A 576,716-nucleotide genomic window follows, 5' to 3' on the forward strand; every position below is an offset into this window, starting at 1 on the left:
AAAGGCTCGAAGGGGGCCGACTTCAGAGCGCGCAGAACCAAATTGAGATCCCAAGGAGACAAAGGGGGAACATACGGGGAACCGAATGCGCCACCCCCGAAGAAAGGTCACCACCGGACCCTTAAGAGCAAGGGACCTCTGACGGCCCGCGCCGAAACCTGACCTTACAGGGAACTAAGCGACAGTCCCTGCACAAGCCCAGACTGAAGAAAAGACAGTACCATCAAGATGGAAAACCGAAGGGGAGGGAACCCCGAACCCTCAAAAAAGGATAGGAAGGCCATCCAGGTACGATAGTAAATCCGGGAGGAAGAAGACTTCCCCGGACTGATCATGGTCCTAACCACTGAATCCGAGAACCCCATCTTTATCAGGATGGCGGTTTCAACAGTCACGCCGGTAAACGAAGAGACCGCAAATTCCGGTGGAAGACGGGCCCCGAGACAGTAGGTCCTGTCCGTCGGGAAGAGGTCATGGGGCGTCCGCCAGCAACCGAGCCACGTCTGAAAAAACCACGCGCGGCGAGGCCACTCTGGGGTGATGAGAACGGTCGGAGTTCCTTCCGCCTCGAACTGGCGTAGACCCTTTGGTAGGAGAGGAAAACAGAGGAGGCTGAAGTCCTGCCACGGAGACACCTGCGCATCCATCCGTACGCCTCCGGATCTCGGGCGCGAGCAAGGACCACTGGGATCTTGTTGTTGAACCCGGACGCCATTAAGTCCACATCCGGACGGTCCCATCTGTGGCAGATTTCCTCGAACCCTTCTGGATGCAGAGACCACCCGCTTGGATCCACCGTGTTGTGGCTTAGAAAGTCCGCTGTCCAGTTGTCCACTCCTGGAATGCAAACTGCTGACAACACCGGAACGTGCGTCTCCGCCCACGTCAGAATTCTCTTCACCTCCTGCATCACCATCCGGCTGCGGGTCCCGCCCTGATGGTCGATATAGGCCACGGCCGCGGCATTGCCCGTTTGAACCCGCACTGGGAGGCCCGCAAGGAGAGAGGTCCAATAGGAGAGAGAGAGCGGAAAAAATCGCCCTCAGTTCCAGAAAGTTGATTGGAAGGCGAGACTCTGCCGCCGACCAAATTCCTTGAACCGTGCGAGACTGGAAAACGCCCCCCCAACCCAGGATGCTGGCATCGGTGGCGGCGATCGTCCAGGAGAATGCGAGAAAGGAACTCCCCGACCTCAGGTTCTTTGGGAACAGCCACCAAGGGAGAGCTGCCCGAACCCGCTGAAAGGTAAAGGATCTCCTGTTGCGCCAGGCGAGTGTGAAACTGGGCATATGGAAGGCCTCGAAAGAGGCTACCATAAGACCCAGGACCTGCAAGTATTCCCGAATGGAGAGGCATGGGGAGCGCAGCAGATGCGACACTGCCCCCTGGACCTGGGAGGACTTGAAGGCTGGTAGAATACTTAGGCAGCCGAGGTGTCCAAAATCACCCTCCGGAAGGAGAGCCTCTGGGACGGGAAGAGGCAGGAGTTTGGGAAAGTTACCAGCCAGCCGAACCGTTCCAGGGTCTGAACAGTGATCCGGACGCTGTCCGTGGTCTGCGGTAGAGAGGGGGGCCTCTATCCGGATATCGTCCCGATAGGGCAGCAAAGGAATGCCCCTGGTACGAAGAAGCGCCATGAGCGGTCCAGGACCGTGGCAAGGACCCGCGGGGTGGTCGCCAACCCGAAGGAAGGGCGACAAACTGACAGTGTCGACCCATAATGGCGAAGCGCAGGAATCGATGGTGGGATTCCGCAATCGGGACATGTGATAGGCCTAGGAGCAGCAGGGCGGGCTGACTGGGCCCTCTAGTGCCGGGAAGGCTGGTGCAAAGGAAGGGCTCTTTGCGGGCGACCTGAGACCCCCGGCGGAGGAAGCAGGCGACGGCCTACCAGATGAGAAATGGCAAAAGGCATGCAGAGATGAACTCGTCCAGCTGATCCCCATAAGGTCTGGAAACCCCAAAGGGGAGATTAGCAAGGGAACGCTTGGTGGAGGCGTCAGCATCCCACACCTTCAATCAAATCTCTTCGCGCTGAGTGACAGAGATGGCCAACCTGCGGGCAAAGAGGGAAACAATGTCCCTAGAAGCTTCGCAAAGAATCTTAGAAGCCTGAGACATCTGGAGAACCAACTCCAGTGTGTTAGTAGCCGCATCTCGTACCGCCAGTTCCTGGTGGTGGTGTTGTAACCACACCGAGAGAGCACTGGCTACCCCTGCTGAGTGAAAGGTAGGTCACAGGGACGCGCTGCCAGCGAAAAAAGGACCTGGAAGAGAGTCTATGCGTCTGTCTACAGCATCCTGGAAAGAGGAACTGACTAAGACAGGAAGGGCCACATAATTGGCTAATCCGGCCACCGGAGGATCCACCTTAGGGGGAGGAGACACCTCTCCTCGCCGTCAGCAGGGAAAGGAAAGTATATTCATGCGCTGGGTGGTCGAGAACCTTATTAAGACCACCCCAGGCCCTGGACATGACCGCGGAAAAATCCCTCATGGACCGGGAACATGGTAGTCTCCGACTGCCTGGACGGAAAAAGGGGGAACTCCTGACCAGTGGAAGGAGGAGAATCCCCTTGGAGAATAAAGGTGTCTCGGACAGTCACCACTAAGTCAGCCACCCTGGTGGAGAGCTTAGGCGAGGGGTCCCGCTCCATGACCTAATCAGAGCCGGAAATTCTCCTTCAGACTTGCGCTCCCTAAGGGAGGGGAGAGTCGCCTCTAGACGAGGGGGGGGGGGGGGGGGAGAGCCAGAGCCATCCGAGGAGGGATGCTGCTGCTCACGCTCCCTGTTAGTAGTCGGGCGTCTTCTGTGGAAAACCACTTAGAGAGGTGGTTGGCGTCACAGGATTTGAAAATGCCCTATAGTCCAAAAAGGACCTGGCTCGTCCGAGCCGGATAATTCTCCTTCGGATTACTCTCCCTAGGGAGGGGGAAGAGCAGTCCGCAAGCGCCACCGGCGAGGTGAGGGGGGTGGAGAGACGGAAACATCCGAGGTGGGATGCTGCCGCTCACGCTGCCTCTTCGTAGTCAGTCACCCACTGTGGGGACCACTGAGAGAGATGGAGTCGTTAGCGCCACAGGATTAAAGGACATGGTTGCCTTGGCGACTAAGACCAATTTAGCGGCCGCGCTGGACATGGCAGATGCCCAAGCGGGGACCGCAGGCCCCCAGGGACGTGGAGGAGGGGTGGAGGAGGGGGGTAAGGCAGGGATGCAGGTAATACTTATCTGCTCCTGCAGAACTTCTCCTGCAAAACTTCTCCCTCGACTCCAGGACCAGCAGGGATGCACCTCATCAGGCTTCTGACTCCTTGTCCAGGAGTGCAGTGTTCTGGTGGAGGGTGGCAGCAGGAGACCCAGTAGCTGGTGGGATACCGGAGCTGCAGGTCGAGCCCGGATCCACTTGTCTTCTTTGGGGGGCAATGGAGGCAGCCAGGCAGCGTCCAAGGACGGCAGCGGGCATTCCACGGGGGACCAGGAAGGCGCCATGCCGACCTGTGTCCCCATCTAGAATAATATAAACAATTTTTGAAGGCTGAAAGGGGCTTTGAACTCAGAAAGCCTGGACATGGGGCAGCAGCAGCAGTACCACTGAGCTACCAGCTTGCCTGGCACAAAACGGAGTAGAGTGATGAGGAGCTGCACGGCCATGAGCAAACAGAGTCTCCGGTGTAAGGAGAGTCAGAGCGGCATGCCGAGGCTCCGCCTCCCCGAACGCGTCATTATGGCGTGAAAAAAGCGCGCGAAAAATAAGCGCGCGCGCGAAAATATGCGCGCGCGCGAAAATATGCGCGAAAATAAGCGCACGCGCGAAAATATGCGCGAAAATAAGCGCACGCGCGAAAATATGCGCGAAAATAAGCGCACGCGCGCGGAAATAAGCGCGCGCGTGATTTAAACAAACACCACGTGGAGGAGCGGCCTGCCGGCGGGCGCTGAGGGAGCGCAGCAGCCAAGGCCCGACGAGAGAAGCGCTGAAGCCCACAGTTAAGGGGGAAGAGATGCCAGTACTCCAGTGCCAAAATGAAGAAAGTGCCCCATCAGGATCCTTCTTCAAGTTCACCCAGGTAGCCACAGACAAATAGACACAGAGGGAGGGGGAGGGATTGGGCAACACTTATCTGCTCAGCATGCTCCCTCGATGTCCAGACCAGCAGGGATGCGCCTCTTCAGACTTCTGACTCCAATCCAGGAGAACAGTGCTCTGGAGGAGGGTAGGCAGCAGGCGTCCCAGCAGCTGGTGGGATGCCGGAGCTAACAGGTCGAGCCCGGATCCACTTATCTTCTTGGGGGGAAATGGAGGCAGCCAGGCAACGTCCCAAAGACGGCGGCGGGCACTCCACGGGGGACCAGGAAGGCGCCATGCCGACCTGTGTCCCCATCTAGAATAAAAATAACAAAAAGGAGTAGAATCAGAGAGTGTCAACCTCCTTCACCAGACACTAAGCAAAGACTGAGTTCCTCCTGGTGGAGTCTGGGGGTATAGCCCGAGGAGGAGGAGCTCTTTCATTTGCATAGTGTCCCTCCTACTAATACCTCTAAGCTATACCCATGGTCTGTGTCCCCCAATGGAAAAAAGCACGAGAAAAACCAGGTGCCCATGCTCTGAAAAGGGGAGGGTGCCTGGTTCATAGGAAAAGGTCAGAAATTGATGGAAACACCACCAAAATGGTTCGGGAACAGCATGGAGAGTATGTCTGGATGCATCTTGGACTCCCAGGTCGCTGCTGGGAACGATGTTGTCTGAGTAGTACGCCACTTTTACAGACTGACAATGATACGCACAAAACCGAAGATAAAATCAATTTTAGAGGAAAAATTGTTAGGAAACATTCTTTCCAGTGATTGACATCTGTGTCTCATCCTCTTCATCAACCTCTTGAGACAGTAATTGCTGTTGAGTTATTGGCAACTGTGTCTCATCATCATCCACCTCATTAAACAGTAATTGCAGTTCCCCATTGTCATCTGTGGGAATCAGTGTTCAAGATCTGTCCCTCTTCAAGCGTGCTTGGCAAGAGGGCCAAATCAAGGAATGGCAAGGAAAAGAGGTCCTCGGAATATCCGAGTGTGGGATCACTTGTTTGCCCAGACTCTCCATAGTGGGAGGAAGGAGTATCAAGACTGGACTAGGTGGAAGACAGGGTGGTGCTTAACCGACTGGAAGCATTATCTGCTGCAATCCCACCCTGCACCTGGACCTTCACAAGCATCACCTGGTCTGACTTCAAGAGTGGTGCCCTGCGCCGCCCTGCAAACTGGGACATAAGTTTCAACGATCCCAGGGCCACGGCCACTTCCCTGTCCCTTACTGCTTTCCTTCTTCATTTTAAATGTGATATATGCTTGAAAGTATGTCACGCCGAGTACCGCCATGTGCCGAGCATCGAGTGGCTCGAGCCGAACTAGTGTTCGGCCGAGCATGCTCGATCAACACTAGTGTCCTTTGTTTCAGCTAACATAACACCAAAATGCATGCTCAAAATTAGAAACAAAAAATGCAAAAGTTGTGTAAAACGTCACCAAAATAAACTGGTGTGTAAATCCAGCCTAAGAGCTCATTCACACGACCTTGTGTGCCCCATGCCCGTGCTGTGGACCGCATATTGAGGTCCGCAATGCATGGGCATGGGCCTTGTGAATCCCGTATTGCGGCATGGACCCACTGACTTGAATGGGTCAACGATCTGCAATATACGGCAAAAGATAGGATATGATGCAGAGGCACGGACCTGAAAGCCACGCTTTGTAGTGCTTCCGTAGGCTTCCGATCCATGACTCCATTCCTCACCGCGCAGTATCTTGCAGATTGCAGACCCATTCAAGTCAATGGGTCCCCATCTGTAATACAGGATTCCCACCTATTAAACAGCCCCAAGTGTAATTTCTAATCCAGACAAACCTGTTAAACATTTAGCGATTAAATAGTTTTGCAACCCATTATATAGTCTATGCCTGTTTACAGTAGCTTACTTCATATAGCATTCTTCCTGATATAATCAGTCTAAAAAATATTAGATTTAAAAAATGATCCATTAAGAAAAGGAATCTGGATGACAGGAGCTGTTGCTGCGGAAGATCTGCATCTACAGTCAGTCTCACTGTAACCTGTTTAACCCTTTTACAAAGGGTACAAAGTGACGGCGCTGACATTCGGTTGAGTAACATTATCATGATGCATCAAGTGCGTGAGTGTGCCTAATACCGGAGACTTACCATTTCTCTGTAGAGCAGGAGAGCATTATATTCTTAGTGTGTGACACCTTGACCTCACTTCAAGTGTTATTATGCATAAACTGAAACACAATGAAAAAAGAAGCACTTATTCTAAGAGGCACCTGCCCAATGAATGGCTATTAACCAGTGATAATGGCTACTTGTACCATAGTGAATAAAGACCTCCGTTAAGTCCTTTACTTAATGTGAATGCACATGGCAAAGACCTTACCTGTTATATCACGTGCAGGCGGGTGAGAGACAAGTGTAAAAAGAACTAAAAATACACCGAACACCGTGCATCTACAGTAAAACCTCTTGGAGATGATCAACCAAAAATTGCACTGAAAAGAGGTCTTATCAAAGAAGATGGCCAATATACGTAATATATGGTAGAGCTCAAAATCTGGTCTGCATAAGGAGCTGGTCTTCTTATGGAGATGGTCTAGTGGAGAAGAGTTCGGGCATATGGATTTCATAGTGGGGTCCTCCACTCAGGATTCTCATTTATCAGCCAGAATACAGAGTAAGGCCTCTTGCACACGACCGTATGGCTTTTTCAGTATTTAGCGGTCCGCAAAAAAACTGATCCGCAAAAAATACGGATGACGTCTGTGTGCATTCCGTTTTTTTGCGGAACGGAACAGCTGGCCCTGATAGAAGAGTACTATCCTTGTCTGTTAGGCGGACAATTATAGGACATGTTCTATCCCTGAACGGAACGGAAATACGAAAACGGAAGGCATACGGAGTACCTTCCGTTTTTTTGTGGATCCATTGAAATGAATGGTTCCGTATACGGAACGCAAAAAACTGAACCAAACGGGGGAAAAAACGTTTGTGTGCAAGAGGCCTAAGAGTCAGCTAATCCATACATTGCATGGGCGGCCATTCACTTGAATTCTGCGATGTAATAGTAAATTTCCGTGCAGCGGTACCTTCTACAGCTGATGTGGACAGAGGCATTTTGCGATCAGCTGATTTCTAGGACCACTTTATTTTTGGTTTGATGATAAGCCTCCCTCATGAAGATGGGTTGAAACATTGAATTTGATAGATACTCTTCTCTTTCAACCTATTTTCCTACTAGTGAACTCAAAGGGCATCTGTCAGCAGTTTTGTACCTATGACACTGGTTGACCTGTTAGATGTGCACTTGGCAGCTGAAGACCTCTGTGTTGGTCCCGTGTTCATATGTGCCCCACGTTTTAATATATGCAAATGAGCCTCTAGGAGCAAAGGGGGCGTTGCCGTTACACCTAGAGGCTCTGCTCTCTCTGCAACTGCCGCGCCCTCTGCACTTTGACAGGGCCAGGCAGTATAAATGTGATAACGCCTTGCTGGCCCTGTCAATCAAAGTGCAGAGGGCGCAGCAGTTGCAGAGAGAGCAGAGCCTATAGTTGTAATGGTAACACCCCTTTTGCGCCTAGAGTTTCATTTGTATATAGCAAAACTTCATTTTTCTCAGTATCGAGGGCACATATGACCATGGGACCAACACAGATGTCTTCAGCTGCCAAGTGCACATGTAACAGGTCAGCCAGTGTCATAGGTACAAATCTGCTGACAGATGCCCTTTAAAGGGGTAGTCCCATGAAAAATATTCAACATTTTTGCAAACCAGCACCTAATTCTGAATAATTTTGTAATTGCATGTAATAAAAAAAATTGTATAGCTACTGCGTTATTCACTAAATCTGCCTGTATAGCGCCACCTGCTGTTTACGATCTTTCTTAATTCTTTGTCCAGCTCACTGAGGTTGACAAACATGCTCAGTTCCCTCCTTCAACTGCCATCAGTTGCAGCAGAAAGGACATGCTCCCTGAAAAAGTCCCTGCCCCCCCGAGTTTCCAGCTTGAAATAAGTCTAGCAGAGCAACTGGAACAATGAATGAGAAGATCTCTTGGATCCATGTTAGGTACAGGGCTGGTACTAAATTTGTTAGAATCATACTGTCATCTACGGTATGATGTCTGATTTTTATTTTTTACATTATTCATTCAAGTTCTATATGACGCCTATACAGTCGCTGGTATCTCAGTTTTACTGTTCAAAAGGGAAACAGGCAAGAAAGCAAGATCCTGAACAACCAAAGCAGATTTTATTACGGTAACGCACAATTCTGCAAAAGATGCAAAGAAATATAACCAGAAGATTTATGCCTGTTTTTAAAATATACAGTTTAATCCGCGCAGACACAATGCGTCCTCTTCTAAGTCAGCTCTGCGGAGTATTATCCTCAGCCGGGATAAAGGAAAACCATCTCCTGTGACCACAGCTTTACTGTGTATTTTATAAGACAAGAATGTAATAAGCAATATATCATAAGTGACAGTGATTTCAGAGACAATGTGGAAGAAGATCCACCAAGGTGGCTTTCAGAGATATATTTCCATTTTCCCAGTTCTTTTTTTTTTATACTTTTCATAAACCCAGCTGCTTCTTGCTTGCCCTGTAATAATACTCATAATGCTCCTTTTCCTTGTATAACTCTATGCAAACAGAAAGTAGAGAGAAGCTTATTTAGATTCATCCCCTAGAGATGCTGATTTTCCAAGCGTGCTTATTTACTTGTGTTAGTAATATTCAGATCACAATGCGCAATAGAAAAGAACATGCGGTAATTATATAGAAATCTTGTGTCGCTAGAAAATTCCTCGAACGCAAGTGCCCCCCCCACCCGCCCCAAAAATTTTCCTCATTTAAATTGAAAGGATGAGACTGAAAATAATATTGTGTCAGATATGTTTATTGTCTGAATGCCAATCTTCACGTGTCCTTTTACTCCATGTAGATGCAGTTTGTGTTATCGCATACTACTACTATGTTGCACATTGTGACATTTAGGGAGCAATGTTGAAATATTTTGCTACACACAAGGCATAGGAAATATGTTTCATCAGATTATGTTATTTTTTTTATAAATATTTTTGATTATGACAAAATTGTGTACTGTAGAATTTTATGAACACTTAGACAGGGTAAGACAAGGCTACCAGAGCATCAGACCATACTTAGGTGGTCCACCAGAACAAAAGACCATCATTTGAGGGTCTACCATAGCATCATACCATATTCTGATGGTCCACCAGAACACCAGATCATACTTCTGTGGTCCACAGAGCATCAGACCATACTCTAATGGCTACTTCACCACCAGACCATACTCCAGTGCTCCACTAGAGCACTCAACCCAATACTCTGATGGTCTACCAGAGCCTGAGACCATACGCCAGTGACTTCCGGACCACCAGACTAAACTCTGGTGCTCCACCAGAGCACCAAACCATACGCTGGTTACCACAAGAGCATCAGACCATACTCTAATGGCTACTTGACCAGACTACTGAACCCTATACTCTGGTGGTCCACCAGAGCACGAGACCATACTCTGGTGGCCACCAGACAAAACTCCAGTGCTCCACCAGAGCACCAGACCATACACTGGTTACCACAAGAGCATCAGACAATACTGTCATCAATCAAAGCACAAGACATAGTCCACTGAGCTTATGCTTTAATACAATAATGGGCCCAAGAGGTCCACCAGAAGACAATTCCATTTGAAGTTTCACTGCATCAAACAGCTTTGTTAGTAGGCAAATAAATTAAAGAATGTGTGCGTGTGTATGTGTGTGGGGTTATATTATAAACAATAGTAATTACCTGTAGATCCTGCAATTAATAGTCCATGTTACTTGGACCTCAGCACCCAGGAAATATGTGAACAGGAGTTACGTGTGTTTGTCACATGACCATGTAATGCAATGAAAAGGGGAGTCGCCGCTTCTCTCTATGGATGGATGATGGGCTCAATGAACTCCAGTCTAACGCTGGATTTAAATAGCTGTGATATGTTAACAGTACAGGACGTGCCATGTCCAGTGAATACTGGTGATGAGCGGCAGGGGCAATATTCGAATTCGCAATATTTCACAAATATTTTGTAGAATATTCGTTATATTCTACATTCTTTTTTTTTAACAGTACAGATTGAAAAAATAAAGACAAATATTCAAAAAAACTAATATATTTGATATAGTGCTATATATTAGTTTTTTTAGAATATTCGTCATTTTTTCCATCTAAAGTCATGATTCCTCCCTGCTTAAGTTGCTTGTGGGGCCAATGACTCATTGGTCCATAAACAAGAATCAGGAAGGAATCATGTGTTCAGATGGGAAACAATGACGAATATTCGCTATAACGAATATATAGCACTATATTCGAAATATTAGCGAATTCTCAAAAGTGTGATATTAGAGATAAAAATTTGCTATTCGAATATTCGCACTCAACACTAGTGAATACTGCTATAGCTTTGTGTGAGGGGTCCTCAAAGCATGAAAATGTGATTCCCTCCTCACAAAATAAGATTCCATCTTGGAACAGTAGGGCACTTTGTCTTCCCCTTTCCGTTCTTTGGATGGAAGTAGGATACCTGAAACCTTGGCGTGGTTCTCATCCTCTTTGATTCCTAATGAAAGAGTTAGAGGTTCTTATAGGTTCACACCACTTTTGGGAAGGGGGATGGAGCAGTACCATTAGACCCATGAAACAGCAACCTGAAGAAAACTTCAAAGAGATGGGAAATAGCTTATCCATATTTTAGAGGAGCCGCACGAGGCATTTCCCGACAGCTGCTATGACTTAGAAACAGGAAGAAACCTTTTTTTTAAGAAGTCAAACGAAGAAGTTTACATCTTATCGGCCTCTGATTGGCGCTTCTGGGGGTACATCTAGCAGGTATGCTTATACACTATTTAAAGGCTATGTACACCTTTGGAGGCAATTTTTGTTTTGTCTGCATTTTACTCATGTTTGGTTAAAAATCATATTTTCTAACTTTATGACTGGCTAATAAACCTAATCTCTAAACTACTGAGAGGTCATAAACACTGTTTTAAAGGGAACCTGTCATCTCTACTATGCTACCCTCACTGAGCGTTTCTAAATTGTGTTACCCTAAACATATAAATTACACTTTTAATTTCATTTGCAGATGAATTCAATAAGTATTATGCATTTTTGTACTTCCCGCCTTTTATGCAAATGAACATAAAAGAGTCATATCTTACTTGTGTGACCAGTGAAGAGTCATATTTTCAAGCTATGATTCATTACAGGTTATTTTGCACATGTATCAAATAGTTTTTTTTTACACAATGAAAGCACACAGAGCTATGGGGACTGTGTATTGCGGAGGTGCTAGCGGCCATCTAGCATCCATGTCCTCAGCTCTATACCTAAAATCCAGGTGACAGGTTCCCTTTAAGCCACATTCTTATCAGTAAGATAAGGATTGTGGTATAATGAGTGTTTATAATGTCAGAGAGCAGAGATAAGGAGCCGTCAGCTCCCCAAATGACGGAAAAGACAGAAAATCCCCAGGCTGCTACTACAGCATCTCAGCTCTGTACACAAAAAAGACTCCATATTTTTATTAAAGACCAATTGAAAAAAAAAAATTTTGAGCTCAAAATAAGTATAATGCAATAATAAAAAAAATTGCCCCCAAAGGTGTGCATAGCCTTTAACCTCTTGGGGGCATATGACGTACCAGTACGTCAGGATGTCCTGGTACTTAAGGACACACGACGTACCGCTGCGGGCGGTGATCTGAACAAGGTGCCTGCTCAAATCATTGAGCAGGCACCCTGAGACAAGGCGCTGGGGGGTCCCGTGACCCCCCCGTATCAGCGATCGCTGCAAACCGCAGGTCAATTCAGACCTGCGGTTTGCGGCGTTAACGGGCGGTCGGCTGTGCCATTGGGTCCCCGTGCGGCTGTAATGGGGACCCGATGGCATGGAAGGCAGCGCGATGCCTTCCTTAGGCATCGGCCCAGCCTTCTGGTGAAGAGCCTGTGAGATCCAGCCCCCTGGATCTCACAGACAGGAAGCTGTATGAGTAATACACACAGTATTACTCATACAGCCAATGCATTCCAATACAGAAGTATTGGAATGCATTGTAAAGGGGATTAGGCCTCCAAAAGTTGAAGTCCCAAAGGTGGAAAAAAAAAACAAGTAAAAAAAAACAGTTGAAAAAATAAAGTTTTACCCCCAGAAAATTTTAAGTTTCAAGTAAAAAAACAAAAACGTCATTTCCCCCAAATAAAGTAAAAAAAAAAATTGGTAAGAAATAGGGGGAAAAAAAGTTGACATATTAGGTATCGCCGTGTCCGTATTGACCGGCTCTATAAACATATCACATGACCTAACCCCTCAGATGAACACCGTAAAAAATAAAAAATAAAAGCTGTGCTAAATAAACCATTTTTTTGTCACCTTACATCACTAAAAGTACAACAGCAAGTGATAAAAAAGGCGTATGCCCACCAAAATAGTACCAATCTAACCATCACCTCATCCCACAAAAATTGAGCCTCTACCTATGACAATCGCCCAAAAATTTTTAAAACTATGGCTCAGAATATGGAGTTTTAAAAAAGCTGTTATTGTTTAAACTTAAGTAAATAAAAAAAAGTATACATATTAGGTATCGCCGCGTCTGTAATAACCTGCTCTATAAAAATATCACATGACCTAACCCCTCAGGTGAACACCGTAAAAAAAAAAAACGTTAAAAAAGCCATTTTTTGTCACCTTACATCACAAAAAGTGTAATAGCAAGCGATCAAAAAGTCATAAGCACCCCAAAATAGTGCCAATCAAACTGTCATCTCATGCCGCAAAAATCATACCCTACCCAAGATAATCGCCCAAACACTGAAAAAACTTTGGCTCTCAGACACTAATACATGATTTTTTTGTTTTAAAAATGAAATCATTGTGTAAAACGTACATAAATAAAAAAAAGTATACATATTAGGTATCGCTGCGTCCGTGACAACCTGCTCTATAAAAATACCACATGATCTAACCTATCAGATGAATGTTGTAAATAGCAAAAAATAAAAACGGTGCCAAAACAGCTATTTCTTGTTAACTTGCCTCACAAAAAGTGTAATATAGAGCAACCAAAAATCATATGTACCCTAAACTAGTACCAACAAAATTGCCACCCTATCCCGTAGTTTCTAAAATGGGGTCACTTTTTTAGAGTTTCTACTCTAGGGGTGCATCAGGGGGGCTTCAAATGGGACATGGTGTCAAAAAACCAGTCCAGCAAAATCTGCCTTCCAAAAACCATATGGCATTCCTTTCCTTCTGCGCCCTGCCGTGTGCCCGTACAGCGGTTTACGACCACATATGGGGTGTTTCTGTAAACTACAGAATCAGAGCCATAAATATTTAGCTTTGTTTGGCTGTTAACCCTTGCTTTGTAACTGGAAAAAAATTATTAAAATGGAAAATCTGCTAAAAAAATGAAATTTTGACATTGTATCTCTATTTTCCATTAATTCTTGTGGAACACCTAAAGGGTTAACAAAGTTTGTCAGTTTTGAATACCTTGTGGGGTGCAGTTTCTAGAATGGGGTCATTTTTGGTTGGTTTCTATTATGTAAGCCTCACAAAGTGACTTCAGACCTGAACTGGTCCTTAAAAGATTTGCTTCTAAACTTCTAAGCCTTGTAACATCCCCAAAAAATAAAATGTAATTCCCAAAATGATCCAAACATGAAGTAGACATATGGGGAATGTAAAGTAATAACTATTTTTGGAGGTATTACTATGTATTATAGAAGTAGAGAAATTGAAACTTAAAAATTTGCAAATTTTTCCAAATTGTTCGTAAATTTGGTATTTTTTTATAAATAAAAATGTATTTATTTTTACTCCATTTTACCAGTGTCATGAAGTACAATATGTAAGTCAAAGCGTTTTAAAGTTATCACCACATAAAGTGACACTGGTGAGATTTGCGAACAATGAACCCGGTCCCTAAGGGGTTAAAGGAACACTCCTTATAACTGTGTTATGCATAGTGCCCAGTACTAGCCCAGTACTAGGCATAACATAGTCAGTCTTGTCCTAAATGTTCTTTTAAGACTTGTATGATATAGGGTGTAATATCCAAATCTAAAAGTCTTTAAAAAAAAAGGATGGATCATGAAAAAAAGTAATAAATAAATAAATATTGAAGACTTCTAGAAAGTTTGCTACCCTGGAAGTAACTTCTCTGTATTCTGATGTTAAAGCCGATCTGTAAATGTAATATGCTGCCTCGAGTAAGAGCAATATATTACCGCATACTTCTAGTAGCCGAAATAGGAGGGAAAAAAAACTTTGTTGTGCTGTTGGCTCTGAAAGAATAGTTTGGAACCATAGTTATAAGTCTGGAGTCTTCATAACCTACCCCTCAGGGTAATGATTAATAGGCTGTTGTGAATTTGTGCATATACGGCAACCTGTCAATCAGCGCGGAGAGGACCAGGGGATCAAATTCTTCATGAACACAGCAGACTCAGCCCTGTGTATTATTTCAGCAATTCTAGAAATGACAAAATAATTTTTTGTGCCGTTTTGGTTACTAGCAGTACGGTCCCGTTACAGCATATTAAGCTGACTGATATGCTTTACATACATTTTTCTAAAATAAACTACTTCAGTGGTGGTCTAGCGTCAGGCTAATATAATCTGACTGCACTTTTACATAGAGAATTCAACGTGATGATGTTAAAGGCATAATAACTTTAGGTAAAAGACGACACGCATTTTCTAACACGTCTGCAGTTTTGACCCAATTCCTCTTATCTCTTGCCAAAAATGATTGTAATCGCGAGCAGACGCAATAAATAATATGACAACGTTCCCCAGGTATTAGATGGTTTAATCACAGTGTTCCTATAGGTGGTTCTTGTCTTGTCGAGAGCACATTTGAATACCAATGAACACAACAACCTAAATGCCAACCTCCGGCATCTCATAGTAAAGCAATATCCGAAAGTAAATAGGGTCAAACATCAACAACTACAACTGAAGTTCAACAAGAAATATTGGAAAAACTCTAGGAATGATGCGGGAAGATTGATTAGCACTGGTAAGACTGGTGCCAAAGAAGATGAGAGATGGCGGTGAGGAGATTGCAGGTTGTTCTCACCTATATGTTTAACCCCTTCCCGACGCAATCCGTCTATATACGTGATAGCTGCACATACCCCGTGCAGCTACCACGTGTATAGACGTCAGGCAGTTCTTTAATCCAAGCGCTGCAAAGCGCTTGGATTAAAGCTTCTTCCCCTTCCCTGGTGCTGTCAGGGACAGCATACAGTCTAGTAATGCCAGCAAGGGACCAATCAGAGTGGTCCCTTGCCGGCAATCGATCAGATTGGTTAGTCCTTGCAGACTAACCAATCGGATCACGGCAAAATGCTGGTTTCAGGCTCTGATCTGCGCTCTGCAGATCAGAGCTTGAAATCAGGTAATGTGCAATAAAACCCACCGATCTGTGCCCCCGATCTTTGCCCCCTTCCTGTGCGCCTCCAACCCCCCCACCCCTCCTGTGAGCCCTGCCTCCGATGCGATCCCCGCCCCCCATCCATATATCCTACCCCTGATGCGGTCCCCCCATCCATATATCCAACCCCCCCACCCCTCCTGTGAGCCCTGCCTCTGCTGTAACCCCTTAGATGCCGCGGTAGCGGCATCCATGGGGTTAATAGAGGAAGAAGGCTCCTGCTCTCAACCATCGGGGCTGCCGCGCTGTGATGGCAGCGCCCGATGGTTGCCATGGCAATCGGACGCTTTGTAAAAGCGCCCGGTGTTGCCATCTACATGACATTTGATAGTATTGTACTTTGCAATGCAAAAGCATTGCAAAGTATAGTACAGCCATGAGCCCCACTGGATCTTCAAGATCCAAGTGGGACTTGATAAAAAAAAAAGTGAAAATAATAAAAGTAAAAATAAATAAATAAATAAAAATGTAATTTTAAAAAATAAATGGCCTTTTCCTATAAAAAAGAAAAAAAACTACACATATTAGGTATCACCGCGTCTGTAACGACAGTCTTTATAAATATATCACATAATCGACCCCGTACGATAAACACCATAAAAAATAACAAATTAAAACTGTGTCACAAAATGGTACCAATAAAACTGTCACCTCATCCCGCAAAAAATGAGACCCTACATAAGAAAATCGCTAAGAAAAAACAAAAAACTATAGCTCTCAGAACACGGAGACACTAAAACATCATTTTTTTTTATTTTAAATGTGCCATTATTGTGTTAAAGTGAAATAAAAAAATAATAATGTGTACATATTAGGTATTGGCGCGTCCGTAACAACATGCTTGATAAAAATATCACATGATCTAACCCCTCAGATGAACACCGTAAAAAAAATTAAAATACAGGGCCAAAAAGCTATTTTTTCACCTTACACCACAAAAAGTGCAACACCGAGCGATCAAAAAGGCGTATGTCCCACAAAATAGTACCAATTAAACCGTCACCTCATCCCGCAAAAAATTAGACCCTACATAACAAAAAAGCTCAAAAAATAAAAAAACTATAGCTCTCAGAACACGGAGACACTAAAACATAATTTTTTCATTTAAAATATGCCATTATTGCCTTAAAGTGAAATAAAAATAAAAAGTGTACATATTAGGTATTGGCGCGTCCGTAACAACATGCTTGATAAAAATATGACATGACCTAACCCCTCAGATGAACACCGTAAAAGATAAAAAATAAAAACAGTGCCAAAAAGCAATTTTTTTCACCTTACATCACAAAAAGTGCAACACCAAGCGATCAGAAAGGCATATGCCCCCAAAAATAGTACCAATAAATCTGGCACCTTATCCCCCAGTTTCCAAAATAGGGTCACTTATTTGGAGTTTCTACTGCAGGGGTGCATCAGGGGGGCTTTAAATGGGACATGGCACCTAAAAACCAGTCCAGCAAAATCTGCCTTCCAAAAACCATATGGCGCTCCTTTTCTTCTGCGCCCAGCCGTGCGCCCTTACATCAGTTTACGACTAGATGTGGGGTGTTTCTGTAAACCTCAGAATCAGGGTAATAAATAATGAGTTTTGTTTGGCTGTTAACCCTCAATGTGTTAAAGAAAAAATGTAATAAAATTGAAAATCTGCCAAAAATGTGAAATTTTGCAATTTATTCTCCATTTTCCTTTAATTTTTGTGGAACACCTAAAGGGTTAACGAAGTTTGTAAAATCAGTTTAAAGTAACTTGAGTGGTGTAGTTTCTACAATGGGGTTGTTTATGGGGGTATCCACTATGTAAGCCCCCACCAAGTGACTTCAGATCTGAACTGGTCCTTAAAAAGTGGGTTTTAGAAAATTTAGAAATTTTTTTAAGAATTGCTTCTAAACTTCTAAGCCTTCTAACGTCCTAAAAAAATAAAATGACATTTCCAAAATTATGCCAACATAAAGTAGACATATGGGGAATGTTAAGTAATAAATGTTTTATGAGGAATCACTTTCTGTTTTAAAAGCAGAGAAATAGAAATTTTGAAAATTGCAAATTTTTCAAACTTTTTGGTAAATTTGGGATTTTTTTCATAAATAAAGGTGAAATATATTGACTCAAATTTATGACTATCATGAAGTAGAATGTGTCCTGAGAAAACAATCTCAGAATGGCTTGGATAAATAAAAGTGTTCCAAAGTTATTACCACATAAAGTGACGCATGTCAGATTTATAAAATTTGACCTGGACACTGGGACATCAATGACCCTTGGTCATGAAAGGGTTAATGTAGATGTTAAACGTACATGAAAACAATGAACACACATGTACAGTATGCAATCTCAGGCATAAGCCTTTTTTTCAATGTATACATTTAACAGATGTGCATTTTTTTATGGAAAAATGTATCAATTTTTAAAGAAAACTTTGCTTTCTTATTTTTCTTTTTAAAGAAGGTTCTAATATTTTTTTTAAACTTCCCCTGGTATTTAATGTATAAACCAGATATGTCTAATGGATAGAAACTTAGAGGGGTCAATTATGAATAGATATATGCCAATTTTTGGTGTATATCTGTCGCAGATTAGGCCACAAAGGGGATTTGTGGCCAAATCTGCGACGTCTTCCCCATCCACGCCACGTACGCCAGTTCTAACATAAAGGGGGGGGGGGGCATCTCGTTTATCATTTTCTAGGCCTGTTTTAGGCATAGACAATTATCTAAATCTATGCTAGCAAGGCAGTCGGAGTAAATTTAGGCCGGCGGTGGATGTGCCCAAGTTATGTAAAAGCCATACTGCAAACGGCGAAATGGGAAAAAAAAGTCAAATTGGACGATTTTCCACTTTTTGGTTGGTTCACCTCCCACAATTTTTTTTATAAAAAGTGATTGAAAAGTCATACACACCCCAAAATGGTATCAATAATAAGCACAGATCACCCTTCAAGAAATTAGCCCTCACACAGCTCCACTTCATAGGGGTCAGAAGATGGTGATGAAAAAAAAAAATGTTTTTTTTTAGTATTAAAACGTGAGAAAAACTTTAAAAAAGGTGGTATTTCCGTAATCATACTGACCTAAAGAATGAAAGTAACAGATCAGTTCTCTACCTGTAACTGTCACAGCTTCTAACAGCAGATATGGCTGGTGGCAGTTGAAGGATGGAATTTAGTATGTGCGACCACCTCAGTAGATGGGCATGCACATTATTATACAGATTAAATATACACCATAATGATGTAAAGAGAATATCTCACAACTGGAGCATTTTTGAAATGGAAAGCAAATTAATATAATTCAGCATGAAAAACTGGTTAATTTGTAAAGTAACATTTAACAACCAAGTCATGTTTTCATTTTTTAATCCTCTGATTCCAAGACCCATTCATTTTATTTTATTTTTTTCCATTAATGTAGCTGTATGATGGCTTGTTGCATTGTGGGATAAGTAGCCTTTTAAATGAAATCATTTAGGGGTACCTATAATTTATTGATTATCTTTTATTACATATTTTCTGGGAAATGAATGCAAACTCCCCGCCCCCCCCCCAAAAAAAAGAAAGAAAAACAGCAATTCACCCATTGTACTGTTTATCACATGATCAAAATAATGTTAACTTTATTCTAAGGGTCAGTGCAAATACAGCGATGCCTAATTAGTAGTGATGAGCGGCAGGGATCATATTCGAATTCGCGATATTTTGCGAATATTTTGTAGAATATTCGTAGAATATTTGCAAATTCGAATATTCGTTATATTCTACGTTTTTTTACTCTAAAAATCGGCACGGTAATGATCTCGCAATATTCAAATTTTCGTAAAGTGAATTTTCGTAATGCGAATTTTATCACAAATTTTTCAATTGCCGAGTGAAAACATGATTCCTCCCTGATTCTTGCTTGTGGGCCAATGAGTCATAGCACTATATCGAATATATTTATTTTTTCAAATATTCGTAATATTCTAAAGCAAGAATATATAGCAATATAGCGAATATTCGAAAAAAACTAATGTAGAGCAATTTAGCTAATATAGTGCTGGTGGCGGTGGGGTTATGGTATGGGCAGGCATATGTTATCGACAGCGAACACAGGTGCATTTTATTGATGGCATGACAAGATACCGTGACAAGATCCTGAGGCCCATTGTGGTGCCATTCATCCACGACCATCACCTCATGTTGCAGCATGATAATGCACGGCCCCTTATTGCAAGGATCTGTACACAATTCCTGGAAGCTGAAAACATCCCAGTTATTGCATGGCCAGCATACTCACCGGACATGTCACCCATTGAGCATGTTTGTGATGCTCTGGATCGGCGTACACGACACCCATCGAGCGTGTTCCAGTTCCTGCCAATATTCTGCAACTTCGCACAGCTATTGAAGAGGAGTGGACCAGCATTCCACAGGCCACAATTAACAACCTGATCAACTCTATGTGACGGAGATGTGTTGCACTGCGTGAGGCAAATGGTGGCCGCATCAGATACTGACTGTTTTTTTTACTTCCCCCCAGTAAGGCAAAACTGTGCACATTTCAGACTGGACTTTTATTGTGGGCAGTCTAAGGCACACCTGCGCAATATTCATGCTGTCTAATCAGCACCTTGATATGCCACACCTGTGAGGTGGGATGGATTATCTCGGCAAAGGAGACGTGCTCACTAACACAGATTTAGACAGATTTGTGAACAATATTTGAGAGTAATGAGTCTTTTGTGTATGTAGAAAATGTTTCAGATCTTTGAGTTCAGCTCATGCAAAATGGGAGCAAAACCGTTTATATTTTTGTTCAGTGTAGATAGATAGATAATTGATTACTGGATAAATTGGTATGAATAGAAACATAGAAAAGTAAATTAATAGATAAAGTGATAGATAAATGCTTACATAGATATGAATAGGTTACATAGATATACACAGAGAGATATTAGTAGATACATGGAAAGATAAATTGATAGATAGATAGGCACATAGATATTAATAGATATATAGGAAGATAAATTAAGAGATATTATAATAGATAGATAGAAAGATACATTAATAGATAAAGTGATAAATACCAACATAGATATGAAAAGGTTACATCAATAGATAGAGACATACGAATATATATTAGTAGATACACAGATAGATAGATAGATAGATAGATAGATAGATAGATATTGGAATATTTTATAATCTTCCAAAAACATTGAATACACCTTTGCTAACACCCACCGTATGCACAGATATACATAAAGCTAATATTGATATCAGTGATCTCCCCCGGCTGTTACACTGCGGAATGATAAAAAGTATCACTATATACAAATAACTTATTGTAGATGAAGGTGGTGAGGAGGTGACATGGAGTTTTATGATATCACCACACATAACACAGGTAATTACATCTCTCTTTACTAAGGAAGAGCAATTAAATAACCGGTTAAAAGATGACAGCAAAAGTACATCATAAAATCCCAGCGAAGAAGGAGGCACATAGAAGAAGACAATATGCTTGGGTATAAATACAACACAGAAAGCTCAGACTTTTTTTTGTGGCACTGAACAGGCAGGAGAAGCCGAGTCTTTCTTTTACGCCAGAGAGGGAAAAAAAAAAAAGAAACGAGATTTCAGATTTGCAGATCTGATAATGAGGCAGTTAATGGCATAAATGATACCTCAAGATTCTCACTAAACCATTCAGGTCCTACAATTTAATCTGTAATAAATACCCTTGCATCATTGCGAGATGGCTGCTCATAATGGCAAATGAAATATGCTGGTATGATAGGTACTATAAATCTGGATTTTCCTATGGTTCCCTCAGGCTAGAACAATATGTAACCATAGTGCGCACTGTCAAGATGAGGAGATCTCTGAGCCATCATAAAATCTAAATGGGGACTAATTAAGAAGGCCTTCCCTTACAGAGTTACTATTTCTATTGACATTTCTCATGCATGAGCCCCTCCATAACACCATAAGTCACTAAGATAAGAACTCCCTAGATTATATGGGGAAAGACTTTAATGGAGAAGTTGAACTCAAAGGCAATGCATAAATTTTCCTTTTGATACTACAGGAAGTCTTTGTTCAGTACTTTCTTTACAAACTTTCATTCTGGACATTAAGTGGCTTTATATTTCTCAAAATACTTTGTATTATTTTCATTTGGTCTTTTATTGAAGTAGAGAAATTGCATATGTTAAGGAGCAGAGCATTGCTTCCCTCCTCTTTGAAGTAAATTTAGGCTCCTTAGTTAGATGCTTTTTTTTTTTTTATCTGCAAGTCCAACCTTGTAGTCGCATTAAAGGGTTCTTCTAGAAGGAAGACATTTGGGGTCAAAGTGAGTTTAAAAAATGAATAAAAGAACCAACACTGGACTCACCTGCCACTTCTGTTCTGCTGCTGCCCAGGTCTCTGCTTCTCTCTACTTCCTGGTACAGTCTCAACACACAGGAAATGCCGCTCAGCCAATCAAACTAGTGGAGACCTGGGAAGCAGCGGAAGGAGAGGCAGGCGATCAGTGAGGTGAGTTTCAGTTCTCAGGGAGATGAGATGTGCTGTTTTGTACACACAATACAACCCTTTCAGAATGCAGTCCCCAAGCTATATGTTGATTGCACTATCATTCCCAGCATTCCTGGAGTCAGGCATGCAGTCAGGTTTTTGTTTTGCACTGGCCTATACAGTAAATATGTAGTAGGTTATGGTAGTCATGTAAGGAGGGCCGCCAGAACAGAAGCCACTGTTACAGTAGCTCTTTGGACCTACTTAAAGGTGGAAGGAGGTCCTAGTTGGGAGACCCCCTATATGCTTTCTAATTCCCTTTATGAAAACAAGCCCTTCAAGTAATAACATTTTGGCTGCCACAAGGTAGGGCTAATTTAAACCTCTTCAAAACCCTGCGAATTAAAATTTTTGCATTTTCAATTTTTTACTCCCTGCCTTCCCGGAGCCATGACTTTTTTATTTTTCCACTCACATACCTGGAGGTAGGCTTGTTTTTTGCAAGTTGAACATTCAATTGGCAACATTGAATATTGGATATGATGTAGTGATAAACTGGAAAAAAATTCCAGATGGGGTAGAATTAGAAAAAAAAAAAACTGCTGTGTGAGGACTCATTTTTTGCAAGGCCATCTGTGGTTTTAATTGACATTTGGGAGTGCGTATGACTTTTTGAGGACTCTTTATTCAACTTTTTTGGGGAGGTGAAGTGACAAAAAACAATGAATACTCCATTTTGATTTCTATTTCAGTGTTTACCAATGGTGATGAGCGGCATAGGCAATATTCGTTTTTGCGATATTTCATGAATTTGTCGCATAATATTCGCAATAAATTCGCAAATTCTAGAATTCATGATCTCCAGTCATTATTTTTGCAATTGCGCAAATCAGCACTAATGAGGCACATATTTTTTTGCGCAATACATACAACTTCACATTTTATCAGGTCTGACTACATATTACGGATTGGTGCACTAAGTATTATTGTGACATCACAGCACTATGTCTGTAGCATGTATGTATGGACAAGAGAAACAGTAATTCCTATCACACTGCCTAACACCCTGCACTGGAACCTATCAGCTACACTATACCACTATCTAATCTCCCACTAACTATTTGTATTATATATATGAGCTAACTAATGTAATTGGATAAGAAATAGGATCCAGATGAAAGCACAGAGCACAGCAATGTCACTGCTCTCTCTCTCCCAGAACCAGGGCCGTCTTTGCCGCAGGGCAAAAGGGGCAGCTGCCCCGGGCCCAGTTGCTCCTGGGGGCCCATGGGAGCTCTGTTTCCTGACTCCCATTCACTAGTGACTAGGTTGGGGCGTTGCTAGGTTAAAACATTCGGGGCCTGGGCCCCGGATGTTTTGTCCCAGGCCCCGAATGTCCTGCCTGCCTGCTAGATACAACTGTATTGCCGTACACAGAACGGCAATACAATTGAATCTAATACACTGGGAAGAGGCGAAGGACCTGTGGTGACATCACAGGTCATGTGATCAGCAAAACAGGCTGTGATAGGATGACCTGGATGATGTCACCATCATGTGACCAGTGCAGGATTGGACCAGAGTGAAGAGGAGGAGCCTAATGCAGGACTGGAGAGGTAAGTGAAGGGAGAGGGAGAGCAATACTGGGAGTTGTAGTTATTTAACTGGGATGTATGTTAGGGCTGAAGGGAGGGATGTTATTGACATGGGACTGTATGTTGAAAGTGGATGGGGGGGGGGAATAATGTTGATGTACATGGGTTTAGGCTACGTTCACACTTGCGTTTGGGGATCCGCTTGTGAGATCTGTTTCAAGGCTCTCACAAGCAGCCCCAAATGCATCAGTTTAACCCCAATGCATTCTGAATTGATGCGGATCCATTCAGAATGCATTAGTTCGGCTCCATACAGCCCCCCGTTTCGTTTTGGAGACGGACCCCAAAATGCTGCAAGCAGCGTTTTTGTGTCCGCATGGCCTTGCAGAGCCAAACGGATCCGTCCTGACTTACAATGTAAGTAAATGGGGACGGATCCCTTTGCATTGACACAAAATGGTGCAATTGTAAACGGATCCGTCCCCCCCATTGACTTTCAATGTAAGTTAGGACGGATCCGTATTGGGACTTAGAAATTCAAATCTAATACAAACGAATCGGTCCTGAACGGATGCATTCGTTTGTATTATCGGTGCTGATCCGTCCTGTACAAGTACAGGACAGATCCACACGAACGCAAGTGTGAAAGTAGCCTTAGGGGGTGATGTTTACATGGGATTGTGCGTTGGAGGCGGCTGGGGAGGAGGTGATGTTATTTACATGGGACTGTATGGTGGAGGGAGGATTATAACTGCAGGGGGCACTGCAGATCCAGGGGACATTATAGGCATCTTATTACTACTGGGGGCTCTATAGGAGGGTCTTATAGATCCGCCTTATTTCTAATAAGCGCACTATGGGGGCCTTATTACTACTGAGGGGAACAATAGGGGGCCTTATTTCTACTGGGTACTCTGTGATGGTATTATTAATATGGGAGGGCTCTTCTAATAATGGGGGGCATTGTTGAGGAGCATTATCACGGTTGGGGCAGTGTTACTAATGAGGGCATTCTAGAAGGGAATTACTATTGGTGGGACTATGAGGAGCACTATTACTATGGGGGGCAGTAATGTTTCTTCAGGATAGTATTTGGGGGTATGGGGGGGGGAATCGGGGTGTAACTAAAGGCTCATGGGCTCCGGTGCAAGAGTTCATCTTGGGCCCCCCTTCCCTCAGTGCTTTGTGTGTCTTCTTATGCGGCACAAGTGTCTTTGGGCCCCTTCATGCTCCTGGGCCCGGTAGCGACTGCTACCTCTGCACCCTCTATAGCTACACCCCTGGGGGGAGGGGGGGCACAGCAAGCAGCAGGATAACACTGTGAGGACTCCAGTTGGGGGATAATGATAGAATGTGAGGAGGCTAAGATGTCTGTGTGTCACACTCTGCAGAGACAAGGCAGCTGAGAGAAGTTGTCCAGACCGAATGGAGAAGATCTACAGAGAAGATGATGACAGAGAGGAGACGTCACCTGGAGGCCCTGGATGTGACAGGTAAGTGCGGGGGGGGGGCATTATCCAGGGGGCCCAAGTAAATTCTTGCCCAGGGTCCAATCAATATTAAAGACGGCCCTGCCCAGAACTGCAAAAAATTTGCCGAAAATGGCTGCTGGGGAGGTTCTTATATAGTAAGGGGTAGGCAACGTTCCTATTGGTTACTAGGGATGTTGCTAAGCTCTGACAAAGATATTACAGCCTTCTCATTGGCCCACAAGCAAGGTTACTGATGAAAAAAAATTCCTGAATATTCTTAATTACGAATATATAGCACTATATTCTACATCTTCGCGAATTCTCGAAAAAAAAATTGTGATTAGAATATTCGCGACCAACACTATTTACCATACTGAATAAATACATTTATATCTTACTACTGTGGGCATTTTGAGATTTGGTAGAAGCAATTATTTTTTTTATCTTTTATTTTTATTATGGGAAAAGGGGGTGCTAATTTTTTTTTATATTTGCAAAAACATTTTTAAAGTTCCTCAGAGGATTTGAAGATGAAATCATTAGACTGCAGTGTCCATTGGAACTGTTGCTGTGACAGCCTTAGATCCTTTCTAAGGCTTGAAGCTACCACAAGGAGCAAACATGTCCCTTGATCTGCTCGCTGCAGCAACAGGGCAAAAATTATCTGCGGGGATCCAACTCACCCCGGCCACAGCCTTTTCACTCCCCTACCCTCTGGTAGGCATCTTAGAGCCCTACATGCCCGCACCACTAGGCTGAAGAACAGCTTTTACCTCAAAGCAATCAGTCTCCTAAATGCTCGGAGATTATTGTCCCTTCCTAGAATAGAAACTACCACAGACTGAAAGTGACTGCTGCATTCATGACCCCATGATGACCTCTTGTCTGCAGTGGTGTCTGAATCAGTGTATATATACTCATAAGCAATTCCTACTTTGCTCTTGCTATATATATGCTGTGAACTGTGAATAGTAATGCCTTCTAGTGCAATGTTTTTTTTTCTTTTCTAGTGTAATGCTTTAGTTTAAATGTCAGTTCTTGTTCCCCTGTCCATGGCATCTAGGATTGCTCCAAACAACATTTCATTGTATTGTACATTGTATTACATTGTATTGTACAGTGACAATAAAGGCATCTTATTTTATCTTATCAGTGTGGGAGAGCTGTTTAGGTGCTGCGAGTACAGCGCTCTCATGGAAAAGCTTCTCAGATGGCATGGTCACAATTGATAGCATCTGAGGGGTTAAATGCCGATGATTGGCCCTATCCCTAATCACAGACTTTAGCTTTAGGTGTCCGCTGTTTAAAACAAAAGAAACCTGGCGGCTATGGTGCCCATTCAGCTCTTGAGCGGGTGCCATGTTTAAAGACCTAACATGTACGCGCAGGTTGGGATGGGATTAAACCCTAAGGCCTCTTTCTGACGGGCGTTGCGGGAAAAGGTGCGGGTGCGTTGCGGGAACATGCATGATTTTTCCGCGCGAGTGTAAAACATTGTAATGCGTTTTGCATGCACATGAGAAAAATCGGCACAGAAGTTCGGGTTTGGGATCGGTGTTCTGTAGATTGTATTATTTTCCCTTATAACATGGTTATAAGGGAAAATAATAGCATTCTGAATACAGAATGCATAGTACAATAGTGCTGGAGGGTTTAAAAAAAAGTAAATAATAATTGAACTCCCCTTAATCCACTTGATCGCGCAGCGGGCATCTCTTCTGTTTTCTTTCTTTGCTGTGTGCAGGAACAGGACCTGAAGTGACGTCACTCCGGGCATCACATGGTCCATCACATGATCCATCACCATGGTAAAAGATCATGTGATGGATCATGTGATGACCAGAGTGACGTCACCACAGGTCCTGTTCCTGCACACAGCAAAGAAAGAAGACAGAAGAGATGCCCGCTGCGCGATCAAGTGGATTAAGGTGAGTTAAAAATTTTTTTATTTTTTTTTAACCCCTCCAGCACTATTTTACTATGCATTCTGTATTCAGAATGATATTATTTTCCCTTATAACCATGTTATAAGGGAAAATAATAATGATCGGGTCTCCATCCCGATCGTCTCCTAGCAACCGTGCGTGAAAATTGCACTGCATCCGCACTTGCTTGCGGATGTTTGCGATTTTCACGCAACCCCATTCATTTCTATGGGGCCTGCGTTACGTGAAAAACGCAGAATATAGAACATGCTGCGATTTTCATGCAACGCACAAGTGATGCGTGAAAATCACCGCTCATGTGAACAGCCCCATAGAAATGAACGGGTCGGGATTCAGTGCGGGTGCAATGCGTTCAACTCACGCATCGCATCCGCGCGGAATACTCGCCCGTGTGAAAGGGGCCTAAAGGTGGTCCAGATTGACTGAACAGTCAGGGGGCTGAACAATTGTTCCTAATTATTATTAGTGTAATGTGGAAAATGATGACTATTACACAAAAAGGTTCCTTACTTTAAGTTTCTTTAGTTCCTTACTTCAAGTTCACATCCGATGTGAGATTTCCAGTTTGAGCTCAGAATCTGATTACCCACTTGCACAGGAAGGATCTGTGGCACACGATGATCACCATCACGGGAAGCTTTATCCATAAATTACGTTTCAGTCTTCTCACAGACATAAGACGCATGTTGGAGGAAAATCAAATAACATTTAAACATAAAAATAAAGATGTATGATTGCTACTTGGACTTTTGGTAAGATCAAATGTAGTTTCTGCTCTTGTCAATTTAAAAAGCATGTGTCAGCAGGATCAACCCTAATAAACCAGACATACTGCCTAGTAGATTTATTTCTGCAGAGGAAACCACCCCTCTCTTGCTCAAATTCATGGCTCATTCTTGAGAAATTTGTCTATCATTCTATTTGCTAATGAGGTCTTCAGTGCACAGAGGGATGGGCCTAGCCCCTCAGAGCACCACTGTGCACCTCTGTCTTTCCCCCTCAGCCACTTCCTTTGGGTGACAGGGCCACACATCCACACTGTCTCCCTGCGTGGCCCTGCAATCCCACACATGTGCCAGTCAATCTTCAATTGGCGCATGGGCAATTAGGATCTCAGCAACTGCGAAAACCAACTGAAATGTACTGCGATGTACTCAGATTTAGGATTCATTGGGAATACAGGAACAGGCAGCAAGACAGTGAGGATGCCTGGCCCTGTCACTCAAGAGGAGGGGGGGACGGCAGAGATGCGGATTTGAACAAGAGAAGGGTGTTTCACTCAGCAGGTTCAACCCTAACAGAGTTGATCCTGCTGACATATGTTCCCTATCTGGAGACCATGTATTAAATGGATTTTCAGAACAGAGAGAGAAAAAGCTTACTCGGTCCACTCCATGCGTTGACCTGGCATTACAGTACTTCCATGACCAGCATACCAAAAAGCAAATGTATGGAAAAAGAATTATATATATATATAATATACATATATATTAGTATTTTAGGTCTTCCAACCCCAAAGAACTAGAAAATAACAAGGGAGAAGAATCCTCATATAACATTGTATCCGTTCACCTTGTGCTATTTCCTCTGCATTCTCCCTTGCAGGGTTTATGTGTCAGTGTGTGCTAATATGAGCATATTTATGCTTCTGTTCATTTTACTACAAATCCAGTTAATGAGAACTATTTTAAATGTGATCTATTATACAGTGTATTTAGCACTACATGGCTGCTCCAGCAGCTGCTTACCTTAATCATGCTGAATTCATCAAATAAACTGCTCCTTAAACTCTGAGCAAAACACCATTATTTCTGCACATTGTCTGTGCCACCCACACTGCCTGGCGTCCCTGTTTCCACTCCTTGGGGGTAATTTCATACTCAGCCTTATAGCATCATTAACATGACGAACTGTAAAAGAAAATAAATATGTTGATTAATAATAAATTATAATGATTCTTCACAGGGTTTGTCTTGAGGGATTACATATTTTATATATGGCTCACAGGGGGTATAGAAAAGAAGCGCTCCTCACCTAACAGGTCCTCCACTGCTATCATTTTCACACTTAATGTTTCTCTGTTTCCAAGTACTGGATCAAACCAAAAGGTATTACCTGAAGATGCCCTTAACCAATCACTGACCATCACATACATCTCCTGCCATTTCCTGTCTGCAGAGCCATAACCAAGATGCAGAGCACAGTGGAAAGTGGCAAACATTACAATGGCATTGACAGGGGATCAATGAGGGTGAGTAATACTTCTTTTTTTTTTATCACTCTGAGACATAAATAAAAAATGTAATATCAATGTACAAACCCTTTAAAGGGGTTGTCCCATGATTAATGTAAAAAATGAAAATCAGACATCATATAGTACATGACAATCTAACAAAGCTGGAACCAGCCCTGTACCTCACATGGGTCCAGAGATCTCCCTGTTCATTGCTCCAATTGCTCTGCTAGATTTTCTTCAGGCTGGCAGCTTGGTTGGCTAGGCATTTCTCAGGGGCTGTGTCCTTTTTTTAGGGGTGTGTCCTTTTTCGGGGGATGTGTCCTCTCTGCTGCAGCTCTATCCGTGTAACTGTCACAGCTTCTAAAAGAAAATGTGACTGGTGAAAGTTGAAGGATGGAACTGAGCATATTTGTCCTGCTCCTTCAGCTCAGTAGCAGGACGTGCACATTACTATACAAACTGAACACCGGGGGGCACCATTATAATAAAGAAAAAATAATATTTCACAACTGGAAACGAGCAGTTTATAATGTGAGGGGAAAATGAATCCAGCCAGCAGAGGAAGCAATATGGACAATCACAATACATTAGTAAGTGCCTTGTATTAACTCTGTCTACATTATAAATGCCATTTACTGAAGTGAGACAACCCCTTTAAAGAGAACTAAAACTCTCCTTATTAGGGGGAAAGTGTCATATTCCTCACTTTCCGCATCCTGTAGTCGCCTGTTTCCTGCCTGCAGGCTCTTGGAATGGTTAAAAAACCTCCTCACCCAAAAATCAGTCATGGGAAACAGTAGATAACTAATGTTGAGCGCGAATATTTGAAAAGTAAATTTTTATCTCGAATATCGCAACTTCGAGAATTCGCAAATATTTATAATATAGTGCTATATATTCGATTTTTAGAATATTCGTAATTTTTTTCCATCTGAAATCATGATTCCTCCCTGCTTAAGTTGCTTGTGGGCCAACGACTCATTGGCCCACTAGCAAGAAGCAGGGAGGAATCATGTGTTCAGATGGAAAAAATGACGAATATTCTGAAAACGAATATATAGCACTATATTCTATCATGCTATATATTCGTTTTTGACCCACGCCTGTATTGATCGCGTAATATTCGCACATTACGCGATCATTACCTTGCCGATTTTCAAATTAAAAAAAAGAATTTAGAATATAACGAATATTCAAATTTGCGAATATTTGACGAATATTCTACAAAATATTTGCGAAATATCACGAATTCGAATATTGCGTCTGCCGCTCATCACTATAGATAACATATTAGGCTTGTAGTGTCCTACACTCAAAGAAATGTTCCCAGTTAGCAGCATCAGATACTGATGACCGATACTGAGGATAGGTCATCATCAGTATAAAAGTCTCTGAATACCCCTCTAACTGTGTTAAAGTGGTAGCGCCAAGTATGAAAGTTATTCCCTGTCTACTGGATTGGGAATAACTAAACTAACGGATCAGATGGGGTCTGAATGCTGGGACCTCCACCAATCCTGAGAACAGGAGCCCCATGTTCCCAATTTGATGAAGCGGCAGACCAAGCTTGCGCCCTGCCGCTCCATTAATTCTCTATGGGACTGCCGGAGTTACAGCCAAATACAGCACGCGGTTATTTCCGGCAGTTCCATAGAGAATTAAATAACCGCTAATCAGGTAGTTATCCCAAATCCTGTGGATAGGTGATAACTTTTATACTTGGCACCACCCCATTAAAAACTTTCCTAGTCAATCACTTTTACATATTCCTAGAAATCACAATGAAAGCTTCCTAGCTTGTTAACAGGAGAGTTCCTGATTTCTACTCACTTTTCTAGTCCATATGATCAAATAAATCAATCGACAGTGCTGTTTTGGGGGTTCTTGCCCCTCATCAGCACAGAGCAGGCTTATTGCACTATGTATTCTTTTTATACTTCAAATAAACCACAGAGATAAGAACTGTAGTTGAATAGCTGACAATCCGACTCATTCACTTACAATTTTTTATTATGTTTTATCATTTTTATCATTTTTTAAGATTTCCAAATATAATCAAACTGATATAAAATATCACAAAAACATTTAAAAGAGTACAAATAATAATTAATATCAACTTTACCCAAAATAAAGAAATGTTTAGTGTAGAACTTGGATAACCCAGCAGAAGCAATGACAGAGATAAATATACATAAATACTTTCACTGTCGAGGGATGATGCCATGTAAAATGTGTACTTCTAAATTACACACTGCCTTCTGTTCAAGCAGAGCTCTCCACAGTCCTTGAGACTGAACTTTCTATGGAAATCCTCTGGGCTTATAAATAAGGAGTGACTGCAGTTAAAGCAATAGTCTCTAAATAATGCAAACATTCTAAATAGCGGTACTTGAAGTGTTCAGCTCGGAATCTTTAGCACTTTGCTTCTTAGCTGTGACAAGTCTGGAGAGCACAAACTGAGCACTTTTTGTATTAACATTTCTGATATTTTATACTGCAGGTTTTCAGAGTCCAAGGGGCAGATTTACTAAGCTAAAGGCACCATTATTAAGCCTCAATTTGCACCACAAAAGTGTCTGCGACCCATGAGGAGCCGGAGTGGAGGGTGGGGGTGGTAGTAGCTCTGACTATAAGATACGTCACAATGATTTCCCGCAGGCCGTTGCTCCTTAGGGCCAGTGCAGTCAGAGGGCGCACCCTTCTTTGCCTCAGGGCATTCCCTGTAGTTGGGGCTGCTGCCTGATGGTAGTTTAGGGTGACCTTGAAGTTGGTAGTTGCACGAGTGCTTGGCAGGAGGTTTGGTAGTACAGGGGCCAGTGTATGGCATGGAGTCAAGAAACTAGGCCAGAGGTAGAAGAATAAATGTCTCTTTTTATTTGAGTGCAAAATGGGGTTGTAGTACACATTAAAAATTATTTCTACAGATAGCGAGGTAAAGGAGGGTGGCAAAGTGGCACAGACAATGGCACTCTTGGTATGCTACCTTGCTAAAGTCTCTCTCACTAGAATCTCTGGCTAGCAACTGTAATCTGTCAATTGTGGCTGTAGTGTCCACTGCGAGATACAGATCTTTAAAGGCATGTCTGGCCAGGACGGGTATCTTTACTGTAATCCCTCACAAGCAGCAAAGTCTAGTTAGCTGTAGTTGAAGATTACCTTGCTGACTCCTATGCTTGACCATGCAGATTCTAAGTCTTTCTTTCTTGTCACAAAAGCAGTACGTTTCACAGAGATCGGCCGGTTTCTGGATCCTGAGGCCTAAGGAGAAATCAGGAAGTCAGGAAGTAGGATCAGCTCACTCCTCAACTCTTGAAAGGGGTCAAACAGGGTGATTAATTTTATCCCTGCCAACCTTACCAGGCTATGCTGGATATACCTTACATTAAAGGGGTTATCCACGAATTTATATTGATAAATAGGTCATCAATATTAGATCGGTGGGGTTCTGACATCTGGAACCTCTGCCGACCAGCTGTTAAAATAGGCTGGCCTGGTACAAGAGGTTGCAGCCTCTTTCTAGGCCATCTGATGTCACTGTACCGTCCCATTGAAGTGAATGGGGCTGAGCTGCTATAGTAGGCACAACATTGCAAAACTTTTGCAGATACTTCTTGTACTGGGGTAATGCACGTGGCCTGCATCAGATTTATCATGCGCTTTAGACACTTTTTGTATGTCACTTGACAGGGAGTGTGGCTTAAAAGGGGGGCCTTGGTTTAATATGTACAATTTAGCAAAGATCAATTCACCATGTAGGAAAGGACCTTCTGCAAAATGCCTATTTTATCAATTAATAAAATCAAAAGAAAATACTAAATTGAATGGGTCTATACACATACATGTATGAGTGGATTCCCCAGGTTCCCATTTTTTTTATATAAAAATAATGCCATAAAAATATATATTTTTTTATTATAAAGTCTAAATAAAGCCTACACATGCTGGCCTGCCTGCAGTGTGTGAACATGTACCGAGGGGAGGACTCTGCAAAGCACAGCTTCACAAGTAAAGCATACAGGTCACCAATGTTCACGTCTTTAGGCTTTTGTCAGGTGAACGGTTATATTGACTGACAATTATAAATAGATTATACTTAATGCAGCTTTTTCATGGGTTAAATCAGATCTTCAAGGTTTGTAGTACCAGAGGATAATATCAATGACAATGGACGATGGTTTAACATTTGTCTTACATGTAATACAGCAGCATCTTCAGTTATTTTATCTATTCTCTTATTGTCACCAAGGTAAGATCAGCAGCAAATAGTTATTTTCTTGTGAGAAAATGGGGATCAATCAAATGTGATGGTTACACATCGAGCAAGTAAATAAAAATGTCTATGAACACCTTCGGAGCAATCTTTTATTACTGTATTTTACAAAGTTTGGGCTAAAAATATTTTTTCAATTGGTCTTAAACCTTAAATTAAAAATGTTTAACATTTTTTGTTCTACAGGGTTAAAGGGGTTGTCGCACTTCAGCAAGTGTTATTTAATATGTAGAGAAAGTTAATGCAAGGCACTTACTAATGTATTGTGATTGTTCATATTGCTTCCTTTGCTGGCTGGATTTATTTTTCCATCACATTATACACTGCTGGTTTCCATGGTTACGACCAACCCGCAGTTCATCGGCAGTGGTCGTGCTTGCACACTATAGAAAAAAGCACCAGTCTATGTGAGCTCCGACGGTCCTGACCACCAGAGAGGCTGGCACTTTTTCCTATGGTGTACAAGCACGGCCACCGCTGCTGGATTTCAGGGTGGTCGTAACCATGGAAATGAGCAGTGTATAATGTGATGGAAAAATGAATCCAGCCAGTAAAAGGAAGCCATTTGGACAATCACAATACATTAGTAAGTGCCTTGTATTAACTATCTCTACATGTTAAATGCCATTTGCTGAAGAGAGACAACCCCTTTAAGTTCTCACTCCAACACTCCCCGGAGCCATACAGTGAATGGAGGGCACAAGCTTCCTTCCCTCGGGGCACACCCTGGTAATGGGTCTTGTAACTGGTGGTAGTTGGGGTGCCTTTAATGGTGGATAGTTGGCAGGATAAAAGGCAGAAGGGCGGATGCCGGGCTGGCCCATTTAATTGCAATAAATAAAGTCTTTCTTTACTGAGTAGATAATGGGAGTAGTAACTCATCCAGCAGCAATGTACAGTTCTGAGGTATATTACAACATGATATTATCCCAATAACTGTGTATAAGCAGAAATGATGGTAGTAGTAGTAGTAGTATTACTCCCTGCCTTTCTCTAAGTACATTTTGCAGATTTCTCCAAATAACCAAAGGCATGCAACCCCGTTCTCATTAACTCTTTCTGCAATTCTCAGGCTGAGGGGTGCGGATCTAAGATCCGGATGGCCAGTCCATTTCAAATTGTGGTGAGCACCGAAGCAATATGTCCATTCCACAACAGTAAAGTATTTTGCCATAAACGAGCAATACCTTACTGTCTTTATCCTGTGCACAGAATTTAGGATTCTTGTCCTTCTATGGTTGCCTGTTTGTTTTCCCTGGTGTACTCTAGCAGCTTTTCAGTCTCAGGAATGGTGTTTTCCCAGACAAAGGTTCACTTCGTACCTAATCAGTAGGAGCTCCCAACATGCACGTCTTGTCTCTAGCTCTTAGGACTAGACCAGGGCTGGCCAACCTGCAGCTCTCCAGCTGTTGTAAAACTACAACTCCCACCATGCCCTGCTGTAGGCTGATAGCTGTAGGCAGGCTGGGCATGCTGGGAGTTGTCATTATGCAACAGCTAGAGAGCCGCAGGTTTGCCATCCCTGGACTAGACACTTCAACAGGTAGCGGGACCAGCCCATCTCCTCGCAACTAACTACAAGACTGCCAGACCACTCTATGCTGCCCATAATCAACCTTTTGGGATGCATAATGCATAAAGACATGACTGTTTTTTTTTTTTCTTGCATTAAATCGCAACACTTAACTAGGTAACATGAAATTAACCCTTGCAGTGATCCACTGGGGCACTGCACAAGTATTTTCCGAAAACAGAGATAGCTGACTGGTCCTCTGTAATGAACAAAACAGTTTGGTGACTTGACTCTCGCTTTGTGTACACAGGTACATGTAAATGCAGATGTCCATAGTGCATGGATGAATTCGCACATTTCTGGACTTTCCCTTCCTCTGACATTTCAAATCAAGTTGTCTGATAACTTAATAATAAATTCAAGGGACACTTCTCAATGCCTGTCAGTATGGAATCACGGAGGAATTATTATGAGAAAGCTATACTAATAAAATAAGTCTTACAAAAGCTTTAATTAAATGCCTCGATAGAGAAGAGTGGTACAGGCCCATAGCATTGTTGTTCAGCTCCGTTACATGGCTTGCTAATTAATTAATCAGTCTGTCAGTCATTAGTTTGGAGGAGATGAAGTGAGATTTATGATATGACTTCTGCACATGATTGGTTTCTTTAATGTTTTTGGTGTTTGTCTTGCACCTTCTTCTCATTTCCTTCATTGAGTTTTTTTTTTCATTAAGTTCTCTACATTTGAAGTGCTCGTTAATCTTCGTCTTTCTCTTATTTCATCTACACTGTGTATAGTGTGTACGGGTAGTGCACTTACCGCTCTGTTACCGTAGGAACAGGGGATCTGAGTAAATAAGATTATGAAAAAGAAATCGCTTCTAATTAAATGAGGATATAGTCTATAAATGAAGAGATTCACACACGGGCCGCAGTGCTCAGGTGTAATGTGCGCTTATCCCTCAAAGAGCGGCTGGGGAGCAAACCAATCATCCTGACAAAAGGGTCTTGTCCATTGGATAAGGCGTCATCACTTTTGTGTCCAAATTATTGGTCTATCTAATAACAATAATCTTTATTTGTATGGCGCCAACATATTCCACAGTCAGCGGGTTCATGTACATTACATAGCAACAAACAAGTCAACAATTGAAACAAGAGGAATGAGGGCCCTGCTCTCAAGAGCTTACAATAAGAGATCAGCGAATTTCCCAAAAATTCGATTTGGCCGGTTCGCCAAATTTTCCGAAAAAATTCGCTTCGATCCGAATTTATCCGTGGCACGTTACAAAATGGCTATTTCATGGCTGCAGAGAGCCTTTATAGTGGTGTAGAATACTGTGCCTTGCAGTAAAACGCATAGGGAGTCTGCTGTGGTAGTGAAATAATACTGTGAGTCAGTATGAGATGCAGATGACAGGCGTCGCTCTTAGAATCACTGCACGCTTCCCTTGTTTGGGCAGTTACGGGGCCAAAACTGACTAAATAACTCAAGTGTGAACTCAGCCTTACAGGTTAGGCTGAGTTCACATGGGCGAGGTGCAGGTGGTGAACGCATTGCACCAGCACTGAATCCGGACCCATTCACTTCTATGGGGCTGTGCACATGAGCAGTGATTTTCACGCATCACTTGTGCGTTGCGTGAAAATCACAGCATGCTCTGTATTGTGCGTTTTTCACGCAACGCAGGCTCCATAGAAGTGAATGGGGCTGAGTGAAAATCGCAAGCATCCGCAAGCAAGTGCGGATGCAGTGCGATTTTTACGCATGGTTGCTAAGTTGAAAGTCTATTCACTGTATTATTTTCCCTTATAACATGGTTATAAGGAAAAATAATAGCATTCTTTAATACAGAATGCTTAGTAGAAGGTCAATTGAGGGTTAAAAATAAATAAAAATGAACTCAACTCCTCCAATTGATCGCGTAGCTGCCGGTCTCCTGTTCTTTCTTCAGGACCTGTCAAAGGACCTGTGGTGACATCACTATGCTCATCACATGATCCATCACCATAGATTGATCCATCACCAGCTGATTCCACATAGATGTCTACAGAACCTGTTCTATTAAACGCTTATACAAGTAGAGCCCCGCCCCAGACAGAGTGGAGTGGGTTTCAGCAGTAAGTTTGATTATTTTGCCATTCCTCTGATCCTTTAGAACAATAACCCCCAAAAAATTGATCCTGTCTGTGGAGCATCCACCTTCACTTGGTCAGCATTAGGTCAGTAATCCATCAGTATTAGTAAAGCAAAAAAAAAAACAGGAGTGGATACAAAGCAGAGATGACACATAAATGGAATATTTGCATGTCTTCTATGTTTTGTACACACGCCTGCTTTTGGCTACCAAATCATAAGCCAATTCTGATGCAAAATAGGGACCATGTCATGCAGGCCTTACAGCTGTTAAATAGACAGGATCCATTGTGCGTTTCATTTTTCCTTCCTTCTGACAGATCAGAAGAAGGGTCAAATAAATGTTGTCAGCCAGCCCGAAAGGCGAAATAGTGGCCCAGTCATGAAGTTAGGGAGGGTGGGAACAGCATTAGAAGTCCATGGAGTGGCCCTATGACATAGTGGTGAGGTGGAAGCAGCATAAGAAGACCACAGAGTGGCCCAAGGACAGAGTTTGGAGGTGGCAGCAGCATCAGGAGGAGGCCAAATAGCGGCACAATGACAGTGTGGAGGTGGCAGCAGCATTAGGAGGAGGCCACAGGGTAGAACATTGACAGTGTGGAGGTGGCAGCAGCATCAGGAGGCCACAGAGTGGCACAATGACAAAGTGTGGAGGTGGCAGCAGCATCAGGAGGAGGCCACGGGTTGGGACAATGACAGAGTGTCGAGGTGGTGGCAGCAGCACCAGGAGAAGGACACAGAGTGGCACAATGACAGTGTGGAGGTGGCAGCAGCAGCATCAGGAGGCCACAGAGAGGCAAGGTGACATAGTGTTGAGGTAGCAGCAGCATCAGGAGACCACAGAGTGGTAAGGAAACATAGTGTGGAGGTGGCAGCAGCATCAGGAGACCACATAGTAGCAAGGTGACATAGTGTGGAGGTGGCAGCAGCATCGGGAGACCACAGAGTGGCAAGGTGACATAGTGTAGAGGTGGCAGCAGCATAGGGAGTCCAGAGAGTGGCAAGGTGACAGACTGTGGTGGTGGCAGCAGCATCTGGAGACCACAGAGTGGCAAGGTGACATACAGGGAGTGCAGAATTATTAGGCAAGTTGTATTTTTGAGGATTAATTTTATTATTGAACAACAACCATGTTCTCAATGAACCCAAAAAAACTCATTAATATCAAAGCTGAATATTTTTGGAAGTAGTTTTTAGTTTGTTTTTAGTTTTAGCTATTTTAGGGGGATATCTGTGTGTGCAGGTGACTATTACTGTGCATAATTATTAGGCAACTTAACAAAAAACTAATATATAGCCATTTCAATTATTTATTTTTACCAGTGAAACCAATATAACATCTCAACATTCACAAATATACATTTCTGACATTCAAAAACAAAACAAAAACAAATCAGTGACCAATATAGCCACCTTTCTTTGCAAGGACACTCAAAAGCCTGCCATCCATGGATTCTGTCAGTGTTTTGATCTGTTCACCATCAACATTGCGTGCAGCAGCAACCACAGCCTCCCAGACACTGTTCAGAGAGGTGTACTGTTTTCCCTCCTTGTAAATCTCACATTTGATGATGGACCACAGGTTCTCAATGGGGTTCAGATCAGGTGAACAAGGAGGCAATGTCATTAGATTTTCTTCTTTTATACCCTTTCTTGCCAGCCACGCTGTGGAGTACTTGGACGCGTGTGATGGAGCATTGTCCTGCATGAAAATAATGTTTTTCTTGAAGGATGCAGACTTCTTCCTGTACCACTGCTTGAAGAAGGTGTCTTCCAGAAACTGGCAGTAGGACTGGGAGTTGAGCTTGACTCCATCCTCAACCCGAAAAGGCCCCACAAGCTCATCTTTGATGATACCAGCCCAAACCAGTACTCCACCTCCACCTTGCTGGCTGCTGAGTCGGACTGGAGCTCTCTGCCCCTTACCAATCCAGCCACGGGCCCATTCATCTGGCCCATCAAGACTCACTCTCATTTCATCAGTCCATAAAACCTTAGAAAAATCAGTCTTGAGATATTTCTTGGCCCAGTCTTGACGTTTCAGCTTGTGTGTCTTGTTCAGTAGTGGTCGTCTTTCAGCCTTTCTTACCTTGGCCATGTCTCTGAGTATTGCACACCTTGTGCTTTTGGGCACTCCAGTGATGTTGCAGCTCTGAAATATGGCCAAACTGGTGGCAAGTGGCATCTTGGCAGCTGCACGCTTGACTTTTCTCAGTTCATGGGCAGTTATTTTGCGCCTTGGTTTTTCCACACGCTTCTTGCGACCCTGTTGACTATTTTGAATGAAACGCTTGATTGTTCGATGATAACGCTTCAGAAGCTTTGCAATTTTAAGAGTGCTGCATCCCTCTGCAAGATATCTCACTATTTTTGACTTTTCTGAGCCTGTCAAGTCCTTCTTTTGACCCATTTTGCCAAAGGAAAGGAAGTTGCCTAATAATTATGCACACCTGATATAGGGTGTTGATGTCATTAGACCACACCCCTTCTCATTACAGAGATGCACATCACCTAATATGCTTAATTGGTAGTAGGCTTTCGAGCCTATACAGCTTGGAGTAAGACAACATGCATAAAGAGGATGATGTGGTCAAAATACTCATTTGCCTAATAATTCTGCACTCCCTGTAGTGTGAAGGTGTCAGCAGCATCAGAAGACCACAGAGTGGCAAGGTGACATAGTGTGGAGGTGGTAGCAGCATTATCAGGCCAGAGAGTGGCAAGGTGACATAGTGTGGAAGTGGCAGCAGCATAAGGAGACCACAGAGTGGCAAGGTGACATAGTGTGGAGGTGGCAGCAGCATCAGGAGACCACAGAGTGACCCAGTGACAGAGTGGGGAGGGGGCAATACCAGTACCAACTAAAGATGGTGGGTGAAAGAAGTAGCTGAGACAGGCAGCCAGAAGAAACCGGTCTCTTTTGTCAAAGTGTTGGTGTGGCACCATGGATGATCAATTCTGATACATCAGGCATTGGTGGGTGGAAATCCTGGCTGATCCATGCCTGATTCATCTTGACAAAGGCCAGTCTCTTCACATTTTGGGTGAACAGGTGAGTTCTTCTTGGGGTAAGTATGGCCCCCGCTGCACTAAACACCCGCTCTAAAGCCACACTACTGGCCCGGCAGGACAGCTTTTCCAGGTCAAACTCTGCCAGTTGCGGCCACAAATCCAGTTTGACTGCCTAGTAGTCCAGCGGATCTTTAATGTGGGGTGGCAGGGTGCTTTCCAAGTATGCCACCAACTGCTGGATTACGTCCTTCTCCAGGTCTAGCTGCTGTTGGTAAGTAGTTTATTCACTAGGTGGATGAAGAAAGCTGCTTATCAGCGACTCTAGACTCAAGTTGCTGCTGATGGAGCTGGAACTGCTCTCCAACCCCCACCCCCCCCACCCTGCCACAGCAGCCATGGAAGAGGAACGTGAGCACAGAAGGCCCTCCCGGTTAGACCTGCAAGAGGATGGAAGATGGAGCAGATAGGCAGCGGCCAACTGACTACATAGGGTGTCTCTATAGTAGTTCAGTTTGTCCTCCCTCTCAGCGGGTGTAAAACAGGACCCCATTATGGACCGGTAGCGAGGGTCCAACAAGATGGAGAGCCAGAAGTCATCCCTCTGCCAAAAAGTGACAATTTGGCTGTCACTTCGCGAGCAAGTGAGCATGCACCGGGCCATTTGTGCAAGTGACTCGGAGGGACTCCCTGCCTCCATCTCCACTGCATACTGCTCCTCTGGCTGCTCCTGCTCCTCCTCTCCTTTCACCTGTGTAGAAAAACCACCCATTTCGCTACACATTGCTTGTGCTCCAATGTCCTCCTCCTCCTCCAGTTTAGCCCCCACAGGGCTCATGTGGCCATGAGATCTAGGCGCCACGTCTCCAGTCCCCTGTCCAGCCAGATTTACCAGCATCTGTTCCAGGACATGAAGCAGTGGAATTAAGTTGTTCATCCCGTAGTACTGGCGACTGACAAATAACGTGGCCTCCTCAAATGGCCTGAGCAAACGGCAGGTGTCACGCATGAGCTGCCACTAGCTGACATCAAAGTTACACAGGGGAGTACTCCTGTCTGTTTGGATCATCAAGAAATCGTTTATGGCCTTTCTCTGTTCATACAGCCGGTCCAACATATGGAGGGTGGAATTCCAACGGGTGGAAACGTTGCATATCAGCCTATGTTGAGGATGCCGTTCTGCCGCTGCAGCTCATGGAGGGTGTGCTTTGCAGTGGCTGAACTGCATGTAAAGTTTCCTGACAATTTTTAGGATGTCTTGCAGATGGGTGGAATACTTCAGGAACCGCTTGACAACCAGATTGAACACGTGTGCCATGCAGGGCGCATAGCTCAGCCCTCCTTGACGCAGCGCCAACACCATGTTCTTCCCTTCGTCGGTCACCATGGTTCCGATTTTGAGTTGTCTCTGAGAAAGCTAGGATTCGATTTCTTGATGAAGGACACAGAGCAGTTCCTCCCCTGTGTGACTCTGTTTGCCCAGGCAAACGAGATGCAGAACAGCTTGACACCGCAGTGCCCTGCACATGTGGTATGCTGGAGAAGTACTGTGAATTGTCCCTGCAGTGGAGGCTGAGGAGGCAGAGGCGGACATTGTCTCAGGACCAATGGCGGGACAACGTGGAGGCAGAAGCAGCATCACTTAGCAGAGTTGCTGGTGTGGCTGTGCAGGAACCACATTCACCCAGTGGGCCGTAAAGGACATGTATTGTCCCTGACCATAGTTACAGCTCCACAGATCGGCGCTGCCGTTCACTTTTGCAGACACCGACAAGCTCAAGGACTGGCCCACCTTCTGTTCTACATGTGTGTGCAGGGCTTGTACTGCCTTTTTGGCAAAGAAATGATGGATTGGGACTCTCCACCTCGGCTCGGCACAAGCCATCAGTTCTCTGAAAGGTGCAGAGTACAACACTTGGAAAGGGAGAGACTGGAGCACCAGCAACTTGGCCAGGAGCACATTTAGCTTTTGTGCCATTGGATGAGTGCACGCATATTGTTCTCTCTTGGCAATTGCTTTAGTGATCAATTGCTGACGGAATGACTGACGAGGAGGAGGAGTAGGAGGAGGAGCAGGAGCATCAGGACCAGCAGATGATGAGAAGGACAGACAGCTCCCTTCGGTTGAGGTGATAGAGCCTTGACTACCTGAAATAGGGTGCGTGGCACTGGGTAATGCAGCAGTTGCTGCGGCAGGTTGGACCACCACATCGGAGCCATGGTTCTCCCAGGCCACTTTATGGTGACGCTGCATATGTTGACGCAGGGCTGTGGTGTCAAAATTGGCACCCTGGCCACGCTTCACCTTCTGCCCACAGATCCTACAAATGGCCATGTTCACCTCCTCTGGCGGCTTAACAAAAAACTGCCACACCGCCGAGTAGCTGATTTTACCCCTAAAACTCCGCACTGACTGACTGCTACCCCCTGCACCACTACTTTTCGGGCAGGAAGGCTCCTGTGAAGCAGGTAGTCTACCCCGGGCATGTTTTGCTCCTGACCTCCCACTGCTGCCACCATGCTGACTCCCGGCTACGCTATTGACTTGCTCGCTCCGCTGCTGCCTCATGGGCAAGCTGCCATCCTCTTCTCAATGATGATGAATCCCCTAATTCACCCGGCTCCCAAGGGCGATCAGCTGCATCATCATCATCGAGTAGTGTCTGCCAGTTACTGGTGTCCTCCTTAACCTGAGCCTGACCACTCGCAACACCAGCTTTCACGCCACTCTCCACATCAGTACTTTCCCGCCTACCAGAGGAAGTGGCGGATATCTGCTGGCCAGTATCTGCTCACTGTCCTCTAGTAGCTTGTCCTTGCTGTATAGTGGAGCTGAGCCCACAGCATATAATACTTGTCTGACTGAGGGAACAGAAAAGGACAGAGGCAGGTTGAGGACAGGTGAGGGCACAGGACCTGCTCCCGGGCCATGCCAACTAAGGGTTGTGTCTCACAAACCCACCCACTATTGGCTGGTAGTGTCTGATGTCACTTGGGATGAAGTGGATGATGAGTCAACCATTCAAGAACCATTGGGTTGCTGGTCAAGACACGACCACTAGATGACATCGGGAGCTCAGGCCTCTCGCTGCGACTCCTGCTGCCACGCCCCTTACTCTGTTGCAACCTGTGCCTGCGCAAGAAACATTAAGGACTCTGCCAGTCCCCTGTGCAGGGCCTGGCACTTCTCTGTCTGACATACTGTTAGATCAAATAAATGAAAAGGAAATTAAAACACCAAAAAAAAGTCTGTAATTTTCTCACTTCACCACACAACGGCTAAAAATCCTTTTTTTTTCCACTAATACACGCTAAAAAAAGGCTTTAGAACATATAACTGCACTGCAGAATTGGAAATAATGTATATTTTTTTCCACTAATACATGCCAAAAAGGACTGTAATTTTCTCACTTCACCACACAATGGCAAATACTTTATTTTGTGCCACTAGTACACAAAAAAAAGTGCTTTAGAACATATAACTGCACTGCAGAATTGGAAATAATGTATATTTTTTGCCACTAATACATGCCAAAAAGGGCTTTAGAACATATAACTGCACCCCTGAATGCAAATAGGCCCTTACTTGTTTCCACTTATACACGCCAAAAAGGGCTTTAAAACATGTAACTGCACCGCTGAACGAAAAATAGGCACTTACTTTTTTCCACTTATACACACCACAAAAGGCTTTAGAACATATAAATGCACCGCTGAACGGCAAATATATATTTTTTGCCACTACTACACGCCAGAAAAGGCTTTAGAACATATAACAGCACCGCTGAATAGCAAATAAATATTTTTTTGCCACTAAGACACGCCTAAAAGGGCTGTAATTTTCTCCCTTCACCACACAACTGCAACAACTACACCGCTGAACAGCAAATAAATATTTTTTGCCACTAAGACACGCCTAAAAGGCCTGTAATTTTCTCCCTTCACCACACAACGGCAAATACTTTTTTGTGTGCCACTAATACATGCCAAAAATGGCTTTAGAACATGTAACTGCCCCGCTGAACAGCAAATAATATATATTTTTTTGCTACTAATACACGCCAAAAAAGGCTTTAGAACATATAACTGCACTGCTGAACTGCAAATATTTATTTTTTTGCCACTAATACACGCCAAAATGGGCTTTAGAACATATAACTGCATTGCAGAACGGAAAATAATATATCTTTTTTGCCACTAATACATGCCAAAAAGGGCTTTAGAACATATAATTGCACCGCTGAATGGCAAATAGTACCTTACCTTTTTCCACTTATATACGCCAAAAAGGGCTTTAGAACATATTACTGTATCGCTGAACAGCAAATATATTTTGTTTTGCCACTAATACACACCGAAAAGGGCTGTAATTTTCTCACTACAGCACAAAACGGCAAATACTTTTTTTGTGCCACTAATACACGCCAAAAACGGCTTTAGAGCATATAACTGCACCGCTGAACGGTAGATAATTATTTTTTGGCCACTAATACATGCCTAATAGGGCTGTAATTTTCTCACTTCAACACACAATGGTAAATACTTTTTTTTGTGCCACAAATACACGCCAAAAAGGTCTTTAGAATATATAACTGCACCGCAGAATGGAAAATATTTTTTTTTGCCACTAAAACAAGCTAAAATGGGCTTTAGAACATATAACTGCATCGCAGAACAGCAAATAATATTTATTTTTTTGCCACTAATGCATGCCAAAAAGGGCAATAGAACATTTAACTGCACTGCTGAACGGAAAATAGGACCTTACTTTTTTCCACTTATACACACCAAAAAGGGCTTTAGAACATATAACTGCACCGCTGAACAGCAAATAAATATTTTTTGCTACTAAGAGACGCCTAAAAGGGCTGTAATTTTCTCCCTTCACCACGCAACGGCAAATACTTTTTTGCGTGCCACTAATACATGCCAAAAAAGGCTTTAGAACATATAACTGCACCGCAGAACAGCAAATAATATATATTTTTGTTGCCACTAATACGCACCAAAAAGGACTTTAGAAAATATAATGGCAAATAGGCTCTTAATTTTTTCCACTTATACATGCCACAAAAGGCTTTAAAACATGTAACTGCACCGCTGAACAGCAAATAATATATATTTTTTGCCACTAATACATGCCAAAAAGGGCTTTAGAACATATAACTGCACCGCTGAACGGCAAATAAATATTTTTTTGCCACTAATACACACCAAAAAGGGCTGTAATTTTCTCACTTCACCACACAACGGCAAATACTTTTTTTGTGCCACTGATACACGCCAAAAAGGGCTTTAGAACATATAACTGCACCGCTGAACTGCAAATATAATTTTTTTGCCACTATTACACGCCAAAATGGGCTTCAGAACATATAACTGCATCGCAGAATGGCAAATAATATATATTTTTGTTGCCACTAATACACGCCAAAAAGGGCTTTAGAACATTTAACTGCACCGCTGAACAGCAAATAAGACCTTACCTTTTTCCACTTATACATGCCAAAAAGGGCTTTAGAACAGATAACTGCATCGCTAAACAGCAAATACAGTATATATATATATATATATATATATATATATACAATTTAATAATATAGATTTTTATATATTTATATATATATATATATATATATTATATATATTAATAATGTTTATTTTTTTGCCACTAATACACGCCAAAAAGGCTGTAATTTTCTCACTTCACCACACAACGGCAAATACTCTTTTTTGTGCCACTAATACACGCCAAAAAGGGTTTTAAAACATATAACTGCACCGCTGAACAGCAAATATATATATTTTTTGCCACTGATACACACCAAAAAGGGCTGTAATTTTCTAACTTCACCACACAACGACAAATCCTTTTTTTTGTGCCACTAATACACGACAAAGAAGGCTTTGGAACATATAACTGCACCACTGAATGGCAAATAGGCCCTTACTTTTTTCCACTTTTACATGCCACAAAAGGCTTTAGAACATATAACTGCACTGCAGTACAGCAAATAATATATATTTTTTTTGCTACTAGTACACGCCAAAAAGGGCTGTAATTTTTTTAATTATCACTTTGCCACACAATTGCTAATAAGCACTTTTTTCCTACTAATACAAGCCAAAAAATGCTTCAGGACATATAACTGCACCGCACAAGGGCAAAAAAGACGTAGAAATATTTCCCTGTTATAAACCCTGGTAATTGCTGTATCAAACAGCACTTTCACTCCAATAACAAGAACAGTTTGCTGGTATTACAGAGCTGTATAATGGCAAGGTGTAATAGGATTGTTCCTATTACTCAGGCTGTAAACTCCCCTACTCAACCCCGTTCTGCTTAAATACTGTGGAATGATTCCCCCTATCCTTTCCCTGAACTTCTATACAGCAAAATAAAAGTTTTAAAGTCTTTCCTAGCACTGTCCCTAGCACCTGCTGACGTCTCTCCCTGCACTTAGTACACTGGAAAATGGCTTAATCCAAGATGGCTGAGGCTATTTATAGGGCTGTGACATCACAGGGCTGGCTGGCTGCTGATTGGCTGCATGCATAGCATTGTTCTCAGAGTTCCTTACTCCATGTCCTAACACATGCACCAACTATTTTAGGAAAAAATGCAATTCGTTACCACGAAGCGTCAGGAAATTCCGATTCGGTGCGAATCAGATTATTCCTGAAATTCGGTTCGAATTCCACTTCGTCAACTTTGATTCACTCATCTCTCCTTACAATCTGTAACTTTTTTATCTCTTAAATCGAATGTGTTGTGAGAAATTGACCTATTGTTTAAATCATGTTTTTAGGTTAAATATACCTAAAATCCTGGTGTTTTTGCCCTGGCCCACAAAGCCTCATAACATGTCTATGTTTTATGTTCTGTATAGATCACTTCTCAGCAGTCATCTCATTATTATTACAGGCAGGATTACAATGACAGGTAACACCTGCCACTAGCTGCAGCAGATAGGACACACCCCGTGAGAAAGGACACTAGAGATGAGCAAATCTAATCCCACAAAGTGGAATTTGATCCGAATTTCAAGTTTAATTCGATTCGCCTCGAAGCAGAATTTAATTGTGCTTCGTGTTAGCGAATCGATTTAACCTGAAATAGTGTAAAAAAACGAAAAAATTCGTACTTACCTCCTCCATTTGCTTGCGATGGGCCGCCACCATATCTCGGCCCAAGTCCCGTGCGTGGTGACATATGATGTCACAACAACGGCCGGCGTGATAACGTCATCTCGAGATTTCAAGCCAGATCTTCGAGCAAGATGGTGGCCGCCCCGTCGCGATCAAATAAAGGCAGTAAGTTCTATTTAATTTATTTTTTATGTTAATTTAACACTGTTTTTACAGTCAGATGCCGTGATCATATATGAAGGTGGCATCTGAGGGGTACAATGAAGGGGGGCGCTATCGCAGCTCCCTGTCATTGCACCCGCTACTTACAAAAAAATGAAGTAATTCGTCACAAAGCGATTTTTTGGTTAAAATTCGGCTAAGTAGCCGAATCCAACTTTATGAAAATTTGCTCATCTCTAAAGAACACCCCTAAGCTGTCATCTTCAAAGAAATCTAGCAGAACCATTGGAGCAATGAATGGGGAGATCTCTGGCTCTATGTGAGGTACAGGGCTGGTTCTAAAAGAGGTTGTCATGTACTACATGATGTCTGATTTTCATTTTTTACATTAATCGTGGGATAACCCCTTTAAAGGGGTTGTTTGGTTTCAAAGCTGAACTCGGACAACCTCTTTAGGTCGAATGCACACGGCCGTGTTCCGCGGCCGAGAGCGGCCCGTGGTATGCCGGGCTGGATTCCTGTTCAGAGCAGGAGCGCACAGCGTCATTGGTTGATATGACGCCGTGCGCTTCATGTCACCGCTACACTACAGTAATACACTATACGAGTGTATTACTGTACAGCGGCGGCGGCATGAAGCGCACGGCGTCATATCAACCAATGACGCCGTGCGCTCCTGCTCTGAACAGGAATCCAGTCCGGCATACCACGGACCGCTCTCGGCCGCGGAACACGGCCGTGTGCATTCGGCCTTAGGGTGAGTGATCTTTTTCTTTCTGAAAGGGTCCAATCACTTCGGGTGGCGCCAGAGCGGCTAGCTCATCTCATTTTCTGACCTAACTTTCTTTTGTTCAAGTATCCAATGAAAGCAGCAACTTTTGCAGCAATTCGGACAATATGGCTGCCTCCACAATCATGCAAAGAATATAGAATAAAACAGAATGACAATCAAAAAGTAAAAAGAAAAGGATAGAGAAAATAGTTTCCTTTGATTAGTAAAATAAAATATTAGATGATATGATCCTTTTAAATCCCACTTAAACCCTTTCAGCTAAACTATAGACGTCCGGACGTCGCTCTACAGTCCGAGTTGTTTAGTACATATTCTTCGCCGTTACTTTTTGCTGCGTGGCTTATAATAATGCTTTCATAAAATAACCTGCCGTCTTCTAGATATATCCCAGCTCTGCGTTCACCGGCTCCGCGCACAGCACTTTGCTTTTTGATTTACGCAAACAACTGTAAATGTTTTATATATTTGTGTGGTAGTGAATGATATTAGACCATCAATCCACCGGGACTGCAAATCAGAAAAAAAAAAAGCTATTACATTTCAGGAGCTGTTAAATCCGATGTGCCCCCTGGCTGATTTAGTCAAGTATATTTGCTGTTGGTAAAACCGTTGATACCGCGAATACGACAGAGGCCCGGAGAGTGTTGGAGTGTAAATAGCACTACATGTCCCACACTTAATGCACAAGCCTGGATTACATTCACCTCTGATTAAAGCCCATTGCCTTAGAAAAAAAATAAAAATATGGAATAAGTTAGGTCCCTGCCTTCTGTCACTGCCTCTAGCTTTGGCCCCACAGCAACCTGCCGACAGGCCACGGTTCTGCTAGTTGTAAATTTTAATTGGTCGTCTGGGGAAAGCGCAAACCACTGACTAGAGATTAATCAGTAAATTAACCTAGACATAATACACATTTCCCCATGGGCTCCCAATAGCTCCAGGCTGGGGAGGAAGCGCTCCGGAGAGTGAAGAACTTGTGTTAGGATGTTGTTATTGTTTCTCGTCCTAGATCGGAACATCTTTTCCATGCCCTGATATTCCCTTTTGTGTCACCTTCCATGTGACCTTCATTTGTATGGCGGTTGCAGACTGGCTTCTTCGTACACACCTATCAACCAAATAGAGATGTTAATAAAAGAGTCAATAAGGGTCATTTATTATCCAGAAATACGCCTCTTAGGCGTATTTCTCGCGCAGATTGCTGCACAAAAGTTATTTGTGCAGAAATCTGCAACTTTTTTTCCACTCACACCAGGTCTAAAAAATGTATAATTATTTTCTACGCCTGTTTTATGGTCTACATGTAAGCCTCTTCATAACTTCGGCGGATCCACCACCAGATATAGGGGTTATTAAGACCGGCATCTAAAACGTCAGTCTTAATAAATGACCCCCTATATTTATAATATTGTATATATATATATTTACAGATTGGACACAAGACCTGTCACTGACAGCAGAGGGGAAGGGCAGAAATGCCCAGGGCACTGACCATGAAAGATCCGCCTCCCGGGCACTTGTGTTCGCAGCGCCAATGGTATGAAGACTTTAATTTCTCTTTAATGCAGCCTGCACGACCATCACGCAATATATGTTTGCCTCGTGCTCCTTGTCACCTGTTTTATCGGACACCCTTAAAAGAATCAATTCTTTCTATCACAATGGAAATGTGGCTTCACTTAAAAAATAAAATAAAAAAAAAACCTGCCATTTTTACATGTGGCTCTAAAGAGGTTTTCTAGGCTCCTGATATTAATGATATTCCGATAAATGTCCGATCGGCGAGGGTCCAACACCCCGCACCCTCACTGATCAGCTGCTCCCTGCAGCCTCTGATGCTGGCATGGGGAATGGAACAGGAAACACAGCTCCATTCAAAGTGTCGTGGTCGTGCCAGGTACTGCAGCTGAGCTACCAATCCCTTCGATGGCAACTAAAAATTGTAACGCTTACATCAGCCTAAGGCCTCATGCACACGACCATTGGGTGTTTTGCGGTGGGCAAATTGGACAAGAATAGGACAGGTTATATTTTTTTTGTGGACCACGGAACGGAGCAACAGATGCGGACAGCCCACGGAGGGCATCTTTTGCGGCCCCATTGAAGTGAATGGGCTCGGATGCTGACCAAAACAACGGCCGTGTGGCCTAAAACTAAGTCTTAATAGATAGATAATAGGTATGAGATAGATAGCACCACACTCACAACAGGTCCATCAATGGGCATGAAGGTGCAGAAAGTGGCAAGGTGATCTCTGAGATCATCTCACCACTTGTCCTGCGGCAGTGCTGCGGACCCATCCTGCTGATCTGTGCACCTCTAAGTGCGTGCACCTTCACACTGATGACGCTGCGCGCACAGAAGGAGAAGCCCTCCCGCCCACCCATATTCCAAGTGCAGAGCGCAGAGGCGGGATTTCATTGTGTGTGATGACCAGGCAGGTTCAGGAAGAGTGAGCCACAGAAGAGAAGCACGAGGATCAAATAACGCAAGCTCAGCAGTGTGCCCAGCTAGACCAGTCTGCTCCCAAACCCATAGGAAATTACTACTAAAAAATAAATAAAAAAAGCTACATTTTTACTGTCCTCCCTTCTGGAAATTACAACTCCCAGCATGTCCTGTCAGTTGCAGACCTTCAGGACCTGCTTGCTTGGAGTTGTAGTTTCCCTTACTGCAAAACGCTGTACTCTTTAGGGCCCGTATCCTGTCAATGATGCTGTCAAAAACCTCCACGTATATATCGCAACAGAAACTGATGCGATTTCTGCCACTGTTGATCACTTCAGTTGCCACAAATCCACTTGCAGCGTGGGTCTAATGAATAGAGCCAAGCCACATATATACACACACAACTGCATATACATTATATGTACACATACAGATCTAGCAAGTGCCATCTGTAAAGATAGCGTCCTACTCCATTTGTATAGCGGTCCACACGTGTTAGGCTAGTTCTGGAGCGCACTTCTCTAATAATCAGTGAATTAGAACTGTTCACTAGGCAAATCATACAAACATACATCCACACAAATAAACATACACCTATAGGTGCATACATACACCCATACACATGCATACTGCATACCTATAAGCATTAAAATCCCTCCCTTGGTAAGTTATATAGTCAGTTGATCGTATCATACAGGTCAGTATTACATTAAAAATTACTCAACCGGTTAAGCACAAGAGGTCCTTCACTGCAGGTTATTGATTTTGCTACCACATGGACACTTAAGCCGTATCGGGCACAGAAGTCCATGCTATTCTTTCTTAACCTGCTCCGTTCCTGTTAAAATTTACTACATTTGCTCTCACTAAAGATTTTCAATGAGCGGTGACCAGCAGGTAATTAGTGACTAACACGTATACTTGTGGTAAAATTGACTTTTACTCCCTGCAGACCTACTTATGTTCCCAGTCTACACATACCTGTGTTAGCCAACTGGACGTCTATTGTGTCCGCTATGATAATGTCTTCTATTTACAATAATGACTAAGGAATGTAAGACCGCAGTGTATATGGATTAGCGTATAGAAGCCGGGTTTAAGTGGCAGGAAATCCATGGGCTTTTCAGGTCCAATTGTTTAACACATGGAACCTGTGGTTAATTAGTGCAGGCAGTTCAGAGGGAGCGTTGAAGGTTATTTCCACGGCTGATATGGGCTAAAGCCTCTGGAAATAAAGATAAATTCATAATGCAAAAAAAATAAAAAATCATTCAGGTCTCACAGGCCAGATTGAACTGCATTTAAATTTTTTTTTACTATATATATATATATATATATATATATATATGATATATATTTCCCACACCATAAGATGCACATAATAATAAATAAAAAAATTTCATCAGATATCAGACCCCCAATTTTCATCAAACCCCCAAATCATACCCCCAATCCTCATCAGACCTCTGATCAAATCCCCAAACCAGACCACCATTCTTCATCAGACCTCAGATCAGACATAAAAAAACAAAAAAAACGTACCTCTCCTGTTCCAGCACGCACTTCCAGCACTCACCGTTCCCTGGTCTTCTGCTGATGCCATGCTGTTCTGTGACCTGACACCACAGCATCAGGTCCTAGTGCGCGCTTATGCACAGTTCAGGTTAGAGCACAGCACGTAGTGCCAGTAGATGCCTTGATTTAGTCTTTACAAGATACACAGCAATGTTGTGTGCATGAGGCCTAACTATGACCATTGTGCAAAAAGTTTAAGCAAAAGCAAAAATATATGTTGGTAGCTACAGATTTCCTCCTGCTTACTAATCCCTATTGTGATGGAATTGATGGGATACAGGTAAGGCCTCATGCACACGACAGTATTTTTTCACGGTCCGCAAAACGGGGTTCCGTGATCCGTGATCCGTTTTTTCTTCCGTGTGTCTTCCTTGATTTTTGGAGGATCACCAGACCAGAAAAGTGAAAAAAAAATCAAAGTCAAGTTTGCCTTGAAAATGATAGGAAAAAAACGGACACGGATCACGGACGCGGATGACAATCTTGTGTGCCTCCGTGTTTTTTCACTGGCCCATTGACTTGAATGGGTCCACGAACCGTTGTCCGTCAAAAAAATAGGACAGGTCATATTTTTTTGACGGACAGGAAACACGGATCTCGGACACCCATTGAAAGTCAATAAGTCCGCAGAAAATCACGGAAAACGGAACAACGGACACACACACAACGGTCGTGTGCATGAGGCCTAAGGCTGAGTTAGCACTTCAGTTATTTGGTCAGTTATTTCCATCAGTTATTGTGAGCCAAAACCAGGTGCGGGTCAAATGCACGGAACAGGTGCAGATCTTTCCATTATACCTTATCTCTGTATAGACTTCACTACTGGTTTTGGCTCACAATAACAGATGGAAATAACAAATCAAGTAACAGAAATGTGAACTCAGCCTAACCTGTCCATCTACTATCAGACTTGGCACTAGCTATTTAGTTCAGCAAGAGCTTTAAAACCTGTCCGCAACAATGATATCACTACAAGGATCCTTTGTACAGTGGAATAGATGCTCTGATAAGGATGAATTCCCACTCAGGAACCGAACTAGTTGACCCTGAGCAGTTCCAGTGGGTGGTGTGAAATCCTAACTTCCATTTACTGGGTAACTGTGGTTGAGCTGACAGGCTGAGTAGTCATAGTAGCTTCTGCTATGCTAAACTCAGGCTTCAGTCTGGTAGCTGGACTATACGACTGTTCTAGTACCTTTTGAGTAGGATGCCTTTGGCTTTTGACTCCCACGTGATACTCTGTCTGTATCTGTAATGAGACATGGTGCTCTATGAGCTGCTTCCCTTGGGAGATTCCTGCTGCAAGAGGGGGGGCATTCCCCTCACTGCACCATGCCTGTTCCTTTTGGACTCTAAAACTGAACTTTCTAGCTCCACTATGGACTTCAGACTCGACTAGACTAAATTGACTATAACTGACTATAGCTTCCTGCCCCCTACCTTGGTAGGAAGCAGGACTAGACCACTTCTGCCCAAAAGGGGGGAGAATGGAATAGTAAGTTCCATACTATCTAAAGGTACTCTCTGCCATATATATTGCCACCTGCTGGTGAATCTGGCAGATTACATGAACCCGTTTTATAGCAATACTATTAAGTCACAGTGTCCTGGAATAAATATACAGATGACATACTTGGTTAACCATTAGAGATAGTAGCAAGGTGTAGAAATGGTAGTGCCTGTTTTTGGGCCACTAAACATATTGGCAGGAGAACAGTCACTAAACAGTCTGAAATCCAACACAGCAGCAAAGAAGGTGAAAACAAAGAGTAGTCGGATAAACAAGCTGTGTTCAAAAACACAAGCATGCAGTATGCAGATAGTATTCTAGGACACACATGAACCAGGTCTCAAAATACAATAACTGGCATTGAGTAGTCTTCAGCAGGAATTAATTAGTGTAACAGATCTCACTGATTGGCTCTCAAGCCAAGATCTCCCCTGCCTCTCTGCTGCGCGATGTAACGAACCAGCAGGTGTGTACACACTGTGCCACTGACTGGCAATACTCTGGAGGGGCATAACTAAGCAACACCAGGTCTTCACTAGCGCCTCTGGTGGTGAGGATAGACTTGAGCCACAGTAGTTGCCAGGGGCAACTCCAGAGCATAAACCGAGTCAGTGGCAGCTGGTCCAGCAGACCAGAAGATACCAACAAAGGTACCAGCAGAGACAGACAGCGATACTGATACAGATGCAGGTACAGGTACTACAGACAGGCAAGGCAAAACAAAGGCAGAAGCAGTTACCTGCACCACAAGTGAGAGAAGCAAAGCGGCCCCAGGCAGAGCTGCACACGGATGGCGATTCCCCCTCCGGGGAAGCCAAGAACCCCCTTCCAGAGGAAGACAAAAACAAGAACAGAAGCAGACAAAAACAGAATAGCAGAAGCAATAAGGACTGCCAGACCGACAATAACAGGACATGGAACAGACACAGATAAGCTCTGCTAGGCTCAGACGCAGATAAGCTCTGCTAGGCTCTACAGAAATACAGACATGACAACGGACGCAGTTAAGCACTGCTAGGCTAGCAAGGAACAGAATAGGAACAAATAACATAAAAAAGGGCAGATACAGACAGAAAAGGACATGGCAAAAACAAGATACAGAATACAACAATGTAAACCTAGGCGGAACCATATAAATGGACAGATGAAAAGACCCCTTGGGTCAGCAGCGAGGAGCTACACCAAGAATAGAACAGGATAAACTGACAGACAGAATAACTAAACCTGAACTGACCCCAGGAACCACGGCTCACAGGTCTATATAGCTGGGTAACAAGGCACCTGGGAAAACACACCCAGGAAAAGCAGACAGGGGAATTAACCCCATCAGCACCGGAGCTTAGACAGCCAAGACACACAGAAACAAAACGGGGTGTTGCCCATGGAAACCAGGAACACTGAACAGACACAGTCAAAGGGGTACACACACGTACACGGGCAGGTTCACACCAGATACCGCAGCCAGCACGCAGCCAAAAGCAAGCAGCCTGCACGGAATCACCAGCAGCTAGTACGCAAAAGGTGTGCAGCCAGCCTGCATGGCAGCACACGGCACGGTGAACCGCACCGTGATACGCGACAGGTGAGCTTGTCAGGCTGTGCTCTCTCTTTTCTCTTTGCCTGCCTTCTGGAGCAGAGATTGTTACACCTATTTATAATCCTTGCTGTAGAAAAGATAAGTACAAAACCTCAGATCGCTATAGAAATGTTCCTTTTTTTAACATCAGGTGATCATCTACGTGGGTCCATACAGTCGTCTCTCTGCAGCCCCAATATATAAAAAAATAATTGAAATCTTGGCAGACGTCCTAATGAAAATGAAGCATTGTAGCAATAAATCATAAATATTTGTATATTCTCAAAAGTAAAATCATTCAGCTGTACACAGGCAGCCATCTCTCTTTCATTAGCCGTACAATCAACATGCAGGCATTTTAAAATGCAAATATGTTGGCTCATTTGTAGATATTAATAAATGAATTAAATGCAGTTGTGCCATAGAATATCCCCCATGGATATCCAAGAACAGGGAAGTGTCTACTTACAATACAACTGCTAAAATGATTTGCTTCTGCAGCGGTACAATGTAACAAGATATTACATAAACATTAGAAAATTCTGCATTAACAATTTCACTCCCAGGGAGTCTAATCTGCAAGGAACTGGTCATTTTCTAATTAATCATTAGAAGGTAAACAAAGAACGGGTACATTTTCACAATATTAAGGATATATTGTATACTTAAGTAGACCGGATTCCTATCCCATATATTTTACCACTTAGTAAATATATTTATTCACTAAGCCTGCGTAAACTTATTCATTCTCAAATCTGTTGAATTCATGTTACGTTACAATCGGATACCGGAAATGCTTCACATTTACCCAGAAAATACTGACACAGATGTGACTACAGCCTAGGGATGGGGCAGCACAGTGACATTACCACCTGGGTTATATTATTTAAAGATTAAAATCATTTAGGCTTTATTCAGACAATTGCACAGAGTCATAGAACAGCACTTACTGGCCACACTGTACGTCGGTACGCCTCCACTTTCATACAAAGACATAAGACATATGAAGCTTATTTTTCTGTTGGATACATGTGAAATTTTACCAGGAAAAAAATGGTGCCATATCAGATACCATATTATGGAGATATTCTCCCAATGCTTCAAGAGGTGAATATTTATGTAATATGGTGTCATACAATTAGGAAAAATATGGTATTACACAGAATTTTTGACTCTGTAGAATGGAGCAGTACGGACTTTGCACGTGGCTGGGTAGGCTCCATGCGTAGTAACAAAAATATTTAAATTAGTAATAATTAGCTTTAAAAAAAAAAAAGTTAACTCTTTAGCTTGTAGTTTGGTGGCATCAAATAAGAGCAATAAATATTACTGAATTATACCAGTCTAAAACTTAAAGGCTATGTACACCTTCAGAGGCAATTTTCTATGATTGCATTTTACTCATTTTGGGCTAGAAATCATTTTTTCAATTGGTATTTATTAAAAATATTGAGCTGTTCTGTCACTAACAGTTAACAGTTTTTTCTTTTAGCTTTGTGACTGGTACTTTCACTTTCCCTTTGTGCCAGTCATCTAATAGCCCTTATCTCTAATTAAATACTGAGAGGTCAAAAACAATTATTTAAGCCACATTCTTATCAGTAACATAAGAACTTAGCTGTAATGAGTGTTTATAATGTCAGAGAGCAGAGATAAGGAGCCGTCAGATTAGCCGATTGATGAAAGAGAGAGAAAATTCAGATCCCTCTATTAGGGCATCTCAGCCCTGTACAGAGAAAAGGGCTCCATATTTGCAATAAAGACCAATTTTAAAAATATTTTTTTAGCTCAAAATGAGTACAATGCAATAATAAAAAATTGCCCCCAAAGGTGTACATAGCCTTTAACATGGATACCAATTAAAATCATAAAAATACACAGAAAAAAACTGGTCCAATTCAACATATATATAAAAAAAAATACAAAAATAGTGATGTACTGGGGCAAAGTATGCATATAAGGCAAGCAACCTCACATTACCCCTGATCCCCTGTAAACCCTGGTAGGTGAAACAGAGCACCTGTCCTCAGAAGGCCCACCCTGTCAAAGTTATCCCTAATATGCCCATAACACAACCCCAAACTAAAGTCCCAACACATTTCCCTGAAAAAATAGTTCGTCCACAAAACTGTGAAGAAAATACACAAGGCAAAAAATATAGGGGATCATTTATTAAAACAAGCGTTTTAGACGCCGGTCTTAATAAACCCCTGTGCTGGCGGTGGATCCGATGGCGTTATGAAGAGGCACTGGCCTCTGCATAACTTTGGCGGATCCACCGCCACTTCTAAATGTAAGACAGCTTCTGAGCTGTCTTACATTTAACCTTTTTTCTACACCTGAAACAGGTGTAGAAAATGTTAAATTAGACGGGCCTGCCGGCCCCTCCCTTTCCCCGCTCACTCCACAATCTGCTCACGTTGCGCTGCAATCTGCGCCTCAAATATGCCTAATATAGGAGTATTTTAGTTTCATAAATGACACCCATAATGTTTTTAGAACAAAAAATCTTTCTATCTATCTGATATATATTGAGTTTTAGCTTTCATTTTTCTCAGATTTTTAGATACACAAAATGTAACTTTTGTTATACTTGAAAGAAAAAAAGTAAACAAAATAAAATAACAAAATAAAATAGTGTCTTTTTATTTCTATAATAAAATCGGATGCCTGTCATGTTCACATTCTCTTTATTCCAACACATATTTAATACAGATAATATTTTTTTATGGCTCAGGACATGAGTTGTTGATGGCTAAATCAACCAAGCATGGTTAAAGGGGCCCCAACTGCCAGCTGGTGCCAGTCCATTAAATTATACCCTCTGACCTCAAATTATGAGAGACGCCATGTAAATGGAACTATGTCACAGTGATGTAAACTTCCATTATGTTTATGTGCTTCATTTATGAAATCAACACTGAGCGAGGATGCCAAGAAATATTCCTTTTGACATGACATGTATCTAAAATTTCTGCCGTTTGGAGACCGAAACATCTTGAGTCCATTCTGAAACGGTTACATGATAAATTGCGGAATTGCTCGTACCTTTCAGGACCCCTGGTGAACATGTAGGCACAGTGGCACTAACCATGTGATCAATTTGACGTAATAATATGTCAAAGTTTGCCAAATGCAATATAATTAGTAGAGATGAGTGAATTTCATCCTATGAAATTCGTTCACGCTTCGTTTGGTGGTAAAAGCAGAATTGCATTATAAATTTTGTTACCACGGACCATAACACAATTCTATGATGGAATGCATAGCAGAATGCCTTTGGAGTCATTCCGTTATTCTTTCCGTCATAATATAAGTCTACTTGCATAACGGATCTGTCCCGTTTCCGTTATGTAGGACTCCTCTGCATAACGGAAATGGGACGGATCCGTTTTGCAGCCCATAGACTTTTATTATGACGGAATGAATAACGGAATACCTCTAAAGGTCCGTGGTAATGGAATCCATAACGCAATTCTGCTTTTACCACCAAACGAAGCGTGAACGAATTTCAAAATATGAAATTCGCTCATCGCTAATAATATCAACATGTGAGCAGGGGTAATGGAGTTTTTCCTTGGTTACATAGTTACATAGTTAATAAGTCCATCAAGTTAAACCAAGGAATAGGTGGGGACGCGAATTCCAGAAGAAAGTGAGACTCAGATTTTTTGGGTTAAATGTTCCATTTCCCTTTTCCAATGGAGAACTCGTATCGCAGGGTCAATCTCTGTCTATTAAAGTCAATGGACATATGGAAAACAGACAAGTGTACCCATTTCTTTCTTTATACATTTTTTGCCTCAAATTTTTAATAAAAAATCTGAAGAAGAGAAAATTATCCACTGCAGCATTTTTAGTCTGCAACTAAATAAGTGGGAGTCAGTGTTGTACCTTTCCAGTGGAGTGGACTATTGCGATCTCGCCATTTATTGAGTGGTGTTTTTGTGTTTTTTTTGTTCGCACATTTTTTACATTTCTCTTTGAATTAACAAACAATTTTTTTTTTAGAAAGCCAGAACTGTAGTTTGTGATGCATTTTTTTTTTTTTTTTAAGTAGGAGCCCTTCCTTTCTATTTCCCATTCTATTTGAATTTATTTCTGGTCTCACACACGGTATTTTTGGAAAAAATAGGGAATGTTTGGATGATCAGCCACAGTCTATGAGCACTTTAACTTCAAGCACCATTGGTAAAATTTTGCTTTAGACAATCCTCAATGATTAGACCCTCCTGGATGGGTGGTCCTTTAAAAAAAGGAAAACTCTGGTCTGTATGAGTTGGTCTATCTTCATTTACTCCACATATCTACTTCAACTCAGAGCTGCCGTAGATTTCTGTTTTAGTGCACAGACTACCTGAGGATGGACCTAATTTATGATGAGTCCTGATCCTCATCATAAATTAGGCGCATCCTCCGGCAGTATAGTAAATATCAAGTCTCGTCGCAGAAATTGCCAGTCTTGATAAAACTCCCTTGTGGTCTTTCTCTTCCTCCCAAGCAGATCATGTAGAGTACTGACACAGCCCCAATGGGAAAATCCTTGCTGTGCAATAAAAAAAAATCCAAAATAGTTTAGAAAATACATTTAACTCTGAATGCCTCGATTGAATGGGAGCTGAGCTGCAGTAGACCAGCATGACCACTACACAGTTTCTGGCAGCTGATGGGTGGGGATGTCAGATGTCTGACCCCCCACCAATGAGATATTGATGACCTATCCGGATGACCGCTTTAATAGGAGATGTATCACCTATGTAGCATGAATGAGAGAAAAATCGAAGGTCATGTTCAAAATCACCGCAGATGCACAGCTCTTATTTTGTGTCACAAGTCTATGGAAATTTCTGGATGAAGGGCCCATATGCAAGTGGCCCAAAACGCGTCACATTGTGCTACAGTTTCTTCGTTTGTACACATGGATTTTAATTGAATATGTGAAAGAATAAAGCATTGTTTTTTTAAAAAAAGGAGCTGGACGTTTTTTTGGCATTTATGGAAATTTATAGTACAATAAATGTGAATGGTGTTTCCAAAACTCCATGCAAATTTTTTTTATTTTTTTGCAGAAATCAGAGAATGCTTTAAAATGATTTTAAATATGTTGCGTGCTTATTCTTCTACGGAACTGTTGCAGATTTTCACTCTGGATTTTACCCCTTGCAATGTGAAGTGAAGCCCGCTGCAAGTCCTAAGCAAAATCAGCAAGAAAATCCCCACTGAATACACTGCAGCAAAATCTGTAGTAGAAGATACCCACCATGTCTGGTGACAATAAAACCTAAGGGTATATTTACACGCAGATTTGTTGTAGAAATTTTTGTATAATGACTATAGAATAGATGCATAAAAGGCAATTTTCTCGCACCAAGCGAAATCCCTCCACTCGGCTTCCTAGAAAAGGACCTGGAGAATTAACTCTTCAGTTTAGGAATTAATAAACGAGCAGGTTAACAGAGCCCGTGGAACACAATTTAATCAGGCTGCTCCACGGAGCCGCTTCCCTCAGGCATCATATGGGATTACTCCCTTGCCGAATGAATTTAAAAATGTAAATGGCAGCGCAGTGTTACAGGCATGAATCACTAATATAGATGTGATGTCCAGAGATGACACCTGCTTCAGACCCTCTTTAAGATGGGCCAAAATGAAACAAAAAACATAAAAAATAAAATGAGAAATAAACCAAAATAAACTGAAATCTACAATGTTATGATGTAACCACAGCTGTGCACTTTACACCAAAGTGAAATGATAAAGTATTTTGCTTTGCCATATTAATGAGTCTCCTCCTTGGCAGAATGAGTGACATAATTAGTGATGAATCTATTCATTCATACTTATTAACTGGCTCCATTTATACTATTCAGTGTTAACTTCTGATTAAGCAGCAATTAATTACCCATACTAATTCAATACTTAACAACACTAATATAATTTCATGCAAAATGAAAAGTAATGTCTGCATAACTTATTCAGTAGATTGCTCTTGGAAACTTGGCTAATCTTAGAAGTCCATCTGGAAAGGATAGCTAGATAGATAGATAGATAGATAGATATAAGATAGATACATTTTATTTATTTATTTTATGCACTTTTATAGCACTACTATATTTCTCAGAGCTTTACATACATTATTATCAATCTGTCCACAGTGGGTCTCACAATCTAAGTTCCCTATCAGTATGTCTTTGGAGCATGGGAGGAAACTGGAGAACCTGAGGGAAACCCTATGATAGATAGAGGGTGCGAAAAGGGTGGCTAGACGAAGGTCTCATTGTGTAGGGCTGAAACGTTGCATAGGTGAATAAAGCAGGTCCACCACCCTTTTCACACCAATTTGGAGGGCTGCCTCTTTTTCTCGTCATGTGAATATCTGTTGAATTGAGGATGGATTGAGCCCACTAATCTCGAAGGGACAAGTACTGCTGTTTCTTTTGCTTTAGATAGATAGATAGACAGATAGAAAGTAAAAATCTAGTAGCACTAAATCCAAACTTAAACAAAAACAAAAAAGGTTCACGCCTGAGGAGACTAGACTATTGCCCAGTATACAATATATGAAAAAGGCAGCACTCCAAAATCAGTAAAAACTAAAAAATACTTTTATTCACCCATATGGATAGACAACGTTTAGGCTCATCCCTAGAGCCTTACTCAAGCTAGCTAGATAGATTTATAGGTAGCTGTATGAAATGTAAATATGTAGATAGATATATAGATAAACATGATTAGATTGATAGATAGGAGATTAGTAGGTAGCCATAACATGTACATAGATAGATGTAGCAAGATTAATACTATTCATTAAATATTTCTTTTTAGGCTTGTACATTTTTTAATCAATGTTCATATATTTACAGCTACACAATACAAAAAGCTGAATACTTTTAAACAGCCATTGGGTTAGATCAAGTTAAAACTTTATTTTAGTACAAATTTACACTAATGATTAAAATTGTATAAAATATGAAAAGCAGATATTTATTTCCATCTCTAATACCACCAAAACGGGAAAAAAATATTTCCATAACAAGTAAAATAATACGGAGAAGGGTTCAAAAATGATTTGATAACACAATAGTTATAGCCAAACTTACCTGTAGTAAAAAAGTGCAATGGTGTCTGGTCATTAAGAGCGGTACAAATATAAAAGGGGGTGCAATTGTGGTGGTGCCCCCTTCACAGTAATAATGCCCATTGTGCCCCCTGTATAGTAATAATGCCCATTGTGCCCCTTCACAGTAATAATGCCCATTTTGCCCCGTCATACTAGTAATAATGCCCATTTTTCCCCCTTAATAGTAGTAATACCCAGTGTGCTAGTAATGCCCTCTGGGACCCCTCCATAGTAAAAATCCCCATTGTGCCCCCTTCACAGTAATAATGCCCACTGTGCCCCCTTCATTGTAGTAATGCCCTCTGTCTCTGTGCCCCCTCCATAGTAGAAATGCCCATTGATCCCCCTTCACATTAGTAATGTCCTCTATGCCTCCTCCATAGTAGTAATGCCCTCTGAGCCCCCAGCCCCAGCTGTTTGAAGAGAGGGCAGCGGCTTTCTCTGTTTTGTTCGCCTGCTCACCTACTTTTCCATTATCCTCCCACCTTCTCAACACCCCATCCTGCCACCCCCAGTACCGTGTCCACTGTGCTCCCCAATACTTTCCTGCAGAAACAGTCCCCTTGAAAATACTGATACCACACAGATACACCCCTTTATATTGTGCGCTAGTACAAAAAAATACCCCTTACTTACATATAAAACCCTAAATTAGATCCCCCCATCTCAGACCAAACCCATGTAAGACCCCAACCCTTACCTCCATGTAAGACCCCAACCCAATATCAGACCTCAGATAAGACCCCCATATAAGACCCTCATTATACCTCTAGACCCCCATATCAGACCTTCAGACCCCCCATTAGACCTCTAGACTCCCACTAGACCTCTAGACCCCATATTTGACCCCTATTAGACCTTCAGAACCCCCAGTCAGACCTCCAGACCCCCCATTAGACCACTCCAGACCCCCATCAGAACTCCAGCCCCTCCAGTCAGACCCCCAGACCCCCCCAGTCAGACCTCCAGACCCCCCCCAGTTAGACCTCCAGACCCCTGTCAGACCTCCAGACCCCCCATTAGACCTCTTCAGACCCCCATTAGACCTCTCCAAACCAGCCATTCAGACCTCCTGACCCCCCAGTCAGACCTCCAGACCCCCATTAGACCTTTTTATCAGAATTCAGATCAGACTTTAAAATAAAAAAGTAACTTACCTCTCCTGCTGCTACTCTCCCTGTCCTGGCTATCTTCTCTTCTCAGGACCAGTGCTGCAGCATCAGGTCAGAGTGCGCTCTGTACATCCTGACGCTGCAGGCAGCCAGGACACAGCAGCCCGGGCCCTGAGAAGAGCAAGCAAGAGGAGGGGTAAGTACAGCGCTCACAGCGCTTCTCTCCCCCTCCTCCTGCAGACTAGTTAGCACTTCCATAATGGAACCGCTCACTAATATTCCCTTTCTAAGATGCACTGCATCCTTTAAAGGGAAAAGCAATGAGCGCTTCCATCTGTATTGATGGAAGCGCTTATTGCTTCTAACACCCCCCTCAGAGCCGGCACCCGGGGTGGACTGCCACCCCCTGGGCACGCCACTGGGTATTGTAACCTGAGATGACCCAAATGGTTTCTCTGACCCATATGAGGAGAACTGTACTTTAAATTCTATGAGATGGTAAGACTGAGATTTGGGAGCAGTTACAGATGTTTCCATAGATGCATAGGAGTTAGGGCTGTATTACACCAAAAGATTATCTGACAGATTTTCTGACCAATCATTGGTCAGATAGCCGTTTACACACACAAATCTTTTGTTATACACTATAGGTCTGATTGGACAGAATTTGGTCATATAATCTGTTGGTGCAATACAGACCTTAGCTTCTGGTCAGGCTATGGCAACTAAATAAAATCTTGATTGAACTAACCTTCTGTTTCATGTGCACAGCTCCTATGCAGAATGAGGTGTCTCCAAGGTAACAGACTACAAACAAATTCTCTGCAGTCTGATTCTTCAGCCATCATCCCTTCCACCTGTTCCCTACTGCTTGCTTAGCTAATAAATGTGTATTAGAAAGTTTTAGAGGACACACAAAGGCGGGTATGACCTCACTGCACATAGTCTGTTACCATGATGAGGCACCGATTTGCAGAGGAGCTGTAGACACAAAGCATTTTTAATGAAGACTATTCTTAATTTTTCACTTTAGAAGCACAAGGACACTAAAAATGGTAGCAATGGTCAACATAGCTTTTTAGAAAGGATGGTGGTTAAGATTTGTATTGTTACATACATTAACAGTAGCTTTATATAATAAAATAAACCCTGGATTCCACTAATTATAATGTTAACCATGTATAGAACATTCTTTACAGAAGCATTGTCTTTTAAATGCAGTTTTGATTGATCATAAAGTGACCTCCTACGTTCTACTTCAAGATTTAAAGATCAGATCACATAAGAAAAGTGCAAGCAGCGATCTCTCCGCCACCTACAGGTCTCTGTCACTTAACTAGATGACAGTGGACATATATGTACTTTGCAAAAAGATTTCAGGTCGTGGGTCAAGTAACCCAGTCAATTAATAAGGTGTCCTTTAATCCAAGCAATCCCAGAGCCCCTCCTTGATTAGTTCAAGAGTTCCTTAAGGTTTCCAGTCACAACAATCCGATCTACATCAGACAGTAACTACCCCATAATTGGCAGGAGAGGATCACGGGATGTCAGTGTTATTTTGTGTCATAGGTTGAGTTTTCAGTAGCACGGGTAGATGCTGTTGGGACCTGGAGAATATCTCCTTTAATGTTAAACAGTTTATCTCCAATTACCAACCATTTAGCAAAATGTGAGCTTCGTGGACCTTGCTACTTTAAATAACCTACACCAAAATCTAAGGAGGCATATGCAAATGTGCAGCAATTAACACTGATGTGCCCATTGGAGTATTTACCAAAGTAAAGACATTATCTGTGATTTTCGAGTAATGATCCATCTTTTGCGCTAACTAGAGAAAAATGAATCTGCTGCCGGCTGATTTATGAGACCTCCAAAACGAGTGCTAAACATACCAATAGGATGCAAGTGCGGGGAGATTGTGCCTAGTTCTGTAATTTACACCTGCTAGAATATTCACCCCAAAATCAACATATTCAGGAAGTAACCAAATTCACTCCTCCCCTTTCTCCTGGGGTTTTGCCATTCATTGCTTTTCCAAATACTGAGCCTGGTATAACCTTTATCTTCTTACTAGGTAAGACCTCATGGACATGACACGTTATGGCACTTAGGGTTAGTCTCTGAGCTGTAGCTAAGCTTTCCTTAATCTGGGGTAAAGGTTCAGTTTGCTGCCCTAGGCCTATATCGAAATACCCCAGCCAAGGCAAAGTGGATTGTTGGCCCCCTATCTGGGTCCATCCCGGCACCGGATAGACATGGCCCCATCTATGACCTAGGTCAGACAGGCCCATTAGAGTATAAGAGTATCTTTCTTTTATTAGGAGTTGATTCACACTTTGTTAACTTTGATTCGCTCAACACTAATTATCAATATCATATTGATTACTATAATATGATATTTATAAGATATTTCTCATTTATAACCAGTAAAACCATCAATGCCTCTGAAGATATTACACACTGAGACAGACACATACCATGGCTACTGGTTTAAGCATACAGTACGTCGGAAGTTTGAAGCAGTGAGAATAGTTTGGCCCCTTTCACACAAGCAAGTTTTCCACGCGGGTGCAATGCGTGACGTGAACGCATAGCACCCGCACTGAATCCTGACCCATTCATTTCAATGGGTCTGTGTACATGACATCAGCATCAGTTCTGCGTTTCATGAAAAACGCAGCATGTTCTATATTCTGCGATTTTCACGCAGCCCTGGCCGCATAGAAGTGAATGTGTCTGCGATTGCGTTCAGTTGTTCAGTTTTTTCAGCGCGGGTGCAATGCATTTTGATGCGTTTTTCACGCGTGTGATAAAAAACTGAAGGTTTTCAAACATCTCTTAGCAACCATCAGTGAAAAACGCATCGCACCCGCACATGCTTGTGGACGCAATGTGTTTTTCACTGATTGGTTGCTAAGAGATGTTGTTTGTAAACCTCCAGTTTTTTATAACGCGCGTGAAAAACGCATCAAAACGCATTGCACCCGCACTGAAAAAACTAAACAACTGAACGCAATCGCAGATAAAACTGGCTGAATTTGCTTGCAAAATGGTGCGAGTTTCACTGAATGCACCCTCAACGCATCCGGACCTAATGCGTCACGCTCGTGTGAAAGAGGCCTTGCTGCAATGCTATCTCCAGGGCTGTCCTAGACACAGGAAGGTATGTACAGCTGTGTACGTCCCCGAATAAAATCCTGTTAAACATATGTGAAAAGGACACTCTTTTAGCAAAAGTCTGCCCCATACAAACTCCTGTATTTTCTATAATAATAGAGCAGGCTCACGGCCGCAATGACAGGGAATGGCGACCATTTAACACATCATTTAACCCATCAGATGTCACGTTCAAAAACTATTGCAGTATGCGTGAGGTTGGGCACAGTGATGCAGCTGCCCTCCATCAGAGCCCTTACAGTAAAATTGAATAGCTCTGATCGGTGACCATAACAGCCTGGATGCTTCTGAAGCTTTTCAGGCCTGTCATGGTAAGCTACTTGCTAAGCTGTGCACCAGGCACAGCTCAGCAGGGAGCATGTTAGAATCCTATTCACCCTCATTGATCTCTATTAGGCTACATGTGCACGGCCGTTGTTTTGGTCCGCATCCGAGCCGCAGTTTTTGCGGCTTGGATGCAGACCCATTCACTTCAATGGGGCCACAAAAGCACAGCACGTTTCCGTTCCATTTTGCCGTTCCATTTTCTGTTTGGTTTCCGTTTGTCATCCTTTGGGATGGGCATAACATTTTCAATAGATGGTTCCGCAAAAATGGAAAGGATAAGGAAGGCATAAGGATGCATTCCTTATGCATTTTTTTTTTTTTTTTGCGTAACCATTGTCTTGAATAGAGCCACGGAACGTGATTTGCAGGCAATAAAAGGACATGTTCTATCTTTGAATGGAACGGAAATACAGAAACGGAAGGCATACCGAGTACCTTCCGTTTTTTTGCAGATCCATTGAAATGAATAGTCCCATATACGGTCCGTACACAGAACACAAAAAAAAGTAATGGAAACTGATTTTTTTTTTTTTCGTGTGCAGAAGGCCTTAAGGTGAATAGGACAAGGGATCAAAAGATCCCAGGTTTTTGCCCCCTAAGGAGGCTAATAGTTATTAAGTAAAAAAAAAAAAACACAAATCTTAAAAGTTTAAATCACCCCTCTTTCCCAATTTTCAATATTAAATTTATATAAACAATAAAAAAAATAAACATCTCAGGTATCACCTTGTCTGAAAATGTCTGAACTATTAAAATATTTGTAAACATGTTTGGTTGTGAACCAAGTAAAGGAAAAAAAATGAAAAACACAACATTCGCCATTTCTAGTCACCTTGTCCTCCCAAAAAATGTAATAACAGTGATCAAAAAGTTGTACATACCACAAAAATGGTACCGATAAAAACTACAGTTCATCCTGCAAAACACAAGCCCTCATTCAGCTCTGTATATCAAAATTTTAAAAAGTTATGGCTCTCTGAAAATGGCAATGCAAAAAATTGTGTTTTTTTTAAGTAGAGCTGAGCTGCTCCATTCAAACAGGTCCCCATTCTCATGATCAGCAAGGGCCCCAATGGTCAGATCCCCGACAATAAGACACTTATCCTGTACCCTTTGGGTATCTTCGGGATCAGTGGTGCACGGGAAAGCTATGGAGCAGGGACCCGGCAGCGGGAATTAAGTATGTATGCTCACCACCACAGGTCCAGCCACGCTGGGGGTGGGGTCTGAAAAAAAACACAAATGTGGACAACCCCTTTTTAGCACTGCCCTAGCCGTTTTACTGGTAGCCCCATGGAGAGCCCCAGTACGTCACCGGAACTCCTAAAAATGCCTTTGCCCTGCACGATTTAGTGCAGGGCAAAGGAGAGCATCGGAGCAGCCGATGCTCAAGTCAGGGGGGCTGCCTGGGTGAAAATGGGGATATGTCCGGGTTTAGCTCTGCACCCGGACAACCCCTTTAAGAGCAGGTCCAAGCTAGTTACTTGAGATTTTTGTAGAATGTTTGTAAATCTGTAGTCTGTAAACATAGGGAAAAATTTAATACCCAGCTTTTTTTTGCAACCCTTGAAAAAGTGTAATTTTTGAGATTTTTTTTTAACTTCAATGCCAAGAAAAACAAATGAAAACATATAATTTTATTTTATATGGAAGCAGTTTTTGTTGCATTTTTTCTGTTTTTATGGCATTCTATCAAATATTCTCCTACCCCAATGTTTAGGAAGAGTTTTCCGTCTACCAGTGCTCATGCCTAATACAGTTTCCTTCACATCTGGTCACCAAAGAGTCACTCCGTCATCTTGCAGTCTGCTAATGAGATCCCTCATTTAATTAATACCATAAGAATTTTAATTCTGACTGAATCAATTTAATGTGATGTGATTTTGTCAGCTCTATTCCCCAAGTAAAAAGTGAGCCTGATGCTTATTACATACATCATTTCATGGGCTCTGCATTCCCTGCTGACTTAAACAAATTCTAATTAAGACTAATTAAAGCATCATTTATGAAAGCGCTTGTGATAGCTATGCAAACATTCTGGGTGGGTGTGCTATGCATAGTAATTACCCTAGTTAATATTAAGGCTAGGTCCTTAGCAATTAGATCTTCCAAAAGGAGGGTTATTCTGAATTTAGCCTTTTTCAGTGCTAATAATTAATACAAAAAGGATGTTTTAAATACATGTAGTGGTCTAATTAATAAAAATGCATTTGAAAAATTAGATATGTTGCTTGAACATTTAAATAAAATTAACAATTTGAAAATTGAAAATGTGCCTTTTCACCCAAGCTTCTAAACATTACAATTGGGCAGCATTTATTCATTTGAGCAATAAAATGTAACAATATGAGATGTAATTACAAGGTAATATTAACTCTGTTGCTGGGATTCTGTTGAAAGATTCACAAATAAAGCTCAAAATAACATAGATAATTCCAAAAAAAATATACAAATGACAAATTCTCTGTGTAATTTGAATCAAAATCTGATGTTTTCCTGCATTGGCTTCCAATTAAATCTAAAGCAATGTGTGATCTGGATATCTGGATACTTGTGTTTTTTTTCCCCATTTAGTTGAACATGTGGATTTCTAAAGTCTGATTCACACATTTTTGTGGTTGTTTTTAACTAGTCTGAAACAACCAAGCGTACTTAAATGGGTTGTCCTCAGGTTTAGAGGAAATATGTCACCAATTTATTTTTTTCTGCCACTTAAAACCAGATATAGACACATCTTTTTTCTAATCTGCTTTTATTTTCTGATTTTAGATTTCTTTATTCTATTTCCTGAACATGATTATGGGGGCAGCCATTTTGCTGTTCTTAACAGCATTTAGAAAACATAAAAAAAATAGCTTTATGGGGCAGCCCCATGGGCCATAGACACAATGGTCAGGAGGGGACCTCAGCGACGTCTATAGGAGAGTTTTCTAGGCATGTTCTGTGACCTGTGCAGCGGTCATTGTACAAGGAAAGAATAGATAAGATTTGACAATCAGCTATTGTGAATGGTGGATCCTGTGTTATCTATACACAAAGGTGATATAATTACAGGCAGGATTAGAATGACAGATAAGCAGGTAACTGCAGTAAAGTGATCTGTACAGAGCAAGAAGTGGCGCCTATTATTAGGCTTAATGGCCAGAGTAGAAACGGTAGGATTTTCTATTTTTGTTTTATTAAATATAGATATTGACATAAAAAATAAAAAATAAGGCCATAAAAAAATGTTTTAATATATGTTAAACATGATTTAAACATTTCCTGATGACACATTTCCTTTGAAGGGATCTCCTATACACAGGTGGCGATCTCATTGCCGACTGCTAAAAACCTCTGTGATCACTGGAATGATTATCCTGTCCTCCCCACTCCCTTCTCCCATGTGAATGGAGTGGCAGTCGAGCATGCACACTGCTGATCCATTCAATCTCTATGGGACTGCTGGAGATAGGCCATGGGTAAGGTACCGAAAGTAGCACAGAAAGTCTAGTAGTTCAATATTAAGGAGCTTTACGAGGCCCATATACTGCTGGATAGTGCCTCCATGTGGCTTTGTATTCTCTTCTAGAATACCTTTAGGAAGAAATACTAATGTGCTAATGTGGAAATCAGAGACACGAGATGATACAGTATGGGCCCATAGGTTTACATGGGTGTCATATCATAAATCCAAATGCTGCTATATATGTATCTGAAAATGTTACCTAAAAATAGATGACACCTGTAAGAAAACAGTGCCTCATGTAGCTACATATCCTAAAAATAAAATTGAGATGAAGCAGAAATGAAAAAAATCTTTGGTCCTTAGATACCAAAACTGTCTGTCTCTTTAAGGGGGGTTATTTAGGGTTTAACAAGGTGGAAGTGAAGTGTTGAATGTTAGTTAATGGAACTTTAAGAACCCATCTCATTGTAGAGAAAATGTGTAATGTGCTGCACTTCGCAATACAAAGAGACACTCCATGAAAGAGTATACTGCCGTACTGCCAGATTTGAAACAAGCTTAAAGTGTAACTGTCATTCTTTTTTAATTTTTGTAATGTGTAGGGGCAGTGATGCTGACCATTTTTGTAATATGTAGTGATGATCGAGCATGCTCGGTCGAACACCTGTTCGGCTCGAGCATCTCGATTCTCGGCACATGGCGGTACTCGGCCGAGTACCACATGTGCTCGAGCGCCATGCTCGAGTCTCCTCCCCGCATGTTTCTTGGCTGCTCCTTTTTCCATAGACAGTGTCAGCTGCGGACAGTAAATTTTCTGCGCCACATCTCCTGTTTAAAGTGTGCGCATCCCTAAAATATCAGTGACATCCAGTGCACTTTTTCCATAGATGGTGTCCGCTGCGGACAGTTAAATTATCTGCGCCACATCTCCTGTTTAAAGTGTGCCCATCCCTAAAATATCAGTGACATCCACTGTACCTTTTTCCGTAGACACTGCGAACAGTGACAATACCTGTGGTACCTGTCCTGTATAATGTTATCTAAACACAAATACCTTTGTAAATGTTTTTGCGCATACACTTCCAAATCCTAAGCTACTGTAAATGTAACATACTTTCAAGCATATATCACATTTAAAATGAAGAAGGCGAGCAGTAAGGGACGGGGAAGTGGCCTTGATGCTGATGGTGCACACAGAGGCCGTGGCCCTGGGCACGGAGAAACTGTGCCTGCTGTCAGACCACTAGAAAAACAATCATCCACGATACCTAGCTTCATGTCCCAGTTTGCAGGGCGGCGCAGGACACCACACTTGAAGTCAGACCAGTGCGACCAGGTGGTCGGTTGGATTGCAGCAGATAATGCTTCCAGTCGCTTAAGCACCACCCTGTCTTCCACCAAGTCCAGTCTCAGTAGCCAGGAGTCTGGTCAACACAATCCTCACCCTGATCCTCCTTCCTCCCACCATGTACAGTCTGGCCAAACAAGTGATCCCACACTCGGATATTCTGAGGACCTCTTTTCATCACCATTACTTGATTTGGCCCTCTCACCAAGCAAACTTGAAGAGGTACATGAGATCTTGTGCCCTGATTCCCAACCTCTTGAGCATCCACAGTCACAAGAACACGAGGGTGGGGAATGGCAATTAGTGTTTAATGAGGTGGATGATGATGAGACACAGTTGCCAATGAGTCAACCGCAATTACTGCCTCAAGATGTTGATGAAGAGGATGAGACACAGTTGTCAATCACTGAGGTTGTGGTTAGGTCAAAAAATCAGGAGGATGATCAAAGTGAGGAAGTGGAAGAGGAGGTGGTGGACGATGAGGTCACTGACCCAACCTGGAAAGGTGGAAAGCCGAGCGAGGACAGCAGTACAGAGGGTGAGAGATCAGCTGCACCGCAACAGACTGGAAGAGGCAGTGGGGTGGCAAAAGGAAGAAGGTGGGCCACACCAAATAGCAACTGTTCCATGGAGCACCCCCTTGGGGAAATCTCCCTTGCCAAGCACCATAATAAGTGGGATGAACGCCTGGCTCCACAATCAGTGTCTGCGGGTCACACCACTGCCTCCTCTTCCCCTATGTTACGTGCTGGCCAATCCCCTGTCTAAGGCGCAGGCCCGGATGCCTCCCGCTCTGCACCTGGACCTTCGCAAGCACCATCAGCGACGACATCCACTTCTGTGTCCCAGCGCAGCGTCTAAATGTCCTTACTCCAGTCCTTTGAACGCAAGCGAAAATACCCAGCCACCCACCCACAGGCTATAGCACTAAATACGCAGCTTTCCAAATTACTGGCCTTGGAAATGTTGCCATTTAGGCTTGTGGACACTGAGGCCTTCCTCAGCCTGATGTCAGTGGCCGCCCCGCGTTGCGCAGTCCCCAAACACCAATATTTTTGAAGGTGTGCCGTGCCCGCCTTACACCAACATGTGTCCCGTGACATCACACGTGCCCTGACCAAAACAGTTACTGGGAAAGGTCCACTTAACCAAAGACACATGGACAAGTGCATTCGGCCAGGGACGCTACATTTCCCTGACGGCACACTGAATGTTGTGGAGGCCGGGAGCGAGTCGTACCCTGGGATTGCACAGGTGCTACCGACGCCAAGGATTGCGGGCCCTACGTCGATCAGGGTTTCGGCCAGCACCTGCGTTAGTGGCTCCAAACCCCACTTCTCCTCCTCCTCCACTTTCACCTCCGATTTATCCGCGTGCAGCACCAGTCAGTCATCAGTCAGTAGCTGGAAGCAGTGTAGCACTGCAGTGGGGAAGCGGTAACAGGCCGTGCTGAAGCTTATATGCTTAGGGGACAAACAGCACACTGCCGCAGAGCTATGGCAGGGAATAAGAGACCAGACTGAGCTGTGGCCTTTGCCACTCAACCTACAACCAGGCATGTTTGTGTCTAATAATGACTGTTACTTGGTGGCGGCTTTAAAGCTCGGCAAGCTCAGACACATCCCATGCCTAGCCCACGTGTTTAACCTTGTGGTTCAGCGGTTTCTCAAAACCTAACCCAATTTGCCTGAGCTGCTGGTGAAGATGTGCCTCTGTGTGCAAATTTCCGAAAGTCATTGACAGCTTCAGCCGGTCTGTCAATGCTGCAGCAGCGTTTGAAATTGCCAGCTCACCGGCTGTTGTATGACGTGAGCACGCGCTGGAACTCCACGTTTCACATGTTGGCCAGGCTTTGTGAGCAGCAGAGGGCAGTAGTGAATTCCAGCTGCAACAAGATCGTCGCATTTCCAGTCAGCTTCCGCTATTCACAAGCGAAGAGTGGGCATGGATGTCTGACCTCTGTGAGGTTTTAAGAAACTTTGAGGAATCAACACAGATGGTGAGCTGTGATAACGCTATTATCAGTGTAACCATCCCACTTCTGTGTCTACTCAAACGCTTGATGCTCACAATTAAGGACGACGCTTTGCATGTGGAAGAGGTGGAAATGAGGGAAGACATTACACAGGGTGATAGCCAGACCACCCTCAGTTCATCTTCTCAGCGCAAATCAGATGATGATTATGAGGAGGAACAGGAGACGGTTGCCTCCGCTACAGAGGGTAGTACCCATGGAAGTTTACTTCCATGTGTTCAGCGTGGGTGGGCAGAAGAGGAGGAAAAGGATGAGGAGATTGAAAGTGATCCTCCTTAAGACGACAGCGAAGTCTTGCCTGTTGGTACTCTGGCACACATGGCTGACTTCATGTCAGCGACCTCAATGATCCCTTAGTGCCTTACAACTACTGGGTGTCCAAGCTGGACACGTGGCACGAACTGGCGCGCTACGCCTTGGAGGTGCTGGCCTGCACTGCCGCCAGCGTTTTGTCTGAGCGGGTATTTAGTGCTGCTGATGACAGATAAGCGTATCCGCTTGTCAACTGAAAATGCTGACAGGTTGACTCTTATAAAAATCAACAAGGCCTGGATTGACCATGACTTCTCGACTCCACAAGAGGAAAGCTAATGAACATAAAGGCACTTTAAATGTGTTGTTTCTAATGTACTGAATACACTGTATTTCCATGCACCCCTTCCACCACAAACAAGGGTATATGGTTGAATCTTCCTTTTCTCATCCTCCTTCTCCTCTTCCATCATATCAACATGCTTATTCGTCGCATATAATGCCATCGCATATACTGTATGCCCTTCGCATATAATGTTTTACAGGGTCAGCTCAGCTGCAGGCCCTTGCATATAATTTTTTAGAGGGTCAGCTCACCAGCAGGCCCTCGCATGTAATGTTTTACAGGGTCAGCTCACCAGCAGGGCCTCGCATATAATTTTTTTAGATGGTCAGCTCACCAGCAGGCCCTCGCATATAAGGTTTTACATGGTCAGCTCACCTGCAGGCCCTCGTATATAATTTTTCAGAGGGTCAGCTCACCAGCAGGCTCTCGCATATAATTTTTTAGAGGGTCAGCTCACCTGCAGGCCCTCGCATACATTTTTTTAGAGGGTCAGCTCACCAGCAGGCCCTCGCATATAATGTTTTACAGGGTCAGCTCACCAGCAGGCCTTCACCTACAATCTTTTAGAGGGTCAGCTTACCAGCATTCCTGCACCTAAAATCTTTTACAGGGTCGGCTCACCAGCAGGCCCGCATCTAAAATCTTTTACAGGGTCAGTTCACCAGCTGGCCCACACCAAAAATCCTTTACAGGGTCATCTCACCAGCAGGCCCGCACCTCAAATCTTTTACAGGGTCAGCTCACCTGAAGGCCCTCGCATATAATGTTTTAGAGGGTCAACTCACCTGCAGGCCCTCACCTACAACCTTTTAGAGGGTCAGCTCACCAGCAGGCCCACACCTAAAATCTTTCACAGGATTATTATTATTTATTATTAAAGCGCCATTCATTCCATAGCGCTGTACATATGAGAAGAGGTATACATACATAATACAGACAATTGCACTAATCATAAACAAGACGAGTTACAAACTGGTACAGAAGGAGAGAGGGCCCTGCCCGTGAGGGCTTATAATCTACATGATATGGGAGAAGGACACAGTAGGTGTGGGTGAAGTTGGCCATGGCAGTATAGAGGCAGCAGGGTCACTGGTTGTAGGCTTGTCTGAAGAGGTGGGTTTTCAAGTTTTTTTGAAGGATTCCACTGTAGGTGAGAGTTTAATATGTTGGGATAGCGAGTTCCAGAGTATGGGGGAGGCACGGGAGAAATCTTAGAGTCTATTGTGGGAAGAGGCCATAAGAGGAGAGGAGAAAAGGAGGTCTTGTAAGGATCGGAGAGTGTGTGTGGGGATGTATCGGGAATGTAGCTCAGAGATGTAGGGAGGGGACAGGTTATGGACGCCCTTATATGTATTTGTTAGTACTTTGAACTGAATTCGCTGGGAAATGGGGAGCCAGTAAAGGGATTGGCAGAGGGGAGAGGCAGAGGAGTAATAAGTTGAGGGGTGGATTAGTCAGGCAGCAGAGTTGAGGATAGATTGGAGGGGTGTGAGAGTGCTAGATGGATGGCCACATAGGAGTGTTACAGTAGTCTAGGCGGGAGATGATGAGGGCATGTACAAGCATTTTCGCAGATTCAGGCCTCATGCACACGACCGTTGTTGTGTTCCGTTCCGCAAAATGGGGTTCCGTTGTTCCGTGATCCATTTCTGTTTCCGTGTGTCTTCCTTTACTTTTGGAGGACCACCAGACATTAAGGAATAAAAAAAAAAAAGTCTAAGACAGGTTTACCATGCAAATGATAGGAATAAAACGGACACGGATGACAATCTTGTGTGCCTCCGTGTTTTTTAGCGGTCCTATTGACTTGAATGGGTCCGTGAACCGTAAAATTTTTCAACTGACCCATCGAAAATCAATGGGTCCGCAGCAAATCACAAAAAACGGTGCAACGGACACGGAATAAAACAACAGTCATGTGCATGAGGCCATAAAGTTAAGGAAAGCGCGGATGCGGGAGATGTTTTTGAGTTGGAGGCGGCAGGTGGTGGAAAGGGCATGGATGTGCAGTCGGAAGGAAGGGGTGGAATCCAAGGTCAGTCCAAGGCAGCGGACTTGGATGACCGGCGGGAGTGTGCAGCCATTGATCGTAATAGATAGGTCTGTAAGGATCAGCTCACCGGCAGGCCCGCACTTAAATTCTTTTATAGGGTTAGCTCACCAGCAGGCCCTCGCATATAATTTTTTATAGGGTCAGCTCACCAGCAGGCCCTCGCATATAATTGTTTACAGGGTCAGCTCACCAGCAGGCCCTCGTATATAATTTTTTACAGGGGGAGCTCACCAGCAGGCCTTCACCTACAATCTTTTACAGGGTCAGCTCACCAGCAGGCCCGCATCTAAAATCTTTTACAGTGTCAGTTCACCAGCATGCTCGCACCAAAAATCTTTTACAGGATCGGCTCACCAGCAGGCCCGCACCTCAAATCTTTTACAGGGTCAGCTCACCTGAAGGCTTTTGCATATAATGTTTTAGAGGGTCAGCTCACCAGCAGGCCCTCGTATATAATTTTTTACAGGGTGAGCTCACCAGCAGGCTTTCACCTACAATCTTTTACAGGGTCAGATCACCTGCAGGCCCTCACCTAATTATACCTAATAGGTAATTTGCGCGCATGCTGCCTTGCTTGGATGTGGTAGACGTAGCTGTTTCTCAGCCTCCCTCTCCGGAATAGAACTCTGATTCCCCGTTACCCGTAGTCACCATGGTTTGCGCTGACAATAGCCCTGAAAGTTGATAGGCCAGACATCCGAATGGATCGTTGCCGTCACAGGGACGTGCGATCGCCCCCAGGTTATCTAGAGTCACTAAAGCGGCAGAAGGCCCTCACCCATAATGTTTTAGATAGTCAGATCAGCAGGCCCTTGCTCTAAATGTTTTTGAGGGTCACCAGCAGGCCATCAATCATAATTTTTCAAGGCTGTGTATGATGCCCTGCTTGTAACTAAGGGTGTATTGTAGTGCCGGTTCCTGGCAATTTTTTGGGGTCCCACTACATTAACAATTGTACCACAATGTGAATGAGGCCCTCCTTTATGTGATATACAGGTTGTATCGGAGTGCCTCTTCCTTGTATTTTTTTGCAGCACTTGCACTTTATATACAAGTAAATATACAGAAAGAATGTTTCCTAACAATTTTTCCTCTAAAATCAATTTTATCTTTGGTTTTGTGCTAATTATTGTCAGTCTGTGAAAGTGGCGTACTTCTCGGACAACATCGTTCCCAGCAGCGACCTGGGAGTCCATGATGCATCCAGACATCCTCCCCATGCTGTTCCCGAACCATTTTGGTGGTGTTTCCATCAATTTCTATCCTTTTCCTATGAACCAGGCACCCTCCCCTCTTCAGAGCAGGGGGTGCCTAGTTCAATGCTCGAGTTCTCCCATTGACTTCCATTATACTTGAGTGCTCTGTAGAGCACCCGAGCATCCCAATGTGTTCGGCCCGAGCACCCAAGCACTATGGTGCTCGATCAACACTAGTGATATACTTTTATTACTGAAGTCATACATTTATATTAGAAAAATAGTTCTAAAGTGGCTCATTTTGAGCCTTAGCAACGCTCCTGTCAGGCAGCCAGGGAGACAGACGCAGTCTCATCTGAAGCATGTCACCACGGGAAGACGTGTTTCTCATTCGTTTAGGCGTTTTTCGGCCCTCCGGCGGGACATCCCTCACCCCTCCCTGGCCACGAGGGGTGAGGTGTCACACCTGACGGCGGAGCTAGTAAAGGTTTGCGCTTTGCGCACACGCGTCACTCTGTGAGATACACTCCGGCCGGATCTTGATACTGCTGGGAGACGGGAAGACGTCATTCACAGCTCTAACGCTGGTCAGGGGTCCCAGGATGCCGGAAACCCTAGCATCAGCTATTGCCAGGGAAATTCTGTTGTCATGTCTCCTGACTTAGACATGTGGTGGGAGGTTGCCTCCCCTGCACACTCACCTGTGCTTCCCTGGTCTGAGGGTGGAGATTGAGTGTGACCTCAGCAGTGTCAGGTGATCAGTAAAGGAATATTTAAACCTGGTGTTTTCCCTCACTCACTGCTGATTATTCAGTTGCTTCCCTGGTTCTGTATATTAAGCTATCTGGTGAGTGGTTTCTCTGGTTGTGGACTCTGGCTCTGGTTTTGGTTGTCTTTTTGTTCTTGTGCCCTGGCTTACGTTAACTGACAATTCTTGTGTTTCTCTATTTTTGCCACTGCGTAGTGTCACAGTATTTACTTTGGGGTTTTTGCCCAACCGCTACTGGTGTGCTCAGCAACTTTGCATGCACTTAAGCCACTCGTTCACCGCAAAGCACACCCTCTTTGAGCTGCAGTGGCAGAACGGCATTCCCCAACATAGTCTGATATGCGACATTTCCACCAGTTGGAATTCCACCCTCCATATGTTGGACCGACTATACAAACAGTAAAGAAACTATTCACTAGTAGCAGCAGCAGCATCTAGACCTCGAGCAGGACCTGAACCAGCAGGTGGTGGCATACTTGGACAGCACCCTGCCACTCCACATTGAAGATCCGCTGGACTACTCGGCAGCCAAACTGGATTTGTGGCTGCAACTGGCAAAGTTTGCCCTGGAAAAGCTGTCCTGCCCGGCTAGTAGTGTGGCATCAGAGAGGGTGTTTAGTGCGGCGGGGGCTATACTTACCGCAAGAAGAAGTCACCTTTGTCAAGATGAATCAGGTGTGGATCAGCCAGGATTTCCACCCACCAATGCCTGATGCATCAGACTAGATCATCCATGGTGCCACACCAACACTTTGACAAAAGAGACATGTTTCTTCTGGCTACCTGTCTCAGCTACTATTCTGATGCTGCCACACATCTGATACCAAGTGCTCCTTCTTTCACTCACCATCTTCAGCTGGTACTGGTATTTCCCACTCCCCACTCTGTCACCGGGACACTCTGTGGTCTCCTGATGTTGCTGCCACGTTCACACTATGTCACCTTGCCACTCTATGGCCTTGTGATGCTTCTGCCACCTCCACACTATGTCACCTTGCCACTCTATGGTCTCCTGATGCTTCTGCCACCTACACACTATGTCACCCTGCCACTCAGTGGTTTCCTGTTGCTTTTGCCACCTCCACACTATGTCACCCTGCCACTCTGTGGTCTCCTGATGTTGATGCTACCTTAACACTATGTCACCTTGCCACTCTGTGGTCTCTTGATGCTGCTGCCACCTCCACACTGTCATTGTGCCACCCTGTGGCCTCCTCCTGATGCTGCTGCCACCACCTCCACACTGTCATTGTGCCACTCTGTGGCCTCCTCCTGATGCTGCTACTGCCGCCACCTCCACACTCTGTTATTGTGCCACCCTGTGGCCTCCTCCTGATGCTGCTGCCACCACCTCCACACTGTCATTGTGCCACTCTGTGGCCTCCTCCTGATGCTGCTACTGCCGCCACCTCCACACTCTGTTATTGTGCCACTCTGTGGCCTCCTGATGCTGCTGCTGCCACCTCCACACTGTCATTGTGCCACTCTGTGGCCTCCTGATGCTGCCACCACCACCACACTGTCATTGTGTCACTCTGTGGCCTCCTCCTGATGCTGCTGCTGCCACCACATCCACACTGTGTCATTGCGCCACTCTGTGGCCTCCTCCTGATGCCTTTTCCACATCCAGACTCTGTCATTGGGCCACTCTGTGGTCTCCTCATGCTGCTTCCACATCACCACTATGTCATAGGGCCACTCTGTGGACTTCTCATGCTGTTCCCACCCTCCCCAGTTAATCACTGGGCCACTATTTTGCCGTTCAGCTTGGCTGACATGATCATTTATTTGACCTTTCTTCTGATCTGTCAGAAGGAAGGAAAAATGAGATGCACAACAGATCCTGTCTATGTAACAGCTGTAAGGCCTGCATGACATGGTCCATATTTTGCATCAGAATTGGCTTATGATTTGGTACTCAAAAGCAGGAGTGGGTACAAAACACAGAAGACATGCAAATATTCCATTTACGTGTCATCTCTGTTTTGGATCAACTCCTGTTTTTTTTTTTTGCTTCAGAAATACTGATGGATTACTGACCAAATGCTGACCGAGTGAAGGCAGATGTTCAACAGATAGGATCCGTTTTTTGGTGGTTATTGTTCTGACGGATCAGAGTAATGGCAAAATAATCAGTGACGTCAACACAAACTTACTGCTGACACCCTCTCCACTCTGTCAGGGGCTCTACTTGTATAAGCGTTTAATAGAACAGGTTCTGTAGACATCTATGTGGAATCAGCTGTCGATGGTGTAAAAGCACTTCGCTTCTTCTTGATGCTATCATTGACCTGTAAGGCTGAGTTCACACTTGAGTTATTTGGTCAGTTTTGGCCCAGTAACTGCCCAAATAAGTGAAGTGTGCAGTGATTCTACGCACATCCCTGTAATCTGCATGTCATACTGACTCACAGTATTGTTTTACTACCACAGCAGACTTACTATGCGTGTTACTGCAAGGCAGTGTTCTACACCACTATAAAGGCTCTCTACAGCCAGGAAATAGCCGTTTTTTACCGCAAATCGCCACGAATAAATTCGGCCGAATAAAATTTTTGGGACATTCGTTTATCTCCAGCCATTATCACTGTCCCTACACATTACAAAAAAAAAAAAAAGACAGTTACACTTCAAAGAGTGTCTTCATGCATTAACAGATTTGGTGCACTCTTTCCACTAATAAAAAACTGTGACAAAATCTACAAAAACTGCAGCTAAAAGCCATATAAATAGGATGCATGTGTGTGCAAGATTTACAAATACAGTTTAATTATGGAGCCACACGATCATCTTTGCCACAGTAACCATTGCACGACCAAAGATCGCTGCATTGCAGTTGAACTGAATGGAGCTGTAATGTGTCTCACAAGTTGCCACAACCTCAGAACCACAAAAAATCCATCAGTGTTGGATTTGTTTGCTATTCTGGGGTTGCATTTGCAGGAACTTGTGAGGCCTGCTGCAACCCCATTCAGTTCAGCTGCTATACAGTGATGGGTGTAAGCCTAACACCCAGACTGGAGGCATTTTGTTGTGATTCCCATTGACTTTAACAAGGAAAAAACACTATATTAAGAAAAAGTACATAAAGGCATTTTCTTAGTGGAGATGGGAAATGTTAGTTGTTTCTTTAAATTAAAACAAACATTTTGTTAAAAAACCAACAAACAAAAAAAGATTCAATACCAGACAAAGGTAATTTTGGTCCATTTTGTTTACGAATTTAATCTCTTGACATTCATAACTTTCTAATTCTTCAGTCTACCTTTGCTGTATTTTTTTCAGGAAATATAAAAGTCCTTTAGGTGACATTTTGATGCACATATCAATTTATATATTATTTACACTATGAAAAAAGAACGAGGGGCATTTATAAATGTATTTGCAACTTAGGCACATCTTTCTCCTGTACACAGGGGATCAAGACTGGTGTATGTGAACCCCAGTCTGGATAAATGCCCCCCGAAATGTTTAAAACAGTTTGCTGTATTTTAATTTTCCTTAGTTTTATTTTTGAATATAGGATTTTTTTTATTATAAATTTCTATAGCATAGGTCGCTTGCCATACAATAATATTACCCTAAATACACTGGGGGGACGTGTGCGAGGATTTGTTATAAAGGTCATGGCAATCTCCAGGCAGCATGTTATAAAGCAGGAGGAGCAGATTAATACAATATATACACTGAACAAAAAAACGCAACACTTTCGGTTTTGCTCCCATTTTGCAATAGCTGAAAAAAAGATCTGAAACATTTTCTACATACACAAAACACCCATTACACTCAAAAATTGTTCACAAATCTGTCTAAATCTGTGTTAGGGTAAATTCACACTAGCATTTTTCTTTTCCGGCATAGAGTTCTGTCCTAGGTGCTCTATACCGGAAAAGAACTGATCAGTTTAATCCCCATGCATTCTAAATGGAGAGCATTCCGTTCAGGATGTCTTCAGTTCAGTCTTTTTGACTGATCAGGCAAAAGATAAAACCACAGCATGCTACGGTTTTATCTCCGGCCCAAAAAAACTGAAGACTTGCCTGAATGCCAGATCCGGCATTTTTTTCCATAGGAATGTATAAGTGCCGGATCCGATATTCAAAATACCAGAATGCCGGATTCGTCCTTCCAGTCTGCGCATACACAGACCGAAAAAGAGGTGAAAAAAATAAATGCCGGATCCGTTTTTCCAGGTGACACCGGAAAGACGGATCCGGCATTTCAATGCATTTTTCTGACTGATCAGGCATTTTTAAGACTGATCAGGATCCTGATCAGTCTTACAAATGCCATCAGTTGGCATACGGAACTGCTTGCCGGATCACTGTGCCGCAAGTGTGAAAGTAGCCTTAGTGAGCACTTCTCCTTTGCCGAGATAATCCTTCCCACCTCTTAGGTGTGGCATATCAAGGTGCTGATTAGACACTGCCCACAATAAAAGTCCACTCTAAAATGTGCATAGTTTTGCCTTACTGGGGGAAGGGGGAGGCGGTCAGAAAACCAGTCAGTATCTGACGTGGCCACCATTTGCCTCACACAGTGCAACACATCTCTGTTGCATACAATTGATCAGGTTGTTGATTGTGGCTTGTGGAATGTTGGTCCACTCCTCTTCAATAGCTGTGCGAAGTTGCAGAATATTGGCAGGAACTGGAACACGCTATCGTATAAGCCAATCCAGAGCCTCCCAAATATTCTCAATGGGTGACATTTACGGTCAGTATGCTGGCCATGCAAGAACTGGGATCTTTTCAGCTTCCAGGAATTGTGTACAGATCCTTGCAACATGAGTCCGTGCATTATCATGCTGCAGCATGAGGTGATGGTTGTGGATGAATGGCACAACAATGGGCCTCACGATCTCATCACGGCATCTCTGTGCATTCAAAATGTCATCAATAAAATGCACCCGTGTTCGTTGTCCATAACATACACCTGCCCATACCATAACCCCACTGCCACCATGGGGAACTCGATCCACAACATTTACACCAGCAAACCACTCACCAACATGATGCCACACACGCTGTCTGCCATCTGCCCTGAACAGTGAAAATCGGGACTCATCTGTAAACAGAACACCTCTCCAACGTGCCAGACGCCATCGAATGTGAGCATTTTCCACTCAAGTTGGTTACAATGACGAACTGCAGTCAGGTCTAGACCCCGATGAGGACGAAGAGCATGCAGATGAGCTTCCCTGAGACGGTTTCTGACAGTTTTTGCAGAAATTCTTTGGTTATGCAAACTGATTGTTGCTGCAGCTGTCTGGGTGGCTGGTCTCAGACGATCATGGAGGTGAACATGCTGGATGTGGAGGCCCTAGGCTGGTGTGGTTACACGTGGTCTGCGATTGTGAGGCCGGTTGGATGTACTGCCGAATTCTCGCCTTTGGAGATGGCTTATGGTAGAGAAATAAACATTCATTGCATGGGCAAAAGCTCTGGTAGACATTCCTGCATTTAGCATGCCAATTGCACGCTCCCTCAAATGTTGCAACATCTGCGGCATTGTGCTGTGTGATCAAACTGCACATTTCAGAGTGGCCTTTTATTGTGGGCAGTCTAAGGAACACCTGTGCAATATTCATGCTGTCTAATCAGCACCTTGATATGCCACACCTGTGAGGTGTAATGGAGTATCTCTGCAAAAGAGAAGTGCTCACTAACACAGATTTAGACAGATTTGTGAACAATATTTGAGAGTAAAGGGTCTTTTGTGTATGTAGAAAATATTTCAGATCTTTGAGTTCAGCTTAATGCAAAATGGGAGCAAAACCGAAAGTGTTGCGTTTATATTTTTGTTCAGTGTAGTTTAATGGGATCAGATACAGTATAATATGTAATTCATTTAAATTCCTGTTTATTCTGGGCTTTGAAGTCCAGGAGGCAGTCCTATCAGTGACTGACCGCTATCTCTGTATACACAGACATAGAGGGAAGGCTGTCAATCACTGATAGGACCTCCTCCTGGTCTTCAAAGCCCAGAATGAGCAGGAATTTAAATGAGTGAAATACAAGTTTTACTGAATATTTTCCCATAAACTATATATCACTCTGCTCAGCTCCTCCTGCTCTATAACATGCCACTTTCAACTCGGACACCATGTTCAATGTGACAGGCTCCTTTTAAGTCTGTGTTGGCATACTTTGCACATTGTTTGTTCAATTTGGTGCAACCATAAACCAAACCCTTTTGTCAAGAAATGCTATACTAATTTTTTACGCCACCCAATCCTTCTCCTAGAGGTACTGGTATCAGCAGCCAGACCTCTGCCTCCTCTGCACCCTCCTCTGTTGCCTGCACTGCCATTCGGTGCCAGCCGTCGGTCACCGAGGCATTTGGACACACCACGGCATTCACTCAGTGGGCTCCTCTACCAACATCTGCTGCCCTTCAAAATTGTGGACTGCAATCAATTCTGGCAGATGTTGGAGCAGGCCCAACCCAGATGGCGTGTCCGCAGCTGCCATTTCTTTGTCAGGACCGGCATCCCTGCCCTTCACCAGCACATTGTGCAGAATGTATCCATTGTTGCTGGATCATGCTGTCAGCGACAGGGTGCATCTGACAATGGATGCCTGGACCAGCAGACATGGACAGGGACGCTATATCAGCTTCACAGCCCATTGGGTGTCCCTCCAAGGACCCTGGGAGGGATCATCAGATGTGGCAGCATCTCAGTTTGGGGTGCTGCCACGGGGTTTCCATAAGAGAACTACTGCTCTCCCTCAAGCCACTGTCTCCACCGCTGCTGAGCCCCCCAGCACTCCACAGCCAGGCTGTGCTCCAGCTTGTGAGCTTAGGGAAATGGAGACACACTGGACCTGATGTTCTGGCCGCCCTCCAGGCTCAGGTCCACAAGTGGCTGACACCTTGAAAGCTCCAGGCAGGTATGGTTGTCTGTGACAACTGCAGCAACCTCTTTGCCACCCTCCATGCTGGCAGTCTAACACACATGCCCTGCATGGCACATGTCCTCAACATTGTGGTACAGAAGTTCCTACGCACATACCTAAGGTTGAGCGACATCGTGCAAAGTATATGGAGGATTTTCAGCCACTTCTGACGCTACCCAACCGCCACCTCATCCCTGTGCAAACTGCAGCAGGACAACAGCCTGCCACCTCACAGGCTGATTGTGGACAGTGTGACGCGGTGGAACTCCACCCTCCACATGCTGGAGAGGTTGTCAGAGCAGCGACGGACAGTAAAGGAGTACCTGCTGGACCAAGGCACTTCCTGGCCATCACACCCACTCCCCTACATCACCAATGCGAAGTGGGGGCCGATACACCAGGTCTGTCACGTGTTGGCCTCATTCGAGCAGGTAATCAAGATAGTCAGCAGGGAGCATGTGGGCCTCAATTACATGCTCCCCATAGTGTTCCTGCTGGACAGGACTCTAGAACGCCTGCTCGATGCTGGGGAGAGTGCCTTGGTGGAGCAAGAAGAGACAACACTGCTCCACCATAACCAGGAGGAGGAGGAAGAATTTTTTGAGGTCCAGGAGTCTGGGCCTGGTCAGGAGGTAGAGCCGGTACTAGGGACACCGTTAGTCCGGGAGTGGGGCAACTCCCAGAGCGAGCAGCAGCAGCAGGAGGACCAAGACGTCCTGGTCCCAGGCAGCCAAAAAGAGTCACAGTGGGCTGTCCTCTTCCTCATGGCTGCCCACATGCTGAGCTGCCTGTGGAGGGCCCCAGGATCAGGAAAATTAAAGAGAGGAATGCTGCTGTCTGTACTGATGATTCTGGCCAAGCTATGTGTAAGACTTATACTACCCCATTAGCATTTATAAGTTGCTGCTGTCTGTCCTGATGATTCTGGCCAAGCTATGTTTAGGCCTTATACTACAACATTACCATTTACCTGCTGATGTCTATCCTTATTATTTTGTCCGAGCTATGTGTAGGCCTTATACTACACCGTTAACATTTACCTGCTGCTGTCTGTTCTGATAAGTTTGGCCGAGCTATGTGTAGGCCTTATACTAACCTGTTAGCATTTATATGCTGCTGCTGTCTGTCCTGACGATTTTGGCCAAGCTATGTGTAGGCCTTATACTACCCCGTTAGCATTTATATGCTGCTGATGCCTGTTCTGATGATTTTGTTCGAGCTATGTGTAGGCCTTATACTACACTATTACCATTTACCTGCTGCTGCTACTACTGTCTGTCCTGACCTGATGAGTTTGACCCTGGACTAAAGGGGCCTTACTGCAACCTTATCGTTCATAATTACACGAAAACAAAACAATCTTAAAAAACAAGCACACGTTAGAACTGATTTCTTTTTTTTATTTACAAGCATGCCTATATGGCAACTTTTTTAGTTGGTCACGAAGTTCCAACATCTTCTGCATCCGTTTTAGGTGCAGCGCCTCCATCTTCCGCATCTGCTTGCACATTAGTTTTGTTCATGCCGGCTTCGTGCTCCTGCTGCATCTGCCTATTTTTTTTTTTTATTAATCAGCACTGTTAGGATAAAAAAAAAATGAAAATTACTTGCAATTTAGATTAAGAGGCATGGATACAGAACTATATTACTATGTGCACATATTTACCCTCCTGGCGGGGGTTGGTGACAACCTCCTTCTCTTCATCGTCATCAGGAGCTGGGGGGGAATCTGGCTGCTGGGAGGGTCCAGCCTCTTCCACCTCCACCTCTTCGTCCACATCAGGTGGGGGTGGGCTCTCATGCTGCTGCTGCTGCTGGGCGGGTCCATCCTGCTCTCCCTCCTCTCCCTCCTCCTCCTCGGCGGATAACACCACCAACCCAAGATCCTCTGTTGAAGGCCTGCAGTGGACGGAGGGAACGGGAACCCCTGTAATCACACAATGTTCAGAATTTAGACAAACAACTCAGAACTCATAACAAATGCAAATTACGTGGGGAATGTATCTAATGTAATGATGGATGGGTCCTTTTACTGGAATACAGAATGATGACTGCAGTTTATGTATATATATATATATATATACACACACACACAAACATAGATTTATATTTATGTGTGTGCGAAATGCACGAAAGCAGCCTGTTACATCATACTGTACATCTGTACCTCGCTGTGTGTATAAATATATATATATATTTATATATATATATAGGAAAAGAAGAAGTAGGACTGCACTCCAGAATAGTGATAAAAAACTGTGGTTTATTCACCCATATTATGGCAAGTCTTGCGACGTTTCGGCTCACAAGAGCCTTTCTCTTTTTATCACTATTCTGGAGTGCAGTCCTACTTCGTATTGCCCAATAGTAATATACCTATCTTGGACCCTGCACCCACGTTCTGGCGGGTGCTCCCACTGGACTTTTCTTTCTTTCTCTCTCTCTCTCTCTCTCTCTCTATATATATATATATATATATATACACAGTACAGACCAAAGGTTTGGACACACCTTCTCATTCTCAGAGTTTTCTTTATTTTCATGACTATGAAAATTGTAGATTCACACTGAAGGCATCAAAACTATGAATTAACACATGTGGAATTATATACATAACAAAAAAGTGTGAAACAACTGAAAATATGTCATATTCTAGGTTCTTCAAAGTAGCCACCTTTTGCTTTGATTACTGCTTTGCACACTCTTGGCATTCTCTTGATGAGATTCAAGAGGTAGTCACCTGAAATGGTCTTCAAACAGTCTTGAAGGAGTTCCCAGAGAAGCTTAGCACTTGTTGATCCTTTTGCCTTCACTCTGCGGTCCAGCTCACCCCAAACCATCTCGATTGGGTTCAGGTCCGGTGACTGTGGAGGCCAGGTCATCTGGCGCAGCACCCTATCACTCTCCTTCATGGTCAAATAGCCCTTATACAGCCTGGAGGTGTGTTTGGGGTCATTGTCCTGTTGAAAAATAAATGATGGTCCAACTAAACGCAAACCGGATGGAATAGCATGCCGCTGCAATATGCTCTGGTAGCCATGCTGGTTCAGTATGCCTTCAATTTTGAATAAATCCCCAACAGTGTCACCAGCAAAGCACACCCACACCATCACACCTCGTCCTTCATGCCTCACGGTGGGAACCAGGCATGTAGAGTCTATCCGTTCACCTTTTCTGCGTCTCAACAAGACACGGTGGTTGGAACCAAAGATCTTAAATTTGGACTCATCAGACCAAAGCACAGATTTCTACTGGTCTAATGTCCATTCCTTGTGTTCTTTAGCCCAAACAAGTCTCTTCTGCTTGTTGCCTGTCCTTAGCAGTGGTTTCCTAGTAGATATTCTACCATGAAGGCCTGATTCACAGAGTCTCCTCTTAACAGTTGTTCTAGAGATGTGTCTGCTGCTAGAACTCTGTGTGGCATTGACCTGGTCTCTAATCTGAGCTGCTGTTAACCTGCGATTATCTCTGAGGCTGGTGACTCGGATGAACTTATCCTCCGCAGCAGAGGTGACTCTTGGTCTTCCTTTCCTGGGGCGGTCCGCATGTGAGCCAGTTTCTTTGTAGCGCTTGATGGTTTTTGTGACTGCACTTGGGGACACTTTCAAAGTTTTCCTAATTTTTCGGACTTACTGACCTTCATTTCTTAAAGTAATGATGGCCACTCGTTTTTCTTTACTTAGCTGCTTTTTTCTTGCCATAATACTAATTCTAACAGTCTATTTAGTAGGACTATCAGCTGTGTATCCACCTGACTTCTCCACAACACAATTGATAGTCCCAACCCCATTTATAAGGCAAGAAATCCCACTTATTAAACCTGACAGGGCACACCTGTGAAGTGAAAACCATTTCAGGTGACTACCTCTTGAAGCTCATCAAGAGAATGCCAAGAGTGTGCAAAGCAGTAATCAAAGCAAAAGTTGGCTACTTAGAAGAACCTAGAATATGACATATGACATATTTTCAGTTGTTTCACACTTGTTTGTTATGTATATAATTCCACATGTGTTAATTCATAGTTTTGATGCCTTCAGTGTGAATCTACAATTCTCATAGTCATGAAAATAAAGAAAACTCTTTGAATTAGAAGGTGTGTCCAAACTTTTGGTCTGTACTGTATATATACTCATGGCGAGGTAAAGATGTATGATGTAACCTGCTGATTTGATACGTGTCACACCAGGTACTAGGTAATCATTTGTAAATAACTTATTTGCATAACTGTATATATACATTACAGAGTGTTGGCGAGAGATACAAAAGTAACGTAAGCATTGTACCTGGCCATATTCTGTCACAGATCTCTCTGATCCGCTCCGAGTTGCTCCTCTTCAAATCGGACCATTTCTTTAGTAAGGCCAGGCATCTTAGTGTGCCTGCCATTAAACTTCTGCCATAGTGTGAAACGGATCCCCCTCACGATCCTCTGCTTGTCAGACTGGACCCGGGTCCTGTCATAGCCCCGCTCCAACATGCGCTGCAGGATAAAGATGCAAGCATATAATCCCAATGTCCTCAACAAAATAGCAAAAAGTATTTAATTCTTTGAAGGGGAAATATTAGATTTAATGTTATAATGTTACCGTTATAAGATCGGAATGTATTGTGATTGTATGTATGTGGGGTCTGAGCAATCGTATATTGGCCAGCTGAGCAGAGATGTACCTGTCTAGTGAAGTGACGGTACAGTATGGGGTGTACAGCTGGTTTGCCTCCCCGTGGTGCACCCTGGGTAACTCTAAATGAACCAGCAAATACTGACGGTCAGACAAAGAAAGCTTCTCCTGAGTCCTGACCAATGTGCATGTTAGAGATATACCTCTGCTGTCCATACATACATGCTACAGACATAGTGCTGTAGTGTCACAACAATACTTAGTGCACCAATCAGTAATAGCTATTGAGACCTGATAAAATCTGAAGTTGTATGTATTGCGGGGAAAAAAAAAATGGCATCATTAGCGATGATTTTCACAATCGCGAATATTTTAAAACACACTATCTGCATATAAAGCGATTGTTCTGACATGCATGTGAATGTCAAATTACTTACAGTGATTAGGAGTTCTTCCTCACTGTCGCGAAAATTGCTGCCAAGCATCACATGAAACTTTGGGTAGTTTAAAAACAGTTGTTAAACTAGACCTCGCCCATTTTGCGCATGCGCAGTATGCGAATATTACATTGCCGATTTTCTCAATGAAGAAAATAATGAATGGAGATTGCAAATTCGCGAATATATGATGAATTTTCACCAAAATATTCATGAAATATCTCAAATTCGAATATAGCCCCTTCAGCTCATCACTACTCACAACCCGTCGACAGATGTGGCACATTTTTTGGAAGAAAACTGTCATATTTTTCCTTACGGAGGAACTTAGATTGCATAGGACTCTGTAATATGGACCCATACAAGGTTATGTGTGATACCTTACAGGCTCCATGTATGTGCCACTGGCATGTGCATTGGCACATTGTTTCTAGATTTATGTATGGTCCAATACTATATCACATGCCTTACTTCATTGCTAGGTCAGTGTGCCATTGTCTAAAATACTTTGTGCTCCTATGAAATCTGTCCAGATATACATTCTTCTGTATCTATTTTAGATATCAGAGAAGAGGTGTACTGTACGTTTATATGGCTGTCCCAAATCCTGAGAAATTATGGTCCAGTACCTTTTTGTTGGCTTCCCAAAAGTAGGTGACAGAAAAAAAAATTACCAAGAAAACATGCCCTTGGGTTTTGTGCTGTATATACCAGCTATTTTCTCCTTACTTAAAGGAATATGAACAAAATTACTAGGACGCACCTCTTACTCATTGAATTCAGGTGTTTCATTCAGTCCCATTGACACAGATGTATAAAATCTATCCCCAGTCTTCCATTACAAAGATTTGTGAAAGAATGGGTCCTTCTAAATAGATCACTGAATCCCTGAGTGGTCCTGTATTAGAATGTCACTGCAAGTCAGTTCCTGAAATGTCTTCCTTCCTAAATATTCCACCATCAGCTGTGAGCGGTATTATTGCAAAGTGGAAATGTGTGGACACCATGTAAAGTTACAGAGCGTGGCCACCGAGTGTGGAGGAGCACAGTGCATAAAAGTCACCATCACTCTGCCGACTCCATAACTGCAGAGTCCAAACCTCCTCTGGCATTAACATCAACCCAAAATCTGTGCTGTGCCAGGAGCTTCATGGCATGAGTCTCCATGGCCGAGCAGCTGCATGCAAGCCTTGTAGTGTATCACCAAACACAAAGCCAAGTGTTGGAAGGATTTGTGTAAAGCACGCCCCCACGGACTTCGGAGCAGTGGAAATGTGTTCGGTGGAGTGAAGAAACATGCCTCTCTAGCAGTCCGAAGGAGGAGCTTGGGTTTGGTGAATGCCAGAAGAACATTAACTGTCTGATTGCATTTTGCTAGCTGAAAAGTTTGGTGGACGAGGGATAATGTTATGGGATTGATTTTCAGGGGTTGGCCTCCTCAGACCCTTAGTTCCAGTGAAAGTAAATCTTAATGCTTCTGCATACCAAGAGATTTTGGACCATTGTATGCTTCCCCTAACTGGCACCTTTTGGATGGAGAATGCAAACCAGGCTCTCTTGTCCAACATCATTGTCTGACCTCACAAATGCCCTCCTGGATGAATGGGCAAAAAATCCCACAGACACCCTCTTGTAAATCTTGTTAAAAAAAAGCCTTGCCAGAAGAGTATAAGCTGTTTTAAATGCAGAGAAGGGATCAACTCCATATTAATACCTATGGATTCAGAATGGGGTGTCATAAAAGCTCCTATAGGTGGAATGTGTAGGTGTCCCAATACTTTCTTCCATATAGTGTATAATTGTAATACTGAACTTGTACTTGTCATATTCATAACCATAAAAAATAGTACAGTCGTGGCCAAAAGTTTTGAGAATTACATAAATATTGAAAATTGGAAAAGTTGCTGCTTGAAGTTTTTATAATAGCAATTTGCATATACACCAGAATGTTATGAAGAGTGATCAAATGAATTGCATAGTCCTTCTTTGCAATGAAAATTTACTTAATCCCCAAAAAAACTTTCCACTGCATTTCATTGCTGTCATTAAAGGACCTGCTGAGATCATTTCAGTAATCGTCTTGTTAACTCAGGTAAGAATGTTGACGAGCACAAGGCTGGAGATCATTATGTCAGGCTGATTGGGTTAAAATGGCAGACTTGACCTGTTAAAAGGAGGGTGATGCTTGAAATCATTGTTCTTCCATTGTTAACCATGGTGACCTGCAAAGAAACGCGTGCAGCCTTAATTGCGTTGCATAAAAATGGCTTCACAGGCAAGGATATTGTGGCTACTAAGATTGCACCTCAATCAACAATTTATAGGATCATCAAGAACTTAAAGGAAAGAGGTTCAATTATTGTTAAGAAGGCTTCAGGGCGTCCAAGAAAGTCCAGCAAGCGCCAGGATCGTCTCCTAAAGAGGATTCAGCTGCGGGGTTGGAGTGCCACCAGTGCAGAGCTTGTTCAGGAATGGCAGCAGGCAGGTGTGAGCGCATCTGCACGCACAGTGAGGCGAAGACTTTTGGAAGATGGCCTGGTGTCAAGAAGGGCAGCAAAGAAGCCACTTCTCTCCCCAAGAAACATCAGGGACAGATTGATCTTCTGCAGAAAATATGATGAATGGACTGCTGAGGAATAGGGCAAAGTCATATTCTCTGATGAAGCCTCTTTCCAATTGTTTTGGGCATCAGGAAAAAGGCTTGTCCGGAGAAGAAAAGGTGAGCGCTACCATCAGTCATGTGTCATGCCAACAGTAAAGCATGCTGAGACCATTCATGTGTGGGGTTGCTTCTCATCAAAGGGAGTGGGCTCACTCACAATTTTTGCCCAAAAACACAACCATGAATAAAGAATGGTACCAAAACACCCTCCAGCAACTTCTTCCAACAATCCAACAACAGTTTGGTGAAGAACAATGCATTTTCCAGCACGATGGAGCACCGTGCCATAAGGCAAAAGTGATAACTAAGTGGCTCGGGGACCAAAACGTTGACATTTTGGGTCCATTGCCTGGAAACTCCCCAGATCTTAATCCCATTGAGAACTTGTGGTCAATCCTCAAGAGTAGGGATGAGCGAACTCGAACTGTAATAGTTCGGGTTCGTACCAAATTTTGGGGTGTCCGTGACACGGACCCGAACCCGGACATTTTCGTAAAAGTCCGGGTTCGGGTTCGGTGTTCGTCGCTTTCTTGGCGCTTTTGTGACGCTTTCTTGGCGCTTTTTGAAAGGCTGCAAAGCAGCCAATCAACAAGCGTCATACTACTTGCCCCAAGAGGCCATCACAGCCATGCCTACTATTGGCATGGCTGTGATTGGCCAGAGCACCATGTGACCCAGCCTCTATTTAAGCTGGAGTCACATAGCGCCGCCCGTCACTCTGCTCTGATTAGCGTAGGGAGAGGTTGCGGCTGCGACAGTAGGGCGAGATTAGGCAGATTAACTCCTCCAAAGGACTTGATTATTGATCGATCTGCAGCTGTGAGTCATTGAGCTGCTGATACTCAATTGCTCACTGTTTTTAGGCTGCCCAGACCGTTTGTCAGTCACATTTTTCTGGGGTGATCGGCGGCCATTTTGTGTCTTGTGGTGCGCCAGCACAAGCTGCGACCAAGTGCATTTAACCCTCAATGGTGTGGTTGTTTTTTGGCTAAAGCCTACATCAGGGTGAAGCTGTCACACCAAGTGCATTTAACCAGCAATAGTCTGTTTATTTTTTGGCCATATACTACATCAGGGGCAAGCTGCGCCTGTCACCAAGTGCATTTAACCCTCAATGGTGTGGTTGTTTTTTGGCTAAAGCCTACATCAGGGTGAAGCTGTCACACCAAGTGCATTTAACCAGCAATAGTCTGTTTATTTTTTGGCCATATACTACATCAGGGGCAAGCTGCGCCCGTCACCAAGTGCATTTAACCCTCAGTAGTGTGGTTGGTCAAGCTATCACACCAAGTGCATTTAACCAGCAATAGTCTGTTCATTTTTTGGCCATATACTAAATCAGGGGCAAGCTGCGCCCGTCACCAAGTGCATTTAACCAGCAATGGTCTGTTCATTTTTTGGCCATATACTACATCAGGGGCAAGCAGCGCCCGTCACCAAGTGCATTTAACCCTCAGTAGTGTGGTTGGTCAAGCTGTGACACCAAGTGCATTTAACCAGCAATAGTCTGTTCATTTTTTGGCCATATACTACATCAGGGGCAAGCTGCGCCCGTCACCAAGTGCATTTAACCAGCAATAGTGTGGTTATTTTTTGGCCATATCCCAGTCTAATTCTGTCACTAAATCCATACCGGTCACCCAGCGCCTAAATACTAGGCCTCAAATTTATATCCCGCTAAATCTCTCATTACCGCTGTCCTGTTGTGGCTGGGAAAGTTATTTAGTGTCCGTCAAAGCACATTTTTTGTTCTGGGTTGAAATACAATTCCCAATTTAGCAATTTCATAATTTAGTGGTTCCTGCTATATCAGAGCTATTTTAAATCTATCCCTAAAAGGGTATATAATATTCAAGGTGCACATAGGGTCATTCAGAATAACTTCACACACACGCTACTGTGCATTTCCAAGTCTAATTCTGTCACTAAATCCATACCGGTCACCCAGCGCCTAAATACTAGGCCTCAAATTTATATCCCGCTGAATTTGAATACAATACATTGGGCCAAATAATATTTTTGTCGTCGTGGTGAACCATAACAATGAGGAAAACATCTAGTAAGGGACGCGGACGTGGACATGGTCGTGGTGGTGTTAGTGGACCCTCTGGTGCTGGGAGAGGACGTGGCCGTTCTGCCACATCCACACGTCCTAGTGTACCAACTACCTCAGGTCCCAGTAGCCGCCAGAATTTACAGCGATATATGGTGGGGCCCAATGCCGTTCTAAGGATGGTAAGGCCTGAGCAGGTACAGGCATTAGTCAATTGGGTGGCCGACAGTGGATCCAGCACGTTCACATTATCTCCCACCCAGTCTTCTGCAGAAAGCGCACAGATGGCGCCTGAAAACCAACCCCATCAGTCTGTCACATCACCCCCATGCATACCAGGGAAACTGTCTCAGCCTCAAGTTATGCAGCAGTCTCTTATGCTGTTTGAAGACGCCGCTGGCAGGGTTTCCCAAGGGCATCCACCTAGCCCTTCCCCAGCAGTGGAAGACATAGACTGCACTGACGCACAACCACTTATGTTTCCTGATGATGAGGACATGGGAATACCACCTCAGCATGTCTCTGATGATGATGAAACACAGGTGCCAACTGCTGCGTCTTTCTGCAGTGTGCAGACTGAACAGGAGGTCAGGGATCAAGACTGGGTGGAAGACGATGCAGGGGACGATGAGGTCCTAGACCCCACATGGAATGAAGGTCGTGCCACTGACTTTCACAGTTCGGAGGAAGAGGCAGTGGTGAGACCGAGCCAACAGCGTAGCAAAAGAGGGAGCAGTGGGCAAAAGCAGAACACCCGCCGCCAAGAGACTCCGCCTGCTACTGACCGCCGCCATCTGGGACCGAGCACCCCAAAGGCAGCTTCAAGGAGTTCCCTGGCATGGCACTTCTTCAAACAATGTGCTGACGACAAGACCCGAGTGGTTTGCACGCTGTGCCATCAGAGCCTGAAGCGAGGCATTAACGTTCTGAACCTGAGCACAACCTGCATGACCAGGCACCTGCATGCAAAGCATGAACTGCAGTGGAGTAAACACCTTAAAACCAAGGAAGTCACTCAGGCTCCCCCTGCTACCTCTTCTGCTGCTGCCGCCTCGGCCTCTGCCTCTGGAGGAACGTTGGCACCTGCCGCCCAGCAAACAGGGGATGTACCACCAACACCACCACCACCTCCGTCACCAAGCGTCTCAACCATGTCACACGGCAGCGTTCAGCTCTCCATCTCACAAACATTTGAGAGAAAGCGTAAATTCCCACCTAGCCAACCTCAATCCCTGGCCCTGAATGCCAGCATTTCTAAACTACTGGCCTATGAAATGCTGTCATTTAGGCTGGTGGACACAGACAGCTTCAAACAGCTCATGTCGCTTGCTGTCCCACAGTATGTTGTTCCCAGCCGCCACTACTTCTCCAAGAGAGCCGTGCCTTCCCTGCACAACCAAGTATCCGATAAAATCAAGTGTGCACTGCGCAACGCCATCTGTAGCAAGGTCCACCTAACCACAGATACGTGGACCAGTAAGCACGGCCAGGGACGCTATATCTCCCTAACTGCACACTGGGTAAATGTAGTGGCAGCTGGGCCCCAGGTGGAGAGCTGTTTAGCGCACGTCCTTCCGCCGCCAAGGATCGCAGGGCAACATTCTTTGCCTCCTGTTGCCACCTCCTCCTTCTCGGCTTCCTCCTCCTCTTCTTCCACCTGCTCGTCCAGTCAGCCACACACCTTCACCACCAACTTCAGCACAGCCCGGGGTAAACGTCAGCAGGCCATTCTGAAACTCATATGTTTGGGGGACAGGCCCCACACCGCACAGGAGTTGTGGCGGGGTATAGAACAACAGACCGACGAGTGGTTGCTGCCGGTGAGCCTCAAGCCCGGCCTGGTGGTGTGTGATAATGGGCGAAATCTCGTTGCAGCTCTGGGACTAGCCAATTTGACGCACATCCCTTGCTTGGCGCATGTGCTGAATTTGGTGGTGCAGAAGTTCATTCACAACTACCCCGACATGTCAGAGCTGCTGCATAAAGTGCGGGCCATCTGTTCGCGCTTCCGGCGTTCACATCCTGCTGCTGCTCGCCTGTCTGCGCTACAGCGTAACTTCGGCCTTCCCGCTCACCGCCTCATATGCGACGTGCCCACCAGGTGGAACTCCACCTTGCACATGCTGGACAGACTGTGCGAGCAGCAGCAGGGCATAGTGGAGTTTCAGCTGCAGCACGCACGGGTCAGTCGCACTACAGAACAGCACCACTTCACCACCAATGACTGGGCCTCCATGCGAGACCTGTGTGCCCTGTTGCGCTGTTTCGAGTACTCCACCAACATGGCCAGTGGCGATGACGCCGTTATCAGCGTTACAATACCACTTCTATGTCTCCTTGAGAAAACACTTAGGGCGATGATGGAAGAGGAGGTGGCCCAGGAGGAGGAGGAGGAGGAGGAGGAAGAGGGGTCATTTTTAGCACTTTCAGGCCAGTCTCTTCGAAGTGACTCAGAGGGAGGTTTTTGGCAACAGCAGAGGCCAGGTACAAATGTGGCCAGCCAGGGCCCACTACTGGAGGACGAGGAGGACGAGGATGAGGAGGAGGTGGAGGAGGATGAGGATGAAGCATGGTCACAGCGGGGTGGCACCCAACGCAGCTCGGGTCCATCACTGGTGCGTTGCTGGGGGGAAAGGCAGGACAATGACGATACGCCTCCCACAGAGGACAGCTTGTCCTCACCCCTGGGCAGCCTGGCACACATGAGCGACTACATGCTGCAGTGCCTGCGCAACGACAGCAGAGTTGCCCACATTTTAACCTGTGCGGACTACTGGGTTGCCACCCTGCTGGATCCACGCTACAAAGACAATGTGCCCACCTTACTTCCTGCACTGGAGCGTGATAGGAAGATGCGCGAGTACAAGCGCACGTTGGTAGACGCGCTACTGAGAGCATTCCCAAATGTCACAGGGGAACAAGTGGAAGGCCGAGGCAGAGGAGGAGCAAGAGGTCGCCAAGGCAGCTGTGTCACGGCCAGCTCCTCTGAGGGCAGGGTTAGCATGGCAGAGATGTGGAAAACTTTTGTCAACACGCCACAGCTAACTGCACCACCACCTGATACGCAACATGTTAGCAGGAGGCAACATTTCACTAACATGGTGGAACAGTACGTGTGCACACCCCTCCACGTACTGACTGATGGTTCGGCCCCATTCAACTTCTGGGTCTCTAAATTGTCCACGTGGCCAGAGCTAGCCTTTTATGCCTTGGAGGTGCAGCGTTTTGTCTGAACGTGTATTCAGCACGGCAGGGGGCGTCATTACAGACAATGGACTGTTGCAGTGGTGGCTGACGTGAAGCCTGATTTTCTGCTATGACATGCAGACTGATTCTCTGCTGACATGAAGCCAGATCCTCTGTTACGGGACCTCTCTCCTCTGCCTGTGTGCTGGGCCTAAATATATGCCAATGGACTGTTGCAGTGGTGGCTGACGTGAAGCCTCATTCTCTGCTATGACATGCAGACTAATTCTCTGCTGACGTGAAGCCAGATTGTCTGTTATGGGACCTCTCTCCTCTGCCTGGGTGCTGGGCCTAAATATATGCCAATGGACAGTTGCAGTGGTGGCTGACGTGTAGCCTCATTCTCTGCTATGACATGCAGACTGATTCTCTGCTGACATGAAGCCAGAGTCTCTGTTACGGGACCTCTCTCCTCTGCCTGTGTGCTGGGCCTAAATATATGCCAATGGACTGTTGCAGTGGTGGCTGACGTGAAGCCTCATTCTCTGCTATGACATGCAGACTAATTCTCTGCTGACATGAAGCCAGATTGTCTGTTACGGGACCTTTCTCCTCTGCCTGGGTGCTGGGCCTAAATATATGCCAATGGACTGTTGCAGTGGTGGCTGACGTGAAGCCTCATTCTCTGCTATGACATGCAGACTGATTCTCTGCTGACATGAAGCCAGAGTCTCTGTTACGGGACCTCTCTCCTCTGCCTGTGTGCTGGGCCTAAATATATGCCAATGGACTGTTGCAGTGGTGGCTGACGTGAAGCCTCATTCTCTGCTATGACATGCAGACTAATTCTCTGCTGACATGAAGCCAGATTGTCTGTTACGGGACCTTTCTCCTCTGCCTGGGTGCTGGGCCTAAATATATGCCAATGGACTGTTGCAGTGGTGGCTGACGTGAAGCCTCATTCTCTGCTATGACATGCAGACTGATTCTCTGCTGACATGAAGCCAGAGTCTCTGTTACGGGACCTCTCTCCTCTGCCTGGGTGCTGGGCCTAAATTTATGAAAATGGACTGTTGCAGTGGTGGGTGACATGAAGCCTGATTCTCTGCTATGACATGAAGACTGATTCTCTGCTGACATGAAGCCAGATTGTCTGTTACGGGACCTCTCTCCTCTGCCTGGGTGCTGGGCCTAAATTTATGAAAATGGACTCTTACAGTGCTGGGTGACGTGAAGCCTGATTTTCTGCTATGACATGCAGACTGATTCTCTGCTGACATGAAGCCAGATCCTCTGTTACGGGACCTCTCTCCTCTGCCTGTGTGCTGGGCCTAAATATATGCCAATGGACTGTTGCAGTGGTGGCTGACGTGAAGCCTGATTTTCTGCTATGACATGCAGACTAATTCTCTGCTGACATGAAGCCAGATTGTCTGTTACGGGACCTCTCTCCTCTGCCTGGGTGCTGGGCCTAAATATATGCCAATGGACTGTTGCAGTGGTGGCTGACGTGAAGCCTCATTCTCTGCTATGACATGCAGACTAATTCTCTGCTGACATGAAGCCAGATTGTCTGTTACGGGACCTCTCTCCTCTGCCTGGGTGCTGGGCCTAAATATATGCCAATGGACTGTTGCAGTGGTGGCTGACGTGAAGCCTCATTCTCTGCTATGACATGCAGACTGATTCTCTGCTGACATGAAGCCAGATTGTCTGTTACGGGACCTCTCTCCTCTGCCTGGGTGCCGGGGCCTAAATATCTGAGAAGGTACTGTTCCAGGGGTGGGTGACGGGAAGCCAGATTCTCTGCTATGGGACACATATATCCACATTTGTTTGCAGGGGATTTACCTATATGTTGCTGCCTTTTGCAGCCCTCTAGACCTTTCCTGGGCTGTTTTACAGCCGTTTTAGTGCCGAAAAGTTCGGGTCCCCATTGACTTCAATGGGGTTCGGGACGAAGTTCGGATCGGGTTCGGATCCCGAACCCGAACATTTCCGGGAAGTTCGGCCGAACTTCTCGAACCCGAACATCCAGGTGTTCGCTCAACTCTACTCAAGAGGCGGGTGGACAAACAAAAACCCACTAATTCTGACAAACTCCAAGAAGTGATTATGAAAGAATGGGTTGCTATCAGTCAGGAATTGGCCCAGAAAAAGAAGGGCCAACACTGCAAATACTGACTCTTTGCATAAATGTCATGTAATTGTCGATAAAAGCCTTTGAAACGTATGAAGTGCATGTAATTATATTTCACTACATCACGGAAACAACTGAAACAAACATCTAAAAGCAGTTTAGCAGCAAACTTTGTGAAAACTAATATTTGTGTCATTCTTAAAACTTTTTGCCACGACTATATGTATTTCATGTTTGAATCTGTCCTCCCAAAATTAAGTATAAAACAGAGTTGCATTTCAACTAATAGTTATTATTGCATATCCAAAAATAATGAAAGCAATTAGATATCAGAAAAAAATCTAAAGCAGCTGAGTGATGTGGAAATGAAGAGTACTAGTTAAATTACTTCAAATTATATAGCTTGCCCAGTAGGTCCGAATTTGAAGAGTGAAATGGACCATGGACCCCGCTGAGTTTAATAACCTGAAAATTCTTCAAACAATCACGCTCTCAATAAAGTAGTCAATGTAAGTAAAAGTTACATTCTTCCAGAAATAATATAGCAGTAGTTCATGTGATATCTTAGCAGTGGAGCCCTGACTGGGCAACAAGAGCCAAATCACAGGTCACAATACATTTATCCACAGAAAACCTAGCCCAGCGACTGGAGTAAATTACAGCTGTAACCCAGTATAATTATCACCTGTGATAACATACAGTATAAAGTCTTAGATGTGCTGCTACGTCGTTGTCAATAGCTTGTATATATCACTAGACTGCAGTGGATTTCACAGCAATCCATATAATATCTAGCAAAGCAAACAAGCATTGTTGTTCTCAAACTGTAACATAGTATACACTGTATATAATCATTTTACTATAATAATTATTATTAGAAATTGTGAAAAATTGTCCCACAAAACATAAATAGCAATGAATAACAATTAAACAAACTTGCAGGATAACAGGCTGAACCGGATGGACAGATGTCTTTTTTCAGCCTTATAAACTTCAGTCATGGCCGTAAATGTTGGCACCCCTGAAAGTTTTCAAGAAAATGAAGTATTTCTCACAGAAAAGTATTGCAGTAACACATGTTTTGCTATACACATGTTTATTACCTTTGCGTGTATTGGAACAAAACCAAAAAAGGTAGGAAAAAAAGCAAGTTGTACATAATGTCACACCAAACTCCAAAAATGGTCTGGACAAAATTATTGGCACCCTTAACTTAATATTTGGTTGCACACCCTTTGGAAAAAATAACTAAAATCAGTCACTTCCTATGACCATTAATAAGCTTCTGACACCTCTCACCCGGAATTTTCGACCACTTTTCCTTAGCAAACTGCTCCAGGTCTCTCTTATTGGAAGTGTGCCTTTTCCCAACAGCAATTTTAAGATCTCTCCACAGGTGTTCAATGGGATTTACAGGGTGGGCCATTTATATGGATACACCTTAATAAAATGGGAATGGTTGGTGATATTAACTTCCTGTTTGTGGCACATTAGTATATGTGAGGGGGGAAACTTTTCAAGATGGGTGGTGACCATGGCGGCCATTTTGAAGTTGGCCATTTTGAATCCAACTTTAGTTTTTCAATAGGAAGAGGGTCATGTGACACATCAAACTTATTGGGAATTTCATAAGAAAAACAATGGTGTGCTTGGTTTTAACATAACTTTAGTCTTTCAAGAGTTACTTACAAGTTTCTGACCACTTATAAAATGTGTTCAATGTGCTGCCCATTGTGTTGGATTGTCAATGCAACCCTCTTCTACCACTCTTCACACTGATAGCAACACCGCAGGAGAAATGCTAGCACAGGCTTCCAGTATCCGTAGTTTCAGGTGCAATCCAATCCAACACCATGGGCAGCACATTGAACACATTTTCAATATAAATGGCCCACCCTGTAGATCTGGACTCATTGCTGGCCACTTCAGAACCGACGCTTTGTTGCCATCCATTTCTGTTTTTTTTTTACGTAAGTTTGGGGTCATTGTCCTGCTGGAAGACCCAAGATCTCGGACGCAAACCCAGCTTTCTGACACTGGCCTCTACAGTGCGACCCAAAATCCATTGGTAATTCTCAGATTTCATGATGCCTTACACACATTCAAGACACCCAGTGCCAGAGGCAGCAAAACAACCCCAAAACATCAATGAACCTCCACCATATTTCACTGTAGGTACTGTGTTCTTTTCTTTGTAGGCCTCATTCAGTTTTTGGTAAACAGTAGAATGATGTGCTTTACCAAAAAGCTCTATCTTGGGCTCATATGTCCACAAAACTTTTTCCCAGAAGGATTTTGGCTTACTCAAGTTTATTTTTGCAAAATGTAGTGTTGCTTTTTTAGGTCTCTGTGTCAGCAGTGGGGTCCTCCAGGGTCTCCTGCCGTAGTGCTTAATTTCATTTAAATGTCGACGAATAGTTCGCGCTGACACTGATGCACCCTGAGCTTGCAGGACAGCTTGAATATCTTTGGGCTGCTTATCCACCATCCGGACTATCCTGCGTTGACACCTTTCATCAATTTTTCTCATCCGTCCAAGCCCAGGGAGATTAGCTACAGTGCCATGGGTTGCAAACTTCTTAATAATGTTGCGCACTGTGGACAAAGGCAAATCTAGATCTCTGGAGATGGACTTGTAACCTGTTACTTGCCCCGGGTGAGTTTAAAGGAGCATCACATGCTTGAAACAATCTTATTTATCCACAATTTTTAAAGGGTGGCAATAATTTTTGTTTTGTTCTAATACACACAAAGGGAATAAACATGTGTATAGCAAAACATGTGTTACTGCAATACTTTTCTGTGAGAAATACTTCATTTTCTTGAAAAATTTCAGGGGCGCCAACATTTACGGCCATGACTGTATGTTACTATACATTGTATGTTACTAATTATTATATTATTATTATTTGCATTTAAAAGCATAACTACAATTCTAAAAGCAAAATATATATTTAACATTGATAATTATGAAATATAATAAAATAAATTATATAGATTTTTTTTGTATTTTAAAAATACATTAGAAACATTAATATAATTATAGAATTTATGATAGTGTTCGTAGTAGTCGTAGTAGTAGTAGTAATAGTAGAAGAAGTAGTACATCTGCATAAGTCTAATTTTTATAAGTCTCCTTGGGACTGGATTCACATATTTGTGGTTTAGTTTTTTATGCCATTTCTAAGCCAAAACCAGACCTGGATAAAAAAATCTGCATCAACTACTGCATGTGTGAATCCAGCCTTATACATAATAATATAACTGCTAAAAATCTATGCATTAATAATGCTGATATGATACTTGTCATAATAACAAATGCAATATTTATAAAAGCAAAATATACAATAAAGCAAACCATCACATTTATAGATGAGCGAATCGAATCCCACGAAGTAGAATTCGATCTGAATTTCAGGATCAATTCGATTCGCCTCGAAGCCAAATTTCCTCATGCTTCGTGTTAGCAAATCGATTTAACCTGAAATCGTGTAAAAAGCAAAAACAGTCATACTTGCCTTCTCCATTTGCTCACGGCGGGCCGCTAGCTGCCATCATGATTGAAGATCTCGGCTGAAATCCCATGCATGATGATGTAATCTTGCGCCATGCAAGATTTTTCTCCAGATCTTCAAGCAAGATGGCGGTGGCCCGCCCTTCGTGAGTAAATGGAGGCGGTACTTTCTTGTTTTTTTTTTACATTTAAAGCTCAGATGCTCCACTCTTTCACGGTGAACGAGCTCAGATCAGGCCGTGTCGGGGTTCAGATCTGAATCTGGACAACACCTTTAACATATTCCATACAAAATTAGAGATTTGTTTCAGTTTAGTTTTTTTTTCTCACTGAGTCGACGTCAGCTTTGCTTTTTGTACTGAACTTTATATACTATAAATTCATCCTGCCTGTATTTTGTACACTGAAAGGATTAATGTTTCTTTGTAGGTTTATGTTTTCTATTTTTTTTAAGTGAAAGATCTCATTGATATGATAACCATGACAATAGTTTGTTGATTATCTCTTTGCCTTTATAGGAATCAACAGAGCAAAAAAAAAAAAAAAAATTATTAGAGTTTTACTTTGATTTTAGACCTGCTAACTTTTCAACACTGAATTTAAAGAAAATGAGAACGGTATTACATAACCTGAAAATCTGGACTGGATGGGGCTTTGTTCTCAAACTTTAAATATAACATTGTTAAATATATTCTTTTTTAATAGTTTCAACAGTAAGAACATTTTATTTTGCCAAAATCATATTTTGGAAATTAACATAAACATAATGCAAATACACCACCAACGACCAATATCTACCTGACATATAACCTTATTGAACATGAATAAATACTTCTAATTTTAAACATAATATCTAGTTTAGAAGAGGCAGTTTCCATATCTGATCTCTAGAGCCCATTTCTGTGTGCAACTAAGCAATATTGTGATTTACAAGCACGTTGAAATGGAGATGGTACTTAAGAATGTCATTTTAAAGGAAGACAATATCATGTAAAGAAAGTCTGATACACAATATACACAACAAGAATAGATAAAAATTGGTCTATTTTGTTTTCCTGAAATGTAAATCCTCTGCCGGATTTGTCTGGAACCAAGTCTTGGTCAACATGTCTTGATCTAAAGCCTCAAGAAAATAACAGATTCCTGGAATTTCGGCTGGAAAGTTTGTTGGAAGATCTTCTCTTGATCGAGGTATAAACTTAAATCCTTTAAAAATCTTTAAGCAAGCTATACGTTGTAGGGCTGATTTATCTTTCTTGGTATAGCGCAAGATTCGAACTTATTGGCAAGTGTAACATTATTTCCAAAAAGGCAGTAATGTGGCATTCTTATACCTACAACACCAGCAAAAATTTTATTAAAGTGCAGACCTATGCACATCTTTATGGGTTCACCATGAGGAGACATTACTTTATCTGAGAGTTCCATCATTTTTAAAGCCATCAGAGCAACTTGAAAGGCATGTGTGTCACTATCCATATGCAGTCCCCCAGCCACACAATAAGCATCACCAATAGTTTCCACCTTATAGACGTCTAGTTCTCCGCACTGGAAATCAAAAAGTGTGTAAAGTTAATTCAGCATGGTGATAACTTGCATTGGTAAACAATGAGAACATATTGATGTGAAGCAGACAATATCAAAGAACAGCATGGTCACATTATTAAACTTCTTGGCTTTCACAGTTTGTCCCTGCCACAACTGCTGAGCCACCTCACCAGTAAAGATTGAAAACAGAAGGTTAAGTTTTCTTTTTCTCCTCTTCTAAAGCTTGGTGGGCACATTCTAGGGTAGCCTTCAGTTTTCCTAACCTCTTTTTCAGTCCATCTTGAGCTCGGTCCTGTTCTCCTATTAGTACTACATCTCTCAGAGCATTGTGGATTGGAATATCTGACAGGTAGAGACCTCGTCCCATGAAATATTCTAATCTATCTACACAGGGGGTGCCCAGGAACAGAATAGAGCTTAATTCAAAAACCTAGATCATCTGGCCCTTCAGATTCATTGCCTGTAACAGAGCATTTCAGTTCCATGTCCCCACTGCCAATAGATTCAGTTTGTAAACAGCAGCTGATGGCATCTGGGACAATTATGATGGTTACATTATTAACCCGTGTGATTGCTGCTCTGGACGCATCCTCTTTTTTTTTTTTTTTTTTTTATTCATTTTTTATATATATATATTACAAAAAAATCCAGAGAATCAAACAATAATACATATTTTTTATCAAACCGACACCCTTCCCACCCACCACTCATAACCCATAAGGAGAGAAAGAGGGGAGAGAGAAAAAAAAAAACACTTATATACCAGTATACCATTGATTTCATATTTGTTCAAGACCATCTTTCCTTCCCTTATTATTCCAGCTTATTCTTTCAATTTTTAGCATAATATTCACAGATTATTTCCATTCACACACCAAAGGTTGATCTTAATTAATCCATTTTTTTTTAATAATCAATCTTGCCTGAAACAAAAAGCTTGCAAAGTGCCTGTTTTACCACTTTTTGGGGCTTTAGATGAATTGTACCTCCCAATATACAGACTACAGGATCTTCATATATCTGTATTCCTGAAACTCTATCAATAATATATGCTATTTCAAACCAATATTTAAATAACTTGGGACATCTCCAGATTAGATGTATAAGACCTGCACATTCTTTCGCACATCTTGGACATTCATCTGTTGTTCTTAAACCCATTTTTTTTTTTTATATAAAAGTTGTACAATGTAGCCTATGAATCAGAAAAAACTGAGAGACCCCGTGTGAGGCCCTTATTGAAACCAAGGGTCAATTTCTCAAAATATCTTCCCATTTCTCATCTGAGAGGCCATCAATATCTTTCTTTCATTTTTCTTTTGCTGGTATTTTCATCTCTATTTGTATTAATTTCATTAACAACCTATATCTCCTTGAAATATTTCTCTGCATCTACTGATGAGTTAATTGCATCTCTTGTTTCCAAATATTTTAAATAATCTTTTCTTAAAATCCCAAATTCATTAATCAAAGTCTGAAAATCCTTCTATTTATCCCCCTCAAAAATGTGACAAAGCAAACTAACACCTCTACTCTCCCAACTAACATATTGCTTAATTTTCTGAAACTCACACAGATTCTTAATATTCCATATTGGAGTGCTTTATAAATATCCTTTTATACCCATATTTTTTTTTTTTTATTTCTCTCCAATAGAGTTGAGCGAACACCTGGATGTTCGGGTTCGAGAAGTTCGGCCGAACATCCCGGAAATGTTCGGGTTCGGGATCCGAACCCGATCCGAACTTCGTCCCGAACCCGAACCCCATTGAAGTCAATGGGGACCCGAACTTTTCGGCACTAAAAAGGCTGTAAAACAGCCCAGGAAAGAGCTAGAGGGCTGCAAAAGGCAGCAACATGTAGGTAAATCCCCTGCAAACAAATGTGGATAGGGAAATGAATTAAATTAAAAATTAAATAAATAAAAATTAACCAAAATCAATTGGAGAGAGGTTCCATAGCAGAGAATCTGGCTTCCCGTCACCCACCACTGGAACAGTCCATTCTCAGATATTTAGGCCCCGGCACCCAGGCAGAGGAGAGAGGTCCCGTAACAGAGAATCTGTCTTCATGTCAGCAGAGAATTAGTCTGCATGTCATAGCAGAGAATGAGGCTTCACGTCAGCCACCACTGCAACAGTCCATTGGCATATATTTAGGCCCAGCACCCAGGCAGAGGAGGGAGGTCCCGTAACAGAGAATCTGTCTTCATGTCAGCAGAGAATTAGTCTGCATGTCATAGCAGAGAATGAGGCTTCACGTCAGCCACCACTGCAACAGTCCATTGGCATATATTTAGGCCCAGCACACACACAGGCAGAGGAGAGAGGTCCCGTAACAGAGAATCTGGCTTCATGTCAGCAGAGAATCAGTCTGCATGTCATAGCAGAGAATGAGGCTTCACGTCAGCCACCACTGCAACAGTCCATTGGCATATATTTAGGCCCAGCACACACACAGGCAGAGGAGAGAGGTCCCGTAACAGAGGATCTGGCTTCATGTCAGCAGAGAATCAGTCTGCATGTCATAGCAGAGAATCAGGCTTCACGTCAGCCACCACTGCAACAGTCCATTGTCATAAATTTAGGCCCAGCACCCAGGCAGAGGAGAGAGGTCCCGTAACAGACAATCTGGCTTCATGTCAGCAGAGAATTAGTCTGCATGTCATAGCAGAGAATGAGGCTTCACGTCAGCCACCACTGCAACAGTCCATTGGCATATATTTAGGCCTAGCACACAGGCAGAGGAGAGAGGTCCCGTAACAGACAATCTGGCTTCATGTCAGCAGAGAATCAGTCTGCATGTCATAGCAGAGAATGAGGCTTCACGTCACCCACCACTGCAACAGTCCATTGGCATATATTTAGGCCTAGCACACAGGCAGAGCAGAGAGGTCCCGTAACAGACAATCTGGCTTCATGACAGCAGAGAATCAGTCTGCATGTCATAGCAGAGAATGAGGCTTCACGTCACCCACCACTGCAACAGTCCATTGGCATATATTTAGGCCTAGCACACAGGCAGAGCAGAGAGGTCCCGTAACAGACAATCTGGCTTCATGACAGCAGAGAATCAGTCTGCATGTCATAGCAGAGAATGAGGCTTCACGTCACCCACCACTGCAACAGTCCATTGGCATATATTTAGGCCTAGCACACAGGCAGAGCAGAGAGGTCCCGTAACAGACGATCTGGCTTCATGTCAGCAGAGAATCAGTCTGCATGTCATAGCAGAGAATGAGGCTTCACGTCAGCCACCACTGCAACAGTCCATTGGCATATATTTAGGCCCAGCACCCAGGCAGAGGAGGGAGGTCCCGTAACAGAGAATCTGTCTTCATGTCAGCAGAGAATTAGTCTGCATGTCATAGCAGAGAATGAGGCTTCACGTCAGCCACCACTGCAACAGTCCATTGGCATATATTTAGGCCCAGCACACACACAGGCAGAGGAGAGAGGTCCCGTAACAGAGAATCTGTCTTCATGTCAGCAGAGAATTAGTCTGCATGTCATAGCAGAGAATCAGGCTTCACGTCACCCACCACTGCAACAGTCCATTGGCATATATTTAGGCCCAGCACCCAGGCAGAGGAGGGAGGTCCCGTAACAGAGAATCTGTCTTCATGTCAGCAGAGAATTAGTCTGCATGTCATAGCAGAGAATGAGGCTTCACGTCAGCCACCACTGCAACAGTCCATTGGCATATATTTAGGCCCAGCACACACACAGGCAGAGGAGAGAGGTCCCGTAACAGAGAATCTGTCTTCATGTCAGCAGAGAATTAGTCTGCATGTCATAGCAGAGAATGAGGCTTCACGTCAGCCACCACTGCAACAGTCCATTGGCATATATTTAGGCCCAGCACACACACAGGCAGAGGAGAGAGGTCCCGTAACAGACAATCTGGCTTCATGTCAGCAGAGAATTAGTCTGCATGTCATAGCAGAGAATGAGGCTTCACGTCACCCACCACTGCAACAGTCCATTGGCATATATTTAGGCCCAGCACCCAGGCAGAGGAGGGAGGTCCCGTAACAGAGAATCTGTCTTCATGTCAGCAGAGAATTAGTCTGCATGTCATAGCAGAGAATGAGGCTTCACGTCACCCACCACTGCAACAGTCCATTGGCATATATTTAGGCCCAGCACCCAGGCAGAGGAGGGAGGTCCCGTAACAGAGAATCTGTCTTCATGTCAGCAGAGAATTAGTCTGCATGTCATAGCAGAGAATGAGGCTTCACGTCACCCACCACTGCAACAGTCCATTGGCATATATTTAGGCCTAGCACACAGGCAGAGCAGAGAGGTCCCGTAACAGACAATCTGGCTTCATGACAGCAGAGAATCAGTCTGCATGTCATAGCAGAGAATGAGGCTTCACGTCACCCACCACTGCAACAGTCCATTGGCATATATTTAGGCCTAGCACACAGGCAGAGCAGAGAGGTCCCGTAACAGACGATCTGGCTTCATGTCAGCAGAGAATCAGTCTGCATGTCATAGCAGAGAATGAGGCTTCACGTCAGCCACCACTGCAACAGTCCATTGGCATATATTTAGGCCCAGCACCCAGGCAGAGGAGGGAGGTCCCGTAACAGAGAATCTGTCTTCATGTCAGCAGAGAATTAGTCTGCATGTCATAGCAGAGAATGAGGCTTCACGTCAGCCACCACTGCAACAGTCCATTGGCATATATTTAGGCCCAGCACACACACAGGCAGAGGAGAGAGGTCCCGTAACAGAGAATCTGTCTTCATGTCAGCAGAGAATTAGTCTGCATGTCATAGCAGAGAATCAGGCTTCACGTCACCCACCACTGCAACAGTCCATTGGCATATATTTAGGCCCAGCACCCAGGCAGAGGAGGGAGGTCCCGTAACAGAGAATCTGTCTTCATGTCAGCAGAGAATTAGTCTGCATGTCATAGCAGAGAATGAGGCTTCACGTCAGCCACCACTGCAACAGTCCATTGGCATATATTTAGGCCCAGCACACACACAGGCAGAGGAGAGAGGTCCCGTAACAGACAATCTGTCTACATGTCAGCAGAGAATTAGTCTGCATGTCATAGCAGAGAATGAGGCTTCACGTCAGCCACCACTGCAACAGTCCATTGGCATATATTTAGGCCCAGCACACACACAGGCAGAGGAGAGAGGTCCCGTAACAGAGGATCTGGCTTCATGTCAGCAGAGAATCAGTCTGCATGTCATAGCAGAGAATCAGGCTTCACGTCAGCCACCACTGCAACAGTCCATTGGCATATATTTAGGCCTAGCACACAGGCAGAGGAGAGGTTCATTCAACTTTGGGTAGCATCGCAATATAATGGTAAAATGAAAATAAAAATAGGATTGAATGAGGAAGTGCCCTGGAGTCCAATAATATATGGTTATGGGGAGGTAGTTAATGTCTAATCTGGACAAGGGACGGACAGGTCCTGTGGGATCCATGCCTGGTTCATTTTTATGAACGTCAGCTTGTCCACATTGGCTGTAGACAGGCGGCTGCGTTTGTCTGTAATGACGCCCCCTGCCGTGCTGAATACACGTTCAGACAAAACGCTGGCTGCCGGGCAGGCCAGCACCTCCAAGGCATAAAAGGCTAGCTCTGGCCACGTGGACAATTTAGAGACCCAGAAGTTGAATGGGGCCGAACCATCAGTCAGTACGTGGAGGGGTGTGCACACGTACTGTTCCACCATGTTAGTGAAATGTTGCCTCCTGCTAACACGTTGCGTATCAGGTGGTGGTGCAGTTAGCTGTGGCGTGTTGACAAAAGTTTTCCACATCTCTGCCATGCTAACCCTGCCCTCAGAGGAGCTGGCCGTGACACAGCTGCCTTGGCGACCTCTTGCTCCTCCTCTGCCTTGGCCTTGGGCTTCCACTTGTTCCCCTGTGACATTTGGGAATGCTCTCAGTAGCGCGTCTACCAACGTGCGCTTGTACTCGCGCATCTTCCTATCACGCTCCAGTGCAGGAAGTAAGGTGGGCACATTGTCTTTGTAGCGTGGATCCAGCAGGGTGGCAACCCAGTAGTCCGCACAGGTTAAAATGTGGGCAACTCTGCTGTCGTTGCGCAGGCACTGCAGCATGTAGTCGCTCATGTGTGCCAGGCTGCCCAGGGATAAGGACAAGCTGTCCTCTGTGGGAGGCGTATCGTCATCGTCCTGCCTTTCCCCCCAGCCACGCACCAGTGATGGACCCGAGCTGCGTTGGGTGCCACCCCGCTGTGACCATGCTTCATCCTCATCCTCCTCCACCTCCTCCTCATCCTCGTCCTCCTCGTCCTCCAGTAGTGGGCCCTGGCTGGCCACATTTGTACCTGGCCTCTGCTGTTGCCAAAAACCTCCCTCTGAGTCACTTCGAAGAGACTGGCCTGAAAGTGCTAAAAATGACCCCTCTTCCTCCTCCTCCTCCTCCTCCTCCTGGGCCACCTCCTCTTCCATCATCGCCCTAAGTGTTTTCTCAAGGAGACATAGAAGTGGTATTGTAACGCTGATAACGGTGTCATCGCCACTGGCCATGTTGGTGGAGTACTCGAAACAGCGCAACAGGGCACACAGGTCTCGCATGGAGGCCCAGTCATTGGTGGTGAAGTGGTGCTGTTCTGTAGTGCGACTGACCCGTGCGTGCTGCAGCTGAAACTCCACTATGGCCTGCTGCTGCTCGCACAGTCTGTCCAGCATGTGCAAGGTGGAGTTCCACCTGGTGGGCACGTCGCATATGAGGCGGTGAGCGGGAAGGCCGAAGTTACGCTGTAGCGCAGACAGGCGAGCAGCAGCAGGATGTGAACGCCGGAAGCGCGAACAGACGGCCCGCACTTTATGCAGCAGCTCTGACATGTCGGGGTAGTTGTGAATGAACTTCTGCACCACCAAATTCAGCACATGCGCCAAGCAAGGGATGTGCGTCAAATTGGCTAGTCCCAGAGCTGCAACGAGATTTCGCCCATTATCACACACCACCAGGCCGGGCTTGAGGCTCACCGGCAGCAACCACTCGTCGGTCTGTTGTTCTATACCCCGCCACAACTCCTGTGCGGTGTGGGGCCTGTCCCCCAAACATATGAGTTTCAGAATGGCCTGCTGACGTTTACCCCGGGCTGTGCTGAAGTTGGTGGTGAAGGTGTGTGGCTGACTGGATGAGCAGGTGGAAGAAGAGGAGGAGGAAGCCGAGAAGGAGGAGGTGGCAACAGGAGGCAAAGAATGTTGCCCTGCGATCCTTGGCGGCGGAAGGACGTGCGCCAAACAGCTCTCCGCCTGGGGCCCAGCTGCCACTACATTTACCCAGTGTGCAGTTAGGGAGATATAGCGTCCCTGGCCGTGCTTACTGGTCCACGTATCTGTGGTTAGGTGGACCTTGCCACAGATGGCGTTGCGCAGTGCACACTTGATTTTATCGGATACTTGGTTGTGCAGGGAAGGCACGGCTCTCTTGGAGAAGTAGTGCCGGCTGGGAACAACATACTGTGGGACAGCAAGCGACATGAGCTGTTTGAAGCTGTCTGTGTCCACCAGCCTAAATGACAGCATTTCATAGGCCAGTAGTTTAGAAATGCTGGCATTCAGGGCCAGGGATCGAGGGTGGCTAGGTGGGAATTTACGCTTTCTATCAAATGTTTGTGAGATGGAGAGCTGAACGCTGGCGTGTGACATGGTTGAGACGCTTGGTGACGGAGGTGGTGGTGGTGGTGTTGGTGGTACATCCCCTGTTTGCTGGGCGGCAGGTGCCAACGTTCCTCCAGAGGCGGAGGAAGAGGCCGAGGCGGCAGCAGCAGAATAGGCCGAGGCGGCAGCAGCAGAAGAGGTAGCAGGGGGAGCCTGAGTGACTTCCTTGGTTTTAAGGTGTTTACTCCACTGCAGTTCATGCTTTGCATGCAGGTGCCTGGTCATGCAGGTTGTGCTCAGGTTCAGAACGTTAATGCCTCGCTTCAGGCTCTGATGGCACAGCGTGCAAACCACTCGGGTCTTGTCGTCAGCACATTGTTTGAAGAAGTGCCATGCCAGGGAACTCCTTGAAGCTGCCTTTGGGGTGCTCGGTCCCAGATGGCGGCGGTCAGTAGCAGGCGGAGTCTCTTGGCGGCGGGTGTTCTGCTTTTGCCCACTGCTCCCTCTTTTGCTACGCTGTTGGCTCGGTCTCACCACTGCCTCTTCCTCCGAACTGTGAAAGTCAGTGGCACGACCTTCATTCCATGTGGGGTCTAGGACCTCATCGTCCCCTGCATCGTCTTCCACCCAGTCTTGATCCCTGACCTCCTGTTCAGTCTGCACACTGCAGAAAGACGCAGCAGTTGGCACCTGTGTTTTGTCATCATCAGAGACATGCTGAGGTGGTATTCCCATGTCCTCATCATCAGGAAACATAAGTGGTTGTGCGTCAGTGCATTCTATGTCTTTCACCGCTGGGGAAGGGCTAGGTGGATGCCCTTGGGAAACCCTGCCAGCGGAGTCTTCAAACAGCATAAGAGACTGCTGCATAACTTGAGGCTGAGACAGTTTCCCTGGTATGCATGGGGGTGATGTGACAGACTGATGGGGTTGGTTTTCAGGCGCCATCTGTGCGCTTTCTGCAGAAGACTGGGTGGGAGATAATGTGAACGTGCTGGATCCACTGTCGGCCACCCAATTGACTAATGCCTGTACCTGCTCAGGCCTTACCATCCTTAGAACGGCATTGGGCCCCACCATATATCGCTGTAAATTCTGGCGGCTACTGGGACCTGAGGTAGTTGGTACACTAGGACGTGTGGATGTGGCAGAACGGCCACGTCCTCTCCCAGCACCAGAGGGTCCACTAACACCACCACGACCATGTCCACGTCCGCGTCCCTTACTAGATGTTTTTCTCATTGTTATGGTTCACCACAACAACAAATATATTATTTGGCCCAATGTATTGTATTCAAATTCAGCGGGATATAAATTTGAGGCCTAGTATTTAGGCGCTGGGTGACCGGTATGGATTTAGTGACAGAATTAGACTTGGAAATGCACAGAAGCGTGTGTGTGAAGTTATTCTGAATGACCCTATGTGCACCTTCAATATGATCTACCCTTTTAGGGATAGATTTCAAATAGCTCTGATATAGCAGAAACGACTAAATTATGAAATTGCTAAATTGGGAATTGTATTTCAACCCAGAACAAAAAATGTGCTTTGACGGACACTAAATAACTTTCCCAGCCACAACAGGACAGCGGTAACGAGAGATTTAGCGGGATATAAATTTGAGGCCTAGTATTTAGGCGCTGGGTGACAGGTATGGGTTTAGTGACAGAATTAGATTTGGAAATGCACAGTAGCGGGTGTGTGAAGTTATTCTGAATGACCCTATGTGCACCTTGAATATTATATACCCTTTTAGGGATAGATTTCAAATAGCTCTGATATAGCAGAAACCACTAAATTATGAAATTGCTAAATTGGGAATTGTATTTCAACCCAGAACAAGAAATGTGCTTGAACGGACACTAAATAACTCGCCCAGCTACAGCACTAGGGACAGATTTAGCTGGATATAAATTTGAGGCCTAGTATTTAGGCGCTGGGTGACCGGTATGGATTTAGTGACAGAATTAGACTTGGAAATGCACAGAAGCGTGTGTGTGAAGTTATTCTGAATGACCCTATGTGCACCTTGAATATTATATACCCTTTTAGGGATAGATTTCAAATAGCTCTGATATAGCAGAAACCACTAAATTATGAAATTGCTAAATTGGGAATTGTATTTCAACCCAGAACAAGAAATCTGCTTGAACGGACACTAAATAACTCGCCCAGCTACAGCACTAAGGACAGATTTAGCGGGATATAAATTTGAGACCTAGTATTTAGGCGCTGGGTGACAGGTATGGGTTTAGTGCCAGAATTAGACTTGGAAATACACAGTAGCGGGTGTGTGTGAAGTTATTCTGAATGACCCAATGTGCACCTTGAATATTATATACCCTTTTAGGGATAGATTTCAAATAGCTCTGATATAGCAGAAACCACTAAATTATGAAATTGCTAAATTGGGAATTGTATTTCAACCCAGAACAAGAAATGTGCTTGAACGGACACTAAATAACTCGCCCAGCTACAGCACTAAGGACAGATTTAGCGGGATATAAATTTGAGGCCTAGTATTTAGGCGCTGGGTGACAGGTATGGGTTTAGTGCCAGAATTAGACTTGGAAATACACAGTAGCGGGTGTGTGTGAAGTTATTCTGAATGACCCAATGTGCACCTTGAATATTATATACCCTTTTAGGGATAGATTTCAAATAGCTCTGATATAGCAGAAACCACTAAATTATGAAATTGCTAAATTGGGAATTGTATTTCAACCCAGAACAAGAAATGTGCTTGAACGGACACTAAATAACTCGCCCAGCTACAGCACTAGGGACAGATTTAGCTGGATATAAATTTGAGGCCTAGTATTTAGGCGCTGGGTGACCGGTATGGATTTAGTGACAGAATTAGACTTGGAAATGCACAGAAGCGTGTGTGTGAAGTTATTCTGAATGACCCTATGTGCACCTTGAATATTATATACCCTTTTAGGGATAGATTTCAAATAGCTCTGATATAGCAGAAACCACTAAATTATGAAATTGCTAAATTGGGAATTGTATTTCAACCCAGAACAAGAAATGTGCTTGAACGGACACTAAATAACTCGCCCAGCTACAGCACTAAGGACAGATTTAGCGGGATATAAATTTGAGGCCTAGTATTTAGGCGCTGGGTGACCGGTATGGATTTAGTGACAGAATTAGACTTGGAAATGCACAGAAGCGTGTGTGTGAAGTTATTCTGAATGACCCTATGTGCACCTTGAATATTATATACCCTTTTAGGGATAGATTTCAAATAGCTCTGATATAGCAGAAACCACTAAATTATGAAATTGCTAAATTGGGAATTGTATTTCAACCCAGAACAAGAAATGTGCTTGAACGGACACTAAATAACTCGCCCAGCTACAGCACTAAGGACAGATTTAGCGGGATATAAATTTGAGGCCTAGTATTTAGGCGCTGGGTGACAGGTATGGGTTTAGTGCCAGAATTAGACTTGGAAATACACAGTAGCGGGTGTGTGTGAAGTTATTCTGAATGACCCAATGTGCACCTTGAATATTATATACCCTTTTAGGGATAGATTTCAAATAGCTCTGATATAGCAGAAACCACTAAATTATGAAATTGCTAAATTGGGAATTGTATTTCAACCCAGAACAAGAAATGTGCTTGAACGGACACTAAATAACTCGCCCAGCTACAGCACTAAGGACAGATTTAGCGGGATATAAATTTGAGACCTAGTATTTAGGCGCTGGGTGACAGGTATGGGTTTAGTGCCAGAATTAGACTTGGAAATACACAGTAGCGGGTGTGTGTGAAGTTATTCTGAATGACCCAATGTGCACCTTGAATATTATATACCCTTTTAGGGATAGATTTCAAATAGCTCTGATATAGCAGAAACCACTAAATTATGAAATTGCTAAATTGGGAATTGTTTTTCAACCCAGAACAAGAAATGTGCTTGAACGGACACTAAATAACTCGCCCAGCTACAGCACTAAGGACAGATTTAGCGGGATATAAATTTGAGGCCTAGTATTTAGGCGCTGGGTGACAGGTATGGGTTTAGTGCCAGAATTAGACTTGGAAATACACAGTAGCGGGTGTGTGTGAAGTTATTCTGAATGACCCAATGTGCACCTTGAATATTATATACCCTTTTAGGGATAGATTTCAAATAGCTCTGATATAGCAGAAACCACTAAATTATGAAATTGCTAAATTGGGAATTGTATTTCAACCCAGAACAAGAAATGTGCTTGAACGGACACTAAATAACTCGCCCAGCTACAGCACTAAGGACAGATTTAGCGGGATATAAATTTGAGGCCTAGTATTTAGGCGCTGGGTGACAGGTATGGGTTTAGTGCCAGAATTAGACTTGGAAATACACAGTAGCGGGTGTGTGTGAAGTTATTCTGAATGACCCAATGTGCACCTTGAATATTATATACCCTTTTAGGGATAGATTTCAAATAGCTCTGATATAGCAGAAACCACTAAATTATGAAATTGCTAAATTGGGAATTGTATTTCAACCCAGAACAAGAAATGTGCTTGAACGGACACTAAATAACTCGCCCAGCTACAGCACTAAGGACAGATTTAGCGGGATATAAATTTGAGGCCTAGTATTTAGGCGCTGGGTGACAGGTATGGGTTTAGTGCCAGAATTAGACTTGGAAATACACAGTAGCGGGTGTGTGTGAAGTTATTCTGAATGACCCAATGTGCACCTTGAATATTATATACCCTTTTAGGGATAGATTTCAAATAGCTCTGATATAGCAGAAACCACTAAATTATGAAATTGCTAAATTGGGAATTGTATTTCAACCCAGAACAAGAAATGTGCTTGAACGGACACTAAATAACTCGCCCAGCTACAGCACTAGGGACAGATTTAGCTGGATATAAATTTGAGGCCTAGTATTTAGGCGCTGCGTGACAGGTATGGGTTTAGTGACAGAATTAGACTTGGAAATACACAGTAGCGGGTGTGTGTGAAGTTATTCTGAATGACCCAATGTGCACCTTGAATATTATATACCCTTTTAGGGATAGATTTCAAATAGCTCTGATATAGCAGAAACCACTAAATTATGAAATTGCTAAATTGGGAATTGTATTTCAACCCAGAACAAGAAATGTGCTTGAACGGACACTAAATAACTCGCCCAGCTACAGCACTAGGGACAGATTTAGCTGGATATAAATTTGAGGCCTAGTATTTAGGCGCTGGGTGACCGGTATGGATTTAGTGACAGAATTAGACTGGGATATGGCCAAAAAATAAACAGACTATTGCTGGTTAAATGCACTTGGTGTGACAGCTTCACCCTGATGTAGGCTTTAGCCAAAAAACAACCACACCATTGAGGGTTAAATGCACTTGGTGACAGGCGCAGCTTGCCCCTGATTTAGTATATGGCCAAAAAATGAACAGACTATTGCTGGTTAAATGCACTTGGTGTGACAGCTTCACCCTGATGTAGGCTTTAGCCAAAAAACAACCACACCATTGAGGGTTAAATGCACTTGGTGACAGGCGCAGCTTGCCCCTGATTTTGTATATGGCCAAAAAATGAACAGACTATTGCTGGTTAAATGCACTTGGTGTGACAGCTTCACCCTGATGTAGGCTTTAGCCAAAAAACAACCACACCATTGAGGGTTAAATGCACTTGGTCGCAGCTTGTGCTGGCGCACCACAAGACACAAAATGGCCGCCGATCACCCCAGAAAAATGTGACTGACAAACGGTCTGTGCAGCCTAAAAACAGTGAGCAATTGAGGATCAGCAGCTCAATGATCCACAGCTGCAGATCGATCAGTTAATCAAGTCCTTTGGAGGAGTTAATCTGCCTAATCTCGCCCTACTGTCGCAGCCGCAACCTCTCCCTACGCTAATCAGAGCAGAGTGACGGGCGGCGCTATGTGACTCCAGCTTAAATAGAGGCTGGGTCACATGGTGCTCTGGCCAATCACAGCCATGCCAATAGTAGGCATGGCTGTGATGGCCTCTTGGGGCAAGTAGTATGATGCTTGTTGATTGGCTGCTTTGCAGCCTTTCAAAAAGCGCCAAGAAAGCGTCACAAAAGCGCGAAGAAAGCGACGAACACCGAACCCGAACCCGGACTTTTACGAAAATGTCCGGGTTCGGGTCCGTGTCACGGACACCCCAAAATTCGGTACGAACCCGAACTATACAGTTCGAGTTCGCTCATCCCTACTCTCCAATTATAATCCATTAAATTCAGTATTTGGTTATCAGTGATTTTATTACTGTCACGAGATCCAGGAAACCAGACCACATGCATACGCAGGTAAAATAAAGTCGTTTATTTAAAGTAACATAAATAAACATTTATTAGGGACAGCGAGGTTTTGAAAAAGCCAGTCAAGTACAATGCAGGTAGTCGTCCAAGCTGGAATCAGGTCCAAAGCAGGCAGTCGTCCAAGCCGGGGTCAGATCCAAAGCGGGTAGTCATCCAAGCCAGGGTCAGATCCAAAGCGGGTAGTCGTCCAAGCCGGGGTCAGATCCAAAGCGGGTAGTCGTCCAAGTCAGGGTCAGATCCAAAGCGGGGACGTCTAACGATGCAGGGTCGAGAGCCAGAGGAAACGTCTGCAAGGCCGGATCATGCACAGTAACACACAAGGAGCTCAGACTGCCAGAGATGCACCTTGGAGAACAAACGCAAAGGCAATGAACCTGAAGCCTGAGCAGACTGATTTAGTCAGGTGTTGCCACATCATCACTGTGCGACGCCCAGGCAGCAGGCAAGTGATGATGCACTCAGAGGTTATAAGAGACTGCAGTCTGCACATGTCCAAAATGGTGCCACCATGAGGACAAGGTAAGACCTTGACAATTACCCAAAATACCTGACTCTAAAACCTGTAACAAACTAACCTGATAACTCTTAAAGCCCATATTCATTATCATTCCTCTCCATAAAAAAACTTACTTCACCAGCTTTTATGTGTTCAAACTGTGCTACCAAAAAATATAAATACCAATTTGGGAGAGAAAGACCCCCTTCTCTAGTAGGAAGTTGAAGCATTTCTTTTTTATCCTAGATATTCCTCCATTTCAAATAAAATCCCCCATTAATCCATCTAATGTCTTAATTTATTTGGAATCCAAATTGGGGCATTTTGCATATAGAATTTTAGGGAGAAAAAACATCTTTATCAAGTTTATTCGTCCCATCATTGACAATGGTAACCTTTTCCATATGTGAATTTTTTTTCTTAATTTCTTTAACAATGGAACTATATTTAATTCTACATAATCCCCCACATTCCTGGAGATATTTATCCCCAAATATTTAAAGCTCCTTCCTTTATCTATTATTTTTACCTTTAAATTCTTATTCAGGACATCATTGACGTGCAGACGCTGGCCGGTGTGATGACGTAATCTCGCGCCGCACGAGATTTTTCTCCAGATCTTCAAGCAAGATGGCGGCGGCCCACCCGTCGCGAGCAAATGGAGGCGGAAAGTTAGATTTTTTATTTTTATTTTTTTTATGTTAATTTAACACTGTTTTTACACTTAGATTCCACGATCATGTCCGAAAGTGGCATCTGAGAGGTACAATGACGGGGGGTGGCGCTATTGCAGCTCTCTTTCATTGCACTCGCTAATTACAAAAAAATGCGTAATTCGTCACAAAGCTAATTTTGGGGTAAAATTCGGCGATTCAGCCGAATCAAACTTTTCAAAAATTCGCTCATCTCTAATCACATTCTCAAAACATTTACCACATTTATGTTACTATGATTATTATGATTACTATTATTATTAGCATTTGCAGTTATAACCTGTTGGTACTGGAGGTTTTTTTCATCATCCCTTTCATTATTGATATATTGATTGAAATTATCATTTTTTTTATGATATGATATATAAGGCTTTTTACATACCTAAGGCTAGATTTACAGTACTGTCTAATATTTAGTCAGTGTAAACTTAGAACAGACAGTCTGAATTTACATAACATTTATCACAGTGGTGCACAGTGTATGATAGATTTGGTGCATTGTTCTAGACATGTTTTAGATTTTGTCTAACTTTACACCACTTACTAATTGGCTTTCTTTCAATTTTGGTGTACATTGCTACATTTAAAGTCATTCCTCTTTCTGCTCAGCCACCTCCCTTTTCCTCTAAGCCATGCCCCTTGTCTACCAAGGAGCAAAAAGCATCTAAAATGCATAAGAAATGTGGTGCAACACATGTACACTAGAGATGAGTGTATCAGTTCAGAATTCATGGGGGGGGGGGGGGGGGGGACTGAATATCCCCGTGTTACACTTCTCTAATTGAGATATGCAAGTCAGTTATCCTTCCAAAAGGCAAATAAACAGTCTACATAGAAAAGTGCCCTGAATGGCCTTTGTTGTGGTCTTCTAGCTGCTCTTTTTCATTATGGAGACCACCTAGTAGGCAGGAGATGCACTGTAGTCCACCAAACGCTGCTCAGATTTTCTCGGAAACACAATATGCAAATTAGCATATCTTACTTCTGCTGGCATAAGAGAAGCTTAGTGTTCTTTTCTTTTTGGAAGGAAAGCGAATTGGCATGCATTTCTCTCCCCGCCCCCTCTCTCTGGTCTACTAAGACATTTTATCAGTTTTTTTGAGAAAAAAATCCTATCCTATGAGACCTTAGTGTTATATGCTCATTTTAAGGGCAATTGGAGCATATTTGATTTGGATAGAATCGATTTGTACCCAAATCAAATTTCCCTTGCCACTGGCCCTTGTAGTTGCAGTATTATAATGCTGTCACATAAAAACTTTCCTGCCAACCCTTTCATTGTTGACACCAAGACAGTAAGCGGTACTATAGTTTCCTCTACTTCATACATAACACTAAATAAATGCCTCTGTCTTGTCATCGCTATTCAGCCAGTAATTTTTTTATTTTACACTTGCCCTCTCTATAAGGTCATACAAGTTCTTTGGAAGACATTTAAAGGGATTGTCCGATGAAAAATATTATACAGTTTCCAAACCAACAAAACTCTGAGCTCTGAGACAGTTTCTTAAAATATCAAATGGGTGTGGGCAAGTATTGAGCATTGGGCGGACTGTACTATGATACAATGAGTTTGGGTCAGGGGAGCAGTCAGCCCAGGCCGATCACGCTTGTGCGCATAAGCCCTTTATGATATCATCCTAATTCCATTTTGATAATATTTTATTCAAAATGTCTACCGTTGTTTTGTGTAAATTAGTTAAGAGGATAGAAAGTGGGATATGTTATTTTCCCCCCCAAAAAAAATCTTCTGCTTTTCAATCCCAGTTTTTAGTTCCTTCATTTCATTTTATTAATATTTAAATTAAATCTATATGTTCTTAAAGATGTTAGCAAATTTGCTTATTTGGTGAGCATTGGATAAATTAACATTTTCGTTCTTTTTTTTTTATATAGCACATGGTGAAATTAAACACTCAAGAGATCTTTAACGTAATTGTTAAAATTTCCATTCTTTAGAAACGCTGCTCAATTAGCGATTCTAATTTTGAACAACCCACCTGTGGTCAGAGAGACAGAACCAGGGACCTGACCTAACACTAATGAGCATCACAGATAGGAGATGGCAACCCATGACTTATTGAATCCACATATTTAAAGAGGCCGTGTTACATTTCCAGAGAAAATTGGAACTTGACAAGTGCTACATTATGAAATGTTCTAAATGATAAGATTATCACAGAATTGCAATACAGCAGTGACTATTGACTTCAACCTCTCATGACTGCCGGGCTCCTGCTCTAACGGCCTGGATTGGCAGAAGCATCTATCCAGGCAGTTTAAGGCATCTTAGACGCCATGGTCAATAGCGACTGCAGCATATAAGTGGTTTAGAGGGAGTGAGCTCCCTCTCTCAGGCATCTGTGCTACAGTATATGGCTATCAGTTTGTGCCATAGTGTACTACTGACAATATAATACAGTGTATTACAGTGTATTATAAAAGTGATCAAAGGATTGCATTTCCAGGTCCCCTTGTTGGACTAGCAAGTGTTAAAAAAGGCCATTAATATCAGATCGATTCGGTTCCAACCCCCGGCACCCTCGCTGATCAGCTGGTTCAAGTGTATAGGAATAAGCTATTCTATAGCTATGTCGACGGCGATCAGGTAGACAATGTTGGGTATCGGACCCCACTGATCTGATATTGATGACCTATCCTGAGTATAGGTCATAGATATTAAAATCCCGGAAAGCCCCTTTAAATAAATACATGGGGAAGGGGTTAAAGGAGAAGATCCTTTTGTGTTAGATGACCTCCACAATAGTAAATGACCACAGGTTACCCAATTGCTGTAATCTACTGGGGAATGTGGTAGCAAGTGTTTAATTCTTCCACGGTGCCCCCACAGGAAGAATGAAGCATTACATGTTGCCAATTGAAGTCTGTGAAATGCAACAATGTGCTGGATCCTCCAGAGTGAGAATGCTCTATTTATCCACTCCCTCATCTGGGTATTTCACATCTTGGAATCCCCTTTAAGCAACCTGATGATAGTGTATTATATGGAATATCTAGTGAAAATGTATTATACAACTTAAATCCCAATTTCCTCCAAGGGTTCTACTAGTACTGGATAAAAGCCCCTGTTTGGCGGTATCTGCATATAAATCTTAACTGTTAGGTGAGGTGTATCGTACCAAGAAAGTTTAATAATATAATAACATTCCTTTAATCTGGCATCCTATATAACAGAAAATCCGATAATCTGACACTTGTCTCCTGAAGCAGAATAGCAATAAGTCCTCGTTTATATTTCCGTTCTTCACTGACATGTGCTGTCCACATTTTCTGCAGACAGCAGACATACCCATTGATTTAAATATGTCTGTTCACATTTCCGTATTTTTCTACTGACCGTGGGTCAGTAAATAAATCACAGGGACATGCACTACTTCGATCAGTGATGCGAACAAAGCACGCCCATTGAAGTCTAGGGGTCCGTGAAAATCACTGACACACCTCCGTGTTGTGTCGCGTCTGTTTTTCACTGAAGACTAATAGGAGATTCTTTGGAAATTAATTTTCAGCTGAGCAACGTCAGTGAATAACGGATGATGACACACGGATGGTAAAAACGGACACACACCACGGATCCTTCACGTATGAAACACGTATGCTTTTTTCACGGACGTGACACTGACACGGAAATGTGAACGAGGCCTAAAAGTTGAAATATCACGCGTCCAGCAAGAGATGATTGAGCATAAAATAACCGATTAATAACATTTCATTGCAGCTTATTTTATAGATGAGCAAATCAAATTTGTTACAAATTTCCCCAAAAAAATTTAGGGAATGGCTGCGACACCAATAATGCTGTCTTGGTGTTGAAGAGTTTGAAAGAAGTTGCAAATCTTAGGAGACCTCAAAGCATCATACATGAATTTTCAGGGCAATCGGGGCACTCAAATTTGAACCAAATTGAATCCGACACCCAATTTAAACTCTAAATGAGTTTTGAGAAATTCGCGGACCATATACGGAATGCAAAAAACGTTCGTGTGAACAAGCCCTCACAGAAACGGAGTAACTTCCGATATTTTTTGCTGACCCATTGAAATTTATGGTTCCGCATACGGTCGGCAAAAAAAAGGAACAAACACGGAAAGAAAATAAGTTTGTGTGCATGAGCCCTTAGTGAGGTCGATTGGAGTTCTTGTTGGGCGGCAAGCATTGTAAAACATACTGGCATCCCAATAGAGCCCATTAAAGTCAAAGGGGTCAGTAAAGGATTTACTTTGCATACATTTGAAATAGCCATCATGCCTCCGTGGGGAACAGTAGCAGCTCCTGGCTTCTGTTGAGTCATCCAGCCTTGCATATGAGTTTTACCTACTTTTCTTTGAACATCTGTTAATCCAGAATGCCTCAATTATGAGGTCGGTTGATACTAGATTAAAGGAATTTAACCGTCATAAAAGTAGCAACAGAATGTACCGAGAACAAACTTCTATTTCTAGGCACACGGCTCAATACTGGAAGTGACAGGACACATTAGAAATGACATGCTGACTATATATGTGCTGTTGATTACACGCTGCAGATCTTTTATCACCGGCACTCAGTTAATGTTCCAGTGGTGTGCACATAATTTGCTGGGACGGAGGCCATTAAGGCTAGAAAAAGAGCATATGTAAAGCAGGCATATTTATGATTAGTGATGCACAGATAACAATGTCCTGTAATCCACGGCAATCAATCAACAATCAATCCAAAAGGCAAGTGAAATTGGCAAGTGACTCCAGCTCAGAGCGGATTACAGCTGATGCCTCTATCATCCGCCATTCTCTCCCTGCGCACTAGTTTTTGTATTGTAAGTTAAAGGGACATATCAAAAGTTTAGATTGTGGGGGGTCTGAGAACTGAGCTTGAGAAAGAGGGGGAGAGAATCACGCACTTTGCGCGTTCTCCATCTCGATCCTGTCTCATGCAGCGAGGAGAGAGAGCGTGTTAAGTTCTCCGATCCCCTATCAAGCTAAACATTTTATATGTCCCTATAACAAGAAAGTGACGTTATAATAACTTACTATATGTATTGCAGTATTTAAAGGGGTCATGTCACAAAACATGTTCTACATTTTTCAAACCATCACCTGGATCTGAATACTTTTTCAATTGCACTTAATTTAAAATTTTGTGTAGCTGGTGAGCTATTTAATAAAATGTATCTGTATAGCGCCACCTGCTGTTTTTATTTTTTCCTCACTAGGCTGGTCGAATGTGCTCAGTTTTAATTTTCAACTGCCAGCAGCCATATGTTCTGTTGGAAGCTGTGGCAGTTACAGGGAGAGAGCTGCAGCAGAAAAGGACACTTCCCCAGAGCTGCAGCAGAAAGGGCACTCCCCCAGAGCTGCAGCAGAAAGGACACTCCCCCAGAGCTGCAGCAGAAAGGACACTCCCCCGGAGCTGCAGCAGAAAGGACACTCCCCCAGAGCTGCAGCAAAAAGGACACTCCCCCAGAGCTGCAGCAAAAAGGACACTCCCCCCAGAGCTGCAGCAGAAAGGACACTCCCCCAGAGCTGCAGCAGAAAGGACACTCCCCCAGAGCTGCAGCAGAAAGGACACTCCCCCAGAGCTGCAGCAAAAAGGACACTCCCCCAGAGCTGCAGCAAAAAGGACACTCCCCCAGAGCTGCAGCAGAAAGGACACTGCCCCAGAGATGCCAGGCTGAAGATAATCTAGCAGAGCAATTGGAGCAGTGAATGAGGAGATCTATGAGCCCATGTGTGGTAAAGGGCTGATTCTAGTTAGAACGGTATTGGCATGCCATATATGATGTCTAATTTTAATTTTTTACTTCAAGCATGGCATGACCCCTTTAACATATACAAGTAAATCTGACCACTCAGAGAGTCTTCCAGCAGAGAACTGAAATCAGGGCCGGTTCTAGGTGAAATGGGGCCCTGGGGCGAAAAACAATAAGGCCTCCCCCCCACACCGCCACACTGTCCTGTCCGTCCCAGTCCCACACAGAAAAGAATTATAGAATAGTAGATGCGTAGGGTGGCCACTGGCGTCACCCCAGAAAGCCACCCCTCACCAACCACGCCCCCCAAACTGATAAACCACGCCCACTTCCATGAAGCCACGCCCTCATTTAGTGAAGCAGGGACTGCTGGGGTTAATAAATACTGTGAAAGGGGTTCTGCTGAAAGGAGTTAATAACTACTGTGAAGGGCCTTCACAGTAGTTATTCCCCCCTTTCAGCAGTCCCCCAGTCACAGTATTTATTAACCCCTTTCAGTCCCGTCTTCAGTGCAGTTATTTATTCCCCCCTTTGCTCCCACAGTAGTTATAATTAACCCCTTCAGTAGCCATTCACAGGCTGTCTTTCCCCCCTTTCAACTTGAAGTTTCACAGCAGACTTCCCCCCTTTCAGTTTCAGCAATCCATTTCCATTCCCTCCACGGCCCGGCCACAGCAACAGCACAGCCTTCGCCAGTAAGATACTACTACCTGTGCAGCTGCGGTCGCATTCGGCTGGCAGTGGCAGCGCTCCTCAGAAGCTGTTTTCCAGTACGCTGAGCGCTCTGCGCTTTTGACAGTGATCCGGATCATGTGACATAGACTGTGAGTGATTTAAAGTGCCCCTCACCACGGAGTCGCCAATAACCGCAAAAAAGGAGGACTTCTGGGCGTCCGTCCTGGTCTTGAGCCGGACGGAGGACCAGGAGTCTAAAAACCGGACGTCTGGCTGGCCACCCTTAGTTGCGGGCCGGTGCTGGGGCCGCCTGGGGGCCCCTAAGGAGTCAGGGGCCCGGGGGCAATTGTCCCCCTTGCCTCTATGGAAGCGCCGGCCCTGACTGAAATATAATGTGGGAATTTACAAGCAAAGAAAGCACAAGCCTGAGAAGAAATTAAGAAAACAAGATTATAGTATACTGTATACTGCAGCTACATCTCCTTCCTCCCCTCTACTACTATTACTCACTGTTTTACACTAGATGGATGTTTTGGTGGCTAAGTAGGATTTTTAACATTTAGTGTACATAGACGATGCAAGCAGGGAAGCAAAGAAGATGCCATTTCCTTTGGTTTTATGTTTGTTTGTTTTATTAGTTTTTTTCTGCAATTTGGTTAATGATTCAAATGGGAGATTAACATTTGCCAGACCCCTTTATTGATGCTCATCAGGAATAAGGGAGGAGGAAGGTTCAGATCAGTCCAATACTATTTTTTCTTTTTACAAGAAACTAGCCTGTGCCCACACGCATTAGATTTTTTAAGAAACAGGGGAGAGATTTTTGCTCAAGGGTGTCTAATACATCAGAATATTTATAAATAACGTTGTGAATACAACACTTGGCACAAATTGTATCAATGTTTCTATTATAGTGCCTGCTGCATTTGGTACTAGTATTGAGCAAACTTGTGCTTTCAAGTTTGGCGTACAAGGTTCGGGTTCAAGTTCTCTAAGAATACCATTATGGATTCCATTACCACGGATCATAACTTAAGGTCCGTGGTAGCGGAATCCATAACGGAATTCTTAGATAACCCGAAACTTGTATGCCAAACTTGAAAGCAGAAGTTCGATCATACCTATTTGGCACCACTTATATCACACTAGGCACGGTTCCTTTCCTAACACCACCTCAGGTCTATCCTGTACATACACCAGCATATGGTACCATGATCCATCAAATGGTACTGATCCATACTAAATTTGGTGCAGTCAGGTGTAGGCCCAGCCCTTTAAAAAAATAATAATAATGTTTGCACTAGATTAAAAACAGTGCCTTCTGGTGACATCTATTCCATAACATAATATAATATATAATATCCATATAGCATTTTATATGTGTCTGTTTCATTCATGTATCTAGGTGCAAAAAAGATACAATTGACAAATTCTTCTCTGCTACATCCAAATCAAGGATTATGCAGTCATGAAGACATCAGAGATAAGCAGTGACAACTTTAAACAGCTTTAATCGGATACGGAACTGTTCTGTTTTCATGCTGTATAATGCGTGAAATATATGTACAAGTGTAAGAAGCTAATACCAGACTTGTTAGCCCTCCACTTTATTCAAGACTTACATTCTTATTTGTATCATTTAGATTGAAAGAGACAAACCATGCCAGACGTGGGAAATGGCTATAGGATTAGGCAAATCACATGGGAAAAGCCTCATAGTTGTGGGGGGAGGAACCGCTCTGTGAATAGGATCAGGATTTAGTGTCAGAACAGCACTGTGTGCACCGGATACTATGTTATATTACCCAGAGGCAAAAGCTGTCAGCGGGCCCCCATCTACCATGTGGGATTTATAATTCTGGCAGGGGTATAACTAGAAACTGCAGGGCTCCATAGCAAATCTTTTACTTTTTTACCTCCTTCCCTTGTGGACAGGAGGAGTGGTTAAGAATTTACTTTACTGTATACCACCTGGGCCCTGTATGCCCCCTTAATGCCCCACACAGTATTTATTTCCCCTTAGTGCCCCCCATGGTAGAGTGCTCCCTTAGTACCCCTTCACAGTAGCCATGCCCTCTTAGTGTACCACTTAGTAGTCATACCCAGATTGGGTCACTGTCACTAGTGGAGTACCTCAGGGGTCAGTATTGGGCCCTATTCTCTTCAATATATTTATTAATGATCTTGTAGAAGGCTTGCATAGTAAAATATCAATTTTTGCAGATGACACTAAACTGTGTAAAGTAATTAACACTGATGAGGACAGTATACTACTACAGAGGGATCTGGATAGATTGGAGGCTTGGCCAGATAAGTGGCTGATGAGGTTTAACACTGACAAATGTAAAGTTATGCACATGGGAAGGAATAATGCAAGTCACCCGTACTTATTAAATGGTAAAACACTCGGTAACACAGACATGGAAAAAGATCTAGGAATTTTAATAAACAGCAAACTAAGCTGCAAAAAACAGTGTCAGGCAGCTGCTGCCAAGGCAAATAAGATAATGGGTTGCATCAAAAGGGGCATAGATGCCCGTGATGAGAACATAGTCCTACCACTTTATAAATCATTAGTCAGACCACACATGGAGTACTGTGTACAGTTCTGGGCTCCAGTGAACAAAGCAGACATAGCAGAGCTGGAGAGGGTCCAGAGGAGGGCAACTAAAGTAATAACTGGAAAGGGGCAACTACAGTACCCTGAAAGATTATCAAAATTAGGGTTATTCACTTTAGAAAAAAGACGACTGAGAGGAGATCTAATTAATATGTATAAATATATCAGGGGTCAGTACAGAGATCTATCCCGTCATCTATTTATTCCCAGGACGGTGACTGTGACGAGGGGACATCCTCTGCGTCTGGAGGAAAGAAGGTTTGTACACAAACATAGAAGAGGATTCTTTACGGTAAGAGCAGTGAGACTATGGAACTCTCTGCCTGAGGAGGTGGTGATGGTGAGTACAATAAAGGAATTCAAGAGGGGCCTGGATGTATTTCTGGAGCGTAATAATATTACAGGCTATAGCTACTAGAGAGGGATCGTTGATCCAGGGATTTATTCTGATTGCCTGATTGGAGTCGGGAAGGAATTTTTATTCCCCTAAAGTGAGGAAAATTGGCTTCTACCTCACAGGGTTTTTTTGCCTTCCTCTGGATCAACTTGCAGGATGACAGGTCGAACTGGATGGACAAATGTCTTTTTTCGGCCTTATGTACTATGTTACTATGTTACTATGTTACTATGTTACCCTCTTAGTGCCCCCATACCAGTAGTTTTGTTCCCTTACTTCCACCCATTACAGTAATTCTGGCTCCCTAGTAATGGCTTACAGTAGTGCCCCCCTTATAATATTGTTGGCGTCACTTGCAGTAATTTTGCCTCTATAGTGCCCCCTACAGTGGTGCTGCCCAGTATTGTTAATAAAATAAAAAAGTAATTGTCACCCTCCATCAACGGAGCACATCCCACTCTCCCCAGCAGCAGGGAACGTGTCACCTAGCCCAATTCCCTCAATGAACGGAGCACATCCCACCAGGGGCGTTGATAGGGTCTCAAAAGATCCGGGGCCCAAGCACCAATGTATATGGCCCAATTCTCTCATTTGAACAACCGCATCCCCCCCCCCCCCCCCCCCCCAGCAAACACTAGCACTGAAGACATTTTGCTGTACTTGCTATACCTCTCACATCCAGGGCCTCCCAGGTGACATCTCCTCTTATGTAGATCTTCTCTGTAATCATCTTCTCTATTCCGTCCGGACAACTTCTCTCAGCCGCCTCGTCTCTGCAGCGTGTGACACACAGACATCTTAGCTTCCTTATTTTTCTTTACCCCCTAATACTATCCTGAAGAAAAATGAGTGCCATACAGATAATCTTCCCCATAGTAATAGTGCTCCTCATAGTCCCACCAATAGTAATTCCCTTCTAGAATGCTTTCATTAGTAATACTGCCCCCTACTGGACCCAACAGTGATAATGCTCCACAAGAGTGCCCTCATTAGTAATACTGCCCCCTACAGTACCCCCAACTGTGATAACGTTCCCCAAGAGTGCCCCCATTAGTAATACTGCCCCCTACAGTGCCCCCAACCATGATAATGCTCCCCAAGACTGCCTCCATTAGTAGTAAAGCCCTCCAGTATTAATAATGCCCTTAAGAGCCCTCAGTAGAAATAAGGCCACCTATTGTCCCCCCAGTGGTAATAAAGCTCTCTGCAGACCTTCAGTAGTAATAAGGCCCCATAGTGCTCATAGTAGAAATAATGCGGATATATAAGTCCCTCCTATAGAGCCACAAGTAGTAATAAGAACGCCTAATGTCCCCTGGATTTAAAATGCTCCCACATTGCCCCCAGTATTTATATCGCCCCCCTCCCTACTGTTATAATGTTCACCCTGAAGCACCTCAAGTATTTATAATGCCGTCTGCAGTGCCCCCTGTAGTTATATACCTCCGTTTAGTGTCCTCAGAAATTATAATTATTATTATTATTATTATTTATTATTTAAGCGCCATTCATTCCATAGCGCTGTACATATGATAAGGGGTGCACATACATAATACAGACAATTGCACTAATCATAAACAAAATGAGTTACAAACTGGTACAGAAGGAGAGAGGGCCCTGCCCGTGTGGGCTTACAATCTACATGGTATGGGAGAAGGACACAGTAGGTGCGGGTTAAGTTGGTCATGGCGGTATAGAGGCAGCAGGGTCACTGGTTGTAGGCTTGTCTGAAGAGGTGGGTTTTCAGGTTTCTTTTGAAGGATTCCACTGTAGGTGAGAGTCTGATATGTTGGGGTAGCGAGTTCCAGAGTATGGGGGATGCACGGGAGAAATCCTGGAGTCGATTGTGGGAAGAGGCAATAAGAGGAGAGGAGAGAAGGAGGTCTTGTGAGGATCGGAGAGTGCGTGTGGGGGTGTATCGGGAAATTAGCTCAGAGATGTAGGGAGGGGACAGGTTATGGACGGCCTTGTATGTATTTGTAAGTACTTTGAAGTGAATTCGTTGGGCAATGGGGAGCCAGTGAAGGGATTGGCAAAGGGGAGAGGCAGAGGAATAATAGGGTGAGAGGTGGATTAGTCGGGCAGCAGAGTTGAGGATAGATTGGAGGGGTGCGAGAGTGCTAGATGGAAGGCCACAGAGGAGAATGTTGCAGTAGTCTAGGCGGGAGATAATGAGGGCATGTACAAGTATTTTCGCAGATTCAAAGTTAAGGAAAGCGCGGATGCGGGAGATGTTTTTGAGTTGGAGACGGCAGGTGGTGGAAAGGGCTTGGATGTGCGGTCGGAAGGAAAGGGCAGAATCCAAGATCACTCCAAGGCAGCGGGCTTTGTTGACTGGGGATAATGTGCAGCCATTGATCGTGATAGATAGGTCTGTAGGGGGGGTTGAACAAGATGGGGGAAAGATTATGAATTCTGTCTTATCCATGTTAAGTTTAAGAAAGCGAGAGGCGAAGAAGGATGATATAGAAGATAGACATTGTGGGATTCTAGATAGTAAGGTGGTGATGTCTGGACCAGAGAGGTAGATTTGTGTGTCATCAGCGTAGGAGTGATACTGAAAGCCATAGGACTCTATGAGCTGTCCCAGGCCAAAAGTGTAGATAGAGAAGAGCAGGGGTCCTAGGACAGAGCCTTGCGGGACACCAACAGAGAGGGAATGAGACGAGGAGGTGGTGCAGGAGTGGGAGACGCTGAATATCCGGTCTGTGAGGTATGATGTGATCCAGGAGAGGGCCAGGTCAGTGATGCCAAGAGATGAGAGAGTTTGCAACAGAAGGGAGTGGTCAACAGTGTCGAAGGCAGAGGACAGGTCAAGGAGAAGGAGGACAGAGTATTGTTTCTTGGTTTTGGCTGTGAGTAGGTCATTGGTGACTTTGGTAAGGGCAGTCTCGGTCGAGTGGTGGGTTCGGAAGCCAGATTGTAGGCGGTCAAAGAGGGAGCAGGAGGAGAGGTGGGAGGACAGTTCTGAATGGACATGTTGTTCAAGTAGCTTTGAGGCATACGGAAGAAGTGATATGGGGCGATAACTGGACAAGGAAGATGGGTCAAGTGAAGGTTTTTTGAGGATGGGTGTAATGGTAGCATGTTTAAAAGCAGAGGGGAAGACACCAGAGTTTAGTGATAGTGATAATTCCTTAGCACCTCCGCCATATAGTCCCATGTAAATAACACTATTTCCCTCCTTCCGCCATAGAGTCCCATATAAATACCATCACACCATCTCTCCAGCCCCCTCCAATATACAGCCCCATGTAAATAACATCCCTCTCTATCTACAGCCTCCTCCAAAATACAGTCCCATGTAAATAACATCACACCATCTCTCCTGCCCCTTCCAATATACAGTCCTATGTAAATAACATCACTCCCTCCCCAGCCACCTTCAACATACAGTCTCATGTAAATAACAGTCCAATATAAATAATATCACTCCCTCCCCCAGACACCTTTAACATACAGTCCCATGTAAATAACATTACCACTTAACATTCAATCCCATGTAAATAATATCACTCAAGTATTTATAATGCCGTCTGCAGTGCCCCCTGTAGTTATATACCTCCGTTTAGTGTCCAATATAAATAATATCACTCCCTCCCACAGCTGCCTTCAACATACAGTCCCATATAAATAACATTACCCTTCAACATACAGTCCCATGTAAATAACATCACCCTACCCCAGCCACTTTCAAATTTCAGTTCCATGTAATTAACATCACTCCACCTCCCTGTCCCATGTAAATAACTTCCCTCCCTTCAGCCCTAACATACAGTCCCAGTTAAATAACTACAACTCCCAACATTGTTCTGCCTCTCACACTGAGTAAGCTTCACTTACCTCTCCTCATGTAGCAGACCTCACCTCAGCCTCTTCCCAGGACTTCTCTTCACTTCTGATCCGTCCTCTCCTGCACTGGTCACATGACAGTGACATCATCCCAGGTCCTTTTCAGCTACTGCAGTTAGAACTGATCACATGACCTGTGATGGCATCACAGGTATTTCAGCTCTTGCAGTGCATTAGATTCAATTGTATTGCTGTCCTGAAGATGGCAATACAGTTATATCTAATAGGCAGGCAGTACATTCGGGGCCTGTGACAAAACATCAGGGGCCCAGGCCCCGAATATTTTTACCTAGTAACGCCCCAGCATCCCACTCTCCCCAGCAGCAGGGAAAGTGTCACCTAGCCCCATTCCCTCAATGAACGGAGCACATCCCACTCTCCCCAGCAGCAGGGAGTGTCACCTAGCCCCATTCCCTCAATGAACCGAGCACATCCCACTTTCCCCAGCAGCAGACTGGGGAGCAGTGATGTAATCACTCCTGTTGGGGTGAGTAGAAGAGCGTACAGGCCAGGGAATGATCCTTGGCCGATGTGCTGTCCTGTTCAGCCCAGAATGATGATGTCACTGTATCAGCCCTGCTGGGCAGAGCACAGACCAGGGAATTATGCTCAGGCCCTCATGGATGACAGGCATAGCAGTCGGACTCAGGCCCTGAGGAGGCATCAGGACCTCTCTACTACATAGGAAGACACCAGTACTATAGAAAGGTGATGGTAGTTTGGGGTTATAGATTTTGCACTGGGGCCCAGAATATTCAAGTGATGCCTCTGACCCCTAGCATCTGTGAATTATATGGATACCAATTAATTTTAATGGGAACTTTGTCTTCCTGAAAGAGGTTATCTGAGAATTAAAAAAAAGATAATTACTGAAAATACTTAAATATTACTTTATAATAAATATATTCCCAAATAGCTTTCATTAGTTATAATGACTTGTTTTGTCTGAGGAGCAATCACCAGGGAAAATAAAATGGCCGCCATCCTATTAGTACACACAAAACCTGTCCTAATAACACAGGAGGACAAGTTACTTCACAACACTGAGCTAAAGAGCTGCCTCATCCTCCTCTCTGTTTACTCGTCAGGGATTATGGTCCTGAATACAGATGATAAGATCTTCAGCTGAATCTCTGTAGGAATGGGGTTTGTGCGGTGACATGAAGTACAGAGAGGAGGTGGGGATGTGACTAATGAGCAGCAGATCTTGTATGCAGTCTCCATTATCACAGCCCCACATTACCACAGTATGTCCGTCCTCTCAGCACTTCATGTCTCGTCATGAACTCAGTTCCTACAGAGATTCAGCTGAAGATCTTATCATCTGTATTCAGGATTATAATCTCTGACAATTAGAGCAGAGAGGAGGATGAGGCGGCTCTTTACCTCAGTGTTGCGAAGTAACTCGTCCTGCTGTGTGATTAGGACAGGTTTTGTGTGAACTAATAGGGCGGTGGCTATTTTATTTCTCCTAGTTATTGCTCCCTAGACAAAACGAGCCATTATAACTAATGAAAGGTATTTGGAAATACATTTATAATAAAGTAATATTGAAGTATTTTCATTTTTTTAATTCCCGGGTAAACCCTTGAAAGGGAATCTCTTAGATTAGAAATTGTCTGCTTTTTTTTCCACAGACTACATCACTTTTGTCAAAGGGATGTGCTGGTGTTAGAGCTCATTGGATAGAAATGCGCTGCAATACCAGACACAACCAGGGGCGTAGCTATAGGGGGTGCAGGGGCATAGCAGTCGCTACCGGCCCAGGAGCCTGAGGGGGCCCAAAGACCCTTGTGCCACATAAGAAGACACTGGTATTATGGAAAGTGCATGCTGGTCAAGTTACACCTCTGGCTGCAGGGAAGGGGTTAGGTATAGAATTTGGCATGAGGGGGGTTCCGTTTCAATTTTTGCCTCCCTGGTCACAAAGCACCGAGGGAAGGGGGGCCCAAGGTGAAATCTTGCACCAGGGCCCATGAGCCTTTAGCTACGCCCCTGGACACAACCCATGAATAAAATGAAGTGCTGTTTATGGGGAAAAGCAGACCCCTTTTTCAAGTCTAGCATTTGTGTGTCCATCACTGGCTTTTCAGGTGCCTGTCAGTCTCTTCCTGGTCTCTTTTGACACAGAAATATGACTGCTCCACCAATCACTGGCTGCAGTGGGCCACTGCTGTGGCTAGTGACCAGCTGATCAATCACATGTCTGTGTTGTCAGGTACAGAGACCAGTGGGGGAATTGCTTTGTGAAGTGAGCATTGCTTCTTTTCATTTTTAAAAATTAAAAAAATAAAAATAAATTGAGTGCCCTTTACTTTTGCAATTCTAAAAATATGCCTGAAGATTTGTGTTCCACAGGATTATAAACAGCGCCACACCTGTCCACAGGTTAAGGGTGGTATTGCAGCTCAGTTCCATTTACTTCAGTGAAGCTGAACTATAATGCCAGACACACCCCATGGACAGGTAAGACACTGTCTGTTTTGTGCCATTTTAGATACTAGGAGTACAGACCTGCATCTGTAATAAGTTGCCCTTACATGGGGCAGCATATTTAGCTGGCAGATCCACCTTAAAGGGGTTGTCCACAAAAATATTGTACAGTCTTCAAACCAGCACCAGGATCGGAATACTTTAGTAATTGCATGTAATTAAAAATTTTGTATGGCCACTGAGTTAATCAATGAAATCTATCTGTATAGTGCCAACTGCTGTTTACTAATTTTCTAATTTCTCAGTCCACCTCACTGAGATGGACGCACATGCTCAGTTCCATCCCAATGGTAACAGACAGGACACGCCTCCTGAGAAAGGACATGCCCCCTGAGCAAATGGAGCAATGAATGGGGAGATCTCTGGATCCATGTGAGGTACAGGGCTGGTTCTAGCTTTGTTAGAAAGAGATTGGCATTTACTGTATGATGTCTGATTTTCTTGTGTATACATTAATCTTGAGATAAGTACATTGCCATCTAGCAATCCCCTACCAGTTGTTTTGAGGCTGGCATAAGGAACATATGATATCACTTAAACTATAACCGTTAGGAACTGGGAATTCCATTAATTAATTTGGAAAAGTATAAAATAAAAACAAGCAAATCTAGAACCTGTGGATATTACCGAAAATGTTTTTTGTTTTTTTTTCCTTTCTCAATAAAATGATTTATGCTAATACTCTGTGATTAATTTCATCAGCGCTCTCCCTATATTGGCTTGTGGAGGTTGTAGGATATGATTTTCTCGTATTGTCAGAATGACAGGCAGCTGGTGCAATAATAAATCTCCTATTCCCATATCTGCCGAAAGCTCAGGGAGGGACGACTACAAACGCAATATCTACCCACTCACCACTTAACGTGTACCATTTCTTAGCGAACATGCAGATGGCATGGCAGCCCCAGATTTCATTTGAGTTAATCTAATCCTTCCACTGCTCCCACTAGAAAGGAGGGCATTAGCAGCCATATGTCAACCACATTTGTCAGATTATTCATTACAATTAATTGCTGTTCTCACTTAAGGCCTTTAAGGCGGTGAATTGCTCTGAATTCTATTGCAAACACAAAATTATGAGTAAAAGACTTTAGCCCTGTCATTCAAATTTCATGCTGACCTTTATAGGCTTTTGGCTTTTTTTTCATGGGTGCTGGGCTGAAAGCTTTCTAATTGGTGCTCAATTTTTCTCTCACTACAGGTAAGCTGTCTGACTCGGCAGCAGATCTGACCGGGGAGAGAAGGGGAAAAAAACTCGACAATCCCAGCAGACAATATTTAACTGCCAACTAACAATACGTTTTGGGACTAATGAAATGCGTCGGGTGTCATAATGACCCTATATACTAATTAAACCTCTTACTACTAAAGCTGTCTAAGATGTACTGGTCTTGAAGCAAAAAAAAAATTTGAAATTCAAGACTAAATTCTTCTCCAATTTTCTTTTTTCTTTTTTTTTCAAATTCTTCCAACTTCAATCCATGAGTTATTATAAATTATCATTACAAATTAAAGGAATTAGCATCCTGCTGCCCTTAGAAATTAAACAAATTACCCAGATTTTTCTGTTAACACTCTCCCAGTTTCATTAAAAATTAACAATTCAGACATCTCGCTCTGCTAAACGGTGTAATAAATCCAGTTGACTGTCGTGGATCTCGATCTCCGCCAAATCTCGCGGACAGATATTAAGTGTGGCGTTTGATGAGTGTGTCGTTAGAGGTTCCGTCATTGTCAGGAAGAGCCTATAATTGAGATTAGAAATCCACACTGGGCTGCCTTGATTAATACTTTGTTTGCTATTTCAGGCCGGTAATTTTGACAGATGTTGAATAGAATTTGACATAAAGGTTTTATTAAAAATCTCTCAAAAAAAGAGCTTGACAGGGGCCGACTCGTTATTAATGTTGTCTTTCTGTTTATGTTGTTAACGGAGTGTCAGGGTGAATTTCAAGAATATATTGACTGTAGTCAAGATAGTGCTGAAGAGAAGAGGAATAAGTGTCCTTGACATGAGGAGATGGTCTGCTTAATAGAAAAACAAAAAAAGAGGTTTATGCACCAATTATGACTATGTCTAGTAATCGTACGTATCCCATTGTAATCAGCTTCTATGTAGTCTCCATCTGTAGTCTTCTTATCCATCTACACCAGTGGTTCTTAATGCAACATTTTGTGGGGGCCTCAAATATGGAGTTGAATGTCATCACTTGAGCCATATCAAGTCATACAAACACATATATGGTTGTAACGGACAATGGTTGTGGAATAACTGTGCCAACTAATCAATTTGGCTTAGAGATAGACCTAGGGGCGTTATCCTGGCGGTCCCCGAGTATTTAACCCTTGTACAATGATCTGGATTTCACTGCAGGGGAGCCAAAGGACGCTGCCTTTTGGAATAATCAGGGTATAGTTGGCAGCTGACCCGAGGGGGTCAGAGACAGCTGTGCGAAGCACCGAAGGAATAGGCAATGCTCATATTCAGGAAACAGGCCAAGGTCAGGGCATGCAGAGTTTGTGCATATCTGTAAAACAATCAAAGGTCAGGACAGGCAGCAGAGGGTCAATACAATAAATAAGGAGAATTTAGGGCAGGCAGTGGTGAATCAGAATTGGTGAACGGGACTTTACTGGTAAAGTAGCAAGCAGGAACCTAAAGCCTAGGCACCCTCCCTTAAGGAAAGGTACCTTACACACCCCAATGTGACCAGCCATTGGCTGGCACAGATTGAGGTAATTGAGTACTGGCCAAGAAATTCACGTCCTTTTGGGATCAGGTACTGGTCTTGCAGCCTGGCAACACAACACTGGACTTCAGCAGCCGTCACTACTACTGAAAGACAGAGGAAGGTGAGGTGAGTGGGAAGGCATCTGGCAATGGCTATATAGATATATAATGAATATACATATGTCACAACTTGGAGATGGGAACAATGCCACAATGCCCTCACAATCCAACTGAGATAAGCTGCCACCAGGGGTGTCTCGCAGTGGCTTATTTCCCTCGCCCTACTAGGAGCACAAGCACACTTGGCCAAACCGAGCATGCATGCATTTGTGGGTGGTTAGGATTAATAGTTGTTAGCTGGAGAAGCATTCAGGAAACAGCTATTGAAGATGTATGACCAGCCCAAGTGTGCAGGAGAACTCAGCGGCCTAGTGGGGAGGGGGGCTTTGGGAAGAGGGTGATTGCCACAGTTTTCCAAACTGCACTGAGGATCTGTTTATTGTTAACCGATGCTATTCACTGTGTGCCATTCATTGGCAGTGGTGCCACAGAGTGAATCGTATTCACTGCAGGCCCGACACGGCACAGGCTAGTAGGAAATTAACGTGCATGTGTGCAATGTTGAGTTATTAGGGATCATGCGGACAATGATGACTTATCACAGTGCACACATCTGGCTTTCTCATAGACTGAGTTGCTGCCTCTTCTAGGGTGAAAAACCCGTGCAACCCACCCCTCCAGTGATGAGCAAGAAGAGCAGCCATCAGGTGCATTCTCACAGCTATGCTCAGTGAGCAGTAAGCGTAGAGTGCATGCAGATAGACATCATTTTTTTTAGTTAAGGCGTGCAACCAGTGGCACTGTCCAGAGGGTGAATTATAGAGGGAAGTGGGGGGCTACAGCCTGTGTCCTAGCCCTAGACATTGGAATTTTACATGCACTTTGAAGTATCAATGGGTCTGGCAGGGGGCCACATAGGCCTAAACAGGGACTGGGAGTGGGACTAGCTTAATAATGGATGATTATTACTCTGGGGGGGCTAAGTGGAGTCTGCATAGTATTTAGTAAATTTCCCATAAGCATGCTTTGCAAACTCTACTTTGCAGGCCCCCAACAGTAATAATCTTTTTTTATTAAGCCATCCTCATTTAGGCTCCATGCCCCCAGCCAGCCACACTGAGAGTCCCACTGGGAATTATAGTTGTACTTCTCTCAGTGAGGCTGGTCGGGGGCATGGAACCTAAATGGGGATTAGGAATGGAACCCCTTCACAACCCCTTAAGTACTAGTATATCAGTAGAGTGCAAGAAGTGCATGCAGAGGTATCATCAGCTGATACCGCTCCATATGCTCCTGGGTAATGTGGGGTGCGGGTCTATAAAAAGGGATGTGTCCACAGGTTAGGGGAGCACAATATTTGGCTTGCCCTGGGCACTGGCAAAGCATGCTATGCCACTGGGAACTCTCATACCTGATCATTATGCTGGAGAAGGTAGGTGCATCATATTAATTGTCTGCCCCCTCAGGGGTGTGCATGGGGCATGTGACTGCCAGTCTGGCATATACCGTAAATTATATGTTGCTAACAATCAGATCCACCTATTATATTCCAGTCTTGATACCTAATATCCTCTACCAGTTATCTTAGACAGGCTGATGCCAGGCTAATAACAAGCACTGATCAACAATATTCAATTTGGATGGCATGTGTGGGCCTTTCACAAAGTCCAATACAAAATGAATAGGTGACAAATGATCATTATTATGATCGTTCACCCCCCCCCATCCTTAAGTTTGCATATTCAAGGCAACAAATGTCCAAACAACACTTTTAGGTGTGATCAAGTGTGTTCATTTGCAGGGTGATTGGAGGTACCTTTAAACAGGCTAATTATCGGAAGCATGTTTTTGTTCAAACACTTGTACACGGTAATTGGCCCAATCCTTTATCAATGTAAAGAACGTAAGACATCCGTAATAATGGCCCATACATTTATCATATTCCAATATGACTACTAAAATATACTACCCATGAAGAGACTGTCGCCTATCTATTCTGTCTCACATCTGTTCTCATTTTCAGTCTACAATATGTCATTTCCTAAACTGTGTGTCATTTAGGCCCCATGCACACTGCCGTGTTTCACAGCCGTGTGCGGGCCGTGGAACCGCGGCCTGGATCCCTCCTGAGAGCAGGAGCGCACGGCGTCACTGGTTGCTATGACGCCGTGCGCTCCCTGCTGCCGCCGCAATACAGTAATACACTGGTATGATCTGTTTGCTCACATGATCGCTCTGTCAGTCTAGTCCTGCCTCTACTAGGTGCTTTTGCCTCCACTGACTGGTCCCCAATTACTGGAGCTTCAACTCCATTGGTGGCGTCATTCAGGTCCTGCAATCTTAATTTTCTTCCACACACCTGTGTGGGCACTATATAGGGGAGAGGTTTTTACATGTTTCCATATCCCCGGAAGAAGCCAGGTTTCTGAGCGAAACGGCGTTGGGTCAGGAGTCGGCCGAGAGATCTTTGCACCACTCAGGGTATGTTTAACCACTTTAACCCCGCTAGCTGAAACCCCCTTAATGACCAGGCCACTTTTTGCACTTCTGCACTACACTACTTTCACCGTTTATTGCTCGGTCATGCAACTTACCACCCAAATGAATTTTACCTCCTTTTCTTCTCACTATCAGAGCTTTCATTTGGTGGTATTTTATTGCTGCTGACATTTTTACTTTTTTTGTTATTAATCGAAATTTTACGATTTTTTTGCAAAAAAATGAAATTTTTCACTTTCAGCTGTAAAATTTTGCAAAAAAAACCCGACATCCATATATAAATTTTTTGCTAAATTTATTGTTCTACATGTCTTTGATTAAAAAAAAATGTTTGGGCAAAAAAAAAAAATGGTTTGGGTAAAAGTTATAGCGTTTACAAACTATGGTACAAAAATGTGAATTTCCGCTTTTTGAAGCAGCTCTGACTTTCTGAGCATACAGGTAATGAGATTTTTTTTTCCGTTCAGCCTCTGGGCTGAAAGAAAAAAATGAACGGCACAGATTTCTTCATTCGCATCGATCAATGTGGATGAAAAAATCTCTGCCAAAAAAAAAAAAAGGAGGGGAAAGGCGTCTGCCAGGACATAGGAGCTCCGCCCAATATCCATACCCACTTAGCTCGTATGCCCTGGCAAACCAGATTTCTCCATTCACATCAATCGATGTGGATGAATAAATCATTGCCGGGATTTTTATTTTTTTATATATATACAAAGTGTTTGCCAAAGCATAGGAACGCCGCCTCCTCCTCAGCTCGTATGCCTTGGCAAACGTATCTTTTACTGCAGAGTAGAAATCTCGTCTTGCAGCGCCGCATACACCGACTTGCGTGTAATCTGACAGCAGCGCAATGCTTCTGTCAGAATGCACATCGGTGCTGCAGCTAGTCGATCGGTTGGTCCACCTGGAAGGTAAAAAAGAAAAAACCAGGCCGCAACGCAATAATTTTATTAACTTTGGAACAGAACATATAAACTTTAACTTTTTGAACTAAACATTAACCTTTTTGCTTACTGGTGTTTTTTTTTTTTTACCTTTATAGAACAAACCTCTCCTTCCCCATGGGTCAATGTGCAAAGCGCAAATCGCCCAAAGATGTGGCGAAGTGCGTTATGCACTTTGTCCCAGGTGAAAGGAGACGTTTGCAGCAGCTGTGTGAGTGAATGGGCCCTAATAGCCCTGTGTGCCTGTCCTGGTGAGATGTGATCCCTATGCTAGGTGTACCTGTGTGTGGTACTTCCGGAAACACTCCCCTAAGCATAGAGCAGGGTGGTCAGGACAGTCATGACAGAAATAGCGGGTGTCACGCCTTATTCCACTCCTGCTACAGACACAACATCTTTTTCGGGGTGACGGGTGGGTTGAGGTACCGGCAACGACATTGGGGAAATGTCGCTCGTGTAGACGGCTAACTACACTGGGCGATGGGGCCACGGAACCTCCTGGGTACAGGAGGCTCTCGATGATCTCTTCCTGAAATTTGAGGAAGGATCGTGTTCTCCCAGCCTTACTGTAGAGAACAAAACTATTATACAGAGCCAATTGAATCAAATATACAGACACCTTCTTATACCAGCGTCTGGTTCTGCGGGAAACTAAATACGGAGACAACATCTGGTCATTGAAGTCCACCCCTCCCATGTGAAGGTTATAGTCGTGGACTGAGAGGGGCTTTTCAATGACACGGGTTGCTCGCTCAATTTGTATTGTCGTGTCTGCGTGAATGGAGGAGAGCATGTAAACGTCACGCTTGTCTCTCCATTTCACCGCGAGCAGTTCTTCGTTACACAAGGCAGCCCTCTGCCCCCTTGCAAGACGGGTGCTAACGAGCCGTTGGGGGAAGCCCGCGCGAATAGTTCGCACGGTGCCACAGGCGCCAATCCATTCTAGAAACAAATGCCTAAAGAGGGCCACACTTGTGTAGAAATTGTCCACATAAAGATGGTACCCCTTGCCGAATAAGGGTGACACCAAGTCCCAGACTGTCTTCCCACTGCTCCCCAGGTAGTCAGGGCAACCGACCGGCTCCAGGGTCTGATCTTTTCCCTCATAGACACGAAATTTGTGGGTATAGCCTGTGGCCCTTTCACAGAGCTTATACAATTTGACCCCATACCGGGCGCGCTTGCTTGGGATGTATTGTTTGAAGCCAAGGCGCCCGGTAAAATGTATTAGGGACTCGTCTACGCAGATATTTTGCTCTGGGGTATACAAATCTGCAAATTTCTGGTTGAAAATTTCTATGAGGGGCCGAATTTTGTGGAGCCGGTCAAAAGCTGGGTGGCCTCTGGGACGGGAGGTGGTGTTGTCGCTAAAGTGCAGGAAACGCAGGATGGTCTCAAATCGTGTCCTGGACATAGCAGCAGAGAACATGGGCATGTGATGAATCGGGTTCGTGGATCAATATGACCGCAATTCATGCTTTTTAGTTAGACCCATGTTGAGGAGAAGGCCCAAAAAAAAAAAAATTTCGGAAACTTGGACTGGTTTCCACCGGAAAGGCTGGGCATAAAAGCTTCCCGGGTTGGCGGTTATAAATTGTGTGGCATACCGATTTGTTTCTGCCACAACTAAGTCTAAGAGCTCCGCAGTCAAGAACAGCTCAAAAAATCCCAGGGCCGAACCGATCTGAGATGTCTCAACCCGAACTCCAGACTGGGCGGTGAAAGGGGGAACTACAGGTGCGGCTGAAGTTGGGGACTGCCAATCATGGTTGGCCAGCACCTCAGGGATTCTAGGGGCTCTACGGGCACGTCTTTGCGGTGGCTGCGACGAGGTAACTACTGCACGTGCCACCGTACCAGCTTCAACTGCCCTTCTGGTGCTCGCTACTTCACCATGTTCTACGGCAGTGCTGGTACTAGGTCCAGGAAGGGCTGCGCTGCTGGTGTATGCCTCACCACGTAATCCGACAGCACCAGCCCCACTCTGCTGCTCTTGAAGCGGATCCTGCGCAACCTGCGGTCTAGCGACACGGGGCCGGGTACGCCTGGTGGTATCAGGGACCTCAGCCTCCTCGTCCGAACTTTGGGTCAGAGAGCCACTGCTTTCTACAGGTTCATATTCTGACCCGCTAGATTCATCAGATGAGGGTTCCCATTCCTCATCCGACTGGGTCAGAAGCCTGTAGGCCTCTTCAGAAGAATACCCCCTGTTTGACATTTGGGCAACTAAATTTAGGGGTATTCCCTGAGACTACCCGAGAAAAAAAGCAAGCCTGTCTTACAAATGGGAGGCTAGCGAAGTACCGGAGGCCGCTGCGGTTGATAAAAAATATCAAAACGGATTTTTTTATCGCTGCAGCGCGTGTAAAGTGAATGTGCAGTGATCAAAAAAAATTATTTTTTGGCACTGCGGTGGGGCGGGCGTGGGTGAACGCACGTGTGGGCGACCGATCAGGCCTGATCGGGCAAACACTGCGTTTTGGGTGGAGGGCGAACTAAAGTGACACTAATACTATTATAGATCTGACCGTGATCAGTTTTGATCACTTCCAGATACTACAAAAGTACAAATGCTGATTAGCGATACGCTAATCGGCGAATAAGGGACTGCGGTGCGGTGGGCTGGGCGCTAACTGATCCCTAAACTACCTAACCAAGGGGCCTAAACTATACCTAAAACCTAACGGTCAATACCAGTGAAAAACAAAAGTGACAGTTTGCACTGATCACTTTTTTCCTTTCACTAGTGATTGACAGGGGCGAACAAAGGGGTGATCAAAGGGTTAATTGGGGTTCAGGGGGGTGATCTGGGGCTAGTATGTGGTGTTTGGTGTACTCACTGTGTAGCCTGCTCCTCTGCTGGATCCAACCGTCGAAAAGGACCAGCAGAGGAGCACAGCAGCCATATAACAGATCATATTTACTAATATGATCTGCTATGTGGCTTCTGATTGGATTTTTTTTTTTTTAAATCAGCAACCTGCCAGCCGCGATCATTGGCTGGCAGGTTGCTGACGAAATACTCCTTTAACTTTTGCCGGCCCGTGATGCGCATGCGCGGGCCGGCTGTGACCGAAATCTCGCGTCTCGCGAGATGACGCACGGATGCGTCCAGGAGGAATGAATCAACCACCTTCCGGACGCATCCGTGCGTTAGGCGGTCCGGAGGTGGTTAATCTTGTCCTTGTACTTTAACCTCAATCTCTACAATTGCCTCCTTTGCACTTTGTTTGGGGCGTTGCTGTCATGAGGTTTTGAGGTACGTTTTTTTAGCTAGCATTCTTTTTTCCTGTTGTTATTTTCGTGCACTGATCTCCCGGCCTCTCCTTGGGTCCTGCTCCTCATCTGTGTGTCCTGCCTTGTGCTGCCTTCTTTTATCATGCATGTATGTATTGTTTATATATATATATTTATAATAAAGTCTTTTGGATTTTCATATATATGAAAGTCAGTTTCATCTTTTGGTGAAGTTTCAGCACATGATGTAGACAGGAGCACCTCATGGTTAACCTACAAACCTAGTTAACCATTAGGCTAGCTGCTGTTCATCCAACACATTATTTCATTACCTGTGTTTAATTAGTACTTTGAGTGCATAAGGGTTTACTGTTCTAAATGAGCTGTGGATGCAGTTGTCTTAGGGACACAAAGGGGTTTTCCATTCACTCATTGAGATGCCCAGGGTGGACTGGCCATAAACCCTACAGGGAACCTTCCTGATGGGCCGATGCCCAGGAGGCCACCTGAGCCCTCCTCACAATCACCAGCCATGGTAAGTAATGATCTGATGCTCCCCTCTTGACTCCTGAATTTAACTGTATTGCCATCCTGAGGCAACTGGAGTAGGAAGACAGAAAATGGCAGCTGGAGCTAGCCACAACAGTTTTGGGGAGGTTTTTGTTGTGCTGTTGGGGCAGTATTTTGTATTTGGTTGAGGTGGTATAACGTGCTGCAGTATGATACTTGTGTTGACCCTTCCTTCTGTCAGTTTGGGCCCCACTACAAAATAGGGCCACATTCAGTTTTTTTTCCCTGGCAAATTTAAGTTCCCAGTCTGCCCCTGGAGGTGCCTATAAAGACTTCCTGGGATAGGAGGCCATAAAACTTATGATAATTTTACAGAACAATTAGGCTACCTTCACATCTGCATTATTGTCTGAGTGCACACATTGGTTATTGTCCAGCTGAAACCCGGCACTCATGCCAAGAAGACATCCAGATCCCCATCAGATGCCATTATAGTCAATGGGGTCCAGCGGTGAACATCAGTATCTGGCTGTGCCGCATATGGTGAAATCCGGCAGGCTGTTCCTCTGATGGAACAGTCTGCCCCTATTGAATTTGTCTCGAAAACGTACTCGTCCTTAGTAGTAGTACCATTAGACTCAATTTATTATTCCCAAAAATCTAAACTTTATTCATACTTGTGCATTCAAATTTTTTTTTAACTATAGTGTCATAACAGAACTTTGAGATCTTGGGTCAATTTGGCATTCAAGAGGTTAAAACACGTAGGCAGAAATTTACAATGTCCAGTAAAGCGGCATGGATGGTGGTGGAGCAGTGATCAAACACATCCTCATTACACTTCTGTATTGTTGTTGGTAAAGGTCACCATTGCTGTACATAATCACAAAAATCAAATCGGCAAACTTTATATATCATAGAAGTAGTAAATGGCTTGGAGGTTTATTTTCCAGTGCCTGAACACTTCTGCGAACCCATTTATTAATCCCGGCCTATGCTTTGGAATAAAGCAGGCCGCATTTACACAGACTAACAAAAGATTCAACAAAATCAATTTAGTGTGTGTTGTTTATTAGGTCTGTGGCAACAAGCGGCATTGTAGACCCGTCGACCTCTCAGCATGTCTGTAATTCACTCCTGAGCCGGATTGTTGTGTTTTCACGCTTTTTCCGATGCCTTAATGTCTCATTCACTTATCTTAATAAAAACAAACTGTACATTTCATGAGAAATAATTGCATCTGAGGAAATTCTCGCGCAAAGTGTTACGCATTCTATTTACGGCAATTTATAACTCAAATGGGTCAGTTAGGAGAAAAATGCATTCCGCTTATGATGTCGAGCAGGGAAATCAAAATTCACAGAGTGCCTTGTAGTCCAAAGAAATAATGTGCTGCATCATGAGGTCTATTTTATGAAATATTTAGATTCCCGGTCGGGCTCCGACTTGGTTGTCAAGTTGTATAACACTGTAAAAACGGGCAACAAACAGGAAAAAAATATTAAATGGTTTCTTGTAAATTATGAGATTGATGCCTAGGGTTACAGAATGAATAGACAGTCTGGGATATGTGGTAATTAGAGATGAGCGAATTTTTTAAAAAATTGATTCGGCTAATTCACCAAATTTAAAAAAAAAATTTGGTTCGATCCGAATTTATTCGCGGCGAATCGCGTTAAAAAACTGCTATTTCCTAGCGGCAGAGAGTCTTTACAGTGGTGTAGAACACTGTGCCTTGCAGTAACACGCATAGGAAGTCTGCTTTAGTAGTGAAATAATACTGTGAGTCCGTATGACAGGCGTCGCTCTTAGAATCACTGCACACTTCACTTATTTGGGCAGTCACGGGGCCAAAACTGACCAAAAAACTATGAACTCAGCCTTACAAGTCGATGTTAGCGTCGAAAAGAAGCTCACTTCTTTTACACCGTCGTCAGCTGATTCCACATAGATGTCTACAGAACCTGCTCTATTAAAAGCTTATAGAAGTAGAGCCCCCGACAGAGTGGAAAGGGTCTTTTTATTGGAAGCCTTGAGTGCACACACAAACAGAGTACAACGTTTTGGCTATGCAGTAGCCTTTGTCAAGTAAACAAATGGTAAAAACTAGCAAACATAAATACATATATGTGACCACTCCTATAGCATGTTGGAGCCAATCACTAAAAGGCACAGCCCAATCAGCACATGTGTGTAATTCAAAACAGCCTCTTCATCAATCAGGCCATCTGTGACACGTTATACTAGCAATGTGTACCTGATCCATGTTATGTGTCATCCGACATAGCCAACCATGATCACGCTCATCAAGACGGCGTCCGACAGCTTGCAATGCGCATGTCGATGACGTCACCGCGCCGCCGTCCCAACCTGACACCGTCGGTCACGTGCGTCATGCGTCATCCGATCACCTGATGATCACATGACGGGCGCAAGATCCTTTACACCTAATGCAACTCCTGCAGTGTGGGAAATACTATTAGCGGACATCCCCTCTGGCCCTAGATGTATCAATGGGGACAACACCATGTCTCACACACCGATACCAATACCAAGGCCAGAGCGATTTATCCAATCAATATCAGATCGATATTGCGTAAAGCAGGATGCATATTGCACATTGCAATGAATCATTAGTAGACTTTAAATAGGAGCATGATTGCATAGGGGTCGGATAAAACAGCATATCAGATACACATCATAACAGTGATATTCTGTGCATAAATATAAAAAATACAATAGATAAACAAAGTGGGAAAAGTGACCAAAAAAATTTGATAATGTACCATACAATACCATATAAAAACAATTTTTATACTGAGGACATGAAGTAGTGGAATGAAGTTGTTCATCCCGTAGTCCTGGCGACTGACAAATAACGTGGCCTCCTCAAAGGAGGAGGATCTGCCACTGGCTGACATTGAAGTAACATAGAGGAGTACTCCGGTCCGCTTGGATCATCAAGAAATCGTTTATGGCCTTTCTCTGTTCGTATAGTCGGTCCAACATATGGAGGGTGGAATTCCAATGGATGGAAACGTCGCATATCAGCCTATGTTGGGGGATGCCGTTCTGACGCTGCAGCTCAAGGAGAGTGTGCTTTGCAGTGTACAAGTGGCTGAAGTGCATGCAAAGTTTCCTGGCCATTTTTAGGATGTCTTGCAGATGGGTGGAAGACTTTAGGAACTGCTTGGCAACCAGATTGAACACGTTTGCCATGCAAGGCGCATGGCTCAGCCCTCCTTGACGCAGCACTGACACCATGTTCTTCCCATTGTCGGTCACCATGGTTTTGATTTTGAGTTGTCGCGGAGGTAGCCAGGATTCGATTTCTTGATGAAGGACACGGAGCAGTTCCTCCCCTGTGTGACTCCATTTGCCCAGGCAAACAGGGTGCAGAACAGCGTGACACCACCGTGCCCTGCACATGTGGTTTGCTGGAGGGGCACTGTGAATTGTCCCTGCAGTGGAGACTGAGGACACGATGGAGGATGAGAAGGCAGAGGCGAAAATTTTCGCAGGACCAATGGCGTGACAACGTGGAGGCGGAAGTGGCGTCACCTGGCCAAGTTTCTGGTGTGGCTGTGCAGGAACCACATTCACCCAGTGGGCCGTAAAGGACATGTATTGTACCTGACCATAGTTACAGCTTCACACGGCGGCGCTGCCGTGCACTTTGGCAGACACCGACAGGCTCAAGGACTGGCCCACCTTCTGTTCTACATATAGTATGTGTGCAGGGCTGGTACTGCCTTTTTGGCAAAGAAATTATGGCTTGGGACTCTCCACCTCGGCTCGACAGAAGCCATCAGTTCTCCAAAAGGTGAAGATTCCACCACTTCGAAAGGGAGGGACTGCAGCACCAGCAACTTGGACACGAGCACATTCAGCTTCTGCGCTGTTGGATTAGTGCATGCATATGGTTGTCTCTTGGCAATCGCTTCGGTGATCGATTGCTGACGGAATGACTGATGAGGAGGAGCAGGAGCATCAGGACCAGCAGATGTTGGGAAGGACAGACAGCTCCCTTCGACTGAGGTGGTGGAGCCTTGACTGCCTGAAACCGGGTGCGTGCCACTGGGTGATGCAGCAGTTGCTGCAGCAGGCTGGACCACCACATCGGAGCCATGGTTTTCCCAGGCCACTTTATGGTGACGCTGCATATGTTGACGCAGGGCCTTGGTGCCAACATCGGCACCCTGGCCACGTTTCACCTTCTGCCCACATATTCTATATATGGCCATGGTTACCTCCTCCAGTGGCTTAACAAAAAACTGCCACATCGCCGAGAAAGTGATTTTACCACTGACACTACGCACTGACTGACTGCTACCGCTGCTGCTTCCGTGAACCCGTGCACCACTACTTTCCAGGCAGGTAGGCTCCTGCGAAGCGGATGGTCGACCCAGGGCACGTTTGGCTACCGACCTCCCACTGCTGCCAGCATGCTGACTCCCGGCTACGCTAGCGAATTGCTGGTTCCGCTGCTGCCTCACGGGCAAGCTGCCATCCTCTTCTCCCGATGATGATGAAGCCCCTAATTTACTCGCCTCCCAAGTGCGATTAGCTACATCATCATCACCGAGTACTGTCTGCACGTCACTGATGTCCTCCTCAACGGTCTCTGGGTCAGGAGCCTCACCGCTGGCAACCACAGCTCCCACGCCACTCTCCTCATCACTACTTGCCCTCATAGCAGAGGGAGCGGCAGATGTCTCCTTCACATCTTGGCTTGCCCGTAGCTGCTGTCTGTCCTCTAGTAGCTTGTCCACACTGTATAGTGGGGCTGAGCCCACAGCATATAATACTTCTCTGGCTGAGGGAACAGAAAAGGACAGAGGCAGGTTGAGGACAGATAAGGGCAAAGGGCCTGCTCCCGGGCCGTGCCAACTAAGGGTTGTGTCTGACGAACCCACCAACTCTTGGCTGGGGGTGTCTAATGTCACTTGGGATGAAGTGGATGACTGAGTCAACCATTCAAGAACAGCTGGGTTGCTGGTCAAGAAACGACCGCTAGATGACAGCGGGAGCTCAAGCCTCTCGCTGCGACTCCTGCTGCCACGCCCCCTTAATCTGCTGCGACCTGTGCCTGTGCCAGAAACATTTAGGCCTCTGCCACTCCCCTGTACAGGGCCTGGCACTTCTGTCTGACATACTGTTAGATCAGATAAATAAAAAAGAAATTAAAACACCCCAAAAAAGTCTGTGATTTTCTCACTTCACCACACAACGGCTAATAAGCCCTTTTTCTTTTTCCACTAATACACGCAAAAAAGGGCTGTAATTTTATCACTTCACTATACAATGGCAAATACTTTTTTGTGTCACTAATACACGCAAAAAGGGGCTTTAAAACATATAACTGCACCGCTGAATGGCTAATATATATTTCTTTTTTCCACTTATACACTCCACTCAAGGCTCTAGAACATATAACTGCACTGCTGAACAGCAAATATATTTTTCTTTTTTCAACTTATACACTCCACAAATGGGCTTTAGAACACATAACTGCACCGCTGAATGGCAAATAGGCCCTTATTTCTTTCCACTTATAGATGACACAAAACACTTTAGAACATAACTGCACAGCTGAACAGCAAATAGGCCTTTATTTTTTTTCCACAATACATGTTTTTAAATATATAACTGCACTGCTAAACGACAAATATTTTTTTCTTTTTTCCACTTATACACGCCACAAAAGGCTTTAGAACATATAACTGCACCGCTGAAAGGCAAATATATATTTCTTTTGCCACTAATACACAACAAAAAGGGCTTTAGAACATATAATTGCACTTCTGAATGTGCAGCTTCAGTATCGGACGCAGCCTCTTCCTTTACTCAGAGCAGAGGCTCACCCACCAGTCAAAAATGACTGGTGTAAAGATATATTAAGGAGAATCTCACACCAGGAAATTTACTGTTTAACTAGACACAGCGTCTTGTAGGGCTAGCTCAGCCGAATGCAATGATATCTTTGAATAGTGATCCGTTGTCTCATTGTAGAGAAAAATTACTTTTAAATTCACCAAGGGTGGACCCAAGCCAATCTGTGCAACCTTGCTCCTTCTGCTTCCTCATTCAGCCCCTCTATAGCCCCTGTGACCACTCCAGCCCCTCTATAGCCCCTCCATGCATAGGGGTACTACTATTATAAATGGTTTGAAATGCAATGTAATGTGATGCTATGCAACTTGTTCACCAGCAGATGGGGTACGGTTGGCAGTGTTTGACTGGTCCGACTTCCTGCCATGGGAGGGGCAGAAGTAATTAGAGGGAGTCATAGAGAGGAAAGTGAGGAGTGAGTGAGCATGGAATCCATCTTCCGCTCCTCCAGGCCATGTAGACCGCAAAAGCATCTCATCTAGGAGGACAAACTTGCCCCAGAGAGACTGAAGGGTCCGAGGCTAGATTTGTAAACTATGGCGTATTATTGCCAGCAGAGTGATCAAGCTATCAAGACTCTGCTACAAGGTGGTGGGAAACACATTAAGACACCATCACCACAGTTCAGGACAGGCATAGCTAGAAGCATGTATTATACAGTGGACACCTACAGCCACAGCTAGCAAACTTCTGAATGCCATCTTTTGCCACATTGCCAGCCACCATACCTCATTTGAGGGGAAAAATTCCATTTTGTGCAAACTGCTGCTCGATGTGCTGCTATTAATTTTTTTGCACTCAGTAAAGAAAGAGGTTCTTTGTTCTATAATCTCTGACTGGTTCTTTAACATCACTTATTCACTGCACCGAAACCCAGGGGGCGACAGCCTGAGGTAGAATACCATGACACTACACTTTATCAGGGACCACTACCACCTTAATCCACTGCACCGGCTCCTCGGAGTCTCGCTTAACCTCCCTCTCCTTCTCGTGTCACTCACGATGCTAGGGAGGCTCATCTCCCGTCCCCGCCTGCCATTGGCTGCTTTCCCCTCAACACCGGATGTTTTCATCCGCGCACGGGCAGAAGCAGCAGTGGCGGTGCTGGGACCAGGAGCGACACAGGGAGCAGGAAGCCAGGTAAGTATATTCATTGTGAGGGGCCATTTTATACTCTTGGATAACCCATTTAAGTATTGGTTGAGTTTCCAATGACACTGGTGGGGACCATCAAACTGACAATTCACTGGTATCAAGCGCCAATAGAAGTGGCACCAGTAATGGCCAAATTGGAGAGGTTAAAAGAAAAGTTTAAAAAGTGCTGAAGTCACAAATGATGTCGCTAGAAATGCATGTAGCCAGTTGCAGTTAAAGGGTGCATTTACATGATCGTAAGTGCTTTGCAGTCCGCAAATTTCAGATCCGGTACCGGCCGTGTACGTTCCGCATTCTGCAGACCGCACATGGCTGGCACTATATAGAAAATGCTCTATATTATTGGGGGGCCGCGAAACAGAACAACGGATGCAGACAGCACACGGTGTGCTGTCTGCTTTTTTTGCGACCTCATTAAAATCAACGTGTCCGCACCTGTTCCTCAAGATGCGGACCCAGAATTAGTCGTGTGAATGCACCCTTATGAGGACATGACAGATATTCTTTAAAGGGGTTGTCCAATTCCAAAGACTGGATTGGAGGATAAATGATTGGTGAATCGGGTGTTTCCCATTCTAAATGAGCATTGGTCACGCATGCGCACCCCTGTTCCTTTCAATTCTAGAGGGTGCAGAGTATAAGTCCCATAGTGATGAGTAGAGATACAGCATGCATGCCACCACCTCTCCATTCAAATGGGGGGGGGGGGGCACTACGTTCCCTTTCTTGTGCTTGGCATGAGCCCCAGAATACAGACTTCATGATCAGACACTTATTATGTGGTTAGGGAATAAGTCTTTACTAGGGGAAAACAATTAAAATGCTCATCATTTGCAAGGATCCATTTTACACTAGTGTTTATTGCTGTTATTGCTATTACTGTTATTATTGATACTTATAATCTGGATGCATGCAGCTGACCATATTCCTAAATTATCCATTAAACATTAATGTTGATGGCTGGCATATTTTTGACATTCAGCTAACTTGATACTTGTGAAAACCTGGCCATCCAAACTTCATACAGCACATAACACATCTCCACTCTTACGCCGTATGTTCTCAAATCTCCTCTGTAGTTTGCCTTCCAGCCTCATCTGTTAGCTCAGAACAAGCCCCTCTAGGCGCTCTACTTGACCTTCACAAGTTGCTTCCCCTGCTCCAGTCTTGAGTTACTTGCTGTATTGGCTTTTCCTACATTGCTTTCAACAACCGCACACTGAGAATTATATTTTAACAAAGATGTCCAGACAGATACATTGCACTACATGGGTGATGGTGTTTCTGTGCAAAAATATGGAAGATGTCTCAATGCTTTCATACATTGCCTTATTCTATGACAGCGCTGGGTATTTTCCACAATGTTCATCACTTCCAGAGCATTGAGGAATGACAGGTGCAAGAGTTGAATTCTTTTCTGCTTTTCTGCAGAGGGAAACTTGAAAAAATTATCTAGAGTGAAACTCCAGGCATCCAATAATCTAGATCGCCTGGTAATACAGCATTTATCAGGATCCCATTGATGCAAGAAACAGAAGGAAGGAACCAATTATATGAACTACTGTATTATGGCTGGGTAACATACCAAGCCATTCCTAATCATCAACACTAACTCACTTGACTATTGCATGACCTCAATGTACTGAACATAGCACTGCACTCTTAGATGTGGCTGTACCAGGTACTCTCAGCAGCTTAGTCCCTTTCCAGTTAACTGAACTGAGGTGCAGTACCAGGCGCAGCCACTGCCAAATGCCACTGAGTGTCACAGTGCGGTTCATTGTGAAGGTTTTGACTGTGTAGGCTGGCTGCATGCTCTCTTGCGTACTGGCTGCAGGCCGAAGGCTGTGTATGCTGGTTGCTTGGGGCTGCGTGCTGGCTGTGGTGTCTTGTGTTAACTGTGCCTGTGAATGTGTGTACTCCCCTTGTCTGCATTGCTGTGCAGTTCTTGCCACTGTTGGCGTGCAGGCTGGCTGCAGGCTCCCTTCCGTACTGGCTGCAGGCTGACACCTGTGTATGCTGGTTGCTTGGGACTGTGTGCTGGCTGCAATGTTGTGTGTGAACTGTGGCCTGTGTTTGTGGCTTCCGTGTCTGCATCTCTGTGGTTTCTGTCACCGGTGCCGTGTAAGCTGGCTGCATGCACTTTGTGTACTGGCTGTGGGTGTTCCATGCCTGCTGGTTCTGCGATGCGTGCTGGCTGTGGCCTTGTGTGTGAACATGACCTGAGTATGCATGTCTGTTTGTATCACAGTGCAGTTCTGTTACTCGTTGTGTAGGCTGGCTGCCTGCAACCTCGTACTGGCTACAGTTATCCTGTGTATGCTGGCTGTCTTTTGGGCGTGCTGGCTGCAGCATTCTGTCTGGTGTGAACTGACACTTGTGATTGTATGTTCTGTGGTTCTGGTTACTTCTGGTTCTGATGGGGTTTACTTCCCCTGGTCCGTTCCTGGGTGTGGCTCATCAGGTGCCCACGTTATGCAGCTATATCTATCTGTGAGCTATGGAGCTTGAGGTCAGTCTATATTCTGCCTTACTGGGTGTAGCCCCTTGATGCTCATCCAGGGTTTTTTCCATCTGCCCTTGTTTGTGGTGCCGCCTGGTATGTTGCGATGTTATGTCCTTGTCTGATCTTCTGTAACTGTTCTGTGCCTTGATCTACTCTGTCCATGTTTAGCCTAGCAGTGCTAAAATGCTTCTGATCCTGTCCTATGTCCAGCCTGGAAGTGCCTACTGCTTCTGATCTAGTCTGTTCCTTGTCTGTCCTGCAGTGCCTTACTGCCTCTGTTCCTGTGTCTGTCCTGCCTTCGTAAGAGGGCTCCTGGGTTCTCCGGAGGAAGGATCTCTAGTCTGTGTGCAGCTCTGCCTGAGACCACCATGCTTCCATTCCGCTTGGGGTCCATGCATCTGCTTCTGTGTTGGTTCCTGTTCATCTTGTTTTCTGTTCCATGTCCTGTATTTGCTTGGGTTCCAGATCCGTTGTCTGTTCCGCTTATGCTTGCACCAGCGTGGTTCAATGAAGGTAGGGGCCAAGTGTACCAGGGGTTTTGCCCTCTGGGTTTTGCCTCTGGTCTGCTGGTGCACTTGATTCTGTGGTAGTGCTACCACTATTGCTTTAACTGCTGTACTGTCATATTCCTTTATTACATGTGTAATAAAGTATTCTGTTGGTCTCTGGTCTGAATTTGGCCTGTGTCCTGTTTCCAAAACGTCCCGGAGGTCTGCCTTGGGCCTCTGGCACGTGACACTGAGCATAGCCAAAAATGAAGTGTCACGTTCCTTATAACCTGATTGGCAGGGGTGCTTGGAACTCAACCCCCACTGATCCGATTTTGATAGCTTACCTTACTCTAGGTTCACATCTGTATTCCAAAATCCAGCAGGCTGTTCTGACAGAATTCTCATTGACTATAATGGGATCCAGAAGTTTTCGGTCATCAATGCTGACTTTCGTCTGGACAAAATGTCATGCATGCGTGACTTTTTGACCTACCAAAAGCAAGCATTTCTGCCAGACAGTGTCTGGATCCCCTTCGGTTCCAATTATAGTCAAAGAGGATGCACTCTGACAAGCTCTACCTCTGCCAGAACAGCCTGAATGCAGATGTGAATGTAGCCTTAGGCTTGGCCAACACTAATATAGTTCTGGAAAATCCCTAAAGTTCCCAAAATATTAGACATAATTTACCAACCTTTTCTTAGGACTGGTGGCTGTCATGAGATGTGTCAGACTTAGAGGGAACTGAATTCCCCCAGACCCAGGTTATCTGTCATAGTGGTTAGGAAGGATGATCGTTGCTCTGCTTCTATGATGCTCCATTATGTTTGTGGAATCATCCTTTAGATACATATTGTTATTTTTTTTAAATAAAAATCATCCATGGTTCAGCCTCTGACAGACCTTGTTTACTTCATTAGGTAAATTGCCATGGCTATCACAGAATGCCACAGAATGTTATTGCTCCAGCACTGGGAGAGGGCACAGAAAGTGTGAAGTAATATATAAAGAATCAGACTAAAAAAAGGGTTAAGAACCACAGAAAAACATAGGTCTGCATAGGAGCTGTATACATAAATGGCATGATATATTTAATCAAAATTATTTGTAAAGTTATTTCATTTTTTTTAGAGGTTTGTATACTTGCCAAAATGTATTACATTCCTCGTTTCTCCAAAATGGCTACGCAAAGTATCAGGTCCAGAGAACTCATAAAATAAATAAATGGGTTTTCTGTCCATTAAGGCATACAGACGTTATTTGTGTCTTTGCATTTTTTTTTACTGATTACTGAACAGCCTCCACTGTATGTTTTGCCACCTTGAGGGCATATGTGTAATCCGTAATGAGTTGAACAATGCTATATCAGTCTATCAAATCATGATTTATGATTCAATTAGAGGAAACATTGTGAGTCTTGTCAAAAAGCCTCTAATGGAGTCTTTGCTTTAATACTCCATAAGCAAAACCTGGTCATATGACCTGTAAAAAATAACTACTGTTCAGTTGGCCCGTTAAGTTGATTTCTGCTGGATCGGCCGACCATATAATGTGAATACCCCATTTGCATTATGGCTGGCTCATATCCTCTGACTTTCCCTCTAAGCGCTCATTCAGACGGCCGTGGTGTTTTGCGGTCCGCACATGGCCAGCACTATGATAGAAATTACAATTGCGGACAATTTTTCGGGGCCACGGAACTACGGATGCGGACAGCACACAGTGTGCTGCACTAGAGTTGAGCGAATTTCCGCTTATGAAATTCGTTCACACTTTGTTTGTTGGTTAAAGGTTAATTGCTTTATGGATTCCGTTACCACGGACCATAATGCAATTCTATGACGGAATGCATAATGAAATGCCTTTAGAGGCATTCCGTTATTCATTTCGTTATAATAAAAGTCTATGGGCTGCAAAACAGATCCGTGCAATTCACCTTTTACCAACAAACGAAGTGTGAATGAATTTCAAAAAATGAAATTCGCTCATCTCTAGTCTGCACCCGTTCTGAAAAATTGCAAAACGGATGCATACCCATTCATACGGTCGTCTGAATGAGCCCTAAGGCAGATGTTGGAAGAGAAAAGGATCAGGCTGTTGGATTTAAACATGCTCCATCCTTTTGTTTTTGAGATCTGAGCCAAGTGTGCATAGGGGCGGTCGGAAGAGATAGCTATTCGGCCAACTAGTATCTCATGGGTATGGCCAGTCTTAGGCTGGCTTCACACAAGTATAAAATGCACCTCTATTATGGCTACAAGTTCCTACCCAACCAAGAGTCTAATGACCCAAACTAAGAGTACAATGATGCCGATCACCAGACCTGCAGTGGGGTTAGGACATATGAATTTAATACAGATATGATAGTGATTTTCTTAACACCTGCATTTCCTTTATTAACCTTCTCCTTGAATTTGCATATATGTAGTTATGTTTTCTTGTCATAAAAAGTTGTTATAAAAATGTATTGTCAAAATTATTTATGCGTATTGTGAAATAAACATTTCCAAAGTTGCTGGGAAGTGGTTAGCCCATTTAGTATTTCAGCCCCAATGTCACTATGTTCATCTTTGCCCTGAATAAATCCTAAAATGAAAATCCAAACACCACCTGCTTCCTTGCATTTAGTGAAAAAAGACTCGGAGGAGTTGAGAAGAAACTCAAGGTTAATTAGATTATCATCACTCATTTCTGATATCTTAATCTGCACCATCAGGCCTTCACTGAGCAGATGATTTGATTCATTCCCAAAGTCTTAACTTTTTTGCTTCTGTACACCAAATAAAATCATTGGTGTGCACATGACTGAGATACCAGATTCTTTTGAAATATCAGCTGCAGACCAGGGACACAGATACATTGAAAATAAATCACATTTATTCATTACGGCATCAGGAAATGTTCATTTTCATTGCAAATAGGATTATTAAATTAGGTTCAAACTTTCAGCCATATCGCCATGGTTGTGGGGCTGAGAGAACGGCAAGTTGGAACTATACTTATGGACCTGATTCTAGACCCACTGCTACACTGTAGGTGCAGCGTCCAAAACCGCACATCAAAGGGAACCCGTCATCAACTTTGTGCTGCCCATACTAACGGCAGCATAAAGTAAAGACAGGTGAGTTGATTTCAGTGGTCTGTCATTTAAAAGTTAAAAGTAAGCGGTTGCCGAGAACCAACATCACAGTCATTGCAGACTGGGCCTGGAAAAGAGTCATGGCCACCTGAGAAGAGTCATGGTTATTCATGACTTCCTGCTCTCCTGCCCACCTGCTGATGACTGACAGGCTTCTACCTAGTTTTCTCCCTTTCTCTCTAGGAGAGAACTGCCAATCATCAGCAGATGGGCGGGAGAGCAGGAGATTTTGAATAAACATGACTCTTCTCAGGTAGATTTGACTCTTTTCAAGTTCTGTTCTGTAATGATTATGATGCTGGTTCTCGGCAACCACTGACTTTTAGCTCATGAGTGACACACGGTTGAAATCAGCATTTCCGTTACTACTTTATGTTGCCCTCAGTTAAGTCAGCATAAAGTTGATGAAAAATAAAAGGTTATTTTTTAGAACAAGAATAGGCCATAAACAGAATTTACATAGCCTTTGGCTATTGATTTATTAAAGGGAACCCCTTTAATAAATCAATAGCCAAAGGCTATGTAAATTCTGTTTATGGCCTATTCTTGTTCTAAAAAATAACCTTTATTTTTCATAATTCAGAATAAACAATAAAGAAAAACGTGTATGTTTATTTTTTCAAACTTTTGCTTTACTACCGTGTTCTTGCCTCTGTACTGCGTCCGCTTACCCTGCTTACCAGATCAAATCCCTACAATATATATATATATATGTGTGTGTTTATAGATATGTCCCTGCATGCATCTATATACATATATTTATACTTATATTAATCCAAATATGACCGCCCAATCACGGGTTCCCCCCCCCCCCCAGCTGATTTCCCCCTGCAAGCGCATGCCGACGCACCTGCAGGAGGGAAATGACGCCTAGGTGACTGAACAATTATGTCCAGTTTAGGCCACTCCAAAGGACAGAGGATCAATAGAGATCTTCTGCCTTTTGATAGCATCTCCGGCAGGACCCAAGATGCTTTGCATTACAAAGACAGGGGAACAAGGGGCTCCCCTGTCCTTGCATGCCGCGGACCTCCAGCGCTGTAATTTTGGAGCTGGAGATGCGTGGGCACTTCACAGGCGGGAGGATCAAAGCATCTCCCGCCTGGAAGCATGAGACAGGATGCGCGGGCTGGTGCCGTGATATCATATCGCCGCACCAGCCCACGTGGACTTGCCTGCAGTCGCGCACGCACACGCCTGCAGCGCGGGCCACTCGGGAGCAAGCGCCGCTGGATTTGAATAGTCCAACGGCACTGCACTCTTTAGCCAAGCAGCCCGAGCAAGAATTAACCCCTGAGAAACGAGCATCCAAGCAAGGATCATCCCCTACAACGAGCAAGGACCCCTGGAGATGAGCATTAACCCCTGGATGGCTGAGTAACCCTTTCCCTATACCACCAACGAACATTGACCCTTTGTTTATTCTGTACCCCTGCTGTACCCCCAGCATAATACCACCAACCAACATTTACCCCCTACTATCCCTTCAATAACCCCTGATCCTTATTAACTCTATTATTCCCTAAATTCCACTGCTACCAATATTATTAACCCCTGCTGTCCTAATATCAACCCCTATATATTAAGCCTTGCCCTGCATTACCCTGACAATCCCTATTGACCCTACCCGCTTTAACCCCTTCACTGCTCCCCTGCAGTGCCATTCCCACTGCCACCAATTTACCCCAGATTTCTGGCCTGCATTAACCCTTGCAGTGCCACCATCACCCCTGGTTGTGTTTAACCCCTTGTTTTCCCCATAGGGACAGTGTATAGCTGGGTGGGTGGGAGCTGCTGCTATTGTGTATTAGTGAGGGTATATCAAGATAGTGTGTGGGGTAGAATTGGGATTGTGTCATGTTAGCATAGTTTAGGTGTGTTGTAGTGTTGTTAATGTATTGGCGGTGTGTGTCTTATATATATATATAGATATATTTATATAACCTTGTAATTATAGACTGTAGACTTGTATTTGTTTTAATAAATATTTTATTGTTCAAAACACAGTTTACAGCCATTTGTAGTTGCCGCCGTAACATAGCACACGTAGTTCAGGAAAGAAGTATAGCAACAAGGTAGTTAGTATTTTATAGTATAAATAGGCAGAGTCATCAATAGACAACTAACGCCTATTTATGAATATTAATTATTGATGGTACCTAAATATTAATAATTAATATTTCCTTTAACAGACCCTATTGTTCTACAGTTACCTGGACTGGGAGGCAGGTATGTCCCGCTCTCAGGCGGTTGTCTCTGCTTCCATAGAACGCAGAGACAGTTGCCTGTAATGATGAAGCAGAGAGCCGTCCGCTCCCTGTTCCATCATTCCTCCCCCTGTCGGCGGTCCACACAGCTGGTCTGTGCAGGGGGCGGGGTCGGCTGGCAGTCAGCTGTGCTCCTCCTACACAGACCAGCATCTCCGTGTGTATCCTGCTGCTGCTGAGGAGATCATCGGAGGGGCCAGGTGAGTATGTAGAGTTTTTTTATTTTTTATTCCTGTGAAGGAGGCATATACGTGGACATATTACCATAATGGGGCATTTATCTTTACATAATTATTGTGAAGGGTCACATATCAAGGCATAACTACTGTGAGAAGACACATATCTGGGTATCGCTACTGTGAAGGGGCACATATCAGTGTAACTACTGTGAGGGGGGACATATCTGGGCAGAACTACTGTGAGGGGCACATATGTGGGCATAACTACTGTGAGGGGCACATATCTGGACATCACTACTGTGAGGGGGCACATATCTGGACATAACTACTGTGAGGGGACACATATCTGGGCATTGCTACTATGAGCGGGCACATATCTGGACATAACAACTGTGAGGGCACCTACAGTGCCTTGCAAAAGTATCCCCCCATTGACTTTTTTTCATATTTTGGTACATTACAGACTTAAGTTCAATGTTTTGTTAATCTGAATTTTATGTGATGGATCAGAACACAATAGTCTAAGTTGGTGAAGTAAAATGAGAAAAATATATAAATAAAACTATTTTTTAGAAATTGAAAACAGAAAATTGGCATGTGCGTATGTATTCACCCCCTTTGTTAGGAAGCCCATAAAAAGCTCCGGTGCAACCAATTGCCTTCAGAAATCACATAATTAGTGAAATGATGTCACCTGTGTGCAATCTAAGTGTCACTTGATCTGTCGTTACATTTACACACCTTTTTTGAAAGGCCCCAGTGGCTGCAACACCTAAGCAAGAGGCATCACTAACCGAACACTGCCATGAAGACCAAGAAACTCTCCAAACAAGTAAAGGACAATGTTGTTGAGAAGTAGAAGTCAGGGTTAGGTTATATAAAAAAAAAATATCCAAATCTTTGATGATCCCCAGGAGCACCATCAAATCTATCATAACCAAATAGAAAGAACATGGCACAACAGCAAACCTGCCAAGAGACGGCCGCCCACCAAAACTCATGGACCGGGCAAGGAGGGCATTAATCAGAGAGGCAGCACAGAGACCTAAGGTAACCCTGGAGTAGTTGCAGAGTTCCACAGCAGAGACTTAAGTATCTGTACATAGGACAACAATAAGCCGTACGCTCAATAGAGTTGGGCTTTATGGCAGAGCGGCCGGAAGAAGCCATTACTGTCAGCTACAAACAAAAAGGCAAGTTGTGAGTTTGCGTAAAGGCATGTGGGAGACTCCCAAAATGCAAGAAAGGTGCTCTGGTCTGATGAGACTGAAATTAAACTTTTCGGCCATCAAAGAAAACGCTATGTCTGGCACAAACCCAACACATCACATCACCTAAAGAACACCATTCCACAGTAAGACATTGTTGTGGCAGCATCATGCTGTGGGGATGTTTTTCAGCAGCCAGGACTGGGAAACTGGTCAGAGTTGAGGGAAAGATGGATGGTGCTAAATACAGGGATATTCTTGAGCAAAACCTGTCCCAATCTGTGCGTGATTTGAGGCTAGGCCGGAGGTTCAAATTCCAGCAGGACAATGACCCCTAATACACTGTTAAAGCAGCACTTGAGTGGTTTAAGGGGAAACATGTAAATGTGTTGGAATGGCCGAGTCAAAGCCCAGATCTCAATCCAATATAAAATCTGTGGTCAGACTTAAAGATTGCTGTTCACAAGTGCAAACTATCCAACTTGAAGGAGCTGGAGCATTTTTTCAAGGAGGAATGGGCAAAAATCCCAGTGGTAAGATGTGGCAAGCTCAGAGACTTATCCAAAGCGACTTGGAGCTGTGATTGCCGCAAAAGGTGGCTCCACAATGTATTGACTTTAGGGGTGTGAATAGTTATGCACATTGACTTTTTCTGTTATTATGTCCTATTTGTTGTTTGCTTCACAATAAATAAATAAAAATATCTTCAAAGTTGTGGGCATGTTCTGTAAATTAAATGATGCAAATCCTAAAACAATCCATGTTAATTCCAGGTTGTGAGGCACCAAAATACGAAAAAAGTCAAGGGAGTGAATACTTTTGCAAGGCACATATCTGGGCATAATCTATGAAGAAGGCACAATGTGTAGCGGCATAAAGGGGGAATAATTACTATGTGGGGGCATTTAGAGGACTGGGGTGTATAGTTATTCTTTGGGCGGAGTTAGAGACGTGGCCTAGTGCGGAAAAAAATTTGCCACGGCGTGCTTCGTGCAACCACACATAGTGTCCCTCTTCCTTCTTTTCAAAAGTTGGGAGTTATGCTGTTCATGCATACTGCACAGTGGAGACCTTTTAGGAGTGGCCAATGGGCAAGAAGTAGAGATGAGCGAACCACTCGCGATTCAGTTCAGGTTCGCCAAATTTCTAAAAAAGTTTGATTTAGACCCAAATTAATTCGAGCCGAACCAAAGTGGCTCTAATTTCCCTGAAAATTGGTTTATAAACCCCTCTAATCTCATAGGATTCATAATTTTTAGGAAAACTTTTAATCTATTTTCATCAATTTTTTTATGATTTTATAATTTTTCTCTCCCCCCCTTCCCAAGCTCTCTAACACAATGACATCAATAGTAAATGATTTCTGAGTGACACTGACATTCATAGCTATGGGCAAACGCACATTTGAAGGCATGAACAAACAGCGTGTTTAAAAACACACCAAAGCTTCCAAAAATTGTCCCTTATTGTGGGAAGATGGTGTTTAAACACACAGTGTTTAAAAAGTGGCTTGTTGGGGGACCAAGAGTCAAACAATTATGTTTCGACAGGGTCATAATTCCTGCTCATACGAAACGCACAAATGTTAATTGTCAGAAGAAAAAGTGGCTCGTTGTGAACGAGCCTATAAAAATTCTCTCTTTTAATTGGGAGTAGCAGCAGTGCAGTGTGAATGTGGAAAGGATAGGGTAAAAATAGGCACATGACTGCAATAGTAGCGGCAGCAGAAGCAGCATAGCATGGAACATACAAGTCAGTAGGTTGGCTGTCTATGAGTAGTATTAGTAATAGTAGTAGTAGTAGTGGTGCTAGTGGTAGTAGTGGCAGATATTTTTCCTTGATAGTGATGGCAGTAGGGGATTAGCAGCAAGGAGAAGCAGCAGTTAAGGTGGCAGTGGCAGTAGCCATATGGTACATGTTGGCAGGCAGGCAGCAGCATGATGGAGTCAGCAGCAGCCTTGTGGAAGATGATGGTAGGCAGGCAGCAGTGTCCTAAAGACGGTATTGCTATGATGGAGGCAGCAGCAGATCCGTATGGTACATCATGGTAGGCAGACCACAGCAGTGCCATAATGGCAGCAGTGGCATGATGGAGGAAGGATGGATGGCAGGCAGACAGCAACATTGGCAAGATGGGGCACCATGAGCAAGGCCAGATATATTTATTGGCCTCAGCCGGAGGACTTTTAAAATCCTCCCAAATCCAGGTTTGGTTCATTTTGACAAAAGTGATGTTTTAGACACTGGCAGAGGACAACTTGGTTTGTTTGGGTATCACCATGCCCCCAGTTTGCTGAAAACCCTCTCCAAGATGACACTGGAGGCTGGGCAAGAAAAAAGAAAGAGAACGTGCTGTGCCAGTTAGGTCCATTGTTCCAGTCTGCCTGCCCAGAAATCCATGTAAACAGGGTATGTGCCTGAGATTGGCCAGAGTGTAGGTAGGCCTGAACCTGGGAGTTGAGGCGACATCTGTTGGAAAGACTTCTCTATTGTGTTGAGGAGACTGAAATGGTGGCATCTACTGCTTGTGGATGTGTAAGGGGGGGATTACTCTGCAGGGGAGGGGGGGCGGAAAGAGGCCTTTGTATTCCACGATGTTTGGCACCAGCCATTTTGGGTGCCGGCTAACAAGGAGCTTCCCAAGAATTTAGTTCAGGTTAAGTGATTGTCTATGTATCTTATGCAGTATGCAATCTATACCTTATCTGTATATGTCAGTTCTGTATATGTCAAAAAAAGTTATCCCAGCAGACGTACTTGCTCTTGATGGTATGCTTTATTAACAACGGTTCAGAGAACGCGTTTCGGCTAGAACAGCCTTCCTCGGCTGTTCTAGCCGAAACGTGTTCTGTGAACCGTTGTTAATAAAGCATACCATCAAGAGGAAATACGTCTGCTGGGATTACTTTTTTTGAATTATATAGGGATTGCTCCTTTCCCGTGCAGACATCGATACTGAGGTCGTGAGCTGTTTTGATTTGTAATTTTGCTATAGTTCTGTATATGTATCACTGCTAATTAAGCTTCTTATTCACTTAGCTACTTTTTTAGCCTATTTATTCCTGTACCTTAGAATCTACCACCAGTGGTGCACCTAGCCTTTCTGCTGCCTGAGGCGAAAACTGAAACAGCTCGCCGGCTCTCCATAATGCCAATTTCTTAACCTAGCCACTTCCCTTCAGCTCATAGCCCTTCGGGTGCCCCCCCTCCCCCTCTTGCCCCTACCTGATGCTGCCTGATGCTATCACCTCACCTGGCCTCATTGGTGGTGCACCACTGTCTACCATAAACTAGTTTTGAGCGCGAATATTCGAATTGCGAATCTTAATTGCAAATATCGCCACTTCGAGAATTCATTAATATTTAGAATATAGTGCTATATATTTGTATTCGCGAATAGTAAACAATGACTGGAGATCACAAATTCTCGAATTTGCGAATTTATGGCGAATATTCGGCCACAAATTCTCAAAATATCGCCAATTCGAATATTGCCTATGCTGATCATTACTACCATAAACAATCTTGTTCTGGCATCTTCTCGTTTTGAGTCAAAGGTCAACTATTGGTTTCTGCCTTTGTGTCTCCTCCTGGTTCCAATCAAGACATTGTCCTGGTCATTTCTTCAGCGGCCTCCTGGTACCACCTGTAGTCTGCTTCTGGCCATTGCAACTTTGGAGGATAATAAGCTGAACTGGATGAACGCATGTGTTTTTCAGCCTTAAAAACTATATTACTATTCACTGCTATTGATGTCTCCTGGTTCCATCTGAGGTCTGGTGCTTGTTTGCTGATTCCGGTAGTTTCAAGTATTTGCCCCTGGGCTTTACACCTGTGCGTCAATGCTTCATGTCTGTGAGCCAGTGCTTCTTGTCTATGCTCATTGTTCTATATCTGGACTCTTCTACTCCTCAGTTACTTACTCTGCTTCTCCAGAGTTACAAACTGAAACCTGCTATAAGGCAAATAGAAACTTCCCATTTCTGTTATCACTATGTCTTCCAGTTTCCAACTAGTTGCTGCCCAAGGGTCCACAATTACAGTCTGTAAACTTGATATTTAATGCTGAAACCTACTCGCTCTCTTTCTGTATCATCTGCCTGATGTTAATAAAGTAATTAGTAGTGTTGATCAAGCACCAAGGTGCTCGGGTGCTCTGGCCAAACACATCGGGATGCTCGGGTGCTCTACCGAACACCCGAGTACAATGGAAGTCAATGGGAGAACCCGAGCATTAAACCAGGCACCCCCTGCTCTGAAGAGGGGAGGGTGCCTTGTTTATAGGAAAATGTCAGAAATTAATACAATTGTTCATGTAGTGGGACTCCTACACTCATAAAGCCTATGCACTAAGTGAAAGGGCTGCCAAAAATTACAAGGAACCAGAACTCCAATACACCCTTTGTTACACAAAAAGGAGGGCATCATACACAGCCTTGAAAATTGATGGCCTGCTGGTGACCCTCAAAGACATTTGGAGCAAGGGTCTGCTGATCTGACCATCTAAAACATTATGGGTGAAGGCCTACTGCCGCTTTGGTGACACTCATTCGGATGTCTGGCCTATCAAATTTCAATGTTATTGTCAGTGCAAACCATGGTGACTATGGGTAACGGGGAATCAGGGTTCGATTCCGGAGAGGGAGCCTGAGAAACAGCTACAGCTACCACAACCAAGCAAGTGCAAATTACATATTATGTATAATTAGGTGAGGGCCTGCATGTAAGCTGACCCTGTAAAAAGATTTTAGGTGTGGGCCTGCTGGTGAGCTGACCCTCTAAAAAATTATATGCGGGGGCCTGCTGGTGAGCTGACCCTCTAAAAATTTGTAGGTGAAGGCCTGCTAGTTAGCTGACTCTGTAAAAAATTATATACGAGGGCCTGCTGGTGAGCTGACCCTGTAAAACATTGTAGGTGAGGGCCTGCTGGTGAGCTGTCCCTGTAAAACATTATATGCGAGGGTCTGCTGGTGACCTGACCCTGTAAAAAATTATATGTGATGGCCTGCTGGTGAGCTGACCCTAAAAAAAATTGTAGTTAAGGGGCTGCTGGTGAGCTGACCCTCTAAAAAATTATATACAAGGGCCTCCAGCTGAGCTGACGGGCATTATATGTGACGAATAAGCATGTTGATATGATGGAAGAGGAGAAGGAGGATGAGAAAAGGAAGATTCAACCATATACCCTTGTTTGTGGTGGAAGGGGTGCATGGGAATACAGTGTATTCAGTACATTATAAACAAGACATTTAAATTGCCTTTATGTTCATCAGCTTTCCTCTAGTGGAGTTGAGAAGTCATGGTCAATACAGGCCTTGGTTATTTTTATAAGAGTCAACCTGTCAGCATTTTCAGTTGACAGGTGAATGCGCTTATCTGTTATAATGCCACCAGCAGCACTAAATACCCGCTCAGAAAAAACGCTGGCGGCAGGGCAGGCCATCACCTCTAAAGCGTAGAGCGCCAGTTCATGCCACGTGTCCAGCATGGACACACAGTAGTTGTAAGGCACTGAGGGATCATTGAGGACACTGACACGGTCTGCTATGTACTCCTTCACCATCTTCCCAAATATTTCCCTCCTTGTGACACTAGGCCGCGCATCAGAGTGAGGGTGCTGGCGGGGTGTCATGAAACTGTCCCAGGCTTTGTGTGTTGCCCTGCCTCTGTTGGAACTGCTCTGTGTTCCTCTTGTCTCCCCTCCTCGGTTGGCCAAGGAACTACGGACTCTGCCACCAGCCTTGTTAGATGAAAATGTTTGGAGCAATTTTTCAACAAGGATCTTCTGGTATTGCACCGATTTTCTCATCCTCTCCACCAGAGGAATGAGAGATGAGAAGTTCTCTTTGTAGCGGGGGTCGAGAAGGGTGAACAACCAGTAATCCATGTTGTCTAAAATGCGGTTAACGCGTGGGTCGCTGGAAAGGAAGCCTAACATGAAGTCAGCCATGTGTGCCAGAGTACCAACAGGCAAGACTTCGCTGTCGTCATCAGGAGGATCGCTCTCAATCTCCTCATCCTCCTCTTCTGCCCATCCACGCTGAGCAGATATAATAAAACTTCCATGGGTACTACCCTTTGTAGCGGAGGCAACCGTCTCCTGCTCCTCCTCCTCTTCATTGTCCAATTAAAGCTGAGAAGACGAACTGAGGGTGGTATGGCTATCACCGTGTGTAATATCTTAGTTTGAGTAGACACAGAAGTGGGATGGTTACGCTGATAATAGCGTTATCGCCGCTCACCATCTGTGTTTATTCCTCAAAGATTCTTAAAACCTCACAGAGGTCAGAGATCCATGCCCACTCCTCGCTTGTGAATAGCGGAAGCTGACTGGAAAGGCGACGACCATGTTGCAGCTGGTATTCCACTACTGCCCTCTGCTGCTCACAATTCCTGGCCAACATGTGGAACATCGAGTTCCTGCGCGTGCTCACGTCGCACAACAGCCGGTGAGCTGGCAATTTCAAGCGCTGCTGTAGCGTTGACAGACCGGCTGAAGCTCCCGATGACTTGTGGAAATGTGCACACACGTGGCGCACCTTCACCAGTAGCTCAGGCAAATTGAGGTAGGTTTTTAGAAACCGCTGAACCACTAAGTTTAAGAATTGGATGATGAGGAGGAGGAGAAGGAGATGGTTGCCTCCACTACAGTGGGTAGTACCCATGGAAGTTTTATTCCATCTGTTCAGCGTGGATAGGTAGCAGCGTGGATAGGTAGAAGAGAAGGAAGAGGATAAGGAGATTGAGAGTTATCCTCCTCATGAGGACAGCGAAGTCTTGTCTGTTGGGACTCTGGCGCACATGACTGACTTTATGTTAGGCTGCCTTTCCTCGCGTTGCATGCATTTTGGCCAACACAGATTACTGGTTGTTCCCCCTTCTCAACCCCCGCTACAAAGAGAACTTCTCATCTCTCATTCCTGTGGTGGAGAGGACTAGCAAAATGGTGCAATACCAGAAGGTCCTTGTGGAAAAATTGCTTCAAAAATTTCCAGCTAACAACGCTGGCTGCAGAGTAGCCTTGGCCAACCGAGTAGGGGAGATGAGGGGAACACATAGCAGTTCCAACAGAGGCAGGGCAACACTCCAAGGCCTGGGACAGTTTTATGACACCCCGCCAGAACCCTTAACCTGATGCGTGGACTAGTGTCACAAGGAGGGAAAAATTTGGTGAAGATGGTGGAGTACATAGCAGACCGTGTCAGTGTCATCAGTGATCCCTCAGTGCCTTACAACTATTGGGTGTCCAAGTTGTACACGTGGAACGAACTGGCGCTCTATGCCTTGGAGGTGCTGGCCTGCCCCTCTGCCAGCGTTTTCTCAGAGCGGGTATTTAGTGCTGCTGGGGGCATAATAACTGATAAGCACATCCGCCTGTCAACTGAAAAAGCTGATCGGTTGACTCTTATAAAAATGAAAAAGGCCTGGATTGCCCCTGACTTCTCTACTCCACCAGAGGAAAGCGGCTGAACATAAAGGCACTCTAAATGTGGCTTTTATGGTGTATTGAATACACTGTATTCCCATGCACCCCTTCCACCAGTAAAAAGGGTATATGGTTCAATCTCCCTTTTCTCGTCCTCCTCCTCCATCATATCAACATGCCCATTAGGCTGCTTTTGCTCCTAATATTTTAGAGGGTCAGCTCAGCAGCAGACCCTCACCCCTAATGTTTTAGATAGTCAGCTCAGCAGCAGACCCTCACCCCTAATGTTTTAGATGGTCAGATCAGCAGCAGGCCCTCACCCCTAATGTTTTAGATGGTCAGATCAGCAGCAGACACTCACCCCTAATGATTTATAGGGTCACCTCAGCAGCAGGCCCTCGCCCCTAATGTTTTAGAAGGTCAGATTAGCAGCAGACCCTCACCCCTAATGTTTTAGAAGGTCAGATCAGCAGCAGACCCTCACCCCTAATGTTTTAGATTGTCAGATCAGTAGGCCCTTGCTCAAATAGTTTTTGAGGGTCACCAGCAGGCCATCAATCATAATTTTTCAAGGGTGTGTATGATGCCCTCCTTTATGTGTAATAAAGGGTGTATTGGAGTGATGGTTCCTTGTAATTTTTGGCAGCCCTTTCACTTAGTGCATAGGCTTTATGAGTGTAGGAGTCCCACTACCTGAACAATTGCACCAAAATGTGAATGAGGCCCTCCTTTATGTGATATACAGGTTGTATCGGAGTGTCTCTTCCTTGTAATTTTTGGCAGCATTTGCACTTTATATACAAGTAAATATACAGGAAAGAATGTTTCCTAACAATTTTTACTCTAAAATCGATTTTATCTTTGGTTTTGTGCGTATTATTGTCAGCCTGTAAAAGTGCAATACTACTCGGACAAAATCATTCACAGCAATACCTGGGAGTCCAAGATGCATCCAGACATCCTCCCTATGCTGTTCCCGAACCATTTCAGTGGTGTTTCCATCAATTTCTGACCTTTTCCTGTGAACCAGACACCATCCCCTCTTCAGAGCAGGGGGTGCCTGGTTTAATGCTCTGTTTCTCCCATTGACTTCCATTGTGCTCGGGTGCTCGGTAGAGCACCTGAGCATCCCGAGGTGTTCTACTCGAGCACCCGAGTACTTTGGTGCTCGACCAACACTAAAAGTAATGTAATCCCATGAATTAAGTAAAAAATTAAATCCACTATCATATAGTACACGACTCTAGTCATCTATAGACTCTTCTAACAAACTTAGAGCCAACCATGTACCTCACATGGATCCAGAAATGTCCCCATTCATTGCTTCAATTGTAATGCTAGATTTATTGCAAGCTCGCAGCTTATTGGGCGAGCACTTTCTCAAGGGGTGTGTACTTTATACTGCAGCATGTGCATCCACCTCAATGAGCAGGACAGAGAAATTAGAAAAAGAGCAAACAGCGGGTGGCGCTATACTAAATTTATAATTGCATGCAATTAGAAAAGTATTCAGATCCAGGTGCTAGTTTGAAAATTGTTGAATATTTTTGCTTTAATTGGACCTTTGTTTTTTTTCAATCTTATAAACTAAATAACTATGTAAGTATGAACTTAGGTCCTAATGGGGCACAAAAGTCTAATGAACCGGACCACAAGGTGCAGTTTATGCAAAGACAGACATGTCAGAAGAGGCGAAAGGTTCCTTTAAAAGTCTAGCCAAATTTATTGAATGTAGTTTGAAGATGAGGCAAACAACATCTTGTACCATGTCATAGGATTTGATGAATTCATATGTTAATAAATAGGAAATTCAAACTACCATGGGGAAGTCAATGTTCAAGGATTGGTCTACAGTAGGATCAATTCTAGGCCTAAATTACTATGTATTTATAGTAAAGTGCAAGAGCATATCCACATCTTAACTGGAACATACACTATAGACTCCCCTTCTCCAGAGCGCACTTCATCTTGAGGCTGAACAGCAGGGTCAGGCCTCTGCACTCTACCAGACCATGATCTTCTGCTCAGAAGCTTCTATTATACCCTACCAGTGGTCTTTATGGGTTATAAAGAAGTGCACTATGAGAAAAACAAACTAGAAATGTATGAACGAAATATATGATAATTAAAATGTTACCCTTGACAACCATCAATTCTGCATAGCATTTAATACGGATCCTAGGACTACAATTGTATCCAGGACGTTAAAATAATGACCTAAATGGTTCCATTTGTATGTGCTTGAAATGTACTACACCATTTCCATATGTATGGACCTGCTGAACATTATACATAGCATAAGAGGGAATTGAATTTAACCATTTTGTGCATTTTCTTCTAGTCTTGGAAGCCAGTTGCTTCTCTGCTGTGTGGTTCTGCTGATACTTTCTTCGTAAAGCTGTCGGCATAAAAGTGTTTCTGAAAATAATGAGGCAATTTTAATTTCAAGATTTCACACATAGATCACATACTGTAACAATAGGGCACTGAACCAAATTTATTTTAAAACTATTCATCAACATTATTTAATAAAAATATATAGTTAAAATGTATTATTGAAAGAACATTCCAGTCTCTACACGTCAGAAGATGACATTGGCAAGGGGCAAAGAGCCTGGAGTACCACCACTATTATCAATAATGGGATCCCAGTGCCTAGTATAGGACTGGACCACTTTGGGTTTGATTAGCCGAATAATAAAAAAGACTGGAAAATGTTTGTTACAATTTACAAAGCCATCACAAACGCCCCAATCGTCAAACACTAAAGGTATATTAAGACATGGCAGAAATTTCTGCAACTAAATATCCATTCCATACATCTGAAAAGGGGATATTTAGGTGGCAACCACATGCATTTCGGCAAACCTCATTCAGAAAATTGGACAGTCACAGACATTTTTGCAACAAATCTACAACTTGTGAAATCACCCTTAAGGCTTATCCAGATGACTATATTATGGATCTGAATCAATGTATAAATCTGTAATAGGGTGGGTGACTATAGACTAATATGGATCCATACTGCATCTGATTTTAGGTATGTACAGTGGGGAGAATAAGTATTTGATAAACTGGCGATTTTGCAAGTTTTCCCACCTACAAAAAATAGAGAGGTCTGTAATTTTTTTATTGTAGGTACGCGTCAACTGTGAAAGACAGGTGTTCTTAGGGTTGTACTCCTCCTTCTTCTTCCTCCAAACATGGCGGGTGGAGTTGATACCATAATGTTTTATTTTGGTCTCATTTGACCACATGAACTTCTCCCATGCCTCCTCTGGATCATCCAGATTGTCATTGGTGAATTTCGAACGGGCCTGGACATGAGCTGGCATGTGTAGGATGACCTTGCGTGCCCTTCAAGATTTTAATCCTACACAGTGTGTTACTAATGGTAATCTTTGAGACTGTGGTCCCAGCAATCTTCAGGTCATTGACCAGGTCCTCCCATGTGGTCCAAGGCTGATTCCTGACCTTTCTCAGAATCATTCTTACTAGTGTTGATCGAGCACCAAAGTGCTCGGGTGCTTTGGCCGAACACCTTGGAATGCTCGGGTGCTCTACCAAGCACCCGAGCACAATGGAAATCAATGGGAGAACCCGAGCATTAAACCAGGCATCCCCTGCTCTGAAGAGGGGAGGGTGTCTGGTTCACATGAAAAGATCAGAAATTGATGGAAACACAATGAAATGGTTTGAGAACAGCACGGGGAGGATGTCGGGATGCATATTGGACTCCCAGGTTGCTGCTGGGAACAATGTGGTACTCCTACACTCATAAATCCTATGTACTAAGTGAAAGGGCTGCCAAAAATTACAAGAAACCGGCACTCCAATACACCCTTTATTACACATAACGGAGGGCATCATACACCCTTGAAAAATTATGATTGATGGCCTGCTGGTAAGCTGACCCTCTAAAGAATTATATGCGAGGGCCTGCAAGTGAGCTGACCCTGTAAAGGATTGTAGGTGAGGGCCTGCTGGTGAGCTGACCCTGTAAAACATTATATGCGAGGGCCTGCAGGTGAGCTGACCCTGTAAAAGATTGTAGGTGAGGGCCTGCAGGTGAGCTGAACCTGTAAAAGATTGTAGGTGAGGGCCTGCTGGTGAGATGACCCTATAAAAAATTATATGCAAGGGCCTGCAGCTAAGCTGACCCTCTTAAAATGATATGTGAGGGCCTGCAGGTGAGCTGAACCTATGAAAGATTGTAGGTGAGGGCCTACAGATGAGCTGACCCTGTAAAAGATTGTAGGTGAGGGCCTGCTGGTGAGCTGACCCTCTAAAAAATTATATGTGAGGGCCTGCAGGTGAGCTGACCCACTAAAAAATTATATGCAAGGGCCTGCAGGTGAGCTGACCCTGTAAAAGATTGTAAGTGAGGGCCTGTAGGTGAGCTGACTCTGTAAAAGATTGTAGGTGAGGGCTTGCTGGTGAGCTGACTCTGTAAAAGATTGTGGGTGATGGCCTGCAGGTGAGCTGGCCCTGTAAAAAATTATATGCAAGGGCCTGTAGGTGAGCTGACCCTGTAAAACATTATATGCAAGGGCTTGTAGGTGAGCTGACCATGTAAGAGATTGTAGATGAGGTCCTGCTGGTGAGCTGACCCTCTAAAACATTACATGCAAGGGCCTACAGGTGAGCTGACCCTCTAAAAAATTATATGTGAGGGCCTGCAGGTGTGCTGACCCTGTAAAAGATTGTAGGTGAGGGCCTGCTGTTGAGCTGACTCTGTAAAACATTATATGCGAGGGCATTATACACGACGAATAAGCATGTTGATATGATGGAAGAGGAGTAGAAGGGTGAGAAAAGGAAGATTCAACCATATACCTTGTTTGTGGTGGAAGGGATGCATGGGAATACAGTGTATTCAGTACATTATAAACAAGACATTTAAAGTGCCTTTATGTTCATCAGCTTTCCTCTGGTGGAGTCGAGAAGTCATGGTCAATCCACGCCTTGTTCATTTTTATAAGAGTCAACCTGTCAGCATTTTCAGTTGACAGACGGATAAGCTTATCTATTATAATGCCACCAGCAGCACTAAATACCCGCTCAGACAAAACGCTAGCGGCAGGGCAGGCTAGCACCTCCAAGGTGTAGAGCGCCAGTTTATGCCACGTGTCCAGCTTGGACACCCAATAGTTGTAAGTCACTGAGGGATCATTGAGGACGCTGACACGGTCTGCTATGTACTCCTTCAGCATCTTTCAAAATGTTTCCCTCCTTGTGACAGTAGGCCGCGCATCAGGGTGAGGGTGCTGGCAGGGTATTGCACCGTTTTGTTCATCCTCTCCACCAGAGGAATGAGAGATGAGAAGTTCTCTTTGTAGCGGGGGTCGAGAAGGTTGAACAACCAATAATCCGTGTTGTCTAAAATGCATAAAACGCACGAGTCGCTGAAAAGGCAGTCTAACATGAAGTCAGCCATGTGTGCCAGAGTACCAACAGGCAAGACTTCGCTGTCGTCATTAGGATGCTCACTCTCAATCTACTCATAATCTTCCTCCTCTTCTGGCCACCCACGCAGAACAGATGGAATTAAACTTCCATGGGTACTAGCCTCTGTAGCGGAGGTAACCGTCTCCTGCTCCTCCTCCTCTTCATCGTCCAATTCTCGCTGAGAAGATCAACTGAGGGTGGTCTGGCTATCACCCTGTGTAATGTCTTCCCCCATTTCCACCTCTACCACATGCAAAGCGTCATTCTTAATTGTGAGTAGCGAGCGTTTGAGTAGACACAGAAGTGGGATGGTTACGCTGATAATAGCGTTATTGCCGCTCACCATCTGTGTTGATTCCTCAAAGTTTCTTAAAACCTCACAGAGGTCAGACACCCGTGCCCACTCCTCGCTTGTGAAGAGCGAAAGCTGACTGGAAAGGCGACGACCATGTTGCAGCTGGTATTCCACTACTGCCCTCTGCTGCTCACAAAGTCTAACCAACATGTGGAACGTTGATTTCCAGCGTGTGCTCACGTCACACAACAGCCGGTGAGCTGGCAATTTCAAGCGCTGCTGCAGCGTTGACAGACCGGCTGAAGCTGTCAATGACTTTTGGAAATGTGCAGACACGAGGCGCACCTTCACCAGTAGCTCAGGCAAATTGGGTAGGTTTTGAGAAACTGCTGAACCACAAGGTTGAAGACGTGGGCTAGGCATGGGATGTGTCTGAGCTTGCCGAGCTTCAAAGCCGCCACCAAGTTACGGTTATTATCAGACACAACCATGCCTGGTTGTAGGTTGAGTGGCAAGAGCCACAGCTCAGTCTGGTCTCTTATCCCCTGCCACAGCTCTGCAGCGGTGTGCTGTTTTTCCCCTAAGCATATCAGCTACAGCATGGCCTGTTGCCGCTTCCGAACTGCAGTGCTACACTGCTTCCAGCTACCGACTGATGGTTGACTGGTGCTTCACGCGGATAATTCGGAGATGGAAGTGCAGGAGGAGGCGGAGGAGGAGAAGTGGGGGTTGGAGCCACTAACGTAGGTGCTTGGGGAAACCCTGATCTATGTAGGGCCCGCAATCCTTGGCGTCAGTAGCACCTGTGTCATCCCAGGGTATGACTCATTACCTGCCTCCACAACGTTCACCCAGTGTGCCATCAGGGAACTGTAGCATCCCTGGCCGAATGCACTTGTCCATGTGTCCGTGGTTAAGTGGGCCTTCCCAGTAACTGCGTTGGTCAGGGCACGTGTGATGTTACAGGACACATGTTGGTGTAAGGCGGGCACTGCACACCTTGAAAAATAGTGGAGGCTGGGGACTGCATAATGCGGGACAGCAGCAGATATCAGGCTGCGGAAGGCCTCAGTATCCACAAGCCTAAATGGCAACATTTCCAGGGCCAGTAATTTAGAAAGTTGCGCATTTAGTGCTATGGCCTGTGGGTGAGAGGCTTGGTATTTGCGCTTGCGTTCAAATGCCTGGGGTAAGGACATTTGGACGCTGCGCTGGGACACAGAAGTGAATATGGTCCCTGATGGTGCTTTCGAAGGTCCAGGTGCAGGGCGGGAGGCATCCGGGCCTGCGCCTTCAACAGGGGATTGGCCAGCACGTAACACTGGGGAAGAGGAGGCAGTGGTGTGACCCGCAGACACGGATTGTGGACCCAGGCATTCGTCCCACTTATTACGGTGCTTGGATGCCATGTGGCGGATAATGCTGGTGATGGTCAGGTTGCTAGTGTTCACTCCCCGGCTCATTTTGGTACCGCACAGGTTACAGACTTCTATTCTATTGTCATCCGCGCTTTCCTCAAAAAGCGCCATACTGGGGAACACCTACCCCTTGGCAAGGGAGATTTCTACAAGGTTGTGCATCATGGCCTCTGCCCCTTCCCTTACTGCTCGCCTTCTTCATATTACATATCATATATGCTTGAAAGTCTGTCACACGTACAGTAACGTAGGATTTGGAAGTGTGTGCGCAAAAAATGTGGAAACATCACACATGAAATATCCCGCAGATAATGTCAATGCTGTCATCAGCGGCTAAGAAAAAATTACAGGGAATGTCAGAGGTATTTGGGATGAGGAAACGTTATACAGGAGAGGTACCACCGGTAATGTCACTGTTCGCAGCGTCTATGAGAAAAGTACACTGTATGTCACAGATAAATATTTTCACCGCCCATGTTACACTGCAGATGTGGCACTGGTAATGTCACTGTTCGCAGCGTCTATGAGAAAAGTATGCAGGATATCACAGATACATTTTTTCAGCGCATACGTTACACTGCAGATGTGACACTGGTAATGTCACTGTCAAAAGCGGACACCGTCTATTGAAAAAGTACACTGTATGTCACATATATTTTTGGGATGCGCACACTTTACACAGGAGATGTGGCTCAGCTAATGTCACTGCCCGCAGCGGACACCGTTTACTGAAAAAGGACATTGGATGTCACAGATATTTTTGGGATGTGCACACTTAACACTGGAAATGTGGCGCAGCTAATGTCACTGTCCGCAGCGGACACATTCTACGGAAAAAGTACACTGGATGTCAACGATATTTTTTGGATGCGCACACTTTACACAGGAGATGTAGCGCAGATAATGTTGCTGTCTAAAGCGGCCTAACTATTGCACGCTATTAAGCGCAGGATGTGCTAAAAATAGATATTGCTGCCACACACAAGAGTCCTTAAAAGAACTTTTGGGCCTATAAAGTTTTAGCTATTTAGTCGCAGTTTGCGCTAAAAATAGATATTGCTGCTGCCACACACAGCAATAGTCCTTAAATGAACTTTTGGATCTGTTAAGTTTTAGCAATTTAGCGCAGGATGCAAAAAAATATATATTGCTGCTGCCACACACACAACAATAGTCCTTAAAAGGACTTTTGGGTCTCTGAAATTTTTTTCTAATAAAATTATTCCTAATTCACTCCCTACACTATCTGTCCCTTCCTCAGCACAGCTCTCCCTGACTAAGACTGAGCCGAACACGCGTCATCGGGTGCTATATAGCACCTGATGACGCGTTCCAGCCAGCCAATCACTGTGATGCCAGTAACAAACATGGCTACGGCATTGCAGTGAGGGCAGTACTTACCTGCATAGCGTAGCAGCTAAGAAACATGCGGGGAGGATATTCGAGCATTGCGCTCGAGCATATGCGGTATTCGGCCCAATACCTCCATGTTCCTAGCATCTAGATGCTTGAGCCAAACTGGTGTTGTTTGGCCGAGCATGCTCGATCAACACTAATTCTTACCCCACGAGGCGAGATCTTGCATGGAGCCGTAGACCGAGGAAGATTGACTGTCATTTTGTATACCAACAGTTGTCACCAAGCTGCTTGCTGTCATGGTCTTACCTTCTTACTGTTCTCCTTCGTTTGACATGTGCTGGCGGCCATCTTGGTTTCTGGGTTTCTTGTAGCCTCCCACCCTGCGGCTTCTCCTTCCCACTGGGAGGAGCTGGATGCCTAGCTCATATATATAGGAGGTCTGTGGCTTCAGTTCCTTGCTTGGTCCTCCTGTGTTCACATGCTTCTAAGACTGCTGCTGCTTCTGGTTCCTGATCCTGGCCTCGTCTGACTACCCCGTTGGTTCCTGATCCTGGCTTCGTCTGACTACCCTGCTGGTTCCTGATCCAGGCTTCGTCTGACTACCCCTCTGTCTACGCAAGACCCTGCTTCGGTTTAGCCATCCGTTTGGACTTTTGCTTACAGCTTGATTTTCAATAAAGCCTTCTTATTTCCACTTATCTCTTGTTGTACGTCTGGTTCATGGTTCCATGACACTTGCCTATTGTCCTGTAGCCCATCCCAGCCTTGTGCAGGTCTACAATTTTGCCCCTGGTGTCCTTAGACAACTCTTTGGTCTTGGCCATGGTGGAGAGGTTGTAGTGTGATTGATTGACAGGTGTCTTTTATACAAGTAACCAGTTCAAACAGATGTAATTAATACAGGTAATGAGTGCAGAGTAGAAGGGCTTCTTATAGAAAAACTAACAGGTCTGTAAGAGCCAGAATTCTTGCTGGTTGGTAGGTGATCAAATACTTATTTTATGCAATAAAATGCAAATTAATTATTTACAAATTCATACAATGTGATTTTCTGGATTTTGCATTAGGTTCTGTCTCTCATAGTTGAAATGTATCTATGATATAAAAATTACTGACCTCTCCATTCTTGGGAAAACTTGCAAAATCAGCAGTACATCAAAAACCTACTTTCCCCACTGTATAGTTTGTTTTTCTCTAGGACGCAATGTGAAAAAATAATAATTTTGTGCTGTATAATGTAAGTATTCTCAAAGGCACCAAATTAATGTACCTAGACCCCCTACAGGTTTTTAATATGTCATAGTGATTCAGTGCATTTACTTTAGAAAAAATATATATATGTTTCCAAACAGTTTGTATTTTTGCACCTCCATGACTCTTTATTTAAAAGAAGTCACAAGATGTTATAGGATGCTACTAGTTGAATAGTTTTCCTTTCAGAAGGCAATAGGCATTTTCTAATTCTTTTGATCAGTATGAAAAAAATCCCTCTAGAGAAAATTATTTCTTACCAGCCATATTTTCATTCATCTGTGCACTGAATTAGAGGAACTGAACAGACAGATCACCGACTCAAAATCATCAGCATAAAATAAGCTATAACCGGCACCACCATGCCATTGCTCTCTAATATGTGATTCATAGAGGCAGTGTACTCATTCTATATTTCTGGCGGTAATGCAGGCCTGGTTAGTACTGATAGGGAATGTTTTTCCACTGTATTGTTTTCTTTTGGGTACATAAGTCTACATCATGTCCCGTTAGGCAAGGAGTGTATCCAATATAGACTTCAGAATGTAGCATCGGAGAAGATTGAAGGCACATATAAAGAGGCTTGGCAGATGTAATTGAAATTATACATTTTATTAGATTTTTCTATTGCGAAATATAAGTGGGGAAAAGAATAAGACCCTGTGCATAATACATGAGAGCTACACTAAGACGAGGAATTGTGTTGTCATATTGAGCTGATAAAGTTTCACACGCTTGACAGCTCTTAGGATTTGCAAGACTCTAAACAGCTCTGCACGTGTAAAGTAAACTGTTATACAGAGTGTCACATAAATAAAAAGCCGGAGAACGTCCCAGGGTTCTGTACATTTTTGTTAGCACTTTATTTAGCATGTTGTGAATCCTTTGCTAATGAATAATAGCTGAATCCTTCTGATCATGAGGGCAGACCAGGGCCGTTGCTAGGTTAAAACATTCAGGGCCAGGGCCACTGATGTTTTGTCCCTGGCCCCGAATGTCCTGCCTGCCAGATAGATCCAACTGTGTTGCCATCCTCAGGACAGGAATACAATTGAATCTAATGCCCTGCAAGAACTGAAGGACCTGTGGTGACATCACAGGTCATGTGATCAGTTCTAAATGCAGTAGATGAAAAGGACCTGCGATGATGTCATCATCATGTGACCAGTGCAGAAGAGGTTGGCTCAGCAGTGAAAAGAAGTCCTGGGAAGAAGCTGTGGTCATGTCTGCTTCATGAGGAGAGGTAAGTGAAGGGAGAGGCAGAGCAATGCGGGGAGTTGAAGATATTTAACTGGGACTGTATGTTAGGGCTGAAGGGAGGGAAGTTATTTACATGGTACAGTGGGGTGGGGTGATATTATTTACATGGGATTGAAAGTTGAGGTGGTGATGTTATTTACATGGGAATGCATGTTGGAGTTAGGGCATGGTGGCATGGTGATGTTATTTACATGGGAATATATGTTGAATGCGGCTGTGGGAGGGAATGAGATCATTTACATGGGACTGAATGTTGAGGGGTAATGTTATTTACATGGTACTGCATGTTGGAGGTGGCGGGGGGGGGATTTATTTATATGGGACTGTATGTTGAAGGTGTCTGGGGGAGAGAGTGATGTTATTTACATGGGACTGAATATTGAGGGGGTGATATTCTTTACATGGGACTGTATGTTGAAGGCGGCTGGGGAGGGGGTCGTGTTATTTAGATGGGACTGTATTTTGGAGTGGACAGGAGAGATAATGTGATGTTGTTTACATGGGACTGTATTTGGGAGGGGGCTGTAGATAGAGAGGGATGTTATTTACATGGGACTATATATTGGAGGGGCTGGAGAAATGGTGTGATGGTATTTACAGGGGACTCTATGGCGGAGGGAGGGAAATAATGTTATTTACATTGTACTATATGGTGGAGGGGCTGAGGAATTATAATTTCTGAGGACACTAAAGGGAGGAATATAACTACAGTGAGCACAGTATAAATACTGGGGGAGCTTTAGGGAGAGAATTATAACAGTAGGGGGCATTATAAATACTGGGGGAACTGTAGAGGCATTATAACAGTAGGGGGCAATATAAATACTGGGGGCACTTCAGGGTGAGCATTAAAACAGTAGGGGGCATTATAAATACTGGGGGAAATGTAAAGGCATTATAACAGTAGGGGGCGATATAAATACTGGGGCACTTCAGGGTGAGCATTATAACAGTAGAGGCAGTATAAATACTGGGGGCACTGTAGGGATCACTATAGACGTTCTTATTACTACTGGGGGCTCTATAGGAGGGACTTATAGATCCGCCTTATTTCTACTAAGAGCACTATGGGGGCCTTATTATTGCTGAGGGGTCTGTAGAGAGCCCACTGGGGGAACAATATGGGGCCTCATTTCTACTGGGGGCTCTGTGAGGGGGCACTGTAGGGGGGCAGTATTACTAATGAGGGCATTCTAGAAGGGAATACTATTGGTGGGACTATGAGGAGCATTATTACTATGGGGAAGATTATCTGTATGGCACACATTATTCTTCAGAATAGTATTTGGGGGTATTGGGGAGCACAGCAAGCAACAGGATGGGGGCTCCAGGTTGGGGGATGATGATAGAAAAGTGAGGAAGCTAAGATGTCCATGTGTCACACTGTACAGAGAGGAGGCGGCTGAGAGAATTGGTCCGAACTGAATGGAGAAGATGATGACTAGTGATGAGCGGGAGGTGCCATATTCGATTTCGCTATATTTCGCAAATATTTGATTGAATATTCGTCTTATATTCGTCGAAATCGAATATTCGTCATTATTCTATTTATCGTGAATAATATACGATTTAATTATTAATTAATTATTACGAATATTCTAAAAGACGAAGTTAGAGCAATATTAAGAATATTCGTAAAATACACATATAGACTGTAATTATAGTGCTATAATCTTTTTTTTTTTGTCTAATTTTTTTGCCTCTTCTGAACTTCAGTTTTGGAAAATATGTACACTATTAAAAAAATTACTATAGCACTATATTATCTAAATTGCAGTCTATATGTGTATTTTACGAATATTCGCTATATTGCTATAACTTAGTTTTTTAGAATATTCATAATATTCTAAAAGACGAAGTTATAGCAATAGAGCGAATAAATTGTTTATTTAGAATATTCGTCTTTTTTTTTTCCCAATGTATACTGTTATTCCACTTTGGCATACTGCTCCTCGACAAGCGTCCCTGTAACCATGGGAACGCCTGTGGGTTAGAATTTACCATCGGATCTGAGTTTTCACGATCTCAGGGAAAACTCAGATTCGATGGTATTTTCTAACCCACAGGCGTTCCCATGGTGACGGGGACGCTTGTCGGGGAAGAGTATGTGAACAACTGTACAGATATGAAAAAAAATAATGCCAAAATTCTAAATAATGAATTTATTCACTATATTGCTATGTATTTGTTTTTTAGAATATTGGTCATTTTATTTTCCATATGAAAACATGATTCCCCCTGCTTAAGTTGCTTGTGGGCCAATGGCTTATTGACCCACAAAAAAGAAGCAGGGAGGAATCATGTTTTCAGATGTTAAAAAATGACGAATATTCGATATAACGAATATATAGCACTATATTCGAAATATTCGCAAATTTACGAAGTTACGATATTCACGATTAATATTCGCTATTCGAATATTCGAGCTCAACACTAATGATGACAGAGAAGATGTACATCAGATGAGAAGTCAACTGAGAGGTACTAGATGTGACAGGTAAGTGCTGCTGTATAGCAAATACAGTAAAATGTCTTCAGTGCTAGTGTTTGCAGGGAGGGGATGGGGGCGCGGTTGGTTGACTTAGAGAGTTGGGCCATATTCATTGAGGCTTGGGCCCCTGATATTTTGAGACCCTAACAACGCCCCTGGGGCAGACAATTATCTGAGCTTTCTGTCAGTAATCCCATTGGAGAACACTAGAATTACGTAGCATGTAGCTACTATATCTGTGAAGATGGCCAAAGCAGTTAAGTGCTTGACCTGTGGATCTTTTGCTTGCAGCTTGCAAATAACAGACTCCATGAAGAGGTTCTTGCCCAGAGGCAGAGGGTATCTAAACATCTAGTCTGAGGTCTGTAACGGGGTAGCTTTGGGGCTCGTCTACGGTATTTAAACAGGGAGGTCTGGTCTTGAGGCTATGAACAGGGGATCTGGGATGCATATTTTTAGATGGTCTGGGGTCTGTATTTTTAGGTGGTCTGTTGTTGGGTCTTTATATTTCAGGGGCAGTATTTTTTTAGAAGGTCTTGTCTGGTCTGTGGCCCATATATATTTAGAAGGTCTGGAATCTATATTTTCTAGGTGGTCTGATCTGAGGCCTATATGTACTGTATTTAGTAGATATAGGTTCTTAATTTTTTAGGTGGTGCCTCAATACCTGTCAACGGGAATGACTAAGCAGTATCCAGATGTAAACAACCATTTGACAGAGCTAAACCAGATGGTCAAAAGGTCACTGTGTCTGTTCTTTTTTCCCCTCCAGATCTCAGCTTTTCATAGTCCCGTATAACAGCTGTGAAAAATTACTTCTCAGTTCACAGACTGGAAACTCCCAAAAATGTAAAAACAGTTTTTATATTTTATTTTTATACTTAGATACAGTCAGTTACAATTACAAAACCAAAGCCTGAGGCTGCTCAATTGTGAGATTTCAATGACAAAATATCCACTTTCTGTAATATATGTGAACATTGATGGTAATTTGAAGCCACACAAAACTGCTCTGACAGAAATCAAAAGTTGGCATGCACCAAACTGTCTCAGTAGATTAGGACCAGGCTTTGGGCCTATACATTCAAGCAATCATATCTCAGCATAGAATAAGATATCAATTATGCCCTGAGCATCAGAATAATTTTTCTCCTTGTCTCCACCTGAACTTGGCAGTGGCAGTCAGAAAAACCTACGTCGAGGTAATACACCTGCATAAGGATGTTTGCCAGTTGTTACATAAATGTAATAAGGTAATAAGTAATGGCATAAAATATGTACTTGCCTTTCAGACCATTTTTGATTCCACAGGATAAGATTATGAATGTACTGTCTTCATTTCAGTTCTCATCATCTTCCTCGCTATATAAAAAGAGAGATCATCCATAAAATGTACTATATACAAGTCTCAAAATATAAGAAACACAGTTAATTCCGGTTGACCGTCACATACATTGTTGATACTAAATGTGGGTCATTTAAGCCCTTCCTGGGGAACACCCAAACTCTGCCCAGATCACACACTTCTGGATGGATTTTAAATAAGCCTCACCGATTTTCAGCCCAAATTTGTTGGGATTGTCTCTGACAAAATCCATGCAAATGTGGGACTGTTGACTACTATACCTTCAGATTTCTACAGATAGAAGTTGGAATTGGAATGGAAACAATAGCAAGAATGGATATGGATTTCTAATCAGCTTGGTGAAAATTCCACACAGTATGTACAGTGACCCGCTGGTTCACTGCTAAAGGGTTAAAGGTGTTGGCCACTTTCTCGCTACGATTGGCAAATGTGTATGTAAGATGACTATATAGAACTTAATAATGTATGCCTATGCTGATATTCTGTGCTATATTAAATAAGCCATGCCCTCTTGTAAGGCAAATATTCTGTGTTGTCTGCATAGAGGTCCTGGCTATAAGATGGCGGCTGATGGAGGGCCAGACACATTGTTCAGTTTCCTCTATTCAAACACACTGTACCTGCACTAAACTCCCAACTGTGCAAGTGCTGATGGCAGTTGCAGTGTATTTGAATGGACAAAATTTTCCAGATCACAAAGCTCTCCATCAACAGCCATTTTATGGACAAGACCTCCATTTGGACAGCACAAAAGACTTGGAAAACAAGGGGGCATACCTTCTGAAATATAGAAAGTGGCACAGAATATCAACAAAGGCTATATCAGTAAGTTCCATAGAGTCATCTCACACATTGGTCAACAGTGACCAGAAAGTGGCCATCCCCTTTAATGCTATGGTTCACTGCCAAAATTTTTAATTGTGTCATTGTATCCTAAAATATGTATTGTCATCCTAAAGGCTCTGTATATAAGGGAGATATATGAAGAAAACAGAAGTATTGAGCAGCTCTCACCTGCCAGGGATTCCACTGGTATAGCACGGAACAGCTCCTTCACCCGAATCAGGAGAAATACGGAAGTATAGAGGAAAAGAGATTTTGTCCAGCTTGTACTTGTGGTAATCCAAGGCTTCTTTATTGAAAATTCAGTATAAAATCCAGGTACAGAAAGCAGAGTCTACATGTTTCGGGCACAATGCAATCTTAGCCCTTACTCATGACTGTTTCAGATACACTGTGAGTTACTTTTGTAGAGAGGAGGGGGAGGGTCTCTCACCTGAGATAATCAGGCTGAAAATTCAGCTGAAAATTTCAACCCCTCCCTTCTACAAATGTGTACATAGGTAAAAACATGCCAAAAAGACAATTCATATGGTCCATAAAATAGTACATATAAGTCTACTTTCACACCAGCGCTTGATTGGATCCGCTCAGGCATCTTGCGCACTTAGAAATTTTTCTGAGTTATTAATACAGACGGATCCGTACTGAACGGAGCCTCCGTCTGCATTAATATGATCGGATCCGTTCAGAACAGATCCAATCAAGCGCTGGTGTGAAAGTAGCCTTATATGTACTATTTTATGGACCATATGAATTGTCTTTTTGGCATGTTTTTACCTATGTACACATTTGTAGAAGGGAGGGGTTGAAATTTTCAGCTGAATTTTCAGCCTGATTATCTCAGGTGAGAGACCCTCCCCCTCCTCTCTACAAAAGTAACTCACAGTGTATCTGAAACAGTCATGAGTAAGGGCTAAGATTGCATTGTGCCCGAAACATGTAGACTCTGCTTTCTGTACCTGGATTTTATACTAAATTTTCAATAAAGAAGCCTTGGATTACCACAAGTACAAGCTGGACAAAATCTCTTTTCCTCTATAAGGGAGATATAGGATTATTAGCCAGGTACAACAGTAGGTAGGTGTGACTGTTTCACCCTGCCCTCCTGGAGGGGAGGCTGCTGCAGTTAGTGAAAAGTTGGAGAGAGCAGATACTGAACAGAACTGGAACATTTCAGGGCTGCAGACAGCCTTAGGGTAAACTGAGGCGGGAAATAGCTAACAGCCTCTGAGGAAGACAAATTAATTCATTTTGGATGGTAATGCAGCCTGTACATGGAATACATATTGGTCTGTGTGAGGGGTAAATATCGGTCTATCATAAAGGGAAGCAACCCCTTAGCTGAACTAGTAAGAGAGCACTGTTTATTCGTAGGGTGACTCAAGGAGCATCTGGCCTGTTTACCATTATATTCAGGCAGCCACAGAAATTGTGAGAAATTCTTCTATACAACCTTAATAAAAAAAACTGCCTTGGGTAAACACCTCAACCGCCACCAGGCAGAAGACTCCCTGTAACAGTGGCTGCTGTTCGCTGTTGTTCCCCTGCTTACTGTCGCAGTCCCGGGCATCATGTTCAGCGGTGATCTGCTGCCAGTGTTTCCTTTCAGCCCTGGCCACAGCATGCTTGCTGCTTGTTTCCTGCAGCATTTCCTCAAGGGCCAGCGCGTGTCACTTCCTATGTTTTATGGGTGGATCATGTGACCTCACCAACCAATCCTAGCCATCCAGCACATATAGACGTAGCTCAACCCCCTTCCCAGATGCCTCAGTGTCAAGGTCTTTGTGTCATGCTAAAGTTTCTGATATCTGCTTGTGTTCCTGACTCGTACTTGTGTTCCTGGTCTCTGCTACCTGTTTGATCCCTGCCTGCTTGCCTTGACTCTCCTGTTGCCGATCCGGATTGCCTGACCTCTACCTGTGCCATCTTCCCTGACCTATTGCCTGTCTGACTTCACCCCTGCCTCATCCTTTGGTCCTGCACTGTTGTTCCTGGTAACGACGCCTGTACCTCTGGTACCTTTCTCAGGTACCTCCTGGTCTGCCTGGACCAGCTGCCTCATCTGCCTATCCTCCTCAAAAGGTAGCGACCGGCTGTTCCCCTCGGAAAGTCTATCCCCACCATCAGGGTTACTGCGAGGTGTTCATTTAGACAATGCCCTTAGAGGAGGTAGGATACGTTGCACAGTGGGTTTACATCTGCTGGTTCGTGACACTCCAAAATCCAGGGGTGAGCCCCAAGGGAGGAAATGGTGCTTTCATGGTCTCTAATGTGACAGGTGTCAGAAGATCTAAGAGATTGGCTGCACGTTATGTGATCTGACAGCCTCTTTGGTATCACTTGTTTTCAGTATTGTTGCTGGTATGACCACACCTCTTGTCTCAGGTGTAGCTTAGTGTTCATTACTACTCCTCTATTTAGTCTGGCTTCACCCATCATGCTATGCAGTCTATAGCTTCAATTTGGTATTGGAAGTGCTGGTGTGTGGTCCTCTTCGGAGTTCCTGCTCCTCTATTTACTTCAGAAGTTAAGTGTTACTTCCCTTTCATATTTTGTTGTTTCCCCTCTGTCTTTTGTAACTAGGCCTCAGGGAGACGCTGATTCTTTCATATTGGAAGGAACAGGCCGTCTCAAGCCTAGGCCTAGTTCCTTTTCCCTTCCCTCCTGTTGTCGGTGTGGTGTTCCCTCCCACATCATTACGTGACATTATCAATCGCCCAAATCCGTCATTTTGTTTGTGTCAGTGAGGCTATGGATTATATTGCTGAACTGGCTAGGCAATTGCAGGGTCTGTCTTTGGAGGTAGACGACCTCCACACGCAGATCCAGGGATCATAGGCTGCTGGTGCCAGTAGTAGTTATCAGGCCTGTCCTGAACCTAAGGTTGCACTTCCAAGACAGATTTTCTGGGGGGGGGGGGGAGTGATAATTGCATTCGGTTCACAGAGTCGTGTAAATTGTACTTTAAGTTACGTCTGCTCTCATCTGGGGATGAGAGTTAAATTGTTAATATTATCATTTTGTTGCTTAAAGGGGACGTTTAGTTTTGGGCTTTTTTCTCTGCCGAACGCATCACAGTCTCTCCGGTCGGTAGATTAAGTTTTCAGAGCTCTAGGTCTTATCTACGATGATCCGGATCGGATCTCCCTGGCCGAGACTAAGTTACCTGGTTTACGGCAGGGAGATCATTCTGCAGAGATCTATTGCTCTGATTTAGGAGATAGGCTATGTATACTGAGTGGAATGACCCAGCTCTCCATAGCCAATTCTGTCAGGGATTATCCAAGAGGCTAAAGGACGCATTGGCCTTTCACAAAAATCCTGAGTCATTGGAAACAGCAATACGTTCCTTGCCATACGTATTGATAGAGACCTGAGAGAGAGATCTAAGGTCCCTCCCTCTCAGGACGAATCATCATATAAAGTTTCGGCTTCCTCTGACACTTTGGGTAGAGAGACTCCTGAGTTTATCTCTGGTGACGAACCTATGCAGTTAGGGGGAGCTACCCCTGGGCCTGCTTGCAAGAGTTTTAGTCATAAGAAGGGAGTATGTTTTTTCTGCGGAAAAAAGGGACATTTTGCTAATATTTGTCCTTATGTTCAGCGTCAAGGTGAAAACAAAAACAAATTATGTTTAATACCTATCTTACTATTGGTGGTATGAGTGGGATGTCAGAGAACTTACTTTTGACAGATTTCTCCTGTCTGGTGGCGCTAGAGTCCAAAACTGTGGGAATTGAGGTGCTTATTGACCGTGGGGCAGGGGTTAACCTAGTTGATGGTCAGTTCGTCTGTATATATGGGTTAACAACAAGTACATTAGAAAAAGATGTTTGCAATTGACTCCGCACCACTAGAAATGTTTGTCACAGATGGTGCAGGACATCCGATTAAGTGAAGGTGATTTTCATCAGGAATCCATTTCGGCCATCCTCCAGGCTCAGGTCCACAAGTGGCTGACACCCCGAAGGCTCCAGGCAGGTATGGTTGTCTGTGACAACGGCAGCAACCTTCTTGCCGCCCTCAATGCTGGCAGTGTAACACACGTGCTCTGCATGGCACATGTCCTCAACCTTGTGGTACAGAAGTTCCTACTCACATACCCAAAGTTGAGCGACATCGTGCAACGTGTATGTAGGATTGTCAGCCACTTCCGACGCTCCCCAACCGCCACTGCGTCCCTGTCCAAACTGCAGCAGGACAACAGTCTGCCACATCACAGCCTGATTGTTGACAGCATGACGTGGTGGAGAGGTTGTGGGAGCAGCGACGGGCAGTGAAAGAATACCTGCTGGACCAAGGCACTTCCGGGCCATCACACCCACTCCGCTACATCACCAATGCGGAGTGGAGGCAGATACACCAGGTCTGCCACGTGTTGGTCTCATTCGAGCAGGCAACCAAGATGGTCACAGGGAGCATGTCGGCCTCAATGACGTGCTCCCCCTAGTGTTCATGCTAGACAGGACACTAGATCGCCTGCTCAATGCTGGGGAGAGTGCCTTGGTGGAGCCAGAAGAGGCAACAATGCTCCACCAAGACCAGGCCTAGGACGAGGAGGAGGATGAGGAGGAAGAATTTGTTGAGGAGTTTGACAACGTCCAGGAGTCTAGGCCTGGTCAGGAGGGAAAGCCGTTGATGGGGGCACCGTAAGTCCAGGGGTGGGGCGGCTCCCACATGGAGCAGCAGCAGGAGGACCAAGATGTCATGGCAGTCACAGTGGGTTGTCCTCTTTCGCATGGCTGCCCACATGCTGCGATGCCTCAGGAGGGACCCCCGGATCAAGAAAATTAAGGAGAGGGATGATTTTTGGTTGGCCACCCTTTTAGACCCTCGCTACAAGGGGAAACTGGAGCAGTTCATCCCAGCCAGGAGGGATGCCCGTATGAATAACTTGTGGCCTGTCTGATCCTCCGGCTGGAGCAGGCAAACTCTCAGCCTCACGCTCAAGTTCTCCCCGCCCATCTCATCCAGCAGGTGGCTGGCCTAAGAGGCTCCAGCAGAGTAGGTAATCTTATGGGTGAGGTGAGGTTGTTCTACTAGTCTGCGCGATTCAGTGGCAGCAGCAGCAGTCACCACCAGCAGCTGGCCCGCATGGTGGCATAATACATGAGATCCGTTGGTGCTTCCAACAGCATGAGCACCGACGACCCCATGGAGTACTGGGTTGCCAGGCTGGACACCTGTTGTGAGCTCGCTTAGTATGCACAGGAAGTTCTTGCACCCCCTCCAGCGTACTGTCTGAGCGGAAATTCAGCGAGCCAGGTGGGGTGGTCACCGACAAGCAGATCTGTCTGTCCACTGAGTCCGTGAACAGACTGACATTTATCAAAATGAGTCCTGGATCTGCAGCAATCCCCGCCATCAGTTCTGGGCGCTGAAGGGTCCCTTGTCAATCCCTCTCCTTGGCTCTCCCTCCCAAACTTCGTTGTTTTTTAACTTCTGTATATATTTCTTAATGAATTTATTTATATATTTATTTATGAATGAATTTTTTTATATATTTATTAATTACTTTATTTATATATTTCTGTATTGATGAATTTATGTATTTTTGATGAATTTATTTTTGTATTTATTTATGGATGCATTTATTAATATATTTATTTATATATTGATGACTTTATCTACACATTTCTCTATTGTTGAATTTCTTTCCTTTTTTGGGGGCAAATTTTTATTTTATTCCAAATTTAGTTTATTTACCGTATATATTTTTTCATTAATTTATTAAACCTCTTATTGATTTATTCATTCATTTAACTAATTGTTGAAATATATATATATATATATATATATATATATATACACTCACCTAAATAATTATTAGGAACACCATACTAATATGGTGTTGGACCCCCTTTTGCCTTCAGAACTGTCTTAATTCTACGTGGCATTGATTCAACAAGGTGCTAATAGCATTCTTTAGAAATGTTGGCCCATATTGATAGGATAGCATCTTGCAGTTGATGGAGATTTGAGGGATGCACATCCAGGGCACGAAGCTCCCGTTCTACCACATCCCAAAGATGCTATATTGGGTTGAGATCTGGTGACTGTGGGGGACATTTTAGTACAGTGAACTCATTGTCATGTTCAAGAAACCAATTTTAAATTATTCCAGCTTTGTGACATGGTGCATTATCCTTCTGGAAGTAACCATCAGAGGATGGGTACATGGTGGTCATGAAGAGATGGACATGGTCAGAAACGATGCTCAGGTAGCCCGTGGCATTTAAACGATGGCCAATTGGCACTAAGGGGCCTAAAGTGTGCCCAGAAAACATCCCCCACACCATTACACCACCACCACCAGCCTGCACAGTAGTAACAAGGCTTGATGGATACATGTTCTCATTCTGTTTACGCAAAATTCGGACTCTACCATTTGAATGTCTCAACAGAAATCGAGACTCATCAGACCAGGCAACATTTTTATAGTCTTCAACAGTCCAATTTTGGTGAGCTCGTGCAAATTGTAGCCTCTTTTTCCTATTTGTATTGGAAATGAGTGGTACCCGGTGGGGTCTTCTGCTGTTGTAGCCCATCCGCCTCAAGGTTGTGCGTGTTGTGGCTTCACAAATGCTTTGCTGCATACCTCGGTTGTAACGAGTGGTTATTTCAGTCAACGTTGCTCTTCTATCAGCTTGAATCAGTCGGCCCATTCTCCTCTGACCTCTAGCATCAACAAGGCATTTTCGCCCACAGGACTGCCGCATACTGGATGTTTTTCCCTTTTCACATCATTCTTTGTAAACCCTAGAAATGGTTGTGCGTGAAAATCCCAGTAACTGAGCAGATTGTGAAATACTCAGACCGGCCCGTCTGGCACCAACAACCATGCCACGCTCAAAATTGCTTAAATCACCTTTCTTTCCCATTCTGACATTCAGTTTGGAGTTCAGGAGATTGTCTTGACCAGGACCACAACCCTACATGCATTGAAGCAACTGCCATGTGATTGGTTGACTATATAATAGCATTAATGAGAAATAGAACAGGTGTTCCTAATAATTCTTTAGGTGAGTGTATATACTACTAGTGTTGAGTGTGAATATTCGAATTATGAATATTTATCTTGAATACTGCAACTTCGAGAATTCGCGATATTTCGAATATAGTGCTATATATTCGCTATATCGAATATTCGTCATTTTTAACATCTGAAAACATGATTCATCCCTACTTCTTGCTTGTGGACCAATGAGTCATTGGCCCACAAACAACTTAAGCAGGGAGGAATCATGTTTTCAGATGTTAGAAAATGATGAATATTCGATATAGCGAATATATAGCACTGGCTGGAGCACGATGTGTGTGTAGCGCTGATCGCATATGGGTCATGCGATCTGCGGTAACCATGCCTCTTCACAGACAAAAGGAGATGACAAAGCCGCTGCTAAACCACACCAGTCCTGCTGCTCTCTGGCTTGGAGGAATCAGCACATGGCGCGGCAGGCTGCGTTACTGCAGTGTTCTTTTCCAGACTCAATGTGCCTGATATGGAAACTGAGAGCAGACCGGTGCGGGCAGCGTGTGGAGCTAATGTCGTACTAATTTATTGTGGGCTGTACAAAATTAAAATACATTCGATAAAAAAAAAATTGTCAAAGGAAAATATAGATTTTTGTATGCATGGGAGCACATTCCTGCTATAGACGACGAACCTGCTGCTGTAAGAGGTGTCTAAGTTTATTTTTGGTGTTGCCTAGGTCTCAAGGGGGTCCATTCCTGGGAACACATTCCTGCTGCAAACAAAGAACCTGCTGTTGTCAGAGGTGTCTAAGTTTATTTTTGTTGTTGTCCAGGTTTGGTGGGGGCACATTCATAGGAACACAATCCTGCTGCAAACAAAGAACCTGCTGCTGTCAGAGGTGTCTAAGTTTATTTTTGTTGTTGCCCCGATCTGGTGGAGGCCCATTCCTGGGAACATATTCCTGGTGCAAACAAAGAACCTTCTGCTGTCTGTTCCTGCTGAGTTAGGCCAAGCTATGTGTAGGTCTTAGACTCAACCCTTAACATGTACCTGCTGCTGCTGTCTGTCCTGATCATGTTAAGTTCTGTGTAGGCCTTATAATCCACCGTTACCTTTATCTGCTGCTGTCTGTCCTGATCTTGATGAGCTATGTTTCAGCCTTGCCTACAGTGTTACCATTTCCCTGCTGCTGTCGGTTCTGTTCCTGCAGAGTTAGGGCCAGCTATGTGTATGCCTTATACTACAGCATTACCATTTTACTGCTGCTGTCTGTCCTGATATTGCTGAGTTAGGTGCAAACTGAAAATAATGGTGTGGTATTAAACAGGCAGGAAGTGCTCAAACCCACATGTAGTTGTGCATATATATACAGGGGAGCAAATCCTGCACTTGTGGCCCATTGCTGATGGCGATCCCCAGCAAAAATGCATACAGTGGAGGATGCCCGCAGCGAACCACAAGTACCACAGTAGACATCCTACACAAGATAGCAATTATGTGGATGTGATAATCAATATAACAATATGATAATAGCAAAGACAGGTGCACTCTGCGGTCTTACTAAACCCTCAAACTGATTTTAAAATTGAGAGATTAGCCAACATGTCCTACGGTGTAGGACATGTCTGATCCAGAGCACTTATGGGTCATGCGATCCACGGTAACCATGCCTCTTCACAGACAAAAGGAGATGACAAAGCTTCTGCTTAACCACACCAGTCCTGCTGTCCTCTGGCTTGGAGGAATCAGCACATGGCGCGGCAGGCTGCGTTACTGCAGTGTTATTTTCCAGACTCGATGTGCCTGATATGAAAACTGAGAGCAGATCGGTGCGAACAGCGCGTGGAGCTAATGTCGTACTAATTTATTGTGGGCTGTACAAAATTAAAATAAATTCGATAAAACAATTTTGTCAAAGGAAAATAATGATTTTTGTATGCATGGGAGCACATTCCTGCCTAGGTCTCAAGGGGGCCCATTCCTGGGAACACATTCCTGCTGCAAACAAAGAACCTGCTGCTGTCAGAGGTGTCTAAGTTTATTTTTGTTGTTGCCCAGGTCTGGTGGGGGCACATTCATGGGAACACATTCCTGCCACAAACAAAGAACCTGCTGCTGTCAGAGGTGTCTAAGTTTATTTTTGTTGTTGCCCCGATCTGGTGGAGGCCCATTCCTGGGAACATATTCCTGGTGCAAACAAAGAACCTTCTGCTGTCTGTTCCTGCTGAGTTAGGCCAAGCTATGTGTAGGTCTTAGACTCAACCCTTAACATGTACCTGCTGCTGCTGTCTGTCCTGATCATGTTAAGTTCTGTGTAGGCCTTATAATCCACCGTTACCTTTATCTGCTGCTGTCTGTCCTGATCTTGATGAGCTATGTTTCAGCCTTGCCTACAGTGTTACCATTTCCCTGCTGCTGTCGGTTCTGTTCCTGCAGAGTTAGGGCCAGCTATGTGTATGCCTTATACTACAGCATTACCATTTTACTGCTGCTGTCTGTCCTGATATTGCTGAGTTAGGTGCAAACTGAAAATAATGGTGTGGTATTAAACAGGCAGGAAGTGCTCAAACCCACATGTAGTTGTGCATATATATACAGGGGAGCAAATCCTGCACTTGTGGCCCATTGCTGATGGCGATCCCCAGCAAAAATGCATACAGTGGAGGATGCCCGCAGCGAACCACAAGTACCACAGTAGACATCCTACACAAGATAGCAATTATGTGGATGTGATAATCAATATAACAATATGATAATAGCAAAGACAGGTGCACTCTGCGGTCTTACTAAACCCTCAAACTGATTTTAAAATTGAGAGATTAGCCAACATGTCCTACGGTGTAGGACATGTCTGATCCAGAGCACTTATGGGTCATGCGATCCACGGTAACCATGCCTCTTCACAGACAAAAGGAGATGACAAAGCTTCTGCTAAACCACACCAGTCCTGCTGTCCTCTGGCTTGGAGGAATCAGCACATGGCGCGGCAGGCTGCGTTACTGCAGTGTTATTTTCCAGACTCGATGTGCCTGATATGGAAACTGAGAGCAGATCGGTGCGAACAGCGCGTGGAGCTAATGTCGTACTAATTTATTGTGGGCTGTACAAAATTAAAATAAATTCGATAAAACAATTTTGTCAAAGGAAAATAATGATTTTTGTATGCATGGGAGCACATTCCTGCCTAGGTCTCAAGGGGGCCCATTCCTGGGAACACATTCCTGCTGCAAACAAAGAACCTGCTGCTGTCAGAGGTGTCTAAGTTTATTTTTGTTGTTGCCCAGGTCTGGTGGGGGCACATTCATGGGAACACATTCCTGCCACAAACAAAGAACCTGCTGCTGTCAGAGGTGTCTAAGTTTATTTTTGTTGTTGCCCTGGTCTGGTGGGGGCCAATTCCTGGGATTATATTCCTGCTACAAACAAAGAACCTGCTGCTGTCTGTTCCTGCTGAGTTAGGCCAAGCTATGTATAGGCCTTAGACTCAACCATTAACATGTACCTGCTGCTGCTGTCTGTCCTGATCATGTTAAGTTCTGTGTAGGCCTTATACTCCACCGTTACCTTTATCTGCTGCTGTCTGTCCTGATCTTGATGAGTTATTTGTTAGCCTTGTCCTACATTGTTACCATTTCCCTGCTGCTGTCTGTTCTGTTTCTGCAGAGTTAGGGCCAACTATGTGTATACCTTATACTACAGCGTTACCATTTCCCTGCTGCTATATGTTCTGTTCCTGCTGATTTACGCCCAAATATGTGTATGCCTGACTCTACATTGTTACCATTTTACTGCTGCTGTCTGTCCTGATATTGCTGAGTTAGGCCCAGCTATGTGTAGGATGTATACTTCAGCTTATCATTTACCAGCTGCTGCTGTCTGTACTGATATTGCTGAGTTAGGTACAAACTGGAAAGAATGGTGTGGTATTAAACAGGCAGGAAGTGCTCAAACCCACATGCAGTTGTGCATATATATACAGGGGAGCAAATCCTGCACTTGTGGCCGGTTGCTAATGGCAAACCCCAGCAAAAATGCATACAGTGGAGGATGCCCGCAGCGAACCACAACTACCACAATAGACATCCTACACAAGATAGCAATTATGTGGATGTGATAATCAATATAACAATATAATAATAGCAAAGACAGGTGCACTCTGCGGTCTTACTAAACCCTAAAACTGATTTTAAAATTGAGAGATTAGCCCACATGTCCTACTGTGTAGGACATGTCTGAGCCCGAGAACCACGCCAAGGTTTCTCAAGTAGCTCGGGACCTAACACTCACCTACCTGTGCCGTATGGGCAATACCAGGGGTCAGTGGGCAAATTACAGGAGCATGAGGTCCGACTCACAGACAACTCACCAGTTACCTCCAGCATGTAACCATGCTAGCAATGGGAGGAGGGAGGAGTCTGCGAGTCCCACTCAAGACTGGCTGATATGGCCCAGGCCTCGCAGGTGCACCTAAATGTAGCCTGTGGATGGAAAGCAGGCACATTTAAGTTAGAGTTTATATACCTCCAGGCATCTCTATATATACAAACTGAAAAGAATGGTGTGGTATTAAACAGGCAGGAAGTGCTCATGCTCAAACCCACATGCAGTTGTGCATATATATATACAGGGGAGCAAATCCTGCACTTGTGGCCCGTTGCTAATGGCGATCCCCGGCAAAAATGCATACAGTGGAGGATGCCTGCAGCGAACCACAAGTATCACAATAGACATCCTACACAAGATTGCTATCATGTGACCACATAGACAGGATGTGTTTGTGGCTCAGCTTGCGTTCAGTTTCTGGTGCAAACACGTGATCTGTTATCATGTGAACGCCCTCTCTTTGAACACTAGCGGCCTGTGTGTGTTCCTCCTTCGATACGATTACATTGTTGCATCACATTTTTCTTTATGTAATGCGGAAGCAATGCGCCGACATGTGCTTTTTACCAAATGGGACGCTATATTGGATCCATGCTGGTTAGTTCTTGGCCCCCTCCATTATGTTTTTAATCGGTACACTGGATATTTTAATGACAAAATAGCTTTTTGACATATTTTTTTAAAATCTGGAATTACGATGATCTAAAGAGATAATATGAATTCACATACTTTAATGGAAGTTAATAATCTCTTAACAGTATGGATACTTGTATATTATTGACATTTTTTTTGATTATTTTTTATGTTTAGACACAATACGAATCAAACACATTAAATCTAATTAAATTATTAATAGCTTTCATTAAATAATCACCTGAGTTTGTATTTGTAATTGGCACTATTCACTTTTGTCGCTGCTTGAGAAAGATCCTCCCATTGTGTGGACAGAAACGTTGCTTTTAGTTGAATAAACGCACATTTTCTTGAGGCTGTGACTGTCATGAGTTTATAAATATATATATATATATATATATATATATATTTTTTTTTTTTATTTATTAATTTCTCATGGGCTTTACAATCCAGCATACTCTGCCTCCTCCTCCTCCTCCAACTACCACCATATCCTCTGTAGAAGGCCTGGGCCATACAGAGGGAACTGGAACCCCTGTAATCACACAATGTTCAGAATTTAGACAAACAACTCAGAACTCAGAACAAATGCAAATCCACCCCTTAATGACCAGGCCATTGTTCAACTTTCTGTCCTGGGCATTTTGAGCAAATCTGACATGTGTCACTTTATGTGGTAGTAACTTTAAAACGCTTTTACTTATCCTGGCCATTATGAGATTGTTTTATCTTTACATATTGTATTTCATGACAGTGGAAAAAATCAGTCACTAAATTTCATTTCTATTTTTTTTTAAATACAAAATTTGCTAAAATGTTGTACACTTGGTATTACGCTTTTTGTGATGTAAGGTGTCCAAAAAATTGCTTTTTTGACACAGTTTTTATTTTAATTTTTGTTTACAGTGTTCATTTGAGAGGTTAGGGCATGTGATATTTTATACTGCTGGTTATTACTGACATGGCGATACCCAATATGTATACTTTTTTATTTTATTATTACACAATAATAGTCTCCATATTCTGAGAGCCATATTTGTTTTATTGTTTGGGCGATTGTCTTAGGTAGGAGCTAATTTTTTGCTGGCTGAGGTGACGGTTACATTGGTACTATTTTGGGGGTCATACGCCATTTTGATTGCTTCGTGTTGCACTTTTAGTGATGTAATGTGCCAAAAAAATTGTTTAATAAGCACAGTTTTTATTTCAATTTTTTTAACGGTATTCACCCATAGGGGTTAGGTCATGTGATATTTTTATAGAGCCGGTCGATACAGATGCGGAAATACATAATATGTTTACTTTTCTTTTTTTCACTATTTTTTTCAATTTTTAATTTAACTCTATTTTGGAAAAAGGACGCTTTTTTTCTTGATTTTTTTTTTTTTAACCTAGATTTTTAAAACAAAAATGTCAGTTTATTTTCCTTGTCCCCCTCTGGGACTTCAACTTTTGGGGATCTGATCCTCTTTGCAAATCATTACAATACTTCTGTATTGTAATGCATTGGCTGTAAGTGTATTACCAGTGTAATACAGGGGGCTGGATCTCACAGGCCCTCCCGGAAGGCAGCCACGATAGGATGTGAGAGATATTTCTCTGCTGTCCATACATACATGCTACAGACATAGTGCTGTGGTGTTCCAACAATACTTAGTGCACTGTAAAGGGGGGAATATTAATCACCAATATTATGCGAATATTGATAATTAATATTCCTAAATAGGAGGAATCGTCTAGTGAAGACTCCGCCTATTTATGCCTTTATATAATAAATACACAATACTTTCGCTATGCTTTACACTAAATCGCTACACTAGCTGCATGCGCCTTACTAACTCGCTACCGCTAACAAGTACACGCTACACAAAGGGTACAAATATAACGGTATTTATTACTACACACTAAGCACGCAATACACTAACAATACACAGCACTACACATATGCAATCCTAAACTACACTACACATTCCCAATTCCACCCATCAACTGACTATACAATACACACATAAAAGTATAACAACCCACCCGCCTAGCTCTATACTGTCCCTACGGGGTATGACGAAGGGTTAAAAGGATTTGTTTGCAGAGCAGAGGCATGCTCTACAGAGGATTTGTTTGCAGAGCAGAAGCATGCTCTACAGAGGCAGGCAGGACAGGGGAACAGGGCACGGACATCAGGGGTACAAAGTGTAAAGGGTTAATCAGGGGAGAGCAGGCACACAGGGAACCAGGGGATGTAGGGGTAACCCAGGGGTTCATAGGGGTTAACAGGGGTAGGTGGTACAGGGATCGTTGGTGGGATAGGGGAATATGGGTTAATAGGGGGTGATACTTATGTTTATATGCTCGTTCGTCCAGGGGTCCGGTGGAGCTGAGCGCAGGATGCGCTGCCCTTTTAGGTGGGGGTCCCGATCCTAACGAGCGGGGCAGGGGTCCGGTGGAGGCCTGAGCGCAGGATGCGCTCCCTTTCAGGTGGGGGTCCGGTCGGGGGGGGGGCCCTCACCTGAGCGCAGGATGCGCTCCTCTTCTCATGTGGGGGCCCAGACTCTACCTTCCTCCTGAGTGCCGGGCCGCCAGATATTTAAACCCGGCCGCCCGCACTCCCGCGCTGCGCCGCCCACCAGGGGGCGCGCGCGCGCCCCCATCATCCACGTGGGCCGGCGCAGTGATATGACGTCACTGCGCCGGCCCGCACATCGGGGACGCGCTGCAGACAGGCGGGAGATCCTTTGATCTCCCGCCTGTAGCTCTCGGCATTCCAGACATCGCAATGGTAATTGCGATGCCGGAATGCACATAATAGAGGGAGCGGAGGTGTGTGTCTCCTCTCTCTCTATTATATTTAATTATCTCCAGCAGGGCTGCAGATAATTAGAACAAAAGGATTCAAATTCAATCATTAGAATTTGAATCAATTTGAGGTCACCGGAATGACCGGACCTTATCCGGTCATCCTGGCGCCTTTACTCAGAGTACTTCAATGTGAATGCTTGGGCCACATTCACATTGATGCATCTGGGTCCATGTAGGGGGGGTTTATATATGGCATGGGGATATGACAAGGGGGCATTATATGAATATACATGTGTATTGATGCTTGGGGCACATCCATACACATGTATGCATTAATCATACATATAAGGGGCCACATTCATATATATAAGGGGGCACAGATAATAAGGGGCACATCACAAGCCCCTACATTATCAGGGGGCCCAAGCCCCTACATTATCAGGGGGCACGGCTCCCAGGGGACACATATTTCCCACAGGGGCCAACATGAGCCCCTGGGGATCACCATGGGCAGACATGCGCAGATGCTGGGCACATCTGCGCACATCGTCCCATGATGCTATGTCTAATGTATGCACATATATACCATACATGCCCGCACGTGTTTGCAGGCATGCATGGATATATATGCATACGTCTCAACCGTTCCTCAACATGCACCAATCAGTAATATCTACTTAGACCTGATAAAAAGTGAAGTTATATGTATCGCGAAAAAAACATTCGGATCATAAGTGCCGATTTTCCCAATCACAAATATTTTATAACACTCTATCTGCATATAAAGCGATTGTTCTGACATGCATGTGAAATGTAATCAAATACACTGGTGTAATGTGAAATTACTTACAGCGATCAGGAGTTCTTCCTCACTGTCTCGAAAATTGCTTCCGACCATCTTTTCCAGTCGCCTCAAACTTTGGGTAGTTTGAAAACAGTTGCTAGGCCTTTTTGTGCATGCGCATTAAGCAAATTTTACATTCCGATTTTAGTAATAAAAAAAATGTAAACAAAGATAGCGAATTCACGAATATATGACGAATATTCGCGAAATATTGCAAAATTTTATATTGCCCCTGCCACTGAACACTATTTGGCATCACTTGTTTTCAGTGTTGTTGCTGGTATGACCACACCTCTTGTCTCAGGTGTATCTTAGTGGTCATTACTACTCCTCTATTTAGTCTGGCTTCACCCATGATGCTATGCAGTTGATAGCTTCAGTTTGGTATTGGAAGTGCTGGTGTGTGGTCCTCTTCTGAGTTCCTGCTCGTCCATTTACTTCAGAAGTTAAGTGTTACTTCCCTTTCATATTTTGTTGTTTCCCCTCTGTCTTTTGTTATTAGGCCTCAGGGAGACGCTGGTTCTTTCATATTGGAAGGAACAGGCCGTCTCAAGCCCAGACACTACTCTAGGCTATTCAGGGTTTCCAGGGTCCTAGGTTATAGTGTATGAACATTCCTACCCTCAAGGTCCGTTCATACGGATAGAAGTCAGGGCTAGGATTAGGGTTTCCATAGGTGGTGACTGTTTCCCTAGCTTTGAGGCCTAGTTCCTTTTCCCTTCCCTCCTGTTATCTGTGTGGTCTTCCCTCCCTTTTTCCACTGCTGCCTAGCTGAGGATCTGTGGTCGTGGTTTGGCTGGTGCATTCCGGTGGGGTCGTAGAGGTCTGAGTGTGTTGCTCTACAATACTATTTGTACTAATTTCTGGATAGGTCATCAGTATCTGATTGGTGGAGATCTGATATCTGGAACCCCCAATGATCAGCTGTTTGAGAAGACACTGGCGCTCTCAACCGGCCTACTCACAACTTTTACGAGGCCTGTGATAACACGTTCATCGGTCACATGGCCTAGGAGCAGCTCAGCTCCTTTGAAGTGAATAGGGCTGAGCTGCAATGCCAAGCATAGCCGCTATACATGGTATGGCCCTGTCCTGGGTGACGGACCCACACAATCAGATACTGATCACCTATCTCGAGGATAGGTCATCAGTAGTAAAATCTCGGAAAACCCTTTAAAGCATTGCTTGATGTGGATTTCAGTGCTCAAAATGCACCAACGTCACCACGAATCAATGGCGTGAACATAGCCTACAAGAGGGGTATCACAAAGTAGACTTCATGGCAAGTCAATCGGAGATGCCAGAAAAGCCAGACGGACTTAAAATTTCAATCAGTTGTCAACTACAAACAATTTACAGCAACACAAACCAGGCTAGATAAGAGTATCATCAATATCACCCACATACTTTGTAGCACAAGAGCAGAACCCATGATCTAGTGAAGAACCTTCACTATGTATTACACTAAACCAACCCTCAAAGGGCAGGAAAGATTTAATAGGGAAGACAGAGAAATCACAGGCCCAAAACTTTATTGAAGTCAGGGACACAAAAGGGGGGGGGGGGTAATATATGCTACTGCTCTTCTTTCTTAAGTCCAGAGACTTTATTAACCTGTCAATTTACCATCCCCTGGTGGCAATTTGGTGTAAAAAAGGTGCTGATTCTCCTTGTGGACATACAACTAGTAGGGAGTCTGTAAGGCAAAGCTCTCTCGAAAAGTAAGCACAAAAGCTCCTGTGGTACAATTTGGATCATGTTGGTTTGGTGCAATTATCTGTCCTTTGTCCAAAAAGGGGGAGTATTCTTGAGGAGGAGGATGCAGCCCAGGATACATTTTGGGGATCATTTTTATCAAAACTGGTGTAATGCAAAACCAGCCTAGTTTGCCATAGTTACCAATCAGATTCCTCCTTTCATTTTTCACACATCCTTTAGAAAATAAAAGGAGGAATTTGATTGGTTGCTATGGGCAACTAAGACAGTTTTCCTTTACACCCGTTTGATAAATCTCCCCCACAGTATTGACATGGCACCACAATTCTGTGAATGGTACTACAGCTGAGCCTTAATCACTTCATTCTGATATTCGTCTGAGGGGTTGGACAAATATGAAACAATGAAGCTTGCAAGTTTTTAAAATAAATAAATAAAGGAATTGGCACTGAATGTGTCCCAGCACTTACTAAATTTACCCTCACCCATAATTACTTTTTATTTGATGAAAGCATATATCTACAGAAGACTGGTACAGCAATGGGAAGAAAAATGGCACCAGAATATGCAAATCAGTTTATGGCCAAGCCTGAAAGTGACACCTTTAAAAGATGCCTGAGGAAGAGTCCTAAGTAGAGTTGAGCGAACACCTGGATGTTCGGGTTCGAGAAGTTCGGCCGAACATCCCGGAAATGTTCGGGTTCGGGATCCGAACCCGATCCGAACTTCGTCCCGAACCCGAACCCCATTGAAGTCAATGGGGACCCGAACTTTTCGGCACTAAAAAGGCTGTAAAACAGCCCAGGAAAGAGCTAGAGGGCTGCAAAAGGCAGCAACATGTAGGTAAATCCCCTGCAAACAAATGTGGATAGGGAAATGAATTAAAATAAAAATTAAATAAATAAAAATTAACCAAAATCAATTGGAGAGAGGTTCCATAGCAGAGAATCTGGCTTCCCGTCACCCACCACTGGAACAGTCCATTCTCAGATATTTAGGCCCCGGCACCCAGGCAGAGGAGAGAGGTCCCGTAACAGAGAATCTGTCTTCATGTCAGCAGAGAATTAGTCTGCATGTCATAGCAGAGAATGAGGCTTCACGTCAGCCACCACTGCAACAGTCCATTGGCATATATTTAGGCCCAGCACCCAGGCAGAGGAGGGAGGTCCCGTAACAGAGAATCTGTCTTCATGTCAGCAGAGAATTAGTCTGCATGTCATAGCAGAGAATGAGGCTTCACGTCAGCCACCACTGCAACAGTCCATTGGCATATATTTAGGCCCAGCACACACACAGGCAGAGGAGAGAGGTCCCGTAACAGAGAATCTGGCTTCATGTCAGCAGAGAATCAGTCTGCATGTCATAGCAGAGAATGAGGCTTCACGTCAGCCACCACTGCAACAGTCCATTGGCATATATTTAGGCCCAGCACACACACAGGCAGAGGAGAGAGGTCCCGTAACAGAGAATCTGGCTTCATGTCAGCAGAGAATCAGTCTGCATGTCATAGCAGAGAATGAGGCTTCACGTCAGCCACCACTGCAACAGTCCATTGGCATATATTTAGGCCCAGCACCCAGGCAGAGGAGGGAGGTCCCGTAACAGAGAATCTGTCTTCATGTCAGCAGAGAATTAGTCTGCATGTCATAGCAGAGAATGAGGCTTCACGTCAGCCACCACTGCAACAGTCCATTGGCATATATTTAGGCCCAGCACACACACAGGCAGAGGAGAGAGGTCCCGTAACAGAGAATCTGGCTTCATGTCAGCAGAGAATCAGTCTGCATGTCATAGCAGAGAATGAGGCTTCACGTCAGCCACCACTGCAACAGTCCATTGGCATATATTTAGGCCCAGCACACACACAGGCAGAGGAGAGAGGTCCCGTAACAGAGAATCTGGCTTCATGTCAGCAGAGAATCAGTCTGCATGTCATAGCAGAGAATGAGGCTTCACGTCAGCCACCACTGCAACAGTCCATTGGCATATATTTAGGCCCAGCACCCAGGCAGAGGAGGGAGGTCCCGTAACAGAGAATCTGTCTTCATGTCAGCAGAGAATTAGTCTGCATGTCATAGCAGAGAATGAGGCTTCACGTCAGCCACCACTGCAACAGTCCATTGGCATATATTTAGGCCCAGCACCCAGGCAGAGGAGGGAGGTCCCGTAACAGAGAATCTGTCTTCATGTCAGCAGAGAATTAGTCTGCATGTCATAGCAGAGAATGAGGCTTCACGTCAGCCACCACTGGAACAGTCCATTCTCAGATATTTAGGCCCCGGCACCCAGGCAGAGGAGAGAGGTCCCGTAACAGAGAATCTGTCTTCATGTCAGCAGAGAATTAGTCTGCATGTCATAGCAGAGAATGAGGCTTCACGTCAGCCACCACTGCAACAGTCCATTGGCATATATTTAGGCCCAGCACCCAGGCAGAGGAGAGAGGTCCCGTAACAGACAATCTGGCTTCATGTCAGCAGAGAATCAGTCTGCATGTCATAGCAGAGAATCAGGCTTCACGTCACCCACCACTGCAACAGTCCATTGTCATAAATTTAGGCCCAGCACTAGTGTTGAGCGGCATGTCCCATATTCGAATTCGCGAAATTTTGTGAATATTCGAAAGAATATTCGTAAAATATTCGCGATTATTCAAATTCGTTATTATTTCGCATATGCGATAATTCGAATTATCGCATAATACATATGCTATGCAAAATTCACATGTGCGCTAATGAAATCGCCTTACGAAGATTCGCAACTCAATTCAATCACTAATGTATGAATGCAATGCCCTTTGCCTCTGTTCTGGGACAAGTGTAGATATTCGCATGTGCGCTAATAAAATCGCCTTACGAAGATTCGCACCTCAATCACTTTCTAGGGAATGTGAGACTTTTGGGAATCAATCGAGATACAGTGGGGGGTGATGACAGTAGTTGACAGAGTACAGATCAATGTAATCTGTAAGGTGGAAAGTAAAATAAAAAATACGAATATTCGTAAATCGACTTTTACGAAGTTCTACGTATTCGCGAATATGGTGCTATACTATATGAATGCACAGGCCTTTGCCTCTCTGTTCTGGGGACAAGTGTAGATATTTGCATTTGCGTTAATAAAATCGCCTTACGAAGATTCGCAGCTCAATTCAATCACTAATGTATGAATGCAAAGCCCTTTGCCTCTGTTCTGGGACAAGTGTAGATATTCGCATGTGCGCTAATAAAATCGCCTTACGAAGATTCGCAACTCAATTCACTAATGTATGAATGCAAAGCCCTTTGCCTCTGTTCTGGGACGTGCCGATATTCGCATGTGCGCTAATAAAATCGCCTTACGAAGATTCGCGCCTCAATCACTTTCTAGGCAATGTGAGTAAGATCTGAGCTGTTGGACCTTTGGGAAACAATCAATTATATGTGTACTGTAATTTTGTGGGGGGGGGGGGGGAAACAAAAAACGAATATTCGTTTTTACGAATATATAGCACTATATTCGAAATATTCGCGAAATCGCGAAGTTGCGATATTCGCGAAAAAAATTTGCTTTTCGAATATTCGCGCTCAACACTACCCAGCACCCAGGCAGAGGAGAGAGGTCCCGTAACAGAGAATCTGGCTTCATGTCAGCAGAGAATCAGTCTTCATATCATAGCAGAGAATCAGGCTTCACGTCACCCACCACTGTAAGAGTCAATTTTCATAAATTTAGGCCCAGAACCCAGGCAGAGGAGAAAGGTCCCGTAACAGACAATCTGGCTTCATGTCAGCAGAGAATCAGTCTTCATATCATAGCAGAGAATCAGGCTTCACGTCACCCACCACTGCAACAGTCAATTGTCATAAATTTAGGCCCAGCACCCAGGCAGAGGAGAGAGCTCCCGTAACAGAGGATCTGGCTTCATGTCAGCAGAGAATCAGTCTGCATGTCATAGCAGAGAATGAGGCTTCACGTCACCCACCACTGCAACAGTCCATTGGCATATATTTAGGCCTAGCACACAGGCAGAGCAGAGAGGTCCCGTAACAGACAATCTGGCTTCATGTCAGCAGAGAATCAGTCTGCATGTCATAGCAGAGAATGAGGCTTCACGTCACCCACCACTGCAACAGTCCATTGGCATATATTTAGGCCTAGCACACAGGCAGAGCAGAGAGGTCCCGTAACAGACAATCTGGCTTCATGTCAGCAGAGAATCAGTCTGCATGTCATAGCAGAGAATGAGGCTTCACGTCACCCACCACTGCAACAGTCCATTGGCATATATTTAGGCCTAGCACACAGGCAGAGCAGAGAGGTCCCGTAACAGACAATCTGGCTTCATGTCAGCAGAGAATCAGTCTGCATGTCATAGCAGAGAATGAGGCTTCACGTCACCCACCACTGCAACAGTCCATTGGCATATATTTAGGCCTAGCACACAGGCAGAGCAGAGAGGTCCCGTAACAGACAATCTGGCTTCATGTCAGCAGAGAATCAGTCTGCATGTCATAGCAGAGAATGAGGCTTCACGTCACCCACCACTGCAACAGTCCATTGGCATATATTTAGGCCTAGCACACAGGCAGAGCAGAGAGGTCCCGTAACAGACAATCTGGCTTCATGACAGCAGAGAATCAGTCTGCATGTCATAGCAGAGAATGAGGCTTCACGTCAGCCACCACTGCAACAGTCCATTGGCATATATTTAGGCCTAGCACACAGGCAGAGCAGAGAGGTCCCGTAACAGACAATCTGGCTTCATGACAGCAGAGAATCAGTCTGCATGTCATAGCAGAGAATCAGGCTTCACGTCAGCCACCACTGCAACAGTCCATTGTCATAAATTTAGGCCCAGCACCCAGGCAGAGGAGAGAGGTCCCGTAACAGAGAATCTGGCTTCATGTCAGCAGAGAATCAGTCTTCATATCATAGCAGAGAATCAGGCTTCACGTCACCCACCACTGTAAGAGTCAATTTTCATAAATTTAGGCCCAGAACCCAGGCAGAGGAGAAAGGTCCCGTAACAGACAATCTGGCTTCATGTCAGCAGAGAATCAGTCTTCATATCATAGCAGAGAATCAGGCTTCACGTCACCCACCACTGCAACAGTCAATTGTCATAAATTTAGGCCCAGCACCCAGGCAGAGGAGAGAGCTCCCGTAACAGAGGATCTGGCTTCATGTCAGCAGAGAATCAGTCTGCATGTCATAGCAGAGAATGAGGCTTCACGTCACCCACCACTGCAACAGTCCATTGGCATATATTTAGGCCTAGCACACAGGCAGAGGAGAGGTTCATTCAACTTTGGGTAGCCTCGCAATATAATGGTAAAATGAAAATAAAAATAGGATTGAATGAGGAAGTGCCCTGGAGTCCAATAATATATGGTTATGGGGAGGTAGTTAATGTCTAATCTGGACAAGGGACGGACAGGTCCTGTGGGATCCATGCCTGGTTCATTTTTATGAACGTCAGCTTGTCCACATTGGCTGTAGACAGGCGGCTGCGTTTGTCTGTAATGACGCCCCCTGCCGTGCTGAATACACGTTCAGACAAAACGCTGGCTGCCGGGCAGGCCAGCACCTCCAAGGCATAAAAGGCTAGCTCTGGCCACGTGGACAATTTAGAGACCCAGAAGTTGAATGGGGCCGAACCATCAGTCAGTACGTGGAGGGGTGTGCACACGTACTGTTCCACCATGTTAGTGAAATGTTGCCTCCTGCTAACACGTTGCGTATCAGGTGGTGGTGCAGTTAGCTGTGGCGTGTTGACAAAAGTTTTCCACATCTCTGCCATGCTAACCCTGCCCTCAGAGGAGCTGGCCGTGACACAGCTGCCTTGGCGACCTCTTGCTCCTCCTCTGCCTTGGCCTTGGGCTTCCACTTGTTCCCCTGTGACATTTGGGAATGCTCTCAGTAGCGTGTCTACCAACGTGCGCTTGTACTCGCGCATCTTCCTATCACGCTCCAGTGCAGGAAGTAAGGTGGGCACATTGTCTTTGTAGCGTGGATCCAGCAGGGTGGCAACCCAGTAGTCCGCACAGGTTAAAATGTGGGCAACTCTGCTGTCGTTGCGCAGGCACTGCAGCATGTAGTCGCTCATGTGTGCCAGGCTGCCCAGGGATAAGGACAAGCTGTCCTCTGTGGGAGGCGTATCGTCATCGTCCTGCCTTTCCCCCCAGCCACGCACCAGTGATGGACCCGAGCTGCGTTGGGTGCCACCCCGCTGTGACCATGCTTCATCCTCATCCTCCTCCACCTCCTCCTCATCCTCGTCCTCCTCGTCCTCCAGTAGTGGGCCCTGGCTGGCCACATTTGTACCTGGCCTCTGCTGTTGCCAAAAACCTCCCTCTGAGTCACTTCGAAGAGACTGGCCTGAAAGTGCTAAAAATGACCCCTCTTCCTCCTCCTCCTCCTCCTCCTCCTGGGCCACCTCCTCTTCCATCATCGCCCTAAGTGTTTTCTCAAGGAGACATAGAAGTGGTATTGTAACGCTGATAACGGTGTCATCGCCACTGGCCATGTTGGTGGAGTACTCGAAACAGCGCAACAGGGCACACAGGTCTCGCATGGAGGCCCAGTCATTGGTGGTGAAGTGGTGCTGTTCTGTAGTGCGACTGACCCGTGCGTGCTGCAGCTGAAACTCCACTATGGCCTGCTGCTGCTCGCACAGTCTGTCCAGCATGTGCAAGGTGGAGTTCCACCTGGTGGGCACGTCGCATATGAGGCGGTGAGCGGGAAGGCCGAAGTTACGCTGTAGCGCAGACAGGCGAGCAGCAGCAGGATGTGAACGCCGGAAGCGCGAACAGACGGCCCGCACTTTATGCAGCAGCTCTGACATGTCGGGGTAGTTGTGAATGAACTTCTGCACCACCAAATTCAGCACATGCGCCAAGCAAGGGATGTGCGTCAAATTGGCTAGTCCCAGAGCTGCAACGAGATTTCGCCCATTATCACACACCACCAGGCCGGGCTTGAGGCTCACCGGCAGCAACCACTCGTCGGTCTGTTGTTCTATACCCCGCCACAACTCCTGTGCGGTGTGGGGCCTGTCCCCCAAACATATGAGTTTCAGAATGGCCTGCTGACGTTTACCCCGGGCTGTGCTGAAGTTGGTGGTGAAGGTGTGTGGCTGACTGGATGAGCAGGTGGAAGAAGAGGAGGAGGAAGCCGAGAAGGAGGAGGTGGCAACAGGAGGCAAAGAATGTTGCCCTGCGATCCTTGGCGGCGGAAGGACGTGCGCCAAACAGCTCTCCGCCTGGGGCCCAGCTGCCACTACATTTACCCAGTGTGCAGTTAGGGAGATATAGCGTCCCTGGCCGTGCTTACTGGTCCACGTATCTGTGGTTAGGTGGACCTTGCTACAGATGGCGTTGCGCAGTGCACACTTGATTTTATCGGATACTTGGTTGTGCAGGGAAGGCACGGCTCTCTTGGAGAAGTAGTGCCGGCTGGGAACAACATACTGTGGGACAGCAAGCGACATGAGCTGTTTGAAGCTGTCTGTGTCCACCAGCCTAAATGACAGCATTTCATAGGCCAGTAGTTTAGAAATGCTGGCATTCAGGGCCAGGGATCGAGGGTGGCTAGGTGGGAATTTACGCTTTCTATCAAATGTTTGTGAGATGGAGAGCTGAACGCTGGCGTGTGACATGGTTGAGACGCTTGGTGACGGAGGTGGTGGTGGTGGTGTTGGTGGTACATCCCCTGTTTGCTGGGCGGCAGGTGCCAACGTTCCTCCAGAGGCGGAGGAAGAGGCCGAGGCGGCAGCAGCAGAATAGGCCGAGGCGGCAGCAGCAGAAGAGGTAGCAGGGGGAGCCTGAGTGACTTCCTTGGTTTTAAGGTGTTTACTCCACTGCAGTTCATGCTTTGCATGCAGGTGCCTGGTCATGCAGGTTGTGCTCAGGTTCAGAACGTTAATGCCTCGCTTCAGGCTCTGATGGCACAGCGTGCAAACCACTCGGGTCTTGTCGTCAGCACATTGTTTGAAGAAGTGCCATGCCAGGGAACTCCTTGAAGCTGCCTTTGGGGTGCTCGGTCCCAGATGGCGGCGGTCAGTAGCAGGCGGAGTCTCTTGGCGGCGGGTGTTCTGCTTTTGCCCACTGCTCCCTCTTTTGCTACGCTGTTGGCTCGGTCTCACCACTGCCTCTTCCTCCGAACTGTGAAAGTCAGTGGCACGACCTTCATTCCATGTGGGGTCTAGGACCTCATCGTCCCCTGCATCGTCTTCCACCCAGTCTTGATCCCTGACCTCCTGTTCAGTCTGCACACTGCAGAAAGACGCAGCAGTTGGCACCTGTGTTTCGTCATCATCAGAGACATGCTGAGGTGGTATTCCCATGTCCTCATCATCAGGAAACATAAGTGGTTGTGCGTCAGTGCATTCTATGTCTTTCACCGCTGGGGAAGGGCTAGGTGGATGCCCTTGGGAAACCCTGCCAGCGGAGTCTTCAAACAGCATAAGAGACTGCTGCATAACTTGAGGCTGAGACAGTTTCCCTGGTATGCATGGGGGTGATGTGACAGACTGATGGGGTTGGTTTTCAGGCGCCATCTGTGCGCTTTCTGCAGAAGACTGGGTGGGAGATAATGTGAACGTGCTGGATCCACTGTCGGCCACCCAATTGACTAATGCCTGTACCTGCTCAGGCCTTACCATCCTTAGAACGGCATTGGGCCCCACCATATATCGCTGTAAATTCTGGCGGCTACTGGGACCTGAGGTAGTTGGTACACTAGGACGTGTGGATGTGGCAGAACGGCCACGTCCTCTCCCAGCACCAGAGGGTCCACTAACACCACCACGACCATGTCCACGTCCGCGTCCCTTACTAGATGTTTTTCTCATTGTTATGGTTCACCACAACAACAAATATATTATTTGGCCCAATGTATTGTATTCAAATTCAGCGGGATATAAATTTGAGGCCTAGTATTTAGGCGCTGGGTGACCGGTATGGATTTAGTGACAGAATTAGACTTGGAAATGCACAGAAGCGTGTGTGTGTGAAGTTATTCTGAATGACCCAATGTGCACCTTGAATATTATATACCCTTTTAGGGATAGATTTCAAATAGCTCTGATATAGCAGAAACCACTAAATTATGAAATTGCTAAATTGGGAATTGTACTTCAACCCAGAACAAAAAATGTGCTTTGACGGACACTAAATATCTTGCCCAGCAACAACAGTACAACGGTGGGTAACGAGAGATTTAGAGGGAATTAAATTTGAGGCCTAGTATTTAGGCGCTGGGTCACCGGTATGGATTTAGTGACAGAATTAGACTTGGAAATACACAGTAGCGGGTGTGTGTGAAGTTATTCTGAATGACCCTATGTGCACCTTCAATATTATATACCCTTTTAGGGATAGATTTCAAATAGCTCTGATATAGCAGAAACCACTAAATTATGAAATTGCTAAATTGGGAATTGTACTTCAACCCAGAACAAAAAATGTGCTTTGACGGACACTAAATATCTTGCCCAGCAACAACAGTACAGCGGTGGGTAACGAGAGATTTAGAGGGAATTAAATTTGAGGCCTAGTATTTAGGCGCTGGGTCACCGGTATGGATTTAGTGACAGAATTAGACTTGGAAATGCACAGAAGCGTGTGTGTGAAGTTATTCTGAATGACCCAATGTGCACCTTCAATATTATATACCCTTTTTGGGATAGATTTCAAATAGCTCTGATATAGCAGAAACCACTAAATTATGAAATTGCTAAATTGGGAATTGTACTTCAACCCAGAACAAAAAATGTGCTTTGACGGGCACTAAATAACTTTCCCAGCTACAACAGGACAACGGTAACGAGAGATTTAGAGGGATTTAAATTTGAGGCCTAGTATTTAGGCGCTGGGTGACAGGTATGGGTTTAGTGACAGAATTAGACTTGGAAATACACAGTAGCGGGTGTGTGTGAAGTTATTCTGAATGACCCTATGTGCACCTTCAATATTATATACCCTTTTAGGGATAGATTTCAAATAGCTCTGATATAGCAGAAACCACTAAATTATGAAATTGCTAAATTGGGAATTGTACTTCAACCCAGAACAAAAAATGTGCTTTGACGGACACTAAATATCTTGCCCAGCAACAACAGTACACCGGTGGGTAACGAGAGATTTAGAGGGAATTAAATTTGAGGCCTAGTATTTAGGCGCTGGGTCACCGGTATGGATTTAGTGACAGAATTAGACTTGGAAATACACAGTAGCGGGTGTGTGTGAAGTTATTCTGAATGACCCTATGTGCACCTTCAATATTATATACCCTTTTTGGGATAGATTTCAAATAGCTCTGATATAGCAGGAACCACTAAATTATGAAATTGCTAAATTGGGAATTGTACTTCAACCCAGAACAAAAAATGTGCTTTGACGGGCACTAAATAACTTTCCCAGCTACAACAGGACAACGGTAACGAGAGATTTAGAGGGATTTAAATTTGAGGCCTAGTATTTAGGCGCTGGGTGACAGGTATGGGTTTAGTGACAGAATTAGACTTGGAAATACACAGTAGCGGGTGTGTGTGAAGTTATTCTGAATGACCCTATGTGCACCTTCAATATTATATACCCTTTTTGGGATAGATTTCAAATAGCTCTGATATAGCAGAAACCACTAAATTATGAAATTGCTAAATTGGGAATTGTACTTCAACCCAGAACAAAAAATGTGCTTTGACGGACACTAAATATCTTGCCCAGCAACAACAGTACAGCGGTGGGTAACGAGAGATTTAGAGGGAATTAAATTTGAGGCCTAGTATTTAGGCGCTGGGTCACCGGTATGGATTTAGTGACAGAATTAGACTTGGAAATACACAGTAGCGGGTGTGTGTGAAGTTACTCTGAATGACCCTATGTGCACCTTCAATATTATATACCCTTTTTGGGATAGATTTCAAAGAGCTCTGATATAGCAGGAACCACTAAATTATGAAATTGCTAAATTGGGAATTGTATTTCAACCCAGAACAAGAAATGTGCTTGAACGGACACTAAATAACTCGCCCAGCTACAGCACTAGGGACAGATTTAGCTGGATATAAATTTGAGGCCTAGTATTTAGGCGCTGGGTGACAGGTATGGGTTTAGTGACAGAATTAGACTTGGAAATACACAGTAGCGGGTGTGTGTGAAGTTATTCTGAATGACCCTATGTGCACCTTCAATATTATATACCCTTTTAGGGATAGATTTCAAATAGCTCTGATATAGCAGAAACCACTAAATTATGAAATTGCTAAATTGGGAATTGTACTTCAACCCAGAACAAAAAATGTGCTTTGACGGACACTAAATATCTTGCCCAGCAACAACAGTACAGCGGTGGGTAACGAGAGATTTAGAGGGAATTAAATTTGAGGCCTAGTATTTAGGCGCTGGGTCACCGGTATGGATTTAGTGACAGAATTAGACTTGGAAATACACAGTAGCGGGTGTGTGTGAAGTTATTCTGAATGACCCTATGTGCACCTTCAATATTATATACCCTTTTTGGGATAGATTTCAAATAGCTCTGATATAGCAGGAACCACTAAATTATGAAATTGCTAAATTGGGAATTGTACTTCAACCCAGAACAAAAAATGTGCTTTGACGGGCACTAAATAACTTTCCCAGCTACAACAGGACAACGGTAACGAGAGATTTAGAGGGATTTAAATTTGAGGCCTAGTATTTAGGCGCTGGGTGACAGGTATGGGTTTAGTGACAGAATTAGACTTGGAAATACACAGTAGCGGGTGTGTGTGAAGTTATTCTGAATGACCCTATGTGCACCTTCAATATTATATACCCTTTTTGGGATAGATTTCAAATAGCTCTGATATAGCAGAAACCACTAAATTATGAAATTGCTAAATTGGGAATTGTACTTCAACCCAGAACAAAAAATGTGCTTTGACGGACACTAAATATCTTGCCCAGCAACAACAGTACAGCGGTGGGTAACGAGAGATTTAGAGGGAATTAAATTTGAGGCCTAGTATTTAGGCGCTGGGTCACCGGTATGGATTTAGTGACAGATTTAGACTTGGAAATACACAGTAGCGGGTGTGTGTGAAGTTACTCTGAATGACCCTATGTGCACCTTCAATATTATATACCCTTTTTGGGATAGATTTCAAAGAGCTCTGATATAGCAGGAACCACTAAATTATGAAATTGCTAAATTGGGAATTGTATTTCAACCCAGAACAAGAAATGTGCTTGAACGGACACTAAATAACTCGCCCAGCTACAGCACTAGGGACAGATTTAGCTGGATATAAATTTGAGGCCTAGTATTTAGGCGCTGGGTGACCGGTATGGATTTAGTGACAGAATTAGACTGGGATATGGCCAAAAAATGAACAGACTATTGCTGGTTAAATGCACTTGGTGTGACAGCTTCACCCTGATGTAGGCTTTAGCCAAAAAACAACCACACCATTGAGGGTTAAATGCACTTGGTGACAGGCGCAGCTTGCCCCTGATTTTGTATATGGCCAAAAAATGAACAGACTATTGCTGGTTAAATGCACTTGGTGTGACAGCTTCACCCTGATGTAGGCTTTAGCCAAAAAACAACCACACCATTGAGGGTTAAATGCACTTGGTGACAGGCGCAGCTTGCCCCTGATTTTGTATATGGCCAAAAAATGAACAGACTATTGCTGGTTAAATGCACTTGGTGTGACAGCTTCACCCTGATGTAGGCTTTAGCCAAAAAACAACCACACCATTGAGGGTTAAATGCACTTGGTGACAGGCGCAGCTTGCCCCTGATTTTGTATATGGCCAAAAAATGAACAGACTATTGCTGGTTAAATGCACTTGGTGTCACAGCTTCACCCTGATGTAGGCTTTAGCCAAAAAACAACCACACCATTGAGGGTTAAATGCACTTGGTCGCAGCTTGTGCTGGCGCACCACAAGACACAAAATGGCCGCCGATCACCCCAGAAAAATGAGACTGACAAACGGTCTGTGCAGCCTAAAAACAGTGAGCAATTGAGGATCAGCAGCTCAATGATCCACAGCTGCAGATCGATCAGTTAATCAAGTCCTTTGGAGGAGTTAATCTGCCTAATCTCGCCCTACTGTCGCAGCCGCAACCTCTCCCTACGCTAATCAGAGCAGAGTGACGGGCGGCGCTATGTGACTCCAGCTTAAATAGAGGCTGGGTCACATGGTGCTCTGGCCAATCACAGCCATGCCAATAGTAGGCATGGCTGTGATGGCCTCTTGGGGCAAGTAGTATGACGCTTGTTGATTGGCTGCTTTGCAGCCTTTCAAAAAGCGCCAAGAAAGCGTCACAAAAGCGCGAAGAAAGCGACGAACACCGAACCCGAACCCGGACTTTTACGAAAATGTCCGGGTTCGGGTCCGTGTCACGGACACCCCAAAATTCGGTACGAACCCGAACTATACAGTTCGGGTTCGCTCATCCCTAGTCCTAAGTGCGCTCAAAAGCTTGCAATTGTGTCATCATCTTTTCAGTTTGCCATTAAAAGGCATAAACCACTGAGGAATCTCAATTTTCTTTATTTTCCCATCAAACACTAAAGGCCCTTCCTAAGGATATCTCAACAATCATGGAAAGCCATTAAAAGCCTTCCATACATCATACACAAAAGAGCACTGTAGTAGTAATACTAGCAGTAGCAGTAATACTGACAGTAGCAGTAATAGTTGTAGCAGTAGTAGTACTAGTAGACTTAGTAGTAGTATTAGTAATATCAATAGTAGTAGTAATAGCAGAAGTAGTAGTGATAGCAGTAATAGTAGTAGCAGTAGTAGTAGTGATAGCAGTAGTAGTAATAGTCATAGCAGTGGTAGTAGTGATAGTAGTAGCAGTAGTAGTAATAATTCTAGTAGAAGTAGTAGTAGTGATAGCAGTAGTAGTAGTGGTAGCAGTAGTAGTAATAGTCATAGCAGTGGGAGTAGTAATAGTAGTAGTAGTAGCAGCAGTAGTAGTAGTAGAAGCAATAGTAATAGTAGTGATAACAGTAGCAGCATAAGTAGTAGTGGTAGCAGTAGTAATAGTAGTAGTAGAAGTAGTAGTTGTGGCAGTAGTAGTAGTTATAACAGTAGTAGTAGTGATAGTAGTAGTAGTGATAATAGTAGTAGTAGTAGTAGTAGTAATAGTAGAAGAGGTAGTAGTGATAGCAGTAGTAGCAGTAGTAACGATAGCAGCAGTAGAAGTAGTTGTGGTTGCAGTAGTAGTGGTGATACCAGTAGTAGAAGTGGTAGCAGTAGTAGTGATAGCAGTAGTAGTAATAGTAAATGTAGTGGTAGTAGTAGCAGTAGTGGTAGTAATAGCAGTAGTAGTAATAGAAGTGGTAGCAGTAGTAGTAGTAGTAATAGCAGTAGTAGTAGTTATAGTAGAAGTGGTAGTAGTGGTAGCAGTAGTAGTGGTAGCAGTAGTAGAGTTAGCAGTAGTGATAGCAGTGGCAGTAGTAGTAGAAGCAGTAGTAGTATTGGTAGCAGTAGTAGTAGTAGCATCAGTGGAAGTGGTAGCAGTAGTAGAAGTAGGAGTAGTGGTAGCAGTATTAGTAGTAGTAGTAGTGGTAGCAGGGGAAGTAGTAGTCGTGGTAGTGGTAGCAGCAGTGATAGTAGTAGCAGTGGTAGTACTAGTGTGATGCAGCCTTAATAATTTGTGTCATGGTGCTCCTATCTGAATACTGACGCTCCCCCGGGGTTATGCTCCGTAGCAACAAAAGAGTTGTAGTTGGTGGAGTAAGTGGAGTCCAGATTTGGTAAAGTTCAGCGGTTTTTACTTGAATAAACTTGTGTCATCCAAACAATATGTGACCTTTCTCTTGGCTCCAGCAGGCTAAGGGTAAACTGGAAGGTGAACGTGAATACTTTGCTTTGTCTCCCTCTGCTGCTGTGCTATTTTCTGGCTTTAGTCTGGTTCCTATCAGTTTCAATTACTGTTTCTTATGAGAGTGAGGTATCCTGTGACCTGTTTTGCTGAGTAGGGTGTCTTTGGCACTGTTTTCCCTCTCAGAGGTACTAAGTCCTTTTATATATCAGGAATTGCTGCTCTCTGAGCTACTTTACCGAAGCTCCTGCAGCAGTGAGGAGAAAATGCTCCCTTACCACACCATGCTGCTTCACTCTCTCACTCCAACTCTTAACTTCTCTACTCAACTCCACTCTCAACTCCACTATAGCTTCCTGAAAACCCCTCCCTTGGTAGGAAACGGGACTAGCCCACTTCTGCCCAAAAGGGGAAGGATGGAATGGTAAGTTCCATTCTATCTGGAGGTACACTGCCACCTTCTGGTAAACCAGACACTGTGCATGAAATACAATACATAACAGTTAAATAGAGCCTAATGAAGAGGCCTGGAAATAGAAGGCATGGCGGTGTCACATATTGTTTAGATATTTAAGACAGTAGCAGGTGGTAAGAATGGTAGGGCCCACTCTGGGTTACTACAGTAGTAGCAGCAGTAGTAGTAGTGGTAGTAGCAGCAGTAGTTGTAGCAGTTGTAGTAGTATAAGTACTACCAATATTAGTAGAAGTAGTGATAGCAGTAGCAGAAGTAGCAGCAGTATTAGTAGTAGTAGTGGTAGCAGCAGCAGTAGTAATAGCAGTTGTAGTAGTAGTGCTGTGGTAACAGTAGCAGTAGTGGTACTATTTTACCCCACCCTGTGCTGGCCCCTAATTTTCAATAATAACAATCTGGTGCTGATGAGACGTGTAGCTCTCTTGTCACTACTATGACGTTCTGCAGCATCTGAGGTATTAGACTTTGTTCACATCTATGCTGGGGACGTTCGCTGTACTACCCTGTCATAGGAGCAGAACAACGAAAATCATAGTAGTACCGGATTTGGCACACCATGGAAAACAACACCGGACAGATCCCGCTGACTTAAATTGCAGATCAGCAACACACAGATACTGGCAGTGTGCTTTCCACATTTTGCAGAACGGAACATCCTTCTCCATGATAGAAATGCATAATATTATCCGCAAATATGGGCAAGAATAGGACACGTTCTATCTTTTTTGCGGGGCCATGTAATAGACGTGCGGTGTGCTGTCCGCATCTTTTTTGCGGCCCTATTGAAATTATTGGGTCTGCATCCGATCCGCAAAATTGCGGAACGGGTTTGGACAGAAAAATACGGTCATGTGAATAGGCCCTTAGTAGTAGTAGTATTGGTAGGAGTAGAAGTAGTAGTACTAGTGGTAGTAGTAGTGTTGGAAAAGTAGTAGTTCTTTGTACTTGCTATACTATGAAAGATACGGACAGGGTCGGTGAGAAGCCTTCCAGGAAAACACTATCACTACAGTCAGTAAATTTTGATTGAATTTATATCACAATTTTCCATACATTAATCACAGACTGTACTACGCATAGCGGTAACATGATCATGGGGGATGGGCTGTGATTTCCATGGATTACAATAAAGTCTAAGATAAATTGCTTCAGATTGATCCGCTTCTCAGAATTAGCTCTTAAATAGCAGCTTATAGCGACGCCCTGCAGAGTTCAAATAGTAGATTTACCTTGTCTGAAACTGGGCCTTTTAAATAATCTCAGTGTGGGAAGTCTTTTCTGCTTTATAATTTGTTGAATCCAGAATGAAAATTTGCCCCTAAAGGTTCATTTAGTAAAATCAGAGAAGAGGGAAGGAACCCCATGCAGATGTAGCAACAGTGTGACCCATGGAGATGCTGCACCACCTGTAATATTTGTGCATCGACAAATAACAAAATTCTGATTTGCTCCTTTTCGTTTAGTCTGCACAGAATTTCACTTTGTGAGAGCATCAGTTTATTCTCAAGAGCTACTCTGCCTATTAGGACCTTGCAACCCTGGCAATTCATTTTTTTAAGTTATTGGGCTAAGCTGCAATATAGTGTTGATCGAGCACCAAAGTGCTCGGGTGCTCAAGTAGAACACTTTGGGATGCTCGGGTGCTCTACAGAGCACCAGAGCACAATAGAAGTCAATGGGAGAACCAGAGCTTTAAACCAGGCACCCCCTGCTCTGAAGAGGGGATGGTGTCTGGTTCACAGGAAAAGGTCAGAAATTGATGGAAACACCACTGGAATGGTTCAGGAACAGCATGGGGAGGATGTCTGGATGCATCTTGGACTCCCAGGTCGCTGCTGGGAACGATGTTGTCCGAGTAGCAATCCACTTTTACAGACTGACAATAATACGCACAAAACCGAAGAAAAAAACGATTTTAGAGGAAAAATTGTTAGGAAACATTCTTTCCTGTATATTTACTTGTATATAAAGTGCAAGTGCTGCCAAAAATTACAAGGAAGAGGCACTCTGATACAACCTGTATATCACATAAAGGAGGGCCTCATTCACATTGTGGTACAATTGTTCAGGTACTGGGACTCCTACACTCATAAAGCCTATGCACTAAGTGAAAGGGCTGCCAAAAATTACAAGGAACCGGCACTACAATGCGCCCTTTATTACACATAAAGAAGGGCATCATACACACCCTTGAAAAATTATGATTGATGGCCTGCTGGTGACCCTCTGAAACATTAGGCGCAAGGGCCTGCTGGTGACCCTCAAAAACAAGAGGGGTGAGGGCCTGCTGCTGATCTGACCATCTAAAACATTACGGGTGAGTGTCTGCGGCTGAGCTGACCATCTAAAAATTAGGGTTGAGGGTTTGCTGCTGATCTGACCATCTAAAACATTAGGTGTGAGGGCCTGCTGCTAATGTGACCATCTAAAACATTAGGGGTGAGGGTCTGCTGCTGAGCTGACCCTCATACATTAGGGGTGAGGGCCTGCTGCTGAGCTGACCCTCAAAAACATTAGGGGTGAGGGTCTGCTGCTGAGCTGACCCTCAAAAACATTAGGGGTGAGGGTCTGCTGCTGAGCTGACTCTCTAAAACATTATGGGCTAGTGCCTGCTGTTGATCTGACCATCTAAAACATTTGGGGTGAGGGCCTGCTGGTGACCATCTAAAACAGTAGGGGTGAGTGTCTGCTGCTGAGCATGTTGATATGATGGAGGAGGAGGACAAGAAAAGGAAGATTGAACCATATATCCTTTTTTGTAGTGGAAGGGGTGCATGGGAATACAGTGTATTTAATACACCATAAAAGCCACATTTAAAGTGCCTTTATGTGCAGCCGCTTTCCTCTTGACGAGTAGAGAGTGTTGCCCTGCCACTGCTGGAACTGCTGTGTGTTCCCCTCGTCTCCCCTCCTCAATTGCTGTCACGGCTGAGGATGGGGAAAACTGTCACGGCTGAGGATGGGGAAAACCCTCAGCCGTGCGATGGCGGAAGATGGTCACTGCTCGACCAGGACGACAGGATTAGGGAGCAGGTCACCTCCTAAAGCGTCCCAAACCTGACCCTAACTCCTAGCTGCATGGGCCGACCTTTAAGGTAGGAGGACCCATGCTCAGGAACCTCGGATCCCTAACTCACCCTCCGACCGGTCCCTGGACTAGGAGTCAGGGTAAAACAACCTGTTCCTTCTGGACACGGAGGAACAGGAGTCTCACTGGCCAAGCTGCAGGGAAGGGAGAACAAGTACAACCTATGGCAATGGCAGGTACTTGCCACAAACATAACACTCACCTGCCACAGACACAAAGCCTGGAACCCATGTGGAAGTACTGCTATCCACAAACAAAAGGACTCAGCACACAACACACATCAAACGGGAACCCAGGACCATAGGTACAATAAAGAAGCATAAAACCAAACACATCTTCTAGACACCAAACAACATTATAATTTTTGCTATGACCAGAAGGATGGCCCCCACTGGCTGAAGCACCCTCTCTGGCTACTGCCTACAACTGAGGCTTTATAGGGCCAAGAAGCCACACCCAACAGTCAGACACACCCCGTGACTCACACACACAGAAAGGGAGTTAACCCTTCCAGCACCAGGGAAGGGAAACACAAACTTAAAGGGGAAGTGTCCAAAACAAGAACACACTGTGGCTGTTGCCGCAGGCAACGACATGGGTTGCAACCATGTCCTGGGAGTCAGCCTGAAGGCCGGGACACTACCACCACATGTACACAATACAACCAAAACGTTGCCACGGACAGCCACAGTGAAGGGAAGATGTCAGTGCAAACCAAACATAAACAGAGTGCACACAGACATACAAAAGTGCATACAAACACGCACACAACTCCAAGGGGACCGCACACATAGCTGTTGTCCGCGGCAACCGCACTTGAGTCTAACAACATTATGCCTCCAGCTGCGGTTGACACTACAACCCAAACCGCGGGCAACTGTATGCGGCTCCCAAGGAGTCACGGCCATAAACATGGTCGTGACAATTGCCCAAGGAACTATGTACGCTGCCGCCAGCGTTGTCAGCTGGAAATTTTGAGAGCAATTTTTCTACAAGGACCTTCTGGTATTGCACCATTTTACTAGTCCTCTCCGCCACAGGAATGAGAGATGAGAAGTTTTCTTTGTAGCGGAGGTCAAGAAGGGTGAACAACCAGTAATCGGTGTTGGCCAAAATGCGTATAACGCAAGGGTCAAGGGAAAGGCAGCATAACATAAAGTCATGTGTGCCAGAGTCCCAACAGACAAGACTTCACTGTCCTCATCAGGAGGATGACTCTCAATCTCCTCATCCTCTTCCTCCTCTTTGGCCCATCCAAACTGAACAGATCGAATAAACCTGCTATGGGTACTACCCTCTGTAGCGGAAGTAACTGTCTCCTGCTACTCCTCCTTTTCCTCATCATCATCATCCAATTTGTGCTGAGAAGAGGAACTGAGGGTGGCCTGGCTATCACCCTGTGTACTGGCTTCACCCATTTCCACCTCTTCCACATGCAAAGTGTCCGCCTTCATTGTGAGCAGCGAGCATTTCAGTAGACACAGAAGTGGGATGGTTACGCTGATAATAGTGGCATCACCGCTCACCATCTGTGTTGATTCCTCAAAGTTGCGCAAAACATTACAGAGGTCAGACATCCATGCCCACTCGTCGCTTGTGCCCTCTGCTGCTCAAAAAGCCTGGCCAAGATGTGGAACGTGGAGTTCCAGCACGTGCTCACGTCGCACAACAGTCAGTGAGCTGGCAATTGCTAGCACTGCTGCAGCGTTGCCAGACCTGCGGCAGCTGTAGATGATTTTCGGAAATGGGCACACACGCTGCGCACCTTCACCGGTAGCTAAGCAAATCGGGGTAGGTTTTGATAAACCGCTGAGCCACTAAGTTGAACACAGGGGCTAAGCATATTATGTGTGTGAGCTTGCCGAGCCCCAAAGATGCGACCAAGTTATGGCCATTATCAGACACAACCATGCCTAGTTGTAGGTTGAGTTGTAGAGCCACAGCTCACTCTGGTCCCTTATACCCTGCCACAGCTCTGCGGCGGTGTGCTGTTTGTCACCTAAACATATTAGTTTTAGCCCGGCCTGTTGCCGCTTCCCCACTGCAGTGCTACACTGCTTCCAGCGGCTGACTGGTGCTGCAAGATGAGAATTCAGAGGTGGAAGTCGAGGAGGAGAAGGAGGAATTGAAGCCACTAATGTAGGTGTTAGCGGAAATCCTGATGGAAGTAGGGCCCACAATCCTTGGCATCAGTAGCACCTGTGCCATCCCAGGGTACGACTTGCTCCCGGCCTCCACAACGTTCATCCAGTGTGCCATCAGGGAAATGTATCATCCCTGGCCTAAAGCACTTGTCCATGTGTTTGTGACACACAGGGGGAGGATAGTGACCCCTGCGCTCCACCCCTGACCCCTGGCCCTGCCTACTTGCCTCGCAAGTCCTAATGATAGGGGACAACTAGACGGCAGTCCCTAACTTAGGATACGTGCTGGGAAGGCAGACAAGACAAATAACAGAATGTGAACGGACCGGGTCAGAACCAAGAGAGCTACGCAGTACAAAGGGTTAAGAAAAGAATGGTCAGGAGAAGCCAGGGTCAAATACCAGGAGAGTAGAGCAGTACCAGAGGAGTCCGCAAAGAGTAGTCAGGTGGGAGCCGAGGTCACAATACCAGGAGGGATGCGCAGTACAGGAGGAGCAGGCAAAGGATCGTCAGGGAACAGGATCAGGTGAGTAATCAGTAGTCCAACAAATAGCCAGGAACCTAGAATTAACAGGCAACCTGTGGCCAGCAGGCTGCCTGTATTTATAGTGGGGTCTGAGGGTCATGTGACGTGGCCAGCGTCACATGACCGACAGACAGACAAGTCGAGCACCGAGTGATCAGCTCGGCGCTCAAGGCAGACCTAGGAGCAGGGAACCTCCCAGCTAGCAAAACTGCCCTGGGAACGAGGCCAAACACAGATCCTTGCTCCCGAATCTAAGCAGCAGGTCTACGGCTGATGGGAGACCGAGTGCTCCTTTGGCGCCCTGTGACATTGTTAAATGGAGCTTGCCAATAACTGCGTTGGTCAGTGCACTGGTGATGTTACGGGACACATGCTGGTGTCAGGGGGGGGTGGTACACTGTGAAAAATGGTGGCGGCTGGGGACTGAGTAACGAGGGCCGCCCGCCGCCATCAGGCTGCGGAAAGCATCAGTGTCCACAAGCCTAAATAGCAACATTTCCAGGGCCAGCAATTTGGAAAGGTGCACATTTTGTGCTATGGCCTGTGGGTGGATAGGTATTTGCGCTTTCGTTTAAAGGCCTGGGGTATGGCCATCTGTACGCTGCTCTGGGACTCAGAAGTGGATGTGCTAGCTGATGGTGCTTTCAAAGGTCCAGGTGCCGGGTGGGAGGCATCCGCGCCTGTGTCTTGGGCAGGGGATTGGCCAGCACGTAACACAGGGGAAGAGGAGGCAGTGGTGTGACCGCAGACACTGATTGCTGACCCAGGCGTTCAGCCCACCTATTAGGGTGCTTTGATGCCATGTGGCAGATCATGCTGGTGGTGTGTTCAAGTTGCTAGTGTTCACGCCCCTGCTAATTATGGTATGGCACAGGTTGCAAATGACAATCCTTTTATCGTCCGCACTTTCATCAAAAAAGCTCAAGACTGTGGAACACCTACCCCTTGCCTTGGCAAGGGAAGTTGCCGCAAGAGGTGCTCCGGGGAACAGTTGCAGGCCTGTTTGGTGTGGCACACCTTCTCCCTTTTGCCACCCCACTGCCTATTCCAGCCTGTTGTGGTGCCGCGGATCCCTGCCCCTCTGTACTGCTGTCCTCGATCGGCTTGCCACCTTCCCAGGTTGAGTCCGTGATTTCATCGTCCACTACCTCCTCTTCTACTTCCTCACTCTGGACATGCTACTGACTTGCTGACCTAACAACAACCTCACTTATTGAAAACGGTGTCTCATCCTCAACCTCTTGAGACCCTAATTGCCGTTGACTTATTGGCAACTGTGTCTCATCATCATCCACCTCGTGAAACACTAATTGCCATTCCCCACCAAAATCTTCTTCTGACTGTGGATGCTCAAGAGTTTGGGAATCAGTGCACAAGATATCCCCATGCCCCTCTTCAAGCGGCTTGGCAAGAGACCCAAATCAAGGAATGGCGATGAAAAGAGCTTGTCAGAATATCCGAGTGTGGGATCACTTTTTTGCCAAGACTCTCCATGGTGGGAGGAAGTAGAATCAGAGTGAGGATTCTGTTGACCAGACTCTTGTCTACTGAGACTGGACTTTGTGGAAGACAGGGTGGTGCTTAACTGACTGGAAGCATTATCTTCTGCAATCCAACCAACCACCTGGTCGCACTGGTGTGACTTCGAGAGTGTGTCCTGTGCCACCCTGCAAACTGGCACATTAAGCTAGATATCATGGATGAGTGTGTTTCTTGTGCTCTGGCAGCAGGGACAGTTTCACTGCGCCCAGGGCCACGGCCTCTGCGTGCACCATCAGCAGCACAGCCACTTCCCCGTCCCTTCCTGCTTGCCTTGAGCATATAAAATGGTATATATACTTGCAAGTATGTCACACGTACAGTTGTTCAGGTTTTGTAAGTGTATGTGCAAATAAATTAGACTGAATGTGACAGATATTTATGATGCGCAGATCTGTTATGAAGTCCATAGACACGTGGGTAAATGGGTCCGAAAGAATAGGCAGCGGAAGCAAAATACCAGAGGGGGCGGACCGAGCCGATTTACACCAAGCACAAATACTAATAAGTCTGAATGAAGGCTTTGATATAAAAAAACATCTTAGGCCCCCAGACATGGCGTTTACAAAGGGGCATGATCTATTTTATCCCCAGATGCCCGACTGACTTAGAATCATGCAACTGTTGTATGACTCCAAGCCTGAAATTTAAAGGCACAAACAGCCGACCCTCAGGTTTGTTAGGAGGCCTCTCCGCCTTTAAAGGCAGAAAAAGAGAAGACAAGTCCTTCATTATACCTGGGGTGTTCAAAGCGGCTACAAAGCACCTTGCAGGAATAATGTTCTCAGGCTCAGTCATGTACCGAAATGGATTCTGGGAAACAACGGGAGAGAGCATCTGCTTTGACATTTTTGGGTTCCAGTTTGTAAGTTAACTGGAAATTAAAGCGAGTGAAAAATAATGCCCAGCGAGCTTGACGAGAATTTAACCTCCTGGCACCTTCTATGTATTCAAGGTTTTTGTGGTCGGTGTAAACCGTAATGGGATGTTCCGCACTCTCTAGCCAATGTCTCCACTCTTGAAAAGCCAACTTAACTCTCAGAAGCTCTCTATTGCCGATGTCATAATTGCATTCAGCTGGTGAGAGCTTCCGGGAGAAAAAGGCACAAGGATAAAACCTCTCAGGATTTCCAGAATACTGAGAGAGAACCGCCCCCACACTAACCTCAGAGGCGTCAACCTCGAGGACAAAAGGTTGAGAAGTGTCTGGATGAGTGAGGATTGGTGCGGAGCATAAAGCCTGCATCAGTGTCTCAAAGGCTTCGCCAGCCTCTCTCGTCCACTTAGAAGGGTCTGCCCCCTGTGAGAGGCACTACCACTGCAGAAAAGATCGTAATAAATTTGCTGTAGAAGTTGGCGAAACCTAAGAAATGCTGTAATCCCTTCAGGTCCTTAGGCTGAGGCCAATCCAGATCAGCTGAGAGCTTGGATGGATCCATCGCCAATCCACGTTCAGAGACAATATACCTTAGGAAGGGCAATTATCTCACCTCAAACAGGCACTTCTCGAGTTTGGTATATAGGCGATTCTCCCTCCGCTTCTGGAAAACCTGACACACATGATCCCGGTGAGTCTGCAGGTCCGATGAGTAGATTAGTATATTGTCTAAATAGACAACCATGAATCTACCCAAAAAAATCCCGGAGGACATCATTAATGAACTCCTGCAAAACCACGGGGGCATTACAGAGACCGAAAGGCGTTACAAGATACTCGTAATGCCCGTCCCTGGTGTTAAATGGGGTATTCCATTTGTCGCCCTTTCGAATGCGTACCAAATTGTATGCACCCTGCAAATCGAGTTTGGTGAAGACTCGAGCCCCCGCCACCTGAGAGAACAAGTTCTCAATAAGTGAAAGAGGGCACCGATTCTTCACTGTAATTCGATTGAGGGCGCGAAAATCGATACAGGGTCTCAATCAGCCATCTTTCTTCCCCACGAAGAAGAATCCCGCTCCTATGGGAGAAGTGGACGGTAGAATGAAACCCTATCGAGGTACTATTTTTTATAATCCCGCTGGGCCTGAATCTCAGGCCCAGTGAGATTACACAGTTATCCTCTGGGTGGCATGGTACCTGGCAACAAATCAATAAGACAATCATATGGCCTATGAGGTGGTAACACATCAGCCCCCTGTGGACTGAACACATCCTGGAAGTGGTAATAATTTTTAGGTAACGCACTTAGCACTTTCATGGATGCAAGTGGCAACACCGAACAAAAGCACCTAGTGAAGCATCAGAACTCCACTTGCAAATTCGTCTGGCGCACTAATCCATTACTGGATTAGGAAGTCTCAGCCAGGGGAGACCCAAAATCATAGAAGTGGATGGCATGCCCAGAGTTAAAAGGTTTAAGACCTCCTGGTGACCAGCCTCCAGAGTTACTTGCAACCCGGGTGTCATCCACAACGACCGGCCTTCTTGAAGAGGAAACCCGTCCACAGCGGTGACGGAAATGGCTGCTTCCGGCTTGAAGACTGGAATCTGTGGGTGTCGAACCAAGGAAGAGTCAATAAAATTTCCGGCAGCTCCCAAGCCAAGTAGGGCGGAAATAGGAAGGTCCTTCCCTTTCCACTCAATAGAAATAAGTATGAGAAGCTGACTTCTTTTAAGAGGAGGCAGCAGAGTACCTAGTGGATTCTCCTCGATTCCCACTAGGCTTTGTCGTTTCCCAGCAGGAGTAATGGGCATTTCTTTAGCTAGTGACCAACTCTTCCACAATATAGACAAATACCCTCGTTTTGACGATGAGCCCTCTCAGTAGGGGTAAGACAAGAGGATCCCAGTTTCATGGGTTCCTCAGACGGCTTACTGGGTCTTGGAGATGGGCTGGATGATACAGGGCGAGAAGCCCGCTCCAGGCGACGTTCCCGAATTCGACGATCAGCGTCGATTGCTTGCTGGATTGCCACATCTAGTGATGGTGGGGATGGTAGAGATAATAGCAAGTATCTGACAGAGTCAGAGAGCCCCAACTGGAATCGGTGTCAGAGAGCGGCATCCACCCAGTTGGTAAAAGTGGCCCAGCAATGGAATTCTACAGCAAATTCTACCGCTGGGCATCGTCCTTGATGGAGGTGTACTAACTGAGTCTCAGCAGTACGAGTGCAGTCCGAGTCATCATAAAATACACTCATGGCATGAAAGAAGGCCTCTACTGAGCCAAATGCAGGATCTCCCGCCGGGAGGTTAAAGGCCCAGCGTTGCAGGTCCTTCCTCAAAAGAGACATAACTATGCCGATGTTCTGCTTAGTATTACCCGAAGATGAAGGGCGCAGTTCAAAATATAAGCGGCAAGAATCAAGGAAGTTGAGAAACTCCTGCCTATTTCCTGAAGAAACCTCAGGAGAGGCATCTTGGGTTCCACTGGGCGTTCTGCTGGAGTCGGGTTGGGCAACCCCTGAACTCCCTGAAGGAGGAGTTTAAGCTCGTCCCCGACTGTTGCCAGTTGTGCATGGATCTTATTGAGATTCACAACAGAGATGTTCATCCTCTGTTGGACCAAGAGATTGGCTTCTCCGGTCAATTCCACTAGTTGCTGCTCAATACGATCCATTGTAACTGGAGGTTGGGGCCCACTGTTCTGTAATGGTGCAGAACTCCAAGCAACCAGACAGAGGTTAAACAATAGTGGATTTATTCAATAAACAGCAGTAAAGTCCAAACCAGTAAGCATATACAGGTAACCAACCCAAATAATAACCTGTGCAGGGAAACACCAAGGGGACAGCCAGTGACCAGGTCAAAGTTCATATGTGCAGTATTAGTCTGTGTAACGTGGTACCTAGTAATGAGACATCAGGATTTCCAGGGTCCGATCCAAGGTCAAACACGAGACAAACTGTTCAGCAAAGATGAGGTATCCAGAGGCAGTCTTTAGAGATAAATTGAGGAAGGCAGAGGTCACACACAAGTAAGTCTGGGAGAATATGAACCGCAACATACACCAGGGTTGTCAAAACAACAGTGGGCACTGACCAGCCAGGGAGATCACCTTTTAAGTACCTACTAGCCAATCACAAAGTGCCATGTGTCTATTCCTCATAGGTCATATAATGATCCTAATCCCTGATACTTGTGCAGCCTAGGCTGGTCCTCAGTCACTTAACCCATGCCTGCCCTCTAATCTACTAGTAGCGAATAAGATGCGCGTACATTTGGCCGCGTATCCTTTTGCGAACCTCCTCTCGAGCGGCCCAGCATGAATACACGATCGCGTCAGCATGGACACCGGAACAGAACCCACAGGTGATACCGGAGACAGGACTAGCCGCTGCATGCCACCACCAGTCCGGTCAATCTGCCTCCGAGACCCCGGCAGTCTTCCCCTCCAGCGACCATGCGGACACACTACCGCATCTACCTGCAAAGGAGTCAGAACCGAAGATTCCCCAGGCACATGCGTGACCTGTCCCACTATTCCAACGGGGTCCCCAGTGGATCGCAGAACAGGGCAGGGGAACTTTATTTCAGCGGTTTAAAAACTTTCTGTTACAGGAAATGAAGTATTGTTACGCATTTCAGACCACCTCTATTCTGGGTCCTTCATCATGACATGTCATGATGAAGGACCAAGAAAAAAGGTGGTCTGAAATGCGTAACAATACTTCATTTCCTGTAAAAGAAAGTTTTTAAACCACTGAAATGAAGTTCCCCTGCCTTTGATTAGAGCTGGACTTCCAAGTGTGTTTCTGGACTATTACCATGAGGTATAATGTTGTGGTGGTGGTTTATGCACCTAAAATGTGGTGACAGGTTCCCACAGAGGAGGCAGCATACATGAATGGAGTGACCCTTTAATTATATGCATACGGTTATTTTCAGTACTTACTAGCCAATGGAAGCAATCATTATGGCTGACTATCGTAGTGCAGACATGTAAGGATGTGAAATCCTTAGCAGCATATTAATAATATATTCATGGCACTGTCCTAAACATGTAGGTATCTTTTTGAAGCAGCGTTTGTTTGAACAGTCCTTCATTCTAACACAGATGTAATATCAATATCTTTAGACCCTCATTAATTTTTCAGAGAAGTGATTAGCATTTTAAGGCAAACAAGGTGTACATTGTTAGTGGGACATGACCCCGCTGTCATAGAATTATATCCATGATTAATGATCGTTAGAGCCGCAAAGCTAAAAGTTTGAGTGATTATGAATAGATTATTAGCCAGATAAGAAAAAAATGAATCAAGGAGATGGAATCACAGCTGGTGCCTAAGTGATCAGTGTTGATAGCTCGTCATCCTTCTAGAAAAGCGGTAAAAATAGGCCAAGAAACAGAAAATATTTCAAACTTATCTACACAAAATACACCAGCCAAATACGAAAACCGATCAGATATGAATATGTTAATATCAGGGTCGCTTTATTTTCCAAATATAAAGATAGTCGGTTGGCTATTGTGCTTTTAATTTGATTTCCCTAGGGGGCCATCTTGATGTAATTCACCTTCTGCAAACCCAATCTTCTCTGGTCTTTCTGGGGTTTGACAGTGATGAGAACGGAAAATCAGCACGATTTTGGAGCCAGAAAAAGAAAAATCTGTTCTTGTGTAGTGTCTCCCATTGATTGTTGGGGTACGTTGTGATGTGGAGGACACATAGGTTTAACGGACAAGCCATTGTAAAGTAATTGTCAGGAGGTGTCACCCCGGTGCTGTGCCTTCCCCATCACATGTTCTGTTAACCACAGTAGAGATGACAATGAAATATTACAGGTTCTATAAAAAGCATCTAAAAACTCAAATAGACTGACCCCTGAAGATGCAGTCAAATTTATACCAAATTTATTGTATTTTAGACAATTTTTTCCTCTTGGTGAGTGGTTCACAAATTTATTATTGACGTATGCCATTTGTTTTGGTAGAAAATGCTAAAGTACAATACATCAGGCATGTGGTACTGTAAACAAGAGAAAAACATTTAATGAGGATTATACTATATTTATCATGATATATAAGGGCAGTAGACAATCTACAGCCAATGTGACAGAAAGTCAATTGACCTATCAGTATGATTTTGGAATGTGGGAAGAAACCCATGCAAACATGAAAAGAACCTACTAAACCTATTCATATATGGAGTATGCCAGTCTCAGGGGTATCTGAAATGGTATGTTGTAATGTTTGTAATGTTATTTAATTTAATGTTTGTACTCTACATCAGTACGTGAGGTATGGTTGGCATCAGGAATGGGGCTAACCACCCCATTCCTCCGCTCTTGGTAGGAGTTGCCTGGTCCTACTTCTTCCCAGGAGAGGGGAGTCATAGCTAGAGCAGTGAGGAGTGAGAAAGCACATCCTACTGCTCCAGATCGTAGGGTCTTAGGGACCAGAGAACCAACTCATCTGTGAGACCACTACTCTAGACAGACTTTAAAGACAAAACTACAGATGTTCTGCAAAGCTACAGTGTTTCAGTCAGCAGAGTGACCAGCAACCATAATAATACAGACCCTGCAGCAAATGAGGGACTACAGCTCAGACACCCATCACCTTAGATCACATACAGGCCAGACTAACAAAAAAAAACTACATTACACAGTAGGCACCTACGTGCCATCTTACAATTATTAGCCAGAGGTTCAGGAGAGAGTCATCAGCAATATAGCATACCAGAAGTGCCATTATATGCCCCTTTGCCAGCCACCATACCCAGGGGCGTAGCTGATCGCTCATTGGCCCTGGTGCAAGAGCTCAGCTTGGGCCCCCTGTCCTTCAGTGTTTTGTGGCCATGGGCAGGGGAGCACATTGCCTTTCTGCCTAAGATAAAAATTTAAATGGCACCCCCCATGCCAAATTCTCAACCTAACCCCTTTCCTCCAGCCTTACTGTTGAAGACATACTTGGAAAACATTACCTACAGATCTACGAAACATACAGGGAAATAGAGCAGTTGAGGAAGGTTGGATGGGCCAAAAAGCATCTTTTTTATCTTTGATTATCTACTGAAGTAAAGAATATACCTTATTGAAACACTGAGGGTTTGCTTGGATTCTTCTAACATAGACCCCCATATCAGACTTCAGATCTGACCCTCATTAGACCTCCATGTCAGACCCCCACACCAAACCTCAGATCAGTCCCCTATGTCAGACCTCAGATCAGCTCCCCCTTTAGACCTCAATGTCAACCTCCACATCAGACCTCAGATCAGGTCTCCATGTCACACACCCCATATCAGACCTCAGATCAGACCCCCTATTAGACCTCCGTGTCAGATGCCCATATCAGATCCTAAAATAATAAAATTAACATAGCTCTCCTGCTCCGCTGCCACTCTCCAGGTCCAGCGTCCTCTCTTCCAGTTGCACTCCCTGGTCTTCCTCCGGGACCGTGCTGCACTGTCATCTGACTGCGTGCAACCAATAATATCATTAACCCTAAACCCTTGGATTGCCAAATTACTAGTGAATTATGGTGGTAGTGGGGTAAATTTATCTAATAATTGTGACCTGCAGTTCTGGGTGTTGACCTTACAGTGGCAATGTGACCTGCAGGCACATAAGAAATCAGATGGTGGCTGTGGCCGTCAAACAATCTGCTTGCAAATTTTTTGCAGATGGGATGTGGACCTATTCATTTCAATTGGGTCGCAAAAAATGCGAACAGTACATCCCTTTGTCCATACTGAAGTCCCGCAAAAATATATAACATTTCCAATTATTCTTCATTTTGTCGACAAGAATAGGCGTTGTTACAATAAGTCTGGGGGGGAAAAACGGATGCAACATGGACATCACACAGACTTCATCAGTTTTTTCTGCAGATCTGCATTTTGCACCCTAATTAGCCCCCAGGAGAAGCACGAGATCACTGTCTGATTTCCTGGACAGATCACACATATACGTGTACTGATGTCAGCCAGAGAGGGCAGAATATGTATAGTATATATAGCCAGTGATATAGCAGGGAGGCAGTAGGTGCATCAACAGTGAGCCACGGGGGTCTTCACTGTTCAGTACTGTGCTGTGAAGACGGATGAGGGAAAACTTTAAAGGCAGTTTTGTAATAATATTCAAAATCATTTGACTTGCCCTACACATTTATGAAAAAAAGACACCAATAAATCGAAGTTTTAAAACACTAATAATACACATGAGAAAGGTAGTAGTGTGGGAATATAGTATTTTTTGCCTTGAGGGCCAATTTGAGAGATAGGAACATATGGATAAATCCCTGAAACCAGACTATTCCTGATTAGTTACCATCTACTGAGGTCACAAGCATGTATACTTAAATACATACATGCAGGCACACCTCATATGAGAAGCCACATATGCCTCCCCTTTAGAAATGGCCTGCGGTTCGCCCGGCCATCATTTCGCTGCAAACTTTGCGTGTTCGTGATTCGCCGAACATGCGAACATATGGCGATGTCCGCCGTCGCCATATTCTTTACCATTGCCCCGAACTTTGACCCATGACACATCCATCAGGTGGGACAGGACAGCCAATTGAGATCTTTCAGCACATGGACACACCCACACCCTATAACAGAACACGATCTGGCAGCCATTTTACATTCTGTGTTTTAACAGTGTAGGTAAAGGTTGCTTTGTGGAGTAGGGACAGGCTTTAGACACCAAACGCTAGCTAATAAGGCCACAAAAGTCCTTTTAAGGACTGGTATAGGTGTGCTATTGATAGATGTGATATACTGAGAGGTGTGATATACTTATACTTTCTAACATAGAAAGATTTGAGATCTTTGGTTCCAACCACCGTGTCTTTGTGCGACGCAGAAAAGGTGAACGGATGGACTCTACATGCCTTGTTTCCACCGTGAAGCATAGAGGAGGAGGCGTGATGGTGTGGGGGTGCTTTGCTGGTGACACTGTTGGGGATTTATTCAAAATTGAAGGCATACTGAACCAGCATGGCTACCACAGCATCTTGCAGCGGCATGCTATTCCATCCGGTTTGCGTTTAGTTGGACCATCATTTATTTTTCAACAGGACAATGACCCCAAACACACCTCCAAGCTGTGTAAAGGCTATTTGACCATTAAGGAGAGTGATGGGGTGCTGCGCCAGATGACCTGGCCTCCACAGTCACCGGACCTGAACCCAATCGAGATGGTTTGGGGTGAGCTGGACCGCAGAGTGAAGGCAAAAGGGCCAACAAGTGCTAAGCATCTCTGGGAACTCCTTAAAGATTGTTGGAAGACCATTTCAGGTGACTACCTCTTGAAGCTCATCAAGAGAATGCCAAGAGTGTGCAAAGCAGTAATCAAAGCAAAAGGTGGCTACTTTGAAGAACCTAGAATATTATATATTTTTAGTTGTTTCACACTTTTTTGTTATGTATATAATTCCACATGTGTTAATTCATAGTTTTGATGCCTTCAGTGTGAATCTACAATTTTCATAGTCATGAAAATAAAGAAAACTCTTTGAATAATAAGGTGTGTTCAAACTTTTGGTCTGTACTGTACCTGCTTCCACAAAATATTGATTGAGGCCTGCGATATACCTGCTTCCACAGAATACTGATTAAGGGGTTTGATATACCTGTTTCCACCAAATATTGATTGAGGCATGCGATATACATGCTTCCACAAAATACTGATTAAGAAGTTTGATATACTTGCTTCCACAAAATACTGATTGATGGCTGCGATATACCTACTTCACAAAATACTGATTAAGGGGTTTGATATACCTTATTCCACAATATACTGATTGAGGGCTGCGATATACCTGCATTTACAAAATACTGATTATGGGGTTTGATATACCTGCTTCCACCAAATATTGATTGAGGCATGCGATATACCTGCTTCCATAAAATACTGATTAAGGGGTTTGATATACCTGCTTCCACAAAATACTGTTGAGGGCTGTGATATACCTGCTTCTACAAAATACTGATTAAGGGGTTCGATACACCTGTTTTCACCAAATATTGGTTGAGGTCTGCCATATATCTTCTTCCACAAAATACTGATTAAGGGGTTCGATACACCTGTTTTCACCAAATATTGGTTGAGGTCTGCCATATATCTTCTTCCACAAAATACTGATTATGGGGTTTGATATACCTGTTTTCACCAAATATTGTTTGAGGGCTGCGATATACCTGCTTCAACAAAATACTGATTAAGGGGTTTGATATACCTGCTTCCACCAAATATTGATTGAGGCCTGCGAGATACCTGCTTCCACAAAATACTTATTAAGGGGTTTGATATACATGCTTCCACCAAATATTGATTGAGGCCTGCGAGATACCTGGTTCCACAAAATACTGATTAAGGGGTTTGATATACCTGTTTCCACTAATATTGATTGAGGCCTATGATATACCTGCTTCCACAAAATTCTGATTAAGGGGTTTGATATACCTTCTTCCACAAAATTCTGATTGAGGGCTGTGATATACCTGCAATGTAACGGACCGTTTCAGCAGACAAGGGGTTAAAATCCGTTTAGGCGATATGCCCCTTTCCAAGAGACAGGCACAGCTACTGCAGAACACCAACCTCCCGAACTGGATACAAAATAGCACTCCAAACTGGAACCTCACAAATAGCTGCCGGCAGACGAACAGGAAAAGCGTATCCGTCAGCTTACACTCCTGGCAATCAGTCTCCAACAGCATACAGGGAATCCCCCCAATAACGAGACAAGGCTCCGTCTTGAGGGTCAAGCAGTGCTCTGACTGTACTTCAAGTACAGCCTCTTTTATTGATAAAAACCAAACATAGTACTGCCCACAGGGTTTTGAAATCCAACCAATCAGTAATTCACAACACACACAATGTAAATACAGCAACCAATCGTTCCCGCCCCCTAGAGGACCAGAAGGGAGACTGCGACACAGAACAGATACAACATATCCCCACAATGCATCATGGTTTCCTCCTCTCTGCCTGGGAGACGACCGAAGACAATCCCATTATCTCTCAGGACAAAGGGGAGATCACCAATACACATGTGGAGACAACAGGACAGACATAACCATTTAAACACACAATGGGACAATGGGACAATAGAACCACACCCAGCATATTCCTCCCAAGCTGACAAGTTACACTTATTATAAGTTGTTATAACTTTGTGAGGTTACATTGTCCATACATATAACTTACATCAATTTAAACAGTATAACTTGGGGGACAAACCTATCCAAAATTCCCTGGAATAGGTTCTGGGGTTTAAAAGTTACTATGGGCCATAATCCTGAGGCAAGAGGCTTTTAAACAGCCCCCTCCAAAACCCAGTGGCGAGGTTGGTTTCGCCACACCTGCTTTTACAAAATACTGATTAAGGGGTTTGATATACCTGCTTCCACAAAATATTTATTGAGGCCTGCGATATACCTGCTTCCACAAAATACTGATTAAGGGGTTTGATATACCTGTTACCACCAAATATTGATTGAGTCCTGCGATATACCTGCTTCACAAAATACCGATTAAGGGGTTTGATATACCTGCTTCCACCAAATATTGATTGAGGCCTGCGATATACCTGCTTCCACAAAATACTGATTAAGGGGTTTGATATACCTGCTTCCACAAAATATTTATTGAGGCCTGCGATATACCTGCTTCCACAAAATACTGATTAAAGGGTTTGATATATCTGTTTCCACCAAATATTGATTGAGGCCTACAATATACCTGCTTCCACAAAATGCTGATTATGGGGTTTGATATACCTGTTTACACTAAATATTGATTGAGGCCTGCGATATACTTGCGTCCACAAAATACTGATTAAGGGGTTTGATATACCTGTTACCACCAAATATTGATTGAGGCCTGCGATATACCTGCTTTCATAAAATACTGATTTAGGGGATTGATATACCTGCTTCCATCAAATATTGATTGAGGCCTGCGATATACCTGCTTTCATAAAATACTGATTAAGGGGTTTGACATACCTGTATCCACCAAATATTGATTGAGGCCTACAATATACCTGCTTCCACAAAATACTGTTTAAGGGGTTTGATATATCTGCCTCCACAAAATACTGATTGAAGCCTGAGAGATACATGATTCCGCAAATACTGCTCTTCTCTAGGGACTTAGGCACAGGGTCATTTTGAAAATGACAGACAGAGGAAGAGGCAGGCCATTCCGCAAGAATGGTAGGGGTCGGGCAGGTGCACCAGGCCAGAGCCTAAGTGGGAAGTTGGAGAAGGAGCGTGTGATTACTTCAAAGGATGCACCAGAGTTGGTTGAGTGGCTCATTCAGCCTTCCGCTAATGCACCCCCTCATCCTATGTATCTGCACCCTCCTCACTCTCTGCTGTGTGCACCCCCAAGGACACCACCACCATTGCCCCTCCATTTGAGTCAAAAGAATTATTTTCCCATCCATTCCTAGACCTTACCGATGCGCAGCCATTCTTGACATCGGAGGAGGAAGAGGAGGTAGCAACGGCCGCCATGCAGCGGTCTGACGACAGTACTCAGATCAGCCCAAGGAGGGAGGTCCCCGCTGTTGCTGCCTACTCCGAGATCTCAAATATCAGTGGTTGTGAAGGTGACGATGATGAAGTGTCGATGGACGTCACATGGATGCCCACAAGAGAGAAAGAGGACGAGAGTTCAGAGGGAGAGACTGAGTAGCAGAGAGGGAGAAGGAGGAGAGGCAGGCAGAGTTTGAGGGGGACAGGATGCAAAAAGCAGACTGCAAATGTATCTGGAGCGAGCTATCCACCATGCACGGTCACTTCTAGCGCTCCCAGGATGCCGGCACATGGCTCCGCACTTTGGGCTTTTTTAAACATGTCAGCTTGTCCAACGGCTGACCGCTGGCTTGTCGGAACTGCTAGCCCGCCAACTACTGCGATATAAACTGGTGGACTTAGAGGCCTTTAGAAAATTTGTGGCCATTTGCACACCGCAATGGAACATCCCCGGAAGGTAATATTTCTCCCAGAAGGGCATCCCAGAGCTATATGGCCAAGTTCAGTGGCAATTGATTATATCTCTGGCACACAGTGTCGGTGCCAAGATACATCTGACCATAGACACGTGGTCAAGAAAACACGGGCAGGGAAGGTACATAACTTTTACTGCCCACTGTGTTAACCTTTTGACGGCTATCAAGCATGTAATCCTTGGCTCCCGTGTGGATTTGGTGTCACTGCCACGGATTGCATGCAGGCCTGCCTCTTCTCCTCCATCTTCTCCATCCTCTATCTCCTCCTCAGCTGATTCCTCCTTTTCCACTGCTACCGCCCCCTCTGCTGCACCCCCCAAGCTCCCCAGAACCTATTCATTGTGCCAGGTGAGAAGTTGCCATGCTGTGCTGCGGCTGTTGTGCCTAGAAGCCAAGAGCCACACCAGTCCTGCACTGCTTCCAGCTCTGCAGTCATAGGCCAATCAGTGGCTAACCCCGCTCAATTTGACAGTTGGTAAAGGGTTGTGCGACAACGGTGCCAATCTGCTGAGCTCGCTGAAACAGGGCAAAATAACACACGTGCCGTGCATGTCACACGTCCTGAACTTAGTCGTGCAGCGATTCATTGCCAAATACCCCAGGGTCCAGGATGTCTTGCGGCAGTCCAGGAAAATTTCTGGCCATTTAAAAGATCTTACACGGCCATGGCTCGCCTTGCTGACATTCAGCGGCGACACCATCTGCCTGTCAGATGTCTGCTTTGTGACAGTCGACACGCTGGAACTGCACCTTGTATATGCTTGATAGTCTGCTCCAGCAGCAACGTGCCGTTACTGACTGCCTGTACGAACTCTGCAGCAGGATAGGTTCTGTGGAGCTTGGTTTCTTTTCAGCGCGCCAGTGGCTGCTCATGCAGGACGCATGCAGACTTCTGCAGCCATTTGATGAAATCACCAAACTGGTCAGTCGTAGCCGGGGTGCCATCAGTGAAATCGTACCTTACGCCTTCTTTCTGGAGCGTGCAGTGCGTCGTGTCATTGATCAAGCCGTCGAGGAGCAGGAGCTGGAAGATGAGGAAGTCGCAATGCTGAATGAATTCCCAGGGGGGGCTATTTCATCTGAGACAATTCAGCAGGAGTCTGAAGAGGAGTCAGAAGAGGATGGTGGCTGGGGGGATGAGGAGGAGGAGCAAGAAGAACAGGCTTTGAGGGGGACTAAACTTTTCGGGAATCCCTGGTGTTGTCTGTGGCTGGGGAGAGGAGGCCGACGACATTCTCCTTGGCGATGAGCAGGAGCCAGGGCGCTCGACCGCTTCCAATTTAGTGCAAATGGGGGTCTTTATGCTCCAGTGTTTGAAGAGGGACCCCCATATAAAAAGCATAAAGGGAAAGGACCAGTACTGGGTGACAACATACTTAGACCCCCAGTACAAACACAAAATGGCAGACATGTTACCAGCATCACAGAGGGCTGACAGAATGCAGCATTTCCAGGCCTTGCTGCGAGAGATGCTGAATACTTCTGTTGCGGGCGCTGGAATTTCCACCCACAGCGAAACAGGTGCGGGTACCAATCCTACCGCGCCTGCAAGAAGAGGGCAGTTTGAAGATGTGTTGGTCACTTCGGATATAAGATCATTCTTGCAGTCAACCCATCGACAGCCTCCCTCCAGATCCAGCCTCAGGGAACGCCTAGACTCTGAGAAGCGAGGAACCCCTGGACTACTGGGTGTGCAGGCTTGACCTATGGCCAAAGCTGGCACAATTTGCCATAAAACTCTTGGCTTGCCCCTCGTCCAGTGTCCTGTCCGAAAGGACGTTCAGTGCAGCAGGGGAGATCGTGACCGATAAGCGCACTGGCCTAGCTCACAACACTGTGGACTACCTCACATTTCTAAAAATGAATGAGGCATGGATCTCAGAGGAATTCAACACCTGTGATGACCATGTGTAATAAAATTTCCTTATGCCAGCCCTCACATATCCGCCACCACCCAGAACAAAGAATGGTCCTTGTCTTATGTATATACAGCGGCAAAAAAGGTATTTTCTGTCAGGTGAATGCCGAATTTTTGGGGCCTAAACTGGCCTACGGTAAAAAATTTCTCCAGTGACCGCCTAATGTACCTCCAGCCACATAATCACAAGTTCTTTTCTGTCAGGTGAATGGATAATTATTGGGGCCTGTACTGGCCTACAGCAAAAATGTTATCCAGTGACCGCCTAATGTACCTCCAGCCACATAATCACTAATTCTTTTCTGTCAGGTTAATGCCCAATTGTTGGGGCCTGTACTGGCCTACAGTAAAATTTTTAGCCAGTGACTGCCTAATGTATCTCCAGCCACATAATCACAGTTCTTTTATGTCATGTGAATGCCTAATTTATGGGGCCTGTACTGGCCTACAGTAAAATTTTTAGCCAGTGACCGCCTAATGTACCTCCAGTCCCATATAATCACAAGTTCTTTTCTGTCAGGTAAATGCCTAATTTTTGGGGCCTGTACTGGCCTAAAGTAAAATTGTTATCAGGTGACCACCGAATGTAACTCCAGCCACATCATCACAAGTTCTTTTCTGTCAGGTGAATGCCGAATTTTTGGGGCCTGTACTCCAGTGGCCTACAGTAAAATTTGTATCCGGTGACCGCCTAATGTACCTCCAGCCACATCATCACAACCTTATTTCTGTCAGGTGAATTCCTAATTTTTGGGGCATGTACTCCAGTGGCCTACAGTAAAAATTTTAGCCAGTGACTGCTTAATGTACCTCCAGCCACATAATCACAAGTTCTGTTATGTTAGGTGAATGCCTAATTTTTGGGGCCTGTACTGGCCTACAGTATAATGTTTATCCAGTGACCGCCTAATGTACTTCCACCCATATAATTACAAGTTTTTTTCTGTCAGGTTAATGCCTGATTTTTGGGGCCTATACTGGCCTACAGTAAAAATTTTATCCAGTGACCGCCTAATGTACCTCCAGCCACATAATCACAAGTTCTTTTCTGTCAGGTTAATGCCTAATTTTTTGGGGCATGTACTGGCCTACAGTAAAAAAAAAATATCCAGTGACCACCTAATGTACCTCCAGCCACATAATCACAAGTTCTTTTCTTTCAGGTGAATGCCTAACTTTTGGGTCCTGTACTGGCCTACAGTAAAAATGTTATCCGGTGACTGCCTAATGTACCGCCAGCCACATCATCACAAGTTCTTTTCTATCAGGTGAATGCCTAATTTTTGGGGCCTGTACTGGCCTACATAAAAAAAAAAAAAAAATCCAGTGACCACCTAATGTACCTCCAGCCACATCATCACAAGTTATTTTTTGTCAGATGAATGCCTAAAATTTTTGGGGCATGTACTCCAGTGGCCTACAGTAAAAAAAATTGCCAGTGACCGCCTAATTTACCTCCAGCTGCATAATCACAAGTTCTTTTCTGTCAGGTAAATGCCTAATTTTTGGGGCCTGTACTCCAGTGGCCTACAGTAAAATTTTTATCTGGTGACCACCTAATGTACCTCCAGCCACATCATCGCAGGTTATTTTCTTTCAGGTGAATGCCTAATTTCGGGGCCTGTACTCCTGTGGCCTAAAATGAAATTTTTCTAGGCTCCAGCAGGCCATATTTTTGAGAGTTTCCCTTTAACACGCATAAAAACGGCCCCTAATTGAAATACATATTTTTTGTGGGAATTTTTGCCAATGACCCCCCTCTGGTATGTCACTGTCCATGTTGTGGGACTATTTGTGCACTTCTAGTAAGTATTTGGTGGCTGCAAATATGACCTGAAGTTTTTTCAGGTTCGCCCGCCATTAAAGTCAACAGGCCCCACCGCGAACGTGCGGTTCGCGAACATTTCATAGGAACGAGCATTCGCGTTCGCGAACCATCCCAGCCGATGTTGGTCCATAACTACTTCCCTTCTCATGTGTCACCTGTAGTCTGCTGTCAGCTTGCTTCCTCAGACTTCTCTTCCAATTCTGATCTCTTCTATCAGGAAGTAGATGGAGACTCCCTGCCCATGCGGAGCTGCATGCAGTGATAGGAGACTAGCAGACCTGTCAGCCACCAGTCATCCTATGCTGAGGGCTCCTGCTCTGAAAAGTTATGCTGGGAGTGGGGGATGGGCGCAACTACCAGAGCTCAGAATCAGGCCTCATGACCAGAGGAGGAGGGGGCAAGGTAACAGCTGCTATAGAAGAGGAGACTGCAGTGCCCGGGACTGAATGCAGAAATCATCATTGGCAGCTAATGTCTTCTTTTATAGAGCATCCAGTCCTCCAGGCTGTATTTCGGCTCTGGTGCGCCCTTAAGGGGAAAATGTGATGCGCACTGTGGACTCCTACAGCCCAAAGCCACCTCCCCCCTGCACTGCGTCTTGGCTGTGCCACTGGCAAGGAGGGGGCCCGGTCGCAATTGCGACCGCTGCGACCCCTATAGTTACGCCACTGACTATACCTCACCATCTGGGGAGAGAGCTTGTACTGTGTACAAACTACTGCTGGATGTACTACAACTTATACTTTGCACTTAGTATATAGAGACTTGTATTCTTCTACTTCTGGCCTGATTACTTATACCACTTTTCCTCTGCAACGGCTCCTCAGGGGTTTGGTGCATACACATTTGATGCATTTATACCGAACGCGCCAATTTGGACCATCTCAAAGCTCCTCAGAAGATGTAGGGGGAGAGAATGGTCGGTCATTTTGGATCAAAGCATGCTGGATCCTTATGTTCTTTGGAGGATAAGCACGCCATGCTGAGCTGAGTAGCATGCGCATGGAGGGATGGGGGGATCAGGAGAGATTCCTGGATAAACTTCATACAGATAAATTATCTTTGGTTGGATTTCAGCCCTGGACCCAGAATTCAGACATCAGAGTATGGCATAGCATGACTGTATGTACTGCAAACTGTTCAAAGTATGGAGCAGCAGAAATTGCCTGCCATGAAGGAGACCCTGCCTTGCATCTGAAAACCTTTAACCCCAAGGGCGCCTTAAACGTCATCAGGCAGGAGAACAACAGAACCAGAGTGTGCCCTGAAAGGAAGAAAAGGTGCTACCTTCCTATCACTGAATGCCAGTGCAAGGATCTTCAGAACCATGAATACAACTACTACAACCATCTGGTCACCCACACTCATGCATGCCTCTTGATCCTGGTGTCTGAATGCGCCTACTGGCCTCTCTACCACATAAAACAGACTGGTATTGCAACAGAAGTGCATAAGTGTGAAGTCTGCTTCAAATTCTGCATTAGGCACAAGGGCTTAAAGCTCCGTCTCCATGTTTTGACATACTCATCGTAGGTCTACAACGTCATGTGCTACCTTTTTCTTTTAACTTGAATATAATGTGTCCCAAAGCTATATCTTCTCCTTCATTGGCGCATGTATGCTAGAGGCATTAACTTGGAAAATGCCAGCAGTAAGGAGACACGACAGAATTAAAAACAGGAAAAAGCCGTATATATAGTCATCTTCTATACATTATTGACTCAGGGAATGTTAATTCATGATGACATCTGATCTTTAGATACAGCGTAAGTCCCATCTCTATCTTGTTACATTGTTGCTATTAGAATTTTGCCGGCTAGGATACATCTTCGGAACATCCCAAAAATACACAGATTATAAACAGATTAAGGGATGGTGGTAAAACAAGACTTTTCTCCACTAGTAGTAGAGTGTCCCATAATTCACAAGAGAATAATACGTGAAGGTCATTCACTTATTTATGGAAACAAATTAAATTATGCCACAAATAAGTTTCTTCAGAGCAGAAAACTGCTAAGTAATTTATTCGCAAATGACTGTTATAAAATTCTCACACTCTACAAATCAAATTACACTACATCACACAAAGCTCGGAGCCATGCGCTCAGATGATTAACGTCAAAACAAATGATTTGCAATGAAAGTTGGATTTCCTCGGATTGTTACAGCCTACAGACATTCTCAGAGTTCTCGAGAAGCAGTGGAAGACATGAATTTTTACTTCAATTTTAAGAAGCTGTGTGAAGGCAACTGGCTTATGGCACTAAAATGGCTCCGAGACCCAAGTGACTAAACTCAGTATCTTAACAATAAACAGGAATTGTAATGTGAGTCCATTTACATTTCTGCAGATAATGTATAATGGATTGTGAAAAGTTTTTCTTTGGGGTAAAGCGTGGCCTAGTGATATTTGATCTTGGTGGAGTCTCAATGTCACAGCGCTTTTTTGGTTGAAGAGGATGAAGAAATTTAGGCCACTTCATTTGAGGTAATTACTGCAATCCAAAACAATTGACTTGATCAGGCCTTTGACTTAGTTTGAGGGAGCTTGGTCTTTTTATCACTTGTTACGTGACACGTTCACTACCGATCATCGTTGGGCTTAAAGATATTGGGAATGGCAAATGACTGCAGATTTGCATATACCGCAGTTGTTATTGGTCCTATGTAAAATCAAGTTGAATTCAACTGCTTAGAACAGTTGTTTCCAACCATATTACCATAGAGGAACCTCTGGCCAAGCTTTCTACTCTCAAAGAACCCCATACTCTCATTACCACCTCAAAGGTGATTGGTGTTGGGGAGGGTCAACCACTCTATATTCTGCATGGTGGATTTTCCCGACCAAGGGACTGGTCCAGTCGTGAAATCTATTGACATTGATGTATCTTATGAAGAGAAAATATTTCCTAACAAATCAGAGACTCCTGCAAAAGCAACCACTACCATCCCAACTTCAGTAAAATTTTCACTGGCATGCGTCTGAAGCACGTAGCATGTGATTTTGCACTTTATGGATCTTTTTCAGAAGTGATCAATAAACAATCATTTTATCAATAAACAGAGCTAGATTTCTCTTATCTATATATTCAATTACATATGTCTTGACTGTCTGGTCAAACATCATTTAGCATCTTGAAATCAGTCATCCCTACTTTAAAGTGATAGGTTGTGTTCCTACTGTGTTGTGGGGGAAACTCAGGGAATCTTGGTTAGGAAACACAAACGAGAACCATTTCAATATGGTTAAGAGGTGCAACTTGAGGCTCATTGGCCCATGCAAAAATCTGTAACAGGACCTCTCATCTACCATGTGCCACTGGTGTCTTCTTTTGTGTCAGCCTTTGGGCCCATTCAGACACCAGGGCCCAGGTGCAACCTCTGCAGTCCCTATAATTATGCCACTGATAGGGTTTCTTCATAATATTTATTCTTTAGTTTAGGTATCCTGTTTCAGGCTGTTTTCTTCTACTTTTTCCATCAAGTCTTTCAAGCAGAGCTGTCTAGGAAGACATTTGTGGCTTATATTTTTTTCATTACCTGGTTGGTAAGGTGAAACATTTGTAAGTAGGTTGGAAATAAACTTTGTACTTTTTACAAAGAAAACCGTACCCTTTACATTAATTGTTGCTATGGGTTACTGGGGACACAATGGGGACATGGTGGTGGGAGAGCACTATGTGGCCATCTACTGGGGGCTCTATGGGGACATGGTGGGGAGAGAGTACTATGGGGCCATCTACTGGGGCACTGTGGGAACATTGGGGGAGAGCACTATGGGGGCATCTACTGGCGACACTATGGGAACATTGTGGGGGATAGCTCTATGGGGCCATCTACTGGGGGCACTATGGTGAAATTAGAGGTGGAGAGAGCACTATGGGGGCATCTACGGGACGCACTATGGGGACATTGTGGGGTAATAGCACTATGGGGGCATCTACTAGGGGCACTGAATTGGGGCTGGCACACATAAGGTGGGTGTAAACATGTTCTTTAACTGGCATGCATTATGGGGGAGGGCACCATGGGGATATTGATTCTACTAGGGCCACTAAGAGGGAGCATTTTTTGTACTGGCACACACATTTTAAGGGGACATTTTTTGCACTGACACACATGAATGAGTATTTTTTGTACTAGCGCAAATTGTAAAGGCGTATTTTTTGCAATTGCGCAGATTATAAGAATAATTATTACTACTGGGGAACTATGGGGAACATGATTACTAGTATGGGCACAATGGGGGCATTATTACTATTGGGGACACTTTTAACACTAGATGCACTCAGATAATTATTACTATTGGTGGGATTTTGGGAGCACTATAACTGTGGAGGGCACCCTGGCACAGTATCAGCTTAGCACAAATATTTTGAAGGACATTATGTTATATAAAATAAACATCATGGGCATCGCAGCATTCAAAAATGCCCGTACTATTAAAATATAAAAATATTTAAAACATACGACAAATGGCATAACAGAAAAAAAATCTAAGTGGCCAATTCGCCATTTTTTCATCACTTCACTTACCCAAACATATTTAATAAAATGTGATCAAAAAGTCACACACAGACTGCAGGCTCACGGTTATTTTTACAGCCAGCAGGGGACGCTCTCACATCAAGAAGAGAGCTCCTCTGCTGGCTTTTACCCTGCAATGGATTAACACCCTACTAGAATGATGCCATGCAGAGAGATCACTTTTGCTGGTCTTAAGGATACTTATTGTGACCACAGCTGTCTGATGATAGCCCGTTCACAGCAATCTGCAGCACGTCAGGTTGCAGTTAAGAGCCTACTACCACAACGTATAAAAAATCTACAAACCGGATTCCAAAAAAGTTGGGACACTAAACAAATTGTGAATAAAAACTGAATGCAATGATGTGGAGATGGCAAATGTCAATATTTTATTTGTAATAGAACGTAGATGACGGATCAAACGTTTAATCCGAGTAAATGTATCATTTTAAAGGAAAAATACGTTGATTAAAATTTTCACGGTGTCAATAAATCCCAAAAAAGTTGGGACAAGTAGCAATAAGAGGCTGGAAAAAGTAAATTTGAGCATAACGAAGAGCTAGAAGACCAATTAACACTAATTAGGTCAATTGGCAACATGATTGGGTATAAAAAGAGCTTCTCAGAGTGGCAGTGTCTCTCAGAAGCCAAGATGGGTAGAGGATCACCAAGTCCCACAATGTTGCGCAGAAAGATAGTGGAGCAATATCAGAAAGGTGTTACCCAGCGAAAAATTGCAAAGACTTTGCATCTATCATCATTAACTGTGCATAACATCATCCGAAGATTCAGAGAATCTGGAACAATCTCTGTGCGTAAGGGTCAAGGCCGTAAAACCATACTGGATGCCCGTGATCTCCGGGCCCTTAAACGACACTGCACCACAAACAGGAATGCTACTGTAAAGGAAATCCCAGAATGGGCTCAGGAATACTTCCAGAAACCATTGTCAGTGAACACAATCCACCGTGCCATCCGCCGTTGCCAGCTGAAACTCTACAGTGCAAAGAAGAAGCCATTTCTAAGCAAGATCCACAAGCTCAGGCGTTTTCACTAGGCCAGGAATCATTTAAAATGGAGTGTGGCAAAATGGAAGACGAGTCACGATTCGAAGTTCTTTTTGGAAATCTGGGACGCCATGTCATCCGGACCAAAGAGGACAAGGACAACCCAAGTTGTTATCAACGCTCAGTTCAGAGGCCTGCATCTCTGATGGTATCGGGTTGCATGAGTGCGTGTGGCATGGGCAGCTTGCATGTCTGGAAAGGCACCATCAATGCAGAAAAATATATTCAGGTTCTAGAACAACATATGCTCCCATCCAGACGTCATCTCTTTCAGGGAAGACCCTGCATTTTTCAACAAGATAATGCCAGACCACATTCTGCATCAATCACAACATCATGGCTGCATAGGAGAAGGATCCGGGTACTGAAATGGCCAGTCTGCAGTCCAGATCTTTCACTTATAGAGAACATTTGGCGCATCATAAAGAGGAAGGTGCAACAAAGAAGGCCCAAGACAATTGAACAGTTAGAGGCCTGTATTAGACAAGAATGGGAGAGCATTCCTATTTTTAAACTTGAGAAACTGGTCTCCTCGGTCCCCAGACGTCTGTTGAGTGTTGTAAGAAGACGGGGAGATGCCACACAGTGGTGAAAATGGCCTTGTCCCAACTTTTTGGGGATTTGTTGACACCATGAAATTCTGATTCAACATATTTTTCCCTTAAAATGGTACATTTTCTCAGTTTAAACTTTTGTTCCGTGATTTATGTTCTATTCTGAATAAAATATTAGAAGTTGGCACCTCCACATCATTGCATTCAGTTTTTATTCACGATTTGTATAGTGTCCCAACTTTTTGGGAATCCGGTTTGTACATACTAATATATAAAGCTGAGTGTATATGTGTATGTATGTCCGCTAAAGGAATCCGCACCGTCGCATTTACAATCACAAAATTTGGCACACCTGTACATCAGGTGTCCGGAAAAGTTTTAGACCAGGTCTCAGCTCTCTAGGACATACCGTTCCTGAGATATAAAAAAAAAATGCAAATATGGCACTTCAGCCACTAGAAACCTTCAGGTCTTTCTCTTCATATCCCAACTGCCATACACACGGTCATATGTCCCTTATCAGCCAATAGAAGCTCGCAGGTCAGCTTTAAAGGGGCAGGGTGCTGTGGATGACACTGTTAAGGGAGCGGAGTGCTGTGGAGGTCACAGTTAAGGGGGCAGGGAGGGAGAAATTAAAAACCCCGCCCCCAGGCCCACTAAGCCATTCCCTGACCCAGTTAGGTCCTTCCCACTCTGCAGCCAATAGGTATTGAATAGTGCTGCTGTCTGAGAGTGAGCTGCTCAAAAGGACATCCCTGTGTCCGTCTAGGCCCTGCGGCGGACGGAAGACAGGGAGTCTGAAAGCCAGACTGCCCGGCCTAAAACTGGACCTCTGGCCACCCTAGGGGCAGGCTGCTTTGGAGGTAACAGTTAAGGGGATGGTCCGCTATGGAGGTCAGTGTTAAAGAGCAGATTGCTTTGGAGGTCACTGTTAAGGGGGTGGTATGCTGTGATGGTCACAATTAAAGGGTTGGGCTGCTGTGGAGGTCACTGTTAAGGGGGAGCGATGCAGTGGAGGTCACTGTTAAAAGAGGCAGGCTGCGGTGGAGGTCACTGTTAAGGGGGTGGGATGCTGTGGAGGTCACTGTTAAAGGGGTGGGCGCTGTGGAGGTCTCTGTTAGGGAGGAAGGGAACGGTGGAGGCCATAGTTAGAGGGAAGGTCCGCTGTGAAGGTCAGTGTTAAGGGGCGGGGTGCTGTAGAGGTTACTGTTAAGGGGCGGGGTGTTGTGGAGGTCACATCTGAAGGGAACGGAGCTCTGTGGAGGTCACTGTTAAGGGGGCGAGTTATTGTGGAAATCACTGTTAATAAGAAGGGGTACTGTGGAGGTCACTAATAAAGGGGCGCCCATTGTGGAGGTCACTGTTAAAGGGGAGGGCGCTGTGGATGTTACTGTTAAGGAGGCAGGCCACTGTGGAGGTCACTGTTAAAGGGGTGGGGTACTGTAGATGTCACTGTTATAGTGGATACTGTTGATATCTTTTAATGACACACAAACATTAAATAAAATAGATGAAATACATCCGTGCGAAGCCGGATCATAAAAAAATAAACATAAAAAAAAGGAATATATTTCACTATATGGTTTTAATAAGTAAAAAATATATGTGATACGTTCTTTTTAAGAAGACATAAAAGTGCACGGGAATGTTCTATGCTGAAAGTAGGGTTGGGTACCAAGGTTGTTAATGTAAGTTTTGTCAGTCGGCAATAAACATTTTAAAAGAAGAAGCAGCTTGAATTATTTCTGAAATGCGTCACATGCCGCGAATCAAACGTGAACAAGTATATAGAAAAAAGACACTTATAACGTTGGTAAAGCTTTTCCCATGAAAATAATAGCTTTTTTCTTAATTCAGTAGGAAATACAGACAAACAATGGTTCTCCTGGTTACTCCTTAGATGCTAGTTTTCTAAAGATGACTTTTGTAAATATAAAGGACCACGTGCAGGAACCAGCATGACAGCTAGAACTAGCCTTTATCTAGCTGAAGGAGCTTTGCCTTTTATAACTTCACTAATACTTCAAACATATCAGGGGAATATAGTAGAAAAGGACATGAGACCATGCACTGACCACTTAAAAATATAATTCAAGTCCAACAGACCTGCATATGTGTCAACTGCATCAGAGCTGGGTGTTGTTGTTTTTTATACCACCCCACAAATTATTTTTTTTATATAGTTTTACAGTCCATTATATTGAACATTAAATAGTGCCATTAAAAAATACCAGAAAAAACAAGCCCTCGTATAGCTATGTCGACAGAAATGTTAACCCCTTAAAGGCTGTGGACACCTACGGGGTGATTTTTTTAAAGATTGCATTATACTCATTTTGGGCTATAAATAATTTTTTCAATGGGTGGGTTAAAATGGTCAGCAATTTTTGAGACACATGGATTAAAAAATCTGTCTATTTGCAGACCACCCGAGCTCTGTCAGCTGACAGCTCATGTGAAGCCTTGTCTCTGATCTCATGACCTCATAAACATTTATTTCAGCCATATTTTTTATCAATTTAATAAGAGTTTAACTATAATTATTGTTTATGAGGTCAGGAGATAAGAGATAAGGCTTCACATGAGCCATAAGCTGATGGAACTCAGGAGTGTCAGTCTGCAAATAGACAGATTTTTTTTTACCCTTGTATCTCAAAACCAGCTGAACATTTTTAATTAAGACCAACAGAAAAAAAGATTTTAGCCCGAAATGAGTACAATCCAACCATAAAAAACCATAAACCAACTTTTTTTCAGTTTTGCATGTCCATGTTTAAGCATAAATTGCAATTTTTGTGCCAATTGAGGGTACATATAAATTACTTTATTTAATTTGTATACATTTCTTTTTTGCATTGGAAATATAGAAGCTATTTATTTATTTATTTTTTAAAAAAAATTCCACTGTTACATATTTCGCACTGAATAACGTGTTAAGAAAGTTGCTTGGGTTATTTTGGCCTTGTTTATATCTATTAAGTGTAGCGGGGTTTTTTTGTTTTTTTTTCGCTTTTATGTAATGTATGCACAATAAGATGTATTTTATGAAAAATATTTGTTTATTTTTTGCAAACTTTTTTTATTTACATTTTTTATTACATTTGTATTATCGTTAAGGAATTACTGTCTTACAAAATTATTTTATGTTTATCTGTTAGCATTCTGCTGTCTGCTAATACATTATGCTCTGTGTCTCTATGGCACATGCTGTAGTTAGGATTACTGAACTCACAGTCCTGGGTTCCTTTCCAGGTCCCTAGGACTGACTGCAGAGGGCTTATCCAGCCTCCGATCAGATCACTGGGACTCAATCAGAGAGGGAAATCCCCTTTGATCTTGCTGTGGTCACAGCCTGTGCAATTAAAGGGTTAACTGTTGGGATTGGAGCTTATCTGCTCTAAGCACTGGAGCAAACAGCTGCTCTTAGAACTCATTCACACCTCCGTTAGGAGATCCTGCAGGCTGTTCCGGCACAGAGCAGCCTACCGGATCTCACAGGATCAGCATCGGATCCTCTATTTCACCGCCGGATCCCTATTGACTGAAATGAAGTCGGGCAGTGATCTGGCCACTTTCTGCATAAATGCCAGGTTTTTAAGAGACAGTGGGTGGTGAGTTGAAAAAGTTACGGCTGTTGGAGGGAGAGGAAAAACACTAATAACATCATTGTTAAAACTGGCTTAATTCTGAACATAGTATGTAAGAAACACATTGAATTCTTACATAGCTGAGGGCCCGGAAGTGACTGCTACCTCTACAGCCCTTATAGCTATATCCTCGGTTCTTGGGGTTTAGAATTTATAATGTTCTATGTACACTACACTAAAAAAAAAAACATTTGTTTCTGGGAAAATTACTAAAGCAATAAAGAATTTTATACAAGCAAATATATTCCTCGGTGAAAACGTCTTTTTTATACAATCAGTAAATATTTAGGATGACTCTTTGCCATTTGAACTGTGAGCTCCAGAGATTGCGAATGACTTTCAGATACATAAAATATCCCCGCTTCCGAGAACTAATTATGAAATGAAGCCCTTTGTGACTGAGTTAATTCTGTTCAGGTTGACTGCGTGTTCAAGTCTGACTCTAGGTGCCCATCTAATGTATACTGTGACCATGGATCCAGGTAGATTAAGGTAATTACCTATCTGAATACTTCCCTTATGATACATTTTATAGTAATGGAATACAAGCTTTTAGCCTTAGCCTGCCAAATTATTCACATAAAATACACTAATATTGAAATGTACGATGGACACTTAAAAGAGATTTCACACCTTCTTCTATCTATATCTTAGAATTTGTATCACCAGATTCTACCAGAAGAGACGGAAGGAAAGGATCAAATTTGTTGTGGTGGGAAATATCAAAGTTTCAGGGTTATGTAAAATTAGATTTTATAAATTCTCAGGCCCCGACCAACCATGTGCCATCTAGAATACTGTTATCATTGTGGCAGAAAAGCCGGTGGTGCCTCATCGAACACCCTCTGTAGCTAACCCACTGAATAAAGATTAGGTAGTTACCTGGTAACTATGAACAGGTATGTGGACTCTATGACATCATTGTGGTCATTTAAAGGGGTTGTCCGGGTTCAGAGCTGAACCCGGACATACCCTTATTTTCACCCAGGCAGCCTCCCTGAGGCTAGCATCGGAGCATCCCATGCTCCGATGCACTCCCTTGCCCTGCGCTACATCGCGCAGGGCACGGGCTCTTTTGTTTATCATAAAACACTGCCGGGCAGAAGCTTCCACCCCCGAAAGTGTGTTCGGGGACGTCACCAGCTCTGATGGGTGGGCTTTAGCGCTGCCCTAGCCGTTTTAATCATCAGTGCCGGTGACGTCACCTGGCTTCCTGGCAGCCCCATGGAGAGCACTGGTACGTCACCGGAACTCCTAAAAATGCCTTTGACCTGCATGATTTAGCGCAGGGCAAAGGAGAGCATCGGAGCATGAACTACTCCGATGCTCAAGTCAGGGGGGCTGCCTGGGTGAAAATGGAGGTGTGTCCGGGTTCAGCTCTGAACCCGGACAACCCCTTTAAGCTATGGAATATCTATTTGTAATATTTGTTTGGAGGTTAAACTATTACAATATGATTGGTTGACATTATTTGCAACATCAAGTCTTTGAAGTCTTGAAAGCAATGACATTTTTTTATTTATCACATAATTACAACATGTATCTTGTTTTTTATGTCACTCCATGTATTCTACTTCCTGTCCTGGCTCTTTAAAGGCTGTGTACACCTTTAGGGGCAATTCCATTTATTATTGCATTGTACCCATTTTGAGCTAAAAAAAAATCCTTTTTTCAATTGGTGTTTATTAAAAAATGTTGAGCCCCTTTCTCTGTACAGCTTTGGGATTCTCTAGTAGCCGGCTCTGTATTTGTACTGTTTCCCATCAGGCAGCTTAGCTGACAGCTCCTTATCTCTGATCTCTGACCTCCTAAACACTCATTATAGCTTATTTTACTGATAAGAATGTGGCTTAAATAAGTGTTTATGATCTTTTAGTAATTTAGAGATCAGAGTTATTAGAAGACCGGCACAAAGTGAAAGTGAAATTCACACAGGGAGAAAAACAGTTAACAGTTTGTGACAGAATGGCTCAACATTTTTATAAAAAAAACTAATGAAAAAATATATAATTTTTTTAGGACTAAATGATTAAAATGCTATCATAAATAAATTGTTCCTGAAGGTGTACATAGCCTTTAACTTCCTCTTTGTTTGGACTGCCAGTTAGTCAGATCATCAGAGAGAGGCCTCCTGTAGTGAGTTAGAGCATTACACATTGCACGTAATGCTCTTCTGTGAGCATCTTTTTCTAGGCCTATCAAGAGGACAATAGAGCTGTCATATCAATGCTACACCTACTAATATCATGAGATCATGAGGAAAATGCTTTAGATAACATCCCCCTCACAGCAGCAATAAATGGACAATGAACATATTAAGATTATATTGCCAGCTTCTATGACTTGTGTCTGATATTGCACCTCAGATCCATTCAAAAGATGTGTCCATGTCCTGTTATGATAATGAGATGACTGCTGTCCTTGTCCCCAGTATACTCAGCATAAGCTGAAAAGTTATGTCAAAACAGGAATTGTCAGCCTATTGTGTGGGCAGTATGTAAACTGCCATATGTGAGAAAATATTTTGAAATGTTGACTATAAACAGGATTAAGCAATAGATCATTTTCCTTTAAGTAAAATACAGTTTAGTACTTGTGAGTCTAAGTAAACTGCTAAAAATTATAGTTCAATGGGGAAAAATAAAACCATATAAGATAATCAGCATTTTTATTCAACACTGGTAAAATAGTCTGAATCTATTCAAAGAAGCAAAGAAAAAGCTGTTAATTCTAAAATCCCACTTAACACCACCACAAAACATCATAAATCTGACATGTCTGAAAATAGAAACATACTCTAAATTACAAACCTATTTTACCATTTGGTGGAAGCCCTTATTAAACGCACTGTGTGTTATTGTTGTGAGCTGTCAGCGGACCAAATGAAAAATAGGTTTAATAGTCGCTCCTTGACCTGTTTTATATTTTATGTCAATTATAACAGCACAGAACCATGCATAATTATACAGCATAGAGGTATGAAAATGAGAACATTATTTGTATGCTATACTGACTATTGTTTAGAAACAAAACATCCCTCTATTTAAAATGTGACAAAAAAGTTAAAATGCATTCATACAGGGTAGATATTCTGATTTATATGTATAACAAAAATATAGTAGGAACAGATAGATAGATAGAAAGCTAGACAGAGATACAGAGATATGACATAGATAGATAGATAGATAGATAGATAGATAGATAGATAGATAGATAGAAAGCTAGACAGAGATACAGAGATATGACATAGATAGATAGATAGATAGATAGATAGATAGACAGACAAACTACACAGCACTCCTAGCCAAAAAATTTAAGATAGTGTCCTTTTATTCACCCATTCAACATTTCAATCCTCTTACTGGGACTTTCCTCAAGCACTGGGAATGCCATGGAATTTCTTTGCTATTTATTGGAGGTTTGATAATGTCCATAGCCGCTGGAACACCGTTTTTTCTACTTGATATCTAGCAATGACACTTCATTTCTCCTTCTTTTTTTTTTAAATAGAGAGATAGATAGATAGATATGACATATACAGGTGAAACTCGAAAAATTAGAATATCGTGCAAAGTTCATTTATTTCAGTAATGCAACTTAAAAGGTGAAACTAATATATGAGACTCATTACATGCAGAGATATTTCAAGCCTTTATTTGTCATAATTTGGATTATTTTGGCTTATAGCATATGAAAACCCCAAAGTCACAATTTTGAGGTAGACTTTGCTCAGAGGGTATGGATTAATTAGCTGAATAGAGTGTGATACTTTGAGCCTAGAATATTGAACCTTTTCACAAAATTCTACTTTTAAGCTGCATTAATGCAATTCCTTTTAATTTGCATTACTGAAATAAATGGACTTTTGCACGATATTCATATTTTTCGAGTTTCACCTGTAGTTAGATAGAAAAATTAAGTAAATAGATAGACAGATAGATAGATATTATATTGATAGATAAAAAAGCTAGATATAGATGATAGACACCTTAGATTGTGAGCCCAATTGGGGACAGTTGGATGATAATGTCTGTAAAGCGCTGCAGAATGTAGTAGCATTATATAAGTGCATAAAATAAATAAATAAATAAATAGATAAAAAGATATGAGGTAGATAGATAGATAGATAATAGAGACTAGATAGATAGATAGATAGATAGATAGATAGATAATAGATAGATAATAGAGACTAGATAGATAGATAGATAGATAGATAGATAGATAGATAGATAATAGATAGATAGATAGATAGATAGATAGATAGATAATAGATAGATAGATAGATAGATAGCAGAGTTAACAGTCACAGTCAAAACATGTTAACTAGATATTAACTGTAACTTAAATGAAATCGGATGATATTGAGCGGTCCCAGTCTAGGTAGCAAAAAAGATAGATAGATAGATAGATAGATAGCGTGTGACTGTTAAGTCTGCACCATCTATAGATATAGCTGAGCTAAACTTAATGGTTAAAGCGTTAAGTAAACAATGGCATGAAAATTATAATTGACTTTTTCAATCAATTTCAATGTTTTTTTTCTTATTACACTGTGACATGTGTTAGGCTACATGCACACGACAGTGAAAAATGGCCGTGAGACAGCTGTCTAAGTAACAGCCATTTTTAGCACCAGTGAAAGTCTATGGGGCTATTCACATGGCTGTTCTTTTAACGGCCAGTGAATAGAGTCCGTCCAAAAATAGGACATGAATTCAATGGGACTGTTTTTAACGGCCAATTGACAGGAGTGCACCCGTCTAACGGCCGTTAAAAACGGGTACACAGGCCATTTAGGGGTTAAACAAAACTCACCTCATCCACTTGCTCACAGAGGGGCAGTCTCTTCTCTCTTCATTGAGCAGGACCTGCCAAAGGACCTGCGATCTGCGTGGTGACGTAACCACGTGGGAGCGCGCAGTGACGTCATCGCGCACCTTCGGCAGGTCCCGTTCTGTGAAGAGAGAAGAGACTGCTGCAGCGTGAGCAAGTGGATGAGGTGTGGGTTTGCTGTTTTTTTTTTTGGGCTGCGGGACACTATGGGGGCATTATATAAACCATGAGGGACGTTATAAAGCTGTGGGCCCTTAAAAAAAAATAAGAAACAGACTATAAGGGAAATTATTTAAGATGGGGCCCTACATTGGGGGCATTATTAAAGCTAGGGGCGGTTAAAAAAATTGGGGGACATTTATTTAGCTGGGGGCCTACATGGGGGCATTATTAAAGCTGGGCGCAGCAAAAAAAAACATTATTTTAGCTGGGGGCCTACTATCCTGTGGGTGTTCTCAGAAGGGTGGGTCAAATTCCTCCATTTTTCATGTCCGTTAAAAACTGATGCAAAACGGACATTAAAGACAGACACACGGCCAGAAAATGGATGCACACACTAATGCATAATGGCCATGAAAAACTAACAGTGTGTCCGTTTTTAACAGACTTTTTTTTCACTGTCGTGTGCATGAGGCCTTAGGCTTCTTTCACACTCGTGTTAGGCTTGTCCGGCAGGCTGTTTAGGCAGGGGAACAGTCTGCCGGATCCGTAATAAGCGTTTACACATGTGTGCTGCTGGAAGTGTGGCCCCATTCACTATAATGGGGATGGGATCCGGCCACAGCACTGCACACATGCCGAGAGAGCGGCCAGACAAATACCGCAGCACGCAAGTTAGTATAGATCCGGCAGGCTGTTCCTCTGTCGGAACAGCAATGCCAGACAAGCCTAATGCTAGCGTGAAAGAAGCCTTATCAGAGTCAATTTTAGCTCGGCTGCATCTGCAGATAGAAAAATATTACCTGAAATTTAAATAAAATCGGATGATATTGATAAAGAGTGGTCCCAGTAGCAAAAAAAGAAGTGCATCAAAGACAAGAAACACTGACCACAATACTATCTTCTACCTTGATCTTGTTGTTAGGTCTCTTTTTACGGTTTTTGGGTACACACATCATCAGGACCCATATAAAATATTAGCAAGCCCCCCCTCTAAGTGAGATTTCTGATGAATTCTATGAAGTGGAGGAATATATCTAAGGGGGAAAAAGTTCCAACTTCTGACATAAAATGTAGTGCTTTATTAACATGGTGCTCACTCTGAACACCATATTTATCAATTATTGTACATCAGTCAACTAAAAAACTATATTGATAAATCTCCCCTATAAAGCTCTATGCTCGATCATTACTAATCCTGAGGATAGGTCATCAGTCTAAAAATCTTGGAAAACTCTTTTCTTAACTGTTTTAATTTTGCTTTTGCATTTCTGCGCTTAATTCATTGTTTTTTTTAACTATAATTAGTATTTATAGGATTTTTCTCCTCTAGTTTATTGGCATACAAATCCTTCCCCTTTAAGGTGTAATTGCTTTGGATAATGCACATTAGTATATAGGCTAACATACATGTATTTCCAGCATTGACTTTCTTTAGAATAATAGAAGCAGCGACACAGAGGAGCAGAGGTGACATCAATTTACTTTTCTTATTGGGTCAGGAGGAAGTGTTTAGATTTCAGAAGTAATTTGATGTTTCATTCTTCTAATATGCATATTTATTACCCCATAGCAATGACTGTGCTCAGGTCAGGATTATTTACATACAATATCATTCAATTCTCTATCAAAGGTGTCTTGTTTTATCCATTTCTGACACATAATAGAAAAGAGCCCTGGAAGACGGAGACATGTCACAGATCAAGGCAGAGCTAAATCTAAGCAATCCATACATCAAAGCGAGACATTAAAGGAGTACTCTGGCCAGATGCATTTATTACCTATCCAATGGACTCTGGTCTCCTGTTCTTCAACCACAAAACCACAGCTAGGAGGTTATGGAAATCCTTATAATGTCTCCAGTATCTGAAATAACAGCCTCAGTGGTCAAAGGCTACTTTCACATTAGCGTCTTCAATTCCGCTATTGAGATCCGTCATAGAATCTCAATAGCGGAAGAAAACGCTTCAGTTTTGTCCCCATTCATTGTCAATTGTCATTTTTGGTCACCTTCCCTCACAAAAAGTGTAATACCAAGCGATCAAAAAGTCGTATTTAGCCCAAAATGGTACCAATCAAACTGCCTTCTCATCCCACAAAAAATAAGACCCTACCTCGGACAATTGCCAGAAAAATAAAAAATAAATAGATTTCATTCTGTTTAAAAATTCATTTACTGTGTAAAACTTAACAAAAATAAAAATAATAGACATATTGGGTATCGCCGTGTCCGTAACAACCTGCTCTATAAAAATATCACATTATATGCCCCCTCAGGTGAATACTGTAAAAAAAAAATATGTTAAAGACTACGCCAAAACAGCCTTTTTTTTCACCTTGCCTCACAAAAAGTATAATACCAAGCGATCAAAAAGTCTTATGTAGTCTAAAATGGAACCAATGAAAAGGTCACCTCATCCAGCTAAAAATTAGCTCCCACATAAGAAAATCACTAAACAAATAAAAACCAATGGCACTCGTAAACCAATCCATCAAAATCTGTGCTGCAAAAGCCATATGGCACCTGCCATGTGCCCCCACAGCAGTTTACCACCACATATGGGGTGTTGCTTTATTCAGGAGAAAATGGGTAACAAATTATGGGGTGCTTTTTCTCCTGGTACCCCTTGTGAAAATGAAAAATTTTGGTTAAAGAAACATTTTATTGGAAGAAATGAAACTTTTCATTTTCAAAGCCAAGTTTTTTCAAATTCCGTTAAACACTTAGGGGGTCAAAGTGCTCAGTACCCCCCTTAATATATTCTTTGAAGGATGTCGTTTCAAAAATGGGGTTACTTTTTGAGGGTTTCCCCTGTAGGGGTACGTCAGGGTCTCGTCAAATAGAAAATGGTGCCCAAAAAACATTCTAGCAAAATCTGCCTCCAAAATCCATATAGCGCTGCTTTCCTTCTGACCACTGCCATGTGCCCATAGAGCAGTTTACCACCACATATGTTTTTTTTTTTGTAAACTGCAGAATCCTAGTAATGCATATTGAGGTTTAGTTTGTTGTTGACCGTGGCTGTGTTGCAAGAACAAAGTGATTAACATGAAAAATCTGCATAAAAATTTAATTTTGAAATTTTGCCTCCATTTCCTTTAATTCTTGTGGAACACCTAAAGGGTTAACAAGGTTTGTAGCATCAGTTTAGAATAATTTGAGGGGTGTTATTTCTAAAATGGGGTCATTTATGGGTGGTTTCTATTATGTAAGCCCCTCAAAATCACTTTATAACTGAATTGGTGCTTAAAAAAAATGGTTTAGGAAATTTTGTTGAAAATTTTAAAAATGGCTTCTAAACTTCTAAGCCTTCTAATGTCCTAAAAAAATGTTAGGACATTTACAAAATGATGCTAACATAAAGCAAACATATGGGGAATGATGACTGATAACTATTTTATGAGGCATTACTATCTGTCTTAAAAGTAGATAAATGAAAATTTAGAAAATTGTGAATTGTGAACATTTTTGGTAAACTTGGGATTTTTTTAAAAATAAAGGAAAAATATATTGACTCAATTTAGCACTGTCGTGAAGTACAATGTGTCATGGGAAAATTGTCTCGGAATGGCCTGGATAAGTAAAAGTGTTCCAAAATTATTACCACATAAAGTGACACATGTCAGATTTGCAACAATTGGCCTGCGCAGGAAGGTGAAAACTGGCCCGGGATACAAAGGGTAAATCAGCACTTTTTGCTAAAAGGGGTTTTCCCTGGTGGTAGCCTCAAACTGTTCAATCAGTGCCTTTTCATAATAGGATTTTTATCTATGGCTGCTCTTGCATGACCACTTAATTTTCTGGAAAAGAAACATGCAAACTAGTATCCTCTTCAAAAGAAAGGAAAAACTGTCTCGACTCTCATACCAAGAATCCAGCTCTTTCTGGGTAGCTAACCTTTAACAGAACTGAACTATTTATTCTTATAGAGGACGATGAATATGTATTCTGGCCTGCTCAATGCCAAAAGGACACTCTTTTAGCATATACAAATTCAATCAAACCCTAGGTATATGCCTGGCATATGCACAATGAGCTTTTCCAGGACATAAGCTGCTTATAGTGCAGTACATACATTTGAACAGAACCTAAGCATGGGAGCTTGCTATACCAAGAAACTTGGCCTATCAGGAGTTAACAAAGACCAGTAGTGGGTGCCTTTATATGTCACATGGTTCGCCAAATCATTGAAGGATACAAGGGCATGGAGGGAGGTGAATGCATATCTCAGACATATGGATATGGAAAAGAGGGAAATAACATGGTATATTGTTTAGGTCTGGATTATATTTTACTGAGCAGCTCTGCAACAGTACCATCCATAAAGCGACCAGTAACAGCTGAAGAGGGAGAAAGGCAAGGAGCATGGTCTGGGGCAAAAGATATATCCCCTAGACCTGTGGCTGATACACCCTAAAGGCTTATACCTTCAGTAGCTGTCAGAGGAACAAACTCACATACATGCTCTGTTCAGTCGAGCCTACAAATGTTTTCATCCCCTGACTGTGGCTTTTCTTCTTTCAGAAGAAAATGATTAGGCATTGAAACTCAATTTATCCAATTCTTCTTTACCCAACATCATCAGTCAGGTGTCATGATCAGTGTGGGGGGGAAACTCCACACTGAACACAGGAGGGAAGGGGAACAGTAACTGGGCCTGGAAACTAGGGAAGAAACAGGTCACCTCCTAGACAACCCTAAGCCGGGCCCTGACTACCGATCAATATGAATAGACCTTGAAGGTAGGAATATTCATAAGCAGTATACATAGGCCCTGATTTTCCTATAAGGCCCTGGAATAAGTAAAGGACCAGAGACAACCCATTCCTCCCCAGATGGACAAAAGGAAGTCTCTGTCTCAGGCCCAGATACAACAACAGAGAATATAACAAATACAAATAAACGCGACACTTAACTTCTGAAGAGATGGAAGAACCGGAACACCAGAAAGGATCTCACACCAGCTCAGCCAAACCCAAATAAAGCTATCAACCGCATAGTCAGAAGGGTGAGGTGAGACTATAAAGGGTAGAAGTGATGACCACTGAGCAACAGCTGAGAAAAGGGAAGTGGACATTAACCCTATCAACACTGAATCAAGAGAAATTTAAGGAGGCTGTTAGATTCCTCCACGCTCAGCCAATCTCCTTGATTTCCTGACATTAGTCACCTGCGAGACCGTGACATCAGGGGAGAGTGGGGAAGCTCCCATACACATGAGATAGTTGGCCGGGCCCAATAAAATTGGTGGGTTTAGCTAACAAGAATCTATTGCGTATATGGACCTTAAAGAGGACCTTTCACCAGGATACATGTATTGAAATAATTACCTTACAGGACATATGATGCGACAAAACAAACGGGGACCACAGCGGACGAAAGGGGGGGTCCTTTGAAAAAAAAAACGAAAAGACATCACTGGGGGCTGCACTTTAAGGTAATTAACTATTTCAATACATGTATCCTGGTGAAAGGTCCTCTTTAAGGTATACGTGGCTTAGGTTGAGAACCTATGTAGACCACACATGCAAAACAATGGCAGGATGTGATGTTGCTATGTGATCGATCACATTGCATCTCATATCATCATCTGCTTCTACTCTTGCATCATGCCTCAAGATGAAGCAAAACTTCAGGTTCACTTTTACTGAGTGGACGTTCCTCCTGGGCTCATTTTCGCCCCCTGCTGAGTAACATACCTGTTATAAACAGCCAATGGCAATGAGGAGAAGGAAGCAACAACGACTGTGACCATGCTTTTGGCTCAGATATGTGGTTATCACTTTTCAGCCCTTCTGAAACGTTAGTTCTGGCAAACTGATTTGATTTATATTTTATAAAAAACCATACTCCCACCTATAAAAAATATGAATATGACCAGGTAGAAGAATTCTGAATTACTTCTTAAATAAGTTGTTCCATAACCATAATCCATATATTTTTTTTAAAACCACATAGCGAACCCCAGTAGGGGTGGCCTCTCTAAACCTGACAATACACATTAGATGAATGTCATTGTCACCTAAACCTGCTTATTATGGCAGGACTGACCAACCATCCAAGGTGTATGGGGATGTCATGACTCTTACCCAATGGCAGATGTTAGAGGAAGGAAGAATCGGTCAATTGGATTTCAACATGCTCCATTGTCCTCATCTACCACCACAGATGTTTTCATAGGCTCACTTCCCTCTCTCTATTGAGAACACATGCACGTCAGCCAAGTCAATTGTGCATGTGTATGGAGGTTCAGATGGAATAGCTGTTGGCTGCACAGGCATGTGGCCAGCTTAATTAGAAGAGCTGTGTCTGAACTGTAAGGCTACTTTCACACTAGCGTTCATGGGTCCGTTCGTGAGCTCCGTTTGAAGGAGCTCAGGAGCGGACCCAAACGCCTCCGTCCAGCCCTGATGCAGTCTGAATGGAGCGGATCCGCTCAGACTGCATCAGTCTGGCGGCGTTCAGCCTCCGCTCCGCTCGCCTCCGCACGGACAGGCGGACAGCTGAATGCTGCTTGGCAGCGTTCAGCTGTCCGCCTGGCCGTGCGGAGGCGAGCGGATCCGTTCAGACTTACAATGTAAGTCAATGGGAACGGATCCGCTTGAAGATGTCACCATATGGCTCAATCTTCAAGCGGATCCGTCCCCCATTGACTTTACATTGAAAGTCTGAACGGATCCGCTCAGGCTGCTTTCACACTTAGAATTTTTTCTAAGTTATTAATGCAGACGGATCCGTACTGAACGGAGCCTCCATCTGCATTAATATGATCGGATCCGTTCAGAACGGATCCGATCAAGCGCAAGTGTGAAAGTAGCCTCACACAGTAAGAGGTTTTGTCTGGCAAGGCAGGTATTTTCCTCCCAGCATGTGCTGCTAGATTTACAGCCAGGTTAGGTCAAATACTGGACTGGATTTTAAGTGCCGGTCGGGGTTTTGGCAGCACCTGGCTATCCTTAAATAGGCAGCTGGGCTCAGAAGTGAGGTCTCTGTGTTGGGATCTGGGAGTCTTGTGTTTGGATGAAGGCTTGCTACCTGTTTGGGTGAAAACAGGTTGGTGCTGCTATCAGCAAGGACTCTTTGAGGCAGAATTGCCGCATGGTGTGAATTAAGGATACTTTCACACTTGCGGCAGAGGATTCCAGCAGGCAGTTCCGGATCCGGCAATCCGGACGCAATCGAATGGCATTTGTCAGATGGATCCGTCTGACAAATGCATTGAAATACCGGATCCGGCATTTTTTCCCCCCACAGATTTAAAGGTCTGCGCATGCGCGGACTGGAAGAACGGATCCGGCAATGCGGAAAGTGCAGCACTAATACATTTTTATGGAAATTAATGCCGGATCCGGCATTCCGGCAAGTGTTCAGGATTTTTGGCCGGAGAGAAAACTGCAGCATGCTGAGGTATTTTCTCCGGCCAAAAAACGTAAGAGGGACTGAACTGATGCATCCTGAAAGGAATGCTCTTCATTCAGAATGCATTAGGATAAAACTGGTCAGTTTTTTCCGGTATTGAGCCCCTGTGACGGAAGAAAAACGCTAGTGTGAAAGTATCCTAACACCAACACCGCAAGGTGACTTTTTGTTTGATTATGACTGCTTGTCTTGTCACTTGCCTAAGGCCTCATGCACACGGCTGTTGCCCAGCCGTGGCTGTATTGCAGTGCGTATACGCGCAGTCCGCAATACACGGCACTGGCCGTGTGGACCCCGCATCACGGATGTGAACCGATTCACTTGAATGGGTCCGCAATCCAGGAGATGCGGTGCAGAACGGAAGCACGGATCGGAAGCCCACGGAAGCACTACAAAGTGCTTCTGTGGTGTTTATGTCCGTTCCTCCGCTCCGCAAAAAAATAGAACATGTTCTATTTTTTAACGGTGTGGATGGATCACAGACCTATTCAAGTTAAATAGGTCTCGATCCGTCCCGGCTGCCGCACGGATGTTGCCCGTGCATTGGGGACCGCAAATTGCGGTCCCCAATGCATGGAACGGCTGCACTACGGCTGTGTGCATGAGGCCTAAAGTGTGAATAAAACACTGAACTGTTTGATCTAAAGAACTTGTTGTTGCCTCTATACTGCGTCCGCTAATCCTGTCTACCAGAGCGAAACCCCACAGAACAAATATTTCCACTCCAGTGGCTACATTTTAGTGGCATCCATGTCATACATGAATGATAAGGTTCTACAAGAGCCAGGGACGTAAATCTAGGTGGTGCTAAAGTAGCACAGAGGTTCTCTTGACACATAAGAAGACAATGGAATTATAATTGGCACATGGCAATTAGATGCCCTGTTGCAGATGCCCAATTTTGGATTGGGGCCCAGGAAGTAGAAGTTACACCCCTGTTGTGGCTCATGGGGGAAGAGGGTTTCCCGAGCATCTCTGTGATGCCTACATGCCCTGATATAGTCATAGTTGTCCTTATGATACTATCAATGGAGTACACATTAGCGTCTGACCAAATATTTTGCATTGGGGCCCAGAAAGTAGAAGTTACACACCTGTTCTGGCTCATGGTGGAAGAGGGTTTCCTGATCATCTCTATGATGCCTACATGCCCTGATATAGTCATGGTTGTCCTTATGGGACTATCAATGGAGTACACATTAGTGTCTGACCAAATATTTCTACTGCAGTGGTTACATTTGAGTGGTGCCCATGTCATACATGGATGGTAAGAGTCTACAAGAGCCAGGAACGTATATCTAGGTGGTGCTAAAGTAGCACAGAGGCTTCCTTGACACATAAGAAGACATTGGCATATGGCAAGTAGGGGCCCTGTTGCAGATTTAGCAATGGGGTCCAGGAAGTAGAAGTTAAACCCCCTGTTCTGGTTCATGGGGGAAGGGGGTTTTCTGTGCATATTTATGATGCCCATATGCACCCTGATATGGTCATGGTTGTCTATCCATGGAGTCTATCAAGTTTATAGGAATAAAAATATCTCCATTGCTTTAAGAAGCTTCAGTCGAACAGGCCGAGTTAATTTGTCATGCAAGCCCAGAAAGCAAAGCTCTCATCAGTTACCTCGAAACGGCTCAAGCAAACCAACATCATAACAAGAGTGTTTATGGAAAAATGCTTAAGCACCCAAGCAGAAAGGGCTTAGCACTGATCAGACCTCTCTCCCACCTTTATTCTTTACTGTTCACATTGAAATGCAAATATCAGCGTAGGGCTTCCACTGCTGTGCCACTCACAAATTGAAAAGCAGTTTTTATCTATGCAAATGTAAGCATGGTAATTGAAGTTAATCAATCAATGCTAGCTCTCACTAAAACCTTGAACATGATTGAATAACGTAATTATCATTCAGCAGAAAATGATGAAGTTGTAGACAGTGTGAACCTTATTAAAGGAGGATTTTGAGTCACAATGGCTTAATTTAGCAAACAGCCCTGCCTTAGCCTAAGCAACACACTACCCTTGCGGTTTACATGTGTCTTAAATGGGATAAAAAGGGTGGTTTATTTTTTTTTATTTTTTTACAGTGGACGATTAGTAAAAGTATTTATTTCATTAGACAGGATAAGGATGCAATTAATGTGCTTTTTACTCTTAAAGGGGTTCTCCCATGACTAATGTAAAACATGAAAATCAGACATCATATAGTACATGACAAGTTCTTTCTAACAAAGCTTGAACCAGCCCTGTACCTCACATGGGTCCAGAGATCATCCCATTCATTGCTCCAACTGTTCTGGTAGATTTTTTTAAAGCTGGCAGCTCAAGGGGCGTGTCTTGCATGCTGCAGCTAAGGGGCGTGTCTTGCATGCTGCAGCTAAGGGGCGTGTCTTGCATGCTGCAGCTAAGGGGCGTGTCTTGCATGCTGCAGCTAAGGGGGCGTGTCTTGCATGCTGCAGCTGGTGGAAGTTGAAATATGGAACTGTGCTTTTATCTCAGTGAGCAGACCAGAGAAATTAGAAAAAAGAGAAAACAGCAGGTGGCGCTATACAGATAGATTTAATTGAATAACTCAGTAGTTATAATACATTTTTAATTACATGCAATTACAAAAGTATTCAGATCCAGGTGCTGGTTTAAAAAACTGTAGAATACTTTTTCATGGGACAATGCCTTGTCTGTGGGTTATGTCTGCAACTCAGGTCCGGTCACTTGACACAGCCCATGGAAAGGAGTGACACTGTTTCAAAGTACAGATTACTTCTTTCTAACTATGGGGGTGGGGTTCACACATAGGTTTTTAGTGGCAAATTCATAACTTTTGCTATTTAGGTGGCTTTTTGAAGTACAAAAATGCCAGCTCCAGACGTTAGCTGTACTTTTAGCTGAGTTTTTTTTATTAAATGGAACATGCTGTAGCATATGGCAGGTTTTTCTGAGATTTTTGACATCTCCAAAAATGCCAGAAAAAAAGTGGTTTACACAGTTGCTTAGAAGAAAATGGTGCTAAAAAAAAAAACATTTTAAAAAATCACACAGTGTATGTTACAAAAAAAACAATTTTTTTAGTGGTAGAAAGATGCCAGACAATTTCATGTGTGTAGGGACCCTAATAAGAGCTGTCTAGTTTAGAACCTATTTCCTTGCATCTATAAGGCCTCTTTCACACGGGCGAGATTTCCGTGCGGGTGCAATGATTGAGGTGAACGCATTGCACCGTCACTGAATCCAGACCCATTCATTTCTATGGGGCTGTGCACATGAGCGGTGATTTTCACGCATCACTTGTGCGTTGCGTGAAAATCGCAGCATGCTCTATTTTGTGGTGATGGGTCATGTGACGGACCATGTGACGAGCGCAGTGACGTCACCACAGGTCCTTTTCCTCCTGCACAGCAAAGAAGTGTGCAATCAAGTGGATGAGGTGAATTAAATTATAATTATTTTTTTTAACCCCTTCAGCCCTATTTTACTAAGCATTCTGTATTGAGAATGCTATTATTTTCCCTTATAACCATGTGATTGAGTCTAAAATTTGCAGTAAAAGATGCTAAAATGTGGCTAATTACCCGGTACATAACGTCACATCAAGATTTAGACATGTATATGACCATATTAAGAAATTTCCCTAAAAGAATAATCCCCTGGGGGGCATGGCTATGATGCAACAGAGTGTGCCAAGATGGCACCAAACATTTTGACAGTTTTGGCACAAAGTAAGACAACCAATAGTTGGTGTAAAGTTGCACTGAAGTGTCTGTCCCTGCAGATTTATCATCCATCCTGACCCACTCTGATAAATGTGGCACATCTTTAGACTAGGTATACACCATGTACATTTTAGGCAGGACTGGTAAATCTGTCATTGTGTACCTGGCACCCCCTTAGTACTATATGCACTATATGTGTACACCATGTCCCCAGGGATTGTATGACACTCTGGCATTGAATTTGTATGTTTATATATAAATGTGGTCATTTGATTGATCCTGTCCCTCCGTTCTCCCTGAGGCTTGTGTTCTAAAGTTCTCATGCTGCTGTGTGATTGCCAGTGTTTTTTATTTTATTTTTTATATGAGCTAGAAATTATTTTGTTTCTTAAATTTCCATCTTCAATAAAGTAGCTGAAACTAGAAACAAAATAATCCACAGTAACGAGCAGAGCGTGTATCGCCCCTTTGGAACCATTTATTTTAGCTTTATTAATTCTCTCATTGAGACTAGAAATTTGCTTAATTTCATTCAAAAGCTGTCTTTCTAAAACAGCACCACAGATGTTCACAGGTTGTGTGTGGTATTGCAGTCCAACTTCATTCACGTCAATGGAAACTGAGCTGCAATACCAGACACAATCCATGAGCAGCTATGAAGCTGAAGGCATTTTTTTCTAATCCTAAGAAAACTTTTTAAAAGCTAAATACATTGTTGGGGGCAATTTATAGTGCATAGTGCTCGGGCCGAAGTCAATGGGAGAACCCGAGCATTAAACCAGGAACCCCCCTGCTCTGAAGAGGGGAGGGTGCCTGGTTCATAGGAAAAGGTCAGAAATTGATGGACACACCACCGAAATGGTTAGGGAACAGCATGGGGAGGATGTCTGGATGCATCTTGGACTCCCAGGTCGCTGCTGGGAACGATGTTGTCCGAGAAGTACGCCACTTTTACAGACTAACAATAATACGCACAAAAGATTTTAGAGGAAACATGGTTCGGAAACATTCTTTCCTGTATATTTACTTGTATATAAAGTGCAAGTGCTGCCAAAAATCACAAGGAAGAGGCACTCCGATACAACCTGTATATCACATAAAGGAGGACCTAATTCACATTGTGGTACAATTGTTAAGGTAGTGGGACATCTACACTCATAATGCCTATGTACTAAGTGAAAGGGCTGCCAAAAATTACAAGGAACCAGCACTCCAATACACCCTTTGTTACACATAATGGAAGGCATCATACACATCCTTGAAACATTATGATTGATGGCCTGCTGGTGACCCTCAAAAACATTTGGAGCAAGGGTCTGCTGATCTAACCATCTAAAACATTATGGGTGAGGGTTGCTGCCGCTTTGGTGACTCTAGATAACCTGGGGCCAATCGCACGTCCCCGTGACGGCAACGGTCCATTTGGATGTCTGGCCTATCAACTTTCGATGTTATTGTCAGCACAGACCATGGTGACTACGGGTAACAGGCAATCAGGGTTAGATTCTGGAGAGGGAGCCTGAGAAACAGCTACGGCTACCACATCCAAGCAAGGCAGCATGCGCGCAAATTACCTATTAGGTATAATTAGGTGAGGGCCTGCAGGTAATCTGACCCTGTAAAAGATTTTATGAGCAGGCCTGCAGGTGAGCTGACCCTTTAAAAGATTTTAGGTGCGGCCCTGATGGTGAGCTGACCCTGTAAAAGATTGTATGTAAAGGCCTGCTGGTGAGCTGACCCTGTAAATAATTATATGCGAGGGCCTGCTGGTGAGCTGACCCTGTAAAAATTATATGCGTGGGCCTGCTGGTAAGCTAACCCTATAAAAAATTATATGCAAGGGCCTGCTGGTGAGCTGACCCTCTAAAGGTTTTAGGTGCGGGCCTGCTGGTGAGCTGACCCTGTAAAAGGTTGTAGGTGAGGGCCTGCAGGTGAGCTGACACTCTAAAACATTATATGCGAGGGCCTTCAGGTGAGCTGACCCTGTAAAAGATTGTAGGTGAAGGCCTGCTGGTGAGCTGACCCTGTAAAACATGATATGCTGTGCCTGCTGTTGAGCTGACCCTCTAAAAAATTATATGTGAGGGCCTGCTGGTGAGCTGACCCTGTAAAACATTATATGCGAGGGCCTGCTGATGAGCTGACCCTGTAAAAAATTATATGCGATGGCCTGAAGCTGAGCTGACCCTGTAAAACATTATATGCAAAGGGCATATATGCAAGGGCATTATATGGGACGAAAAAGCATGTGCTGATATGATGGAAGAGAAGGAGGATGAGAAAAGGAAGATTCAACCATATACCCTTGTTTGTGGTGGAAGGGGTGCATGGGAATACAGTGTATTCAGTAACTTATAAACAACACATTTAAAGTGCCTTTATGTTCATCTGCTTTCCTCTGGTGGAGTCGAGAAGTCATGGTCAATCCAGGCCTTGTTCAATTTTATAAGAGTCAACCTGTCAGCATTTTTAGTTGACAGGCGGATACGCTTATCTGTTATAATGCCACCTAAATACTCGCTCAGACAAAACGCTGGTGGCAGGGCAGGCCGCGCATCAGGGTGAGGGTGCTGGCGGGGAGTCATGAAACTGTCCCAGGCTTTGGAGAGTGTTGCCCTGCCTCTGTTGGAACTGCTATGTGTCCCCCTTGTCTCCTCTCCTCGGTTGGCCAAGAAACTACGGACTCTGCCGCCAGCGTTGTCAGATGGAAATTTTTGGAGCAATTTTTCAACAAGGATCTTCTGGTATTGTACCGTTTATCTCGTTCTCTCCACCAGAGAAATGAGAGATGAGAAGTTCTCTTTGTAGCGGGGGTCGAGAAGGGTGAACAACCAGTAATCTGTGTTGTCTAAAATGCGTGTGTTGCGGGAAAGGCAGCCTAACATAAAGTCAGCCATGTGTGCCAGAGTACCAACAGGCAAGACTTCGCTGTCGTCATCAGGAGGATCACTCTAAATTTTCTTATCCTCTTCCTCCTCTTCTGCCCACCCATGCTGAACAGATGGAATTAAACTTCCATGGGTACTACCATCTGTAGTGGAGGCAACCGTCTCCTGCTCCTTTTCATTGTCCAATTCGCCCTGAGAAGACGAACTGACCCTGTGTAATGTCTTCCCCCATTTCCACCTCTTCCATATGCAAAGCCTCGTCCTTAATTGTCAGCAGTGAGCGTTTGAGTAGACAGTGGGATGGTTACGCTGATCGCCGCTCACCATCTGTGTTGATTCCTCAAAGGTTCTTAAAACCTCACAGAGGTCAGACATCCATGCCCACTCCTCGCTTGTGAATAGCGGAAGCTGACTGGAAAGGCGACGACCATGTTGCAGCTGGTATTCAACTACTGCCCTCTGCTGCTCATAAAGACTGGCCAACATGTGAAACGTCGAGTTCCAGCGCATGCTCACGTCCAGTGAGCTGGCAATTTCAAGCGTTGCTGCAGCGTTGACAGACCGGCTGGAGCTGTTGATGAGTTGCGTAAATGTGTACACACGCGGCACACCTTCACCAATAGCTCAAATTGTGGCAAATTGAGGTAAGGTTTGAGAAACTGCTGAACCACAAGGTTGAACACGTGGGCTAGGCATGGGATGTGTCTGAACTTGCCGAGCTCCAAAGCCGCCACCAAGTTACGGCCATTATCAGACACAACTATGCCTGGTTGTAGGTTGAGTGGTGAGAGCCACAGCCAGCTCACTCTGGTCTCTTATCCCCTGCCACAGCTCTTCGGCTGTGTGTTGTTTGTCCCCTAAGCATATCAGCTTCAGCACGGCCTGTTGCTGCTTCCCCACTGAAGTGCTACACTGCTTCCAGCTACCGACTGATGACTGACTGGTGCTGCACACGGATGAAGTGGAGGAGGATGGGGAGGAGAAGTGAGGTTTGGAGCCACTAACATAGGTGCTGGCAGAAACCCTGTCCATGGATAAGTGGACGTTCCCAGTAACTGCATTGGTCAGGGCACGTGTGATGTTACGGGACACATGTTGGTGTAAGGTGGGCACGGCACACCTTGAAAAATAGTGGTCGCTGGGGACTACATAACGCGGGACGGCCGCCAACACAAACCTAAATGGCAACATTTCCAGGGCCAGTAATTTGGAAAGCTGCACATTTAGTTCTATGGCCTGTGGGTGGGTGGCTGAGTATTTGCGCTTGCATTCAAATGCCTGGGGTAAAGACATTTGTACATTGCGCTGGGACACGGAAGTGGATGTGGTCGCTGATGGTGCTTGCGAAGGTCCAGGTGCAGGGCAGGGAATTGGCCAGCACGTAACATAGGGAAATAGGAGGCAGTGGTGTGACGCTCAGACACAGATTGTGGACCCAGGCGTTTGTCTCACTTATTACAGTGCTTGGATGCCATGTGGCGGATCATGCTGGTGGCGGTCAGGTTGCTAGTGTTCACGCCCCGGCTTATTTTCGTATGGCACAGGTTGCAAACTACTATTCTTTTGTCGTCCGAAGTTTCCTCAAAAAAGCGTGATACTGCGGAACATCTACCCCTTGGCAAAGGAGATTTCTGCAAGGAGGTGCTCCGTGGAACAGTTGCAGGGCCTGTTTGGTGTGGCCCGCCTTCTCCCTTTTGCCACCCTACTGCCTCTTCCAGCCTGTTGCTGTGCTGCAGATCTCTCCCCCTCTGTACTGCTGTCCTCTCTCAGCTTTCCACCTTCCCAGGTTGGGTCAGTGACCTCATCGTCCACCACCTCCTCTTCCCCTTCCTCACTCTGATCATCTTCCTGATTTGTTGACCTAACCAGTGATTGACAACTGTGTCTTTTCTTCTTCATTAACCTCTTGAGACAGTAATTGCGGTTGACTCATTGGCAACTGTGTCTCATCATGATCCACCTCATTAAACACTAATTGCCATTCCCCACCATTATGTTGTTGTGACTGTGGATGCTCAAGAGGTTGGGAATCAGGGCATAAGATCTCATGTCCCTCTTCAAGCGTGCTTGGCGAGAGGGCCAAATCAAGTAATGGCGATAAAAAGTGTGGGATCACTTTTTTGGCCAGACTATACATGGTGGGAGGAAGAAGGATCAGGGTGAGGATAGTGTTGACCAGATTCCTGGCTACTGAGACTGGACTTGGTGGAAGACAGGTTGGTGCTTAACAGACTGGAAGCATTATCTGCTGCAATACAACCGACCACCTGGTCTGACTTCAAGAGTGGTGTCCTGAACTGCCCTGCAAACTGGGACATGAAGCTAGGTATCGTGGATGATTGTTTTTCTGGTGCTCTGGCAGCAGGCACAGTTTCTCCGCGCCCAAGGCCACGGCCTCTTCGTGCACTATCAGCAGCACTGCCACTTCCCCGTCCCTTACTACTTGCCTTCTTCCATTTAAATTTGATATATGCTTGAAAGTGTGTCACACGTACAGTAGCGTAGGATTTGGAAGTGTATGCGCAAAAAATTTTTAGAAGGTATTTGTGATTAGGAAACGTTATACAGGACAGGTACCACAGGTAATATCACTGTTCGCAGTGTCTACGGAAAAAGGTACACTGGATGTCACTGATATTTTAGGGATGCACACACTTTAAACAGGAGATGTGGCTCAGATAATTTAACTGTCCGCAGCGGACACAGTTTACGGAAAAAGGGTACTGGATGTCACTGATATTTTAGGGATGCGCACACTTTACAAAGGAGATGTGGCACGAATAATGTAACTGTCCGCAGCGGCCTAGTACACGGTATTTAGCGCAGGATGTTGCTGTCACACACAATAGTCCTTAAAAGGACTTTTAGGCCTCTGAAAAGTTTTTTGTATAAAAATCTTCCTATTACACTCCCTACACTGTCTGTCCCTTCCTATGCACAGCTCTCCCTAACACAGCAATTTAGCGCAGCCAAGAAACGTGCGGGGAGGAGACTCGAGCACATGCGGTACTCGTACAATTGTTCGGCCGAGCATGCTCGATCATCACTACTCCAAAGGTGTACTTAGCCTTTAAAGAACTTAAATATTACTTACTTTTAAAAATGTAGAATATGTTTACTCAAGGTATGTGTTGTCAAAATGAATGTTAAGCTCCCTTATTTGATTTACATTCTACAGTCAGCAAATGTTCCTTTTGTAACTTTTTTGTTTGATTTTCCACTTTTTTTTATTATGTTTTTAGAGTAGTAAATATAGATATGATCCACAATCATAATAAAAGTAAAGCCACAATAAGGATACATTCACACGACTGTAGTGTTTTGCGAATCCGCAAAACACGGATTCTTGTCCGTGTGCGTTCCGCAATTTGTGGACCGCACACGGCTGCCGCTACCATAGAAAATGCCTATTCTTGTCCGCAAGTAATGCGGGGCTGCGGAACTGAACTACTGATGTGGACAGCACACGGTGTGCTGGCAGCATCTTTTGCGGCCCCATTGAAATGAATAGGTCCGCACCCGTTCCGCGAAATTGTGGAACGGATGGGGACTCATTCATACAGTCGTGCAAAAGTAGCCTAAGTTTCTTCAACAGCAGCTGGCCTGCTTGTTGGTGGTTTCCATGTAACAATAGGAGGTTTTACACGCTGCAGAATGTAAAAATAAACTTAATTGGAAATGACTAGATAAGGTAATGGAAACATAAACATCCTTCGTCGCTACATTAACTATGCTGCCAATTACAAACCAAAGATGTAGCTTCATAAAAGGTGATACAAGAAATACTGAGCTCTCCATAAACAGAAACTACAAATATTGAATTATACAAAATAAGCAGCTCTTCACGCTCATCACTGATTTGCAGTCTTTCAAGTATTGCGCTGGATAATTTGTTGCCGTTTCTATATTTATTGAGGCACATTACATGTATTTTATACAGGGAGATCTGTAGAGGAACTCGGAGCCCGTCAGGAGAGGGTATAATGAGCCTGGTACACAGATATCCTGACACACAGAGACACGGAGATAGACATGTTTTGGAATGTTGCAGCTCACAAGTAATTTATGGAATAATTTCCACTGTACCACGGAGAAATCACATTTATTAAAAAGAGAAGGTCTCATTTTATCTCCTTGCCGTTTAGATGCGTTCATTATAAAACATGAGTTTATATCCCAGTTATGTTCTATTTATTTTTTACTATCTTTTGCTATTTTTATTATATTTTCATTCAGTCTCTACAATGAACCTTCATGACACAGAACAGAGTATGCCATGAATACAGTGTTTTAACAAAAAAATGGCCCAAAAAATCCAACATGATCGACCATCTTTTGACTTTGATGGCGTAATTGGGTAATGGCTGCATTATAAATCTGTTCGCTCTCATGTATGTCTTATATCCCCCTGCAACCATAGTGTAGGGCCACTATTCTAGGACGGATGGACTATCGATACACTAGCAAAAAGCAACCGGCTCAGATCTCCTAGGAGTTGGACTACTCCCGTGCATAGAAGGCTTGGAGACTTAGCCACTAATGGAAAATGTGGAAATCCAGCATGACGGGAAAAATCCATAAAAGATGTAAACTTTCTTCTATAACATTAAATATTCCAGCACATGTTCAACAAGGTAAATGGTTTATGTGTTTTGGATAGATGATCCTTAAAGGGGTTGTTTCACCTCAGACATTGATGGCATATTGCTTGGAAATGCCACCAATGTCAGACAGGGGTGGCTTCCACCTCTAGGACCTGCACCTATCCCTAGAACGGAGCTCCCAAAGTGAACAAGAGTGCACCACGCATCCGCGACCGCATCCATCCATTTCTATGGGAGTGCTGAAAATAGCCAAGCACTGGCTCTGCTATTTCCGTCAGTTCCATAGAAGTTAATGGAGCAGTAGCCCTGCTTGCACAGTGCGCTTTCCATTCATTTCTGTGAGACTTATGAAGACAGACGATAGCTCTCCTTTGGGAGTGCCATCCCAGACGTGCGAATATCTGACAATGGTGGCATTCCCTAGTGATATGCCACCAGTGTCTCAGTTGAGACAACCCCTTTAATTATAGCTATAGCTATGGATAAGGTCTCTTCCATCTGAAATGCTTAAGAAAGTTTAACTTGTCGGACTTGCACAGTTAGACTGGCCCACCAGAATACCAGAGGATCCTCCAGAGGCCCCAGACTCTGACAACAATGGACCCCTAATAAAACAAGGCCCTTAAGGTCCTATATACACTCAGGGGGTGGGCCCTCAGAATAATTTCCTCTAGTGGGCCCAAGGGACTTTAGTCCAACGCTGTGGATATGTTCTGGAATTTATTACATTATGGAATAAAGTTCACTTTTTTAAGGAATTTTCCAGTCATGCTGGATTTCCACATTTTCTACTTATAGACTATTAGGGGTGAGAGGACCCGTGGATGTTCGGGTTCGCCCGAACTTCGGGTCAAAGTTCGGGTTCGGGACCCGGACTTGACCTGAACTCGAACCCCATTGAAGTCAATGGGGATCCGAACTTTGGTGCACTAAAATTGCTGTAAAATAGTCATAGTAAGGGCTAGAGGGCTGCAAAATGGGGGTAAGAGCAGGACAATTGCCCTGCAAACAAATGTGGATAGGGAAATGTTTTAAAATAACCTAGAATAGAGAAAAAATAAATAAAAATAATCTTGAACTAGGAGGCGGACGTCAAAGTGGAGTAAGAGATTGAGGAGGCGGTAGACATGGCCGTGTAGGTGGAAGGGGCGGCGGAGGAGATAGCCGAGAATGTTTTATTTTATTTTTTTACTTTATTTATTTATTCTTTATAAATTTGGGAAGGCCTTAAAACATTGGGAAATGGAAAAGAGAACGCAAAAAGAAAGTGCGCTGGAGTATAACAATGGCCCAAGTCCTGTGGGATTCATGCCTGGTTCATTTTAATGAACGGGAGCTTGTCCACATTGGATGTCGACAGGCAGCTGCACTTGTCTGTGATCACCCCCCTGTCGTGCTAAACACACGTTCGGACAATACACTGGCAGGTCAGCACCTCCAAGGCGTAAAGGGCAAGCTCAGGCCATATGCTCAATTTGGAGACCCAGAAGTTGAATGGGGCAGACCCATCAGTCAGTACGTGTAGGCGTGTGCACACATACTGCTCCACCATAATGCTGAAATGCTGCCTCCTGCTAAGACGTTCCGTATCAGCTGGTGGTGCAGGTTGTTGTGGCGTGCTGACAAAGCTTTTCCACATTTTGGCCATGGTAACCCTGCCTTCTGAGGTGCTGGTGGTGCCCAAGCTGCGTTGGCGACTTCCTCCTCCTATGTCTTTGCCTTGTGCTTCCACTGAGCCCCTGGTGTCAGGTGGGAATGCCATCAGCAGCGAGTCTACCAGCGTGCACTTGTACTCGCGCATCTTTCGATCACGCTCCAGTGACGGAATTAAGGATGGCACGTTGTCCTTGTAGTGGGGATCGAGCAGCGTGGGCATCCAGTAATCAGCACTGGTTAGAATGTGGGCAACTCGGCGGTCGTTGCGCAGCCCCTTTCAGCATGTAGTCGCTCATGTGTGCCAGGCTGCCCAGAATCAACAACAAGCTGTCCTCTGTGGGAGGTGTATCGTCTGTGTCCTCTGTATCCCCCCAGCCACGCTGTTTCCCCCCAGCCATGATGCCCATGAACTGCTTTGGGTGCTACCCTGCTGTGAACACGCTCTGAGCCACTTGTTAATGACTGGCCTGATAACCGTGGAAATGATCCCTCTTCCTCCTCATCTTCCTCCTGTGCCACATCCTCTTCCATCATTGCCTGAAGTATTTTTTGAAGGAGACATAGAAGTGGGATAGTAACGTTGAGGACGGTATCATCGGCACTGGCCATGTTGGTGGACTACTCGAAACAGCACAACACGGTACACATGTCCTGCATGGAGGCCCACTCGTTGGTGGTGAAGTGGTGCTGTTCTGCAGAGTGACTCACCCGTGCGTGCTGCAGCTGAAACTCCACTATCGTCTGCTGCTGCTCACACAGTCTCTCCAGCATGTGCAAGGGGAAGTTCCACCTTGTGGGTACGTCGCATATGAGGCGGTGAGCAGGAAGGCCGAATTTATGCTGAAGCGCAGACAGGCGAGCAGCAGCAGGATGAGACGCTGAAAGCGCGCACAAACGACCCACACTTTCTGCAGCAGCTCTGACATATCGGGGTAATTTTTCATGAACCTCTGCACCACCAAATTCAGCACATGCGCCAGGCAAGGGATGTGCGTCAAATCGGCTAGGCCCAGAGCTTCTACGAGTTTTCGCCCATCATCGCACACCACCAGGCCGGGCTTGAGGCTGAGTGGCACCAACCACTCATCGGTCTGTTCCATGCCCGTCCACAGCTCCTGCACGGTGTGGAAGTTTTCCCCCCAAACAGATGAGTTTCAAAACAGTCTGCTGTCATTTCCCTCTGGCTGTGCTGAAGATGGTGGTGCAGGTGTTACGCTGACCGGATGAGGAGGCAGTAGAGGAGGAAGCAGAGTAGGAGAAGGAGGCAATGAGAAACGTCCTGCAATCATCGGTGGTGGAAGGACATGCGCTATACGGTTATCCGCCTCAGGCCCAGCACCACTGCATTTACCCAGTGTGCAGTTAGGGAGATATAAAGTCCCTGCCTGTGCTTACTTGTCCACGTATCGGTGGTTATGTGGACCTTGCCACAGATGGCGTTGTGCAGTGCACACCTGATTTTGTCCGCTACTTGGTTGTGCAGGGCAGGGATGGCTTGCCTGGAAAAGTAGTGGCAGCTGGGAACCACGTACTGTGGGACAGCCACCGCCATAACGTTTTAAAAAGTGTCCATCTCCACCAGACTGAATGACAGCATTTCAAAGGCCAGGAATTTTGAAATGCTGGCATTTAGGGCCAGGGATCAGTGGTGGGTACTTCCTCTTTCTCTCCAGTGTTTGGGGGATGGACAGCTGAATGCTTCCATGGGACAATGTGGCAATGCTTGGTGACGGTGGTAGTGTTGCTGCCACTGTTACTCCAGAGGGGGAGGAAGAGGCTTAGACTGCAGCAGAAGAGGGAGCAGGAGGAGCCAGAGACCTTTCTTGGTTTTTGAGGTGCCTACTCCACTGCAGCTCATGCTTTGCATTTAGATGCCTGGTCATGCAGGTGGTGCTCAGGCTAGAACATTTATGCCTCGCTTCAGGCTCCGATTGTACAGTGTGCAAACATCTTGTGTCTTGTCGTCAGCACATTGTCTGAAGAACTGCCACGCCAGGGAACTCCTTGAAGGTGGCTTTGGTGTGCTCAGTCCCTGGGTGCGGTGGGCAGTAGCAGGCGTCAGTGGCGGGCCTAGGGTTTTTGGCACCTGGGGCTGGTCTTTCCTCTGGCACTGCCCCCCCCCAATACTTGACCACATACCTCTTACAACCAGGGACATATCCGGTCTTTCCTCTGGCTCTGGCACCGCCCCCTATACTTGACCACATACCTCTTACAACCAGGGACATCTCCGGTCATGTAGACCTTCTCTTTCCTCTTCTCCTCAGTTAGACCGCCATGACAAATTCTTTCAGCCGCATCTTGTCTCAAAATTTTTTCATCAACCTCCCCATCCTAGTGTCCCCACAGTTTCATCCTGCTGCCACCCCCAATATTGTGCCCGTTGTGCCCCAGGTACTATACTGCTGAAAATATAGTGACATAATTGGGGTAATTTATCAAACTGGTGTAAAGTAGAACTGGATTTCAAAAAGAGTTGCAAAAAATGAAAGGTGGAATCTGATTGGCTGCTATGGGCAACTAAGCCAGTTCTACTATACATCAGCTTGATAAATTACCCTAAATGTCCCTATAGTGTCTACAGTCGTTGTAATGTCCCCTAGAGTGCCCCCAGTAATAATAACACCCTATATTGTGCTCCAGGCAATAATCCCTGTATAGTGTCCGAAAAATAATAGAATTACCCCTACAGTGCCTCCCCAATAGCAAGGCCCCCATGCTGCCTCCATATAGCAATTTCCCCCACACTGCCCCCATACAGTAACTTGCCCCACACCGTAATTTCCCAAACACTGCCCCCACATAGTAGTTTCCCCACACAGTAATTTCCCTCACACTGCCCCCATACAGTAACTTGCCCCACACAGTAATTTCCTTCACACTGCCCCCATACAGTAGTTTCCCCCACACTGCCCCATACAGTAGTGTCCCCCACACTGCCCCATACAGTAGTGTCCCCCACAGAGTAATTTCCCCCACACTGCCCCCCAAACAGTAGTTGCGCAGGGATTTCACTACCGCATAGGCCTCAGGCCTACTAGGCAGTGATCGGCGGCGGGGCAGAGAACTATGCGCTCCACTCCGGTGCCCTGCTGCAGTGTGTGGGCGTCAGCGCTTCAGCAATGAGCGCTTCCATCTGTTTTGATGGAAGCACTCATTGCTTCTGGGTCTGGTTACAAAAGAATCGCTATAGGTCACCCACAGAATTAACAGCCAGATTAATTATTATATTTCTGTGTCAGGCGTGCAAAGCTGGTGTATTGCAACCACCCAAAAAAAATCACTATAGGTCACCCACAGAATAAATAGCCAGATTCCTAACTCTCTCCCTCACTTCAGCCGCCTGCTTCCTGTCCCTGCAATACTCAGAGCTGATGGGCGGTGCTACACGTGATCCAGCTTGTATAGAGACTGGGTCACATGATGCACCGGCCAATCACAGCCATGCCATTACTAGGCATTTCGACAACCAGATGTGCAGTCTTCTTAAGAAATCGTTTTCTGAAGTGTCAATCTTGATTGATTAGTCTAAGATGAAAATATAATGCATGAATAATCTTTCATCGTGATGATCCAGCACTAGATGTACACTTTTTTTGTGTAGTTTTTAAGGTATGGGCTTAGAAGCCAATGATGATTTTAATAAAGTGGACAATCCCTGTAAGAATTTGTCCCAGAGAGGCCTCTTCACTTCAATGGGAGCTGAGCTGCAGTAACCCAGTTCAGTCACTACACTTTGAACAGAGCTGTTCTTCCTGTTCCATTCACAGTGCAAGTTCCAGTGCAGGGAACAGCTGATCGTAGTGATGGGGCAGGGTGTCAGACCCTCATCTTTGGAAATTAATTACCTATCCTAAGGATAGGTCATAATAATATCAGGAGCCTGGAAAACCCCATTGAAGTACAGGAAGGTTGTTATTTCAATTTACTCAATAAAAGATATTCTTGGAAAAAGGAGAGCTTTGTATAGATTTGTACTTCTACTACACTGATTGCCATAGGGATGCCTGTCCTCTTGCCATACCAACTGCCTTGTAAAATTTAAGAAACTTCTCAGCGACAATCCTTTTTAGCCATATTACATGCACTGACCCTGGTACTTCTTGGACAAAAAATTGAGCATCATTATAGGGTTAGCCTGTCTTTTCTATGATACTCGTTTGCTTAAGTCTTTACCTTTATTGCATCCCAAAATTCCATTTCAATTGCAAACACTGTGGACAGGCATATCCAACATTTTGACCAGAACGATAATCCCTAGAGCAAATAATGAGATGTGCCTTTTAATAATATGCTGCCTCACTCAACATGTGCGCTCTCCTTACTCTGAGACAGTGAGTGGTCGTGACTGGGAGCAACGGTATATGTGAATCCAACATCGAAATGTTCTCCTGGTTCTCTGTAATAATAAGTATGCCTTAGAACAGCAGTGGAATATTACTATATACAGAGGGGCATTGGTGTTCAGCCTGGTGTAGCATTTATACATGGATATTGATCATACATGGACCAGACCTTCTGGTGAATATAACAAAACAATGGAGATCTGGTGTTAAATACTACTTCCTTAGGCTTGGTTCACATATGTAGCAACAACTCCAGTAGTCTATTATGGCAGAGGAACGGACTTCCGGAGCTTACTTTATCTGGCATTGCCAGATACTGCTGCTGGCTGGCGGGTCCCCATTGAATATGATTAAATCCAATGGGAATGCGGACGGTTTCCGACATAAATACCAAAATAAGGCTGGACAAATACCGCGGCATGCTGTCATTTTTGTCTATCCAAATGCAGGTATGTATGCCAGAAACTGGTTGGATCTTCTTTGTATCCTATTATGGTCGCCAGGGATGCGGTGGGATGTAGTTGTATCTGGCTATGCCAGATGTGGTAAACTCCGGTACAGAACATAACCTTAGTTAGGAAGTGGCTTAATTATTCTCAAAGTTAGATGGGCAGATGATTGACTTAAAGGGGTTTTCCAGGAGTACATTATTGATGATTCATCCTCAAGATAGGTCATTAATATCTGATAAGTGGGGGTTCCACTCCCAGCACCCCCACAGATCAGCTGTCTGAAAGGACCGCCGAACTTGAATGAGCACTATGGCCTCTTCCTTACATCATACAAAGCACAGTACCATACATCATATAGTTCCGCGAGTTAGATCCCAACTGATCTGAATCAATGATTTATCCTGAGAATAGGTCATCTATAATTTTCTCCCAGAAGACCCCTTTAAGGCTGGACACACACATTTTTTGTGGCAGTTTTAGTGTATTTTGTTTCATCAAAACTATGAGTGAGCAAAAAAGCTAAATTGTAATGGTAATAGTTTAAAAACGGCATCAGAAACTCAATGCAAAAACTGATTTTTTTTTATCCCAGTCTGAAGGGGTAATAAACTGATCATAAAGTGTTCCCCATCTGCTGAGTTCCCTAGCAAACTGCTGTCGCTGCAAGAGAACCTAGCAGCAAGTGTTTAAAGTGGTTTTCCATCAGAAATAAAATTGGAAGCACGGGGCTCAGAGTTAGTTAAAAAAAAAAAAAAAAGAACCAATAACTGGCCTTACCAATTCCCTGATGCGGACACTGGCTTCATGTGTTCACCTACTTCCTGGTCCCATCTCAACAAACAGGAAATGTCTTTAAATCCCCAAACAGACATTTATTGGCTGCATCAGTGACCTGTCTCAGTTATTGGCCCAGCAGGAATTTCCTGTTTTTCAAGCCAAGACAAGACCAGCAGCGACCTGGGCAGCCTTGGTACAGGATTGTCCAGAAATCGGTGAAGTATCTTTTGGATTTTCAAACACCCCGAGTCCAATGTCACTCACCTTTTTCAGCTGAAAAACCCTCTTTATTATTCAGCATCGCCAACCATAGGGGAAAGGAAGAATTATATGGTGCTCATTAACGTCATGAAGGGTTTTATATACATACATACACTGACTAGCAAAAGGGTAACAATGTTTTGAACTTTTGACTTTCAGGCTCCATATCTCACCACCCACTATAGCTTCAAACGTGAGACTACCATCATTTTATAGACAATCATCTTAGCTATCTCATACACAAATTGGACTTGGAGCTATTTAGCATATGACTAGTTCTGCAGATTCCTGTCATGTAACTGCATTGTTACTGTTATGCTCCTGGTGGTGGAACAATCTTTTTCTTCTTGTTTAATACAAATTACAACCTGTTCTCACATCCTCTAATAGCTCAGTTTGCTATTAAGTTGATTCCCAAGCGCAAGGTCACTAGTTCGAATCCAGAAGCAGCCATGAAGGAGATGTCCCAAGAAGAGAGAAACAGCATGATAAAGCTCATCGGTATCTCGGCCAAGAAAATTGTCAAACTGCATCATGTGAGTGCCATGACCGTAGGAAGAATACGAAATTAAGTCCATTCATCCATTCCAAAGCAAAGAGGTGGACGTCCAGGCAAAATATAGAAGTCAACAAGTCGGCTCATCACAAGGTCTATCAGTTCTGGCACGACAAACACGGCAGTGGAGGCGGCTCATATGCTTCATAATAGTGAGATCACAGATGTCCGTGCAAGCACCGTGCGACGCGCATTACACAAGTCTCGAATGGCAGCCCGAAAAAGGTGAAGAAGCTTCGACTTCAATATCATCATAAGAAGTGGACAGTAGAAGATTGGAAACGGGTGATTTGAAGCAATGAGATGAAAGTCAATAGACTGGGCTCTGATGGGTGCAAATTGGTTTGGAAGAAACAAGGGAAAAGGGGGCTAACTGATCAAGAAATTGAAGGAAGTGTCAAGTTTTGAGGAGGAAGCCTGATGATATGTAGTTTTTTCACAGCCAAAGGCGTTGAATACTTGTCCAGGATCGATGGTGGTCTCAATGCTGAGCTATATGTCAGTATCCTACAAGATGAGTTACTTCATATACTCGAGTACTACGGGTATGAAAAGGAAGGCATGTGTGCCAGCAGGACAAAGACCTGAAGCAGACATTGAGATTGGTGAAGAATGAAGTAGAGGTCCTGGATTGGCCCCCACAGTCCCCAGACCTCAACCCAACCGCTTCATTCGACCAGTATATAACAACATTGGCAATGCGTAGAAGAGACCTCGGAACAGGTTTTGGTCAAGACATGCTTGAATCTGATGGACAGCATGCCCAGAAGGATTCAGGCAGTGTTAAAAGCCAAAGGTGGATTTACAAAGAAATGAAAATTTAGGGGGTCATTTATCCAACTGGTGAAAAGGAGAACTGGCTTAGTTGCCTATAGCAACCAGATTCCACCTTTCATTTTGGACAGCTTCTTTGGAAAATGAAAGGAGGAATCTGGTTGGTTGCTATGAGTTACTAAGCCAGTTCTACTTTACACTAATTTGATAAATGACCCCCCTCTTGGGATTTTAGGAGCAAAACAGTAACAATGCAGTGACAAAAATCTGCATAACTAATCATATGCTAAATAGTTGCATAAGATGACTTATGGAAGTCTCACGTCCAAAGCTGTAGTGGATGGTGACAGATGGAGCCTAAAAGATCAAAGTTCAAAACATTCTTATACTTTTGCTAGTCAGTGTGTGTGTGTGTGTGTGTGTATATATACACTCACCTAAAGAATTATTAGGAACACCTGTTCTATTTCTCCTTAATGCGATTATCTAGTCAACCAATCACATGGCAGTTTCTTCAATGCATGTAGGGTGTTGGTCCTGGTCAAGACAATCTCCTGAACTCCAAACTGAATGTCAGAATGGGAAAGAAAGACGATTTTAAGCAATTTTGAGCGTGGCATGGTTGTTGGTGCCAGACGGGTCGGTCTGAGTATTTCACAATCTGCCTAGTTACTGGGATTTTCACGCACAACCATTTCTAGGGTTTAAAAAGAATGGTGTGAAAAGGGAAAAACATCCAGTATGCGGCAGTCCTGTGAGCGAAAATGCCTTGTTGATGCTAGAGGTCAGAGGCGAATGGGCCGACTGATTCAAGCTGATAGAAGAGCAACGTTGACTGAAATAACCACTCGTTACAACCGAGGTATGCAGCAAAGCATTTGTGAAGCCACAACACGCACAACCTTGAGGCGGATGGGCTACAACAGCAGAAGATCCCACCGGGTACCACTCATCTCCACTACAAATAGGAAAAAGAGGCTACAATTTGCACGAGCTCACCGAAATTGGACTGTTGAAGACTGGAAAAATGTTGCCTGGTCTGATGAGTCTTGATTTCTGTTGAGACATTCAAATGGTAGAGTCCGAATTTGGCATAAACAGAATGAGAACATGTATCCATCATGCCTTGTTACCACTGTGCAGGCTGGTGGTGTAATGGTGTGGGGGATGTTTTCTGGGCACACTTTAGGCCCCTTAGTGCCAATTAGCCATCGTTTAAATGCCATGGGCTACCTGAGCATTGTTTCTGACTATGTCCATCCCTTCATGACCACCATGTACCCATGGCTACTTCCAGCAGGATAATGCACCATGTCACAAAGCTCGAATCATTTCAAATTGGTTTATTGAACATAACAACAAGTTCACTGTACTAAAATAGCCCCCACAGTAACCAGATCTGGATGCCCTGGATGTGCATCCCTCAAATCTCCATCAACTGCAAGATGCTATCCTATCAATTTGGGCCAACATTTCTAAAGAATGCTATCAGCACCTTGTTGAATCAATGCCACATAGAATTAAGGCAGTTCTGAAGGCAAAAGGGGGTCCAGCACTGTATTAGTATGGTGTTCCTAATAATTCTTTAGGGGAGTGTATATATATATATATATATATATATATATACACACACACATACATACATACATACATACACACACAGGTGAAACTCAAAAAGTTTGAATATCGTGCAAAAGTCCATTTATTTCAGTAATGCAAATTAAAAGGAATTGCATTAATGCAGTTTAAAATTAGAATTTTGTGAAAAGGTTCAATATTCTAGGCTCAAAGTGTCGCACTCTAGTCAGCTAATTAATCCATACCTCCTGAGCAAAGGGTACCTCAAAATTTCAAAATTGAGACTTTGGGGTTTCATAAGCGGTAAGCCATAATCATCCAAATTATAACAAATAAAGGCTTGAAATATCTCACTTTGCATGTAATGAGTCTATCTCCTACATTAGAAAAACAAGAAAATGTTGTTTATTTCTCATTTTTTGCATTTGCCTAACATACCATGTATTACTGCCGTGATAGGTCCCTTGCTGACCATTGACTCACCCATGTATTTCTCTATGATCCTTATATATTGATGTATCATTGACCTGTGTGCTCTCCCAGGGTGGCACCCTTTCCTTTTTTTCCTCTGCTCTTATTTACTTTGTTTATGGCATCACATTTATGTATTTTTAATCATGTTTCAATAAAATATATACTTTTATTCTTTGGTACCTTGAGCTCCATTTTCTTGTTTTTCTGCTATTGTTCTCGGGAGCTTGTACCGAGTTACCCATTACGGGTGCCCTCTGTGGCCACATTGGGTGGGCACTGTCCTCCTCCCCTTGGGACACCTGGGGTCTTTCTGGTCTCTCTCTCATATATTAGTTTCAACTTTTAAGTTGCATTACTGAAATAAATGAACTTTGCACGATATTCTAATTTTTCAAGTTTCACCTGTACACATATATATATATATATATATATATATATATACACACACACACACATACATACACACATACATAGTCCAAATTTTGTTCTAATCCGATCTGCTTTATAAAAACTCCAAATGAAGGAATTGCATCATGGTGCTATAATACTCTGTTCAGCTGTTTCTTTACCTCTGATCCAATTTCTCCTATACACCTTCAATAGCGGTCGACGGAATAATCATTTGGCCAAGAGCTATTCTTCCTGTCTCACCCATTTACATGCATGCCCAGCCAAGTGTGCATATTTTTTTCAATGGGGGTGGGGCACGTCTGGCAGCAGCCTAGCTCCTGTGGGTACAAAGTATCAGCCATTTTGAAATCCAACACGTGCAATCCTTCTTCCCACCCAACAAATCTGCCGTTTGGGGAGAGTTGGTACACCTCCATAAACATTAGTCAGCTAATCCCAACAAAATGGGCGAGTTCAGCAGATTTCTCTATAATGTCTATGGACGCGGTGAGATCATCCCAGGTCCTTTTGCAGGTCCTGCTGAAAGAAGATAGAAGGCAGCGTGATCAAGTGGATGAGGTGAGTTGTTGTTTTTTTACCCCTAAATAGCCATATTGTTTCGCATTCTGTCGATTATTTTCTGCTATAACCATGTTATAACGGAAAATAATAAAGTGAAGTTTGGGTCCCTATTTAATGGGGTTCGGGGTCAAGTTCGGGTTCCACGGGTTCGCTCATCTCTAATCCTGAATGGTATAGATATCACCATACATTTCTTAGCTAATTATGGCAAAAACTTTAGGAGAGTTATCCTCCCCTCGTGGCATGGATTTGGCATTAAAAAGTCACAAAGCCCATTTTTGTTAATTTTAAAATGCCATTGCATTTAGTCACAACTGGCAATTTGACACTGCCCACAGCAATTTTCAAAAAGGGGGGTGGCGAGATGTGGACAGGGCCATTGACCCTGAAACATTTATCAAGCATTATGCTAGAAACTGGTGTAAATGATAACTTGAATTTACACCAGCTACGAGTTGGAATATATTTCCGTCTTGTGCACAGACTGCCGGCGGAGGCATTCAATTTATGATGAGGCTTGTGTTCTGGCAGAATAGGCCCTATCAAGGTTGGCATGGAACATGCTAGTCTTGATAATTCAGGGCCTTTTTTTATTATTTTTTTTTATGGTACTCTCTAGGAGACAAAAATTTTTAAAAAGAAAGCAAAGAATAAAAACGTATTAACACTAAGACTACTTAGAATTGAGAAATGAGAAATTAGTTGAAATGTATATATTTTACTAATAAAATAGTAGTTTTTTTTAATATAACATATTATTTAAGTCCTTATCATTCAGAAGTTCATGACTGGGTATAAACCCATGCAACATTTAAAACCCCCATTTTCAGAACTTGAGAATAGATTAAACATAATTTCTTACAGAAAGTATTTGAGATTTTTTTTTTTTTTTTTTTTATTCTAGTAACATCCTATATTTCCTTATTAACTTTGTAGCAGAGGAAGAATCGTCCCAATTATTTTTTGCTCATCCTGGCTAGATGAACTAGACATATTTTTTGGCCATGGCCACGCATAATGAGAATGCATTGTAGCTTATTAATGATGTGAATGTAATAAAACATGTCAATAGAATAAGAAAAATAATTGAACCATTTACGGTCACCCTCATCCATCCCAAAATGATAACATGCCGCTCTAGAAATATCTGGACTCTGCTTAATGTTTTATAGTTAAGATTTTTGTTGTGTTTAATTTTCTGCTGCACTAATGGTTAATGGCTTTCAGCAGGGTTTAAAATGGCAAATCAAAATATTTCAATTTCTAGTATTTTTTTTTTTAATAAAAGAATATAATTAGCCCTATCTTCCAATCACCTGATTGTAACTTAAGATGATTATGTGACTTGTATTCTCTATCTTCTATAAAAAAAAAAAATAACCTCAACATGATTTCTAAAGAAATCTATAGAATGGAGAGAAAATTACTTTAAAGTTAATTAACAATAAGAAATGAAAATGCAAAGATTCTAAAAAAAACGAGCTTCCCCTAAAATGAATGGTAGTAAACTTTTTTTAAGAAAAAAAAAAGTTAAAACAATGTAAAATTCCATTTATAAAAAATGATGCAAAAAAATAAATTAAAAATAAAGGCTCACATTTGAAATTGCAAATAATTTTGCTTGGACGTAATTTGTTTTTCCAAGTCAGTGTCTGCTGGTGGCTTACTATTAATTGAGCTCTCAGTCCAGCAGTTGGCTATATGACTGTAGTGCTCACTTGTCTAGCATAGCTGTGATGGTTAAAAGCCTCTCTGGTTTGTCACAGAGTTTAATATGCACCCAACATAATTATGCAGGATTCACTGTGCTATCAAACTGCAATTCAAATTAGTTCAGGATTAAAGGCACAGAACAGTACTGCTTCCTTAATTGCATTGTACTGTGCTGATCACATTCAAATACCCATTACTCATTCCCTCTGTGGAGCAATAAGTCAGGGGGATTAATATTCAGGCAGGTGACAGGGCCAAGCCATTAAAAGGCAGTTATGCAGAAAGCATGGCTGGTTTTATTCACGTTAATGAAATCAGTGAAATGAAACTGTAATAGATTTATCAAAGCTCAGATGGATTTGCCGTAAATCAGTTTGATTCAGGCAATCAAACTGGACAATAGAGATAGTTTTCAACTACAGCAATTGATGTCAGGATGTAACATGTGAAAAGTACTGATATTCTTCATATATGAATCAGGTATTTCCTCAGCGCACAGACATGATTCCCAAAGCACGGCATTTTCCTTTTTTTTCTCCCCCCCCCCCCGTCTTGTGAACTATGTGTCTGCTGCTGATAATACAACCAGAAAGCCACCAAGCTCCTTCATACTGCTTCAGTGCAGTTTTCTGGAGGACCAATGGCTGCGGGAAGCTGTTCAGATTCTAAACTAGTGCATATAAAAGAAACAAAAAAAATTTAAAAATTAAAAAAATAAATTTTTAGATAGGTTTCTTCTTAGCATAATAAACACAATTAATATATTAAGAGTGTGTCCAGAATAATAAACAAATACAGTAACATTGTATATTTATGTAAAAATCTGATTCGTGCTGATTTTTTTTACCGCCAACAAAACATTTTTTTAATCCATTCTAAACTATATCTTAAGAAAATGTAAGAAATCCCCCCAAAAAAATAAATCCATTCTAAACTATACCTTAAAAAAATGTAAGAAATCCCCCCCCAAAAAATATCTTAATTGCTAATAAGTCATTGAAGGCTAATTGATCAACTTTTAGACTTTCCATTAGAGGGCAGTGTAGGAAAAGAAACAAACTTTTTTTTTTGTGCATAAATTCAGAAAAAAAAAATAAAATAAAAAAATTACCAAACTTTTTAAATGAACCAATAAACAGTTAACAAATATTATAATCACGCTCTTCAATTGCAAGTTTAAGGTAATCCATGGATAAGAAACATTTGAACTGAAGCCATGGCAGTGCTGATATTTAATTAAAGGTACGAGTCAAATGAAACCAAATCACACGCCGAATTGGATTATTATTTTTTTTTACATGATTTAAAATGGCAAGCGCCAACATAAATGACAAGCCCAAAAATAGTCGTGTTGAATAGTTAATATGAAAGTGGTTAAAAATAGGGAAATGCATTGGGCTCCGAGCCCAATATATTCCAATCAATAGATAAGCCCACTACATCTCACTCTTGTTAAGGAGTTAATGGTGAAATCCAGGCTCTTTATACCTAATAGCCTGATGGGTGTTTTATAGAGGGTGTTTATAATGAGATTCCAAAAGCTGGTGAAATCAGGAGACAATCTGTACAAAAAAAAATGCATCATGTCGGCAAACCTAGGATTTAATTGGCATATTTTTAAATGAACTGAAATTATTTCACACATGCATTTTATAGTCTGAATCAGTTTATGATGACTTGTACATTTTTCAGCTTATCAGTTCTAAAGACATATTGACTAAGTTTAAAATCTTTCCATCCATATTGAAATAAAAAAAAATAAAAAATTATCATAATTTTTGTTAATTTTTGCAAAGAAGGAAAATTTTTATTAGCACCTGATAAAAAGGGGAATCATAAAAACAATTCACATATTTATATACAATTTCAAAGAGATGGTTTGAATTCATGCACGAGATTCTCTCTCTCCGAGAACGCTATGGCACCAAATAAAGGAAAATAAATAATTTATGAAAACATGGTGTACTATCATTTTCTCATTTTTTCTGCTATAAGGATTGCAAATGATTCATGGGGAAAATGAAATATATTTCCCTGTCACTTCAATAAATTGTAGATTTACAGCTTCCAGAAAAAAAACTCAGTATGCATGAGAATGAGCTGAAAATGAGCTAATTGTATAATGTAAATGTGCAAACGTGACCATGACTGATATATACGGAGAATTCCTAGATGCATATTTCACTATTGGAGGATGTCGCATTACTTTAACTTGCTTAAGTGAATGTTTAACAGTTTCACCAAATTATATTTACCCCACATAAGAGAGGAAAATAAAATCTGTTCGTAGGGCACATTTCTTTATTTGGAATACGAGCAGTAGTCTTTCATATTTGTTCCAAAAAGTCTATATATCAAGAGGGTTTATTGAAACAAGTTTTTGCAATCAAGTAAAGAGAATTCATAAAAAAAAAAGGACATTTTGAACTTTAAGTCCATAGATTAGTAGACAGAAGACTACTATTCCACACTGTGCCCACTAGGGGCACTGTTACATCAGTGATATTCCATATTACTCCAGAAGATTTAGGAGGATGACATACATCAGTCAAAATATGGAAAGAAGATTACCAGAGTACATAAACATGTTTATTGAGTCATGCTAATTCATTTTTAAAAAGGCACATTTAAAAGTATGCACATACACAAGTAAAATGTGTTACAGGTATTTTCCATATTAAACTTAATACATTAGGCCATTTGATTAAAATTGCAAAAGAAAATATAGCCAGCACCCTCACTTATTACAACTCTTTCTTGGAAGTACCTATTTTATGGACTGAACAAGAACTGAGGGGAACATTTACGAAGCCTAGCGATTTAGACACCAGTCTTAGTCCATGTCTGCTACCGCTTGATGCGCCTAAATTATGTAGAGGTGTCAACCTCTTCATAACTTAGGTGGTTCACCTGCAGCCGTTCAACTTGCTTAAATCTATGCCAGCTCCCTTGATGGTGTAGATTTAAGTCCTTTTCCATGCCAAAAACAGGCTTGGAAAATGAATCAGATGAGCCTGCCGACCCGCCACTTTCCCACCCATGGCCGAAATGGCCACCAAAAAAAAGGAGCAAGTGGCATACACAGGGAAAAAATGGCGCAGATTTTGCTGCAAAACACCTTTGTGACAAAATCTGCACCTTAAATACACCAAAAAGTGATGTACCCCCTGAATTCATAACTAAGGTAGGAGTCTGCTGATTCTTTTTGTTACTTTCGCCAAGTGCATTGCTAGGCTTAGTTTAAAGGACAAAATATTTAATTGTCTTAAGTTTCACTAATTTCATAGCTTCTTGCAACAGGACCCCTTGGCTCACTCTTAAAGTCTATCTCCATTTCTTACACAATGGGCCAGATTTATCATGACTCTGACAGCTCACTCCACTTTCACAAATGGCTAAAGTCAGTTTTAGCCAAGTCAGATTTATGATCGGCCCTTTAAGACTGTATTAAATGTGTTTGGACGGTAGCAGTTTATCAGTCAGTAAGCAGCTTTACAAGAGTCGCACATCTTTACGAAAAAGTCGCACGTTTTTATGAAAAAGTCGCATGTTCTATTAAAAAGTCTCATAAGATAAGCATGGTCCTCACTGGAGTGAAATTGCAACTTATTTGCGACTTTTTAAATAGTCCCAATAGTAAATATGTCTAGAGATGAATGTACATAAGAAAACACACCCACTTTCAGAAAACTGGCGAGCATAGTGCAGAGCAGAAAAAAGTCGCAAATTTGTGCGCAGTTTTAGCGTTTGGGACTTTTTCACTCCATTATTCTGACCTGAGCTAATGATAAATCTGGCCCAATGCCTTTAACTTTGTATAATACCATACATTTTTTACAATGTTCCCATAGGTATTCCTGTTCTCTTGAATGTTCCTGAGGCTGCATTATTGTGCAGCATTTTATGCTACCTGTCTAAGGGCTCTTTCACACTTGCGTTCTTTTCTTCCGGCATAGAGTTCCGTCGTCGGGGCTCTATGCCGGAAGAATCCTGATCAGTTTTATCCTAATGTATTCTGAATGGAGTGAAATCCGTTCAGGATGCATCAGGATGTCTTCAGTTCCGGAACGGAACGTTTTTTGGCCGGAGAAAATACCGCAGCATGCAGTGCTTTTTGCTCCGGCCAAAAATCCTGAAGACTTGCCGCAAGGCCGGATCCGGAATGAATGCCCATTGAAAGGCATTGATCCGGATCCAGCCTTAAGCTAAACGTCGTTTCGGCGCATTGCCGGATCCGACGTTTAGCTTTTTCTGAATGGTTACCATGGCTGCCGGGACGCTAAAGTCCTGGCAGCCATGGTAAAGTGTAGCGGGGAGCAGCATACTTACCGTCCGTGCGGCTCCCGGGGCGCTCCAGAGTGACGTCAAGGCGCCCAACGCACATGGATGACGTGATCGCATGGCACGTCATCCATGCGCATGGGGTGCTCTGACATCATTCTGGAGCGCCCCGGGAGCCGCACAGACTGTAAGTTTACTGCTCCCCTGCTCCTACTATGGCAACCAGGACATTAATAGCGTCCTGACTGCCATAGTAACACTGAACGCATTTTGAAGATGGATCCGTCTTCAAATGCTTTCAGTACACTTGCGTTTTTCCGGATCCGGCGTGTAATTCCGGCAAGTGGAGTACACGCCGGATCCGGCCAACGCAAGTGTGAAAGAGGCCTAAGAATCTCCTGTGGCTATGTCTGCATGTATTAGCTACAGACGTAGCAAAAGTTGACTTGACACAAAGCATTATGTTAAATATACTTGCAGCAAATGCTAAATTGACACAAGAAAAGCCATAGAAAAAAGCTAAAGTTTTCTGCAACTGTGCATTTAACGTGCCAAATATCAAGTTAGCATCTGCTACATCTGTACATGAACACAATGGGTGGGTCACTCACACAAGCCTCAACTGGGAATGTGTCCGAATACAGAATATGCTCCTAGGTACTAACTTCTACATGCTTACCGGTGGACTAAATAGGTCCAACATTCTGTGCTAAATTAATTAATTATATATCTGTATATAGGTTGGAGCTTGATTTTATTAATTATAGAGCTCTAAAACCCCAGCATGTGCATAGACAGCTTAATTATGAAACCACAACTGGTTGGGAGCTTATGAGTATTCTGCACACAATTATACAATGAGCTCAATAGTAAAACAGCATGCAGTAAGCTCCCTCTAGTGATGGCTGTAGGCAGCGACAATTTTACAATTTATATTTATGCAGGGGCTTTAGGGCTCTATAATTAATAAATTGAGCTCCAATTAATATAAAAATATATTATGAAATACATCAGCAGAGAGCAGTGAAGCCACAAACACCATTTCATTTTAACTGGAGTAATGATACAGTCCACAAAATGGTCATCTACCATTAACATTTTAGCAAGTGGTTTAGGTCTTCGATGGTTCTCGTTCATTCAGGTCATGATACACTGCCTGTCCCAAAAAAAAAAGTTGCCACCGGGATTTAACTAAGCAAATAGTTATGAGCCTCCTATTGGATAATTACTGCATGGGCGATTATCTTTTAGCTGGCAATAAGTTATTTAACTCCAACTGGTGCAATGAGTTGCTTCTCATTTCTTAAACAACCATGTCGAAAGATACATCTCGTGGTCGTAGAAAAGATGTTAGTCTTTTTGAGAAGAGTCAAATCATTGGCATGCATCAAGCAGAGAAAACATCTAAGGAGATTGCAGAAACTACTAAAATTGGGTTAAGAACTGTCCAACGCATTAATAAAAACTGGAAGGATAGTGGGGACCCATCGTATTAGAGAAAGAAATGTGGCGGGAAAAAAACCCTGAATGATCGTGATCGGCGATCACTTAAACGTTTGGTGAAATCAAATCGAAGAAAAACTGTAGAAACTCAGGGCTATGTTTAATAGTGAAAGTAAGAGCATTTCCAGACGCACAATGCGAAGGGAACTCAAGGGATTGGGACTGAACAGCTGTGTAGCCGTAAGAAAACCACGAATCAGTGAGGCAAACCAGAAAAAAAGGCTTTAATTTGCTAGGGAGCATAAAGATTGGACTCTGGAGCAATGGAAGAAGGTCATGGGGTCGGATGAGTCCAGATTTACCCTGTTCCAGAGTGATGGGCGCATCAGGGTAAGAAGAGAGGCAGATGAAGTGATGCCCCCATCATGCCTAGTGCCTACTGTACAAGCCTGTGGGGGCAGTGCTATGATATGGGGTTGCTGCAGTTGGTCAGGTCTAGGTGCAGCAACAGCATGTGCTCCAAGAATTAGGTCAGCGACTACCTGAACATACTGAATGACCAGGTTATTCCATCAATGGATGTTTTATTCACTGATGGCACGGGCATATTCCAAGATGACTGCCAGTATTCATTAGGCTCAAATTGTGAATTCAGCAGTGGTTCAGGAAGCATGAGACATCATTTTCACACATGGATTGGTCACCACAGAGTCCAGACCTTAACCCCATTGAGAATCTTTGGGATGTGATGGAGAAGGCTTTGCGCAGCAGTCAGACTCTGCCATCATCAATGCAAGATCTTGGTGAAAAATAAATGCAACACTGGATGGAAATAAATATTGTGACATTGCAGAAGCTTATCGAAACAATGCCACAGTGAATGTGTGCCGTAATCAAAGCTAAAGGCTTTTTTTTGGTGGCGACTTTTTTTTGGGGACAGGCAGTGTATATTAGTAGTAATAAATCTGGGAAAGTGGACGTTATGCGTTTTGCTTTTCATCTGACTGGCCCCCTCAATTAGAATGAAGTGTACAAGGAATCTCCGGCATTAAATTCTAGTGACTGAAGCATGAGTCACCACTGTTTAGTGCCGGAGAATTGACTAGAAGAATGTCTTTAAGAGAAAACACAAATCCAGTTGCTTTGACTTACTACTGATGAGAGAGCAGATGCGCTCTGAAAAATACAGTATAAATGCAAAGCACATAGAATTGTAATATAGAAATGCCCACCACAAAACCACAAAGAAGGCAACTAATTAAAACAATTAAATAGAATATAAAATATATTCAAAAAAGGATCACACAACATGCACACTATGAGATAATATGTTGACTTTACATTCAGTTCACATAGGTTGGTATCAGTGTGTATCACGCCAATGAATAGCCTATCAATAAAGTATTTTGTTGGCAGGCAATAAGAACTTTATGAGTGCTTCTGTGAATTTTTAAAAAGTCAGTGCACAAAATCAGCAGTCATATGTAAAAAGTAGAAAAGTTAGCTCTGAATATCCAGAATGTAGGATTCTCAGCACTCAACATAATTGTCACTCAGCAGCATATACACCTAATATCCCTATTCCTTTATAGTGTAGATATATTAGAACCACAGCAGCGTCATAAAAAAATAAAAAAATCACAGTAGAGGACTATCACAACATTGACCTCTGCATGCTTAACAGAAGCAAAGCTTTTACATGAAAATGTGGCACACAGTATCCAGAATACCCGGTCCATGGACTATACAAGAAAGAACAGCAGTGGCAGCTCAAATGCAATGTATCGATGGCTCAAAATCTATATGTTCTGGTATGTTTCAGGGATATGGACAATACTAATAGTATAAGATGAGACTGTTCTTTTTCTAGAAACCGCTCCACTCTTGTGTGTAGGTAATGCTCGGTATCGCAGCACCATGGTTGTCTATGGTTTATGTTCTTTATTGAAGTTCATTCATTTAGATGAGCTGCAACACAACAGCCTACAGACAAGGGTAATGCTGATTCTCGAGCAAAATAAAATCCAAACCTTTATTCTATATATGAATGTACTGTACTCGTTATTACTGAATGCTTATTCGTCCTATAGAAATGGTATTGGTGGTGTGGCTTTAGACTGAAAATTTACGTTAAAGTATAATTCCACCCAAGCATGACATATCAATGACTACTGCACAGACAGTGCAAGTAGAGCTTCTCTTAGTGGAACGTGGTGACCCGCCACATCAGGCTGCCACCTACAAACCTTACTCCGATAATGAAGAACTCATTAAACTCCACCCTAAACTAGTTGCATTAGCAGTTGAAGACTAATTATTAGGCTCTGACCTTGTATGGATAAGGATAACCGTCATTTTTTTAAAATTTATTTGCTAGTTTATTAGAGCTAGGCATATATACCTGAGTTAGTCTGTCAATGATTGCCAAAAGATCTATAATTACCTTATAAAAACAGCTTTCATTAATGTCTCCTGTCCTTTCCACTGCTCCCTTAAAAGACCGTTGCTAGGGCTCATCTGTCTCTGGCTATGAAGACACAGGGGCGGTCCTTCACACTGCATGCCTGCATTCGGCTTCAGAGTGAGGAGGCGTGTCTCTCAGTAATCCAATCTGATTGGCTGGCAGGAAGCCGCTGGCTACAGCAAGTTTGTATGTGACCTGAGGGAATGCAGTTTTGGCCTCAGAGAACTGGCAGAGGAGCCATCTTGAGAAGATCCTCATAATGTAGGATTCAAAACAGCCGTAACTAAGGGGAAAACTCAAGGAAAACAGTGGTAAGTGAAGAAACTAAAGATTGCTTTATGCATAATGCTGCTGCAGCTGTAACATATGCTAAAAAAAAAAATATGTAAATTTGACAGTTATCCTTTAAGCAAAGGAAAAATGACCACACAACTGATCACCATGTTTCCTGTGCGGTTCGTATTGTGTCTGGCGGCATGAATGCTCATGATAGATGAAGAGCGGGTTTGATCTTACAATTCTATATTAGTAACCAATCTGTAGGTGGAACTTACCTGCTTATTCTTGAGTCATCAGTGACTCCAATTTAGCTACAGTGCTCAGTGTAGTCTACTAAAGTCACAAATATAGCTCTAGTGCTCAGTACAGTCCTTCAAAATCCTACATCTACTTCTTGTCTCATTTCCGATGATGTAATGGTGCCAAGATCCCAAGACAATTTCATGTGTTTGGGGGCCTCCCAACTGTCCCCTCTCCCCATTGAAATAAACATGCATGCTTAGCCAAACTGAATGTACAGTTGTGTTCAAAATAATAGCAGTCAGACATCACTAACCTGATCAATCACTGTTTTTGGTAGAAATTATATTTCTACATGGCAAATAATTTACTAGCAGGTGTAGTAGAGTAATAGAAACCCAACAGTCATGACATGCATGCTGCTGATTCTCTGTAATTCAATCACTTATTGAAAGGGGCATGTTCAAAAAAATAGCAGTGTGGAGTTCAATGAGTGAGGTCATTCATTATTTGAAAAACATAAGGAAATTATTGCTCCTATTTAAGGAAGGAAGGCAGCAAATGTTGTACATGCTGGTTACAGTGCATTTCTATTTGAAATTCGGAGGAAAATCGGTCATTCCAGACATTGTTCAGAAGAACAGCGTACCTTGATTGAAAAGTTTATTGGAGAGGGGAAAACATATAAAGAAGTGCAGAAAATGATAGGCTGCTCAGCTAAAATTATGGCAAATGCATTAAAATGGCAACCATATCCTGAAAGACATGGAAGAAAGCGAAAAACTACCATTCGAATGGATAGAAGAATAGCCAAAATGGCAATGGCAGCTCCAGGAAGATCAAAGAATGTCTAAAGTTACCTGTGAGTACTGTTACAATTAGAAGACGCCTATGTGAAGCCAAGCTATCTGCAAGAAGCCCCCGCAAAGTCCCACTGTTGATAAAAAGACACGTGCTGAAGAGGTTACAGTTTGCCAAAGAGACATTTTGTGGACTGATGAAGGTAAGATTGTTCTTTTTGGGTCTAGTGGCCGGAGACAGTTTGTCAGATGACCCCCAAACACTGAATTCAAGCCACAGTACAGTGTGAAGCATGGTGGCGCAAGCATCATGATATGGGGATGTTTCTCATACTGCGGTGTTGGGCCTATTTATCGCAGACCAGGGATCATGGATCAGTTTGAATACATCAGAATACTGGAAGAGGTCCTGCTGCCTTATGCTGAAGAGGAAATGCCCTTGAAATGGGTCTTCCAACAAGAAAACGACCCCAAACACACCAGTAAGCGTTCACCATCTTGGTTCCAGACCAACAAGATTGACCTTATGGAGCGGTCAGCCCAATCCCCGGAACTTAATCCAATAGAAAACTTGTGGGTGACATAAAAAAAAATGTAGAGAAGAACTGTGGAATGTAGTCCAATCATCCTGGGCTGGAATACCTGTTCACAGGCCAGAAGGTGGTGACTCCGAGCAACACAGATGTCCAGCAGTTCTAAGAAACAGCGGTTATACAACTAACTATTAGTGAAGTGATTCAAAGGAAAGCAAAATCTTCAAACATTTTTCAGTTTATATAGTGAATGTTTGAGTTTGTACAGAAGAATACAAACACTGCTATTTTTTTTGAACAGTCTAATATTTACTTTTATTCAATTTCTTTAGAGGAACACCACAAATTTTATATAATTTTACTTCATGTTTTGATTTGGAATAGAATGTGCAGTGTTCCCAATGCATTTGTGTGTATGGTAATAAAAGCCATTAGAAGGATTTTGAGCCATATTCACTTTTTTAAACACACTGCTATTATTTTGAACACAATTGTATATACTTAGGTATATAGTTTTATATTTTGCAATGAACAATTGGGGGAGCGGCTGCCTCCATTTGGACCTTGTACTCCCGCCTAGGGCTTTGAATAAGAGTATAATACAGCTGGATTCTACATTACTTTTGTAGGCTTAGGCCCAAGAGAGGCAACTCTCATAGAGTAGGTCCCGTCTTTTGGAAGCCACCTTGTTGCTGGTAGATGGGCCGGACACAATTCTGACCAAAAATGTGCACAAAGAGCTTCTAATTTTCATATAGTAAGTAGAGCAGTAATGCAATTCATAATTCATATGTTACCAGTGTATTCCACTTGTATTTGCGCATGGAGCAGTGCGCTGCTGCATATAGTGTTTGATTTTGCATTGCAGCCATGGTAGCGTGCACCCGTACTTTATTTCATATTTAGAGGTGCTGGTCCAACTTTGTGTTTTGCATTATATGTATATTACTTCTAATTTTCATGTATGAGCTCCCATAGCTCTCATTGTGCGTATGTTGACTACTTGTGAATATAGCTCTACAGGATTGCAAAATTTCAAATACACAAAAAATAGAAAATTCAACTTCCTGGATAATTTGACGCAGGTAAAAAGCTCCTATTGTCCATATTTTTGTGATTTTCAAATCAAAAGTCATGTGATCCCTAGCACATAACCTAAAAAAGGTTCTTTGGGGTAATGTCTGAAATATTTATATATGCATACATTGTTAAATCAGCCATTATAGTTGCTATAAAGTCATGAAGATCTAGTAGCACATCAGGAGAAGGCAACATAACTAGGGGTGCTAAAGAATGGCATTCATGAGTAAATATAAACATTGCCTCCAAAATGGCTGGAAAAGTGGCGTGGTATAGATTTGCACGCAAGTCAAATGATTTAAACCCCGAATTGCCTTGGGCGGCTCACTTGTGCAGGTCTCTCGTGGTTATGACAGATAGGGGATACACACATAAAAAAAGATTTGCAGGATGAACCTGGCTGTGTTGCCGAGATAAACTTGAGTTGACATCAGGAATGTCGGTATAAATAATCCACTATCTGATCAAAAAATCTGATGCTTTGTATGATTTTTTTAGTCCTGTAGCAGTTCCCCGGGCATGGAGTGCATAAATAAATACATTTCTGCATAAATTATTCCTCTCTATATAGATATTTTCTATTACAACACATTTCCCTGAAAACAAAAACATCCACCAATAATATGAGCCACAGTAATCAGTATTACAGACAACGCTCAAAGCTTGGCATCACTGAAGCCATCTTTGCGCCCTACAAAGATGTGGAGCCGCACACTTTTTAAGATACTTACAAGGGTATATGATGCATAGAACCTGCAAAAATATTGGAGTTGAAGTCATTTTAAAAATAAACATGCATACTTAAAAAAAAAAATGTCAAGTTCCTGCTGGGAGGGGGGCCAAACTGCAGCAAAAACAGCCAAAGAAGCCTTGGAATGTCGTCAATATAGAGTAGCAGAAACGTGCATCCGCCGTCTTAAGACTCACACGCCACCCCCGCTGCGGTCCACCGAGATGGGTTCTCTTTGATTCAGGTTCTCCTCGACACTTTTCATCAGAATTGCCAGCCGACTACCAGATACAAAACCTTTTTGGATGGCGCTCATTAGCTTTAACAAAGAAAACAAAAACATTTGAATGACCTTGAACAAAAATCACGATAGTTAATTTGGCTTATAATACATATGAATCCTTAAAAAAAAAAATCTCTGTGCACTTTCATATTAAATTGGTAGAGTATGAGCCCATGTAATTCTATAGGTGCCATTTTATAAGTCCATGTAACCTGAATCTACTGTATAATAAGGCCATGTGCACTAACGGAAAAAAAACTCCAAGAAAGGTGACAAATTTGACTCATTTTCAAGAAAGGCACACATATTTAAAGTCAACTGACCATCACCATTTCTGATGGCACAGAGTTCCATAGTTTTGCTGTTCTTACAGTCAATACATTTTTCTCCAATCAAGTTATAGCTAGCTAGTAGCTACTACCAATTAGACTGCAGTTAACAGGTATCTATGCCAATCCAAATGCAGGGAAGGCAGCAATTGTGTCACTTGTGCCTTTTTTATTTTTTTTAAGTCCTACTGTCCTAACCAATCCTCTATTCCTCCTGCTCCAATGATTCTTGGGTTCCCCACCAGTCTGCTTTATGGTCCATCTTGATACACAAGAAATTACCGCTCAGCCAATCCCTGGCCATGGTGTTTGGCTTAACGGTCATTTCCTACATGTCAAGAAGGAACAGGAAGCAGGAACACAAGAAATGACCACTTAGTCAACCACTGGCCATAGTGATTGCCTGACCAGTCATTTCTGACGTGTTGAGAGGGACCTGGATGGAGAGACAGGCTGGAACCTAGGAATAGCTGAAGCGGGAGTCAAAGTGGAACAAATGAAGTATGATTTTTTGAAAGATTTGTACAGCACTCTGTGCCTCTTAAAAAAAATCAACCAGACAACCCCATTTATTGGAATCACCCTGACAACTTACACAAGTACAATTGTCTATGAAACCTCTATTTTTTATTAAATGACATTCAGTGATCGCTTTGGAAAAATAAACATGCATTTTAATGAAGTGAAGATGTTAAATTATCTCCAACAAAACCCAAATATTAATTCCTCCTCTGTTCTAATGACAGGAGAACTATGGATGGTGGCATGTTCTATAATCCCAACTGGAAACCGTGTGGTCATGTTCTGCTCCTGGGGCATAGTACAGGGTGCAAGCCGTCCAATCTGGGCTGGGCACCTTTGGAAGCCTAAAGGCCTTTCCTCCACCGGTATTATAAATGGCAGCTAGTAGGTGGTGGCCCTTCTATGATAGTTTTTGCACTGGGGAACCGGAGGTCCACTTTACAGGTAAGCTGTCCCTGCTCTACTTCTTCTTTGCTCATGCATCCTATTTTTTGATAAATGATGAGAACAGAACCTGAACCCCTGTCAACTACATAAGCGATGTTTTCAAGTACAGTAGGATTCTATTCCGCATAGGAATGGGGTTAATATTTACAACACAGAAGATAAATGGCTTTGCTCCCACCGCCGTTATTAAGATGACACATTTTATCTGCTGGGGAAAAAAAAAATGTTGACTATTCTTTCAACTAATGTTGTGTGTTTGGCTGGCGGAATGAAATGTTTCTCTGGTCGGAAACTCAATGGCAGCTCGGCCTGGTAAAGCCGTAAATGATGCATGAAACTAGTTATCAATTTCAGTTGAGGAGATTAGTAAAGTCTTAAACGGTGGTGACTTGCAAGCGTTCACCTGTGTGTTTGTAATCGGAATTCTCCAGCTCAATACCGATTCCCTACGGCCTTTACTAAAATCATGAAAATGAATTATTGTCTACTTTATCTTGCTCGCAATTATAATCTCCACATTGGGCTCAAGATGACAGCCAAGTTTTCCCGGAAGATATAAAAGCAATTCTATATACAACCGATCCTCTGTATGGCCTTCCTGTCAAATAGGGAATAAAAATGTTTCCAGTATAATTTCAAAGGAACAATTCATTGTTGTCAATGGTTAATAGAATATGCATTTAATCTGATTGAAGCGGTGATAAATGTATTAAGGAATAATTATTCTTTTTTGGTGATGCTGGACACTGCTGCTGAAAATTTTCTGCATTTAGATTCAACAATGCTCTTATCTGCAGCTCATCTCGAGAGAGACAATTACCATTTCCTTTGCCTTGATCTTGTTTGTTTAACTTGACATCAGGAAGAAAGGGCTGACATTGACCAAAATCCCTAGCATTAATTTATCTCATGTTCCGCATTCATCATCGCCTTGGCTGGAGAAAAAACTGGCAGGCGGCTGAAATACCTGCCTGAGTAAGAAAGACTTTGCAAAAATAAACTCAAAAATAAACTCTACAATCCAGCCAGATCACAGCTGTGTATTGCTCTCCAGGAAGCCAAAAAAATAGCAAAAAACAAGCTGGAAAATAATAACAAACACTAAAAATAAAAGGGTAATTTTAGATACATCTCTCACCAGTGATATTTGTATTCTCAGATGTATAAATTACTGTAGAAGGACTACAATAATCTGCCATTCAGAGCTGCCATCGACCAACTAGGGGAGTGAATTTTTTTTGTCTCATGCTGGATTCGCAGGTCTTCTAGAATCTAGAGCAGGCATCTCAAACTTCGGCCATCCAGCTGTTGTAAAACTACAACTCCCACAATGCCCTGCTGTAGGCTGATACCTGTAGGCTGTCCGGGCATGCTGTTGTAGTTTTGCAACAGCTGGAGGGCCGCAGTTTGAGATGCCTGTTCTAGAGGATTGAGTCAACTAAACTGCTAGTGCATGCCCTCATCATCTCCTGCCTGAACTACTGCAACATTCTCCTCTGTGGCCTCCATTTAGCTCTCTTACACTCCTCCAATCTATTCCCAACTCTTCTGCCCTGTTAATCCACCTCTCCCCTCTGTCAATCCCTTCATTGCCCAGCAAATTCAGTTTAAAATACTAACAACTACATGAAGCCATCTACAACCTGTCCCCTTCGTACATCTCTGACCTGCTTTCTTGATACATCCGCACATGTAATCTCAGATCCTCACAGGACCTCCTCCTCTGTTCTTCACACAATCGACTACAAGATTTCTCACGTGCCTCTCTTCTACCCTGGAACTCACTACTAGAGATGAGCGAATTTCAGGTTATGAAAATCATTCACGCTTCGTTTACTGGTAAAAGGTGAATTGCGTTATAGATTCTGTTACCACGGATCATAACGCAATTCTATGACCGAATTCCTTTTGAGGCATTCAGTTATTCATTCCGTCATAATAGAAGTCTATGGGCTGCAAAATGGATCCGTCCCGTTTCCGTTATGCAGGAGAGGACTCCCCAGCGTAACGGAAACGGGAGGGAACCATTTTGCAGCCCATAGACTTCTATTATTATGAAATAAATAACTGAATGCCTCTAAAGGCATTCCGTTATGCATTCCGTCATAGAATTGCGTTATGGTCCGTGGTAACAGAATCCATAACGCAATTCACCTTTTACCAGTAAACGAAGCGTGAACGAATTTCAAAATATGAAATTCGCTCATCTCCACTCACTACCCCAGTACATCAGACTCTCAGGTGAGCAGCCTTTACCCTCACCTACTGTGTTTTTTCCCCTTCCCTTGTAGATTGTAAGCTCTCCCCCTCTGTACCAGTCCGTTAATAGTTTCTTCTTTATTGTATTTTTTATGTTATGTATGTGTAACCCCGGCTGGATGTACAGCGCCATGGAATTAATAGTGCTTTCAAATAAGTAATAATAATAATAATTTATAGCATTTTTAGGGTAAATTTTTTTTTAAGGTTTTCCCACTACAGTAAATGGGCCTTTGGGCATTGATCTACTGGTCAGTCAGTCCTTGCTTTGGTTAACCAATCTATTTTTATTATTTCACTTCTTGATCTGATAATACTGAATATTTTGTAATGCCATATATATATAGAGCCCCACTGAGGCCAGGTTATATTGGCTATATCTCCATATTGCCCATGATTTTGCTTTGTGCGTGAATCTACCCAACCAGCTTCAACCTCTTCAGTGATAATTCCCACATAATACATAATAGAGCTTGTAGGTTCTGGTATAATTCCATCACTGTATATTACAGGATGGGGGAGTGGGGGGGGGGGGGGGATTACGTCATTAAAGTACAGCTCAGCCTGAAAAGATCTATCGCCATCAAAACGAGTCCAAAAAGCAAATGCATTTAGAGCTGCCCATTATGGTAATTGTTCAGAGAATTACTAATCTGACAATACTGGGAAACCAGCCCTAACCAATGGAAATCCCATGAGATGATTGTAACCACATATCAATTCTAGGTCCTGCCCACTCTGTGCAGTAGCCCCTCCCAAATTCATATAAGCTCCTCCCCTTCCGATTTCCAGTTTGTAGGACAGTCCTGGCTGGTATAATTACAGTATAAACCTTGCTTTGCATGCAACTTAGCTCTGTTCCAGCCGATCGGTACCCTGCCCTGTTTCTTAGTGATTTTTGCCTGGCGTTCCACAGTTTTATTCACTTGAATAGGGTTGAGCTACAGTACCAGTCACAGCCCATGGACAAGAGTGGCGCTGTTTCTGAGGAAAATAAATCATAACACATTTCTCTAGTATAATAAACCCATTTAACTATATATTTATGTAAAAGGAGATATAAAATTAACCCTTGTTAGCATCACACAGTGACGTCATGTTCACCAGTCATGTGGCCTAGGCGCAGCTCAGTCCTATTCAAGTCAATGCGCCTGGGCTGCAATACCATGCACAGCCACTATACGGCTACTTTAACACTCACCTTTGGTGCAGATCCGTTCCGATAATACAACCGTCTGCAGTCGTTCTGAACGTATCCGGTTGTATTTATCTTTAATGTGTTCAAGACGGATCCGTCTCGGCTACAATTGAAGGTCAATAGGGGACGGATCAGTTTTCTATTGTGCCAGATTGCGTCATAGAAAACGGATCCGTCCCCATTGACTTATATTGTGTGTCAGAACAGATCCGTTTGGCTCAGTTTCGTCAGACGGACACCAAAACGCTGCAAGCAGCATTTTGGTGTCCGCCTCCAATGCGGAATGGAGACGGAACGGAGGCAAACTGATGCATTCTGAGCGGATCCTTTTCTATTCAGAATGCATTAGGGCAAAACTGATCCGTTTTGGACCGCTTGTGAGAGCCCTGAACGGATCTCACAAACGGAAAGCCAAAACGCCAGTGTGAAAGTAGCCTTAAACGAATGGCGCTGTGCTTGGTATGCTGTCAGGATGCCGCATCACTCACCAAAGTGCTGCAGCCTCTTCAAACAGCTAATCAGCAGGGGTGCTGGGAGACTGGTCGGATATTGATGACCTCCTTCTGAGGAAAGACCATCAATATCATCCTCCTGGAAAACTCCTTTAAGTTTATGGTTCCTATATTGGATGTGCAGTTCCATGTTACCAGTGGGTTCTAGTTGTCCACTTCTTTTATAAATGTTAGGGCTCATCGGGCAAATCCTTCCATCTCGGGTCCCAAACTTGGTAGTACGGAACATAAACTATCCCTGTTCGCAGACGATCTGCTTATTTACTTAACCTCTCCCAGGATTGGCCTGCCTTCGATTCTTCGTGAATTTGATCTCTTTGGACGCCTTAGTAACTTTAAAGTTAATGTGCAGAAATCAGAGATTTTAAATATAAACATACCCCAACGGGAGGTCGACTCTTTAAAGGACTCTTTCTCCTTTAAGTGGACCACCCAACACATCAAATATTTAGGAGTTCACATCCCAGCAAACTTGGCACATGTTTTTAAACTTAACTATTTACCCTTGCTTAAGGCTATTGAATCCAGTTTCCATAAATGGACTCCACTCCAGATCTCTTGGTTCGGGAGGATTAATGTGGTGAAAATGGACATTCTACCGCGCCCCTTATATTTGTTTCAGACGATCCCATGTAAAATCCCTTTAACCTATTTTGCTAAGATCAGGAGAATGGTATCGGTTTTTATATGGAGAGCACCCAGGGCTAGACTTAGTTACAGTTTGATGTCCCGCTCTAAAGCTTTGGGAGGTACGGGACTACCAAATTTTATCTCATACTATAGAGCGACGATCATGAATTGTGTGCTTGATTTATGTCACAACCGCTCTACCAAACTATGGGTAGATATTGAGCATGAAATGGCACCACATTTGGCTACTGGAATTTTTTGGTTGTCCCCTACCTCCTTGGGCTTATTACCTAACTCACAATCCCCGATGCTTTTATACACCCTGGCTAGGCTCTGGGCTAAATTTGCGGTCAAACTTAGCCTTATACGTTCTCCTGGTCCTCTCATGACACTCACGGGCCATGCAGATCTCCCCACAGGTTTGTGTCAGCTCCCAGCTCTGGGAGACCGGAATAGACATCCGATCAAATTGATAGATGTTTATAAACAGAATGGTCTGCTCCCCCTGGATGACCTCTCCCACATTATACCTGCAGGCCCTGGACGCTGGCTCCTTTACTTTCAGTTGCGAAGCTTTATTAAATCCCTGATACCTGGATTACGGCCATGCCCTCCGTTGACTGAATTTGAGAAAATGTGCACAGCAAGGTCAGCTCCTGATCATGCTATATCTTTACTGTATGCCATGTTGAACTCTGGGGAGAAAGAGGATTCATCCACAGGCACTCAAGGAACTAAACTCTTTTATCCATGTTCTCAGGGCGGATTTCGCAGATCAAAAAGGGTGCCCTTCGCTTCTTTATATTAGCTATGAGACAGATAATTCCCCGTCAATGGAGTTCCTCGGAGAGTCTTTTGAGAGTGACCTGGTCCAGCGCTCTGGACTCACTAGTCCGTATGGATGAGTTAGGCGCTGTGGATTCGGGATCTGCTTCGGCCTTCTGGGGGACTTGGGACCCATGGAACCAGTTTCGCTCCTCCACATCGTTTCACGACTGGCTGACGACGGGTGTTATCCCAGGTAACGGCTCCTAAATACTATACTAAGCAGAACCTTTCTATTCTACGCACCTCCTTCCCTTCCTCCTTCTGTTTATGTCTTGTCTCGGTCTGTCGTGTCTTGTGATGTCTCTCCTTGTCCTATGTGGTTACGGGTCTGGAATTTGGAGAACATATGCTGTATGTGCTCTTGGATTCATGTCCAGAAGCTCTCACGGGCTTGTTATTTGAAATAAGGGTTCTGTAATGCTAACTATAGAATATACTACTGTCTCAGACCTATCTGTGTGACCAGTTTACGACCTTTGTAGTTTTCATGTATGCATATTGGATATATATGTACATTTTTCATTTGTACGCTTTAATAAAATAATGATTGAACCATAAATGTTAGGGCTCAGACAGCCCTATGCTGTCCGCAAAAATACTGAATGTTATCCGCAAAAAAACGGATAGCATTCAGTATTTTTGCGGACCCATAGACTTCAATTGGGCAATGTCCTGATTTTCACGGACAAGTATAGGACACGTTTCATTTGTTTTAGAATAGAAATAGAAAAGGGCCCCATAGAAGTGAATGGATCAGCATCTAATCCGCAAAAAAACTGATCCGCATTTTTGCGGATAGCATACGGCCGTCTGAATGAGCCCTTAATAAGTTGTTACAAAGATATTCTACATTGACGTCTTCTGTTGTGTCTGGTATACAATGAATGTATACAAAATAATACTGACCTGCAGAAATTCGTTCAACTCAACCTGCCCGTTCTTATTCAGATCAACTTCATTCAGGATTTCGTGGAGATTTTGAGAGTCCATCTGAACATTTATATTCTGAAGGAAAAGATACATGGGCCATTACTGGCAACATCACAAACGTTTTAATTTGGCTTAGAAAAGAAGACCGGCTAAAGCCATGAAAATTCGACAAAATATTTTTACCATGAAAAGGAAATGAAAAAAAAAACAAAAAAAAAACTAAACTGTTTACATTCATTTATAAATTACAAAATAGGATAATAAATATGAGGAAGGTCACAAAAAAGAGAAACGGTCATTGTGAAAATGCAGTTCAATCTACTGGAGGAGCTGAACAGACTGATATACAGTTTGATGGAAAAGATTCAGCAAAACTTGGAATTTAGTCATTCAAACCTCTGTTTATTTTTAGCATAAGAGTCCATTGGGAGGTCCTACTGAGTGATAGGCAGAAAGGAGGAGCAAATCGATTCTATCGGTACAGAATTTGTCCTGAAATTCCAAAAAAGTCCAGATTCAAATGAACCCGAATTTTTTGTGATTCCTTGGGCAGGGAGAGGGAGGGAGAAAGAAAGCTAAAGAGAGACCATATGTTGGTTTGGGTAGAATTGATCTGTGTCCACAGCCAAATTTTTTCAAAAATTTGACGAACCTAAAATTAACCAAATCTTCAAAGGTTTACTGAACTCCAGTTGACAGCTAACTTTGTTTCACAGTGGATATAGAGATACCTGCAAATCACAGGAGGTATATAAAATATTCTAAGAATGTGTGTGATAAAATTCTGGTATATCTCACAAAGAATACTAAGCTTGGTGTTTTAGCAAGGTGGAGCCTAACTATGAAGATACCGGAGGCTATACCGGGAGAACGGAGCGGCGCCCAGGTATAACAGTAAGTGCAGGGAGATCCCTGGGCGCCGCTCTCCATGTCTGTATAGTTAGTTTAGATGTTTTATTCTAGTGAAAGGACCTCTTTAAGCTAGAGGGAATTATGAACAGTTCCAAATACCAGTCAATATTGGCACAAAACCTTCAGGCTTCTGCTAGAAAGCTGAACATGAAGAATGACAATGACCCAAAGCATACATCCAAATCAACTAGGGAATGGCTTCACCAGAAGAAGATTAACGTTTTGGAATGGCCCAGCCAGAGCCCAGACCTGAATCAGATTGAAAATCTGTGGGGTGATCTGAAGAGGGCTGTGCACAGGAGATGCCCTCACAGTCTGACAGATTTGGAGTATTTTTGCAAAGAAGAGTGTGCCATGCTGATAGACTCATACCCAAACAAACTGAGTGCTGTAATAAAATCAAAAGGTCCTTCAACAAAGTATTCATTTAAAGGTGTGCACACTTATGCAACCATATTATTTATTTCTATATTTTTTCTTCCCTCTACCTAAAAGATTTCAGTTTGTTTTTTAACTGAGTTGTACAGTTTATAGGTCACATTAAAAAGGTGGAAAAAGTTCTGAAGTGATTTATCTTTGTCTAATTTTTTTACATCACAGAAACCTGACATTTTAACAGGGGTGTGTAGATTTTTTCTATCCACTTTATACATAGTGGGAACTCGCTCTGGTAGACAGGATTAGCGGACGCAGTATAGAGGCAACAACAGGTCCTTTGATCAAACAGTTCAGTGCTTTATTCACACGTTAGGCAAGTGACAAAACAAACCGTCATATTCAAACAAAACGTCATCTTGCGGTGTTGGTGGTAGGTAATTCACACCATGCAGCAATTCTGCCTCAATCAAAGAGTCCTTGCTGATAACAGCACCCACCTGTTTTCACGCCAAACAGGTAGCAAGCCTTCATCCAGACACAAGGCTCCCAGATCCCAACACAGAGAGACATGGCTTCTGAGCCCAGCTGCCTATTTAAGGACAGCAAGGTGCTGCCAAAACCCAGACCGGCACTTAAACTCCAGTCCGGTATTTGACCTCACCTGGCTGGAAACCAGCCCAGCCGCACATGTTGGGAGGAAAATATCTGCTTTCCAAGACAAAACCCCTTGCTGTGTCACAATACATATATATTTTTTACAATTCTTTAGGAGAACTCATATCCCTTACTCACCTCCAGGACACGCTGGACATCCAGTATGGTGATGAATCCCTTCTTCTCTTTATCAAACTTGTGAAATCTCTTTTTATACCTACAAAGGAATTGTTCGAAGTAAAGAAGGATGAGTTAACTTTTATTTAAGGAATCCATGTCCTCCACCCTGTCATACGTATGTCTGTACACCGGCAATAGGGTAATGAAAACGTTTTTAATATACTTTCTGTTTAAAAACTACATTCACCACCATAGCCCATTGCTCCTCCTACAAATCCTTGCTGTGAAGTGACATCATGATGATATCATGTAACCGAGGAAGCCAAATATGGCATACCATGATGGATACAAAATTACTAAGGAGTGTTTCAATTAGCCACCATGGATGTCACTATAAATATTTGTAAGGAAAGTACGTGGTGGTGTGGGAGCAGTGGGCCATGGTGGTGAATGTGGTATTGTATAAATGTTTTGGTAAAGGTTTTTTTTAAAATTCACCGTAGTGCTGGAAAAACCCTCTAAGTGAAAGAAATATACAGCACAGAGGTACAGATGGCTAATATTACTACTGCAATGATAGAAATACTGATACATGGATTTACACGCTTAGTTTAGATTAGTAGAGTGAAATCCCTTATTGATGGAGCAATGTGGCTTTACGACACAGGATACTACACTATTAAGAAAAGAAGACCATGTGATACTATGAGAAATATGTGAAATAGCAATAGATTCCGTCGCTTTACTCGTCTGTGTTTCCTAATGTATATTGATTTTGACTTAATCCAAAATATATTGAGCAGAAGAAGAAGACCGCTGGGAGCGATTCTCATTGGAATTACAATTTGTATTGCATACACAACCAGTGAGATGAAAAAGTAAAATAGGCAGCTGCCATGGGTTTTTCGTCTGACCCGCTTACCTGTCTATATCAGAAGGTGTTAAATTAATTTCGGATCGATCGGTCAGTTGTTCAGATCGCGCTTTGTATCCCATTTCGTAATCCAAAAACTGCTTTGCCGCTTCCAATTCATCCTGGAAAAAAACAAAAGCTAGATTTAAATATTTTCTATAAATCTAGACATTGGTAGTTGGATAACTATCATCGATTCAGACTTGTTCACATTCAGCATTTTTGGGTCCAGGTTGCTCCATTCAATCTGCCAAATTGCATTTTTCATTTTATAATTGAACATAATCTGACGTTAATGCAGCTGATCGAATGTAGAGTAATGGTAGAGTATGGTTTGACACATGTTCTGACTCTTCACTATTGGTTGCAACTGAATTGTTGGGTATTGGATGGAAGATTTTTGTCTAATGCTTCTGGGTAACTTGAAAGGGGTATTCCAGGATTGGGTCCCTTTTTCATTAGGCTCCCTAAGGAAAGAATCATACTCATCTGCTGTCTATAGCTCCGGTCCAGCACCTTGGCTCCATTTAGCAATCTTCCAGTCCCTGACTTGTTTACTTCTTGCCGGGGTATGGATGACGTCAAACGCTCTGCTGCAGCCAATGACTGGCCTCAGCAGTGACATATCTCAAAGTGGCACATCACTGCTGAGTCACATCCTACTGGGGGACACGTCACCACTGAGACCAGTGATCGTCTGCAGCAGCGTACATGATTACTGAATGGCGTCAGATCAGGGAGTCACAGGAAACAGAGGAGTACGATTCTTTAACTAGGGACCACACACAAGAAGGCCTAATTAAAAAGGGAACAAATCCTGGAATACCCAGTTAAAGGGGTTGTTCAGTTGGGACAACCTGAGTGCAGAACAAGGGTCTTTTTGTGAGTTGAGCACCATGGTTCCCAATGATGAGAGCCCCAATGATCAGATGTCATCTCTGGTGCCGAAATTGATTTTCAGTGGATACTTCTAGTCGTTTCACCATTACCATGATCCTTAGAAATGCATCCCACCACTAGCAGAACCCGACAGAGCATATGGGGTCACTAAGTCTAAAGATTCAAAACTTTTTTGGGGGTCAGGGAAGCCCAAACCAGATAGAAGCATTACCAAAGAAGTGCATCCTGTCTCATAGCATAATACATTGGTAGAGAAATGTCAGCAATGGTCTCTGAACTGGAGAACAACCTACAACTAGAAGGCTGCCGTTTCACTTTTTTAGAGGGTGCTTTTCCTTTTTTTGCCATGTGACTTTTTAGGAAGTGCTTTTCCTTTGTTTTGTATTTGGTCAAGCAGACAGGAGGTCACCACCAGGCAGAACACAGGCAAGATCCATAATGATCATCCATGGGCAACCCCTGTCAGATTCGAGATAACAGACTTAGATCTGTCTCCCGAAAATCCAAGAGAGATTTTTCTATTGTCCCTCCCGATACAAAAATGACTGATTAGACCAGATTGTAGACCTGTACAGCAAAGGAATATAGGATATATACTTTAGGGTTAGTGCACATGTCCAAATCGTCTCCACTATTGGAAGGTGCCAGCCTATTGTGCCGACTGTAGCCGACAGCACAAAAGATCACTAATTAGCCGGTGCTGCCAATCGGTGTGCAGCTCCAATTAAACTGTGAGGGAGGAAGACACGAAACATATGTCACAAGGGAGTTAAAAGGAAAAATTAAAACAACTGTTCAAAAAAAAAAAAAAAAAAGGTCTCTTTCTGTGTTGAGGAAAACAATTTGTCATAATCAGAGCACTGATCTGGATTTTGCATGAGAAATGTGAGGATCGAGAAGGGCAATATGCACAGAGAGATGGAATACCAATTAATCCCCTGCTCCTACGTGGCCTTAAATATAAATACCTTTATCTTCCATTAACTGGTCATCTCCGTGTGAATATCCTTTATCTTACACATGACAGGGAGGCCTCAAAGGGTCATGTGATCAGTACCCCATTATTCACAAATATCTACAATCAAGTCTTGTCTTGGGTGACGATTAGAATAAAGGGCAATGAGACCCAGACATGTTCATTTTTCATGCAGAAGGCATGAGAGTAAGACAGCGTTCAGCTTTAGCCTGACTTTAGATGCCAATATCCTTCGAAAAACAAAGCGTGATGGAATATTTTCCCGACGCCCCCTCTGTTATGTTCAAGGTCCATACAAGTATTAATGCAACATTGCACTGCAAGAATGGAATCAGAAGAAACCTGAAGGGCAGAGAACTTTAAATGGGTGGATTATAAAAAAAAGATCTGCTTCTTTTTGCCAGAAACAGCTTCACTCTTGTCCAAGAGCTGTGGGGTATTGCAGCTTATCTCCAATATAGTGAATGGGAATGATGGATAAACTGATCTAATTTACTACTGAAACATGCTAAAAGGGCTCCCAACTCCAAACACCTGGCTGTAGATTGGCAAAATTAACCCTTTAACGCATAACGCTGTTCATGCACGGCAATATGCGCCGGAAACTGTATGGAGAGGGCTGCTGTGGTAAGCCCACTCCGTATACAGCGGGTGCTGGCTGTATAATGCAGCAGGCACCCGGCCACAATGATGGGGAATGGTGATCACGCCGAACCACGTCATTTAACTTCAGATGCCACATTCACAATCGCGGCATTTGTCAGGTTTGGCAGAGGGATGCTGCTGAGGCTTCCAAGGCCTGTCAAAGTAACCTCCCTGCTGAACTGTGCATGAGGCAGAGCTCAGCAGGGAGTGCGTCAGAATCCCGTTCACACGAATAGATCCCTATTAGGATGAAGGGGGCAAGGTATCAAAAGATCCAAAGTTATAAAAAATAAAAAAAAGTAAAAAATAAAAAAATCACTAAAATATTCAAATCAATAAAAATAAACAAATCAGGTATCGCCGTGTCCAATAATGTCTGAACTATTAAAAAAAAAACATTTATTTCCTGTGCGGTGAATGCTGTAAAAAATGAAAAGCAGACTATTCACCATTTTTTTGTCACCTTGTCCCCCGCAAAAAGATTATTTTTTTAAAGAAAAACTATATAAGTTTGGGATCTCTGTAATCACCTTGAGCTGCAGAATAATGATGTGATGTCATTTTTAGCAGACAGTTAACGCTGTGATGTCAAAACCCCATAAACTTTGGTGGAATTGTGTTTTTTCTTTAAATTTTACCCCACAAAGATTATTTTTTTTGCCGTTTTCCAGTACAAGACATGGTAAATTAAATGGCTTATTTTTTATAGGGGAAAAGAAAAAAAAAAAAAAAAAGTTACAGCTGATTGTGGGGGGAAAAAAAAATGCAAAAATTAAAAAATAGGCCTGGTCTTTAAGGGGTTGTCCCATTTGAGACAGTGGTGGTCTATTGCTAGTATATGCCACCAATGTCAGATTGGTGTTTGTCCCACCTCTGAGACCCCAACCTATCTCCAGAACGGTCCAGAAGTGAGCATACAAGCATCTGCACATGCTCGGCTGTCCTCCACTCATTTCTGAGAGCTGGCTCGGCTATCTCCAGCAGTGCATGTGAATGGAGCGGTGGTCCTTTTGTAGCGCCCTCTCCATAAATTTTTATGGGACTTTGGAAAACAGCCGAGCTATTTTCAGAACTCACATAGAAATGAATGCCGAGCATGCTGTGCATGCGCTCTCCACTTTTGGGGGCTCGTTCTGGAGGTAGGTGCACCTATCCTAGCAAAATGCCACTAGGTGCATCCTGGCGATATGCCACCAATTTCTCAGATGAGACAACCCCTTTAACACCTAGATATTAACACCTAATATTTCTTGAACAAAGTTCAAGCAGAGCTTTATTGAAGTATGGGTAGATAAAAATAGGAGACGACTATTATCCAAAGGTTGGGAATCACTGACCAAGACAAAAAGGCACTGTTCCCATCTTGCCAGTGCCTTCCTTCTGTATTTCTGTCATATGTCGGGATGATACGTTCGGCATGATAGGCATTCGGCGCTTTCCTGGGAAATATGTCAAATGTGGTGTTCAAACCTGATGTGAACACAGGGAGTCAAAACTTTTCATTACTTCTGATGGAATTAAAACAACAACAAAAAAAAATAAACAAAAAGTTGTCTATGCTGACCTACAGATAACATCTGAACACTTACTGACCAGGTATGAACTTCTTGCAGATAACACGTTGCAGCCAAATGGATCAACGAATTATATGACACCTGTATGATTAGGTTCCAGCAAACATTCTCACCCTCATGAGCATCATGGGATGAAATGTTTTTGTAAATATTTTGGCCACCGAGATTCACCCCATAATGATTGCAAAGGCAGAAATAATTCTGTATGTAGGTACACTGTATGGGTCCAGGTTATGCAATGATCTAACCCCCCACCCTCCAAGGAGCTGCACATAAGGGGCTGCTACTCAATTCCAAAAATTCCAGTGGGCTGATGATCTGCGTCTCCTACAAATTTTGTGATGAACTGTAGCATTTGCCTCTGTTGGGATGGTATAATGTGCCACAATATGGTATAGCTGGACCTGCCTTCCATCAATTTGGACGCAACTACAAAACGGGGCCACTTTTAGTATTGTTTCCACGGCCACTTCAAGTTCCCAGTCCGCCTGGCTGCAGTAAAGTCTTGTTCATATGAAAAAAATATACTCTAATAATACACTGTAATACACACGGATGTGCAGAGCAATTCTTTTCTTCTTATGTTACATGTATGTAAGTGTCCTTTACTGCTATTTAGTTTGTCTGTCCTATAGAGTTCAATATATATATATATATATATATATATATATATATATATATATATATATATATATACACACACACTTTACTATTTTTTTTATACTTAATTCCTCTTCAAGCCTTGTTAAACTGACTCATTTGATTCCCAATTTGGATATTAAGCTTGACAGATAATAATGCTCCAAGCGCAAGAACTAATTCTTTGGGGTTTAATAGCACTTGTGCCCCTGCAGTGTTCCTCGTATCACTGAAGCAACATTAGCATTAGACTCCTTGTGGCGGTCTGAGGATCCTTGGATCTGTCTGCAGAAGTTGTATCGTTATCAACAGTAAGCGAGGCAGGACCTTCACAATATGGAAACTGCTTTGAACATTGTGTCTTATTCAGGTCTACAACTATCACCATTTTGGGATCAGAAATTGGTTGCATGCAAAAAAAAAAAAAAAAGTCATCCACTCTGCCAACAGCGCCACCCTTGTGTATAGGCAGTGCCTGGTATTGCAGCTCCACCCCCACTGAATCAGTTTAAAGGAGATTATTATGTAAATGTACTATACCTTTTTCCTTTGCTCCTTCCAGTTCAATTCTTTGGCCATAATGTCTACAATTCGTGGTAAGGCTTCTTCGGCAGCTTGCACGTTCAGGAATGCAAGGCGTGTGCGGCGTGAAATGACATCCACAGCCGTGCAGGCATATTCCCTCAAAGCGTATTTTACCTATCACAGCAAAGACAAATAAATGTAAGATACGTGACTATTTACTGCTCAATATAGGAGGTAGCAGAGGTAGTGAAATCTCCTTAATCAGACATCCAATAATTCAGAAATTCGTAGAACTGTACGGTATTCTTGGATTTTGCAAGATCAGAAGCCTCAGAAGATTATGTAGCTTTCTGCCATCTGTTCCTCTCTTCCGGCTCATGAAGGGGCCATTAACACAGAGAATATTGACGGCTGAATTTGACACCAATTCCACTCCAAAAAAACATTGGGCGGTGGTGCATAAACCGCCTACCATTGTCTTCAATGGGAAGCCACAGTTCATTGCTGCCACCATGCCAAGAAAGAACATGTTTTTTTAAGCAGTCACAGCCATAAACCATGTCTGTGTGAACGGCAGCACTCTCTCCAATGAAAACAATGGGAGGCGGTATCTGAGGGGCCGACTGGTGATTTTTGGTGAAAAATCCACATAAAAGTCAGCTGTCAAAAACTCTGTGTGAACAGCCCCTTAAAAGGTAACAGGGCCCCTGTTCTCGTCATCAATGAAGGTCCCAGAGGTTTGACCCCCAATAACAGAACATTAAATGGGGCCTCTGCTGGGTCCCCATATTTGGTGGTCAAGAGTTTCGTTTTGGCCTCCACCAGACTGGTTTCCATGAAGGACAGCATTTTTTAGAGTACAATATTCTACACAGAGGCATCCAATAAAATCATACACCGTGCAAAATGCTTATGGGTGACAGATATACAGACAAACGTCTGAGGTTCCTTCAGAAAATCTTCCCAACGGAAACCTTTTATGGGCACTGCATAATGTAGCACGAGATGAACCCTACAAATTCAAGACATAAAACAAACAGAAATTGAAACAATTGCTGTTTCCCATAGCAACCAATCAGATTCCAGGTGTATGTTGTTTGTCCTTCTGATGAGTTGCCAAGGACAACACCATTGTGTTTTTTCTACGTGCTACTTGCCATAATTAACCCACTATAAAAATAGGAGGAAAGATCTTTAAAATGTTAGCCAGGTCACTCATTTAAAAAATAAAAAATAAAAAGTCTCCTCTAATGAAATGCATGACAGTGGCAGACATGCCAACATGACCCATTTCAGGGAGAAAACATTTTTCTGGTGTGACATTTCCCAATTACTTTGTGACTGAATTAACGTGGATTCGACTAATGAAGTGAAGTAGATAAATAAATTTTATATGACCTAATTAACTGATCCCAGCGAAGGAATATGTGGGAAATAGTCAGCCAGACAAATGTCTCCCTCATGGAATGGTCATATTGTCATGTCTCCAGCGAGAAAAAAATTAATGCACGCCAAAATATGAGACTCGAGTCAGATAAACAGCTTCAAGAGCTAAAGACCAGGCCAGAGCACAATAACGGGACCTGTCACTTATGTCGCAGGTCTGGCAGCATGAAAAGGGTTGTCTGGTGTCTGGCCAATCATTATTTTTATTTTTTTAAATGGTAAGAGATACTTAGGGTACTTTCACACCTGCGGCAGAGGATTCCGGCAGGCAGTTCCATCTCCAGAACTGCCTGCCGGATGCGTCAAAACGTATGCAAACTGATGGCATATGTCAGACTGATCAGGATCCTGATCCGTATGACAAATGCATTGAAATGTCGGATCCGTCTCTCCGGTGCCATTCGGAAAACCGGATCCGTAAATTTATTTTTTTTTTTACATTTTTGCGGTCTGAGCATGTGCAGACCGCAATGCCAAATCCGTTTTGCCGGAACACTCTGGGCCGGATCTGGCATTAATGCATTTCAATAGAAAAGTGTGCTGCGGTATTATCTCCGTCCTGAAAAGTAAAAAAGACTGAACTGAAGACATCCTGATGCATCCTGAACGGATTGCTCTCCATAAAGAATGAATTAGGATGAAACTGATCAGTTCTTTTCAGGTATTGAGCCCCTAGGACGGAACTCCATGCCGGAAAAGAATAACGCTAGTGTGAAAGTACCCTTAAAAACTGAAAAAAAAAATGTCATACTTCATGGATCCAACCCCCTTTCCCCATCGCTCCTGTTCTGATGCTCAGGTCCCTGATGGTGTCTTCTTACTGGTCCCTCTCAAGACACAAGAGTTTTCCGATCAGTCAACCCGTGGCTGAAGCAGGTCAACTAGACCAAAAAATAGGAATTGCTTGTGTATATTTGTTAAGAATCACATTGGTAGCATTTATCCACTAGCGCATCCCTACATGTAGAAGCACGCTTTGGCTGTACATAACCATTTAGTCCTAACATCACATCAAAAGTGACTTTACAAATGGGCCAGATCTCCCACGTGACAAACCTACTCTTTAGGTGACACAAATTTTTTGTTAAGGCAAGCTTCACATATATGGCCGGTTGTCAGACACAACTGATGATATTTTTGTCCGGCATTCCCACAGCCGGTTAAAGACAGACAGGAAAATGGTGCAGGTAACATTTTTTCTGTCCAGCGAAAGGGAGACCTCCGGCTTTACAACCAATGTGCCAGGTACCAGAAACAAACCCATGGCATAAATTCTGGCGATGGACAGCCGGCTTTATGGGAAGCCAAACTCACTGTGCTATCAGCTTGGTTCTAGATTACAACTGACCCTGGGTTCACACTTGAGCGTTTTACAGCGCGTTCCTACGCGCTGTAAAACGCACAACAAGGAGAAACCAATGATTCCCTAAGGGAATGGTTCTCACCTGGGCGTTTTACCGCGCGTACGATCGCGCTGTAAAACGCCCGACGCTCAAACAATTACCTGACCCTTTTTTTGAGCATTTGTCGCGCGTTCCCGTACAATAGACTTTCGGGAACGCGCGACAATGTGTGCACGCCTGTCTCTGTATGCGCGCTTGTAAACGCCCGTACAAGCGCGCATACAGAGCGCTCCTTTCGGAACGCTCATGTGTGAAACCAGGGTGAAAGAACGGGAGATGAGAGCAGAAAAAAATATTACAGGTACGAAAACCGAGCAAACCACATGTCATGTTAACAGATTATTATATATTGATAAATAAACATATACATATTTATAAATAAATAGAAATACGGACATTTTATGATAATTTTTTAGTTTTGTTTTTTACAAGCAATTTTCCCTTAAAACATTTTTGGAAGTTTAACTTTACACATTTCAGTTCTACAGACCTCTGCTTCAATGTACGGAAATTCTGAAACCAATCTCTTCCCGACAATTGGCCATCTCCTTCCAGTAACCTTAGCCAATTTGGCCACTTCGAAGGCCTTGTCACCGTAGGTGGAAGCCAGGTGCTGGGCAACCTGCAGGAGAGAATCAACAATTCACCGAGCATCTCACTTTTCAGCCTCCCCTCCTTCTACTCTTCGGAGCACAGCGGGAAAGGGAAGAAAAAAAAAAAGAAGCACGCTACTTATGTCAGATTCCCAAAGCTTTTATCAAACAGACTGAAGAGGGTATTAAATCTTGATTGTGTGGGAGGAAACGACTTGTGTTGTGAACGCTTAGGCCAGCACTTATACTACTATATGCATGTATCAATGTAACTGTGACTAATGACGCGTCAACTACTTTTTGCAACTGTGATCACATTTAACGAATGTATTGTTGGAATTAGATGTCACGGAGATGGGACTGTCATGGAAATCACAAAGAGAGAAAGAAAAAAAAAAACTCAACGGAATGCTAATTTCTGTAGGAGCGCTCCGCAGCGGAGTCGCGTTTGTCAAACAATTAAAACATTTCATACCTTTTGAAAATTAACACGGGCACAAAATGAGATGCAGATGAACTGTTCTGCTGCCTTAGCAATACATGAAAATTGGATCTCATGCTTATTGTTGGTAAGGGTCAACACTTTCATATGGAGGACCGTCCCGTTATCTCCTCTTCATGTGTCCTATTAGTGCATATGGCGCTAACAGAATTGGAACCCTCCCTTCCAATGTCCAGTATGGAAGTTGGTTCGTATTTTTGTGGTCGCATGTACTACACCACTGCCCACTGATTTCAATGTATGCATGTTGTGTAAATTTTACCTTTCTCCTATAGGAAATGAATTGTAAATGTCCCAAGTCTTAAAGTAGCCAAACACCTGAGGCTGGGTTCACACCTGAGCGTTTTACAGCTCGTTCCTACGCACGGTAAAACGCTCAACAAGGAGAAACCAATGCTTCCCTATGGGAATGGTTCTCACCTGGGCGTTTTACAGCGCGTACGATCGCGCTGTAAAACGCCCGACGCCCCAAGAAGTACAGGAGCTTCTTTGGGGCGTCTTGTCGCGCGTTCCCGTACATAGACTTTCGGGAACGCGCGACAATGGGCGTTCACTTGTCTCTGTATGCGCGATTGCAAACGCCGGTACAATCGCGCATACAGAGCGCTCCATCGCGAACGCTCACATGTGAACCCAGCGTTAGGGCTAGTTCACAAGGCAAAATCCGCTATGGCTTCTGCTGTAGTTTTTCAATTGGAATCCCAATGAGGTTTGGCGGTTTTCAGCAGCTTCCATTCAGACACTGGCGCCAATTAAAGATAATGTCTTTTTTTTTTTTTTGTCTAAAAAAAAAAAAAAACTGGTCTCAGACGGAAAGGACTCAAACGGATGCCAAATGTGTATAACTGATGCACAGGATCCGGCTGCTGAGAACAGCTGACCAGCGGGGGTGCTGGGTGTGGGATCCCCACTGACATTTCCTAAGGATTGGTCATCAATGTCTAGAGCCTGGACAATCCCTTTTTGGGGACAACCACATGGAATGTAATTTTACAGCAGAAATATCAGTTGCAGATCCTTGGGGGGAAAAATCCACCACATCCTGCAGGTCATTTTTTGCTGCAGTGTGAGAAGAGTTCTTAAAATCTCATCTACTTTGCCGATGCTGTGAAATGCTGCGGATTTGCCACATGCAAAACCGCTGTGGGAAATCTGCAACATTGCAGCCCTGTGTAGATGTACATTAAGGCCAAGCTTTGTGTGCCAGTCCTGCATTGGGTATTACTGGCATAACAGAATGATAAGCTTTCAATAAAATGAGAACCAGCTGGCACGTGTGTGTAGCAGAATGTGAGGACCGATGCCTGGCACTCTAGGGGTGGATATACAATTATATATACAGAAGTAAAAATAAAATAAAGCCCTGGGCGATTCGTAGTTGTTGTGAAGTATTTTGGCAACACTTACCCTAAGTTCAGACCTGAGCGTTTTACAGCGCGTTCCTACGCGCTGTAAAACGCTCAACACGGAGAAACCAATGATTCCCTATGGGAATGGTTCTCACCTGGGCGTTTTACAGCGCGTACGATCGCGCTGTAAAACGCCCGACGCTCAAACAAGTGCTTGAGATTTTTTTGGGGCGTTTGTCGCGCGTTCCCGCACATAGATATTCGGGAACACGCGACAATGTGTGCACGCCTGTCTCTGTATGCGCGATTGTAAACGCCCGTACAATCGCGCATACAGAGCGCTCGTTTCAGAACGCTCAGGTCTGAACCCCCTGTTAGGAAATTGCTCAGACACCACCTCTGGGACCTGCACCTATTTATATGATGGGGCCCCCAAAGTGGACAAGAGCGCTCTGCCCATACGTGGAGTGCTCTCCATTCAGTTCTATGGGAGTCCCGAAAACAGCCAAGTGAGCATGCTCAGCTATTTTAGGAAGTCCGATAGAAGTGAATGGGGAGTGCACAGCGCATGCATGGCCACCTCTCCATTCATTTCTATTGCACTGCCGGAAATAGCTGAGCCAGCTATTTTCAGAATGCCCACAGAAGTGAATGGAGGGCCGTCCATGCGCGGTGCACTCTCCAATCACTTTTATGGGACTTCGAAAAGAGCTGAGCGTGGTTACTTGGCTATTTTCGAAACAACGCACATGCACTGAGCGCTCTTGTTCACTTTGGGGACCCCGTTCTAGAGATGGGTACGGGTCCCAGAGGTAGGATCCACATCTATATCACATTGGTGGTATATCGCTAGCATATGCAACCAATGTCTCAGATGAGACAACTCCTTTAAAGTTTTTAATTTCAGAACACTTGTCATTCAGAAAGCACAGTCGCAGGAATACTCCCACTGCAGTTTTCTTTAAATTAAATGATTAAGAAGTCGCTTTCATAGCAATTCCCTAATATTTGACACATAGGTAACTTCCACGAATCATACATTTAGTGGAATTAAACTGTGCATATTTCATACTGTGTTAAGGGGACAGATAGAAGGGAGCATGCTGCAGGATCAGACTACAAAATGTTAGGCTACTTTCACACTTGCGGCAGTGTTATCCTGGCAGGCAGTTCCGTCGTCGGAACTGGCCGCCGGATCCGCCGATCTGCCGCTGACTGAAAGCATTTGTGAGACGGATCCGGATGCGGATCCGTCTCACAAATGCATTGCAAGGACGGATCGGTCTCTCCGCTTGTCATGCGGACAGACGGATCCGTCTTGTACATTTTTTCATATATTTGCTGATCTGCGCATGCCGGAACGACGGATCCGGCATTCCGGTATTCTGAATGCCGGATCCGGCGCTAATACATTCCTATGGGAAAAAATGCCGGATCCGGCGTTCAGGCATGTATTCAGTTTTTTGGGCCGGAGAGAAAACCGTAGCATGCTACGGTTTTCTCTTTTGCCTGATCAGTCAAAACGACTGAACTGAAGCCATCCTGATGCAAACTGAACGGATTACTCTCCATGCAGAATGCATGGGGATAAAACTGATCAGGATTCTTCCGGCATAGAGCCCCTGTGACGGAACTCTATGCCGGAAAAGAAAAACGCAAGTGTGAAAGTAGCCTTAGCTTGCAGTTTGCAACTAAGGAACACATGCGTTTGCACAGGAGCTGTATACCCAAAAAAGGTAGGACATATTAAACTAAAATTATTGTTAAATTTGCTTCATTTTTCATTTTAGTTGGAGGGCAGCAATAAAAACTGTGGTGTGTACATCGTTCAAGGTGGAGTTATACTTTATCAGCTCTACCACTGGACCTGCTGTGAACTTCTGGCAATTCCGCATTAAGGTCTTGCTGATCACAATTTCCTAAAAACATGGAGACAGGCCTGCATGTACACAAGCAAATAAAGACTACTTACCTCACTCTCTAATCCATAGTCCTGGACCAGACGGATGTAAAGTGTGGGGCTCCAGTCTTTTCCACCCTCAAGGAAAAGGCCAACAGTTCTGCAGGGCCCAGCTTTCAGGTCATGCGCTTTAATAGCTGCATTCATTGTGTCCTCAGCCATAGAGCGGTATGTCGTCCACTTTCCACCTAATAACATGTAACATATAGAGATTAAAGCGGCTTTCCGAATGTGTAATACTGGCACCCTGTCCTCAGGATAGGTTATAAGGGTGCACTCATGCTACATTTTGCAGTGTCCGTTGGAGTAATAGGCCAAGAAGTTGTCCCCATGTATACCTTGAACGGATACCACTGCAATGTAAAGGCATACAGTGCCATCTGTTGCCCGTGTGCTCCCATTGTATTCACTCCCCCCCCCCCCCCTCCCCACTATGTACTATACGTTTTTTACTGGATACCTATGAATCTAGTGTAGACAGCATACAAAAAGGTATACGGCTGTACACCAGTCTGACAGAGGCCAAAAGGCTATTCCTTTGACCTCCATCAGGTGACTGGGAGCTTATGGGTACATTTCTTCATTCTGCTATCCCCTTCATGCTGTTTAATTTCAGCAGAGACTGCAGCTGCATCCCCCTCCTCCCCGACCCTCATGGTCTACTATTTACTGTATGTACAGCATCATCTTGCAGGGGAGAGGTTTCAGTACAAGAAGCTACAGACTGCTGAAAGGCAAGGAAGACCCCAATAAGACCTATTACTAAGTTTTATATATTCACATAAACTACTGATTTAAAGATGGCCGATTATAAAAAATAAAGAAAATCTCTCCTCAGTAAATAAGATATTAAGATTGTGTTACCTGCGATGGTGACGAGCCCGCTTTCACTAACGTCAACCACGTGATTGCGAGATATGGACTGAGTGTCTGTAGAGTTGGGATTTGTGACCAATGGCCGTATGCCGCTCCAGGCTGCGAGTACATCACCCCTGCGAACTGTGAACAAAAACACAGGCGGGTTACACTCAGACCCTACTGCTCTTACAAGATCCAAATATGCTCACTGCAACAAAGAGAAAATGATTCACTTCAAGCCAACGCTTTAGAGAAAAACAAGTTCGCTGACCTCTGTCTGTATAAATCAAAAACGTGCACAATTTTTTGCCTATTTTGAACTATTTAAAGCCTTGCAAATGTATTTTTGCTCCAATCTGATGATATTGGCACATAACTGGAATGCAATCATCTGAATAGGTCACTGTTCAATACTCCACATAGCGATCAACATTTACACATTTGTTTTGCAAGTTCACAAAGGTACGCAAGAAAACAAAGCAAACCTCATATATGATAAACAGCGTGTAAAAATAATAATTTATCCTGGATATATCCAAAACTCACAGGGGTGCAGAAATACTTTGATTCTTGCAATGATCATGAAATTCTCAACCTCGCAATCTCATGAAAAACTGATGGCTTTATTCTATTCTTTTTCTCATCTTATTAAAAATTTTACCAAAATGGCTGTAAAAATATCCATGACCCCCTTTATTGAGGAGGCTCATTTTCTTTTTTTGCATTACATTTTTCCCTAAATTTATATATATATATATATATATATATATATATATATATATATATATATATATATATATATATTTATATTTATATATGTGACACAGTGGAAAACAGGTATTTTCCCTACCAGCGTGTGCTGCTGGGCTGATTTGCAGCCAGGTGAGGTCAAATACCGGACAGGATTTTAATTGCTGGTCCGGGTTTTTGGCAGCACCTGGCTGTCCTTAAATAGGCAGCTGGGCTCAGCAGCAGGATCTCTGTGTTGGGATCTGAGGCTTGATGCCAGCTTGGAGGTCTGAGACCCATGGGCCGAGGATACAGGCCCCCTAAAGCCTGCCGTGGACTGCTGGAGGCAGAACTGACATCAAGGTGACTTGTCTTATATGAACTTTCCAATTTGTGTGAAGTAACACCAAGACTGCAAAGTAACACATTGTTTTGTACATTTGCCTTAAGTGTGAATAAACACTGAAGTTTTGTGTTAATAACTTGTCTTTTGCCTCTGAACTGCGTCCGCCTACTCTATCTACCAGAGCAAAACCCCACAATACAGTGAGGAACAGAAGTATTTGAACAGAATTTAGCAAGTTCTCCTACTTAGAAATCATGGAGGGGTCTGAAATTCACATTGTAGTTACATTCCCACTCAGAGACAGAATAAAAGAAAAAAAAAGGAAATCACATTGTATGATTTTTAAAGAATTTATTTGTTTTGCACTGCTGAACATAAGTATTTGAACAACTGAGAAACAGCAAGAATTCTGGCTCTCAAAGACCTGTTACTGTGCCTTTAAAAAGTCCACCTCTACTCCACTCATTAATCTAACTTAGTAGCACCTGTCTGAGCTCTTTAAAGACACCTTTCCACCCCACAGTCAGTCAGACGCCAACTACTACCATGGGCAAGACCAAAGAGCTGTCAAAAAGGCACCAGAGACAAAATTTTCGACCTCCACAAGGCTGGAAGAGGCTAAAGACGACTGTCAGTCTCACTCGGAATGGGCTCCATGCAAGATCTCACCTCGTGGGGTATCACTGATGATAAGAAAGGTGAGGAATCATCCCAGAATTACAAGGGAGGAGCTGGTCAATGACATGGAGAGATGGGACCACAGTTTCAAAGGTCACTGTCGGTAGAACACTACGCAGTCATGGTTTCAAATCATGCATTGCACGGAAGGTTCCCCTGCTCAAGTCATCAGATGTTCAGGCCCGTCTGAAGTTTGCCAATGACCATCTGGATGATCCAGAGGAGGCACGAGAGAAAGTCATGTGGTCAGATGAGACCAAAGTAGAACTTTTTGGTCTAAACTTCACTCATTGTGTTTGGAGGAAAAAGAAGGATTAGTTGCATTTCAAGAGCACCATCCCTACTGTGAAGCATGGGGGTGGTAACATCATGCTTTGGGGGTGCTTTTCTGCAAAGGAGGCAGGACAACTTTAATGTATTAAGGAGAGGATGAATGGGGCAATTTATTGTGACATTTTGAGCAACAACCTCCTTCCCTCAGTTAGAGCTTGAAGATGGGTCGTGGCTGGGTCTTCCAACATGACGACCCGAAGCACACAGCCAGGATAACCAAGGAGTGGCTCCGTAAGAAGCATATCAAGGTTCTGGAGTGGCCCAGCCAGTCTCCAGACCTAAATCCAATAGAACATCTATGGAGGGAGCTGAAACTCTGTGTTGCTCAGCGACAGCCCCGAAACCTGACAGATCTAGAGGAGATCTGTGTGGAGGAGTGGGCCGAAACCCCTGCTGCCGTGTGTGCAAACCTGGTCAAGAACTACAGGAAACGTTTGACCTCTGTAATTGCAAACAAAGGCTTCTGTACCAAATATTAACACAGATTTTGTCAGGTGTTCAAATACTTATGTTCAGCCGTGCAAGACAAATACGTTCTTTCAAAATCATACAATGTGATTTCCTGATTTATTTTATTTTTTATTCTGTCTCTCAGAGTGGGAATGCACCTACAATGTGAAGTTCAGACCCCTCCATGATTTTTAAGTGGGAGAATTTGCAAAATCGCATGGTGTTCAAATACTTCTGTTCCTTACTGTATATATAACACTCCACCTTTTACCACTCACACCTTGGCTTGTTCTATATACTCACTTCCCTGTGGGTTGATATAGAAAGCTGTCCACACATTAGCCCCGGCTATACAAAGCGAGATACAGTACTCTATCCTATGGGACCCCACCCATATCTGCTGCGACTCCTGCTGCCCGACTATCCCACCCACTACGCAGCAACTGCAGCCAAGCCAATACACTGCTGTACAGACAGTAGATTACAATACTAAATGTAAAGAAGTTCCATCAACAGGACAACAATGAAACGGTTTAATATGATTCAACAACATTTACAGTTACAGACCTAGAAATATAGAAGATTGACAGCAGAAAAAGACCACCTGGTCCATCTAGTCTGCCCTTATAGTATTTATTTTTCTTTTTTCTTAGGATAGATGTGTTTATTCCAGGCTTGTTTAACCCCTTCTCCCCCGGGCCAGTTTTCACATTCCTGCGGTTAACAGAAGTACCCCATATGTGGTAGTATACCGCTGTCGGGGCACATGGCAGTGGTCAGAAGGAAAGGAAAGCCATATGGTTTTTGGAGGCAGATTTTGCTAGAATGGTTTTTGGGCACCATTTTGTATTTGAAGAGACCCTAATATGTCTACTTTTCTTTTTTTCCAATTTTATATAACTTAATTATGAGAAAAGGGCATTTTTTTTGTTTTTTGTTTTTTACTTTTATTTTTTATTATGTAAAACTCAAACTTTTTTTTTTCCCCCACTGTGGGACTTCAACTTTTGGGGGGTCTGATCCCCTCTGCAATACATTACAATATCTATGTATTGTAATGCATTGGCTGTAAGTGTATTACACAGTGTAATACACTTACAACCTGCTTGCCTGTGAGACTCAGGGGGCTGGATCTCACAGGCTTCCGTAGAAGGCAGCCACGATGCCTATGGAAGGCACATTCCTGTCACCGCAGCGCAGGGACCCAATGGGAACAGGGAGGGACCCCCCTCCACTAACCCTGTACATGCTGTGGTGAGCGCTGAATGCGGCATAGCAAGGGTTAAAGCGCCAGCAGCGGTGTTTTCACCAATGCCAACGTATACAGCAGGGGCAAGGCTGTCAGGAACAGTTGGACCCCTGCCGTTAATCCGACGGGCGCAGCTCCTGCACCTGCCCAATCAGCGCGCTGTTACTGTAAGACGCTGGGGCTTAAATCATATCCCAGGAAGGGACCACATCTGCTGGAAGTTTGTTCCAAGTTTCAACCACTCTTTCAGAAAAATAGTACAAAGATAGGTAAAAGAAAGGAATTCTCTGTGCTCTCTTGTTATCTCATGGCTCCCCCCCCCCCCCCACCTCCTAAATGACTAGGGAAGGGGGGGGGGGGGGGGGGTTCTAAACACAAACGCACCCAATATTCCCTTTGCCCAATCATATGACAAAGAATGTTATCTGAGGTGTCCTGACCTCTAGCCAATCTATTTGGTGACCTAAATGGGTGTGAGGCTCATCTTCACTCTCTTCAAAACTAAAGCAATATGGCGTCCAGCCATCCCATAATCCTCCACTCCTTTGCCAAGTCTCAGAAGAAACATGAGGCCATAAACCACAGGGGGACACCAAGGCCAACACACTACAGCTCGGCCATTAACCGTTTTGAAACCTTAAGCATGAATATAGGAAATACAAAAAGTCACGTAGAAAAGTCTTGGGGGGTCATTTACCATGCTGAATTATGCCTAAATTAGGCGTATTTCAGGCACAGATGGCGCGCAACTGTTAGTTGCGCCGCCATCTGTAACTTTTCCCCGCTCACGCTAGGTCTAAAACTGTAGGCACGGTGTGGGCAGGGAAGGGGACGGGCCGGCATCATTTCCTACGCCTGTTTCAGGTGTAGAAAATAGTCTAAATGTAAGACAGCAAGGAAGTCTTACATTTAGAACTGTCGCTGGAGGCGCCAAAGTTATTGAGAGGCCGGCGGAGCGGTGGTGAATAGGTCCGCATCTGCAAACGGTGGGCACATGAACAGTGCCCGTGCGTTGCGGACTGCAATTTGTGTTCTGCCGGATGGGCACGGGGAACACATGTTCGTGTGCATGAGCCCTCAGTCATATCTTGCTTTTGGGTAGGGAAGCAGAAATCACCTTATTAAGTTCACAATAAGGGTGGTTTCTGGAATTACTACTATGCTCACAGTAACATAGTTTGTAAGGCTGAAAAAAAGAAAAAAAAACATCCGTCCATCCAGTTCAGCCCGTTATCCTGCAAGTTGATCCTGTAGTTGCGCACCTCCTTTAAATCTTCCCTGTGCTTTCTCTTTTTCAGTTTGGACGCTCCTGACCCATTTTCACCATGTAAACCAATCTCTCGGGTTTGTTTCCGTCCTGTAGGTAGCACTTCCTGTTCCTGTATCCAACCAATCCCATGATGCACTTCTCCTTCCTCTGCCACAGCTCCAGCCCCGCCCCTAAGAATGCCCAGCTAGTTACATAGACACATAGATTGTAAGCTCTTGTGAGCAGGGCCCACACTCCTAGTGTTTATTACCCTGCAATTGTGTGATGTCTTTTGATTTGTACAGGAACCGTCTGAATTATAGAGCGCTGCGGAATATGGTGGCGCTATAGAAAGATTATTATTATCATCACTGCCCCGTCCATGGACATAACATGGCAGGAAATAAGACAAAGCGGCATGGACACGGTCATGTGACCACAGCCCAGAACGGGAGATAGGGGCAATAAAGGGAAAAGAAATACATTACAAAATTACAGCGACCTTCATAAATGATTTTGTTAAAGGATGTTAAAGCCGGAAAACCCCTTTAAGGTTGGTTAAAAACAGATTACTAAACAGTTCATACACTTTAAGATCAGAGGTGCGGGAATGAAGCGGCCTCAGATCGGGTATTCAAAAATTTTCCTGACAGGTTCCCTCTAAAATCTCAACATCAACTGTACAATTAAAAGAAGAAAGCTAAAGATGTTCATGTAACATGTAAAATCCTTTTAGCCCAAGGCAGACTGTGATATTTTTGCGATATTGGAAATAAATAAGGCAAGAAACGTGTCTCCCCCGATATAGTGAAATATCCTATATTCTGAAGGTAACTTGAGGCAAATCAGAAGTTCACAGGAGGATTTCCTGGTGCATCTGCCTCTACTGATTATCCCTGACAAGGCATGACTCTGACCCTTACTGACCACATGGACAGATGGGCGATAGGGTTACTTACATTGCCAGAGATATAAGAATCTAAGGGGATTGTGCGCAGCTACAATTCATTCCCAAGAGAAACTATCACTAAGTCTAAAAATAGAAAAAAAATGGATAATTTTTAGCCGAGTGTCTGATGGCCGCATGCAGACCGAGAGAAGGGTCCCTGCGCTGGCCATCTACTCGGACTGACTGCGGCTCATTTCACCCACATTTACTGCAGATTTAAAATGCCATGAGTTCCTGGTTTAGTGCCGATCTACTATACTGCACTTACATGATGACAGGAGCGTGCAGTATTTTACTGATTATTGGTGTAAAGTAGGGGTGGGCGATATGGCCTAAAATCTATATTGCGATATAATTTTAAGCATGTGCGATATATATTGCGATATATTGTTTTCTATATTGGGGGGCGGTGTTTAAACCTTTTTTTTTTTTTTTTTTACTTTTTATTTATTAACTATTGGCCTCCTTAAGGGCTAGAACCCTTGTCATATTCACCCTAATAGAGCTCTATTCGGGTGAATAGGACTTTACACTCTCCCTGCTGCCCTGTGCTTTGTGCACACAACAGCAGGGAGCTGACCATGGCGCCAGCCTCTCATGTGCCCCCCAGTCTCTCATGTGCCCCCCCAGCCTCTGATCTGCCCCCCCAGCCTCTGATATGCCCCCCCAGCCTCTGATCTGCCCCCCCCCCCAGCCTCTGATCTGCCCCCCCCCCAGCCTCTGATCTGCCCCCCCCAGCCTCTGATCTGCCCCCCCCCAGCCTCTGATCTGCCCCCCCCAGCCTCTGATCTGCCCCCCCCAGCCTCTGATCTGCCCCCCCCAGCCTCTGATCTGCCCCCCCCAGCCTCTGATCTGCCCCCCCCAGCCTCTGATCTGCCCCCCCCCAGCCTCTGATCTGCCCCCCCCCAGCCTCTGATCTGCCCCCCCCCAGCCTCTGATCTGCCCCCCCCCAGCCTCTGATCTGCCCCCCCCCAGCCTCTGATATGCCCCCCCAGCCTCTGATATGCCCCCTCTGGTAACGCAAACCCCCCCCACCCTCCCCAGTATTAATCACTGGTGGCATTGGCCACAGGGTCCCCCCCCCCCCATCATTGGTGGCAGTTTGCAGTTCTGATCGGAGCCCCAGCAGTGTAATGCTGGGGCTCCGATCGGTTACCATGGCAGCCAGCAGTCACGCTACTGAAGTCCTGGCTGCCATGGTATGTTAGTGAGCAGAGAGCAGCGCATTATACTCGCGTGCGCCGTGGCCGCCGGTCGCTCCTTCTTCTCATAGGTCTGTGCGGCGCATTGCTAATGCTGTAAGCATTAGCAATCTGCCACACAGACAGAAAAAGGAACGACCGGCGGCCACAGCGCACGCGAGTATAATGCGCTGCTCTCTGCTCACTAACATACCATGGCAGCCAGGACTTCAGTAGCGTGACTCCTGGCTGCCATGGTAACCGATCGGAACTGCAAACTGCCACCAATGATGGGGGGGGAGGGGGACCCTGTGGGATATGGCCGGCACATTCATTGGTGGCGCAGTGGCCACAGTCCCTCCCCTCCTCCTCCTACTCTGTCCTCATTGGTGTTCAGCGGCAGCCGCGCACAGCGGGGAGGGAGGGACTCCCTCCTCCCCCCTATGTGCCGGCCGGCTCAGGAGAAAATGGTGTCCGCGATCATATCGCGGTCCGGCGATATGGCGAAAATCCATATCGTGGCCCAAATTCATATCGCATATCGCCTATATCGCCCACCCCTAGTGTAAGGACTCAGGGGCAGACTGGCCATAGACCCTACAGGGAAATTTCCTGGTGGGCCAGTGCCCAGGAGGCCGTCCAAAGCCCTCCTCACGGTCATCGCCTGGGTACATGATAATCTGATGCTCTCAGCATCAGTTAAGTGGGACAGTATTACAGTTGAATACTACAGCAGGGATGGCAGTATTCTGTGCTGCACTGTAGCATTTGGTTCTGCCTGGGAAGTATATTGTGCTGCACTGTGGTATTTGGTTCTGCTGGGGCAGTATATTGTGCTGCACTATGGTATTTGGTTCTGCTGGGGCAGTATATTGTGCTGCACTATGGTATTTGGTTCTGCTGGGGCAGTATATTGTGCTGCACTATGGTATTTGGTTCTGCTCGGGCAGTATATTGTACTGCACTGTGGTATTTGGTTCTGCTCCGGCAGTATATTGTGCTGCACTGTGGTATTTGGTTCTGCTGGGGCAGTATATTGTGCTGCACTGTGGTATTTGGTTCTGCTGGGGCAGTATATTGTGCTGCACTGTGGTATTTGGTTCTGCTGGGGCAGTATATTGTGCTGCACTGTGGTATTTGGTTCTGCTGGGGCAGTATATTGTGCTGCACTGTGGTATTTGGTTCTGCTCGGGCAGTATATTGTGCTGCACTGTGGTATCTGGTTCTGCTGGGGCAGTATATTGTGCTGCACTGTGGTATTTGGTTCTGCTGGGGCGGTATATTGTGCTGCACTTGTTGGCCCTGCCTCCTTGTGTTGCCCTGCCTTCTGTTAATTTGGACCTGCCTTCAACATGCGACCACTTTTAGGGTTTCTAGGATCTTTAAATGGGTTGTGCAAGAATTTGTGGGGGGGGGAGGGGGGGGGGGGAAAGAACCCCCCCATTCTGCTGGACCTGCAAAGGGAAGATGACTTATCTGCTTCCCAGGGCCAGCTTCCTGCTCCTTCTTCTCCTGGCCGGTGATGCTCCACTGGGTTCCAGCAAGGTGAACATCCGGATTGACATCACCGCAGCCAATCAGGGGTCACGGTGGTGTCAGTCTCCCCTTGCAACCATGTGACCATTTACCATGGCACAAGGGGAGCCTGACACCACCGCGGCCTGTGATTGGCTGGCCGCGGAGGCAAGATGGATGATTTTGGCCTCAGAGAGGCTAATGTAACCCTATGGACACGTCTAACATGTACACTGGGTGCATAGCCTAAGCTTGTGATTATTTCCCCGCGGGGCCTGTACATCTGGGGTAAGACGCTGAACAAATTTTGATCTGCTTCTTGGTTGCACAATATTTCTAGGCACAATGCTAAAAATGTGTGAACCACATTGAAAAACCATGCCAACTTGTGGTACACGGCCCAGCACCCTCAGGCGTGCAGTCGTCCTAACTCCACCAAGTCCCTGCAATGTGCACCAAAAAGTGCATTTTTATACTGGTCAATTATCAAAAAAAAAAGTTTAAAAAATAAATAAATAAAAAATCCTGTCCCCTGGGAGAACCCCGAGGAGTAAAGGCAGGGCTGTCTTCTGGCAGCGTGTTAAACTCGCCTAAATGAAGTGCTAATCACAGAAATAAAATAGCATATTACATTTATATACTAATGGAAAGTGGAAATAGCTGCTTATGAGACATTATAATTAAACAGCTGGAACGTATCCAAGCCTGTGTAAGTCGATAACCTTGGCACGGTGTCTGGCAGTGGAAAGGCAGGTCTGTGCGGCGTTGATATGGCTAGCGCGGCCGTTCATTCAATAACAGGCAATCTATAAACACAGCTAATTGCATAAGTGAAAAACAGCGTGCGACTATGGCGGGGAATCTACTGCCGAGCGGCGAGGAAAAAATAAAAATAAAAAATAGCGTGCATCCAATGCCAGGCTAAAATTACCCTCTAAACAATGATCCAAGCCGCAGCCAATACCCTACCGGGAGCGTCATAAATCAGACAAAACGACCCCTCATAATGATTGTTAATACGGAGGTGTGAACCCCCCCCCCCTCCCCCACTGACATTTACACAGTAGATTAAATCAGATCCTTTTTTTTTGTTACATTTGACTGTATTCGTCTGTTTCCTATTTGCATTTTTTTTTCTCTCATGGTGATATTTTGTTTCCACGAGTGCAACGGCTCTCAAGACTTTATAAGATGTCATCTGCACTGGAGGAAGAGACTTTGACTATCAATGGGGCTCCTATGGCAGAACATACAGCCGGGGAAATGACCAAGTGGGGGGTATGGGAGAAGGCGAGAGGGGTCTGGCGCTAACTGTCCTACAGAGAAGCAGCGCGGCAAGATTTGGGCAGGGACAATAAGTTGCAATGAAGTGAAAATTTGACTCACGAGAGGCGCTGAGGCGAGGTGGTTTCAGACCGTTCAGGCACACAATCTTGGCGGTTTCACTACAGGAGGTATAAAGGTTGGCGGCTGCTGAAGTATAGTTCTCATTGACAGCACAACAGCGGAGCTTATAGGTTAGCCTTGATGGTGGCACTGGCAGCTACGTAAAGAAAAATTATGTTTTAATATGTGCAAATGAGCCTCTAGGAACAACGGGGACGTTGCCATTACACCTAGAGGCTCTGCTCTCTCTGCAACTGCCGCGTCCTCTTCACTTAGACTGGGACAGGCAGAGAAAACATCATTACACTGACTGGTGCTGTCAATCAAAATGTAGGGGGTGTGGAAGTTGCAGAAAGAGCAGAGCCTCTAGGTGTAATGGTAACGCCCCCGTTGCTCCTGGAGGCTCATTTGCATATATTAAAACTTTTTTTTTCTCAACAATGCCGGCCCATGTGAACATGGGACCAACACAGATGTCTTCAGCTGCCAAGCGCACATGTAACAGGTCAGCCGGTGTCATAGGTACAAAACTGCTGACAGATGCCCTTTAAACTCTTGCAGGTCACTACAACTATTAGGCATCCACACCTCGTCTCTGACCGGAGTTCATCACATCATCAAAATCGTGGGACCTGCATATGTCTCTGGGTGCTCACCTCGCAGAACGCTCCGCAGCAATCAACATCTTTCAGACTTCTGTCAGGCCTCTCCCGGCCCCGCAGAGTAATCTCTGCCTCTCTGGCGATGCCCCAGAACCTTCACTACCTCTCCATTGTGGATGTGCAAGAAACACATTTTCTCCACTGTGGGGCTTATGCAGGTGCTACAGTCATACACCCAGACTCTACTGGTGGGAAAGTCAGTCCAATATATGGGGTCACCATCCCCACCCCATGGACATATCTGAAACAGGTACAACGCCTCCTGTGTCACCACAGGGGTCTTTCAACGAAGGACCCTTAGGAAACAGCCTCCTGCAACGTGGCACCCAGGGCTAACCATTTCCCCACCACCACCAGCTGTCTCCCATACCTGCCGCCACCAACCGACATTGTGCACTGTCTAATAGGACCATGTCATACAGCATATCTGCAGAAACTGAATGATGCAGTGTATAAATGTTCATGTCTCTCCCTCTAATATCTCTCTCTCTCTCTCCCTCTAATATCTCTCTCTCTCCCTCTAATATCTCTCTCTCTCTCTCCCTCTAATATCTCTCTCTCTCTCTCCCTCTAATATCTCTCTCTCTCTCCCTCTAATATCTCTCTCTCTCCCTCTAATATCTCTCTCTCTCCCTCTAATATCTCTCTCTCTCCTTCTAATATCTCTCTCTCTCCCTCTAATATCTCTCTCTCTCCCTCTAATATCTCTCTCTCCCTCCCTCTAATATCTCTCTCTCTCTCCCTCTAATATCTCTCTCTCTCTCCCTCTAATATCTCTCTCTCTCTCCCTCTAATATCTCTCTCTCTCTCCCTCTAATATCTCTCTCTCTCTCCCTCTAATATCTCTCTCTCTCTCCCTCTAATATCTCTCTCTCTCTCCCTCTAATATCTCTCTCTCTCTCTCTCTCCCTCTAATATCTCTCTCCCTCTAATATCTCTCTCCCTCCCCTCTAATATCTCTCTCCCTCTAATATCTCTCTCTCTCTCTCTCCCTCTAATATCTCTCTCTCTCTCTCTCCCTCTAATATCTCTCTCTCTCTCTCTCCCTCTAATATCTCTCTCTCTCTCTCTCCCTCTAACATCTCTCTCTCTCTCTAATATCCATCTCCCTATCTCATTTCATGTGACAGATGGGGAAGTTTATAACTACTGTGTCACTGTTCATCCAAGAGAAACTCTTTATCACCTCAAGATGAAGGTTGGTGGTGACCATAACATCCTAAATGACAAGCCTCCCTGACTGCGGGGCAATTACACCCGGCTGGAGGCTGCATTACTGAGATAATGGGGTCATTACAGCACAGATTATAGAGTTTTTCTGTCTTTCTTATTTAACAGACATGTATGCAGAAATAATCATGGTCACATTTACACCCAGTCTGGGTCATCACCGCAGTTTGGATGAAAGCTCTCCCAAAATAAAATAAGTCTCAAAAAGGTCACCAAAAAAGGTCTTCTACTTGAATTTCAGAGGGTGGACCTCTGTGGTTTTGTCTAGTTTAGAGACCCAACATGACCAACTGTGATCCCTGGGAGAAGCAATGGATCTCCTCAAAATGCCTCGTCAAGGAACATACATGTAACCGACCTACATAGAGGAATTTATCATTTAGGGACCAAATCGTAAGCTTGTCCTGTCCTGCTGGGAGGTGGCACCAATTTTGCCCACCAAAGTAGCATGTATTATTAAAATTATAATAATAATAACTCATGATGCTGATGCCAGTGGTGGTGAACATACCAAGCCCACCACCCATGCCATCCTGCCCACCAACCACACCCTTATCACAACACATTCCTATGAATTTCACTAAATCCTTTCCATGGATAAGGCCTCATGCACATGACCGTAGTTTCAGTCCATATCTGATCCGCATTTTTTGCAGAATGGATCCGGACCTATTCATTTCCAGCACGTTTGTCTATTCTGCGGCCCCGTAAAAAAAAAAAATATATATGTCCTATTGTTATTTGTTTTGTGGACATGAATAGGCATTTGAAACATACTGCGGGACCTGCGGAAGGGGCAATGTGGGATGCACACAGCCGCTATCAGTGTTTTACGGACCGCAAAAACGGATACGGACATGTGCATGAGGTCTAATCCACTGTGATTTCCTATATACATTTCTATATTTTTAAATAATCCAAGTAGATGAAATATATATATATACACACAAGGAAGTGTGGGCAGCACCACTGTCTGTGAGGTGTAAACGGAGTGCCAGCGGCTGAGTAGGCGATCCACCTCCAAAAATGTATAAAATTAAGAAATTCCGCAGCACATCCAGGTAGTAAGAAGGTAAAAAAAGGCTTTATTCACCAAGCATGCGACGTTTCAATCCCATTGAGAGGATTGAAACGTCGCATGCTTGGTGAATAAAGCCTTTTTTTTACCTTCTTACTACCTGGATGTGCTGCGGAATTTCTTAAAGGGAGTCTGTCACCACATTTTAGCATGTTAGACCGTTAAAATAGGGTTATGTGATCCAGCCAGAACATAAAAACGGTACCTTTATTGTAGAAAACGGACTTATAAGATTATCTTCTGAGCCCTCTCAAGTGCCCAGGGCGGTCTCTCAATCCTCGGAGCCCCAGGCAGGCACCTCCTAAATGGCATATAACTCTGCCCTCCGTGCGCCTCTGCCCGCCCGTTTACTCCCCTCCCCTGTCCTTTTCCACTGTGGCTGTGTGGTCCAAATCGTAGCGGGCGCATGCGCAGTAGGTATTGCGATGCCCTGACAGGAGCGGGCATCGCATTGCGCATGCTCCCGCTACGATTTGGACCACACAGCCGCAGTGGAAAGGGACAGGGGAGGGGAGTAAACGGGCGGGCAGAGGCGCACGGAGGGCGGAGTTATCAGCCGTTTAGGAGGTGCCTGCCTGGGGCTCCGAGGATTGAGAGACCGCCCTGGGCACTTGAGAGGGCTCAGAAGATAATCTTATAAGTTCGTTTTCTGCAAATTGAAAAGTCAGTTTTCTACCACAAAGGTACCGTTTTTATGTTCTGGCTGGATCACATAACCCTATTTTAACGGTCTAACATGCTAAAATGTGGTGACAGACTCCCTTTAATTTTATATTATAATATATATATATATATATATATATATATATATAAAAATAATACAACACGTCCACCAGTCGAAACAGTTTCCAGGTTTTCTCTGACCTAAATTTAGAAAATGTAAAAATAAACTCAGAAATGAAAATTTAAGTACAGGAAAAAAATGCAAAAAATTATTTTTACTACAGACATGAAATAACATCAGAAAGTCTTGATGCTATCATCTAAACGTTCACCCTGCAGAGCATGGAAAGATCACCTTGCGCTGCCCCAGAATGTCGCACGTCTGGTGTTTATAGAAGAACCAGGAAATCCTCATATGATTCATCGTGATAAATGCAGAATATTCTGCTACATGTCAAGTGCATGAGGAAGAGGAATTAGGGTAAAAAAGTCCCTTTTTCTTTTTTCTTATCGGTGTAACATAATGTGTAGGTACTATCATACCAAATATATATACTGGATATTATTACTATTATTTTATGCACTTATATAGCACTACTATATTCCGCAGCGCTTTAGCATCACACTGTCCCCTATGGGGCTCACTATCTACGGTCCCTATCATTATTAATCCTAATTACCATTGCAAGAAAGATTAAAGAGGTTGTTCATCTTTTATTAAGTAAATGGCCATTACTATGCACCCCTGCAAGTCCATTGGGGGAATCATGCTCTGTATGCGAGTGTGATCCTCCGTTCTGGACTTGCAGGAGCGCACGGCATTATACTAATTTATAATGCTGTGTGTCTCTGCTTGACCTCACTTCTACAGGATCATACTGACAGCTTTATGTCAGTATGATCCTGTAGAAGTGAGGTCAAGCAGAGGATATATCATATATATCATACATAGCATTATAAATCAGTATAATGCAGTGCGCTCCTGCAAGTCCAGAACGGAGGATCACACTCACACATGGAGCATGATTCCCCCAATGGACTCGCTCATGTGCAACAGCCCTAACACTATCCAATCAGTGCTGCTAGTATTAGACTATGAAGAGACCCTTCCCCCCCACCCCGCTGGTAACACCCAGCTGGACCTTTATTGCAACTTCTAGCAGGAATAAGAAAGGAATGGTACATAAGTGGTACAAGATTTGATGCCCTAGAAGTGTTATTACAAGGGGGATGCAAGTAGTTACAAAAACAGACATGTCAGGAGAGGAGACAGGTCCTCTTTAACCCCTGGGCGCCATGCGCCATACATGTACAGCATATGTCGTCTCTAAGATTTTACACAGCAGACACCCGAGGCTAATGTTTGCGATCTGCAATAACGCTGATCGCAGACATTTAACCCCTCAGATGCTATGGTAAATTGTGATTGTGGCATCTTACACGGTTTTCTCTGGTAGCGCTGTGCTACCTGAACAGCTTCCCCGCAATAATATTGGAGAAGCCTTCAATATGCGTGTAAAAAGATGTAAAAAAGCTATTAAAAATATTTTACAAAATTTTAAATATTAAAAAAAAATTCTAACATCATTCTCTCCCTATAATAAAAATTTTACATAGTCATGTCCCAAAACTCTCAAACTATAAAAATATAAATGTATTTTGAAATATAAATATATTCAAATGTATTTGACGGTGAACGCCAAAATGTTTTTTTTTTTGCCGATTTTCACTTCACCTCCCAAAAGAATTAATAAAAAGTTAGCAAAAATTCATACACACTTAAAAATGATATTAACAAAAACTAAAGATCGCTCCGCAAAAATTTAGCCCCCACACAGCTCCACAGATGGAAATATAAAAAAATTATACGGGGGTCAGAATATGTCGATGCAAAGAATTTTTTTTTTTTTTTTTTTCAAAATTTAAATTTTTTTTAGTACTAAAACACAAGTAAAACTATGAATGTAATACAGCTGTATTCATACTGGCCAGGTGAATGAAGGGAACAGGTCAGTTTTACGACATGGTGAAACTATTATGACACCATTGCATTGTTTTTCCAATTCCATTGCATTTGGATTTTTTTCCAGGTTTCCACTACATTATATGCAATATTAAATCATGCCATTAGAAACTGCAACTTGTCCCACAAAAAAAATAAAAACAAGCCTTCATAAGGCTATGTGAACCGAAAAATAAAAAAAAGTGACGGCTCTGGGAAGACATGGAGTAAAAAACTAAAAAGCAAGAAAAAAAAAAACTGAAAATCACCGTGTCCTCAAAGGGTTAAAGAACAATGCAGAAAACTCATTTTTATTTCCGTTCACATTCAACACAAATCGCAAAATGCAAAGCAAACAGAGAAAGCAACTTTGCGCCTTGAAATAAAACGGTAATTTGGTCAACCAAGTGCAAAACACACCAAACTGAAGCCCATGGCTGTGGATGGATGCAGTTGTGCAATGGACTATATGACGGCTTCCACCGCAGGGGTGCGTAATGCACAACAGGAGGAAGGGACGTTCGACGAAAATAGAAAGAAATGAAAGATTGCTGTCGCCTTAAAAGGATACAGATCAGATGACAAATTGCTGTCATATAGAACTCATTGCTCGCTTCTCATTCACCACTTCACCAGAGAAGATGCGCTAATTTTTGCCTGTGTTTGAATAATATACTGAGCAGATTTTGCAGAAAAGTAAACTCATTCTGCTAATCACATAAATCAGCAGCACGCTTCTCAGCCGGGTCTGCACAGTCCATGCAACTTTTAGGAACTTAACTATCAAGAGAAGGTGTCTAATAAAATATGCAAAATGTGAGACCAAAAAATAATAATATGTGCACAGAGTAAATACATCTCAAAGTGCACCAAAGGGGTGTCTCCTATAAAAACATGGTCAGCACCCAATTCACTCCGCGTCGGCCCGGGAAGGAGACACTCCAGCAAACACAATGTAACGAACTACCAGCGGACGCTTTGTCTGTTCATTTCATATGATCATTTTATTATCATGGGTATATATATATCCATAAAAAAGTATGCGTTTCAGCCAGTCCAGCCTTTGTCAGCGAAAAGGCTGACGGGCCGAAACGCGTCCTTTTATGGATATATATACCCATGATAATAAAATGATCATATGAACTGAACAGACAAAGCGTCCGCTGGGAGTTCGTTACATTGTCACTTCAGCAAGTGGCATTTTTAATGTAGAGAAAGTGAATACAAGGCACTTACTAATGTATTGTTACTATCCATATTGCCTTCTTTGCTGGCTGGATTCATTTTTCCATTACATTATGCACTGCTCATTTCCATGGTTATGACCACCCTGCAATCCAGCACTGGTGGTCGTGTTGCCACACTATAGGGAAAAAGTGTCGGCCTCTCTTGAAGCCAGGACCACGGGAGCACACAGACTAGTGCTTTTTCTAAGGGTGCATTCACACGTCCGTAATTTGGGTCCACATTCGTTTCGCAATTTGCGGACCCATTTACCTTCAATAGGGCTGGAACGGATGCAAATCCGCATTCGTTTTTTCGGGATCCGCAATTCTGTTCCTGAAAAAAAATAGAACATGTCCTATTCTTGTCCGCAATTGCGGACCAGAAAAGGCATTTTCTACTATAGTGTCTGTGATGTGCGGTCCGCAAATTGCAGATCGCACATTGCAGGTGTCCGCAAAACACATACGGACGTGTGAATGGACCCTTATAGTGAGCACGCACGACCATTCGTTGCTGGATTGCAGGGTGGTCATAACCATGTAAACGAGTAGTGTATAATGTGATGGAAAAATGAATCCAGCCAGCAAAGGAGGCAATAACTTTCTGTACATAATAAAAGCTATTTGCTGAAGTGAGACAACCTCTATAAATAAAATACTGCTGAAGATGTGCATTAGACATAGTGCAGCCAGAAATGGAGTCTTTTGGGGTTGTTCTCCATCCTTCTGCATATGCCTATTCCCTCTCTCCCTGCTTAGTCAGTGGGTGGGCACCGATCCTTGTGCTCAGCCAATCTGATGTCTTCCAGTTCCTGCTCCCGTCTCCTTCTCACAGACACAGTGGGGTGGATTTACTAATACATCACACTTTTACACTGTCCAAGAACACAAATCAGTCTTAATATTAGACAAATTTTACTGTTTTGGTACATGGACCTTTATAAATTAGGAATATCGTAAATCCTGAGCCACACCCGTAAAGCCTGGGGATCTGATGAGGGTCTGATCTGAGGTCTAATGGAGCTTGAGGGTCTGATCTGAGGTCTCAGGAATAATATTTGTTTTCCCTTTTTCCTCCTTTAAATCTTAGGTGCATCTTATAGTCCAAAAAAAAAATATAGTACTTTATCACGACTTACCTTCCACATCACTGCTAAGGTAGTTGCGGACTTCAGTCAATATGAAATTGATGTCTTGCTCTGTGGGAATGGGGTGGTGCGTGATCTCTGTTGGAGTGTCAGTGGTTCCAGCGATGGTCATCTTCTCCCATGGCAGGAAGAAAATAACTCTACCATCACTAGTGGCTGGATCGAGCAGTCCCATGTTATCGGGGCTATGAAACAAAACAAGTAAAAAGGAACTTAAAATATGTGGAAAGCATAAAAGAAACCCATGAAACACTTTGATGACCCATCTATCTACATTGTGAATTCTGTTTTGCTGTTCCGTCATGGGAGCAGAAAATAGGAAATTACGTTGTGATGAAGCCAACACACAACGGACCCCAACAGATCCCACTGACTTATCAGGTTCCGTCATGGTGTACCTCATTTTATCGAAAAAATAATGCTGCCTGGATGGAGCCTCTGATGTGATCACACACTTTGTAGACCTCCTTTCACAGTCTTGCTTCTAATGTTTCCAAAAGGAGGTGGCAACCACCATGGGGACCATCAAACGTAGCCCAGTTACCACTGCTTTTCTCATTCCCATTGCCAAGTGAAGATGTAAAAGATAATGAGGGGTTGGGCAATGTTGTCCATACAAAAGCTTACAATTTAGGTATTTTTGTGATAGAATGGACCTGTGTTCACCATGATGTCAAGGTTCCCATTTATACAGGATGCATGTCCGATCCACTATGGCATATCATGATCTGAAAGGATCTGTTGGTCAGATGATCAGTCGTGATCCGGAATTATTCTTATCCACCCCCCCCCCCACCCCCCCACAACTTATAACCATCTGGTTTCCCTAATACTAACCTTGTAAGAACAGTGCCGCATGTCCTCAGTGCACCAGATATGTGACCCCTTAATACATTTTCGGTTCACTTATACAATATAGTTTTCCAAAATGTTTCTATGTAACAAAGTTCCTGGCAGCTTCCGGTCTTGGACCAGGTAGCGGTTGGATCCCGTGGCTGCTGCAGTCAATCACTGACCTCGGCTCTCACAGAGGTTTGAACCGTACGTCATTGTAATGTACCGTTCGAACCTCTGCGACAGCCGGGGCCTGTGAATGGCTGCAGCGGTCATGAGACCCAGCTGTTTCCTGGTCTTGTTGGGACCAGAAGTGGGGCTCAGGAAAGGTGAATGGCGTTTGTTACTTTCAGGAGGGCAGGGGAGGACCCCAAGGGTTGTCTGCTCCGAGGCCAGACTACCCCTTTAAGTACTGAGCCACAGCTGCAGCCCAAAGAAACACAGAAGGTTGTATGTAATCCTGTGGACTGCAGCTCTCAGTCACCATAAGTCACAGTGCAGACCATGCCTAAAAGGTGAACTCTTTAATTGTAATATGTTCTCAAAGGTTGCAAATGAACAAACTAGCATCGTGTATGTATAAATCCATAAAAAGGTTGTCTGAGATTTTCAAAAGTCTGGCTCCGAAAACGCCCTATCCCACTGAATTCTCGCTGCTCTGGTCCCTGCGAGATGACACTATGTACATCATTCATGTGACTGCTGCAGCCAACCACTGGCCTCAGTGGTCATGGGCTCTACATGCATACATGGCCTATGAGGCCAGTGATTGGGTGCTGAAGTCACCTGAATGGTGTATATGACATCATCACTGCCGGATCGTGGGGGGATCGGAGCGCCGAGGGACTGAATGGGTGATTATAGGTTATTTCTTTATACCATTATCTGCTGTAAACAAAAATTGAAAATCCTGAAGCCTCTTTGATCCCCATTAAATATAGATCTCTCCTATAATATGTAAGAAAGCAGACAGTTCACACTACACCCCTGATCCTGTACCTGTAATATCCGGGCATCACAATATGAACGCCGGCACTTGGTTGGCAGATTTTACTGGTTTGCCCATTGTCCATTTTGCGCAACGAGTCTGTGAATGGCCCGGTGGCATTGATGACACATTTGGCTCGGACATCAAATTCTTGTCCTGGTAAAAAAAAACGGAATGAAAAATACAGAATTATAACTGATGGCTTGTTAGGGGAAGGGCTTATAGGAATATTTATAGAGGACCCGTCCCCTCTCCTGACATGTCTGTTTTAGTAACTACTTGCATTCCCAATGTAATAACAATTCTCCTGCATCTCTTATGACTATGTTGTTTAATTCCTGTATTATTCCTGCTAAAAGTTATGAGTGAATTACAAGCAGTTTGTAATGATGGTCCAGCTGGGTGTTACCAGTTGGAGGGGTATCCCTGCACAGTCTGACATTGGCAGCACTGACTGGATAGTGTCAGACTGTGCAGGGACCTCCCCCAACTGGTAACACCCATCTAGACCTTCACTGCAAACTGCTAGAAATGTATTCATAACTTCTAGCAGGAATAATAAAGGAACAGCACAACATAGAGTAATAAAAATAGATGCTCCAATAATTGTTATTACAAGTGAGAAGCAAGTAGTTACTAAAGCAGACATGTCAGGAGAGGGGACGGCTCCTCTTTAAAGGGCTTCTGTCATCAGAAACATGGACCTAAACCCCTCTCACCTGAGACATGATCTCTTGACAGCTGAAGATCATGGTCTTGGTCCCATCAGCTTCTGTTCCCGCATTTCTTAGAAATAAGCAAATGGGCCTCTAGGAGCAACGAGCTTTCTTGGGAATGCGGGAACTGAGACTGATGGGACCAAGACCATGATCTTCAGCTGTCAGGAACTCATGTCTGGGCTGAGAGGGTTTTAGGTCCATGTTTCTGATTGATGACAGAAGCCCTTTAAAGAGTTCCTATAGTTTCTTCAGAAAACTGAAATGAGTCATTAGCCACAAAGTGGCTCAATACATTTGTTAGAAATCAAAGCCTCCAATTTATTTGCTTTACTGAATGAGGGGTACAATTTAAATGGCCGGTGTGTCTGTCTTCCTCCTAGAAGATGACGACTGCAGAGGAAAATGGGTGGAGGGTCATTTCTGGGATGTTTATTCTGGTCTCCTTGCTCTCAGCTGAAAAGAGCACGCGCTGGGGAGATTTACTAAATAAGCCCAAATTCTGGCTCAATTTGCACCAGAACATATTTTGCCCTGCATTTATTATGCATTTTGGTCACTTTTTACACCTCGGCAGCTTTGAAAAGGGGCTTAGAGAAGCCTTCAAACGTTAGTGCAAAATATTGGTCTAACATAAACCAACCAAAGGGTGGTGTACTGAAGAGAACAAGTCTAGGCATGAAGAACCAGTACCTGACCATGCTGGCGTTTGTAGTTCTAACACTTCTGGAAGGCCATAGATGTCAATTTCCTATAAAAAGGACCCGGTGAGAGTATGTGATCTTGGACATAACCCAGGCATCTACTAATGGGGCTGAAGAAGGCTTCTGTGACTATACAAAGCATCAAACAAAACGAGCACATGGATGTAGAGCGGGCTACAAGTCAGATACCTGTTAGAACGTCTCTGCAACGTGCTCCGCAGACGCGCTCAGCACCGGTCTCCGGATCTGTCTTCTTCAGCAAGCCCACCACTTCAGTGTAATTGGCTGTGGCAGCACCATACCTGGCAGCAGTGAGAGCGATGGCAAGGTTCATTCGAGCATCGTTGTGCTGTCCTGCAGCAGAGGACGGAATCAGAGGAAGGACATGAGTCACCTCAAGCCACTGACTTGTGCTATGGAAGTGTGTCACAACCGATCTGTCACATCTGTCCCTGTCACAGCAAGTATACGTGATGGCTGGCTAGATCTTACCCGAATTATTTAAAGATACATGATCTCCTTTCTGCATCAGCCTATCTATCGACTGTACATTCGGTTGGGGCTATTAGTGCTGTATACTCACAAGCATTAATTTACTGGACAGCCAAAAACATTAAAAAGCAACATAAAATTTACCAATTTAGAAATACTAATCCCTAAATATAAAATTAACAGTTTATTTATCGGACAACCAATACTTAAAACATACACGGAAGTCAATAGCCATTTATTTCCTTCGCTGTCCTACATAATTAGAGCAGAAAGGAATGGATTTTTATAGCCATATTAATATATTAGATCATTAATAAGTGAACATAAAAAAGGTGCAAACAAAATGTCACCTCCATAATAATAGATATTACATAAATAATCAATAAGTGAACAACCAATTGCCTCGGGAAGACTGATACAGTACGAATGGACTCTGTATGTGATCAATTAGAAAAGTAAGTAGATGCAAATGATAATCTAAACTTTGCTATGAAGGCGCTACGGTATATACTCATTAATAAGCAAAGACATTTAAACGTAAATTTACAAATGGGGGTCTGTGGTATCAATTATTACATGCAAACATTACATTTATTAAGGAAGAACGTGCAACCAGCCAGTGTGAACAGGGTCGTATTGGAAATAGGAATTTTTTGGTAACAAATAAAAAAAAAAATCAGGTTGATTTTTTTTGCCAAGAAAAATTATATTTTTGAATTTTTGCACCACAGAATCTCCATGCGGCTTCGTCAGTCAGGACACACTTCTACATCGTAGATATCTTGGTAATTTCTACAGTGTATTTTTGAAGGATGCCCGAGGGGGGAAACCAGCATTGAGATGAAGTTGCTCTTTACGTTTAGGGTACGTTCACACGCGGAAGATTTGTCAAAGTGATTTCTGCAAAAAATCCTGTGGTGTGTGAGTATACCTTATACTGTGGATATAGCCATGCTGAGGGGATGTATCAGAATGTAACATTTAAATTAGGTTTTTGTAAACATTTTTTATTTTTATCTAACTACTGGTACTGCTGTAGTCTTCCCTTTCTACAGCTGTCACTTGGGATGTGGGAGTTTTCCAAGTCTTTTGACCTGGGTTGGTAGCCTACCCAAAGCACCAGAATATCCCCATACATCAGGTATAAGTTGATAATATTAACATATCACATACACCCACAAATGGGTTTTGCTTGTGTGCTCTTGGACTCTGATGTCTCAGACATGAAATTTGTACACAGCCCTACTGCAAAATTACATCTTTATTACACACTTAGAGACGTCCAAAAAGTTTTCTCCAAAGTTTGGTTTTTAATACAGCTTTCCATGAAGGAAACAAAAAGGCCAAAATGATTCATCTTGAAATAAAATCATCACAAAAAAAAAGTCTTTACATTCATCATTTTGCCTAGAAGACACGACCCTCAGACGTATCTAGGAGAAAACATCAGATTTCTAGGATTGGGGACTTGGAGTAATTAATTTTTGATTACATGACCGGTAGAGGAAACACACAAATTTTGAAAATGAGAGCACTAGGTCTACCATGAAAATACTGAGCGAGAAGATGTATGGGTAATAGATAGTGTTGTTGATACATGCAGCCGACATAGCAAATCCTTAATACAAAATTGATTATGTAAAATATCCTGCCTTATGATCTGTCTGCTGTGCTAGGGACCAGTACAAAAGTAATCTGTCTATGGCAAAAGGGCAGTGGAGGGATCAATGTTTCAGTGGGTCTCATGTCCACTCCCTTCAGCGTCCTGTCTTGGCCACGTTTAAATCAATAACTAGAAGTGATTTTCAGACTTTTTACTTAGATTATGCAATTTTTCTTGCAACGAAGTAAACCAGGAGAACGGATTAAGAAATCCAGAGCTGCTACATGAATTATTTACGTAGAACATAATTTCCTTCTGTTTCAATGGTTGTAAGCGATACCAGTAAAAAAAACTGGAAAGTCTCATGAAGTCTGGATGGAAAGTAAACCCATAAACAAGCCTTTGTTCGAATAGCTCTTCTCCAGAAGGAAGAAAACTGTCCCTATTACCACTTGGAGGCAGCTACTCCATAGGTAAAATCAGTTGAATTACTCTGAATTGCCTATAGGTGGCCCTAGAGAGACCTCTTCATTCTTTATGGAGCAGAGCTACTTTGCATATTGGTTTCCCAGAAAGCATTGCCCTAAAGATCTGGATCTCCACAAGGAGAATCAATACCTTCCAAGAGCACTATGTTCAAGAAATTTTGACCCAAGTGGTAACTTAGCTTGCAGACCACATAGATGGATGCTTGGTAAGCCTCACAATATTAAAAAGCTATGACAGGTTGAAATGATCACAGTTTTACAGAGCTGCAAAACCCACCCCTGGAAACCCAAAAACCGCCCCCCTCACCTGACCTATGGGTGGAACAAAATTAAATGGAGGATATACCCGCTAAGCAGACTAGACCACAAATACCAGGCACATGACACTGTGTGTATATGGAACAGAGCCTAATCCATCCTTGACGGCTACATCCCATTGAGCATCAGAAAATGTAAATGATAGATGCTGCAAATAAAGGCTATGTTCACACTAGCAGCGTGGCTTTTGTATATAAGTCAGTATGGCTGCAAACCCAACAGACCCTATACATTTTAATTGGTTATATCAGGGTTTTGTAATTTTTGAAGGCAAGAATAGTTCTGCCAACTGTACTGTTCTTGACTACAAAATACTGGAAAGGACAAACATTAGTGTAAACAAAGCTTGATGCCATTCTAAAACCTAATGCGCTACATGTCTATCCCACTGCATATCAGGTAACGGTATTTACATACATGCCAACAGTCCGGATTTTACCAAGTCAATCCCAGGAACCGGTCAACAAAAGGTGAAGGGTTTATTCAAAAAATGTGTGTTCCTGTTGGGTTGGGGCATTCAACAGTGATCCAGAGGATGGTTCTAAATTACCTGATTTTGAGCAATCCTGAAAACATTTCTAAAAACCAGAAAATTGTACAATCTAGCTTCTAATTGACATCTCTCAAGAAGTAGAGTCAATTTGCTCTGGGCTAATCCAAAAGGCAGTCACCCTTAAGGCTACGTCTACACGACAACAATAAGTTGCGGGACAGATAGGGCACAACTACACATGCAACATGCTGCGACTGCGACGCAACAGTCGCCGAAAAATCCATCTCGAATGGATTTTCTGCGACTGTTGCGTTGCAGTCACAGCATGTTGCATGTTGCAGTGCGACACCATAGACTGCCATTATAAAAATTGTTGCGCGACATTAGTGCGACAAATGTCGTTGTGTAGACATAGTCTTAACCTCTATACAGGGATCTGGACTTTGCTGCAGTGGGAACCACCAGGCCACTACCTCGTAGAGTAGTCTCTGTACAATTGATGGCTGACCCAGAGACACCGGTGCAGAACACAGAAGTCAGGAAGAACATATTCAGGGACAGGCTGAGGTCAAGGCAGGCAGAATACAAGAGGTCGGATCAGGCAGCGGAGGGTAAATATCCAGGAAATTGGCAGAAAGTCAGTACATAGGCAAACAACAGAATAGACACCTTTGCAGGATACTAGTACACTAGGAAATCTATTGCTTAGGTACCTTCTCACAGGGGAATGTTCCTTAAAGGGGTTCTCCGGGAATCAAGGAAATTAAAATACTTAAATATTACTTCATTATATATATTACCAAATACCTTTCATTAGTTATAATGCCTCATTTTGTCTGGGGAGCAATTATTAGGAAAAATAAAATGGCCGCCATCCTACTAGTCCACACAAAACCTGTCCTAATTACACAGGAGGACAAGTTAAAGAGCTGCCTCATCCTCCTCTCTTACTTGTCAGGGATTATGTTCCTGAATACAGTTTAATATGATCTTCAGATTCATCTCTGTAGGAATGGAGCTCATTAGGAGACATGAAGTACAGAGAGGATAGTGGGGGTGTAGATAATGAGCAGCCGCACTTGTATGCAGTCTCCATTACCACAGCCTCACATTATCTGTCCTGTGCGTCCTCTCTGTACTTCATGTCTTCCTACAGAGATTCAGTTGAAGATCTTATCTGTATTCAGGATCATAATCCCTGACAAGTAGAGCAGAGAGGAGGATGAGGCAGCTCTTTAGCTCAGTGTTCTGAAGTAACTTGTCCTCCAGTGTGAGCAGGACAGGTTTTGTGTGTACTATTAGGACAGCGGCCATTTTATTTATCCTAATGATTGTTCCATAGACAAAATGAACCATTATAGCTAATGAAATGTATTTGGGAATGTATTTATACTAAAGTAATATTTAAGTATTTTCATTTTCTTAATTCCCGGAGAACCCCAAAGGAGTACCCAAAGGAGACCAATCATTTGGTAGGGAAGATTAGGGTGCACACACTGGCCCTCAAAGAGCCTATGGGCAGAGGAAGAGAGATCTTGCTGGCAAGCAGGGCACAGCCTACATTGAGGGACAGAGCAGGCCAATGCAACATCGTCCTTATCTTCAGATCTGAAGCATTGCCAGGACTGTTCAAACCAACCCTTGATGTGCTAGTAAATTTAGAAAAAGCAGATGGGTAGTCTTCTCTAAGGATTGCTGGATAACGGAGAACATGGGAAGTGGAGAAGTGCACGGAGGTGGTGATGCCCCACATATAAAGTGGCATGCATTTCAAGTTTTGGGGTTGAGAGGTCTTGCACTAGGAGGGTCCCATTTTTTATTTTGCTATAGGACCTTCCCTATTTAGTGTGGTGGATGAGCAGTCCCCACTGAAAAGATGTGAGCTTCCACCTCTGGTCCAAGAAGAACCTGAAGTCATGACGGCCAGTTACTCGTCTGTCTCTGGCCTCCCTAAAATAAACAAATTTGTAGAATCCAGACGAAAACAAGAACACATTCTATGCCCCATTCAAACTAAGCCTTTTTAAAATAACAAGGACGTCATTACTATGGAAGATAAGAACCAGTCAGATAGAGGCCGCCGTGTGAAACGTGCTACTATATTTAACACAAGGACTAAAATAGAAGTCTACAAAAGTTATCACACTTGGTCCTGCAAGCTGCAAATATTGTTCTGTGCAAACACAATGGGCAATGCGAGAATGCAGAGACCAGACCAGTCTCCCACCATTGTTCCAGGGGACGTGACTGGGTGTGTTCCCGTACGACACACGGCCCCAGCGAGCAGATTACATCTGTCAACTCTGCTCACAAGTGAGATCTCCATCTACCAACTGGTGAGTAAAATAGATCAGTTGTTCAACCTAAGAAAAGGGCATCTATGGATTAAAACGAGACAATAGGATGGCTGGTAGAGTTAACCCCTGCAGTGCCAAGGCACAGCTGGGAGCTTCATATTTTTTTTTAGAAGCCTCCCGTCAAGCTGTAAGCTCATCACATGGTATTCTGTTCCTGGGACCCCCCCAAGGATGAACTATAATCTGTAGCAGAATGTGTCAGCAAGTGTTCCATCCGTATGCAGCGCCTCCACAGGGGAAATATCACATTACACATTGCCCAAAGAAATCAATGGTCTGCTGTGTAATGCACAGACATGTTGGAGACTCTAGAATGACATTTCTGAATACGGGACCCCCTCTATCAATTCATTTTTTTTCCATAACAAGGTATATCCGAAAATGGATTATCTAAACCAGACAAGCCTTATATTCCAGAACTGCGACACTACAGGCCGCGTCAACTTTCGGCTCAGCTGACAAATTTTACAGATTTGCACATTTATACATAGTACTGTAATAATCTTGGGGGTATTTGACACTGACCCATCAAGGGTTAACCTAGAGCATGCCCATGAGCTCCATAACCTGGAGTTTGCGGGGCTGCACCCCTCTTCCACTTATTTGGCTGGGTAGGCGCCCTGCATGAGGGATGCTTCCCGTTTGCTTACAGACACAGCCTCCTTTACTCAGCACCTCATACTCCTAACCTGCATCATCTCAATCTTCACCTTTAAAAATTATTATACTTTTTTACTTAATTTTTTTTTTTTTACTTTTATTATCTATGACGCCTCATTATCCAGAACGGCCTATGGCGGAGCACATGATTTCTGGATTGATGGAAATCAAAATTCACTGCAGTTATTTTACTACAATGTGTTTAATATTTAAGGACAAATTTTTTTTTTTACGATATATAAAGTAAATTTGGTGGGAAAAAGACTCCTCAGACCATACAGCTGGTGAACCGCAGGGAGCATATTACTAACTACCGTACCCCCGCCGATCAGCTGTTTCAGAGTAGCTTCGGTACCGTAACTACACAGCTAACGGAGCTGGTTACTGTACCGCCACTGCCCCTACTGAAGGGAATGGGAGCAAAGCTGTAATTACCAAATCTGTCCACATCACAACTGACAGAGCTGTGCAGTTCTGGCACTGGAGCTACCCTGAAACGGCTGACTGGAGGGGGTATGGTGTGTCGGACCCCCCCCAAGTCCAGTCCTTGCATTCTCAGGGGAGCTAAGTGGCAGCCAGAAAACTCCCCTCTCCCTATTGAGAAAATAAGCATGTTATGCATATGGAGGAGTCTGGGGTCCGGGCTTACTTGTTCAGAGATCACTAGGACCACCCACCAAAGTCATCAGCACAGATTTGGAAGAGATATTAATAGAAAGACTACGCGTAGGAATGGATCTTTTCTACAAAATATATGGATTCTATCCTTAGGATAGGCCATCAATATTGAAATCCTGGAAAGAGAGAGAGGGGGCAAAAAAAGATCAGGCTGTTGGATTTCAACATGCCCAATCCTTGTGTTCTCAAGGGAGATAAGTTGCAACCAGAAAACTCTGCTCTCCCTATTACGAATATATGGACATTTATGTGTATGGAGGGGTAGGAAGGGCAGTTTATAAGACAGCTGCCTTAGTCCTATATTTTGCTCACAGGTTTTCTTGATTTTTGTTATAAATATTATATATCTATATATCTATATATATATCTATATATATATATCTATATATATATATATATATATATATATATATATACACACACACACACACACACACGTGAAAAGCTATGGTGCATGGGAGTCTGGTGGGAGGTCCTGGTCAATGACTGACAGAGATCACTAGGACCACCCAGCAGACTCATAAGGACAGATTTGGTAGGGATAGATATATATATATATATATATATATATATATATATATATATATATAAAAAAGTTAGGCTCTCACTCCATTCTGGTTTTCTATTATTCTGATCCATCAGAAGAAGAGAAAAAAAAAAAGAAAAAAAAAAAGAAAAAAAAAAAGAATCTTATTTTGAGCATCTGTTGTGCTCATTTTGCACCAAAAATAACAGATCTCTGACGGGAATGACACAAATGGATGCAAAATGAGCACAACTGATGCTCAAAATAAAGGACCCATTTATGTTTGTTTTTTAACTCTGTTCCTCTGACGGATCGGAATAATGGAAAACAAAACGGTGATGTTAACGAAGCCCAAGAATGAATCTTTTCTTATAAAATATGTCTTGCTCTATAATATACATGGGGAATGTTCAAAATGGTATTTGTACAGCTTCATGAGAAGTCAAGCCTACACATAAACAGCAGAGCGAATAATAATAATAACGGATACAACTCCTATGGAAATCGGCAAATATAAATTTGCTGCCCATAAATTGCTGCCATGAGATGCATTTCCAAGTCGCTCCGGCAAGCGAAATGTTAAATGCGATAAGACTGGAAGACTATGGGTCAGCATCTCTCTCCTTGCATCACTGACTGATTTGAGAACTGGTTACTGGAAGTAATTTATCTTCATCTGTCCTCCAACGGTTCCAGATCTGGCAGCAGTTCAACAGGTAGATATTTAGAGCTTGTGATGAAGCCTCATTTTGTCAGGAAATTGATGCTAACAGACACTTGAATACGTCTCCGAGTCAATGTAGTCTATGCACTCCACTTGACCGTACTGTGATTCAGAAAGGATAATAATAGAGAAAAAAAAACTAATAATAAAATAACCTCAAATTATAAAACCGATACAAATGCACTAAGAGTGAATGGAACTTGCTTAAATCTTTAATTTAGTTGATAGTAACATTTTCTTAAAAGGACCTATCTAGCTTAGAATTTACCCATTTTCATATCCCCTACGTCTCGGATAATATAGAGAGGTTGTCTTTTTAGCATCTGCATCTCTTACAAAGAGTGTCTCTCGTTCTGGAGGACCTGTCCTGTCCTGTATTACTGACAACTCTCTGACATGGATGGGCATTGTGTAATACTCCGTTTCACCTGCGGTGGTGCTGCAGGGAGACTGAACTGCCAGGTTGCTCTACAGATAACAGCTGAGGGTCCCAGCAGAGAATCCATAGGGATTGTCCAAAGTGGAGAACTTCTTCAATTAATATATTTTTTAAAGAGCTGTGGCCCTTACGTTGGATTTGGAGGACCTAGCATTTTTGAGGCGTCAATGCCGAATTCATGTACCTATACACCACTACTGTTAGGTGTAAGGGTACTACGACATGTGGTAGCCATGCTGTGATCACAGCGGAGAACAGTGTGCCCGTACGATCCGAAACCTGCTCCAAATTATAAATTAGGACAGTACTGTTCAGTTGGTCTTCATTGTTGGGTCTCATACACATGAACATATTTTTGGTCCGCATCCGATCCACATTTTTTGCAGATCAGATGCAGACCCATTCGCCTCAACGGGGGCCGCAAAAGATATGGACAGCACTCGCGTACATCCATTCCGTGCCATCCGCAGCCCCAATTCTGTAACTAGAGCCCGCTATGCCTCGTACAGTTGCAGGGAAATCGGCCACGTCTCCACAGCCACACCATGTGGTCACACCCTTACTGACTGGCTGCCAAGAAAAACGGGAGAGAAGTTTGATCCATGAGCCAATTACACAGAAAATACTAGTTTGGAAAAGGACGAGGGCCGTTTTATATTAGGTTATAAGAAGAGGTTCTGCAGCAGCTGAGATGCTTATTACTATGCAAAATAACGTATGGTTTCTAAGATATAAATAACATAGGGGGTCCCTTGCAGCGCACTGCGAACTGTATTAATGCACTCACACCTTTCTCCGATGGTCGTCATTCCATTATAACTTGTAATAGTCTTATCACTTACAGCAGGGGGTGCTATTCATTAGGGCTTGTTCACACGAACAGGTGAAGCCCGTGCTGTGGACCGCAAATTGCGGTCCGCAATGCACGGGCACCTTCCGTGGGGCAGGCGCATGGGGATCGCAGCCCTATTCACTTCAATGGGTCCATGATCCCTCCGTTCCGCAAAAAGATAGAGCATGTTCTATCTTTTTGCGGTGCGTAGGGACGGGACGGAACACCAGAAAGCACTCCGTAGTGTTCAGTTCCTTCTTTCCGCATATCCGTATTTGCGGACCCATTGAAATGAATGGGTCCGCATCCATGATGCGGAATGACAACGGAACGGTGCCTGTGTATTGCGGATTCGCAAATGCGGTCCGCAATATGGGAACGGGACACCAACGGTCGTGTGAACGAGCCCTTATACTGTATACACACTATAGACCTAATAATGGTATACAATATAAAACGATAGTAAAAAAGATATTGCTCTTAAATGGAACAAAAAGATAAAAAAAAAAAATATATATATATATACACATACACACATCTTTCAGCTGCACTGAAGTTTAACCCTTCCCCTTATATTATTGCAATGCCCCCGAATGCATTAATGTCCCTTTCGGCAGAGAAGGGTCAAGCACACGAGACCTAACATTTCCATAAAACTACATGTAATTTGGTCATGGCCGGTGTCGGGGAATAAACAGTCAAATCCAGCCAGTCAGAAGGGAAGAAACAAAAAAAAACTGTCTAATACGAAGCTCCCTTGAGGTAAATGTAGTTCATAGTCCTGCCCCCGCCCCAACCTCAGCCATAATCTCCGATTCCTGGAGGTAGAAAAAGCACTGGAGTGAGGAAAATTCTGCAGCAAGACATAATGATACAAAATGACAGGGACAATAATGACAATGAATTTCATGTCTCCGAGTCATGAGCCAGGAATGCCTGACTGGGCTGACTTATACAATTAAATTGTTACAGGTACAGCAGGAGATTCAGTTATCGTCTCTAGGCTTTTGGGACCGCTGCCATGGTGCAGAGAGCGGAGGAACATACAAGATGTGGTTTTGTTAGAAACATATGTTAATAAAAACCCGCAAATGTGCCTTTAGTCTGGCAGCCGCTGCAGAAACACCAGCGAGGCAGATGCAATACATTTGGGTGCTTCAATTGTAGCGTAGAACAAGGTGTCCAGTCATTCAGGTGGAAACCAGAGGGAAAAAATTTATTTATTTATTTTCAGCTTTTCTAGACTGGAAAAGGGAAAAGTTTTTTCCCCTTTATTCTTTTTAACAAAAGCTTGTATTTAAAGCTGCACTAAAAAATAAAATAAAAAATAAAAATATATATGTTTTCTGCTGCAGTTATTCATGACAGCAACACCTCTACATCAGCTGGTTATGAGGCCAGAATTCCCGTCTGTGAGCCGGGGCCAAGGGTAGCCCCCCCCACCCCCCCACGTATCATATGGTCCCCATTAATTTTAATGACCGTCATGTAATACTACATTTCCCCTGAAGATACCGCTATATAGAACAAAAAAGCCTGCATTTAAAGGGAAACTCCACTAAAAATATTTTTTTTACTGTATATATTCATGATGCCAACCCCTCTCCATATGCATTTGTTGGTCATAAGGCCAGAATTCTCATCTATGAGCCAGGGCTAAGGGTAGCCTTCACCCATTTATTTTAAATGACCGTGATGTAATACTACATTTCCCCTGTAGTGTAGAGGCCACTATATATGAGGAAAAAAAAGGCTGCATTTAAAGGGAAACTCCACATAAAAAAAAACTTTCTTTTACTGTGTATATTCATGATGCCAACCCCTCTCCATATATATTTGTAGGTCATAAAGTCAGAATTCCCAGCTTGAGGCCCCTCTATGAGCCATTTTGCGGAACGGAACACAACAACGGTCGTGTGCATGAGGCCTAAGGCTAGGCCGCCATCTGCAGTCCAACAGAGAACTAAGGGTGTGGCAGTGTGCTCAACCACTGCTCCATTAATACAGAGGGACACAGAGTGCCTATTTGAATGATTGATGAGAGTCCCAGCTGTCACACCCTCACTGATTAGACACTTATTCCCAATCCTGTGGCTAGGGGATAACTTTGACTCTAAGGCCAACACATTTAAATCAGAAAATTCTGCCTGTCCAAAGTCACCACTAGAGGGATCTTCTTGTCTACTGCTTATACATTTAACACAATAACAACACTGTATGCATTTAGGTCGCAAGCTCCACCTAGTGGTGTCCCCAGGTAAACAAAAGTGGATAAATTGTATGTCAGTGAGAATTAACTAAACAAACACCCAACCCTTAAATGAAAAAAAAAAAGATTAAGGAACTACAGTACAAATCCAGAGGATTTTTTTCCACAGAAAATTTCCTTAGAGGAGTTTCCAGTCCCACATGTAATCTAATCTTAACAACATATTATTAGAGACTACTAGAATAGTTCAGCTTGAAATGCGCTTGTCTTCTGCTGAACCTTTGGGGCTAATCACTGTGCCAGAGACTGGGTCTACTGATGGATGCTTAGGTACTTTGGGGTGGTTCCACATAGGATGAAGAGGTCCCGAGGTAACATATTAGGACCTCTATTTGTATAGTTGGCGATATGATCATAAATATAACAAACATTTCACATGTAATGATATGCTACATGAAGAGCTTCTCTTGGGGAGATACATCTTCTCCTTGAGGAGATACAAGTAGCGTATGGAGTCTCACACATACAATCTAACTAACCTAATACACAAACTGCTATACCATCCATATCCACATACATGGCACTGTGCTTAGTATAGTCTAAGGAGGCCACAATGCTCACCGAAAAGCTTCAAACAGCTGATTTATGGGGGGGCCGGGAGTTGGACCCAGACCAATCAGATACTGATGATTTATCCTGAGGATAGGTCACCAATATTGCATTCCCGGAAAACATATTTAAAGTCAAAACTCTGGATTGTCAGTAACCAGGCTTTGTGTGCATTAAGTAAAAGGCTATAGACAATTTGGGGGGCTTTTTTTATTATTACATTGTACTCATTTTGAGCTAATAATTTTTTCAATTGGTCTTTATTAAAAATGTTGAGCCCCTTTCTCTGTACAGCCTCGAGATTCTCTAGTAGCAGGCTCTGTGTTTTTACTGTGTTCTAGCAGACAGCTCAGCTGACAGCTCCTGATCTCCGATTTCTGACCTTATATACACTCATTCCTCAATTCCCATCTTACTGATAAGAATGTGAATTAAATAAGTGTTTCGTAGCTATTCGTAATTTAGAGATGTTGGTTATTTGATGACCAGCGCCACAGGCTTGACCAGCTTTTCCTAGGCCATGTGACGTCACGTTCATTGGTCACATGGCCTAGGAGCAGCTCAGTCCCATTGGAGTGAATGCGGCTGGGCTGCAATACCAGCCACAGGTGCTATACAATGGACTGCGCTGTGCTTGGTGAGCTGAGAGGAGGCAGCAGCGCCCACCGGATCGCAGTGATCTCCTCACACCACTGATCGCGCAGGTCCCAGGTGTTGGACCCCCACAAATAAGGTACTGGTGACCTAAATGACAGGTCATCAGTAGAGATGAGCAAATCCAATCCAACAAAGTGGAATTCGATCCGAATTTCAGAATAAATTTGATTCGCTTTGAAGCTGAATTTCCTCATGCTTTGTGGTAGTGAATAGATTTAACCTGAAATAGTGTAAAAAAATAAATAAATAAAAAATCATACTTACCTAGTCTATTTGCTCGTGACGGGCCGGCCGCCGCCATCGTGAATGAGGATCTCGACCAAAATCACATGCATGATGAAGTCATCTCAGCCCTCATGAGATTTCACGCTAAATCTTTAAGCAAGATGGTGGTGGCGGCTCGTCGCGAGCAAATTGAGGTGATAAGTATGATTTAATTTTTTTAATGTTAATTTTACACCATTATTACTCTCAGATGTCGCGATCAAGTATGAATGCGGCATCTGAGGGGTACAATCATGGGGAGCAGCGCTATCGCAGCTCCATGTCATTGCACCCGCTACTTACAAAAAAACGCGCTTCGCTATGAAGTAATTTAGCAAAACTTCGCTCATCTCTAGTCATCGTTATTTAAATCTCGGAAAACAGTTTTTCTTACTTTTTTCTCCCTGCACTATGGATCATTACTCAATGTTCCCATAGAAACAGACCATAAGGTTCACTTACTTTTTCTTGCAATTGTACAGTTATTGTGCATATAAACAAAAGGTCTAAAGAGATACTATAAGGAGCATAAAAAAAATAGAAAAAAAAGAAGACTGCTGAGGTCACCAGAAGATTTAATATCCCTCGGTGGCTTACTTATTACATATTTTTATATTCATATATCCGTACACGCTTCTATATACTCCTCACTAGCTCTATATGCATGACTTATCTTTGGCTCACGTTTTAATCAAAAGCCGTGTTTGCAGTGAACGGGCCCGGTGCTAAGTATACCGTTCTTTAAACAAAGCATATTCTAATTTATTGAAATCTCCATGATGCTGCTTTTGTAGATGTCCTTGAGCTACATAAATGAAAGTGACAGATCACTGCTCAGATAGCAGCCACATTCCGCCCCCAAAATGTTGCCTTTTTGCTGTTCAGGAGTATCCAAATTCAAGTCAATGCTAAATCAAGTCTGACATGTTACCCCCTAAGAAACACACTTGTAAGTTGTGCCTTCAAAGGAAGCCTTAAATAAATAGGACACGTTGTGTACACCCAGGCTAACATCCAACATATGCTGTAGCTTCCAGATGCTAAGACAGAGCAAGCATCGCCTCCGGAGCAGTCTGGGAAATGCTACGGCTGGTACTTACACCATTCCTAATGCGCTTTGTGTTCTTTGGCTACATGAATAGACCTCAATTAAAAATAGCCACGATGCTGCTCATTCCGCGGCATAATTATCAACCTGATTTTTACCGGTTCATCCAAACATAGGATTTTATATATTATTTTTTTTACTTTACCGTAGGCCAGAACTGGAGGCTGCAGAAAGGAAGAAAATAATTGTGCTGGTGCACAGAGGGGAGCAAAGCAAAATGGGACACATTGTGTCTGGATGACAAGCGGTAAAAATAATTTCTAATCGTCATTGCGCTAAAGGCTTTGACTCGCTAGTACGTTAGATGTGGAGTTCGGAGTCATCTGGACATATGCAAGTTGCTTCTTTTATAGCACCCCTCACTGAGACCGTTATTGCAGACCTCTTAAAGGGGATGTTGCATGAAGACAACCATTGTCCATGTGCCGTATTCAGGCCTATAGACATCATGGTTGAGAACCCCCTCTATGAGCTGGAGCGGAGATCCACTCTATGAGAGCGTCTACTGTTCCAGTAGACTCAAGACATCCTTGTATTACATGGACAGCCATTTAATCCCCCTACCCCCCATGTCCATACCAGTTAAAAAGTTCTTTGCTTGGCACCTTCTTGGCACGCCAACTCATGAACTCCCCACAACAACATTGCATTGGCAAAACCCTGGTCAAAGCTGAACGAAGCACCTAAGGGGTTAAACAGCCAGGATCAGACATAACTGTGATCCCTGCCATTGCAGCAAGGTATCAGATGTATGCTGCAGATGATGCCATCTGCTGTTGTGATAGGCGCTGCCATCACCACGGTGTTTATTTACACCACAGTGCGTTTAGTGTAACCCACCAGGGCTGTTAATGTATGGTGCAGGAAGGGGTTAAAGTCAGCTTTTTTTATACTAAATTGGAGGCATGCACTAGACATAATACAGTAGTAGTGCAGCCCAGTGTTACTTTAAAGCGGCTGTCTGGTTTGCAAAAATCTTTTTTCTGTATGTTATTAGGGAATTCTAAATTAATAGAGGGGGTCCACTGTTCAGAACTCTCAGGCATTACCGCCTACTGGAGGACCAAACACACCGTGCACTGTGTCAATAGATTCTACAATGTAATACCTTACTTCCCCTGTGGTGGCGCTGCAGCAGAACTGAACACTTAATACTAGGTTCCATCACAGATCACATCTGATCTCCAGGATGGGTCCAAGCATCAGTACACTCTTGACAATAATGCCCACTAAAGAGAAGCTGGGCTCTTATAGTACTGTAAGCTAAGAGCAGTCAAAGCTCCCTGCAAGTGCATTGCTTACCTACATTCCTGTTTTGTTTGTTTGTTTTGCAAAAAGTATACATTTTTAGTACTAGCAATCATAAATACACCTTCAGTTAAGTTTGATATGACACCTACAAAGGCGTACATAGAAAAATGGTTAACACATAGGTTTTTGCTGCTGTTTTTCTGTACTTTCACATTTTGAGTTGCCTTTTTACATCTGTGTTTAGTAGTTTGTTTGTTTTTTTAGCTAAAAACACCAGATCCAGAAGTTATGCGAAGATCTATGGGAAGGCCTAAGGTCTATCCCGGTGGTTTTGTTAATTGGGTGGCATTGTTGTTGTTTTTTTCTTTCTGGCTTCTTTTTCAAAAACACAGCATGCTTGAGCTCTTGGTGTATTTTTCAGGTGTCTTCAAATCACTTTTTGGCCTCATGCACACGGCCATTGTTAGGGTCCGCATTCGAGCCGCCGTTTTTGCGGACCTATTCACTTCAATGGGGCCGCAAAAGATGCGTACAGCACTCTGTGTGCTGCCCGCATCCGTTGCTCCGTTCCGTGGCCCCGCAAAAAAAAATAGAACATGTCCTTTTCTTGTCCGTTTTGCAGACAAGAATAGGCATTTCTACAATGGGCCGCCGGTTCCGTTCCACAAATTGCGGAAGGCAAACGGGCGGCTTCCGCGGTTTGGGGACCACACGGTCGTGTGTATGAGGCCTTTCTATAGGTGAAAAACACCATGCAAAAATACTAGGGGCCAAACACGCCGGCACTGATTTATTATTGCTCTTACACCTGTTTTTGCGACTTTTTAATGCATTTGCATGAAAACACAGGTGATCAAATAAAATCTTAGATTATTTGCATGTTTCACTGACATCAAATCCTATTGAGAAACCTATGGGGGGGGGGGGGGGGGGAGGCAGGAAAAAAACACTGTAAAAAAATGTTTTTTTTTTGTTTTGTGTTCATTTTTGGGATGTTTAGTGAAAATCTATCCTATTAAAGACATAAAAGAAAGATTCTGGCCTCAGTACATAATGATCTCATGTATTTGTTTATTTTTCAAAAATAAAATATTTAATTAAATAAATAAATATAATTCCGGGTTCTCACACTGATGGACAGCACCTAAAACATTTCCATTTCAAAAACTGGAACGGGTTCATGTGCAGAACATTTCTTCGGAATTCAAGTAATTTTGATGCCACCTTGAAATGAGAAATCCTTCATTTCCAGCGTAAAGACCCCTTTAAAAACACATCTGCGGGAAGTCAATATTCCGGGCTCCACACCGCAGCTCGAGCGGTCAGTTACAAGGCATCTCATTTATAAAGCGGAGCTCTGTTCCTTTCAGCAGTCAGAGCAGCAGCATCCACTTTTAAAGCTGTCACATCTGTTTCAAACCAAGCGATTTGAGCCGAACAATAACCAGCCGTCTTTCAAGTTGTCAGAAACCTCAAGAGAGACATTTAGAACTGCTATCTTTTTCTTCTGTTTGTGCACCAAGATTTTAAATAAAATGGCTGCCCTTTTGTATCCAGCAGATTTCCAGTTTGCCAATTTATTTTTTTGTTCATGAAAATAATGTTCCGAACCTGTGACAGTTTGGCAGCGGACCTTATCAGGGATTCAGCGATAACATGGATCATTTTTTTTTCTCCCTCTGTTCCACCAGAGAATGATGGCATAGTGTCCTCCTGCATTAAAATTCAATCTGCGCTGTATTACCACATGAAAAGTAAAGCGAAACGGTAACGTTTCGAGCATTGCATTCTTAAGTGCAAAGCAGGCTGGACTAGAGAGCTCGGCAAGTAATGCACACAGTCATGTATCAACCCAGAACCCAAAAAGGCCCCCGTATATTACGGGAATCATGATGACTCATGATAATTATGTTTTATATCTAAATAAGTCAGGATTCTATACATTGAGAGATGCCGTTTATCCTGAGCCACCTGTTTCATAATTAGGGTCCATTCACACGGATCCGCAATACACTGGGCCGGCACCCCTATAGAAATGCCTATTCTTGTCCGCTATTGCGGACAAAAATAGGATATGTTCTATTTTTTTCCGGGAGCCGCGGACCGGAAATGCAGATGCGGACAGCACAATGTGCGATGTCCGCATCCTTTCCATCCCCATTGAGAATGAATGGGTCCGCACCCGTTCTGCAGAATTGCGTAACGGATGCGGACCCGTTCTACGGACGTGTGAATGGACCCTTAGAAGGAGATTATTTTAAGGGTATATTCACACTCCAGCTGAAATTTCTGTGACTGTGCCATTCATCTGTATGGGGCTTACAGAAATACATGTCCTTGTCGCCAAAACAATCCCATTCCAATGAATAGAACGGATATTAATTCTCAGAAATGTCTGCATTCAATCTGCTCTGTGTGACTATTAGAGGACAATTAAAAGGGGTTCTCCAGGAATTAAGAACATGAAAATACTTAAAATATTACTTTATTATAAATATATTCCCAAATGCCCTCCATTAGTTATAATGTCTTGTTTTGTATGGGGAGCAATCATTAGGAGAAATAAAATGGCCGCCGTCCTATTAGTTCACACAAAACCTGTCCTAATCACACAGGAGGAGAAGTTACTTCACAACACTGAGCTAAAGAGCTGCTTCATCCTCCTCTCTGCTCTAATTGTCAGGGATTATGATCCTGAATACAGTATAATATGATCTTCAGCTGAATCTCTGTAGGAATGGAGTTTATGAGGCGACGAAGTACAGTGGTCTGAAGTAACTTGTCCTCCTGCGTGATTAGGACAGGTTTTGTGTGTACTAATAGGACGGCGGCCATTTTATTCCTGCTAATCACTGCTCCCTAGACCAGGCATGTCCAAACTGCGGCCCTCCAGCTGTTGCAAAACTACAACTCCCAGCATGCCCTAATAGCTGTAACCTATCCAGGCATGCTGGGAGTTGTAGTTTTGCAACAGCTGGAGGGCCGCAGTTTGGACATGCCTGCCCTAGACAAAATGAGCCATTAAAGCTAATGAAAGGTATTTGGGAACATTTATAATAAAGTAATATTTAAGTATTTCATTTTCTTACTTCCCAGAGAACCCCTATAATCTCCACAACAATTTACTGCTACAACAGTTTGTTTCCTCCTCCACTCACACTGATCTGCTTGATATCACTTCTCATCTACCTCATTATTGCTATGTACTTTGGTGTATAAATAGGTGAATTTTCAGATACTGTCGAAGATACTTGATGGAGAGACTCGAGTAGTCTCGAAAGCTTGCAATTGTGTCATCATATTTTCAGTTAGCCATTAAAAAGTATCAACCACTGAGAAATCTCAATATTTATTTTTTATTAACTTCTATCCAGAAAAGAATACTTATACCACGGTAAACAACTGTAATATGGTCCCATGCAAGGTTCAAATTGTACTGAGCTGTAATAGGACATTGGTCGAATCAGCCAACATGTATCTAATGTCTATGGCCAGCTTTAGGTCCTGTTGACTTATTGAAGTTATTGTTCAATGAATAAGGAAAAAAAAAAATTTTTATGCAATCTAAAGGGATTCTCTGGGCTTTTAGTATTGATGACCTATCCTCCGGATAGGTCATCAATATCAGATCGGCAGGGGTCTGACACCCAGCACCCGCGCCAATCACCTGTATGAAGGGAATGGCACACGCAGTGTGCACATGCCGTCTCCTGTCGCTCTTCCTGCTCGCTGCTGCTATGTCTATGGTGAGCAAGAAGAGAGACGGGAGAAGGCATGTACGCACTGTGCGCGCCATCCCTGCATACAGCTGATCGGCGCGGGTGCTGGGTGTCGGACCCCCGCCGATCTGATATCGCTGACCTATCCTGAGTAGAGATGAGCGAATTTCATGTTATGAAATTTCTTCACGCTTAGAAGCATTCCTTTATTCATTCCGTCATAATAGAAGTCTATGGCCTGCATAAAGTATCCATCCCATTTCCGTTATGCAGGAGAGGACTCCCCTACATAACGGAAACGGGACGGATCTGTTTTGCAGCCCATAGATTTCTATTATGACACACTGAATAACGGAATGCCACTAAAGGCATTCCGTTATGCATTCCATCATAGAATTGCGTTATGGTCCGTGGTAACAGAATCCATAACGCAATTCACCTTTTACCACCAAACGAAGCATGAACGAGTTTCAAAATATGAAATTCGCTCATCTCTAATCCTGAGGATAGGTCATCAATATTAAAAGCCCAGAGAACCCCTTTAGTCTAATTTATAGTTAATGCAAATATTTGACAGGAATCATTTTTCTTTTTTGATCCAGTCCCATGTAATAGCATATAATGTTGTGCCACAGGGTCTTTATTATTCCTGCTAGAATTATGAATGAGTTTTGAATAAAGGTGTAGATGGGTGTAACCAATTGGGGGGGGGGGGGGGGGTTCCCTGCACAGTCTGACACTGGCAGTACTGACTGGAAAATGTCCGACTGTGCAGGGACACACCTAACTGGTAACACCCAGCTGGATCTTCATTGGAAACTCATTCATAACTTCTAGCAGCAATCATAGAGGAATGGCATAACAGAGTCATAAGAATAGATTCCCCAGAATTATTATTACATGGGGAATGCAATAAGTTGCTAAACAGACAAGTCAGAAGAGGCAACATGTCCTTTTTAACCACCTCCCGTCCGCCCGTTGACTATAAACATCTGGGAGGTGGTTCTCCATCTCTGAATGGACGTTTCTGAACATCCATTCAGAGATCGCTGCTGCACGCTAATCGGGGGTAGGGGGGGTTAAATTGTTTTTTTTTTTTGTACTTTTTATTTAATAACCATTAGCCTCCTTAGGGGCTAGAACCCTTGTCATATTCACCCTAATAGAGCTCTATTATGGTGAATAGGTCTTCACACTCTCCCTGCTGCCCTGTCCATAGTGCACACAGCAGCAGGGAGTTGACTATGGCAGCCAGGGCTTCAGTAGTGTCCTGGCTGCCATGGTAACCGATCGGAGCCCCGCAATTACACTGCTGGGGCTCCGATCAGAAGCTGCCACCCTGGGGCCACTGTCACCAATGATTTAATCGTGTGGAGGGGGGCGCCCGTAATTAATATAATACTTAGAAGAGGGGGAATAGAAGGGAGGGACTGTGGCCACTGCGCCACCAATGAATATAGTTAATATGCCTGAGTACAAACGTAGCCTGCGTGTGCCGGCCATATCCCATACCTGGCCATGTCCCCCAGATCTAGTGCCATCAGCCCCCAAGCCCCATGGCATTTGCCTCAGACATGTCCCCCAGAGCCAGTGCCATCAGATCAGCTCCATGGCCATCCTTTTCAAATAGATTAACCCCCCCCCCCCGATCCTTCAGCCCCCCCCTGCAGAAGAATCGCTATACCTGTCGCCGACGCTGTGTGTGACGCCAGGTCCTGCAATGCATGCTGGGAATAAGACACGACACCTGCGGACTGCCGACTCGCTGAGCACCCTGCAGTAAAGGTTTCCTGCAGGGTGCTCGGCGAGTCGGCAGTCCGCAGGTGTCGTGTCTTCTTCCCTGCATGCATTGCAGGACCTGGCGTCACACACCGCGTCAGCCAGCGGGCTGACGCTGTGTGCACGCCAGGCCCTGGTCACTCCAGTACACTGCGGTGCGGAGTCGGGAGTCGGAGCTACGGAGCGGTGAGAAGGTTAGTCTATTCACTACCGCTCCGTAGTTAATATCGTGGTCCGGAGAGATATGCGATATGGACAAAATCTGTATCGTTGCACAGATTCATATCGTCCATATCGCCCACCTCTAGCCCCTGCATAAGAAAATCGTTTAAAAAATTTAAACTATAGCTCTCAGAACATGGACATATTTTTTGTTTAAAAAATGCTATTATTGTGTAACACATATACATATTAGGTATCACCACGTCCGTTACGAACTGCTATATAAAAATGTCACATGACCTAACCCCTCAGGTGAACGCTGTAAAAATAAATAAATAAAAACTGTGCTAAAACAACCAATTTTTTGGTCACTTTGCCCCATAAAGTGTTATAATGAATGATCAAAAAATCATATGTACCCAAAAAATAGTACCAATAAAACTGGCACCTTATCTAGTTTCTAAAATGGGGTTACATTTTGGGAGTTTCTACTGTAGGGGTGCATCAGGGGGGCTTCAAATGGGCATCTAAAAACCAGTTCAGCAAAATCTGCCTTTCAAAAACCATATGGCGCTCCTTGCCTTCTGCGCCCTGCCGTGTGCCCTTACATCAGTTTACAACCATATGTGGGGTGTTTCTGTAAACCGCAGAATCAGTGTAATATTGAGTTTTGTTTGGCTGTTAACTCTCGATGTGTTAAAAAAAAAAAATGGATTAAAATGGAAAATCTGCCAAAAAAGTGAAATTGAAAAATTTGATCTTCTTTTTCCCTATATTTTTGTGGAAGACCTAAAGGATTAACAAAGTTTGCAAAATCAGTTTTAAGTAACTTTAGGGGTGTAGTTTCTATAATGGGGTCATTTATGGGGGAATCCACTATGTAAGCCCCACAAAGTGACTTCAGACCTGAACTGGTCCTTAAAAAGTGGGTTTTGGCAATTGCTTCTAAAATTCGAAGCTTTCTAACATACTAAAAAAAATTTATGACATTTACAAAATGATGCCGACATAAAGTAAACATATGGGGAATGTTAAGTAATAAATATTTTATGAGGTATCACTTTCTGTTTTAAAAAGGCAGAGAAATAGAAATGTAGAAAATTGCGAATTTTTCAAAATTTGGGGTAAATTTGGGATTTTTTCATAAATAAAAGGTGAAATATATTGACTCAAATTTATGACTATTATTAAGTACAATGTGTCACGAAAAAAAACAAATCTCTGAATGGCTTGGATAAGTAAAAGCGTTCCAAAGCTATTACCACATAAAATGACATGTGTCAGATTTGCAAAATTAGGCCTGGTCAGGAAGGGGGCAAATGGCCAGGATGTGATTAAATGTGTGGTTAAAGAGTATGTGTCCGCAGGATCAACCCTAAAAAAAAAAAAAATTCATTTTTTTACTCCATGCAAAAGAGGGCTTTAGCACTACAAAGCTGCGGTGCACTGAGTGGCTAGGTTCCACCTCTTGGTGCACTGAAGCCCTCATTTGAATAAAGAATAAAAGTATTTTTTTCTTGGGAATGTCGCAACAGGCTTTCACATATAAATTGTAATCAGCAGAAGCAACCCCACCAGGATGCATGCCTGGTTTTACCGGGTTGATCCTGCTGGTCAGTGCTCGTTTAGTCTCATACATGGAGGCAGAATTCTTGCCCATACATCTGAACGAAGTTTATTTAAAAAAATAAAAATAAATAAATAATAAAAAAACAAAAACAGTCATGCAACAGAAAGCCTCTATTGTATTGACTGGTTTAATAGAGTTGATCCTGCTGACTGATGCTGTTAAATGCTTATATTAATATAAGAATCATAACTGTAAAGATTGATATATGTATGAACCTGAAATTAAATTCCAGATTTATTAAAGGGGAAGTTTATAATAATGAAAAAATAAATATAAACAGTAACCAAAAGGTCGGCGCTCAGATAAAGGGAAGGGTCTTGTGTGCTCCCATTGAAGATGGATGGCTGCTACTATTCTTGATGGTCATTTGTACATACAGTACGGCTATAAGAAATGCATTGTTGCTGCACGCTCTTCAGTACTCCCTGCATTTCTCCCCTTCGCAGTCGGCAGATCTTCCAGGTAAACACTCCAATTTAGCCTCCATATTAGCATCTCTATGAAAGTTTCATCTCTGACATCTCGCTGCCTCGCACCGTATTCTTAGGGGGACAATAATCTTTGCATATTTCGCCCGGGAGGATGATTATGGCTTTTGTCTTCAATGATTTGCTCTTGATGTTCCTCATTTGTTAAAAAATGTATTTCTTAATCTCTCGGGTTATCCCATAGGCTTTGAGTAAAGTCACTGCTGGAATTTTAAATCATTGGAAGGGAGTCTTAGGTTGGTGTGATTCATAGGTTACAGTCTGCCCGGGATGATTATAGATGGGAGGAGTGGAAATCTATGGCTGCAGAGCACATTTCACAGGGACACTGGATACTATCGCTTCCGAGTTTATTAAAATGATACATTTGTTTAGCCGAATCTTAGTCTGTCCAGATCGCACCCTTTACATATGAATGTAAGTAATTTGCAGTAATTTGCTCTCAAAACGGAAGGAATTGCTTTATCAGAAACTATAGTTAAAATATGTTTCAGGCTATGCCTGCTCACGCGTTTCAGCATCATTATTATTTTGTCAAAGCTAAGTGCTGGTAAGGCTCATAATGCATAAGCAGTGACTATGTATATGGCACCAAAAGATACATCTCTGGCATAAGCTAAAGCTACAATGTTGCAAGCAGTTCCTTCTCTTCTATATGAAGAGATGCAGGTCTGCCAGCATAGAGGCCATTTAAGGCTACTTTCACACTTGCGTTCATCGGTCCGCTCGTGAGCTCCGTTTGAAGGAGCTCACGAGCGGACCCGAACGCCTCCGTCCAGCCCTGATGCAGTCTGAATGGAGCGGATCCGCTCAGAATGCATCAGTCTGGCGGCGTTCAGCCTCCGCTCCGCTCAGCAGGCGGACACCCGAACGCTTGCAGCGTTCAGCTGTCCGCCTGGCCGTGCGGAGGCGAGCGGATCCGTTCAGACTTACAATGTAAGTCAATGAGAACGGATCCGCTTGAAGATGACACCATATGGCTCAATCTTCAAGCGGATCCGTCCCCCATTGACTTTACATTGAAAGTCTGAACGGATCCGCTCAGGCTGCTTTCACACTTAGAAATTTTTCTAAGTTATTAATGCAGACGGATCCGTACTGAACGGAGCCTCCGTCTGCATTAATATGATCGGATCCGTTCAGAACGGATCCGATCAAGCGCAAGTGTGAAAGTAGCCTAAAGGGTCACAGAGTTTTCGTAAAACTTTTGATCTAACGTAGAAAACATATTAAACGTTCAGATCGGTGGGGACCTGAGTGCTGAGACCCCCCACCGACTGCTAGAACATACTGCGCTCTCAGCACTCAGACCCCCACTGATCAAAACTATCGATATGTCTCCATGTTAGATCAAAAGTTTTATAAAAACTCAATGACCCTTTAACCAGTATAAACCTGAGCCATGAAGATGTATGGCACATTCTTAAAACTATTCCCCCTGCAATCTAGCAGGAGCAAGTCGCGTGCCCAGAGGAACGAGGGGCCATGTTTTCAGCCACTTCTGCCTTTTTGCTGCAGCCTCCATAGCCTTCATTGGGCGCCATGTAATCCGTTAATGTCTCTACTGGACTGGCAATCAAGTGGTTACCAGGTGCCCTCTGTCATGGCAGAGCTGCTGCGCCTATGCATACCCAGGTCAGCTGTGACTGTGATTAATGTCACCATAGGGAGCGGTTTTCCCCCTTTAACTCAGACTCCTATGGATGCACCAGTTACAGTGGAAGATTGAAATATGTAAATAAATAAAAAAAATATATATATATAAATATTTTTTTTTTGTGAATCCCAGAAGTTTATTCTGACCTCTTGGGCAACAAATTATGCAAAAAAAATTATATACAAAACATGTAAAAAAAATATATGAAGAAAAAAAAAAAAAAAACATCCACCCCGTTCATCTGAGACTTGATATTACATTTCCAAATGACCAAAGCAAAATAAGGAACCCATTCCAACACGTATTCAATGTGAATTTTCAAAATGTCAAGAATATAAGAATTATAAAATTGCAATTTTTCTTATTGTAAACTTGACCCCAATAAAAATAAAAAATTAAAAAAAATAAAATAAAAAAATTTAAAAACTGCTCTATGCGTCAAGAATAAAATGGCACAGAAAATATTGTGGTAGCTCTACAAATAAAAGAAAGAAATAAAATAGTTTAGGTGATAAAACCATCTGCAGAATGTCAATTTAAAGCATCTCGTCACTGAGGACCCAAGCACTCTGTTCGTTAAGGGTTTAAAGAAAGAGGTTGTCTCATCATCGACCCTGGAAACATTGTCAACCTCTGAAGGCAAACGGCGAAGTCTCCCATCGAATTACAGCAAGCAGAGATCTTGAAAATCACGTGATATTAAAGCATATTGGATTTTTTTTTATTATACAGTAAATAAGCTTTATTTGCTGAAACCAGGAGACCCCTTTAACAACCGCGTCAAGAAGGGACTAACACCGCTTGAGGCCGAGATGGGTATCCACTTCTAGTTTAGCTCCATTCAATGCAGCTAAGACACGAGCAGATCCGCGGCATTCAAAAAAACTCAAGGCTACCAACCCTAAAAGGAGGGGTACGAGGTCGCAAAGAATCTGTGCAACAACTTAAAGGCAGTTTCCAGGATGAGTACAAAGGATTAGTTTTAATTTCCAAAAACATTGCATCTCTTGTCTATGGGTGGTGTATAAAGGGCTTGTCTATGGGTGGTGTATAAAAGGGGCTTGTCTATGGGTGGTGTATAAAGGGCTTGTCTATGGGTGGTGTATAAAGGGCTTGTCTATGGGTGGTGTATAAAGGGCTTGCCTATGGGTGGTGTATAACATTGCAGCTCATTCCTATTCATGTAAATGGGGCTGAGCTGCAATACCAGACACAGCCTATGGACAAGAGTGGAGCTGTATTTTTTAAAGTTTTTTTTTTTGAGGTGCAGACTTGATTTTTTATTTTTTTTGTAATCCTGAACAAGCCCTTTAAAATAATAACATGCCGGTAAACCTAGGGCACCGGCTAATGTAAGACGAATGAGAATCGAGGAAGGACCTAATATATGTTGGTTGTCTAAGACCAATCTAAATCGGGTTAATGATTTAATGATATAACTATGGAGGGAAACTCGAGATAAATATGGGCCAGGCAACAGCTTAGAGGCCTTTTTAGATTAGACTGGGAGAAGTTAGATTAGTGGTAGGATATATTAGCACTTTAAAACCATCTGTCCAGCGTTGAATTGATTTTATTTTAATTGTCTCTTAAGATCTCACAGGTCGAAGGCCTCACGCTCTTCTTTAAGAAACCTTAAGGTGCTAGTACAATTGATTTTGGTTTACGCCATGGGTAGACAAGATGAAGCAGAATTCAGAAGCCAGTCAGAGATGTCTAAGATGAACCTTTCAAGGAGGCAACAAAGGGCTGGGACCACTAAGATCTACACAGTCAGGTTCATAAAAAAAGTTCGGGCCACGTACCAGTCTGGAGTGATTTACTGTGTGGTAACAAACAAATTATATATATATATATATATATATATATATATATATATATATATATATATATATATATATATATATGCTCGTTTTCCCATTGTCAAGAGATATACAATGTTTACAAATATAACATTATATAGATTATTATATTGCGTATATTATTATATCAGATTTATAAAAAGCTGTGAAATATGTTGCCACTATATAAGTAAAGATTCCAAGATTTTTTTAAGTGGATAGTTGCATAGAAAAAAATAATAAATGTAATCAAATTAAAAAAATGTAACAAAAATATATTTCTAATAAAAGCCATATTTACAGGGAATGTATGACCTAATACATTTTCTTCTGGCCTTTAAAACCAGATAGTGACGCCTATTCTTTTTTTCAAATCTGTATCTATTTTCTAATTTTAGCCTTTTATTATTATTTTTTTCGATTTCCTGAACAGGATTATGGGGGCGGCCATCTGAGCTGTTATTACCAGCATTAGGAGATATGCTTTACGGCAGCCCCCATGGGTGAGACACAATGGTCAGGAGGGGACCTCAGTGATTTCTATGGGATAGTTTTCTAGGCATGCTCTGTGACCTGTGCAGAGGTCATTGTACAATGAAGGAGTACATAGGCTGTGACATCATCTATTGTGAATGATGGATCCTGTGTAGTAATGAGCGAATAGAGTTTGTTAAAAAAAAAAAAAAAAAAAAAAAAAAAAAACACTGCCTCCTTCAGCAGCGAGGGGCTGACCCGGCTGCTGAAGAGACCCTCTCGTGATTTACAAGGCCAGACATCCTGCTTGGCCCTGTCAATCTCACGACTGCGCCTTTGCGCCAAGCAGTGGCGCAAGAACAGAGCCTGTGCAGATGCGGACCGTGCCATCGCCGTTATACTTCCAGGTGCACCCAGAGATGAGCAGCACATGCATAGCCTCTGTCCTTGAGCTGCTACTCACAGCAACAGTACAGGCGTGTGACTGACGGGGCCAAGTGAGATGTCTGGCCCTGTCAATCAAGAGGGAGGGGGAGTCTTTTGAGCAGCGTGTCAGCCCCTCGCTGCTCAAGGATGCAAATTTTTGAGCAAATTTGATTAGTACAGATCGATTCATTTATCCTGTGTTATCTCTCTCTCTCTATCTAGCTAGCTATCTATCTATATATATGTGATAACCATCATTGTAATCCTACCTGTGGTGATAATGAGATGACTGATGTAAAGTGATTTGTACAGACCAAGAAGTGGTGCCTATTACGCTTAGTGGCCAGGACAAAAACTGCAGGAATTTTTTAAATATAGGCAATGACATGGAAAATTAAAAGTAACATCATTAAATACTGATTAAAATATGTTTAACATAAAAACTTGATTTAAAACAACAGGTCGTTTTCTGATGTCACATTCCCTTTAAATAATAAAAATCACTGGTGCAAATTAGAGACAATTCAATCACATACATTGCTGAGAAGGATCGTTCCTTTTGAAACAACAGATATCGCACCTACCATCGTAATAGACGATGGCCCCGACCAGTCTGTCTTTCTGGAGCATCGGGAACAATTCTAAGGCTTTGGATTTACTAAGGACATAGCTGCTTTTTAGGCACTGACTTCCCGCCACAAGATCGTAAGCCTTGATGCCGACCCAGTAGTATGGCAGCTGCCACCACCTGCACACAAAAGAGAACTTCACACATCAGATGCTCAGCAAATGTGACACAATGTAACTGCTGCAAATGACAGAATGTAGGGCTCTGAGAAATGCCGGAGTTTGCCATGAAATTTGCTCTACAAGTGCCAAGCGGAGCTTGAATACATTTTAGCAACCACAGTGAATCTGCATTGGTTTGTGCTGCTAAGCCTCTGTTCAGACAGATAGCATAACCATGACCAATAGGCTTTTCAGCCAGGCAGTTTTCAACTACACTGAGGCAGATTTACTATTGAAAGCGCAACCGTTTTTGGGGGAATTTTGTGCCAAAAAACTGGTGCGACTGCTGTGCATCACATTTACTAACTGTTTTACATTCTTTTCTAAGCACTTTACGCTTCGTTTGCTAAGAGGGCATTGCTTCACAAGAAAGGGGCTTGCCTTCGTGGCAAAAGGAGGCACAGCCTAGATAACCCCTGTGCACCAAAAAGGAGCCAAAAGTTTGGCACATTTTTGGAGTGAAACTATGCCAACTTATAGGTGGCGTAAACTTATACTAGACAAGTTTTTTGGCGCACGGACAAAATGTTTGATCCGCAGACAAAATTCTGTCGCGTGGACAAATGGCTGATACACTAATGGAATTCTAGTGTAAATCTAGTGCATGATTTACAATAATACAAATTTGCAAAAGGTCCATGTACCAGAATAGTAAATTTGACTAATATTAAGTCGGTGATTCGTATTCTTAGGCTGTGTAAAGTGCAATGCTATTATAGTAAATCTGCCCCACTGTGTGAATAGAGTTTCATAAAGTTCAGATCATCTAGCGCCCTTCTGGTAAACTACTGCAAGCATTCTATGGCTTTGTTCACACTGCCGTCAGGGTCACCTCCGTCTGGCTCCCATTGGTTGCTGATGACCCAAATAGTGCAGCATGCAGAAAAAAAAATGGAAGAGGTAGACTCATCGTAAGTCGGCTGAATATGTCGGGATCCGTTACGCAACAGATTCATCATGGCTCCTGTAATAACGGAAGCCATGATGCCAGTGTGAGGTTAAATATGACCAATAAAGGCTGGGATGATAAGCAAAATCTCCCGGAGTTCCTCTTTAAATACAGAACATGAAACGGTGATCTCTTACTTGTACACAGGCAGCATGATAGGCAGAGGGGCAGATAAATGGGGAGCAATCTCCAACAGGTTGGCACGTTCATGTAGAGCTTCTTTTACCAGTTTATACTGAGGAGAAAAAAGAAGGAAAGAGAATACATTGGGTTTTTTTTCTCCCTTTTTGCTATGACAACTCAAGATAATTTGAATATTAAAAAAATACAAAAAATGAGCCCTACCACAATACAGGCTTGTACAAAAGTTGCAGGAGGGTGCAATGTACATGCAAAACCTTTTCTTAAAAGGGGGTTGGTTTATCTGATACATTGATGGCATATCATCTAGTACACGGGCGGAGGAGTGATTCCTACAAATTGTACAGGTCATCCAATAAGAATTAGCAAATTAAAAGCAGTTTCTTCTTCCCAGCCCTGGAAACTAGAAGTGGATGTTCCGATTGGGAATCAAAAGAGCGGAAAGGGATACCACATCAAGTTATCTAGCCACAGGAGCTTAATGATCAAAAACTTATATTTTGCTTAATTTAGAAAAGTAACTTAATATTTAAAGGTAACCTGTCACCATGAAAATGTTGTCCAATCTATTGGCAGCATGTTATAGAGCAGGAGGAGCTGAGCAAATATTTGTGTAAAAAGATTCAGTATAAGGCCTCATGCACACGACAGTTGTTTTTCTCAGCCTCCGTTCCGTTTTTTTTTGCGGATAGGATAGGGACCCATTCATTTCAATGGGTCAGCCAAAAAATGCTGATAGTTCATCCGTTTGTGTTCTGCGTCCGTTGTCCATGTTTCCCTTCAGCAAAAAAGGATAGGCATTTATTACAAGGGATCTGTAAAAAAAAAAACGGATCCGCCAAAAAAAAAAAAACGGATGCCGCATCCTTTTTTTTTTTAGCAGACGCACAATTTGTAGACGCAAAAAACAACTGTCGTGTGCATGAGGCCTTAACTAAGTTTTTAACTGAAATCCATAATCCATGCTCATTCTGGGATTAGGAGTCCAGTGGGAGAAGTGACACCTGGAAGTCACTGAGTTGGACCGCCCTCTGGACCAAGCCTTGAATGAGCAGGGATTACAAGTAATAAAACTCACAAGTTATAAAAAAAAAACATTTTACACAACGCTATGCAGTATATCAATCTGCTCAGCTCCCCCTGCTCTCTGGGGTTAAAGAGGACCTTTCACTAGTATGCAAACTAAAAACTAACTATACCTGTGGGTGTTTTTTTCTACACCTGCCTAAAACATTTGCACAGTACTGTATATTTTTATGGGAAACAATCAGTATAATTTTTAATTTAATTTATTCTTTTAAAGAGGACCTTTCACTAATATACAAACTAAAAACTAACTATACCTGTGGGCAGAGCGGCGCCCAGGGGTCCCCCTGCACTTACTAGTATGCCTGGGCGCCGCTCCGTTCGCCCGGTATAGGCTCCGGTGTCTCAGCTCCGTCTGTTGTATTGGACTGATAGCTATGAGCTGTGCGCTGTCATTGGCCAGTGCTGCAGCAAGGGACACGCCTCCTACAAAAAAATCAGTCCAATACAACAGACGGAGCTGAGACACCGGAGCCTATACCGGGCGAACGGAGCGGCGCCCAGGCATACTAGTAAGTGCAGGGGGACCCCTGGGCGCCGCTCTGCCCACAGGTATAGTTAGTTTTTAGTTTGTATATTAGTGAAAGGTCCTCTTTAAAAGAATAAATTAAATTAAAAATTATACTGATTGTTTCCCATAAAAATATACAGTACTGTGCAAATGTTTTAGGCAGGTGTAGAAAAAATGCTACAACATAAGAATGCTTTGAAAAATAGAAGTCTTAGTTTAAATAAAAATGTATTCTGAAGCAAATCAACAACGCCAAAGATAGAGCCAATGTCATTAACCCGTTCAGTACAGAGCCACTTTTCAGCTTATATCCCAGGCTGATTTTTGCAAGTCTGACATGTGTCACTTTAAGTGGTAATAACTTTGGAACGCTTTTACTTATCCAAACCATTCTGAGAATGTTTTCTCGTGACACATTGTACTTCACGACAGTGGTAAAAACAGCAAAATAAACCTCAATATATATAACTCTGATTCTGCAGTTTACAGAAATACCCCATATGTGGTGGTAAACTTCCCTATGGGCACGTGGCAGTGGTCAGAAGGAAAGGAGCGTCGTATGGATTTTGGAGGCAGATTTTGCTAGAATAGTTTTTAGGCACCATTTTTTATTTGAAGAGACCCTGACGTACCCCTACAGTGGAAACCCTCAAAAAGTAACCCCATTTTGGAAACTACACCACTTAAAGAATATATTAAAGGGAGGTACTGAACACTTTGACCCTAAGCGTTTTACAGAATATGGAAACATTTGGCTGTGAAAATTAGAAAAGTTTCATTTCTTCCCCAAAAATTTTGTTTTAGCCCCAAATTTTTCATTTTCACAAGGGGTAACAGGAGAAAAAGCACCCTATAATGTGTTACCCATTTTCTCCTGAATACAGCAACACCCCATATGTGGTGGTAAACTGCTGTGGGTGCACATGACAGGACTCAGAACGGAAGGAGCACCATATGGCTATTGCAGCGCAGATTTTGATGGATTGGTTTATGGGCACCATTGCAGGGTGGATAAAAAAAAAAGATAAAAAAAAAAAAAAAAAAAACCACACACAATGATTTTTATTTTATTTTTTATAAAAATTAAAAAAAAGGTTTTTTTTTAATTTAAAATAGGATTTTTTTTTTATTTAAATCGGATTTCTTATTTTAATTACTTCTTTTTTCACTTTTTTTTTGTCCACTCTGGGACTTCAACTTTTGGGGGTCTGATCCCCTTTACATTGCATTACAATACTTCTGTATTGTAATGCATTGGCTGCAAGTGTATTTCAGTGTAATACACGTACAGCTTCCTGCCTGTGAGATCCAGGGGTCTGGATCTCACAGGCTGACATGGATGGCAGCCACGATGCCTAAAGAAGGCATCGGGGTGCCGTCCAAGCCATCGGGCCCTCTTCACAGCAGCGCGAGGACCCGATGGACACCCCGCATGTGGCGTGGTCAGCACTGACTGCGGCAGTGCAAGGGTTAATGCGCCGGCGCATACAGCAGGGGTCCGGCTATCAGTGACTGCCGGACCCCTACAGCTCCTGCGCCAGCCCAATCAGAGCGCCGTAGTTGTACGGCGCTGGGATTTGTGACCCTGTTTCCAGCGCCGTACATGTACAGTGCTGGTATCCTACGGGTTAAGAACGGTCTTCAGCTCAAAAAAGGGAGAGATGATACGGCCCCCACAGAGTCCTGATCTCATCATCATCATCCAGTCTGTCTGGGATTACATGAATAGGCAGAAGGATTTGAGCAAGCCTACATCCACAGAAGATCTGTGGTTACTTCTACAAGTTGTTTGAAACAACCTCCTTGCATAGGTCCTTCAAAAATAGTGTCCAAGTGTTTTGACGGTAAATATGGATTCGCTTAGCATTTTGTTAATTGATAAAAATAAAGAATGAAAACTTCTATTTTTGAAAGCATTCTTACTTTGGAGCACTTTTGCCCACACCAAAAAGCACTGTATATCAATCTGCTCAGCTTCTCCTGCTTTATAACATGATGCCACAGATCGGATTTCAGTTCAACGTAACAGGTTCCCTTTAACTGTGGGACAATTCTATTAACCCCTTCTATAAAAACAGCCACCACAAAAAGCAGGTCAAACGTCTGGAACATGCAACAATCAGCTGTATTCGCTAGGGAAAGCTCTGGCTGCTCATACATTTCCAATGCAGCATCTGCAGGAAATATATAGTATTGAACCGGATGGGTTGTGTCCAGCAGAGCGAGGGCCGTGGCTTGGTAGTGGCTCTCCACTGTGACTCATGGGGGGGGGGATCCAGAGTGGGAGACAATTTATCACATCCAGATGGCCGTATAAAATATATGAAAACTAAAGTAAATACTTTTATGACGTAACCCCTTTAATGGTCCCATGATGCCTTTCCCTATACGTAGGTGAATTTGATTTGTAAAATGAAAAGGGTTTTTTCGAGACTTTTATACTAATGGCCTATCCTGTAACTGATCAGTGGGAGTCCAACACCCAGGACCCCACCGCTCAGCCTTTGAGAAGGCACAGATACTCACAGCGTCGTACATTGTATAGCGGCTGTGATCGGTATCGCAGCATAGCCCCATTGACTTCTAAAGGGCTGAACTGTGCCAAGGCCATGTGACCCATGAAAGGGGCGTCACTTGCCTAGGAAGCGACGGTGCCTTCTCAAACAGCTGATCGGGGGGGGGGGGGGGTCCTGGGTGTCAGACACCCACTGATCAAATTACCTATCCAGAAGATAGGTCATCAGTTAAAAAAAATCTAGGAAAACCCTTTTAAGCCATGAAGACAAAAAGCAAATCGATTAAACAAAACACAATACAGAACACATCCGCTATAGAGTTACTAAATCTGTCATTTCTAGGACATGTATAAGGGACTTGGAGCAATTACTGAATTTCTATATAAATTGCTGTCTTCAGCTGGGGGTGGGGGGGGGGGGGTGAATACTTAATCTGTTTTCCTTCCCCTCATCCATGTCGCTTTCACGGCGCTCGTTTGTTTCCTAACTAGCGACATACAGTACAGTCCTGTGAATCGGAGTGTGTTATCTTGCCCATCAGCGATGCTGGAGAAAAAAACATTACTATCCAAGTTAAATTGATTCATAAAACACACAGCCTTTGGCGGACTTGCAGATGTAGTAAATGAACCAATGAATACCATCAGGGGACAATAAGGCTGTCAGCATACCTGTCAATAATACAATTAGCCACAATTTAATAAAGATTTAAGACTGGAAGGCCTTCGTTCAATTTGTTACTGAGCTTCCCGACACAGAGAAACTTCCAGCCTTCCAGACGTTTTTCAGTTGAGTGGAAGATATTAAATAGAGCACCGAGAGATAAACCAGCGGTAGGCAGGAGATCACTCGTTTTCTGCATATTTACTGCTGATATTAAGGGATTAAAGGCTATGGGGACAGTTTTTTTATCAATGCATTTTACTCATTTTAGACTAAAAATTGTTTTTGCAGTTGCTCTTTATTACAAACTGTTTTTGTTCTACAGCCTTCACTTTCAGTGTATCTGCAACCAGTTCTTTCTGCTTTATGGTAAATCGTCAGGGATCTGTTCTGAAGGCTCGATGTGTAGCGCTCATCTCTGAACTCCTGACAGCTCAAAAACTCATTTACACAACCTTTTATCAGTTGGGTAAGAATTTAGCTATAATGAGTGTTTATGAGCTGTCAGGAGCTCGGAGATGAGGACTATACATGGCACCGTCAGAGCAGCTCATTGATGGATTCAGTGTAAAGAAGAAAGAAGTGGTTGGCAGATACGCTGAAAGTGGAGGCTATAGAACAAAAAGTATTGAAAGTTTTGTTCAAAATGAGTACAATTCTAAAATTAAATGCCCTGGAAGGATTTTCTAGCCTTTAAAATATTTGAGTCTTCTCTCTGTCTTAACCCCTTAAGGACACAGCCATATTTCACCTTAAGGACCAGGCCATTTTTTGTAAATCTGACCAGTGTCACGTTAAGTGGTGATAACTTTAAAACACTTTGATTTATCCAGGCCATTCTGAGACTGTTTTTTCATCACATAATGTACTTCTTGACACTGGTAAAATGAAGTAAAAAAAAAATCATTTTTATTTATAAAAATAAAAATAAAAATTACCAAAAATTTGTAAAAAATTGCAAATTTCCAAGTTTCAATTTCTCTACTTCTATAATACATAGTAATACCTCCAAAAATAGTTATTACTTTACATTCCCCATATGTCTACTTCAGGTTTGGATCATTTTGGGAATGATATTTTATTTTTTGGGGATGTTAGAAGTTTAGAAGCAAAACTTGAAATTTTTCTGAAATTTTCCAGAAACCCAATTTTTAGAGACCAGTTCAGGTCTGAAGTCACTTTGTGAGGCTTATATGATAGAAACCACCTAAAAATGCTGTGCTATTCAAAACTGATTTTACAAATGTCGTTAACACTTTAGGTGTTCCACAAGAGTTAATGGCAAATAGAGATAAAATTTCAGAATTTAGATTTTTGGGCAAATATTTATTGCCCCGATTCTGTAGTTTGCAGAAACACCCCATATGTGGCCGTAAACTACTGTACAGTAGGGCGTAGAGGGAAAGGTGCACTGTATGGTTTTTGGAAGGCAGATTTTGCTGGACTGGTTTATTTACACCATGTCCCATTTGAAGCCCCCTGATGCACCCCTAGAGTAGAAACTCCATAAAAGTGACCCCATCTAAGAAACGACACCCCTCAAGGTATTCAAAACTGATTTTACAAACTGTGTTAACCCTTTAGGTGTTACACAAGAGTTATTGGCAAATGGGGATGAAATTTGCGAATTTCATTTTTTTCCCAAATTTTCCATTTTAACCACTAACAAAGCAAGGGTTTACAGCCAAACAAGACTGTATCTTTATTGCCCTGACTCTGCCGTTTACAGAAACACCCCATATGTCGTCGTACACTACTGTACGGCCACACGGCGGGGCATAGAGGGAAAAGGAGCGCAGTGTGGTTTTTGGAGGGCTGATTTTTATGGACCGGTTTATTTACACCGTGTCCTGTTTCAACCCCTCTGATGCACCCCTGGAGTATAAACTCCCTAAAAGTGACCTCATTTTGGAAACTACGGGATAAGGTGGCGGTTTTGTTGGGACTATTTTTAGGGTACATATGATTTTTGGTTGCTCTATATTACATTTTTGTGAGGTAAGGTTACAAAAAATTGAAATTCTCAAATTTCATCTCCATTTGCCATTAACTGTTGAGGAACACCTAAAGGGTTAATAAAGTTTGTAAAATCAGTTTTGAATACCTTGAGGGGTGTAGTTTCTTAGATGGGGTCACTTTTATGGAGTTTCTACTCTAGGGGTGCATCAGGGGGGCTTCAAAAGGGACATGGTGTCAATAAAAAAAGGCCATCAAAATCAGCCTTCCAGAAACCATGTCGGTCCTTTCCTTTTGCGCCCTGCCTTTTAGTGATACAGCAGTTTGCGACCACAAATGTGGTGTTTCTGTACACTGCAGTATCAGGGTAATAAATATTAAGTTTTGTTTGGTTGTTAACCCTTGCTTTGTTACCGGAAAAAACTTATTGAAATTGAAAAGTGCCAAAAATAGCCGTTTTTTTTTTGACCGTGTTAATCTGGGGGGTTAGGTCACGGGGTATTTTCAATAGAGGAGATTCTTACGGAGGCGGCAATACCTAATATGTCTACTGTTTTACAATTATTTAGGTTTTAGACTATATTATGCTTTTTGATACAAATTTTTTTTTTGTATCTCGGAAGTCTAAGGCCTCTTTCACACGGGCGAGTATTCCGTGCGGATGCGATGCGCGAGTTGAACGCATTGCACCCGCACTGAATACCGACCCATTCATTTCTATGGGGCTGTGCACATGAGCGGTGATTTTCACGCATCACTTGTGCGTTGAGTGAAAATCGCAGCATGCTCTATATTGTGCGATTTTCACGCGACGCAGGCCCCATAGAAGCGAATGGGGTGCGTGAAAATCATGTAGCATCCGCAAGCATGTGCGGATGCTGTGCGATTTTCACGCACGGTTGCTAGGAGACGATCGGGATGGAGACCCGATCATTATTATTTTCCCTTATAACATGGTCATAAGGGAAAATAATAGCATTCTGACTACAGAGTGCATAGTAAAATAGCGCTGGAGGGGTTAAAAAAAAATAAATAAAAATTATTTAACTCACCTTAGTCCACTTGTTCGCGTAGCCGGCATCTCCTTCTGTCTCCTTTGCTGAACAGGACCTGGGGTGTGCATTAATTACATGAACAGGACCTGTGATAACGTCACTCCGGTCATCACATGTTCCATCACATGATCCGTCACTATGGTAAAAGAAAACTAGTACGAGCCCCAGAGCTGCTCGTACTAGTGTGGGCCACATGGTGCCTAACATGGCGGTCCCCTTGCTCCGCCACCTTGGGGGCTCATCATCTCATCACTAGATGATTAGGAGGACGCGGATGACAACAGGAAAGTGGGGTCATCCTCGTCATCACTGGGACTCTCGGACTCGGAGGCAAGCTGGGCGTATGCCTCCTCAGCCGAGAACATCCGGTGGGCCATAGGGGAGTGTGTGTCTGCGCGTGTATGTGCGTGTGTGTAAATCTTTATTTGGTGTGCGTGTGGGCACGGGTGTTTGCGGACTTATCCCTAAAACTAACAGAATAATAAAAAAGACTAACTAAAAAAAAAATAGCAAAAAAAGTTAATTTTTTTTTAACAGTGGCCGGACGCTAAGAGTGCCGGCCACAGTCAGCGTACACACACAAAAAAAAAAAAAAAAAATGCCTGCGCCCCCAAAAAGTTGTGGTGGGGGGGGGCAGGGGGGCAAGCAGCAGCACCCCTGGGGGGTCTAGGGTCACACAGCTGTGCTGTGGACCCCAGAAGACACCCTTAATTAGGGTGATGCAATCAAACTTTTTTTTCCCTTTTATATCCCTGCCTAACCCAACCTTTCCCTAGTCTTTCCCTAATTACCTGGCTGATCAGATGGGGGTGCTGGGGCACAGATAGGGTCCTGGGGGCAAGGATGGGTGCTGGGGCACAGATGGGGAGATGCTGGCTCAGATTCACATGTGGAGGAGGAGAGGAGCGCTTCTATGATTTGAATCTCCCGCCGGCCCGCCCACCTACCAATCAGAGGCGATCCTGAGAGGTGATGTCACCATCACCTCTCAGGATTGCAGGTTGGTGATTGGTGGTGTATTATCACACCACCGATCACCATCCTGTTCCGGGTTATCGGGTCCTCAGAGACCCGAATAACCCGGAAACGCAGCAAACCGCAGGTCTGAATTGACCTGCGGTTTGCTGCGATCGCCGACATGGGGGGGGGACAGGACCCCCCCGGCGCATCTAGCCAAGGTGCCTGTTCAATGATTTGAGCAGGCACCGGGTTCCGATCACCGCACCCCGGGCGGCGGTGATCGGAACTATACATGACGTACCGGTACATCATGTGTCCTTAAGAGGTTAAAGGGGATGTCCAGCATATATTTTTTCCCCTAAAAGCTGGAAGTGTTTTAAAGCAATGAAATAACAAATGTTCCACCGTTTAAGTCACCGCTGGCTCAGCACAATAGCCGCTCTCGTCCCCTATGGTCTCCACTTACTTCTGAGTGGCACTGCCAACCTTTAGAAAAAAGGGGTTGTCCCATGAAAAATATTCTAGTTTTCAAACCAGCACCTGGATCTGAATACTTTTGTAATTGCTTGTAATTAAATATTTTGTATAGCCAGTGAGTTATTCAAGAAAATGTATCTGTATATACCTCCACCTTCTTTTTTCTTATTCTTTGTCCTGCTCACTGCAATGGCCGCACATGCTCAGTTTCATCCTTCAACTGCCTCCTGAGCTGATAGGGAGAGCATGGACACGCCCCCTGAGCTGTGATAGGGAGAGCTGAGACACGCACCCTGAGCTGCAGCAGAAAAGACACTCCCCCTGAGCTGTCGGCTTAATATAAATCTAACAGAGCAATAAATGTGGAGATCTCTAGATCCATGTGAGGTACAGGGCTGGTTCTAGCTTTGTTAGAAAGAGGTCTCAGGTTTTTTACAATAATCATGGGATAACCCTTTTAAAGTGAATCTTTACCTTCATCATGTAATTTAAAAGGCCCAATTTCTGTGTGGATTAATTTTTTTTATGTATCTATACCGGCTCTCATTGATGACATCGAGCCGAGCTAAATAATATTTTTCCTATGGAGCATTGCACATAAGACTCCAGACCTCAGCGTACCCCATAGAACTGGCAAGAGACAAGAACCCCCCTCAGCCATCCACAAATGTGTATCTAGTTTGGCCAATAACCATGGTGATATTTTAAGGCTCTGTTTATGGATTGGACATGAACTTACAGAGAAGATACCTTCAGTGCCTTGCAAAAGTATTCACCCCGCTTGACTTTTTTTCGTATTTTGTTACATTACAGAATTAAGTTCAAAGTTTTGTTAATCTGAATTTGATGTGATGGATTAGAACACAATAGTCTAAGTTGGTAAAGTGAAATGAGAAAAATATATAAATAAAACTATTGTTTAGAAATAGAAAACTGAAAATTGGCCTGTGCGTATGTATTCACCCCGTTTGTTAGTAAGCCCATAAAAAGCTCTGGTGCAACCAATTACCTTCAGAAGTCACGTAATTAGTGAAATGATGTCACCTGTGTGCAATCTAAGTGTCACATGATCTGTCATTACATATACACACCTTTTTTGAAAGGCCCCAGAGGCTGCAACACCTAAGCAAGAGGCATCACTAACCAAAACACTGCCATAAAGACCAAGGAACTCTCCAAACAAGTAAGGGACAATGTTGTTGAGAAGTAGAAGTGAGGGTCTATCAAATCTATCATAACCAAATGGAAAGAACGTGGCACAACAGCAAACCTGCCAAGAGACGGTCGCCCACCAAACCTCACGGACTGGGCAAGGAAGGCATTAATCAGAGAGGCAGCACAGAGACCTAAGGTCACCCTGGAGGAGCTGCAGAGTTCCACAGCAGAGACTAGAGTATCTGTACATAGGACGACAATAAGCTGTACGCTCCACAGAGTTGGGCTTTATGGCAGAGTGGCCAGAAGAAAGCCATTACTTTCAGCTACAAACAATAAGGCAAGTTGTGAGTTTGCAAAAAGGCATATGGGAGACTCCCAAAATGTATGGAGGAAGGTGCTCTGGTCTGACGAGACTGAAATTGAACTTTTGGGCCATCAAAAAAAACGCTATGTCTGGCGCAAACCCAACACATCACATCACCCAAAGGACACCATCCCCACAGTGAGACATGGTGGTGGCAGCATCATGCTGTGGGGATGGGACTGGGAAACTGGTCAGAGTGGAGGGTAAGATGGATGGTGCTAAATACAGGGATATTCTTGAGCAAAACCTGTCCCACTCTGTGCTGATTTGAATCTAGGACGGAGGTTCACCTTCCAGCAGGACAATGACCCCAAACACACTGCTAATGCAACACTTGAGTGGTTTAAGGGGAAACATGTAAATGTGTTGAAATTGGCCTAGTCACAGCCTAATAGAAAATCTGTGGTCAGACTTGCTGTTCACAAGCGCAAACATCCAACTTGAAGGAGCTGGAGCAGTTTTGCAAGGAGTAATGGTCAAAAATCCCAGTGGTGAGATGTGGCAAGCTCAGAGACTTATCCAAAGCGACTTGGAGCTGTGACCGCCGCAAAATGTTGCTCTACAAAGTATTGACTTTAGGGGGGTGAATAGTTATGCACATTGACTTTTTCTGTTATTTTGTCCTATTTGTTGTTTGGTTCACGATATATAAAAAAAAAAAAAAACATCTTCAAAGTTGTGGGCATGTTCTGTAAATTAAATGATGCAAATCCTCAAACAATCCATGTTAATTCCAGGTTGTGAGGCACCAAAATACGAAAAAAAGGAGGGTGAATACTTTTGCAAGGGACTGTATGGTTGGCACTAGAGTTTTTTCTTCGAGGAAAGCTAATTTGCACATTTTTTATAAGGAGCTCTGCCTTTTATGGGGTCATCCTTGTTTGTGGACTTCTTAAAACTTTTAACCCCAATGTGTTTCATCTGTTGAAAAAGTATGCACACCTGCGCCGCACCTCTTCTGTTCCCCCTCCTGTAAACGATGGATGTGGTCACGTCAGCTTACCAAGCACAGCGCCGTGCATTGTATTGTGGCTGTGCTTGGTATTGCAGCTCAGCCCCATTCACTTGAATGAAATTGAGCTGCGCCTAGACCATGTGTCCGATGAACACGACATCACTGGCCTAGGAAGAGGCCTAAACGCCATGGCCTCTCTGTACAGCTGATTGATAGGGGTCCCAGGAGTCAGACCCATACCGATTTCATTCTGATGACCTATTCTGAAGATAGGGCATCAATATGTAAATCCTGGAAAACCCCTTTAAATTCAGGTATTTTAAGTTACTTTGAAGGTTTGTGTGCCAATGAGACAAGCAGAGTACATTGACGTATGAAAGACATAGTAATATCTGTCAGCCTACTTACTGATGGTTTTTAGATAGCAAAAGACTTATGCTAATCAGTGTTAAAATGATCTGGAAAATAAGTGAAAAAAATATATCTGTGAAGAATAAATCAAGGCAACTGGACGTACTGTAGATTTCTTGAAAACGTTTCACTCGTTCTTCCAACGAGCTTTCTCAATTCTGAGTGATTGTACAAAAATTCTGGGAATAAATATGTAACTGAATCCACATCTGGTAATTATACCCAGCATAGTGAAAAAAGCACCAACAAATGTCATAAAAGTTATAAAAAGACTAGATATTTTTGATGTTGACGACACACCAAGATCATTACAAATCCTGATTTTGAGTGATAGGGCACAATTATGACAGTTTCCTAATGATTGTGGAGTTCAGCTGATTCGCTTTGTATCATAGTAAGAGATTACACTGGAGGAAATGATTGTTGAGGTGTCACATATGTCCTAATGACGACCAAGGTTCACTATGAACTCAGCGACCCCGGGCCCGGCCATGACGCCGCCCGGTGATGGTGGCTAGAATTCAACCACAAATGTGCGGTTATACAAACTACAGACGTACGGTCAAAAGAACACTTCCCTGGAAGAGTTTACACAGTGCACTCCCTTATCTAGCAGTGGGATCAATAATCCAGCATCTGTAAGGCGATTCGCATCACTGAGAAAAATCATCTGCACTCACAAGTTCCTGTTCTGAGTACTTACTGGTGATTTAAAGGGGTAATCCACCTTAAAGGGGTTATGCCATGATTGATTTAAAAAATGAAAATCGGACATCATATAGAACATGACAATCTGTTTATAACAAAGCTAGAACCAGCCCTGTACCTCACATGGATCCAGAGATCTCCTCACTCACTGCTCCAATTGTTCTTCTTGACCACGGGTGTCAAACACAAGGCCCGCGGGCCGAATCCGGCCCGCCAGACCTCGTCATGTGGCCCGCGTAGCCGCCGCCGGCCGCCAGCCTTCACCTTTTATTATCACTTCCTGCAGGCGGCCCCTGCAGGAAGTGATAATAAATCGCATAAGGAGCGCTGTGTATTACCGGTACTTACAACTACAAGCGCTCGAAGAGAGGAGGGAGGAGGCAGGCTGGGAGGATGGGCGCTGGCAGTGTGAGTCATACGTCACGCGCCTGCGCCGCCCACTTTATGAATGAAGCAGGCGGCGTGGGCGCATGACGTATGACTCACGCTGCCAGCGCCCATCCTCCCAGCCTGCCTCCTCCCTCCTCTCTTCGAGCGCTTGTAGTTGTAAGTACCGGTAACACACAGCGCTCATTATGCGATTATGTACATAACAATTAACTATTAGAGATACGATTATACAGTGAGCGGGGCCCGTGTAGTAGAATAGTCACTGCACGGGCCCCGCTGTCATTATAAAAGCAGATGCCGGCCCCTAGCCCTGTATTGAGGGTCATTCACTACTACAGGGACACTTATGGAGGGGATCTGTGGATGACACATAGCATAAGATGCTATATATGTGTCACCCACAGATCCCCCATAACAGTGCGTCACCCACAGATCCCCCATAACAGTGCGTCACCCACAGATCCCCCATAACAGTGCGTCACCCACAGATCCCCCATAACAGTGCGTCACCCACAGATCCCCCATAACAGTGCGTCACCCACAGATCCCCCATAACAGTGCGTCACCCACAGATCCCCCATAACAGTGCGTCACCCACAGATCCCCCATAACAGTGCGTCACCCACAGATCCCCCATAACAGTGCGTCACCCACAGATCCCCCATAACAGTGCGTCACCCACAGATCCCCCATAACAGTGCGTCACCCACAGATCCCCCATAACAGTGCGTCACCCACAGATCCCCCATAACAGTGCGTCACCCACAGATCCCCCATAACAGTGCGTCACCCACAGATCCCCCATAACAGTGCGTCACCCACAGATCCCCCATAACAGTGCGTCACCCACAGATCCCCCATAACAGTGCCATCCACAGATCCCCCATAACAGTGCCATCCACAGATCCCCCATAACAGTGCCATCCACAGATCCCCCATAACAGTGCCACCCACAGACCACAATTAGTTCAAAACCCACCAAAAGCACACCTTTTGGTTCAAAATTTTTTTTTTCTTATTTTCCTCCTCAAAAACCTAGGTGCGTCTTATGGGCCGGTGCGTCTTATAGGGCGAAAAATACGGTAACCCTTACAGTTCTGGAATGTGTTGGATAACACTGACAGCATTATGTCAGTGTTATCCAACACATTCCAGAACTGTAAGGGTTACATAGCATCATAAATCAGTATAATGCTATGTGACCCCAGTCAGCGCTTGCAGGTCAAGCTTTCAGAGCTAGTTATTACTTACGTTATTACAAAAAACAGTAATAATTGAATGCAGTGACAATAATTTATGATAATAAAGAGTGGACACATAGTCCTACAGATACAACCGGCCCTTTGAGGGTGACCAAACTGCTGATGCGGCCCCCGATGAATTTGAGTTTGACACCCCTGTTCTAGACTTATTTCAAGCTGACAGCTCGGGGAGGGGGGTGTCCTTTCTGCTGTAGCTCTTTCCCGGCAACTGCCACAGCTTCTGACAGAACATACAGCTGATGGCAGTCGAAGATTTAAACAGAGCATGTGCGACCATCTCAGTCAGGTGGATGGAAAAAAATAAGTAAAAGAGCAAACAGCAGGTGGCGCTATACAGATACGTTTATTGAATAACTCACTGGTTATACAAAATTTTTAATTATATGCAATTACAAAAGAATTCAGTTCCAAGGGCTGGTTTAAAAAAAAAAAAAATTGGAGTATAGTTTTCATGGGACATCCCCTTTAAAGCATTTAACACCTACTGCATTTAACACCTACTGCATAGGTGATACCTGCTAGATCAATGCATATCCGACTCCTGGGATCCTCACTCCTCACCAGAACTAGAACCTAGTGCCTCTCCCACAGCCAGAACACTGAACCGTCGATATACACGTGCCCTGAACACAGAGTAACAGGGTGCATACTCGACCCCCGCTCCATAGAAACTTGTCCGAGATGGGTGGAAGTCCCGGACCAGGGGCTCCCACTCTGGCCCAGCAGTTAGACTCATATCTAACATTTACACTTATCCATACTTCACGTTGTAATAAGGCAACCACCGGTCTGTCAGAAGCAAGAGAGGACTCCACGTGGTTATTGCTAGGACTCATTTAAAGCTTCACACTTGGGTCACAGTAAGAGATTCGAGAGAAAAAAATATTTCTTCAGGAAGCAGCGCACTTGTCCAACGGCTGTACCTGGAATTACAAAGCAGTCTAATTGAAATTAAGAGAACTGAGCTGCAATACCAGATGCGGTCATTTGACAGAAGTGGCGCTCTTTCTGGTAGAAAAGTGCAGCAAGCCACTAAAAAGCCACAGAGGAGGATGGGAGTGGGAGTGGTAGTGGTAGGGTCTCTGGTTGTCCCAGTCAATCACAGTGGCTTCTCTCAGACCGTTGCCCCCTAAAACTGGTGCAGAGAAAGGAGAGGGCACCCTTTCTCCCCTCGGAGCACACCCCGATTCTGGGGCTCCTGCCTGATGGTATTTAGGCTGCTCTTGATGTTAGGTGTTTAGATTTATGCACGGCAGGACGTGTAGAGTGAAATGGCCGGCGTCTGGTGCAGGAGTCAGTAACCAGAATAAATGTCTCTCTCTACTGTAGTGCAAAATTAGAGTAGTAGTACATCCAATTATAGCACAGTTCCAACTGTACACGGTAAAATTCCTCCCAGATAATGATTTAAGCAAGGATGGGAGTTATGACCATTTTCCCTCTCTATCTGTCTCAAGTCTCCTCCTGCAGAATCCAAAGTGGACAATAGTACTGTTGTAATAATGGCTGTAATGTCCACTTTGGATACAGGGTTCTAGTGATACAACTGACCAGGTCGTGTCCAGGTATGAAGGATGTCTTAACAGTGTCCCTCACTGCAGTAAAGTCTTGGCAGCTTTAGATAGTAGTTTACCTTACTGACACCAATGCTCGGCCATGTAGAGCCCAAGTTCACTCTTTTGTGTTTCTCCTTCTGTAGATCATGTAGAGATCTGTTAGTCTCTGTAACTTTTTGAGTCTAAGAAGAAGGAGCATAGGCCACTGCTTCCTCCCTCTCTGAACTCCAGTCTGAACTGACTAACTGAGCTAGGGGCAGATCCTGGATCCTCACCCAACCTCCTACAAGGGCTGAGCCAGGATTGTTACCTGCAGCTGTGCCATCCATACATGGCTATGCTGGGTGCAATACATAACATCACAATACAGAACATAACAGCATATTACATTACAATCAATTTGCAGATGCCCCCTGCTCTGGGGGACTGCACAAGCACATCCTAATTTTCTAATTTCAGACAGTGGCTTATAGGGAATATAGTTATTAACTTAAAGGGGTTATCCCATCTTAGACAATGGGGGCATATCGCTAGGATATGCCCCCATTGTCTGATAGGTGCGGGTCCCACCTCTGGGACCCGCACCTACAACGAGAACGGAGCCGGGGAAAGTTGTGGCTGGAGGACCCCGGGTTTTCCAGGGTCCGTCCACCACCAGGCACAGCTCCCCGCCTCTCCCATTGAAGTGAACGGGAGCGCACCGCGCATGTGCGGCCAACGCTCCCATTCATTTCTATGGGGCCGACGGAAATAGCCGAGCCAGCGCTCTGCTATTTTCGGCGGTTCCATAGAAATGAACAGAGGGTGGCTGAGCATGCGCAGTGCGCCCTCCTCCACTTTCTCTGCTCCGTTCTCCTTGTAGGTGCGGGTCCCAGCGGTGGGACCCGCACCTATCAGACAATGGGGGCATATCCTAGCGATATGCCCCCATTGTCTAAGATGGGATAACCCCTTTAATCCCTGGTGCTAAAGCTGGCCAATACCAGGCATAGTTGTCATGCAGACAGGCGGAAATGGGGTCCCCTGTTTTAGTAATCAGTGGTCAGACACCCATCACCTACTCAGTGGCTGAAGTAACCCCTTAAGAAGACTGGCGGCACTTAAAGAGGTCCTGCCCACATTACGGACATCCTCTTTTTAGAAAATACTTGTATTGTTCATAAAATAAGAACTCTGAAACCTCTCTTCATAGTAGCATTGTGCTGTTTCTCTGTTGTTCCTCTAAGAAATCTATGAATACACTGACAACCAGGTGTCACCACTAGGGATAAGTGAACCCAAACTGCAAAGTTCGGGTTCGTACCGAACTTGGCGAGTTTCGGTAACTGGACCCAAACCCAGACTTTTTCACTGAAGTCCGGGTTCGGTGTTCTGGGGATAATATTATTTTTCCATTATAACATGGTTATATCGGAATATAATAGCATTCTTAAGACAGAATGCAAAACAATATGGCCATTTAGTGGTTAAAAAACTCACCTCATCCACTTGATCGCGCTGCAGCAGCTTCTTTTATCTTCACTGAACAAGATCTGCCAAAAGACCTGCGATGTGCGCGATGACTTCACCGCGCTCTCCCACATGGTGACGTCATCACGCATATTGCAGGTCCTTTGGCAGGTCCTGTTCAGTTAAGATAGAAGAAGTGGATGAGGCAAGTTGCTTTTTTGTTTTAACCCCTAAACGGCCATATTGTTTTGCATTCTGTCTTAAGAATGCTATTATGTTCCGATATAACCATGTTATAACGGAAATTAATAAAGTGAAGTTTGGGTCCCCATTGACCTCAATGGGGTTCGGGTCAAGTTTGGGTCCCGAACCTGAACTATGACCTGAAGTTTGGCCGAACCCAAACTTCCACGTGTTCGCTCATCCCTAGTTACCACTCCCTTTATTAAAAGGGTGTGTTTCTACACAGTCTGACAATGATCAAACAGAGCAGGGACACAGCCCTAACTGGTAACATCCAGTTGTCAATTGTTTCACAAATTTCTAAAAGGAATAGCAGAGGATCGGCACAAAGCATAGTTTTAATGGAGAATGCACATATTTACTAATCCAGACAAGCCATGAGAGGTGAAGGGTCCTCTTGAAATTGAGCTTTCATTGAGAACAGGGACTGGGTGCCCCCACTCTAAGGATCACGAGGGGTCACAGAAGTCTAACCAAAAGTTGGAACAGTGCAAGATAAACTTATAATAGAGTAGGTAATTTAAGTTCAAAGCAAACCAAATATATATGAAAATCAATCTGCACAACGAAAACATTTCTTTGCATATTTGCATTTTTAACATGCCCGGGGTCTCGTGTCTGGTTTGTTTGGTCAAAGTGAAATGAAACCTCATCTATAAATGTCAATGGAACAATGCTCCCAGTCACCAATTTATTACAGAGAATAGCAAATTATTAGATTCTGGGATCAATATCCTGCTAATGAGACAGACCTGATCGTACAGCATCAACCATGAGAGTTACCTGCTCCACATCCAGCTTCATGATGGCTTTCTGGAGATACCTGACGCCTCCATGGATGAGTTTGGTGCTTCTGCTACTGGTCCCAGAAGAAAAATCATCTCGTTCCACAAGTGCAGTTTTAAGTCCTGTTGTAGACAAGAATTACAATTCTCGGTCATAAAATATAATCTAAACAAAGGACACACCCATCTCTTCTGTGTCCGCGCTCCTCCTTATTCTATAGGCAGAACCGTAGAGTGACAATGCAGACCATCATGTCCTACAGTAGTTGTCTCCAACCTTAGTTCTCCAGCTGTTGTGAAAGGACGACTCCCAGCAAACCTGGACATCCACTGGGTGGGAGTTCATAACAGCTGAAAAGCCAAATCCTAGAGACCACGGTCCTACAGCCTTGGTGTTGCATCAGTTTGGGTCTGATGCAATGTAGCCATGGTGTGGTCAAAATACAAAAGGTCCACAGTATTTATTGTCAAGAGAACACAACCTAATGGTCCATCCATGATATCTTCGCTTTATGGCACCATAACATGGCTACCTATGCAGCAATTGTACAGACGGTAACAAATGAGGGTATCTATGAAGGCTACAATGTTAATTTGGCTAGGACTCCATAGTCAATTGAGTCACACAACTGTATGAAATGTTGAACTCTAGCATCATCCCCATCTACCCTTCATAGATGCCTGCACAAGTGCTGCAAGGGAAGCCAAGACCGATGAGGGCATCTATGAAGGGTAGATGGCGTTGTGGCGATAATGGCAGGGTTCAACATTTCATAGAGTTGTGTGACTCAATTCACCATGGAGTCCAAGCAGACTGTATCTGTATCTTTTTGTTGCTATATATATTTTTTTTGTCCCCCCCCCCCCCAAAAAAAATCTTTCTGATATGAAAATAAGCTGAAATGAGCCCAAGGGGCAGTACCCTTAATCATCAGAGCTGTCATTCTCATTCGAATCGAGGCCTTCTCCTTCCATCATGTACACCTCCCTGTGCTACTGACGTCAGAAATCTCATGCGGGTGCACTTTGTATTCCGGTTTCGAGATCCGGTAGAGGATCTCAAAACCGGAGCAACATGCTTCAGTTTGATTTAATACATCAGCATGCATCCTGTTTTGATGCAGTTGTATTAAATCAAAGTTGATCAAACCGGATCTGGCACTAAAAACAATGTAAGGCCTCTTTCACACTACTGTTTTTTTTTTCCGTTTTGCGGGCCGTTTGTTTCGTTCGGTATATGGAACCGTTCATTTCAATGGTTCCAAAAAAAAACTGAATGTACTCCGTATGCATTCCATTTTTGCATTTTCGTTTTAACCGTTCCGTTGAAAGATAGAACATGTCCTATTATTGCCCGCAAATCACGTTCCGTGGCTCTATTCAAGTCAATGGGACCGCAAAAAAACTTAACACATACGGAAATGCATCCGTATGTCTTCCGTATCCGTTCCGTTTTTGCGAAACCATCTATTGAAAATGTAATGCCCAGCCCAATTTTTTCTATGTAAATACTGTATACTGTATATGCCATACGGAAAAACGGAACGGAAACACAACGGAAACAAAAAAAATGGAACGGATCCGTGAAAAACGGACTGCAAAACATTGAAATAGCCATACGGTAGTGTGAAAGAGGCCTAAGTCAATGGGTGACGGATCAGTTTTCTTTTGCATCCAAAGAAACCGGATCCGTCACTCATCAACTTACATTGTTTTTAGGGCCGGATCTGGTTTGTTCTGCTTTGCAGAACGGACACAAAACTGCAGCTGTTTTAAGTCCGTTCACAAAACGGAACGGAGGACATCCTGTTTTGTCCCCATTGACAATGCATGGTGACAAAATGGAAGTGTTTTTCTCCGGATTTGAGAACCTCCGCCGTATCTCAAAACCAGAATACAAAGCACAGATGTGAAAGTAACCTTACCGATCTGTTTTCACCCTTCTGTGGCATTGGCGTCATCAACCCTTCTGGCGCCTAAGAGTTGATGATGCTAATGCTCACATAATAATGCCAAATGGCGTCTACCAGGTGCTCCTTGTGGACCATTGTGTAAGGTACAGGGTTGCCAACCAGAATTTCTCTTTTTTTCTGGACAACTTATCCCAAAATCATGGACAGCCAACACAGTCTGTAGCTCACTATACTGATAAAAAAAATTCTTGACGGTTGGCAACCTTGGTTCCATACCTCTAGTGACAGCGTCCAAAGCACATCCGCAGCCGGTGGCTCCTCCGCCAATGACCAGTACATCAAACTCCTTTGTGTTTTCTAATGTGAGAAGTTGAGCTTCCCTGGATGGCAGTTCATTCTGAGTGGAAGTTCTGATCAGCTCGGCCGCTTGGACATGGGTTAGATTTGCCTGGAAAATGTTTAAAAAACAACAACTTTAAAATTAAGGAATACATATATCTATGCAACACACAATAGACCCTCCTAACAGCTAAGTGATGACCATCTGTTCATAAAAGTCCCATCTATGGATCTATCCATCGTAACCTTCAAAGGGTTCCCTGCTTTGGACAATCCCTGCTTGCTAGATGGAACCACCAGCAATAATCTGTTATGTATGTGGAAAGCTGGCTGCAAGTGTTCAATTTTACTGCAGCGCCGCCACAGGAGACATTAAGCATTACACAGTGCCTGGTCAAATCAATGGGTTGTGTGTGTAAGTAGGACAGGGCAGCCCTCCACTCCAGCCAAGAGATGAGGATCCTGAACAGGACTCCACCTTGAAACTGTTAAGAAATTCTGAGTTAAAGGTGGTGATGGGGTCCTCTTCAGGATCCTAACTCAGAATTTTCTAAAAGGTTGAATTTTTTTTTATTCTAGGACAACAAACAAAGCGAGATTTTACCAGGAGCAAGATATAATTTCCCATCTTAAGCTGGCAGTATACTTCAGATAGCGCTTGGTGAAATGCTCGTTTTGCCAAAAGCTATACTTACCAACCCAGATATACCTCGTCTGGGTGTGCATGTGCTCTGAACACTGAAAGACAAGTAAACTGCTGACAGACAGCCCTGGCGGAGTATTATTTTTCCTGAGAACAAAAGGGTCAGGCATGTTGAAATCCAACAGTCTGATCTTTCTTTCCCCCACCATCTGAAGACATGAGAAAGTCAGGGGACCATCCATACACATTAGATGGAAGGAAGCTCTAACCAAAATTGGCACATTCGACTCAGATCAATCTAATGTGTACGGTTTATATCTAATCAGTTGGTGTCTGACAACCCGCACCACCACTGGAACTAGCCCTTTCAATGGATGAGGAAGTGCAGAGAACGGCTGATCGGTGGATCAATATCAGGAGCCCAGAAAACACCTTTAAGTGATTCAGGTCCAGGGTATTTAGACCTTCAGGACTGGACACAATTCAGCTATTTTTAGCATGCATTAGTAACTGTTACAACCATTTTATTTGTTAGGATAGCAATATGATGGTTGCTGCTTTTTGGTGACCAAAGCAGATTCCTTTTTTATCAATTATGTATTCAGAATTTTCACAGACCTCATCATAAATTAGGCGCATCCTCCTCCAGTCCGTGTACTTAGATTGATGTCCCTGACGAATAGATTTCAATTGTCATTTACACCAGTCCTGTCCTCCGCCACTCCCTAGTATCAAGGGTGACATAAAATGTAGGCGCACAGGCGTTTAAAAAGTCACAAAACGAGGACAAGCAACTTTTTAATGCCAAAAACTGGTTTAAGGGTCCATGATAAATGACCCCCAATGAGTCAGGACAAGCATTATGACAACTAGAGGGGGGCAACCTTTTTAATTTGTGTGACAACGATTCCCTGGTCCTCCTCCAGTTTACCAGGTTCCAGCATTGACTTGTCACGTGACTGCCGCAGCCATTCACTAGTCGCTAGCGGTTCGCCTACAGTCATTTTGCGGGGAACTTTGCTCATTCGCCGAACAGGCGAACATATGGCGATGTCCGCCTGCGCAATATTCTTTGCATTGTGCAGAATTCGACCCAAGACACATCCATCAGGTGGGACAGGACAGCCAATTGAGACGTTTCAGTAAATGGACACAACCCCCTACCCTATAAACCAACCAGATCTGGCCGCCATTTTACATTCAGTGTTTTGCCAGTGTAGGGAGAGGTTGCTGTGTGGAGCAGGGACAGACTGTTAGGGACACCAAACGCTAGCTAATAGGGCCACAGAAGTCCTTTTAAGGACTGGTATAGGTGTGCTATCGATAGGTGCGATACACAGAGGGGTGTAAAATACTTATAATATACTTTCTAACATAGAAAGTATATTATAGTGCATTTGTATTGTGCAGCAGTTGAGTGCGGTTCTGCTGAGATACCGCAGCTATACAGAGGGAAAAATGACATTGGAACAACCAATTACAACTGGTGTGATTTACCAGTTGCCACAAAAAAAAAAACTGATTAAGGGGTTCTATGTTTCCACAAATACTGCTCTTCTATAAGGACTTTGTCAGAGGGTCATTTAGAAAATGACAGGCAGAGGTAGAGGCAGGCCGTTCCGCAGGGATTGTAGGGGTCGGGCAGGTGCACCAAGCCGGAGCCTAAGTGGGAAGTTGGAGAAGGTGCGTGCGATTACATCAAAGGACGCACCAGAGTTGGTTGAGTGGCTCACTCAGCCTTCTGCTTCTGCACCCTCCTCATCCTCTGTATCTGCACCCTCCTCACTCTCTGCTGTGTGCACCCCCAAAGACACCACAACCACCACCATAGCCCCTCCACACGAGTCAGAGGAATTATTTTCCCATCAATTCCAAGACCTTACCGATGTGCAGCCATTCTTGGCATCGGATGAGGAGGTAGCAACGTCCGCCACCCAGCGGTCTGACGACAGTACCCAGATCAGCCCAAGGATGAAGGTCCCCGCTGTTGCTGGCTACTCCGAGATATCCAATGTCAGTGGCGGTGAAGGGGACGATGATGACGTGTCGATGGACGTCACGTGGGTGCCCACAAGAGAGGAAGAGGAGGGGAGTTCAGAGGGAAAGATGGAGCAGCAGATAGGGAGGAGAAGCAGGCAGAGCTCACAGTGCACAAGAGGCAAAAAGCAGACTGCAAATGTATCTGGAGCGAGCCATCCACCATGCACGGTCACATTTTGCGCTTCCAGGACGCCGGCACATGGCTCCGCAGTGTGGGATTTTTTTTTAACTTGCCAGCTGCTGATATTAGTGTTGTCATCTGCAGCCTGTGCTATCAATGCATAAGTCGCGGTAAGCCCAACACTCACCTAGGGATGACCGCCTTAAGAAGGCACCTGGTCTCCCATCACCGAGCCCAGTGGGAGCAACGCCGTCAAAACCCACAAAGCCACACTCCCGACGCTCCACGTCCTGCCTCTTTCTTCTCCTCCCGTTTGACCTCCACTCCATCTTTCACCGTGGCGTCGCTGCGTTCATCTGGCACAAGGCAGGCTTCCGTGGCCCAAATAAGCATAAAGAAATGATGACGCCGGATAATCTTCTTGCCCAATGGCTGATCGATGGCTTGTCGGAACTGCTAGCCCACCAACTACTGCCATATAAATTGGTGGAATCAGAGGCCTTTAGAAATTTGTGGCTATTGGCACACCGCAATGGAAGGTCCCCGGAAGGAAATATTACTTCCAGAAGGACATCCCAGCGCTATATAGCCACGTTCAGCGGCAAGTGAATGCATCTCTGGCACACAGTGTCGGTGCCAAGATACATCTGACCACAGACACGTGGTCTAGCAAACATGGGCAGGGAAGGTACATAACTTTTACTGCCCACTGGGTGAACCTTCTGACGGCCGTCAAGCATGTAACCCGTGGCACTCGTGTGGATTTGGTGTTACCGCCACGGGCTGCATGCAGGCCTGCCTCATCTTCTCCTCCTCCTACTCCATCCTCAGTCTCCTCCTCGGCTGACTCCTCCTTTTCCACTGGTACCGCCTCTTCCGCTGCACCCCCCCAAGCTCCCCAGAACCTATTCGACGTGCCAGGTGAGAAGTTGCCATGCTGTGCTGCGGCTGTTGTGCCTGGAAGCCAAGAGCCACACCGGTCCTGCACTGCTTTCAGCTCTGCGGTCACAGGCCGATCAGTGGCTAACCCCGCTCAATTTGACAGTTGGTAAATTGGTGTGCGACAACGGTGCCAATCTGCTGAGTGCGCTGAAACAGGGCAAAATGACACACGTGCCGTGCATGGCACACGTCCTGAACGTAGTCGTGCAGCGATTCTTTGCCCAACACCCCCGGGTCCATAGCTCGCCTAGCTGACATTCAGTGGCGACACATCTGATTTGTGACTGCCCGACGCGCTGGAACTCTACCTTGTATATGCTTGATAGGCTTCTCCAGCAGAAATGTGCTGTTAATGACTACCTGTACGAACTCTGTGGCAGGACAGGTTCTGGGAGCTTGTTTTTTTTTTCACCGCGCCAGTGGCTGCCCATGCGCGATGCGTGCAGACTTCTGCGGCCATTTGATGAGATCACCAAACTGGCAGGGCATCATCAGTGACATCATACGCCTTCTTTCTGGAGCGTGAATTGCGTTGTGTCATTGATCAAGCCGTCAAGGAGCTGGAAGATGAGAAAGTCGCAATTCTGAATGAATTCCCAGTGGGGGCTACTCCATCTGAGACAAGTCAGCAGGAGTCAGAGGAGGATGGTGCCTGGGCGGAGGAGTAGCAAGAAGAGCAGGCTTTAAACTTTTCTGTGATCCCTGGTGTTGTCCGTGGATGGGGGGAGGAGACCGAGGACAACATTCTCCTGGGCGATGAGCAGGAGCCAGGCCGCTCCACCGCTTCCAATTTAGTGCAAATGGGGGCCTTTATACCTGTTTGAAGAGGGACCCCAGTATAAAAAGCATAAAGGGAAAGGACCAGTACTGGGTGGCAATGTACTTAGACCCCGGGTACAAGCACAAAATGACGGACACTTTACCAGCATCACAGAGGGCTGTCAGAATGCAACATTTCCAAGCCTTGCTGCGAGAGATGCTGCATTCTGCTGTTGCGGGCGCTGGCAGAGGAATTTCCACCCACAGAGAAACAGTTGCGGGTACCAATCCTACGGCACATGGAAGAAGAGGGCGGTTTGAAGATGTGTTGGTCACTTCGGAAATTAGATCATTCTTGCAGCCAACCCATCGACAGCCACCCTCCAGATCCAGCCTCAGGGAACGCCTAGACTGACAGGTATCTGACTACATTGGGTTAACGGCCGATGTGGACGCTCTGAGAAGCGAGGGATCCCTGGACTACTGGGTGTGCAGGCTTGACCTGTGGCCAGAGCTGGCACAATTTGCCATGGAACTCTTGGCTTGCCCCTCGTCCAGTGTTCTGTCCGAAAAGACGTTCAGCGCAGCAGGGAGGATCGTGACTGATGAGCACACTCTCCTAGCTCACGACAGTGTGGACTACCTCACATTTCTAAAAAAGAATGAGGCATGGATCTCGGCAGAATTCAACACCTGTGACGACCACGTTTAATTGAATTTCCTAATGACAGCCCACAAATATCCGCCACCACCCAGAACAAATAATGGTTCCTGTTTTAGGTAAATACAGCGGCATAAAAGGCCTTTCTGTATGGTAAATGCCTAATGTTTGGGACCTCGGAGGAATTCAACACCTTTGACGACCACGTGTTATCGAATTTCAACTATTATCATTAGGGGTTTTTTCAAGAGGGGGGATTTTGTTAGCCATGTTTTTAATCCAATTTTATATTTTTTGTTCTTTTAAACATATGTATTTGACCTGTATTTGTACTGGCCTGCAGTAAAATTATTATCTAATGACCGTCTAAGAGACCTCAATCCACAATTACTTGTTCTTTTCTGTCCGGTGAATGCCTAATGTTTGGGGCCTGTACTACACTGGCCTACAGTAAAATTGATATAAATGGCCGTCTAATATATCTCCAGCCACATAATCACTTGATCATTTCTGTTCAGTGAATGCATAATTTTGAGGGCCTTTAATCTAACTGGCCAACAGCTGTTATACAGTGACCGCCTAATATACCTCCAGCCACATTATCAATTGTTCTTTTCTGTACTGTGAATGAATAATTTTTGGGGCCTGTACTCCACTGGCCTGCAGTAAAAATGATATCCATTGATCGTCTAATATACCTCCGGCCACATAATCACTTGATCATTTATGTACATTGAATGCATAAGTTTTGGGGCCTGTACTCCCGTCGCCTAAAATAACATTTTTCTAAGCTCCAGCAGTCCACATTTTTGACAGTTTCCCTTTAAGACGCATAAAAATGGCCCCTGATTAAAATACATATTTTTTGTGGGAATTTTTGTCACTGTCCATGTTGTGGGATGATTTGTGCACTTCTTGTAAGTATTTGGTGGCTGCAATAATGACCTGAAGGTTTTTCAGGTTCGCCTGCCATTAAAGTGAATGGGGCCCGCCGCGAGCCTGCGGTTCGCGAGCATTTGATCGATTTTGCAAATCGTCCTGGCCGATGTTCATCCATCCTTAGTGGTGTCGACATGTTGTCCAAACAAAATTTTTTAATTTTTTTTTGTTTCCGCCAGTCACCACATAATGCTCAGGAATGAAGAATTCCACACAATTCTGAACGGTGCACAGGAAGACCAGAAGAGCCAATGATGATAGCGAGTAAAAACTAGTAAAAACTATAAAAACACAGTTTATTGAAGCATATAAGAAAACGCACATCCCCTTTCTATTTTAACATGCTTCAATAAATAGTGTTTTAATATTTTTTTTTACTGGAGAGCTGGAGTTTTTTTTCCCTTGCCAAGGTGGGTCAACATGTTGTCACCACTACTCCGAGCGATCGGTCAACACGCCATATTATCACTGGAGCCATTAAAAAGAGACCGGCGAGGAACCAGGGGAAATATCAGCACAGGAGCAGCAAGGGAGCGTCAGGAGTAATGATAAGGTAATTACCTCTTGTTATTTTATAGCATTGGGTGTAATTTGTAAAAAATATTAATAAATAAATTCATAGTGTAGGAAATCCCTTTGAACTTGGATAATTTGGATACAAAGAATTCAAAAAATATGCAAATTATTTCTTGATAAAAAGGCTTTTCCCATATATTTTCTTTAGTTTTTTTTACATAGCTGGCACAATTACAGTTTAATGAATTCACCCGCTAACTAGTCAAAAGACTAAATCTACAAAAGTGAACTTATGAAAGCAAATGTTTGATAAACCTACATTAAAGATTTCCTAATCTCAGGGAAACATTTTATTCATTTCGCATGCAACCCTCATTTTAAAATGATTAGATCAATTTTCTCCGTGCTCGGGCCCCATTAGAATTGCAAATTTTTCCCAGCCTTCCTAGACATTTGCAACTTATGGTGTAACAGCAAACAAGATCTAATAATTAGTGTCTATTTCTGAAAGAAGTGCATATTTAAAGACTACAGGCAATTAACAACCAGGTTGTCCTGTAATCACTACCAGTATTAATTTGAGTGTAGTGCTGAATTTCATGCAAATGACTCTCTTAAACACCAACTGCTTTCGCTCTCAGCGGCAGAGGCGGCGAGATCCCGCTAATGGAAGAGTTAATATATGTAGCTATTTTCCTGAAATGTATTTATTAGCATTGAGGCGGTACCTACTTTATTCAACAACTCTGTCTTATTCATTGCGTTTTAATATGGAAATTATTTTCTCGCCGTAAAAATTAGTTCATTCTAAACACCCAGATAAAGGAGCGCAGTGTAAATCACGCCTAATCTAAAATATTAAATGCAATTAACATTACTTATGGAGTACAGTAGGTAAAATGCAAGGCGATGCTGGGAAAAAAAAAAGCGGAGGCAGGCAAACTGTAGGGCGACTACAGCTCCCAGGAAGCTGTGTGTCAGTGCAGGATGACACAGGGATGTGAAGATTTATGCAAAGTGGAAAGCCAAAGGTCTACTTCTCCAGTGATGGTGCGCTGTTAAAGTGAAGGGCAATTGATGCAGTATCAGAAACTTTGAGAAGTTCAGAAGTTTAGTAGGCTGAATGACCTTTTAAAATGAGTATGGACAGACAGGGTAACCCCCCCACTAGTCATTTCATGTCCACCTTCTTCATTATTGTCCACATGGTAAACAGTTCTACTTCGAGTTTTTCACATTTTTGCTTAGTTTTTTTATTTCGTTCTTTATTTCTAGTACAACTTCTCCATGAACTTATGTAACCCCCCCCCCCCCCCAACCTGGGGCTCTCCAGCATCCCAATTAAAATGTGTACTTTTTTGAAACCTGAAATTAAAATCAGTTTTGAGCGCACATCCCAAATCTAAGCTTACGCGTTTCAAAACCTTGGCACATTTGTAGTCTTTGCTAGCTTTATGTCTTTCTAGTATATGTTATCAAAAGTAAAAAAAATATTGTCTTAAGGCACTTTTTAAAATCTCACGCCGCACCAGCTGTACCTGTTGAAAAAAAAAAAAAAAAATCATATTCACCTGCTCCCTGTACCAGCTCCCTGGCTCTCTCTCTGGACGAAGTCATGTGCACCGCTGCAGCCAATGAGTGGCCTGAGTGATGACGTGTCTCCAAGCGTCACATGACCCCGCAATGATCTACCGCTTGGAGGACATATCACCTCTGAGGCCAGTTATCGGCTGCAGCAGTGCACTTGACCCCGCCCATCTGGATGTTTACAGGACAGGGAACGGCAGACTGCAGAACGGAGCCGGAAAAGAGCAGCGGGGAGCAGGTGAGTATGTTTTAAGTGCAAAGAACTAGAACACCCCTTTAATTTAGTTCCCATACTATGGCTACAACAACCTCTAGAACAGCCACAGTTCAACTAAACCAAACCCAGAGGAGATAGGTTCCTATGATGATCCAAATTCTGGAGAGGAGGTGGGGGAGTGCAATATGAACTTAAATGAACTTAAAATAAAAAAATAATAGTTTCACCTAGAAAAAAAAAGGTATTCTTCCCAATCCTGTTAGAACATGGGTACCTGGGTCCAAAGTTCTGGATATCTTAGGGGGGTCAGGAGCTTGTGATTTTGACACCTATCACTCACCCATATTGTAACAGTTTAGGGCAGAGGAGGAAGAGCATGATACAATGTAACATTTATCACTCTGCATCCATGGGACGGTATTATTTATAAACAACTCACCAATATGTAGCAACAAATATACATTAGAGGCAAATAAAAGCCCTTTTTTCTATAATGGGGGGGGCAGGACACGGGTAACACAATGCAGGAGCTGAGAGGATGCAAAACTGAATTTTCAGCTGTACACGGAGTGTCTCTTTAACTTAATTGTGCCTGATCCTATCTTCTTCACAGCAAATCATGACAGATTAAGTCACTTATACAGCAGGATTTTCATCGGCATTCTAAGACGTGACAACAAAACCGAGCACGCTTGAAGGGTTCTTTGAAGATCCGCACAAGGACCTGATTTCAACCACATATGAAAACATAATTGCTAAGAATACATCCAGGAATAAGAAATAATTGAAGTGCTTCATTTTTTTTCTCTTATCCAGATTTAAGCACCTTGTAAAACTCGACAAAAGTCTTTTCACTGATGAACCAACATGCCAGATTAGCCAATTAGAACACCTAATTAAAAGAACTTAATCATCTCGCAATAGTAAAACCACTTATCGCAGCATTAGCCTGAGTAAATCCCAGTATGACTTTCCCTGCGCAACTTCTGTCATTTGATTAAAACAAACTACTTCATTATAGCCCCTATTCTTGATATTATAATCCAAGTGGCACTTCCTGTGATGAAATAAGTGTATTTCCCTTCCTCGCAATTATTTAGATCAATACAATTAACAATAAAGGAGAATACAATGCTGCATCAAAGAGCTCGGCCAATCAATAATGGGCAATTATAGAAACGTGCTCAGCCAGTTAATGCCGCCGAGTATCAAAGCCCGCGCCGCAGATTTCTCTTTAATTAAAGGAACGTCGCACAGGGCGGAATAGCTGTGCTCTAAGAATACAGCCGCCTGCTTTTGTCACTATGTAATATTAAAACCATCAATACTTTTAAGGAGTTATAGTAGTGATGGTTTTAATATTTCTATCTAAAGTGAATGCCCTTCATTCAGCACCATTTTTTCTTATTTTTAAAGCTAGCTTCACTTGTACATAAGAGATTCTGTTAGGAGCCTCCATCGCAGATACCCTAAAAAAAAAGCAGGGCCAAATTATGCAGAATGCTGGGCTCCCTAGCGGAAACCTAACAAACCGCCATTACAATCAATGAGGTCCGCCGTTGATTTTCAGATAGGTGCCGGATCCAGCACAACAGAATAATGGAGATAAGTACACAGCGTGAATCTAGCCTAGATAAGTTTATACAAAAGAGCTCAAAATTTCCTGTGAAGAAAAAAATAAATAAAAAAATAAGTTAAATTAACAAAATAGGGGGAGATTAAATAGAGTCTGACTGCAGGAAGTTCACGGATAAACCAGACACAATGCCTTGCAGGGATAGCTCAGCCGAATGTAATGATACCTTTCACTTAGCGATACGTTACTTTAATTCTGGAGAAAAAGTACTTTTAATCCATATGCAAATGAGCGGTTAAGTGCATCAGGGGCGGTTCCAAGCCACTCTGTGCACCCTTGCTTCTCCTGCTCCTTCCTCTTCTTGATTGACAGGTTACTTTTTTTTTTTTTTTAGGAACCTGGCCCTGTCAATCAAAAAAGAGGAAGGGTCTGGCAGAGGAAGTAGGGGCAGCGGTGAACAGAGAGGTTTGAGCCTTAAAGAGGACCTGTCGCCTCTCCTGACATGCCTGTTTTAATAGCTTCACCCATGTAATAACAATTCTGGAGCATCTATTCTTATGACTCTGTGTTGTGCCATTCCTTTATTATTTCTACTAGAAGTTATGAATGAATTGCTAGCAGTCTGCAGTAAAGGTACAGAGGGGCGGTAACCAGTTGGGGGTGTGTCCCTGCATCGTCTGACTCTATATCAAGTCAGTGTTGCCATTCTCAGACGGTGCCGATACACATCCCCAACTGGTTACCGCCCCTCTGTACCCTTACTGCAGACTGCTAGCCATTCATTCATAACTTCTAGCAGGAATAATAAAGGAATGTCACAACACAGAGTCATAAGAATAAATACTCCAGAGTTGTTATAACAGGGGGAATGCATGACGCTATTAAAATAGGCATGTCAGGAGTGGTGACAGGTCCTCTTTTAAGTCATATGCAAATTAGTAGTTTTCTCCAGAATGAGGCAATGGATCATTAAGTGAACGTATCATTACATTCAGCTAGCCCTACAAGGCATTGCGCCTGGATTAACAGCGAGTTTCATGGCGCAAAATCTAGGTGTACTCACATTAGCTAATATGGACCAATGTATAAACAGTATACCAGAATCTCCAGAGCTCCCTCTAGAGGTGGCTGCAGGTAAATATAATTCAAATGTAAATATTTATTTAAAGGGAACCTGACAGAGGAGAGGCCTTCATACCTCGGAAGCTCGTTAAAATCCAACAGACCAATCCTCCTTTTGCCCCAAAATCTGCCATCAGGGGAAGCTGCAACACACCCATACACTTTAGATGGCCAGCTGTTCCTCTCAGCATTAATCTAATGTATGTGGGCACCGTAACAACTATATATAAATAACAGAGGGTCACAATAGGTAAAGATCTCAGCTTTCCTCCTCCCTTTCCCTACACAATGACATCTGCACAGGTCACAGATAGTGAGTAGCAAAGTGAGCTTCGGATGCTACATCCGAAGTCGCTTCGTTCCGTCTCCGTACAGTATTCCAATGTATGGGCTCCGGTGAGCCAAAGTAAGTTATTTGCGAAGTTGTGAGAAACTTCGTTAAACAACTTTGGTAGTTGATATTTAAAGTGGAAAACCACTTTACAACTTGGAACCGAACTCTGCATGCCCACAACAGTGTCTCCCATAAATGCCAGCTCCAGACTACACACTTCTATGGTCCATAAGGCAGCTGTAAAACCAACTCAGGCAAGATGGCCAACCCCTATACAACAGATAAAAAAACGCCATTGAATTACCAATAGATTATAAAGAAGTTATCTGGTTTTAATTAATAAAAACTAAAAATCTCAGCAATACGTTCCCTTTAAGTCTTCAATTTTAACTTTAGAAATTACCTTTTTCTTTTGATCAGTTAAATGAGAGAGACCAAATACTGTTGCCACAGCACCACCTCCGAGGACGAGCGACCCTTGAATTACTTTCCGGAAAGCCATTTCCTTTCACTAAAAAAAATACATACAAAAAAAAAAGAAAAAAAAAATTAAATATAAATAACACAAGTTCATATAGATATTTCATAACATAAAACTAGCTATCAGGGCACATGGATTTCATACATTTTGTGCAGCGCCGCAGAAGATGATGCTGCTATATATAGAGATAAATACTAATGCAGTACGGAGTAAAAGGAACAGACCCTTATTTATTTCCACTTTTTGCAACCATTTCTTGCATTGCTCCAGTATCTGCAGGGTAAATAGCAAAAAAAAAACACAATAATGGAAATACATACTTTTTTTTGCACCCCACCCCCCTTGAAAAATGGATAAAAGCTAATCAATAACTTTGTATGCCAAAATGGTGAAAATTAAAAATATACGGTAACTTGTCCCACAAATAAAAACAAATCTATCATAATGTTACATCAATAGGAAAATGTATAAAAGTTATAGCTCATGGAATGCGAGGATATATAAAAAAAAAAATATTATTATTAACCGGGCATGTCCGGGTTTAACCCCTCTGCCCCCTCTCGGTATGAGCATCGGAACATTTTATGCTCCGATGCTCTCCCGAGCCTTTTTCTCTATTGTGCAGGGCAAGGTTTTTTTTGTTAACTTTGGTACACTGCTAGGCAGAGGCTTCTGATGGTCACGTCGCCGGCTCTGATAGGCAAGCCTTAGGCCTCTTTCACACGGGCGTAATATTTTTGGCCTGGATAATAGGCGGATGCTTTGTGGGAAAATGCGAGATTTTTCCGCGCGAGTGCAAAACATTGTAAAGCGTTTTGCACGCGCGTGAGAAAAATCGGCATGTTTGGTACCCGAACTTCTTCACAGAAGTTCGGGCTTGGGATCGGGGTTGTGTAGATTGTATTATTTTCCCTTATAACATGGTTATAAGGGAAAATAATAGCATTCTGAGTACAGAATGCTTAGTACAATAGCGCTGGAGGGGTTTAAAAAAAATTACAAATAATTTAACTCGCCTTAATCCACTTGCTCGCGCAGCCCAGCCTCTCTTCTGTCTTCTTCTTTGCTGATTGCAGGAAAAGGACCTGTGGTGACGTCACTCCGGTCATCACATGGTCCATCACACGATCTTTTACCATGGCGATGGATCATGTGATGGACCATGTGATGACCGGAGTGACGTCACCACAGGTCCTTTTCCTGCAATCAGCAAAGAAGAAGACAGAAGAGATGGCGGCTGCACGAGCAAGTGGATTAAGGCGAGTTAAATTAAAAAAATGTAACCTCTCCAGCACTATTGTACTATGCATTCTGTATTCAGAATGCTATTATTTTCCCTTATAACCATATTATAAGGGAAAATAATAAAATGATCGGGTCCCCATCCCGATCGTCTCCTAGCAACCGTGCGTGAAAAATCGCACCGCATCCACACTTGCTTGCGATTTTCACGCAGCCCTATTCACTTCTATGGGGCCTGCGTCGCACAATATAGACCATGCTGCGATTTTCACGGAACGCAGAAGTGATGCATGAAAACCAATGCTCATGTGCACGGGCCCATAGAAATGAATGGGTTCGGATTCAGTGCGGGTGCAATGCGTTCACCTCACGCATTGCACCCGCGCGGAATACTCGCCCGTGTGAAAGGAGCCTTAGTGCTGTCCTAGCCATTTTACAGGCTAGGACAGCGCTAAAGCCTGCCCATTAGTGCCGGTGACGTCACCGGGCTGACTGCTAGGCGGAGGCTTCGGCCTAGCTTTCCCCATGGAGAGCCCTGTTTGTCACCAGATCTCTAGAAAAAGCCCTGCGTGATTCAGAGCAGGGCAAAAGAGAGCATCGGAGCATGAAATGCTTTGATGTTCATATCAGGGGAGCTGCCTGGGTAAAAATGGGGGTATTGCCCTGCTCTGAACCCGGCCAACCCCTTTAAAAGGGGTTGTAGGACGAAAATTTTTCTACAGTCGTGGCCAAAAGTTTTGAGAATTACATAAATATTGGAAAAGTTGCTGCTTAAGTTTTTATAATAGCAATTTGCATATACTCCAGAATGTTATGAAGAGTGATCAGATGAATTGCATAGTCCTTCTTTGCCATGAAAATTAACTTAATCCCCAAAAAACCTTTCCACTGCATTTCATTGCTGTCATTAAAGGACCTGCTGAGATCATTTCAGTAATCGTCTTGTTAACTCAGATGAGAATGTTGACGAGCACAAGGCTGGAGATCATTATGTCAGGCTGATTGGGTTAAAATGGCAGACTTGACCTGTTAAAAGGAGGGTGATGCTTGAAATCATTGTTCTTCCATTGTTAACCATGGTAACCTGCAAAGAAACGCGTGCAGCCATCATTGTGTTGCATAAAAATGACTTCACAGGCAAGGATATTGTGGCTACTAAGATTGCACCTCAATCAACAATTTATAGGATCATCAAGAACTTCAAGGAAAGAGGTTTAATTCTTGTTAAGAAGGCTTCAGGGCGTCCAAGAAAGTCCAGCAAGCTCCAGGATAGTCTCCTAAAGAGGATTCAGCTGCGGGATCGGAGTGCCACCAGTGCAGAGCTTGCTCAGGAATGGCAGCAGGCAGGTGTGAGCGCATCTGCACGCACAGTGAGCCAAAGACTTTTGGAAGATGACCTGGTGTCAAGAAGGGCAGCAAAGAAGCCACTTCTCTCCCAAAAAAAACATCAGGGACAGATTGATCTTCTGCAGAAAATATGGTGAATGGACTGCTGAGGACTGGGGCAAAGTCATATTCTCAGATGAAGCCTCTTTCCGATTGTTTGGGGCATCAGGAAAAAGGCTTGTCCGGAGAAGAAAAGGTGAGCGCTACCATCAGTCCTGTGTCATGCCAACAGTAAAGCATCCTGAGACCATTCATGTGTGGGGTTGCTTCTCATCCAAGGGAGTGGGCTCACTCACAATTTTGCCCCAAAACACAGCCATGAATAAAGAATGGTACCAAAACACCCTCCAACAGCAACTTCTTCCAACAATCCAACAACAGTTTGGTGAAGAACAATGTATTTTCCAGCACGATGGAGCACCGTGCCATAAGGCAAAAGTGATAACTAAGTGGCTCGGGGACCAAAAACGTTGACATTTTGGGTCCATGGCCTGGAAACTCCCCAGATCTTAATCCCATTGAGAACTTGTGATCAATCCTCAAGAGGCGGGTGGACAAACAAAAACCCACTAATTCTGACGAACTCCAAGAAGTGATTATGAAAGAATGGGTTGCTATCAGTCAGGAATTGGCCCAGAAGTTGATTGAGAGCATGCCCAGTCGAATTGCAGAGGTCCTGAAAAAGAAGGGCCAACACTGCAAATACTGACTCTTTGCATAAATGTCATGTAATTGTCGATAAAAGCCTTTGAAACGTATGAAGTGCGTGTAATTATATTTCACTACATCACAGAAACAACTGAAACAAAGATCTAAAGGCAGTTTAGCAGCAAACTTTGTGAAAACTAATATTTGTGTCATTCTCAAAACTTTTGGCCATGACTGTACATTTTTCAAACCAGCACCTGGATCTGAACACTTTTGCAATTGCATGTAATTAAGGCTACTTTCACACAGGCGTTTTGGTTTCTGGTTGTGAGATCCGTTCAGGGCTCTCACAAGCGGTCCAAAACAGATCAGTTTTGCCCTTAATGCATTCTGAATGGATAAGGATACGCTCAGAATGCATTAGTTTGGCTCCGTTCCATCTCCATTCCGCTTTGGAGGCGGTCACCAAAAACTGAGCCAAACGGATCCGTCCTAAAACACAATGCAAGTCAATGGGGACGGATCCGTTTTCACTGACAGAATAATATGGCACAATAGAAAACGGATTCATCCCCCGTTGACTTTCAATGGTGTTCAAGACGGATCAGTTTTGGCTATGTTAAAGATGATACAAACGGATGCATGCGGTTGTATTATCTAAACGGATGCGTTTATGCAGATCCATGACGGAGCCGCACCAAACGCGAGTGTGAAAGTAGCTTAAAAGTTTATTATAGCTACTGATTTATTCAATAAAATCTATCTGTATAGCGCCACCTGCTGTTTATTCTTTTCCTCATCTCTCTGTGGTTGCACATGCTCTGCTCCACCAGCCCCATCTACTGTTAGAAGCTGTGAAAGTTACAGAACACACCCCTTGAGCAAGGACACGCCCCCTGAGCTGCCACCTGGAAATAAATGTAGCAGAGCAATTGGAGCAATGAATGTAGAGATCTCCGGATCCATGTGAGGTCCAGGGCTGGTTCTACCTTTGTTAGGCTACTTTCACACTTGCGGTAGTGTGATTGTGATCCGGGGGGCAGTTCCGTCGTCGGAACTGCCCGCCAGATCTGCCGATTTGGATGTGACAAAGCATTTGTGAGAAGGATGCGGATCTGTCTCACAAATGCATTGCAAGAACGGATCCGTCTCTCCGCTTGTCATGCGGACAGACGGATCCGTCTTGTATTTTTTTTTCACATTTTTACCGGTCTGCGCATGCGCAGGGCGGAAGGACGGATCCGGCATTGAGAATGCCGGATCCGGCACTAATACATTCCTATGGGGAAAAATGCAACATTCAGGCAAGTCTTCAGTTTTTTTTCGCCGGAGATAAAACCGTAGCATGCTAAGGCCTCTTTCACACTTGCGTTGTCCGGATCCGGCGTGTACTCCACTTGCCGGAGGTACACGCCGGATCCGGAAAAACGCAAGTGTACTGAAAGCATTTGAAGACGGATTCGTCTTCAAAATGCTTTCAGTGTTACTATGGCAGCCAGGACGCTATTAAAGTCCTGGTTGCCATAGTAGGAGCGGGGAGCGGGGGAGCGGCATACTTACAGTCCGCGCGGCTCCCGGGGCGCTCCAGAATGACGTCAGAGCGCCCCATGCGCATGGATGACGTGCCATGCGAACACGTCATCCATGCGCCTGGGGCGCCCTGACGTCACTCTGGAGCGCCCCGGGAGCCTCACGGACGGTAAGTATGCTGCTCCCCCGCTCCCCACTACACTTTACCATGGCTGCCAGGACTTTAGCGTCCCGGCAGCCATGGTAACCATTCATAAAAAGCTAATCGTCGTATCCGGCAATGCGCCGAAACGACGTTTAGCTTAAGGCCGGATCCGGATCAATGCCTTTCAATGGGCATTAATTCCGGATCCGGCCTTGCGGCAAGTGTTCAGGATTTTTGGCCGGAGCAAAAAGTACAGCATGCTGCGGTATTTTCTCCGGCCAAAAAACGTTCCGGTCCTGAACTGAAGACATCCTGATGCATCCTGAACGGATTTCACTTCATTCAGAATGCATGGGGATAAAACTGATCAGGATTCTTCCAGCATAGAGCCCCGACGACGGAACTCTATGCCGGAAGAAAAGAACGCAGGTGTGAAAGAGCCCTAAGGTTTTTTCTTTTGCCTGATCAGTCAAAACGACTGAACTGAAGACATCCTGATGCATCCTGAACGGATTACTCTCCATTCAGAATGCACAGGGATAAAACTGATCAGTTATTTTCCGGTATAGAGCCCCTGTGATGGAACTCTGTGGCGGAAAAGAAAAACGCTAGTGTGAAAGTACCCTTAGGCCTCTTTCACACTTGCGTTGTCCGGATCCGGCGTGTACTCCACTTGCCGGAATTACACGCCGGATCCGGAAAAACGCAAGTGTACTGAAAGCATTTGAAGACGGATCCGTCTTTAAAATGCGTTCAGTGTTACTATGGCAGCCAGGACGCTATTAAAGTCCTGGTTGCCATAGTAGGAGCGGGGGAGCGGTATACTTACCGTCCGCGCGGCTCCCGGGGCGCTCCAGAATGACGTCAGAGCGCCCCATGCACATGGATGACGTGCCATGCGATCACGTCATCCATACGCGTGGGGCGCCCTGACGTCACTCTGGAGCGCCCCGGGAGCCGCACGGACGGTAAGTATGCTGCTCCCCCGCTCCCCGCTACACTTTACCATGGCTGCCAGGACATTAGCTTCCCGGCAGCCATGGTAACCACTCTAAAAAAGCTAAACGTCGGATCCGGCAATGCGCCGAAACGACGTTTAGCTTAAGGCCGGATCCGGATCAATGCCTTTCAATGGGCATTAATTCCGGATCCAGCCTTGCGGCAAGTCTTCAGGATTTTTGGCCGGAGCAAAAAGCGCAGCATGCTGCGGTATTTTCTCCGGCCAAAAAACGTTCCGTTCCAGAACTGAAGACATCCTGATGTATCCTGAACGGATTTCACTCCATTCAGAATGCATTAGGATAAAACTGATCAGGATTCTTCCGGCATAGAGCCCCGACGACGGAACTCTATGCCGGAAGACAAGAACCCAAGTGTGAAAGAGCCCTTAGAAAGAGATTGTCATGTAGTATATCTTGTTGATTTTTTACATTAATCATGGGATAACCCCTTTAAGAGATTTAAAATATGCTATGATTTTCTTACTACAGCTCCTATGCAGACGTTATTCTACATCTAAGATATGATAGGAAGCAACTTTGGAAATAATCTTGATTAAAAATGATCCTACCATTTTGCATCTATTGTTCCCATGCAGACCTATGTGTCTCCATGGTAACAGACTACAAACAATCCCTATGTAGGACCAGATCCTAGAGGCATACCTCCTTTAATCTGTCCCCAATTTCTTCATAATTTACAACAGGTATGATCGCAAGAAGGGAACAGATGGAGGACTGTGGGATCTGACCATACAGAGGGATTGTTTGTAGTCTGTTACCATGACGATACATAGGTCTGCATAGGAGCGACAGACACAAAACGGTGAGATTATTTTTAAATTAAGATTATTTGCAAAGTTTTTTTATTTTGTATTTTAGATGCATTGGAGTAATAGAAGAATGCAAGGTGAAGGAAAGCCTAGCTTCCTGGCACAGCTCCATTAGAAGCCTGCTGTGCTTTACATGGCTATTACAATTTCCCCTTTAAGGTAAGTGACTGCCAAGGGCAACAAGTTCATCTGCGCATTTTAAGGTTCTGCTCCGAGAACAAAACACTTATTTATTATGCAGATTTATTAGCCACGTTCTCCGGCCAAATGACATGTTGCACCCAAGCGCAAACAGTGAGCTATTTATGTGTGTGGTGGAGCTCACCGCTGGAACATGGAGCGGCCTCACGTCTCAACCTCATATTCCACTTGTTACTGTACGAGAGGCTGGGTACAGAAAAAGACAGGTTGATTTCTAAAGATATAAAGACGTCATAGCGGTGAACACTCTGGGAACCTGAAAAGCTATTCCAGGAGGCCCCTGCAGCCACAAGTGTAACACTGCTTGTGAGGACCATGTCATTTATGGTGCTGCTGTATGGTGGGCTCTACCGGCTCAGTACAGCTTTAACTGCGCGTAATAAAGTTTCTCTCGCCTCACAACAACCAAAAAATTAAGGGGGTTCTATGGATAGTGCCCCTTAGCTGCCGGGGAAGTGCCCCTAACTGGCGTAGACAGTGCTCCTAATTAGCTATCAATGCAAATTAGAGACATTATCGCTCTCTACGCCCTTGAGGGGCACCACCTGTACTAAATCTCCACCCTATCCACGCCAATTAGGGACACTATTCACAGTTCCTCTCAACCTTAAAGGGGTTGTCCCACGAAAAATATTCTAGTTTTCAAACAAGCACCTGGATCTGAATACTTCTGTAATTGCATGTAATTAAAAATTTTGTACGGCCACTGAGTTACTCAATAAAATGTATCTGTGTAGCACCACCTGCTGTTTGTTCTTTTAACTTATTTCTTTGTCCTGCTTACTGAGATGGCCGAGCATGCTCAGTTTCATCCTTCAACTGCCCCCCGAGCTGCGACAGGGAGAGCATGGACACGCCCCCCGAGCTGCGACAGGGAGAGCATGGACACGCCCCCCGAGCTGCGACAGGGAGAGCATGGACACGCCCCCCGAGCTGCGACAGGGAGAGCATGGACACGCCCCCCGAGCTGCGACAGGGAGAGCATGGACACGCCCCCCGAGCTGCGACAGGGAGAGCATGGACACGCCCCCCGAGCTGCGACAGGGAGAGCATGGACACGCCCCCCGAGCTGCGACAGGGAGAGCATGGACACGCCCCCCGAGCTGCGACAGGGAGAGCATGGACACGCCCCCCTGAGCTGCGACAGAAAAGACACTCCCCTCGAGCTGTCGGCTTGATATAAATCTAGCAGAGCAATGAATGGGGAGATCTCTGGATCCATGTGAGGTACAGGGCTGGTTCTAGCTTTCTTAGCAAGAGATTGTCGTGTACTATATGATGTCTGATTTTCATTTTCTAAATTAGTCATGGGATAACCCCCTTTAAGGTCAGGCTTTGTTAAAGTTTATCACATACATATTAAGAATTATGTACACTTAACGTATGTATACCAGACCAGTGGACCACATGCCATGTCAACCGAAAGTGAACCGAGCTGACAGCACACACTGAAGTAGCACCCATTTTCTTTATGTACTTGCTGCAATATAGTCTCAAACACCTTTATTCTCAGACTTACAGCACCATTTATGGTTCATGAAAATAATACTAAATTGACAGTGAAGACTGACACAGACTGCAGAACCGTACATAATGGAAACCGTAGAGAGAAATGCAGATCTATATAGTGAAGCATGAATATTTTCCATTCAAGGCCTCTGCAACCTTCTATGGTCACTATAATTGCTACTGTGTAGGAGAATAAAACTCTGTCTGTCTCTGCTTTGATTATTGCTGAAGGTTTATCTTAAATAAAATAAAGGGGTATATATACTATGGAGACTGAAACTTTCCTGAAAGTGTAGGAATTTTGTAAAATTCACATACTGCAGATTAAACTGAACTTTCATTTTCTATGATTGCGATCTGGTATTGTTTTCAATACTAGAAGGATTTCTTATATTTTGCACTTGTTACACTGATTGGGTTGTCCACTTTTGGAAAACACCTTCTACATTGGCCCGAAAAGTCCTGATGCCACCATGACCTGTGCAATAAGCTGAAGATAACAGAGTGATAATTCACACTCTGCTACATACTTTACATCTTCAAGACAAACCATTCTCAAAATGAAGAGGAGTTTCAGAAACCCTTGGGAACCACTAACTAAAAGGGGTTCTCCAAGACCGGAAGTCCCTTTTCAGACGTTGGTCAGGGTGCAAGAGTAAAAAAAAAAAAAAGGCCTCAAACGAACCTGGCAAATTGGACCCATCACTGAGCACTTTTTTTTCTGCTAGGCTACAAGTCTGACATGCCATCTACATGCAAATCACCACTCCTGGCCAACACGGATGTGAAAATTTCTTAAAATTCGATTCAGGTCCGATTTGGACGAATCCACTGTCCAGCTTGATTTAGGTCCAAATAAATTCTACCTATATCGAAAGTGCTCTGATTGCCTGGAAAAGTCTTTCACTCTCCTCCCAAATTGAATCTTTAGTAGAATCAGAACTTTTTGAAAAATTTGGGGTCAAATTTTCATGTTTTAGAATCGAATAATTAATCTCTACTGGCCAATCACTGAACATGGCCACGTTCCATTCCTACAGAGGTCAATGATTGGCTGGTAGCGATGACGTGAACGTAGACGGGACGTTTCACTTCTGGTCCAGCAGAAAAGGAGCAGAAGGGAGCTTAGTGCTGGATTTGGATCACGGGTATAAAATATTTTAACTGTTGCACCATGCTCGACTATCTGAAAAGGGGTTCCTGGTCTCGAAGAACCCCTTTAAAGCCAGGGGGGCATGCTGCGGTCATACAAATTTGGTGCTACATGCTGTCCATTAAATATGGTACATGATACTATATGGACAGTCCAGTCCTTCAAAGCATCCCTCCAATGGGGATGAGCTGCAATACCAGACACAGTCCCTGGACAAAGGAGGCCCTGCTTCTGGAAAAAAAAAAGACAGACCCTTCCTTTACCTCAGTGCAACTGTTTTAAACAAATATCCCATCACCATATTCCATCCAGTTTTCTTAGTGGGATCTGACTTACTGCAGGGGCCACAGCAATGATTCATAGCTGAGGGTCTTTTTGACATTTGTTTTTCTCTCCTGGCCACCCAGGGAACTTCAGCCAACCCCAGTTCATTCCCAGAGGTTGGATCCCCACCAATCATATGGAGTGATGGCATATCCTATCCTAAGCTTTATAAATGGGCATACCCCTTTAAGTCTACTACTACACATTGGAGCTTTGCACCACAGACGCCTCGGCCCTTACAATGTCAGCTCGCTGTACCTGCTCATGTCTGCACCTGCACTGGACTGGTTTCTTCCACATTCATTCGCATTCATCCTGAGCTATTTCACTGCCAAACTGGTTTGGAGGACAGATATGAAGGAAGCGGTCACCTTTACGAAGGCACGGATGTTTTTAAAGGGTTCGTCCAAAACTGTAACATTTTCAGAGTCAATTAGGAGGACACTTCTCCAATTCCTGTTGTCTTTTGAGAGTCGCCGAAGTCAATTGTAAAACCACCCAAAAAGTTACCCACAAAATGCACACTTTTAGGACAACCAGTCTTATACTCAGTAGTACTAGATTACTTTAGGCTGCACACATAAAGGAGTACTGTCTCCAGGCAACACGGAGGGACATTTATCTAAATGTTTTACACCAGTGGCGCAGAAACGTCACAAATAATGGTGCACGACCCACTTTAATAAATCACTAGGCACACTGGTAGGGGCCCTGCTTCTGTGACCACTATCAACGCCTATGTGGAGGCCAATTCTCCACATCAATCAACGTAAGTGTCCCTTTAACTCCATTGATTACAATTTGCTATTTATAAAAGGAAAGGTGGCCATCGGACCATGGAGAATGTATGCCAATTTTTGTTTTAAAGAGAATTCAGAAATATCAATATACTTGCATTATCAAATTATTTGCCTAGAGGAAATTTTCCAATAAATTTGGAGGGAAGCTGAAGGAAATAGAATTCTTGCAGTTTCCCTCTTAATCCATGACCAGGACTGGTACAGACCACTGGACCTGAACTACACCACACTGCCCAGTCCAAAATCAGTAATGCCATAACGCGTTCTGAAAAATGAAATCCAATCACAATTGCATACAGCAATAATAATAAAAAATATACAAAATAAAGAGTATAATAAGAAGAATATATTAGTAATAGTTGCACTTAACTACACTTCTAGTAGAGAATTTCTCTGCTAATGTTCCTTTCCCAATAAGATGCATTTCAATGCCAGTCAGGGACTGTGAAAGGATTTAGTGAGGCCCCGCTAAGCTGCTGAAAATGGAAATCTGGCATCAATTCAGAGCTCGCAGACAAGTGTGGCTTTGTTCAGTTGTCCAATGACCGAGGTGAGCCAGGCAAGTAAAAGTGTCTGTGGCGAGGAGAAGGCAAAAACCATGACAGCTGGTACCTGTCATAGAGCGGCAGGGCAGAGCGCCAAGGAGGACATTACTGCAAACCCATGTGTTGTGTTTTCCAGGCGCAACGTTAGGTCCCGAGGCAGCTGCAGGCGTCTCAGCTACAAATGCTCTGATTCCTCCAGCATCCCCTGAGCCTGATCCAGCTCATTACGTACGAGTATTGTTGTCACGTCTGTGGTTTGGGGTAACGAGCCCATCAATTCTGACCCAAATTGTGGTTTCTGGAAGCGGAATCTGAATTTTACCTTGAGAACAGTCACTGACATAATGAGCGCTGAGTGTTTCATATAGTGAGTAACCGTCTGCATTAGACCCTGCGCCCATCATACGTTTTCTTCCTACGTAATGCACTTTGGTCATAGAAAAAAATCCAAACTGGGCAAAGAAATGAAGGCTGTACAGAAGTCTGAGTCACAGAGATGGTGCACAGTGATACAGTGTTTCATGTGCTGGTCTTTCCCCAGACCGGTCCTATGGGACAGATAAGACAATTACGTGTAGCATCCACCGGACACTTGTGAGTCAATCATGGCTCATTTCATCCATTAGCTTTCCCAAACCCAAATAAAAAATAAAAAAATCATATCATATATGAACAGTGGTGAACCTCAAGGAGTTCTCCATTCACTTTATACATGAGGTCAAATCAAGTAAGGCCGAGTTCACATCAGCGTTCAGTTCAGCCTTTCCGTTCTCCTGTTCCGTTATAGGAGCAGGAGAACGGAAAGGACGGATTTGGCACGTAACTGAGCCGAACGGAGCCTACAGACCCCATAGACTATAATGGGGTCCGTTAGGTTTACGCTCAGAAAATGATTTTGTAGCGGAGACAAAAGTCCTACATGTACTACTTGTGTCTCCGCTCCAAAATCATCTTCTGAGCGTAAACCTAACGGACCCCATTATAGTCTATGGGGTCTGTAGGCTCCGTTATGTGCCGAATCCGTCCTTTCCGTTCTTCTGCTCCTATAACGGAACAGGAGAACGGAAAGGCTGAACGCTGATGTGAACTCAGAATAACTGGCTTTATTTACAGGGGTGACAAATTCTGTTACATTTCCTGCACTGCCTGAAGTGGTCTCTAAATACTCTTTTTTTTCTCATAATAAACAAACTTCCACTGGGGTTATATTGTATAAAGGGATGGCATATCACTAGGATATCCCACTACTTCATAATTACTGGGGGCCTTACCTGTGACTTTCATGAATCCTGAACATGAAGGGGCCACAGCGCTGATTTAATACTGCTGCCCCTTCACTCTTTTTCCTGCATGGTGGCACTCCCGGCCACACAGCTGTGCAATGAACTGCACCTGGCTCCATTCACCTCGCTGGGCAGGGGCCACAGTGCTGAACTGGCACCCCATCCCCTTCATTTTCAGGATTAGTAAGAGTCCCAGAAGTTGGACCCAACCAATGATAAAGTGATGGCAAATCCAATCAATATGCCTTCACTTAAATTAGAGGAAAAACTCGTAATATTGTTTGCACGTCTCACGGGAAAGGTCTGACCACTAGGACCTCCACTGATGATCAGAACAAAAGGGCTGCAATCACTTTTATTTATTTATTTATTTTTTACAAAAAATTCCAATTCTCCATCGACAGCTGTGCCAGTAAAAAAGCCAAAAGTGCTCATGCCCTTAAGGCTACTTTCACACTAGCGTACGATCGGATCCGATCATAATAATGCAGACGGAGGCTCCGTTCAGAACGGATCCGTCTGCATTATTTTGGCATATAAAAGCTAAGTGTGAAAATAGCCTCGGACGGATCCGTCCAGACTTTCAATGTAAAGTCAATGGGGGACGGATCCGCTTGAAGATTGAGCCATATTGTGGCATCTTCAAACGGATCCGTCCCCATTGACTTACATTGTAAGTCTGGACGGATCCGCACGCCTCCGCACGGCCAGGCGGACACCCGAACGCTGCAAGCAGCGTTCAGCTGTCCGCCTGTCCGTGCGGAGGCGAGCGGAGCGGAGGCTGAACGCCGCCAGACTGATGCAGTCTGAGCGGATCCGCATCCATTCAGACTGCATCAGGGCTGGACGGAAGCGTTCGGGTCCGCTCGTGAGCCCCTTCAAACGGAGCTCACGAGCGGACAGCCGAACACTAGTGTGAAAGTAGCCTTAGTGAGCACATGGCCCCCTACGTTCTAAGGCGCTGAAGTACCAGTATGTCCTACAAAGCAAATTGATGTTAGAAGTATTTTTTAAATTTTAAAAACTTACTTTTAAATACCCTATAGGGAACTTCTGTGGCCCTCATGTATCAGCCACAGCAAAAAAAAAGAAAAGAAAAAAAAAAAAAAAAAAAAAGTCCTATCATTCAATGCATTATATGAGCAGCCCATGGATTTTACTTACACTGTGTAATGCTTCATTTCCCCTGTGGAGGCACAGTAAGGGAATGTAAGACTTGTGATTAGATTCCACTACACATTACAGTTGAACACAAGGGATTTATAGGATACTATGAGATGAGCCTCTTGTCAGGGTACTCTTATAGAAAGAAAAGAAAAAAAAAAAAAGATGGTGAGAAAGTCCCTTTAAACTGCAAAAAACAGGCTGCAGAAAGTTGTTTGCCTTCAGTTTACCCATGTGCATGCATTGCTCAGCCAAACGCAAAGACTGTATCCAAGTAAAGAAGGGTGTTTGTCTGACATCTTCTGCGCTGCTCTTTTGAGGTAGAGGGGGGGGGGGGGGAGAACAATAGAGAAATCAGACAAGAAAAACAATAAATCAAACACAATTGATCACCAGAGACTAAAAATGAGACCAGAAAAGAACGAGTGTAAACGGAGTTCAAACAAGTAAAATAAAGTCGTTTATAAATAAAGGACTCTAGCGACTCCAGGATATACGCTAAGGGCTCGTTCACATCCAGGTTCAGTTGCCTCCATCGCACATTTTGCCAAAAAGAGCAAACAAAAAAGTCCGGCACTCAGGACTTTTTCCACCAAAAAGGCAGACACCCTAACGGTAACCGAATGGCCCCCATTATATTCAACAGGATCTGTTCTACTCTATCCATTTTAGTTATGTGCCGCGAATGCAGCACTTTCATCATTTTTGATGTTCATATAACGGAGGAGAACAAGGGAAATGGCCAGCTTTGACAAAGCTAACAAAAACGGGAACCGGAATACCCCTTCAAGCCTGGTCCTTCGTACGCTAGCCCTAATAAAAATCAGACATAGCAAATTACAACACATATATTAAGAGGCTCAAGCCTCAGTACGTTTTTTGCATCTTTTAGGCTATCCCAAGACATTGAATTAAATCTATACCTACTATGAGCAGTTGCAGATTTGTACCACTTTTTGCACTGTTTTCCGTTTATAGAATTGATAAATTTGTCAGACCATTTCTGGTCACGCCCCCTCTCACTTAACTCCGCCCATTTGTCTTACGACTATTGAAAAGTGGCAAACAGAGGGGGGGGGGGGGGGGTCACAAACTTTAGTGCAAACGTGACATGTGCTAAAATTTGTACCTCTTGTACACCAGAAAACTGGCACAAAATAATTAACCCCATTGAGGTCAGGGCATGCAAGATTTAATTTAACTTGCAAATGGCAGACAAAAGGGAACTTTTTGGAAGTCATGCACATGACCGTGAGGTGTACAAAGGATAAAAGCATAACCAAAGTCTTAAAAATAATAATAATAAATAATGTTTTATTCCTATGTTGTGTGGGCACAGACTGAAAGCTCCAGCTATCACAAGGCCTTATGGCCTGCTTTTCCTGTGACAACTCTTCCACCAGTGCTCTAGTGGTTTAGTGTTGTCAGAGGGATGCTGGACCTCAGGGGCGGACTGGGAACTTAAAGTGGCCCTGGAAAAAATACTAAAAGTGGCCCCGTTTTGCAGAACCAACACAAGTAGGTGGGCCAGCAATACCCTATTGTGCCACATTATACCACCCCAACAGAGCCAAATACCACACGCCATCACAAAATACTGCCAGCAGCACAGGATACATCCCCAAAAACTTCCACTGGTCGCCGCGAGGAGGACTCAGGTGTTCCCCTGGGCATCGGCCCACCGGGAAATTTCCCTGTAAGGTCTATGGCCAAAAAAAAAAAACTGCTGGACCTAGTGTATGAAGAGAGTACAAGCACTGGTGGCAACTTGTATACAGGTGACCTGTGACAATAGGCAATGAGATTTAAAGGGCACCCGTCACACTGATCATATAGGGGTCATTTATAAAGACCGGCATTTTAGACGCTGGTCTCAATAAGCCCCTGAGCTGACGGCGGAGCCGCTGAAGTTACGTAGAGGCACCGCTCTCTTCTAGATCTACACCAGCTCCCATGCTGCTCGCAGATTTTCAATGGGACAGGTTCCCTTTAAAACATAACTTGCAGGAGTTCTCCTTTAAGGGGAAGAAAAGTTTATATGTGTATGCTACAATGAAACAATGACTTTATACAGAAAAATGAAGAAAAACTTTGAACATTTCGCAGAAATCCTTTAATCTCAACTCGAACTTCCCCATATAGGACAAGTTTTAGGTTTACAAATCCAGACAGAAGGACACGTACAACGCCGTTGCTGCTCATACTGCGGAGGAGGTTTCAAGGGAAGTTTCATAGAACAGAAAGAAGAAATAAAGTTTCAGTTGTGAGGGGATTGTCACAAAGAAGCCAAGACATAGCAAAACTAGATGGCGCTGGTGAAATCCAAAGGAAGAGTGAAATGGGCACATGACGAGTAACGCACTGATGCCATGAGGTGAAACTAGGAACATCGTCTACAGGGATTTTCCCTCTATAGCTTCAATTTTGATGAACGCACACAAATACAATAGGGAATCGTTTCCTGATCTAGAAAACCCCTTTTCACACCCCCAGTTATGGAATTCTCTGTTCAGGACTCCTACCTCTTAGTCAGAGCAGAGATTACCTACAAAGAGCATCTATCTCTCAGCACATCCATGGAATATATGGAAATCCCATTGCTTTCAATAGGCACCATGCAATACTTTAATTTGGCCTGTGGTGGCGCTGGGAACTTGAACACTTGCTGCCCGATTCCCCCACCAATTAAAGGGATTTTTCACATTATTTATTTTTACTTATGGAAACAGCCTTGGAGCTGCCCAAAATAAATAAATAAAAGCACTAACACTCATCCTCCCTGTACTCTGCGATCCAGCACCGCCGCTCCTTCCTCTCGAGCTTCAGCCAGTGACTTATTCTTGTGTCTTCAGCAGGGATGTCCCGTCCACTGCCGCAGTCACTCACCGGCCTCAGTGGTCATGTGACATCTCTGTACACCGCTGCAGCCCAACAATACATTACTATCTCAGTAAAAATCTATACCAGAGACTCCTTCATTGAGTACACAGACATGGAACTTGCCTCTTAAGGTGTTGTGCATGCAGTTTATATTGATGACCTACCCAATATCTGATTAGCGGGGGTCCAACGCTCAGCTCCCCGGCCGATCATTACACTTTCCGTCTTCTCTGAGGTCTCAGCGGTGCAGTGTAATTATGTGTTCTTGCATAGCAAGACCACATATTGTTATCTCACATATATATTATTCTTATTCTTATTATAGCCAAATTTGCCACCCTAACTCCTCCCACAGTTTTTACACTACATAGACAAAAATTTACCAAAACGTGCAGATTGTTCCCGATCGGATTGCTATTACTTTGTGGAGCGATCCCACCCCCGGGGCCCCCGTGGCGGGCCCCGGAAGCCCCTTTTTTTCCCATAGACTTTGACAGGGTACATTTTCAAATCGCTCCCACTCGCCAGGCTTTGACGCTAAAGTCACCAAACTTGGGTCACTTAGTCATGGAGTCAACCCGAAAATTTTGGGCACATTTCGGGGACCCCAAAAAGTGGGCGGGGCCACACAGAACCAATCAAAATTTCCCCATTGACTATAATGAGACCTTCAAATTGCTACTCCTCCCACATTTTTAGGAGTACAAATTCCAAACTTTGCAGACTTGGTCGGCACCCACCCTAGTACCTTGCTTGTGCTTTGTTAACCGATCCCACCCTCCGGGCCCCTGGGACAGGCCCCCAAAATCCACGTTTTTCCCATTGACTTTGACAGGGACAATTTTCAAATCTCTCCCAGTCGCACAGATTTTAAACTAAAGTCACCAAACTTGGGTCACTTAGTCATGGGGTCAACGCGCAATTTGTTAGAACATTTCGGAGACCCGAAAAAGTGGGCGGGGCCACACAGAACCAATCAAATTTTCCCCATTGACTACAATGAGACGTTCAAATTGCTACTCCTCCCACAGATTTAGGAGTATAAATACCGAACTTTGCACCCTTGGTCGGCACATACCCGAGGATCTTGCTTGTGCTTTGTTAACCGATCCCACCCTCCGGGCCCCTGGGGCGGGCCCCCGAAAACCTCTTTTTTTCTCCCATAGAGTTTTATTGGAAAAATGCAAACGTTTGTCACTCGTACAGCTTCGGAGTGAAACTCACCAAACTTGGGTCACTTAGTCATGGGGTCAACCTGAAAGTTTCTGTCACATTTTGGGGACATTAAAAAGTGGGCGGAGCTACAAACAACCAATCAGATTTTCCCTATTGTCTTCAATGAGAAAATTTTAAATTGCTGTCATTCTCACAGTATTTAAGCCAGAATACCCAAACTTGGCACCGTAGGTCATTGGGTGACTGGATTCAAAAAATTATGAAAAAGTGGGCGGAGTCTACAACGGCCAATCAAATTTCAGCCATTTGTTTAAATGGGAAAACTTCAAACTGCCGCTGCTCTTAGACTGTTAATGGCAGGGTTCTGAAACTTGGTACAGTTGGACAATTTAGGATTAGGATTAAAATTTTGAAAAGTGGGCGGGGCCAAAAACAACCAATCAGATTTCTTTCATAGATTTCAATATGGAAAATTTTTTTTTAAGAAAATTGAAAAATGCTGCCATGATTGATGTCAGGGGCTTCAAATCTCTGAAATCAGGTGATAGATTACTTTGGATTCAAAAATTAAAAAAGTGGGCGGAGCCAACAACAACAAATCAGATTTTCCCTATTGACTTCAATGAGAAACCTTTAAATTGCTGTCATTCTCACAGTATTTAAGACAGAATACCCAAACTTGGCACCATAGGTCATTGGGTGACTGGGGTCAACATTTTTTAAAAAGTGGGCGGGGTCTACAACGGCCAATCAAATTTCAGCCATTTGTTTAAATGGGAAAAATTCAAACTGCCGCTTCTCTTAGACTGTTAATGGCAGGCTCCCCAAACTTGGTACAGTTGGACAATTTAGGATTAAAATTTTGAAAAGTGGGCGGGGCCAAAAACAACCAATCAGATTTCTTTCATTGATTTCAATATGGAAAAAAAAAAAATTCTGAAAATTGAAAAATGCTGCCATGATTGATGTCAGGGGCTTCAAATCTCTGAAATCAGGTGATAGATTACTTTGGATTCAAAAATTTAAAAAGTGGGCGGAGCCAACAACAACAAATCAGATTTTCCCTATTGACTTCAATGAGAAACCTTTAAATTGCTGTCATTCTCACAGTATTTAAGCCAGAATACCCAAACTTGGCACCGTAGGTCATTGGGTGACTGGATTCAAAAATTTACAAAAAAAGTGGGCGGAGTCTACAACGGCCAATCAAATTTCAGCCATTTGTTTAAATGGGAAAAATTCAAACTGCCGCTGCTCTTAGACTGTTAATGGCAGGGTTCTGAAACTTGGCACAGTTGGTCACTGGAGGACTGTGCCAATGTATATCTCATTTTGGGGACGCTAAAAAGTGGGCGGAGCCACAAACAACCAATCAGATTTTCCCTATTGACTGCAATAAGAAACATTTAAACAGCTGACATTCTCACAGTATTTAAGCCACAGCACCCAAACTCGGCAGGGTGGGTCAGTGTGAGACAAAGGTCAAAATTTATAAAAGTGGGCGGAGTCTACAATCCACCCAGTTACTCCGCCCACTCCAGTTGTAAGCTACTGGTGGAGGCAAGAACACATCACACAATTTCCCCAGAAATTGTACCTTTTCTAGTTATAATTACTCCCCCCATTCACTTGAATGGAGCGAGTACTTGTAATTACACTACGCCGCCGCAAGAGAGACAATGCATAGTGTAATGAAGAGGCAGCTGCGTTCGCATGGAGCGCCAACTCCACTTCAAACAGCTGATCGGCAGGGGGGTGCCGGATGTTGGACCCCGACCTATCAGGTATTGATGACCTGAGGACAGGTCATTAATATATACCGCCTGCACAATCCCTTTAAAGGGGTTTTGCCATCTCAGACAATGGGGGCATATCGCTGGGGTATGCCCCCATTGTCTGATAGGTGTGGGACCCATCTCTGGGACCCGCACCTACAAAGAGAACGGAGCGGGGAAATGAACAGAGGGCACACTGTGCATGCGCAGCCGCCCTCCATTAATTTCTATGGGGCTGCCGAAAATAGCCGAGCGTTCCTAGCCAGTGTATAAGTGACAGTAACTCTCCTGCTGTCCGCGTCACTCCCGATAACCATTGATCATGTAACCCGGGCTCCAGGGGAGGGACAATGCAAGGCTGAACAGCGATTGCATGTAGAGCAATTACCCTGATATCAGGACAAGGTGCAAGAGACATAAAGGCTATGGCACCTTCCTATTATCGTTGAGGGGGAGGAGGGATGGGTATTACCTGTAAACAATGAAACCAGCAGCACAGAGTATTTCAGGTAAACAGTTGGGAACAAAGTCACCTTATGTTATGGAATGTCCCCCTATACCTTTGACTGTAACTTTTGGCCACTGATGCCCCTCCAGAACATGTCTCACCACCACAGTTTATAGACCAGGGATCAGCAACCTCCGGCTGCGGTGAAGCTACACTTCCAGGCATGCACACTTGCTTGTCTGTACTTGGAACTCCTAGAGAAATGAATGGAGCATGCTGGGAGTTGTAGTTTACCAACAGCTGGAGTGCCAAAGGTTTCCGATCCTTGTTATAGACATTGGCCTCCTATTGATTTTAAAAGGTGAGGCTACTACACAAGCACAACCAACTCTGCTCAATACGGTCATGGGGCCCATCATTGGGGGGGGGTCTCAGTCTCCTGGTTGTGTACTATAACAGGGAAGGGTCATCTTTGCGAACTTATGAAATTACATGAAGAGCAACTTTCTAATGTTTTATGACCAGAATTACTTCCTTTAGCAGACGGAACTGTTCAGACACAATTTTCCTGTGGATTAAGTTGTGTTGCGGCAGTCTGCATTCTGCAGATCCCCGGGTAAGCAGGAGACAATGTGCCCAGCTTTATTATAGGGACAGCCACACTACTAACAAGAAGTATCCATTCCACCAACATATAAGTTGGGGCTCATGCACACAAGCGTATTTTCTGTGTGCATCCAATCGGCATTTTTTGCAGGTCGGATGCGGACCCATTCACTTCAATAGGGATGCAAAAAATGCGGACAGCACACTGTGTGCTCTCCGCATCCGTATGTCTGTCCCGCGACACCCGTCAAAAAATAGAACATGTCCTATTTTTGTCTGTATTACAGACCAGGATAGAACAGTTCTATTATGGGCCGGATGTTCTGTTCCGCAAAGTGCAAACGCAAAAAAAACAGTATCGGTGTTTTAAGGATATGCAAAAACGGCTACGGCCATGTGCAAGAGCCCTTAGGGAATTGCTATTTGTGCAAAGCCCTTTTACATATGTAAAGTTTAATTCACCGTGAACAAAATACTGTAGAGGAGTCAGAAATGTGTGAATATTTTTTCACACAGTGAGAGGTTGTATCTGACAAGGCAGATATTTTCCTCCCAGCATGTGCAGCTGGGCTGATTTCCAGCCAGGTGAGGTCAAATACCGGACCGGAGTTTAAGAGCCGGTCCGGGTTTTGGCAGCACCTGGCTGTCCTTAAATAGGCAGCTGGGCTCAGCAGAGGTGTCTCTGTTTTGGGGATCTGAGGCTTTGTGCCGTTCTGAAGGGCTGAGAGCCGCACGCTGGGGAAACAGCCCCCATAAAGCCTGCTGAGGACTACTGGACGCAGAACTGCCAGCAAGGTGACTTGTGTTATAGGAACTTTCCATTGTGTGTGAATTAACACCAAGACTGCAAAGTTACGTGCTGTTTTGTGCAATTGCCTCAAGTGTTAATAAACACTGAAGTTTTGAGTTAAGAACTTGTATTTTGCCTATATATACACACACACACACCTTGACCCAGTTTTCTTACACGAGATGCATCAATACTTCCACTGCATGTACAGACCATGCCCAGTGACGTCAGCAGTTCCTAAAAATCTTGCAGTTGTCATCGGTATCTAATGAAGGTCAGTGATGTCACGGATTCCAACTACACATCAGTGATGTCACAGGAACATATGAAAATTACTGCGCTGATGTACATGAGCGCGCCTGGTTGAGTTGTAAGTACGCCTCTAGCTTGAAGAAGCTTTAGATTTTCTCCTTTGTGGATTTTCAATTTCTGACTCATCCTAGGTACATATTATACCTGCAGGGCAGCTCCCAAGGAGTGCCAGGCGGCAATAGCTACCCGGTAAATTCATCATTATGACTGGGCACATTTTCTGTTCAGAAGGCTGAACCTACACAAGGGCAATCAGTGCAGGGTTCTGTAGTTCTGCACAAATGAATTCTAGATCAGTACAAAGGCACCCTATGGCCCAGAGTTACTGAAACCCTTCAAAAAGGGGGTGACGGTTAGGCTACTTTCACACTGGCGTTTCTTTTTTCTGGTATTGAGATCATTTCATAGGATCTCAATACCGGAGAAAAAGATTCCGTTTTGTCCCCATTGTCAATTGAGGCAAAACGTAACTGAACAGAACGGAATGCTCCAAAACGCATTCCGTTCCGTTCCCATACCGGAGAGCATGCTGCGGTTTTCTTTCCGTCATGGGATGCGGAGCAAGACGGATGCGGCATGACCCACAATGCAAGTCAATGGGGACAGATCAGTTTTCAACGAAGTTCATAACAGATCCGGTGGTATTATCAGTAATGGAAGCGTGAAGTGTGAAAGAAGCCTTAGCAGGACAAGGAGGAACTTCACCGAGAAGGGGGCGTGGCCTAATATGCAATATTTTGCAACATAACGGTGTCACAATTCTGGCGGAAAAATTCTGTTTTAAAGTCAGACCAATAGTTGGTATAGAGTCAGAAAACAGTATCTGTCCCTGCACCAGATATATCATCTAGCCTGACCCCCTATGATAGACCGGCTGTATCTAGACCTGCAGCAGATCTAAGTTTACGCCATCTATAGGATTAACAAATCTGGGCCCCTGTGATCCCCACGTCCTGGATATTACCGACGGACAGAGGTGGACATAGACATATAAAGACTTATGGTTGGTCAATGCTTGAGCTGAATACGCACAGTCCATGAAAGCCACAAATCCATACACTCGTCATGCAGAAGCAATACACAGAAAGTCCATACATCAGAGATCCCCAGATTGTAGTTGTGTTCTTAAAGGGTTTTCCAGGACTCCTATATTGATGATTCATCCTCAGGATAGGTCACCAACAACTGACAGGTGGGGGTCCGACACCCCCATGATCAGCTATTTCAAGAGACTGTGGTGCTCTTGATCATAGCGCCGTACAGTGTATAGTGGCTGGGCTTGGTACTGCAGCTTGGGCCCATTCATTTGAATGCAATTGCGCAGTATACAGAACACGCGATCAAAGATCGCAACGTCACTGGCCAAGAAGAAGCAACAGGAGGTGTAAAAAAAAATTAATCAGACCCCCATAAGTGTCCATTCACACTAACATAAAGGGATTATCCCATCTTAGACAATGGGGGCATATCGCTAGGCTATGCCCCCATTGTCTGATAGGTGCGGGTCCCACCTACAAGGAGAACGGAGCCGGGGATAGTTGTGGCTGGAGGACCCCGGGAAACAGGTCCGTCCACCACAAGGCACAGCTCCCCGCCTCTCCCATTGAAGTGAATGGGAGCGCACCTTGCATGCGCGGCCACCCCCAGTTATTTTCAGCGGCTCCATAGAAATGAATGGAGGGCGGCTGCGCATGCGCAGTGCGCCCTCTGTAAGTTTCTACGCTCCGTTCTGCTTGTAGGTGCGGGTCCCAGCGGTGGGTCCCGCAACTATCAGACATTGGGGGCATATCCCAGTGATAAGCCCCCATTGTCTATGATGGGATAACCCCTTTAAGGACACCGAGCCAGTGCTGCAGACCGCAAATAGTAGTCCGCAATGCACGGGCACCGACCGCGTGAATCCAATATTGTGGTGTGGACTAATTGACTTGAATGGGTATGCGATCCGCAAAATGCGGCAAACAATAGATCGTGTCCCATCTTTTGTGGTGCGGAGGGCTTCCTTGGGCTTCCAATCCGTGTCTCTGCTCCGCAAAAGATAGGACATGCCCTATTGTTTGCCGTATCTAGAGAATAGCGGACCCATTCAAGTCAACGAGTCCATATCGCAATATGGGAGTCACACAGCTGGTGCCTGTATATTGCGGACCTGCAGTTGGCGGTCCGCAATACGGGCACGGAGCACTTACAGTTGTTGAATGGACTCTCAATCAGAAATTGATGACCTATCTTTTTAAGCAAAGATGAAGAAAGGTGCAAAGGAGCCCGAAAAAACGTTGAACCCTTCATTGTAGTAACAGTCAGGTACCTTAATGTACGCGACTGCACGTACTAGGGAATAGCTTGAACAGCAACTCCCAAATAGATAACTTTTATAGGAAGCTTTTCCTTTACAGTCTCCAATAATACAATAACCGATCGAGGAATCCAAATTCTCGACCTCGTTTCCTTGTGAATCCAAGCGGCAGACTGATTGTGTTGTGCTTTCATATGGTCAGGAACTCCTAGGTGACACCTAATGATATTTGTATAGATGATTACAATAGGTTCTGACATTAGAAAGTGAAGAGATCATTGGCTACACGGGCGCCGCTCATCTCCTGCAGAAGTGGCTGTCACAGATTGCTTTTGCAGGATGTCCCTTCGGCTATCCCTCTGATTGACATGCATTGCTGCCTCTTTCTCTGAGGTTCTGCAGCAGCTGCAGCGTGTGTTATACCGCACTGAGCCTCAGTATAACTATGCTTCGTATGGACACAACTTCTCAGTGACTGCTAATCTTATATCAAAGGGAGTCTGTCACCTCCAGTATCAGTTTCACAGTAACGCTGTTGGTGCCCCGAATCTCAGACACCTCTGGGACCTGCTCCAACCTCCAAAGTGAAGGAGAGCACACAGCGCATGCACGGCATGATTTCAATTCCTGCTATGGGAGTTCCCAAGATAGTTGAGCATGCGCACTTGTCTATTTTTGGAAGTCCCAAAGCGGTGAATGGAGAGCGCACTGCCCATCCGTGGTGTGCTCTTCACTTTAGGGTATCCATTCTGGAGACAGGCGCTAGTCCCAGAGGTGGGACCCGCACCTACCTGACACTGGCGACATATCCTAGTGATCAATGTCTGAGAGGAAACAATGTTAATGTTTAATGTTATCATTTTTATGCAACATAAAGTCATACAATGCATTCCACAGTATGGGGGATAACTATCCAATCGGTGGGAGTTCCCCTACTTATCAAGAGAACGGGGGCCCCGTACCCCCTGCAGGCCCCTTGCTGCTCCCCTAAAATGACTGGAGCGGCCGGTCACACAAGTGCGCAGCCGCTCCATTCATTTCTATGGGAGTTCCAGACATAGCAGATTACAGCGCTCGCCTATCTCTGGTACTCCCATAGACATGATGCACGCGGCCGCTCTCAGAACCCTCAAATTGGATGGCCATAAAGTAGAATGCCGAACCCACCGATTTCCGCAGGATTATGCCAGGAGAAAGAAAGATCGGTCATGGTGAATTTCAACCTGTAATTTTTCTGTTTTCAAAGACAATGGAGGAGATTTATCCAAACTGGTGTAAAGGAGAACTGGCTTAGTTTTCCAAAGGAGCTGTCCAAAATGAAAGGTGGAATCTGATTGGTTGCTATGAGAAACTAAGCCAGTTCTGCTTTACATTAGTTTTGATAAATATCCCCCAATAAGTCGCTGCCGGGAGGGGAGGGGGGGGGGGGGGGTCTGTCTGAACTGAGCGTGCGTGCGTGTGTATGGGGGGGGGGGGTGAATAGTTGCTATTGAAGGTGTATGGGCACCTTGAAGTAAACGTACTGACAACAAGGTGAACACACAACGGTTCTCCAGGTAACAGAACCGGTTTTATTGCATAAGGCACCTTCAAGCGATGGAAGCGAGATCTGGAAGGAGCCTGGCAGCAAGGACAAACCTAGCAACAACAGCTGCCTTGTTAGGCCTGGTAATGGAGCAATTAAAAGCTGCATGACAGAATTTCGAGTTGCTGCGTTCGCGGATTGCACACATGGATAGAGAAACCTGCGCAAATGATGTCAAAAATCATTAACGAGCCTATAAACTAAAAACATAAAAAAATAAAAATAAATTACCAGTCAAATCCTTTTCTGATCAATCTTAGGGTGCTGGCACATGTCGTGGCTATGCTGCGTTTTTGGAAAACGAGTGTGGTGTTAAAAAAAAAAAGTATGCATTTTTTGCAACAACCTACCTGCGGCTGTAAGTGCATTTTCTTCCAGTAAAAACACAAAAACACTGCAGACTTCAAGTACATCAATGTAACAATTTTGTAATTAAAGGGGTATTGCGATTGTTTGAAGTTATCCCTTATCCACAGAAACGAACAGAGCGGCCGATTGTGCATGCGTTCGGCCGCTCTGTTCGTTTCTATGGAAATTCCGGAGATAGTGGAGCGCTGTACTCGGCTATCTCCGGAGCTCTCATAGGGATGAAAGGAGCAGCCGTATGCATGTGTGACCACCACTCCGTTCATTTCAGGGGGTAAAAGGGGTACGGGGCCCCCAGCGGTAGGACCCCCGCCGATCTAATAGTTATCCCCTATGCTGTGGATAGGACATAACTTTAACCAAGTGGAAAACCCCTTTAATGCAATTCAGTTTTGCTGTGTTTTGTCTTCGCTGGATGAAAACGCACCATAAAAGGCACATATGTTGTTGCAAAAAAACACATGCGATGTTTTGGTCCATTTTTTGGGCCGCACCCAAAAACGCAGCACAGCCGCAACGTGTGCCAGCACCCTAAAGCCTCATTCACACGTCAGTGTTCCACAGTTCTCCACGGACAGCACACGTCCCCATTCATTTTAATGTGTGTATACAGACATCAGTGTTTTTACCACGGTCCGTGGGTCCGTTTTTTTTAGCACGGATGCATGCTCTATTTTGTCCGTGTTCACGGATCTATCACGTCCATTAAAGTCTATGGATCCATGAAAACCACCGATGCAATATAAGTTGCCATCCAGCTTTCCTGGAAACAGATAAAACTCAGAAACCCCATCGTTCAGCAGAAACTACAGGCTAAGGGATTTAGAGAAGGGGATATAAATGTGCTGCGGTCACACGCTCGGCCGTAGAAGATGCTTCAGCAGTTCTTCAGGTTGACATTTGAGGAGCACTTACAGGTGCACAAGGACCGAACATATAATTTTAGACCACAGCTGCCACAGTTCATCTCTGGTGCCCACACTAAATAGCTTGGCATCTCCTACACAGAAGGGCAGCTCATTTGTAGAGTAGACTGTAAAGTCAAAGACATTGCCCGGGCTTCAGCATGCAGTCAGTGAATGGAAGCTTTCCAGTTTACATTCAGATGATAAACCTTCCTCATATTTCAACCGTCACAAAGCAGAGAGTTTGAGGATCGCTTACAATTGTGTACGATACCTTAAAGGGGTTGTCCAGCCCCGATATTAACCCCCTCCCACCGAGCAGAACCTGTTGGGAGAAGCATACTCGCTGCTCTTCATCACTGTCTTCTCCAGACTTCCATCACTGCAGGTAAACATCCGGCATAGACAAGGGTCATGGGCACCACGGCAGCCATTGACTAGCCACTGCGGTGTTATGCCCCCCTATTAGCCAGTCATAGATGAATATAGGGACTGGACAACCCCTTTAAAGAGGTATTCCCACCATAGACATTTAGGACATCCACAGGACATGCCATAAATATCGGATAGATAGGTGTCAGGGAAACCACTAAGCATGCTTGTAGGAACAGGGAAAAATCTTTACAATTAGGGCTCATGCACACGACCATATGTATTTTGCAGTCCGCAAAACACGGATGCCGTCAGTGTGACATCTGTATTGCATCCACGCTTTTTTGCGGATCCATTGTAACATTTCCTACCCTTGTCCGCAAAACAGACAAGAATAGGGCATACAGAAACGGAATGCACGCGGAGTAATTTCAGTTTCTTCGTGAACCCATTGAAGTGAATGGTTTCGCTTATGGGCCGCAAAAAAATGGAACGGACCCAGAAAATAAATACGTTCGTGTGCACAAGCCCTCATGGAGAATCCACAGTTTCCGGCGTAAAGCTGCTGTTTACCAGGCAAGCAGCGAATCTACTGCAGAATCGCAGATTTTAACCACTGTATGCATGGACTCGCCCGTGCACAATGCAGCCCGGCAGCAGGATCCGCATGTGGCTCACCATTAACTGCTGGGCCTCCCCCGTACACGCTATTTATATGAAACAAATAGCATGTACGTGTGCGGCCCGGCAATTAGTAGTGAGCCACATGCGGATCCTGCTGCCGGCACGTGTCAATTTTAGTCCCCCCTTTAAATTAGTTCAACCCATACAACTGGTGATGCAGACTGACCACTGCGGGTTTTAGCTGCCGCACCTTTCACATTTGCAGAAAGATTGCCCACTGTTACACGTAAACGTTTTTTCTGCCCCCTCTTTCTCCCTGTAAGAACACAGATAGTACTGCCTTCTGTTTGCCCATAAAATTGATGTAGGCACAGATATTACTGCCTCCCAGTCTCTCCCTGCAAATGAAGCAGGAACAGATGGCGCTGCCTCCTTGTTTCTCTAACCCTGGGTTCACACCTGAGCGTTTTACAGCGCGTTCAAACGCGCTGTAAAACGCTCAAGACATGAAATCTAATGCTTCCCTATGGGAATGGTTCACACCTGGGCGTTTTACAGCGCGTACGAACGTGCTGTAAAACGCCCGACGCTCAAACAAGTACTTGAGCTTCTTTGGGGCGTTTTGACGCGCGTTTGTGGCCATAGGACACTGCAGTCAATGACACAAACGCGCGTCAAAAGCGGGTTCACTATTACAAAAACGCGCGTCAGAAACGCGCGTCAAAAACGCGCGTTTGACGCGCGTTTGGGAAACGCTCAGGTGTGAACCCAGGGTTAGGCTCAGATAAGACTACCTCCCCGTCTCTCCGATATACAGACAGAACTCCCTCCCTGCATATAACTGTATTTTCAGTCCACATATGATCCGCATTTTTTTGCAGATCAGATGCGGACCCATTCATTTCAATGAGGCCGCAACGGATGCCGACAGCCGGCCCGGAAAATAGATAGAACATGTTCTATTGCTGCCCGACTTGCGGACAAGGATAGGACATATCCACAGGAGTTTCACGGCACGCACATGGCCAGGATCTGTGGTTTGTGGACCGCAAAACATATATGGTCGTGTGCATGAGGCCTTACTCTCAGTAGATTATGTTGGCAAAGACAGTACCGTCTCCTTGTCTCTATAGACACAGACAGTTCTGCCTCATGTACGCGACCGTGTGCCGGCCGTGCCCGTGCTGCAGACAGCACATTTTTTGCAGTGTGGAGGCACAGACAGAAAACCCACGGAAGCACTCCGTAGTGCTTCCGATCCGTCCCCCTGTTCCACACCGTACCTTCAGGATTGGGGACCCATTCAAGTGAATGGGTCCGCATCCACGATATGGCGCACACACGGCTGGTGCCCATATATTGCGGGCGGCAATATTGGCACGCCCGACACACGGTTGTGCGCATGAGGCCTTATTGGCATGGATATAGAAGGTACTTCTTCACTGTATCTGCCCATAAATGATGTAGGCATAAGATAGCACTCACAGGGGGTCATTTACTAAGCTGAAATATGGCTAAATCAGGAGTATTTCAGGTGCAGATTGAGGCGCAAAAGGTTAGTTGCGCCGCTCTCTGCAACTTCGCAGGCTTGTCTCATTCCCCATTTTCTACGCCTGTTTTAGGGTAGAAAATAGTCTAAAATCAAGACAGCAAGGAAGCTTTCTTACATTTAGAACTAGCGCTGGATGCACCGACGCCTCTTCATAACTTCGGCGGATCCAGCGCTGGGGCTTTATTAAGAACGGCGTCTAAAACGCTGGTCTTGATAAATGTGCCCCATAGTACAGCAATCAGGGGGGCCCCTATAGAGGAGCATGTCTGCAGCACTGAAGTAGGATTGTTCTGGAAAGCTTTGGTATAACATATCCACAAACCGCCTCACCGTGTATAGCGCTCACATTATGGAGATAGAGGTGAGAAGTATTTTTTGCCAATTATGCAAACCAAGACAGACCCCTTTTAGACTCCCAAAATATTAATGTGAGGACACGCCTAAACTCCAGTGCAATCATCGACATCCCTGACTTCGCTTAGAGGACAGACTTCTCCCAAACGTGAGAATACGAAAGCTCGTAGTAAGACTGATTACACAATGAGTCAAGTCTAGTCATGCTTCCTTAATCGCAGGCACATGTTCAGCGCATGCTTGTCGCATGAAGGCACTGTCAGAGATTTTCAATATTTAAACCCAGGGCTGGGGCTACATGGCACCATGTGTCGCACGACATGAAGATTACCATGTGGCATTGCGCCATCTTGTCATGTTTATCTTTGCAAAAAATAAAATAAAAAATGTAACCCTGACGCAAATGGCGCAACCTTTCTGCGATCTGGAGGTTTGTTTGGCAGCAGGTTGCAGACAAGTCACACAAGTAACGCGGTGTCGCAGTGTATCCACAACCTTGGAGATGGACGGGATCAACCTAGGAATATTTTTGACACTTTCTTGGGCTTTGCCAAGGGCGATACGAGTCCTGTCTGTGATGCTCAGCTCCAGCCAGAACGGGAGACTTCCTCGTGATTGGAGGTACGCCACCTTTTATTCCACAGCCCATAGGTCACAGTCACCTAAAGACTGAGATGTGGTGCCTGAGGCGAGATGACGCTAGGCCACTATAGTCCTTTTCTCGGGTTGCGTCAGGTCACAGGACTGCGTCGCACAAAGCCAAAGTGTTGTGCAAATTTTGGTGTCCCCTGCAGCAGCCGCCCCACAAAACTCTGACCCTCATAGCATCCCTATAGATGAGATGACTGGACAAGGTCACAGGCCGCCCATCAGAAGATGCTACATACAAGTGAAGGGAAATGAGCAAACAGCGTAGTCATGGGTGCATCCGGTAATGTCCGCAAAGTACAGCTACTGCGCAAAAGGCGCTGACAGTGGGAGACCCAATACTAGACTGGCATCTAGTCATAGGCACCATGAGGAGGAAGATGATGGGTGTCCACCTACACGCAGAAGAGCTATTATTCAATGCAAAGAGGTTCTGCAGCAGCTGTGCTGGATTCTGAACACAGACAGGTTACCCATCACTGTGCCCTGTCTCCTGGATGGGACCTGGATGATGTAGGGAAATCCCATACTCACATTGCTCCCTGTGTGATGTCAGGCACAGCTGCAGGTATGGCTTCCTCCTCCTCCACCATGCACAGGGGCCCTGGGGTCCAGCAATCACCGGGGCAGTAACTCTCCGTGCCCGCTCGCCACCTGCTCTCATGGACCTGAAGGCATCAGCGCCCGGGAGGCCCCGCATCCGAACACGGAAGTAGCGCTGCGCCGCTCACATGACAGGCGTGCGTGCTGACCAATCAGGCGGCGGCGTGCGGCGGCGGCAGCCAATCACAGGCCGCGTCTAGGGTTACAATGTTGCAAAGTGTAACGATCCAGGGAGTTCTGAGAATGTGCCAGGAATGGGCTGATCTCCGGGCATTGCCAGGAGGGGTACACCGAGTCCCCGGGGGTGATGAGAAGGCAGGAGCGTGAAAAATGAGAGAAGGTGGATAGATAGATAAATAGATAGATAGATAGATAGATAGATAGATATGGACTACAGATAGATAGATAGACAGATAGATAGATATGGACTATAGATAGATAGATAGATAGATAGATAGATATGGACGATAGATAGATAGATAGATAGATATGGACTATAGATAGATAGATTGATAGATAGATAGATATGGACGATAGATAGATAGATAGATAGATAGATAGATAGATATGGACTATAGATAGATAGATATGGACTATAGATAGAGGTAGGCATACAGATGATATGCTATGAGATAGAGGTAGATTTTATGGCCAGTCCACCGGGGTGGACTGGCCACAGACCCTACAGAAAAATTTCCCTGTGATTCGATGCCCAGAGGGTCGCCTGAGCCCCCACCTCATGACCACCGGCCGGGTACATAAAGATCTGATGCTCTTAGCATTAAAGGGATTCTGTCACCAGAATTAACTCTATTAAGCTAGCGGACGATAGCGATGTGCTAATGTCAGCTAAACCTAACTAGCCTATTCCTACTTGTATCTGTGCCCCTGTTACGCCAGAAATCTAACTTTTATAATATGCTAATTAGTCTCTAGGAGCGGGGGGGGGGCGCGTTGTTCCTGCTCCTAGAGGATCCGTTCTCCCACCTTTGTCGCTTCCCTCCAAGTCCTGATTGACAGTGCCAGGCCGCGCTCGCATCTGTGCTCCAGTGAAATCTCGCACCGTTCAGCATTCGGCGCAGGCGCGGTCAGGGAAAGACGCTCACAGGCTGTCAGCTTCCTCACTGCGCCTGCGCCAAATATTGAACGGCATGAGATTTCACCAGACCACAGGGCTGGCAGACGGATGCGAGTGCTGCCTGGCGCTGTCAATCCAGACTTGGAGGGAGACGACAAAGGTGGGACAATGAGCCTCTAGGAGCAGGAACAACGCCCCCCCCCCCCCTGCTCCTAGAGGCTAATTAGCATATTATAAAAGTTAGATTTCTGGCGTAACAGGGGCACAAATGCAAGTAGGAATAGGCTAGTTAGGTTTAGCTGACATTAGCACATCGCTATCGTCAGCTAGCTTAATAGGGTTAATTCTGGTGACAGAATCCCTTTAATTAATGTAGGAGCATCAGGTACCTATTTACCTGATCAAGAACCATGGGTGCCCTTCTGAATTCAACTGTATCACCATCCTCTGGACAGTGATACAGTTGAACACTGTGGCGAGGGCGCAGTATTTTGTGGTGCACTGCAGTATTTGGTTCTGCTGTGGTGGTATTTTGTGCCGCACTATGGTGTTGCTGGCTTCGTCTACTATTGCTGTCCCTGCCTACCTATACTGACCCTATCTACTTGTGTTGCCTGCCCCCCCCCCCCCCCCCCGCCTTCTATCAATTTAATCCACCTACATCATTGGGCCACCTTTATTTCTTTTATTTTTTTCCAGGGCCACTTGAAGTTCCCAGTCCACCCCGAGATAGACAGATAGATCTATTTTCAATTGTATTTATTTTCTATTGTTTGTATGGTGTTGTTTGGAGAGTGTACTCTCCTAAATGTCTGATAAATGCGTTCAGTGTTACTCCACTTGCCGGAATTACACGCCGGATCCGGAAAAACGCAAGTGTACTGAAAGCATTTGAAGACGGATCCGTCTTCAAAATGCGTTCAGTGTTACTATGGCACCCAGGACGCTATAAAAAGTCCTGGTTGCCATAGTAGGAGCGGGGAGCGGGGGAGCGGTATGCTTACAGTCCGCGCGGCTCCCGGGGCGCTCCAGAGTGACGTCAGAGCGCCCATGCGATCACGTCATCCATGCGCGTGGGGCGCCCTGACGTCACTCTGGAGCGCCCCGGGAGCCGCACGGACTGTAAGTATACTGCTCCCCACTACACTTTACCATGGCTGCCAGGACTTTAGCGTCCCGGCAGCCATGGTAACCACTCTAAAAAAGCTAAACGTCGGATCCGGCAATGCGCCGAAACAACGTTTAGCTTAAGGCCGGATCCGGATCAATGACTTTCAATGGGCATTCATTCCGGATCCGGCCTTGCGGCAAGTCTTCAGGATTTTGGGCCGGAGCAAAAAGTGCAGCATGCTGCGGTATTTTCTCCGGCCAAAAAATGTTCCGTTCCGGAACTGAAGACATCCTGATGCATCCTGAACGGATTTCTCTCCATTCAGAATGCATTAGGATAAAACTGATCAGGATTCTTCCGGCATAGAGCCCCGACGACGGAACTCTATGCCGGAAGACAAGAACGCAGGTGTGAAAGAGCCCTAATCTGTTGGAAATAATTTGCAGTGTATTTTTTTTGCAGATACACAATTTTAAAATTAAATGTTGGTTGCTGATATTCAGACAGTAAAACATGAGCAAAAGTGAGCTTCCTGTCGTCATTTCTTGTGGTGTGGTTTCATTTCTTACAGTCCCATGACGCTGTGAGCTGAACAACTGGCTGATTTCGTCAGGGGAAGATTTCTCTGTCTGTGCATTTCACCTCTAGCTGGAATAATGGTTTATGTTCCTGACAGTATTACATTGTGGTGACCAGAGTCCACCACGACTGGTAGAGTCGGCCCGAGCAGATTGGATGATGTTTGTTTTTCTGACTTCTGCTCATTTCTATCGATTTGTTTTATTCTATTTTTAAGTACAATGTATCTTTTTGAAAAAAAATTATTTTTATTTTACAGTATCCCTTTACATTAAATATACTGTTAGGGGATATTCACATGACAGATTTTTAGAAATCCTTTTTTTTGTGTTTTTTTTTTTTAACCAATGGGTGTTTACTTGCTGGTGTTAAGCCTTCAAAGTAGAATTCAGTCTGAAGTTTAGGATAACTTCTATTCAAAATTAATTAGAATTTTCTCGCAATTCAAGGAAACAAATTAGTTTTTGCTAAAATGGCGGCTGCACATGTTACAAAGTGAAAGTAAGAAGCTCGGGGATGCGAGACCACCTATAATGCCGTGTTGCCAGCCAATCTACAGATAGCCATCCCCTGTGATGCCACAGTCCTATAAAAAAAAAATCATCCCGCCAGCTCTCTGCCATTGTCCTGTGAGCTGAGCATAGGGAGAGACGTGGCAAGCGGTCATGCGCTAGGGACAGTGTTGCTGAAAACAATAGAAGAATATTGGAGAGGGAGAGTGCAGGGAGAGTGCAGAGAGACTTATTCTGTTTTAAGACTTTTTAGTTTTATTTATTTATTCCTACATCAGCCATAAATGAAATTCAATACCAATAAGATGTAAGCCTTTATTATTCTGGTGCCAGCGTGCCAACAAACACCATCCAGTCTGCACCCCTTAGGTGGGCCAGGTCTTAAAGGGGTTGTCAGTAGTGATGATCGAGCATGCTCTACCGAACACCTGTTCGGCTCGAGCATCCCGATGCTCGGCACATGACAGCCAATGCGCATGGATGACTATAAAGCACCCGATGACACGTGTTTGGCTCAGTGTTAGGGCTCATGCACACAACCGTATGCCCTCCGAGACATACGGTCAGTGAGCAAGCCATATGTCCCGAAGCAGCATACATCGTGCGCACGGCAGCGCACAGCATATAGGTTACTATGATGCTTTGCGCATTGGGCCACCCGGGGCTATTGTCCCGCACTCATAATATTATATGAGTGCAGGACAATAGTCTTGCGGGCGGCCCGTTGCGCATAGCATCATAGTAACCTAGGATGCTGTGCGCTCCCGTGCGCACGATGTATGCCATTCCGGTACATACAGGGCCGTCTTTACCAAGGGGCAAAAGGGGCAGCTGCCCTGGGCCCAGTTGCTCCTGGGGGGCCCAAGGCAGCTGCATCTTGAGCCCTGCTAGCTACTGCCCCGGGTGTCAGGCTGTCGGCTACACAGGCATAATGATCGTACTGTGTTAATGATCTTAATTCTAGGACCTTAATGAGTTTTGCTCTAGGACCTTAATGACATCATTACCATGTGACCAGTAACCTAGCAATTACTGGTCACATGGCTATGAGGTCATCACAGGTCCTACTGAGTGTTGCAGAAGTTAACTGTGGAGCTTTTTTGTGTAAAGATTACATCAGAAAAAGGTGACAGGGGCTGTTATGTTAATATACTGTAAACTACTGTATAGTGGGGTGCTGTATACTGTGTGGGACTGTATACTGTGTGGTGGGCTGTATACTGTGTGGTGGGCTATATATTGTGTAATGGGCTGTATATTGTGTGGTGGGCTGTATACTGGGGGGGGGGTGGCCTGTATACTGTGTGGGGGCCTGTATACTGTGTGGTGGGCTGTATACTGTGTGGTGGGCTGTATACTGTGTGGTGGGCTGTATACTGTGGGGGGCCTGTATAGTGTGGGGGGGGGGGGGGCCTGTATAGTGTGGGGGAGTGCTATACTGCTGTACTGTATAGTGTGGGGGGCTGTATACTGTGGGTGCGGTATAGTGTGGAGTGCTATACTGCTGTACTGTATAGTGTGGGGGGCTGTATACTGTGGGTGCGGTATAGTGTGGAGTGCTATACTGCTGTACTGTATAGTGTGGGGGGCTGTATCGTGTATAGTTTGGGGTGCTGTATACAGTGAGGTGTTGTATACCGTGAGGTGCTGTATACTGTGGGGTGCTATACTGCTCTACTATATACTGTGGGGTACTGTATAGTGTGGGGTGCTAAACTGCATACTGTGTGGTGCTGTATACTATAGGGTGCTATACTGCATACTGTGGGGTGCTGGGGTGCACTGTAACACTAGGGTGAGCCGAGCCCTGGTCTCCTTCCTGCAGAGCGGTGCCCACTTCCAGCCCAGAGCACTGATCCTGAGCCGCTGGAGTCTTCAGAACTGGAAGTATTTACAGTCATTCACTGGACTCTACCAGATGTGTGGATTTTTTGTGTGTGTGTTGTGGTGGAGGGCGTGATTGCCTGCTAAGGTGTGGGAAGGCGGGATCCAGGGGGCCCAATTAAATTTTTGCCCAGGGTCCAATCAATATTAAAGACGGCCCTGGGTACATATGGCCCGCTTACTGACCGTATGTCTCGAAGGGCATACGGTTGTGTGCATGAGCCCTTAGTCAGGGAGAGCTGAGCATAGGACAGTGTAGGGCAGTGATGGTGAACCTTTTAGAGACTGAGTGCCCAAACTGCAACAAAATACCCACTTATTTATCGCAAAGTGCCAACACAGCAATTTAACCTAACCTAAATACCAATATAGTATATCTTCCATGTACTTTATCATTTAGCTATAATAGCTTAATAGCCTACATTCAGTGCGCTGCCTGTGCTGTTCATAGTGCGTCCTGTGCTGATGAATGGCAGGAAAAAGTCTAAAGCATATTGGTACACCATAGACTTTTTCCAAGGCGCGCGTGCCATAGGTTCACCATCACTGGTGTAGGGAGTATATTGGAAGATTTTTATTCCAAAAATTTTAAGAGACACAAAAGTCCTTTTAAGGATTATTGTGTGTGACAGCAGCAATATATGTTTGTAGGGCAACCTGCGCTAAATAGCGTCTAATAGGCCACTATAGTTAAATTATCCGCGCCACAACTCCTGTGTGAAGTGTGTGCATTCCTAAAATATCAGTGACATCCAGTGCACTTTTTCAATAGACTGTGTCGTCTGCGGACAGTGAGATTAGCTGCGCCACATCTCCAGTGTAAAGTGTGCGCCTAAAATTTTTATCTGTGACATACAGTATACTTTCTACGTAGACGCTTTGGACAGTGACATTACCGGTGGTACCTCTCCTGTATAACATTTCCTCATCCCAAATACCTGTGACATTCCCTGTAATTTTTTATTAGCCGCTGGTAACAGCATTGACATTATCTGCGGGATATCTCCTGTGTGACGTTTCCACATCTCAAAAACCTTTTTGCGTATTTTGCGCATACACTTCCAAATTCTATGCTACTGTACGTGTGACATACTTTCAACCATATATCCCATTTAAAATGAAGAACGCGAGCAGTAAGGGACGGGGAAGTGGCCGTGATGCTGATGGTGCACGCAGAGGCCGTGGCCCTGGGCATGGTGAAACTGTGCCTGCTGCCAGAGCACAATAAAAACAGTCATCCACGATACCTAGCTTCATGTCCCAGTTTGCAGGGTGGTGCAGTACACCACTCTTGAAGTTAGACCAGTGCGACCAGGTGGTCGGTTGGATGTCAGCAGATAATGCTTCCAGTCGGTTAAGAACCACCCTGTCTTCCACCAAGTCCAGTCTTGATACTCCTTCCTCCCTCCATGGAGAGTCTGGCCAAACAAGTGATCCCACACTCGGATATTCCGAGGACCTCTTTTCATCGCCATTCCTTGATATGGCCTTCTCGCCAAGCACGCTTGAAGACTGACAGATCTTGTGCCCTGATTCCTAAACTCTTGAGCATCCACAGTCACAAGAACATGACGGTGGGGAACAGCAGTTACTGTTTGATGAGGTGGATGATGATGAGACACAGTTGCCAATAAATCAACAGCCATTAGTGTCTCAAGAGGTTCATGATGAGGATGAGACACAGTTGTCAATAGCTAAGGTTGTGGTTAGGTCAACAAGTCAGGAGGATGAGCAGAGTGAGGAAGTGGAAGAGGAGGTGGTGGACGATGAAGTCACTGACCCAACCTGAGAAAGCCAAGCGAGGATAGCAGTACAGAGGGGGAGGAATCTGTAGCACCGCAACAGGCTGGAAGAGGCAGTGGGGTGGCAAAAGGGAGAAGGTGGGCCACACCAAACAGGCCCGCAACTGTTCCACGGAGCACCCCCTTGTGGAAATCTCCCTTGCCAAGGGTTAGCCGTTCCGCAGTATGGCGCTTTTTTTAGGAAAGTGCGGACGACAAAATAATAGTAGTTTGCAACCTGTGCCATACAAAAATGAGCCGGGGCGTGAACACTAGCAACCTTACCACCACCAGCATGATCCGCCACATGGCATCAAAGCACCGTAATAGGTGATCCGAAAGCCTGGGTCCACAATCTGTGTCTGCAGGTCACACCACTGCTTCCTCTTCACCTGTGTTACGTGCTGGCCAATCCCCTGTCCAAGACGCAGGACCAGATGCCTCCTGCCCTGCACCTGGACCTTCGCAAGCACCATCAGCTAGCACATCCACTTCTGTGGCCCAGCACAGCGTACAGATGTCCTTACCCCAGGCATTTGAACACAAGCGCAAATACCCAGCCACCCACACACAGGCCATAGCACTAAATGCGCAGCTTTCCAAATTACTGGCCCTAGAAATAATGCCATTTAGACTTTTGACACTGAGGCCGCCACTATTTTTCAAGGTGTGCCGTGCCCGCCTTACACCAACATGAGTCCCGTAACATCACACGTGCCCTGACCAACGCAGTTACTGGGAAGGTCTACTTAACCATGGACACATAGACAAGTGCATTCGGCCAGGGACGCTACATTTCCCCGACGGCACACTGGGTGAATGTTGTGGAGGCCGGGAGCGAGTTGTACCCTGGGATGGCACAGGTGCTACTGACGCCAAGGATTGCGGGCCCTACGTCGATCAGGGTTTCTGCCAGCACCTACGTTCGAGGCTCCAACCCCCACTTCTCCTCCTCCACTTCCACCTCTGCAGCACCAGTCAGTCATCAGTCGGAAGCAATGTAGCACTGCAGTGGGGAAGTGGCAACAAGCCGTGCTGAAGCTGACATGCTTAGGAGAAAAACAGAACACCGCCACAGAGCTGTGGCAGGGGATAAGAGACCAGACTGTGCTCTCACCACTCAACCTAGAACCAGGCATGGTTGTGTCTGATAATGGCGGTAACTTGGTGGCGGCTTTAGAGCTTGGAAAGCTCACACACATACCATGCCTAGCCCACGTGTTCAACTTAGTGGTTCAGCGGTTTCTCAAAACCTACCCCAATTTGCCTGAGCTACTGGTGAAGGTGTGCCGCGTGTGTGCACATTACCGCAAGTCATTGACAGCTTCACCGGCTTTTGTGCGACATGAGCATGCACTGAAACTCGACGTTGCACATGTTGGCCAGGCTTTGTAAGCAGTAGAGGGCAGTAGTGGAATACCAGCTGCAACATGGTCATCGCCTTTCCAGTCAGCTTCCGCTATTCACAAGCGAGGAGTGGGCACGGATGTCTGACCTCTGTGAGGTTTTAAGAAACTTTGAGGAATCAACACAGATGGTGAGCGGCGATAACACTATTATGAGCGTAACCATCCCACTTCTGTGTCTACTGAAACGCTCGTTGCTCACAATTAAGGACAACGCTTTGCATGCAGAAGTGGTGGAAATGGGGGAAGACATTACACTGGGTGATAGCCAGACCACCCTCAGTTCGTCTTCTCAGCGCGAATTGGACGATAAGGAGGAGGAGGAGCAGGAGAGGGTTGCCTCCGCTACAGAGGGCAGTACCCATGGAAGTTTAATTCCATCTGTTCAGCGTGGGTGGGCAGAAGAGAAGGAAGAGCATATAATCTTTTACAGGGTCAGCTCACCGGTAGGCCCTCGCATATAATGTTTTACAGGGTCAGCTCACCAGCAGGCCCTTGCATATAATGTTTTACAGGATCAGCTCACCAGCAGGCCCTCACATATAATGTTTTTTACAGGGTCAGCTCACCAGCAGGCCCTCACATATAATGTTTTTTACAGGGTCAGCTCACCAGCAGGCCCGCACCTAAAATGTTTTACAGGGTCAGCTCACCAGCAGGCCCGCACCTAAAATCTTTTACAGGGTCAGCTCATCAGCAGGCCCCTGCATATAATTTTTTACAGGGTCAGCTCACCAGTAGGCCAGCACCTAAAATCTTTTACAGGGTCAGCTCACCAGTAGGCCCTCGCATATAATGTTTTACATGGTCAGTTCACCAGCAGTTCACCAGCAGGGCCGCACCTAAAATATTTTACAGGGTCAGCTCATCAGCAGGCCTTCGCATATAATGTTTTACAGGGTCAGCTTACCAGCAGACCCGCACCTAAAATCTTTTACAGGGTCAGCTCACCAGCAGGCCCTTGCATATAATTGTCACGGATGGTGTTGCAGAAAACAAGAAGTAACAAATAAAGATCCGACTGACTTGATCCCAAACTAAGGAACAAAAGGGTGAGTCCTATTGAAGCCCTATAGCTCTCCCTGACTGCACAGCCCATGCAAAGATCTCTGTGATAGAAAGTTGCATGTCCACGTACCTAGACTGGGTGACACCTGAAAACCCTATAATAGTGAGGGGACACGACCACCGGCTCCCTGCACTTAATACGGAGGGAGCAGGGTCACCTAGAATCAAGCCAACAGCCAAATAAAGGGATAGACTTATCTGAGAAACCAGCAGTAGAAAACTTCTAGCAGTGAGCACAATCCAGGAAGTAGTATAAACCGCAAAGTGAGGCAGTATGGGAGGGGATATAAAGGGAGGCAATCACTGCTAATAGATGACAGCTGGGAGAGGGAGAAGAGATGTCAAAGCGAAACCAAAACAAAAGAACATCATGCAGGAGGTACTGAAGAACGTCTGTCAGAACTTCTCAGAGATCTGGCGGTGACAATAATGTTTTACAGGGTCAGCTCACCAGCAGGCCCTCACATATAATGTTTTACAGGGTCAGCTCACCAGCAGGCCCGCACCTAAAATGTTTTACAGGGTCAGCTCACCAGCAGGCCCGCACCTAAAATCTTTTACAGGGTAAGGTCACCAGCAGGCCCACGCATATAATGTTTTACAGGGTAAGCTCACCTGCAGGCCCTTGCATATAATGTTTTACAGGGTCAGCTCACCAGCAGGCCCGCACCTAAAATGTTTTACAGGGTCAGCTCACCAGCAGGCCCACGCATATAATGTTTTACAGGGTAAGCTCACCTGCAGGCCCTCGCACATAATTTTTAAGAGAGTCAGCTCACTAGTAGGCCCTCATCTACAAGTCCAGTCTCACTATCCAAGAGTCTGGTCAACACAATCCTCATCACCGGGGGTCGCGTAACTAGTTATCACGGAGGAGCCTCCTTCGTTACCGGATTTAACCAGACAAATCGCACCACCATCCTGAGCACCCGAGCATCCTGATGTGTTCGGCCCGAGTCCCTGAGCACCCGAACACTATGATGCTCGATCAACACTAGTTGTCAGGGTTCAGAGCTGAACCCGCACATATCCCTTTCTTCACCCAGACAGTCCCTCTGATATGAGCAGCAGAGTATTTGTTTGTTTGTCCATTGTCAGATATGTTGGTTTGTATAACTAATAGAACAAGGGGCTAATTGAGCACCTTATTGCAATTTTCCATCCAATGTCTGTAGACATATGTAGACTATGGGGGTCATTTCCGAACAGATATACACCGCTTTTGTGGCGTATATCTGGTGCAAATTCTTTCGCACGTCATGTTGCGGCAGAATCTGTGACTTCTTCCCTGCTCACTCCAGGTCTAAAAAAGGTGATGTGGGTGGGTAAGGGGACAGGCCGGCAAGGAAGCTGTCTTACGTTTAGAATCGGCGGTGGATACGACGAAGTTATGTAGAGGTCGGCGCCTCTACATAACTTCGGCCATCCCCCACCAGAGTAGAGGCTTATTAAGACCAGCGTCTAAAACGCCGGTCTTAATAAATGTGCCCCTATATTCATTCCTGTTGTATTCACCTGACATTCAGAAGAGAGGCTTCAGAAGAGATCAAGTCTCTGAAATTGCACCCCAGAAATTTCAACAGCTTATGGGCCCATGCACACGACCGTATGTTCGGTCTGCATCCAATCCGCATTATTTGCTGATCATATGCAGACCCATTCATTTCAATAGGGCCGCACGGTGTGTAAGTTCCCGCAGCCCTGCAAAAGATAGGTAAAGGTGGGCACTACACGAGGGTTAATGTGTTTATTGCATTTACTGTCATGTGTTGCATTTCCCTGTGTTAACTGGGTGTCAGGCCTGTCAGGGTGCAGTTTAGCCTCCCAGACGCTAGAAGGAGCTAGAGAGTCCTAGATATACAGTACAGACCAAAAGTTTGGACACACCTTCTCATTCAAAGAGTTTTCTTTATTTTCATGACTATGAAAATTGTAGATTCAGACTGAAGGCATCAAAACTATGAATTAACACATGTGGAATTATATACATAACAAAAAAGTGTGAAACAACTGAAAATATGTCATATTCTAGGTTCCTCAAAGTAGCCACCTTTTGCTTTGATTACTGCTTTGCACACTCTTGGCATTCTCTTGATGAGCTTCAAGAGGTAGTCACCTGAAATGGTCTTCCAACAGTCTTGAAGGAGTTCCCGGAGATGCTTAGCACTTGTTGGCCCTTTTGCCTTCACTCTGCGGTCCAGCTCACCCCAAACCATCTCGATTGGGTTCAGGCCCGGTGACTGTGGAGGCCAGGTCATCTGGCGCAGCACCCCATCACTCTCCTTCATGGTCAAATAGCCCTTACACAGCCTGGAGGTGTGTTTGGGCTCATTGTCCTGTTAAAAAATAAATGATGGTCCAACTAAACGCAAACCGGATGGAATAGCATACCGCTGCAAGATGCTTTGGTAGCCATGCTGGTTCAGTATGCCTTCAATTTTGAATAAATCCCCAACAGTGTCACCAGCAAAGCACCCCCACACCATCACACATCCTCCTCCATGCTTCACGGTGGGAACCAGGCATGTAGAGTCCATCCGTTCACCTTTTCTGCGTCGCACAAAGACACGGTGGTTGGAACCAAAGATCTCAAATTTGGACTCATCAGACCAAAGCACAGATTTCCACTGGTCTAATGTCCATTCCTTGTGTTCTTTAGCCCAAACAAGTCTCTTCTGCTTGTTGCCTGTCCTTAGCAGTGGTTTCCTAGCAGATATTCTACCATGAAGGCCTGATTCACACAGTCTCCTCTTAACAGTTGTTCTAGAGATGTGTCTGCTGCTAGAACTCTGTGTGGCATTGACCTGGTCTCTAATCTGAGCTGCTGTTAACCTGCGATTTCTGAGGCTGGTGACTCGGATGAACTTATCCTCCGCAGCAGAGGTGACTCTTGGTCTTCCTTTCCTGGGGCGGTCCGCATGTGAGCCAATTTTTTTTTGTAGTGCTTGATGGTTTTTGTGACTGCACTTGGGGACACTTTTAAAGTTTTCCCAATTTTTCGGACTGACTGACCTTCATTTCTTAAAGTAATGATGGCCACTCGTTTTTCTTTACTTAGCTGCTTTTTTCTTGCCATAATACGAATTCTAACAGTCTATTCAGTAGGACTATCAGCTGTGTATCCACCTGACTTCTCCACAACGCAACTGATGGTCCCAACCCCATTTATAAGGCAAGGAATCCCACTTATTAAACCTGACAGGGCACACCTGTGAAGTGAAAACCATTTCAGGTGACTACCTCTTGAAGCTCATCAAGAGAATTCCAAGAGTGTGCAAAGCAGTAATCAAAGCAAAAGGTGGCTACTTTGAAGAACCTAGAATATGACATATTTTCAGTTTTTGTTATGTATATAATTCCACATGGGTTAATTCATAGTTGTGATGCCTTCAGTGTGAATCTACAATTTTCATAGTCATGAAAATAAAGAAAACTCTTTGAATGAGAAGGTGTGTCCAAACTTTTGGTCTGTACTGTATATAGGACGGCCCAGACAGGGGAGAGTCAGTGTATGCCAGGGGACTAGAAGGGACACCTAGTCAGCCTGAAGCTCTTGAGACTAAGCTAGCTCAGTTGAGACACCCCAGTAGTAGGAGAGCACCTCCTGGGAGAAACCTGCAGCCACCTTTCCACTCCAGCAGTGAAGCCAGCTAGGAAACAAAGGTATTGTAACCTTAAAGGGTTTCTACCACTTGCTTTGCACCGATTTCGTTTTCAGACACTGGCGATCCGCTAGTGTCTGATGTACAATACAAGCTAAGTATTATCTTATTCTGTTCGGCCGTTTTGTTTAAAAAAGCACTTTTATATTTATGCAAATGAGCCGTCTCTGCATTCAGCGGCATTCGGCGCAGGCGCAGTGGAAATGTCTGAGCAGGGAGCGGTCAGACATTTCCACTGCGCCTGCGCCGAATGCCGCCGAATGCAGAGATGGACAGCGCAGGCGCGAGATTTCAGACGCCAGAAGCAGGGGGAGGATCGAATTCACTAGGAGATGGGCGTGCTGGAGCAACGAGCTGGGCGGCAGTTTATGAAGGTAGAGGCTCATTTGCATAAATATAAAAGTGCTTTTTTTAAACAAAACGGCCGAACAGAATAAGATAATACTTAGCTTGTATTGTACATCAGACACTAGCGGATCGCTAGTGTCTGAAAACGAAATGGGTGCAAAGCAAGTGGTAGAAACCCTTTAAGCAAGTGCCAATACTGGAGGAAGGATTATATATACCAAGGATTCAAGCCAGCAATTAGGCATCCGGGCCTTGGGATCCAGCCAGCTAGAATAGATGTGGGGATAGAGCAGCATAGTACTGCAAAGCATTAACTGTATACCCTCCAAGTATCTTGAAAGATTGAAACCTGCTGTGCTGTGAAGTAAACCTGCTGTGCATTTGTACTATAAAGGACTGCTTTATACACCCCTGCAACTGATTGTATAAAGTTGGACTGTTTCCTGAAGTAAAGCAACGTTTGGTTTACCAACTGTGTACTCCATTAATCCTCCTGCAAACCGGTGTGCCACCGTTACAGGCACTGGCGTCACGATTCTTAAAGGGACCTTACCTAAGGCACTCAAAATACCTGCAACATCCAGGGCACCTCACACACCATCAGGCCTGGTTCCTATTTACCGAGTGTGCCCCAGAGGAACTAGTGTCTACCTCTCCATCACTGCCGCATGCCTGCCCAGGGTTCTCCTCAGGAAAGTGAGTAACCCTCGATTGCCCATAACCGTGACCTCACTCTCGCTATACCCTGCAGGTCTGGAGTGCTGCAATAGAACATGTCCCATTCCTGTCCATTTTACGTAAAAGGATAGGACATTTCTAGAGTTTGAAAAAATAAAAATGGTGGCACGCACATGGCCAGGATCCGTAATTTGCGGACCTTAAAATGGATAGTCATGTGCATGACCCCTAACGAGATTACCCAGTTTATAAAAAACATTTTCTATGACCCTATTGGGGAACCTGTGCAAAACCATCATCTATTAGACAAATGTCTGCAAACAATGAGGGAGATTTATCAAAGATGAGCGAAAATCTCCTGCGCTGCCGGAGAATACGCCTAATTTATGGTGAAGAGCAGGCCTTGTCATAAATAAGCCACCTACAGCGCCCGTCCGTGTGCCAGAATGAAACCTGCAGCAGCTTGGAGCTGCCATAGATTTCTGGTGCAAATGAAGATAAATGTGCTTGGCCCGCTGGCCCTACCTAACACTCCCTTTTCGAGAAATTGGCAAGGAGCGGCATAAAAATACCGCTTGGGACAATATTTGGTGCATTTGGCAAGGCGTTTACAACTTTTTTTACACAGAAAAGTGGTGCAGGGAGATGATAAATCTTCCCCAATGTCTCTCACTCTGGAGGACCCAACAACACACATGCATTACACTGTCCATCCATTGATTTCAATGGGAACTATACTTGTAATGCTTCTTTATTCCTAGGGAGGTGCTGCAGGGAAATGGAACACTTTCCACCAGGTTTTTCCGAAGTGTAGAGCTGATTGTGGAGAGTCTGAGCAGTGTCATGATCAACTAATTGTCATGGAACCACTGGTGTAACTACTACTGCAGGAGCCATAGAGGCTGCCATGGGGCCAGCAGTATCCAGGGGGCCTAGGACACCCAGCTTTGGCATAGTGTCCTGATGCTAGTCACTATCAGGACGTATATGGCTGCAGCATGGTAGTAGCACCTTATTAGATGATAGGTCATTGTAAGTCTTTAAAGGGGTTGTCCATCTATTTAATGCTTTTTTCTTCTCCTCCCCCATGCACTGGACCTGTGCAGAAAAGCATATATACCTGCTCCCTGCAACTCAGCTCCGACTCCTTTGGTCCACAATGGTGACCTACCCCCCAAGTGGCACATCACTGGTCACTTGGATCAGGGGTCAAGTCCTGGGAAAAAAAGTGTGGGAACTCACCCAAGATCCACTGCCACCCCGACCGCCCCCCCCCAAAAAAAAATTTTTGTTTATTTTTTTTATATTTATATATATATATATATATATATATATATATAATTTGCAGAAAATTCAGTGCAACATTTATTGCAAAGTGTCAGTTTACACAAACAACTGCAAAATTCACATGCAATAAACAAATATCAAAATATCAGCCCCCAGTGCCTCTCACCAGCCCCCAGTGCCTCTCCATCAGCCCCCAGTCAGTGCCTCTCCATCAGCCCCCAGTCAGTGCCTCTCCATCAGCCCCCAGTCAGTGCCTCTCCATCAGCCCCCAGTCAGTGCCTCTCCATCAGCCCCCAGTCAGTGCCTCTCCATCAGCCCCCAGTCAGTGCCTCTCCATCAGCCCCCAGTCAGTGCCTCTCCATCAGCCCCCAGTCAGTGCCTGTACATCAGCCCCCAGTCAGTGCCTCTCCATCAGCCCCCAGTCAGTGCCTCTCCATCAGCCCCCAGTCAGTGCCTCTCCATCAGCCTCATAAAATATAAAATTAAAAAAACACCCTCTCCAGCTCCTGGACGCAGCTGCTCCTCTCCTTCTACGCGATCTGCATCCTCCTGCTGTCGGCTGTGCTGTGAAGGCTGTGCACAGCGTGACGTCACAGAGCGCCTCAGGCCTCATGTCTGTGCGCAGCCCTGCACAGCCGACAGCCGAGAACCAGGAAGCGGTGAATACAAAGCCTTCACCGCTTCCTGGTCCTTTTGCCTGGCGATAAAGACGGCCCTGAAAGGGAACGGCGTTACTGCTATGAAAAAGTGCAGGAATGCCGTTCCCACACGTTCCTGCAGGACTCGAGCCCTGACTAGGATGTTCTCTGCAAAGCCAAGGTAGTAAATGCTCATGCTTGATGGAGGAGATTCAAAAGTGTGCTATGGGGCGCAACCTTTTCTAGCTAGGTCCCTGCATGGGACCCTTCTTCCACAAAGGGACTGTCAAAGTGGACATTTCCTCACACAGACAATTTTTTTTCCCCTTAAGGGTAAAGAACATACTCTTAGTAGTCACTGATGAGGTGGTTACAGTATTAAGATTGCTTCCATGTTTTATATCCAACATAGGGTGAAACATCCTGAAGATAGGGTGTTCTTCAGAGTCAACCATCTCCCCTTGTGCTAAATTTACTGTTTAAAGTAATCTCCGAGACACCATGCCCTCATCATTGGATTCGAGACATCTCTGGTGTCCTGCTGGGGAGAAGATATGGATATGAGATAACTTAATAAACACATTACACAACATGTAGAATCCTTTCCCCTAAAGGTTACGTTTTCTTGAGAATGCAGCGTTTTATTCCCCGGGGTTCCCCGATCCAAACCTTGTATCACTTAGAAGTATATTTTATTGGTTTAGGAGAACATTTATAGATTCCCCGAGCTATTGTTTCCTAATAATACAGACAAAAAACACTGTTACGGGATTGATTCATAAGCACAACTATAATAACTTGCCTTGGGGAGGGTGTCAAAGGCGCAGAGATCAATAAGATATTATCTGGTAGTTTGTATAGAACAAGCAGCCATGTGTCTGTTTCATCTACAGATCTGCGCTCGGCTCATATCCCCTCAGGCTGCTGGCGGTGGTCGCGGAGACTGAGCGCCTTGTACTATAGTTTTATCTATACTATTATTTACTACTGAGTAAAGCATGGCTCCTGGCCTGGAACATTGCTTATCTGGTGTTTTTCTGCCTGCTGCTCCTTTCTATCGTTTTGTTTCATTCTATTTTTAAGAACAATGTATCTTTTTGAACATTTTTTTATTTTTACAGTATCCCTTTAAAATAAATATACTGTTAGGGAATGTTCACATGACAGATTTTTTAATTCAGTTTTTTGTGTTGTGTTTTTTTTTTTTTTAACCAATGGGTGTTTACTGGCTGGTGTTGAGCCTTCAAAGTGGAATTCAGTCTGAAGTTTAGGAAATCTTCGATTCAAAACTAATTCGAATTTTCTCGCACTTTGGGGTAACAAATCAGTTTTTGCTTAAATGGCGGCTGCACATGTTACAAAGTGAAAGTAAGAAACTCGGGGATGCGAGACCACCCATACTGCCGTGTTGCCCGCCAATCTACAGCTAGCCATCCCCTGTGATGCCACAGTCCTATAAAGAAAAAAAAAACTCATCCCGCACGCTTTCTGCCATTGTCCTGTAAGCTGAGTATAGGGAGAGACGTGGCAAACGGTCATGCGCTAGGGACGGGAGACTGCAGGGAGACTGCAGGGAGACTGCAGGGAGAGTGCAGGGAGAGTGCAGGGAGAGTGCAGGGAGACTTATTATGCGTCAGTTTTTCGTATTTATTCCTACATTTACTTATTCCTACATCAGCCATAAATGTAATTCAATACCAATAATATGGAAGCCTTTATTATTCTGGTGCCAGCGTGCCAACCAACACCATCAAGTCTGCACCCCTTAGGTGGGCCAGGTCTTAAACGGGTTGTCAGGGTTTTGAGCTGAACCCGCACATACCCCCTTCTTCACCCAGGCAGCCCTTCCGATATGAGCAACAGAGCATTTCATGCTCCGATCCTCTCCCTTGCCCTGCTCTGAATTGCACAGGGCACAGGCTTTTTCATTAGATCCGGTGAAGTATCTCTGCTAGGCGGAGGCTTCTAGCTGACCTGTTACATGTGCACTTGGTAGCAGAAGGCATCTGTGTTGGTCCCATGTTCCTATGTGCCTGCAATGCTGAGAAAAAGTATGTTTTAGTATATGCAAATGAGTCTCTAGGGGCAACGGGGGCGTTACCATTACACCTAGAGGCTCTGCTGTCTCTGCAACTGCCACGCCCTCTGCACTTTGATTGACAGGGACAATTAGTGTAAATGTCATTACACCTAGCCCTGTCAATCAAAGTGGAGAGGGCGATGCAGTAGCAGAGAAAGAAGAGACTCTAGGTGCAACGGTAATGCCCTTGTTGCTCCTATAAACTCTTTTGCATATATTCGCAAAAACACAAATGCAATCGCACTCTGCAACCAGCACTCTGCCCTGCCTTTATGCTGGATGTTGAATAAGGCATTGGTGTACATTTTGGCCAAAGCGTAATAAGCCACTCACCACGTCAAGGTCGCCTTCATGAGTGGTCCCTAACACTAGTTCCTACCTGTTATGGGCCCTGGATCTGATGAAAGCTGTAATGGCACCGGACGGGGTTAAAAGCAGAGTGTGCTTGGCGTGCATGCTGTACCTACACTCCCTGGACTTTGTGTGGCTGTCATGGCCCATAACAGGTAGGAACTAGTGTTAGGGACCACTCATGAAGGCGACCTTGACGTGGTGAGTGGCTTATTACGCTTTGGCCAAAATGTACACCAATGCCTTATTCAACATCCAGCATAAAGGCAGGGCAGAGTGCTGGTTGCAGAGTGCGATTGCATTTGTGTTTTTGCGTTTGTATCTGTATTTCGCCATAGCAATCTGCACCTGCATAGGGTTGTGCGGGCTGAATCCCTCATATTTTTTCTTTTGCATATATTAAAACTTTATTTTTCTCAGCAATGCGGGCACCTATGACCATGGCACCAACACAGATGCCTTTAAGATGCCAACCGCACATGTAACAGGTCTGCCAGTGTCATAGGTACTAATCTGCTGACAGAGGCCCTTTAATACGGAAATTGCTGGTCCGGGTCCCAAAATCCCGGGCAAAGAACTGCTCTTGCCTGGGAAGCTTAACATCAACTGATCATTTCCCCTCAGAATAGCTAGTATTACATGCGGCAATTCGAATAAATTGCCGTCCAGACTGGGTCAGTCAGAGTGAGAGCCACTGCCTATTACCAGCTGCCAGAACATGAGGGGGTCTCGAGTTGGGGGGGCCCCTATATAATGTCTATGTGGCCTAATAGGGCCTTAGAAAAGGGATAATGAAGTTCTAAGCTTCTCATGACTTCTCTTTTCTCTCATCTCTGTATGATTACTTAATACATTCCATTATCTTTCTATGTTTGTGATATTTTTGGCCCAGCGTCATTTCCCAATATAACCACGAACGTTGTAATTCCGGTTTATTTGTATTTATATCAATTATTGCAAAACCTAAAAATGCTTTTTACAGTGTATGAAGTCATCATGGTACGTTCAGGGTGAAGAATGCTGAGACAGGACACGAGCTGCTGGTCAGTGTTACTCAAACCAGTCGCCTTCAGACATCCAGGGATGGCATGCAGGACTTTCTAAATGTCACGGATTCCCATCTGGAAATCTGAAACGAAGATAAATATGGAAAGTTTAATTTTGTAAAACAATTATTGGAACGGACTGTAGACAAGGTTATGTATCCTGACAACTTTATGTCGTGGGCTGTGTATTTGTAGGACTGGCAGGGCTATAATGCAGGCGGGTTGTCGAATCTTAAAGCCCCCTGTATTTCAGTGGAGCCGTCAGGTGTGATACATTGTGACAGCCCCGGAGCGCTGTAGTCGACGTCAGCTTCCTGGAGGAACAGCTGCCAGTGACACCTCCAGGCTCAGTGTATGAGGCTCAGCAAAATCAAAACCTGCAATTTTAATTTTATTTTTCATTTTTTCTATAGGGAACAATTAAAGAAGAATGTGCTCAGTTATTTGTACAGGAAATTTTAGTCACCAGGCCATTGCTACAGGCCTGAGATCATGGTCCCATCAGAGGACAGGACAATGCGTCAATGGCTCAGATCATCAGCAAATTCAGAAAAGCTGGAGATTGGTCTCCCTAATGCACAAGGATGTATACACACTGTCCCCACACTGTCCCCACACTGTCCCCACATAGAAATTACCCCACATAGCAATTTCCCCCACACTGTCCCCACACAATAGTTTCCCCCACACTGCCCCCACATAGTAAATTGCCCCCACATAGTAGTCCCTCCCATAATAATTTGTCCCCACACAGTAATTTGCCTCCACATAGTATTCCCTCCCATAATAATTTGGCCCCACAGCCCCCACATTCTCCCTCTCCCTATGTACTCGATGTCTCTTAATATGTCCTACTGTTTGTCCCCCCCCCCCCCACATGTCCCCCCCCCCCACATGTCCCCCAAAGTAGGCACATGAAATAAAAAATAAAGAAATGAAAAAAAAATGAAAAGCTAAATACTAGGCTATGTCCAGGGCCAGGTTCGCAGAGGAAGGCGGGATGAGGCAGTGCTGCGTCCCGGCACAGGCGCGCGATGACATCATCACGCACGCCTGCGCTGGGATTTCACTACCGCATAGACCTCAGGCCTATGTGCGGCCTGAAGCCTATGGCGCTTGAAGCGACTGAGCAGAGACCAGAGCAGCGGAGCGGCCAAGCCAGGAGGCGGAGCGGGGAGGGAGCACGTAAGTCAGTGCCAAGTGCTCACTACTCCCTCCGTCCTCCAGCGTGGCCGGCAGCCCGGCAGGCGCAGGCCAGCAGCAGCGATGTGGTCAGTGGCCTGCCTGCCGCCCAGAGGCCCTGTGCCCTGAGGCTGGAGCCTCCCCAGCCTCTGTGTCGGCCCGGCCCTGGTCACAGTACACGGATAATAAACACAGTGATGTCACAGTACAGGGATAGGACTTACAGTGATGTCACAGTACAGGGATAGGACTTACAGTGATGTCACAGTACAGGTATAGGACTTACAGTGATGTCACAGTACAGGGATAGGGCTTACAGTGATGTCACAGTACAGGGATAGGGCTTACAGTGATGTCACAGTACAGGGATAGGGCTTACAGTGATGTCACAGAACAGGGATAGGGCTTACAGTGATGTCACAGTACAGGGATAGGGCTTACAGTAATGTCACAGTACAGGGATAGGGCTTACAGTAATGTCACAGTACAGGGATAGGGCTTACAGTGATGTCACAGTACAGGGATAGGGCTTACAGTGATGTCACAGTACATGAATATGTGATGTTATAGTTCTTAGTGTTAGGTCTGCGATCTATGCCCACCGCCCTCCTCCTGTCCCCTGCATGCATGGACGCCACACCACCCACTATGCCATCCATTATTTTGGTCCCCGGCATCCTCTCCATGCTGCTGCATCAATGGTCCTGCCTGATACTCCCTTAGGACACGCATACATGCTCACCTCTTAAATGGCCAACGCAATAACTCCCAAATCCTTCCTCAGCCAATGGCTAAATGTCCCTAGGTATTTAAGGTACCCTCTCCAGGCAGAGGGTGCCTGAGCATTAGGTTCCCTGGCGACCAGCAAAGGTGTTTGATATTCTAGTGCTATGGCAATTTACCTGCGTTTATCCTGCGTTATTTCCTGCCTGTGTTCCTGCTGTGCTCCAAGTTCTGTTTCCATCCTGCCTGTGTGCTCCTACACTTCCAAGTCCAGTCTGTCTTCTCTGTCTGTGCTCCAGTCTAGTCCCCAGCCTGCCTGCCTTGTGTGTGCCTCACCACTATCTACCACTGCATTAAAGAAGTTCTGCAGTTATTTTTAACTAATGATCTATTCTCTGGATAGATCATCAGGTCTGATCGGCGGGGGTCTGACACCCGACGGCCCGCCCATCAGCTGTCTAAGAAGGCAGCGGCACTCCAGGAGCGCCGTGGCCTTCTAGCTGTTTACCGCAGGCCCAGTGACATCACGATTAGTATCACTGGTCTGGGTGGGGCTAAACCCCATTCAAGTGAACAGAGCATAGCCCCGCCCCCAGACCAGTGATACTAATCGTGATGTCACTGGACTTGTGGTAAACAGTGAGATGGCTTTGGCGCTCCTGGAGTGCCGCTGCCTTCTCAGACAGCTGATAGGCGGGGGCCCCGGGTGTCTGACCCCCGCCGATCAGATGCTGATGATCTATCCAGAGGATAGATCATCAGTAAAAAAGAACTGCAGAACCCCTTTAACTGTGCGCTGCCTGGATCTCTAAAACCAACATTCAAGCCTTGGTGCCTGTTCAGAGTGTACTTGCGGATTTCCTGCATTTTTGGTATGTCTTCAATATCCGGAGCACCCAGTGCTCGCACCGGAGCCCCTAGCCCCAGTCGGTCAACCTCCAACTACACCAGGATTATCCCAGGAGGTAGTAGTCAGATTACTAACCCGCAGTGAAGTCCAGATCCCTATATAGGGTTTAAAGGGTGTATCATAGGGAAGCTCCAGAATAACGTCCTTCCTTAGCACAGTGCTTATTTGGCACAGAGCGTTCACACTCGCTGATCCATAAAACCTAGATAACTTTCACAGTGATGTCACAGTAGAGGCATATTGCACAGAGTGATGTCACAGTACAGAGATAATGCTCACCGTAATGTCACAGTACAGAGATAATGCTCACTGTGATGTCATGTTACAGGAATAGGGCTTACAGTGATGTCACAGTGAAGAAATAATGCACTCATTGAGGTCATAGTACATGAATAACGCACACAGTGATGTCATAGTACATAGATCGTTCTCACAGTGATGTCCCAATGCAGGAATAGGGCACATGGTGATGTCACAGTGTAAAAATAATGCTCACCGTGACGTCAGAGTTCAGAGATAATGCTCACATTCATGTCACAGTACAGGGATAGTATACAAAAAAAAAATAACACTGTACAGGAATAATGCACACAGTGATGTCAAATACTTGGCAAACCATGCAGTGATATCACAGTATAGTATATAATGCACACAGTGCACCTCATGTCTAGGGTGGAGGACTGAGACTTACACATTCAATGACACCTATTGGGAAGTAAAAGAAAAAAAAAAACATTTAAAAAAATGGGGGTATTTGAAAAATGTGATTAGTAAAAAAAAAAAAAATGCAATATAAACATATACTATATAATAATTATTATATTTTTTTTTTTATGTTTGTATGGCCATGTCTAAGTGCTCCAAAAATTAAACAAATTAAGTAACTGCCTTGATGATCTCAGTTGGTAAAAGATTGACCCGACCCATAGGAATGCAATACAATCGACACAGACACAGATGATATACAAGCAAGCATTGGTGGTTCAGTGGTAGAATTCTCGCCTGCCACGCGGGAGGCCCGGGTTCGATTCCCGGCCAATGCAGCTGTAATTTTTTTTTATTTTTTTTTTTTGCTGTTTTTATATATTTTACTCATTACACGGTGTATCATACAGAATAATGTTCTCATCCCAAACTGGGCAGAATTATCCCTGCAGAGGAGTATAGGGCACTTCAGACTTATATGTATTCTGAAGCTAACCTAGGAGAAGATGACTATGAATATTATCCAGCTATGTTCTTACATTGTTGTTATGTCCTTTATTAGGCAGTGACTGCAGCTCAGCCAATGCAGGATCCTAAACGTTTACATTGTAACTAGTGTTATACTATGGCAGTGAACTGATCAGTGAGCTGTTTACATGAAGGGAAGCTACCATTCACACATGCGGGGGGGGAGGAGTGTTCCTGGAGCTCAGCACTCGCTTCCTAGGCAGGGAAGAGCACTGACGCAGGCAGCTGGGGGATGTAGCTCAGTGGTAGAGCGCGCGCTTCGCATGTGTGAGGTCCCGGGTTCAATCCCCGGCATCTCCAGTGTTTTTCTTTTTTTTTTTTTTTCTGTACCATTCTCTTTTTTTTTTTTTTTTTATCATATTTGTTTTGTGCTGTTATATAATGTTGAGCTAAAGTTACAGCTAAAATATGGGGTTTTGTTTTTGTATTCTCTGTACTCATTGAAACTGGGCTGTCTGATCGTAACAGCAAAAAAATCCCAACTATATATTCTATGATAATCACCAATAAAAATGATTTAAATTAAATGAAAGAAAAAAATTCCTAGTTAGGGCTCATGCCCACGAACGTAAGGGCTCTGTGCCCGTGCTGCGGACCGACCGTGGGGCAGCTGCATGGGGATCGCGGACCCATTCACTTGAATGTGGTCCGCGATCCGCATCTGACGGTCCGCACCGCAAAAAAGGTTTGCATGCACAGCTTTTTTGCGGTGCGGAGGCATGGCCAGAAACACAGACGGAAGCATTCCATAGTGCTTCCAATTCGTGATTCCGCACCGCATCTCTGGATTTGCGGACCCATTCACTTGGTATGCACACGGCTGGTGACCCATGTTTTTCGGAACCGCCGTATGTGGTCCGCAGCAGGGGCACAGAGCCCTGACGTTCGTGGGCATGAGCCCTTAGGCCTCTTGCACACAAATGTATTTTTATTCCGTGTCCATTCCGTTTTTTTTGCAGACCGTATACCGAACCATTCATTTCAATGGGTCCGCAAAAAAAAGGAAGGTACTCCATGTGCATTCCGTTTACGTATTTCCGTTCCGCAAAAAAATAGAACATGTCTTATTATTGTCCGCATTATGGACAGGGATAGTACTGTTCTATTAGGGGCCAGCTGTTCCGTTCCGCAAAATACAGAATGCACACGGATGTCATACGTATTTTTTGCTGACCGCAAAATACATACGGTTCAGTGCAAGAGGCCTAAGGGAGCATGTGATATTTTTTGGAAAATTTACCTTTTTATTAAAGGGGTATTCCCGCCTGGGCATTTATAGCATATCTCTAGGGTCCTGTGGGGCCACTTCTGTCTCAAGAACGGTGCATCAATGTGAACAGATGCACATGTGGCTTTCTCCATTCGCTGCTACGGGACTTCTGAAAAGAGTGGAGCGCTGGATCCGTTATTTTCAGAAGTCCCATAAAGCCTCCTGGACACAACCATATGGTTTTACACTGGGTTCACACCTGAGCGTTCTGAAAGGAGCGCTCTGTATGCGCGATTGTACCGGCGTTTACAATCGCGCATACAGAGACAAGCGAACGCTCATTGTCGCGCGTTCCCGAATGTCTATGTACGGGAACGCGCGACAAAACGCCCCAAAGAAGCTCATGTACTTTTTTGAGCGTAGGGCGTTTTACAGCGCGATCGTACGCGCTGTAAAACGCCCAGGTGTAAACCAGGGCCATAGGGAATCATTGGTTTCTCCTTGTTGAGCGTTTTACAGCGCGTAGGAACGCGCTGTAAAACGCTCAGGTGTGAACCCAGCCTAAGGCCTCATGCACACGACAGTATTTTTTCACAGTCCGCAAAAACGGGGTCCGTAGGTCCGTGATCCGTGACCGTTTTTTCATCCGTGAGTCTTCCTTGATTTTTGGAGGATCCACGGACATGAAAAAAAAGTCGTTTTGGTGTCCGCCTGGCCGTGCGGAGCCAAACGGATCCGTCCTGAATTACAATGCAAGTCAATGGGGACGGATCCGTTTGACGTTGACATCAAACGGATCCGTCCCCATTGACTTTCAATGTAAAGTCTGGAGTCCCTTTTATACCATCTGATCAGAGTTTTCTCCAATCCGATGGTATATTTTAACTTGAAGCGTCCCCATCACCATGGGAACGCCTCTATGTTAGAATATACTGTCGGATATGAGTTACATCGTGAAAACTCATTTCCGACAGTATATTCTAACACAGAGGCGTTCCCATGGTGATGGGGACGCTTCTAGTTAGAATATACTAGAAACTGTGTACATGACTGCCCCCTGCTGCCTGGCAGCACCCGATCTCTTACAGGGGGCCGTGATCAGCACAATTAACCCCTCAGGTGTCGCACCTGAAGGGGTTAATTGTACTATCATATCCCCCTGTAAGAGATCAGGGCTGCCAGGCAGCAGGGGGCAGACCCCCCCCCCCCCCAGTTTGAATATCATTGGTGGCCAGTGTGGCCCCCCCCCCCTCCCTCCCTCTATTGTAATAATTTGTTGGTGGCACAGTGTGCGCCCCCCATCGGCCCCCCCCTTCCTCCCTGTATTGTAATAATTATTCGTTGGTGGCACAGTGTGCACCCCCCATCGGCCCCCCTCCCTCTATAGCATTAACAACATTGGTGGTGGCCAGTGTGCGGCCTCCCATCTCCCCCCCCCATCATTGGTGGCAGCGGAGTTCCGATCGGAGTCCCAGTTTAATCGCTGGGGCTCCGATCGGTAACCATGGCAACCAGGACGCTACTGCAGCCCTGGTTGCCATGGTTACTTAGCAATAGTACAATAGTAAAAGATTCATACTTACCTGGGAGCTGCGATGTCTGTGTCCGGCCGGGAGCTCCTCCTACTGGTAAGTGACAGGTCTGTGCGGCGCATTGCTATCACTTACCAGTAGGTGGAGCTCCCGGCCGGACACAGACATTGCAGCTCCCAGGTAAGTATGAATCTTTTACTATTGTACTATTGCTAAGTAACCATGGCAACCAGGGCTGCAGTAGCGTCCTGGTTGCCATGGTTACCGATCGGAGCCCCAGCGATTAAACTGGGACTCCGATCGGAACTCCGCTGCCACCAATGATCGGGGGGGGGGGGCGATGGGGGGCGCACACTGTGCCACCAACGAATAATTATTACAATACAGGGAGGAAGGGGTGGGCCGATGGGGGGCGCACACTGTGCCACCAACGAATAATTATTACAATAGAGGGAGGGAGGGGGGGGCCGCACTGGCCACCAATGATATTCAAACTGGGGAGGGAGGGGTCTTCCCCCTGCTGCCTGGCAGCCCTGATCTCTTACAGGGGGATATGATAGTACAATTAACCCCTTCAGGTGCCGCACCTGAAGGGGTTAATTGTGCTGATCACGGCCCCCGTAAGAGATCGGGTGCTGCCAGGCAGCAGGGGGCAGTCTTGTACACAGTTTGTAGTGTATTCTAACTAGAAGCGTCCCCATCACCATGGGAACGCCTCTGTGTTAGAATATACTGTCGGATATGAGTTTTCACAAAGTGAAAACTTAGATCTGAAAAAGCTTTTATGCAGACGGATCTTTGGATCCGTCTGTATGAAAGTAACCTACGGCCACGGATCACGGACACGGATGCCAATCTTGTGTGCATCCGTGTTCTTTCACGGACCCATTGACTTGAATGGGTCCGTGAACCGTTGTCCGTCAAAAAAATAGGACAGGTCTTATTTTTTTGACGGACAGGATACACGGATCACGGTCTCGGCTGCAAAACGGTGCATTTTCCGATTTTTCCACGGACCCAGTGAAAGTCAATGGGTCTGCGAAAAAAAACGGAAAACGGCACAACGGCCACGGATGCACACAACGGTCGTGTGCATGAGGCCTTAGGGTCTGTTTTAAACGGATCCGTTTTTCCGTTTTTGGGTTTCAGTAGTGTTTCCATTCTGCTTCCGTTCTCTATTGCCGTTTCGTTTTTCCGTTTGGTTTCCATTTGTGATCTGTTTTTGCGGATCGCAAACGGAAACGGAAGCATACAATAATGTTTAAACAGTAAGTACATAAAAAAATTGGGCTGGGCATAAAATTTTCAATAGATGGTTCCGCAAAAACAGAACAGATACGGAAGACATACGGATGCATTAAGTTTTTTTTTTTTGCGTAACCATTGACTTGAATGAAGCCACGGATCGTTATTTGTGGGCAATAATAGGACATGTTCTATGTTTGAACGGAACGGAAATGGAAGGCATACGGAATACCTTCCGTTTGTGGATCCATTGAAATGAATGGTTCCGTATACGGAACGCAAAAAACAGAACTTAAACGGAAAACAAAAAAGTTCGTGTGCAGGAGGCCTAAGGGCTCATGCACACGACTGTTTGTATTTTGCGGTCTGCAAAAAACGGATCTGCAAAAAATACGGATGACATCCGTGTGCATTCCCTATTTTGTGGAACGGAACAGCTGGCCCCTGATAGAACAGTACTATCCTTGTCTGTAATGCGGACAATAATAGGACATGTTCTATTTTTTGGAGGAACGGAAATACAGACATACAGAAGCGGAATGCACACGGAGTACCTTCCGTTTTTTGCGGACCCATTGAAGTGAATGGTTCCAGATACGGTCCGCAAAAAAACCAGAACGGACACGGAAAGAAAATACGTTTGTGTGCATGAGCCCTAACCGTGAGTGGAGGGGGGGGGGGTGCACAGGTGCGGTGTCCTTCTCTATTCACTGCTATGGGACTTCCAAAAATTATCAAGCAGAGTTGCTCGGCTATTTTTGGAAGTCCCATAGCAGTAAAAGACGCTGAGCATGCGCCGCCTACTCATCCGGGCCCCGTTCTTGAGATGGGAGCCAGTCTTGCGGAACGGAACACTACGGAGTGCTTTCTGGGGTTCTGTTCCGTGCCTCCGCACCGCAAAAAGATAGAACTTGCTCTATCTATTTACGGAACAGACGGATCGCGGACCCATTCAAGCTAATGGGTCTGCGATCCCCATGCGGCTGCCACACGGACGGTGCCCATGCATTGCGGACTGCAATTTGCGGTCCACAGCACGGGAACGGGCTTCACACGGTTGTGCTAACAAGCCCTTAAGGATGACCTGTCTGATGAGCAGGGGTCTGACTGCTAGGACCCCCACAGATGTCTAGAACCAAGAGGTCGAGGCCATGAAGTGCCCCAGTGCTCCTATAAATCGCACTCTGTTTCAGGAATTGCCATTCAAGTGATTGGGGCCGTACTGTAATTTCAGCACAGCGCTAGATCTGAAGTGGCGCTGTTTTGGGGAAACAGGCAGAAGGAGGTGCACCCCTATACTTGTTGGGGTACCACACATACCATCGATATATATTGGCCATGATGTGTGACAAGTAAGCATCATCTGGAAGGGGGCAAATACTTCACAAGGCTGTATCTAAAGGGGGAGTTTTAACGAGCCGGGCGCGGGGAGAAGAGTCCACTATGCTACATCTCTCCACCCAGTTCACCTTGATTGACAGGTCTCCCCCTATATTCAAATAAATAAAAACCTGTCAATCAAACCGATCAAAGCGGAAAGAAGCTGGACTCTTCTCCCCATGCCTGGACTCTTCTCCCCATGCCTGGACTCTTCTCCCCATGCCTGGACTCTTCTCCCCATGCCTGGACTCTTCATCCTGTATCCAGACACTTCTGTCTGGCTGACATGGCTATCTATTATGAGGAAGGCTGATGGGCTGTCAAGTGGTTCTCACACCATGAATCTAATGACAGGTCTACAAATGTACATTACCTGCCTGATCTGCATTAGGGATGGTTTTTTGATCCCAAATCTCTATTCAGGTAATTATGGAGACATCTATGCCTCACCTTTCAGGCCTCTTTCTTAAAATGTTATGGCATAGCTGTCATTGGCCAAGGATAAATGTGTTTCAGCGACACGTTGATACATGTGTCCCAGAACTTCTCCATAATGCCCCACATCATTGGCTTTCATGTAAATCCAAAAATCATGCTTTCAATTCCTAATTAATCAGGGGCTATAGCTGGAAATGTCATATTAAGGAGAGCTCTTTCTGCTTGTCTTTTTGGTGTCACTTGTGACATTTCTCCAAAAAAATGATAATAATGTAAAGTACTAATTAACTGCGGCCTCTGAGACTTCTTCTAACCCACACAGTGATTTAATTTTTCTTGATAAAAGTAAAAATGATCACTTTTGTTCTTGTCAGAGCTACTAGTTTTGAGGGGTTCCATCACCTTTCTTTCTTTATATTATGCTCCTTCAGGTCAATGTCACACCTGGAGCCATAAACAAACGTTACTAGAACGTTCTATGGCAATCTAAGTCTGGTTCTGTTGAGCCATGGTTTTAATGTTGCAGAATACCATTGAAGTCATGAAAAGATAGGGGATCTCCTTTCAGGACACTCATCTATTAGCCGGAGTGGCTACAAAGAAGATATTACTCTCTGGAGGACCCAGGATGTCCATGAGTTACAAAGACAGCACATGGGTTTCAAAGAAAATTGTGTAATACTTTATTTCACCAGTGGGGGTGCTGCAGGGAAATGAAACACTTTGAAACCAGGTACCTCAATACATTACTAGTGATTGCTGGTGATCCAACAGTGGGAACATCTGTGATCAGCTTAAACATTCGGAGAAGCAGTTTAGTTTGAAGCAGAGAACAGCTTTAAAGGGCATCTGTCAGCAGTTTTGTACCTATGACACTGGCTGACCTGTTACATGTGCGCTTGGCAGCTGAAGGCATCAGTGTTGGTCCCATGTTCATATGTGCCCACATTGCTGAGAAATATGATGTTTTATTATACGCAAATGAGCCACTAGGAGCAACGGGGGGGTAACCATTACACCTAGAGGGTCAGCTCTCTCTGCAACTGCCACGCCCTCTTTACTTTAATTGACAGGACCAGGTAGTGAACGCCCCCATTGCTCCTAGAGACTCATTTGCATATATTAAAGCTTAATTTCTCTCAGCAATGCGGGCACATTTGATACTTATTTGCTCCCCGCTGCTGGGTTTCGGCTCCTTCGCTACCCCATCGGGTTTATCACTGGCCATGTGGCTACTGCAGCCAATAACTGGCTGCAGTGGTGACATGTCCCCAATGTGTCATATCACTGGGTCATGTGACGCATAGGGGACACATCACCGCTATAGCCAGTCAGTGCCTACAGCAACCGTGTAACCAGTGGCAGTGGGGAAGCAAAGGAGATGAAACCCAATGTCGGGGAGCAGCTAAGCATGCTTCCTTTCACAGGTCTGACCATGTGGGGAGGGGGTCTGCCCAAAAGGCCCCCGGGGGGGAATAACCCTTTTAAACTCACCTTTTACTCATTTCTAATGTTAAAAACCCAAGCAATATTTAATGGCGTATCCATTTTAAGGGTACTTTTACATTAGCAGCAGGGGGGTCCGGCAGGTGAACAGCCTGTCGGATCCATCCTGCCGCTAGTTCACGTGTGCCCCCGGACTGCCGCTCCGTCCCCATTGACTATAATGGGGGCAGATTTCCGCCAGCGCACGGCGAGAGGCAGTCGGACTAAAACTACGACATGCAGTACTTTTAGTCCGGCTGCCTCTCAGTCAAAGGGGACGGAGAGGCAGTCCGGGGGCACGCGTGAACTAGCGGCAGGACGGATCCGACAGGCTGTTCACCCGCCGGACTCCCCTGCCGCTAGTGTGAAACTAGCCTTAGGCCTCTTTCACACTTGCGTTGTCCGGATCCATTTGCCGGAATTACACGCCGGATCTGGAAAAACGCAAGTGAATTGAAAGCATTTGAAGACGGATCCGTCTTCAAAATTCTTTCAGTGTTACTATGGCAGCCAGGACACTATTAAAGTCCTGGTTGCCATAGTAGTAGTGGGGAGCGGGGGAGCAGTATACTTACAGTCCGCGCGGCTCCCGGGGCGCTCCAGAGTGACGTCAGAGCGCCCCATGCGCATGGCTGACTTGCCATGCGATCACGTCATCCATGCGCGTGGGGCGCCCTGACGTCACTCTGGAGCGCCCCGGGAGCCGCACGGACGGTAAGTATACTGCTCCCCACTACACTTTACCATGGCTGCCAGGACTTTAGCGTCCCGGCAGCCATGGTAACCATTCAGAAAAAGCTAAACGTCGGATACGGCAATGCGCCAAAACAACGTTTAGCTTAAGGCCGGATCCGGATCAATGCCTTTCAATGGGCATTAATTCCGGATCCGGCCTTGCGGCAAGTCTTCAGGATTTTTGGCCGGAGCAAAAAGCGCAGCATGCTGCAGTATTTTCACCGGCCAAAAAACTTTCCGGTCCTGAGCTGAAGACATCCTGATGCATCCTGAACGGATTTCTCTCCATTCAGAATGCATTAGGATAAAACTGATCAGGATTCTTCCAGCATAGAGCCCCGACGACGGAACTCTATGCCGGAAGAAAAGAACGCAGGTGTGAAAGAGCCCTTAGGCTACTTTCACACCTGCGTTCAGGTGTCCGCTCGTGAGCTCCGTTTGAAGGGGCTCACAAGCGGCCCTGAACGCAGCCGTCTGGCCCTAATGCATTCTCAGTGGAGGCGGATCCACTGAGAATGCATCCGCCTGCCAGCGCTCAGCCTCCGCTCCGCTCAGCAGGCGGACACCTGAACGCTGCTTGCAGCGTTCGGGTGTCCGCCTGGCCGTGCGGAGGCGAGCGGATCCGTTCCGACTTACAATGTAAGTCAATGGGGACGGATCCGCTTGAAGATGACACCATATGGCTCAATCTTCAAGCGGATCCGTCCCCCATTGACTTTCAATGTAAGTCTGAACGGATCCGCTCAGGCTACTTTCAGACTTAGAAAATTTTTCTAAGTTCTAATGCAGACGCATCCGTTCTGAACGGAGCCTCCGTCTGCATTAATATGAGCGGATCCGTTCAGAACGGATCCGATCGAACGCTAGTGTGAAAGTAGCCTTAGTTGTAACTGCTATTTCTCTTGCTACAGTTAGTAACATTGCTTCCTGTATTTTTTAACCCACTGCATGCCGGTGCCCAGATTCATTAACCAGCAGCATTTCCCTTCAGCTATTCTCCGGTGCCCGCTCAGGGCCGGCGATTTTATAATAATCCTCCTAAAGCATAACCACAGAAGAAAATGCAAACCTTGTCTTAGCCTTTCCTGAATGGAGGTGAGTTAGAGCTGTGTTTTGCCAAATGATTTGTGCCTGATTTAGGTTAGCAAAGGGAAAAGGTTTATTGTATTTCATTGCAGAACGGAGAGAGGAGATGATGTGGGGAAGTTTTATTGTCTATATGAAAATTAATGCTTACTCTTACAAAGTGCAGATAATGGTAAACTCTGATGAACTTTTTGAATCTGACATTTAATCCCAATTTTTACAGCTGCACAGAAAAAAAATATAGTAAAGACATTTCATTCCATAATGAATTGCCCTTTAATTTTTTTTTTTTCTAGGGTATCAGATTAATGGTAAATCTACAGGGGAAAAAAATGAAGCGAAACGATATAGCATTGAGCGTTTTATTTTTACATAGATCTAGCGGGAAAGAATCGTGACGGTTGTGTCAGTTGTACGTATGGAAAGACGAGATATGTGCCCTAGCCTACAGGGGGAGAAACTTAAAGGGACCGTCCCACAAAAAATATACTGTCGGTTTCAAACCAGGGCCTGGATGTGAATGCTTTTGTAATTGCAAGTAATTCAAAACATTAGAGTTATTCAATGAAATCTATATGTATAGCGCCACCTACAGTTCTTTTTTCCCCTTGTTTCTCTGCCCGTTGGGATGGATGCACATGCTCAGTTCCATCCTACAACTGCCTCCTGATCTGTCATAGGGAGAGAGCTGCAGCAGAAAGGGCATGCCCCCTGAGCTGCCAGTTTGAAATACAAATCTCTGGATCTCTGGAGCTTTAAATTCTGGATTTATTAATTTGGAATCCCTGAAATTTTGGCATCACAAGATCCTATGGATTTTGGGTTGTTTAAAGAGCACCTATCACCTCTCCTGACAGGTCTGTTTTAGTAACTACTTGCATTCCCCATTTAATAACCACTCCGGAGCATCTCTTCTTATGACTCTATGTTGCGCCATTCCTTTATTATTCCTGCTAGAAGTTATTAATACATTTCTAGCATTTTCCTATAAAGGTCCAGATGGATGTTACCAGTTGGGGTCATGTCTCTGTACAGTCCGTCATTGGTAGCACCGATTGGATAATGTCAGTGTATTTATTATTCCTGCTAGAGATGATGAATGGCCCCAACTGATAACATCCATCTGGACCTTTATGGGAAAATGCTAGCAATGTATTCATAACTTCTAGCAGGAATAATAAAGGAATAGTAGAACATAGACTCATTAGAAAAGATGCTCCAGAAATGTTATTACATAGGGAATGTAAGTAGTTACTAAACAGACATGTCAGGAGAGGGGACAGATTCTCGTTAAATACCTCTAATCAGCAGGCATGTCCAAACTGCGGCCCTCCAGCTGTTGCAAAACTACAACTCCCAGCATGCCTGGATAGCTTACAGCTATTAGGGCATGCTGGGAGTTGTAGTTTTGCAACAGCTGGAGGGCCGCAGTTTGGACATGCCTGCTCTAATGGATAAGGCATTGGTTGTGGTGGGGTTTCTGGTATAGATGCTCAGATGCTTCAAAGGGGTTGAAAATCAGTAAATATGCGTCTGTATAGAATTCAAATTACAAAAAAAAAATGTTTTAAATAAAAAAGTGACACGTTCCAATAACCTGCAGCCGGAGAAGGCTGCTGCTAGTGTGAAACTAGCCTTAGGCCCCTTTCACACGGGCGAGATTTCCGCGCGGGTGCAATGCGTGATGTGAACGCATTGCACCCACACTGAATCCTGACCTATTCATTTCTATGGGGCTGTGCACTCGAGCGGTGATTTTCACGCATCACTTGTGCGTTGCGTGAAAATCGCAGCATGTTCTATATTCTGCGTTTTTCACGCAACGCAGGCCCCATAGAAGTGAATGGGGCTGCGTGAAAATCGCAAGGATCCGCAAGCAAGTGCGGATGCGGTGCGATTTTCACGCGTGGTTGCTAGGAGACGATCGGGATGGGGACCCGATCATTAATATTTTCCCTTATAACATGGTTATAAGGGAAAATAATAGCATTCTTAATGCAGAATGCATAGTACAATAGGGATGGAGGGGTTAAAAAATTAATAAATAATAATTTAACTCCCCTTAATCCACTTGTTCGCGCAGCCAGCTTCTCTTCTGTCTTCTTCTTTGAGGAATAGGACCTTTGATGATGTCACTGCGGTCATCACATCGTCCGTCACACGATCCATCACCATGGTATAAGATCATGTGACGGACCATGTGATGAGCGCAGTGACGTCATCAAAGGTCCTATTCCTCAAAGACAGAACTGCGCGAACAAGTGGATTAAGGTGAGTTGAATTATTTTTTATTTTTTTTAACCCCTCCAGCCCTATTGTACTATGCACTCTGTATTCAGAATGCTATTATTTTCCCTTATAACGTAAATAATACAATCTACACAACACCTAACACAAACCCGGACTTCTGTGAAGAAGTTCGGGTCTGGGTACCACATTCAGTTTTTTATCACGCGCGTGCAACGCATCCGGACTTTATCCGGACACGCTCCTGTGAAAGAGGCCTTAGTTCGTCATTAAAAGGTATCAAATCACAATATTTTATATTGTTTGTCTTTTTGAGAGCATCGCGACTTCTCACTGCTGGCTAACACGGTACCAAACGTTTTTCTTTTTACTTTCCCACTTTTCTCTTGCTACAGGCTCCAACTCTCTAGAGCTCCAGTAACCCTGGGTTCACACCTGAGCGTTTTACAGCGCGTTCCTACGCGCTGTAAAACGCTCAACAAGGCGAAACCAATGCTTCCCTATGGGAATGGTTCACACCTGGGCGTTTTACAGCGCGTACGATCGCGCTGTAAAACACCCGACGCTCAAAAACGTTCTTGAGCTTCTTTGGGGCGTTTTGTCGCGCGTTCCCGTACATAGACTTTCGGGAACGCGCGACAATGGGCGTTCGCTTGTCTCTGTATGCGCGATTGTGAACGCCGGTACAATCGCGCATACAGAGCGCTCCTTCGCGAACGCTCAGGTGTGAACCCAGCGTAATTGTCCTCAGTCCAGAGTCCTGACGAAGAACAGAATTGAGGGTAAGTAGAGAAGAGCGAATTTCTTAAAAGTTTGATTCGGCTGATTCGCTGAATTTCACAAAAAAATTTGCTTCATGACGAATTACTTCGTCACGTAGCGCATTTTTTTTTAAGTTGCGGGTGCAATGACATGAAGCTGCGATAGCCCCCGCCATTGTACCCCTCAGATGCAGTGTTCTTACATGATTGCGACATCTGAGTGTAAAATTAACAATAAAAAATTAAAATTAAATCAAACTTACCGCCTCCATTTGCTCGCAACGGGCCAGCCGCCTCCATCTTGCTTGAAGATCTCGGCCAAAATCCTGTGCGGCGCGAGATTATGTCATCAAGCGCCGCACAGGATTTTGGCAGATATCTTCAAGCAAGATGGAGGCTGGCGGCCCGTCGTGAGCAAATGGAGGAGGTTTGAATTTTTTTGTTTTTTATACTATTTCAGGTTAAATCGATTCGCTGACACCAAGCACGAGGAAATTCGGCTTCTAGGCGAATCGAATTTATCCTGAAATTTGGATCGAATTCCACTTGGTGGGATTCGATTGGCTCATCTCTAGTAAGGAGCATTTCAGAATATTCCAGGGTTCCCCCGCAATCATCCGATATTGTCTTGCTGGTTATAAAGAGCAGAGAGCGATATAAGGATCTGCATTTGCATTCATCCCGTACTCAGGCTGATGAATGGCCGGGCTCGTTGAATGGTTCCACTGCATTAATTAAGTTTTCAAATTGACCCCATGGGCTCGATTCATTATTGAAATACCAATGAGTACATATTGGATGTTATGTTGATCGGGGAAGGGCTTCACCAATTACATTACATTTCATTCATTTCTCCTAGTGACTGGAGTTTGTAACTCTTTTCCTTACCCTGATGAGATGCCGCTGGTGCTGTAGTCGTCTGCGATCTACAGATTACATGTGGCAGGCTTGGGACATTCTGAAAAAGGCCATTAAAATGTTTGTCACGTTTAAAAATTCAGACACCTCTTCTAACAATATAAGTGAAAAAAAAGAGCATTAACATCTGCTGGCTATATACTTGATGTCATACTCCTCAAGTTGTAGACCTAAGTCTGCACCTGGACCAGGGACACCAGCTGTTTGGACCCTGCAGACCTGCTGTCATAAATGCATTGCGCATGGGAGGAGGGTGGTGTCTCCTCCAAGGCCTCATCAGGAGCAGAACTACAGAAGGTCCTGCACACAAGGTCCTGATGCTGGACAACATGAGGACATTGTCTACAGAGGTGCCTGGAACTGAGAGGACCTTGAAGCAGTAAGTTTATATATTTTTTGTCTGGTCTGGACTTAATTTTAGGGGTCTGGTTTGGTTTCTGAATAAGTTTCTGATCTGGGGTGTTGGTTTGGTTTTCTCACTATCTATGTACTGGAGGGGGTATATATATCACACCCCAGAGGCGGATTGGCCATAGACCCTACAGGGAAATTTCCCGGCGGGCCGATGCCTAGGAGGGCCATCCAAGCCCTCCTCACGGGAGCGAGTCGGGTACATAATGATCTGATTCTCTCCTACGCACCTGTTCAGCAGCCGCTGGTGCCCTCCTGAATTCAACTGTATCGACATCCTCAGGACAGTGACACAGTTCAATACTGTTGTATAGATGGCGGGATTTTGTGCTGCACTGTGGTATTTGGTTCAGCTAGGGCGGTATATTGCTCTGCACTATGGTATTGCTGGCCCGCCTACTTCTTTTGTCCCTGCCTACATATGTTGTCCCTGACTAATTATGTTGCCTTGCCGTCTGTCAATTTGGACCAGCCTGCAACATGGGGCCACTTTTATGTTTTTTTTCCCCAGGGCCACTTATAGTTTCCAGTCCCCTACCTGTCTCACCCAGATTGCTCAGATGGGTGAGGTAAAAAGAATATTCGATCAGTTGCTTGACAAGGCAGCGGCACTCCAGCAGCGGTGCTCCAACAGCGGCGCTCCAACAGCGGCGCGGCCTTCTCACTGTTTACCGCTGGCCCAGTGACATCACGACTAGTATCACTGGCCTGGGCGCGGCTAAGCTCCGTTCACTTGAATGGAGCTTAGCCGCGCCCAGGCAATTGGATACTAGTCGTGACGTCACTGGGCCTGCGGTTTACAGCGAGAAGGCCACGGCGCTGCCTTCTCAAACAGCTGATCAGCGGGGGTCCCGGGTGGCGGACCCCCGCCGATCAGATGCTGATGATCTATCCAGAGGATAGATCAGATGCTGATGATCTATCCAGAGGATAGATCATCAGTTTAAACAAACTGCAGAACCCCTTTAAGTTACAGCTCGAATCTTCGCAGCCTCCAGCTGGTGTAGATTTGAGTTCCTGATGCACGGAGAGCCAGAGATGCACCTAATATATTAAGAAGCATCTTACTCCAGTGCAAGGGGGATCAAGACTGGTTTATGCGACGCCAGTCTTAATAAATGTCCCCCCAAATGAGTTTTAAAAAAACTATCCTTTCTTACACAAGCGTCCCTTTAAGGCAGTTCTTAAAAGACACGGCTATAGGGTAAAAGTAATGTGACAAAATCCATAGTACAGGTTCAGAGGCCACAGTGAATGGGGGATGGGATATCATGTTTAAATCATGAGGATGATGGTAAGCTGACCATCTGTCAGGCAGCAGACAATACTCTCAGGGGGCGTCAACTTATTCTTTCATTTTGTAAACAGTTTTAATATTTTACATCAGTTTTGATTGGAGCCACGCTTAGGAATGAGGAATGTGGTGGACGCATGTGGCGGTTTTACATACAATGGCATTCCTGTTACTTTGTGGTCAATGTCCAAATTTTTCAGAAGAATACAACAGGCAGATGAAGAACTTCCAATAATGATACTACAGGAGAATATGAAAGTTCTAGAGTAAGAAAAGAACTAATATAACGGCGCAATCTTATATTAATTATCATTAGGCTCGAGCGAGTCGAGCTTCAGATCAGAGATCTAAAGTCGACTCGTTCGCACACTTCAGTTTTAATGTCGTCTGAGACCTGTCTCCGTACGTACAGCATTAAAATGCGTTGCCTACACGGAGGCAAAATTCGTTTCACCCGAAGTCGCGCGAGACTTCGGGGGAATTAATTTGATATTCATTTCTGCATCTTTAAAAACATTTAAAATTAGGAATCCGAAGTCAGGTTTGGTACCGAGGTACCAGCCGTTATCCAACCTGATCACGTGGCACAGTGGGTTCACACTCGCTGGTTCGTGGCATACAGGAATACATATGTCCATCACCTTCTTGTCACTTAAAAAGGCCCCAGACTGTCATGGGCGGCTGCTATAGTGAGCGGATGTCTTTATATAGTGACTGTATTTAGTCGGGTGCTGAATACGTTCCCCATCGCAGCCATTGACTAGCGGTACTGCATAAGGAATGTGCAGAAATTGCAGAACAAGAAAGCTCTGTTCTGGTACAGTTTAATCATCTATGATGAGTAATAGTACAAAAATGATCCATAGACACTGTTTATTACAGAGAATAGAAGGCAGTTTCTTCCCACTCAGCCTATTATTATGAGAAGCAAATTCTTTGAAATCCATCATATGTCGGTAAGGCATTCTAATTAGATTAGCTGTTAAAGCGTCTTCATTACCATAATGACTCTCAAATAGATCAGGACAGCGAATGCCAAGCTGAGACTGGCACAGGAGCGTCATATACTGTATTTGGATGACAGGAACCTCTATTATATCTAAAACATGAAATCAGAGAATTTCTACCGAAGCAACAAATTTGGAACATTTTAACATAATAAGATTCTGTTTTTAGCTGTACGTTTTTTTACTGATCGGGAGGGGGGGGGGCTATGCACATTAGGGGTAGGGTTCAACTACTAAGGGTACTAATCGTGGTGCATTAAGGGGCTATTCACACTGCCCATCAGAATCCAATGCCTTGTTAAAATATAAAACTGGATGACGAGGCTGTATATTAAAGTGTGGGATGTACAGTCACTGCCGGTAAAATCTATCCCCTTCCTTACTTTTCTAATGTTTTCTCCCTTTATTCAGAATTTTTACTTCTTTTAGGGCTTATGCACACAAACATGTGCCGTCCGCTCCGTGCATTGGGGGCCACAATTTGCACCGTCCGTGTGGCTGGGCCAGACGGATGCAGACCCATTGAACTTGAATGGGTCCATGATCAGTCCGCACCGCAAAAAATTTGAACGAGAGGCACGGACAGAAAACCCACGGAAGCACTCCGTAGTGGATCTGGGGGGTTCCATGCCTCAGTTCTACAATGAACCTTCCAGATTCCGGACCCGTTCAAGTGTTTGCGGGCCGCAATATGGGCATCGGCCTGCCAAGGGCGTGTGCATGAGCCCTTATCCTATGCAATGTAGTACATAGACAATTGTAGATGGAAACTGTCAACAAGCAGGATAACAGCTGTTTGTGAATTCACAGAATAGCCTTAATCATTAAGATGTGGATACCAGATTCATGAACAAATGAACATGGCTGTAGGGAATATCAAGATGTCAATGAGCCAATCAGACCTGATCCTTCAAGACAGTAAACCATAAGGCCCCTTGCAGACGAGCGTGTCCGGATAGGGTCCGGATGCGTCCCGGTGCATTGCGGCAAACCCGCGCGAGTAGGAACGCAATTGCAGTCAGTTTTGACTGCGATTGCGTTCCGATGTTCAGTTTTTATCACGCGGGTTCAATGTGTTTTGCACGCGCGTGCTAAAAAACTGACTGTGGTACCCAGACCCGAACTACCAGACTCTTCACAGAAGTTCAGGTTTGGGTTAGCTGTAGTGTAGATTGCATTATTTTCCCTTATAACATGGTTATAAGGGAAAATAATAGCATTCTGAATACAGAATACATAGTACAATAGCGCTGGAGGGGTTAAAAAAAAAATAATTTAACTCACCTTAATCCACTCAGGGGTTATATAGTCAAGGTACGTGGATATGCAAACCTCCACCATTCGGATCTTTGCATAGGCTGAGCAGCCAGGGAAAGTGCCAGGTCTTCTGCAGGGGTCTCCCTTTGGTTCCTTAGCTGTTGGATCCAGCGAGTCATTTATGCATGTTGCTTTGCCTTGTTTCCTGTACACCGTCCGTGACATTATAAGCCGCCGAAACCGTCTCAAGCATGGATCCGGTTTCACTTTTGGCTGAACGCTTCCAGGGTCTTTCATTGGAGGTAGCTGATCTCCGTAAGACTTTTTCTCAGCTTCTGAGCCTAAGATCTCGCTCCCGGATACGTTCTCCGGGGGTAGTGAGAATTTTGTGCGTTTTAGAGAGGCTTGCAAACTCAATTTTCGCCTTCTTCCCCATTCCTCTGGTGATGAGGAACGGAGGGTGGGGATCATTATATCGCTGCTCAGAGGTAACGCTCAGTCCTGGGCCTTTTCGCTGCCGGAGGGGGCACGGCCTCTCCGTTCAGTGGATGAATTCTTTTTAGCCCTGGGTCAGATATATAATGATCCGGATCGTATTGCTCTGGCTGAGTCTAGACTACGTCTATTATGCCAGGGTAAACAATCCGCAGAAATATACTGCTCAGAATTTCGGAGATGGGCAGTTGATACTGGTTGGAATGATGCTGCACTCCGAAGTCAATTTTGCCATGGTCTTTCAGAGGGATTGAAAGATGCATTTGCCTTTCATGAGAGGCCTATTTCTTTGGACTCTGCTATGTCTCAGGCCGTTCGTATTGACAGGCGTCTTAGAGAGAGAGGAGAGATCTCTCCTTCCTGTCATACTCAGTCCCAGGACAGTGCAGCGGTCCCGTTCTGTGCGCAGGGGTCTCAGTCGCCGTCAGCCCCTTCTGAGCAGGAGCCCATGCAGCTGGGGTTGATTGCTTCTGACAATAGAAGATTCAGCCCGCATGGGACGGTTTGTTTTTGTTGTGGAGGTATAAATCATTTGGCAAATATTTGTCCCTCTAGGAGATTCAGGCAGTTTTCTGGGAGTAATAAAGAAACAAACAGGAAAAAATCTTTTAAAAATGTTCCGTCTGTTACTATTGGCAGGGTTGAGGCAGAAATTGAAGGTTTTCCATTTGCTTGTAGTTCCCGTTTTGTCCTGCCGGCTAGGGTGGCGCTAGAGAGCAAGAACATTTTTTGTGAGATTTTTGTGGATAGTGGAGCAGCGGTCAATCTCATTGATAATCAATTTGCGATAACTCATGGTTTCCAGGTGCGCACTTTGGGAAAGGATATTCCTGTTTTTGCTATCGATTCCGCTCCACTTTCTCAGAAATCATTAAAGGGCATAGTTCACGATATCCGTTTAATTGTGAGTGATGCTCATGTTGAGGATGTGTCATGTTTCGTCCTTAGCGGTTTGCCTACCCCTCTGGTGTTGGGGCTGCCCTGGCTCACTAAGCATAACCCCACCATTGATTGGCAAGCGAGGCAAATAAATGGTTGGAGTGACTTTTGCAGAGAGAATTGCCTCATGACATCTGTTTCTGAGGTTGCTACTAAGACTGTACCATCTTTTCTCTCTGAATTTTCGGATGTCTTCTCTGAGAGTGGAGTTCAGGATTTGCCCCCGCACAGGGAGTACGATTGCCCTATTAATCTCATCCCAGACGCCAAGCTGCCCAAATCTCGTTTATACAATCTTTCCCAACCTGAGGATCGCTATGCGTGCTTATATCTCTGAGAGTCTGAGAAAAGGACACATACGACCCTCGAAGTCACCTGTTGCCACTGGTTTTTTCTTTGTTAAGAAAAAAGATGGTTCTTTAAGACCTTGTCTGGATTTCAGGGAGCTGAACAGTATCACAATTCGTGACCCTTATCCGCTTCCTCTGATCCCGGACCTGTTTAACCAGGTTGTTGGGGCTAAAGTATTTTCCAAATTAGATCTAAGAGGGGCATACAACCTGGTCAGGGTCAGAGAAGGGGACGAATGGAAGACGGCCTTCAATACCCCTGAGGGCCATTTTGAAAATTTGGTTATGCCTTTTGGTTTGATGAATGCCCCAGCCGTTTTTCAGCATTTCGTGAACAGCATTTTTTATCATTTGATGGGAAAATTTGTATTGGTGTATTTGGATGACATTTTGATTTTTTCTCCCGATTTCAAAACTCATAAGGAACATTTACGTCAGGTCTTGCTCATCCTGCGGGAGAATAAATTATATGCAAAACTGGAAAAATGTGTGTTTGCGGTTCCAGAAATTCAATTTCTGGGGTTTCTTCTCTCCGCTTCTGGTTTTCGCATGGACCCCGAGAAGGTCCGCGCTGTGCTTGAGTGGGAGCTTCCTGAGAATCAGAAGGCGCTGATGCGTTTTTTGGGCTTTGCCAATTATTACAGGAAGTTCATTTTGAATTATTCTTCTATTGTTAAACCACTCACTGATATGACCAGAAAGGGGGTAGATTTTTCTTCTTGGTCAGTAGAGGCGCGTAAGGCTTTTTCTGATATCAAGGAGAGTTTTGCTTCCGCTCCCATCTTGGTGCAACCTGATGTTTCTTTACCCTTCATAGTTGAGGTTGATGCTTCTGAGGTGGGTGTGGGGGCGGTCTTGTCTCAGGGTTCCTCGCCTGCCAATTGGCGACCGTGTGCCTTTTTTTCAAGAAAACTCTCCTCCGCAGAGAGAAATTACGATGTGGGAGATAGGGAATTGTTGGCCATCAAGTTGGCTTTTGAGGAATGGCGCCATTGGCTAGAGGGAGCCAGACACCCTATTACCGTATTTACTGACCATAAAAATCTGGCCTACTTGGAGTCAGCCAAGCGTCTGAACCCGAGACAGGCCAGATGGTCTTTGTTCTTTTCTAGGTTTAATTTTGTTGTCACGTTCCGCCCTGGAGTTAAGAATGTGAAGGCAGATGCCCTGTCACGTTGTTTTCCGGGAGGCGGGAATTTTGAAGACCCGGGTCCCATTTTGGCTGAAGGTGTGGTGGTCTCTGCTCTTTTTCCTGAATTGGAGGCAGAGATGCAGGCAGCCCAGTCAGAGGCTCCTGATCTTTGTCCTCCTGGGAGGTTGTTTGTGCCCCTCGCTTTAAGACTCAAGATTTTTAAAGAACACCACGATACGGTCCTTGCTGGGCACCCGGGGGTAAGAGCCACACTGGATCTCATCGCTCGGAGATTCTGGTGGCCTGCGCTTCGTAAGTCGGTTGAGGATTTTGTGGCAGCCTGCGAGACTTGCGCTCGTGCCAAAGTCCCTCATTCACGGCCATCAGGTCCTCTCCTTCCCTTACCCATTCCTTCCCGTCCTTGGACACATCTGTCCATGGACTTCATAACGGACCTGCCTCGTTCCTCGGGGAAGACTGTGATTCTGGTGGTGGTGGACCGTTTTAGCAAAATGGTGCATTTCATCCCTTTTCCTGGTTTGCCCAATGCTAAGACGCTGGCGCAGGCATTTATTGATCACATTGTCAAATTGCACGGTATTCCTTCAGACATAGTCTCTGATAGGGGCACGCAGTTTGTTTCCAGATTCTGGAAGGCTTTCTGTTCTCGCTTGGGGGTTCGGTTGTCATTCTCTTCTGCTTTCCACCCGCAGTCGAATGGCCAGACAGAGCGCGTCAATCAGAATCTGGAGACATATCTGCGCTGTTTTGTGGCGGAGAATGAAGAGGATTGGTGTTCTTTTTTGTCCCTTGCTGAGTTTGCTTTAAATAACCGTCGTCAGGAGTCCTCTGATAAGTCACCATTTTTTGGTGCATATGGGTTTCATCCGCATTTTGGGACTTTCTCGGGAGAGGGGTCTTCTGGTTTACCTGATGAGGACAGATTCTCCTCGTCTTTGTCATCTATTTGGCAAAAGATTCAGGATAATCTAAAGAGCATGTGTGAGAGATATAAGCGTGTGGCAGATAAGAGACGTGTGCTTGGTCCGGACCTGAATGTTGGTGATCTGGTGTGGTTGTCTACCAAGAATATCAAATTGAAGGTTCCCTCCTGGAAGTTGGGTCCTAGGTTTATTGGGCCTTACAAAATCCTGTCTGTCATCAATCCTGTTGCATACCGTCTTGATCTTCCTCAGACTTGGAAGATCCATAATGTTTTTCATAAGTCCTTATTGAAACCTTATGTTCAACCCATTGTACCCTCGCCTTTGCCTCCTCCTCCGATTATGGTTGATGGGAATCTTGAATTTCAGGTCTCTAGGATTGTGGATTCTCGTCTTGTCCGCGGTTCTCTTCAGTACCTTGTTCATTGGGAGGGGTATGGTCCTGAGGAGAGGATGTGGGTCCCAGTGACGGACATTAAGGCCTCTCGTCTCATCAGGGCTTTCCATAGGTCCCATCCTGAGAAGGTGGGTTCTGAGTGTCCGGAGTCCACTCGTAGAGGGAGGGGTACTGTCACAACCAGACAGCTGAGAAGCTCTGACAGAGGCCTTTCAGAACCTCCTCCTTGACTTTCTTTGTTGTGGTATTCAGTTCCTCATCTCGTTAGCCTCTCTCAGCTGTCATGTGTTGGACTAATTGCTTCCCTTTAAATTCCTCCCCAGAATGCTTTTCTGGGCGGCTTATACTTCTTCCTGGAGTGTGTGTGCATGCTGATCTTGTTCTCCTGTCTGCTACAAAAGCTAAGTGTTGTACATTTATCTGTTATTTTCTGTTTGCTGGATCCCAGGTGACCCTGACTCCCTCCGTATCTTGTGTAGGGAGCCGGTGGTCGTGTCCCCTCACTATTGTAGGGTGCTCAGGGGTTATATAGTCAAGGTACGTGGATATGCAAACCTCCACCATTCGGATCTTTGCATAGGCTGAGCAGCCAGGGAAAGTGCCAGGTCTTCTGCAGGGGTCTCCCTTTGGTTCCTTAGCTGTTGAATCCAGCGAGTCATTTATGCATGTTGCTTTGCCTTGTTTCCTGTACACCGTCCGTGACATATGCTCATCACATGGTCCGTCACATGATCCATCACTACGGTGATGGATCATGTGACGGACCATGTGATGTACGTAGTGACGTCATCAAAGGTCCTATTCTTCACAAAAGAAGACAGAAGAGATGCCGGCTGCGCGAACAAGTAGATAAAGGTGAGTTAAATAAAATAAAAATTTAACCCCTCCAGCCCTATTGTACTATGCATTCTGTATTCAGAATGCTATTATTTTCCCTTATAACCATGTTATAAGGGAAAATAATAATGATCGGGTCCCCATCCGGATCGTCTCCTAGCAACCGTGCATGAAAATCGCACCGCATCCGTACTTGCTTGCGGATGCTTGCGATTTTCACGCAACCCCATTAATTTCTATGGGGCCTGCGTTACGTGAAAAACGCACAAAGAGGAGCATGCTGCGATTTTCACGCAACTCACAAGTGATGCGTGAAAATCACCGCTCATGTGCACAGCCCCATAGAAATGAATGGGTCCGGATTCAGTGCGGGTGCAATGCGTTCACCTCACGCATCGCATCCGCGCGGAATACTCGCTCGTGTGAAAGGGGCCTAAGGCTACTTTCACACTAGCGTTAATATTTTCCGGTATTGAGATCCGTCATAGAGTCTCAATACCAAAAAAAAACACTTCCTTTTTGTCCCCATTCATTGTCAATGAGGACAAAACGTAACTGAACAGAACGGAGCGCTCCAAGATGCATTCCGTTCCGTTCTCATAGCGGAGAGCAAACCGCAACATGCTGCAGTTTTCTTTCCGTCCAGGGATGCGGAGGAAGATCCTCAGTGCAAGTCAATGGGGACGGATCCTTTTTCGGTGACACAATAGAAAACGGATCCGTCCCCCATTGACTTTCAATGGAGTTCATGACAGATCTGTCTTGGCAATGTTAAAGATAATACAACCGGATCCGTTCATAACGGATGCAGCTGGTTGTATTATCAGTAACTGAAGCGCTTTTGCTGATCCCTGCCGGCAAAAACACTAGTGTGAAAGTAGCCTAATACGAAGAGCAGATCAGTCTCATGGTAAGAACAGGACTTTTTAATACATTGGCCACTTTACTGGGTACCTAAGGCCCCCTTAACAAAAAAAGCATACATGTTCCATCCGTGAAGATGTCTGAGAAGCATCCGTGGTTGGTCCACGTATCAGTTTTTACCATCCGTGTGTCACCCGTAATACACTGACGTTGCTCAGCTGAAAATTAATTTCCAAAGAATCTTCCTTTAGTCTTCAGTGAAAAAGGGACGCACCACGGATGCCATCCGTGGTGTGTCCTTGATTTTCATGGACCCGTAGACTTCTATTGGCATGCTTGGTCCGCATGACAGATAGTGTTGATCGAGCAACAAAGTGCTCGGGTGCTCGAGTAGAACACTATGGGATGCTCGGGTGCTCTACAGAGCACAATGGAAGTCAATGGGAGAACCTGAGCATTAAACCAGGTACCCCCTGCTCTGAAGAGGGGAGGGCGTCTGGTTCACAGGAAAAGATCAGAAATTGATGGAAACACCACTGAAATGGTTCGAGAACAGCATGGGGTGGGTGTCTGGATGCATCTTGGAATCCCAGGTCGCTGCTGGGAACGATGTTGTCCGAGTAGTACGCCACTTTTACAGACTGACAATAATACGCACAAAACCGAAGATAAAATCGATTTTAGAGGAAAAATTGTTAGGAAACATTCTTTCCTGTATATTTACTTGTATATAAAGTGCAAGTGCTGCCAAAAATTACAAGGAACACGCACTCCGATACAACCTGTATATCACATAAAGGAGGGCCTCATTCACATTGTGGTACAATTGTTCAGGTAGTGGGACTCCTACACTCATAAAGCCTATGCACTAAGTGAAAGGGCTGCCAAAAATTACAAGGAACCGGCACTCCAATACACCCTTTATTACACATAAAGGAGGGCATCATACACACCCTTGAAAAATTATGATTGATGGCCCGCTGGTGACCCTCTAAAACATTAGGGGTAAGGGCATGCTGGTGACCCTCAAAAACATTACGAGCAAGGGCCTGCTGCCGAGCTGACCATCTAAAACATTATGGTTGAGGGCCTGCTGGTGACCCTCTAAAACATTATGGGTGAAGGCCCGCTGCTGAGCTGACCCTCTAAACATTAGGAGCGAGGGCAGCCTAATAAGCATGTTGATATGATGGAGGAGGAGGACGAGAAAAGGGAGATTGAACCATATACCCTTTTTTGTGGTGGAAGGGGTGCATGGGAATACAGTGTATTCAATACACCATAAAAGCCACATTTAAAGTGCCTTTATGTTCAGCCGCTTTCCTCTGGTGGAGTAGAGAAGTCAGGGGCAATCCAGGGCTTGTTCATTTTTATAAGAGTCAAGCGGTCAGCATTTTCAGTTGACAGTCGGATGCACTTATCAGTTATTATGCCCCCAGCAGCACTAAATACCCGCTCTGACAAAACGCTGGCGGCAGGGCAGGCCAGCACCTCCAAGGCGTAGAGCGCCAGTTCGTGCCACGTTTCCAGCTTTGACACCCAATAGTTGTAAGGCACACAGGGTGCTGGCTGGGTGTCATAAAACTGTCCCAGGCCTTGGAGAGTGTTGCCCTGCCTCTGTTGGTACTGCTGTATGTTCCCCTCGTCTCCCCTCTTCGGTTGGCCAAGGAACTACGTACTCTGCAGCCAGCATTGTCAGAGGACCTTCTGGTATTGCACCATTTTGCTAGTCCCCTCCACCACAGGAATGAGAGATAAGTTCTATTTGTAGTGGGGGTCGAGAAGGGTGAACAACCAGTAATCAGTGTTGGCCAAAATGCGTATAACGCGAGGGTCACAGGAAAGGCACCCTAACATAAAGTCAGCCATGTGTGCCAGAGTCCCAACAGACACGACTTCGCTGTCCTCATCAGGAGGATGACTCTTAATCTCCTCATGCTCTTCCTCCTCTTCTACCTATCCACGCTGAACAGATGGAATAAAACTTTCATGGGTACTACCCTCTGTAGCGGAGACAACCGTCTCCTGCTCCTCCTCCTCATCATCATCCAATTTGCTCTGAGAAGACGAACTGAGGGTGGTCTGGCTATCACCCTGTGTACTGTCTTCCCCCATTTCCACCTCTTCCACATGCAAAGCGTCCACCTTAATTGTGAGCAGCAAGCGTTTGAGTAGACACAGAAGTGGGATGTTACGCTGATAATATCGTTATCGCCGCTCACCATCTGTGTTGATTCCTCAAAGTTGTGTAAAACCTCACAGAGGTCAGACATCCATGCCCACTCCTCGCTTGTGAAGAGCGGAAGCTGACTGGAAAGGCGACGACCATGTTGCAGCTGGTATTCCACTACTGCCCTCTGCTGCTCACAAAGCCTGGCCAACATGTGGAACGTGTAGTTCCAGCGCGTGCTCACATCGCACAACAGTCGGTGAGCTGGCAATTGCAAGCGTTGCTGCCGCATTGCCAGACCGGTGGAAGCTGTCGATTACTTGCGGAAATGGGCTCACACGCAGCGCATCTGCACCAGTAGCTCAGGCAAATTGGGGTGGTTTTGAGAAACCGCTGAACCACTAGGTTGAACTCGTGGGCTAGGTATGTGTGTGAGCTTCCGGAGCTCCAAAGCCGCCACCAAGTTACGGCTATTATCAGACACAACCATGCCTGGTTCTAGGTTAAGTGGCGAGAGCAACAGCTCAGTCTGGTCTTTTATACCCTTCCACAGCTCTGCGGTGGTGTGCTGTTTGTCACCTAAGCATATCAGTTTCAGCACGGCCTGTTGCCGCTTCCCCACTGCAGTGCTACACTGCTTCCAGCTACTGACTGATGGCTGACTGGTGCTGCAAGATGAGAATTCAGAGGTGGAAGTGGAGGAGGAGCAGGGGGGGTTGCAGCCACTAACGTAGGTGGTGGCGAAAACCCTGATGGAAGCAGGGCCCGCAATCCTTGGCGTCGGTAGCACCTGTGCCATCCCAGGGTACGACTCGCTCCCGGCCTCCACAACAATCACCCAGTGTGCCGTCAGGGAAATGTAGCGTCCCTGGCAAAAAGCACTTGTCCATGTGTCAGTCGTTAAGTGGACCTGACCAATAACTGCGTTGATCAGGGCACGGGTGATGTTACAGGACACATTCTGATGTAAGGCTGAGACTGCACACAGTGAAAAATAGTGTTGGCTGGGGACTGAGTAACGAGGGACGCCCGCCGCCATCAGTGTCCACAAGCCTAAATGGCAACATTTCCAGGGCTAGCAATTTGGAAAGGTGTGCATTTAGTGTTATGGTCTTTTGGTGGGTGGCTGGGTATTTGCGCTTTCGTTCAAAGACCTGGGGTATTGACATCTGTACGCTGCACTGGGACACAGAAGTGGGTGTGCTAGCTGATGGTGCTTGCGAAGGTCCAGGTGCATGGCGGGAGGCATCCGGGCCTGCGTCTTGGACAGGGGATTGGCCAGAATGCGATCACGTCATCCATGCGCGTGGGGCGCCCTGACGTCACTCTGAAGCGCCCTGTGAGCCGCACGGACGGTAAGTATACTGCTCCCCCGCTCCCCACTACACTTTACCATAGCAAACAGGACTTTAGCGTCCTGGCAGCCATGGTAACCATTCAGAAAAAGCTAAACGTTGGATCCGGTAATGCGCCGAAACGACGTTTAGCTTAAGACCGGATCCGGATTAATGCTTTTCAATGGGCATTAATTCCGGATCTGGCCTTGAGGGCGAAAGTGAGGGCGAAAGTGAGGGCGAAAAAACATACTAAGGGCAAAAGTGAGGGCGAAAGTAAGGGCGAAAGTAAGGGGCGAAAGTGAGGGCGAAAGTGAGGGCGAAAGTTAGGGCGAAAAAACATACTAATGGCGAAAGTAAGGGCGAAAGTAAGGGCAAGAGTAAGGGCAAAAAAACATTCTAAGGGCGAAAGTAAGGGCGAAAGTAAGGGCGAAAAAACATACTAAGGGCGAAAGTGAGGGCGAAAGTAAAGGCGAAAGTGGGGGCGAAAGTAAGGGCGAAAGTAAAGGCGAAAGTGAGGGTGAAAGTAAGGGCGAAAAAACATACTAAGAACGAAAGTAAGGGCGAAAGTGAGGGCAAAAGTAAGGGCGAAACCCTTAATATGTTTTTTCGCTTTCACTTTTGCCCTTACTTTTGCCCTTACTTTTGCCCTTAGTTTGTTTTTTCGCCTTTACTTTCGCCCTCACTTTCGCCCTCACTTTCGCCCCTTACTTTCGCCCTTACTTTCGCCCTTAGTATGTTTTTTCACCCTCACTTTCGCCCTTACTTTTGCCCTCACTTTCACCCTTACTTTTGCCCTTAGTATGTTTTTTTGCCCTCACTTTCGCCCTCACTTTCGCCCTCACTTTCGCCCTTAGTATGTTTTTCGCCTTTATTTTTGCCCTCACTTTTGCCCTTAGTATGTTTTTTCGCCCTTACTTTCGCCGTTACTTTCGCCCTCACTTTCGCCCTTACTTTCGCCCTCACTTTCGCCCTTAGTATGTTTTTCGCCTTTATTTTTGGCCTCACTTTTGCCCTCACTTTTGCCCTTAGTATGTTTTTTCGCCCTTACTTTCGCCCTTAGTTTCGGCCTTAGTTTTGCCCTCACTTTCATCCTCACTTTCGCCCTCAGTATGTTTTTTCGCCCTTAGTTTCGCCCTTACTTTCGCCCTTACTTACGCCCTCTCGCTCTTACTAACTTTTGCCCTTACTTTCGCCCTTAGTCTGTTTTATCGCCCTCACTTTCGCCCTTACTTTCAACTTTTGCCCTCACTTTCAACTTTTGCCCTCACTTTCAACTTTCGCCCTTACTTTTGCCCTTAGTCTGTTTTTTCGCCCTCACTTTCGCCCTTAGTATGTTTTTTCGCCCTTACTTTCGCCCTTAGTTTCGGCCTTAGTTTTGCCCTCACTTTCATCCTCACTTTCGCCCTCAGTATGTTTTTTCGCCCTTAGTTTCGCCCTTACTTTCGCCCTTACTTACGCCCTCTCGCTCTTACTAACTTTTGCCCTTACTTTCGCCCTTAGTCTGTTTTATCGCCCTCACTTTCGCCCTTACTTTCAACTTTTGCCCTCACTTTCAACTTTTGCCCTCACTTTCAACTTTCGCCCTTACTTTTGCCCTTAGTCTGTTTTTTCGCCCTCACTTTCGCCCTTAGTATGTTTTTTCGCCCTTACTTTCGCCCTTAGTATGTTTTTTCGCCCTTACTTTCGCCCTCAGTATGTTTTTTCGCCTTTAGTTTCGCCCTTACTTTCGCCCTCAGTGTTTTTTTTTGCCCTCAGTTTCGCCCTCACTTTCGCCCTCACTTTCGCCCTTAGTATGTTTTTTCGCCCTTAGTTTCGCCCTTAGTTTCGCCCTTACTTTCGCCCTCAGTGTGTTTTTTCGCCCTTAGTTTCGCCCTTACTTTCGCCCTCACTTTCGCCCTTAGTATGTTTTTTCGCCCTCACTTTCGCCCTTACTTTTGCCCTCACTTTCGCCATTACTTTTGCAATTAGTATGTTTTTTCGCCTTTACTTTTGCCCTCACTTTTGCCCTTACTTTCGCCCTCACTTTCGCCCTTAGTATGTTTTTTTGCCCTCACTTTCACCCTTAGTATGTTTTTTCGCCCTTAGTATGTTTTTTCGCCCTCACTTTTGCCCTTACTTTTGCCCTCACTGTCGCCCTCACTTTCGCCCTTACTATGTTTTTTCGCCCTTACATTCTCCCTCACTTTCGCCCTTAGTATGTTTTTTCGCCCTTACTGTCGCCCTCACTTTCGCCCTTACTTTCGACTTTCGCCCTCACTTTCGCCCTCACTTTCGCCCTTAGTATGTTTTTTCGCCCTTAATTTCGCCCTTACTTTCGCCCTCAGTGTGTTTTTTCACCCTTAGTTTCGCCCTTGCTTTTGCCCTTACTTTCGCCCTCACTTTTGCCCTTAGTATGTTTTATCGCCCTCACTTTCGCCCTTAGTATGTTTTTTCGCCCTTAGTTTTGCCCTCACTTTTGCCCTTAGTATGTTTTTTCGCCCTCACTTTCGCCGTTACTTTTGCCCTTACTTTTGCCCTTAGTATGTTTTTTCGCCCTTAGTATGTTTTTTTGCCCTTAGTTTTGCCCTCACTTTTGCCCTTAGTATGTTTTTTCGCCCTTACTTTCGCCCTCACTTTCGCCGTTACTTTTGCCCTTACTTTTGCCCTTAGTATGTTTTTTTGCCCTTAGTATGTTTTTTTGCCCTTAGTATGTTTTTTTGCCCTCACTTTCCCCCTTACTTTCGCCCTTAGTATGTTTTTTCGCCCTTAGTATGTTTTTTTGCCCTTAGTATGTTTTTTCGCCCTCACTTTCGCCCTCACTTTCGCCCTCACTTTCGCCCTAAGTATGTTTTTTCGCCCTCAGTATGTTTTTTTGCCCTTAGTTTTGCCCTCACTTTTGCCCTTAGTATGTTTTTTCGCCCTTAGTATGTTTTTTCGCTTTTACTTTCGCCCTCACTTTCGCCCTTACTTTCGCCCTCACTTTCGCCCTTAGTATGTTTTTTCGCCCTTAGTATGTTTTTTTCGCCCTTAGTATGTTTTTTCGCTTTTACTTTCGCCCTCACTTTCGCCCTTACTTTCGCCCTAAGTATGTTTTTTCGCCCTCAGTATGTTTTTTTGCCCTTAGTTTTGCCCTCACTTTTGCCCTTAGTATGTTTTTTCGCCCTTAGTATGTTTTTTCGCTTTTACTTTCGCCCTCACTTTCGCCCTTACTTTCGCCCTCACTTTCGCCCTTAGTATGTTTTTTTCGCCCTTAGTATGTTTTTTCGCCCTTAGTATGTTTTTTCGCTTTTACTTTCGCCCTCACTTTCGCCCTTACTTTCGCCCTTAGTATGTTTTTTCGCCCTCAGTATGTTTTTTTGCCCTTAGTTTTGCCCTCACTTTTGCCCTTAGTATGTTTTTTCGCCCTTAGTATGTTTTTTCGCTTTTACTTTCGCCCTCACTTTCGCCCTTACTTTCGCCCTTAGTATGTTTTTTCGCCCTCAGTATGTTTTTTTTGCCCTCACTTTCCCCCTTACTTTCGCCCTTAGTATGTTTTTTCGCCCTTAGTATGTTTTTTTGCCCTTAGTATGTTTTTTCGCCCTCACTTTCGCCCTCACTTTCGCCCTCACTTTCGCCCTTAGTATGTTTTTTCGCCCTCAGTATGTTTTTTTGCCCTTAGTTTTGCCCTCACTTTTGCCCTTAGTATGTTTTTTCGCCCTTAGTATGTTTTTTCGCTTTTACTTTCGCCCTCACTTTCGCCCTTACTTTCGCCCTCACTTTCGCCCTTAGTATGTTTTTTCGCCCTTAGTATGTTTTTTCGCCCTTAGTATGTTTTTTCGCTTTTACTTTCGCCCTCACTTTCGCCCTTACTTTCGCCCTTAGTATGTTTTTTCGCCCTCAGTATGTTTTTTTGCCCTTAGTTTTGCCCTCACTTTTGCCCTTAGTATGTTTTTTCGCCCTTAGTATGTTTTTTCGCTTTTACTTTCGCCCTCACTTTCGCCCTTACTTTCGCCCTTAGTATGTTTTTTCGCCCTCAGTATGTTTTTTTGCCCTTAGTTTTGCCCTCACTTTTGCCCTTAGTATGTTTTTTCGCCCTTAGTATGTTTTTTCGCTTTTACTTTCGCCCTCACTTTCGCCCTTACTTTCGCCCTTAGTATGTTTTTTCGCCCTCAGTATGTTTTTTTGCCCTTAGTTTTGCCCTCACTTTTGCCCTTAGTATGTTTTTTCGCCCTTAGTATGTTTTTTCGCTTTTACTTTCGCCCTCACTTTCGCCCTTACTTTCGCCCTTAGTATGTTTTTTCGCCCTCAGTATGTTTTTTTGCCCTCACTTTCCCCCTTACTTTCGCCCTTAGTATGTTTTTTCGCCCTTAGTATGTTTTTTTGCCCTTAGTATGTTTTTTCGCCCTCACTTTCGCCCTCACTTTCGCCCTCACTTTCGCCCTTAGTATGTTTTTTCGCCCTCAGTATGTTTTTTTGCCCTTAGTTTTGCCCTCACTTTTGCCCTTAGTATGTTTTTTTCGCCCTTAGTATTTATTTTGTTTTTTCGCTTTTACTTTCGCCCTCACTTTCGCCCTTACTTTCGCCCTCACTTTCGCCCTTAGTATGTTTTTTCGCCCTTAGTATGTTTTTTCGCCCTTAGTATGTTTTTTCGCTTTTACTTTCGCCCTCACTTTCGCCCTTACTTTCGCCCTTAGTATGTTTTTTCGCCCTCAGTATGTTTTTTTGCCCTTAGTTTTGCCCTCACTTTTGCCCTTAGTATGTTTTTTCGCCCTTAGTATGTTTTTTCGCTTTTACTTTCGCCCTCACTTTCGCCCTTACTTTCGCCCTTAGTATGTTTTTTCGCCCTCAGTATGTTTTTTTGCCCTTAGTTTTGCCCTCACTTTTGCCCTTAGTATGTTTTTTCGCCCTTAGTATGTTTTTTCGCTTTTACTTTCGCCCTCACTTTCGCCCTTACTTTCGCCCTTAGTATGTTTTTTCGCCCTCAGTATGTTTTTTTGCCCTCACTTTCCCCCTTACTTTCGCCCTTAGTATGTTTTTTTCGCCCTTAGTATGTTTTTTTTGCCCTTAGTATGTTTTTTCGCCCTCACTTTCGCCCTCACTTTCGCCCTCACTTTCGCCCTTAGTATGTTTTTTCGCCCTCAGTATGTTTTTTTGCCCTTAGTTTTGCCCTCACTTTTGCCCTTAGTATGTTTTTTCGCCCTTAGTATGTTTTTTCGCTTTTACTTTCGCCCTCACTTTCGCCCTTACTTTCGCCCTCACTTTCGCCCTTAGTATGTTTTTTCGCCCTTAGTATGTTTTTTCGCCCTTAGTATGTTTTTTCGCTTTTACTTTCGCCCTCACTTTCGCCCTTACTTTCGCCCTTAGTATGTTTTTTCGCCCTCAGTATGTTTTTTTGCCCTTAGTTTTGCCCTCACTTTTGCCCTTAGTATGTTTTTTCGCCCTTAGTATGTTTTTTCGCTTTTACTTTCGCCCTCACTTTCGCCCTTACTTTCGCCCTTAGTATGTTTTTTCGCCCTCAGTATGTTTTTTCGCCCTTAGTATGTTTTTTCGCTTTTACTTTCGCCCTCACTTTCGCCCTTACTTTCGCCCTTAGTATGTTTTTTCGCCCTCAGTATGTTTTTTTTGCCCTTAGTTTTGCCCTCACTTTTGCCCTTAGTATGTTTTTTCGCCCTTAGTATGTTTTTTCGCTTTTACTTTCGCCCTCACTTTCGCCCTTACTTTCGCCCTTAGTATGTTTTTTCGCCCTCAGTATGTTTTTTTGCCCTTAGTTTTGCCCTCACTTTTGCCCTTAGTATGTTTTTTCGCCCTTACTTTCGCCCTCACTTTCGCCGTTACTTTTGCCCTTACTTTTGCCCTTAGTATGTTTTTTTGCCCTTAGTATGTTTTTTCGCCCTCACTTTCGCCCTCACTTTCGCCCTTACTTTCGCCCTTAGTATGTTTTTTCGCCCTCAGTATGTTTTTTTGCCCTTAGTTTTGCCCTCACTTTTGCCCTTAGTATGTTTTTTCGCCCTTACTTTCGCCCTCACTTTCGCCGTTACTTTTGCCCTTACTTTTGCCCTTAGTATGTTTTTTTGCCCTTAGTATGTTTTTTCGCCCTCACTTTCGCCCTCACTTTCGCCCTTACTTTCGCCCTTAGTATGTTTTTTCGCCCTTAGTATGTTTTTTCGCTTTTACTTTCGCCCTCACTTTCGCCCTTACTTTCGCCCTTAGTATGTTTTTTCGCCCTCAGTATGTTTTTTCGCCCTCACTTTCGCCCTTAGTATGTTTTTTTGCCCTTACTTTCGCCCTTATTTTGCCCTCACTTTCGCCCTCACTTTTGCCCTTAGTATGTTTTTTCGCCCTCACTTTCGCCCTTAGTATGTTTTTTCGCCCTCACTTTCGCCCTTACTATCGCCCTCACTTTCGCCCTTACTTTCGCCCTCACTTTCGCCCTTACTTTCGCCCTCACTTTCGCCCTTAGTATGTTTTTTCGCCCTCACTTTCACCCTTAGTTTGTTTTTTGGCCCTCACTTTCGCCCTTACTTTCGCCCTCACTTTTGCTCTCATTTTCGCCCTTAGTATGTTTTTTCGCCCTTAGTTTCGCCCTTACTTTCGCCCTTAGTATGTTTTTTCGCCCTTACTTTCGCCCTCACTTTCGCCCTTACTTTCGCCCTTAGTATGTTTTCTCGCCCTTACTTTCGCACTAACTTCCGCCCTCACTTGCTGCGGTATTTTCTCCGCCCAAAAAACGTTCCGGTCCTGAACTGAAGACATCCTAAAGCATCCTGAACGGATTTCTCTCCATTCAGAATGCATGGGATATTCCTGATCAGGATTTTTCCGGCATAGAGCCCCGACGACGGAACTCTATGCCGGAAAAGAATTACGCAAGTGTGAAAGAGCCCTAAACCATCAGTTTTTCCTGAACAGATCTGGACACAATCCCTTTCACGTGAAAGGGCCCCGGGTCTGCCTGTAGTGTATGCCTTATCAGTTTGTATCTCTCAACCTCTAGGTGAGTGGCAATGGGAAAAACAACCATACATTAGTGTAGCGGAGAGCTGATATTCCACAGCCAATCTCCACCTAAGATCCCAGTGAGGCTCAGGAACAAGTATCATAAATCCTAGGGTAGTAATTCCAGCAGGCAAAATAGTCCAATAATATCCCAACAGCAATCCCAATGACTGGACGACACACAGCATCAGGAGCAGAACTAACTTTATTTGGACATGGCACACACTTTAAACCCCCCAACAGCCTTATTTACATACAATGGGGCACATAGATGACCATGGTACAAGGAAGGGTGGGGACAGACAATAGCAAGGGCTGATGGGAGATGGAGGAGGGACAGAGCAGCTAGATTACTGGTCTCCCAGTGTCCCTGAGACCACACCCTGCTGGGAAAAGAATGGGACAGGAAAAATAAAGGGGGAAGGGAGGAGGCACAGAAAAGCAATGCATCCAACACAGTAAACATTACAGTTTACAATACATAGCCATACAATCAACCGAATGTCGTCCTACATGATCCAAACAGGCCAGGCTAAATACAATCCGCTACAATTAGTTTGCCACTGTTTTTGTAGTTTTTATTAAATATGAAACGGATTTATTTATTTTAAATGTGTTTAATGTATTTTTAATTCCGTTTTAACTGCACTTTATCCACTATGTGTCCATATTCCATATTTAATGACACCACAAGTGCAGCGTGCCGGACCGCAGGGGAAAACACGTGAGGCTCACGGTGGGCCGAAGGGGGTAGCATTGGTTTGTACTCACGGTTAGCAGCTGCCTCCCTGGGTCAGCAGTGCAATGGATGGGAAGACTGCAAGAGATCTTCCGGGGAACTCTCCATTGCAGGGAACACCAGCCAGATGTTGGTTGAGGTGCCCTTGATGGTGGTGATGTTTAGGGTGCTTCTGGCTGGGCCCCTGGTTCGTGACGCCAGCACCGTTAGGTGCAAATGTTTAGAGTAGTAGTTGTAAGAATGAGGAGTCAGTAATTGTAAACCAGTTGAACATTTACTGAAGAATCAATAGTCTCTGGACAGTTGGTACAGTTCATCAATGGACAGCTGTTGTATGCATAAAAAGTTCAATGGTATTCTATTCTCTAGTAGTGGAAAATGTCTATGAGGAATTGTCCTTTTTGTAGTAGACTCTTTACAGGTAAGGATTCTGGTGATAATCCCTAGTTTACTTCACAGCACACACAGCACACTGGCACTAAAGATGCTAATAATTATTTATCTAGGAGTTTTCCTTTAAGGGCGTCCCCCTCACGGCAGGCAAGCACATCTGCTTCATTCTTTGCCAGGAAACTCTTCTAGAAAGAGGTTTTATGGTTTCTCACTACCACCCGGAAGGTTAAAGAGGACCTTTCATCTGGCAAAACATTGTGAACTAAGTGTCATGATCTGTACAGTGGTGCCCAGGGATCTCACTGCACTTACTATTATACCTGGGTGCCGCTCCGTCAGGGGCAGACTGGGCCGGGGGGCAGGGAGGCAATTGCCCCCCAGGCCTCCCTAAATAAACGGCCGCTGGGCCGCCCGTCTAAAAAAAAAAATATTTTTTTTTTATTCTTCAGGGCCGCACCGCCGATCACCACAGGCGGCGCGGCCCTGGATGTAATTGCGGCCGCTGTGTGCTGTGGGGCAGGGGAGGGAGAGGCGTGTCCCTCCCCTGTTCTTCTGATAGGCCGCAGGCACTAATGCCTGCAGCCTATCAGAGGCCGGCTCAGGAAGCGCGATGACGTCATTATCATCGCGACGCCTGAGCCGGCAGCACACGCTGCTGATGGAGGTAAGTATTTTTTTATTATTTTTTCTTCTTTGCAGAGATCTGTCACTATGGGGGGGGGCGGAGATCTGTGACTATGGGGAGGCGGAGATCTGTCACTATGGGGGGGAGATCTGGCAGTATGGGGTGCACTATAAGGGGAGCTGGCACTATGGGGCGCACTATAGGGGGAGCTGGCACTATGGGGGGCACTACAAGGGGAGCTGGCACTATGGGGCGCACTATAGGGGGAGCTGGCACTATGGGGGGGCCTATAGGGGGAGCTGGCACTATGGGGGGCCTATAGGAGGAGCTGGCACTATGGGGGGGTACTATAGGGGGAGCTGGCACTATGGGGGGTACTATAGGGGGAGCTGGCACTATGGGGGGGACTATAGGGGGAGCTGGCACTATGGGGTGCACTATAGGGGGAGCTGGCAGTATGGGGGGCACTGTAGGGGGAGCTGGCACTATGGGGGGGCCTATAGGGGGAGCTGGCACTATGGGGGGCCTATAGGAGGAGCTGGCACTATGGGGGGAGTACTATAGGGGGAGCTGGCACTATGGGGGGTACTATAGGGGGAGCTGGCACTATGGGGTGCACTATAGGGGGAGCTGGCACTATGGGGGGCACTGTAGGGGGAGCTGGCACTATGGGGGGCCTATAGAGGGAGCTGGCACTATGGGGGGAGGGCTTATAGGGGGAGCTGGCACTATGGGGGGGCCTATAGGAGGAGCTGGCACTATGGGGGGGTACTATAGGGGGAGCTGGCACTATGGGGGGGTACTATAGGGGGAGCTGGCACTATGGGGGGGACTATAGGGGGAGCTGGCACTATGGGGGGGACTATAGGGGGAGCTGGCACTATGGGGCGCACTATAGGGGGAGCTGGCACTATGGGGGGCACTGTAGGGGGAGCTGGCACTATGGGGGGCACTGTAGGGGGAGCTGGCACTATGGGGGGCCTAAAGGGGGAGCTAGCACTATGGGGGGAGGGCTGGCACTATTGGGGGAGCTGGCACTATGGGGGCATTTCTTACTGGCACATTATGGGGGGGCACCATGGGGGAGAGGAGCACTATAGGGTAACTGGGGGCTCTAAAGGGGCTTTTTTTTTTAAGTATTGGCACATTCTGGGGGGCACTATAGGGGAGAGCAGCACTATGGGGCATCTGGTGCTACTATAGGGGCATTATTTGGGGGCACTATGGGGAAGTGGGGGCTCTAAAGGGGCCTTTTGTATTGGAACATTATGGGGGGCACTATGGCATTTGGTGGCACTAAGGGGGCATTTTTTACTGGCACATTATGGAAGGCACTATAGGGGAGAGCGGCACTATGGGGGAGTGGAGCACTATTGGGGCATATGGTGGCACTAAGAAGGGGCATTTTTTTACTGGTACGTTGTGGGGGAGAGGAGCACTATAGGGGCATCTGCTGGGGGCACTAAGGGGCATTTTTTTGCTGGCATATTATGGGGACACTATGGGGAAGGGGGAGAGGAGCAGTATGAGGGCATTTACTGGGGCACTATATAGAGGTATTTTATACTGGCATACATTATGGGGACATTAGCTCAACTGCGGGCACTAAGCGGGGGTATTTCATGTACTGTCATATTATAGGGAAAATTAGTACTACTAGGGGGTATTATGGGGAGCTTTACTACTACTAGGGGCTATGAAGAACATGATTACTAGGGCACTATAGGGGCATTATTACTACTAAGTGTGCTCTGGCAGAGAATTATTTCTATTGGTGGGATTTTGGGGAGCATTGTTACTTTGGGGGCACCCTGGCATAGTATCAGCTTAGCACAATTATTTTTGGTGGACATTATCTTTATACTATTAGTGTCTGGGCGCAGTTATTTTTTAGAGCGCTGTGTGCCAATAATTGTTTAAGGGGGCACTATCTGTGTGGTAGTAGTATTTCCAGGCGGACTGTTTCTGCAGTATAGTATTGGGGGCATAGCGGGTACAGTATTGGGGGCACTATCTGTGTGGTAGTTTGTATTTCCAGGGGGACTGTTTCTGCAGTATAGTATTGGGGGTGGCAGGAAACTAATGTCTGTTTCTCAATCTCTGCAGAGAAGGGAGATGGCAGAAGAATCATCATGGCGGTCTGGTCTGAATGGAGAAGATGAGGAAAGAGAACGTCTACAACAAAGGTGACATCACTGGATGTAAGAGGTATGTGGTGCTATGTAGGAGAGGAGATGCTCCGGCTCCTCCTCCTGCCATTTGCAGAAGGAGGATTCAGAACTGGGTGAGGATGACGAAAGGGGGCAGCAGGCCACGGGCGGGTGGCAGATGGTGGGGGGAACCACAGGCCTTGAGCAGGATCAGGGTAGGGAGGAGAGCGGAGGAGCTTCCTGGCTGTAGCTTGTTATATAAGCAGGCAGTGCAGCCAGGACGGCCTCCCCTCTCCGTATGATGTGTAGAGACAGGCCGCAACTATAGAATGTCAGCTGTAAAGTGTGTGTTGGGAGTGGCCTATTATATGTAGGAGGGGCTTTTAATGATGGGCGGGGCTAAAAATGGGCCACTTGACTAGATTTGCCCCCCAGGACTAAGGCTGCCAGTCCTCCCCTGCGCTCCGTCCTCCCGCTATGCCCTCCGGTATGTTCGGTCACTTGGTTATAGTAGGCGGAGTCTGCCCTTGTTCTGCTGGGCATCTCCTTTTCCCAGGCTGTGAGCTCTGCGCTGTGATTGGCCAGCGCTACAGCCTGGGAGAAGGAGACGCCCATGAGAACAAGGGCAGTCTCCTCCTATTATAACCAAGTGAGCGAAGATACTGGAGGGCATAGCGGGAGAACGGAGCGGCACCCAGGGATAATGCGCATTGAGATCCCTGGGCGCCACTGTATATATCATGACACTTAGTTAACAATGTTTTGCCAGATGAAAGATTTCCTCTTTAACCACTTCAACCCCGCTAGCTAAAACCCCCTTAATGACCAGAGCACTTTTTACACTTCTGCACTACACTACTTTCACCGTTTATCGCTCGGTCATGCAACTTACCACCCAAATGAATTTTACCTCCTTTTCTTCTCACTAATAGAGCTTTCATTTGGTGGTATTTCATTGCTGCTGACATTTTTACTTTTTTTGTTATTAATAGAAATTTAACTTTTTTTTGTGAAAAAAATGACATTTTTCACTTTAAGTTGTAAAATTTTGCAAAAAAAACGACATCCATATATAAATTTTTCGCTAAATCTATTGTTCTACATGTCTAGGTGCCCCTGACGAAGCTCTAGGAGTGAAACCCGGGTCGGGCAGAAGTAGCAGACGCTGGGAATTTTATGCGTTTTAACAATTGTCTTTTAAGAGAGTTGTCTTGTAAGTACGGACAAATAAAAGTTTTAAACAAATATATACGGAGCTTCACTATTGCAGAAGCCATTCTTGTCCACAGAAAATTTGCAGGAATCTGAAGAAGAGGAATACAGATTTGTCTGAGGTATACACCATTTGAGACCGTGTGGGGATCTAACCAGATTGCATAGAAACGTGGCTGTTCCGATAGAACAAGAACAACTTACCGCGGATGGATTACATTCACGCTCTGTTTTTTTCGCATTGTGTGAGTATAACCAGTGCAATGCAGGTTACTGTTACATACGGACTCACACTATTATAATTTCATCGGTTGCAGGATATCTAATTGAGGGATATTTGCAGCCCTCGGCTCTCTCTGCAAACGAGGAAGTAAGAAGGATTAAGAACTTGCATACTGACCTGGACCAGAAGCGCGGTCCGAACCCCATATATTGTAGGTGGGCAAAGGGGCACACATTCCAAAGAGCACCTTTCGGATTTCACCGGTCATTTTTTACAGATTTTGATTGCAAACTACTTTGCACGCATATGGGCCCCTAAATTGCCAGGGCAGTATAACTACCCTACAAGTGACACCATTTTGGAAAGAAGACACCCCAAGGTATTCCGTGAGGGGCATGGCGAGGTCCTAGAATTTTTTATTTTTTGTCACAAGTTAGTGGAATATGAGACTTTGTAAGAAAAAAAAAGAAAAAAAGAAAAATCATCATTTTCCGCTAACTTGTGACAAAAAATAAAAAATTCTAGGAACTCGCCATGCCCCTCACGGAATACCTCACGGAGAAGTTGGGGAATGTGTTTTGGGGTGTCATTTTACATATACCCATGCTGGGTGAGAGAAATATCTTGGCAAAACACAACTTTTCCCATTTTTTTATACAAAGTTGGCATTTGACCAAGATATTTATCTCACCCAGCATGGGTATATGTAAAATGACACCCTAAAACACATTCCCCAACTTCTCCTGAGTACGGCGATACCAGATGTGTGACACTTTTTTGCAGCCTAGATGCGCAAAGCGGCCCAAATTCCTTTTAGGAGGGCATTTTTAGACATTTGGATCCCAGACTTCTTCTCACGCTTTCGGGCCCCTAAAAAGCCAGGGCAGTATAAATACCCCACATGTGACCCCATTTTGTAAAGAAGACACCCCAAGGTATTCAATGAGGGGCCTGGCAAGCTCATAGAATTTTTTTTTTTGGCACAAGTTAGCGGAAATTGATTTTTTTTTTGTATTTTCTCACAAAGTCTCCCTTTCCGCTAACTTGGGACAAAAATTTCAATCTTTCATGGACTCAATATGCCCCTCAGCGAATACCTTGGGGTGTCTTCTTTCCGAAATGGGGTCACATGTGGGGTATTTATACTGCCCTGGCATTTTAGGGGCCCGAAAGCGTGAGAAGAAGTCTGGAATATAAATGTCTAAAAAATGTTATGCATTTGGATTCCGTGAGGGGTATGGTGAGTTCATGTGAGATTTTATTTTTTGACACAAGTTAGTGGAATATGAGACTTTGTAAGAAAAATAAAATAAAAATAAAATATCTATTTCCGCTAACTTGTGCCCAAAAAATGTCTAAATGGAGCCTTACAGGGGGGGGTGATCAATGACAGGGGGGTGATCAGGGAGTCTGTATGGGGTGATCACCCCCCTGTCATTGATCACCCCCTGTAAGGCTCCATTCAGACGTCCGTAGGTGTTTTGCGGATCCGATCCATGTATCCGTGGATCCGTAAAAATCATACGGACGTCTGAACGGAGCCTGACAGGGGGGTGATCAATGACAGGGGGGTGATCAGGGAATCTATATGGGTGATCACCCGCCTGTCATTGATCACCCCCCTGTCATTGATCACCCCCTGTAAGGCTCCATTCAGACGTCCGTATGTGTTTTACGGATCCGATCCATGTATCCGTGGATCCGTAAAAATCATACGGACGTCTGAATGGAGCCTTACAGGGGGGTGATCAATGACAGGGGGTGATCAGGGAGTGTATATGAGGTGATCACCCCCCTGTCATTGATCACCGCCCTGTAAGGCTCCATTCAGACGTCCGTATGTGTTTTGCGGATCCGATCGATGTATCCGTGGATCCGTAAAAATCATACGGACGTCTGAATGGAGCCTTACAGGGGGGTGATCAATGACAGGGGGGTGATCAGGGAATCTATATGGGTGATCACCCGCCTGTCATTGATCACCCCCCTGTAAGGCTCCATTCAGACGTCCGTATGTGTTTTGCGGATCCGATCCATGTATCCGTGGATCCGTAAAAATCATACGGACGTCTGAACGGAGCCTGACAGGGGGGTGATCAGGGAGTCTATATGGGGTGATCAGGGGTTCATAAGGGGTTAATAAGTGACAGGGGGGGGTGTAGTGTAGTGGTGTTTTGTGGTACTTTACACAGCTACCTGTGTCCTCTGGTGGTCGATCCAAACAAAAGGGACACCAGAGGACCAGGTAGCAGGTATATTAGACGCTGTTATCAAAACAGCGTCTAATATACCTGTTAGGGGTTAAAAAAATAAATCGCATCTCCAGCCTGCCAGCGAGCGATCGCCGCTGGCAGGCTGGAGATCCTGTCTCTTACCTTCCGTTCCTGTGAACGCGCGCGCCTGTGTGCGCGCGTTCACAGGAAGTCTCGGCTCTCGCGAGATGACGCGTATTTGTGTCACTCTGCGCAGAGCTGCCACCTCCGGACCGCAGATCTGCGTTAGGCGGTCCGGAGGCGGTTAAGTTAGTGATAATGACAACTTGGCCTAAGTTGTCTGGTTGTGTCCAGGCACCCTGTAAGCTTCTCCTGGTCACTGGTGCTAATGAGGTCTATAAGCCTTGGTTAGCTGTTACCCTCACTAGTTTCCTTGCATCTAAGTGTACAGACTCACTGTCTGGTGCTGGTCCTCTGTAGATATCTTCTCTAGGCTTGATCAGGGCCCAGAGGAAAGTACAGCGGTTACATGGTGACTTTGGCCTGTGTCTCTCCTCCATGAACATGCTTCTCTTTACTCTGACTACATACTGCTCAACCCCCTCCCCAGCTAGACACCCCCCCCCCCCCACTATATATACTATGTGGTGCCAGCACCACCCAGTGGCCAATGGATGTAAATGACATTGCCAGCCAGAAAACAAAGAACACCATACATTACAATTCAATAAGTACAGATATTCAGATGTTAGAAGCGTCCCCTTCACACACAGGCTCCCCTGAATTAGTTTTCCACCATCCAGATACAGATGGCACCTTCATTACACACCACTGTCTCTGCCCAGACCATTTCCAGGAGTAGAAGTAAATTTGGTGTCATGGCACCCCAACTCCTGGTGTGATGATCTGGGGAGACATCACATATGACAGTCGGTCACCCCTAATAGTGATACGAGGGACTCTAACAGCTCAGTGATATGCGCAGGACATCCTGCAATTATTGGTGTTGCCTCTCATGCCAGGGCTTCCAACTGGCATTTAATGCAGGATAAGGCCTCATGCACACGACCGGGTGCCGGCCATGCCGGTGCTTCAGACCGCAAATTGTGGTCCGCAATGCATGGGCACCCACCGTGTGCCTACCGACGGTGGACGCGGACCCATTCACTTGAATTGGGTCCGCGATCCTAGTGCATGCACTACTTTTTTGCGGTGTGGGAGGCACAAACGGAAAACCCACGGAAGCACTCCATAGTGCTTCCACGGGCTTCTGATCCGTGCCTCCCTTCCGCACCACACCGTGTGTGAGTCTGCATCCATGATAAGGTGCGTACACAGCCGGTGCCCGCATATTGCGGGCCCACAGTTTGCGGGCCGCGGTACGGACACGGACCTGCTACGGTCGTGCGCATGAGGCCTAATGCTCATCCACACACAGCAGGGGTTTCCCAGAAATGCCAGATTGCAATATGTCCTCGGCTGCAGGATACCAGGAACCCGTATGCCTCCATGTCCAGCCGTATCTCATCTTGTATCCAGCGGTCCAACAGGGTCCTAGAGCCTCCTTACAATTGTACAGTTTCCCCAATAAACTTCTGCTTTCGTTCTAATATCATAATCACATACACATATAATCATTACGGTCACACGTAGAAAGTTTCGTCCCATTCCAAGAACTCCTTCTTGGTGCGGGATTTTGAGCGTGTATGTGAGTGCGCACTTATATATACTGTATAGGCATGAATACCAATGCTGAGGTTGAGCTCCACTGTAAACCACAATATCTCCAGGATAACATATTCTTCCTGTATGTAGTAGCAGTTCTCTACGGCTCATGTCGGTGACGCCCTCCTGGTTATTAACATTAATTTTCTTTATGGGCAAATTACAAGCATTTCCATAGGTAACCGAGTTTAAAACGCAGGCGGCTGAGGCGAGCGCGAGCGCTGAGTATTTTATAATCTGTTACTTATGTATGGAAAATGTGGAGAGCGGACATGGATTTATAGCACAGTAAGGATCTCGGTGTGCCATGCAGAACGGGTGTTTGAAGTCATGACTGAACACCATTGATGTTTGCTCTAAGGAGCCTCCCCACCTCGCACCTCACATGGAATTTCCACCCGCCATCACCGCCACCACCAGCAAAAACGTAACCCTACTGGAAAAAGCATTAAATATAATATATGCCGCTTATGTCAATTCACTTATAAGTCTGATTAAACCTTGGGTAAAATCCAGTGAACACTCATCTCTTAGTCTCCACCATACTGGGCTGCTGTGTTAGAGAAACCTTCATCAGCCAAACGCAGACCTGGAAGATGGAAAACGGGTTTATCTTATCCTTAGACTGAGAAATATGGCTACAAAAATCATATTTAAAAAAAATATATTTTGTATTCAATGCATTTGAAAGGGTTCGGTCTGCTTTCTTACAAAAACAGCGCCCCCATCTGTCTACAGGTTGTGTGTGGTATTGCAGCTCCCTTGGATGACATTGCATTCAGCAATATGTCATTTATATGACTGCACCAATCCTTATATGTTATATCTCTTGTTGTAAGATACAGTGCTGATCCAGTTGGGCCCCATAGACCATCTGGGACCCGCACTTATCAGTACAAAATAGGGTCCATAGCCGTGGCTTATATAGAGTTTCTCCAGACTTAGGGCTCATGCCCACGACCTCTGCCTGTTCTGAAGTCCGCAAACTGTGGATCCGGATAACCACGGATACCGGCCATGTGCATTCCGCATTTTGCAGAACGGACCATCTGGCTCATAATAGAACAGTCCTATCCTTGTACGTAATACGGACAATAATAGGACATGTTCTATTTTTTGCAGAACGGCCATGTGGACATACGGAAAAGGAAGGCACATGGGGTATATTCCGATTTTTATGCGGACCAATTCAAGTGAATGGATCCTCTTACAGGCTGCAAAAAAAAAAAAGGCACGGAAACGGAAAAAAAATAAAACATTCGTGTTAGGCCTCTTGCACACAACCGTATGGCTTTTTCAGTATTTGGCTCCATTCACACGTCCGCAATTCCATTCCGCATTTTGCGGACCCATTCATTTCTATGGGGCCCCACAATGTGCTTTCCGGACCCGAAAATGCGGACAAGATTAGGCATTTTCTATTATAATGCCGGCGATGTGCGGTCCGCAAAATGCCAGTGTCCGTGTTTCGCGAAACACATATGGATGTGTGAATGGACCCTTTTGCCGTCCGCAAAAAAAATGGATCCGCAAAAAATACGTCCGTGTGCATTCTGTTTTTTGTGGAACGGAACAGCTGGCCCCTGATAGAAGAGTGCTATCCTTGTCCGTTATGCGGACAATAATAGGACATGTTCTATCTTTGAGCGGAACGGAAATACGGAAACAGAAAGCATACAGAGTACCTTCAGTTTTTGGGGGGGATCCATTGAAATGAAAAGTTCGGTATACGGAACGTAAACGAAAAAAAAAAAAATATTTGTGTACATGAGCCCTTAGTGATAAGCGAACCGGGTTCGTTGCAAACCTTAAGAAAATGTATGTGTGTGTGGACTGCGATAAGGCTTTCTTCCTATCGGCGCAAGTAATGCGAGACTTTCTTAGTTTAGTGCATGCGCCGTTACGCTTAATCTCGGCGCATGCAATTAGGTTTCAAAATCCAAATCCGAACTCTGGTTCGCGGCTTGTGCCACGATCATTATTGAACCCGGGTTCGGATTTGAAAATCTAATTGCAGGTGCCAAGACTTAGGCTCCTTTCACACGGGCGGGTTTTTCCGCACGGGTGCAATGTGTGAAGTGAACGCATAGCACCTGCACTGAATCCTGACCCATTGATTTCTGTGAGCGTTTTTATTTCACGCATCAGTTCTGCGTTGCGTGAGAATCGCAGCATGTTCTATAATCTGAGTTTTTCACGCAGCCCTGGCTCCACAGAAGTGAATGGGGCTTCAGTGAAAAACGCATCGCGTCCGGATGTCATCCACATACAGTCCAGGTGCAATGCGTAACTGATGGTTACTAGGACATGTTGATTATAAACCTTCAGTTTTTTTCACCCACGTGAAAATTGCATCGAAACGGATTGCACCCACGTGGAAAAAAACTAACGCAATCACAGAAAAAACTCACTGAACTTGCTTGCAAAATGGTGAGAATTTCACTGAGCGCACCCAATCCGTATCATCCATGTGAAAGAGGCGCATGCAGGAGACTAAGGAAGTTTTGCGTTACTTGCACCGACAGGAAGAAATCCTTATCAGACGCCATACGTTTTTTACTACTGCAGGCGTGCAATTTATGAATGAAGGTTTGCAACTAACCCGTTTCGCTCATCACTAGTTCGTGAGCATGAGCCCGTGAATTGTTGTAACACCGCGTTAATGTCTAGTCACCTCCAAGTACGGAGAATCTTTGTGAGAGCTCATGTACGGTGTATCTATGACATTTCATCCGTACATTAGGATTTGCAGATGGAACTATAGGGTACCTGCACACCGGTGTGGGTGAACACGCAGAAGATCCGTACAAATTACCATCTGGATTTGGGTGTGTTTCCGCACGCAAACCGCGCCACACACCTACACACAATGCGGATTAGGTGTCATTTTTCAGGAAGGATTTTTTGTGCGGAAAAAACGCAGTGTAGTACGAGCAAAGTGTGTGAGATTAAACAAATCTTATGTGCACTTTTCAAATTATTTCTGTGCGAAAATTAACCGGCAATGCGGATTTCCAAATCTGCACCGTGTCAATTACATTTGCAGTTTTAGCTGCGGAGTTCACCTTTTTCCAATGAAGGGCGACATCTGCGACAAAACTGAATCTAATCAGTAGCAAAATCTGCAATTAGAAATTGCGAATTTTGGTGCGGATATGGTGCAGTAACACAGAAATCCGTAAGGCCCCATGCAGACGAGCGTGTCTGGATTAGGACCGGATGCGTCCCGGTGCATTGCGGCAAACCCGCGCGAGTAGGTACGCAATTGCAGTCAGTTTTGACTGCGATTGCATTCCGATGTTTAGTTTTGCACGTGCGTGATAAAAAACCGACTGTGGTACCCCCAGACCCAAACTTCTTCACAGAAGTTCAGGTTTGGGTTAGTTATAGTGTAGATTGTATTATTTCCCATTATAACATGGTCATAAGGGATAATAATAGCATTCTGAATACAGAGCATAGTACAATAGGGCTGGAGGGGTTAAAAAATAAATAAATAATAATTTCACTCACCTTAATCCACTTGTTCGCGCAGCCGGCATCTCTTCTGTCTTCATCTGTGAGCAATAGGACCTTTGATGACGTCACTGCGTTCATCACATGGTCCATCACATGGTCCATCGCCATGGTAATGGACCATGTGATGAGCGTAGTGACGTCATCAAAGGTCCTATTGCTCACAGATGAAGACAGAAGAGATGCCGGCTGCGCGAACAAGTGGATTAAGGTGAGTTAAATTATTTTTTTTAACCCCTCCAGCCCTATTCTACTAAGCATTCTGTATTCAAAGTGCTATTATTTTCCCTTATAACAATGTTATAAGGGGAAATAATAATGATCGGGTCTCCATCCCGATCGTCTCCTAGCAACCGTGCGTGAAAATCGCACCGCATCCGCACTTGCTTGCAGATGCTTGCGATTTTCACGCAACCCCATTCATTTCTATGGGGCCTGCGTTACGTGAAAAACGCACAAAGAGGAGCATGCTGCGATTTTCACGCAACGCACAAGTGATGCGTGAAAATCACTGCTCGTGTGCACAGCCCCATAGAAATGAATGGGTCAGGATTCAGTGCGGGTGCAATGCGTTCAACTCACGCATCGCACCCACGCGGAATACTCCCCCGTCTGAAAGGGGCCTAAGGATTTCCGTTCACCCGTATGTGCAGGTGGCCTAAGGTTCAATTTTCTTGCAGGACTGAATGGGTGTGCGTCATATAAAATGACAGAACACAGGTGCCATTCATATGCGTTCCATTAGAAAAATATAAATGAATGAAAGAAAGTGCCCTGAGGATATGTTCACACCCAGCAGATATGTCAGGGCAAGTTCGCCCTATACATCCGCATGAGGTTGTTACTGCAGCACGTTTATGCATTTCTTCAAACCGCGCCGGTTCTGACCCGGTCACAGCTAACAATAAGCTGCAAACCCACAATTTGTATTCAGATCTACTACCGCGTGAGCGTGCCAGGAGAGCACACAGATGGTTTCTATTACCACGTACAAACCACGCACACACATGACACAGCAGGGACTCGAGTGTGCGGAAAAGCTGCACATCCCTGTAAAACAAACTGTAAACATGAGGCGTCCTACTCCACCAGCCTCCACCTATTCTCTAAGGGCTCATGCACACGACCGTATGTATTTTGCGGTCCGCAAAAACTGATCCGAAAAAAATACTGATGACATCCGTGTGCATTGCATATTTTGCAAAACGGAACAGCTGGCCCCTAATAGAACAGTACTATCCCTGTCCGTGATGCGGACAATATGAGGACATGTTCCATATTTTTTTTTTTTTGCGGAACGGAAATGCGGACATACGGAAACGGAATGCACTCGGAGTAACTTGAAAGCAAATTGAAATGAATGGTTCCGCCTACGATCCGCAAAAAAAAACGGAGCGGGCATGATTGAAGCGACGGTCACTCATGCACACCGCTGCTCTATTCACCTCTATGAGACCGCTGAAGAGAAGCAGGGTAAGGCCCCTTTCACACGGGCGAGATTTCTGCGCGGGTGCAATGCGTGAGGTGAACGCACTAACGCACTAAATCCGGACCCATTCATTTTGGCTGTGCATATGAGCGGTGATTTTCACGCATCACTTGTGCGTTGCGTGAAAATCGCTGCATGCTCTATATTGTGTGTTTTTCACGCAACGCAGGCCCCATAGAAGTAAATTGGGCTGCGTGAAAAACGCAAGCATCCGCAAGCAAGTGCGATTTTCACGCATTGTTGCTAGGTGACGATCGGGATGGGGACCCGATCTTATTATTTTCCCTTATAACATGGTTATAAAGAAAAATAATAGAATTCTTAATACAGAATGCTTAGTAAAATAGGGATGGAGGGGTTAAAAAAATAAAAAATAAATTAAACTCACCTCATCCACTTTTTCGCGCACCCGGCTTCTCTTCTTTCTTCTTCTTTGATGACCTGGGAGGAAAAGGACCATTGGATCACCCCATGATGAGGAAAAGGACCATGATCCATCCCATGATCCATCCAATGGTGATCACCATGGGATGGATCATGTGATGAGCGCAGTGATGTCGCCAAAGGTCCTTTTGCCAGGTCCTGAAGAAAGAAGAAAGTAGAGGAGATCCGCTATGCGACCAAGTGGATGAAGTTAAATTTGTTTATTATTTTTAACCCCTCAATGGGGTTACTATGCATTCTGTATTAAGAATGCTATTATTTTCCCTTATAACCATGTTAAGTTCGGGTCTGGGTACCAAACATGCCGATTTTTTTCACGCGCGTGCAAAACGCATTAAAACGTATTGCACTCGCGGGGAAAAATCACGCATTTTCCCACACGTCCGCCAGCCTATAGCTGCTGGCTGTCTCATACAAATGATTGCAGCGGTAGTGAGCATGTGTGACCAGCACTTCATTCACTTGGGGGACCAAGGAACCTCTATTCTTATAATAGGTGGGGATCCCAGTGGTTGGGCCCCGACAACCAGACACGTATCCCCTTAGCTGTAGATAGGTGTTTAGTTTATTATGGTGGACCTGTCACCTCTCCTGACATGTCTGTTTTAATTTCTTAATTTTATTTATTTTATGCAGCGCCACTATATTCCGCAGCGCTTTACAGACATTAGCATCACGCTGTCCCCAATGGGGCTCACAATCTAAGGTCCCTATCAGTATGTCTTTGGAGTACCCGGAGGAAACCCACGCAAACACGGGGAGAACATACAAACTCCATGCAGATGTTGCCCTTGGTCGGATTCAAACCTAGGACCCCAGCGCTGCAAGGCACCAGTGCTAACCACTGAGCCCCCGTCCTGCTCCTATGACTCTATGCTGTGCCATTCCTCATTCTCTCTCAGAAGTTTATGAATGAGTTGCCAAAAGTTTCAACGACGGTCCAGCTGCGTGTTAACAGTTAGGAGGGGGGGGGGGGGGGGGGGGTGTCCCTGCAGAGTCTGACATTATCCAATCAGTGCTGCCAGTGTTAGACTCTGCAGGGACACACCCTCAAGTGGTAACACCCAGTTGGACCTTCATCGCAAACTATTGGCAATGCATTCATAAACTTTTAGATGAAATTATAGAGGGTTAAATGAAATCGAATTGTTATTATATGAGGAATTCAAATAATTACTAAAAGAATGGTCAGGTGACAGGTCGTCTTTAAAGGGGGTTTCCACCTTCTGGGGCATTTCGGCCACTTTTCTATCAGGGGTGGACTGGCCATAGACCCTACAGGGAAATTTCCTGGTTGGGGGGGCATCCAAGGCTTCCTCACGGCCGCCGGCTGGGTACATAAGAGTCTGATGCTCTCAGTATTAATTAGTGCAAGGAGCATTGGGCATGTGTGACCTGTCCAGTGGCCCCAGGTGCCCTCCTGCATTTAACTGTATCACTGTCCTCAGGCCACCCCACCTTCTGTTAGTTTGGATCCTCCTCCAACATGGGGCCACATGTAGTCTGCCTCTGGTCACTATACTGGATGACCACACTGGTGACATATCCCCCCATGTGACCCAGTAATGAGACGCATGGGGGATACGTCACCACTGCGGCCAGTCATGGCTGCAGCGGCCATGTGACCCCCGTCAAGCAGAGAATGGAACCTAGCAGTGGTGGTGGGGGACCAACAGAGCCAGAACCCAGCAGGGGGGTGCAGGTAAGCATGCTCCCCCCATGGGTCCAGCGATATGGGGAGGGGTCTGCCTGAAAGGCCCCTTCAAGGGGTTGTGTCACTTCAGCAAATGGCATTCATCATGTAGAGAAAGTGAATACAAGGCACTTACTAATGTATTGTGATTGTCCATATTACGTCCTTTGCTGGCTTGATTCATTTTTCCATCACATTATACACTGCTTATTTCCATGGTTATGACCACCCTGCAATCCAGCAGCGGTGGACGTACTATAGAAAATGTGCGCTTCTGCAGTTCCAGCCACCACAGAGGCCGGCATCTTTTCCTACAGTGTTCAAGCACGGCCACCGCTGCTGGATTGCAGAGTGGTCGTAACCATGGAAACAAGTAGTGTATAATGTGATGGAAAAATTAATCCAGGCAGCAAAAGAGACAATATGGACAATCACAATACATTAGGAAGTGGCTTGTATTAACTTTCTCTACATGATAAATGCTATTTGCTTTAAAACTGCAAAGTGTGGATTTGACTGTGACGTTAATGATACAATATCTGGGCAGACACTGTAACAAAAACTCAGCGAAACGCCATGTGGGTTGAGTTTATGTCAAAACTGGTGTAAAGTAGAACTGGCTTAGTTGCCCATAGCAACCAATCAGATTCCACCTTTCAGTTTCCAGAGGAGCTGTGAAAAATGAAAGGTTGCAGCTGATTGGTTGCTATGGGTAACTACACTAGTTTTGATCAGGTGTCGCTCCGTTTATCTGTCCCGCGTGTGTCGGACGCGATTTTAACCCCTCTGTATCTTTCTCCAGCTGCAGATACTGAATACGTCGCTACCATTTCCAGCAGACATTTGTGAGCACAAGTCGCTGCACCGGCCGCCCAGTCTGCACTGTGTGTGGAAACCGGAGGGAAGCCGCAGGCTCAGGCATCTCTCCCCCAATCTGCGCCTCTCAACTATTTGCAGCTTGCATCGCAGATGAACCCGCCCCCGTGGGATATTTATAGCGCTGCTGACGTCACGGAGACAGGCCCCGCTGACGTCATGAGTGATGCTCTTGGCTGCAGAGCCTGTGCTGCTGCTCCCGGGCAGATACAATGGAGGCTTCTTCTGAGGGCTGCAAGCAGGGCCAGGGCTGGAAAATACACCCAGCACCGGATCTGGGCATGGGAGGGGGGGCAGCCTGGGGGGAGGGGGCACGGCCGGGGCTGCACAGAGAGCTCGGGGGTCTCCTCGCAGCAGAGACAGGATCTGGAAGACAGAAGGGGAGGAATCGGAAGCTGAGGGGGTAAAGTACGTGCACAGGGTGTGGGTGGGAGGCACCGGGTCATCAGGGTGGCAGCTGTGGAGCCGGGTGATACTCTGCATGACCCATCAGTCCCCCCCTTACATGGGGAGCAACGAGAGGGGGTGCACCAGAATCGGCTGCTGCAGAACCTCTTCTTGCTTTAGCAGAGCCTCATGTTTCTGTCCAAGCCTGCTGCTACAGAGCTGGTGCTGAAAGGAGCCGAGCTGCTGCAGAACCTCTTGGTGAAGAGGAGCTAATGCAGAGCCTCTTGGTGATGAGGTTAATCAGCATTTGTAGCAGCTGATGCAGAACCTCTTGGAGAAGCATCACGTTTGTATCAAGCTTTTCATCCGGTGGGGATTTTACTGGGCGTGCAGAAACCCTTGGTAAAGTGGAGCTGCTGCAGAACATCTTAGTGAAGCATGGCATTTGCAGGAACCCTGGGTGATGCAGAGCTGCTGCAGAAAATCTAGATGAGGCAGAGGTGCTGCAGAACCTCTTGGTACAATAGGTGAAGCAGAGCTGCTGCAGAGCCTCTTGGTGAAGCAGAGCTGCTGCAGAGCCTCTTGGTGAAGCAGAGCTGCTGCAGAGCCTCTTGGTGAAGCAGAGCTGCTGCAGAGCCTCTTGGTGAAGCAGAGCTGCTGCAGAGCCTCTTGGTGAAGCAGAGCTGCTGCAGAACCTCTTGGTGAAGCAGAGCTTCTCTGTGAACCAGAGCTGCTGCAGAACCTCTAGGTGAGGCAGAGCTGCTGCAGATCATCTTGAAGAAGCAGAGCTACTACAGAGCTTCTCTGTGAACCAGAGCTGCTGCAGAACATCTTAGCAAAGTAGTGCTGCTGGAAATATACTTGGCTTAGCAGAGGTGCCCTAACTTTCAGCTTTGATGTAGACCAAAGCCCCGTTTGTGGCCGTCACTGACGAGGTGTGCGTTTAGGAATCACCTCTATGAGTAATCGCTTCCTCAATGTCTCCAGCGAGCAAACGTTCTGATTGACGCATGTCCTCAGATGCCCCGAGGGATGGGAGGTCAGGAGTGGTAATCCTGACAGGTCTTGCAGACTCATGTCACTGGCAGCAGAATCTGGCATGGGGCCCAATGCGAGAAAGAGAAAGTTCTGCTTGAAAAAGCCGTGCACAGGATCTCCAGCTATGCACTTCCCTTCTAGTTAGGGAGGATCCGTTTTTTAATTTTAGCTGTGTAATACAAAGCACATGTGTCACCCGTGTATTCTTAGCCCTGGAGCTGCTGCGAGAACGTCACAATCCACCGCGAAATGCGGTTAAAAATATCCCGGACATCTTCTCCCAATCATCGCGCCGTTGTGCAAGGAAAGTTTATGTGCGTGGTGGTGCGCAGCTGGACTCTGCCGCATCCAGATGTTGCTGATGTCTCTTTAAGCACGGATAAGCACGTAACATATGGAATACGCCATGTTTCCATATGGCCCAATTAGCCCTTCGCCCCTGCGATGATCAATCATATATGTGTTAATAGAAAATTCATGGTGCTTGGCCTGAAAATGAGCATTTTGTGTTTTCCGTCGGCCCCCTCGTGAGAAAAAATAAATAAATAGTCTCATTCACTGATCTGTATGTGCTACGCTGCAAAACCGCTACATGAAAGCTTTCGCGGCAGATGCAGCAGAGCTGAAATGGTTGTTTAACTGTTTTTGTGCATTGTGGTAAGGCCTTTTTTTTTTTTTTTGCGTTCCGTATACGGAACCATTCATTTCAATGGATCCACACAAAAAACGGAAAGTACTCCGTATGCCTTCCGTTTCTGTATTTCCGTTTTTCCATTCCGTTCAAACATAAAAAAAAAAAGTCCTATTATTGTCCGCATAACGGACAAGGATAGTACTGTTCTATCAGTGGCCAGCTGTTCCGTTCCGCAAAATACAGAATGCACCCGGATGTCATCCATATTTTTTGCAGATCCGTTTTTTGCGGACCACAAAATACTGAAAAAGCCATACGGTCGTGTGCAATCGGCCTAACTCAGTGGGTTTACCCGCATCAACAGGTGCGCAGCTATAGGGTGTGCAAAGTTAACGGTCGCACCTAGACCCTGGCACCTGATGGGGTCCAAAGGCCTTAGGCTAGGGCTACACGGCGACACTGGTCGCGGCCAGGATTGCTGAGCAGCGGTGATCCCATAGAAATTAATGGAATCGCCGTGGCAGTTGCGAAAAATCCAGACACCTTTATAATACCACTCAGAGTGGGGGGAGTTACAGATTTTGATTTGGGGCCCAGGGGCCTCAACCTATACTGATGGTGAGTTGCTCCTGATGGGGAAACTCTCTGTGTCACATGTGTATTGGGAAAAAAAAATTCTACATTTAATATATGTATGAAAATCACTGAAGATCATTTATGTATGATATCGCGCATCTAAAATTAAAAAATTAAGCAACTTTGGTAAACAGTTGTGAAATATCCTGCAGTTTTGTGTACACAGCTCTTATGCAGACCCATACTGCCAAAAAACCTTCTATGTAGTCTGGTCCTGCAGTCATTTGTCACTCCCTTCCATCAGTCCCTTCTTTTACCCTGCTTTCACACCTGAGCGTTTCTCAAACGCGCGTTTTACGCGCGTTTTTATGCGCGTTTTTTGTAATAGTAAACGCGCGTTTGACGCGCGTTTGTGTCATTGACTGCAGTGTCCTATGGCCACAAACGCGCGTCAAAACGCCCCAAAGAAGCTCAAGTACTTGATTATGCGTCGGGCGTTTTACAGCGCGATCGTACGCGCTGTAAAACGCCCAGGTGAGAACCATTCCCATAGGGAAGCATTGGTTTTCATGTGTTGAGCATTTTACAGCGCGTTTGAACGCGCTGTAAAACGCTCAGGTGTGAACTTAGGGTTACTGTCTTTAGATTGGCAAGAAGTGGGGCTATGTTCACACTGGACTAGTGGGGCGTGCTCACCGGGCAGTAGTGGGGCGTGCCCACCCGGCAGTAATGGGGCTATGTTCACACTGCACTAGTGGGGTGTGCTCACCGGGCAGTAGTGGGGCGTGCCCACCCGGCAGTAATGGAGCTATGTTCACACTGCAGTAGTGGGGCGTGCTCACCGGGCAGTAGTGGGGCGTGCTCTCGCAGCACTAGTAGGGTGTGCTCACGCAGCAGTAGTGGGGCGTGCTTTCCTGGCAGTAATGGAGCATGTTCGTGCAGCAGGGGTTGTCTTCCTTCAGCAAATGGCATTTATCATGTAGAGAAAGTTAATACCAGGCACTTACTAATGTATTGTGATTGTTCATATTGCCTCCTTTGCTGGCTGGATTCATTTTTCCATAACATTATATACTGCTCATATCCAGGGGTTATGACCACCCTGAAATCCGGCAGCGGTGGTCGTGCTTGCACAGTATCAGAAAAAGCGCTAGTCTATGCACACTCCTGCTTTCCTAGCCACCAGAGAGGCTGCCGCTATTTCCTATAGTGTAACTATAACTAGTAAGGCCTCATGCACACGACCGTTGTGCGGCCGTTCCGTGCATTGGGGACTGCAATCTGCGGTCCCCAATGCACGGGCAACATCCGTGTGGCGCCCAGGACAGATCGAGACCCATTCAACTTGAATGGGTCTGTGATCCGTCCGCACCGTAAAAAAAAATAGAACAATTTTTTTGCGGTGCAGAGGCACGGACAGAAACACCACGGAAGCACTCCTTAGTGCTTCCGTGGGTTCCGTGCCTCTGTTCCGCACCGCAGCTCCCGATTGCGGACCCATTCAAGTGATGCAGGGAAGCACACGGCTGGTGCCCACATATTGCGGACCCGCTGTTTGCAGGGTACAATACGGCCGTGTGCATGAGGCCTAACTAATTGTATTCCCCATGTAATAACAATTCTGGAGCATCTATTCTTATGACTCCGTGTTGTGCCGTTCCTCTATGATTGCTGCGAGAAGTTATGAATAAATTACTAGCAGTTTCCAATTAAGGTCCGGAAGGGTGTTACCAGTGTCAGACTGTCCCAGGGACACGTTGCCAACTGGTAACACCCATCTGGACTTTCATTGCAAACTTGTAGCAATTCATAATTTCTAGCAGGAATAATAAAGGCATGGCACAACATAGAGCAGGGGTAGGCAACCTCCAGCTGTTGTGAAACTACAACTCCCAACATGCATATTTACTCTGCTCTTCTCAGAACTCTCATAGAAATGAATAGAGCATGCTGGGAATTGTAGTTTCACAACAGCTGGAGTGCCGGAGGTTGCTGACCCCCGTCATAAGAATAGATGTTTTAGAATTGTTATTAGGGGGATACAAGTAGTTACTAATTCGGACACGTCAGGAGAGGTGACGCTCCTCAGTATTAGTACAGAACATTACATGTGTTTTTCTGTTATTTGAAGTTAACCCCTCGCTATTGATATGACCTATTAAACCAGTGGCGACAGAGAAACGGTGGAGCAGGGAGCTGACCGCACAATTGTATTCAACTGTATCTGTGTCCTAAAGTCGGGACATGCATCAGTTGTTTCGGGACTGTCCCACTGGATCTAGGACAGTTGGGAGGCATGCCAGGAAGTACATTGTTTTACCCTCCCCATTTGGCATTTTGGGGGGGCTGTTTACGGAAGGCCATTACTGTCAGCAGGATAAACCCTATAAGATCAGCCATACTGCGAGTTCATTTCAGGCAGCAGAAGAACCCAAAGGAGACGTACTGCGCATGCGTTGAATCTGTAGCACATGCACAGGATTACAGGGAGAGGCAAGAGCAGAATAAAGACACCTGGCAAGGGAATGGGGACATGACAGGGAAAGCATAGTAGCTCCGGGGCACTGAGGGGTTTGGGTATGTGCCTTGGTGCACTGAAGCCTGAATTAGCATATTCATTAAAGCTAAGATCTCTCTGTGAAGGGAGAACGGGTTTGAGCTCTATAGTTATCGTCCTTATCAGCAGTATTCCTGGTTCGATAGGGTTGATCCTGCTGATAGGCTCTCCTTAAAGAGGATTACAGTTAATACATCATTTTAATGTTGGAAAATCTTTCCATGAAGATGAAAACCTCAAGTTGCTACGTTGTAGAAACCATACTGTAACTTTCCCGTATACAGTGCACCCTGAATACACGTTGTTGGAGGTTTCCTATAATGCAGCACTGCAGGTCCCTTCCAGTTTGTCCGAGGGCTTCTTCCCTCCGTTATGTTTTATCACATTTACTCTGTGTCTGGATGAATTATAAATGTAATGAATAAATAAACCATGATACGATATGTGGATGTGCGCAGTTTATTGACTCTTCATCCCCGTTTTCCTTCCCTCCACTTCCTGTACATGCATGGGAGGCTTGACTGAAGAGGGGAACACTGAAAGATCTGCCAAAAATCAGACACTGTTGAACCCTTTTTGCAAATTAATGGGCGCCATCCAGGGGTGCACCTAGCCTTTCTGCTCCCTGAGGCGAAAACTGAAACGGCACCCCTATCCCCCAACGCCAATTTCTTAACCTAACCCCTTCCCTCCAGCGCTACACACAGGGTATTACAGCGCCACATACTGTGCTTCCCAGTACTTTACTGCAGAAACAGATAATCCCCCTTCCGCTGCCCCCTTCTTGCCCCTACCTGGTGCTGCCTGAGCAGGGCCGTTTGAAGGAATTTGGGGGCCCCAAGCAAAATAGACATGGAGGCCCCCCCCTCCACACCTTACGCACGCAAAGCCTACAGGAACCACAGTATAGCCATACAGTTTAAGTTCACCCACACTTTATATAAATAAAAAAGGAGGTTAACAGTGCAAATACTGCTGTTGCATTTAATGTGCATGAAATTTGAACAGTGCCATCCACAGATCCCCTCCCCTAAACAGTGCCATCCACAGATCCCCCATAAACAGTGCCATCCACAGATCCCCTCCCCTAAACAGTGCCATCCACAGATCCCCTCCCCTAAACAGTGCCATCCACAGATCCCCCCTAAACAGTGCCATCCACAGATCCCCCCCTAAACAGTGCCATCCACAGATCCCCCCTAAACAGTGCCATCCACAGATCCCCCCTAAACAGTGCCATCCACAGATCCCCCCCTAAACAGTGCCATCCACAGATCCCCCCCTAAACAGTGCCATCCACAGATCCCTCCTCCCCTAAACAGTGCCATCCACAGATCCCCCCTCCCCTAAACAGTGCCACCCACAGATCCCCCCTCCCCTAAACAGTGCCATCCACAGATCTCCCCCCTAAACAGTGCCATCCACAGATCCCCCCCCCTAAACAGTGCCATCCACAGATCCCCCCCTAAACAGTGCCATCCACAGATCCCCCCCTAAACAGTGCCATTCACAGATCCCCCCTCCGCTAAACAGTGCCATTCACAGATCTCCCCCCTAAACAGTGCCATCCACAGTTCCCTCCTCCCCTAAACAGTGCCATCCACAGATCCCCCCTCCTCTAAACAGTGCCATCCACAGATCTCCCCCCTAAACAGTGCCATCCACAGATCCCCCCTAAACAATGCCATCCACAGATCTCCCCCTAAACAATGCCATCCACAGATCCCCCTCCCCTAAACAGTGCCATGATGGCACTGTTTAGGGGAGGGGGGGATCTGTGGATGGCACTGTTTAGGGGGGAGATCTGTGGATGGCACTGTTTAGGGGAGGGGGATCTGTGGATGGCACTGTAGGGGGATCTGTGGATGGGACTGCCATCCACAGATCCCCCTACAGTGCCATCCACAGATCCCCCTCCCCGACGCTCACAGCAGTATATTTATAAACTAATCAGTAACTACTTTAACTTTAATCATTGCTCATTGCTGAGCTCTTTACTTGGATTATTTGGATATCTTACTTTGTCTTAGCTCCGGTAACAGCAGGCAGTGCAGGCGGCGCTCACTCACTGACGTCACGTGCCTGCGCCGCCTAGTGGGAGGAGCAGGCGCGTGACGTCGGTCAGTGAGTGAGCGCCGCCCCCCGCACTGCCTGCTATTACCGGAGCTAAGAAAGTAAGATATCCAAATAATCCAAGTAAATAGCTCAGCAATGAGCAATGATTAAAGTTAAAGTAGTTACTGATTAGTTTATAAATATACTGCTGTGAGCGGCGTGGCCCTGTATATTCTAACCCCCAGGCAAGCGTCCCCGTCACCATGGGAACGCCTGGGGGTTAGAATATACCATCGGGCGCCGGCTCTGCTTGGCCCCAGGCCAGCTCGGGGCCCCAACCAGCTTGGGGCCCCAAGCAATTGCTTGTTTTGCCTGTTGGGTAGCGACGGGCCTGTGCCTGAGGCAATCGCCTCGCCTCATTGGTGGTGCACCCCTGGTGCCATCTCTGTTTCCACATGGGCTTTAGCTTTGTGATCTGGGTAGTGGGGATGTATCACTGCATACAGAGGTTGCAATACAAGAGTAAAGAAAAAATACTCCACATTTCGGAGTATTTTCAGCCAAGGAGGAGTATGTAAGCCAGCGTTAGCAGCTTTTTGGGGTGTGGGTGCCAGCCAGGACATAGGAGGGCTTGTTTTTTGTGGGGCATATTGTACTTTTTAGTGACACCCTCTTGGGGAGCTGGGCGAAGCTGGCCCCCCTTCAATCGGCACAAACGAAAACTCCAGTGTGTTTCTTTAGTGCTACGTTTGTGCCGCAAAAATTAACATTTGTTCTGCTTTTATTTATCTTGGGGCACATATAACAACTTTTATAGCCTTTTTTGGGGTGGTAATGGGGAAAAAGCGGCTCTGCAATTGTTTACGCACTTTAAATTTATTACGTTCTCTGTACGGCATTACTAGCATGCTACTGTTCTTCCATCGGTCATTGTGATTATGGTGAAACACTATATACATACATATAGGGGGTAATTCACGACCAGAGATACGCCACTTTTGTGTTGTATATCTGGAGCAGATTCTGTCGCACATCATTTTGCCATAGAATCTGCGACTTCTTCCCCTCTCACGCTAGGCCTAAAGAAGGGGATGGATTGGCAGACCCGTCTCATTCATCATTATTTTCTACGCCTGATTTCGGTAAGGAAGCTGGCTTACATTTAGAATTGGCGGTGGATACGCCGAAGTTATGTAGACTACAGCTCCTCTACATAATATGGTGCAATTGCAAACGGATCCGTCCCCCATTGACTTTAAATGTAAAGTCAGGAGTCCCTTTCGGAGTTTTCTCCAAACCGATGGTATATTTTAACTTGAAGCGTCCCCATCACCATGGGAACGCCTCTATGTTAGAATATGCTATCGGATTTGAGTTAGATCGTGAAACTCAGATCCGACAGTAGAGGCGTTCCCATAGTGATGGGGACGCTTCAAGTTAGAATATACTACGAACTGTGTACATGACTGCTGCCTGGCAGCACCCGATCTCTTACAGGGGGCTGTGATCCGCACAATTAACCCCTCAGGTGCGGCACCGGAGGGGCTAATTGTGCGTATCATAGCCCCCTGTAAGAGATCAGGGGCTGCCAGGCAGCAGGGGGAAGACCCCCCTCCCTCCCCAGTTTTAATTTCATTGGTGGCCAGTGCGGCCCCCCCTCCCTCCCTCTACCGTATTAATTTCATTGGTGGCCAGTGCGCCCCCCCCTCCCTCTACTGTATTAATTTCATTGGTGGCCAGTGTGCGGCCTCCCCTCTCCCCCCTGATCATTGGTGGCAGCGGAAAGTTCTGATCGCAGTCCCAGTTTAATCGCTGGGGCTCCGATCGGTAACCATGGCAACCAGGATGCTACTGCAGTCCTGGTTGCCATGGTTACTTAGCAATATTAGAAGCATCATACTTACCTGCTGCGCTGTTTGTGACCGGCCGGGCGTTCCTCCTACTGGTAAGTGACAGGTCTGTGCGGCACATTGCTTAATGATCTGTCACTTACCAGTCGGAGGAGCTCCCGGCTGGTCACAGACAGCGCAGCAGGTAAGTATGATGCTTCTAATATTGCTAAGTAACCATGGCACGACTGAAGTAGCGTCCTGGTTGCCATGGTTACCGATCGGAGCCCCAGTGATTAAACTGGGACTCCGATCGGAACTCTCCGCTGCCACCAATGATGGGGGGGGGGGGAGCCCGCACACTGGCCACCAATGAAATTAATACAATAGAGGGAGGGGGGGGGGGCCAGGGGGGGCGCACGCTGGCCACCAATGAAATTAATACAATAGAGGGAGGGGAGGCCGCACACTGGCCATCAATGAAATTAATACAATAGAGGGAGGGGGGGAGGCCGCACACTGGCCACCAATGAAATTAATACAATAGAGGGGGGGAGGCCGCACACTGGCCATCAATGAAATTAATACAATAGAAGGAGAGGGGGGGGGGGTCGGGGGGGCCGCACTGGCCACCAATGAAATTAAAACTGGGGAGGGGGGTCTCTTACAGGCGGCTATGATACGCACAATTAACCCGGATCACAGCCCCCTGTAAGAGATATGGGGCTGCCAGGCAGCAGGGGGCAGTCATGTACACAGTTCTTAGTATATTCTAACTTGAAGCGTCCCCATCACCATGGGAACGCCTCTGTGTTAGAATATACTGTCGGCTCTGAAAAAGCTTTTATGCAGTCGGATCCGTCTGTATGAAAGTAGCCTACGGCCACGTATCACGGACACGGATGTCAATCTTGTGTGCATCCGTGTTTTTTCACTGACCCATTGACTTGAATGGGTCCGCGAACCATTGTCCGTCAAAAAAATAGGACAGGTCTTATTTTTTTGACTGACAGGAAACACGGATCATGGACGCGGATGAACAACGGTGCATTTTCCGAGTTTTCAACTGACCCATTGAAAGTCAATGGGTCCGCAGAAAATCACGGAAAACGGCACAACGGACACGGATGCACACAACGGTCGTGTGCATGAGGCCTTATTTAAATGAATGGGTCCGGATTCCAAAAACGTTTGCATCACGCATTGCACCCACACGGAAAACTTGCTCGTGTGAAAGGGGCCTTAGGATACTTGGGACTTATTGATTATTTGCATTATTATTACTATTATTTTTCATTTATATATTTGGGGGGTGAACATGAAAGAAACAATTCCATATTTGTTATGTTGTTCATGGGACAGATTATATAACATGTTATATTTATTATATGGGTTGCGGCAAGCGCAGTGTGGTGGTATATGTGTATTTGTTTTTACCACTTTTACAAAATAAAACCACTTTTATGGAAAAAAATGTTTATTTTTTATTTTTATAAATTGTATTTATTAATTTTATTCTTCTCTTAGTCCCACTAGCAGACATAGCTTTTATAATGCATTGGTGTACCTTGTATACCACTGCATTATAGCCTTTTACAGTGCAGTGACAGGCTTCCTATTAGGGCTCATGCAGATGCCCGTTTCCCCGGCCGGGCCCGTATTGTGGCTCGCAAACAGGGGGTCCGCAATATACGGGCCGTGGCTGTTTGTGCACTGCATCACGGATGTGGATCCATTCACTTGGAGCGCTTCCATGGGTCTTCTCTCCGTGCCTCCTCACCACAAAAAAAAATACATGTTCTATTTTTTTACGGTGTGGGTGGATCACGGACTCATTCAAGTTAAATGGGTCTGTATCTGTCTGCGGAAACTGCACGGATGTTGCCCGTACATTAAGGACCGCAAATTGCTGTCCCCAATGCATGCAACGGCCGTGTGCATGAGCCCTTAGGCTGTGTCCGTGGCACAGTCTAATAGACTAACAACCCTGTCATGCTGCTGTCATGGCACCACATTGGCACACCACAATTGCATTTGTTGGGGAGACAATGGTGGCAGAGAAAGCCCTAGCCCCTTTGCCTAGATTTCGTGGTTGCTATTTTACATGGCATCTGAGGAGTTAAGCGGTTGGCATCTGAGTTAATTCTGATGCCGGCCTTTAGAGTGGGAGTCTGACTCCAATCAGTGCAGCGCTCTTGCGGTGATCTGGAGCGCTGTTTCAGCGCGGCCTGTGAGGTCTGTTCAGCTCCTGCCACCCGCTTCAGGATTAATGGTGTTGGCGGCAGGGACTGAAGAGACTACAGTAGACAGGCTGCGCTGATGCAGCGCTTTGGACTAAAAAAAGGCTCATGCGTAAAAAAAAAAAACGCATGAGATTTTTTGTAGAGTAAGGCCTCTTTCACACGGGCACCACGGATTTGGGCCGGATAAGATGCAGGTGCGTCGCGGGAAAATGCACGATTTTTCAGCGCGAGTGCAAAACATTTTAATGCGTTTTGCACACGCGTTTGAAAAATCAGCACGTTTGGTACCCGAACCCGGACTTCTTCACAGAAGTTCAGGTTTGGGTTAGGTGTTGTGTAGATTTTATTATTTTCCCTTATAGCATGGTTATAAGCAGGGGCGTAGCTAGAAATGCATGGGCCCCATAGCAAAAAAAATTTATGCCCCCCACATATCTATTGTGCCTCCCACCACCCCTTCCAGAGCTCCCACCCAGTCAGGCAAGCGACTGAGCAGAGACCAGAGCAGCGGAGTGGCCGAGCCAGGAGGCGGAGCGGGGAGGGAGCATGCAAGTCAGTGCCAAGTGCTCACTACTCCCTCCGTCCTCCAGCGCGGCCGGCAGCCCGGCAGGCGCGGCAGCAGCAGCGACGTGGTCAGTGCAGTTGTGTATCTTGGTTTTGTGCTGCCCTAGGCGAGACTAAACTCGGGCACCCCCCTAATATAAATTTGACCCACCCCTTCCTGTCAAGGCCAAACCCCTTTCTCTCTAAACCTGACCCCTTCCTATGTGCCATCCACAGATCCCCTTCCCCTAAACAGTGCCATCCACAGATCCCCTCCCCTAAACAGTGCCATCCACAGACCCCCCTGCCCTTAATAGTGCCATCAACAGATCCCCCTCCCCTAAATAGTGCCATCCACAGATCCCCCTCCCCTAAATAGTGCCATCCACAGATCCCCGCCCCCCTCCCCTAAGTAGTGCCATCCACAGATCCCCCTCCCCTAAATAGTGCCATCCACAGATCCCCGCCCCCCTCCCCTAAGTAGTGCCATCAACAGATCCCCCTCCCCTAAACAGTGCCATCCACAGATCCCCCTCCCCTAAACAGTGCCATCCACAGATCCCCCTCCCCTAAACAGTGACATCCACAGATCCCCCTCCCCGACGCTCACAGGAGTACATTTATAAACTAATCAGTAACTTTAATCATTGCTGATCTCTTTACTGGATACCTTACTCTGTCTTAGCTCCGGTAACAGCAGGCAGTGCGGGCAGGCGGCGCTCACTCACTGACGTCACGCGCCTGCGCCGCCTAGTGGGAGGAGCAGGCGCGTGACGTCAGTGAGTGAGCGCCGCCCGCCTGCACTGCCTGCTGTTACCGGAGCTGAGACAGAGTAAGGTATCCAAGTAAAGAGATCAACAATGTCAATGATTAAAGTTAAAGTTACTGATTAGTTTATAAATGTTCTCCTGTGAGCGGCGTGGCCCTGTATATTCTAACCCCCAGGCAAGCGTCCCTGTCACCATGGGAACGCCTGGGGGTTAGAATATACCATCGGATCTTCTGAGTTACTCAGTGGCCTGCCTGCCACCCAGAGGCTGGAGCCTCCCCAGCCTCTGTGTTGGCCCGGCCCTGCGTACGCCCTGCTCCATTCCTGACTCCTTCTCCCCTGCCAGGCCCGAGCCGCGGACCGCCCGCTCCCCGCCCACTACACTAGCCTAGTGTAGTGGGCGGGCGGTCCGCGGCTCGGGCCTGGCTGCCTGTGTGTAGTGTGTGTGTAAATAAAAAAAATAAAAATCAACAGAAGGCGGCCCGGACAGGCCCCCAATGGCGTAGGGCCCCATAGCCACTGCTATGGTTGCTATGGCAATCCCTACGCCACTGGTTATAAGAGAAAATAATAGCATTCTTAATTCAGAATGCTATGTAAAATAGGGATGGAGGGGTTAAATTTTTTTATTTAACTCACCTTAATCCACTTGTTCGCGCAGCCCGTCTTCTCTTCTGTCTTCTTCTTTGAGGAAAAGGACCTGTGGTGACATCACTGCGCTCATCACATGGTCCGTCACCATTGCAGGTGACATGAACGCATAGCACCCGCACTGAATCCTGACCCATTCATTTCTATGGGTCTGTGCACATGAGCGTTGTTTTAGACGCGTCAGTTCTGCGTTGCTTGAAAATCGCAGCATGTTCTATATTCTGCGTTTTTCACGCAGCCCTGGCCCCATAGAAGGGAATGAAGCTTCAGTGAAAAACGCATTGCATACGGATGTAACCTGGATGCAGTCCGGGTGCAATGCGTTTTTCACTTATAGTTGCTAGGAGATGTTGTTTGTAATTCTTCCGTTTTTTTTTTTTACGTGCGTGAAAAATGCATCAAAACTGATTGCACCCGCGCGGAAAAAACTGAAACACCGAACGCAATTGCAGACAAAACTGACTGAACTTGCTTTCAAAATCATGTAAGTTTCACTGAACGCATCCTGAGAGAGTCCGTCACGCTTGTGTGAGAGGGGCCTAATATTGCTTATACAGGCGTTAGTGCGACCTCTGACTGCATAACTAGGTCAATTTGTCATTCAGGGTTTTAGGAAAGATCGTGAGAAAAAAAATATACAGTAGCCGACAGCATTTTCAGATATGTCTACAGAACTAATATAGATACCATATTTATGAATGTTGACTATCAGTGTCGTACATAGAGAAGAAAGGGCCCCATAGCAACGATCAAACCAGGCCCCCCACACAGGACAGAAGGGTTTCGCCTAACCCCTTTTTGATCACCCTTGGGCCATTTTGCCACTGCCTCTTTTGCTAAAAGTTGTTCCTTTAGGCCTCTTGCACACGACCGTATGGCTTATTCAGTATTTTGCGGTCCGCAAAAAATACGGATGACGTCCGTGTGCATTCTGTTTTTTGCAGAACAGAACATCTGGCCCCTGATAGAACATCACTATCCTTGTCCGTTATGCGGACAATAATAGGACATGTTCTATCTTTGAAAAGGAAATACGGAAACGGAAGGCATACGGAGTACTTACCGTTTTTCAGTGGATCCATTAAAATGAATGGGTCCATATACGGAACGCAAAAAACGGAACGTGAATGGGAAAAAAAAAACGTTTGTGTGCAAGAGGCCTTAGGGGGTAGAGTCCTGGCCAAGTTTTCACCTCCAGTAGAAGAGGAGATAGGCCTCATGCACACGACCGTTTTTTTTTAAGGTCCGCAAAAATGGGGTCCGTAGGTCCGTGATCCGTGACCGTTTTTTCGTCCATGGGTCTTCCTTGTTTTTTGGAGGATCCACGGACATGAAAAATGAAAAAAAAATCTAAGTCAAGTTTGCCATTGAAATGATAGGAAAAAACGGACACGGATCACGGACACGGATCACGGACACGGATGACAATCTTGTGTGCATCCGTGATTTTTCACGGACCCATTGACTTGAATGGGTCCGTGAACCGTTGGCCGTGAAAAAAATAGGACAGGTCATATTTTTTTCACGGCCAGAAAAAACGGATCACGGATGCGGCTGCCAAACGGTGCATTTTCCGATTTTTCCACGGACCCATTGAAAGTCAATGGGTCAGTGAAAAAAAACGGAAAACGGCACAACGGCCACGGATGCACACAACGGTCGTGTGCATGAGGCCATAATCTCAACTAAGACTGGGCCCTCTCTCGCCCCGGGCCCCATAGCAGTCGCATGGTCTGCCACTAAGGTAGTTACGCCCCTGTCGACTATGGGACGTGTGCATGAACGTAACAGAGCCGTGTTGTATGCGTTCCACTGCAATGAGCTCATCCCCCTGAAATGCTTTGTAGCGTGGTATCTGATAATCAGAGGCACTGTCTCTACAGACTTCTATGGTAGGTCTATCATGGCTGTGTATCACTTGTAATATGACCGTGTACAAGAGACCTTGCTGGTTTCACGTCCATAATGCAAGCACATTATCTATAAATATTAGGGCACGTCCGCACGGATTTGCCACAGCCCATTTGTGCACAGTAGCAGCGGATGATATTTTAAGAAATCGCTGCAAAAAAAATCTGCAGGGACGGATTTTTAATTTGCACTGTGGGTATCAATCACCCTTTGCAACGAGGTCCATAGCAAATCCACAGCAAAATCCAAATTCAAAACATCGGGGATGCTGATGCAGATTTCCACGTTTTTTGTGCAAATTGCGTCCTGTGTGCAGGTATCCCTGTGGTTCTGCTGAACCCAATTTCCATCTCCCTAGGGTTCTAGGGTTACCAAAGGTTGGTTTTGCAGAACCATTAATATGGGCAAATTTTGACCCATATAAACCCGGTTTTACAAGAATCCAGGCTGTTAATGGTTACCCATTGCTTGGCAGTTTATATTGTATTCATGAGATCCGCTAAGTAGTAACCGCCATGTAAGAAGACCACATATGAACACGTCTAAATTACTCTTGATAATAGACACCGACCGGCGGTCATTTATCATTCATTTATGTAAATCGGGCCCAGAAGCCAGCAGCTTGTCATTGATTAATAAGGAGCACGTATGTCATTTTGCTCTGATTCAAACAAATGTGTCTTTAATGCAGAACTAATTTAAAGGGGCAGTAAACCTAAAGTCTATCTTATCTCCATTTGCCGTGCCGTTGAATGCAGTCTATTGTTCCTTGTTATCAGCCATGTTAAGGCTGCTGCCTGAAGATTAAGGTCAGGAAATCCAGGGTAATAAATACAAATCTTTCCACCATCATTTTTAGCGTTCCTTTAATTTTGGAGTTTGTTCTACTTTCCCTTCTATTATGGGGTCTTCTTACAAGACTGCTGGTCTCTGCTGGTCAGACACAATCACTGCTGGTCAGACATGTCTGATGGTTGACACCCTGGCCGATTCATGACAATGGATGAAGGAAATGATGAGTGATACTTTGTATCTGGACTGTCACTCGTGTCAAGACGTTTGCTTTCAGAAGCCTCTCCACTGTCACAGCCATGATAAAAGCGACACTTGATGCGCAGCTGCGTGCAGAAATCGCCGAGCTAGCCGGAAATTGTCAGGATTCTCTTGTGATACACGGCACAGGGGAACGATTCTCATCATGACACACAGATCGGCTTCTGTCACCATGTACTATAACAGCCATGATGTCCGAAATACAGAATGTCTGTTGATGCCACAACGTCTATCACGTCAGCACTCAGCATATGTGCGGAGGACACGTTTTTCTTTGTGTACTAAATATTTTTACAATTTCTTGCGCACCACATGGGGATCTAATTCCTACATGGATCCTGTCTTTGACTTTATTACAATCCATCATATGTTTCAGTATTTTTAGTGCCTAAGGCGGGGTTCATAGGTGATGGATTCGCTACAGGTTTTGATATTTTGTTTTAAATTAAAATAAGTATTTTCCAAAAATGTAAAATATATAAAAAAAAAACAGCAGCAGAAAGTCATCAAAATAAAATGTTTTTTTTTTTTTTTTTTTATTCTCTGGACACCCTATTCTAAATATTCCTGGCTCGTATTTTGCATTGATTATATATATATATGTTTCAGAATTTTTTTGCATTATTTTTTACAAGAGGTGTCCTTTCTACTGCAGCTGACAACTTATAAGCATGTGTCCTTTCTCAGCTATGGGGGTGTTCTTTCTCAGGGGGGGGGCGTGTCCTTTCTTGCTGCAGCTCTCTTACTGTAACTGTTAGGCCTCTTTCACGCGACCGTTTTTTTTTTTTTTTTTCCGTTTACAGGCTGTTTTTTGCGGAACCATTCATTTCAATGGTTCCGGAAAAAAAAAACGGAATGTACTCCATTTTCGTTCCGTTGAAAGATAGAACATGTCCTATTATTGCCCGCAGATCACGTTCCACGGCTCAATTCAAGTCAATGGGTCCGCAACAAAGAAACGGAACACATACATAAATGCATCCGTATGTCTTCCGTATCCGTTCCGTTTTTGCGGAATCATCTATTGAAAATTGTATGCCAAGCCCAATTTTTTTCTATGTAATTACTGTATATGCCATACAGAAAAACGGAAACACAACGGAAACAAAAAAACGGTACGCCGGATCCGTGAAAAACTGACCGCAAAACACTGAAAAAGCCATACGGTCATGTGAAAGAGGCCTTACAGCTTTGAACAGTACATACAGCCTGAAGGATGGAACTGAGCATGTGCATCGATCTCAGCAGGTGGACATGAATGTTAGGATATAGATTAAACAACAGGAGGCGACATTATAATTAAATAAAGAATAATAATTAAGAATAGCACGCAATTGGAGAATCTTTGTAACAAAAAGTAAATTACAAAAGTAACACTTTTTTGTATTATACTAAAATAACCTTTAATAGAGGCACAGCCCCTTTAAGGCTGACGGGTGCAGGCGTGATCTGGGTCCCAGACGCAGGAAGTCATCAGCCGATTACTAGCCACCAGGATACACTTGATTTTGAGTATAAAAATGAATCTGAAGAGCACTTATCACTTGCATTTTTTTTTCTTCCTTTGAAGGTCTTGCCCTTAAAGGAAGCAAAAGAAAATAAAGCGGGGACACTTACCATGATATCCGCACCGTTATTCTGTTCTACAGTACTTGTAATCCAAAGGGTGGATAACCTACCCTATCATCTTTGCAGTGCAGAACAGACATTATCCTGCTGTTACTTCCTAAGCCTCACCCAATACAATACCCAATGATTTAGATGGAGAGGAAGGTGTATTGTGTGGTCATCTCTTCAAGGAAACCAGGATCGGGATCCCGCCAGATCTGGGGCAGTCTGAATTTTAGGACATGTATGATTGAAATATCCTAAACTATTCCAGGTAATGAGTCTGCTGACCTCATCAGCGGCATTGACCTGCCTGCATAGGTCATGATACAGTTTTTTTTGGGCCCTGCCAACACATTGGGGCGATAAGCTATGATTGGGAATATTTCATATTACTTGAACAACCCCCTTAAGCTATTCTTGCATATTAGATTGTCCTGGCCAGACCATGACTTTTATGCTGGGATTTCCCAATGATCTAACTTGCAAACAGCCTTGGGGGCATTTGGTGCTGTTTAATTTTCGTCATTGATCCAATTGCCCCCCCCCCCCCCATCCCTATAGGCCAGAAGTTATTACATGCCATGGGCAAATTTAGTGAGGACAAAGCTGCATATGAAGAGGAGAGGGGGTCACAGTAGCAAGCAGATAATTTTTGAAGTGAATGAGTTGATTGGAATGATGACAGCAGTGGAAGAGAAGTGTGTTGACTTTGCAGAGGAAAGTGACCTATCCATGTGATTGTTAGGAGAAGATTAAAGGAGAAAGGTCTTGATCTACAGTATAAAGGGGAAATTAGATTAGAAAGAAACACAATGGAAATATATGTGTAACGAACCAGCGGGTGTGAACCCACTGTGCCACATGTCCTACCCCCTCTAAGGGCGTTGTCTAAGTGAACCCCTTGATTCTTCACAATACCCCTGATGGTGGGTATAGACTTTCCCGAGGGGAAGACCAGGTCGTTACTTCTGGAGGAGGATAGGTACATGAGGCAGCTGGTCCAGGCGGACTAGGAGGTACCTGAGAAAGGTACCAGAAGTACAAACATAGTCAGACAGGCTGGGTTGTTACCAGGAGCAACAGTACAGGACCGAAGGATAAGGCAGAAGTGAAGTCATACAGGGAAAAGGTCAGGGCACAGGTACAGGTCAGGCAATCCAGGTCGGCAACAGGAGAGTCAAGGCAATCAGGCAGGGATCAGATGGTTAGCAGAATCCAGGAACGAAGTAGAAGTTAGGAACACACGTGAGTATCAGGATCTTTAGCAAAACACAAGGACCTTGACACTGAGGCATCTGGGAAGGGGGCTGAGCCACTTATATATGCGCAGGAGGGCTAGGGTAGGTTAACGAGGTCACATGACCAAACCTATAAAACCCAGGAAGTGACGCGTGCCGGCCCTTAAGGAGGTGCTGCAAAAAACCAGCAGCAAGCATGCTGTGGCCAAGGCTGAGATGAAACTGTGGAGCAGATCCTGAGAACCACAGCATCTACACAAACAGAGCCCAGAGCTGCAGCAGTGAATGGGAAGCTCTGGCCACAGATCACAGCCGAGCACGGCGCCCGGGACCGCGGTGGTAAGCAGGGGAACAGCGGCGCACAGCAGTTGCTAGTACAACATGGACAGTGAAAAGAAAAAAATTGGCATTCCTTTTAACACAAGGCCCATATAGGAGGATTGATCTCACTGTATGACATGAAGTTCTCACATTCAACTTGTTCCTTAATCTTCATCATTGCTGAGTACTAGGCATTTTCAGGATTTTAGCTCTCTGTGTTTGATCTTCATTTTACTCACATCATTACCCAGGTACTGCTTGATATAACTTGATTAGCTCCCTCCCCAGTCATGATTGGTAATTAAAATAGGCATTAAAATTAGTCACTTAGCAATTTTGCTGTTCAATTGGCAATTAAATTACTTAATTGCAATTACGGTCCTAATTTTAATTGGCAAAATGATAGATGTAGATTTAAGATAATATGTATAAATACTTTAATAAGTGTCTATATAAGGATTCTTAAATTGCTTAAGTTCATGCATATGCCTTTCACCTAAACTTTAAATTGAGGTGAAAACACACTTTAACGTGTTTTTTTACAGGCACATTGTGAGTGAATGGTTTTGGAGTTTTTCAGATTGGGAATTTTAGAGCGCGTTTAATTAGTCATTTGAACGGTCGAATTTTTCAGAATTGGTGAAGGCAAACCCAACAGATTAGCGACAATCTTTGAATGTTCTTAAAATAAGTGTGTGCCCTCACGGGATGGAAGGGCGTCAAGTGATCATTTCCTTTTTAAAACTCTCTTCACTTTCTTTGCTTGCCATAAGATTCAGGTAATCTCCCCGTGACAACAGCATAATTCAATTCTTGTAAAAGACCACTTTCCACTGCCATGGCCCAGTGCTTCCCAGTTCCTCAAGTGACCACCACTGGCCGAAACCAACTAAGGGCCCACTGACGTGGGCTGAGACACTGAGCAATCATTGGGAATGAACCATTTGTTCTCGATCATCCCCTCTACATGAAGATGAAGAATCGCTGCTAGGAACCATCGTCCCCATACAATCGTTTTGCGTTGATCTGATGCTGGCGGCACATTTAGATAATTATCGGAAACACGTGTTTGGAGGAACATTTGCTCCCAATATTTGGACCGATCATGCCATAGTGCCTTGCTCCTGAAGAGTTGATTTCCTGCAATAATACACACCCAGTGGGGAAGATTTATCAAAAGTGGTGAAAAGGAAAACTGGCTTAGTTGCCCATAGCAACCAATCAGATTCCACCTTACATTTTTTAAAGGAGCTCTTGAGCTGGGGATCAGCAGCACAACCCTTATCGACTGCACTAATGTGCCCTGGTGCACCTTCCCCATGACAACACTCCAATGCAGGGGCTGTGCTTCAAATAAATCTTTATTGACAATGCATGTCACACAAAACACATTAGGGAAGATTTATCAAAAGTGGTGAAAAGCAACCCACCAGATTCCACCATACTTATTACAGAGCTCCTTTGAAAAATGTAAGGTGGAATCTGGTGGGTTGCTTTTCACCACTTTTGATAAATCTTCCCTAATGTGTTTTATGTGACATGCATTGTCAATAAAGATTTATTTGAAGCACAGCCCCTGCATTGGAGTGTTGTCATGGGGAAGGTGCACCAGGGCACATTAGTGCACTCGATAAGGGTTGTGCTGCTCATCCCCAGCTCAAGCGCTCATTTAAAAAATCTAAGGTGGAATCTGATTGGTTGCTATGGGCAACTAAGCCAGTTTTCCTTTTCACCACTTTTGATAAATCTTCCCCTATGTGTTTTGTGTGACATGCATTGTCAATAAAGATTTATTTGAAGCACAGCCCCCGTAGGAGCAGACTGGGAACTTAAAGTGGCCCTGAAAAGTAGGCAGGGCCAGCAATACCATATTGTGGCACGTTTCACCACCCCAGCAGAGCCAAATACCATGGTGCATCACAACATACCTTCCTAAAGACTGTGGTGGCCAGCGCCATCTGTCACCTTCTGTCCTCCTACTGCATTTACCTCAGGATGGTAATACAGCTGAATTCAGGAGTCAGGAGTGAAGTGTCAGATCATTAATTACGGCCATGAGGAGGGCTCAGATGGGCCCCTGTGCATTGGCCCACCGGGAAGTTTCCATGTAGGGTCTATGGCCAGTAACACTCATCTGGACCTTAATTGCAGACTGCTGGCAATTCATTCATAACTAGTAATAAAGGAATGGAACTACATGGAGTCATAAGAAATAGATGGTCCACATGGGGATTGCAAGTAGTTACTAAACCAGACATGTCAGGGGAGGTGTCAGGTCCTCTTTAGCTAGAACAGTCCTTATTATCTCCTGGCAGCTGTACATCTGATGGATCACAGATGTGATTATTATTAAAATGCATTACGGGTTCTTCTGATTGGCATCTTTTGGGGTCGTTTAGATACAAGCTGTATAAAATCCCACCTACAATGTTAAAAATAAATTCGTTACTCAGTTGTATTTTTAAGCGAAGTATATTACAAAAAAGTGTAAAAATAATTGTCCCTTTTACATAATTTTACCAGATCTTGAAATAGTTTCAGTGCGTTCCTGGAGTCATCACGGTTAATACAATCAGCCCTGTAATCCGTTTGACAGCTCATGCATTCATAGATAAGATTCTTCAAATACATGACAGGCTGTTGCTGAGTACAAAAATGAGACATGAAATCAATGTAGTTTAAATGTGGACTTTCAGCTGTCATACTACAGGCTGTTACGTAAACGGGCAACGCTCTGAGCGATTTACACAAGGGAAATGAAAGGTTTACTGACGTCTCCTGCCGTTATGTGTGTAACACCCCAGAGTGGCATTACCACTACTGCACCCTGCTACTATATCTGATGGTCTAATATCATGTGTGACACAATGAGGGGTTGTGTCCGGCAAGGCAGGTATTTTCCTCCCAGCATGTGCGGCTGGGCTGGTTTTCAGCCAGGTGAGGTCAAATACCAGACCGGAGTTTAAGTGCCGGTCCAGGTTTTGGCAGCACCTGGCTGTCCTTTTTATTTTATTTTTTTTAAATAAATTTATTTATTCAATTTTTATTTATTTTTTCTCCTTCATAGTACAAAGTTTAAGATAACATTTGACAGTACTGAGTCCGAGTACATCCATACACAGTCTGCTAACACAGCAGATAGGACACATTATATCTCACATTGAACAGGCAATAAAATACAAATCTAATACATAGTTTACATTATCCAAAATAATTAACAAACTCCCCGTTCAATACTAGAATTGACTCGGATCTCCCACTATCTAACCATACTTGCCACCCAAACCCCCCCCCCCCCCCCTTTCCCCTCCTTGGTGGTCATCTCGGTAGAAGTCGCCAATGGTTGTGCCGGTAATGTTGGGTTCTCCAAGAAAATCAGGATATCGTCTGCATACATGCTTATCTTATCAGAGGTCCCCTTCATACCAAAGCTGCAGATCTCCTTGTCCGCTCTAATTTTTGCTGCCAATGGTTCTATAAATGGAGCAAACAATAAAGGGGAAAGGGGACATCCCTGTCTTGTTCCTCTATACAGCTCTATTTGCTCGGACCATATTCCATTGATATTAATTTTGGCTGTCCTTAAATAGGCAGCTGGGCTCAGCAACTGAGTCTCTGTGTTGAGATCTGAGGTTTTGTGCTGACTGGAGGGCTGAGACCCATGTGCAGGGAGAACAGCCCCCCTAAAGCCTGCTGTGGACTACTGGAGGCAGAACTGCCAACAACGTGACTTGTGCAATATGAACTTTCCATTGTGTGTGAATTAACACCAAAGACTGCAAAGTCACGTCACATGTTGTTCTGTGCAAACTGAACTTTCCATTTGTGTGTGAATTTATACCAAAGACTGCAAAGTGACGTGTTGTTTTGTGCAACTGCCGCAAGTGTGAATAAACACTGAAGTTTGAGTTGAGAACTTGTATTTTGCCTCTGTACTGCGTCCGCTAATCCTGTCTACCAGAGCGAAACCCCACACATGTCATCTGTGTATTTATTTCCAAGTCCTATATAATGTGCATTTCCTATTTTGCATTATGTCTGGTTCACCAGCAGGTGGCAGCATAAATGGTACAGCTACAGGTAGAGAGAATGGAGCTTTCCTTCCATTCTAACACCCACCTCTGTAGTGTGGTGGGCGTTTCCCACTTGCTTCAGGAAGGGTGAAGACCAGTTCTAGTCAGTCTAGCTTACCCCTGCTAGTGGGAGGTCTAGTTTACCCCCTGTTAGGGGAATGAAGCCGGTGCACGTCCCTGTTGGATGAGCCCTGTCTAGACCAGCTAGAGCACCTTCAGCTCTGCTGGATCTCAAGGCCACAGCTTGGAGTCTCTGAAACCAGGCGTTCCCTTGACCAGTTTAGAGTCAGACTACAAGAGAGAAGTTGCAGCATCCAGAGAAAACTCAATTATACAGCTAGCCTGTCAGCACAGCAGAGCCAGAGAGCAACAGATGTAGCAGAGAGGAGTTTGCCTGTAACAGTTAATGCCAAAGCCTGCTGGGAACCAATGACGAAATCTGAAACTGTTTGGAGAAATGTCGGGGTCATAAAGAGAATGCTATATATTTTTTTCTTAAATCCCAGAGCAGTGAATGGAGACCATGCCAATCATGCTCTCCTTTATTTTGGGGGCCCCGTTCTGGAGATAGGAGCGTGTCTTATGTATCAATGTCTGAGATGAGAATACCCCTTTAACATCCATTCATTGCAGCTGCCATGAAGTGCACACAACTAACACCAACAATACAGAACTTTTCCATGAAATTTCATACAATTATATTAAATGATAGGTATATACTCCCACTTTCTTGTCACATGTGTGAACAGTTTATGTGGGAATGACTTAAGTGCCTTGAATTAAGAAATGTTCGGCCCTTACTTTATTCTCTATGTATTGAACATGAAGCACCCATTATGTATTCTCAATCAGGGCTGTCCAGAGAGTGGCCTTTGTGTTGGATGTGACCTTCTCATCCTTTGTTTTCTAAGTCATTCCATTGCGGACAAACTCTACAGATCGAATTACACGAAAAGGGCTTTGTAACAATAGTGTTCAGCCTGTAAGAACATTGTACACCACATATTGTAAATAGAGGTTAGGCATTCATCTAAGTATTAATATTGACATTCCATTTTTTTACATTTTTCTAAAAAAAACAAAATAAGAGTTTTTTTATACGCCCCCTGAGAAAGTGGAGGAGTGAAACGTGCGTCGGGGTGCGCTCTCTGCTAGACCTGGGTTCGATCCATCTGTGCCTCCTACCAACTTTAGGTAATATACTATAGTATTTTATGCTTTAACGTCTATTACTACTATTGTTGTTCCTCCATACTGCTTACGGGCTAGCTATAGGTGCTCTACACTCAGCTCCTTCTTCTGGTCCCCCCTTTTTTCTGCAGTTTTTGATTGTTTATCTGTGGGGGTTGGAGGCCTGAACATACGTTGGGGGTAGGGTTCATATTGCCTGCTATATGCAGCATATATTACTTCCCTATTCCTTCCTTCTGATTTTGGATTTTATATACCCATAGTCTGGCTGCACTGCTGCTACTCATTTTAATATTATTGTCTATGGTCTGTTGTAATATTCATTACTTAATAAAAATATTTATGTTATATTTGTACATGTGTGTCTTCTGTCTTAATTGGTTGTGTTATAGCATTTTGGCACACATTAACTTCATCCTTTGGTTTATGGTTTATTGGGCAGACTAGATGGGCCAAATGGTTCTTATCTGCCGACACATTCTATGGATGATTTAGTAGGTGGTAATAGTGTTCAGCCTGTAAGAACATTGTACACCACATATTGTAAATAGAGGTTAGGCATTCATCTAAGTATCAATATTCACATTCCATTTTTTAACATTTTTCTAAAAACCCAAAAATAAGAAGTTTTTTAATCGAACAATCAAAAGATTCCAGAATGGTTTCTAGAAAACCTACTGTAGATGAGGATTATGAAAGACAAGCAGAAAAGTCCAAAAGAAGTCCTGAAGAAGACAGACCCATTTGGAGGGGACTTTGGAGCCCATCACTTAACACTAGAATCTATTTTTTATGAGTTGCTTCACAAGAACCTATTGGAAGTTATTGATGATATGTCCCATGTGTGCAGTGATACAGATTATGATGAAATAAAAGTAGATGTGTACATGATCTAGGTAGATGGTAGGTGGACCTCGAGGTAGATGGAGGGTGGAATCATGTCCTCTGGTGGGCCTAAGAAATTCCAGTCTAATACTTATATACTGAAGATAAATGATACTGCCTGTTATAGTGTATACCACCTATAATATCAGATATATCATTAACAGGACAATTATGCTCAAAGATGGTCAAGTATCTTAGATAGTTGATGGCCATATGCTCCTTCACCTAAACCGCTATTCCTCCTGACTCCAGACACATTAAGATTCAGACATATCGAAAGCCAACATGCTCATACCTTTTTCCAACGACACCTGCTGGTGAGTAGGGTTTGGGAGAGTCAGGACGACTTCATACACATTAGATGGTCAACACATTTGACCGGTATTCGTTGAACAGGCACCTGAAGCTTCAGTCTATCACCGACTTCAACACAACCGATCAATCTCTTCGCACAAGAGAATATTTTCAGCTAGTGACTGGTAATCATAAAAAACTGAATTAGAAAGATGGGGCTACTTTCTTCTAGAAACAGCGCCACTCTTGTTCATGGGCTGCGTCTGGTATTTCTATATATAGATATTCTATACTCCCATAAATACAATGTGTACAAATACCTGCACTGTCTGGAACATGTTTTCTGTGGCCACCTTCTGGCCAGTTCCAGCATTCAGAGTTAATCCCTTTGCACGTACATTGCAATGTTACCGGCACATGACGGACAAAATGACTGTGGAGGTGAATTGTGGCTCGTAGAGATTGGAAACGAATGGAATAAAATGTTACGTTATTGTAAAGTGAGCGGGTACAGCAGACACAGACACAACCTCTATACATATAAAGGGATTCACATGTTACATAGTCCTCCCCACATTCACTGCAAAATAGATGAAAGCATATCTTAGTAAAGAATGTATCTATCTATCCATCCATATCCATCTATCTATCTATCTATCTATCTATCTATCCATCCATCCATCTCTATTATCTATCTATCTACAAAACTCAAAGTCATTTCACCCAAATGCCACAAATAAGAGCTCAGTGGGATGCAGTTTATCACCCAAAATGAGAAGTACTGAGCTAGAAGCCCCTGCAAGGATGGCTTCCCCTCGCCAAAACCTGGGGAGAACCCTTCTGTGGTCCAATATGTGATCTGACATTTGCCGCCCACTTGTCCACCAGTGCTCAAAATTATATTATTTTTTTTTTTTTTAATTTTTTTTGAGGGGGAGACACCATAGTGACCTGCCATGCATTATATGTACCTGCTCCTTGCTTGACCACTGGTCCAGACACAGCAGATGTGGATCAGTATCTCCTTCCTTCAGACAGCTGATTGGCTGTTAATAAGAATAAGGTGAGTCATCACAAAGTTAAGGGGACTTTTTGGGTTTCTCTGAAGTTAGTTGTCATGAGCACCAAGTTTTTACAGTTTGTCCTATCTAACTTGTTTCAACTTGTAAGACATTTAAAGGGTTTGCATAGGATTAGAAAAAACATGGTTGCTTTCTATCAGAGAGAGAGCGCCACACTGGTCTATTGGCTGTATCTGGTACTGCAGTTCACTAATGAAGCTGAAGACATGCACAACTTTGGTCTGTGATGCGGACAGAACACACCCATTGAAGTCTGTGAAATTCACGGACACAACATGGATGGCATCCGTGTTGTGTTTGTTTTCACTAAAGCTGATACGCGATAGCAACGTCCGTGTTTTAATGGTGACACATGGAGGGCAAAAAACAGACACATGGACTAAACACGGATCCTCCACAGACATCTTCACGGATGAAGCTAAAACTCGTCTGTGTTGCCGGCTGCAAAAAGTGAACAATGTTTTGAGTGGACTACACACCTATGGCGTCTGTGTGCTCTCCGTTTTTTCTTGTGGACCTGTTAGCGTGAATAAGCGATTCTAGCGAGAAAATCAGAACTAAATAGAGCAAGGGACAATTTTCTCTGCATGTAAATTGGCCCATTGACTATAACGTGCCAGTCTTCAGTACACATGCTGTGCGTTCCACTCTCGGACAACCCACGGCCGTGAACACTGCTCGTCTGAAAGCAGCCTGACAAAGATAAGAGATGTAATGTATTTACAAAGTTTTCCAGATTTAATGGATATGTAAAATGATGTCGGATAAATCCATACCCTTCCCCCACTGAAAAGAGATGAAGAGGCCTCACAGAGGTGACAAGCCATATACTCATTAGCATATGCACTGCCCTGTTTTCCATTTCTTTAATTGGTACTTCGGAGGGGGTGTTAGTCCGGGCTGCAGGTATCCTATAGGGTCTATCTAACCGACATGCCCTAAAATCCTGGATATATACAATGTATCTTACATATAGACACTATATTAAAAATACATTCATCACAAGAGAAATAGGAAATAAACGCCAAATTACTTTCCTACAGATTTGCATTATTCCATTTGTGCAGAATCTGTAGGGATCCCATTTTCTTCTTCACTGTGTTATTAATGTGCAGCAGTTTGATTTCCAGGTTCACAATGCCTAATTACAAGTCCGCTCATTCTCATGGCTTTCTTTACAGGGGAGACGTGTAATAAGTGGTTATGGAATTGGATTCAATAGAACAATGGGGATTTTCTGCCGCTGCGTAGAATTGTTTCCCTATTTAAATGAAGGTATCGCTAATTGGATGTATTGTAGGGTTTGAGTGTGTCTGGCAGCTTACTTATCGGTGGGTAGGATATGTTACAGTAATTCCACTCGAGGCCTATAATAATACAGTCATAGGGGTGTTTAGCTAATGTTGATCGAGCACCATAGTGCTCGGGGGCTCGGGCCGAACACATCGGGATGCTCAGGTGCTCTACCGAGCACCCGAGCACAATGGAAGTCAATGGGAGAACCCGAGCATTGAACCAGGCACCCCCTGCTCTGAAGAGGAGAGGGTGCCTGGTTCACCGGAAAAGGTCAGAAATTGATGGAAACACCACCGAAATGGTTCGGGAAAAGCATGGGGAGGATGTCTGGATGCCACAGCTCAGTCTGGTCCCTTATCCCCTGCCACAGCTCTGCGGCGGTGTGCTGTTTGTCCCCTAAGCATATCAGCCTGTTGCCGCTTCCCCACTGTAGTGCTACACTGCTTCCAGATACCGACCGATGACTGACTGGTGCTGCACGCGGAGTGTGTGTTGGAGCCAGTAACGTAGGTGCTGGCGGAAACCCTGATCGACTTAGGGCCCGCAATCCTTGGCGTCGGTAGCACCTGTGCCATCCCAGGGTACGAATCGCTCCCGGCCTCCACAACGTTCACCCAGTGTGCCATCAGGGAAATGAATGCACTTGTCCATGTGTCCGTGGTTAAGTGGACCTTCCCAGTAAGGCTACTTTCACACTAGCGTTCGGGGCTCCGCTTGTGAGTTCCGTTTAAAGGCTCTCACAAGCGGCCCCGAACGGATCCGTCCAGCCCTAATGCATTCTGAGTGGATGCGGATCCGCTCAGAATGCATCAGTATGGCTCCGTCTGTCCTCCACTCCGCTCAGCAGGCGGACACCTGAACGCTGCTTGCAGCGTTCGGGTGTCCGCCTGGCTGTGCGGAGGCAAACGGATCCGTCCAGACTTACAATGGAAGTCAATGGGGACGGATCCGTTTGAATTTGACACTATATGGCCCCATGCACACGGCCGTTGTTCACGGCCGTGTGCGGGCCGTGGAACCGCGGCCTGGATCCCTCCTGAGAGCAGGAGCGCACGGCGTCACTGGTTGCTATGACGCCGTGCGCTCCCTGCTGCCGCCGCAATACTGTAATACACTGGTATGATCTATACCAGTGTATTACTGTACTGTGCCGGCAGCAGGGAGCGCACGGCGTCATAGCAACCAGTGACGCCGTGCGCTCCTGCTCTCAGGAGGGATCCAGGCCGCGGTTCCACGGCCCGCACACGGCCGTGAATAACGGCCGTGTGCATGGGGCCTATGGCTCAATTTTCAAACGGATCCGTCCCCCATTGACTTTCAATGTAAAGTCAAAACGGATCAGTTTGCATTACCATGAACCATTACCATGGTAATGCAAACGGATCCGTTCTGAACGGATCTAAGCGTTTGCATTATAGGTGCGGATCCGTCTGTGCAGATACCAGACGGATCCGCTCCGAACGCAAGTGTGAAAGTAGCCTTACTGCGTTGGTCAGGGCACGCGTGATGTTACGGGACACATGTTGGTGTAAAGGCGGGCACGGCACACCTTGAAAAATAGTGGCGGCTGGGGACTGTGTAACGCGAGACAGCCACCGACATGAGGCTGCAGAAGGCATAAGTGTCCAGAAGCCTAAATGGCAGCATTTCCAGGGCCAGTCATTTGAAAAAAGCCACCCACCCACATTTAGTGCTTTGGCCTGTGGGTGGGTGGCTAGGTATTTGCTCTTGCGTTCAAATGCCTGGGGTAAGGACATTTGTACGCTGCGCTGGGACACAGAAGTGAATGTGGTCGTTAATGGTGATGGATCATGTGATGGGCCATGTGATTATCGCAGTGACGCCATCAAAGGTCCTATTTCTGTGCACAGCAAAGATGAAGACAGAATAGATGCCGGCTGCGCGAGCAAGTGGATTAAGGTGAGTTAAATTATTTTTTATCTTTTTTTTAACCCCTCCATCCTTATTGTACTATGCATTCTGTATTAAGAATGCTATTATTTTCCCTTATAACCATGTTATAAGGGAAAATAATAAAATCTACACAACACCTAACCAAAACCCGAACTTCTGTGAAGAAATCCGGGTTCGGGTACCAAACATGCCGATTTTTCTCACGCGCGTGCAAAATGGATTAAAATGTTTTGCACTCGTGGGAAAAGATGTAATGTACGGTTTGACTGGGGCCACCAAAGTGGAAGTGCTTAGTGGTTCTGACTGATAGAAGGGATCCATCCTCTATAACAGGCATCCTCAAAACTGCGGCCCTCCAGCTGTTGCAAAACTACAACTCCCAGTATGCCCGAACAGCCTACAGGTATTAGCCTACAGCAGGGCATTGTGGGAGTTGTAGTTTTACAACAGCTGGAGGGCCGCAGTTTGAGGATGCCTGCTCTATAACATACAGTATGCCCTATGAAAGCAACCTCTTTTTTGCCTGGCTCGTTCACACAAACGTTTTTTGCATTCCGTATACGGTACCATTCATTTCAATGGGTCCGCAAAAAAAAACAAAAAACGAATGTACTCCGTATGCATTCCGTTTCCATATTTCCATTTTTCCGTTCCGCAACATTTTGAGTCAGGTCCTATTATTGTCCACAAATCACGTTCAGTGGCTCCATTCAAGCCAATGAGTCCGTATAAAAAACTGAATGCATACGGAACACGTGTCCGTATGTCATCCGTGCTGTAGAAATGCTATGCCCAGCCCATTTTGCACCTGCGTTTGGTGTTTGCAATGATTACAAAGTTCCTGTTTTTGCGGAGAAACGGAACGGATCCAAAAAACTGAACAATGGATCCGTGAAAAACGGACTGCAAAACCATACGGTCGTGTGAACAAGCCCTAAAGTGGCGGTCTACAGAGGTCGGCTATGGAATTTTATAAAACAGTTCCCCATCGAGTGACTGCAGGGACATTGTGGGTATTTTAACTTCTCTACCAGGCTCCTATTAAATTTTTAATTTATTCTATATTACCATTTTTTTTTATTCTATTTTATTCAATTCATTCCCATTTATAGAGACAAATATAACGGGAGCCATACTGATAGAAAAATCGGCCAACAAGAGGATTCCAGTCATCGGGTCCTAAAAACCCAATCACTTAAAGAATGCGGAACGGTATCTGTGATGAATGAATGGACTTTTTGTCTGTTTCCTCAGTATGTGATCACATGGATGTTATATAACACATTCTGACCCAGTCAATTATTTCCATGATCCGGAATATCGAAACGTTCCGTAGATCAGCAAGTTTCAGGAGAAAAAAAAAAAAGTAGTTTGGTTTTCAGTTCACTTGTGGTGTTCCCCTTTTACTGTATCGCCGTTTGGGCATTTTGTTCTCCTTTTTCTGTTACAATATAAGACATTTAGCAGCGGCCCGGAGCAGTTCTCCATTCTTTCTTGATGAAGGCATTACTAAGGGGCTGGTTCACATCAGCGTAACGGAATTTGTAAGACGGAATTCAAAACGGAAATCTTTAGAGGCATTCCATTCCAAACCTTTAGGGCAGGGGTGCACAACCTGCATCCCGGGGGCCACATGTGGCCCTCGATATCATTCTGTGCGGCCCCCAACCATCTGGTGACAGACATGTCTATGTCTTGTGGCTGCTCACATGCATTTTTCATGTGTTCTCCCATTAGATTGGAATCCTGGAGGTGTAACCAGACATTTATTATATATACTGTATCTACAATATGCCATAAATACAGTATTTCAGTTTTTAATACCCTTATAACTTTTATTTTTGGCCCTTGGGATTCCTTCAGTCTGACAATGTTGCTCCCAACCAGAAAAGGTTGTGCACCCCTGCTTTAGATGAATGCCTCCAAAGGTTTCTGTTTTGAATCCCATCTTACAAATTCCATTATTTTGCGTTATAAACATGTTATAATGGAAAACAATAACAGAATTTGTAACACTGATGTGAACCCGCCCTTAAAGGAATATTGGTCATCACGCACCACATACGTATAAACTCTATTTGGCGAAGAGGTAAGGAATTGATTGAAGTAGTACTTTGGGGTGTGTAGTAGAAAGAATGACTTCTGCCCATGGAGATCCTTAGGTTGGTTTCACACGGGCGTGACGGATTTGATCCGGATGCAGTCAGGGTGCGTTCAGTGAAAATGCTGCGATTTTGGCACTAAGGCCTCTTTCACACGGGCGTCATATTTTTGGCCCGGATTAGAGGCGTGTGCGTTGCGGGAAAATGCGCAATTTTTCTGCGCGAGTGCAAAACATTGTCATGCGTTGCACTCGCGTGAGAAAAATCGCGCCTGTTTGGTACCCAAACCCGAACTTCTTCACAGAAGTTCGGGCTTGGGATTGATGTTCTGAAGATTGTATTATTTTCCCTTATAACATGGTTATAAGGGAAAATAATAGCATTCTGAATACAGAATGCATAGTAAAACAGCGCTAGAGGGGTTAAAAAATAAAAATAAAAAATTTAACTCACCTTAGTCCACTTGATCACGAAGCCCGGCATCTCCTTCTGTCTCCGCTGCTGATGAACAGGACCTGGGGTGAGCTGCTCCATTAAATACCGGTTAAGGACCTGCGATGACGTCACTCCGGTCATCACATGGTACGTCACATGATCTTTTACCATGGTGATTCACCATGGTAAAAGACCATGTGATGACCGGAGTGACGTCATCGAAGGTCCTTAACCTCTATTTAATGCAGCAGCTCACCCCAGGTCCTGTTCAGCAGCAGAGGAGACACAAGGAGATGCCGGGCTTCGCGATCAAGTGGACTAAGGTGAGTTAAATTATTTGTTTATTTTTTAACCCCTCTAGCGCTATCTTACTATGCATTCTGTATTCAGAATGCTATTATTTTCCCTTATAACCATGTTATAAGGGAAAATAATAATGATCGGGTCTCCATCCCGATCGTCTCCTAGCAACCGTGCGTGCAAATCGCACCGCATCCGCACTTGCTTGCGGATGCCATCCGATTTTCACGCACCCCATTCACTTCTATGGGGCCTGCGTCACGTCAAAATCGGACAATATAGAGCATGCTGCGATTTCCACTGAACGCACAAGTGATGCGTTAAAAACAACGCTCATGTGCACAGCCCCATAGAAATGAATGGGTCAGGATTCAGTGCGGGTGCAATACGTTCACCGCACGCATCGCACCCGCACGGAAAACTCGCCCGTGTGAAAGGGGCCTAAAACAAGTCAGTTTTGTCTGCGATTTCGTTTAGTTGTTCAGTTTTTTCTGCGCGGGTGCAATGCGTTTTGATGCGTTTTTCACGCGCGTGATAAAAAACTGAATGTTTACAAACAACGTCTCTTAGCAACCATCAGTGAAAAACGCATCGCACCCGCACTTGCTTGCGGATGCAATGCGTTTTTCACGCAGCCCCATTCACTTCCAATGGGCCAGGGCTGCGTGAAAAACGCAGAATATAGAACATGCTGCGATTTTCACGCAACGCAGAACTGATGCGTGAAAAACAACGCTCATGTGCACACACCCATTGAAATGAATAGGTCAGGATTCAGTGCGGGTGCTATGCGTTCACGTCACGCATTGCACCCGCGCGGAAATCACGCTCGTGTGAAAGGGACCTTATGGTGGAGCTGGTGTTACATATTAACTAGGATTTGCCAGGCAAATGGCTAAAAGTGAAAAGTACTAAACCATAAATGTGTTCAAAGCCACTATTAGAAGTGTGTGGGGTGACACTGGGCACAAGAGACAGCTTCTTGCCCCAGAGAGGAACTGAGAAATGTATTGAACACACTGAAATCTGTGTAAGTCTTTATGTAGTGAGCTCCCCCTAGTGGCAGCTGAAAACAGCTGGAATTTGATCCTTTATGTTTCAATTTTTTTTTTATAAATGAATAAAAAAATAAACAAGACACAAGAATGAAATAAAAAACACTACTAATATCGTCATTTCCCCATCGATCCAGTGCAGTTCCTGCCGTCTTTGTTTGCAAGCTACCAGAACATGACAACGGCAGTGAATTAGTGGCCTCAGCAGGTACGGATTCAGCACTTAACCATGATGCCAGTAAGTGTGTCACGTGACCATCAAGACCACTGATTGGCTGGAATCAGATTTGCGCTTCTTCTTATTATTTTTTTCTAGTGAAGATGAAAAAGTACAAACAAATGGCAGATTTTTGAACAGTAGAAGTTTTTATGCCAAGTTCAGAATTTGAGCCATTTTTATTTATTTTACACTATGGCCTACCTATAACTGAATTACCCTGTTATGGCCCATATGTCTGCATCCCACAGGGCCCGGATAGAGTGACACCACTATAGTTATACTAATTATGACACTAATTACCTTTTCCCTCATTGCAAAATGTCACAGCTTTAATTTTACATTCTCTGTGGCAGAAAAACTCCTTTTTCTTTTACTACATTTTCTGGGAACTAAACTGTAGGTTCATCACTGGCAAGTACTGGTACTAAATATTGATGGCCAACAGTATCGGATCGGTGGGGGTCCGACACCCCACATCCCTGGCGATCAGCTGTTCTGCAGAACCTCTGATATCGGAAGTCAGAACTGGAACTTCTCAGCTTCATCCATTTTTTTATGTACTTAGCTGGTTACCATTCACTTTAATGGGATCTGTGCTGCAGAAATCAGCTCCGTCCACTCCAGAAACGGACAGGACTGTGTAGTTCCCGCGCCAGGGCTACTGTAGATCTGAGTAGTAGGAGGTTGGGGTGTCAAACCCTCGACATCCCAGATATTGATGGCCTATTCTGAGGACAGGTCAGCAAATTAAAGTACTTTAATGTTTTAGCTGGATTTTAATGCATATGAAGGAATTGCATCTGCAGCGTATATTCCGGTGTTGTAATTTGTACCAACTAGAGTAGGCCTCGCTAATTCATATTGCTTGTTAGATAAACAGCAGGCAGAGAGGATTCCCTGCCTTTCTATAAAAACTTTTCCCATTATTCCCACTTCTATAAGACAATATTCTGATAACAGAAGCAGGAAAATGCTAGTCTTCATTCCATAATTTATGTAGGTTCCTTCAAGGGTGTAGAGCAAACCAACATGGCTGCCCCACGGAGACAGGGGACTGGTTAGGTTGCTCCTATCCCCCAAGAAATGAAAGGAACTTGAATGGTAACCTCCGTTTTCACACACTTTGTACCATTGGAAGGCTTGGAAGAAGAAAACCACAGAGGGCTACCACCAAGAACCCAAACATTGGGCTCCTAGGTTCACCTTACACCAGTCTTATCGGGGCAAAACTTCTCCAGCTCATATGAAGAAATGTCTTGTGATACAAGGAATGGAAAATGTGAATTCCTCGCCATCGCCAGGACTTGATGTTGCGACATATATGACGTTTTTGCCTTCCTGATGATTACAGAGATCCATAATTTGGAGCAGAGATCGGTTTCCATCCTGAGAGCAGGACTCCGTCACATGGGCAGAACGTTTTGCTGGGGGGTGTTCTGCTATATTCGGAGAGGTGAACAAAGGGTGTGAGCTTGTGCTTTTACACTCATTAAGGCCTCTTGCACACGAGTGTTGTGTGCCCGTATTGCGGCCCGCAATACACGGACACCGTTACGTATACACTCGGCATCACGCATGCGGAACCATTCACCCATCACGGAGATGCGGAACGGAGTGCACTACGGAGTGCTTCCGTGGCGTTCCTGTCCGTGCCTCTGCACCGCAAAAAAATAGAACTTGTTCTACTTTTTTGAGGTGCGGACGGATCACGGACCCATACAAGTTGAATGGGTCTCGATCCATTGGTCCCCAATGCACGGAACAGATGCACAATGTTCTTCTTGATTCTGCAGATGTGATAACATGACCTGGGGGGATAAGTGCTTGGGGAAAAAGTTAAAGGGGTTTTCCAAGACTTTTTAACAGTAATTGATTGGTGGGGGTCCCACACCTGAGACCTTCGCCGATCAGCTGTTTGAGAGGGAACCAACGCTCCTGTAAGCGCTGCGGCCTTCTCTCAGCTCTGTTCATTGTATAGCAGCTGTACTTGGTATCACAGCTCAGCCCCATTCACTTCTATGAACGTGGCATTACATGGCCTTGGAAAAGCTGGAGAAGGCCACAACGCTACCGTGAGCACCAATTCCTTTCTGAAACAGCTGATCGGCGGGGATCCTGGGTGTTGGACACCCACAGATCAAATACTAATGACCTATCCAGAGGAGAGGTCACCAGTTAAAAACAATCTCGGAAAACAACATCCACTTTCCCAACACTCAGTGGCAAAAAATTGTTAATGGAAATTGAACTTTTGCCAAAATTTGCAGCTTTTGTAGTCCATAAAATTGGCTTATACTTGATACATTCTTCCTGTTTAGGGATGAGCGACCAATTCAGATGGATTTGTCTCATCCTCAGGAGCTCTACACTAGTGAGGGGCTGTCACCGCATGTAAAGAAGTGCCCACCTGAAGCTTGATTTACAATGCCAGACATCTCGCCCAGCCCATCTCGTGCCTGTGCTGCTGCCCCCAATTGCGGTGCAAGCAAACAGGCTTTGCATTCACTACTGCAGCAGCGACTGTTCATGTGGTGCTACTCGGAGGTGAGGACAGCCCCCCACAAGTGTAGAGCTCTTGCTGATAAGATGAATTGATTTGTTAACACAATTTAGCTCATGGCTACTATTTTATTAAATGGGTTATCGCATGAAAAGTATTATCACTTCTGTACAAGACAGGTGATAAATATCGGATTGTGGGGGTCCCAGTGGTTGGACCTCTCCATTCATTTCTATGGTTGCACTACACTCCATTCTCTAGGTTTTGGGATTGCAGGGGTGCCCAGTGATTGGATCCCATGCGATCCAATATTTATCACCTATCATGCAGTAAATCATTTTCATGGAATAACCCCTTTTATCAATATTTAAAATTACTGTATGAATAACAATAATGGAAACAGAAAACTATTGAATAATAAACAAGAAATATAACAATGTATCACTTTAATCATTTATGGAAATTGACCTCATCCAAACAGCTGCCCGGCCATAGTGCAGTGTGCCCCTCAGTTCAGTTAGTTGCCCCTCAGTAGTGCAGTGTGCCCCTCAGTAGTGCAGTGTTCCCCTCAATTCAGTTAGTTGCCCCTCAGTAGTGCAGTGTTCCCCTCAATTCAGTTAGTTGCCCGACAGTAGTGCAGCGTGCCCCTCAGTTCAGTCAGATGCCCGGCACTAGTAACCTGTGCTCCCCCCGGCCCAGTGTGCTTAGTTGTCCTGCAACAGTCTTGTGTCCATGATCCACAGCCCCTCAGTATTGCAGGACTGTGCCCGGTCAGATGCCCAGGTGTAGAAGTGCAGTGTGCCCCTAACCTCTGTGCTGTCAGGTGCCCTCTTCCTGCCCCTAGCCTCAGTCCTGTGCCATCTTCTCTCCCCTTTCCTCTGTACTGTGCCCAGCAGTGTGCCCTCTTCTCCCTCAGTCCCGTGCCCAGCAGTGTGCCCTTCTCCCTCAGTCTTGTGCCCAGCAGTGTGCCCTCTTCTCCCTCAGTCTTATGCCCAGCAGTGTGCCCTCTTCTCTCTCCCGTGCCCAGCAGTGTGCCCTCTTCTCTCTCCCGTGCCCAGCAGTGTGCCCTCTTCTCTCTCCCGTGCCCAGCAGTGTGCCCTCTTCTCTCTCCCGTGCCCAGCAGTATGCCCTCTTCTCTCCCCTATCCGGCAGTGTGCCCTTTTCTCCCTCAGTCTTGTGCCCAGCAGTGTGCCCTCTTTTCCCCCAGTGTGCCCTCTTCTCCCTCAGTCCCGTGCCCGGCAGTGTTCCCTCTTCTCCCTCAGTCCCGTGCCCGGCAGTGTGCCCTCTTCTCCCTCAGTCCCGTGCCCGGCAGTGTGCCCTCTTCTCCCTCAGGCCCGTGCCCGGCAGTGTGCCCTCTTCTCCCTCAGTCCCGTGCCCGGCAGTGTGCCCTCTTCTCCCTCAGTCCCGTGCCCGGCAGTGTGCCCTCTTCTCCCTCAGTCCCGTGCCCGGCAGTGTGCCCTCTTCTCCCTCAGTCCCGTGCCCGGCAGTGTGCCCTCTTCTCCCTCAGTCCCGTGCCCGGCAGTGTGCCCTCTTCTCCCTCAGTCCCGTGCCCGGCAGTGTGCCCTCTTCTCCCTCAGTCCGTGCCCGGCTGTGTGCCCTCCTCTCTCAGTCACAGGGCTGAGCAGAGTTAGGGAGGCCCCGCCTGGGGCTCGGCCTCCGGGTGTGCTGAGGGGAGGAGGGGGAGTGGGCGGCCGTGCTATTTTTGGCCCAGACGCCCGGTTGCGTCAATGGCTGCGCCCCCTGCGTCACGCGCCATTCTTCCGTCCCCGGATCACTTTTTCCCTTTCGTTGGAGGCAGCGGTCCGCCCGTCACCCGGAGCCCGCCCTGTGTGTGTGCGGCCTGGGAAAGTTAAGGTGGACGAGCCGGTTCCCCCTCCTCCTCGGTGCAGCCGCGCTATTCCTGGCCACGCACGTATTATAAATAGCTCCCCCTCCCCCCACATTCCGGGGACACCCCCGACAAGTGGTACAATGACGTCACCGACAGCGAAGGTCAGCGCGTGCAGTGCCGGGATCACACGGGAGAAAGGGGCCACAATCGCAGCGACAGGAGCTTGCGATCTGATCGCACAGATCGTTACTGTTATATTTAGGAGGGAAATGATCCCCATAGGTGGTGACTGGTTCAGAGCTCGTCCCTGATGATGATGGGCACTATGACATGTATTATCTCCTGATATCACAGAAGCGATGTCTGCAAGGATCGGAGCGATTTTCCCATATGAGACTGGGTCTTTGTGTTGCAGATCTCTTGCCCTTTTGCAATCACAGTCCCTATAGTGATAATATCAGGAGGCTGGTTGGATGTGGGGAGAATTCACACTTGTCTGGCTTCAGTCTTACACTGCAGATCCATGCTTAAAGGGGTTGTCCACAGGATAGGGGTATAAGTGACTGATCTGCGGGGCCCCTGGAAATAATAAGAATTGGTACTGGGCTACTTCCAGCAGTGCTATAGAGTTGATTGGCGCAGAGAACATACATGCGCGTCTGCCGCTCCCTTCATGTGGGGCCCCCATTCTTATGATCAGTAGGAGCCCCAACGGCCAGACACTTATCCCATGGGACAACCCCTTTAAAGGTGGTGGTGGCGGCACAACTGCTGGGACCCCTCCTAATATCATGTCCCCTATTTGAATAAGGCAGCATGGACATCCTGGAGACCGAGACGTGACGAAGATCCTCCGCCCCAGTGCAAAATCTGGAACGTGTCCCCCTACCTACCATGTGCTTTCTATAATAATGGTCTTTGGGCTCCTGGGCCCGGCAGCGACCGCTACCTCTGTGCCCTTTCTAGCTACACGCGGTACTCCAATGCAGCCACGTCACGAGCGCCACACGACTGCGCCATGTGGTTGTGACCTAGGAGACTGCACAGCCGCATTGCTTGACAGAAAAATAAATAAATAGGATTTTCTAAAATTTAAAACTAAAGCTACTTTCACATTAGAGTTTTTTGCGGATCCGTCACGGATCCGCAAAAACGCTTCCGTTACAATAATACAACCGCATGCATCTGTCATGAACGGATCCGTTTGTATTATATCTTCTATAGCCATGACGGATCCGTCTTGAACACCGTTGAAAGTCAATGGAGGACGGATCCGATTTCTATTGTGTCAGAGAAAACGGATCCGTCCCCATTGACTTACATTGTGTGCCAGGACAGATCCGTTTGGCTCCGCTTCGTCAGGCGGACAGCAAAACGCTGCAGGCAGAGCGGAAGGGAGACGGATCGGAGGCAAACCGGTGCATTCTGAGCGGATCCTTATCCATTCAGAATGCAATAGGGCAAAATGGATCCGTTTTGGGCCGCTTGTGAGAGCCCATGACGGATCTCACAAACGGAAAGCGTGAAAGTAGCCTTACTTGCAATAATACTCATACAATGTCAGTATAAGGCCTCATGCACACAACCGTATTTTTTTCACGGTCCGCAAAAAGGAGTTCCGTTGTTCTGTGTCCATTTTTGTTTCCGTGTGTCTTCCTTTCTTTTTGGAGGATCACCCGACATGAAGGAAAGTAAAAAAAAAACTAAGTTTAGTTTGCCATGCAAATGATAGAAAAAAAACAGACGCGCGGACGCTGATGACAATCTTGTGTGCATCCATGTTTTTTCACGGACCCGATGACTTGAATGGGTCCGCGAACCGTTGTCCGTGAAAAAAATAGGACAGGTCCTATTTTTTTCACGGACTGGAAACACGGATTACGGACGCGGATGACAAACGGTGCATTTTCCGAATTTTCCACGGACCCATTTAAAGTCAATGGGTCCGCAGAAAATCAAGGAAAACGGAACAACGGACATGGGACACAACAACGGTCGTGTGCATGAGGCCTAAACCTGTGGAGGAAAAATGTGATGATAGTAAAAAATAAAAAAATGATCTCACTTTTTGGATTTCGCAACTGCGCTATCATGGTGGCAGGAGATCGGCATTACATGGGCCCTCGGGTTGTGTCACCGATGTGATGTCACACCGGATTCTCAGTGCGATAACCGCCGTCTCTAGATGTCATAAAGCCTTATCTTCCAGGGGCTTCCATGTGGGACATTTCCTCAGAAGTTACCTGCAGGTTTGTGTAGGTGCAGCCGACTACAGTATCAGGTACGTGGATAAGATTGTACTGCTGCAGAGTGTTTCACCTTTTTTTCGGATCTGCAGCACGTCGGTTCCTGCAGAGTCTCCCCACAGATTTCGCCCCTTTCCATGTAGCAGAATCAAAATCCACCTGTAACAGAAAAGGGAAACCAAATCCTCTGTGTATCCCATGGCAGAGTCTGCTGTGCGCTGCTACGTTTTCTGCTGTGGGTTTTCATGCGGACCTGTACGTGGCAGAATCCTCCGTCTGAACCTACCCAAAGATTTCCACTGCACGTGCACTTACCTTCACAATAATGCACCGTTTTTTTACCTATTGCTGAGGAACCGACTCCAGAGCCACCACGGGGATTGCTTCCTACCCTCATGGAGGTCTGCTGGTGAAACCACCAAACATGGACGCCAGTTCTCAGCAGTGGGATATGGATCGGGATATAAGATTAGAAAGTAAGGGCTGTATTACACCAACAGATTATCTGACCAATTTCTGTCCAATCAGATCAATAGTTGGTGTGGATAACAAAGGATCTGTGTGTGTAAACGGCCATCTGTCCAAGGATTGGTCAGAAAATCTGTCAGATGTTCTGTTGGTGTAAATTAGCCTTAAGGGGGGTTATCCAAGACCTAGAATGGCCCTCCAAATGCTCGGGCCCCTCACACAGATTGTACCTACCTTGCTCCCCGGCACCAGCGTCGCTTCTGCTGCCCGCACAGCCACCACTGCATCTCCCCATTGCGCCGATGAAAACATCCTGGGGGGGGGGGGGGGGGGGGTCAGCCAATAGCAGGTTGTGAATGGGGCCGAGCCTCCCTAGTGTCACCCGTGATGCTAGGGAGGCTAGTTCCTGTCTCGGCCTGCAATACCCCCCATATGCCCAGGTCCCTCACCTGCAGCGCTTCTGATGCTGACATGGCCACTGCTGCGACGGGGAGATGCAGCAGTGGCCATGTCAGCATCAGAAGCGCTGCAGGTGAGGGACCTGGGCATATGGGGGGTATTATAGGCCTTGGATAGCCCCTTTAAAGGGGTTGTCCAGGTTCAGAACTGAACCCAGACATACCTCCATTTTCACCCCGGCAGCCCCCCTGACTTGAGCATCGGAGCAGTTCATGTTCCGATGCTCTCCTTTGCCCTGCGCTAAATCGGGCAGGACAATGGCATTTTCAAGAGTTCCGGTAACGTACCGGGCTCTCCATGGGGCTGCCACGAAGCCTGGTGATGTCACCGGCACTTATGGGCGGGCTTTAGCGCTGCCCTAGCCAGTAAAATGGCTAGGGCTGCGCTAAAGCACGCCCATCTGAGCCGGTGACGTCACCGAACATACTGCCGGGCGGAAGCTTCCTCCCGGCAGTGTGTGATTGTAAACAAAAGAGCCTTTGCCCTGCGCGATGTAGCACAGGGCACGGGAGCGCATCGAAGCATGAGATGCTCCGATGCCAACATCAGGGGGGCTGCCTGGGTGAAAATAAGGGTATATCCGGGCTCAGCTCTGAACCCAGACAACCCCTTTAAGGTTTTGGTGGAGGGGGTTGTAATGGGGTTTCAAGTGACTTGACTCCTTGTCAGTTAATTTTAATACATTGAAAGGCCCACAGCTATAGGTGCAGGTAAGATGCATAGCCCCATTCTCCAGCCCCACAGCTATAGGTGCAGGTAAGATGCATAGCCCCATTCTCTAGCCCCACAGCTATAGGTGCAGGTAAGATGCATAGCCCCATTCTCCAGCCCCACAGCTATAGGTGCAGGTAAGATGCATAGCCCCATTCTCCAGCCCCACAGCTATAGGTGCAGGTAAGATGCATAGCCCCATTCTCCAGCCCCACAGCTATAGGTGCAGGTAAGATGCATAGCCCCATTCTCCAGCCCCACAGCTATAGGTGCAGGTAAGATGCATAGCCCCATTCTCCAGCCCCATAGCTATAGGTGCAGGTAAGATGCATAGCCCCATTCTCCAGCCCCACAGCTATAGGTGCAGGTAAGATGCATAGCCCCATTCTCCAGCCCCACAGCTATAGGTGCAGGTAAGATGCATAGCCCCATTCTCCCGCCCCACAGCTATAGGTGCAGGTAAGATCTATAGCCCCATTCTCCAGCCGCACAGCTATAGGTGCAGGTAAGATGCATAGCCCCATTCTCCAGCCCCACAGCTATAGGTGCAGGTAAGATGCATAGCCCCATTCTCCAGACCCACAGCTATAGGTGCAGGTAAGATGCATAGCCCCATTCTCCAGCCCCACAGCTATAGGTGCAGGTAAGATGCATAGCCCCATTCTCCAGCCCCACAGCTATAGGTGCAGGTAAGATGCATAGCCCCATTCTCCAGCCCCACAGCTATAGGTGCAGGTAAGATGCATAGCCCCATTCTCCCGCCCCACAGCTATAGGTGCAGGTAAGATGCATAGCCCCATTCTCCAGCCCCACAGCTATAGGTGCAGGTAAGATGCATAGCCCCATTCTCCAGCCCCACAGCTATAGGTGCAGGTAAGATGCATAGCCCCATTCTCCAGCCCCACAGCTATAGGTGCAGGTAAGATGCATAGCCCCATTCTCTAGCCCCACAGCTATAGGTGCAGGTAAGATGCATAGCCCCATTCTCCAGCCCCACAGCTATAGGTGCAGGTAAGATGCATAGCCCCATTCTCCAGACCCACAGCTATAGGTGCAGGTAAGATGCATAGCCCCATTCTCCAGCCCCACAGCTATAGGTGCAGGTAAGATGCATAGCCCCATTCTCCAGCCCCACAGCTATAGGTGCAGGTAAGATGCATAGCCCCACAGCTTGCTACAGTGTATCATTTCATTCTGTGTCATTATTTCCCTGTGTAAACAATTCCAGATGAAGACTTAACGAGAACAAATAGAGTCATTCCTCCGACTCCATGTACTTGCATATTCCGCACCGATGGTCTACGTCTGCCGCGGATAATGGGAACAACCTCGGGTCATGTTCATCATTAATCCAATAATATGAGCAAGTAATGGGTTAAGTATACAATGTTGCTCTTATCAGCGCGCAGGATTATTTTCATTATTATGGAAGCTTCTTGGGCGAGCGTCTCGCAACTGCTCCCCACCCCCCTCGAAATAATCTCTATTTCCTAAGATTGTCCTTTGATCCTAGATGTTAATAACCTTAACCCCTCCTCATTAGGCTCGTAGCACACAGCACAGGCCCCCGCCGGGGTATTTCATACATCATAATTAGCTATGAAATAGAGGACTTCATATATATATATCTATATTTATATATATATATATATTTTTTTTCCTAAAGACATTACACACTGTACCTAGATCTATGACCCTGTCTTCAGGGAAGGTATTGATTTTGACTTAAGATGTATATATGGCTTTGTGTTTTCCCCGACATGAATGGGAATGGAAACGCAGCCAGTCCCATTACTCTAAATATACACCTGTTGGCTGCCTGAAGTGGATGTCCCCTGGGAGCGCTCCTCCGGGGTACTGAAGTGGAAGGTTCTATCGAGATCCATAATGCGCTGCTTCATTATCACATTAAAGCCCGGTGGAACAAGTGTCACTCCTTAGACCATTTTACAAAGTATTGTCGGGCGCAGAATAAGTCCAAAGGTCACCACATGAGCAGAACAATCTTTTCAACTTTTTTCTTTTTTTTTTCTTAAAGGGGCGTGTGTACAATTTCACCTGTAAAAAACCTCACTGCAAAAAGCCTGTAATAAAATCGGATGCAGAAGGCGATATTCACATGCAGCAAAAATCATTGGTATCTTCAGCCTGTGTGTGGATGACTTAAATCTGCAACAAATCTGATATATGTCAATCTACCCTAGGACAGTGATGGCGGACCGTTTATAGACCGAGTGCCCAAACTGCCACCCAAAACCCACATATTTATCGCAAAGTGCCAACACTGCAATTTACCCTGAATACTACAGTCCAGTATAGAATATCTTCCATGTACTTTATCATTTAGCTATAATATCCTGCCTACATTCAGTGCCGTTCATGGTGCGCCTTGCGCTGATGAATGGCAGGAAAAGTCTAAGACATACTGGCACACCATAGACTTTTTCCAGGGTGCGAGTGCCCACAGAGAGGGCTCTAAGGGCTGCCTCTGGAACCCGTGCCATAGATTCGCCACCACTGCCCTAAGGGCTCATTCACAGAAATGTATTTTTTGTCCTTGTCCGTTCCGTTTTTTTGGTGTGTTTTTTTTTGTAGTCAGCATGCGGAACTATTCATTTCAATGGGGCCGCAAAAAAACGAAAACAGAAATGACTCAGTAAGCATTCCGTAAGTTTCCGTATGCCCGCAAGTCTGTTCCGAAAAAAATACAACATGTCCTATTTTTGTCCGTTTTGCGGCCAAGGATAGGAATTACTACAATGGATTTGCAAAAAAAAATAAAAAAATGCAATACAGATGTCAATCAGATTTTTTGTGGGTACGTGTTTTGCATGCTCCAAAATACATACAGTCGTGTGCATGAGCCCTTAGGGTGGAATCCTACAGGCACACATTTGGGGCAAAGCCAGGAGTTTGATTCAAATGGAATGGGAAAAATAAATCAGGGACGGAAGCCGGTCACACACATTGGATGTATATCGGCCAAAACTGCTGATTTTCATGGGACCAGCTGACCATCTAATATGGATGTGGTCCTCCCAACTCTCCCCAGATGGCAGATGTTGGAGGAGATAGGATTCAGGCAGTTGGATTTCAACAAATCTGATCCTTTCATTCTTGGGGGAGTCTGGTAGCAGCTTATTCCTTTCTTCCCATTCCGAATAAGAACCGCACTCCTGGCTCAGCCCGGCATGCATGTGCTTGGGAGAAATCGCATTCAGCCAAAAAGAGCATTTGGCCAACAGGTATCTCGTGTGTATGAAGAGCCTTTTACTTCGGCTTCCTGCTGGATCCACTTCTGCAGGGGCCGGGTGTGACTGACTGTAGCCTTAGCAGCCATAGCATTTTCTATGGGGCCCAGAGATTGGGCAATTAGGTTGCAGAACATTGAACCATTTTGTGGGGAATAGCAATATGGTGACTTTTTGCCATAATATGGGTTTTGTGATATATTATGCATATCTTTAATTATTGCTGCTTATCCTGCTGGTTTAATTTTCTCACACTAGGTGGTGAGGGCCCCATCTTATTTTGCTATGGGGCCCTATGAATTATAGTTACGCTCCTCCTGCACTTCTGGCTTTGGCTCCAAAAAACTGCATTAAAAAAAAACTTATGTTTCCAACCAGCATTCTAAATCCAACAAAGAAAGGAGACAACTATGCTCTGATAGTGGCGATCCAACTTTGAATATATCAGAAAACTATTTAAAAAACAAATCTGTACTTCTTTTCTATGGGTATTAGGTCCGTTAGAGGCCATGTCCTACTACTGCTGCCCAGTTCAGAAAAGTCAGCAGCAGTTGTCACAACCACGCCCCCTGTCTAGCTGTAGACATCTTTGCCCTCTCCCGCTCCATTTCCGTACCATAGAAATAAAGATAATTGCTACCCCTGTGGCCTTCCTTACAAAACCCTCAGTAGGTCGGGGTTGTTCATAAGTCTTCAGTTGACAAGAACCTGTGGACTATGTACTGCCCTGAAAATTATCAGTAGGGATGAGCGAATCGACTTCGGATGAAACATCCGTAGTCGATTCGCATAAAACTTCATTCCAATACTGTACGGAGCAGGAGCCCTATACAGTATTAGAATGTATTGGCTCCGGTGAGCCAAAGTCTCACTAGGCAATAACTTCGGCTCATCGGAGCCAATACATTCTAATACTGTATAGGGCTCCTGCTCCGTACAGTATTGGAATGAAGTTTTATGCGAATCGACTTCGGATGTTTCATCCGCTCATCCCTAATTATCAGAGGTAGTTCCTGCAACTGAATAAAGTGACTGAGACTAAGGACATGTTTGGGAATTGCTATTCAAGCAACCTATAGTAAAGGTAAGCTCGGAGAGAACCTTCATTTCATATTTTGTGCCCCTGAAGTCTTCACTGTAATGATGTATCTGCAGTGGGCTAGCAAATTTCCATCGTGGGCCAATGCACCAAGATAGAAATATAGTACCACCTCAGTGTGAAACCGTACGTCGGGGTGGATGTGTGTGAAGATGAGTTGTGTAGGTGAGAACCCGTGGTTTCATACACTGCATTGGCCATTTAGGTTAAACGACTTCCTTTATATTTGTGCCTGAAAATATACCAGTTATCTGCGGTGCATGGAAAGAAAAATACAGATCGGGGAAGCCGTGGCGGGAGCTCAGAATATCACAGGCTGCCAGTGAATCCACGTCAGTGCCTAGCAGCATACAGGCTCATTCACACAGTAGTTGTGACTCATGAAGTCAACCCCTGTGCGTGTGGCCTATTAGGGTGTATGGAGATCACGGAGAGGGGTACCGGGGTGGCAGATTCGAGCAATCCTTGCACTACGTAGACAGCCACTGAGTTGGACTCAGTGGCTGTCGTCTACTCGTAGGGGATACGTTTTGCTTGCTGAGTCTTCCCCTGGCAGAATCAGCTATTTGCTGGGGTGCCAGGAGTGAAAGGAGTTATCTCATTCTGAAAAAGTTATCTCTGAGGAGGCAAACCCAGGATTTAAAGCATTGACTGTTTATAAGGGTCCATTCACACGTCCGCAAATGGGTCCGCATCCGTTTCGCAATATCGGGAACGTGTGCGGCCCCATTCATTCTCTATGTTCTCTCCGCATCTGCATTTTTTTAGAGCGCGGCCCCAAACTTCCGGGCCGCGGCTCCACCAAAAAATAGAACATGTCCTATTCCTAATAGGCAGTTCGATGGGGGGTGCCGCATGGGGATCCGCAATACACTACGGACGTGTGAATGGACCCTTAGGATGGCCAGTCGATATTTGATCAGTGATGGTTTGACCTCTGCGAGCGCTATGCCCCCTTCACTTCATACAAAGCTAATTTTTAAGCTTGACTGTGCCAGGCGCTGCAGCTGACCCCATTCACGGTGGCCCCTTAACTGATTCCCGGACTCCCATGGATAGAATTAGGCCTCATTCACAGTGTTTTGGTCAGTGATTTCCATCAGTGATTGTGAGCCAAAACCAGGCGTGAAGCCTACGCGTAGATCCAGGTATGAGGGCTCATGCACACGAATGCGCTGTTTTGTAGTTTGCAAATTGCGGATCTGCTAAACACGGTTACCACCTATGTGCATTCCACAATTTCTGGAATGGAATGGGCCGTCCATTATAGAAATGCCTATTCTTGTCTGCAAAACATGCAAGAATAGGACATGTTCTTTTTTTATTTATTTTTTGCAGGGAGTGCTGTCTGCATCTTTTCCGACGTCATTGAAGTGAATGGGTCTGCAACCGAACCACAAAAAATGCAGCTCGGAGGTGGACCCGAACAATGTTCGTGTGCATGAGCCCTAAGGGAAAGATCTGCACCTGCTCTGTGTTTAGAGCCACACCTGGTTTGCACGACTGTTACAGTAGTGCAGAGGCCACAGATTTACCAGCTGTGAATGTTGCAAGAACCATGCAGTCAGCTGCAACATGTACATGACCTGGTGCTGAGTTGCTTCCAGGGGCGGACAGGGAACTTAAAGGGGTATTCCCATCACATACAATGGGGGCATATCGTACCTACAACGAGAACGGAGTGGGGAGAGCTGTGGCTGGAGGACCCCAGATTTCCAGGGGTCCATCCATCACCAAGAGCTGCTCCGCACTGCTCCCATAGAAGTGAATGGGAGCACACGCACGGCCCCTGCTCCCATTCATTTCTATGGGGTGCTCGACTATTTTCGTTGGCCCCATAGAAATGAATATAGGGCAGCTGCGCATGCGCAGTGCGCCCTCCGTTCATTTCACAGCTCCTTTCTTATTGTAGGTGCGGGTCCCACCTAGCGATATGCCGCCATTGTCTGAGAGTTGTCAAAACCCTTTTAAAGTGGCCCTGGAAAAAAATAATCAAAAGTGGTCCCAAATTGTGGGGTCCAAATTGACAGACGGTGACCAATACAAGTTAGCAGCATCAGCAATACCATAGTGCGGGACAGACTACCTCCCCAGAAGCTGTCCCTCTGTGGTGACCATCAATAGTTGCCATTTTCCGTCCTGCTCCAGTCGTCTCTAATTAGGATAAGGAGCTGGGGGCTTAGGCCTAGTTCACACGAACGTTTTTTTTGCGGGTGTACGGGCCGTTTTTTTGTGTTCCGTATACGGTCCGTATACGGAACCATTCATTTCAATGGTTCCGCAAAAAAAACGGAATGTGTTCCGTATGCCTTCCGTTTCAGTTTTTCCGTTTTTCCGTTCCGTTGAAAGATAGAGCTTGTCCTATATTTGGCCGTAAATCACGGGTCGTGGCTCCATTCAAGTCAATGGATCCGCAAAAAAAACGGAACACATACGGAAATGCATCCGTATGTCTTCCGTTTCCGTTCCGTTTTTTCTGAACCATCTATTGAAAATGTTATGGCCAGCCCAATTTTTCCTATGTAATTACTGTAAACTGTACATGGCATACGGAAAAACGGAACGGAACAACGGAACGGAAACGGAAACACAACGGAACTCAAAAACGGAACAACGGATCCGTGAAAAACGGACCGCAAAAAACTATAAAAGCCATACGTTCGTGTGAACTAGGCCTTAGAAGGTGAGATGTGGGCCACAACACAAGCCAGCCCTATCTTCAGCATGCTGCCTGGACTTCCTCTTATAATGACCCCTATAGTGCCCCCAGTAGTATGTACCCGGCCAGCTGCAGTGAGGAGGGCTCAGGTGGCCCTGTGGACATCGGCCCACCGGGAAAATTCTCTGTATGTTCTATGGCCAATCCGCTTCTGGTTGCTTCTCATATATTCTCACTTGACATCCAATGCCACATGGCCGTGGTTCAATGCACAAGACCATATTACTGATCCATATTGTGCGCACCCTTACTACAGGGCCTACAGCATGCTGTGCACCTACACTGCACTTCTGGCGTCTCGATTTATTTTGGGTTGATTGGGTATGCATGGAAGTGTAGTTAATAGCCAGTTGACAATACAGTGATACAACGTAAGCAGGAATATTGTAAATGTAACAATATTCGTAACATCGCTCTGATTAAACAGCTCTTTATGCATTAGACAGGCACCTTGACTCCACTATTGGAGAAGGATCTCATTTAGAAATGATATGATTGACTGCTCTAATTACAATCTCCCTGCTCTCCTATTCATCTTCACCACTTAGGGTCAGTGTGGCAAGGGACTGTGACTCAAACCTTCATTGTGACAATGCTCCACTACCTTGAGATTGCCATTTGGCAACCATCCTGTGTATTGAATGTCCAACGAGGGGGGGATGGGACATTACACGCAAGCACAATATGTACTTGAGTGAAATGAATACATCCTCATGCAGGTAATCTGAAGTGATCCTTGGTATTACCTATGCAAATATTGGGAAAAAAAAAAAACATCTGCAACCTAAAACACCATCAACCCTTTGTGTCTGACTGCTCTGCCTTGACACTGACTCTGGGCTGCAGACATTATTAACACTTCATTTGCTGTGCTAGCTGACACATTCAGTGAGACATCAGTGGGCATTCTTCCATAAGAAAAGAAAAAGTGCGTACGGTTATTTCCTATTACTAAGTCCTCGGTACGCGGCTATACGATTTTACACGTGTTACAACCGCTAATGAGCCCTCATTATATTCATTATGTCTGTGGCACCAAAACAGTCTGGTAGGATCAATTAAACCCATATTTTTAATGAAAGCGGATGAGTAAATGAAATGACCAGTTCGCTATTTACTATCAGCACAGTTTGTAGAGCTTTCTGTACAAGTTGCACGAGTCACAACCTTGGAAAATAAGTATTTTCCTTGCTTGATTTGAAGGATCCATTTTTTTTTTTAAGCTGCGTCCCCCCAAGGATAAGTCGATAGAAACCCCCAGCAATCCACTGGAAAGGACCCAGTAGCAAGTATACAATTTCCTGCAACTGGGAAAATGAGGTATGAGGCATAAAAACTATGGACTGTGGGGGGGGGGGGGGGGGAATTCATCACCCCCTCCCCTATGCCTGGTGTTAAAAAGTAACAAAACTCGATTTTGCCACTATTCCAGTCACAACTGCGATGTCATCACCCCCCCCCCCCCTCCCCTATGCCTGGTGTTAAAAAGTAACAAAACTCGATTTTGCTACTATTCCAGTCACAACTGCGATGTCTACGCCACACTTTCCAGGTTTCCGAAAGGCGAGGGTGGGGTGTTGGCACATTCATCATTAATTATGGCAGAAACTGGTAAATAATGATTAAAATCTACGACAGCTTCAAGTTTTGGCGCACGGACTGCCGGAGGAGGCATTTAGCTTCCGAGGAGACCTGCACCTTGTCATTATTTAAATGCCTGTTCCTGCAGGGAGGACACGCTGGTCTCTTGATAAATCACTGCCTAGGCGTGTAGTGCGGGGATGCTCAACCCGCGGCCCTCCAGCTGTTGTAAAACAGTTACAACTCCCATCATGCTTGGCTGTAGGCTTTCCGGGCATGTTGGGAGTTGTAGTTTTGCAACAGCTGGAGGGCCGCAGGTTGAGCATCCCTGGTGTAGTGCATACATTCGCTGGGTTCTCCAAAGTGGGAGATGCTCTAGAATAGACAGGGGTCCACCTCTTTTCAAGGGGTTGTAGAAGGTTAAAAAAAATGGCTGCTTGGGTTTTTTCTAAGGAGAATGGAGTCGACCTGCGCTACCACACACAACTATTGATGAGCGAAGTATTTAAAAATTCTCTTTGGCTGCTTCGCCAAATTTTTTTTTTTTTAAATCCTCTTTGTGATGAATTACTTTGCTCGTGATGGGCAGGCCGCTGCAATCTGGCTTGAAGGTCTAGTGTAAAAATCTCGCTCATCACGTTGACCGGCGTGGTGACATCATACGGGATTTCGGCCGCCATCTTTAAGCAAGTTGGCGCCGGCCTGTCGCGAGCAAATGGATCAGGTGAGTATAATTTAGATTTTTTTTGTTTTTACACTATTTCAGGTTAGAGCTATTCGCTACAGTGAAGCACGAGGATATTCTGCTTCGCTGCGAATCGAATTTATCCTGAAATTTGGAAACGCTCATGACTACACACAACCTGTAGACAGATGTGGCACCGCTTTTGGAAGAAAGCAGCCATGTTGTACAATTTGTGCTTTAACTCGTAGTGTATTTGCAAATGAGTCTCCTAAAGCAGACAAGCTCTTTAATGGCACCCGGCCTATACAAACCGATGTGATGGGTATTAATGGTGGATCAGTTCTCTTATTGTAATCACATCATCATACAAGGATTTGGCAACCTGACCGGACGTGAGTAATAATAGTTCAGCATTGGAAACACAGAATATACCTCTCGTGGATTCGCAGTATACGATCAGGCGCACACTTGGATACATTGTAACAATCCTGCACTGGTTTAAAAATAAATAAATCAGATTGTTTATTGTATTTGAGAGAAACTGATACATTTGTGCCCAACAGTCTTATTTACTCTGCTTACTGTATCCAATGACAACAGTAATAACGGCCATAATTATCATTATTTGTAATTAGCAGCTAAGGCTGACTTTGCCTACACCAGATAGAGCAGTTCTGTCATTTTAATTGTCCTTTCATTGAAAGCTGTCAGAATCCGCCTTGTTTCCCCCCCTAAATAACAGGAGGTCTCCTCTATTATCATTACACAAGGACTAGGGTCTGCCCATCTCAGCAGCAGGCAGGAATTAGACAGTTGGATCCTTCATGGGGGCAGGAGCTGCTACTACAAGGAAAGAGGATGGGGGGGGGGGGGTCCTGGTTATAACGCTGCACAATGTCTGGAGGGATGGGGCCAGGCAGATACTATGCTCCTCTCTGAAGCACAGAGAAGAATCCTGGCTGCTTACAAGACAGCAGCATCCTCCTCACCCACATGGCTAATTATAGGATCCAAGCTGCATATGTGTGTAGATGTTATGTCATTTGCTTCTTTATGACTCAGGAGCCTGCAGAAGAAACAGGGTGACTTGGGTGTAAAGTCCTCTGTTCTCACACGTGAGGCAGGTGGAGGTGGACTGTGTTCCCTGGTTACAGCTGACAGGCTCAGTGCATTCAGAGTTGTTGTTTTTTTTTTTTTTTCTAAGAGCAGCTGCTGCAGAACCTCTTGGAAAAATAGGAGCCACCGGTCAAACCAATGATCAGCATGGATGTGCATGAAGTTCTGCAGCAGCTGCCACCAGGAGCTCTCCCCCAACTACAGGACTTTGATATCAGTTCAAACTTCCAGCAGCTGCCAGAGATGAAGGAGCTGCCCCAGAGCTGGGGGTCTGCGGTCTTCAGGGGCCCACCTGCACATACAGGACACTGGGGGCCCCAGCAGCAGCACGGAGGTGCAATGGTTAATAGTCCACACTGCAGTCAGCTTGTAATGTGTGTCTGATCAGCCCGGAGTATAGAATGATCTGTAGGATACATCCCAGCGAGCATGTGTATCCTGTGTACTGTGTGTATACTGTGTATATTCTGTATACTCTATATATCCTGTGTACTGTGTATATCCTGTATACTGTGTATATTCTGTATACTGTGTATATCCTGTATCCTGTGTGTATACTGTATACTCCTTGTATCCTGTATACTGTGTATATCCTGTATATTTTGTATACTCTATATATTCTGTATACTGTGTATATCCTGTATACTGTGTATATCCTGTATACTCCTTGTATCCTGTATACTGTGTATATCCTATATACTGTGCATATCCTATATGATCTGTATATCCTGTATACTGTGTATATCCTGTATACTGTGTGTATCCTGTATACTGTGTATATCCTATATGATCTGTATATCCTGTATACTGTGTATATCCTGTATACTCCTTGTATCCTGTATACTGTGTGTATCCTGTTCCTGTATACTGTGTATAGTGTATATCCTGTATACTGTGTGTATCCTGTATACTGTGTATATCCTATATACTCTACATATCCTGTATACTATGTATATCCTATATACTCTACATATCCTGTGTACTGTGTATATGCTGTATGCTATGTATATCCTGTATACTGTGTAAATCCTATATATTGTGTATATTCTATATACTCTGTATACCCCTATACTCTGCATACTGTGCCTACACCTACAGTGTGCACTGATGATTCAGGGGAGGACCACACATAATATAATATCATAAGCCACATGGAATAATACTACAACAGTGTGCCCAGTATATATATATAGTCAGGACCATATGACAAGCACCAGTAATAGATCGTCCATAGTACATATCGGTGTATCTGTGAGTGTGCACGTACTGTAGGTCTCTCCCCTGTAGTAAGTGCATGTGTGTGTATGAGTATGGTGCATGCATGGACAGTACACGTCTATATGACTGTATATGTATGTGCTTGGGTATTGGACATGTGTATGGGATGTTTGTGTGTGTACAGTATGAGTACAGTGCTGGGGCATATGTGTGTGTGTGAGCAGTGTACTTGAGTATATGTTTGTCCATATGAGTATGCATGTGTAGATACGCGTGTGTCAATGTGAATATATATATATATGCGTTGTACATGTGCACCACCGGTGTGTGTACAGTGAGCACTTTGCAGAAGCTGCAGTCACACACTGTACACCTACACACTCACACACACTCACACACACAGTTTCCTTGGGTTGCCCCCACTAGGAAGGCTCCACAGAAAGTGAGAACCCAACTCGCTCCCACCTTAAACCCTTCTGCTCGCGGCGTGACGTCACATCGGAAATTTACCAAAAGCCAGAACAGGGCCAACAGCAAACGGAGCAGGACGGGGCGCCGCTGATTGGCCCAGCCCGCGCTGACGTCAGCTGACGCCGCTGCTGGTTGAGCAGAGGAATACTGAGCCCACATAAACAAAGGCACATTGCACGGACAGATCAGTGCTCCGCCAGCAAGTCTCCTCCACAGCAGCAGCGCCGCACGGCACGGGATGTACAGCCGCAGCAGCGCCGCACAGCTGGAGGCATAGAGGGGCCAGGTAAGTGCCCGCTCCCCATTCATCACAGGACGAGACCTCGTAGCACATGCTTCCATACAATGTGTCCACTACTTCATGGCTGCCAGTTATTATACTTCAAGCAGTATTAGGAGTGGGATGTATTATGTGGCATTGCTGTTTATTGCATCTTTATATTATTTTACCATATTTAAAACTTGGTCACTTATCATAGGGCCTGAGTGTACTGTGTGCCTGGAGGAAAGTAGTAGGAGAGATGGTTCAGTGGCAGATGGAAATGTTTGGTCTATCTATCTATCTATCTATCTATCTATCTATCTATCTATCTATCTATCTTATATATACAGTATCTATCTATCTATCTATCTATCTTATATATATCTAGTATCTATCTCATTATCTATCTCATTATCTATCTATCTATCTATCTATCTATCTATCTATCTATCTATTATCTATCTCATATTTATCTATCTTATATATATATAGTATCTATCTCATTATCTATCTATCTATCTATCTATCTATCTATCTATCTAATCTCCATTCATCTATCACCATCATGTGTTGAGTAGCAAAAGTAAAGTTGCACCATGTAGGTTTTTATGCGCCCTATGGAAGTTGTGAAGATAGATAGATAGATAGATAGATTAGATAATACATATACTACTACTAAAGGCAAAATCTTATCTATCTATCTATCTATCTATCTATCTATCTATCTATCTATCCATCTATCTAATCCATCACCACCATGTGCTTTGTGGTAGTGAAATAGCAGAATAGTTTCCATTCTATCTATCTATCTATCTACCTATCTATCTTTCTATCCAGCCACATTGTCAGGTTCTCTGATGCTTGTGGAGATGATGGGTGTAGCTGTCCTGTTAGCTCTTGGGGGGCGGTGATGCTCTGGTCTCCTGGTTACTGTACATGGGGCCATCAGCTGGAGGAGGAGATGTAACCCAATTAATTTGGCCCTGGACCGGGTGCCTTGATACCACATCTTGCTGTTTCTCTATGATACGCCATGTATGCCCCTTCCTCTCTTCTCTGAGGGTATCTACACGGTGTCTGTAGAATTGTCCCACCACTTGCCCATATTATATGGATACAATGTGGCACCTGCTTCTGGCTGAGAGTTGCCATTGTCACCATTCATTTCTTCTCTACTTGTGGTGAGGGTTACACTTGTCAAGACACAGGGACATCTCTAGGGTGGGATTTTTGGGGGGGATATTCCATGTAGGTGATCAGGAATGATGACTGCCTGTGACAGGTGCTAGGCCTAACTGTAAGATTTGTGTCCTGTCACTATTGCCTGTCCCAGTTGTCAGTAATTGATTGCTAGTTTATAAAGTCTACATTCCATGAAGAGTGAAATGGCTCAACCCAGTCCAGTGACTTCTAGTGAGTGAGGGATTCCACCAGTGACTCATGGGCAGCACATGTTATTCTGCACTAGATGTGTGTATTATGTGCATTGTGTGTGCACTGTCCTGTCTGCTTATTCTATATGTAACCTGCCCACTCTTTGTATTGCAGAGACTTGTGCTGAAAAATTGGCTTCTTCTCTAGTGAGCAATTTCATATCTTGAGAATCTTGCTAACAAGAATTACAACACTGTCATCCTTTACTTACATCGAAGCCCGCAGCCCGGCTGAAGGTTTGTTCAGATTATTATGGGTCTGGTTTGGGGGGGGGGTTACATATTTTATAGAATTATTATTATTATTCTAAAATAGTTAAATCATTAAATTGATAACTAGTAAATAAGCTGCCATTAAATCATATCGTGGCATCTTGTTGCCTTACAATAATTTGATTTGTAAAGTAGTTTGCACCATTAAAGTAACAGGTGGGCCCTTATTTGTTGTAGTACTACATATCCCAGAGTAGTAACAGATGGGAATGTATTTGATGTAGTACTACATATTCCAGAATAGTAACAGATGGTACTTTATTTCATGTAGTACTACATATCCCAGAATAGTAACATGTGGGACCTTATTTGATGTAGTACTACATATTCCACAATAGTAACAGATGGTACTTTATTTCATGTAGTACTATATATACCAGAATAGTAAAATGTCGGACTTTATTTAAGGTAGTACTACATATACCAGAATAGTAACATGTGGAACCTTATTTGATGTAGTACTACATATCCCAGAATAGTAACATGTGGGACTTTATTTAAGGTAGTACTACATATCACAGAATAGTAACATGTGGGACTTTATTTATTTAAGGTAGTACTACATATCCCAGAATAGTAACATGTGGGACCTTATTTTATGTAGTACTACATATCCCAGAATAGTAACACATAGGAATTTATTTAATGTAGTACGACATATCCCAGAATAGTCTGCACGACAACTTAGGATGGGGTTGTAGTCGGCTATCAAGCATGCATTTGGGTACCCCAGTTCTTTTGGGAATGTGTATGGAGGGAGGGATATCTTGGTTTTCCATTAATTTTGTAGATGTGTTTGGGGTGAATGAAGCAATGCTCCAATCTTTGGAGAAGTCCACAGTTGAACAGTTTGGGTATCTATATAATTGTTTCATTTCCAGCCATGCCCTGTGTTCAGGCTCAGTATGGGTCATCGCCTCAAGGAGCCAGCCCAGCTTCCCAGAGCTACAGTTACCACTCTTCAGGAGAATACAGCTCCGATTTCTTAACTCCAGAGTTTGTCAAGTTTAGCATGGACCTGACCAACACTGAAATCACTGCCACCACTTCTCTCCCCAGCTTCAGTACATTTATGGACAACTACAACTCCAGCTACGACGTCAAGCCACCTTGCTTGTACCAAATGCCAATCTCTGGCCAACAGTCTTCAATAAAAGTTGAAGATATTCAGATGCACAGTTACCAACAGCACAGTCACCTCCCACCCCAGTCCGATGAGATGATGCCACATTCGGGCTCAGTCTACTACAAATCGGCTTCACCCCCAACTTCAAACACCCCAGGTTTCCCCGTCCAGCACAGTCCAATGTGGGATGACCCTGGCTCCCTTCACAGCTTCCATCAAAACTATGTGGCCACCACCCACATGATTGACCAGAGGAAAGGTCCTGTCTCCAGACTCTCCTTATTCTCTTTCAAGCAGTCTCCACCTGGGACACCAGTGTCTAGTTGTCAAATGAGGTTTGATGGCCACCATATGTCTATAAACCCAGAAGCATCAGGAGCCCATCATTTGGTGGACGGACAGACTTTTGCAGTTCCTAACCCCATCAGAAAACAGACATCCATGGGCTTTCCTGGACTTCAGCTTGGTCACCCATCCCAACTCATTGACAGTCAAGTTCCTTCACCGCCATCCAGAGGTTCCCCGTCCAACGAGGGTCTCTGTGCGGTTTGTGGAGACAATGCTGCCTGCCAACACTATGGAGTTCGTACCTGTGAAGGATGCAAAGGATTTTTCAAGGTTAGTAGCAGCTGTACCAGTTCGTTTTTTGTTAGATAACACATTTCAAAGGTGCAAACAATCAGAGCAAACTCATGTTCTCCACGAAGTTCCTCCACAGTTCGCAACAATGTATCAGTGACTGAATGTTGTAACGATTCATGATTCATTCTTCATTCTGATTAGTCCTCTGGAAACATTTCGCAATATATTCTTGTGAGCGGCAGTAGTTTGGGATTAAGATAAATTAGAAGTTTTCATCTTTATGAAATCTTTTATCTAAAAAATACTTCAAGAAAGAGATAAAACCAGAGGAACAATTACAGCAGGCGCATTGCTTGTGTTTGGTGGAATATTTCGGTGTTCCTAGCAGCTTCAGATATAAATTGGTTAGGACAGAGAGCCATGTCTTAACTAACCAAGTGGAACACAATTCCCTATGGTGAAATTAAGTGATCTCTTTATTTCAGCGTCCTGATTGAATAATCTGATCCTGTGAAATAGAGACGTCTCTGAGGGACGTAAATAATATGACTGGCCACGGATCCGTATTTACTCCTTGTCTTCCTGGAATAGAAAGTGCAGCTCTGTGGCTGAATGTTAATGCCCCTCCATGACCCCCCCCCCCCCCCAGACAGCAAATACATGAGGCAGAGAAGACCCCCAGGATTCATCACCCCCTCTCTATGCCCCTCCATGCCCCCCCCCCCCCCCCCCCCCACAGACAGCACATACATGAGGCGAGAAGACCCCCTGGATTGACCCCCTCTCTATGCCCCTGCATGTCCCCCACACAGACAGCACATACAGGTGGCAAAGAAGACCCCTTGGATTCACCCTCTCTCTATGCCCCTGCATGTTCCCCCCACAAACAGCACATACATGAGACAGAGAAGACCCCCTGGATTCACCCTCTCTCTATGCCCCTCCATGTCCCCCCACAGACAGCACATACAGGGGGCAGAGAAGACCCCCTGGATTGACCCCCTCTCTATGCCCCTCCATGTCCCCCCACAGACAGCACATACAGGAGGCAGAGAAAACCCCTTGGATTGACCCCCTCTCTATGCCCCTCCATGTGTCCTCAACAGACAGCACATACAGGTGGCAGAGAAGACCCCCTGGATTGACCCCCTCTCTATGCCCCTCCATGTCCCCCCACAGACAGCACATACAGGTGGCAGAGAAGACCCCCTGGATTGACCCCCTCTCTTCTCTTCCTTGCAGCGCACTGTGCAGAAAAACGCCAAATATGTATGCTTAGCAAATAAAAACTGTCCGGTGGACAAACGACGTAGGAATAGGTGTCAGTACTGTCGCTTCCAGAAGTGCCTTGCAGTTGGGATGGTGAAAGAAGGTACAAAGTCCAACTTATCCATTTATATTATCTTTTACTGTTAGGAGATAGAAATAGGTAGGTAGGTAGGTAAATCGATCGATAGTTAGAATAGATCGATCCAACCTTGTGACAAATATAAAAAATTGACATGATAAGTATATGAGGAAGATATATATTTGATTGATTGATTAATAGATAGATCCAACCATGTGATGAATGTGACAGAAATACACATGACATATGAAGGAGAGATATATGGTAGATAGATACATAGATATGAGAGAGAGAGAGACTGACTATGTTGATCCAGCCAAAATATATGACATAGGTAAAGAGAGAGAGAGAATGATTAGGTAGTTGTTGGTATACACTTTCCAACGTTTATTTTGTTGTGAATTTATACTAATATATATATTTATTTCACGTGCTAATTTATGTCCGAAAACATATATATTACAGAGTATATATATATATATATATATATTTGTATATTGCAGCAATTACATTAAATCCATTGAAAACAGATTATATCCGTGCCCAATAATTGCACAGTAAACTAGAGGATTGCGTATTTGGGCAGATAGATAGATATGAGGTAGATATGTATATATGTAGATAGATATGAGATAGATAGATATGAGGTAGATGATAGATATGTAGATAGATATGAGATAGATAGATAGATAGATAGATATGAGGTAGATGATAGATATGTAGATAGATATGAGATAGATAGTTAGATATGAGATAGATAGATATGAGGTAGATGATAGATATGTAGATAGATATGAGGTAGATAGATAGATAGATATGAGGTAGATAGATAGATATGAGGTAGATATGTATATATGTAGATAGATATGAGATAGATAGATAGATAGATAGATAGATATGAGGTAGATGATAGATATGTAGATAGATATGAGATAGATAGATAGATATGAGGTAGATATGTAGATAGATAGATGTAACCCTGTGATGTACATTGTATGACTGCCCCATGTATTTAGCAGTAGGTGTGTATTGTGTGTTGGGGCAGGGTGGCACCAGGCTTTGGGAGGACTTGATGCCAGGGAATGTCCTGGGCACCAGTAGTAGTGGTCACTGCATTGTTCCTATATGATCAGCAGTCAGTCGGAGTGAAGGGGTCTTTGTCATGAGGCAGAGGACACTGTGTCCCAGGAATGTGTGTGGGAAAGTAACCTCCTCCTCTTGTATTCACATCCAGTGGTTCGCACAGACAGTCTAAAAGGTCGAAGAGGTCGCTTACCATCTAAACCCAAGAGCCCCCAGGAGCCGTCGCCCCCCAGCCCCCCGGTGAGTTTGATCAGTGCCCTAGTGAGAGCCCACGTCGATTCCAACCCGGCTATGAGCAGCCTGGACTATTCCAGGGTAAGTGAGAGGGAGCTCAGCCTCTGGGGGGTCACCCCTATTTTTTTTCAACACCATTTCAATTCAACCTTAATGTGATTTTACCCCACATGCCATAGAAATCTGCTACAAATAATTGTATGGAAACGAATTCCACATCTGATGTTCAGTCTGGTCCCTTCAATGGGAATAATCTCAGACAGCTTAGAATCTATATCCTCAAGAACCCAGAAGAACCTTCCATGGTTTCCTAATTCCCCTTCTGCACATTTACTGGAGGCCTCCAACCTCCAGTCTTGACGCCAGCAAATCCCC

General features: G+C 44.5%; 2 protein-coding genes, 2 non-coding genes and 1 pseudogene across 7 annotated transcripts in view; 3 read left to right on the forward strand and 2 right to left on the reverse strand.

The window, feature by feature from the left end:
- Positions 1 to 105,199: 105,199 nt before the first annotated feature.
- LOC122944668 lies at positions 105,200 to 106,180 on the reverse strand (annotated as a pseudogene).
- Positions 106,181 to 172,624: 66,444 nt separating this feature from the next.
- Positions 172,625 to 441,223, reverse strand: GPD2 (glycerol-3-phosphate dehydrogenase 2). Of its 2 annotated transcripts, XM_044304996.1 has the most exons (19): positions 441,034 to 441,223; positions 409,972 to 410,079; positions 398,049 to 398,220; positions 395,858 to 395,982; positions 377,351 to 377,448; positions 376,060 to 376,223; positions 347,781 to 347,945; positions 346,183 to 346,327; positions 344,341 to 344,534; positions 326,282 to 326,416; positions 325,430 to 325,605; positions 321,504 to 321,635; positions 318,180 to 318,338; positions 312,915 to 313,027; positions 312,011 to 312,089; positions 309,905 to 310,003; positions 302,188 to 302,309; positions 185,667 to 185,743; positions 172,625 to 173,277 (listed from the first exon to the last, which is right to left on the reverse strand). In XM_044304996.1, exons 2-18 carry the CDS (start codon positions 410,068 to 410,070, stop codon positions 185,722 to 185,724), a joined length of 2,199 nt encoding a protein of 732 aa, XP_044160931.1. In that variant the 5' UTR covers positions 410,071 to 410,079; positions 441,034 to 441,223; the 3' UTR covers positions 172,625 to 173,277; positions 185,667 to 185,721. The 2 variants fall into 2 exon arrangements, with proteins under 2 accessions (XP_044160931.1, XP_044160932.1); XM_044304997.1 differs by lacking the exons at positions 172,625 to 173,277; positions 185,667 to 185,743 and having other exon boundaries at positions 300,365 to 302,309.
- Positions 441,224 to 464,398: 23,175 nt separating this feature from the next.
- TRNAG-GCC lies at positions 464,399 to 464,469 on the forward strand. The gene has a single exon. It is a non-coding gene; the product is annotated as a tRNA-Gly (tRNA).
- Positions 464,470 to 464,887: 418 nt separating this feature from the next.
- TRNAA-CGC lies at positions 464,888 to 464,959 on the forward strand. The gene has a single exon. It is a non-coding gene; the product is annotated as a tRNA-Ala (tRNA).
- Positions 464,960 to 570,159: 105,200 nt separating this feature from the next.
- NR4A2 (nuclear receptor subfamily 4 group A member 2) overlaps positions 570,160 to 576,716 on the forward strand; it is an 8,566-nt gene continuing 2,009 nt past the window's right edge. Inside the window, exons 1-5 of one of the 3 annotated variants that reach the window (XM_044303711.1) lie at positions 570,160 to 570,286; positions 571,811 to 571,932; positions 572,850 to 573,712; positions 574,919 to 575,048; positions 576,259 to 576,422. In XM_044303711.1, coding sequence (XP_044159646.1) covers positions 572,852 to 573,712; positions 574,919 to 575,048; positions 576,259 to 576,422 — 1,155 coding nt within the window. In that variant the 5' untranslated portion in view covers positions 570,160 to 570,286; positions 571,811 to 571,932; positions 572,850 to 572,851. The remainder of the gene's footprint in view (positions 570,287 to 571,810; positions 571,933 to 572,849; positions 573,713 to 574,918; positions 575,049 to 576,258; positions 576,423 to 576,716) is intronic. The other 2 variants (XM_044303712.1, XM_044303713.1) reach the window with 2 other exon arrangements.

Source organism: Bufo gargarizans, chromosome 8 (assembly GCF_014858855.1).
Source record: "Bufo gargarizans isolate SCDJY-AF-19 chromosome 8, ASM1485885v1, whole genome shotgun sequence".
NCBI lineage: Eukaryota > Metazoa > Chordata > Amphibia > Anura > Bufonidae > Bufo > Bufo gargarizans.

What these genes read in the sequence shown, in the direction of transcription:
- GPD2 (XM_044304996.1), bottom strand. Translation starts at nt 410,070, where the DNA reads ATGGCTTTCCGGAAAGTAATTCAAGGGTCGCTCGTCCTCGGAGGTGGT. An exon ending in ATGTCCAGCGTGTCCTGGAG is followed by an intron (nt 310,004 to 312,010) that starts GTGAGTAAGGGA and finishes CTTTTCCTTCAG; the next exon opens with AATATAAATGTTCAGATGGA. An exon ending in GACCGCAGCGGGGGTGGCGT is followed by an intron (nt 185,744 to 302,187) that starts GTGAGTCTTAAG and finishes CTTTTTATATAG; the next exon opens with CGAGGAAGATGATGAGAACT.